The sequence below is a fragment of the Carassius gibelio genome, chromosome B12 (assembly GCF_023724105.1).
Source record: "Carassius gibelio isolate Cgi1373 ecotype wild population from Czech Republic chromosome B12, carGib1.2-hapl.c, whole genome shotgun sequence".
NCBI classification, from domain to species: Eukaryota; Metazoa; Chordata; class Actinopteri; order Cypriniformes; family Cyprinidae; genus Carassius; species Carassius gibelio.
In genome coordinates, this window is record NC_068407.1 from 8555828 (window position 1) to 9051600 (window position 495773).

Sequence of the window (495773 nt, forward strand, 5' to 3'; positions counted from 1 at the left end):
CTCACTTGGAGAAAATCTTGATGTTTTCTGATTTATTTGTACCTGCATGCATGAAAAGTGCAGTCTTCCCACACACTTATTCTTCTCTCCATTGCAAAAGCTGCTCTCTTCTCTCTCGTTCCAAGCAGTTTGTGAGTCAGTGACTGCTCGGAGGATCCAGATCTTAAGACTGAGGTGTCACTCATTTAGAGTGACAGATGACATCTTCCATGAGGTTTGGACCATGATGGAGAACCCCACGGGAAGGGTAGACTGGACATATTTAGTAACCTTTCCAGGAAACCCCAGAAGGCCTGAAGCTGGGAATGCTGTGGTGGTCATGGGTTCTGTGTCTCCAGTACAGTGCTCTGCCCTATTGACTTTCTAATCTAAGCCTAATGTACACTACCATTCCAATGTTTGGGATCAGTAAGATAAAAATATATATATATATATGTTTTGAATCTATTAAAAAAAGGGTAATACAGACTTAATCTCACAATTCATACTTTTTTCTCACAACTCAGAATTCTAGAGGAAAAATCCATAATTGCAAGATATAAACCCAGAATTCTTTTTTTTGTTCTTGCAAATTTAAATTTACATCTCACAATTCAGCCTTTATCCTAATTCTAAGTTTGCATCTTGGAATTCTGCCTTTTTTCCTTCAGAATGTTTCACAATATTGTCTTTTTACTCAGAATTCCGAGTTTATATCTTTACAGTCTTAATTATTAGATAAAATATCACAATTGCCTTTTTTTTTCATTTCTTTCAAGGTTCCATTCCTATACTCTCCAAGGCTGGAAAACCCCAACTGTTTTCTATTTTAAAATATTTTAAAATCTAATTCATTCCTGTGATGGCAAAGTTGAATTTTCAGCAATCACTTTTCCAGTCTTCAGTGTCACATGATCCTTCATGAATAATTTAAACATGCTGAACTTTTGCACAAGAAACATTGCTTATCATTATCAACGCTGAAAACTTTTTTCTTTTTTTTTGGTTAAAACTGTGCCTCATTTTTTCTATTCTTTAAAGAACAGAAACTTTCAAAAGAACAGCATTTGTTTAAAATATAAACTCTTAGTTACATTAAAATCATTTCTGTCATATTTAATTTTCGTATCTTTGCTGAATAAAAGTATTCTCTATTTTCCTCCAAAAAATATCTTACTGTCTCCTTTTCACTTTTGAATGGTAGTATAATTAGGAGAACTGAGGGCTGGTCTGACAGTGCTAATTTGGGGAAGTTGTGGCCTTATGGATAGAGAGATGGACTTGTAACCTAAATGTTGTGGGTTCAGGGTCTGTCAGGGATTGTAGTCTCAGGTCTGTCAGGGATTGTAGGTGGGGGAGTAAATATCCAGAACTCTCTCCACCCTTAATACCACACTTGAGCAAGGCATTGAACCCCGAACTACCTGGGCATCACAGCACTGGCTGCCCACTGCTCCAGGTGTGTTTTGTGTGTGTTTGTTCACTAGTCACGGCTGTGTGTGTGCACTTGGATATGTTAAATGCAGTGCACAAATTCCAAGTATGGGACACCATACTTGGCCACATGTTACATCCTTTCTTTTTCTTCCTTTTTAAGCTATATCCATCTACAAAGCAAGGAGCCCCAGCTATTTTTTATTGCTCACCTTCTTGCTATATTGACTTCAAACACCAGATATATATCTCAGCGAGAATCTAGGTCAGTGAATGACTGATTTTGCTTCTCGCAATGGCAAGGTCCAATTACTGTTCTTTGACTAACTTAAAAATATCTCCACGAGAACCTTCTGAATTAATCATGAAAGCAAAACAGAAGCATAATGTGAACCATTTTATTTTATAAAACCTGTATTGGCCATATAATTTACTAAAAAAAACATCTGTTTATTTTTTGCTGTTTATTTGTGTGTATGATGTAACAGGGAAATCATCTCATCTCATCAGAATATTGTAAATAATTAAAGATGGATGTGGAGGGGGGGGTGTACAGGGTAAATAGTATCATCCTGCCTTTGATAGAGAGTATCTGGCATCTCATGGCACCCAAGATAAACAGATTTCAACAGAACTGATCATTTACCAACAGAGAACATGAGACCATGAAAACCAATGGAGAGCTTAGTCTTAAGCCCTCAGCTAATCAGGAGATGGAAATCTGCACAATTTCTCATAGTTTTTTAGGCCACAGTTTACAGTAATGGATAGCAACAAACAGCTAAATGGATCACTAGCAATAAGCCTTCATGTCACTTGAGGACATCAATGTAATCTCAATTCAAGGGATTTCATGTAACTCTGTGTCTTCTTAATCTGTTAAGACACAGTATTCGTTCCAGTGAACATAACTTTTGGATGTTAATAAGGCAATCTATGAGTGTCATATTTTTTCTGGAATCTACATGCAAGCAAAAGGCAAAACAGACACATATTATTTCACTTATAATGCACCTATAGTTTTAATGCAATCTTTAGTATTTTCAAACCATACCTGTCAATTTTTTTTTTATATATATATATACATACATACATATATATATATATATATATATATATATATATATATATATATATATATATATATATCTACATATACATATACATATATATATATATATGTATATATATATATATATATATATATACATACATATATATATATATATATATATATATATATATATATATATATATATATATATATATATATATATTCAAAACCAATTGCATGTACTGTGACGCTCAAATTATTAATTCAGCCTAACCCAAAGTTTTACTATAAAAACTATAAAACATTACTATGAACTGATATTTTTATTAATTATAATTTATACTAAGATTTAGAGTAAAAATAAAGCATGGTCATATTTGTTGTGACCCTTGAACTTAGTTCAAGACTGAAAGGGTTAAATTTGATCTGTCACAGTGGAACAGTTTTAAACACAAACAAAATATACATTCAAACTATTCACATTAGTTAAAAAACGCAATTTTCATTTATCATAGCAACACAAACCATCCTCTGTAATACAAAAGAAGCTGGTTTCAAACTGTTTAGCGTCTTAACAGGTTTCAAAATCGAATGATTTGAACAACAAACATTCTTTCGCTTTTTTAGTAAACGATATGTTAAACATAACCGTGCAATCTATCTTACAGACCCAGCTTTGCATGTTTTCACATGTCAGAATATTGAATTGAAATTCATAAACGTACATTACATCACATATGACTCACTGCGTACTTACATTTACAGCCGGGCAATCGTTTGCATTTCCCAAACGCTTAGAATATCGAATCACTCATCTACATATGTTGTATCGGTTGTAAGTCCGAGCCATTTAGTTCTTTGAAAAGAAAAAAAAAACGTGACTTTCAGCGGTTTTCAGTGCGCTGGAATCCGTCAGTGATGCGCAACTACTTCACAGCAGTCCCTCTAAACTACTGGTTGCATCCCAAGCACACATTCTGCGCTGTGCTCATAGGAGAAGAACCTGTCAGAGATGATTCAGTGGTGATTGGAGGGAACAGACTTGGAAAGTAGCATCTCACATGTTTGGAAAATATACACTGAATCGCAGTGGCATGTAATTATCACATATGCACATCATACTACTAATCCCCATGGGCTATTTATGCCACATGTCTGTCATCTCTTTCTTTATATGTCATGTCACTTTGACCAAGAGGTTATTTCCTTTGAGGCATGAAATTGTATTTTCACATGCTCTCCCACTTACCCCTGGCAAATAAGAAATGTTTGACATTGCATCAAATATGGATTATACCAGAGCACTCTAGGGAATAATGTGGTATCGAGTGCAGAAATGCATTAATTTCTTTAGTGGGTTGTTAGAGGCTGGATACTGCAATTTTGGGGGAAGCTCCAGTTCCAGCACCCACGGAACTGGCAGGTCTTCATAATAAACCCGCTTACTGCTGCTCTCCAACATCTTACTGCCAACAGGCACATAGATCTGATTGTAAGAGATTTCCTTTTGAAACTGATGGATGTTTTCATGGTATATTTCAGAGCTGAAAATGTGTGCAGATCATTGTACGTTTGGCTGTAGGCTATTAAAGTTTTGAGAAGGTAAGTTAACTAGCTATTTAAAAAAAAAAAGCCCAGAACTTATTTGTGGTTAAAAACAGCATGTCTTCTCTGATCTATCTTCATCAAGCACCTGCAAGTCCGTTGGTGCCAAAGCTAATTGACTTCATATCCATGCACATCAGCATGTTGCCTGTCAGATCAAACATTACACAAGATGCATTCAAATAGGATCCTCCCACAATGCTGCAGAATAAAAATTGTTTCAGGGTTGCATGCCAAACGCTATGCTGTTCCTGTCCAAAAAGTTCTCTGCTCGCTCATGCAAATACAAGTGGTGAAGGCTTCTCGCAACACTCCCACTCAAGACATTTAAATATGTCCTTTAGTGTATCACCCCATGAGAACAGAACTGCGAATTGTGAACCCACGAGGGATTCAATTTATTATTCAGTATGAAGCGTGACTTGGGACAAAAACTACACCACATTAAAACAGGCAAGACATTAATCGTGTAAATTGAATGGATGGCAAAATAAACTAAGACAATTGTTCTGACAAATTACCATACAGAACAAAATTCACCATTATATCTATACAGTATAACAGAAAATTAATGTAGAAAAATCAGGTTATATGTTTATCAAACAAGATCACTTATATTATTATTATTGTAAAATTATCATAAACCCTTTTATTTCTTGAAAATTGTAGATTATATATTTTTTACTGTAAGATATATAGAAAAACAGTGCATTTTGGGTTTGCACAGTGCTTAATATGCTGTTTAGGTTGTTGATCTAAGCAGTAACTGACCAGCAAAGACCATAAAAGTAAGCACATTTGTTTAAATTAATGAAAACAGTGAAAAAGCAAAAATACATATTTGAATAAATTAATATTTACTGCACTTTCTGGGGAGAGACAAGCTGTCAGCTCCACTTCTAAATGGGACTAAAAAAGACATTTACAATAAACGTTTTATTTAAATGCCTCTTGCATTGCTGCCAGATGTCAGACTACTCACTGCTTTTTGAGTTTTAATTGCCTGCAAGTAATCCACTGGGACACTTCCTCATTTTGCTTGATGAATCTTTAATTGTAGGAACCCTTGCCTTCTGTTGAACCTGGACCTAATTATAACTAATTATTGCAAGCATGAATAATAAATTTTACATTTTATACAATTATATAAAACATGTAAATACTCAAGTACTTTTTTAAATTGTTTTTTTTTTTTTTTCACTGATTGCACTTCAATTGCACACATTTTCTGAATAATTTAGCTGAAGAAAAAGTTAAAGGGCAAGAAGTACCCATTTTAAATTGACTAAAATATGCAAATTGTTTAGCTTGTGCAAGAGCTGAGGTCATTTCCTGTGAAGACACATTTAGGGAATAGGTGGAAAACGATGAGCCACAGTAAATTAAGTGGGGTGTAACTGTAATAGCAAAAAGAAACTGGGCCAAACAACTGCATGAATTATTAACTACCCCTGTTTGAGATCTGTCAAGAAAAAAGTGAAGTAGATGAGGGAGAGAAATGGCGTTTAAATCTCTGCCCAGGTTGGCTAACATTGCCCGATCAACACCTACAGCGCTCCAGATGCCATCATCTCGACAAGGCAAGACCGGTCTCTAACATTGTAAGCTCACAGGAGGCTTGAAAGTAAGTTGTCAGGCACTTTGCAATCTAGTGCCGCCCACTCCCGTCCTGGCCTGGAGACCGTGCCATACACTCGGTGCTGTGCCATTCTCTTGAAAAAATGTCAGCAGCATTCCTGTTGCTGTCTGTCTGCCCGTACCAAACAGGGCAGTTTCCTTCATTGTGGGGGACAGGAGTTCCTGTGAAGGTTGAAGTTTTGGAGCTCTGAGCCCGTAGATGAGCACCATATGGTAAAGCCTCAAGCCCAATTCTGACATGTATGGGGTAAAAAAAACCTCAGGACTTATGTAAGTATGTGACAGAGCGAGGGCTCTTGCTTGAGCCTCTGAGTAATGTGAATCAGGAGAGAGCAGGAGGTTTCAGGACAGTCAAGTGTCGACTGGCAGCAGTGCCCTGAGTGTTGAGCTGTGTGCCACCCAACGCTGCCGCAGTGCCTGATGACAGCATGTACGAACCCGGCCTCATTCCCTGGGCAGCACCCAGGAGGGATGAGCTCATGAAGCGCTTCACATACAACTGGCTCCACAAATTCTTCACAACAAAAAACTCATCTCAAAAGGGAAGCTGATGTGATATGTTGTCAGGATCGATGCTTGGAAATGTTTCTCCTCATTCTGTCATTAAACGGTGAGGAACAATGTCTCCAAAGCAGGGGGTGGGGGTGTATAGTTCAGCATGAAAGAAACTCACAGCAAAAGACAGGAAAGCTCAATGACAGGTGACAGCAATTACTGTACAATCTAAAAAAAAAAGCACATAATGTGGATGCTGTCCTATACTCTCGCTTACAACAAAATGGTTTTAGAATGATTAAACAGCTTCAATAAACATCAACAGCACCTTATTAGCACATTAAAGGTCATCACTATAGTCCATACAATACAAGGATAGCTAAATATATTTGTAATACTGACATGCTGTTTAATATTTTTGTCTAAACCTTGACACACTTTTCCGGATGCTATGATGAATAGAAAGTTCAGAAGAACAGAATTTAATTAAAATATTAATATTTTGTTATGTTATAAACGTCTTGGCTGTCATTTTTGAGACATTCTGTTTTTCATTTTTCTACACCAAAAAGTCAACATATTTTTGAAGTATAAAGTTGACTTGGTTTCATTGATCTGATCAATGACTGACAAAATAAATTACAATGTTTATATAGAACTGTCCATTTAAATCAATAAATACATCTATCTCTCTCTTTAGGGACTAGTGAATCAATTTTGGTGTTATTAAAAGGTTGTGTGCAACAGAAATCATTCCTTATTCTCGTCTGACCACAAGCAGAACTGCTGTAAGAAACACATGATATATTCATGATATAAAGACAGAGAAACACAATTTTGGAGTGCATTCTAGAAATAATTTAATAGTTTAAGAAAAATTTTGATTGGTTGGTTTTAAGAAATGTCCTCTGATATCAAACATAGACAAGGTAAAACCAAAAAAAAAAAAAAAAAAAACTGATAGAGCACCTACTATAATAAAATATTTGTGAGTCATATTCTGACTTCAGAACATTTAAAGTTGTAGTTACAGAATGGAACCCATACTAACCAGCCGAACCTTGTCCTTCAGAGTTTAGCTTGCAGGAGGGGGTTGAAGACTTCTGCCTAAGGGTTTACTGATATATCTTTGGAATTCTGATTCAAAAGAATGAACACTTTCAGGGCAGATTTCCCACTGGCAGATTTTAGCCTGGCCCATTAACTTCTTAAGTCCTGGGTTGAGTTTAGCCTGTTCCCGGGCTATAAATTAGCAAAAGAAAAGTTATCACATTCAGTTCAGTGGTTTCCACAGAGCTAACGGGCCCTAATTCATTCTAATCTGTCGAGTCAGCATTCCCTCCCTCATACTTCCTATGTGATAACCTGAGTTTAATGCTAAAGGGCAATGATTGCTTTCACAACCTATTATAGTGTAGCAGAGCATTTCTTGATGATGATTTCACAGTGCAGCGCATTTTCTTCTGAGAGATGAAGTTTACATCAGCCACAGGGTGAGATTTATCCAGTCTCACATCTACTGTGTCATCACTTTTCACACCTCTTATTGCTGAAGACATTTGGATGGCCCCAAGAGCAGAGGTTTGTAAGAGCTGAAGTGTGTGATTTTTTCGATGCTAAAATATTTTCTCCTATGTCAGCTTAATAGGCAGAGGCAGCTATAAGTAAGCCATTTGCAGGTTGTTTTCTCCGGAAAAGACAGTATAAACACTGTGTCTCTGCGGCTTTATTGCAACATGTGATATCACAACCTAACCAAGCAACACAAGTTTAACCAATGGCGTAAGCCCGAGAGGGACTATCTTTTTGTCTGACCAATGGCAGATGAAAGGGAAAAACCGTTTGAAACAGGGCTTTCAGCAGTCTGTGGATATATGTGCACAGTAAAGGTTTTTGCACAACAATTCTGTAGGGCTTATAACAAGTAGTATGAATGCACAGATACATTTGTATTTACCTTCATTTTAATGTTGATTAATCTGGGTTATTCTAAATGATGAGCATGTACATGTTTGTGGCTAGTCAAACCATGCCTATAAATCAGAATTCTTTGTGCACAACAACTTATTTACATCTTCTTTTTTTTGTATATGTACATGTCATTTTTATTTTATTGTTGGGCCTATTTAAAAAAAAAAAAAAAAAAAAAAAAATATATATATATATATATATATATATATATATATATATATATATATATACATATATATATATATATATATATATATTAATAGTTTTATATTACATATGTATGTTGTGTGAAATAAGAAGAGGGAAAGTCCTCAAAGATTTTTTTTAATCAAATGTAAATTCATGTGTTCAATTTTCTTGGTTAAACAAATATTACTTACACTATCAGAAAAAGAAGAAAGAAAAAAAAAAGTTCAATTTGATATTTTTACATTAACAGTGTAATCAATATTCTATTTCTTAAAGCTAAGTATGAATCACGTTAGTGTTTTTAAGCATTTTAAATTTATTCCCGAATACTCGAAAGCAACAATTTAAACAATATATTTTATCCTTGAACATATGTTCAGCTATTCTTTTTAATAGTTAACTTTTAACTATTTTTGATGTTTTCAGATCATCAGTAATCAAAGCTCAGTAAATATTGGTTACAGACACAGAGATTTACTGTAAATTTCACCAAGTTGTTTACTCACTGAAAACCTGCACAGATCATGTTTTCAGACCACTTCAAGCCTTATTTTGATGTAACAATGTTATAAATGTAACAGTGTGTGTGCCTTGTTTATTTCTTTTAAATTAGCATTCCCATTAATGCCATTATATTGTTCATTCAGACTGATTTGCGAACATGCACAAACTCAAGAGGTGTGATTATGAACTAATCACAGCCAAACATAACCTGTCATATCCAATAATATTGCAATGGAGATGCTGCCTCTTCTCACATGACTGTTCTCCATTCATTCTTAACTAACCCCCACTCCCAATTAAACTCACTGCAAGATTAAGAGGGGCTCTGTTAAAACTCAATGGGCTCGGGGGAGTCAAGAGAGACACAGACTCCCGCTGTAACTTTACCTGCTGGTGTCACTGTTGTCCAGTGCTTCTTTAGTAACTAACAAGTGATTTGTACACTTTTACTGTTATATTATTGTAATATTTGTGTTGTTTTATAATTTATTGCATTGTTCTACTTTTTTTTTTCATCCAAAAATTTGAATAGGCACTGCCTCCATCGCCTCCATCAAGAAAGCACCCCTGATATATGTATGTATATCCTTTTTAGCCTATTTTTAGGTTTTGATTGGTGTGTTAACCCTTTTTTAGAGCACTGTGAACCAGCCTATAAGAGAATAGTCTTCTCAACAATTACATGTCTAATGAGACCATCAGCGCAATAGCGTGATCTGGCACCCATCCAAGCCTTTTGATTTAATTTCAAACAGATTTATGCATCTGCTCAGAATTTTTATAGGGAGGGAGTGACTGAACTGGTATAACATCTCTGTTATATCAGCTTGGCAAATCATAAATTCAAGCGTTCGCTAATGCTTTTAGCAGTATTTTTATAAGAGAATTAGTGTAATCGGATTAGATGGTAATCAGTTAGAAAAAGAGACACTTTAAATTGTTTGTGGAGTCAATTTAGCTTTGATAGATGAATAACATTTTATGAATATCTAATGTAACGAATAAGCAGGATAAATGGTTTGTTCTGGATATAGCGCTCAATTAAAAGTATGTAATAATTCTTGCACAGTTAGACTGTTTAAGATTGTCTGTAGAAATGCAGGAGACTCGTCACACTGCAGTAAAGTTCCATCTCATTCTTATTCCAGACCATAAACCACATTTCCCTCGGGCACATCTCTTGTAAAACTAAAGCTACTGTTGACCAGATTTTTTTATATATTAAAGAGTTTCGTAAATATGAACCACACCACTTTCAAAAAGTGCTACTGTCTCAACACCTGAGGTTATTATCCCTGTACTATTGAGATTTGGAATCATGATGATTTAATGATCTCAAACTGTTCCCAATTATGTGTTATTTGTTCATGTTTGCTGTATACAGTTTCTGTTAGTTCTCGTCCTCCTCATTACATCCTCAAGCCATTTTTTTCTCTCACGTTCCCAGTGGAGAACTTCAGACCTTTACTCCTGATAAGGCTAATGTGTGTAGACTTGATCGATGTATATGCTTCTACTCCCACCTCATTAAATGATTCCTCATGCTGTCTGTTCCTACCATCTAGGGTCTTTATCTAAAACTGTGGGCCACATTCTTCCAGTGCAGTGAAGAGGATGTCTCATAAGTCTGGATAATACACATGCGGTGTGACTGGGCCTGTCTAAGTGCCATTTCAGGAAACAGGATTATGATCCACTCAAGAAGCTGGAAGTGCTATCTGCTAGTCACATCACATCTATCTGGTCTAAAGTGGATTTAGATTTTTTTTTTTTTTTTTTTTTGCTTCATTATAAAGTGAAGGAAGTATTGTGTCAAGTAAGCTCATTATTTGCTATGAATGAAAATATCCCCTAGCAAAAAGTTGCTGTTACAGGTGCTGAAACCAGTTGTTTCCGTTGTTCCTGGTAATGTAGCAAGCCTGTGTTAAAAAGCCTGCACACAAACACAAACAGGTCATTACAGCAGATATATATATAAAAAAAAAAACAGTAGATATACTGTTTCCCATCCTTTTAAGCAACATGGTCTCACAGAAATGCGTACCTTTGTGTACTTTTTGTGCAGCACCGTTTTAAGTATTCATTTCTTTTGGAAACTGCAGTGATTTGTACTTATTGATATGTTTTTCGCGTATTGCTAAAAAGTGCCCCCAGATGTTTATGCCATGAAACCAGGTAGCTTTCTTGACTCCTGTTTGTTTAAATGGATATTAATAAATTAAAAAAAAATATAATTTGAAGAAATTATATACTGTATTTTTACACCAGGTGTATACTCTATACACTGTAAATTAAATGTATCTTTCTTTATTTTATTTTTTTTAATGAAGATGATGACTGCCCCATCAATTCATGTTTTTATTATTTTTTATTTTTTTATTTTTTGTTGTTGTTGTTGTTGTTTTCCTAATTAGACCATTTCTAAGCCCACCACATTAAATGTAGACAACAGAGTAAAATATACAATCAAAGTGCAATTTGTGATCATTCTGCTCAAATGAGCATGTGATTGTCTTTAAATGTGACTCTACCTTTTCCTGCTAAGTGCTGTTGCACTTAATGAACATTATTAACAGTTTGCAGCACTTTGCTGCTACTGTCTGCACAAATCACATTTTTAATAAAGGTTGAATCCTTCCTGACAGTCACTTTATCAGTGTTTGTTTGGATCAATTATGTCAGCAATATTATGGTATTATGAAAATCCCATGGTTTCAAGCTACGCTACTAAGTTACATATTCTGCAGGTAGAACAAAAAATGTTAAGCATAATAATGCCTCAAGGCAAGTCTGTGGGCTGAACATCAATATTTTGTGTTGACATGTTGTAAATGGAATCAATCCGTATGGATTGATTTTTGCCAAAAGCTTTAAAAATGTGACATGAAAGTACAGTATGTTTTGCTTAACCTGCATAAAATCATTAAATTAGTGTAGAAACAATTTTGGTACTGGGTAACAGCTTTACACTATGTATTAAAATGTGCTCAATCATGCTATCAAGAAAAACAACCATAGTTGTGAAGTTAATGTGAACCATAAGGGACATGTTTGGTCATCCGCACCATGTGACCCTGCAGCACGTTGGCTTATGAACGAGCTGAGCATAGATAAAGCAGCACCACAGAGGCATGAGAGGCCGTTCTATCCCTGAGGGCACAGCATTTTGACTCGAATCCATGAATCTTGAGCCTGTGTCGCCCCTGCCACCCACTCCTGTTCTACATTTTCACTTTCACACTGACACACAAAATACACAGACAAGGTGTACTGAAAACCTAGTATACCCACACTACATAGGGCCTACACATCCTTTGATTTGAGGGTAAGGACATCTTAATGAGTAGGTCCTGCATGACAATATGTTTTTATCACAAACATGTAACAATGACAGTTTGCAGCTGCTGGTATCATGAGCAGCTAGGTCAGATTTTCAAAACAGGTGAATCAGAGACTCTAACCAACTGAGAAAAACTTCTCTTTACTCTCTTAATACTGACTGTCAGAATCTGTTCATGTTCATTTAGGGCATCAAAGTTTGTCACTGTCTTTGATTCTAATCTGTGAATTATTTATCACAGTAGTGTAGATTGTTAGATGTAAAATGCTGTTGGATTTTCTCGCTTTTTTATTACGTGCCGAATATACACTTGAGCATTGCTTTTTCAGTAGGGATTTTTCAAAAAAGAAGGTAGAAAAGAAATATAATGGTAACTGCAGCTGAATCTCACTGTGGGCATGGTGAGGTATTGAGCAAGCCTTTATTCTGCAGGCAGTGAAACGCTTTGATTTCATGATTCAGTGACTCATGATGCATTCATTATACAGAAGGAGTCAGCGTGTGGTTATTGAAATTGAAAATGTTGTGCTTTGTGTGCAGACATGTAATGGCCAATTGTTTCATAATAAACATCTGAGGCAAATAGGAGCAAGAGATCTGTAATTTTTCATTCAATTTTGAGACGATAGTCAGTGAAACTATGACATGCTGCAGAATGAAGCTGAAACAGATACAGTGAGTGTGATGTAACAGTGCCCTCTAGTGGACTCCGAGGAAGTGAAACAAGAAAAAGGCCACATTCACGCACCCTTAAATGATTTGAATATATTACTTAGCAATTCTGAATACTAACATTAATATTAAATATGATTTAATTAATACAATTAAATAAATTCTTATAATCAAAATGAAATATTTGCAGGGTTTTGTTGAGATGAGTGCCACAAACCACTATTTGTGCCTGATTTATATTCAAACAGCCTTAATTAAAAATAATTTTACTTGCCACCATTACTATTATTGCTGTAGTTAGATTTTATAATCTAATATTAAATACTATTATTTAATAATATTATAATAGTTTTATTATATTTCATTGTAATATAATCAAAATTGTGTGTGTGTGTGTGTGTGTGTGTGTGTGTGTGTGTGTATTATATAATTTCTTAATCCCATAAAGCACTATTTTTGGCAATAATATTTAATGACAATTATAACTAACCAAAACTAAACATAATAATAAATGTTGCACTGAAACAATGGCATATACACAAAAATCAAATTAAATGGAAAGATGCTTTTTATTAAAGATGTTTTTTTAATCTAATGTCCAATATGAAGCTTTGCAGCTAAATCTGTTGCTTAGGATGTCAGAAACATATTTACACAAATTTGATGTATGGTGAAATATCTTTTAGCTGTCCTTGTTTTATATGGCTTTGTGAGTTTATGACGTAAGTTTGTTTGATAAAACAATCTGATAAAACATTTTCTAAAAATCTTTTGTTGAGGTCAAGAATCCAATTTTAAAGGGGTCATCCGATGCTACGTGCTCTTTGACAAGTTGGTTGAACTGAAATGTGTGTTGGTAGCGTGTGTACACAACCACCCTAAAATATATATATTTTTTTAAATCCACCCATTGTTTTTGTTTTTTAATTTACTAAAACCTTTACCTCTTTCTCAAATTGAGCCGATCTCTGTTGACTGTCTGTTTTATCGTCACAAGACAGGCCCCTCCCACTATAGTTTGATTGACAGTAGCACCTCTTACCTTCCCTGAGTGAGCTGTCATCAGTCTGCCATTGTTTCACCACAGGAGCAGCCTAAGCGATTGAGGTGTTCTGTTGTTGGATGTAATAATGAACATAGCAGTCTTCATTTACTCCCAACAACTAAGCCGCTGAAGACGCAGTGGATAATGTTTGTTTTTTAAGAGAATGTGTCCCCCATTAACATAAATGCGTCTATGTTCTTGCGAATCATTCGTGATCCAGCTTCATCTACAGAAGAAGTGAGTATAAGGTTTTTGAATCTTTGCAAATTGTCTTTCCTAAAAATCTGCTAATTAGCAAGTTACATGATGAAAGCAGCTAAAGTAAACATTCCCTCAGAAAGCAGCTTGGAAGAGAGGGGCGGGGTCAGCAGAGCTCATTAACATTTAAAGGAAAATTCTGCAAAACGGCTTTTTCTGAAAAGAGCTGTTGTAAACATAAAAAAGGTGTGTGTTTTTCACAATATTGGGAAATTTGAATCAAACTATGATACAGACTTTTCATTTAAATCATATCAACTTGTGGAAAATGGGCATTGGATTACCCCTTTAACCTCTTTGGTCTCTGGAATCCAGTCAGAATGGTTGACAACCAGAATTACTGCAAAAACACGCAATACTACATTTAAAAAAAAATGTAAGGGGGTGGGTTATAGATATTCTAAATGAACCCCAGACCCACTAAAATACACGCATCAATATGAATCAAAAGTCAATGGTAGAATTTGCAATTATGTAAGGACTGGGCAGGCAGTGAGTAATGAACAGACATAATATGAAGTTATCTTTCCTCCCAGACTAATTTCCTCGCGACCAACACACTTTGAAGGATTAGCTTTGATCCCACGGGTGTTTGTTGTTCTCTCACCCTTTGGTCTGCCACTGACTTTCAGATACTACAAACAAGTTGCCAAATCACCGATGCCAGGTCAGGAAACATACCGAAATGTCAACCTTTACTTTAGATGTCCGCACCTTAAGGCTACTTTTAAATGTTTATTTATTTATGAGCCATTTTTGAAGCCAAGACTATCTTTTGACCTCTTCAGTCATGATGGTGTTGATATATGCACCATCACCACCACAGGCTCACGTCGACATTCATTAACAGATCTCTGCATGCCAATGCTGATCCACATCCCAGCTAACCTCATTACAATACATGCTTGTATCTCCACGGGATTCTCATCCCATTTCTTTCTACATTTTTAAAGTACACAATTTGGCACTAATTATCCCACAGTGGAATGGCCAGATTGTGAGTAGGAGGGGAAGATTTTTAAGTCCCTTGTAGGAAAGATCAACAGAGGATTGCACAGAGAAAATAAAAACACCAGCTATGTAAATTATATTCCTTTTGAAGCAGAGAATGGATTCATTACTGAGTAAATCATGTAAAAAAATAAAAATAAAAAAATAAATACATGCTGGTGTCAGTATGCATTAATTTCTTATCACATCATCATCCATTTGGGTCACATTTCAACACGTACTGTCATTATTGGATTAATTAGCCTATCGTCACCGTGTGTCTTTTTCTTTCTTTTTTTAGCTATGATAAGAAGTAATTGAGTTGATGACAGCACTAACAATGTCCTCTGCGACTTCCTCAGCAAAGTTCAATGACGTTAAAACAGGAAATTTACATGATAAATGCTGCTGAAGTTTAATTTTACCTCATATAAGACATTCCTGCACAGATTTAAAAGTGTGTTTATATAGGACAGATGTGCTTTTCCTCATATGGGGACCCCAAGGGCTGTTTCTGAGCACACAAGATGTTCTTAGTCTTTAGTTTAAAAAATCTTATTTGTTCTGCTTTGAGAGCTAATTACATCATAAGACTACAAATCCTATTCCCATTTAATTGCTTATTAGGCAGTTTTTATTTTAACAGTCTTGTTTAATTTGATAAAGCAGCAATAAAGTCTGAAGTCTTGTGTAAAATGCTATCTAGACTGTTAACAGAGATTTATCATTTTTGATTGCACAGCATTACAAAACAAATTTAAAAAATAAAAAATAACCTAGGTGGATATATATATCTTCTGTCTCTTACTATCAATTTTTAACACACACACACACACACAAACTATGCCCATGAATGTTTATGATGTATATGTCACATAAAATATGTATGTGCTATAGGGCATGATGTATTCTCACAGCATGAGCTGTTTTAATGGCTATATCACTGATACACATCAAGGGCTCAAAAGCACTGCAAAAATGTCATCTTTTAAACCCATCTACTTTAATCTTGAGGTCTTTGTAATTGTCAATGATCACACAGAATTGTGTGACATACTAGGAATAATATTTGAAATTCATAAGTCCAGTCGAATGCCTTGGAATGTCTGCTAATGCTTTAGGGGAAAGGTACCTTTGTTCAGAAGACGTCTTTGTTCATGCCCACTTTCATCTGCTGTATGATGTAATATCCATTGAATTAGAAAACTTCAAGGATGAAATACATTTAATGAATATGTTTATCTTAATTCAAATCTATTAATAAACCACCTTCCTTATTTTACCATAAGCTCTGAGTTTGAAGAAAACATTGTTGTCTTTGTTGCTGATATAGGTTACATAGGATGTACAGGAATGGTTCACCCAAAATCTGCTAGAAATTTAATCAGCCTCAGGCCGTCCAATATGTGTATGATCTTGAAACAGATTTTAAAAATATTTAGCATTACAGCAGAGGATCCTCTGTAGTAAATGGGTGCCATCAGAACAGCTGAGGTTCAAACAGCTGATAAAAACATTACAATAATCCACAAATAATTTCCATGACTCAAATCCACATTATTAACAAATCCATTATTAAGGTATTATTAACTTCAAACTGTTGCTTCTGCCTAAATATGAGTCCTCTAATCATTGCTTTCTCCAGTGAAAAAGTTGTCTCGTCTGAATCAGGGGAGAAATATCCATGGGTCAAACAGTCCAAAACAGTGCTGAACAGCTAAGGTGGATTTGATGCGATAGGACAAAAGGGGATGGAATTTTTTACTTAAGGAAGTGTTATTATGGATTATAGACTGGACTTTTGGCCAGAAGTGACAGTTTGTCATTAAAATTATGGAGTTGTTTATTACAAACATGCAGCTTTCCATTTCAGAAGAAGTTAATAATGGACTGGAGCAGTGTGGATTGTGGATCATTGTGATGCTTTTATCAGCTGTCTGGACTCTCATTCTGACGGCACCCATTCACTGCAGAAGTGATGTAATGCTAAACATATTTGATGGTCTGAGGGTACGGTTTCAGCATTAATCTGTTCCTTTAAGATTCCGGGCCAAATTTCTTCACCTCCTCTGTCTTTTTACTTCATGAGTGAGAACAAGCATGGTGGCCCTCTGTTGATAAATCTTCTGTGCTCTGACACCTGGTTACTCTCACTACCCAGGGTGATAACAAACCATGGCCAGGAGAAATTGAATTCAGATGTTTTCATTTACCAGTCTGATGATGAAAGAGCTTCTGAGCTTAAGGGAACCTACAGCACTCAACACTCATCTCAAAGATTCTGTGTTATTTCAGGTTCTCTGTGTTATAAAAATATGAATAAACACATTTGATTTGCCACATTAATAAATATATATATATATATACCTCTGTGTTGCATTATAATAAGAAGTGACCACTCTGGTAAGTTATTGCAGGTTGTTTTATTAGGGTTTTACAACATTGACATGTTTTAAAAATTAATAATAATAAAAAAAAAACATGTTCATTGAAATAAGACACCAAATCTAAATGACTCCAAGACATTGAAAAACAATACATCAGTAAAACATTACTTGGCATGCCACAGACAAACATCAATATCAGTATTCAGTTTGGACAGAAATTGTGAGCAAACAACGAACATTATGGCCTAATAAGACATTCAATCTCACAAGCAATCATATACAAATGTGTACATAGGCTACTAAATAAATACAATTTGATAAACACTCTTGCTTCATTAAACCTTTCAAAACAAGACTGCAAATACAACAATAGACAAGAAACTGAACTGCCAGATGTGGATGTTTATTGCATGGTTTATTACAATATTGCAAAGCAGATACCCTGCCAAACCTGTCTGACCCGTTAGTTCACTTAATGAACTGTTACGGTACCAAACAGCAGTTTGTGCTGAAATGTGTAGATAAGCTTTTATGTTAAATTAGTTTTCTATGTAAACAAGCACTAGAATCACCGTCTTTGGTCAGGTTTAGAGTCTGTGATACAGAGCAGCTCATCAATGTCTGTTTTAAAACAGCGGTCCAACCCGAAGACACTGGGGGAGAAGCAAACAACACAAGCTGAGTGATTATTTCATACTTTCAAGAACAGTATTTTGAACTTTGATTTAGCTTAACCATGAATGATCACTTTCTCCTTTGGTTTTTGAACAAATAACTTTTTTAAGTAGACTATTAATGATTATAAAATGAAAGTCAGTATTATGAACTGAAAGAGATATATTATGATATACAATATTATGGTCTTTCATTTCAATTTCCATTAAAACAAACAAACAAAACGTCCCCACTTGTACTAGTGTGCAATCAGCAATATACCATAGTGAGAGGAGATAGATCAGAAAAACAAATAGCGTTCGTTCAGAGGACTGTATGGAAATCTATTGCCAGCCTCCTTCATGTTTATGTAAGGTAATATCGCTATACCGACAAGTACACAGTACGCCAAGACTGCAGATCGCTACAACATAAAGAAATGCGTACAACAAAGAAGGAACGTGTGAAAACACAAACAATACACTCTAACATATGCATTTCAATAGAGGTAACGACTGTAGGATTTATGCTTTAGTTAGACAACAGGTTAGATTTAAGGAATACATTTATTCAGACAGACTAGTCCTTCTCTACAAAGGACACACTTGACTATCCGATAAAGGGAGCTGCTTTGGGCCTTCGTCCCCCGACTCTTCCTCTTCATCCTCACTCTTCTCCATGTTGCACATGGACATGGGCACACGAGCTGCAATGGTGGACATCTCTCCAAGGTGACTCTCTGCTGTGGCAGTGATGGCCCCTTTGTCTGATGTCTGGTTCAGATTGGTGGAGTCCAGATTGGCGACATTTCCTTTAAACATCTGCATCAGACACTTCCTGAACTGAGAGAAAGAGTGTTGGATTTAATGTAAATAAGGATCATGGTCTCTCCATATCAAATAAAATCACACACACACATACAAATAAAAGGCGTCATTTTAATTATGCTATTAATTATGCTTGTTATGAACTCAAGACGCTTTGATTAATATTTCCAGTCTCTGTGCCATCATGTAGAGATTTGTTTTCAGCAGTTAGACCTTTGCACAACTTCTGCATTGAAACGAGGAAAAGGTCATTAAGCAAGATGTATTCTATGTAAAAACAAGGACATTTTGACCTTAATTAAAGCAGATAAGGTCATGAGAAGGAAATATATTCATTTCCTCAAGGTTTTGGTTGGACTGGATGAAAATGAGGTACCATGGGTAATTATAATACCAGCTACTCTCTTGGTCAAATTTGTAATGCAGAGAAACACTATGGTCGGTACACATACACAGAATAACACAAGCAGTAAATGTAAAAAAACATGAAAAAAATATTGTTTATTGTTAATTCATGTTACCTTATGCATAATAACTAACACTTGAAACTGAGCATTATATTTGATATTATACCAGGACAACTGAAAATGACAACAATAAAATCTAGCCATATCAACTTTGCATTCTTATTGAATACACCAAATCACAGCAAACTTCAATAAAAAACATGCCTTTATACATAGCCTATATGCTATATGTTCAATTTTCGTAGGATTCTCCATATGCTCAAGAGCTCTTGCGATATCCAAACAAACACAATGCAGCATTACTGATGCTATATAAACCATCACTATTCTCTCTCTTGAATGTTTGTTCTCATGTCTCCATAATGTAGTCTGTCTCTCTCTCTCACATCAGAGAAATTTGCAACCCAGTGACCCTTGACCTGAATTTATTCTGGGAACAGCTGGGAAGGAATTGGGTTAGTTCTGGAAGATGTGCACAGCTCAAGGGGTCCAACAGCCTCCGCTCCAAACCACCTGGGACCCACATCCTAGGGGTGGTCATCAGAGTCATATGACTACAAAAGATCACTGCTTCGCCCTTTACATCAGACGGCACACTACAGGGACACTGAGAAGAAATTGCCCTCTACAAGCTTAGTGTATATGTAAAAAACAAATAAACAAACAAAAAAAAGATATGATGGAGCAACTGTGCCAACTGTATCACTCACTCCTCTGAGAATACAGAACATCTTTAAAAATGAAAATAGTCAGAGGTTCAAACCATTGTTTACCCCGGACAACAAAGCAATTGAAATGTAGGACCTAAGACCTTAGGAATGCTATAGGAACCCGGACATTTCCTGAGAACGGTTTATAACTCAAGAGATGTACAACAGTTTTCAATGGGAAAATATGGAGCATAATACCAATGTGAATTTTAACATTAACTTTGAATACATAACACACCTTTCAACTAAGAAAAATGGAATCTCCTCAACCAAAACTGTCAGAGTAAAGAGCATCAGATGTCTGTGATTTGTCGCTGACATATGATGCAAGAAAAAAAGTGTAGAAGTTCACACCACCTGCTCACGCGATGGCTTTTCTAGGAAAGCACAGTCAATTCTGACAAGACAGCTAAAATAACCATTTCCCATGGTGCAATAATTACTGAATGATGTTTACTACAAAAAGAAAAAGAAAAAATATGTTTTTTATAAATATTTTCTATTCACATTTTATTTAAAAAAGTAATAATAATACTTATGTGTTTAGGTTTGTTGTTTAATTTTGTACGCTATATATGTCATGTCAGATTTATTGTCTCTGGTACTTGTTGCTTTCTGTCTTTTATTGATTGATCACATAAAAACATAAAAACACTACAAATTGATTCTTAATATATAACAATTTTTTTCTCAGCATGGCAGCCTAAACTTTTTTAATAAAATGTGTATGGGATCCGAAAATGCCAGATAAGGACAACAAACAGTAAAGACGTACCTGCTTATTCATGAAGACATAGATGATGGGATTGTACACAGCTGCAGTCTTTGAGAAGAAGGCCGGTATTGAGCCCAGGCGAGGATCAATATGGATTGTGGGACAGGCTGTGACAGTAATTGAGAATGCTGCATATGGTGTCCATCCAACCATGTACGCAACTATCATAACAATGACCATCCTCACCACCTCTCGGTCAGGCTTACGCGCATTACCCAGCCTTCCATGAGTGTTCGACACCTATTAAACAAATTAGAGTTCTAAGGTTAAATGCATTCCAAGAGTAAGTTAACATCAAATGTTAATGTACATTAGGTACACCAGACAGAACCTCAAAAGCTTCTTTGTTGTTTAGCCAGTTTTATTCAGTTTTTGGTTATACTGTACATCTTTAACTATATTTAATGTATTAACTCACATAAACTAACAATGAATAATATATTGTTAAAGGTATTTATTCCTCTTTGTTATAGTTAGTTAATAACAATACTGTCAACTGCAAGTCCATGTTAGCACAGGTCCATTAAATAACCTTAATGGACTTAAAATACTTAAAAATTTATTTGTAAATGTTGGAACAATTGGAAAAATGTTTCATTGTTAGATTATGTTAATTACTGAATGTTAACAAATGGAAACCTTATTGTTAAGTGTTAACAAGTTATTCCCCCTCTTTAGTCATTTAATTATTTACTTTAATTTATATCTCTTATAAAACAAACAAATGTGAAAATCAACATAAGAGTATATTACCAACCTTTCTGAGTTTCTGCATAAGTTTGCCATAGGAGATAATGATAACACCAAGAGGAACGATAAAACACGTAACGAAAAAGGTGATGATGTAGGTGTGGTCGTAGTAATCAGTTGAGTACCTTAAAAAAAACAGAGACTTTAGACCTCTAGACCTTTAGATTTGTCCTATAAGTCATCTAACAGGTACTTTTGGTGTGTTCAAGTCATGTCAGAAAAAGATCATATTTACGAGTTGAATGCACATGAATTGCACCACGAAGTTGCAATTACAAGTGAAAAACTTTTTTAGGTACATGACAATCTTCCTCTGACTAAAGTGACTTGAATGCACTTGACTTCAAAAATTACGACTTCCCAACTAATAAATACAAACTTCCCAGGAGGACTTGAACACACCATCTGAGCAAAACAATTAGTGTGGATAATAATAAGTTGTTCACAAATCTTTAAAATTAAGAGCATATGTGCATGTTTTACAATTGCATAATATGCTTAGTGAAGTGCTTTGTTTGGTCCAAACAGGCATTGCAACATAACTGAGTAATAAGCACCTGCAAGCTCAAGGCAGTGTCAAAATCTGGATCACTAAGAGTGAACAGAAACCAAAATTTACCAACTTACATTAACTGTTTAGCTGTCAGAGTTCTCACCTGCAGAAACTACTCTATTGAACATCAACATGGATGCAACTATGCACCACAACAGTAAATATATTCCCCATCCTTGGTCTTCTCTGTGTCAGTGTGCATTCCCTATTCAATTGTTTGTGCACTGTTTGCGTTCCAAGGCCAAGGCCAAACCATAGCCACAGCCACAAATATTTTGAACCAGTCTCTTGAAAGCAATTTTTCAACTGATGGCTGCATGGCATCAGCCTTGGGTTTATAAGTGGTTTCCTTTTTTCTGTCACAACATAACACACAGAAAGGAGCCTTGACTTTAACTCCATGTCTGATTCCAAATTATGCCACTTTAAGAAACATGTGCAAGGCACATTAGTATTCATCAATAACGTCATATTGTGGATGTTGCTCTCTTCATACATGTCCATGACAGACAAACAGAGACAGAGATTAAAAGATTGTGAGCGAGAGAGGAACAAATAATAGGTAAACAGAGAGAGTGAATGAAGACATGAAGGTAGGGAGATTAAGTGAAAGAGTATTTTGAGCTCACCAGTTGGGTTCACAGGTGGTACCAATTTTGCTGACTGTATAACTGTTCCAGCCAAAAACTGGTGGGATGGTACAGATGAAGGAGAAGGTCCAAACGAAAATAAGACCCAAAGCTGCATGCTTGACTCCCAGCCGGACATTTTTCAGAGGACGACAGATCACAAAATAACGCTCAAATGCCAAGATTGCTAAAGACCACAGAGCCACAATCCCTAGAAACCAAGAAAGTACACCATCATTACTTTGCATATTGCATATGGAAGCCACTTGAGAAAAAAAAGAATCATGCTCTGGTGAAGATAAAACATCTTAATGATGAGATGAAAAGTTGACTTTAGTCATAATTTCAACTTTATATCTCACAAGTATGATATTGCATTTCAGAATTTCTACTTGTTATGCCATAATTATAATTTAGCAAAGCAACAGAAGAAATGGGCTGATTAGTAAAACAAAGACAATATGCTTGAAATCAGGGCTTTGTTTTAACATTCATCAGTAAAACTAAATAGTATCTTCTTTAGGTTACTAGTACTCTTTAATTACTTTTTAATTATTCAAATTGAATTGCATACTATACTTATGACAATTTACCACTGGCCATCTGTCCAGGGTGTCTCCCTGCCTATGGCCTAAAATGCTGGGATTGGATCCAGTAAAACTAAAACCCTGTTGTTTGAAAAATGAACGGATGGATGAAAATAGATTCAAATTTATTTCTATATTTATCTAATGTATTTATATATATATATATATATATATATATATATATATATATATATATATATATATATATAATATATGATATATTTATTTATATAATTGGTCTACTACAATAACTATTGTTACCAGAAATTTACCATTGTTTTACTATAGTCACCAAATTGTAACCATTATATTTGTAGAAAAAATAAATAAATTAGAAATATTCTGCCAAAAAAAATTTTTTTAAATATTATAAATATTAGTTTTTTTTTTTGTTTTTTTTTTTTTTACAAATTTTTCCTTTGTTACTAGTCAATAAACAAGTACTGGTGACATATTGAATGTAACTAAGAAATATAGAGGTATAATTACTGGTAAATAAGAAATAAAACTAATTTTTAACGAATACAACTATAAAATACACCAGCAACAAGTGGAATACATACCACAACAAAAAAGAATGGTAAAATGTGCAATTTGTTACCAATAACAATAGAATTGTCAAGGGAGTGGCTGGTAGCAAAACAGTGAGTACTAATAAAGAAACACTATACATTTTATTATTAACCTAACATGTGATATTTAGTTTAAAGTAATAAATGTTACACGTCTTGGTATAGTTATACTGCCTAATAACTCACCGAAAAAAGTGACAGCGAATCCCTCCAGCACACACGCCCAGACGCCCAGGAAGAAGTAACCTCGTGCATTAGTTAGAAAACTTATAGTGCCTCCTGTAAGCGAAACTAGAAAATCAGCAACAGATAAATTAACAATGATGTAATTCAGCGGTTTCCTTAACTGTTTGAATCTAAACGTCACAAGCATAACGGTGAAGTTCTCTGTTATAGACAGTGAAGTCACTATGAACATCAGACAGGCGAGGAAAGTGTAATTCCAGGGCGCAACAGACTTGAGGGGACCCGAGAACGGATCCTCCGGTGTGGTGATGTCGGTAGACTCGGTGACCGAAGACCCCATCGATTCCATGACAGCGATTAGGGCGGGCATTGGGATGAAAAAGATCAGGAAAAATTCTTCAAATCATCATTAGGGCGCTTCTTGAAAATCCAAGACAGGTGTTTTTAGAATGTGCGCACTGCAAAAATAATTATATTAATTCAAACAAACACACACACATAAGTAAGTGTAACATTTATGTGTGTTGCATACGTTTACTTATTATTTATTTATTTTTAATTTTCGAAATATTTCTTTTCTAGTAAACCAATCCAATTGAGGAGGAAAGTCCAGAAGAGCGCCTTTGCGTAAAGGTTGCAATTAAATGCCACAGGTCCGCGCGCTTTGCTTCCACAGTTGAGCATAAGCATGTTCAAGCTGTTCTCCTTTATATATGCAGCCCGTCAGCATGGCCATCTCAATCCCTCGAGGTAATGAGAAAAGTCCTTTCCCAAGTTTACCGAGACATTTCAGAGGGGCGTCACGCGCTTTGCTCTCTTAAAGGTGCATGCAGTCGTTTTTGCTAATGAAAAAGTTTTATACATACAGTAGGTTACCTTTGAAAAACTCACCTTGAGATGAAGTTCCCAGGCATACCACTCTTCTAAAAAAGCTAAAAAAAAAAAAAAAAAAAAAAAAAAGGTAAAGCTATGTGGAGCAGGTTGCCCTCTAATGAGTATCTTCATAATTCATATCAAATGACCAGTTAGGTGCAAAAATGCGGTAAGTAATATATGCACCTCATAGGAGTGCAAGGGCAACTCAAAATCAATCCAACAGGAACGGCAGGCTCCTTCTCAGTCTACAAAACACTATAGAGTTCTTCCTTATTATTGATTATAGTTTTAAAAGAATAGTTCACTCAAATATAAACATTTGCTGTAGCAATTTACCCACCCTCAGGCCATTTAAGATGTAGTTGAGTTAGTTTCTTCATCAGAATAGATTTGGGAACATTTAGCATTACATCACTTGCTCACCAATGGATCCTCTGCAGTGAATGGGTGCCGTCAGAATGAGAGTACAAACAGATGATAAAAACAACACAATAATCCACATAACTGCATTCCATCAATTAATGCTGTGTAAAGTAAAATGCTTCGTGTAAGAAACAAATCCATTAAATCATTAAGGTGTTTTAAGTTTAATCCATAGTCTCTGGCCAAAATACAAGTACATTCTCCATAATAGTCCTTCCTCTGGTGGAAAAAGTCTATCCCATGTTGTCCACTCACTCAATGGTTTTAGTCATTTTCGTTGTAAATGGTACCTGCTGTATGCATACTTCTTTTCTGATTCAGACAAGACGTTTTCACTGCAATATTAATCTCAAGCAAAGTTTTGAAATGTCTCACTAATGGATTTGTTTTTTACAAACACACATCTTTTCTCTTCGCAAGATGTTAACTGATGGTTTGGAGATGTGTGGATTACTTGTGGATTATTGTGATGTCTTTGCCAGCTGTTTGGGCTCTCATTCTGACGGCACCCATTCACTGCAGAGGATCCACTGGTGAGCAAGTGATGTAATTTCTACAAATCTGCTCTGATGAAGAAAAAAACTCATCTACATCTTGGATGGCCTGAGAGTGAGTAAATGTTCAACAAATTTTAATTGTTGTGCAAAGTTTGCCTTAGTAAAAACTACCAGTTTTAAAAATTAACTGCATATTTTTGATCTGCTGAATATTTTGACATGAGAGATTATTTGATGAAAGTATGCACAAAATGATCTTCTACCATAGATAATGTCTGAAATGCCTCCTTTTCCTGCCTCAAACTGACAAGAGTGAAAATACCAGGAGTGATTTATCTGCTACAAGATTAAACCGTATAATTAGCATTGCAGATTTCCTAGAAAGAAATAATGAAGGAAAAGTAGGAAAATGCAAAAAAACTGAGATCACATCCAATACACAAGTGTCTTGTCTGTAACATTTCTTTCTGTCATTCCTATTGAGATGCTTAGAAAAACATTGCCACAGCCCTTGCATATGTAAACAATTTATTAAAACCTATGAGGATTGATCAACACTATAGCATGTGAGATTTACCTGCAACCACAGGCATGACAGGAAAATAAAGGTTTATAACTGGTTAGACTAATTGCTATTTTACTGTAAAGAAAGGGTTTATTGATTATGAGCAAATTTAATTAATTTGTGTAAGGTCCATCTAAGTAGTGCAAGGTCTTCTTCTTTGATGATAAATTATGTTTGTGTGTGTATGTGTCACAGTCATCTACTTTTTTGATTTCCAGGGATACTAATTTAAATCTGTGCCTAGTCGATTAGTGACGTGCCCAATTGAGTCATACGTGTCTCTGGACCTTTTAACACATAATGGGACACATCAAGAAAGCTGTCTGATTTTTTCGCACGGCTGCAAATTCTTGGTAGCGGTGGCATTAAAATGACCCTAGTCCTGCTTAGAAGTTAAACATTATCATTTACCTCGGACCCTCTTATCAGTATTCTGACTCTGGCTCACCGTAGTAGATGACAGGCTCTCCATCATACAAGCAAAACCTAATTAACACCAGCACTTTTAAATCATAGCCTTAACATGATGCTCTGGTTAATGGATTATTGTGATGTCTGGAATTGGCCCGAGTGATTTATAACTCACTTCTTTTCTTTTATGTTTTTACCTTTTTTTTTTTTTTTTTTTTTGTGGTGGCATTTTTTATGACAAGAGGTCTGCTAATTTTATAGCTTTGCAGTTGTCGCATAAAACCAACAAAACAATTGTAGCCTAATGGTACTGCACAAGTCTAATGTAACCTTTACAAATCCAAGCAACATTTATTTAGCAGAAGGCGTATAGAAGCTATACTGAAGCTGAGTGCAAGAATTTCTGTAAACACAGTGATTGTCAGTCAACCTTTTCCACTACTGAATCATTACACATTCAATCCATAGTTGGTTGGCCTTTCTGCCATGAAGACGAAAAATGTCAACCCATCTTCCAGGAAGACGATTGATTGGAATCTTATCATCTTGTGAATTCCTGTTGACTTAATAAACGGATACAAACCAATCAGGAAAGCGATTATTTCTTTGACCAGAAGGTGTGATACAAGGAGCTATTTTTTAACTCCATTCATGATGAGCAGTTCAGACTGAGGATAAATGGATTGATAGGATGGGGGTATATTTAGCACAGATGGAATGTTTGAAATAGTTCTTGGAAAAATGTTTAGAGCTCAGATGTTGTTATAATTACCATGCGGAAATAGGCAGCCATCCTTCCAGGGACCCCATCTGCCCCCCCAAGCCCTAAATCGCCCCTTCCCATCTGCCTCATTCTGCCCCCAGCTTTCTTCCAATGTCTCTCTGTATCTAGACACCCAAGTTAACTTAAGAAATGGCTAAAGCTAATTTAAACATAATATACATTACAATCTATGAAACACTTGGTAGTGTTGGTTTTTCACTTTGTTGTGAAATGCTGTTCTGCATCTACACTACATCTATTGTTGACAGTATTTATTATTTTAAGTGTTATACGCTTAAAATGTTTTATTTGCGAGATTATATTAATACTTTTAAAAAGTGATTTATACCACACTACATTTTTTAAATAAAACTAAAGACCAGTGTTGGGGGTAAAGTATTATTACAAGTAATGCGAGACAGAAGCACTTCCTTCAGCCTGAGGCTTATCTTACATATACTTTTGGTGTGAAAGTCTTTACAGTCACCAAAAATATAACTTTTGGGGGTTTTATTATTAAAAACAAATAGGCAAGGCTGGTTTGGGTGACAAAAAGTAAGGCAGAAGTTGTCAGGTTTTTGGCAAGGAGGAACTCCGGTGCAGACAGGATTTACAACACAAACAGGTTTATTTACAAAAAGGGGAAAATAAAAACCCACGAGGGGGAAAACAAGGACTAGGGCAGATACAAAAATAACTAAACAGGACTGATTAATCAAGATAAACAAAGACTCAAAACAGGAGAACACTGACTACAAATAAACACTCACGGTATACAGGACACAGTATCTTAAAGGGGTTACCAGGGTATTATCACGAACCACAATCACAATTCTTAGGGAACAAATCTCAAATCACAGGTGAGGAACACAATGAACCGACGCAAGACAGAGCACACTAGGAGATCTAAATAGGGGGAACAATCAAGACACGACAGGTGGCACAGATGGGACAATCAAGACACGACTAGGTTAACAAGGGGGGCGGGGCAAGGGAACGAGACAACACAAGCACATGGCCCAAAGGCAAGGCCATGTGCTTGTACACAAAACACGGGTCTGTCATGATCCTGCCTCAAGACTAGGAAAAATCAAGGACACGAGGGCAGAATCATGACAGAACCCCTCCCTTAAGGAGCGGCTTCCAGACGCTCCTCAAGGGAACATCAAACACGAGACATGACGGACTGGGACACCGACACAAACCAACAAGACATGACAAATAATAACAAAGGCAGACATGAATACACGACGGCAGGGTTAGGGTGACAAATCAAAAAAAACAAACAGGGAAGGGGAGGAGGCGGGACCACAAAGTTCATGGGGGACAGACCAGGGTGGGTGGGTGGTGCAGGAATCTTAGGAGGACAGGACGAAGGCTGACGACGGGGGGTACGGGCAGGTCTGGGTGGTGAGGGGCGGGGAGGGGTCTCGGGACAACTGACAGGGGACATGATAGGAGCAGACAAGGGACGCGGGGCAACACTTACGGGACGCGGGGAGACGACAGCTGGACACGGGGGGACAACATCTACTGGACACGGGGCAACATCTACTGGACACGGGGGGACAACAGGACATCTACGGGACACGGGGCCACATCAACCGGATACATGACTACATCAGCAGGACACGGGGCAACACTCACGGGACACGGGGAGACAACATCTACGGGACACGGGGAGACGACATCAGGACACTCGGGATTTCTGGGGACAGGGTCTGAGGACAAGACAGGACTGACGGGGACTTCTAGGATACGGACAAGACTAGACAAATAATCTGAAAAGGCTTTAGCCGCTAAGACAATTGGCATCTCCTTACGAGATGAGACACGCTGTACTAAAGTCTTTGCTGCAGAGTCGGCCGCGGCACTCTCCTGCGCTCTCACGACTGCCGACTTGCATACTGCCCTCTTCTCTGCCAGCTCGGGCACGCCAGCGCTCACCGCTGCTGGCTCGGGCACGCCAGCGCTCACCGCTGCTGGCTCGGGCACGCCAGCGCTCACCGCTGCTGGCTCGGGCACGCCAGCGCTCTCCGCTGCTGGCACGGGCACGCCAGCGCTCTCCGCTGCTGGCACGGGCACGCCAGCGCTCTCCGCTGCTGGCACGGACACGCCAGCGCTCTCCGCTGCTGGCACGGACACGCCAGCGCTCTCCGCTGCTGGCACGGACACGCCAGCGCTCTCCGCTGCTGGCACGGACACGCCAGCGCTCTCCGCTGCTGGCACGGACACGCCAGCGCTCTCCGCTGCTGGCACGGACACGCCAGCGCTCTCCGCTGCTGGCACGGGAGGAGACAGGGTCACAGGACCGGCAGGCCCCCTCTTCCTCCTTGGGCGCGGTGCAGAGGCCACAGCTGGGTCAGAGGCGGGTTGGGGGAGTTTGGTCTCGGACGCCGAAGACTCAGAAGTTGACTCCCATGAAAACCGTCTCCCTCGTTTCATGGGGAGACTGCTGGCTGTGGAGGGCACCTCAGGACTCTGGGAGGGGCTTGCCTGATCCCCCAGGGTTGCCACGGCCAGGACACGACCCTCAGGGATCGTTGGCAGCTGGGTAGGTGGAGGGGACCTCTGTGGCTCCTCCTGGGAGATGCTTTCCCACAGCCGGGCATAATTACGGAGGACCCATTCCCCCTCAGGCGAGTATGGGAGGGTGACCCCCTTCCTGTCGGCGGGGGACGACGTCCAGCACAGCCTCCGGAACTCCGCCTGACGCTGAAGCTCAGAGGCCCTCCTGCCTGCTGAGTTCCTTGGTGGTCGGTTCATTCTGTCAGGTTTTTGGCAAGGAGGAACTCAGGTGCAGACAGGATTTACAACACAAACAGGTTTATTTACAAAAAGGGGAAAATAAAAACCCACGAGGGGGAAAACAAGGACTAGGGCAGATACAAAAATAACTAAACAGGACTGATTAATCAAGATAAACAAAGACTCAAAACAGGAGAACACTGACTACAAATAAACACTCACGGTATACAGGACACAGTATCTTAAAGGGGTTACCAGGGTATTATCACGAACCACAATCACAATTCTTAGGGAACAAATCTCAATCACAGGTGAGGAACACAATGAACCGACGCAAGACAGAGCACACTAGGAGATCTAAATAGGGGGAACAATCAAGACACGACAGGTGGCACAGATGGGACAATCAAGACACGACTAGGTTAACAAGGGGGGCGGGGCAAGGGAACGAGACAACACAAGCACATGGCCCAAAGGCAAGGCCATGTGCTTGTACACAAAACACGGGTCTGTCATGATCCTGCCTCAAGACTAGGAAAAATCAAGGACACGAGGGCAGAATCATGACAGAAGTAGCATAACACATTACTTTCCATAAAAATTAACTAAGTGATGCAATTAGTTACTTTTTTTATGGAGTAACACAATATTTTAATGCATTATTTTTAAAAGTAACTTCCCCCAATATTGACCGTGACTGTGAAAAATGTACAGACCTAAAAAAAATATACTTTTCCTTATTGATCCCTATAAAATTTAAGCTAAAATTTTGATTTTGCTAAAAAAAAAAAAAAAAAAAAAAAGATTTGTTGTACGTCAGTTACTTCAGAGTATTGTGGGGCACAAAACATGTATCGACTTGTACATATTGATGAACTAATATTTGGCATTCCTTATTTAGATTAATTGGGTTATCTGGACTATTTGTTTGAATTTAGATTATTGTCTTGTTAGACAATGAATCATCTCAAACAGTGGAGCATGATCAGTAAGTGGTAAAGCATAAAGGTTCCCTCTCAACTGTCTTTGTCTGGCTGTTAGAAATGGCAAAGGTCAGCAGATTCCAGGTTGCATGTTTTCTTCAACCTGTCTCAGCAGCTGTGCTTTGGTATTACATTTTTAAAAAGATTTAGACCATAAATTATTCAATTAATATTTGTGAATTGTTTTTTTTTTTTTTTTTTTTTTTTTTTTTTTTTTTTGCTTTATCCAAATCTTTTGTGAAACCTAAATAAACTGATGTCATTTAACACAGCATCATTTTTACGAGGATGACGTTTCCTCCATCTCCCGTTAGATGGCGCCATATGCTAAATCTTTACTCCTCATTACAGAATAGTCTGCATTTGACATCAGAAGGAAGGATATCCAAAACAGCCTGAGTGCTCTGGACGCATTAGTAATCAAGAAATCTGCTATGAAATTAATTTAAATTTTATTACACTACATTGCAGATTCACTTAATAACCATATACACTTCCACCACTTTGGCCATATTTTTTTTAATTATTCTGTTGCTGTGTTAGTCATAATAATTGCTTTTGGAATCAACGGATTATTATTTTGCTATTTATTTAAAATGTGTATTTGTAAATGGCAATAGTGAAACCAGCAAGTTTTCACATCTGATTCAACAAAATGCTGCACTCTGATTACCTCAAATTGCTTTTATAATGAATACACGTAAAAGGTTTTTTTAAACATTTGTCATGAAGTGCTTTATTGAACTCTGAAGCAGACAATTATGCACCCACAATGGTTGAATAATAAAGTGGTGAGATGAATCAAATCAGCATGATTCGTGGGATATTAATCTACGCATTTTACCATTGTTAATACATTTTAAATGATGAATAAAAAAATGATCAAATGCAAAACAGTATTAGAGGGCAACTGATATTTTGTCATTGCTTGATATGGCCACTCATTAAAGATCCACTGAAATCTTCAGTCATTCCCATTTCTGAAAGAGAAAAATAGTACTTTCACATGTCAAGATTCAATTACTAGAAATGTAATGAAACAAATCAACTGTTATGTAATTCACCTTTTAATCGCAGGTATGCAAGATGACCCAGCAATGAGAGAAAATAGGAATCATCTGTGGAATATGAAAACAGACTATTTAGCTTTAAGGTTTTCTATAATAATATTAATAAGAAGAAATTTCATTAAAAAAAAAAGCTGTAAGAACTGACTGTATGAAGATGCTGGTAAGTTTGAACTTTCATTCCACATGTCTCTTTTGCCCGTAGCTCTGTGTCTTACATTAAGACTTCTGTGAGCATCTGCAAGAGGACAGCCACGAAATTATCACAATAAAACCAATATTAAATGTACTTGAAATACAAATGTACTGTACACAATATTTTCAAGTTTGTCTAATTATTTGAATGCAATGAACTTACAAGGTCCTAGCAGGTACCCAGCACTGTTCAGAGTCCATCCCTTTTTCTCTGGATTCTGTGGGATTAACAAAGAGACTCATAAAAGAGATGACGAAAAAAAAAAAAAAACAATCATCTTGCTGAGCTTCAGAAGAGGTAATAGAAGGTGTACCGTGAGGGTCATGCCATGGATCCTTGACAGATGTGCAGTAAAGACACAGAGCGAGATACAAAATAAAGCACAACTCGTCTGCATCTGTGAAAAAAACAATCCATATTCAGTCTTTTTATTATTATTATTATTGCTGTTGTATTTGTAGGTTGTGTTAGGTTAGGTTTACCAGATCCCATTAATACTAAAGGATGACGTTAGAAATTAATCAGTATTTATAAAGAAATATATAAAACTCACAAATTTGAAACAGCAAGACTGAGATTACTTTTTTATTTAAATATCTAAATAAAAGATAAAGATTTTTTCCTTTCCAAAATTGTTGAAAGCCATTTAATCTGAAATATCCTATTTGTTAGCCCTTTCCTCCCCAAATTTCAATATCAGTGAATTATTATAATATTCAACAAATATGATAAAGATTGATCTATGGTTCCATGGAAAACCTTTAGCATCCGTGGTATCTTTCCATTGCACAAAAGATTATTTAGTAAATAGAAGCTTCTTCAGATTATTAAAATGTTCTTCACGCCAAGAAAAGAACAGATCTTTGGGAAACCTAAAATGGTTTTTCTGGCACTGCTGCGAAAACAATCCTTTTGCACCCTTTATTTTTAGAGTGTATGCATATTTGTATTGTTATCATTGAATTTAATAAATTGTATCTTTGATGTTTTTCCTCAAGCTGTAACTTCACAGGCACAATTCAAAAAAATATTAAAGTGGTTAAAACGTTAAACACAACAAAGATAATACTTACCTTATAAGAGAACAGTTGCTGTTTATAAATATTTATTTAAAAAAAACGGATTCCAGAAAAAAAAACAGAGACAGTCTGTAACCTTCAAACAACAGGTTTGCTGCAGGTGTGCGTCTGAATGAGGGACAGTCTGTCTTTTATACACCCAGCGGCATACAGCATATTAACATAATGAAACTCTATTAGTACAACGTTCATTTGTTCATTTCTCATAATTACTGGTGCTGTTTACAGAGACGGGAGAGAGAGGAAGGACAGAGAATGATGATACAGAATTAATCAGACAGTAAGCAAGGTTATGCGGTACAGGACAGGAGGAGGAATAGTCCCAAAAACAACAAAACATACATATAGTGTAGATCTATCTATCTATCTATCTATCTATCTATCTATCTATCTATCTATCTATCTATCTATCTATCTATCTATCTATCTATCTATCTATCTATCTATCTATCCATTGGATTCACATGAGGCAATACTGAAATCCAGTTCAATCCATGATGCTTTTCTCCATTTAATAACAGCACTTTGCCCTAGATATAATTACAGCACCTACCGCTCCTTTCTATCCATTAACAGGGAAGCCCTAAAACACTCCACCTAATTATCTGCAACTAATTGTGCTAAAGCTGCATTTGTGGCGGGGGTGAGGGATACAGCCGACAAGGAAGCGTGTTGAAACAGGGAATGAGAGCTGAAATTTCAGACTCCTGTGGGAGGCATTATAGTGACCTTAGATGAATTAACCCCGATCTTTGCCCCCGTGTTTAATTTTTATGCACTCATCTTCTGCTAAGAGCAGGTCAGCTCTTATACCTGAGGTAATTTCTTTTTTCCCCTCTCAGAAATCGATATCCTGAGGTTTTGGGCAGCAGTTGAAATCATAGGAATTGTGGAAATAGTTAGATGGAAACAGATCAAACAATTTTACTTAAAACTTATAAATGTCAAATCTATTAATTGTTTTAAATCCTGCAGCCTGTGAATAACATGAAAAGATCACAAAATGTCATATCATGAAAATAATTTGCTTGAATTTTAAGTCAAATGCTGCTAATTCAGAGGAGTAAAAAGGGAGTATATGGGTCTAAAAGCTGTAAGAGTCTGTGACTATAGGGCTGATATTTTATTTATGGTGGGTGTTCTGTACACTTGCCTTCCGCTGAAGATGCTTTGCTTACAGACAGGAACTCTCAAGCAATAGAACGAATCAGAATTAAGAATTTTATATATGCAAAATGTAGTTTTACATGATCTCATGTGAAGCCACCACGTTTCATTTACCCTCCGTGTAACCTCACCGACTTTGCCCAGTTTAAGGTAAGTTCATTTTATTTCTTTTGTAAAACAATTGACTCTAGAAAACATTATAAGGAATCAGTCAAATTCTGAAAATGTTCTAAGATATGCCAGTTAGATGTTGATTATATAGAAACATTGTTTATCTGAGACACCGTTTGTGATCAAAAAAGTTACATAATAGGAGGAAATAATAAAAAAAAAATACTGTCTGATTTAACCATCATACAGGATGTAGCCCTAAAAAATCTAAATTGATATAATCACAGAAGGATGTACTCTCCAATTTTCATAACAGCAAACAAAGTACTTTTTTCCCAGTGCTAGTACTTGAATAGTTAATGACATGCATGTGTAAAATGATAGCTTTGGTTTCGTTACCATAGGCAAGGAAATACGAGACTACAAGACACTTCCTGTGCCCTCTTCTGTTTTTGTGCTAGAGAAAAGGAGTGGGGGTTATTTTGTATTATCTTTCTAGGCAGCAAATTCTTATAAACACATACGAAAACAAATGTAGCACACATGCTATTCTTAAAGAAAAACTGTGAAACCAGCTTGGTTCTGTGAACACTTAGAAAGTTGAACAATATGGCATATTTTCTGCTTCTCAGCCTGCTACTGATAATAAAAAGTGTTTTTTTTTTTTTTTTTTTTTTTTTTTTAATTCTTTTACAATTTTCACTGGTTCTTATAAGATTATTTTAATATTTATTTATTTTGTGCTTACAGATATGGCATCTGAGTGCTGTCTCAGTCTCACCAAATACTTCCTCTTTCTCTTCAACTTGATATTCTTTGTAAGTTGAAAATGAGTCTTAAGACACAGTTAACCAATTTATAATATTGTCTACCAAAATCATAAAATACATACATTACAATACCCTCTGGTACATTAAACAGCAATGAGATAATTTTCTTACAGTAATATAACTTTTTGGTCTCAGCAAGGCCAAATGTTCACATTCTTACAATGTAGATGTCGGACTGCTGTTGGACTGTGATTTTTCAACAGAAACTGTCTCATTTAGCTCTTAGGATCTCTCCTCCTATCTATGGGACTATGGATACTACTTTCAGAGGATAAAATGTTCAGTAAGTGTTACCTTTATTTGAGTGTGGAATTAACTGTGTATTCTGGTTCTTTGTCTATTAATCATTACATGTTGTGAACTATTAAATATTACTTTTTTTTGCAGAGATTTTTGAAGTGCCTCCTCCTCCCTACATTTCCATCCATCTCTTGTCTTACTTGTTGATCATCAGTGGCTCTGTGACCATGTCATTAGGCTTCTTAGGATGTCTAGGTTCTCTGAAGACTGTCAAATGCCTGCTGGCAACTGTGAGTTTTCAGAAAACCAAAACTTTATGGATTTATATGCCATTTATGTGACTGATTTGAGATGTATGCCATCGGAGATACACTTTAACCATAAAAAATACTGTTAAAATTTTAAGAGCTTAGTAGTAGTCACCAACCTCTTGGGAATTGTGCTTGCTTTTGGTGCAAGTGTTTGTAATGCATCAGTACGTTTATCTGCTCCATTGAACTGTAACAGTGTGTTAAAATAAGCTTTATTTATCTGCAGTATTTTATCCTGCTCACGATTCTTCTCGCGGCTCAGATAGTGGGTGCGGTTCTTTTCTACACCCAGAAGACTGAGGTAACCCAAGCGTGAGGATCAGCAGTCCCACCCAGTTAGTGCTGGGCTTTTTAGAACGATCCAGCACATGACTTAATTAATTTGGTGTCAAGATTTAAATCAGTTTGATTGATTTCTCTTATTGAAAGCTATATGCCTATAAAGCTTCAGATGCAATCATGACTAAAACATCTTCGACTTGTTTTTTTCCTCACTCTTAATCAGCTGGCTGTTTCACTAGAGGTTCAAACTGTTAAACTAATAAGCACATTTGGACAAAATAATTCCAATTTCAAGAGTTTTGAAACGACTCTACTGGATATTCAGAAGAAGGTGAGATTCACAGCACACAAGAGTAAACAACACAAAAAAGCTAAATAAGAAAAAGTTTTTGTTTGCAATTACATTTTCCAAGTAAATTGCACACATAGAATTAAAAGAAAATCCACAAATGATCAAAAAACATATTTTTTTATTTTAAGGCAATTGTTGCATTTAGTTTCAGTTTAATGCCACAAAAATGATTAATGTCATGCAAGCACAAATGTATTTTACATATATTTAAATGAGGCTATAAATTTAGTTGCGTTGCTTTAGCTCATTTTAAATATAAATTGAAAAAAGAAGCAACACGGCTAAAAAGATTTACAATAAAAAGTTATACAATAAAAAGCTCTTATTTCTGACATAGTTGTCCCCTGGTATGATATCATTAGAATATCTTTGACAGTTACTTTGTAAAGTTTGAAACAGGATATCACCTCCACCATTACATCTCCGCAGGCCAAATGCTGTGGTTGGAATGGAATAGAAGACTGGGGTAAATCTATACCCTGTTCTTGCTACGTCAATGCTACTGTCAATGCGACATATGAAATAAAACATCCAAAATGTTTCACGTGTTCCTCAAATAGTTCCTGTTCAGATGGGATTTATTATCAGGTATGGTTTCAGTTCTGCCCTGTAGTTATTTTTGGGTAAAATGTGTTCCAACATCACGCATCACATTCATTTTTTTCTCTCTCTCAAAGGGTTGCGGTGAGAAAATAAAGACATGGCTGGATGAAAATCTTCTCTTAATTTTGGTGTTTATTTTGGCCATTTGTGTGGTGGAGGTAAGCAAGCTGTCACCAAACAATTTAGACCCAATTCAGAAAATCCAGATAACTATAACCCTTTACTGTCCTAGAGTTAATGAGAACAAACAAAGTAAAATGGTGTTCTGTCTCATAGTGTCTTCAGTGGATATGCCTTGTATCTTACTGTTGCCTTAATCGTACACACCGTTGCTGTCCTAGAGAGTCACACAGCAGCCATATTCAGCTGTCCAGGTCTCAGTTTGTGACTAGCGTAGTGTGTCTGAGTGCCTCATTGTTGCATGCTGAAATAATGTCAGTCTTGTGTTGTCCTTAAAGGCTGGAATACACTACACAGATTTTAAATTTGAACAGATTTTTAAACACTACAGGCATCATACACTTGCCAACTTTGTACAGTTACAGAGAATAACTGAACAACATAATACACTTAAAGCTGCGGTAGGTAACTTTTGACGCTCTAGCGGTTAATAAACAGAACTGCTTGCGTCTTGCGGAAGAACATCGTAGCCGGAACTACTTCTCTCTGTTTATGTCTATGAAGAATCACAAAGGTACTGGGTTACTCCGCCGCGGTACCCCCAAAGCAATCTAAAATAGTCCGAATATAAACACTTATTATAGGTGCACCCTAGTGATTCAGGACAAGCCAAAAACACGGTTTGGAAAATGGATTCATGGTGTACTCGCTTATTATATACATTTTTCTACATTTTTAACACAAACAAAGTTACGGACCGCAGCTCTGATTGGTTTTTTCTTACCAGGAGCGATGGATTTTCTGCAAATGGCAATAGGACCACTGGGAGGAGCCAGAGGAGCTTGTTTTTTTCACAGATTATCTGTCACATATTCTACTGTCAGGACATAATGACAGGTTTAACATATATGTAAAAAATATATTTTTACAAAAGTTACCTACTGCAGCTTTAATGAATGAGGACCACACACTACTAAAATACAAGACACTATTGTATTGCAGCCTTAAGGAACTGATTTTGAAATATTGAGTAGACATTACTTATTACATAGATTTACAAGTCAATTGTTAATCTGTCGGTCTAGTGGTAAAAAGAACATTAAAATTTAGGTTCTCCATTTCTATTACAATCAGCAGTTGAGAGCAAGAGAGCAAGAGAGAGCAGTCAAATACCGTATTTTCCGGACTATTAGTCACACTTTTTTTCATAGTTTGGCTGGTCCTGCGAGTTATAGTGAGGTGCAACTTATCAAAATTGACGAGGAAAAAAACCAAGAGAAAACATTACCGCGAGAGGGCGCTCTATGCTGCTCAGTGCTCCTGTACTCTACACTGTAAACATAGAGCCCCCTCTCGCGGCTGTAGACGGTAATGTTTTCTCTTGGTTTTTTTTCCTCGTCATGGCTTATTTTTGGACTGATGCGACTTATACTTAGGTGCGACTTATAGTCTGAAAAATACAGTAAGCGAAAAAATTTTATGGGCCAAAAAGATCCTTTGACTTCTGACTGCTACGATTTACCAATCAGAAGGAAATATTCTAGAGCGATGTGTAACAAGTAATATTAATGCATGATACTACTTGGTGTGGACTACTATTTCCATAATATTGTTTCTGGGATTAGACATTTGCTGTATTAGTTGTACCTTTTCTTTTAATTTTTCTAACTCTGTGAGTGTATTGTTTGGAGTCACAAAATCTGATTGTACAAAGGCCTCTGTAGTTACTTTTAATTATATCTTCCCTCACAGAGATTTCACTGTGGAATACTGGCAAGGTAGATTTATTGTGCTGTTATAATAGTAGCCTATAGTGTGGTGTGAAGATTCATCCATTGGCAGTGTTTGACCAGAATAGTCAATTTAGTACATTGCTAAAGGTAGATTATTAATGGTTTACTGAGCTTGAACCATGGATGATTAATTTCTGAAAATTATCTTTCATCCTCTTTGCAGATATGTGGTATGATCCTTTCGATGTGTCTGTATAAAGAGGGTTCTGTGGAGTACAACACAATTTTCTACTAAGATGACCAGGATCAGTGAGTGAGGGGGGAAAAGTCAAGCATTTGCTTTCTGTCATTCATTTGTATGATGTTTTTGATGTATGATGTTTTCCTTGTTATTCCGATGCTATGTGTTTTTATCTGTTTAGGGAAAAGTACAAATAATTTGAACCTGTTGAAATAATATTTAAAGGATATAAGCTTTTATTTCTTAATTCTCAGAACATGTTGCATGTGACCAAGAATGTTCTCATTTGTTCAGTTTAGCCAGTGGGTGAGAAAAACGTTAGGGTGAGGCAGTATAATATTTCACCATTGTTGTGCACACAAAGCAGATAACATCAATACTGAGGCAATGAGTGTGATACTGTTCACATAACATGTATTCTACATGTAAAATATTAGAACTCAAATTTTCCTTCAATATATATATGTATACATATATATATATATATATATATATATATATATATATATATATATATATATATATATATATATATTTTTTTTTTTGTAAGGTGACAAGTAGTATAGCATGTGGCTTTTAAAAATTTTTTATCTTTTGAATTGAATCTTTAAAGTGAATTGTGTAACACACTTTGTAAAACAGGGTAATTGTAATAAAATAATAATAAAAAATATGTTATAAAGTTGATTTTGTTTTGGTCATAATGAATGCATTTATGTGTCTATTAAACTGAGGATCTAAATGGTACATGGGACATGTAATACCCCATTGCAAGTTATTGTTAGGGCAGGGAGGAGGACAGCACACTTGTTATCAGGTATCGTATATATATACATGCTGTGATCATCTCCCTCATTAATTCCAGAGCAACACTACAGACTAAGAAGGTAAGAAGGATATTGTCAGACTATTTTTACTGTTCTTATACATAAATATATACATACACACACTCATTAACATGAATTATTTATTTATTACTGTCAGTTTGATAAAGACACAAAGATGGGATCCCGCACATTGGTTCTGATCATGTTTTTAAGTGCCCTCTGTGGTAAGTGGGAAACAATTTTGACTTTTTCAAAAAATATTGTCATTACAATAAACTGGATAATATATGTGACTCTGGAGCATCAAACCAGGAATAAGGGTCTTTTTTATTATTATTGAGATGTATACAACATCTGAAAGCTGAATAAATAAGCTTTATATATGGTTTGTTAGGATAGGAATTTATTTAGCCCCGATACAACTATTGGAAAATCTAGGATCTAAGGGTGCAAAAAAAAATTTTTTCAAAAAAATGAGAAATTTGGCCTTAAATTTGTCCAAATGATGCATTCAAGATTTTGATCTCATTAGTTGCCCAGGCACTGAGGTGCAACTACTGCGTGAAGATTGACAGAGCCAACCCCAGCTGTAATGAGATAGAGGAGAAAGATTGCAGCAGTGGTTTTGACAAGTGCATTAAAATTAAAATGCATCATCCAGCCTGTGAGTTGACCATACATTTTTCCTGATGTTGAAACTGATGAAAATATGATAGTTCCTTTTTTACGTTCTATTGCATGTGTAAACTGAGAGTTGCATCAATTGATGGAGTGCATTGATTCATAGTGAGTATTATTTAATTTGTGAAAGCTATTCTGCATTTCTTTTTGTAGACGGTGAGGTACGCAGATGTGGCAAAACTGTTGAGTGTGATGCTCAGGTACCTCCTCAGGTGGAGAAAGTGTGCTGCAACACAGATCTCTGCAACTGATCTGCTCCATCAGCCAAATATATTTTACAATGTTCAGTTTTTATCTCATGCTGCATAAAATTTATTTATCACTGATTTAAAATCACTGACTTTAATTTAATATATGTAAATGTTAGAAGAGAATAATATAAAGAAATAAAATCTGGCCAGCGAAGCAAAAAAAAAAATCGAGTCTTTGTGTTTTCTAAAACATTTTATCTTCTTGTACATAGTCAGAGGTAGAGCACAGTCAGCATTAACACACACAAAAAATGACTTCTCACCCAGACAAAACACAAAAAATGCAGACGCAGAAACACCACACAAAGCCAAAAAGCATCTCCTTAACTACTTTTTTTTTCTTAGATTATTGCAAAGTTACATTTAAACTGAATTACAATACAGTCAATACAGTTGACAATATTCATCAGTAAGCCTTAAAAAAGAATTATATTTTTTATTTAAAAAAAAAATTATATACAGATGCATTAAAGCTACTTAATATGCTTGTGTTCAATGTAATCCTTTTGTTAACCATTACAGAGATAGTGGCCTATTGAGTAGAGACAGAACAGACCACTTGTTAAAATAACCAGGGCAGATATAAACAGTAATGCATAGACAGACATTCTCTTTTCTGCCGCCCCTCGGACCACACATTTCAGACCAGCTGGACAATCAAAAGCTTGTCCATTGCAAACGAAAAACGTGTCACGCAGTCTAGGTAGTACCCAGGAGAGCAAGACGTACACAAACAAAACCTCCACTGCAATTCGTAGAACGATGCTGAACAAGTACACCATCACACTACTTTTGCTTTTGTGGAAGTCTATCATCATCCTACCACCAACAGTCATGGTGGGATCAGAGACAGCTTCCTGCTTGCTTTGAGATTCCATTTCTCTCTCCTTCTTCTTCTGGAATGAAGACCGAAGATGGGAGGAAAACAGCTCCATGAGAAGGACCGAGAGCACAAGAAGAATAAAGAGGAAATGCCACGCCATCACTACAGAATTGTCAAAGTATTCATTAAAACAAGCTTTAATGCAGTAGGAGCTAGTGGTGTTACAGTGGAAATCATCATTTACGGTTTTCCATGGAAACTGAGCCAGAAAGACGGTCACAAGGCGGATGCAGAGCAGACCGAACCACATGGTGCGACCTTTATAGGTGGCAGTGGAGTCCACCGCAGTGCGGAGGATTGGGATAAGCCCGGTAACTATCGCTGCCATTGCTCTCTGTAGATTTGTCTCCTGTATGGGAATAAAGAACGTATCTGTACAAAAAAAAATTTAAATGTTCAATTATGGTTATATTACAGATATTTGGTATCTGCTTAATATTTTTGGTAAATTGTGAGAAACAACATCAACATGATTTCAAAAAGCAGTAATTATTTCATTTAAACAATATGAACCAAACTTACCTTTTTATAGGGATCAAAGGTTTTGTGTGTTTGCCCAGTGCTGAAGTTGTTGAGCTTGTGGGAGTTGTTGAGAATTTTGAGCTTCACTCAATATATAGCCTGTAACTGTACGTGTCATCAAAAATGGTTTCGCACATTTATCCACAGTCATTTTTCTCAACTTGTAGTTTTAGTCAGTATTTGTCTTATGTTAATAATAAATATCTATTTTTATGTTCACTGCTCATCCCTTCTTTAGATGATTTTATAAACTGAATTTAAATGACATGTTAGTTTAATAGCCACTAGTTAAGATTTGGTTGACAACGGCCAATTATTATTAGTATTACTTTTGCTAACACTAATTTAATTACTATTTTACACAATAATAAATTAAAAACAATAAAGTCATCAAAACTATGAAATTCAAACTGTCTGCTTCTTTCTTTCATTATCTAGACATACTCACCTATTTAAGAAAAAAATATATATTGAAAAGAAAGTCATATCTTTGAGTCTACAAAACTAGATTAAACATTTTTAAGATCATAGAAAACACACCTTAACTCAAATGTGTCCAAAATTGTGACTGGCATTATAAATGAGACCTTTTTCAAATCACAAATGTTGCACTACACCAAACAGTCAAAAATCCATGAAGTACAGTTTTGCTTTAGGACATATAAAGAAGAACAAGAGGCAATATTGTTTAGCTGTACAGCATAAAAGCATTATATTGTGTACAAAAAGTAATTACTGTACTATTTACCACCACATACACCAGCCTGTTGCCTTAAAAAAAAAAAACAACACTCAAATAATAACTGTTTAAACATCAGACAAATAAAATACAGTATAAACTTGTATAGTATTTTGATGGAGAAAAAAATATTTAAATAAGTAAGGTCTTGTAATTAAAATCAGAATTCAAATATTACACTGATTTCATATGTATTAACACATTATTTAATATAATATTAAATATTAGATTTTATTGATTTTAAGGCTTTTTGCAAGATTCTTTTAAAGAAACTGATACAGTAAACAATAAGCTCAGAGCCCCTCTTCCTTGTCTATATACACATGGGCTGGCATTGTCTGAAATCCCGACACCGGCACAGTCACTGGAACAGTCAGAGAAATAGTATTGGGCTCAGATCCCGAAGGTGACCCAGCACTTGGTGGGGATGGCAGGGGTTGACTGTGCACTATGTCTGTCTGCAGCAGGGAGGATGAGGACTCAGTGTCGCGGTGGGTGCTTACGTGTTTGCGAAGGTAGGCGGCAAAAAGAAAAGCCTTTCCACAAACAGCACAGCAATGTGGCCGACTGGCCGAGTGAATGCGCTGGTGTTTACGAAGCCCAGCTTTATTCAGGAAACCCTTACCGCACTGGTCACAAACGTGAGGTCGTGGCTTGGGGTGCAGTTTCTCGTGTGCCTGCATATCAGCCAGCTGAACAAACTCTGTCTGACAGGTCACACAAACATATGGGCTAATAGGTAAAGCCGAAACTGTAGAATCAGACGGGGGAGAGATAGTGTGTAGGCTGGAATGGGCCTGCACTTCCTCCCATGTTCCAAATATCATATCACAGTGAGAGCAGGAGAACTGGGGCAGGGTGGTGGGAAACATCGGAGTTGTTTCAGGAGCGGCCTGGACCTGTAACGGCCTCTCAGACAAGTGTGTCCTCTCATGCTTGCGCAAACTGGATGACACAACAAACGACTTGAAGCACAGCTGGCATTTGTAAGGACGCTCCCCTGAATGCACCCTTCTGTGCTTGTTCAGACTAGAGCGCTCCGTAAAGGTCTTGCAACATTCCGAGCAAGAAAAAGGCCGCAGGCCAGAGTGAACCAACATGTGTCGTCGCAGATCCCAAGAAGCGACGAAGGCTTTATCGCAGTGTTGGCATTTGTAGGGCCGCTGACCAGAGTGCACACGCTGATGCACAGCAAGGTCCGCAGGTTGCCGAAACCTCTTAGTGCACTTGTCACAAGGGTATGGCTTGAATCCTTGATGCGCCCGCTGATGTCGGCGGAAGCTAGAGGGATCGGAGAACATCTTTCCACACTGTGGACACAAGAAGGGTTTTTCACCCGAGTGGGTACGAAGATGGGACTGGTACGAGGACAGCTGAGTAAAACCTTTGCTGCACTGTTCACACTGATACGGCTTGCTCTTGGAGTGGATTCGCAAGTGGCACGCCAAAGAGGATGACCGAGAGAAGGCTTTGCCACAGTCCGAGCACAGGTAAGGCTTCTCGCCCGTGTGCGAACGCTCATGGTTCTTCAAGTCCTTCAGCTCCGTGTACGTTTTGCCACACTGGCTGCAAGAATACGGCCGGTGGCCTTGGTGATTGCGCCGATGCTTGCGGTACACCGAAGGGTCGGCGAAACTCTTCCCACACTCGGAACAAAAGTAAGGCTTCTCCCCTGTGTGTGATCGTTGGTGCACTTTGAGTTTGGATAGTGTGGGATAACTCTTAGAGCAATTAGGGCAAAAGTGTGGCCTTTCGCCACTGTGCTGTGTCATGTGGATACGCAGGCAAATGGCCTGCATAAATGCCTTGCCACAATCAAAACAAACAAACGGTTTTTCTCCTGTGTGTGAACGGCTGTGGTTGCGTAACTCCGTTGGAGTCTTGTAAGCCTTATGGCAGTGTGGGCACTGGAACGGACGCTGAGCAGAATGGGAACGCTGATGCTTGGAAAACTGGGCCTGGCTGGAGAACGTCTTTGTGCACTTGCCGCAGGTGTACTGCTGTTTGTCTTTACCATGTACTGACAGCTTGTGGCTTTGTAGAGCTGAAGGGCTGGTAAAGACCTCCTGACAGGTCGAACATTTAAAAGTGTGCAAAGTTTTTGTCGGTCTCCCTTTGCCTCTTCTTCTCGTAGGTTTCTCTGATGAGTTGTCTAGTTCTTTGTTGGGCTCTGTGTCAGAAGGCAGTGGTGTATACTGCTCTGTGGTTGGTGGGCTTCCTGGTTGGGGTGAAGCCATCCTGATGATGCTAGAGAGAACAACAAAATACACAATGCGTGCCTTGAATTTGTGTTATAATTTAATTTAGAGTTCATTTCTTTATTTTGTTTACTTTACCTAAATTTGACCGATTCATTTATACTTTAATTCACTGTCACTTATATCATTTGCTGTTAAAAGTTACTCTTTGTTCCAACTTACAACTTAATTTTTTTTAGGAAAGACATATTAAATAAATACTACATTTCTTGTTAATTTTCTTTTAAAAATGCATTTTCTCTGTCATTTATAGTTTATCTTATGACAATGAAGGCAATTTAAATGGTTAGTTAGTTCACAGTTTCTAGGAACATTCCAGTTGTGTTGTGGTCTATGCAGGGTCAGAAAGCTCTCAGACTTCATCAAAAATATCCTAATTTGTGTTCTGTAGATGAACAAAGGTCTTACTTGTTTGGAACAACGTGAAGGTAGTAACTGATGACAGACTTTGCATCCTATACTTAGTATTAAGTATAGGGTGTAACGTACGTAAATAAAACTAGTATGTAATATTTGGCAGAAACCACGGTGGACATCAGGTTAGAAATTTACATATGCTGGGATGGTGCACGCAGAACAACATGGCCGGCATTAGGACCTCAGGGACAATTAGGAAAGGCGCTCTCGTTCTCAAAGGAATTTGGCATCTGAGCTACTTGTGTACAAAACTGAATTGCATTTCGATGTTAACAGAAAATTAACATAACGACCATGACCAAATAGAAGCAATGCGAATACAATACCATTGTAATAAAATGAGCTAATGAACATGTCTTTACAGCATACAACTGCTCTTTTAACTTACACCACAACACAAAATGGCTGGCTTTAGGACCGCTAGACATGCATCACACAATTTGCAGTCGGACGCTTTGTCACTTTTAATTATAATCACTGCGTAATAAAAAAGGTATCGTTTTTTTATCCCTTTAGTATGATTACAAAATGTGATGTACGTTACGTACCTTTTGTGGTCTCCAGAGAGACGTGTGTCTTTGACAATGAATTGTAAATCGCTCAATCTCAGGAAAAGATCGGCGGCTTTAGGACCACGACGACATTATCCGCTGAACGCAGAGATGTGAGCCTTCATGACTTCCTCACTCACCGCCTGGGGAAAGTCTACAAAAATTAGGTGAATTTCTCTTAAATTAAAACGCACTCATGCCTCTGCTATTTTGGTGTTCTTGTTACTGTTTTTCTATGGACTACAGTGTATGGTGAGTGGGATAATGGGGTGAGAAGAGAGTCAGTGGGAGGGGAAATCATGTATGCTCACTTCAATGGATGTGCAGTTGTGCATATAAAGCTACAAAACAAAACATAAAAAATATTGTTCGGTTAACTGGGATTCTATTAACTGTATTGCAATTTATTTATTTTAGTTTAAAAATACCGTAGAATTGTGTATTTTTAATAATACAAGCTGTTTTTAACATCAGTGACAACATTAAATAATGAAACGAACCAACAAAAATGGTGCTTCGAAAATATAATATAGGTTAATGGTGGATCATGTTGAATTTCTAGAAGTTCTCTGTATAACATTTAATTATATACATATAATGTAAGAATGCCAGTTGCTGTGTTTGCACACGTTTGTGGTTATATATAACAAAAATAAAACATTCATTGTCACTAGTGAGCGAACGTTTTGGGAAAAGCGGGTTCTAAACTTAATGTAGTTCACTGCTATTAAATTATTCCAATGTGAACTGGCGTAGAGAGTAGAAATGATATCAAGACAGTTATAATAAGTGTTCGCATGAACCTTTATTGTTAAAGGAAACACCGTACGGACGTTTTTCGCTGTTGCACATTTCCTGTTTCCTAGCAACAAGAGCAGGAAGTGAGTCGAGTGGGATGGGGGAAAAGACAATTGGTAGAAAGGGGGGCGAACACGCCCGTCCTGAAACTAAAATAAAGTGAACGGAGTGCCAACATTACATGCACCAACATCGCAATAGGAGACTGCAATATTCAGTATGTATATTCCTATCGTCTTTTTACCGTATCAGTGGGTTATTTTTAGCCGTAGTTTCTAGCCGCCAAATGCTAACTAGCTCGCGCAACGGGATGGGATGCTACTGCCTCTCCCAGATAAATATTTTATCGTTCAACTCAAGGGCAGTTTGTCTACTATATTAATTTAGACAACGATTATAAGACTATTAAACCTATCATAATTGTACCTGTGTTGCTAGCTGTAAGGCTAATGTAACTCCGCAAGTGTTTACTGTGTCAACAGAGCTCCATTGTGTGAGGCAATCTGTCTCCTAACTGCTGGAGTTGATCCTTCAAGCCGTCCGCTCATCTGTATAAATTCTACCTAAAAAAATCCATTAGGTATCCGTCAGTGATGCTGTCAGATCCAGACAGATAAACTGTATCAGCGTGATTTTGTTGGATAGTGTTTTAGAATAAGATATAAAGAAGAATAAAGACTTTAGCTGACTAAAGGCTTCATGATTGATGGTAAATAACTTCTTAATGGATGTTAAAAACCCTGCATGTACTTTGGTTTTGTATATATATAACGTGCAAGTTGGTTTATTCATTGCTAGTATAAAAAAAGTGTTTTTTTGTTGTTTTGTGTGTGTATGTTTAATGAACACTTTTTAATGAGAACATATAAAAAGATTTTATAAAAGGGACAGTTTACCCAGAAAAGTCACTGTTTATCCAATGCAATCAATCTTATTTTGTCCCAAGTTCTTTTTCTGTTTTAATTAATTTTGAAATAATTTAATACATTTATAATTGATTAATTTGGTAACAATAGTAGAGACCTTTGACCTTTTAGAGGAATCGGTTTACCTTATCCCAAATTCCTATTTACTCACCCTCATGACATTCCAACCCTTTAAACTGTTAACAGCATTAACAAAGATTTCTGGCAGATTGACAGCTTCAGTCAAATTTTTTTAAATCCATACAATAACAGTGATTTGCATGAATTTCCCTTATAAAACAGTGCGATTTTAATTTTATTTTACAGGAATGTTAGAATACTAGCTTTTATTTAATTACTTATGGGTTATGTAAACTCTGAGCTTTTTGTCAAGACTTAGTCACATTAGAAAGCAATGGTAATTTTATTTTTTCATCATGATTGGTTTTCTTGTTATGCAACTGTCCTGTGTGAACTTAATAAGTAATAATGTATGGGTTTTCCTGTTACAGATTTCATCTAGTGCCAGCGCTTGCAGCATCATCTCAGTGACATTTTTTCCAATGGAATGGAACAGACTGTATTCTCAGTTAATTTTTTGAATGTTGCCTTTACACCTCTTCAAACAAGGCAATTTTATAATAGCAGGGACAGGTTTGTCCCTCACAGTCATTCAAACTGGCTCTTGTTGATGTTTCTTATGATTATACTATACCATTATAGCTATGCAAGAGCCAGGCCGGACCAAAGGCTTTTCGTGTAGACATTGTGGTGTAGTATGTGCAAGCATGCCTAGTCTTTTGGAGCATACACAAACTTTTCATCAGTCTGAAGAGGAAAGGAAGTTCAAATGTGATGAATGTGGACGAGGCTACAGACATGCTGGGAGCTTGGCTAACCACAGAAAAACACATGAGGTTGGCTCTTTTCAGTGTCATATATGCTCCAGGAAGCTCTCTAATGCACTGGCTCTCAAAAGCCACCTGCGCATCCACACATCTAGAAAGAAATATTCTTGCACAGAATGCGGAAAGGCTTTTCGCCTTGCAACACAGCTGGTCACCCATCAAAAGGTCCATCGCAATAAAGAGTCTCAAATCAGGACAAAGGATTCTGCAAATAGTCTTATCGAAAGTGATTATAAAGATGATGAGCTGCTGCATCTAGACGAGATGGAATTTGACATGATACCAGATTTGCAGTCAGACATGAAGCTAAATATTGCTCCAATGAACAGCCTTAGTAATGGCGCCGTGTCGGAACACATTTCAAACACCACCACAGAAAGTGACATGGCAGCTGAAGATGATGCTGGAGACAGGCCTTTCAAATGTGACTTGTGTGACAAGACATACAGGCATCATGGCAGCCTAATAAATCACAAGAAAACTCATCAGATGGGGTTATTTGAGTGTCCAGTCTGTTTTAAACAGTTCTGTAATCTTGCCGCACTTAATAGTCACCAGCGAATCCACAGTAAAACCCGAGGTCGTCTCAGTGTGCAAACCTCTAAAGCTGCCCTCACAGAGTGCAAGCAAGAACTTGAACCTCATGTAATGCCACAGAATGGTGATGATAATATACATTTTTGTCACCTTTGTCAGGTTGCTTTTGCTAATGATGATGAGTTTCAAAATCACATTCTGTTGCATAACTCCTCCTCCGTGTCATTTGAGCTCCCTACTAACTTGTCAGAGGAGCATGATTTTTCTTACAGTGATAGTGTTACTCATTCCCCAGAATCTAATCCATATCCCCCTTCTAGTGACACTCCACCATTGCCACCGTTACTTGATAAAGCAATTGAATATTCCCATGCAAATGGGCCATTAGAAAATGGTCATATTTATCTACCCAACACTTTAGATGAAAATCCATTGACTCTACATGCTCAGGGACAGCCAATGGCCCTACAATCAGAAAACCTCAACCCTGATTATTCAGCACAGGGTACTGATAACATCAAAGTAGAAGATGTTGACAATTCTGATCGCAGATTTAAGTGCCACATTTGTGGCAAAAGCTACAGGCATGCAGGCAGTCTTATAAATCACAAACGGTCCCATCAAACTGGGATCTTTCAATGTTCCATCTGCCGCAAGAACTACCCACATTTGGCGGCTCTGCGAAGCCACCTTCGCATTCATAAGGGAAGGCCTGCATCTTTGCCTACTAGTTCTGAGGGTGACTGGCTTTCCTCAGAGCCCTTGACACACGAGAACCAGCAGAACTGTTTTCCATCACATGAGGAAGATGTTAGTGGAATATTAGGCCTTCCTCACGACCTGGTAGACTCTGTGCAGCATAAATCCGACGAGGAGCATGTGAATGAGATGAATGCTACTGAATTTCATGAGCAGTTTGACGATTCCTTCTCAGATGAGCACCTACCTCAAGAGGAACTCCTCATGGAAAGGCACATGTGTGCTGACTGTGGAAAAACATTTACTGATATTGCAGGAATCAAGTCACACATTTGTCCCCTCCTGAATCAGCAGTATCAGACCATGATGAATGGCTCACCTGGACACATGGACTTTCACAACACAAAGCATCACCATTTCTTAGGAGAGTCAGGCGAAGATGTTGGTTTTGAGGGACACAACGCTAGTGCAGCAGAGGCCTATTTTAGACAGCAGACCTTTCATGACAACATTCATGGTGAGATGAGTGACAGTGAAGCTAAAGCTGAATGTGAAGACAATGAAGAAGAGGATGATGGAGAGATGTATCAGTGCTCAGTGTGTGGGAATCACTATACTAGCATGCGTGCACTGCGAAGCCATCTCAGAGGACATACTCAAATTCATGGTTCAACTTCAGCATGTAGCCCACCATCGTTGTCTTGTCTAGAGGTTAAGAAAGATGAACAGAGTGAAAATCAGCAGGGTGACTGCAGTCTGATTATCTGCAGCACTTGTGGAGAGAGCTTTACAAAGAAACAAGACCTACAAGCCCACCAGCTCTTGCATAGCAATATAGAAGGTAATCCACAAGAACAATTTGTAACCAACCACCAGAATGAGCTCAAACCAAAAGTGGAAATGGAAAGTATTATTTGCGGAAAATGTGGCGTAAGCTGCAATGATATTTATCACCTCAATAACCACAACTGCACAGGACAACAAGATGGACAAGTGGAGGAAAAATGTGGGGAGAATCCGCTTCTTAAAAGTACTTTTCTACGAGAACATTTGCAGGAGAGTCCACATGATGGAGAGCGCCAGTACAAGTGTGACCAATGTGGTCGTTCGTACAGACATGCTGGATCATTACTCAATCATAAGAAGTCTCACAAAACTGGAGTGTTTCGCTGCTTTGTTTGCCAAAAGCGTTTTTATAATTTGCTGGCTCTCAAGAATCACCAGAGGACACACTTTGATGTTAAAAAGTAAGTATTTCAAAAAAAAAAAATCTATAAATTGAACCTCAGAATTGGATTGCTTTGAAAAAAGTTATTGTTTAGGTCATACTTCAACTATATTGTTCTACAGCCAAGTTCTTTTTTTAATGTGATCTTTTTCTTTTTCTACCAGGCATAGATGCACAGAATGTGGGAAAGCATTCAAAATCTATAAACAACTGTTGAACCACCAGAGGGTACATCAAGAAAACAAGGCTAAGATTGAAGAGCTCAACAAACAAATTCAGACACTCATGCAGATGAGTGGGAATGCTTCAGGGAGTGGAATGCAGGCACTTAATTCAAGCAGAAAGAGAATGAGCAGACGCCACAAGCAACGGCAGACCTCTAACAGTGATCACTCTAACCAAGAAATAGAGGGCCAGATGGGAGATCCCAGAGACCCTCGCCCTTTTGTCTGTGATCAGTGTGGGCGAAGCTATCGACATGCAGGAAGCTTGGTCAACCACAAACACTCACACAAGACAGGTGAATATTACTGCTCGTTGTGCAACAACACTTACTCCAACCAGCTAGTAATGAAGAACCATTTGCGAATACACTTTGCCGTCAAAAGACACTGCTGCCAAGACTGTGGAAAGGCCTTTAGGGGAAACAAACAGTTACTCAACCACACGTGTTTGACCAATAAAAGAAATTCAGCAGCAAGACGAAAGGTCAGGGGCCGCAAACGAGAAAATAATTTGACTTGCAAGAAATGCCGTCTTGTATTTCCAGATACTGAACTACTTGAAGGACACACCTGTAGCAGAGAGACTGCCCTTGATTCTGTCCCCCAAGGAGATGTGGATAGTGACAACTCTGGTGCGGACCTAGAAAAAGAAGAACGACCATTCAAGTGCAACATTTGTAGTCGCAGTTACCGTCACGCTGGTAGCTTGTTGAACCATAAGAACACTCACAAAACAGGCCACTTCACCTGCACCTTTTGTGCCAAGCCCTTTTCCAATCCTATGGCGTTACGTAACCACACACGCATTCACACGCAGAAGAAAAAGTATGTCTGTCCTACGTGTGGTAAAGCTTTCCGTCTCTCCAGTATCCTGTACAATCATCAAAAAATTCATGCACGGGGAGCAACTCATTACAGCTGCCAAACATGTGGCAAAAGATTCCAGGGAAAGTCTGGGCTTAAGAGACATCGCTGTTACCGAAATTGCAATCCAAACTCTACTATAAATCAAGAAGGTTTAGACAAGTGCTATACGTGAGTTTTATTTTTTTTTGTTTTTTTAATGCTATTTGAGCACCTTGCCTTTCCGTCATCTGATGCCAAACTTTTCGTTTGTTACAGGTGTGATCAGTGTGGACGCTCTTATAGACATGCCGGTTCCCTTCTTAACCACAAGAAGACTCATTCCACTGACCTCCTCCACTGCACTCTCTGCCTAAAAACATTCACTGACCCTCTGGATTTAGAGAGCCATTCTCAAATGGCTCGGCACTGCTGCCCAGATTGCGGGAAAACCTTCTGTGAGTTTGCACACCTGCAGAGCCACATGGAGGTCCATAGTAAGGGACTCCCCTATTACTGCAACATATGTCAACAGAATTTCCCAAACCTGGTTAGTTTTCAGCAGCACCAGGAGCTCCATGGTGGCTTGCAGGGGCAGTCACACCATGAGGAAGGTATGCAGATGCAGCAGGATTTAGGCTGGGACTCGGCACTAGACCAGCAGGTAGGAATTCAGAGCCTTCCTAAGATCGATTCAGCCTTTAGCCGAGTGAACGGATTCCCTGAGCCACAAGACCAGCAGGAAAGTAGCGAGGGATATGGTAGGGAAGAGAAAACTCATGTGTGCGAGCACTGTGGGCGCACTTACCGCCATGCTGGTTCACTGCTCAACCATAAGAACAGCCACAAGACCGGCTCCTTCTTTTGCTCAGTCTGCCAAAAGGAGTTCACCAATCTCATGGCGCTGAAGAATCACCGTCGCATTCACACAGAACCCAAACGCTATCAGTGCCTGGAGTGTGGCAAGGCCTTCCGGGTCTCCACCCAGCTAATCTGCCACAGGCGCATCCACACCAAAGAGAAGCCTTTCTCCTGCCTCCTTTGCGACAAGCATTTTTCTAGCAAGTCCAACCTTCGGCACCATCAGAAGATGCATCAGAATACCCAACAGACTTATGAGTCGTCCTTCAACATGGATGATAATGCATTCATGGGACTGGGTGTGGACCCTTTCCTCTAAGGCCACACTCCAGTCTTGCCGCTTCAAGGGAAGATTTCAAAACAATGTTCTATTACAAGCCTCTTTCTCCACCCAAGGCCCAATGCCAATAATCGTACAACATCAGGTTTTCGGCTGTACTTGTCCAGATGGTGTCGCACACAGATGCTAATCTTGGCAAGACTTGCCTCCTTTACTGTTGTGTTTTCAAATGTTCTTTAATGGACACTTAAGACTGGCATTGATAAGATACTACCTCTGGTAGGGACAGTAATACTGTAGACATTTTAGAATAAGTGACAGTGCCTGTCAAAACCATTTTAGGTTATTTTATTTTAGTTCATTTGTTTTGTGTCCCACACAGTGCACAAATTGTTTGGTACTATGATAGGTCTCAGACTGAGAGCTTGGATGAGTATTTTCTGACTCTTACCTAGTGCTGCCTTCAAGAGCCTGACCGATTATTTGGCGTAATCGGAGGGGGAACAAAACAAGTTGTTATGGTCTTTTTTTGAAAGGTATTATGGGAATAAAAGGATACATGCTATCCTTCTCATTATGTTTGTATTAAGTGCTTCCATATTTTCAGGTTATTGTACTGCTCATGGTAGATGTGCTGTAATCATAGTCTCATTAAGACCATAATGGATGACACTGGTAAGTCTGTTAAACAGCAACCTTCACTAAGGCCTGTCTCGTAGAAAATCTCAAAGATATTTATTTATTTAAATGGAACTATTTATACCTTACATTAATATTTGAAATGTAAGCATATTTCTTGTCTTTAATACTGTTAAATGTGGTACACATTATGCATGGTATTAAATGTGATAAATGCTAGGTCGATTATGTAGGATTTCTAGATAATGGTTGTAAACACTTAAGAAATACCTCTTTAAAAGCATTCACAACAGTGTATTTGAAAGTACAGCAGAAGTATTTCAGTTTTCTCAGCGCATACTTTTCTAGTAAATGTTTTATGAAGTGGAAGAACATTCAAGATTTTGGAGCAGAAAAAATTAATGGACCCAAAAAAAAAAAAAAAGAAATCATGATCGGTCGGGCTCTATTAGGGCAGGAATTCACAGACTAAACTCTTTTCACTTTTTTTTTTTTTTTTAAATGCTCAGGTCTCACAATTTACTAGACGCAATGTTAGAAAATACATTTAGCTTGATGCTTCTTGCATCAATGCTTCTGTGTTTGTCTTTGATGCCAGATTGAATTTCAACGTGCCATTTCATATGACCACCCCACTTGGATTAAATTATTTGTAAAATGGTTTCCTTTTAAGCCTATAGATCAGTGCTTACTGATTATTTAAGAGTAGAATTTGCAAACTTTCATGTATTAATGGATTCATTGCATTTGAGAAAACTTAAACTGACAACTGAGAATCAGTTGCATATATCTTAAATACAAAATATTTATTTTTGTTCACATGATCAATGTTTCTCTTTCTCAAGTAGCGACCTTAATAAGCAGATGATGTTTATTTGTAGGTGTTGATGCCCTCACTTTCTTGAACTGAATAAAACCAATATAGCAGTTTGTTCTGGCTTTTTCTTTGAGCGTTCCTTTATCTTTATCTTTGTTTTAACACTTGAATTCTTTGCAGTTGCAGTGCATTACATGAGTATTTTAGAATATGCAAATGAGAAATAAGTCAGTGGGTTTATCATACTGCTGTCACATTGTGTCTTAAAACTGTGATGACTGCAAATTAGACACTTAAAAAAACACATTAAGGAATCAAAAATAAAACAATATACAGTACATTAGTTTTCTCTTTATTGTATTGAAATGCATAGTTTCCTCTGCAGTCTGTGGAGTAATTGTTTATGAGTAAAGGCAGAAATACACAACCAACTTTACTCGAGACTGTGACAGCGCTGTGCATGCTTCACAGGTTAATGTTCATCAAGATTCTGGACTAGCTTCTTGATGTTTCTAGATTTCTGACAAACATGGCAGTGATTCACAATGAGGTACATACAGTATTCTCAGGAACTGGGGTATAAAATGTGCTTGGTTTTCTTGAAAACAATGCATCAAATTCTAAAAATATAATTTCTTATATCTTTTGATTCTGGGTTGTGCTCTTCACAGGTTTTCACAGGTAACCTCTTGCTAAACATGCTTTAAGTCATTCAAACAAGTTACTTACTCCTTAGCATCTGCTGTATATAAATATATACATTCCCTAATGCCCATAGCTGGCTACACACACCTAAAACTGTTGGGTTTTATCCTTTGAAAACATTTTAGTAAGCTGAAATGATAAAACATGAGAGATTAAATGTATTGCAATACATGTATGTAAATATCACTCTAAACTATCTAATCTCTTATGCGTATAAAGGCAGCAAAACTAAGATGGAATCTGACACCTGCGACTCTTTCTCAGAGTTTGTTAACGTAAGCTGGCGACTCTGGTCTTCAGGAAATTGGCTTCTGTTGCTTCGCTGATTTTCAGTGTCTCCAGAATGTTCATCAATGCCATAGACAGGCTGCTGAGCCAGTCAGTGTCAGAACATTGTTATACAAAGGGCTACATCTATACAGTGCGTAATATTCCAACACTATAAAAATAGATAATTAAACTATACAAACAATGATAACAAGTACATTCAAATGGCTGTGCCATACTAAATCAGTTTAGGGAGGCATATTTGTGTAAAAAAGTCGATCTCTAAGTCTACTATATTAAAACAGTTTGTGGTTATTTGTTTATCGTTTTCAAAAATCTAACAAGGAATATTCAAGTGGGAATGCATCTACAATGCACTCTTAAGTGCAACATGAATGGCCTCAAATCTCTGCAAAAACAGTGTAACAAGACCTCTCACTAAAGCATTTTAAGGGTTCCAAAAAAAGGAATATATAATATATGCTATCATGCTGTCCATAGGATGTCACTTAGCACCAAGGCTTGGAAACCTATTCTGCACAGTGAGTGATAAGGAAGGTCTCAGTGCAGCTTTTGTGCATAACCATATGCTATGCATGACATAGCCTACTAATGTCATAAATTAGACAAATCAGATGCTACTCATAGAACACTCTGTGGTTGAGGTACCAGCCAGCGTTTACCAACTGGAGCATTAATTCACTGGAGTAACAGTCCATTTTCATTTCTGTCAGCTTGAGTTCCATGAGCTGCAAACATTTAAAAGATTGCATATGAACAAAACTAATCCTTAACGCATTTCGAAGCATCTTAAGAAGTGCTGTATTTTTCAACTCTTACCTTATGGAGATCCTATACTTGATAAAGGGGTCCTGTTGTCTCTTCAATCGGTTCTGAATTATGGACAGAAAAAGTTGAGTTAGTTTTGAGCCCTGCACTGAAGGAGAATGTTTGTTGTTAAAAATGTGCTGTAATGTTAATTCCTTACCCCGTAAAGTCCTCTTGGACCTGAATTGATGTACTAGAATGCCTATGAGCAAGGCTCCGCAAACAACCACGGCTGCCAGGACAGATAAACTGGTAATTGCTGCCACCCTCCAGGAATCCGAAGGCTCTATGGGTGGGCCTTAAAGACACAGGACAATGTTACTGGAAGACCTCCAGCTTGACTGATCATACAGAAAGAATCTGGCCACTTCTTCTCTGCACGTAAGCTTTGACCTACTGCAAAGGAATCCACTTGCAATGCATTCCCCTGAGTGTTTAACCTTATTCATTTTGGGAATATCGGACCATTTAAATCACTTGGATCTTTGTATCTTGTTCAAAGTAACTTTAATTTATCTCATTTATTTAATATAACAATTTGTCAGTAGCGAAATTCCCAATTTTTTTTTTAAATAGTAGAAATAAGGAAATTTTAATGCGACCCTGCTTCCACCACGAAACTATATAAATAAAAGATGTTTGCAACTTTTTATCTCGCAATTCTGAGATTAGATCTCAGAATTTGTAAATTGTTTCTCGCAGTTCTGAGTTTATATCTCACAATTCAGACTTTGTTTCTTGTTTACAAAAAGTGAGAAAAAATTTGCAATTACTTTTCATTCTATGGTGGAAACAGGCTTCCATAAACCAATGATAATGATTAGGCCTATTTACCTCCCCAGTCGCTACTGCAACTTGAAAAAAAGAAAGAAAAAAAAGACAAAGCTGTAAATGGGTTGCCCTTTCAAAATATGTATATCCTACTGCAGGTAGGCTAATAATATGTACTTTTAAAGTATGCCAACTAATGTGTACCTTATGGTAGCTAAGTAAACCTACTAATAGGGGCAAATAAAGTACAAAGATGTAGGCTACCTTTAGTTTTTGTACCTTTTCTTTTTCTTTGAATGTTCATTAATGAGCCATTACTACTATTCAGACCAATTATAATGTTAATTTTGATTGAATATACTCACATGTGTCACATGATGGAGTTTTCGGGTACTGTTTGCATATTTGACAAGGTACACATTGTGCAACATCTCCATTCCAGAATTCGGATTTCAAACAACGGGCTGAACCTGACAAAATTGAACAAAGAAGCAAACACAATAAGGTGTCAAATAGCGGTTGCAGATTACAGCGAAACTGACAAAAACAACATCTCTGCACACATTTCCTGATAACTCTGAGTGGGTTAGAGGTTTTGCACATGGGTAAAATTTGATGTTTTACTACTGAAAAAGAAGATCCAAGAGCTTTCTTTGCTCTGCCTCTTTTTCATGTGAAATGAGATGGGAAATTCCGTTGCAGTGATGTGGTGGTTCACTCGCGGGGAAACGATATTACTCATGCTCTGTGTGCGTAAGCAAGTCTAAGCTCACAGCCAGACTATGATGCGACCCCTGAGTTCATGCAAAGTGTCCCATGAGAACTGAGGACATGGAAAAGTGAATATAAGAGAACTAATGGGTTGACGAAAGAGTCATCAGTGAAAGCTGCATGGCTTAAGCTTTCTCTCGCGCACATGCTTGGAATCAGGGGAGGTGCATGAAGGAAAAAGCGGTGAGGCAGGTACCACTGAAAGTCTTTCACATGAACAGCTGCGGTCTACAGATGACAAACATCTGCAAGCTAATATCACCCGCAGTACTATATGACGTGACTTCGAGAACAACGGCAGATTTTCATGAAGACTTGCTTTCTTACAAATGACACTTGACATCCAATCCTTGTGGGTTTCTCTGCATTTATCAGTATCAAATGTTAGCCAGTGCAACTTAATTAAAATGAGTGAAAGTGCATACTGAGAGTCAAATCTTTTCTTGACAAGTAGTGCGATTTAACAGAAAAATGTGCACTGCTCAGATTGACATATAATTTGATATTGATCCTGTATGGAGACTTTCGAGGATGCATTATATAAACTGCATTAAAAAGTACACATAACGTAAAGATCTGCATATCTTTTTTGTCATGTATATTAAAGCACATTTAAAAGCAGTTATCTCTTCAGAAAGTAATAAATCAGACCTCAGTATTCTTATCTGATGGCTGAGGTTGTTTGAATGTGGGCTGCTCAACTAAAGGTTAATCCTGGAACTAGAGATACTGAAATCACAGTCCTGCTCTGTCCCCATGTCACCTTTGTGCAATAGTAAAATATCAAACTCTTACATGTTTTATCATGCACACCCAAGCAAGCCTAAAGATCAGCAAACATCAGCTTGGATTTCAGCCCCTCAGTGTCTGTAGTTCTCAGTTTTTGGAATGCAAGGACCCCTATTGTCTATGTAGCCTAGGGGGTCTTCCTTTTGTACTTCTGCTAAAATGATGAGGTGCATTATTTTACTTTTTTTTTTATGGTAAAACAATTAACTGACAAGGTTTTTTCTTCTTTGATTGATGGTGGAAAAGTTGTTACCAAACATTTTTAAAGAAAAACAGCCTAATATAATCAAATAATAAAAAAGGAAAAAAGTCTGGACTAAACGTGACAGTTTAGTTTGGAAAAGGTAAGACCAAATCTGCTGTAAACTCAGCAGAGAGTCAAGTCTTGAATTTTCTAATTTTTTTTTATTATTTTAACAATTATACATAATATGAAAATGCTTTACAGCCACCATGGACGTTTTTCTAAGGCCCCCCGTAGAGAACCAGTACAGTATATTGATGGTCTAAGCATGTTTTGATGTGCATGATTGAATCCATAAGACTTTAAATCTAATTTCCTCGTTATAAAGTAATTTTGTGACATGACATGAATCAGTTTTCTGTCTGTATTAAATCACTGCTTAACTAAAGCCTCTGGATTTAACAAGGGCATATGGGCACTTTCCAAGACATTGCCTAACACTTTTCCATAGGCAATGCACTTTTGTTCATTCCTGCAAGTGTTTTTACAATTAAACTGTTCCAGCAGTAACATACACATGCCAAAGTAACAAAGGCACTACATGTTCCTCATGGAAAGCCGAAGCCTCTTGTGCTGCACTGTTCTCAGCTGGGCACAATACAACCCCGGGAGCGGGCGGGAGTGAAATAAGAGCATTGGAATGCGGAACCGGTGGGAACTGTAACTGGTAAAGGAAGCTATTACGAATGAGGCAGTTCATCGTCATTAACTCCACTGACTCCACGTTTCTCCATGTTCATAGCAAGAGGACAAATGAGACATAAGGTTGGAACTTTCCTCACCAACACACAAAAACATAACAAACGTCACACATACGCTCTATGTTATAACATGAGGATATTAAGCAAGTAAATGTTAATTTTCTTACTTTTATCCGCGTTTACTCCATGAATAAGCGTGGCGATCAATATAGTAATCCAATAGAGGCAACGCAACATAACACCGGAATCCATTGAACTTAGTATATATTGAAATCCCACAGCGATTTCATAAGATTAAAAGCCACAAATGGGTTTCAAGCATAGCAAAAGCAGCGCATGTGAATGACCCACCCCAAACTTTCAGTCTTGTTTTAATAGCGCCCACACCCACGCGCTGGATTCAACTCCTCTATGAGTCATTTCCTATGTACTGTACTGAGATTCTGTGGCCGTATCTCAAAAGCTTGTGGGCTGTCTAAGTAGACAGCGTTTAGGTCATCCGCGAGACTTACAATAAAAGCTGAGAACCAACATTTCCACCAATAATTCCTCAGCTAACAAAAATATGTTCTAGAACGTTCAATAACATTCCCAATAAGTCATGATAACGTTATTTCTGGATGTTTTATGAACATTCAGTAAAGTCCAGTTCTTAAAGTAATTTTTTTTTTTATCGTGGTTATACGATTTTGTAAACATTATGCGCAATTGTTTAAATGCTCTCTAAACAATGTCCAACTAAAATGCTTTAGAAAAAAAGTTCCATAAACTAAGTATAAATGTTTTTTTTTTTTAGAGTCAGTAAAGATATTTAAACAAACATTCTATTAATGTTAATGGGCGAAATGTTTTTTCGAACTTTCTGTGAACGTTTCCTTTTAGAATAAACAATATCGTATTTAATCGTGACTTTTGGTGGTAACGGTTCTTGAGTTGCGACCATTTCCATTACAATCTTGTACCTGTTCTTTTTTGTGAAACGAAAGCATCTCGCTTCACTCTGGTAATCCCTGCTGGTACTCGATTTTTATGAGCCGCTTCATGTTAGTGAGTCATATAAATAGACCGTTTAAAATGTCATACAGTGCGTCCAGTTGCTGAACTATGATACCGAACAGATTCGTTTTAGTGATTCAAAATCAGAGTAACTGACCAGGGCTGCGTTTCCAAAAACATAATGAGCCTAAATTGATCATAGAACCAATGTCATCAGTAAATCTACGATCAATTCAGGCTTACGATGCTTTCGAGAAACGCAGCCCAGGTCTATTTATGCAAATACATAAATACAATTTCTTCGTGAGTCAAACCAGTTGTGAATAATTCGGTGTTGTTACTGAATTAATCTGAATGAATAGCCTGCATGTAACATTCGGCGACTGCTTATGAAATATCTACTATGAATTTCAAAGCACTTCTTCCTCAACAGTACTAAAATAACCGTGAGTCTAACCGTTCGAAATCGTAAAGAGGAAGCGGAATCGTTAATTTTTATTGTGATGTCTAGGCAGCCAACTCACTAGGATTTGAAACACGGCCCTAGAATCTCAGTAATCACAGCACGAAAAAGCACTACGAGTCAACCGTCAATGATGATGGTACAGGAACAAACACAGCCTGTTCGCTGACAACACTTTCATTTTTGCTTTCAAGAGCTACATTTACGTGAAAAAGAAACCAGTTCTCTATCATTAGGAAATATCAGTCAGTATAATACGTATGGTCTTGTTGACGCAATTATTATGGTCAGATCTGTAAGAAAACTACGCAAATCAAGAAAGGTTTAAACGAACAAACGACAATTTGCGAAAATAAGTACTTTTTTTTTTTTTTTGTAAGAGAACAAACTAGAGACCCCAGTCTCCGCGCACGAAGTATGTTGGAGCAAAATAGTCACATTAAAGTCACCCCACCCAACTACGTAATTCACTGTCTCTGGTCCAAGGGAGCAAACAACAGTTCAGTGTTTGGCAGACACACAGCGCAGACTGAGAGGAAAAGCAGTACGACAGTTATGAATACGATCAAGAACAGCAAAACCTGGGTGCGGGGAATAACATAAGGTAAATTGTGCAATATAACGAAAAACATTTACATGTAGATTCCGGGCAAACATTTGCAAGTACAAAAAAACCACGAGGTAGGTTTTATATTCTCCCCAGGACTGCTTTCCCTGTGATCCTCTTCTAATAGTATGCAACTATGCATATCTATCTAAACCATCTGAAGTTACTAAAGACACATGCATTGTGCAAATAGGATTGTATTGGCAGACAGCATATGGACTTCAATATTGCATTTGGAAAGTACAGTTTCGAGTCATCCTTTTCCACCAAGTACAACAATAACATCACCATTAAAATGAAAACCCAGATAATGTCTCTACATGTTTTGTCTAGATTGACATCAAAGCAGAGAGCTGAGTTCACAAATAACTTTATCCAGTTTTTGATGTTTATTTTTTTAAGGAATCGGTGCAATAGGTATTGACATACGTTGGTGATATCACAGAATGGTTGGGTATATGGTACCTACTGAAAAATTGTTCATGTTTTGTCTTTTTAAGATCACTGCACCACCCATCTACGCTTCTAATTCTGCAGCACTCTTTTTTTCCACCCAGTATCCATCACATCTGTTCATTTATTACTTCAAGGGGTTCAAAACACATTGTTACCATAGAAACTGACTAAGCACATTACTAGATAGTTACTGTATGACTCAAACGGATAAGGCCATAATTGTCAAAACAAAACAGTTTCTGCAAACTTTAGACGTCACTCGTATTCTGTGGAGTTATGACATCTATGATATATTGAAATTTGAGCAGATACAGTCTTTCCTCTGTTTCATGGTCATTCAACAAAATGCAGGTAAAAAAAAATCATTGCAGTACTTTAAACAACACAAGAAACTAAGAGACGAAATTCAATAGATTTTTCTGCAATGAATAAGCACTGCTTGTGTGCTGTAGACCATGACTACTTCACAACCGTTTCCATTCTGTCACTGTATGTTTGGTCACTAGCAACACCTATCACAGATGGGACTGAAAGTGGCCCTTTAGAGCATCTTAAAAATACCATATTATGGTAATCCGGTTCTTCAACACAACTTTCATCCCTTCGTTTCTCATCTACTGTATTCAGTTCATCAAAAAGCCCACACTAAATTAGGTGATGTAGATGCGGTGGAAGTCGTTTGCTCCGAATGCAGCATTGCATTTGGGGCACTTCCTCTGGCGAGTGTCGTAGCGAGTCTTCAAGCATTCATAGCAGAAGACATGGAAACACTTGGTGAGGACCGTCTCCTTATCCCGGGTATTACAACAGGGACAACGTAATTTAGCCTAGAAAGGAGACAACAGATAAGGTCAGCCACAAATTATACAGTATTAAGCTAATCTACCAGTCATTAAATGTCAGATACATTAATATACAAAAGATTTTTTTAAAGTATGAGGAGGACCAAATAGTACAGGAAAAGCAGCCAACTAGCGGCCCGCACACATGGGAAAAAAAACAACCCAGTTGGAGTCCTCAAGATGTTGGCTGGAAGAATACCCACAGTGTGTAATCTACACAAAGTGTGGCTACTTTGAAGAAGCTAAAATTATATGATAGTTTAACCTATTTTGGTCACAGCATGTTTCTCATTCTTCCATTTGTATTTTCATAACTTTGATGACTTCATTATTATTGTAAAGTTTTACAAATATTTATTTATCTAATCATTTTAAATAATATATTTACTTACCGTACATATCTAAGTTTGAGGTGAGATTTGTTTTTCTAAAAATGTGATTCTGGACCACAAAACCAGTCATATGGGGCAATTTTTTGAAATTTAGATTTATACATCACCTGAAAGCTGAATAAAAAAATATTTCCATTGATGTCATGTTTTTTTAGGATAGGACAATATTTGGGGGAGATACAACTTATTTGAAAATCTGGTATCTGAGTACACTACTTTTGAATAAATTATTTGTTTTGTGCATAATGCAATTAATTGCGAATAATAATGCGATAAAAAAAAAACCCGTTGCCCAGCAATATGTGTGTGTGTGTGTGTGTATGTATATATATATATATATATATATATATATATATATATATAAATTAACAAAATATCTTCATGATCTTTACTTATTATCCCAATGAAATTAACAAATTATCTTCATGATCTTTACTTATTACCCTAATGATGGTTGGCATAAAAGAAATATCAATAATTTTGACCCATACATTGAATTTTTTGCTATTGCTAAAAATATACCCCAGCGACTTGTGGTTCAGGATCACAAATCTTTCTAAATGTTCCAAAGGTTGGATTTATTTGATCAAACGTCCAGTAAAAAAAAACAGTAATACTGTAAATTAAATATTACAATTTAAATAACTGTTTTCTATTTGAATACATTTTACAAGGTTAGTAATGCATATACATTTTCTGCAGACATTAATCCAGCCTTCAATGTCGATGATCCTTCAAAAAAAAATTTCATTTATGCTCAAGAAAAAAAATTAAAATAATTGCTGCTCAATATTCTTGGGAAAACTGTGACACCTTTTTATTCAAGACTCTTTTGGTGACTATAATGTTTAAAAGAACAGCATTTATTTAAAACAAAAAATCTGTAATGCTATACTGCCTTTAATGTCACTATCGATCCATTTAATGCATTTCCTGAACAAAAGTACTTATGTCTTTAAAAAAGTTACCCTAATAAACAAATTACTAGGTAACATGTCTGAAATTTTGACTAACCTTATACTGATTAATTTCTTCTTGTAGAATCTCATCAGCATCTGTGTACACCTCAACTTTCTTCTGTTTCTCCAGCTTACGCCGCAGTCTGGACAAGTCCTCCTGAAAAGAACAGGACAGTAGAAGAGTTTCACACACATTGTTCCCACTCATTTGTATCCCAAACTTTTCTACAGCACACATGCCAGTGTACCTGTGCTTTCTTGAGGTTGACACTCTCCCTCTCACGGGCAGTGCGGTTGTCTAGTACTGAGGCTTGGATTTCCCTCAACTTGGTCTGAGTGTGTTCCAGCTGCACTTTAAGGTCCTCGGCCAACTGGGCCGCCTCCACTGCCTGAACCATCGTGCAAAAAGATGAGCATCAAACACACATCTGGAAATGTATGCTAATGGATGGCTAAGCTGAGTCATAGTTGTCATGGACATGAGAACAGAGGTGGGCGTCTGTGATCCTTCCAATTTTACCTTGCGCTTGTTGAGCTCCAGGGCTTGAGTGCGCAGCGTCAGCTCTTTCTCCAGAGCGGCCAGTGTGCTCTGCAGGACACCCTCCTTCTCTTCTAGTTTCTGCACCACCAGCAGCTGAGCGTCCACCTGGGAGGGACAGTTAGGGAGCACATGATTCAACAACATTAGTATTATTTCTTTTTATAAAAAACAGTTATAAAACACATTATTATGTGCAGATTTTATGCCTCAAAATTGAGAGGTCCATCATTTTACAGGGATGGGGCTAACTGATTGTCTATCAACCAACTAGTTAATTATATTATCCAGTTTTTGTCCAATTTTAACTATTTTTAGTGGCGATACTTTAAATGTGATCAGTTAGGACACTTAGCTGATTTCTGTTGGCTTCCATTTTTAAGGATTTTTTTTTTTTAAAGATTAGGTTTGTGAATTAAGTTACAAATATTTGAGTAAAGATGGCATATTATATGTTGCCATTTATATATTATCATGTTATGTTATAAATAGTGGGAGAAAAATTTGAGACCCCTATGATCTTGTTACATCCTGTCTACTTAGATACCGCCATCTAAACAACTTTTAAAGGCAGCTTCGATGTATTCTTTGCTGCGTATGATATCCCACTACTGTGTGTATTCAATACCACAACAGCAAAAGTTTTTAACTTTGGATTTCATATCCAGCAAGAAATTACTATTATACAAATAATGACCAAAGCACTCTCTAGTGCTGTTAATCTTTTAGAATTTAAAATATTAGTTGAATTTCAAATAATCTATATTTGAATGCAAAAATGTTGCATTCGTATTTTAGGTGTGCATTAAGGAGGCAGCCTTATCACTGGAGCTGACATTTGTTGACACGCTGTATTTGTTATCCTGTCCAGTTAAAGCCACTAGATGCGGCAATGCTTCATTGTTTTTTAAAAATATTGTGTAAAAAAAAAAAAAAAAAAGAGAACATCAATGGGGGAGAAGATCTTGTTTTTCGTCAAAACTGAAACCAAGCTGTTCACACAGAATTCATATTTTGTGCATTTTCTAGAGGGACATCTATCACCGTTGCACTCGCATCCTGCACAAAAGAGCCTCATGTTTAGAAAGCCATGTAAAAATGAATGCAAGTTCAACTTTGAAAAAACATCTTGATACTTTATAACAGGTTTCTTCCCCTATCCCACTGCATCCCATGTTTTTAAATGAAAAAAGTACTCTATGTGATTGGCTTTCGGCGCTTTGTATTAAACTATGCATAAATACATGATGCTGTTTTGTTTACAGCTAAGTTACTTTATTCATTATAATTGGTTTATAATTTTCACAGATAGTCCTTATTTTCTTGCTTTAAATAAACGTGCATTAGTAATATTTTGCTCAATGCTCTCTCTAGTGGACTCAGGAGATAAGCCAAAAACTTTTTTCACCCTAAAATTATGAAATTATGCATTTTAAATTAGATTATAATTTGAATATTGATCATTTTCATTTAAAGTACAAAATTCTAATTTAGTTTTACAGCCATTTTGACAGCACTAGCACTCTCTATTTTGTTGCAGATCATTAAAATACCAATCATAAATACCATTATGCTGCCATAGAAGCCTGTCCAAAATCAGTTTTGTGAGGTACATTTGTGTGCAAACGCTGCCCGCAAAGTCACTGTCAGATTGGATGGTGAAGCAACAAGTTAGCCTAACCTTTCAGGTGTAGCCAGTCAACTAGAACCCACTGACCAGTAGATTATGAAAATGTTTGTTTTGCACATTCATAAATTTACGTGTGGGTGTGTGGTGACTGTGTGAGAAATGTTTTGTGTGTGTGTGTGTGTGTGTGCACCTGGGTTTTGAAAGTAAGCACTTGATCTGCCAATTCCTCTTTCTCCTCCCGCAGAAGCTTGTAAATCTGGTTGGATTTGATCCTCTCACTCATTAGTTTGAAATTGGCATCATCTTTCTCTCTGAGCTGCTGCATGAGTCTGCTGTTCTGCTCCTGCATGTCTTCAAAAGCCTGTCCCGTCACATCCATCTCACTCAACAGAGCCTCTTCCTCCTGAAAGGTTGATCAGTTTTTAATTATTAGTTAATCTGCTACAGAGCCTATTGATCTAGACTGATTCTGACAAAAATGTTGACAACAATTCTGTTCAACTAGACACACCTGTTTAGTAGCAGCCAGTTTTTTCTGCAAGTGTTCAATGGTCTCCTCAGCCACACGGATCTTGCGGAGAGCGTCTTCATCTGCCAGTTTTTTGCTTTCCTTTCTTTCCCTTTCCTCCAGTTCCCGCACTCGCTGCCTCACCTCTTCCACCTGCCAGACAATGTTGACTTCAGCATTAAAAGAATGACCACCCCAAGTGAATCGCATGTTAATGGTTTTGCCAAAGAGAAATACAGCAAATTTTTGTGGGTTAACATACTTCTGCTTTGGACTTCTTTTCTGCTGCCATAAGTTGCACTTTATCTCGCTGCTCCTTTGGGGCTGATTTGTACATGTCTAGCAGTAGTTTCATTTCCTTCTGTGACTCCTGTGCTTTTCTGCATGACACAAATGATGTGTGGGAGAGGTGACTCAGATATGAAGTTCATTAAATGCTAAACAATATGGGGTGATATAGTTTTATATATATACAGGGCTTGACATTAACACCCGCCAACACGCCAAATGCAGGTGGATTTTGCTCGTGGCGGGTAACACAGTGACTCCAACAAGCCACTTTGGCGGGTTGAATAACTGTAGTGTTTTTAAAAGGCATCTGAAATAAGCCATATTGCAGTGTGACACTACGACACCACAACTCCCATGAGTATTACATGCACACAGTGTTGCCTTGCGCTTACACGTTCATGACAGAAACGATGTCAAACATATCTTGTCAACCCAACCCTCTACATTGCGAGTTAATCACTCGCAAATTCGACTAAATCTTCATTCTGGCGACTAAATGAAGTCTAATATTAGCCAATGGCTAATAAATTCTCAGATTTTACTTGCCAGTATGTGAGATGGAGGCTAAGTATAAGTTCAGCACAGATATATTATCACTCGCAAACACTCTGACGGAGCACTTCAGAGTTTCACTTTCCGTCAAGCGATCTGTGATATTTCTCAGTTCATCTCAATGGATGCACAGCGCACCTGTATTTGATTGTAGTGTAAACTCTAGTGTGAAGGCGCACACATCACCGTCGCTTTCTCTCACACACACGCAGAGACTGAGAGAGAGTGAATTGACTCTTCAGCTTTTAAGAGCAGTCGAGTTTTCCGGTAGTGGGTGGTGTTAATGCGCAAACGGCAATCTCATTGGCTGGCGCTCACCTATTATCGTCCCTGTTTTGATTTCAGCAAATCAGTTAAAGCGAATGCACAAAACCTGATTAACATTCATGAATCCAGCAGCTCATTAATCCTAAGTAATCATTAGTGTGTTCTTATTATTGGAATTCGTGATCCTTGGCAGTATTTTCCCATTTTTGTGTTTATTTTTTTTTAGAAACATTGAATTTCAGAAAAAAACAACCACCCACCCACCCACCCTCACACACACACACATATATATATATATATATAATTATTATTTTTTTTAACTGAGTTCCCCCCAAAATCAATACTGTATCTGGTCGGTATTGAAGTGTCAATTTTTAATTTTACGCAAAATGCGATATCCGCAGTGTTATTGTGTCATATTTTCTCCCTATCTTTCCAAACCGTGACAAATATCGGTCTCCCTTCTCTGCATAATGCAATACATCCGCTCAACCAATCAAAGAGCACCATTCCATGCTCCCTAGACAGTAATGGCACTGCTTTGAATAGACCCAGCTTCCTAGTTTTCGTCATCTACTTTGTACTTTGTGATCAACAAACAAACAAAAAATTAATAGTTTTGATGGCATTGATCGCGCACAGTTGTAACCAGCTTCCAGAAGTGATAATATGTGCTAAAACAACAGCCACATTTAAATCTAGACTCAAAACTGATCTTTTTAGCTGTGCATTTATTGAATGTGCTTACTGTGCTTACTATATATAATAACTTATATATTTACTTTAATAAAAATGCCACTTTGATAGTTTATGTAATGCAGTGAATTATTAGGCAGGACTTCAAAGTATCAAAATATTTTTAGGGCCAAGGCAGATTAACTATGATCACACATTTAGACTAAGCATGATCGAGAAAAGAGCAGACATTTTTATAGGAAGTCAAGTAGCACTGAGAATCATGTTGTAGGCTAAGACGTACTTAAGCTCTCCTCTAAGCATCTTCAGTGTGTCAGAGTCCTTCCTCTTCAGCTCCTCACTTCGCTGTCTCTCCCGCTCTCTTTCGCGTTCCCTCTCTCTCTCTGCCTCCCTCTCTCTCTCCCGTGCCCGTTGCCTTTCCAGCTCTCTCCTCCTTTCTTCCTCCTCCTCCTGCTCATCATCTTCCTCTTTCTTAACCTCCAGTCCTCCGTCACCCACACTTTCTTCCAACATCAGGGCACCTGCCTCTCCACTCTGGCACTTCAACTGAAAAGGAGTGATATTTCAAAGTGAAAAATATTTAGTTAAAATTCAACCAATTTCAAGAAAGAAACAGCCCACATATGCAATAAACAGATGTGAAGTTAATGGTAAATTAGCAAGTAAAATGTAAAAAAAGTTCCAATCTGAAAATTCTGGTATCATAGGAAATAAAAAAAAAACTGTCAAAGGAGACCAGCATGAGCAATACCTTGTTTATTTCCATCTGTCTCTCACGAAGTTTCCTCTTATATCTCTGCACATCACCTTTCAGCTGATGATTATGGTTTTGAAGACTGCTGATTAAGTGTCTCATTTCTCTGTTTATTGGCCCTGGAATGAATAAATGAGTTAATATTGAAAGAGAGAGATTGAGATGCTGATAGTCATTCAGATAGCACAATGACATACGTTTCGGTTAATGATGCTTAGTTAAACCCCAACCAAAACAATGAACAATGAGAGAAGGGTTGACAGGATACACCGCTCCCATAGATTTCCTCGCCGTAACCATGGTTACTTTAAAACAAATTGGCGTTGGGAAATTCACCACAGGAATTCCTCCTAAACCTAAAGCAAAAGGGATCAAATAAAATCTCTTGTATGAGTGACGTTACCTGCTTGCTCATTGGCTGCAAGATTCTGTTCGAACTCGATCCGTAGCATTTCGTACTCCTTGCGCACCTGGGCCAGTGTGTCCTCTAGCTGAATGACCTCAGTGCGTAACTTTTTCTGAAGAGACAACTCATCACTCTACAAACAGAGAGAATGATATTCAAACCATCAGTGAAAAAAAAAAAACATACTCCGATATAATTATGAGCAATCATTTGTGTCCCATCAGCTCTCTTACCTCCATGTGCTCTATCTGCCGCAGGTGAGCGTTTTTGGCGGTAAGCAGCAGAGCTCTGGCCTCATCCAGCTGGGTTTTCACACTCAGAGACTCATTGTACAGCAGAGAGAACTGTGATTGGAGGCACTTGTACTCTGGTGTATCCTTCAACACTTCCTCTGGTATATTCCTCAGATCCATCTACAAAGGGATACAGAGATCAGTAATATGACCTGAAAAACAAAAGCTTCCAGCTTCAACAGGAAATACATTGAGTCATGAAAGAAAGCTGTTGTCATCAAATAATGCACTGGAAATTTTGAGCTGGTGTTGTATTCTCAGTAAACTCTACTACCTTTAGTTTCTCGCTCTCCCGAACAGCTTCCTGTAGCTCTTGCTGCAGTTTCTCAAGCTCTGCCATGCGGCTGTTGGCAAGTTCTTGGTTCTGCTCCAGTTCAGCATTCAGAGACTCAAACTAAGAGTAAATAAATACATATTAGACAAACTGACATACAGTGACAGACTGGAATAAGGTCTACACCATTGCAATATACAAATATTTTAATTATAGTTTTGTAAAACTATATAAAGAAATGATTAAAAATGGTTTTAGGTAAAACATTTTGAACTACTACCTTCTGTATACTTAGTGTGATTTGACCACCGGGTAATCCACCTGAACTGCCAGTGGCATGGTAACCGGAATTAAGCTGATTCGGGAAAAAAACAAAACATAAAAATTGTTAGTAATTCCCTCCATTAGTAACACCCCCTAATTTAAACCACAACAGATTAACATCACTGCATCATAATATCATGTCAAGTTACTGTATGTTTCACTGGTACAATGTGTCAACTGTAAATGATGCAGCAAGATTTTAAGTATAATATCCTGCAGTACAATTTCCTTTATCAAAGGAAGTATTGATAGATATACAAATAACACACGCCTACTATGATGGTAATGAATTTCAAAAGCATGCAATATATTGTTTTATTTCTGAGATGTAGGAAAAGCTGACCTGCTCCAGAGCTTCTGCTAGATGTTTATTCAGCTTCTGCTCTCTCTTTCGAAGTTTTTCAATGTCCCATTGCAGATCCTCGACAGCTGTTTCCATCTCAGACACTTTAGTCTCAGAACTTGTAACTTTGTCAATCAGTTCATTATACTGTAGAAGCAAAGACTGGTCTTAAGGAACGCTCAGGGTACAAAATACACATCTTTAAAAATGTGATTGGCAGTTTTATACTGATGCTTAGAAAAAAAGTTATTATATACACTCCCATTCAAATGCTTGGGGTTGGTAATTGAATGTGTCCTTGCAAAATAATCATTTAAATTTTTCTCTTCAAAACATACTGATCCCAAACTTCTGAAAGGTAATGCAACTTTAATAAATATGAATAGAATAAAGTCAAACAAAACTAGAAGAGAGAGATACCTCCAATGACATTTTGTGGTGTTTCCCTTGAAGGGAGTAAGCAAGATCTTGAAGTCGATTATGTTCCTCTAGAAGTGTGCAGTTTGTAGCAATTATCTCTCGCTGACTGTCATCCCCACATACTGATAAGAACAAGGTGCGTAAGTTTAGCATTTGTTCACAAAGTGATTCAACTAAAACTTCTAGGGATGCTTTTTCTGTAATAAACCGTTTCTACTTTGAGAATCACACCACATGAATTTTTATTTTACCGGCCGACTGCACTCTGGTACACAGCTCATCAATGGTGGTATGCAGACGGTCAAATATGCAGACCATACAGGCCACAGCGCCCTTGCTGAACTGCATCCTGTCCTGTAGTTGCAGCGTGAGCTCCTCCTCACTGCTGTTATCCAGAGTAGCCAGGAAAGACTTTGCGCTTTCACTGAGAGATGGTGGAGTGGGAGGGGCTTTAAAAAAATACAAATAACAATATGAATTTGCATGATAAAAGCTGCTATAGACAGAAAAATCGAATCTTTTCTTTAAATCTAAAATAATTTGCATAGGCGCTGTTTCTTGAGTAGCAGATCTGATACATTAGACATTTAAAATATGATATGAGAATAATGAATTCATACTCAAGGATGAAAAAAAGATGCCCAAACCAAGCAAAACAATAAAATAAATAAATGAATACAAAACAAAATTCTAGAAAAAAGTTGCTTTAGTCCAAGTGTTCATCTTGAAATATTACCAACAATATAAAAGTTATTCTAACATTTAGTTCATAAAAATGATTACAAATTTCATGGCAAAAAGACTACCTGAAAGAGGACATTGTTGAATTGTATAAATGGCCTTTTTTGCTAATAAATAAATAAACTAGACAGAGTGAGTGTGTTCTGTTTGACATTTCATAGAAATTCAGTAGATACCATGGGGGTAGCTAAGCTACTGTGTCAGATGATATCATTTCTACAGTTATGGAGTGGTTAGAAGTTAAGCTAGATTAAATAATTTCACAAGATCAATAAGCACAAGCAGTAAAACTTGGTTAATAGCTGCTAAATATAAGCAGTATAGAAAGGTGTTCTCATCTTAACCTAATGACAATAGAAAATCTGAAGGGGGTTAAAATGTTTTGAAAAGTTTTGAAAGATATTTATCAGAAGGCTAAAGTAAGTGCTGTGAAGGTAAAGAGAATGTGTGCAAAGAAAGCAAAAAGGGATCTCTAATTGTTTGGTTTATTGTGGCTGAAGTAAGTAGGGGATGAAGTAGTAGAATAGTTGGGTATTTTTCACTGTGGGGAAGAGTTTGAACAAAGCTTGAGGATGTCTGATTTTGTGTTAAAAGCACATCAATAACGGTAGGAGAAAAACTTTTAAATGTTAAGGGTTTAGAAGCAATGCCAACACTAATCTCACTGTTAAATTATGATTGCTGCTAAAGATGTAGCATGAACAGAGAGAGAGAGAGCTAGCCTCAAAGTGTGAATCTTGATTTATAGTCTAAAAAAATTATATAAATATTTATAACTTACATTTATAATAATATCTGTAAATTATATTTTGGGGAGTTGAAATCTTGCACCCTTTGTTTTTATCAGCTTGAAAAACAATAGCTGAGTGGAAAAATATCATCTTGTCTCAGACTGTGAGAAAGAGTGATTTCATCAGGTTATTTTTACAAAGTTCCTTGACATGTGAAATTAGATATTTTTGAGAGATTAAAGATTAAAGTCTCAAACCCCCAAAAAATATTTTTACTAAAACTTAACACTCAACCACGCCTTCCCAAAATGTCTCATTCAAACACGCACCCACAGATCTACGTCATTGTGTGGGAAGATTGACATAACACCACCCAAATGTTTACGCAAAGAAAGATGGCATAACTTTTTTTCTTGCTGTAGTATTGTTGCTGCCGATGCCACCATGGAAGCTGATATTCAAAATATGGTAGAGGTTGTAATATTTCTGCTGATAATGATAAGATGCAAATCTGTGGATTTGATTGAGTCTAAATTATCAGATGGATAATAGACTTGTTTCATTTTCTGGTCACACAGATACACAGGAAGAAGTTTACGGATGTGTGGTGTCAAAACACAATTTGGCAACCCTATTCTATTTAGTTTGTGAATTTGTGATTTTAACTCTTTATGAAATGCCAGGTTTTTTTGGGATGTTTTTTGATTATAGTTGGCAAAATCTTTACTATTAATAGGCCCTGCTATCTAATTATGCACTACTGATTATGATTGGAGAACACACTTTAATAGTAAGATATGTTGGGTAGACTGTGGACTTCATTGGATTTTCATAGCACCAACAATGACAGTCATCATTTGAAAATAGCCTCCAAAGGGGGGGCGGAAATTCAATTTGTGCCAAAATAAACAGTTTTATCATTAGCTACCCCTTTTAGATATAGGAGGCCAATTTAAGAATGATACAGCACATTAGACATTGTGAATTAGCTCATACTTAATTTTGAATGAGATCTGGCGAAATGCTGTAGGATGGAATCATGAGGAAGAACCTTGTCTTTTAGAGTGCTTTCACACTAGCACTTTTGGTGCACATCCGGGTTCGATTGATGTCAGAGTTTGGTTCGTTTGGATGATGTGAAGGCTGTCTTCCATACTCGGATACGAACCCACGAACCGTACCAGAGTCTGCTTAAAAACGGTGGTCTGGGGTACGCTTCATGTGAACTCTGGTACGGTTTGCTGCTTATGTGAACGCAATCGTACCAAATCACGGAAGTGAACCGCTTTTAATGACAAATTATTTGATGAAAATGTGTGTTTGTGTGTAATGAGCGTGTAATGAGCGTGACTGACAAACTGCAAGCAGAGAGCTGAACATCTCATCTATGTTCGCCTTCAACATTCTTTAGAGCATTTTCAGTACATTCGTAAGACAGACGCAAGTGCCGTTATGTACCGAAGCTTTATAAACAAAACGAATAGTTCAAAAACTTAATGCATAAAACTCCTGAGAGTAATGTTATGCATTTGCCGCCTTCTCCTGTGCTGTCGTTACCAAGCAACGGGGTAAACAGCTGCTGGCTTGATGATGCAAGCGAACGGTGGTTCAGACTCAAATATTATATTATAAACAAAGTCCAGCGGGGGCAGGGGGAGCAACCGAACTCGGGTTCGGACCAGGCAAGTGAACCAGGTATGAAAGCACACTAAGTGACATGGGAGGGCAACCTCATGAAGATATGTCGAGTGGGGGCCAAATGATTAGCTTTTACCGGACTACAGATCAGTTGCCAGCCAAATGGTCTCTATGGGCTTAGTTTATCTATCAAAGTTATAATGGAGTCAAAATAATTCCAACAAAGTGTAAACAATCTTGTTTTTCAAAAAGAGCAGTCTGTTTTTCGTTCGCTTGTTTTTGTGTTTTTACAGATCAATGTCTGTCGGCAACCTTTGAGAAACTCATTGAGAGGTTGAAACCTTATCATAGAGGGGACAGTGTGTGTCGACAACACGGCTAACAGAATAACATGAACATCAGACAGAGAAATGTAACTTTGCAATCTTCTCTGATTTATCTTCACCTAACTAATTATTTTTTAATTGATTTTTCTTAGTTTATGTATTATTATTATTCATATTTTTTATCCATGTTTTTTATTATTGTATTTTTCCTCTCTCCCCTCTGTTCTTGGGAGATGTTTCCTTTTTTTTTTTGGTTCTCTGTTCTAATGTACCACATAAAAAAGAAAAAGGCTGGAAAACAGCTGTAGCATAATTAAGTACTGTATTGATGCTTGTGAATGCTGGTTTCCAATAAAAATATATATTAAAAAAAAAAAAAAAACTTTTTTGCAATCTTCAAACTTAAGTTAGTCAGACACTAACTGTTTTAAATTTTGTGCTTTAGTTTTTAACATACAGGGGTATTTTAAGTCATATATTTATCATACAACTTTAATCAGGCCAATTATGGTTTGTTTTTTAATTATGCTGGAAGATGTGACCAAAAATAACATGTGGATTCAACAATATATCCATGTCTAGAATGACATAGTGATGTAATTTTGGTCAAACCTTAAGTTTTTTTTTTCCTCAGTACATATAATTTATAATGGAATTTGTATGCACGTGTATTACAACTCTCTGATTTGATTTTAACTGGTGCACTCCAATTGGCAATTCTAGTTACAAATTGAAAACCTGCCAGACAAACATAACTAAATACTAGGGCAAATAAATCCTTATGCTGAGATGCTAAAGATGACAAATGGCCAAAGGTAAAAACGCATGCAGTATGAAATGTTTTTATTTAAGTTTTTGGAAAATCCAATTGTACCAAATTCCAGGTTTAAACACGAAACATGTAAAGTAATTGCAACTGAATGTTGTTCATATCTTTTAGATAATACTGGAAATGCAGTCTATAATTTCTGCATGAACAAGTATCTTAACTTGACTAAGGATTATGTTTGGATCAATACTGAATCAATATTAGGGCCAATTTGGAATCATTTAAGTGCTTTAGTTAAGGTTTCAGGAGAATTTATCATTTTACTCTTGTACACTGACATAATAGTGTTGATTTGCTTTGTCAGATTACTGTTAACTGTTGTATGACAACAGTCAGAGACATACATTTCCCCTAATTGATGCTGGTAAACGGTATGATAGAAGTGACCTGTTTTCTGAACATGTAGAAGGGAAGAGTACGGCCAGATCGCCCGAACTTTACAAATATGTTTTAAGATTATGATTATGGAAGTTTACTTGCATTTAAACAGTCAATGCAATCAAATGGTTTCATATGATTAAGGGGGGGGGGGATCTGAGGATCCTCAGAATGCAAACTGTTTGTGTTTTACTTCAAGAGAGCAATCATACATTTGTGCTGTGATTTACTTGCATTTATATTCATTTTTTCATTTATTTTTTATAATCATTTATCATTTAATCATTTTATTATTCAATTTAATCATAATAATTTATAATAATCTTTATAGTCATTTATACACCCATTTCACTGACTCATTAATTGATTAGTCATTTATATTATATTATAGTTTTTTATATTGTTTTTCCATTGCTGTCTTGTTCTACGTTCCATCATAGTTTTATGACTGTGTGGTTTCAAGAGCTGTTTGTCCTCATGAATAAGAGATAAGAGGGAATGTTTATAGAAACTCAAGGTTTATGGGATGTTGTTGTGAATCAGTTTGGTATAATATTAATTGTGGAATTTGTGCTAGTCAGACGAAGTCTGGACACTGAATGAAACATACAAAAATAAGACTATTTAGTAAATGGCTCATTATTATTGCTTCATCTCCTGCTCTTTATTGGCTTTTTCCTCACTCAACTTCTTGGCTGATACAAGATAATAGATTTTTGTGTATTTTGGGTAACAGAAAAGACTTGCTGTTAACGGGTTTTGGGTATTAGACTACCTTGCTACTTTGTTGATCTGTCATCAGATAAAACTGATATTATCTGCCGATAATGAGTCCCACTCCAATACTAATATATTCCAAGTGTTTGGTGCACAATTCAAGTACTTGCCGATAAATCTGTTGCACTTGATCTACAACATGCTTTTGTTGTCTAATTGATGGTTTATTTTGTTATCATGTAAAAGGCCTTTATGCACGATTTAAAAAATGCATTAGTTTACATATTTGTAGATATACAGTGTATTGGAGTCTAACTCCTTGCATGTTTACCAGAAATTCCATCCTGCACTGGTTCCTCAGCTGACTTCTCCACAGAGTCAGGAAGCTGCTGTTGCTGCTCTTGTTGCTGCGTCTGTTGCTTTTCTTGCACTGACTGTTGCTGTTCTTCATCCAGCACCTCAGCTGAAGGTGGAGGCTGGGGGAGGCCGTCCTCACCTTCAATTCGAGCTGGCATAGGAGCAGAAGGTTCGGGAGCAGATGATGGGGCTGCAGCAGGAACTGGGATGTCTGGAACGGGAGGGGTGGCAGGGGTCTGGACAGGTGCTGGGGCATCCTTAGGCTCCACACGTTGCAGCAGTTCATGGATATTTTCCTCAAGCTGTGAGAACAGAGTTCAAATGAGGCAGTTTTTCTACTCATTTTTGTATGCTAAAGATATAGTATTAAAAACAATAAGTTATACATTTTACTGGAAAAGCTTAATGTTGAGGTCTGTGATAGAGGACCCTCTTGTAAATGATATTTAAATATCAAGAGTTTTTAATTTCCTGGCTTAAAAATGTAAATAAGAGGAGAATGAGTACAGCATTGGAAGAAGAGAAGAGTGTGGAACCTGAGTCCAGCAGCGGTTGACAATAAGCAGGGTGGTGTCATCAGTTGCCTGCCTTTTCTCCAACTTCTCAATCTTCTCTCTCAACTCATCCTCCAAAGCCTGCCTCTGTTCAAGCCGTTCGCAGAGCTTCTTGTTCTTAAACTGAATGACCTTCATGTCCATCTCCTCCTGCAAAGGCCAATTTGGGGCAAAATTACAAAAGCTTCAACAAGTCTATATTGTCTACAAAGGTTTTAAAGGTTTTCTAAAATAAATTAATGATTTTATTCAGCAAGGATGTAATAAATTGATCAAAACTGTGACAGTAAAGACATTTAGAATGATACAAAAGTTTTATTTTTCAAATATAAACGTCTCTTTGATTCATCAAAAAAAAAAGAGATCACTTTTTCCATAAAAATATAACCCAGCTCAATTCTATTCAACATTGATGATAATAAAAAATGTTTCTTCAGCACCAAATCAGCATATTAGAATGATCTCTGAAGAATCATGCGACAGTGAAGACTGAAGTAAGAGCTGCTGAAATTTCAGCTTTGCCATCAAAGGAATAACTTACATTTTAAAATATATTTAAATAAAGTTATTTTAAACAGTAATAATAATGTTTCACATTTTACTGCACTTTTGATCAAATAAATGCAAACTTTGTGGGTAGAAGAGACTCAACAACACAAACATCTATATGACATTTTTAAAGGTAGTGTATGAGGTTCAACTTGAGTGATTTTTTATGTTTATGTTAAAAATCCCAATTCCAAACACACAAAATATTCCATGTCATCTGCATCTGACAGCTACAATGCATTTTGTTTTGATAGCAGCATGAAACCAACCGTAGAAGAAACTCCTCCAATGCGGATGGGCTCGATGAGAGTGGTGGTGGTCTTCTCCTCTTTCTTCAGCTTTTTTTCAGGTGGGCCAGGGGGACTATCCCCTCCTGTGGGGCGCTTCCCACCCCCTGCGCCAGACATGCTTCCCTACAAAATTCACACTGTGTTACACATCATTTTGAAAATATTTTTTATTATAATATCATTTAAAACTACATCACAGGAAAATTAAAGGGTACTCATCAATTTCAGAGGTAGGCTTATTAAACGGTCTAGTACAACCTGCCATCATTTTAATCACCCACATGTTATTCCAAACCTGCATGCCTGACTTTTGTGGAACAGGAAAGGAGGTGTTAGGAAGAATATCAGCCTCAGGCATCATTCAACTTAATAGTGCAGAAAAAAAGTGAATGATGGCTGAAGCTGCCACTTCTAATCAATTTTACACAACACCTCCTTTTTGTGTTCTACAGAAAAGCAAGTCATGTGGATTTGGAATAACATTAGGCTGAGTAACTGATTGATAATTTTTTTAAGGAGTGAACTATTTTATATAAAAAAAAGAATATATATATATATATATATATATATATATATATATATATATATATATATATACACACACATAATTATTTTTTATTATAATAATAATTCTAATAATTTTAAACAAAGACGCTTGTAAAGAGATTTTGCATAAATAAAATTAACATAACTGGCATAAAATAGGCTTTAAATAGGCAAGATATTAATATGCAAAACTATGATGTACGATATCAAAAGCAACTGTCGCTTTATACACGAATATGATATTTTCTGTTATATTGATGCTGGCTAAAGACGGGGATCTATATTTGAATTTATTTTATAGTGAAACAAACAATAAAGAAACTATAACAATCATCTTAGTCACAATATATAATTCTCAGAGTAAAATATTATTTTCTGCATTAATTTTAGGCAACCATGGCGTTTTGAGTGAGGTTAGCTTCGATGCTAGCTAAAGCTTAGCAAGCAAGCTACAATCGTCAATACGTGGGCCTTTTTACATTATAAATTACATTGTGGTACAACTATACGGAGTTTGTCGTGCGACAACGTTTTAGCTACCGTAATAAATTAATATTAAAATATATTTGTGTAAGTGATTTTCTTTACACCCAGAAACAAACCTCCGCTCCGGTCGGCAAACAGGAAGAACAGTAGAATATGTGAACACTGACACTACAGGAAAACGACTTGTCTATCAAAATAAAAGTGAGCGGGCATAGACAGGCCCTAGCGATTGTTGAAACGTCTTTGTTTGTAGCATTCGTACCTTTTTGGACATTTGTTGTAATCTCTGATGTGTTTGCTCGATGTAAGCGATTTGAATAACGTATGGTTGGGGACTTTTTCGTGCTGACTTGATGCATTACGTCACTTCCCCGAAGTCGGACGGTGAAAATAAAAGTTCGTAAATTAGAATTTTAGACCCCCGCCCCCCGTTTTTATTTTTGTAATTTAATATATATGTAAATGATTAATAGCTTGATCCTTCGTGTGAAGTTTTCGTTCGTTTTCGTTTTGGGTTTTAAGTTTTGTTGTTGTTTTTTTCAGAAGAAGAAAAAAATCCGTTGCTAGGATACGATGCAACATACTGTATAAACAGGTGGTTTAGATCAATATTTTATAGAGAAGCCTTTCAGACTGCCAGGGGGAGAAATGAGGCATTTAGAGAACATCAGGGTAAACGCCTTACTTTTTTCAGTAGTAAATGCTAATTTAATCAATATTTTATCCGTTTTATACATTTGTCTTCATCTTTTTTTATTATTATTATTTAGGTTTCTCAACCTCCAAGATCACGGGTGCTGTTATGGTAGGTCTCACAATTATGAATCCAGTTCAGTTTGCGCATATTCAGACACACAAACATCCTAAAACTCTTGTTGATTGCATTTCTAGGGCTGATCTGAAACACAGTGACATGGGAGAGATTGAGAAGAGCAATTCCATACCAGAGATCGAAAGGTTTACCTTTACATTATAAACTTTATGTTGCTGTTGTAAATTGTTTATTTAAACATTATATCCTAATTTGTTGTTTTAAACAGTCCATCATGTATAAATCAGTATGACGGTCACATTATAAAATGTAACAGTTAAAAACACCCTCTTTAAATATTTCTATATACGTTACCGAGCAGTGGCTGTATATTCTTTATTGATATATTACTAGGCAACCTGCTATTTTTGCATTGTAACGGAATAAACAATTTTATATTGCAACTGAATAAATAAATTATAATGAATTAGTTTAAATGCTTAAGCACAATTTTTTTAATCTGTTAGACCCTTTTATAGAAATGCTACCCTGATAATAATTGATGCATGATGTTCAGGAAATTGCATATATGTACATTGTCTGCTTTCTCTCTAGGATTTTGTGCCGTGCAATGTTGGCCTCTGATGTGCCCCAGCCCAAACAGAGAGTACTACTTGAGCTGTACACAAATCTAGTGTTGTTCTGCAAAGACCAACATTTTAATAGGGAACAGACTTCTGTACTTATCTCTATTATCAAAAATGTACATCAGTTTAACACAGGTAATGCACCCATAGTACTCATAACTTGCTTAATCAATTACTTAATAAAGAGTTAACTGTATAGAATTGTGTACAAGAAAATATGAACATTCTTTCTTGTCAACCTTTTAGAAACACCCCTCAATAACACAGATCACTGTCTGACCTATTGCAGTGAACTTCTGCTTTGCCATTCAGTCAGGGTATGTATATATATACTACTGTTCAGACATTTAGGGTCAGTAAGATTTAGTTTGAAATTAATACTTCTATTCGGCAAGGACATATTTGAATCAAATTGATCAAAAATGACAGTAAACACATTCATAATGTTACAAAGCATTCTGTTTCAGTTTGAACAGTAGTGTAGATCTTATATTTGCATAGACATACATTTTGGAAACCTCATATAACAAACATTTTTGTGCTCAAACCACTTTTATTCTTTTCCCCATTAAACACAGAGGCCTCCTTTCAGTATTGACCTTTTCAGCTCGGAGCAAGTGACACAAATTTTGTCCCATTTCATCAACACGTATATGAGACATTATTTTTTATACAAATACATTTTTACCCCAGAGGTATGTATGAGGCTGTGAATTTGTTAGGCCAAATACTATGCGTAAATTAAGTATTAATTTATGTTAACAGGAAAATTAATGATGAACTTTATGACCACTTTCTTTTGCATGGTAAAGGTACAGCTGGATATAGCTTTGTCATATATTGGAATACCGGAGGACACAGATATTGAGGAAACTGCCCAGTCTGGTACAGTAATGCACATCTGATGAAAACAAATATACATGTAGCACACAAGATTTGATTAATTAAAAGCATACACGGTTAATTGTTGTTTAAAGAAAGTGTTGCAGGTGGCATAAGAGAAAGTGAAAGGGAGACAGAAATGGATGGAGAAGTTCAACAAAGTGCTCCACTTGAAATGAAGGCTACAGCGACAGACAGTCTTGAACAAGGTACTAATATATTAAAGTTTATTGACAGGTTTACAACAGGTTTAACTGAAGTTTAAGTAAATAAGACAACTCCAAAAAACTAATTTGCAAGCTTGTACAAGACATTAGCTCTAAAATATATATTTTTGTGAATACAAATCAATGAATAAGTTCTTCCAACTCCCATCTGACAAATTAATATTAATGAAGAATGTTATAATTTATGTTTTTAATTTATTATTTGCTTTAAAAAAAAATTAAATTACATCTTAAATAAAATTGAAATGAAAATGAGCAAAATTTAAATTAAATATTATACATGTATGCCCAGTTTCCACAAAACACAAAAAAAGTTTTTTTATTTTTTTTATTTAGAATTTATTTTAGTAATTTAGAAAACCTGTAAAGACTAGTGGAAGAGATTTAAAAAAAAAGTGATTATATATTATTGAATGCCAGACTGCATGCTTTAATTTTATAATCACTACATACAACAATTAAAACAAATGTATGTGCTTATGTTTATATTATGTTTTTTTTTTCCCTCACACAAGGGTCTTCTCCAAAGTCTGAGCTGAGGACCATTGTTCAAAAGGAAGTGAGGGATGAAGTGATGCGTTTGAGTGCTCAGTTACAGCAACGGCTCCAGGACAGTGCTGATCAGCTTAATAATGCCATTAGTAAACTGGAGACCAACATTCAAGTTAAGAAGTAAGAAAATATGTCCCACTTCTTTGGTTTTTGGAAAAAATACAGTAATTATATATATTATTCATATATGTATACCTGTTTAGAATTAGTACAGTACCTTGATGATGAATGCATAATGTCTAATAAACTTAAAAAAAAAAATAAAAAAAAAACTCAGTAGGGTTATGTAACTGTAATGCTATGTTTCAAGTATGCTATCCTTTGTATTGAAAGTCTTGAAGTCCACTCCACGCTGTTAAATATTCCCTGTGCATCTATGGTTTAGTCTTCAACAACCTGGAATTGTTTTCGAAGCATAAGAATGATAATAAATTCAAATACAATCTGCTTCGTGGCAAAAACTGTCAAAGGCTAGAAAGCTTGAATAGGACACAAGCTCTGTTAAGTAATTGTGAATACAAGTTTTTTTTTTTTTTTGGTCTATATAATAAGTAAAATAAAAAACATAAAATCCACAGTGAGTGATTAAAATGAGTTCACATGGCCTGCTGCTAAAAAATCAAAAGCACCATCCATCTCTAAAGACGAAAAAAACATCTATAAATAATTGTGTTTGTGTGCCTCTTGGACAGGCAGGCTACAGACCCTTACCTAAAGACATAAACAATAAACTGTTAATTGACAGATGAGTGATATCTTTAGAAACAAGAATATGACCTTTAGTTTTCAAGCTCTTCAAGGCCCATCAGAATGATTTTAGACGTGTTCTGGAATAGAGCAGCTCGGTTCTGTTGCTCCCCTTTCTTGACCCAGTGTCCATAGATGCGGAAAGCACAGCCGTCGATCAGCTTGCGCACACCGCGGATGGAGTAAGGGTCTCTTGCTAGGAGCTCCTTTGTTAATGGTCTGGCTCGGTAGTAGCGGCACTGCATTCGTATACAAGCTAACACGGTCAAGATCAGGGCCTGAAAATGCAAAGAACAATTTTGAATTTGTTTCTGTTGTGTACAAAAAAAAAAAAAAAAAACATAAAGAAGCTATGTTTTTTTAAATTGAGATATTCTTTAGTACTTTAGAAAACCCTGTAAAGAAAAGTGGAAACAATTTGGTAACACTTTAGAATGACAGTCCGGCATTAATCATACGCTACTCTCGAAAATGTTGGGGTTAGTCTGATTTTTTTTTTTTTAAAGTAATTAATACTTTTATTCAGCAAGGATGCATTAAATTTTTCAAAAATGACTGTAAAACATTTAACATGTTAGAAATAAATTAATTTCAAATAAATTTCATCAAAGATCCTGAGAAAAGTGTCTTTTTTTTTTTTTTCAAAAATGTGTTTTCCAACATTGATAATATTAAAAAGTGTTTCTTGAGCACCAAGATGGCTGCTGAAAATGTAAATTACATTTTAAAATATTAATCAGTTCTTTTAATTTCCCAAATAAATGCAGTTTTGGTGAGCATTAAAACATTAAAAAAATCTTTCCAACACCAAAATCTGAGTGGTAGTTTATATAAATGAAAAAACAAACAAACACACACCTTAAATGTCTTCCTGGGGCTAAAGAGCCGCACTTCTTCCTTTAGGTACTGACGGAAGAAAGGATGAGCTAAAGCTTGCTCAGCTGTTAGACGAAGTGTGGGTTCCAACACTAAAAGCCTGGAGATCTAAGAGTATTTAACAGAGGTGGACAGTAATGAAGTACATCTGCTTGAGTAATGTACTTACGTACACTTTTTGAGTATCTGTACTTTACGTGAGTATGATTTCTTCTGGAAAATATGACTTTAACTTCACTACATTTGAAAAACAAATATCGTACTTTTTACTCCACTACATTTCTATTAAGGTCCTTGATTTCTATCGAGGTTACGTGAAGTGATTTTCCAGCATTTTTGAACAGTGACTAGTTGCACATGTGATATTAATTAATAACAATTCAATAAGAAGTTGTTAATATTGTGGTATATATTTGACACAATTTTGTATTGATAAATGAAAAGATTACCTATAAATCCACATAACAACTGTTGTGTGTCTCCTAAGAAAGTACAGTAGGTGTTTGACTTGAAGTAGCTGTGCACACAGACTGTTCTGTGTATGACATCAAAGTACTGCGAGAGTGATGATGTTAAATAAATCTGGCTGTTTTCTTTTTTTGTAAAAAGCAGTGTTGCTTTTGTAAAGGTATACAGCTGCAGCTGTTTTGTTGGGTTTTAATGCAGGTGTAATGTTTTTTCTTACCAGTCTGTATTTACTGCAATTTCACTGTCAGCTCAGTTCAAATGTGGATGAATGGCTACATGTAGATGTGTGCACGCACCTAGAGCTATGATGTATGAGACCACGACCATGCTGCTTTTGTTAAATAAAATAGTTTTTTCTTTTTCAACTTGTTTCATTTCTAACGTTATACATTTCTAAAAGCTATACATCCATAGACACTACTGGTTAGTCAGTGTATCCAGGTCTAATATATTGTAAGTTGCTTATGAGGCATAAAGCATTGCAAGTATTACATACAACAATAATAAAACAGTGCATTGAGATAAAAAAGAAAAAAAAAAAAGAAACTAAGAACTTTTACTTTTAAAAAAATCTGCAGTATCTGTACTTTCACTCAAGTAATGGAGTCGTATACTTTATCCGCCTCTGTATTAAAGAGAATGCACATATGGTTACATATACGCCTATATGCTACAGGCTAAGAGAATGCTAAAAGAATCTCACCAAGTCTTTGATGGTGTCAGACCGGTCGTCCCACTCTGGAGAGCTAAACTGGTACCGGCCTTCCATGATCAGTCTCAGCATCAGCAGCTGTTTGCGATGCCAGAATGGGGGAGAACCAGCAAGAAGCGTGAACATGATCACACCACAAGCCCACCTGTGGAAACACGTGGAGCAAACGCAGTACAAAGCTTTTGCGACCACAAGAAAGGTTTATTAAGGTTTAATAGCAAAACTCAACCTATTTACTCACAGGTCAACCTCTTTCCCATATCCCTCATGTGTCTCATCCATGGAGCACTTCAGAATCTCTGGTGCCAGATACCCTGGTGTTCCACACAACTCTAACAAAGGAAATTGACAAAGACCAGCGTAAAAACATTGTGTGTTGTTCAGCTGCAAAAAAATCAGAGAATCTGTTATAAATTGCCACTGTGGAAGGACAGGGTTGATTTTCTCACCTCTTAGTTTTTCATCAGGCCCCAGCTGGACTGAAAAGCCAAAGTCAGAAAGTTTGATGTGTCCCTGGTCGTCCAACAGAACATTTTCAGGTTTGAGGTCACGATGTACAATATTTAGAGAATGCAGATACTGGACAGCCTCCAGAAGAGCACGCATTATGCTCCTAAAAGCGAAAAAGGTTTGCAGGAAATATTTTTGGTTAATTATGGTATGAGGAGAACCATTTGCTACCATAGAAACTTGTAACAAGATCTGAAAATAAATTGAAATCTAACCTGGTTTCCTTTTCACTGAGGGTGACTTTTTCAGTCAAGTAATCGAATAGCTCTCCTCTCCTCATTCTGTATTAGAAGATGTGTGTGAAATTACAACGTATACCGTATTTTCCGGACTATAAGTCGCACTTTTTTCATAGTTTGGCTGGTCCTGCGACTTATAGTCAGGTGAGACTTATTTATCAAAATTAATTTGACATGAACCGAGAGAAATGAACCAAGAGAAATGAACCAATAGAAAACATTACCGTCTCCAGCCGCGAGAGGGCGCTCTATGCTGCTCAGTGCTCCTGTAGTCTACACTGAAAACATAGAGCACCCTCTCATGGCTGTAGACGTGGCTTGGTTCTAAATGAATGCGACTTGTAGTCCAGTGCGACTTATGTATGTTTTTTTCCTCATCATGACGTATTTTTGGACTGATCTGACTTATACTCAGGTGTGACTTATAGTCCGAAAATATGGTACACTACTGTTTAAAAGTTTGGGCTTGCTAAGATACTTAATATGACTCTTATTTGATCAAAAATACAGTAAAAACATTTTAATATAGTTTAAAATTATTACAATTTAGAATGACAATGTTCTAGCTTAATAAATTTTAATTTATTTTTATGATGGCAAAGCTGAATTGTGAACAGCCATAACTCCAGTCTTCAGTATCACACGATCCTTCAGAAAGAATTCTAATATTTTTATTTTCAGTGTATCTTTGAAGAAACTGTCAGATTTTTTTTTTCAGGATTCGGATGTTCATGGAACATTTATTTAAAATGCAAAATTCTGTAACATTATAATTGTTTTTACTGTCACTTTTGATCAATTGAATACATACTTGATGAATAGAAGTATTAATATCCTTTTATTTTTTTATATATATAAAAAAAAATCTTACTGAGCCCAAACTTTTCATAATAATTTAACATAATATATATATACTTACAGGTCAAATACCAAAAATATGAAGGTTGTTGACTCATAAGAATCAATAAGTGTGACTGAAAAAGGAGCACAGATAAGGTCAGTTGCTATTCAGAAAGGTTTGAACAGATGTTTAAACGTTAGCAGTACATTTGAGACTCACTGATGGACGGGTGGCCCTTCACCACATTGAGCACATGGATCTCCTTCAGTGTGGAGCTCTTCACCTCCTCTAACTGCTGTTCTGTCATTTTCTCTGCAGTGATCTCAATGATCTTCACTGCAAACTCCTGCCCTGTGTGTTTGTGTACACATCTGCGCACCACACTGCTCACACCTCTGCACGGGGGACAGTTCAGTTACAGAATAGCTCAAAAAGTGACACCAAAACACTTGCTGAATCGAACAAAAACTCACCTCCCAATCACCTCTTTGGGATCATACTTCTGATAAAACTCTTTCGCCCCAACCCAGTCGGGCAGTTCATCTCCAAGAATGATATCGCGAGTCATACTGATAACCTGTTAACCAGACACATTTATTTACTTTGATTTGAATGAGTGAAGAGAAGATATTATTGTTTTCTTCTTGTGTATTACATATATTGATTGCCCAATCAACCAATCAATCAGTCATGCTTGTGCTATCATGTTCCTCTAATGCACAATGTCCCACTACACTCTACAGATCTTTAAAAGCCATTCCAGGGTGTGATATTACATCTAGACCACCACAGCTGTTTACTTGAAGCTGAAAAATTCTATTCTACAAATATAATAACCATTATAATGGCAAAAACTCAACATGATCTGAAAGCAAAGCACTGAAGCATATAATATGAGAAGAAGTCATATAATATGATATATACTATATTTTGAATTTTATTTTATTTATTTTTTGTTCTGAAGCAATTGAAACAATTGTTTAATTATTGAATAGAAATGTTAATAGAAAGCATAGAAAGGTGCATAGAAAGGTTAAACCACATGCTCGCAGACTGATAAGCGTAATACCCACTTACGTGAAATAACAGCACAGAGTAGCAATAACAGAAAACAGTCTGTTCTGAGAAATGAGCTGTTGCGATCAATGACCTCGTATGCTGTTCCTGTCCCAACCCAGAAAAGCCGAAAGTGTACTCACAACCACTTCAACAAAATCAACCGATCATCTGACGGCTCAGTGTTTTCAACTGTCCGGTTGGAAACATGTATTTGAAGCCACTGACAATACTGCCATAACACTGCAGAAAACTTTTGTAAGGTTCCGGGGAATGTCAACAACACCCTGTAGACTCGCACTTCTCTGTCTTGTAAAGCACAGATGCTGTACTGTCGTTGTGCGTCACTGCCACCTACAGGATGGAGCGGGTACTTGCACAACCTATTTATTGCGTCATTTCTTCCTTCTAGGTTTACCCATTGACTTCATAACAATGGTTTTACCAAAGGAAATGTTTATTGAAAAGTTGTGGAAACATATATACAACAAAAAGTTTTTACATATAAAACCGGAATCATAATTTTGAAAAATATGCTCAGCCAAAAAAAAGCTGTTTTATTTTACATAAAGCTGGTCACTTCATTGGGCCTGCCATAATAAGATCCCATGATGACCATCTGAATACAACTTATGGTCCTCCTCCGACATCAGCTGCTTTTTGAACACTTCGGTCAATTAAAAATCAGAATCAGAATCAGAATCAGAAAGAGCTTTATTGCCAAGTATGCTTACGCATACAAGGAATTTGTTTTAGTTACATAAGTTCCAGTACACAGAGACAACAACACACGGAGAAAAAAAAAAATATATATTTTACAAATTGGCAAATAAATAAGTGTATAAACAATTGTGCTATAAATGATAATGGAATAGGATTGAGTGAGATGCAGGAATGTTCTAGGATGGAGGGTTAACAAATAAATATAAGGATATTGCACGTTTATAAGCATAAGTAGGGAACATTTAACTGTTCATGAGGTAGATTGCCTGGGGGAAGAAACTGTTCTTGTGCCTTGCTGTTCTGGTGTTTGCGGCTCTGAGGCGCCGGCCAGATGGCAAAAGTTCAGAGATGGGGTGACTTGGATGTGAGGGATCCAGAGTGATTTTCTGAGCCCTTTTCCTCACTCTGGATGTATACAGTTCTTGAAGGGTGGGCAGGGGAGCACCAATAATCCTTTCAGCAGTCCGAACAGTTCTCTGTAGTCTTCTGATGTCTGATTTTGTTGCTGAACCAAACCAGACAATTATTGAAGTACAGAGGACATACTCAATGACGGCCGAGTAGAACTGTTTCAGCAGCTCCTGTGGCAAGTTAAACTTCCTCAGCTGGCGAAGGAAATACAACCTTTGCTGGGCCTTTTTAACAATGGAGTCAATGTGATTGTCCCACTTCAGGTCCTGAGAGATGGTGGTTCCCAGGAATCTGAATGACTCGACTGCAGTCACAGTGCTGTTCATGATGGTGAGTGGGGAAAGTGCAGGTGGGTTTCTCCTAAAGTCCACGATCATCTCCACTGTTTTGAGCGTGTTCAGCTCCAGGTTGTTAAGGCTGCACCAGACAGCCAGCTGCTCAACCTCTTGTCTGTAAGCAGACTCATCACAGTCCTGGATGAGGCCGATGACTGTAGTGTCGTCTGCAAACTTTATGAGCTTGACAGAGGGGTCTTTAGAGGTGCAGTCGTTGGTGTACAGGGAGAAAAGCAGAGGGGAGAGAACACATCCCTGAGGGGCACCAGTGTTGGTGGAGCAGCTGTTTGATGTGAATTTCCCCAGTCTCACTAACTGTTGCCTATCTGTCAGAAAGCTGGTGATCCACTGACAGATAGAGCTAGGAACAGAGAGCTGGGTCAGTTTGGTCTGAAGGGCTGTTGGGATGATGGTGTTGAATGCCGAACTAAAGTCCACAAATAGGATCCTCACATAAGTCCCTGTTTTGTCCAGATGTTGCAGGATGAAGTGCAATCCCATGTTGATTGCATCATCCACGGACCTGTTTGCTCGGTAAGCAAACTGGAGGGGGTCCAGTAAGGGTCCAGTGATGTCCTTCAGATAAGCCAGAACCAGTTTTTCTAATGACTTCATGACGACAGACGTTAGAGCCACAGGTCTGTAGTCGTTAAGTTCTGCTATCTTGGGTTTCTTTGGGATGGGGATGATGGTGGAGCGTTTGAAGCAGGAAGGCACTTCACACAACTCCAGGGATCTGTTGAAGATCTGTGAAAAGATGGGGGCCAGCTGGTCAGCACAGATTTTCAGACAGGCTGGTGTAACACCATCTGGGCCTGGTGCTTTTCTTCTTTTGTTCTTCTTGAAGACCTGGCGCACATCATCTTCACAGATTTGAAGAGCAGGAGGTGTGGAGGGTGGGATTGCAGGAGGTGTTAATGGTTGTGTAGGGAGATGGTCAGAATGGGTGTTGGGGGTTTCAAATCTGCAATAAAACTCATTCAGGTCGTTAGCAAGTCGTTGATTAGCCTCAGTGCAAAATGCAAATGCTCCTAACTAAATAGTACTATTGATAGACAATTAATGCAAAATCAGCCAAAGGAAATACACTAATTAATATCATCAATAATTTAAATATTAATTAATTTAATTTAATAATAATTGATATAAACAGCAACAATATATAAACAGTGCCAATCAAAGTGCAAAGCCTATGGACAGATTGGGGCCTTGTTTCTAAGGATGTGCCTTTCATTCTCTCAATGGTTGTTCTTGTTCTGTCACTATGCTGGGCTTACTATGGGCAGCACACTCATATCAGTGAGCTTGAAATAACCTACACAACATTGTCTTTTCAGAAGTTTATTTATTTACTTACTTTTGATTGACAGAGAAAATAACAAGTAGACCCCTGACCTGGACATATTTTTGTATTTGTTTATGACCTTTACAAATACTAGACAGAAGCTCAATATATACCATAAAAAGTGAATTTGCATACACAAACAGATGTTATGGACATTGAAACTTGATACTGGCAACAATTAAAGGGATAAATTAAATTAAAATTATGTCATTAATTACTCACCCTCATGTCGTTCCAAACACGTAAGACCACCGTTCATCTTCAGAACAGAGTTTAAGATATTTTAGATTTAGTCCAAGAGCTTTCAGTCCCTCCGTTGAAACTGTGTGTGGTTAGAAATGTAATAAGAACATCTTCAAAGTAGTCCATGTGACATCAGAGAGTCAGTTGGAATTTTTTGAAGCACCGAAAATACATTTTGGTGCAAAAATAGCAAAAACTACCACTTTATTCAGCATTGTCTTCTCTTCCATGTCTGTTGTGAGTGAGTTCAAAACACTGCAGTTTAGTGATATCCGGTTCATGAATGAATCATTCGATGTAACCAGATCTTCTTGAACCAGTTCACCAAATTGAACTGAATCGTTTGAAACAGTTTGTGTCTCCAATAAGCATTAATCCACAAGTGACTTAAGCTGTTAACTTTTTTAATCTGGCTGAAACTCCCTCTGAGTTAAAACAAACCAATATCCCAGAGTAATTCATTTACTCAAACAGTAGACTGACTGAACTGCTGTGAAGAGAGAACTGAAGATGAACACCGAGCCGAGCCAGAAAACAAACGAATGATTGACTCATTCTCCGATGTCACATGGACTACTTTGAAGATGTTTTTATTACCTTTCTAACCATTGACAGTATACCACACACACTTTCAATGGAGGGACAGAAAGCTCTCGGACTAATCTAAAATATCTTAAACTGTGTTCCGAGGATGAACAGAGGTCTTACGGGTTTGGAACGACGTGAGGGTGAGTCATGAATGACATAATTTGAATTTTTCTGTGAACTAACCCTTTAAGTTTCAACGCTGCATAATTCACCTGGAAGGAAAGCCGCATCAGAGCTGCATTTTAGCATGGCTTAAATGCATCATATTTCATTGTATGGTGATGCATGTCTGTTTTAAGTGTGAAGCCCACATTTTCACACATTCCCTTCTGAAATTCATGAAAGAAAGCTAGAACATCTGCAAAACCAGGACAGATGCTGCTGCATCTCGGCTGTGTAAAGATGGCTCATCTGCTTGAAGCAACATGGGAGAAAGGACTAAGAGGAGAGGAGGATTTCAATGGAGAAAGTAGTAGATATTAGGCTGTAAGACCAGTAGCCTATTTCATTACACCAGTCATAATTCCATCCTCCAGAATATCTAATAAAGCAAATTCACGTTTATGGTAAAAGACACCATAGAGATAATTGCACCGGAAGTCACCGTTTTGTGTCCTTTCCAATACGGAAGTGGGCGTGAATAACAGCCACATTCAGCAGCATCACAGCACAGTGGACGTCTGTAATTAATCACTGCAACCTATTCATCTCGGATTTAAATACATGTAGATCAGCTTTATTTCATCTTTATCTCCGCGAGATACACGTAAGTGCGTTTGTTTTACGGGCTCGTGCACATAGTGTTTGTTGTGGTAAAATAGCAGTGATCAAGCGTGCTGCGGCAAGGATGCAAGCTGTTTTGACCACAGCAGACATCGAATAGCGTGCTCACCCTCACTTAAACAACATGGAGGAATAAAATACAGCAAAACAGTGGCGTCCTGCTCTATCCATCTCATCAAGCACAGCACGTGAAGCATGCAATACATTTATTCAGAATGGGTTTTTTTTCGCTCGCGCTGGCCTGCCGTCGCAAATGCATAACAATGTTTGTCATATTATGCATGCAGATGTGTAGTACAGCTGCATCCATTAGGTAAACCAACACACGTTCAGATGAAATGCAGAATGTGGTGTGCATACGAAATATGTGATCGATATATCTCAGAAAATATTTTACATTTGTTTTATCTGTATTTATAAGGATCTATATATATATATTTCCAGCTGTTAAGAGCCCTTGGAATAATGAGCCAGACGCCAGAGCCTTCAGCCGATGCAGCTGTGACTGAAGGTTTGGAATTCTTTTTTTGTGTGTGTGTTAGTCTGCAATGGAAACGAACAAAATTCGTCAAAATACCATAGTTACAGTTATAATTTGCTATAAAACCATAGTAAATTGATATGACATCTCATCCGAACAAATAAGAGTTCTTTTTTTAAAGGGACAGTACACCTGTTTCAGTGCTGTGTAGACTGCTTGCAAATTGTAGTTCTTTACTGACTACAGATTACCTGAAAATAATGTAGTTTTATTAATTTATGTTTACTTTTAGATTACTATCGTTTATCACATATGTTTGAATGGGACTGTTTTGTACCATGTTGTAGAAAAAAAATAAAAATAATAAAATATATATAGTGGAGGAACTGCAAGGGGTTTGTGAGCAGATGAAAACCTCATTTATGGAAGAATCAAAATGTAAATTTAATTTAATATATATATATTTATTTAATTACCTGCATTGCAATGTGTTGACATTGACTGACTGACCTCAAAAAACTTATTGAAATATTAATTATATTAAATATTAATAATATTGATATTGAAATATTAACTTTAAATCACAGGGGGTCTATTTAAATTATACTTTAAATAGTGTGTGAATAATATGTAATCCATAAAAAAGTCATTTAAGATTAATTTGATTATAAGCTTTTTAAAATGTAATTGAATCTATTTACAAATACAATTTTTGGATTCAGATTTTTGTGAAGCCAAATGACATGTGACTACCCAGCACTGCCCTTTATTTATTCACCCTCATGTTGTTTCAAACCTGTATGGCTTATTTTCTTCTGTGGAACACAAAATGAATGGTTATGGAGGACGACAGCCACCTTCATTTTTATTGTATGGAAAAATATTAGATGAAAGCGAATGATGTGGACAGCCTCTAACTTTCTTCCCAACATCACATTTTGTGTGTAAATAATGGCTGAAGATTTATATTGAGTGAACTGTCCCTTTAATTGTTTATATATTTTTTTTTTTTTTATGGCAGTAGTTGCTGGTATCATGTTACCCATATTTTGCAGTAGAAACAATAACTGTGGTATTTTGACACAAACAATGCTAAATGATTTAGGTCAACTTTTATGTTTATCTCTGTATTTTCCACCCACCATTCATGTGTCCAGCTCCAGTCACTCAATCTGAAACCAAGCAATCAACAGCAGGGAAGAAACAGAACAAAAAGAAAGTAGAAGAAGTGGTGGAGGAGGAAGAAGAGGAGTATGTTGTGGAGAAGGTCCTGGATCGGCGTGTGGTGAAGGGAAGAGTGGAGTATTTCCTCAAGTGGAAAGGCTTTTCTGAGTGAGCAGCCGCAGTTAGATGTCATCTTGATTCTATGTGAAAATCCTGGTGTTTGTTTATTTATTTATTTATTTTCCCCAGCGAGGACAACACCTGGGAACCAGAGGAAAACCTAGACTGTCCTGACCTCATAGCAGAATTCCTTAAGTCGCAGAAAACGGCTGAATCTGGAGGCAAGAGGCGGGCCGAGTCAGACGGAGATGGAAAGGAGACCAAAAAGCGCAAGGATGAGGTAAGAGCCATGAAGATCTGAGAATCTGAGATGTCTACATCATTCCATGTCTATAAGCTGGTCAGGAAGTGTCTTTAAAACATTAGAAAACCAAAAGAAATTGAATGGGCTAAACAGTGTCTTACATGCCATCTCTCTTAATTTAGCCTGAGAAACTCAGAGGTTTTGCACGTGGTTTGGATCCTGAGAGGATTATTGGTGCTACAGACTCAAGTGGAGAACTCATGTTCCTCATGAAATGGTTTGTATAGAAATTGTTACCCGTAAAAAAACAACAAAAACAAAAAAACACAGTTTTGGATTAGAGAGACAGTTCCTGAGCAGCATTAGGAGAGACTGAGGGCAATTGTAACACTCCAAATTTCTACAAACCACAATTATTGCTCTTCTTTAGAAAAAAAGAAAATAAAAAAAAGCATGATTTGTATCACTGTGAATTATTTATTTATTTATTTATTTATTTATTTTTTGTCTTTTGCTTCCTAAAGTTTTGATGCCTTCATATTGAAACTAATATTTATCTACTGGTTACAAGTTAATGAGAAATGTCAACATTTTAACTGGTAGCTACTATTCAACGACTTTATCCAGAATTTATCACTTCTCAGGTCGGTGTGATTGTGACACTACACTGAACATTTAATATGTTTACGAAATGTTATTTTACTATTGTTGAAATGTTTGGGGTCAGTAACATTTATTAATTTTTGATGAAAGAAAGTATTACTTTTGTTCAGTAAAGACAAAAGATTACTATTTGAAATAAATGATGGTCTTTGAAACGTCCAATATTTTCAATATTAACAATAAGAAGAAATGTTTTTGAGCACCAAATCAATCAAGTAATTTGCTGCTGCAAATTCAGCTTTACCATCATAGGAATAAATTACATGATAAAAAAAATGAAGATAATTTTAAAATGTTAAAATAGAATAAAAATTAAAATTGAAGGCACCAATTTCTTTTTACTGTATTTTTCATTAAATAAATGCTGCCTTGGTGTGCATGAGACATAAATAAACAGTATGTTAAATATGCAAGCAAACAGTATATTTAAGGTATATATAGTTTATGCAGCATTACAGATTTATTTATTAATCTCGCCATTACTACTTGCTATAAAAAAAAAATATTTTCAAAGCATTACAATTGCCCCCATTCACTGTTAAAGGGGTATTTAGTCTAAAAAGAAAAATTCCGTCATTTACTCCCCTTCATGTAATGTGGAACACAAAAGGAGGTTTAGTGAGATCTATCTATCTAAGTGCAGCACATAAGACTTAATTCATATGCATGTGAACGCCAGAGTGGAAATGCAAGCTTCATTTTCCTCTGGATTCTAAAGTTAAAATTTGGTGAACTCTGACCTGCACATTCATACAGCCGTATGATTTGCAGTGTTGAGGGCAAGCTTTTAAAAGATTTATTATTTATTAAAAACAGATGAAATCATATCCTGTTGGCAAACTTCATTGCCAGGACCAAATCCGTTTCACATGCTTGAAATGGAGTAGCACCCCTGCATTCACCTCCACAACGGGGACAATTGTGAAGTTATGTGTAACTTTGATATACAATATTAATATTAGACTTACCAAAGCTGTTATTTTTGGCACTTATACCAACAGATGGCTTGGTGTATTTTGAGTTGTCTGTGAGTTGAAGGAAATGTGAATATTACAATTCCCCTCAGTTTTCTCTAAAGATACCTTCTTGGATGAGAAATAGCCGTTAACGTCTTCTTTTGTATTTTTATATTACAGGAAAAACTCTGATGAAGCTGATCTAGTACCAGCCAAGGAGGCAAATGTAAAGTGTCCACAAGTGGTCATCTCCTTTTACGAGGAACGTCTCACCTGGCATTCATACCCCACTGAAGAGGAAGAGAAGAAGGATGACAAAAACTAGACACACACACAGACAAAAAAGATGTTAGGGACAGTCAATATCGGTCATGGCCATTGGTATGCTTGTTTTGTTCCTCTTCTTCTTATTTTTTAAGATGGCAAAGAAAAACAGTCAGAAATATTTGTAAGTAGCAACAGTATAAACAGTAATCTACATAGGTTTCAGTGTATTTAAGTTTGGGCACCGTTGCCATAGATGAAGCGAATCGAACACTGCTGTCTCAGTGTGCTTGACAGGTGACTTTGCACATTAATGTACTCTTCATGCTTTCTATTGACGGAAACATTCAGATCATGTTTTGAAGGAGAATCATCGTCTGATATTCATACATGTGAAATAGTGTTCTTTACATGTTAGAAATGTCGAACAACCCCCCCCCCCACCCTGTTTAGATTACAGTGTTTAGTCTATCATACAGAGTCGGTTTTGCTTGATGCTGTAGCTGTCTCAAAAAAAACTGCCCTGATTTATTCCACGATTCTTAATTTTATGTATATATATATAACTAATGTTAAAATATTACTGCCTTAACAGATTATTAAGAAAATGACAATTTTATACATCTGTCAATGCAGGTGGTTAATTAACGCATGACTGTATCTAGCCCCATGGTAAAAGAAGTGTAAGATATAGGCCTTATTTGACGTTTGGAACTGGCTTTGATACGATTGGTTTTATAAAGAAGTGCCAGCAGCTGTTACTCTTCAGTGTTTGTTTGCCCACGGCGTGTTTGGTCTCCCCATAGGTGCTATTTGTGAGAAGGCCCCATTGGATATTACCAGTCTTTCTTGACGTGGTCTTGACATTTGTGTTTGTAAATAGGTTTGCCATTTCCTAGCACATCAGTATCACTGTGTACAGTCAGCCGAAGATTGGTTTTTACTTTGATAACTCTTTGACTTATCACTTTCACATGACAAAGTAGAAGAACTGTAACATTTGTTCTCCTGTAGTATGTTTTTATGTTCTGAGCTTTAATGATTGTATGCTAGTTTTGTTTAACCATATTATTATTATAGCATATTAATGAAATACCATTTTCAAAAATAAAGATCTTTGTTGTATTTCTGTCAAAACTGGTCACACTTATTTATGCTTCTACTCCAGTAAGTAAGGTCCATAGTAAGGTCAATGGTCAATACTTATACAGTATTTGAACTATATTCATTATATTCTCTTAAAATATTACACAGCACTTTCGCGACAAATTTGTAGCGCATTTCGCATCCCTGTTCAAGTCTTTGCAATTGACTTTGTACGTAATCTACTCGCGCGAGTAATTAAATTTTCGTTTGGTGTGAAATTACACTTTCAAACATTAAACATAAATAAACAGTGAAAACGGGTTTATTAATAGTATGTTAATTTATATTAACCTAGATTAGTGATGTAAAAACAAAAATTTGTTAATGTTAACATGTCAAAAAATATTAATTGAAAACAAATCACAAATTAAGCTGAACTTAGTGTTACCCCATAAGAGTACCATTTTACCAAACACCGCGAGGTGAGCAGCACACTGAAGCTGATATAAGCAAAACCAATAAAGACAACATAATTCATATTTATATAACAGGAGAGTTTTTACTGTATAACCAAATCCTCTGACATTTTTATTTTTTAATCCAATTTATTTTGCCATTCATATACTATAAATCACAAAGCTTTTTTTTCTTAAAAAAAGAAGAAAAAACCAAGGAAATGAAACAAATGTTTATTATAATTAATAAAAGAACAATTCCAGATTGCCAGCAAATCTCTCAACATAATTCATATAGGAATACTCTGACCAGGCAAATCCAAAGAAGGTGCAAAAAGGCCTGGCTAAACCAAGCAATTAGGACAAGAGACGTACAGAACACAAAAATATTTACAAACCTAACAAGACGAACGAAACACAACAGTGCTTAATGGCAAGTAGTTATGACAGTGTAACAGGGATTCAAAGTTCATCTAAGAGAACGAATCACTCATCTTTACTCATCACTTATCTCTACCCCAACTATGCTAAGTATTTGTAACCAGTAACATAAAGATTGTGTCCTTTCCATTTCCGAGACAAAAAATTACCATGTCTTGCATATTTCTTCATGTCACACCAAAACGGACACTTACTGTGTCTAATGGTGCTATATGAACAGTGTAGATAGAAACGACAGAGACTGACAGAAAAGGATGAAGATGTAAATTAGACATTCACACCAGTGGTACTGTTATTTTTTCTACCCATTCATTGATATGTCAGTGTATAAGGTCAGCTGTATCCTCAGGCTGCAGTAAAGCACGATCCAGTTGGTTAATGGCATAAGCTTAACTGCTTTAATTTGCCAGGAGACCATTCATGGCTTCACTCAATTAGCAATGAAGGTACTTTTACTAAAAGTAGTGTATTTGGTAGAAGAAAAGAAGTCACATCACATCAAATCTAAGACACTGACCCAGCTAATGAGAAGTTGTAGTTTAAATGTAATAATGACCTATGTCTGCTACTATTCATATATTTCGGTGAGAATTGTATTCCTTTTTCAAATGACAATACAACGGTAACAAGAGCATCTCTTAACGTTCCTCCACTGCACCAGACAAAAGCCACTAGCATGAGTTGCAGTAGCAATAGAGCATTTTGACCTGCAACAAAGGCTAAACATTATGAACTTTAAAAGCAAACGACTCGGTTCGTTTAAATTAATCCTGTATATCAAGACACACCACCAGACTCAATCACATGATTCAGGAGCTAACTGCACCGATGCCACTCAGGAGTCCATGTCTGATGGCTTATTAAAAAGTTTTTGCACATGTGAGAGTTACATTAAAAGCTGACAGAAAGGCCTTAGAGACCTTTTCCCCAGCAGAAGAGGAAAAAAGCTTATAGGCAATAAGCTACAGTGTTGATTTACAGTGCTGTAAAGGGTACAGAAGACGATTTATTAGTAATAATGCAGTGTATCCATCCTCCATCTGTACCTCCAATGCTCAAGCCAAAGCTAAATTCAAACTCACTCATTAGCGCTATTCATTTAACCGTCCAAGTTCCTTGGTAAATGGCACTGACCTCCGGAGAATTTTCAGGTGGGTTTGCTGTCCAATGGGACTAACAAATTTGTTCTTTTGCATTTTTTGTTTTTTTGTTTAAGTGAAAACGTGAATTTGGATCCAGAGAGTGACCTGTATGATTTGTTATGGAAACAACACAACCTTTGGTTAGTATTGGCATGCCTGTAGTTTATTTTGGCTTCACTTCTAGCATTCAGTAGACTCTTCTTCTACCGGCTCTCAGGGGTTCTGCTTCTCAGCCACCAATGAAATCCCAGGGTACCCACAAACACACAGCATGGGCTAATGCTCAAACAATTTTTGCATCCTCGTGGTCAACGTCATCTTAATATGGTGTATTATTGTCATCGACTACATTTTTGGGAGCATTACCAAACAGTTCTTTAAATTAAGAACATTCTGTTGGTATCCTCCATGACCTCAGGTTCTGGACAGTTCTTTCAGTTGGCATCTGAAAGTATCCCGTTCGCTTGCATCTTTCTGTACATCGATGAGAAATCAGTACTACATAAAGCACGTCTGCTTTAATGCCGCTTTCAGGAGAAAACTTCGGAACCAAAAAGGAACAAAGAAAACCCAATGCAGGAAGAGAAATCAATGATGCAATTTTCTTCTCCTCGCTAGAATCATCTCAAAGAAAAAGGCTTCCTTTGCCTTTCGAAATACTTTGTATGGTCGTGCCTTTGCGAAAAATAAAAGGGCAACAGTTGGGAGTTCCTCACTTCTTTTTGTCCTTCTGCTTCTTCTCGGGCTTGTTGCTTTGTTCTGTGCTCATGTTACGAGGCATGAGAAGAACGCCATCGGGGCCGTACTGCAAAAAGTATTCGCTGGCCGAGTAGGGTCTGCCTTCCTCGTCCCGCAGCTGTGCAAACAATTCCTGCGAAAGGCTTTGAACCTTCTGCTTCGTCTGTCTGATGCACTTACAGTACTCCATCTTCTCCTTCAGCAAATGAGCTTTTTCGCGTTGCAGGTCTTGCACGCCCTGCTCGAGTTTCATGATGGTGTCTAGCTTGCGTTTACGGCAGTTTTGTGCTGCCATTTTGTTCTTTCCACGGCGGCGGATGTCACGAATGAGCGCGAGCTGGTCCTCGTTGAGATGGTGCTTGGCCAGAAGCTCGTTGAACTCCTCGACGGGGAGGTTAATGATCTTGTCATTGGAGAATGGGATGTCCATGGCCCTCGCTCTGCGTTCATCACGGCTAGACTGCCTGTCCATGCAGTCTTGTGGTGGCTGGAGCTTCGTCTGCTGCATTTGCTTGTCTCTGCCTTTCTTGCTGCAGGATGCGGACAGCTGAGAACGCTCAGAGTAGGACGATGGCAGTGGTAGGTTGTAGGTGTGGTTGTGATTGACATTTTCCAGCTGCGGAATGCCATGGAACTGAGAGGGATCTTGGTAGCTCATGCGGCACAGCTTGCTATACTCCGGTTGGTAGCCCCCGACGGCTCCTTCCTCCGCTTCTGCTGCGGCCGCCTCTGAATCGGTGCTGTAGCCCACAGCACCTTCCTCCGAGAAGGTAGCAGAGGTTGATGAAGATGATGCGGCTGATGAGCAGGATGTCTCGGAGTTGCTAGGTGAGGCTGGGCTATGGCTAGAGTCCAGTGAAAGACCTGAGTCGGAATCGAGCTCATCCTTGAGCTGAGAAGCCTGGTCTTGGCTGAAACCCTCTTCCATCGCCAGGTCTAGCAGGCTAATTTCATCCAGCATAGACTCTTCCAACAGACTGGAAAATGGATCTGGCAGCACCGGCGTGGTGGTTAGGTTTGTAGTACTGTTTAGAGGTGGTGGAAGAAAGAGGCCGGTCAAGTTAGTAGCTCCAAATGTTGAATTGATATTGGAGGAGTTGCTAGAAGAGAGCCTGACTAGGGTAGGCTGCTGTACCACGGTGGAATCCAGCTCGGGGTTGAAGAGTGTGGGAAAGTCCTGGCTGCAACTTGGAAGCGAAGCCTGGTGGAGACTAACATCCTGGTTAATGAGAGTGGACTGTGGGAGTTCAAAACTTCCTATTGTGGCTGATTCAGTGGTGCTGGCATTGTTGTTATTGGGGTCATCATTCATGGTGACATTTTCTGCTGTATTGACCTCCATGTCCTAAAAAAAGACGTAATGGATATTAGATTTTAGAGTTTATAGGTGTGATGCTCATTACTAAAGCCCTATCTATTCATTAACTAAACAATATTTCATTTCATTTCACACAAACAATGACCTGGATTCACTTGGATAATAAAAAAAATTGGGGGGGGGGGGGGGGGGGTCATAATTGAAAAACTTTTGTCTGCCAAGTCCAAGTCGTACTGTAAGACCAACATACAGTAAAACAACATACAACAGGAAATTATATCTTATATATTTAAGATCCCTACACAACCTCAAGATGTGGTGTCAAGGTCAATTAGTCTCTTAGAATTTATAGAGCAATGCAGGGAATTGCAATTCAAGGAAAAAGCAATTTTTTTTCAGTAAACCATTGTTTAGTTAGAAATATAGGTGTTTAGGTTTTTTCCTCCTGTATCCAAACCATATCGGACCTTGACGCCAAAACGAACCATCATGTTTGTGTACCATTACACCCCTATTATTTATTTATAAGTATTCATGGTTAAAGAAAAATTTGTTATTACTTTTTATCCGATGGAACAAAAAAATGGAAATGCCTCAAAACCCAAAAGCATATTACAATGTCCTTTTAAAATGACTTTTAATTTGACACTATTACGACCACTTCCAATAAGCTTTAATTAATGTCTATATATTAGTGGTGGGCCGTTATCAGCGTTAACGTGCTGCGTTAACGCGAGACTCTTATCGGGCGATAAAAAAAAATATGATATGATAAAAAAAAAATGGGATGTGATTATATTGGATGCGTTCATAGTCTCTTAAAGTGACCGCGCCTAATTTAGCTACTGGCTGCTGTAATGTTAATCCAAGAAAATGAAAATGAAAATCACTCACTGCTCTTGACTGAACTTTGACTTTTAACATTCAAACTAAAAATTATTCAGACACCAGATATAGCTTTTTATATATATATAGCAAAACTGTAATAATGTGAGAAATGTTGAAGGTGTCTGAATAAATGTAGGTTTGATTGTTTATTTCATTTTTTCATTGAAGACTATCCAGTGCTATTTTACATTTAATTATTTGGTGTCTGTACCTTGACACCTACAAACTTGAAAAAAAAACTTAAACATTGGTGTGAAACAGGCGTAAGTTTGTTTGCACCTTGTGCAATGTGGAATTTTTCAAGCACTTTGTGATGCATTTTGGAAACAGGAGATGAGCCCCTTTTCTAATGCACCACCTAGCTTGATAAACCCCTTCTCAAAGACTAACTGTTTGTCAATTTTATTTGGGTAACACACATATTCTGAATGCCGTCGGCAGAATTCGAATGAGCCATTTTAATCTAGATTAATCTAGATTAATTTCAAGATCACAGTGAGATTAATATAGATTAAAAAAATTAATCTATGCCCACCACTACTATATATTCTCTTCTTTAATTTTGAATGCAATAAATGGGCAAACCTGCAGTTCCATTATTGACATTATGTCCTGCCACTGCTGCTCCAGGTCTAGTGGTGTATCAGACTGTGACAGAGTGGCTTGTAGAGCGATCCCTTGTGATGTTGTAGGTGTTTCCTCGGTTGAATCTCTCAGCTGTGAGGTGGGTCCAGTGGCCTGGAACTAAAGAGTAAAAAAAGAATGTAAAATGACAAACAAAAAAACGGCCAAGTTTCAATCCGTAATGTAGCATGAATTTCACTGTCGCTACCTCTGGCTCTTCTCCAAACGGAAAGGTGGCCTCCAGAAGCCTCAAACATTCCTGCATGGATAATGAAGTCTGAGCACCGAGACTGGTAAGCTAGGAAATACAACAAGAAAAATCCATGTAATTCCAAGGCTGACTGAAATTCACTTGACATCTACAGCTCACCAGCTTTTTTGAATAATCAAAAAGCATTTTTAACCCAAACCTTGCTGTGCTCCTCACACCTTCCTTTAATCCTAGCATAATACAGCACATACCTCCGTAGGTATGCTCTCTCCTGTCTCTCCATCAACATGAGTTAGGCTCTGCACTGCTTGGAGATTAAGTCCATTTCTCCAGCTTTCCTCTCTTCCACCTGCCTCCTCGTTCTCTTCATTAGGTTTATCAGCCTCACTTTCCTTCTGCCGACTGCTATAGTTAAACACTTCTCGGCCAGCACCAAGGTCAATATCCTGCCTCCATAGGATGTCTATGAGGTCAATGTCCTAGAAATATATTCATTAAAGGGGAGTGTCATAAAAGGTCCAAGATTACAGGACATCATCAGATAATTACATTTAATGAAGGGATTTGTCAGCTCTTATTTGGCTAATTATTCCAAGCATATATTCCTAAATAATCTACAAAGAAACCACATCTCTCTCAAAAAAACGAAATGCTACATATATATATATATATATACTATCCTGATAGCCACAAGTGTAGATGGCCTCTACTACTACTACTAAAATCTCCATTTGATTCAGGGCAGTTTTTATTTCACATGTCAAAGCTGTGACATTGCTAGAAAATGTAATATTTATATTACTATTAGTCTAAAACCTTAACATTAGCACAACTACCAAGTTTTAAGAGGTACAGAGCTCTTTCAATGAGACCACACCCTGTCCAGCCACTATTGTAAGGCTCATAATGTAGAATAAGAATACTACCAGCTCACATACAATGTTCTTAATAGCCACTATGCAATCCTCTTAATCTAATAGCTAGAGATAATAGCATAAGACGGTTCTCTCTTCGAAGAAATCAAATACGAACCAATGTCAATCTAATTACTGTAGGCTAATCTAAAAACACACAGCTACTGTACCTCTTTGGAGAGGTCGTCGCTGCTCTCTCTCTCCCCTTGCTCCTGACTGTCCTCAGGGGCCACGGCTCCCAGGCTGTCCTCTCCGCTGAGGCTGTAAGTGGTCTCAGAAGCACTGCCAGCCCCTCTCATGGCCGAGGCGTCAGAGTTGTTCACGTCCTCCAGGCTGCCCCCATTGTCCAGGGCAATACTGGGGCCGGACTGACTGGTTGCCGAAACCACAGTCTCTGGGTCACGATGCACCAGCCAGGCACTCAACTCGGTGCTGGGCACACGCAGATGATCCAGGGAGCGCACCTGGTTCAGAAGCCGACGAGTGGCGAAAAAATGGTCCAGGTCCACACTTTTAGGATGGATGCCATAGCCGTCCAGGGTGTTACGGAGATTGTGGAACTGCGTCTGGGTGTAGGCCGAGCTGGGGCCCAGGATGATCTCATGGAGTGGGGGGAGCTGATTGTTTAAATAAGTGTCCAAGTCCAGCCGTACCCCAATTAGACTCAGGAGGATAGTGAACTGAATAAGACCCTCTGTGAAGTACTTTTTCAAGTAAAGCATTTCTTTGCACAGGAACAAAAAAGAAAAAAACTCAAAAAGGAATTAAAAAGCAAAAACAAAAACAAAAAATACACACGAACAAATGTCAAACCCAGTTAAGATTTTGGTCAGCCTTGTATACGATAGAAAATCAAAAGCAGACACAATATAAAAGGATGCTCGCTCTGTTTCACAGTCATGTGCTTCTAATAAAACAGGACTAAAGGTGAAGAGAAATCCTCTTTTGTTGTCTTTGAAGAATGTTTTTTTTTTTTCACCCAAATTATATCCAGCTTATATATTTGTAAGCATACACTTTCAAAGTTCACCAAGCCTGCATAGAAAGAGAAGACAAAAATGAAGCCGTTATTATGGAATTAGCAATTGAATTGCACATTTTTCAAATGCAAGTGAACTGCAATTAAAGCTTAATCAGTTAAAAATCATCAAAGGTCCTTGCATTATAATGTAGTATAATACACTAATTACATTTCAAAATTCTAAATGTTAACATTCAGATTTATAAAAGCACATCATATATCACAACAAAGTATTTTAACAACCTAATTAAAATAATACATTGACAATTTACAGTCTTACTATGAAACTGTTATTATAAAATATGAATGACCTCCCACCACATACACCCACCTCACAATCACACCCACATCAATCCATCCATCCCTGTAACCCTCTAATAACCAAAAGTCGCAACGAAATCGCGCATATTCGTCACCAATAAATTCCAGATCCACTGTGATTCGGCCTAATGTCATTCTATGCCTACTTTCATCTAAAATCTCGTCTAAGAACAATTTACTTGTCCAAGCACTGTGAAGTACTGACCTCTTACACTTCCGCTATCACAGCCGTTAGCAACAAGTGGCGCAACAGCCTCTGATTGGCTAAGAAGCCTGTCATTTATTTCCTCTCCGCGCTACAGCCAATAAGGAGGCGGGCCTTAAAGGGGTTCTACCGGGGACATGAATTACTAATAACAACTTTTATTAAATACCCAGTTCTTGTCAACTGGTTAACCCTAACCGTTCAAAACGGTTCCTTCAGTTCACGCAAAGCTGTATTGTGCGTTTGCAGCAGCCGCACTGACACACACTCCAACATTCGTAATTTCGAAAGCTATAGCTAACTTAGCCCGGTAGCATAGCATCAAAATAGTCCGTTTTCATACTTACTCAGGAAGAGTTTACTGACAAATGACTCCGAATGGCTCTACGTGCATACACAGCCACTGTCATCAGTCACTTCCAACTAACTACACACTTATTCCCTCAGATCTCTGTGTGGTTGTCACTCCCCTCTCGCTTTGAATGGGCCACCATGACTTGCAGAATTTCCTCTTGCCGACAACTTGGCTGAACTGAGGCTCTGAAACATGCTGCCACTGCGCACGCGTAGAATATTCTAGTGCACGTACGGGATGAGATCATTCATCAAAATTCCCCGTTGTATACAAACCTATAAATGAGACTTTTTTTATATTTTTTTAAAACTGTTATCTGTCTGCTATCTATTTAACTTGGTTGTCCCGCCTTTATTTTTTTCTTCCCTTTCTTGGTGAGCTCCGTGGGAATACAATGTTGTCGATATAGTTACAAAATTATTGACAATTACTGACAAAACACTGGCTAGATATAATCGGATACTGAGACTAATTAATGGAAAATGCTTTATGCCAAAAGAGTAATGTATTGTCATATGGGGTTAGTTGACACACTTTTTACTCCAATGAATATTTCTTAGCGTATGCTTATCTTTGAAAGTCAATTTTCCATTATCTAGGCTACAAAAACGTTTCTGACGACATTTAGAAAAATGCAATTTATTGACCATAATTCTCGCTGTCGCTGTCACAATACAATTTCATCAGCCATTAAATAAATAGCATGTTATAGGCCTTTTATCAACATTTCAACATTAAAACACACATAATAGCAACAATAGTTCATTGTATTAAATTATATCACTTTGGACAACTTCTTCAATAAAATACTTTACTAAAAAAATGCGTTTAGCTACTTATAGCCACTAGATGGCGCTCATTGAGCGTTTTTAGGCCAGAGGTCGCGTGTTCTAGGGTTCAAGATTAAGTAACTACCCTCCTCAGTCATAACATTATATTATTTTGTTTGATGAATTTTGAATTACAGATATTTTGATCTTTAAATATTTTGAATAGATATCTACATTAAACATGGCTCTTTGTGTCAGATGCTTGCGTCAGTCAGCCTTGTGAGGCAGTGGGAAAAAGAACTGAATGCCTCCAAGTTTTTATGTTTCTCTCTAACTCACTTTCTCTCGGAGGCATGCATTGAGAAATTCAGATTTAAAAAAATATTATAGATACAGTAAGGAGAGTTATATATAAGAGTTCTGATAGTACTTGGTTGCACTGCAATTTCTTGAGGCCTCATTGAATGCTCAAGCTTGTTAGAATATTAAATAGACCATAGTTCATCTCAAAATTGTTGTTCATAAAATGCTGCTATGCTGCACAAGTCAGGAGTTACTGGAGAAAATATAAAAGCATAACAATTGATTACTGAGGACAAAATCTTGGAAATGTCATTTGGAGGCAGTTAACATCTATTGCCATTCAAGATGTCAAGCTCCAATTTATGCTTATCACTGGATCAGTCAGGAAACATTTCAGAGAATGTGTTTTTTCTAGAAAACACATCTGATACTTGGAAATTAGTCTGTGTGACTGCATTTAACCTAAATAGTAGTATTGTTTCTTCCTTCCCCTTATAAATTGATGTATTCACGTTTACTGAAGGCTCTTCAAGACTTTAAACAAATAATTTTAAGAAACATCTTTGTGTCTAGGTTTCCAATAATTACAAAAGCAGAAAGCTGTCATTGACCTAAACTGAAATTGTCACTTTATACAAAACAACGCCCAATTTTGCTCTTGAAATTAACACATAAATCATAATACAGGATCTCCTACACAGTCCAAACATTATTTTAGTGATGTCTAATACAATTTTAAAGTGGTCACTTAACTATACGGTATTTTAGGGGTAACTGACACTGGTACATCTGTTTTGTAAACAGTCTGATATTAATATTAACTGATCTTCCTCACAGGAAAAGACGTATTACAATCGCAAAATAAGGCTCAAGTTATTTTGTTGACGCCTCGGGAAATCTTTCGTAAAACTGCATGACGAATCTAACTTTATCAATTGTCAGGCTAAACACGTGTAAACTAGACTGTCGCTGGAAATACACTGTTCTTTTATGAGCGCATATACAATATGGTACCTTTTAAATATTTACCGTGGTAACCATTGTTTCTGCCGACATACCATAATTACTGCAGTTACTGTTACTACAATACAACTGAGGAAACGTTAACTTGGTATTCGGTGACAGTGCATTCAATAAAATAAACCGAGATTCTGAAAGCTTCTTTAACTGTTTGAAAGAGAATTTGTAATGATTTATTACGGCTTTACAGTTGTAACTAGGGTATTTCGGCGGAAACTAGGGTTACCATGGTAAAATATTTGCAAAGGATTTCCTGTTGTTGTGAGGATCTGCCATTAGATTGAATCTAGACGGGACTCGAGCTCGTGCCACGTTACGCTACGGTGCGTTAGCCTCAAATGTGCTCCCTGTCATTTCTCGGTAAAGTGCTGTCCTTCCATGGATTCACTCAAGTATTTGAGCTGAAGTAGAATAATCGCAAGGAGCATAGTTGTCGGTATCTGTAGCGTCTAAATCTCAGAAAGAGAGGAACAGTGTTATTTTAGTCCAATAGAGCGTAACTGCATTATGCAGAGTGGAGCCCTTTTTCTCGCTCGCAAATAAAATAATGGGAGAGAAATGAGAAGGAAAACAAAAGCGCAGCGAATTCTTGACTACGAAAATGAAGAGGATGAGGAAGAGGAACAAAAACCGGACTGCTTCAGTGTAAGATGACTGATGGAAACGTGTTTTTGAGTGTTTAATGCCTCATTGTTTGTTTGTAACTGTTAATGGCGTATGTCTGATCCCAAAAGAATAATTAGTATCATGTCAACCCGACTGTCCAGCAGAACGGTGCACAGAAACGAAGAAAACTGTTTTCTTCCAACGAGAAAGCAGAAGAAAATAGCTCATCCGACGCCGGGTTTCAGAAGTTAGACATCAAGGTTTGGTCTTTTTCTCATTATCGGTGTTTAATCGATGTTTGGATGCATTTTTGACAGAGAGGACGGACAGCAAAACCTTTCTGTTTTGATTCTAACAGTTGTTCCACGTCGGATATTTGCAGCATTTTACGCAACAATTCCCCCATAATTTACTGTTGTTGGTTTACTACTGCACTTTTCGCACCGTGTAGCAATAGATTTGATGCTTTCCTTTCCTGCAGCAGTGGTCTGAGGCAGGCAGGGCAGGCGGCCATGCCTGGCCGCTAATGGAGAACAATGGGGTAAAGCATGGTACAATACACCATTTAACCGAAACCCCACCAGGCGCGCGCCCAACTAAAGCCCTGTACTCATTTCCCTCCAAGTACAATCTCACCAGAGGGTTAAAAGTTTTGAAATCCGAAACTTTAGAAAGTTTGAAACAAGCTCTTCTTTTCAAGTTATTTTGTTGGTACCCTTATAAAAAATTACCATGGTACTTCCCCTCATGGAAAACACCAGCATTGTTGTGTGCGAGGCCACAATATCGGTTCTCATTGAAAGAGTTTTAAGAAGCATTCATTAGCTTTGCTTTTGCATGACAGAAGTGGCTACCTTTGCTGACAAACATCTTGAACCATCTTAGGATGTTTTGCCGGTCTTCTGTCCCCCCATGCTGGCCTCTTCAGTGGTTTTAGATGGGTTTTGGAGACCTAGGCAGAATTGGAAGTCACACTGAACCATTTTTCCACTAGGTGTAAACAAGGTATCAACCTCGTCAATGCAGGGTTAGGGTTATGCGGTATTAAAGCTACTGTTGTTGTCCATATCAGCACGGCTGTGATTTGGATATACTTAATAACACATTTCTGAGGAAAATTAGCCTATTTATATACTTTTTCCCCCTTTGACTGTTGCTAGATTATTCCTGTATTTCTCAGTACTGTCAAATACTTTTATCGTTTCATTCACCAATGCAAAGTTCTGTTTTGGTCAAGCTTCTTCAAAGTTGATTGTCCAAGCATCAGCTTTTATAACTCTTTAGTATGCAAAAACAGCATACAGTATAATAACTATTTGAGTAGAATAAACATTACGTCATATATAGATCAAATATATATGAAGAGCATAATAACTTGAAAAACAACAGTTGTTTTCTGGCCAGGATACTCTGTTCTCTGCATCACATCCTGTCTTAGTTTGAACATAAAAAAAACAAAAACAAAAAAACAAGTCATACTTTATCAAACTATATAAACAGCTTCCCAAAGAAAATAGTTTATTCACCCAAAATATAAGAAACAAGTGTATTCAAACAGTCAGTAATCATCATTAATGGAAGTTTATATAGTTTAAAACTAATATTTCTTTATTTTCTTTATTTATCAATCAAGCAACACACAAAATCACATCTGTGCTTGGAGAAAGTGTGAGAGAAACCTCAATCTGGATGTGGGGAGAGAAAATGTGATCAGATTTGACTGCTGAAATAAACTGTTGTACAATTATCAATGACAACTGACTGAGTAAATAGAAAATATTAGGACTCTTTCTTGTCATGACAGGTTAATGAGCTGGATTGTTCTTCCGCAGACCTCTACACTGACAGTCCTCCTGCTTCTGAGTCTCAGGTAGGATGGGAGTCATTTGTGTTCAGCGTTTGGGACATTTGCTTGTTGATGTTCTTGTTTGCTTGCGAGACATTTGATTCCAGACCTAAGCTTGTGTACTTTTGTGGTGGCAGGAGGCTCATTATTTACAGTCCTATTCGAAGAAGGAGCTTATTACCATGGTCTTGTGCATGCAGAAGGAAATGGACAACTTGAAGGAACAACTTAGGTGCCTTACAGGTCAATATTGTTTGATTCTGTTAGGTGTTTTGATTTATCGAATTGCATAAATCAAATCTTCACATGTGATGTACACCCTTCAGCATGTGGAAAGCTGGCAAGAAACCTGGAAATGCTGATTGAGAAGACCCAGATGTGGTCAAATGGGAACAATGGGACCTCTCTCGGGACCCCAGATTCTCAAGGTACGGCGCAGGCACCCACCGAGGCAGATGCTGTGATACCAGATGTGCGTTCTCCTCCGGCCATTGTGAATGGGCAATGGCTGAATCAGGGTCCAGGACCACAGAAACCTCATGAGGCCACTCAGAATGCTCTAAGGGACGGGCTCTTCACAGAGGTAGTCTATAAAAGTTAGTTAGACATGGTTGCACAACAAATAATCATCTTTTCATCCTTATGTTGTAGCACGTATTTTCAGTATGACTTCTCTTGGTCATATTGAAGTCTTTGTATTACACTGTCAAAATGATTTTTCCAAAGATGTAAATAAAACATATCTGTATGTTTTACAAGTATTTTTACCTAAAAACAAATGGTTAAATTTAGTGTGCTGCTTGTTGATTATTTGTAATTATTTGTTAAATGTATTAGCAATTTTTGTTTAAAAGTAAATAAAAAAAAGTAATTCTTATAATTTAAAAGTAATCTTACAGAATTTTTTTTTCAGTGTACATGTTTGTTTTTTACGATTGTTTTATGCTTTGCAATGCATAAATGGTTTATCTTTATTCTTTTTTTGTTGTTACCTTGATTTTGATTTTTTTTATTTATTTTTTAATAGGGCAATTAGAGCGGTTTTCAGTATTGCTCAGTAAATTGCAAAAAAAGTCTTATAAACAAGTATCAAGTATAAACAAGAATTGCCATAAGATTGCGGATTGTGAACTTGTCTTAAAAAATTGCTACAGTATTTTTGTCATATCAGCCACTTCTAACATGCATGAAAGAAGAACATGTCAAGTCTTGTCAAGCTATATCTATCTATCTATCTATCTATCTATCTATCTATATATATATATTATATTTCTCAAGTTCTAATAGATAGCATCAGTATTCATTTTGTGTATTTAATTTATTTGTTGTTTTATCAGTTTATCACTCCTGAACTCTTGGAGAGGTGTAACACAGGCACCACTCCCCAAAAACTGACCAACGACCTGCTCCGTGGACTCTACGAGAGGGAATGCCTGGCTTCCCACTCTATATCTGGAGTCATGTTCAACAAGAGAGGCCAACCAAAGCCTGCTCTCCCCACTGAAGAGGTCCAGGCAATCCTGAGTAAGACGGTGTTCTGTCATTTTGAAGATTGTCAAAATTTACACTCATTTGAATCTATTCCACCTAATTTCCGGAAATATTCCTGTGCAGGAACCGTTCAGTATTTCTTTCCTGGCAAGACTGACGCAGAGATCAAGGGCTACATCCGACAAAAACTGCAAAACGAAGCCAAGAGGCTGAGGAAGAAACCTTCACTCTCAGACCAATATGAGTCTAGAGGTTTCAATGTACCGTTAGATACGATTGAGAAGACCCAGATGTGGTCAAATGGGAACAATGGGACCTCTCTTGGGACCCCAGATTCTCAAGGCACGGCGCAGGCACCCACCGAGGCAGATGCTTTGATACCAGATGTGCGTTCTCCTCCTGCCATTGTGAATGGGCAATGGCCGAATCAGGGTCCAGGCTGAGCTGTAGAGGTTTCAATGTACCGTTAGATACGATCGACCAGAATTGAAACGTGGATATTAATTGCGTGTACTCCATTAAATTAGCTTTATTCGGTGTTACTTACAATTAAAGTCCTGGACTCAAGTGAAATTGATGTGCGTTGATAATAGTCTTCAAAGAAAGCCACAAAGATGTCTTGCAGCTGCCATTCAGCGCTTGACAGTTCTGGCGTCTCTGATGTGAAAATGCAAATTAGCGAAGTCCAAATGTTGCATTCACGAAAGCCTCTGGCTGCATCGAGCACAGTCGACGCTTAGATATCGAGATGTTTAGATATTAATGAATTAATGGTGTGTCTCTGTGAACGTCTGTTTTTTTAATACTTTGTATTTAACAGATGTAGGATTTCAAGATGTACCATTGTGCGCAGAGCGTAATAGGGTGTGACCATTATTTACATTGTATTTTCAATGTATTTCTTATTTGATGATGTTTTTTGGTCTATATGACAACAGCTTTATGTATGTAGTTTTTTTTTGTTATTAAATGCTGAAAACGCAGGTCTGCTTATTGGTATTAGCTTTTCAGTTTTTTATTCAATATGATTTTTGGTTGTTAATGTGACACGATGAAATGGATGTGGGAGAGTTGGTAGGTGTATTATCGTGTACAATGGCTTCTCAATGAGGGCCATTGAGAACAATGCAAGCTGCATGTGGAGAGCTGGTGAGATGGAGAGAATCAATGACTGAGCGACACAGGCAGAGTGACAACAGCAGGGGTGCTGGGCCAGTTGTCTTGGCAACCTCAGTCTTCTGGGCCACAGCAGTCTGGGTCTCACCCTGGCCATCGCCTCCGAGCATCTGCCCGCTGCAGGGATGAGGGGGATTTTTGACAAACAAATGAAAGGCAAAAAGCTTTTAGGGCCCAAAAAGAGATTAGGTCTGTCACCCAGTGACAGTCTTCGTTTGATCATCAGTATGATGTTATGGTGGAATATTTGATAAATGCTCAGACCTTCGTATTGTTTTTCTGCTCTTGTCGACTGGGCGGAAAACAAAGTGTTTTGTAATGGCTGTTCTTTAGAGCTTCTGTATCAGTAAACGGGCCTGTCTGGCCTGATTGATGGCACAGGCGATGATTGGGCCGAGCACAACCCTCTACTTATCATAGCTTCATCAGAGACATTGGGGGGAAAGGCAGAGACAGACAAAAGAAAAAATGGATGCGTGTGCATTTTGCAAACCAATGACGTGAGAATGCGCCACAGATAATATCTTGGTTAAATGTCGCCATGATCGACGACACAAAGTCTACAATACCAATATGGTATAAAACTTGGGTCTGAAATTGAGCTGTAATGCTTCACTGTTCCTTGCCTTAGATGTAGGGGGTGTGCAAAAATCATGTTCATTAGATCCTCAATCTTGTGAGCATAATGTGTTTTTGCCATGTGATTATACCAGCTGCCCCAGGGCAAAACAGAGACAACACAGTGATGAAACATCAGGGGAGATGTATGGCTTGAGTTTTAGATGAGTTGAGCTGCAGTTCCTATGATAATCATGTTATAAAGTAATTATATTTCAATATAAGTTTACTATAGAATACATTAATGGAATACATCAGCTTTTAATGTAATGTACACAAGTTCAGGTCTGGAATCAAATGTCATTACATTATTTAATATATATAACTCAGCTTTGCATCACATGAATAAATTGTAATAAATTAAACAATACATTTGATGTGATTGTAATGTAGTAATTGAAAGTAAGAGCTTGTGTACTTTAATCAGTGTTAAAGGGGTAGTTCACCTCAAAATTAAAAACTGATGTTTATCTGCTTAACCCAAGGGCATCAAAGATGTAGGTGACTTTGTTTCTAAAGTAGAACACTAACTGAGATTTTTAAAACAAACTGTTGCAGTCTGTCAGTCTCATGATGGAGGTGAACGGGAATCAATGCTAAATCTACAATAAAAAAAGCTTACACAAACAAAACTAAGTTAAACCATGCGGCTCGTGACGATACATTGATGTGTAATTGGTTCACTTGATCATACATCTTGGATGCCATGGGGGTAAGCAGATAAACATCAAATGTAAATTTTTGGGTGAACTATCCCTTTAAAAACAGTTGTGCTATATAATACCTTTGTGGAAACCATTATATTTTTCGGGATTTTTTGGACAATGTAAAGTCTTTACTTTCACTTTTGATCAGTTTAATGTCTCCTTGCTGAAAGAAATTTCTATTTTACATGACCCCACACATTTTAAAAACAGTTTTTTTTGTAAACATCACAACAAATAAGAGTAAAATGCATCATCTGTCTGTATCTCCCCCTTGAAATGGAGTTGTTTGCATATTCCACCTTAGACTACCGTTTCAACTGAAATCATGATGATCTGTTGACAACATTCATTTTATTGTAGTAAAACAAAAAATCATTTAAAAATCTAATAAGCTGTTATGCAATTTTTGAGTGCATCAAACTCAGTCTTAAAACTAGTAACCCTAGTTAGATATAAAGAGTTCAGTTGCAAGAGCCTCTAACTGCGATCTAAAATTTTATTCTAAAATTAGCATTTTTATCAGGCTTCTACGTTTATCTTCACCTTAATGGCAATGAAAATAATCTGTATATTGTCATTAAAGTGAAATTACTGAACAGACACATAGGACACTGAAAAAAAAAGGCTAATTTTAAAAGAATTTCAAAAGGCATTTAGAGGGTTTCGCACTGAACTCTTCAAAAAACAAATGAAAATAATATTTTAATAAAAATATTTTTCTGACCGTTTCTTTTTTCTTTCGAGTTTTGATATCCTATCCATGGAAAATGCCTCATGCTTTTCTTTACAGAAATTAGGGTTAGCAATTGTATATTTAAATGTTGGCCTCTTAAGACAGTTCGTTCACTGAATTCAGCACTTCAGTCTAATGAGGCCAGCTGTGCGCAAGTTATTTACAGCCTTCTTTGAATATTCAAAGCACTGTGACTGCAACAATTTTATTCCACCATAAAAAGGAATCACCGTGGAAAAAAATATATTTATGAAATGATACATCTGTGCAGCATGTAAATACTCTTGGTCACACATTAACTCCCATGAGGTTGACAGGCCGGTTGTTGTATCTTTTGGAGATGTCAGCTTCAATCTGTTTTTGAGAGAGAGAGATAAAGAGGAAGCTTTTTTTCATATTCTCCGCCAATACACAATTTACTTTTCAATAAAAGTTATGTCCACCACCATTTAACAACCTTAGTCTAGCTTTTTTTGCTCTATTAACCTCATCTCTTTTTAAATTTAATACTGCCAAGCATTGGCTCTTTTTGCAAATAGGGGATGCGTGTGAACAGGAATTTAAAGGTTTGCTAAGGTGCCAGTTTCACTTTTGCAGAGAGACGAACACAGACACATCATTATAACAGGTTTACTGTACCAGTTTCTGGAGCTCCTTGGTGCGAGCAGCCAGCAGATCAATGCGGGGCTCCAGCCTGGCCTGTTCTTCCAGAGCCTCTTGTCGTTTTTCAGCCAGTGTGCCACGCTTTAACACCAAGATATCAGCCTGCTTGAGTTTCTGCCGCAGTAACTCTGAAACACGCTCCACGTAGCTGAGAGACAACACCAGATTTATCATTATTACTACAAGATTTCAGCTACATCAACATTACAACTATAGATAACTGTTAAGTGTTTTTTTTATGTGGCTAATAGCTTCAAGGAATGGTAAATAAAAAAGGAAAATCACAATTATCCACTCAACTCCAGTCCATCAATTAATCCATAAGCCATAATACTGTTTGATCAATATCAGAACACACATTTCTGACCCTGCATAGACAGCAATGCAACTGAAATGTTCCCAGACCCAGAAACGTACTAAGGACTTTGGTAAAATACTCAGTGTGGCAGTATTAATGAACCACAATTTTATAAAGCTATGAGAAAACTTTTGTCTGAAAAGAAAACTAAACAACTTATTCAACAATTTTTCTCCTTTGCGACACCCTAGGTGCCATTATGGAGAGTACCAAGACACATGCATTGTTTCCGTGCAGAGTTACTCTCGATAATGGCGGAAGATGTGATTTTGAGGAGAAATTTTTTGGAATTAAATCATTATTTATTTATTTATTTTCACTTACGTTTTCTGGGCCTGGGCACATTTCGGTTGTGTTGCTGTCTATACAGGTCAGAAAGCTCTCGAATTTCATCAAAAATATCTTAATTTGTGTTTTAAAGAAGAATGAAGGCCTTACGTTTTTGGAACGACATGAGTGTGAGTAATTAATGACCGAATTTTCATTTTTGGGTGAATTATCTCTATTAAAAACATTTCAGTGATGGATTTCTTTCTTTAAAAATACAGCTTTTCACTGCACAAGATGTTTATTGGTGGACTGGAGTAGTATGATGGATTGCGGTGATGTTTTTATCAGCTGTTTGGACTCTCATTCTGACGGCACCCATTCACTGCAGAGCATCTATTGGTGAGCAAGTGATGTAATGCTACATTCCTCCAAATCTTTTCAATTGAAGAAACTCATCTACATCTTGGATGACTGGAAGGTGAATACACTTTCAGTGGATTTTCATTTTTGGGTGAACAATTTCAGATATACTGATATAAAATGCATTTCTTCATATGAAAGGTATGAGTTTGTAGTTACCGTGGTGATGCCTGGATCATGAAGAGGTGCTGCATTCGTACTGAAGTGAGCCCGTTTAGCAGGTCACGCACGTCTGCCAGCATGGCCTCCACACGCTCGGGAGTCTGGGCCTGAATCATTGAGGGAGCGAGCTGGAACTGACTCATGGTCACCAAGTCGCCTTCTTCACGCATCTCACTGAGCCGCTGACACAGGAACATTTCCAACTGACCCAAAGAAACACAGAAAAAGAGTTTGGTTTGGATGAGGACTAAAGATTCTATCTAACAGTCTTAAAATATAAACTGTTGTACCTCCTTCAGCTCATTGATGAACTCGCCACGTGTCTGTGAGTTTTCTAGAAGTGAAAGCGCATCTTCACCTCTGGCAACACCATCAGGACCTGCAAAAGTACAATTATTCAGCATATATAAATGTGTTTTAAATAGGATTGTGTGTGCCTGTGTGTAATTCTATCATTTTACCAAATTGCAGATTTCACATTAAAATAATTAGCTCTAGGTGATCTTTTTGATTACCGTATTTTAGGGACTATAAGTCGCACTTTTTTCATAGTTTGGTTGGTCCTGCGACTTATAGTCAGGTGCGACTTATTTATCAAAATTAATTTGACATGAACCAAGAGAAATTAACCGAGAGAAATTAACCAATAGAAAACATTACTGTCTACAGCTGGGAGAGGGCGCTCTATGCATAGACAGTAAAAGAAATGGACACAGCGACCCCATTGGAACTCAATTGAGACAAATGAAGCCCAGTTTTAGCGTTTTTTTAGCACTTCCGTTTCTGACGCGCAGACTCAAACGAAGCTTTACGACGTCAGCAACCTGTCTGGCAGATGTAAATCTTCTAGTAGCTGTGCGTGCAAACTGCCATCGTTAATCTTGCAGAGACGGCGAGCTTGAGCGGGGAGTTCTTTGTCGTGAGTGAGCAGGAGTAAGTAATCTGATTAATTATTTTGTATAGTATTTTAAAATGTAACGCCAGTACGCCATATTAAGTTAATTGCCTGCGAGCTTTTCCTCCTGTCTGTACGGTAATGCGACAGAGAGCCGAGTGGTTATGACGCAATCGTTAGCCTATTTTTTACAAAAACTGTTTATACGGGGCCATAATGTAACACAGAAGGTAATGGAGCCCTTTATACATTGTCGTGTATCTTTAGAAATAAATAATGGACAAACAGAGTCTTTAAACGCCTCAGATGTAAAGTTATTCGCTGTCAAAGTGACGCCAAAATTAATGGGAGTCAATGGGAATGCTAACGCAAGTGAAGTTCTGCTAAAAGATGGCAGCCCCCACCCGACTTCAACTTCCGGTCGAGTTCCTTGCCCCTTGGCTCTATGCTGCTCACTGCTCCTGTAGTCTACACTGAGCAGAATAGAGCGCCCTCTCGCGGCTGTAGACGGTAATGTTTTCTCTTGGTTCTTGGTTCTAAATAAATGCGACTTATAGTCCAGTACGACTTATATATGTTTTTTTTTCTCACCATGACGTATTTTTGGACTGATGCTACTTATACTCAGGTGTGACTTATAGTCCAAAAAATACGGTAATCTTTTTTTTTTTAATGCTTTTAAAGTAAGCCTTTAAATAAGTTTTCTATTTTTATATATTATAAAATGTAATTTTTTTGTGGTGCACCAATCTTTTTTTGTTGTGTCATGGTCCTTTGGAAATCACTCTTAAAAACAGTGCTTCTTCTTATATATATATATATATATATATATATAATTTCAGTAAATCCCTACACACTTACAGTCTGTGCCATCATCCACAATTTCAATTTCCACAGGTTCAGAGCCTCCCCAGTCAATACCACCAGCACTGGTTTCCTGAAGTTGATTGGTAGACTGTTTTAATTCTGTCTCAAAATGAGATATCCAAAGACTTTATAGTTGTACTAAATATTAAGTCTCTTACCTCTGTGCCAGACTCGAGACTAATACCCAAGTCGACACCATCCTCAACAGAAATCCCAAAATTCACCTCTTCAGTATCAGCACCAACACCAAGGTTACCCCAGTCAATCTGCACAAAACAAGAATGATAGATAGATAACAGACAGATGCTTAAAACTCAAATCATGGAGTCTTATCACACTTACAGTCTCCTCTGTGACAACATCAGGTGGGGCTTCCTCCATTACAGGTTTCTCTACAACTGTGGGCACATTTCCTGTCTTCCACTCATATACAGTTGTGTTTCCTTTCCTCTGGACAAATGTTAGAGTGGGCAGGACTTCTCCAGACCTAAAAAAAAAAAAAAAAAAATTGCACTTAGGCGAACATCATGTAAGGGTTATGTTGGAGTTCAATCACAGGCATGATTTCAGAAATCTAATCAATGCAGCATTAGAAACAACAAGAAGTCGCACTCACCAATCACTAACAAAGTTTATGAAGGCTGCATAAAAGTTTATAGCTTCATCCAGACAGGCTGCTTTTTTACCAGTTTTTTCTAAAACTACAGGCAGATCCTTAACGAGTGCTTGTAACTCCCTTGCCACATTTTCCCCCTGTGAAATATTATAGGTTAGTATCGGTAATCAGCATCGAACGATGTAAAATAAGTTGTAATTTTTTGTTGTCTGACCTGTATCCCATACTGTTTACAGGCAGCATAATAGCGTTCCCTCATGTCGGTGGCACCGCTCTGACACTCCAGTTCTCTTCGGCTCAACTCCTGCTGCAGCTGCTGCGCTTTAGACACCTGTTTCCTCAGAGCAGGACCTTCATAGCTTACACTACGAATCAATATACTGGCCACTTCAGCTAGGGTTAAAAACACACATACACATAATCATGTCATTGTGTTTGTGTAAAAGGCTTAAATTATTAAATGATGATTATTTACCTAAGTAGACATTGTCTTTTTCATACAAGGACACTATTTCTTGCCAATCCTGTTGAAAAAAATTAACATAGCGTATTATTTTTTACTACATTCAAAGAATAATAAACAGCAGAGAGATGCATCCTCACCTTCATCCTTTGTGATGAATATCTGCCAAAAATATTTTTGGTGGACGCTTCTGTTCCTTTTAATATTTCGATTATACGTAAGCAATGGAAATAGTGGATATCTGCAAACGGAAGAATGTATGAGTAATCAAATTCAAACAAAAATAAGTATGTTTGCATTATTATAATGTTTTACATGAGCCTGAGAGCAGTTGTTTGATCTCCTCATTCTCCGGCATATCCTGAATGGCGGCATTGATTTTCTCTCTAATTGTCATCACTGCACTTTGCCATTTCAGCGTGCAGTGTCTCCGGTCCACCAGCCAGTCTGAATGATAGAGACAAAAGCACAATATAAAATAGATTTTTTTTTTCAAGATCTAAACTACAGTGTGTAGAAGTCAAGCTACATCACTTCAAACCATATGTTTAAGAATGGTGTATGCATAAATGACTGTAAAACTGTCTTACCTAAGAGTTTACTGGTTTGGATGTCAATTGGGACATTCTGGATGTTCTGCTAAATCAGATTTTTATTACAAAGGTAAATTATACACACTGTAATAACACTCACGTAAACCTTTTGCACATTATTAAAGTCTTATAATCTTAATGTATAGGCAATGAAAATTTTTAAGCCAAGTTAATAATAATTCAGGCTTTATATTAATAGAAACACATAAGTATGCATTGATGATGCACAATAATACTATTTGAAATGGATTTTGATCAATGTCAATAAGCATGCTAACGTTGCTTTACACAAAGAGAGCAAGACATAAAAAACAGTGACACTTAATTTAACCAAAGAATGTTTTGTTTTACCTCCATTTCAATCGTGGTTGTCGTTATTTTGATAAAATAAAATCTAAAGCTACTCCATGCCTGTAAATCAAACCGATGAGATATGGCTCAAGTTTACAATTTCCACTGACACGTACATGCACAACCGACCAGTCAGCACACGCGACACTGCTGGGTCTCACGCGCAGCCTGCTGAAAGACCAATGAACTACAAGAATAGAAGAACCGTTAATCACTTCCTTGTAAAGTCAAAATAAAAGTCACTAGAAATAGCTTTTATGGATTTTCCGTGAACCCAAACATATCTGAAATTGACTGTAAATTGAATTTTTTCTTAAAGTCTACAAATGTACGGGAATCTTAATACACGTTTTCAGATGTTGTGGATATTCAACTAATTTTATTTCATCAAATTAAGATGGTTAAAAAAATGTCAATTATTAATTATTTAATTATTCATTTTAAGTATATCCATGTAATAATCATATATATATCAATTAATAATAAGTTTTTATTATTACCTGATCATTATCTCTTAATACTTTGCATTTTATCACACTGTTTTCCATAATTACGAATCTGGCAATAAAAGGTTATTTATATCAGGTTATTTAAATAATATTCAAAAAGCTGTAAATTCAACATATTATTATTATTATTATTATTCAGAAAAGTTCCTTCAATGCAACGGCAAATATCAAACTGTTAAATGGTGTTTGATCATTTGTAGCCTATTTATTTTTCTTATCATGGTCATTTTCGTATATATACAAAGGAAGAAGAAGATATATTAATTTGCTCACTTTTCAAAAGGTAAACGCATATGGTTTTATTACGTCAAATAAGCTATTCGCTTTCCTTTGAGTGACAAACAGCAGAAACGGTATGTCCACTAGATAGCGCGATTTCCTTTAAAAAAATAGCGTAACATATTACAGTTTTTCTTACTTATAAACAGGGCTGGCACTAACAACATTAAATAGTAATTTTGCGTTTTATAATACCACATGCATTGCATTTGTGCTTCCTTTCTATTGAGCTGCTTGCATAATTCTTAAAATACTTGAACACGCACTTTATGTGGACATGAATTTATGGTAAATATCCTGCTCTTTTCTCAGTTTTATTTGAACAAAGTGGTTTAAAGATTCTTCTGTTTGCCAGATCACAGCACTCCTTATCTAAAGTGCCTGCCATTGGGACTTTGACTGTTAATATGACTGCAGGTGTCTCAGGTGTTTCCATCAAACTCCTCCCGTATACAGTTGACAGAAAAATCTAAAATCAGCAAAGAAACAAAGCAGAAACTTTGAAATAAAGGTCAGTATGATACTATTATGCAATGTTAAAATCAAAGATAGCATTGTAGTTCTGTTTCTTAAAGTTTGGATATCTTGGGCAACTCTAGTAACACTACACTTAATAACCAGCTTACACAGAAGAGGCCTTTGAAAAGAAACTTGCATTGTACTCCAAACAGAGAACTTTTAATCACTCCAAAGACCATTTCAGCACCCTTGCTGAGAGCAGGAATCAGAATTTTAATCCTGAATCGGATAAGCTCTTTTATAGTCTTGTGAAGCACAATGGCTGTAACAGTTAAAGGGAGCCATATAGGCAATGCTTTATTTTCATATTTTTGAATGACATTCAGACCTGCTCCTATCTCAGCTGGGGATCCAGTGTCTGTCTGTGATTTCCCCACATTATGCAAATGTGGGCATCATCTGTCCGGCAGCCTTGCGAAATTAAACATCAGAGGCAAAATTGTGAACAAGCTCAGGTGGAAAGCATCCTTCTGTTGTTAAAACCCCCTACAATCCGAAAAAAATCCTTTATAAAACCATATTCAAGAATGCAAACTATGTGTGAACACAAACCACTGACTTTTGCATTTGCAGTATTAAACTAAACCAGAGCAAACATATGAACAATTATATTTTCTTTGTCAAAAGATTTAAGTCTAGACATTTATTTGAGAATGTAAAGTAAAAATTCACAAAACTCTACTGACCCATATAATATCTCATATAGCCTTTAATTGTCATAGAAAATAATTTTTTTATTTTTTTTTACTTTGCATTCAATGCTCTAGACAGATAGTTAGATAGATAAATATATAGATAAAAAACATAGGCTCCATTTATTTACTGATAAAGTTTCTCTGCAATCTATCTTGATTTGGTAAGGTGAGCACCTTTTTGGTTGACCATGCAAATGTTAAACCAACTTCACGCTCCCATGAGTTTGTTCAATCGTATTGCCCTCCCTCTTTCGATCACATGGCTGTAACATTTACTCATGTTGCATTGGGTTGGACCTAATGTTCAGCTTGGAGTGAAACAGTGTGTTTGTGTGAGGTTAGGCTGCTGTCTGAGCAGGAGAGGGAGATAAAACGAGACTGATAAAGAGAGAGGGAGTAAGGGAGGGACCAAGAGAGAACACCTGTAGCATGAGACACTGCACTCAAAGCAGACATTCAGTAGAGAGATTAATTAAGAGAAGGGGAAGCAAAAAGGTGAGAAGGTATTAGCAGCTCTCAGCTAACTGAACTTGAGCGGTAAAGTGAAGTTACTAAGTGAACACAGGGGGCAAGGCTGTCAACGCGACAATGGTTTAACTTCTTCTGGACACCTGTTCTTCTGAACCAAGAGCACTTTTGAAAGAAGTGAACACAGCTTGTCAGGTGAGAACTGATCAATTGCTCCTTTTTGTGTTTTGAAGTGAATTTGTTAAAATAGTGTTTGTGAATGTGTATTTTCTTTTGTGTGTGTGCATATTTAAGAACATTAGAGTTCACATTCTTAATTTTTAGCCGATTTAGTTAAAAAAATAAAAAAGCATGAGGATATTTTTAAACTTAAATTAAATGCATAAAACATTATCTAAAATAAGATAAAATAAAAATAAAATGAATTAGATTAAACAAAATATAAAATGAATGTAAAGTCAGCCAAAAGTATAAAATGAAATATTTCAAGAAGTCTCAGAAAATCAGAAAATATAGAAACCTTATAATGTATAGAAAAACATTAAATGATGAAAACTATAAAGACATTTTAAAAAAATGCACAACAAAATTACTCAAATTAAACTGAAATTTACATGAAAGCTGAATATATAATAAAATATATGTATATATAAAAACTATAATGATGTGAAACTAAAGTAGTAACACTGTTCTAATGAGCAATGAATTTAAAGTCAAATGAACAAACATGTATAGTTTTGAACGCAGATGAGAGGAATATGCACTTGTGTTCATAAATCATGAATTCTCCTAACAGAGCCCGTTATGAACAAATGCTCTATGAAGGCCTCCCTTGAGAGGCTGAAGGCCACCTGGGAAGCTTGATATGCTGTGTTACAGGCCCAGAAGAGAGAGAATAACATTTAGGACACAAACGGCAGCAGTATGATGTCCAGGCCTCTGAATACGGCAGGGCCTGGCTGCCCTTGAGTTAACCTCTCCTCTCCTCAAACATTTATATCACCGGGAAGGCTTTGAACTTGGTTAGTGATTTCCTAGGTTTAGACAGGCACAGTGTACTCTCCCTGTGATCTTTGAAGTTCTTAGTGATGCTTAGTCACACAAGGAGGAAAATAAAGTAACTTATTATCTAGCTCTAAGGATACCTTCTGAGTATCAGAACGTCTTGTAGAAGGTCAGGTGACTTTCAAGAAACTGCTGCAAAAGATAAAGATATATATATATATATATATATGTCAGAAGAATAATTCAATATATGAAAATTATTTTATTGCATTTTAATATCTCAGAAATTAATATTTAATTTTTTTCCTAGCCGGTCTGTAAAGCACATCCAGTCTGGCACATTTCAGTATGAAGGCTGTGACTCACAATTCAGCATAAACAAGTCATAATCAATAAGCATGAACAATAAAACCATTAAATGAACCTTCATACCACCCAAGCTGAGGAAAGCACCTGACTCTCCCAGGATTAAACTTTACAGTCTTTTTCAGAGTGCAATAAGATCTCCTCTACATACATCTACAGTCTACTTGGCTACAATAAACTAAGTGCAATTAAGGTGAAAGAGTAGTAGCTGCTTCAAAAAGGGACTGAATCCTGTCATTATGTAATTGCAGAAGATCAGTGACAAATCCAGTGGAGACTGGAGAGTCTCTGTTTCCCCATAAAATGGCCAAATATTCCCTTGTGTTAGAAATGCCTTCTTATCTTCTAAACACTGCAACATTACATGAAAACGTTTGATGTGTTGCATTAAGGCTGTTGTTTTTGTCTCAGAACATTTCTGGCAGTGGTTTCAGTGACCTCCAGATATGATAATCTCCATGCAAGTGACCTCCTATTGTGAAAAAAAATTGAATAAAAAAAAAAAAAAAACTAATTAAATAAAAAAATGAGTAAGAATGTTGTTTTTCCTTTGTAAAAACATCTTTTGCAAAGTTTTAAAAACTGGCTTTTAATACTGATATTTTACTGATGACAAAAATATTTCAAATTGTAAATATATATATTTTTTTCTACCCAGATAATGCCAGGTGTTTGCATTTTACACAATAAATATTGTTCCAAAGTAGTATTGCAGAGAACAAAACTTACAACTCACAATAAGCAATATAGAAAGATACAAAGTACAAACGATTATTTTAAACAATTATTTTAAAATAAAAATAAAAATATTTACACTTACATAGCATATATTAAATATTCAGATAGATAGGTAGATAGACAGACAGACAGACAGACAGACAGACAGACAGACAGATAGATAGATAGATAAATAGCTAGCTAAAACTCATCTAATATTTTTGGCCTGATCTCTAGATCTAAATCCAGTTTCTTTATTGTGCCAAAAATGAATTGCACCCAGAAATCAGAAAAGGAGCTTGTCACGTTTTAGTGAAATTCGCCATAAAAAGTATATTCACATGGAGATCCTGCCTTGTTTCATGCACAAACCCTACCAGAAAGTTTAAAGTATATTGGGTGGCACCGGCCAAGTGAAGGGTGGGTTTACTAGAACTTTCTAAAGATCACTTCAGGTCTGATACTTAAAATCTTATCGCACACCATGCTATAAAACCTGCTGCATATGCTGGACGACCCATCACATGTTCACTGATAAATTCCATTTAGAGATGACTATGACAAGGTACCAGATGACACATTATCATTACTAGGTGTGTGAGTCTTCAGTGTTTACACTGGTTGCTATCACATGGGCAAATCATTGTACAATAGCTATACACTCTGGCCAATATTACATAACAAACGATACTCTATCAGAGTAGGTCGAAATACTAAGTTATCCATCAAGAAGATGTTCAAGTGTCTTGGTTCACACAATGTTATTTCGGTGCATATCAGATCTCAAGTGAGTGACAGGGGATCCAGTGGTGCTGTTCATTAATTAAACAGCTGAGCAGGAGTCAGGTGTTCTCTTGTTATTCTAATGAGGAGAGACACAGAGAACTAGTGTTGCTGCTTACAATGTGCTTAAGTATGCAAATGAGCCTTTATAAGCAGCTTGCAGATGCACTGTTAAATTATGAGTTGGAATCTGTATTTTGAAACATTACTAAGTGTCTTTCATCTCCCTAACAAATCCGTATTCGTGTTGCAGGTCTACTTTGCTATCTTCCCTTCGCAGCTGTCATGGCCGACCCTGCCTGGTGGAAGATCACCTTCCTGAAGAAAAAGAAGTCAGAGCCAAAGGTCCTGTATGAAATACCACCCGACTTCAGCACCAACAATGCGAATAAAGACCTGGGCAACGACAACGCAGACAGCAATTTAGACGCCAGACTGGAAAAAATAGTGGATAAATCTGCCACCAAGGGCCGTCATGTAAAAGTCTCCCATTCTGGTCGGTTTAAAGAGAAGAAGAAGATTCGCGCGACTCTGGCAGAAAATCCAAGCCTTTTCCCCGAACCTGCTCGGACTGACAAAAACCATGTGGAAAAATAACTTCCAGACGAAGCACATCGTTTGCAGCCTAAATACAAACTAATTTTGACTCATTATTATTTGAAAGTCTTCATGTTGATTGAGTTACCATTGACGCAGCAAAGATACTGGAACAGAAAATTATTTTTTACCAGCCATACTTTAATTGAAAAGCAACCCCAAGATGATTATTAAGGAGTTAGTGTTTCCTGTAAATCATAAACACAATATTGTCATGCTCATAAAATGCGTTATTATCACTGTGGGAAAACCCTGACAAGGAAGGCACAGAAATCTTATCCACTTTCATTTATAAATCACACAAATCCGTTTAGCACTCGATCACGTGTTTTTTTTTTGTTGTTGTTGTTGTTGTGGACGCTCAGTCAGTTGTGCATATTTCTGATTTGATAATTTATCATAAAAGGGTTTCAATTAGGGTAAGGAGAGTTAAAAGGCACTGCACGTTAGGGCTTCTCCACAACTCCACAACTACAAGTTAAATTTGTCTAGTTTAATATGTACTTGTCTTTTGTTTACTGCAGTCCCTATTGTTAAAATATTCAAAATAAAGATTTTTTTTTTAATCGCCTTGCTGATAACGTGTTAAATTGTGGAGAAGTACAAAAAGAGTTTTGAACACCACTGCCATCTGCTGGCAAAAAAACACAATGAGCACTGCTGCAAAAAATTCAACGGGTTTATTACTTCACATTTACAGGAAAAAATCACCATCCCTTACAATATTACAGCCAATTTCAGACAGTTATTTTAGGTCAACATTACATCCGGCACATTTACAACACACATTATAAACAGATTTCACATTTGTCATGTAGAATATTTGTTGTTTATCATGAACACATTTAAAGATGTGCAAAACATCAAACAGAGCAACATGTTGGGTGTTTTTAGTTGTGACAGAAGTCCAAAGTCTAATTAATAAACATCAGACTTTGCACTTACAAGTAATAGATTAAGAATGTGTTAAAGTCAGTCTTGAAGATTTAAAAATGCTGCAACAATGCACCATTTTGTAATGCAATATGATTTATATTCATAAAATCATGTATACAGTTATCAACATATAAATCTCCCTCCTGGTTTTGGTTAAGACGATACGAATGCAGGACGAATATGGAGAGATAAGTCTTCATTAGTCAGTTGATGCCCTGGTGGCACTATCAGCGACAGTAGCTGTCAAGTAATGATGATGTATTGATGTCACAGACGATGATGTGGATTTCACAGCATGTCCTCTATTAGGGGGATAAGCGTTGGTATATCCAGCCTCCCTCAGCTTGATGCTGCATATCCCCCAGCTCAGTCTCTCCCTCTTTTGGCCGCAAAAAGACTATTCGGTCATGTAATCTATTGGTCTGACCCTGCCAGAACTCAATCAGGTGGGGTTTCACAATGTATCCACCCCTGCAAAAATATATTTATCCATAAAAATAAATGAAACTAAAATATAACTGTCTTCATACAAAGGGGTTTGATATTAATAAAACAAAAATTACTCACCAGTAATCTGGCATCGGTACAGTAGTGTTCGTATACTTTTCCTCAAGCTCTGCATTCTTGTCTGTCAGGTACTTTAAGGGACACGCACAACAACTTATTAATAAATCAGGTGTTGCACCAAACCAGGAAAATAATTAACATTAATTGTGTATAATTATCATTATGAGTGTTTAGCTGAAAGCTGAAGTTGATTTGTGGCTGTGTTAATTGCATTATTTTTATATATATATATATATATATATATATATATATATATATATATATATATATATATATATATATATATATATATATAATTTTTATTTGCAGTTTGAATTAGCTTTTATTTTTTAAATTTTAAATTTTTATTTAAATTTTATTTTTGTTATGTGTTTTTGTCAATTGTATTAGTTTTTTTTTTTTGGATGTAACTTATTTTTATTATTTATTTACAGTTAGTAATTTTAGTACTTAAACATATTTCAGTTAGTTTTCAAGTCAACTTAATTAGTTCAATTAGTTTATGGTTTTTATTTAATATTTATATATTACTTTATTTCAGCTTTATTTCAATTAGCAAAAATGTTTTTTTTTTTATAGTTTTAATTAAGGATAAGACTCACTTGTCGGCTTGGTATTAATGTGCTCTGCCTGCTAACAACAGCACCGATCTGACTGCTCTTGGGCCTTGAGTGGAAATAATCACATGAAATCTCATATGGGATTCTCTCTACAGTGCCTTCGATGCGAATCTGTTAGGATACAACAACAAAATACAGTGGGGTCAAAAACTACATTCAATTAAATGTAATTTAAGATGAAATATGTAAAAGATTATCCAAAGAATTAGCTGAAGTTGAGCTCCCCCCTCCCCCCCAAAAAACCCTTACCTGTCTGTTTAATGGCTCCCAGTAAAACACAAGACAGGCATGGGGATTGCTCTCCTATTTGATTGCAAAATAAATAAATTCATTTTAATAATACAAGATGTGAAAAAGATGAGAAGATAAACACGCAAGGACATTTTCTAAACAAAATCTGGTTTTAATTTAAAGACTCACCAGCTCTGTACCTTTCCGACTCTCATAGTTGGTAAAGAAGCGAAATCCCTCCTCGCTGTAGCCTTTTAGAAGAACCATGCGTGCAGAGGGCCGACCATCCCTTTTGATAACATGAGAAAGGGATATTTTGGCCAAATTTAGAAAGCAAATTAAGTACGTATATGCAATATATTTAAATTGCTCTGTTTATTCATCAAGCAGCCTATTGATGAACCACACAACATCCATTCTTACTTGGTGGCTGTTGCAAGACACATTGCATTGGCTTCTCCCACCTCAGGGCATTTAGTGGCTTGATCGAACCAGGTGCCGAATTGCTTAATTGGATCTAAAGAAGCAAGCTGATGCTCCTCAAAACACTGTAGGATGAAAATGATAAATAAGAAAATTAATACATTTAAGCATTACTTATCTTTCTGTGACATACTGTATATGGCAAAGTAGGTTTAAATACCCCATAGCTGAACTATTACAGTGTCTTTTACTGTGCTGTTACTGTGTTTAGCCAGTAGGATCGTTAACAAGTATGCTATTACGGTAACACCAACCCATGCATCAATGATATGCAAAAGCATGGTTGATGGTCAAAGGCTGTCTCATAATTGTGTTGACTCCTTTTACATCATCTTAATAAGTAAGTGATTGATGTGAGTCAAGGTCAACCGAAAATGCATGGATTTTTGAAAAGGCATTTGGCAAGCATGCAATTTAGCTGCAGATAATACAAAAAATGACCAACAATGTAAAAGCACACTGACCAGGTTCTATACAATAACACAGAAAATGCCAGCTCTGCATATCTAGCTTTTTGATGTAAAAAATCATGAAATGATACTCTGTATAATATGTCCTTTGAATAGGGTCTCAGGTAATGGTCATACATATACCTGAAATAAAAACACTCACAACCTAAAATATACGTATCCCACCTCCTGATCGCTCTTATAGCTCTTTCTCATGTTGCTCAGATCCATGTCGGTGCCGCTGTCAGTAAAATTCCTGCAGAAAAACGAGGTAAATAACGAAGTACGGCGGACTTTCAGGGTAACACTGGGTTCAATAAACTTCACAATATCGCCGACGATCCTGGACGTGCAGAAGCGCAATAGACGTGTCATGCCTGCAACTCCAAAGTGCGTCATCACGTTCATGCTCTTACATAAAATGTTATGAAAAGCAGTCGGTTTTGTAACTAACCACTTATTTTTGGAATTAATTTAGGAATGAATAAAATATGGGAAAAAATAAGTTAATCAACCAATCATTAATTTGATATTCTAAATTAATATAGATTTTAATTACCTTAAATAAAAATATAATTGTGTGGTATAGATAGTAAAACAATCTATCTATATAAATTTTTTTAACGGAACCATAAAGACTTTTATTTTGTAAGTACGATTCAACAAAACCCACGTCAAATCCGGATCAAGATGGCAGCGACCTTGTGTAGCAGGCTTTTCCCGAAATCGGGTAAGAGTATGGTTTGATATCATTGCAATATTATACGTAAATAACATATATAAAAGGACAATACCTGTCATTTACAACCATGTAAATTGCTATTTGTGGTACTGTGCAGCATAACCATCATCTATCAGAGAATAAACAATTCATATGTGAGGTACTTAATGCTATTTGCTACATCTCTTCATGTTTAGCATTTGTTATGTATGCATTTGGGATTTTCGGCAAGCTCTTATATTTGTTTTCATGATTAAAACACCAGATGTGATGGTTTCATTGATCTTAGTGAATCATTTGTGGCATCCTTAACATTCATAGTGTTATTTAAATAGTAATGTGTATATTCTAGCATTAATGTTATTCTTATTAATATTTACATATTATAACCTACAGGATGGCTGCCATTAAGCCAGAGTGTTCGTCATGGCTCCAAAGCTGTTACTCGTCACAGAAAGCCAGTACACTTTCTGAAGCAGAAGCTGATGGCTGTCACAGAGTACATTCCCCCCACACCTGCAGCTCCTCCTGCTGCTTTGGCTCCACGAGTCAGAAAGACTGAAGAGGTCAATCATTGCCATAGCCTACATACTAAACATTATCTTACAATGTTTCAAATGCATCATTTTAAGTGTTTAAGTGATATATCTATACTCTCTTTCCTTTTAGGAAAGTGCTCTGGCAGTTTTGTTGAGGAAAGACCTAGAAAACTTGTTTAAGGAATGTAAGATGATTGCTGTGGTCCAAAACAATGCAATCAATGCAGAGGACCTCATGGTGCTGAAACACAAACTGAACAGACACAATATCAGTGTCAAGTTCTTCCCAAACCAGGTAATGCCAGACTATAGTGATGCTTACCGCTTTTGAGATGTGCGCTACTGCTTTGTGACAATTTTTTGTGTTTCTTTTCAGGTGACAAGGTCCTTTCTCAGCAACAGCATTTACAGTAACCTGTTGCCTCTATTTGTTGGCCAGACTGTGATATTTGTTAGTAAAGAGCCAAAAGTTAAAGAGATGCTCCAAGCGTTAAAACACAGTCCTCAGATGGTGCTGTTAGGTGAGTGTTTCTTAAGCATGAACTTGCATTCTTAAAGGAATGGTTCACTCAAAATGGATCCTCTGCAGTAAAAGAGTTTCGTCAGAATGAGAATTAAAACAGCTGATTAAAAAAAATAAGTAATCCCCATGACATCTAGTCAATTAATGTCTTGTGAATAAATGTGCAGTTTTTTTTTTTTTTTTTTACTTCAAATCATTGCTTCGTGCTAAAATAGTCCTCTTTTCCACATAATACTGCATTCTCAAGTGAAAAGTGAAAAAGGTGTCTCATCTGAACCGGGAGAAAAATAAGCACTGATCAAGCATTTTTGTTTCATTTCTGAGTAAACTATTCCTTTAAAAATCTTCTAAAAATTGTTGGTATTGTCTCACAGGCTTTCTGAACCATTTCCTTTCAGGCGCTTGTATAGAGAACACATTGCTTTCATATCAAGGCATTCTCAGTTACTCCAGACTCCCGTCTATGACCACTATCCAGGGTGAGATAGTTGGTGGTCTAACCATGATGACTTCACGGACTGTCTCAATGCTGCGTCACCATCCAGCTCACCTTTCCGCCCTCCTTCAGCAGTACGTCAAACAGCAAGGCTCTGGGGACTCCACAAATGCTGTTACAGATAAAGATACTTCAACAATACAGGAAGCAGCAGCTTGAATTGTATAAAATAAATGAACAGCTGTGTATGGTTGACATAAAATACACACAATAAAATTGAGTTATTTAAAGTTTCTTATTTGGTCTTGTATATGCTATAGTTGGAGGTGAATTTTTTGTTTGTGACTGTTCATAATGTGAAGACTGGGGCTATATTTGATAAAGACAACATCTCAGCTGTGTTCTCTAGCAGTGATTTTGTATGTTGGTTTAAAATGACTAATTAAAAACATTAAATGAGAATAATACTAGCAATAATTCTGTAATTTTTTCAAAGTAAAATTTCAATGACATTTTGTAATCTTATACAATTTAAGAATAACAATATTCGCTATGTATATTTGTTAACAATTGTTTTACTGTTAAATGTTGCTGAAGAGCCACTAATAGGCTGTTTAATGGCAGGTTCCTTTGTGAAAACTTACCCCATAAAGCTTGGCACCAAATGTCAATGTGCTAATTGAACTGCATCTTTTTTTTTCTTCAGACTTCATGGTGGTAATGCAACAGTTTTTTTTTTTTTTCTAGTCAAGTTTTTAAGGCATGTACACAATTTTCAATTTCTATTAATAGGAACAGTGTCTATTTTTTTTTTTTTTGTCTCTTTTTCTTTTTCTGCAAGGGATCTCCAATCCTGCAGACTTCAATTCCAATCCTGCTCCAGTACACCTGTAATTTTCAGGTAACCCTGAACACCTTGGCTTGCTTGTTTGTGTGTGTTTGGTTAGGAACTGGAGTTGAACTCTGTGGGACAGTAGCTCTCCTGGAGCAGGGTAGAGGCCCGGTAAGTATGATTTCACCAAGTACAACATGTTCCTGGATCAACCACCTGTTGATCCTGGAACAACATTCCAACCAACCAATCAGAATTGAGATATACATTTTCAGAAAATATCCGTTTTAGGCTTACGATTAGGGTTAGGTGTTTTATACCCTTTTTAATCAGCTATCATTTCCCACTGATTCTAGGAATAAATTATGGGTAGGGTTAGGTTTAGGGTTAGGGATTGGGTTAAGTCTATATTTTTGGACCATAATGTTGATCCAGGAACATGTCTTACCTGGCAAAATCACGGCGACCGTAGAGACCCCAACCTATGCCCCTTTGTATATTTAAACAATTTGAAGTGTATTTGAACTAGGGTGAGTACCCGTCCCAAGTAGCGCGTGCGCGCACAGCGTTTGAAGCCCAATTCATGCGTCCCACAAACTGTGGGATCCATAATCAATGCTTGCTCAAAAAAAAGTTGGTCGCTCTATATCCTCGAGCCCCAGGCAGCCAAAGCCAAACAACCATTACTTGACAGTTCAGCACGCTACTGTTGCAACACCCACCCCTCAGTTGAACTGCTGACTAGGTTGTTGTCAACTTTTTCGTTGTTGTCATGACAGCGCACGCACGTGCATCCCAAACACACTGGGAAGGAACTTTTAGATGCACGCTTTCCAATTCGAAAAATGGAGAAAGTGAGGCACAGCCATCATCAATTAAAAAGAGAAGGTGTGTCCTGTTTCAAACTGTTTTTTTTTTCATGCGCCTGCCTTTACTAACATGCGACTTCACCATCCTTCCTCCTCGTGAACCTCTGGAGTTGTGAGTTTAGACTGTTCCTGTGGTATTGAGCAACTACATTTCATTTTAATCCTATAATTTTATATTATAATTTATTTAAAGTGAATAAATTTTAATGAAAAATAAAATAAAATAGCTTAAGTAAATCGTAAGTGGAAGTGCATCTGTCCATTCTGTCATGAGCATACATCAGCAATTACACATGTTTAGGGGAATAGGGCATTATTAATATACCATGTAAGGTGGTATGTGCTAGAAATGGGTTAACCACTATCCTATGGCACAGACTATGCCTCAGAAACATACCCCTTGCCCCTCCTTGGGCTTATTAGCAGGCGGTCACCCTAATTTGAACTGATTTGTAAGTTAAAAAGCCAAGAGAAACGTCTTTGTACTGCCAAAATAAACACTAGCTAGTGGTCACGGATCCTGATTAGTGCTAATCTCTGGATTACTTTATGTTAATCTAGGTCATTTAGTCCTTTATGGTTATAACTCAGTGTAGAAGTGTTTCTGTTCTTCATATTTTGAGTTTATTTTAAGTCAGTTTTACAATTACAAAAATCATGTGAATTTGTAAATCCGCTTTATTAATTAAATGTATGTGCTCTGTGTGTGTGGTAATATATATACACCAATAGAGGGTTACCCACTTGAATATGACTACATTTGGAGGTTATCTCATCTCACTAAACAGGTAATGGCAGAGCATTTCAATAGTTTCAGATGTAATGCATCTGAATGGCTGGCTGTCAGTGAAATGCCTGTAATTCCAACAGTTTTTAAGAGACTAATGCGGATAATGAGTTGGACGGGAGCCTCAGATGGATTTGGAGGATGTTTAGTCACCAGTGGAGGATAGTTTGTGAGCTGTCCGCCATACATCGGTCTGGTATGCTCATGAAAAATCTTCATTCATGCATTTTTAGTAGAAAGTGGTTGAACTGGTTTCCTGTTCTGAGAGTATAGTGACGCACAATTATACAAATGGGGGAACGTCAAACTCAGGTGCTTGTAAGGAATCACTCAGAGATACACCACACGCTGCTGGCCAAGAGCAGGCACCTCAGGTAAGAGCTTGAGTCACAATACTTAAAGAAACTTTGTGGTTTTAAATGCTGGTAGCAGTAGAAGTATATGTTTGAAGTGGATTTGTATATTTACTGTTTGGAAACGGATGTGTATGGAAAGCAGCATGTATTAAGTGAATGGTGAACCTAACTGGAGAAGTAACAAAAACACAAGCCCGAATTGCCTGTAACTATATATATATATATATATATATCAGTTGTTCAAACACGATAGTTTTAAAGCACATCCAAGAATTAAATTTCTTAGATGGACATTCATTAATTTTATTGGCATCGGCATCTTGTGATCATGGGGTGACAGGTACAGTAGGAACTGTACAATACAGTTTTCTATTCTGTAGAGTTCATCTTAATTTTAAATTATATAAAAAGAGCAAGTCTTCAGCTAAACTAGGCTATTTAGTTTCTCAGTAATACACAGATGGACTTTTATATATAAATGAGATGTAATTGGAAAAGTTTATATTTTGTCACATGCATTTTATTGTTCCCCATTTGAGTCTGTAAATTGATATTGTTTAATAAAAATAAAGTTTCTCAACAAGCTTGATGATGCTTCACATACTAGGCAATGAGGAATGGCTACTTTGTCTGACCAAACTGATCAATTTTTTAAATCGTAATTGACAGTGAAATCTAGAGTCAAGTAAAATGAATAAGCCATACTGTTAATTACTAGATGATATTTCTATGCTATTTTGATTATTCAAACGTGTATGTCACACTGTGTTTTCCTGATGCTGTACATCATATTTACTGTGACCTGTCAGCATGCTCACGGTGAAAAGCTATTCAAGCTAAGGGCTGCTATAAAGGGTTCTTCAAAGCCAATTATCAATGACGCTAAGCCTCTCCCGGGACCGTTACCTTTGTGAGGTTACTAACCATAAGCATGTGTTACTGTGCATATTATGCCTTCCATAAAAAAGGATATCTAAAACAATTTAAAACTTACATGATGAATGATGATTTTTGGTAATGATTGAAAAAATGGCAATTGCTTTTACCTCAGATAGGCCTATTTACTGCCAATTATGTAATCAAATAGTTCATTACTTTACTGCAATTTCAGCTGTTTGCAAAAAATATAATTTGCCCTCATTCCAGTTTAATGAGCATGTATGAGCTTGTCAGTGTTGTCAAGACGATACGAGATTCCAGAAAACATGTTTGGTTTCTGTCACACCCTTGTGATGACATTCCATTCGGATTATATCCAGGAATATTTATTTTTCAATAATCTGTCGGTATGTAATTAAGAATAAACAGCAATACAGGTGTTTCGTTGGTCTAAATGATTAGACTGTTATGTAATTATGAGTGTATTATTTTGGTTTCTTTAATTTGCATCACTGTGATCTTGTTGTGTTTCATATTAAGCCATTTAAAGTTTTTATGAGACCAATGAACCAATGTGATCTAGTAAAGGGCAGAAGTTAAAAAGTCATGCTTAGGAAGTGTTGGCTAAGGCAGATCCCTGCTGTTAGATAACTAAATTAGAGGTGTTCTCTGGACACTGTTTTGCTTCTGTTTTTGTTTGCTGTCACTGTACCTGTTAGCCCACTGCACTGGCTATTATGGCATTTAATTGTACAAAACGTCCATAAAAGTAGCCCGGAAACAAAGGCAACTATATATTTTCATGTACTGTTTGAATAAAAAAAATAAGTGCAGTATCACAAAGACGTTATTTTCAAAATTAAGTAATTGTCTTTTATAGTTCCACTGTACTAAAAATCTAAACGGTATAAAAAAAATTATAGTGTTTTCATGGTATTTTTTCGACAATATTACTAAATGTTTTCCTAACCCTTCTGCATTATATGGTATACAATTGACTTTCTTAGCAATCCTAACACATGCTTGTCTGACTAACCAATAAATGATTTGTCTTTCTAATAATCCAATAATGCAAACTCCTTGCTTTGCAGACATATTGTGCTTTAGTGTACAATGATAAGGAGTCTCTAGCAGAGTGTATTTTCACACCAATCTCGACTAATAAGTGCACAAGAGGACATTTTCAAAATGGACTCCCATGGGTCTTCGCTGGACCACGTCCAGTCCCAGCTGGGTGGTGTGGAGAAGGTGTCTAGCGGCTGGCAGAAGCCCACTCATTCCAGGAGCAGCAGCACAGCATCCTCACGTCACTCACGGCTGGTTTGTACCATATGCTAGACATAAACACACTCAAACTCTGGTTTCTTCAACTGGTTTTTGGACACACCTAAATATTTTCCTTACAAGTACATATGTGAAAAGCTAGCAGTAATAGTTCTGCCCTTTTGCGTTTTTGAAACCAGTTGCTCAACACCTAACAAGTGTCCAATCAGATGGCGTGAAAGCCAAACCAACAAGTTTATGTGTCTTGACAAGTTCAACAGTTATGTTTCGTTCAGGGATTACATGTTTTAAATAAGAGACGCCCTGTTGTTCGTCAACTGTGATTGCATTTTTCCCTCTGTTCCAAATAGAACATTAAAGACTGGGAAGTAATGAATGACTTTCCAGTGGATGTGACCTTCCCTGGAGAAAACATGCAGGATGCGAACACTCCAGGAGTCTGTGACGGCTATTTGATGAAGAGGAGAAAGTGGCCTCTTAACGGGTGGCATAAGGTATGAGAAAAAAATGTGTTTCATGTAATCTTTTTCTTAACAGTTGTAGAGATAGTTGTAGAACAGTGTAAAATGGAATGAACTTTAAAGTTATACTTTCTTACAGAGATACTTTGTCTTGGATAAAGGGATCTTGCGATATTCAAAAAACCATCATGATGTGAGTATGCTAATGTTCTTTTTCCTTACCAGAAACGGCAGATGTTGGATCTAGCCTTTATTTTTATTTTTTTATTTTTTTACAGTTTTCCAAAGGGAAAATGCACGGTTCACTAGATGTAAGTCTTGCAGTTATGTCAGTGAACAAAAAAGCAAGGCGCATAGATCTGGATGCTGGAGACATTCTGTATCACATGAAAGTAAGTTATTGCAAATTTCTTGCCTTAATTGAATGAAATGTATACATTTTTGTTTTAAAGCTAATATGATCTTTGGTTTTATGGAAGCTTGTTTTTGCCATGGGATAAAAAAAAAATTAAATGGTACATGTGACTTTCACAGTTCAGATTTTTTCCTCAATTACAATGTGAGTTCATATCTCACAATTAAGACTTTTTACAGATTGCAAGTACAATATAAAAACTCAATATAAAATAATAAAGTTAGAATTCTGAGATGTAAACTTTGAATTCTGAGGGATAATTTCAGAACTGTAAGATACAATCTTAGAATTAGAGTTAAACTCAGAATTGCAAGAATAAAAGTCAGTTTATATTTTGCAATCCTGATTTTAACCTCTCATAATTGCAAGTAAAAAAATCCAACTTTTGAGAAGTTGCAATGAATTATTATTATTTTTAATTCTTTGACTAAAATGGGCTTCCATAAGTTGAATTCTTAAGCACTTGTCCAGGATCATCCAAACTGGGGTTCACAAAACCCTTAAGGTTTTTAAAGGAAATGCAGTGGGTTCAAGAGTTTATGAAGAGCTAAATCCATCATTTGAAAATAAAAACAATCAAAATAAAACATTCTAAAAAGGATTAAGTTTTTCATTTGTTTACCTGCATGTCATGTGACTACCTTTCCTTCATCCAACAAATTATGCTATTATAGTAAACATATTTTAAGTAAACAAATAAATTCACTGTCAAAAAAGTAATTTACTTTTCTAACTAGGCCAAGACTCCAGATTTATATTACTTATGGGTCACCAAGCTGAGTGCCCACAGGATGTATAAGAAAAACGAGGCTGCACACGTTCACAATGGCTTCCTCCAGGCCCTGTCCCAGAGCAGTCATTTATCTCACAAAAACAGTCCCATGCAGGACATGGTGAGTAAAGTGGTTTCTACATTGACTTCCTGCTGCCCTCTAAATCACCAGGGATTAGGAGAATGTGTCCTCACAGTTTAAGTACAAGATGAATTAGTGATTAGATCTCAGTGTCCCAGATGGTGGTTTTATCTGTAAATGTACACTAATAGATGTGCCGGTGATGTAATTGTTTATTTCTCTGAAGGAAGTTACAAATGAATGTCTTATGAACAATTCTAGGGCACGTCTTATGTGGGTGAACCTCTGCCATGTGTCAATCCTGCCGTTAATGGGAAAGTGTCAGCTTGGCTACAGACCCAAGAACCTGACATCTGTGCACAAGGTACAGCTCTGCTTTTAAATACTAGTGAAACTGTAATAAACGGATGCATGAGCACAGAATAAGATGCACCGCTGTGGGTTGTTTTCCAGAGCTTACCCGTTGTCAAATGGAGATGAATGAGCTGCAACGGCTGGTCCAAAAGTTGCACTCTCTTGAGTCTGGCCAAACGGTCGATAACGGAGATCTCCAGAGAATGATCAGCATGCAAGTTAGTAAAAGCAGCAGGGTGAAGACAGGCCTTTACTAAAATAACTTGCAAGTAACTGTTTCCACATGTGTTTGACCCATAGAATCTCCTTCTCGACAAGCACAAAAAGAAGAGTGGAAAGATTTGGGGTCATTCACGCACTCTGTCTCGAGTTGAGGCTCTTGGAACGGTGAGGCTGCTCAGTTTACATGTTCTTCTACTTGATATTAGGATATCTGAGATAAAGCCTTGGAAGCAATTTGAATCTTTGCCTATAGGGATCACCCTGCCATTGGGATTATTTCATGTTTTCCACAAAGGTTTGGAAACCATAATGCAATTTATTCCATATTCTTGTGCAGTGTCATCCCAAAGATCTCTGTGTATTTTTTATTTCATTTTATTTTTGCATACCGCAGTCAGGCATTTGTGTTGTGCTACTCTATAGTGAGCATTAGAGCTACAAAACCGCCATTAATTTAGTCAACTCCTTTTTTACTTGAAGCCATTTCGCGGGATTACTAAATCGGTAAGTCAGCACAAGAAACACTGATTGTAAATTCCTTGTAACTTTCGACACATACCAAGTAGCAAAAAGCTTTACACCAAATGGTGGTTCTATTGCCTTTCTCATATTGTATATTTCCACAAAATTGTTTATTTTTCTAAGTCTCTTACTTATTGTTAAATATCATTGCAATTAAAAATAATAATAAAAAAATCAAGATTTTTTGATAAATAGAAAGTTCAAAAGAACAGCATTTATTTGAAATTTTTATTATTTGTCTCTCTCTCACTTTTGATCAATCGAATACATCCTTTCTACATAAAATTAATTCACTGAATGGTAGTCTAAATTGTATTTTAGTACATGTACTATAGCTTCTGAATGTTACCTATTTTTTTTCTACCCACTTTTTTAATGTAGCTATCATCAAGCCACCTGTCCAGTTCTGCCCACCTGGGAACCTCTGTCCCTTCAATCCCTGATTATGTCTCCACCCAGGCAACCCCACCAGCCTCCACCTCAGCAGAAAGCAAGAAACTCCACCAAGACATCTGCTCCATGTCCTTGAAAGGTATGGAAGGATAACACCTTCATGATTTTACAGTTGAAATTAAACCCAGTTTATGCTTATTGCTGTATTAGTTATATAAGGTCAGAACTGTGTCTTTTTTTTCTTTATAGTCCATGCCTCTTTGCGTACTGCACATGAGGCACTTGCTCAGGAGCGCCAAAGGCTGCAGGAGACCTGGTCCAGCAGGGAGCTTCACCAGACCACCTCTGCCCAGATCAACAACCTCTGCAGCCTGGCTGAGGTGACACGGACTTATATTATTTATTGAAAAGCACAAAGTGCTGCAGTATTGCCTTTAAATTTTCTCAAGAGAATAGATTTACTATAGCTTATCTTGTTATTAAAGATGCTTTAAGCTTATAGAGCTTAAAAACAAACACCCCTGCTAGTAAATGCTTTAATAAAGTGGTTCTTAATCAGGGGCCTCAACAGATTTCTAAAAAAATTCAAGATGATTTGAAATGATTTAAAACAAGCATTAAAATATGCTAAATAAATAACTGAAAATTGCTGATTATTTCATAGTTATTAAGGAGTAGTTCATCCAAAAATGAATATTCTGTGATCTTTTACTCACCCTTAAGTTTTTCCAAACCTGTTTGGGTTTCTTTTTGAGAAGGTATTTTGAAGAATGCTGGTGATCAAACAGTCACTGGGACCAAAAGCTGTTTGGTTACCCATATCCTTCAAAATATCTTCTTTTATCTTTATCAGAAAAAAGAAACTTGCACAGATTCGGAACAGTTTGAGGCTGATTTTCACTAACGGTGAAGTTATGGGGTCTTTGAATATCATTGTGGACAATGAGAGGCATTGAAGTCAAAATGGTTGAGAACCTCTGGTTTAATAGTTTATTTTCAGTGCATTACATGTTATGTTTTACTGCATAGATGTGTGTGTGTGTGTGTATGTGTATCTTCAGTTAGATGTTAAGTCCCGTCACACCAAAATCCACAAACTGTCAGTGTCCTCCGACTCCTCAGAAGAGTCCTTCCGTACTGTGCTACAAAGGAAGGTGTGTCTCTTTCTGCCCAGAACCTACTCATCCTGTTCCAATTTTCAACTCTTTCTTTCCCTCCTCCACCCTCTGCTTTCTTTATTCTGTATATAGGTTGATGGGTTTCACCTACTTCATATGCCGCCAGGCTCTTTCGTCATCTCATATTTTTATTGTCATAGCAGTATGGTAGAATAAAGCTTACAGTTTCTGACTACCTACATGTCTGTCTCTGTTTCACTCAGTCTGGCTCAGGCCGTAGTTTGTCTTTCCGTGCACCCTCGGTGGCTGACTCAGCGGCAGAGTATTTTGACGCATGTGATGAGCTTATGTGTGCCAGCTCTTCTGAGATGTCCGACGAGTCTGGTCTGAGTGATGGATCCAGTAATTCAGAGCCTGATGAGGCTCGTGGTTAGTAAAATTATAAATTCTTTGTAGGCACATATAGTATGTGTGTGGTGTTTAGGTGTCCATATTTATTACCACTCTAAAGTTTGTGCTCAGTTCATTTATTATTTTTAAAGGATCATGTGACACTGAATACTGGAGTAATGGCTGCTGAAAATTATTTTTTTTAGCATGACAGGAATAAATTACAAATGTAAAAATTATTATTTCACAGTATTTGTCTGTGGTTTATTCTTGATCAAAACTATTAGAGATAAGAGACAAAAAACTGTATCAACCCCAATTTCTTTTTTTAACTGTAATTTAGTTCTGTTCATGTAAATATATAACATTGTGTTACAACATTATCTTTTTCTCATGAACTCAACAGCAATGGCTTCACGCAAGTACAGGGCCAGCCTTTCAAAGGCAGCGCCAAAATTGAACAGCGTAAAGAACACCGGACGTCGTACCACTCTGCCTGCAGTCTGCCCTGACAACAGCCACGTCGGATTGATGACTATCCTCTACAACAACATAGGGAAGGATCTTTCCCGTGTCTCCATGCCAGCAGCTCTGAATGAGCCGGTGTGCCTGCTGCAGAGACTCTGTGAGGAGCTGGAATACTCTGACCTACTGGACACTGCCAATCATACCGATGACCCCTACCAGAGGATGGTAATAATTACAGAAACTTCAGCAAAACTGTATATGTCCGAATGATCACAAAAGGAATGATTAATTTAGAAGTGTATAAATGATATAGTTAACTATTAATTTATCTGTATACTATAAAGTTTTTTTTTTTTTTTTAAAGAAGGCTGCTTTTAATTGATCCAACCAAAAACAATAATATTGTGAAATATTATTGCAATTTAAAATGTTTTTTTTTTCTATATGAATCTATTTTCCATTGTAATTTAATCCCGTGATGGAAAAGCTTTTTTTTTCAGCAGCCATTAATCCAGTTCTCAGTGTCACATGATCCTCCAGAAATCATTCTAATAAGCTGATTTGGTGCTGATTTAAGTAAAAACACGCACACACACGCACACAATTGTTTTTGTGAAAAGTGGGGACATCCCATAGGCGTAATGGTTTTTATACTGTACAAACTGTATATTCTATGGCCCTACACCAACCATACACCTAACCCTAACCCTCACAGGAAACTTTGTGCATTTTTACTTTCTCAAAAAACTCTTTCTGTATGGTTTATAAGCGTTTTGAAAAATGGGGACATGGGTTACTTAGTAGTGTACTTCTTTAAATTTAGAAAATTCTGTTTTTGTCCTTTGTAAAGGTTTATATTGCTGCTTTTGCCATATCTGGCTATGCCACAGCTCAGTATCGCAACCGTTACAAACCTTTTAATCCAGTTCTGGGAGAGACATTTGAGTGTCTCAGAGAAGACCGAGGCTTCCGCTACATCAGTGAACAGGTAATTAATAATCACATTTAATTATATATCAGATAAGTTGCGATAAAGCAGTTGTTTATTCTGTGGTTTTATTTGCCCTCAGGTTTCCCATCATCCTCCAATATCTGCGTGTCATGCAGAGTCAAACAATTTCAACTTCTGGCAGGGTATGTTTTAAGGCCTATGTGATGATGTCTTAATGTACTGTCTGTTTGAATTTGAATCTCATTCTTTCTTTTTTTTTTTGTATTCTACATGCTGAGAGCAGACCAGAGATGGAAGAACAAGTTTTGGGGCAAATCTTTGGAGATTATGCCAACAGGGATGGTGAATGTGACTCTAAAAAAGCAAGTATCTGCTTTGGTGTCAGTGGAGTGGAATCTTAATTCTGAAGAATTCTGATCTTTGATTTTCTGTACTTGTAGATACGGGGACCACTACGAATGGAACAAAGTGGTGACGTGCATCCACAATGTCCTCACTCAGCAGCGATACCTTGAGCACTATGGCGAAGTCATTATTCGCAACCTGAAAAGTTCGGTCTGCACCTGTAAGATCACATTTGTCAAGGTGTGTTTGATTTTGATAGCAAATTTTGTTCATTTGAGTATATATAGATGAAGTCTTTGTACAAATGCTGAATTTTTTCCCCTCTCAGTCACGTTACTGGGGTTCAGATGGATCCAAAAACGAAGTGCAGGGTCAAGTTCTAGACCAGACTGGTAATGTCATTCATCGTTTTGGTGGATTTTGGCATGAAGGCATCTTCTGTGACACCCTTCCAAATCCACAGTGTATCTGGAAGCCAAGTGAGTAGTCATCTTTCATTCGTTTTATTGAATACTGATTTATTTATATTTAAGTCAATGATCAGCCCTCAGGAACTCCCTCAGCTGTTTTATTAGAAACAATCACACAGTAGCATTTACTAGTTTTCTGTAAATTAATGCCAAGTTAAAAAACACAAAGTATAGTTATAAATTAACATTAAATTTGTTAAACCGAAAACATATATTAAAAAAATAGATTTACATTGTTAATATCTGGAAAAATGTCATCACTGTGAAATAGGTTCATTGTTCACAAGAAGACCAGGAATGTATTGAGTCAATGCTGAATGGGATCATTTTTAATTTTGTCACTGGTGTGTCTGACAAACAAATAAATGAAAGATGTAACTTTGTATTGGCAGATTTTGTTAGAATATTTGTGCTTCCTTACAGACCCACAGCCCAAGAACTACTTGATTTACTATGGCTTCTCTAGCTTTGCAATGGAGATGAATGAGCTGACCCCTGACCTTAAGCCCCTGCTGCCCCCTACAGATACACGCTTGCGCCCTGACCAAAGGTGAGACCTTCTTAATAGACAATGATACATAGACAGACGTTTGAGCCAGAAGGATCTAAGAGTATTAGATAAATGGATTCTCTCCATGTCCATGAAAGGCCATGAAATGCTTTTTTTAGATTGTCTGTTTAAAGTTTGCTCTGTGTTGGTGTTGTTAGGCTTCTTGAGGAGGGGAAAATAGAGGAGACCGATAAAAAGAAGGATGAAGTGGAGGAAAAGCAAAGAGAAAGGAGGAAAATTCTAGCCAAGAAAGGAGAGGAGCATATCCCTCGCTTCTTCAGGTGAGTTGACATCAACCCTACAAGTGATTTCTTCATATGAATTAGAGTTGGAATGTTAAAATATTCCCATCTTAAAGGAAAACTTTGGATGATGCTGGAAGGGAAGTTTGGATTTACAACGGAACATATTGGAAGATCAGGGATAATCCTGGTTTTGCCAATATTAAAAACCTGGAATTATGGTGAAGAAGGCAGATTGCTGCAACACTGTGGACACTGAATGCCTGTGATAAATTCAGTTTGCATACAGTTTTTGAACGACTTGGAGCTTTTGGGAGCAACGATGAATTGCCAAAGGTTTTCGTACTAAACCAAATCCACTGAGCAAGGATGATGCTTTTACCAAACAGCAAGAGGACGGATACATTTTGAGCATTTCTGTTTAATTTATGGTTAACGACACCAAAACTTGGTGGACAGTTTGACCTTGTCTTCCACTTTGGAAAAAATACAAGCCAAAAGGTAAACAAGAATGTATGCAAGTTCTGGAGATGTTTAGTTTTAACAATTACACACACGCACATTTCTATGGACAATTTTTGAGTTACTTTCACTTTATGTAAGTACTTACGTGACCGGTGGAAATTATTATTTGATCATGTGTAATATTCAGAGGAATATTAACTAACTTTTTCTTCCATAAACTCATCAGTTTCCCATGTCTCAACCTGAGCAGGATTGAGCATTAACTGTAATTTGGGCCCTTGTTGACTTGTGCTGAAGGTGGTTTCTGAAACTTGGCCACATCACTTTTATATTGCACTTTTTTTTTTTTTTTTTTTATGAACTAAATGTCATATTTTGATTTTAGGCAATGGTATTGTATTTATTGCGATTTAAGTATGAATTAATCTCACAGTTTCAGTCTAAAGGAGCATTTTGTGTAGGCTTGGATAAAACAAAAATCAGTGTACAGTACAACTTTCAAGTCATCACTTGTATAGTTATTTAAAACCGCAATAACATGTACAATATTAAAGAATAATAAAAAAAAAAATAATTGTATAGTTCAGTCTTTATTACATTTAGAATGAATCAAAAACATCATTTAATATTATATACAGTGTTTTGACAGCTGTATCTGAGGCTCAGTTTGCTTGGCTGAGGAAACTTACTACAGAAGCACCTCTTTTATTATTAGTAACATTACTTAAATTGATAGACAAGGATGGTGCCAGTCTGAGAGAATAACCTAAATAGGTCCCTGCTATTGACACTCTAAGATATGAGGAGCATAATGTCCACCAGGGGTCAGCCAAAACATGGATTGACTGCTAATATGACAACAACAGACAATTTGTTCATTATTTTCAGTTCACATCAACAGTAACAAACTTCTCAGTGCATTTCAGTGTATAAAAAGAAACCAAACATAAACATTACATTAAATTAACATAGAAACACTTTAATTGCACTTTAAAATACTAATTTGTTCTTTAATGTTGATTGTCAGTTAAATATTTTTTTGTTTATCATTTATGTTTTTTTGTTTATCATTGACAAATTCCCAATAACTAACCTTAATAAACCCATAAGCAAATTAATGAATTACATTTGTAAAATATTACAAATTTCCCAGCATCTAAATTGCATGGTATATGCTAAATAACTAAGCATGGTATCTGAAAATGAGTTTCTAATACAGTAATGGCATTTTAAAATAATGTAGTCTTAACCATATTACTCTTGTTTCATTTGCTTTCGCATCAAAATACATGTATGAAAAATTAACAGAGGCAGTTAGAGTCAGTTTGCTGACTTAAAAACAAAAAACAAAAAAAACAATCCTGTGACCACAGTGTGGCCACAGAATATTGATGCCATGTTGGTTTTTGCAGCACTTTACAATTTCTCGAAAACTTCTTTGAACACAGATGGCAATGCATTTTTACGAATAGTCATCATTTTTAATGGTTTTATTTTACAATGGTTTCATATTAGAACACAGACCATATGCCTATGTCTGTGTGCATATTTGTGATCAGAAGATGCAGGAAGCTTCTATAAATGGACAGTTCACAGGTTTCCGGTTTGTTCCAGAAGTCTGTGTGTGTCTTCTGCAGTGACATCTTGTCACCCACTTATCTGTCTGAGGTCATTCTCACCTTTGAATGCCAGCGGTGCCTGATAGGCTTAGACTGAAGGCTCATTCTTCCTCTGTGTCACTGATGTCTGTGTGTGGGCTGTCTGCATGTTACTCTGTTGTTTGAATAAAGATGATGTATAGTCAGTCTGAAGCCCCTGCCAGGTGTCCATTTTTCCACCCTGTCTATCTGTATACCGTCATGTGCGACGCCTCAAGACATGATGCTGTTGGTTTAAGTATGTCCTGTTACAGGTCATCAGCTTGACACTGGTGTGTTTATCTTAACTCGTGGACTTTAGCTAAATGAAACCTGAGAAGGCCCTGTCTCAAACAATCGCCATAACATAAGTTGCCAGTCTACAGTATGAAAAGTAAAACATTTTTTTTCTTTCTCTCTTTCAGAATCATAAAACTTTAGAGTAATCAGGATATAATTACTACATGTCTCAGTTTTGCATTTTAAATGTAACATTTATTAACCTTCACCTGTGTGTTGTTGTGTATATCTGAAGCAGTGCATTTTTTGTTTTAAAGACGTTTGCAATATTTCGAAAATAATTCTTTATAGTCATGAAGGCTGCATTTATTTGATCATAAACCTGATCATATTTTGTTTTTAATTTCTTAGAAGCCATACTTCAGTCTTCAGTGTCTCATACTCCTTTAGAAATCATTCTAATTTGATGATTTGCTGCTTGACTGTTCTTATCATGTTGAAAACAGCTTAATATTTTTGTGAAAACAACAATAGAAATTTTAAAATAATAATAATTAATTTTAATAAATAATTTTGTAACAATGGTACTAGTCTTATGATTGATATATTAGTCCCCCATTTGTTTTATTTATACTTATAATATTTAATAATTGTCAAGCATTCTGTCAAGCTTTATTATGTCTATCTATTAAAGGATGGAATTCCAGCTGGTGCATATAGCCATGATCTGTTAGACATCATGGCTATTTTATTTCCAGCATGTGTTGTCTGAGTGGCCTGGACTTTAATGTGCTTATTGGTTGTGCTCCCTGTAGGAGTGCATTTTAGGATTGAATGGACATAGAAATGTTGCACTGTAATAAAGGCTCACATTCAAATGCGCAATGTATTACATTTGTATTGTGCAAATTTTTTATGTAGCACTCAAGTGCATGCAACATTGCTTTGTTTAAATATAAATCATCTGCTTAATATGTAAATTGCTGATGTGTTTTCCAATGAGATCATCCATCAAATAACAACTATGTCAGAGCAACTGATCTGAAGATGTTATATCAGTACATGCTTACAGGTCCACAGCATCACATCTTAAGCAAGTCGATTTCATGGCATTTAGAGACCAATGAAAGGATTTGTGTGCAACAATCCAGTTGTTTTTGAAGTTATGCATACAGAGAGTTAATAACAGACTATACCTCTAAGTCAATTTTTTCAAGATAGATGTGAATCTGATCAAAACGATTTGATTGTTTGTTTGAGTGTGCTTGTGGTGCGTGAGGTGTTTTCATGTCTGTGGCTGACGAGGGGGACAGAGACAGTTCCTTTGGGGGAGTGTCAGCAGGTGTGCTGTGAAATCTTAAGCTGCTAAAGTCACACAGGTCTGTCTGTCTGTGTGTCTCCAGGCAAGTGTCTCAGCGCAGTCACATCGTCTTTCTGCTTTTGTGTGACAGTGACCTTCAGAACACCTCCACATGACCCCCAAACATCTAACACAGGGAACACAAAGCACAGAGGGGCCACCTAACACATGGCACTGTGGCTACTATCACAGAGAGCTCAATCCCTGCGTCTCGGGCCATGCAGACAGATGGTGGGTGGAAGACAGCAGGAGCACAGTCTGAGTGCTAGTCTTCAGTGGGTGTAGAAGCCGTAGTAGCCCGCGTCACTGCAATTGTCCTTTTCGCAAGCCTCTGCACTGCGGTTGGGAGGGGAATTTTCTGTGCTGGACGTGTAGGGCGACACGCGCCTCTTCTTGCTCTCTCCTCCCTCGAACAAACCTGAGTCAGCTGAGTCCACTGATTTAACCGAGGGGGCTTCCATCCAGGTGTCCTCCCCGGACTCTTTGGACTTGTCTTGGAGCAGCGGCTGGCGCTGGAGATCCAGGAGCGATGGGGAGGAATGGAAGCGTGAGTTTACCGCTGAGGGAGATGAAGACGCGGCTGGGGTCGAGATGGTTCGGAACCAGCCGAGACTAGACCCGGGTTTACTGTGGTGTGGGTGATTAAGGTACTGTGTTGAGGGCCGTCCGGAGCTCCATGCTCCTGCGCTGGCGCCAGAAACCGGCCCGGAAGCGAAGTGGCTGTCAGAGTAGTAGCCCAGAGGGTGGTGTGGGGACGTCTGAATTGGAAACGGCTTGTAGAGGTTGTTGGAAGTGTATTCGCTCTCGTATGCGTTAAAGTCGAGGCGGTTCGGTGGCACCCCCTGCTGGCTGGGCAGGTAAAAGCGGCTGTGAGGGCTGGCGGCAGGGTCTTTGGGGCACTGCTGGGTCATGCTGACCGGCTCGCGGCTGTAGAAACGACTCTGAGGCATGGGGCTCATGTATTGATCAGACAGGTATGGCTGGTGAGGGTAACAACTGCCTGGGAGGAGCTGCTGGCTCTCGGTTGGGGAAGGCGTAAGGCGGTCTGAGTCAGGAGGTGCATAGAGCCTACATGAGAAAATAAAATGGATCAAAGGTCATCTTCAACAGAGACAACCCCTTCTGAAATGTTAATATGTTACAGTTTTTCTCCATAGATTTGAAACTTTTCTCTAATGTAATGTAATTGTTCTCAAAACAGTTATTACAGCGATCTAAGCACAAACTTATCTTAACCAAACAGTTACATTTTACCACCAAATGAAGCACTGGTATTTTTTCTAGTAATGCGTTAATTAGATATTACAATTAAATAAAAAATTACATTTATGCACTTAGCAGACACAGGCTATCAATTTTTACCTATCATGTGTTCCTGGGGAATCGAACCCCCAACCTTGCGCTTGCTAACACAATGCTCTACCACTTGAGCTACAGGAACACATTATGAATAAATATAATAATATAATATTATAAATAATAAATATATATAAATATATAAAAAATAATTTTATAGAAATTAAGTAAATATTTACATCAAAGCTATATGTTTGTTCTCTAATGGTAATGAAACATAGTCTGCTGTAGATGCACAAATACACTAATGAAAATACATGTTTATTGCAATTCTTCAAAAGCGAGTTTTGTTTTATATATACTGTGTATATCTAAACAAAATAAAAAAATGTTTATCTAATTCCAAAACCCATGTGAACCCACGTGAAAAACTAATATATATGTATATATATACATACATACTATACATACTGACCATTATTCATTTATTTATTTATTTGTTTGTTTGTTTGCATATTCTTTCCCCACTTTTCTCATTTACAGTCAAAGCATTTATGATAAATGTGTAAAAAATTCGAAAAACTGTGTTTACTGTGCTGTGCGTTATTAAGTGAGCAGTTATTAGTTTGGGGGGAAACTGAAAATATACCATTGTGCATTTGATGATATGACAAATTACATATTTTGTTTGTTGTTTGGACAAATGGTACATAAGTCTTTGTGACTTGTGTAATAATTTTTTTCAGATATTTTAAAGTATTGGTTGGTTTTACTAACCATTATGAACACTTTTTAACATTTTGTTCACAGTGTTTTCAGAAAATTATTGGCATGATTTGTAATTTGTATGAAATAAAGGAAAATGTAAAATCTGGTCAGGACTGTTACAAAGTGTGCAGCTCACAGTGTTTACCGTTTGGAGAACAGTGAACTGAGTTTGCAGAAATATGTCAGATCTATTGAGAAAAACGGTAGTGTTAATAATGTTGCACCATTAATTAAACTTAGAATGAAGTTCCTGAATTTTATTCGAATTTCTGTAGCAAACAAAATGCAGAATTGAATGTTGGTTTGACAGTCCTTTTTTATTATAAAAAAATGAATTAAAAGGCTTGAAGTTTGAAGGTTTACAGGATAGATAGATAGATAGATAGATAGATAGATAGATAGATAGATAGATAGATAGATAGATAGATAGATAGATAGATAGATAGATGGATGTAAATGACAAGTAGTCATGTATTTAATTTACTTCAGGCTTACTTACGTGTCATAATTGTCCCGGAAACCTTTAGCAAAAGGGTTATGATCTATTTTCAGCTGAGTGATCTGTGAAAGAAATGGCAGAGGAAGAGGTTGGAGAAAGGGCAGAGAGAGAGAGAGAGAGAGGGTAAGAGTAAAGTCACATGGGTACAGGAAGCTTAGTCAGGCAGACTGGTAGATCACTGCCATAATGAAATAATTCATGAATTACACCCATACTTTTTCCTACAGTCAGACTGAACATCTTCTGCAAATACACAACACTTTACAAACATCACAGACTCAAAGTGCGAACATAACACAACTCTCTGATCTGGGTCATCCCACACTGTGATGACATCTATTTTTGTTTGCTGTAAGCAGTGGTTATGTGGCAGTTGCAATCTGATTAATAAGAAAATATCCCACAGCATGATGCATTCAGATGACGTGACTTACATCTGCATTCTGGTAGGCAGTGACGGCAATGAACTGAGTCTCAGGGAAGACTAACGTCTGAGTTTTCGAGGTCAGAAAGGGGTCCTCTGTTCCATCCTCTTTCACCTCCACGATGTGAAGACGTGGTTGGTATTTATGGAGCGACTGCAGCACTATCATCTGTATTCCAAGCAATGTAATTGTTAGAGAAATAGTGCAGATTTGCTATGGTGATACCTAAATGATAACCATAATCTCTTTTTGACTACAACCAATGTTGACAGAGATGACTCAGGTTTGGGTATGTTGCAGTAAGTCGGCTTTAATGTAGGAGTTTATTATTATATTCAATTACCTGTGCTACATTGTTAGAGCTGCCTTTGTTATTGGTGAGTTTCAGTTTGCCAAAGGAAACTTCCTGTCTCATCCAATGATTCCCAGTGTTGGGAGAGTCTGGGTGCATATACATTCTGTTTCCTGTAAAAATTAAAATAAAAAATGAATCACTTAAGCATAAATATATAGGTACTGAATGCAGTTTAAATATTCATGTCTTTAAACCATATTTTACCGTCAACGACACAGTATTTTATTGATATGCACCATTTAAAATACCATTTAGGTTTGGGGTCAGTATGATATTCTAATGTTTTTGAAAGAAGTCTCTTATGCTCACCAAGGCTTCATTTTTTTTAAATATTTAATACAAAAAAGTTTTGTAGCAATTTTCTTATTAGCAGTCTTTACTGTCACTTTTGATCAATTTAATGCATCCTTGATTAGTTAAAATATATATTTAAAAACATTTACTGACCCCAAAATGTTAAGGGTAGTGTATTTTTTTTGTTAATTATTATTAACAATTATACAGTATTGGTATATTTTATACATTTCATTATATTATATAATTATTATAATTATACATATTTAGGTAAGGAAAGGTCAGGAGTTTAGGTAGAGAAAAACTAGGTTGAGCCAGGCAGAAGTATGAGTATTTAAATGTTTGCACTTTGTAAACTGATTGGTACGAGCCAATTAAGTGTGCAATGTCAAATGTCAATGTCAAATGTTTCACACTCGCACTACCGTGCCGCCTGCCTTGAACAGCAGTTGCAGTGCTGTTGCTGTTGTGGTGGGCCACATGCTTAGGTTCCTCTGATTGTGGCATACAGTGGTATCAAAAAACTCATGCATTTCTAGCCACAAAAAGACAAGAGCTATTGGCATGTGAAGTTTTCTGCACTTTCTCAGAAAAGACACACACTGTGAAAACCACAATGCAGATAAAGACATTTATCTTGTTTGTAGGGTTTAAAAGTAGATAGTGGGCAGAAAAGGGCACTGTGTGACTGTTGGGTACCTGGCATGTTGCCTTCTGCCTTGCCGCACTGGACCCATTTGCCTCCTTGGTACCTCCAGTGATGCTGGTCTGCAAGAACCACATCCACGTATATGTTATAATGAGCCGAGGGGTCCAAAGAGCTGATGTTGAAGCTGAGGAAAGGGAACATCCTCCTGTTGACAGACAGGTCAGAAAACACAAGATAAGATCACATTATTAGGGGTGCAATGATACTACAATTTTTGATCAATTTAATGCATTTTTGCTTGTTAAAAAATGTATTTCCTAAAAAAAATAAAAAAAATAATAATAATTAAAAAGTAGTTTTTTAATATATTATTTATTTATTTATGTATTTGTTAACATTTTTTATATTTTGTATTGTAATATATTTTATTTTGTTATTTTATATATTTTATTATATTAGAATGGTATAAGTGCCATATTTAGGAAATGAAAAGCAAGTGGTTTAGATAAAGAAACACTAGGCTAGAATAGTATTTTGAATATTTTATTTAGTATATAATGAAAATATTACTAAATGAGGTAACTTTAACAATAATATGTATTAATTCATGTGATGTATTTTTTTGTCAAATATTCATTTAATATGCCACAATTTTACGGTATCCTTTATGCTAAGGTCATGCTAGATGATTGCAATCTAAAAAAATGCAGAAATGGTTTAAAACAAATGTCAAAAATCCTTGGATAGAATAAATGTAATTCATTTGATTTGATCCCAATAAATCATGCATTTCCACATGCTCATTTGAAGGCGGGTAGTATTCTGTGGTAAGCAATAGTTATGAAGGCACAGACATTATGATAGAAAGGCAAATGGGAGCAGGCTGTGTGTGAATCTTTAATATGAAAATTAATAAAACATGCCGGGAGATGCATCTGCTTGATTGCTGTAGTTTTCCTTGCTAGACAGATTTTGATCACGGTACAGAGATGGAGAGGAGGTAACTGGGAGGTCACTGTGTCCCATGGCAGAGTGAAGTTTACAAAAATGTGACTTAAGACTCAATAGACCCCGTATGAAATGTGCAGCTTCTGTTTTTCTGTGCCATCCTGCCTTGGCACCACTTGTTGTGTTAAAACAAACCTCTGACATAAGGCATGCTGGCTTTAACTCAACCTCACCCAATACTATGACGCTTTCGGTCTCACTGATACACTCCAGAGATGACGTCTATGCCACACGGCTGCCTCTCATTCAATAGATTCAACAGTTGCAGGCTACTGCTCAAGCTCGCATGTTTCCCCTCAGCAGGATGCTCCTGTCAGGTGACACTCGAGTGCAGTTGTCTGCTCATATCTGTGTCTTGTATCAATTCCATGAATTGGATACAAACCAAATAATTTGTATATGGCTCAGAATGGATTTAGGTTGTGAGTATGTTTATAAAAAATCTCTCACTCTCTATCTTGCTCTGTCTCCTGTGCTTGTGAGCTTGCTGAGCGAAACTGTACACCTTTGAGAGCATATGAGGGGCAGATTTTTAGAATAAGTCCGGCTTTATATATATATATATATATATATATATATATATATATATATATATATATATATATATATATATATATATATATATATATATATATATATATATATATATATATATATATATATATAAATCCCAATCTTCTGGGTGGTTTTATTTCAACTATTGTTTAAAAATGTACTATTTGGCAGACTTATAATTAACCCAAAATTAATTACTAGAGACTTCAGCAATAATCAAAAGGACATTTAACAATTTTTAATTATTTAATTATTGTTTATTAAACTTATTAAAAAAAAATCTTTTATTTTACATATTAATAAATGTTAATTTACAACCTATTTTGGGTATATTTTAAGCAGGAAATATAGTCATTTTTAAGTTATAGTGTATTGTATTTAACTTAGCATTTTTTATAGTAAAATAACGTACATGTACACTTTTAAAAATAAAGGATCCAAAATGGGATTTTCACAGAGATGCCATAGAAGAACCAGTTTTGGTTCCCAAAAGAACCTTTAACTGAACAGTTCTTAAAAGAACCATTTTTTTTCTTAGTGTGAAGATCATTTTTATAATCTAATGAACCTTTTGTGGAATGAAAAAGGTAAAGGTGCTTTGTGGAACCGTTGATGCCAATAAAGGACCTTTATTTTTTAAGATTGTATAAAATCTATTTATAAAAAATAAATAAATGAATACTTTAATTCAGCAAGGACGCATTAAATTGTGATCAAAAGTGGCAGAAAAACCTTTTACACTGATACAAAAATGTTATATTTCAAATATTTATATTTTTTAAGTAACATACATTACATTGTCTGTACTTTTTAAAAAGTTTTGACATTAAACAACTTATAGCCATAGTTTACTTTTGTTTTATTCTATAGTGCAGTTTGCACATTCTACTAAATATCTTATTTTACTTCAGCAAGTGGAAAGAGAATAAAAAAAGAAAATGACTGCTTTGAAAGAGAGAATTAAGAGATATTTTGACCTGAAATAAGCTCAGTTTCACAATTTCTCTTTTCAAGTAGGGTAAAGGACACCTATCGAGGATCAGAGGACGAGGGCGATGATGACGCTCGTTTGCTACAGGACGGCATAGCACAAGCGGATGGACTGCCCACCCACGGGCAGCTGTAATCAATCATCATTCTCAGATGTACCCCTGGCATTGTGGGGCCTTGTGGTGGTGAAGAGACCGAGCAGGTGAAGGGTTTCTTCTTCCACATCAGTTGTCAATATAAGTGAAAACAGAAACCAGAATCGTCTTTGTATCATTCAACGCTCATACTGCTGCCTCCTCGCACTGAGTTATAACCATACCGCCTGTAGCAGTCACTTTCCTCTTCTGACTGAGCCTCAGAAATTGTCATACTTATTTAAAACGAGACATTTATAAGAAATCAGTACCTGGAGAGGGGGAAACCAGTGGGTTTGCCACTGAGAGGAATGTTTTGCATGAGTGGGAGGTTAGGGTTTACGACAAAAAGTTAGAGGTTAACCTTTGGAAACTTATCTGCCACTCCTTGACTCAGTGATGGAGCCGTGAACACGCTAGTAGGTGGTTGCCAAAGAAAAGTGCCTCCTCTGCTGTCTAGGACTTTAGGAAGGTACAGTTTTCCATACATGTGTTTCCCCTAAGCAGAAGAACTGCTTGATGTGATCAAGGCAACATTGCTCAGTATGAAAGACAGGAAGGGACACCCCCCCAAAAAAACAAACTGTCTGGATATCGACTGGTGGTCACTAATTCGCCAGGACAGAAGTTCAAGTCCAGTTTATGTCATCCTCCTAGTCTTCTAAAAACATGCCAGTCTGCGGCTGCTAGCTCACTTTTTTTTTTACACGTAAAGGTAAAATATCAAACATGACACAAGCAAATTGAGATGTACAGTAAGTACGGCGTGTTTACGTGGTTATTGTATGCTATTATGCGAATGTGGTTACTTTCAGAAACCACTATATATTTGCTGATGTTGGAGAACCGTCATAGCTGTAGTGATGAGTTTGTAGCACGGCTGCTGAAAAACAGCGGCTGGAAATGGAGCAGCCAGCAACCACAGTTACATGCGATCCCTTTGATCTTGATGGCGTTCTACTGATGTGCTACTGTCACAGCTCATCTGTTTCTGTCAGAGCTGCTTGATGGGATTCTGCTGGAATCATGTACACAGCCATAGGTCTGTCCTGCAGTGAGCAAAGACGATTCAACAAGTTTGCTGCTTCTGAGGTCTGGCTTTTTGCAGCAAAACTGCACACTCCATGCTACCATATACAGCTGAACAGGAAGTGATTGCTAGTTGAAAAAAAAAAGAAAGACAGAAAGCTCAAAGGCTACAGGCAGAGAGACATCGAGTGGCGCAGGGGGAGAGATTGCATTTTATGCAGAGCCTGGAAGACCTCAAGAATATTAATAAAATTATTGCACGGGTTGCTCTAGCTGCAAATCTTTACAAATGCATATACAAAGTGGCCCCCAAAAGTAGCGCACCATAAAATGTATTATTATATAATAATATTGTAAGCATTTTATCTTTAGCGTTTTTTAAGAAATATAGCACTTTTCAAGCTCAAAGCAAACAAAAACATTGTTAAGTTTTATATTAACACTAAATCATTTTTTTAACACTTTTTGCTGGAACTTGGGTCATGTGATCGGGTATTACTCTGTTATGGGATTTTAGTGAACGTTTTAAATCTACTAAAATCACCTTGACATCTGTTAGTAATTGAAAAATGTAAAGAAAGAAAATTTGTCCAGAAAAAAAGCTAGTTCTGAGTGTTTGCAGATGCCACTTGGTTTTGCTATCCTTTTTTTTATTGTTTCCCTCAGAAAATGCAAATGCATTTCACAGATAATTACAAAATAAATGGTAATGGACTTAATGTTAAAGTGAAACAACTGAAATATGATTTTCCTGTAAAATGCACTCCAATAATCTTTATTTACCACTGCGAAAAATAATTTTTACAGTGTAGGCAATTCAATTAATGCAATTAATGCATTGTTAAAAGGATAGTTCACCCCAAAATGTAATTCTTTATTCCTTCTGCAGAACACACAAAAAAAGATATTTTGAAAAATGCTAGTAACCAATTTAAGGGAGGGAAAATGAATGCCAGATAAATTATGTCCAACTTGTTGCTTTGCTGCATGATTTCATTATGCCGTATATTTCGCTATACCATGATGTGTGTGAAGATAAAAAGTGTAAAGAAGTTCCTAAGAGCTTCACCAAACAATTTTAGACTTCATAGGCATAAGCAAATGCTTGGAAAGTTTCTAGCTTTTGTGGTGTTAAATATGAGACATGTGAATCCACTGAAGCAGAAATTTACATGTAATGCATTGACCCATGACTCTTCCACCAAGCTTACGAAGAACCTACTGATTCACATCTCCTATACAAGCACCTGAGACCAGAATATATCTTTTATCTTTGACTTTTATAATGACAGCAAGAAACCCTAGTTCCTCTTTTCAGGCATGTTGCAGAGGCATTGACAAGACATTATCAGCCACGGAGCATGCAGTGGAATGGATTACCTGTGGTTTCATATCTCTCCCACTGACTTTCTGTGAAGCAACATCTTTCATGAATTTCATTCCAGTTATTAGTCTGACAGGTGCTTGTTCCCTTATTTGGATCGCAGACTAGCATAAAAGCAAGACAACGCTCAACTAAACAAATCTATGTTTAGAGCTCGTGGCCCCATGCCTGTTTAAGTTTGTGAAACCTGGTGGCAGGGGTGAGGTTAGGGGCTAGTTTTAGAGTTCGACTTGAAAAGGGCCGAAGACCTCTGCTCTCGTCTCAAGCTATGGGCCTTACGGTGCATTTCAAAGCCTCGACTCGGACTACACCTCGACTTCTGAGGAAACGTGCATCACTGCGCTCACAAGGTACCAGACCAGAGGAGAGAGAGCAAAGAAAAAGCGAGATAGAGAGCGAGAGAGAGGAAGAAAGTGCCTTCCTTCATTTCCTGCACTTCAAAGCTGCCTTCACTGATGTGTATGGCCATCAGAGTCTCAGCGGTGCTCACCAGCTTTACCCCCAAATGTACCACCCCCACCTCCTTACTTTTCCACTTCCTGTCTTGGGCAGAATTACCTGAGCTCTGACACTCACTTGCAATGAGAACCAATAAAAATAACCCTCATGTTGTAGATCGTACAAACCAGAATGTAAAAAATAATTCACAAAAACAATATATTGTGTATTTAAATAAACTGACTCAAACCGATGCAATCTGAAGCATGTGAGAACATTACTTCATTAGATTAGATACAACCAGGATTCAGAGGCCAAGAATTAATCATCAATATGCTGATTCAAAACGAACAAGGTTTTCTTGAGTAAGTTAACGATTAAATCTCACAAATAGTCAGTTTAATTGTTACTGGCACATACAGGTGAATAGAAGTATTGTATATGTTACATCTTTGATATTATATTAATGTATACCATTAATCTACAACATAATACTTGCACCGTTGAATTTCATTCTTTCTGAATGTATTTATTCTGAATGCGTTGAACACCGCTGTAAAGACGCTTTGCAAAAGGCAAAGGCACCTGTCAGTAGGTTACAGGTTACAAAAGCGTGCATTCACACACGAACACCCGCACAAACAAATGTACTGTACACAGATTCACGCATATCTGCGGAAAAGCTACCAATTTAAAAATAATAATAATATTAAGAAAAAAATAAATACAGAACTATGTATGTAGACTTGAAGGATTGGTTTTAGATGGTGCATACAGTACAGTACAGTACCAAATAAAATAATGAAAGTTATAAGTGATGACCATGACATCAGTGGGAATTTCAAAGGCAATATCGTGGTCAGGATTTTACTGCTATAAGATAAAATATAATATCGGTGTAGAAGTATTTTGTGAAACTCAGTTAGTAGCTAAAACATTGAGAGAAAAACATTAAGTGAATTTTCCATTTCAAGGATACGCCTGCTTCCAATACCAAATTTAAAATAGTATTTCTTAAAATCTAAATTAATATATGTCATATATGCATACTTAGAATGCTAAATAAATTCCAGACTACAAAGGTAACATTTTGTCTTTTTGTGAATAATTTTTAAATTACTCTTTCTATGCATTTAACATGTTAACCCCCCCCCCCCTCCACACCCCCCCTGCTTGTTATTAAGTGTTTCACGTGCTGTCAATTCTCATATATTTTAACAGGAATCCTTTTTATGGTGACAGGTGTTAGCAGCTTAGATATTATAGGTCAGTGCAACCGTTTTAAGTGTTATTCATTAGAACATATTTAAGAATCTGTGATAAATATTTTCATCAAACTGACTTATGAGGGCCTACTTAGAAACAATTATGTAGTTGTCTCTATCAACATTTTAAATCTGTATTATGCAATGACTATCTAAAGTATGTCTTGAAAGCAATTCTAAAATGGAAGTGTTGCACATCTGTAGATTATAATCATCAGAGACATGTTAAGATATTAATGCTCGGTGACCTGCCAAACGTCCCTAAAAGCATTTTCCTCCCTCTCTGGGGTCCCTAGGGAACACCACCAGCGGTTTATAAAGCACATTTTAAATGAACAAGTGCGTATTTTTATTTTATTTCTTATTTGTATTATTATTACTCGCACTATAAACATGATAACTAAGTTTGATCGTCACGTTCTTTCATAACACTGTCGTCATTATTCTCAGGATTTAAAAATAACGTATCCAAAACATCATCAGAATTCGAAAAGTCCTTTCAGAATGGTTCAAGACAGTGAGGCATTTCACTTTCAAAGATTTGTCAGAGTGCGTCTAGGTACAGTGAGAAAAATTTGACAAATTGCAGTATTTGTTTACTTTTGACAATAACTGAAACCAGGTCGCGGTCTGGAGAAAAAAAAAATCTGAACAAAAGATCTCTGTAATTAGGCTTCTAAATTTAAAACACTTTCCATACCCACCTGCCCTGGCTGGCACAGCTGGAATTTAGATAAGTAGCCTACATAACATTCAGTTTCTTATTATGATCCATGCTGTTATCTCGTACAAAAAACTTTACCACGATAACGAGGTTAAGGCTAATGCGATAATAAAGAGTGGCAATCCTTTATGCTCCTTACCGTCCTTGTTTCGTTATGATCATCTCTGTCTGGTACTTGTGGAACTTTGCCCACAGCGGGTAGTTGTTGAGGAGCACTTGAGTCTTCCCAGACACCTGTAGACCAGGTAAAGAGTACATCGGTGCTCGTGGATACCCGTGCTGAAAAGACGCCGGGTAGCCGTCTGCGCTGCTCGGAAACACGTCTTTACCGTTGGCTGAAGAATACGCATCGGCTCCGGCTGGAACGTAAGTATGTCCCGTCCCGCTCCGGCTGGTGAAGTGACAGCTGCCGAGCGGAGCCGGTGCGTAAAACCTCCCAGCCTGCGCTCCGGCGCTTTGGTGGTGTTCAGCGTGGAACGGCAACGTCAAACTGTCCTGTCCGTTTGGAATCGAGTCCTGGTAGTAAAACCTCGTGTCTTGGATGCCCATTTTGAAGTCCGGTAAGTCGCGGTTTCGGTGAAGGTGGCTGTTCAATTCAGGGTCTTTGGCAAAACTTTGCGCCTCTGTTCCATTCAACATATTGAGATACAAATTCCTGCTTATGCCGCCCATCTGCAGCACCGGTTCGAGCTCACTAGAGGTGTCATAAGTTCAGCGTCCGTATGCGTTAACATTTAAATTAAGACTCCAACACAAACTCTTTATAGACTGCAAGTTGTGGAGCTTGTCTGCAAAGCGAATCCTAATCTAGTTGTAAACTACTAGGGAAATCTTCACTTTGATTTATCTTAATATGTTGAAGACATTGCCACTATGTTTTTGGAATAGGAATCGGACTTCAAACACATGATAAGACTCTATGATATATCCATATCTCGAATGGTAATTGGTCAGGAGGTGGTCTTTACACTCAGAATGGGCGTGATAGGCTCGATACGCGAGCACGGGCCTTCCCCTGTTTACGGGGGCTTCAGTTTGATATTCGCTTAATAGAACTGAACAGTCTTTATAATGTATATTCACAGAGTGTACTAATTTTAAAAAGTAATTTGTAGGCGCCTATAAATGTATTTGTGTCGGTAAGTGTTGTGAATCATGTATTTTGTATTAGTTTTTAATGTAAACAATTAGCCTTCAACTAACTAAAAAGCAGAGCTGTATTATACTAATTTCAAAGGATAACTCATTAGATTTGTTTGCATGTGTTGATAAATAATATGTGGAATACTATTGCAATAGTATTATTTTTCTTTTTAAAACTTACGTTTATAACAATCAATTCCACTCACGGAAACAGTGTGTGTGTGTGTGTGTGTGTGTGTGTGTGTCCACTATGAGAGCATTTTTACTGAAGTTTTACATATGAAATTTTACATCACTGTAAATAAGTGCACTGGTTTTTAAAATTAATTAATTTGTTTATTTGTATTAACCATTCCATTGTAAATATACAAAATTAAGTTATATGATGATGTTACCAGCATTATTATATGACATTTTAGTAACTGCACACACGATGCCTTAAATTACACTACAAGTGTATTTTCCAACAACTGCTGCAAACTTTCCAACAACTTGCAATATTTATAAAAATAAACACAAAAGAACATCAACATAAAACACATGACAATAAAATAATGCAGTAAATACAAATAATGTAAAATGCCACATACAATACGAATTATGTACGACTTTTGAAGATGAGAATTTAAGAAATAATAATAAAAAAATAAAAATGAAAATAAACAAACTTTTTTTAATAGATTCAAAAATGTTATGGTATGTTCAGGGTATTCTGGGAATGCATCTTTTAATAAACTACAAAAGCAATATTTTTACTTAAAAAACATTATTTGAAAGAATATGTAGTGGCTTAATTTCATTCTATTATATATATATAAAAAAACAATTAAATAAAAAAATAATAAAATCATATTTATTGTCCTGTTAAATGTTTTTTTTTTTTTTTATTGTATGAGCAATTTACAGTTAAAAAATGTTTTAGTTGTCTCACTTTACTTGGAATGTGAAAATGTTAGTCTTGTGTTGACAGTCTTTTTTCTAATTTATTAGTTCAGTTGCACTGAAGTCACACTGTACATATCATTTGCACAAAATAGTGTGCATTCATAGAAAAGTGTGAAATAGTAAACAAAGAAAATCACAATTCCCCATTCAGCCAACATTCAACCAAATATAACACCCACATTCACACACACACACACACACATGCACACACACTTACTCAGTGTCCCCCAGTGTAGGTATGACACAATTGCCTTTCCACACTGTCATTTCTCTAATTCAACTTCCTGTGTCTCTCCTAGCAAGGTGAACTCACAAGGTCAGCAGCTGAACTCATTGGTGTTGACACCCCGGATGATAGCGTATTGTCCCCAGTGACATGTCCACAAGGCCGAGCGGTTATACTCTCCACCTGCCCTGTGGGGGATGACAGGTACCTTTTAGGCCTTAGTTAAGCTGATCTCCCACAGGCGATGTTCACCACGACTGGAAGACAAATGGTACGCACAAACACCCCTCATCTATTGTATCAGCAATTAAATAAATCACACTTCACATGCAACACGCTGCCTGGCAGCCTTTTAAGCATTTACGCAGCGGCTTTGAATGCCACGCATTCTCAAATCTAGTTGGCGCAGTTGTCACAGGTGGATGGCAGTTCTCTGTTCACAGTATGTGGGAGGAGAGATTTTATATTAGCTCGGCTCTTCTTTGGAGAAGTTTCTATATGTAGCTCTATATGCAAAAGCTGCATTTTTATTGTAGCAATAATTATTCATTTCTTCTTTTCTGAATTATGCGTTGGTGTTCACTCGGTTATCTATTGTACAAGGCGTAAACGCTTGCAGCAGAATTTTATGAGGTCATATTCATCTCTGTGGTCAGAGTGACAGATGTACGATGTGATCCGACTTCCTTTTAGATTTGGTGAGATATGTTTGGTTTTGAAAGTCAAGCTCTCCTAAAATCATGTCTTTTCAGTTGACGATCAAACAGAGAGTGATGTGAAAGATTGGATTTCTTAATCACACTTCTCCTTGCTGCAGTTTCATGGGTTGAGAGTTTTCATGTGGTGGGTTAGTGTAATGAGATGTTATTCTGACTCATCCTGTGCTAATGTTTTATCTATACTTTTGAGATTTTCCATCAGTAACGATGATCTGTTAAGTAATATACCTTACATGCTACATGCAGCTGTGTTAGTTTCAGTGCGTGCTCTTTCTTTCCACAACAGCGTATGACTCTTGTCTCAGTGTTACGGAGGAAGGAGGAGGACATAGGGTCTAGTTGAAGGCCCCACGTAAACCTGAGTGTGCCTAATGCTCTGATGTTCTCAGACCATGCCTGCCCTCCGTCAGTCATGATATGTGGTACCCTTGTTGTCAGAGCAGCTCTTGTAAAATGTCAAGTCTAACTTCCTTTTCCTATTTACTTCATTTTGAACTTTACTCTAATTTTTTTTACAACAAATAATTAACATTGCAAGCCTAAATGTGCCTGTTTTATTTTGTAATTTCATTGTATTAAAAAAAAAATGCTTTTTCTGATTTGTTTTTATTTTTTATTTTTATTTTTGAAAGCAAAGAACACACATTTTGTTTATTAAATGATCTATTCTTAGTGTACTTTAGAAATTTAAATTATGACCGTTGCCATTATGAACTCTGATATTCAGAAGTGTTTCAAAATGATAAATGTAGATTTAAAAACATTAGCATTATCTATTTTTGGACAATTCTTTAAAATAAGTAACCATTGAATTTCATATCACTGAATAAACCTAAAAAATACATGAATCAATTTGTTTCAGATTATTAAGACTTCTGGATTTACTCACAATATCCACTTCTAAATAGGCAATCTCTTGGGGATCCTCGCAAAAGTTGCTCATCAGGACCCCAACAGGAAGTAAATGAAATATTTTCAAGCTTGAGCTTTGCATCCTACCACTAATTCATTTTGTAATATTTATGTTTAAATGCCTTCGTTCTTGCAGTATGACACATCCACATAATAGAGAGAGGAATTTCCCAATTAATAAGCATATAATTAGTTCAAACTTGACTTCTGTGTTTTGCTGCTGTGTCAAAATAGTCCTATGGTGTGATATACTTCTATTTTTAAAAGATTCATTGTCACATCGTAGGACTATTTAAATGAACCTGTAAAAAATAAAAAAAGGTTGACCATTTGCAACGTCTAAAAGTACGCACAAATATGTATATTTTCACTTAATCTTGTTAAAAAAAAATTAATTCCATATCATCTCATTAGCAATATCACACTATACACTTTCAGATAGTGATACTTTAATATGTGATTTTATCATGAACTCCAAAGAGAATACATAGTTTGACTGGTGTTCATTGTAGGTGAATACGGGGAGCTGGATGAGGACATGAGTATAACATGTCTAATAATCACCGTGTGAATAGCTCTGATTAGAGAGACTTAGCAGCATATGTTTCTTCAAGTCAGCCCTTACACTAGGTCTTCCTGTCAGGCACGAGGACCTAATTAACGCAACATATGTTTATTTGAAACCCCACTTTGGGTGTGAAAGAAGGCTTTTGGGAGGCACCACCTACAGGGGCTGTGAACGCGGGCAGGGGGTCGTTGGAAAGGCGGCAGAATTAAAAGGTGTAGAGAGAGAGCGTTAGAGGAGTGAGAGACAGACAACTAGAGTGAAGGAGAAGAAGGGAGCGGAGAAGGTAGCACTTAGTGCTCTGCGGAATTCTCACTCGATATCACATGATCTCCTGCAGAAGTGCAAATGTATTCCACTGCAACCCTAGAAACAAACAAGCTGCCACTTCCTTCGTTTATAATTAGCTGGTAATCAATGCTGAGTCTCTTGGAAAGGGGAGAAGACTTGTCAATGTCCATAAGGTGTTTCAATCAGAAGTTTTGCGATTTATGTCCTTAAGTCTTCCAGGACACGTGTGGTGGATCGTTGCATTAAAAATGAGAGTTGAGACCTACTTTTTTAACATAACAATAAAGACGGCATCATCCATCAAAAGGGATTTTCCACGTGCACATTCATTTTTGAATGCGCATCTGCTCTTGTTTTGGGGTTGGCATTCTGCAAGCAGCCTCTGAACCCTGTGTCACCTCCATAAACGCAGTGACCGAGTGCAAGCTTGAGGCGCTAAGTTGTACATGGTTAAACATGGAAGGGAGCGAACCACATGGAGACGTATCAAGGGCTCCAGACATGACCTTTCCTACTGCAAGTCTTCTTGAAGATAAAAAAAGCTGAGAAGTCTTAATAAAAATACTTTGTGTGTGTGTGTGTGTGTGTGTGTGTCTGTGTGTGTATCAGTTCTAACCGTCAAGAACAAATGGTTATTTTAGTTGCTTAATTTTTTTAAATAATTAATAAATTCAAATAAAGTAACATTTTATTTTATTCTATTTATATTCTATACTGAAAAAATGCTATCTTTCTCTCTGTGTTTGTGTATACAGTAAATGTTATACTATTTTATTTTATTTTCTGATGTTTTGATGAAAGAACCTTAATTTTTGTGCAAACTATCGCTATTTTTGTGTGCATATTCTTTATTGTGAATGATTAAATGTTATTTGTCTTTATAATTTTTTTTTTATCTAAAATTGAAATGCAATAACTTTATTTAAATTTAAATAAATATTCAGAATTAACTTAAAATAATTGTTTTTACTCTATTAAAGTAACTTTCTTCAAAATGAATTCTTCCTCCTACACGTGCAGGCTACTGAATGATGTTAAGCAATAGCCAAATAGCTGTTTAGAGAGCTTTTATCCAGAATGTATTCAATCTGGCTCTACTTCACTCAAAATTCTGTTAGATTATAAAAGTAAAATATATTTTTAAATGCAAATTGCACTGACTTAAAGGAAATGACGGCACATTTTCATGTCATTTAAGCATTTCATCAGGAATGTTGCTCCAGTGAATGATGGGAAATGCTTAGCACACCCTGAACATGTAGAACTGTAGTATGCGGCCCACCAGTCTGGCCTGAGAAGGTGAGGAGGGGTCCTGCAGACGAAATGCCAAGCTTATCTATTCTTCAGACAGTTTAGGGTCTGCGTTTGACAGAAGAAGACAGCTGTGTTCTCCCGCATTCCTCTGGCTTGCTTCGCAGGCCCCAAATGATCACCCCCCCCACCAAAGCATGGGTTCCTCTTATTGGCCAAAGAACCGTACAATCTGCTTTCCACTCCATCACTCCTCAATGTCAGAAACGGGCCCCCCACTGCCGCCCACTTGGCGAACATTAAGAAATCATCACCACTGTCATGTCTACTGTCAGACAGGGGTCATCGCATGTAATGCAGAATCAGCAGCCTCTTGGGAATCGACCAGCAGGGCCACTTGGAGAAAGCTGACTCTTAAAGATGTTAAAAACCGCATAAGAGATCTAACGTGCCCCACCGCGTCTCCTCTGACTGAAATCATGAATGAGCAATAGTGTGTCTCTGTCTGTATCAGTTGGCTCGTAGCCTGGAAAAAGTATGTGGGCCAGTGTCAAGTCTCATTTGCGTTGGTGAGCCGTGACAGCCATAAATCACTGCAAAAGCCCATTAAATCCACTTTTGTATGTGGACTGTAACAAGGCAATATGAGCAGGAAGAGTTTTGTATCTTAATACATGCTGGGAGGGAGTGACAGGAGGGAAACAGGACATAGAGATAGTGTGGAAAAAGACAGAGCAGAAATGGATTGTTGCTGGGCAATGTGCAAGCAAACGTAGGGAAGGACAGAACTAAAGGCACATAAAAAGTGGAAATTGGGAAATCTGATTAATACAAGCTCTTAGGCAAATAAAAGCAGATTGGTTTAAAAAAAAAAGATTCTTCTGATGCATCTTTCCTACCATTCAGTTAACATTTAATCATTTTCCACCTCATGATAGTCATAACATTTTTCAATAAAATTAATATTTTTATATCTGAGGAACACACACACACACACACACACAAACAAGGCTAACGCATCTGGTTTCTTGGCATTTTCTTCTCATCACCTATTTGCTTCACTTTATGAAATATTATTATCATCACTGTGATTATATTAATATTGTATTGCATAATATATGCATATTGCACTTATTGTAAAGTTTTTTAAAGAATATATTAATTTCACATAATATGAATATACAATATCCATATAGGAAGATTTACTTGGCTAGCAGCTGAGTGGGCAACACGGATGGTGAAAGTGAAATACGTCTCACTCTCTCTGCTTTGACAGGCTTGTGACAGGTTAAAGGGGAGTCGTAAATGGAATGAAAAATTCACAGGAATGATTTGACCGATAAAGACAGTTTACTGTAATTTGACAGACATTTTTCATAGCTATTGGTTTGTTAGCTATTTATTAACTGTAAAAACAAAGGCTATTAAAGAGTATGGCTGCAAGAATTTATGTAAGAAATATTCCATAAAAATAAAAAAAAAATCCATGCCTTTATAATTGTTATAATAATTTATACATGATACAAGGTTTAAGACTATCGGCCTCCAAATCTCAGAATGTGAAAAAGTACAAATGTCAATGTAATGTTACTGAATTTTTTTTTTTTTACACCTAAAATCATTAAAAATTTTGACAGATTTATGAGCAACTGAGGGTGGCAGCGGTTGTTGTTTTCCTGTTGTGACACTGGACTTTAGTTTCAGTGTAGCTTCTGAATACTGACCTTTGATGGTGACACACTTGGCACAGGTTTGAAGCCTGCCACATTTGGACTGGATCAGAAACACTTTGGCAGGGTGGGTGCAGGATATTTAGTCCACATCCAGGAAGGATCACTGTGGGAAAACGGACCTTCAGAGAGCACACAGATGCATTTAGGGGCTCAGAAAAAGGGAGCATATCCTGTAACGAAACATGTGTCGTCTTCTATTCTTTCTCCTCTGCCTTTTCTTTGAGTTGCTTTTGTGATTTGTTCAACACATTATTAATATTGCTGTATTTCTGAGTTAGTCTACAATTATATTTAATTATACATATTCAATTGAACTTTACATATACATACATATGTATCCAGAAGTGCAATAAATCAGACAAAAATTGAAAAGCCTGAATGCACTGTAAGTCGCTTTGGATAAAAGCGTCTGCTAAATGCATAAATTAATTTTTTAATTTAATTGAATTCAAAACCTTTCAAAATTTAATTTTGGGGATGTTATACAAATAAATAAAATTGAATATTGCTAACTAGTGAAAAGTTGAGTTGAGGAATACCAAGCTGAACAAATAAATTATTGATTTTGAATCTCTACCCAAGTAAATGCTGTAAACAAAATACAATAAATACATAAATATGCATAATAAAAACAATAAACAATTGATTAAATATATATACAAACATATGCAAAATAATACCATTCACAAAAAGTTTCAAAGTTTCTTTCATCTCTTTCTTCTTTCTGTGCTGGAGGCCCTGATTCTTAAATTACTGTAATAATCTTCCAATTGATTGAATGATTGACAGACTAAGACATGCATAATGATGAATGACTTAATTTAGGGATGGTGAGCAAATGCAGTGATGGACAGGTGCCCTTTCTGCCTGTGAAGCCATATAAAGTGCAAAGGACTTAGGCATAAAGACCGGGGCAGGACGTTCATGATGGCGTATGCTTGGAGTGCGAAGGCAAATGCGTGTACGAGGGGGTGTGTTACTCAGTTCACCCTCCAGGATTTGGCCTTGGTCACTCCTGCTTTTAAGCTGTGGCATGAAGCAGACATTGATGTGTATGTGTGTGTGTGTGGGCGTGCATAATTTACAGTATTTGTGTGCCTGTGAGTGGCAGCAGGAAGAGCGGGCTCAGCTTAAGGGTGGCCGACACCAGCGCTAAGAGGCTGGGGGTGGTGGGTGTCATGGAGGCTTTAAGCGGCCTTTCATGTGACAACAGCTTGCCAACCAGAGGTCTTGCCTGAGCTCTCTTCTATTTCCAATTCGTCCGGTTTTATCAGTACCAATCATTTGAATCATTTATTTTTAGTGGGATATGGTCTCTGCGCTGCTTCCCCGGGCAATGGCTCGCAGCGGCCTGCTAATGAGTGTCAATCTGCCGGCTTTGGCAATTTTACGACAGACACCTCGTCTGACAAACGCAGGGCTACAGTCAACATGCATCATTCCTTCTGACACAGAGCTGAGCTGCGGTGTCACGCTCCCTCAGACGCTCTAAAAGAGCGTTTTCACTTTTGTTGTGAGGATCTTTATGTGAAGCGTGTTGAGGTCAGGCCGTATTTTGGATTCCTTGTGTCAGAATGTACTTTCGAAGTGGAAAGTGAATGTTTATCAGACGGTCTGTTGAAGTGTTTTTGTAGAGAGCGACTTGATGTTTTATAAAACTCAGTCACATAGGCCATTTTAGGTCATATGGCCTTGAGAGTTACAGAAACTTATGAAGATGGTTAGAACTTTGATCCTACTTCATGTTGAGCTGATCAGTAATCAATTAATCACACTGACAAAACGGCTGCACTACTGCTTATTCTACAAACTTTTTTGCAGATGATAGACAGGTAAGCAAACATGCTGCATCAGTCCGTCTATAGTTACATTTGTTAACTTGTAAACATTTGTTTTCCAGATTTATCAACAATCAGATAGCAATTAAATGTCTCTGTGGACTGTCTATGTGCTATCATGCATACATGCGTGAGATATTAAACTCTTTGATATCTCGATGTCCGATTTAACCTTAAAGGCTAATTGTCAGCCGTAAGTTAGTCCCTGGTCAGTTCTTAGCGTAGGCAACACTAAAACAAAAAATATATATTGTAGAAACAATTTACACTCAAAAATTGTTAGTAAATTTCACAATTAATTACAAAGAATTGGCCATTTATGCACTGCAATAAACAAGAAATCTGGATGTAGAAAGACTGAAATAATATTTTCTTGTAAAACATACACCAATATTTGTTACAGTGTTTATTAAAAGTAAACACAATAATATAACATCAAAAAAATCTCTCTCTGTACATACATACATACATACATAAAATTCACACTCATTAAAATACACAAAAAGCATATTATTTTTGTACATGTGTTATTATGTAATAAATATATTATAATTATTATTATTAACATTCACTGTCATTAATTGCACAGCAAAACATGGCTGATGAAACCAGATCCCTTTTGCTTACAGGAGCTATTATTTGTCATTCTAAAGAAGAACAACAAACATTTACAGTTTGTAGGAATCACAGACCTTATAATTTTGTTTCATAATTTGGTATTTATATTATCCTCTTGTTAAAACATGGCATCAAACTTTTTCACATTTCCGGGTTTCTCAGCAGTTGGGCAAACTTCGACGGCAGTGAATGAGCAAATACCCTAAAGATATAAATATTTTTTGCATTCCTATTATCTCATAACGGCAGTCAGAAGAGAGAACGATGCCAAATTTACCATCCATGACGCTGCATTAGAAAAACCCTTGCATTAATATTAACTAGTTTTTCATAATATGATGCAAAGGTAATATAATACATAGTTTAGTGTTATAAATGTACATACATTTAAAAAAAAATCTTTTGAGGATTTATGATGCTGAATGCGTCATCACAGTCTTGTTCATGTATGTTGTACTCATACATAGATATTTAGGTTGCCACCACTAAACGCATAACCTTCTTCTCTAATTAAAGTAGAAACGCCACCGAATCATCACGTAACACTATGCATGTGTGTCTCTGTGTATATTTTGACCCTAGTGCACCTGAACAGCTGTGTCTGTGTCAGAGACTGCTCGGCCACAAGTGGACAGATACATTTTGTCCGTTTACGTATCCTTGTTCCCGGGGTTCTTGGGAGAGTTCAATTTTCTAGTAACTCAGCAGACGTCACAGAGCTATTCTGGCCGGCCAGTTGTGACAGCCGGCCAGCAACAGCAACGCCAGGGCACGAATGCAGCTGGGGGGGAGGGTGGTTGCCGTTCAGAGGAAGTGGAGACGAGGGCTCTCCCATTTCACAAGGGGTGGGGGGCAGCAGTTTGGGAGAAGGAGTGTAGCACTGGCTCTCTGGAGAGACGAGGAAGAAAGGGAACAGGCACAGGAAGAGGGGCGGGCAAGGTATTTGGGTTTGGTGCCAGCCGAGCCAGGCCTCTGGCATGCTGCATTCCTAAAGATCAACACGACGGTGTTTCCTTTCAGCTCCCCTGCCTGCTAACCCCTTCAGCTACTCTGCTTTACAACACACAAACACACATGCTTGCCTTTCTTGTCTCGTAAGCAAGCCTAATTAAGGTTGTAATAGTGCTGCGGCCAATTTTCCATAGACGCCTTAGTGCGTGTTATGATCAATAACCACCACGTACACACATTTATGACATTTTTAGAGGGTTATTTTTAGTGCCCTCATAAAATGCATGAAATAAAACTAAGAAACAAGTTAAGGTATATGTGTCGAATTCGGTATTTTGTATATTTTCATAATTTTGTTTATTGTTGATTATATGATCATGGCAAAGAGAAAGCTCTGAACATGCATTTCTTGCAATGTTGGGTTAAGGAGGTTAAAATGCTTGCTGCTGGCAGACTGTTGGCAGCGGGTGTAAATTAAGAGGGTCAAGACCCTGTTAAGGGATCCTACAGGGTAGTGATGAGTACAGGCATACTGGGTCAATATTCAGTGTTGAAGCTTGATTTGTCAAGTCAACTGGTTAGGTTTCACTATTGTATTACTCTATAGAGCGGTCTTTACCAAGAACTCCATTGTTGTTCATAAGAATAAAGGTAATGCAATCATGGAATTGTATTGCTGATGGATGAATACTGAGAAGAAATAACAGACGGAATGACCTTTGATGTCACACGTATTGCAGGTTTAACCACAAAGTGTATTGTTATGAATAATAATAATAGTAAAAATAATTGTAATTTTAGTATAATAGTATAATTATATTATTCTCATATTATTAGGATTATAAAATGTATATATACAAACCTGTTTGCAAAACTAAACTTGTAAATTAAAATGTAATATATAGTTATAATTATATTGTTAAATAATAATAATACGATGATAAATGGATAAATATTTCTTCTTTTACTTTATAATGACTCCTAAAATGTGATATATAGGGGATCATTTTTATAAAAAAAAAAAATTATAATAATAATAAAAAATGAGAAAATGCAGGAACCATGAAGGTTTCATCAAATAGGTTGCCTCATTATTTTTTTCAGTATTTCCATCCATTTTCTCAATATACTGTAGGCATTAATAAAAAAAATCCATCATTTAAGAGTTTAGATTAAAGAACCAAGCAAATCAGAGATTAATCATATTACAGATGTTATCCTAAAGTAAAAAAAAAAAGAAAAAAAAAATGTTTGAAACCCCTCAATATAATCTGATATTTTGTCTCATAAAGCATTATGAACTATATTACACTGAAAACATGTTGGTGCAGAAACAATTTTGACTGATTCTTCAAATAATTAACCGCAAGTAATACATCAAAGTAAATATGAAAATCTGAAGTGGAGACTATGGAAGTTCTTGTAAAACATTCTCCAAAAATCAGTTTTATTTACAACTTTTTATAAAAATACTTTTTATAGTGTACAACATAAATCAATTAATCGTACACTGATTATACATATAAAACATACATTATATAATTATGAAAGAAAAAAGAGTTTATAAGTTATATATTAAAGCATTTTGCAACCACCCATATTCCTAGGTCAGAAGTTTCTGGAGAAATCAGTCGATTAGCAATTAAAAGATCCATTGGAGGTTAACAAGATGTAAAACAAACAAAAACAAATGGATTATTATGAAAGTAAATGTCAGTTATGTGTATGAGGTCTAATCACACTTGATGAGCTTATCAGTCTAATTAAGTGTTCTGTTGCTGCTTTGACGTGACATATTTACAGATCCTCATGGGAAATCCGACGGAGGTGTGTTTTGCAGCACCTCAGATGTACAGCACACCTGAAGAAGGCGCTGGCAGGGAGTCTGCGTCCTTCTGCTTAACACGCGGCAGCTGTGCTGAGGGAAGGTGAGGAAAGACTGTGCTAATTTGAGGGCTGTTAGTTAGCTTGAGCGCAGACTGCTAGCTCCATGCATGTTCACAGACAGTGCTGACAAGTGCATGAGTGAATCTGATGTCTTACTTATGATGAGCATGATCTTTCTATACCACAATACCAGTCAGAAATTGGGACACACATGGCTGAATTTCTTTTTCATAAAGTCTGTAAGTAGTGTAGCTGGATATATGAAATATATTTCAAAATATGTAATTAACTGTACAAATGTCTTTAAAAAAGTGTAAAAAGTAAAGTCTAAAATGATAATATTAATAAAAAATTATACTAAATATTACTTTTACTTTTATCTGTATTTATTATTATTATAATGATTTACAAATGTCTTTACAAAACGGAATATTTTTATAATAATAATTGATTTTAGTCAAATCTTTAAATTATTATTATTTTAATTATTATACACTGACATTTATTTGCAAAACTTTTTGCATGTTTTTTTGTTGCAAAAAATGACATTAATAATAATAATAATTATTATTATTATAATACATATTTCTTATTATACTTCTTACATCTTATTTAAATGTAAAAATTTTAGTCACTGTGTAATTCTTATATTTTTATGTGTGTTATTTTATAGTTTTAAATTAATTTTCTGTTACATTTAAATGTGGAAAAATATTCAAGAGTAGGGGTGTCATTGAATTGTCAGTGTAGGTGTGTGTGTGTGTGGGTACCTGGTATTTTCTGACAAAAATGTATGACATTATGGGGACCAAATATCTCCACAAGGATAGTATAATACCAGTAAATTTTGACCTTGTGGGGACATTTTTTAAGGTCTCCATGAAGTTTATAAATCATACAGAATTACGTTTTTTGAAAATCTAAAAATTCCTGTGAGGGGTAGGTTAAAGTGTAGGTCGATAGAAAATACAGTGTGTACAGTATTTAAACCATTATGCCTATGGAATGTCTAAAACATGGAAATATGTGTGTTTGTGCATGTGTGTGTGTGTGTGTAGTCATAAAAGGCTATTTTAAAGTGTACTTTTCAGTGTGTGCCACATTAATTCCGTTGTGCTTTCTTTAGTGAGAAACCTACGTGTCTGTGTCATGTAATGTTGTGCTAATCTTGCAGTGTGTGTTTTGATATGTGTGTGTCTTTGTGCTTGTGTGTCTGTATGTCAGATTCCTGTCCGTGTGTTTGTGAGTGTACATGTTCTTGCTTTTGTGTGTGTTTGTTTCTGTCGGCTCAGGTTATGTTGATGCTGAATGCCCACTCCTCGAGGGACTGCAGGCCTGCAGGGTGGTCTTTCTCTCATCAGCAGCATTAGGGTCCGGTGCATGATGGGTGCTGACCCCTGGGAGGGCCATAACCAACCTAAGCTCCCCTCCTGTCACTAGCGCTCACACCCTGGCACCACTCACTCATGCTGTGTGTTACATACACGGCAAGCAAGATCTTTTTAAAGCTTTTCTGAAAGTGGCTCCATAAGCTAGTTCAATAGAGGTGAAAAGCTGAGAGAGATCTGTGTGTTGTGAACAGAAAAGTCCTTATTCAACCAAGCATAGGTAAATATTTCAGTGATTTCATAACATTTCCATAGCCAGAACTTTGTAGGGTATCATGGGTAAAAGGCCTTTTTGAATTATTTTCTTCTATACTGAATAGCAACAGAAGCCACTGCTATACTTCCTAAACACCTGTTTGTCACCATGCATAGTGAAATTGTCCTGATTGAGTTTGATATCTGAGGTATTTCTGTCTGACGTGATTTTGTCTTGGCGTCAGTAATATATTAAGCAAGAAAGCATTAAATTGATCAACAGTGACAGTAAAAACCTTTCTAAAGTTACAAAAAAAGACACATTTCAATTCAAATGTGTTCTTTAGAACTTTTTATTAATGGTTCTGATTTAAAACTGATATCACAGAATTGCACTACAACTCATACCTCCCAATACACACAGAAATGAAGTATTTGCATTTGAACATATCTTTTTAGATTATTTCAGAGGAAGTTTCATTTTGTGCAAAAAAAAAAAAAAAAAAAAAAAAACATTTCCTTATGAATCGTCTGCAGTAATGACAGAAATTAAGTGCCTCTTTTTATTTTTATTTTAATTTTTTCACATTAACCTTAATCTCTCAACCACAGGCCGTTTATTTCAAATCTTGATTTTTAAGATTCTGTATCTTTTTTGGACCAAAGATTTTGAGAGGATTTCAATACCTGCGCTTGGGCCAAAGGTGAGACTGAGGCCTGATGGCAGATTGACCATTACAATGGAGCCGACAGTAAAGCAAGGAAAGCCTGGAAATGTGAAGTGACAAAGGGTGCCCTTTGTGTGTGAACTGATGGGGTGGAGGGCTGACAAGGTGCTCCCTCTAGGGGTTAACCTTCCAGTCCGGAGCAACTGCTAAATCTAGGTCAGAAAAAAAGAGGGGGAGGGTGTTACATGCATGAATGCTGGAGAGCACAGAGGGACATGTTGAGGAAACAGTGATGAAGATGAGGGCGAGTAGAACACAGAGCAAACGTTAAGCATTTGCATTACTTTAAAAAAGACACAGGTAGGGTGTATGGTGTGCAGGAGGAGCAGATGCTAAAGGTCAATCGGTGGAGGAGGAGGGTTAAACCTAACCCTTTATGGCACATTTATTTACTAATACACTAAATATACATAAATTGACATCGCTATAAATTCTAAAGCCTAAATTACTTCGCAGTGGGTGTGCAGTACCCACTGCAGCCCCGCTATATAGCTCCATATAAAGCATCTCAGTTCATACTGAGAAAACAGATGAGGCAGGAGACAAAACAATACCACTATTAGTTTAAGGGCTCTATTTGGCATCATCAGTTATGGCAGAACACTAGAGGAAGTCACAGCTGGGTTCCTCCGCACGCAGAGACAGTCATCTGGCTCTCGCTGCTCTATTACATTGGCTCTAATAGGAGCGCGTACTAACAGTCTTCTTCTCACATTCATCACGCAGGTTTCATGAGCTGGGGACATGAAGGGGAAAATTAGTTAACCACTATGCTTAAATTAATGGTTTACCTAAAATTTTTTTTTTACCTAAACATTTTTGCGAACTGTTTCTTTAAATGATCAGCATGAGATCTATTTAAAGGGACAGTCTACCTAAAAATGAAAACTATGCATATTTCGTTTGACTTCCATGTTACTCGTTTGTCTTCGTTTTCAATGGCACGGTTATTATAAGGTATTATAAGGTATTGTCACATATACTTTTGAGTTTTCATGGTAAAACTTGAAATCTCAGCAGTTTCGCTTGAGGGCAAAAGATTTCCTTAAGCAGATTTTGCATTGGGTTCAAGTTGGCCACATTAATTTGCAGTGGTTACAAACAGAAAGCTGATTGCGTCGAAAGTGTCTTGTGTGAGTTGTGCTTCAGACACCTCTATTGACAATAGACAACGGAATTTTTTTTTTTTTTGCACAAGGACTCACCATTGGCACCTTTAGGCTGCACCCTTAGTTAGTGAGACATTCTGAAAAATGTATCACAACTTGAAACCAGTAAAGTTTGCATGCAAATTCTTGTAAGCAAGGGAAAACTATGAGAATTAGGGTGGATATTCCGTCTTTAAGTAAATAACGACTTCAGTTTGAATTGGTTTCATACACAAAACTGAATTGCATGAGAAACATTTATGAGAAACTGCATTTACTGTGAAGTAAGCTGCTCTGATAACACATTATTATAAGAAGCACATGTGTGAATGAACACAGTGCCACTCTTCAATCTAAGAGCCCCATTGTTGCATTGAAAATTAATTTTTAGTCTCATTATCAATTCACAAACTGCCTTTTGGAAACTTAAATCATATATACATACTGTGCAGTTTATGTACAGCTAGCTTGTTGAAAGGGTAAATTTTAGGGTTGTCAACAGGTTCTTCCAAGTCTTCTGTTTCCAAAAGGTCACAAACTCCAGGACTGATGCATTTTGGTCTCTGTTCAGGGCATTTCATTTTGATGGTGATTGTTGTTGTGGTTTACCTCTTGGTATTTTGTTCACTACACTCTCCACTAGCATTTTAGCACAAACTGACCCTTACATTCTATTAATTAAAATTAGCATCTATCCCCTTAGCATTGACTTGTTACGTCAGATAGAATCAACTTTGTATCAGCAGGCCTGAGGGTCTCAGGCCCTAACGAGCCTAAGATCCTAATTAGGGACAGAAAAACTGAAGGGGAGCGGGGAGGGGGTAGAGGGCCAGAGAGGGTCCTGCTGGGATGAGCATAGCCACGGGGCTCACGGTATTTATACTTCACGCACCTATGGTACACATGGTGTGGATGAGACCAGAATGGAACTGGACCCAGGCAGCGCCTCACACCCCAGCCATCACAACCACTATCAGTCCAGATGGGAGGATGGAGAGGGAGGACAAGATAGAAAGCGAGAGGGGAAGATAACGATGGGAGGACATATAAGATGAGAACAAAAGACAAAACACTGGGGACAGAGAGGAAGTGAGAGACACATAAAGAGAGAAAAATAGACAAACTGAACAAATAGACCAATGGTTGCTGGTGTGGGACAGAATAAAGTGTCTATTGATATCAATGTGGCTAGACAGACGAAACAAACTTTTGAGTTCTTTCCTTCATTTGTGGTGTGTTCATACATTTACATGTATGTACAATATGTATATGTTCCATTCTTGTTTGATTAATAATAATAAATACTACCCATAAATAGTTGGTTTTGCTGCGTTTGAAGGAAGTTTCCTATGCTCACCAAGGCTACATATCAAAATAAAAATAAATTATAAATGTTTTCTATTTTTATATACATATACATATACATATACACAGGAATGTCATTCCTGTGATTCCTGCAAAGCTAAATATTCTAGCCAAACATTCATCATGACATGATTCTTCAGAAGTCATTATTGAAATCAAATCAATACTGAAAAGTGTTGCTTTTGAGCTTGTTATTTTTCCTGAATTTATTTTTCCTGAATTTAATGAATAGAAAGTAAAAAAAAAACAAAAAAAAACAGCTGTTTGTGTCAATGTAAGAGTCACTTTGATCTTTTGTTTTTGATCTATTGTTTTTTTTACTGAATAAAAAATAAAATTTCTTTCTTTTTTTCTATTTTTTTTTCTTGGGGATTTTGTAATAATTAAATAAATAAAAAAATCTGCCTTGTTTGCCATTCGTTTGGTTACAGCAGCATCTAATTTCTCTGTCTATCCCTATCTGTGACTGTGACTGAGGCCTTTAATGTGTTCTTGTCATTTAATCTTTTTATATGTGCATGTGAGTGTTAACTCTGAATATGACAAGTCCTTTTGCCCCAGCTGAGTGGCTCTCGGGTCAGGCAGTAGGATAGCTGCTGATGTGGGTCCTTCCAACAGGAGTAGACAGGCCAGATGAAGTGGGGAATATGAGCCCAGGACCCGAAAAGACATGTGTCAGTAACACAGGGGCTGACATGGTCCGACACCCTCTGGTCCAGTAGATGTTAAGCCTCTATGAAGGTCTCAACCTGAATGAATGCAGCTGGATCGAGGCTGAGGCTGACATTGCAGCTGAAAGCAGACATCTCCAGATCTGCCCTGCTGGTGTCTTCTGACTCAATCGGGCAGGAAGCACAAAAGTGTCATGGTTTGGTGTGGAAGTGTATATTCAGAGGAAGGAAATCTGATGTTTAAATCACCTAATTTCTTATGAACTCTCGCACCCTTCACCAACAGTCTCTTTTTTGGCAGACTTTAATTGTCTTTCCTGTTTCATTTCATATCACTCCTTCCTGCCCTTGCACCCATTGTGACTCATTCTGTCCTGTGTTATGAATTTCTTGCTGTTGCGTTCATTTTTGTTGTTTATGTTATTATCTAATTAAACACAGTGTTCATTACAAATAAAATTTTCAGCATGACAATTAAATTCAAAATCTACCATTACAGTAACATTCCATAATTATCAATGTAAAAAAAAAGAAAAAAAAAGAAAAAAAATATATATATATCACTCTCACATGCTGCTGTTATTTCTAAATTATTTTTCAACACTTTTTAATCAATAACTAACCATTTTAATTGTTATATATATATATATATATATATATATATATATATATATATATATATATATATATATATATATATATATTACTTGCTAGTAAATTTCACTAATAATTACAGAAAAATGGCAAGTAACTATGGAAGCCCACTTTTGCAACAAAATAAAAAAGTACATAAATAAAAAATAAATAATGGTTATTTTACATTTTGCATGTAATCTATAATCTTGCAATCTGACTTTTATCTCACAATTCAGACCTGTATTATTTTATATCCAAGTATTGAGGACAAAAAGTCTAAACATGTTTGGAATGAGGTGGTTATAGTTTAATAGTTATTGCTGATTAACAGTTATTGTGTGCATTAATTAAAGAACGATTAGTTATTTGTTGTTATTTCTTGCCCCAGCAAAAGCTGATCAATTGTATAATGTGTAATGACAGAGATGGAACATTGCCCGTTCATTCAGTCATTTTGAAGTTTCACTCGTCAATAAACAACTATGGAAAGTGGGGGAAGACACACTGGGGGGTTGCCATCATTCTAAAGAGCCCCCTTGGGTGGAGGTGGAGAAAAATTACCTTTTGTGGTGACAGAACCAGTAACCTGCACTACAACACATCCTTCACCCCCTTGCTCAGTGTTTCCAGAGATCACACCCACAGTTACAGTTAACAGCTGACCAGCACCCCCTCTATATAGGTCAATTCAAACAACCAGCAGATTAGAGAAATTAAAGTTTTATAAAGTAGTGCATAATAAGATTTCACATACTTTTCATTGACTGACAGATGAGAAATAAATCGGATGAAAATATTAGCTTTCACACAGAGGTGTGAAAAATGGAAGGAAATGTATGATTGTCTGATAGATAAGAAAAACTAAGCTAAAATATGTTACATGGTTGATTTGATCTATCTATCTATCTATCTATCTATCTATCTATCTATCTATCTATCTATCTATCTATCTATCTATCTATCTATCTATCTATACTGAATTAAATATAGAATGTGCACACACTAAAATAATACTATTTCTTGTTTTCTTTTTCAAAAATTTTACATTTTTCTTATAAGTAGGGTTTGCATTATGGTTCATTTGTGATTGGTCATTTAATTTAATTAAATTTTAGTTTGCTTAAATACTTCCAAATATATAGCTATGTAAATGGTATGTGTGTGTGTGTGTGTGTGTGTGTCTGTCTGGCCTGTGTTAATGCCTGAATGACTGCTATAGGACCTCCTGTTTGCCAGCCAGATCTCTGAATATAAGTGCTCTAATTGCTCAGAAAATTACATCCAATGCTGATTGCAAGTGACATGGCCTGGCAGTGCAGTGACATTGTGATGCCTCCTATATTCCCTCCCTCTGTTTCTCCTCTGCTTCTCCAGATCCCTCTCCTACACCGTGTCATTCCCTGGTGACCGCAGCAATGCCCCTGGTGACCGCCTGCTGCCCTCTTCTTGTTGAAGCTGTCGAGTGCTGAGATGTCCCAAAGTTCAATCTTGTCATGCTCAGGCATCGCTTTCTGCCACCCTCTATCCATCAACCGAGCTGTTTGTGAACCATTATGATATGTGTGTGTCTGTGTGTAAGCACATTTATGTGTATGCGATGCGCTCACTGCTCCTTCATTCCTGAACACATAGTCCCAGCTGCTTCACCCACCTGATTTTTTTTACTTGCATATCTGTGTGAATGGATTTGAAACATTGAATGTGTCCAGTAAAGGTCAATTTATTTGATTCAGTTCATCCCAATTGTACCCTGAAATTGACCCTCTCAACCCTGTAGGGATATTTAGGTGGATTTATGTGGATTGTGTTGTGTGCTTGTGTCTCTGTGGAGGTTTTGTGCGCGTGTGTGTCTGCGCCAGCCCCTGCGGGCTGGGACGTGTCACCCCTTTGTCTCGTCACTGCTAATATGAACTTGAGCATCCAGGCGTGGAGCTGTGACAGATCGGCAGACAGCCCTGCCCCCTCACACTTCCGCTCCCAGCATCCCTTCATCCCTGCTACCTATCTAGCTCGCTTAATCTTAAATTAATTTCAGGTCAAAAACCAACCGATCCCTGGCACCAGGCTATGATACCTCACCTGCCCACTGGGGATCACTGGAAGGAAGTGTAACATCAAATTAACAGAATAACACATGACAAGCGTGGGGATTATTTACAGCTGCGAGTCGCTTTATCACCACATATGACTCCATTTTTTGATCTTTTAGAGAGTCTGCGTGCACCACGATGTGATTAATAAACAAACCTGTGAATCGCATGTGTGGTGCTGTCAGCAAACGCAAAATATTTGTGGCCTTTTAAAGTGACTCCCGATGCGTTAGGTCAAATGGTGTTGGAAGATGATGTAATTTGACGTTTTTACCACTCTTGACCTTTCCAGTAAAATTACGGGAGATCTGCTGAGTGTTTCTGCTCAGTAGCAGTTCACGATCAGGTCTTGCATGCTGAGTTCAGGGTTGCTAACCTCACTGGCAGGTACTTAACCTTTTCACACCACTGACTCAAACACCATGAACTCTGATTTGGAGTGCATAGACCTTAAAAGTGCTATATAGCATTTTCACACAATAATTGATGTGTGAATTATTTGCAGAAGTAAATCAACAGAACTCAATTCAAAGTTTTTTTATGTTATTATGGTTTTTTTTTATTTTTTTATATGGAGGCCAAATGTAAAATAGTTCCAATTACTATTTTACTCAAGGCTGTGATTAGTTAAATCATGACCACGATTAAATCAAAATTGAAACAATTTTTTTTTTTTGTAGTGAATTAGTACAGCACAGCCATGATCATGACATGTCACATTGACCTCTTAACTAAATTCAAAGAATAAACTTATAGTGTATTTCCATAATATTTATTTCTTTTACATTTACTGAGTATTTACTATTTAAAAAACATAAACAAACAAACAAACAAAACAATATGACAAGATATATAGTATATAGATGTCCGTATGTGAAAATTTTTTTTACTGACTGATATTACTGATAAATTGTATGAAAATTTCATAGAAATGTAAAAGAAACCAATCCCTTTTATGGGGATTGTAATGTAATGTAATTACAATGTAATCCCATTTCTATATCACTAGAACCTAATAATTTGATTATACTGAAATTGTTTGTAGGAATTAATTCCGTTTTGGTTTTTATGTTTGTGTGTGTGTGCGTTTAAAGCTGCCTGACTGGGAAGTTAATGTCAAGCTGATGTGGAGTGACAGTGGGCGCCCTGTCTGCCAGGCCCAGAGTGCGGGCCACCATATTGCCTGGCTCCCCAGGGAGGACAGATCAGCATGCCAGCCTTGCCAGAAAGTGCTAATAGGCGCAACACGTCTTACTTTCACACATTAAGGCAAGCAAAGGGTGACAGATCGGAGCTGTGATACTGCCGCATGGAAAAAAGGTCTGCGCCACCCGTTTGCCATGCGGCAACAGCTAATGATGAGCGCTGCTAAACTGTGCTACATGTCTGCCAAAAACTGAGCTGAAATGCATCCTGACAGATACCGCCGCGATACCGGTCTCAAGAACAAATGTAGCCAACTTACAAAAACACCTGGCTGAATGCTAAAAGTTTTTTAAACTAGAGAAATGTTAGAGAAAAATATGTAATAATTCAGTTTTCAACACAGTTTTTTTTTTCAGTCATGACTTGGGACTGTGAGTCAGTCTTCCTGTTAGTGGAAACAAACTCATGGTCACACTAACTCTAACTCTACGCATGCTAGTGTGTCACCAACAAGAAAAGGGGGTTTGTGAAAAAACCACAGAGCCTGCAATGTGCCACCGCAAAGCCTAATGAAAACACTATGGTTTCTACAGATATTGATTTCATCTATGGACCAGACCTCTAATCTGCTTCAGAAACCAACGTTTTAGATTTAGAAATTGTGCAGCTGACACGTTAATGTGATACGATGTTTGTTTCTTGTTGTGTGATTTGTGGATATTGCAAATAAGAGGCACGCATGCTACAATATATATGTCTTTGATGAGGTCATATTGTTGGTAGAAAAATGGGGTCACCTGGGTAAAGGTTTGAGCATGAGGAGGTTTCTTTTATACAAGTGCATTGTGCAACATTTCCGGCATATTATGTGCAGAAAGTGCTTTTCTTATTCATCGTTTTTGTCTTGTTTTCCAGTACAAATAAATGTTCTTAAATCAATAAATATTTATTTGAGAAGCAAAATGAAGTCAGGTATTTTGGAAAACAAAATGAAAATGTAGTACAAGATGTACAGAGAATATTTTGTCATTTATTTTGAGCAAACCAGGAAATGGCCGGAAATCTTTAAACACCCCTCTCGCCACTGATGTGTTTAGTTGTATAATTGAGGTCAAAGGAACATCAGTCATGGATGAATAACTGATCCTGAAAATAATTGACTCACTTATCAATAACAGATGCCTCGTCATCAACGCTACACATTATCTTTTCCTTTATATATATATTTTTTGTTAACATTTCTTACCACACAGGCCAGGCCAGAAATGCAGAGAAGAGTGACTTGGCTTCATCTCAGTGTAAAACACTACAAAAAACATCCTTACAAACACTACACTGTTGCCCTTTCCTTTCCCATTGCCCCCCTCTCCGTCCCTCTCCCCCCGGGGCCTAACCGTGCTTGCTGAAGCGTTATGTTGTAAGTGTGGTAGTGCACGTCCCGTCATCAATAGGAGTGAGTTACACAGGTCAGCAGTTCAAAAGCAGGTCACAACTTCATGCTCCACGTTGATGTCCTTCTCTGCTCTGATTGGTTCATTGCACAAACAGATTGACTTCTGCTTCTCACTGTTTGATCCATGCTCTGTTTGATCCTGGGGTGTACTATCAAAATCATTTTGTTTTAAATGCAAGAAATATGGGCACTTACAGGGGAAATCCAATGTACTTGTTGTTTGAATAGTATAAGAATAATGCTACCAATTACATATTTGGTGTTTGAATTATTGTTTTGTTGTTCATAAATGCTTATAAATTATGACAATTATGACAAGTATACAACAATATGATCTCTATCTATCTATCTATCTATCTATCTATCTATCTATCTATCTATCTATCTATCTATCTATCTATCTATCTATCTATCTATCTATCTATCTATCTATCTATCTATCTATCTATCTATCTATCTATCTATCTATCTATCTATCTATCTATCTATACTCCTTGGCCTAAAGTGTTACATATGGATGATGAAAGAGCTTGTTCTTGTGATCTTCCTGGCCATCTAGTGGAAAATGTGGGATACACAGGGTTACAGAAGCAAATGGGATAACGCATGAGATGTTGTATGTTGCTAACGTAAACTATTTGGCTAGTTAAACTGCATGGTATTAAGGAAACAGATAGTTGCATAGTGATATTGTTAGACAGCATGCAGTCAGTTTATTTTTGACCAGGGTTGCCAGGTCAAAGCTCAGCGGCAAAACAAAACATGCAACATATTTTATAGTTCCTGTAATGCATTTTCAAATTTTCTTTTCTTTTTAGGCCTACTGTATAGTGTAAGTAGCACTGAATGAAACACAAAGCTTTTTGAATACCCTTAAAAAGCTGGCACTGGGGTGCTACTCTTTCAAAATGTACACCTTTGTAACTTATTTAGCCCATTCTAGTAACTTACAGGTGCATATTTGTACTCAGAGTTTATGGACAGTACCTTTTGATAAGGTGGCACTCCAGTTTTTTTTTTTTTTTTCTCTGAGATTGATGTCCTGAGATAAAACAGTACAAAACTGGGGTGGTACACTTTAAAAAGTTAGTATATACACTTTAGGTACTAATATGCACTTTTAAAGTACTAATATGTACATTTAAGTTATTACATAATATTTAGCATTTAGGGGTAAATAAGGCTTAAAGATGTACCTTTTAGATTTTGCTAAAAAGGATTTGATTATCAAGCAAGAAAATCAAAGTTTGAGTTCAAAACCTGAAGGCATTCATACATAGAAGTTAAAATGGTTTCATCATTATAGCCCCCATTACTAGCATATAATAAATCACTTTTTGCGTATCTTTACTGTTCCATTATGACAATATGCCTAAGAAATAAGAAAATTTTGCAAAAGACCCAAACACGAACAGCAATGAATGAATTGGGATGAATTTAGATGCTGACTGTGATTCAAGGACCTCACTGAAACTTTTGTGTTTTTAAAAGTGTTTGAAAAGATACAGCAGCAAAGGTAGGACAAACTCATTAGTAACTCCAGTGGTTTTGGGATTAAATGTTCAACAAGCACCTATTGATGTGGTTTTTGGATTCCACATATTTTAGGTTATGAAAAGAGTGTGCATATGTTGATTTTTTATTTAAATCCATAGAGATACTAATGTATATCTACGCCAAGCCGCCTTCACAAAACGTTTCAGGATTTATCCAATTGTTAACGTTTGAGAACTTTAGTTATTTAGTGTAAGGCCATAAGAAAAGTGTGAAGATGACGGCAGCAGCACATCAGAAAATATCTATTTGTGTTAACCACTAACGCTGAACTCTTATCGTGGTCTATCAAGTTGTTTCTGCTTTTTCCCATGAACGTCAGAGAAAAGGCTTTGAATGTGTTTATTTATTTATTTATTTATTTATTTTTTGACGATAGATTCTTCCCACTGTTCTCAACAGTTAATTATTATAGATTTAGGCATAAATAATGGCAACAAAAATTTAAAACTATTTAAGGCAATCTTATTAACTTCCCCAAATCAATAAACACATTACAGTTTGTACTTACAGTAATGTTTGAAATTAATTACAATTCATAAATCAACTTGGCTTTGATTTCCCTTTGTGATTAAATTTTAATTAGTCTCTCTAAAACCTACATTTGACCCATATCTGCTGAAATGTTTGAGGTGGAGGCATTTTCCTGTGTGATGTGTGTTTGTGTCAGTCTGTCAAGAAAGAAAAAGAAAGAGAGAGAGAGAGAGAAAAGAGAAGGGGAGAAAGAAAAGAGAGAGTACTGAGCTCTTCACGGAGAGCATGTGGTTTTGAGCGGATGGGCGGGCCATCCTGTGAACTTGAGAGAAGTGCATCTCTCACTGAGCGTATGCCTGTGATAGAGAAAAGACACAAAGGGTCGGAAGTGGGGTGGGGGAATTAGGGGATAACAGATGAGAGTTTTAAAACAGCACTTTTGTCAAAACCAACTATTGTTGCTATAAGTTGAATGAATTGAGAGAGAGAGAGAGAGATCTATTATAAGAGATCATCATAAAACATACTTTTGAACAAATCAATAAAAAGAAAAATCAAAATGCCCCAACATTTTTTAACCCTAAGATTATATATATATATATATATATATATATATATATATAATTATCTTCCGCTCACCAAGCAGAAATGAATGTTACAAATTATGTAAAAAAAATTTACATGTTACAAAATATTTCTATTTGATATCTGATTATACTGACTGTAATCCAATTTAACTCTTTTGCTGTGCTAAAATTTTTACTTTATATGATTTGGTATTTCTGGTCAAAAAAATGACCAGCCTTTATTTTTACCCTCATTGTTATATTATTACCAAATCTTGGATTCAGTGTTCTTATCAACTTACTATGCATTTCTTCTTAATGCTTATTGATCGTAAGCCTCATTGATCTCTGCTTATGCACCTCCGATTTTGAGTGAAAGCATAATTAGTGTATAATTTTAGCAATATTCACCAAATCAGACAAATGGACACCATATCAGTGCATGTTCCAGTTTATTTCATAATATTTACAGAATATTTTTTGACACATTATGCATTCATTTTCAATGTCTTTTTTTCTTTCTTTAAAGTATACCTTGTTGGTATAACACCATCTTTCTACCCCTTTAGCGTTCTCTTTGCTCTTCAACAGATCTGGTGAAATCTCACATTGTCCCAGTGGAGGTTAGTTGTGTATGGTCAAGGAGCCATATTCACAAAGCTTTATCCCCTGAGTTATATCACAAATAAATCATACACCAAACTACAGGGCAAAAGAGAGACCACATACTATGAGCATCCAGAAAAGTTTGTTAATTTGCCTTTGCATGAGAAAAAAACACTGTCTTGAGGAGCAAGGTAACAGCAAAAGCTCTTTACTGTAAATAACTCCTGAGCGAATCTTAGTGAATAGTGGCTGAAGATTTACTTTGCCTCTACTCTGCATTTTCATGGATAAGAATACAAGACAAGATATAATATATATATATTTATGTATATATATATATATATATATATATATATATATATATATATATATATATATATATATATATGGAAACTTGTGGGTGATTATGCAGAAATGGACTGTTCTTACACTAGCTGCATCTCTGCACATCTGCACACTATTCATTGAAAATGTCGCACCATATTTCAGGGTAGTATTCTTAAGTGGTACTTGGTCATCATGTGTAAAGAAATGAAAAACAAGCAAGCTGTGTCTTTGGTTGTATTGATGGCATCTCAGTTTATCCACACTTCCATATATTTCATGGTATGGAATAGTGACATCATAGACGATTCGTATATTTACAACATCCAGGGTTGGTATTTTCCAGAATTGTAACAATTACCAAATAAAATTAGATGACCAATTGAATGAAACCTCCCCCCAGTTATTTGACAGACAGCATATAGCTTCTTATTTTTTTACTTCGTTATATTTGGCTTCTTAATTTTGCACATGTGCATCGGCGATGACTTCTTTGTGCTACTTTCCCATTTTAGTTCCTCTGTATTTGGGTTAGTAGCAGAGCCAGTGCCCTCGTTTTTACACAGTCTGCAGCATCAGGGAAAGTGGCAAGAAAGAAGTCTTTATAACAGAGTATAAGGTACACCTGGAAGAATAGGGAATAGGAAGATAATTAAACACACTCAAATTGTTGCTGTATCATTTGGATCACAGCAATACAGAACATTGAATTAGCAGTTCCAGCAGTTTTCTCTTAATCTTCAGCAATCCATTTGCTCTTATCCAAGCTTGAAAAATGCATATCTATATTATATAGGTTAATACATATAATTGGCTTTAAATACAGGTATACATTTACAGTACATTAGAAAAGTTGAAACTCATAAAACAGATTGCACTCTGTGATGTGATCAGACGAACACATATTTTGTTAAAGCTAAAGTAATTACATCAAAAAAACAATCCACTAAGTGTACTATGGAAATCACAGTATTACTGTCTTGAGAAACAACAGTAACTGGTGTTTTGTCAGTGGTTGGCTAAACTGTTATGTTATATATGTTATGTTATGTATATTCTGAGAGAAAATTCTTTAAGAAAATTTTAAAGAAAAAAAATCTTCCCTTATTGTACAGCCAAACACCCCGGAAGACAAACAAAATAGATGCGATTGTGAATTTACAGATAATTACAAATAATTCAGTTTTGTTAAAGGGAAATCCTGCCAAACTAAGATATATTTAAGGATATCCAAGACCCTGGAGTATTAAAAAATAAATTATTTCTATAAGGTTTTACCTTTTTGCCTCAGTGTTAAACTGGATATTAAGTACTTATATAAAGTGCTGAAATTCAAATGATGCAACCATTGGCCATTATGTCTAATAATCCCTCATACTCATCCTGTATAGCACCCTCATAACTACTCAGTTCTCCAAAAATGGTCACAAAGCCCATTCATAATCGTGGGAACTGTAGTTGAACTGTAGCTGAAATGAGAGCCTTAATATTGCAACATGCTCAGTCAGTTTGATTTAGTGTGTTTGTAATTGCTGATAAACAGTGTTTAAAATAGAAAGTAAAAATTTTTCAAGAAATGTTTGATGAAAAGAAGCGATATATAGAGATATAAGCCATTCATGACACATTTGCGTTTTGCAGGTAATCACAGATCTCCGTTTCACTTATCAAATCGGGAGACTGGCCACAGGTGCATCGCCTACATTCTGTCTGAAGGCACCCGACTGAAAATAGCAGGAGCAAAGACTGAATATAACTGTGGAACAACAGAAGGTCATGGCGTGGCTGTGGGTGTCAGATCTTGCTGTTCTCCAGGTGCGAGTCAATGTGCTTGATCAAGGCATCATCAGGGTAACCAATAGGGAAGATTAGCTGGCACAGCGGGCAGCTCCTGACGTCACCCTCCTCCTCTGTCTCCATCCACAGCTGTGAAGGGCACAGTGATATGTTTGAAAGCCATAATGTTTCAAATCCACATTTTAAAATCTAAAAGATGCAATAAATGTGAAATGTGTATCTTTTCTTTTTTTAGCTTGTTTGGCACAGAGAGCTATACGTAAGCCATGAGAATATTTCTCTGTAAACACTGTCTCCATGGTGCTTTCAAAATATTTGTATTTGTTAGAGCAGCCTGAGATGGCAATGGTGGCTTAACCAATGGTGTGAGTTTTGGGACGGGGTTATCTGTTTGTACAGCCAATAGCAGACCACGGTTGTGCATTAGAAATCTCCCTTTCAATTCATAAGTTCTCATTTAAATTGAATTGGCCAAACTCTACAGTGAGTTGAATTAGGAATGCAGGATGTGGATTTTAAATTAATTAATTGTTATTCCTATAAATTTATATTAAACACAAAAAGGTATATGTAAATTAAGAAACAAATTTAGGTGACATTTCACACTTTAAGCCTTTTAAATATTAAGACATGGCTTTGGCATGACTTAGCAAACCTTTCTTTTTTGTTGTTAAAATGCTGCACAAGTTTGAGGAATCCAGTCAAAGAAAACATTACATTTTAATTCCGTTTGGTGACACAAATGGTGTAGAAATTACACACTTCACCTTTGTCACTATATATTCTCAACATAGGTTCATTGGAAAAATGTGCCTCTACCTACATTTTTGCAAAATGCCAAAAACATATCTATTTATACAGTTCAATGCATTTTCTAGCTCAAATGAACACTAGTGGTGGTAAAACACAAACAACTTTTACTCCTTTTCTTTTTTATGATTACAGGGTATGATTTTCAATTAATTTCGTCTTTATTATCTAGAAATTTCTAGAACACCATATTATGATCTCAAAACACTTTTACAATAATGCATGATTTGTAAACTGATGTATTTTGACATTAGCAACACATGAATTTTTGATGTAGTAAACTTGCCTGGTAGCTCACCAGATACAGCATTGCACATTCAATAAGGTGTGTTTAGGGTACGAGTCAGATTTATGTTAGTTTGTTTTGGATAAAACTGAACATGCTTTTAGTGCCACTTACTATACATTCTACTTTTAAAGTGTTACGTAACGAGCCAATAGCCACATAACATTATGCAGAAATTACATCACAGGCATATTTGAATTTGAATGCCACTGAATGTGATTTTCTACTCACATTGATAGATGGCCAAGACTGGGCATGCTCTGCGTGCAGGTATCCAGGTGGGTGACAGCTTAAGGTGTTGGGACGGGAAGGAATAGGGAAAGCGGAACAAGAGGCAGGGCCTCTGGAGCTTGATGAGGGGCTCGACACCCCCAGTGTTCGCGGAGGACTGATTGGATGAGGGCAGGACCACTCCTCCTCATCCTCTGAGGACTGTGGAGGCTGTGGGGATGAATGCAGAGGTGCTGGGCTGGGCTGAGGCTCAAAATGCAAGTGGGACACATCTGAGTGGTGGAAAGACAGCTCCCTGGACAGCCGTGGAGATTCAGCCAAACCCCCATCGCCTCCAACCCCAGACTGAGAGCCCTGTCTTTGAACTAACATGTGCTGGCTTCCTCCATGTTGCTGTTGTTGCTGCTGCTGCTGCTGCTGTTGCTGCTTGTGGTAGCTGTCAACATATGGTCGAGGTTTCGGCAAAGTGGACACCGGGTCCAGAGTGAACCGTGGGGGCCGCTGATAAGCCGATGGATCCGCTACTTCAGAGTAACTGCGTCTTCCCTGGAAACTGGCCCTCAAGTGGTGGGAAGTGGGCCTGCAGGAATAGGATGCGGGGCCGTCGGTGAGCTCAGGCAGAGGCGAGCGACGATGTATGTCTGGAGAGAGACGCTGCAGCACTGGCGAGCGCCGCTGGGGAACAGGCGAATGGCGCTGTTGTATGGGAGAATGGCGCTGTTGGATTGGGGAATGGCGCTGCGGAACAGGAGAATGCCTCTGGTGAGGGACAGGAGAGTGACGCTGAACTAGAAAATAAACACAGGACATTTAAAAAGAGAAAAAAATAATCAGCAGAATGAACATCAGACATGTTTATATAAGCACACTGAATAAATGCTTGAGATCAGTGTTAATCTTGTCAAAAGAATTACTGATGGTATCGCTCTTTAAAGTCAGCCTCATATATCATATTCATAACTCAAACTGCTGGTCAGAGGAAAGACTTCTCTGTGGTGTTGGGCTTTTTCATCATTTAGTGCACTTAAATTCTGCCCCTACAAGCTCACATTCATCTACCAGTAATTTTTCAAAATCCAATCAGCAGCCAATAAATACACATTTTTCTTTATAATCAATCTGTTAGATTTGGATGTATGTCACAACATAGATAAATAATCTGTTTCAGATTCAGAAGTACTAATTAGAATGACCAAATTCAATAAGTATATTTTTGAGGCTCTGTACATAGTAAATTTAACAAGATTTTTTTCATCAATTAGTAACGAAAACAAGACAAAAAAAGCATGATGACGATATTTATAAAAATTACATTTGAAATACTGTTGATTAAAAATATGCCATCATAAGATATTAAAATGCTTTGATATATACATACAGTAGACACACAATCTGCACAATATCACGCACAAGTGAACTAATTTATGAGTTATTCATAAAAGTCTAAGTCAGTGTTCAGCTCTATGTAAAACACGGGTATTGGGTAAAGACATTAAGTTTCTGTTAAATTGATATGGCTAAATTCATATATGATATATCTGAATAGCATGGTTCATTTTATTACCGGAAGGATATCTTAAAAGGCGGTGTAAAGAGCACAGTCCCTAATGGACAGATAGATTTTTGTAATGACTTCCTCTTTCCTCTCACATTTCCTCTTTGAGATATTTTCGTATTGTTTTCCTGTGCATTCACCCCAGCACCTGTAGTAGACTACTGCTACAGTACACCACTTTCTGACTAGCAATGGGCACACAAGATCCTGTACAGAAGATGCATGCGTCTCTCAATACTAAGTCTAACGTGCATACACTGAGCTTCCTGCAATCGTGAGATTGCAATCAGCTATTTAGAGAAATCAGTCCTTCTATCTATGAATCAGTAGGGGTTTTTTTCCCCTCCATCTCCGCTTCTGCTTTTTGGTCTGGTTTCCTATATCAAATGGGTTGTGTGGTTGAGAGCAGAGGTGCTAAAAAGATAAGGGGGGAGTTGTTTATGTTCTCAAACTCTTAAGAGACACTCGATGTGAGAGGCGATCAGAACATGTCAGCAAAAACATTCCTTGGAATTTAACCAGACAGCAAACAAGCATGCAGAGCTAAAAAAAAGTGCCAGTTCACCCACCTACTTTGCTGAATTTTTATGAGTTTGACAAATTGGCTGAATTACAAAAGAGGTTTATTAAGGTATGAAAATATGATTATTACTTAAACCAGGTCTTCATTACACTACATGGCAAAATGTATGAGTATCAGTAAGGTTAGGCGTTGGCAGTGAACGCTCCAACTCATCCCAAACTTCACAGAGCATTCATAGAGTGTTGTGAGTCCAACAGTTAAGGAATTAGAATATACAGTAACAGTATTTCATAAAATTAAATGGTGATTTCCTTTTTTCATCAATTTGAAATGGGTTTTATAAACTTTTTGAAGCTTGTACTAATTAAGCCAGTTCTATAGAACTCTGTAAACCGCCTGTGACAAAGCCACATTAAATAGTCACTGAGCTCTTTCACCTATACAAACGGGTGATTATTAGATGTCTACATAGAGATATAGTGTATGTCCATGACTCTGTAAAGTGTTATTATAGTTGTTCAAATATATACAGCTGTGGCCAAAAGTTTTGAGAACGACACAAATATTAATTTTCACTAAGTCTGCTGCCTCAGTTTTCATGATGGCAATATCCACATACTCCAGAATGTTATGAAGAGTGATCAGATGAATTGCAAAGTCCCTCTTCGCCATGAAAATGAACTTAATGCCCAAAACATTTCCACTGTATTACAGCATTCCCACAAAAGATAGGGTGACATCATAGCAGTGATTCTCTTATTAATACAGTGAGAGTGTTGATGAGGACAAGGCTAGAGATCGCTCTGTCATGCTGACTGAGTTAGAATAACAGACTGGAAGCTGTTAAAGGAGGGTGGTGCTTGAAATCATTGTTCTTCCTCTGTTAACTATGGTTTCCTGCAAGGGAACATGTGCAGTTATCATTGTTTAGTAAAAAAAGGGATTAACAGGCAAGGATAATGCTGCTAAAATATTTGCACCTAAACCATTTATCATTTATCAGATCATCAAGACCTTCAAGGGTAGAGGTTCAGATTCTGTGAAGAAGGCTTCGGGGCACACAAGAAAGTCCAGCATGTACCAGGACTGTCTAGAAAAGACAGTCTCTAGGAAAAACATCAGGGACAGGCTGATATTATGCAAAAGGAACAGGGATTGGATTGCTGAAGACTGGGGTAAAGTCATTTTCTCTGATGAATCCACTTTCTGATTGTTTGGGCCATCTGAAATAAAGCTTATCCTTAGAAGAAAAGGTGAGCGCTTCCAGCATGCCACCATTAAAGCATCCTGAGACCATTCATGTATGGGGGATTCTTCTCAGCCAAGGGAGTGGGCTCACTCACAATTTTGGTACAAAAACATCCTCCGAGAGCAACTTCTCCCAACCATCCAAGAACAGCTTGGTGATGAACAATGCCTTTTTCAGCATGCTGGAGCAACTTGCCATAAGGCAAAAGTGATAACTAAATAGTTTGGGGAACAAAACATCAAAATTTTGGATCCATCGCCCAAAACTCCCCAGACCATAATCCCATTGAGAACTTGTGGTCAATCTTCAAGAAGTGGGTGGACAAACAAAACCCCACAAATTCTAACAAAATCCAAGCATTGATTATGCAAGAATGGGCTGCCATCAGTCAGGATGTGGCCCAGAAATTGAATGGAAAACAGCAAGGGTGAATTGCATACTGCAAGTCATAAACTTTTTGTAATTGTTAATAAAAGCATTTGACACTTATGAAATTCTTGTAATTATACTTCAGTAAACCATACAGTAGTAACATCTGATAAAAAGATCAAAAAACACTGTAGCAGCAGACTTTGTGAATATTTGTGTCATTCTCAAATCACAGCTGTGTCTCTAAACGAATGTATAAAATTGATGACATATTGAGATCCTTGTCCTCCTACCTGGGCTTGCCGGCTCCTGTGAGACTTTTCGCAATATCTCTGTCTGTTTCGAGGTCAGGGCCTGTAGCTTGCCCAACTCCTCTATTAGTTCAGTATAGGCCAAAGCCAGATTTACTCTGTAGAGAGAGCAAGAGAAAGAGAGAGAATGAGAATGGTGTGAGAAAGAGAGACACAGAGGGAACCGTTTTAGTCTCATAACCACCTTAGCTTTGGATCGTGAGTACATTAAGTAACTGTCATGACCATTTCATTCTTTCTATTTAAAAGAAAAATGTTTGCTGTGGCACACAGATTCACAAAACTAGGTACCAGATGTAATTAACATCATGCTATTACCACCTGCTGATCAGCTAATATGTAACTGCACTTCATCTACGCATACAGCATGTTAACACATAACTGTATAACTGTCAATGGGAATAAAATTATCAGAACTATTTCCTTAGTTCTTAACTGCAACATTTAAAAGCAATAATAAGAAGCATGTACTGTAACAATGGTTGACAATTTGTTTATGACACAGTTGGTAACACTATTTAACTGTGATACAGTATGTGTCGCTCCACCAGTGAGAACATAACGCATGCCTGGCGCGGAGAAAAAACAGCATAGTTTCAAATCATCTGACTCTGCAGTCACTCACCATGGCAACAGAATTTCTAAAAAGCCTAAGTCATCACAAAAATTGGCAAGCGATTTCCTACATAGCTCTTCAAGTCTTTCGCAGCAGTCCGCTGTGTCTTTCTACACACATAAACAGTAACTTCAACACATAATCAAATTTAACGCCCACGTTTTATTTATGTATATGGTAGCTGGTCATGTATTAAGCCATCATTCTTTCATTATCAATAATAAAATAAAGCAGTGTGATTTATATTGCAATAATGACTAAATGACTGTGCATTAACTCACAACCTTCCTTCCATTAATACTCATTAATTTTAAACAAAAAAATTAATCAGATTGTGTCTTGGTTTTATCTAGCTTGCTCAAAAAACACATAATTCAACTGCACATCAATCACACAAGTCTGACACATTTATGATAACCATCAAAAAGTAAGTTTTATGGTAAAACAAGCCAGCTAACTAAGATGCAAAGAAACAGAAACTATGTCATCAGATGGCCTTTATCTGATTATACATAGACCAAATTCACAAAAATCTTCGGTGCTTTATAATAAAAAGACTCATAGTTTTTGAGATGGTGTTAGATATATCAGGAGAGACATTTCAGTTTTACACTTCAGCAGGCACGTGTGACCGATCACTTTTTTGACGTGTACAGTGGCATGAATTTGACAACCACAGATAAGTATATATAGTATAAGCAGTATAAACATCATGCTGTTAAATGAATAAAGTCAACACCATTATGAGTGTCATTTTTTAAAACATATTTTTAAAAGTAAATGTAAAACAGTTGCCTGCAACAACAACAAAAAAAAAGGTAAAAGCTTTAAAGGTCAACTACCATTTTGACTATATAATATTACCAGTATGTTTACAGCACATTTTGATTATTTGCAAATGTCAATAATGACTAAATATAAAAAAAAAAAAGCTTCATGAACACAAGAAGGGGCCAAAACGAATGAAGAGGTTCACTGCATTTTAATAAGACGAGTTAAATGAGTCATCCGCCACCAGAGTGGTCTGGTGCAAGGTCACATCTTGTCAATTTACTCTCTCAGTTAGTGGAGGATTTAGCTCTCTGCCTCTTTCTCAGTCCCACACACATGCACACACACACATGCGCAAATTACCATATGGGCCAAAGAAATCTGCGTTAGCTGAGAGAACCAACAGCACATGTGCATAATCTTGCCTTCTATCTGTTTATATTGAGACTATACTTACAACCGAAGAACAAACTAACATCAATATATAAAAAGTACTAGATCTTTAGTCTTAACCTTTATATTCGTAGACCAAAGATCAAAAGAAACCACAGGCCAAGCAGTGTTAACCAGTTTGCTCCACCAGTGATCTGCGAAGTTGTTTTCTGTTGCTGGCCAATGAGTCATAGCATTGGATATTCTTACCATTGTGCTAAGTGTGTCCTTCATTTGGCCCTCTGGGCTCCTGAGCATCCACAGTCAGGCTCAAGCAACCATAGTGTTCATGAGTTGTCTTTCTCCGTAGTCATTATCAACGCATGAGCTACAACTCATCTGTCCAAGTGGCATCCTCATTTGATAGACACTATCTATCAAAGAGGTATTTACAGCAGATTTAGATGATGTGTGACACTTTTTTTTCTCACCTTCTCACATGCTTGCTCTTTCACACACACACACTTGCATGCACAGAATGAATCTTAGGAAATGGCCTATGAATGCATCACCTTTTGGACTGTTCAGTGAAACATTATCTGAATGTGTGAACATCCTCCTATTAACATAAATGAAATGAAGCAAGAGTAGTGTTGCCTGCATATCCTGTCTCTGTCTGTCTGTCTGTCTGGACAAACTCACATATGCTCTTAAAGTATGAAAAAATTATTTTGTTTAGCATCTGCAGAACTATTGAGCACAAAAAAAAAAAAAAAAAATTTGAGTGGGAGGATGTGTGTGTGTGTGTGTGTGTGTGTGTATCTGTGTGCTTTTTATCTGAATATTGATGATGATTCTGGTGTGGGAGGGTATGTGGGCTGCTTGAGCGATGTCTGACCTTTGTGCTGAAACTAGTATCTATGATATTCGTCTTCTTTATGCAAACAAATGTTGGCTGTATGAATTTATCTTCTATTTTTCTGCAAAACTTCAATCTAAAGCGGCCAAATAACTTAATCAGCACAGCCCACGCTGCAGATAATAAATATATTTAATCAGAAAGAAATAAGTACTTTTTGCCAGATAGCATTATTATAAACATACTTCTCAACCCTTCAAATCAGTAAGTTTGGGTGGTACCACTTTAGAATATTGTTCCATAGTTAATAAATAACTGCATAAGAACAAATGACTAATGCACTGTTAACATTCTAGTAACTATATTAATTAACAAGAAACTATGATGATTGAGTAAGTAAAAGCGTCCAGTTAAAAGTGTTAGTTTACTATTAGTTAATCAGTAACTACTATTATTTCATAGATCCTGAAGAACTACTATATACAGGTTCATAAATAATGTGAATTATGCATTATGCACAATTAATCCTAAAGTAAAGATCATGATAACGCTCTAGTAATGACTTGCGTTACCACATTCAGCAAAAGGAATTATCCAGAAAGATACAAAACCCCTAATCACGACAATTTTAGTCATAACACGAGAGTCATCATGTTATTCATTTTAGAATACTGATCCAAATAATTAGTAATTCCTTTTTAAGACTTTGGTAATATTTGAGTCACTACAAGTCAGTTACCATGACCTTCAGTTTAGAATTAATTATATATTATGCATTATTCAAAACAATTATGGACCGGTGTACAGACCGGTATTCTTAGTAGTTCTAAGGGAGGTATGAAAAAAAACTGAAGTTACTAATTAGATAATAGTGAACTGCCATATTCAACTGAGCACTATTTCTTACCAATTAATTAATACAAGTTTCCTGTTAGTTACTAGAGTGTATAACTGCATTACTTATTTGTATCTGTGTAGTTATTCATTAATGACGGAACAGTATTCTAAAGTGTTACCGTTTGTGTAAGTAATGCACTTTTAAGGAAATTCTGTCTGATATTCTGTCTGATATCAAACCAAACAACTCAATGAAAGTCAGATATATGCTAAATGTTAGCATCTCAAGGAAAGCCCTTTTTGCATGCATAGATAGATAGATAGATGGACAGATAAATAGATAGATAGATAGATAGATAGATAGATAGTCAGACATACTTAGAGGCTTTATATATATATATATATATATATATATATATATATATATATATATACACACACACACACACACACACACACACACACACACACACACATATATATATATATATATATATATATATATATATATATATATATATATTCCACTGAAGTGACACTCTCGGGTTTATGGTTGACAAGCTGGGACAACACCTTTTTACACACAGAGACTGCTAAGTCAATTTAACTGGTAAGGCTTTAGCTAGTTTCCATCCAATAATTGTACATCTAAATGTTTAGATGATGGAAATGCCATGCATCAATACAGTTTCTCGAGTGTTGATGACTCAATCATGATTCAAAATCAGGACTTTACACTGATGCTGACTACAGTAGGTCAACATACTGGTTAATAATTGTACATGATTAACACCAAAAGGTTGCCATTAAAATGTATATGATCTGTGCTTTTTTAGTTAAGAAAGAGAATATAACATCTACATACAGTATGTGAAACAATTAGCGATACAAATTTCGGATAAAATAAACCTGAACACTGTGGAGATCATCTTTTGCCTTTTCTTTAGAATCATGAAAATGAAAAACCTTTTCCCCAATAAACCCCCCATCAGAAAACAAGACAAAAACATCAAAAACTACCAGCATACGAATGTCTGAGTAACTGCGTATAAGGTTTTGGCCGTTTTCTGTTAAATCACGGCTTTTACAAGAACCAGCAGTTCAAACAGAGGGGGAGTAGAGTGTGAAACTGTGAGGTACAAAAGAGAAGTAGGCATTACTTGTGACCTTCTTTTCCAAGAATCCCCATTTGACTTCAACACAGGTAGCTTTCAGTTAACCTGTATTCTCTTTAGTCTCATTTTAAGAGAACACTTTAGACCACTTCTGTGAGAGAGAATACCTTAGACCACTTTTGTGAGACTAGAGATCTGGAGGCTTGCCAATAGCTATACTGCCCTCTACTGGAAAATATGCATTGCCCACACATTCAAAGGAAATTACCCATGCAACTTCAGCAAATTATACAGCAGCAAATTGAATCAAACAGATTTACAAAAGCAATAACTTAAAAGTTAATACGCACAGCTGTTAAGATTTAAATCAATGAAACAGACACTTACTGTTCATCTCCAACTTTCTTTATCCACTCCACATCACACTGTCCACAAGTGGAACTCACATCCTGTGCAAAAGATAGAAAAATATATTATTCATATGCAATCAGAGGTATGTTTGAACCAACACGCCCTTTTAAAAGTTGGAGAATTGTATTGTTTTTGAAAGGTCTCAATGCCACATTTATTTGACCAAAAATCCAGTCAAGACATTATGAAATGATTACAATTTAAAATAATATATATTTTTTTTAAATATAATTTAAATTGCAATGTATTCATGTGATGGCAAAGCTGAATCTTCAACTGCCATTACTTCAGTCTTCAGTGTCACATGATCCTTCAGAAATTATTCTTAAATGCTGATTTGGTGCTCAAGAAGCCTTCGTATTGAAAAACAAATTGCCTTCTTAATATTTTGTGCAATTTAACAAACCCTTGCTAAAAATGTTATTAATTTTAATACATTAGCTTCAAGCAAGCTAACTAATTAACTAACAAACTAACTCTTCGAGATCCTAAACCTTTAAATTGTAGTATATGTGGCTTGAAAGCTTAAATCTAAAGCCTTAGGCAAGAAAGATCACATCACAGCTGGATTTGAAACAAATTCAAAGACAAAATTAATTTGCTATTCCATAAAAGTACAAATATTTTTAAATGTTTTATGACTTATCACATTTCCCCCCTCAGAATCAGAGAGTAGTTGAGACAAAACTGTCAGTTACAGTATATATCAGAGTCTAAGAGACTTGACTTCAAGCAACAATCGATTTTTCCAATGTGTAGTTCCTATTTGAGTCTTTACGCATGTTTGTGTTTGTTACTGACCCTTTGTCTCTGTTTGCTTTGAAATTCTCTCAGTTCTTCCCGTAACCTCTCACATTCAGTTTTTAGCTCCTCTTCCCTCTGACACGCCCCCTGAGCCTCGTGCCGAGCCCCCTCAAGCTCCGCCTCCAGACGCTGCAGTTTGAGGTCAGAGAGGGTGTCCAGACTTCGGGAGCTCTGTAAGGTCATGGGGCAGTCTAGCACTAGAGATATAGGATGGTTATTTTCACCAGACAAGTCAAACACATTGCGTCAATTAATAATAAAAGACAAATAAAAATTGCACATTAAAAGGTTAAAATCAACTCCCCACCTTTTCAAAATTTAAGTGGAGTTTTAAGTGGAGACAGAAATTGACAATAATGTTAGCGGAATATCAATATATTTCTGGTGATCCTCAAACATCCTCTCATACGAGGCTGCAGACAAATTGTCCAACAGCATGTCTTTGAAGCAACAGATCTGATCTCATCTGTCAAACTGACCAACAAATATCTTATTTGTGTTTCTTTATGTTACGTAATGGGAAATTCTCTCCTTCATCAGCCGAAGGGAACAGACGCCAACTTACAAATGTCTGGACAGGAGGTTTGGTGGCCGCCTCAGGGCCAATATTGTTAACAGGGCTCAAATCCAACCTAAAGTCCCCCTACACATGTCCTTTACTCCATGCAGCTTAGAAACCTTGAAGATGGAGAATGCAAGACTGAATTCTTTCCTGTCAGAGCGTCCTGCTCCTCACCCCCGGCGTGGGCATGGTGATTCAGCAGCTCATAGAAAAGCCGTCCTTGAGCCAGCAGCTATTGTGACAGTTCAGCAATAAGCAAGCTGAAAACACACACCCCTGCACGCCTACATTTCACACCAAAACCGCAGTGAAATGATTTTTATTCTTTTTTTTTTCATATTTGCATGTAATATTTGTATTCATGATCGCACACAAAATTGACATCATTCTGGTATTATTTTCTGACATCTCTGTTGCGTAATTTACATAAATACATAATTTGCTTGAGTTCTCTGGGATTAGTTGACCCCTGTTGAGAGCTTTTGAGTTTGACTGAAACATTTTAGATCCCGGAAAGGGGTCACAGGAGAAAAGTTGTGACCTTCTCACAAATGTGCTTTCCATTTAGTTACATAGTCTGTTTGTGGTGAGAGTCTTTTCTGAGCCTCAGAGACAGTGAAAGGAAAGAGAGAAAGGATGTGGGAAATGGGGTAAAATGAGAGAGAGATGCAACACAACACTGTCATCGGGGGAAAAAACAAAGGGGGCCGCCGCTTGGCCCTGTTTGAAGTCCTTCATAGGAGAGGTGCTCTTTGAAAAAAAACTAAATTAAGCTAGATTGAAAAACTGGATAGAAAATGTGATGCATATAAAATGAAAAAGGACACTTCAAAGACTCCAATACACAATCTTTTTTGTTGGAGTGAAATACAAATGAAGGAGGCACATAAAATGAAGAATAATGAATGTAACTGTATGCTAATAAACAACCCTCACTTCGTTGTAGAGGATTTTTTTTTCCCCAAACATGCTTAGACAAAAATTTACTGACTTTGCTCATACAGGATATACTTGTAAATTTTTCCCACCTTGTTACACTTGTTACACAGTTACAACTTAGCAGCCTAAACATTGCTTATAAATTTCCCATTTTACTATATATTTATATACAGTATACAGCACACAGTAAGGTAAATTATAATTGCCTTGTATAATATTATGCAAAGTAATTCAAAATGCTTTACAGCCAAACAAAAAAGGCTATTTTCTATTATGGGACATACACTGAGATTTTTGTTTGATTCTCAGTTGATATGACTCATATGACATATGACTTTTTTTTTTTTTCCTCTGGCCATATTTCATCTTTGTGGTGCGCTGTTTGTTGTGCAGTGTATATGGTGTAACAAACGAATATTAACCTCACCTGATTGTCATTTGGATATATATATATGTGTACAACTCTAAATTATTCAGTTTTTAAAATTAGTCTAAAAAAAAAAACTTTTAAACTTATGTTTACAAACCTAATCCAAATCATATCCATATGTGATACGTGACTCTGAATAAACTTCAGATCGTTTTTTTGTCATTCAGGATGTGAAACAACTGTAAGATCATGCAAAGTGCAATAAGTTCTGAATGCACTCACTTTTGTGTCACTCTGTCCTTGTATAGTGACCTATGTGACAATAACTAACTGTGCAGTGAATGAGTCAGCGGCAGAGGTTTCAGGAGCACATCCACGGGTTCTAGGCCACTGAGTGATATATAAATGAACACCTGCATGCATACAGACAAAACAAGACTTACTATGCGAGTCAGGGTTGTGTAGTTGCAGATACTGCATGTCTTTATTGTGTAGCTGTGTGTTGAGTTTGTGCAGTGAGCTCTCCCTCTGCCTCAGAGCTGCCTCTAAACTGTGGATCCGCTCAACATGTTTCTCCACCAGAGACGTCTGAGCCCGGAAAAGAGCAAGAGAAGAAAGAGACAAGAAGAGAGGGAGAGTGAAAGGGAAAGAGAGATGGGCACAAAAGTAAAAGATTATAAAAGATTAAAAATGAAACACCAAGAGAAAGAACAGAGAGTAAGGCAGGCCATGAGGGACTGATCAAAAGATACACAAGGGCAAGGAGGCCATTCATTCACCATGCAGATTCATCCGGCATTCGCGTCCATGAGGATTTTTTTTGTCAGCAATAAGAGATGAGAACATGTAGATGTAACAGCTGATAGCTCGCTGAGTGTTTCAGAGAGGCGAACGGCACAGATGCTCAAACGCTTGCATCATGCAATTTTCAAAAACTCAATCTTTTTGTCCCAGCCAAATCCATTCAAAGCCATTTGAGACCCGTGTTTAAAACTGATGATGCAAATGCGCATATATGATTATAGATATCCAGCATCATCTACTTATATGAGGGCTTGGCTGGGTAATATAAGAGCCCAATTACATTCACACAGCCCCGTTAGGACGTACGAGAGTACAAGATTAATCAAATGGACACCTGGTTGGATTAATGCCTGAAGCACATGGAGAGGCTAATTACCGCAACTGCCCATCCGCTCGGCAGCCAAACTTAGCATGGTGTGGTGGAATGAATGTTTTAGGAGAGTTCTCACCATCTTGTCGAGGTCTCGCTGAAGGCTGGACTTCTCCATGTGGATTTTCTCATAGGCCTGAATGACATCTTCAAGCTGCTCCTCTCGCTCCTTGCCCTTCTGAAGCTGGAGAACACAAACACTCTATCATTACAAGGACTTTCCTTTGGCCTAATGGCTTTATACACACCTGATGATATTTAAAAATCTTGAATTCTCACAGACATTTTTTGCATTTTTACATTAGTTTGTATAGGTACACTTTTGAATTATAATAACAGTTGAGATGTCCTCTGTATAACGACAAGCTGGTGTAATATAAAAATATATTAAAAACATTTGAGTAATTTCTTTTGATATTACTTTTTACTGGCTTGAATATTACCGTTAAGGATTTTCTATCTTTCCAGTACGCCACTTATATCAGTTCTGCTGAGAGATGTCTGGTTCTAGACATATGACCTAAATCTCAGTCCTTTATTAACTCCTATCAGATGAGATATAGTGCCAAATCAAGATATTTCCAGACCCTTTAAAATATAATTACATAATAACAGGACTCAACTAAGGAAAAAATTATTTTGCCTTAGTCAGCCAGTAGTTCTGAGTGATCCATTTTTATTTTTAGCAATTTATTTTATATTTACTATCAATGTTTTTTTCAGATATTTATACAGGAATGAAAAATAACATTATAAAAAAAAACAAAGTAATAAACAATTAATATAAAATATTTTTTTAAATAAAACATTTTACTTTAAAATGTGCTATTATTGCAATTTCAATAAAACTTCAGATAACAAGGATGGTTTCTAAATTAGCAACAGAAAACTAAACTTTTTTGTTTTTAAGATCAACGAAATGTAAAAGTAGAGCATCGAAAGGGCAAGTGACTGTTCCGTCAACTGTTCATGTTCCATACAAGTTTCACTCTTTGACAAATTGCTTGTCTTTTGAAACTGACATGGTGTGAGGTAGAATAGAAACATTATGTTGTTCTACCTTACATATAAAAATAATAAAGTAAAACATATGCATTTGTGTTGTTCCCTGCACTTCCATTTTCATACAGACACACATAAGCATCTACTTCAATTATAACACACCTCTTTGCAGTGATCCTTTGGTTCCACAGATAATAGTAGCTTATTTTCAGAAAAAAATAACACATCAGGGTATTTACTTTCAATAGCGCTGCATTAGATCTCAGCAATTCCTCATGACTGCAAAGCTCTGGGTGTTGGAAAAAAAATTGGAAGAATGAAACACAAGAAGACACAACTCGAGAAGGAGGGCCACAGTCAAATGAGGAGAGTGGGGAAGAATAAGGAACGTACACGCAAAGTACCAAACGTCAGCAAAAGCGAGGGAGGTGTGGGAGAGAGAAGAACAGATGACAAAGAGAAATCTGGCTCTTCGACGGAGGGAAGGCTGCTGGGTGACTATGGAAACACATAGCAAGCATCATTAATTAATGAGATGCTTCACCAGGCAATGAGCCAAGAGATGCAGAGAGAGAGTATGAACTTCCCATGTACACTCCAGATCACAGCCAGTCAGGAGAGACGATTGAGAGCGGGCTTCAGGCACGTAAACGAACGCTCATTCGTGGTCTAGATTACATAAGGCCTTTTGTCATGAATGACTGGGCATCTGAAGTTGTCCTTCATTACCCTACTAATCGTATTACCACTCTAATCTTTCCATTTTGTGATGTATAAATGACATGGCGTAATCCAGATTTACAATTCAATATAGCCAAGTCACAATATAACAAGCAGTTGTAATTGTGGTATTAGCAGAATATCAGACGAAATACAGTTCAGAAAGAGGTGGGTGTGTGTGTCCTCTCACCTCGAGGGTCAGCATGTTGACTCTCTGTTGCAGACTGCCATTCTCTGACTGGAGCAGCGCTGTGTCTTTCGGCTCAAAGGAGCAGTAGGAGTTCCTGTCATCTCCAAACTCGCTTATCATGGGAAACTGTACACACACATATGCAAAAAAAGTAACACAGGGGACATTGCATGCACAAACTGCCATTGCATAGAATAGTTTATGGATATAATACAAATTGGGCCATTTTTGGAGCAAAAAATGTCATATTTACTAACAGCCGGCAATCTGATTTAACAGGGCACTGTCTGGACTGGTTTAAAACGGTGAGTATTTAAATGAAGTCGTTGTCATTCTTTTCAGCACAAAAATGCAAATGAGGTTTACACATTATTCACCAAATTCAGCACGGTTAAAGTTGGTAAACAATTTTAAAACAGATGTTTGTGAAAAATCTCTTGCAGTTCTAATCTGGAAAAAAAATATCCTTTTTCACTTAGAAATTGTTGTTAAATTTCACAAATAATGCAAGTAACACATTGAATTAAACATGACATTTTTAAGTATAAAGACCAAAAAAGTATTTTCTTCTAAAATGTACTCCAATCATTTTTTATTAACAACTTCAAAAAATATTTTTTACAGTGTAAAAGAATCGAGAAAGGCTTCATAATTGGATATATAATTATGATACAATGGATATAAAGGAAATGTTTTTGCATTTTAAAGTGATCAAGTTCTCACATCCCCACTTTCCTGCCTATACTTTATTTTCCAATAAAAATAAAGGTAAAAAAGAATAAAATCAAATACAAAATGAAATAAAATCAAAGGTACACTTTTATTTCTACTTTCTTCGAAAAAAAATATAGCTTTTATTTTAGCAAGAATGCATTTAATTGACGTAACAGACATAATCATTTTTACAAAAGATTTATATTTGAAATAAGGGCTGTTCTTTTGAACTAAATACATGTCAAATAATAAAAAACAAACAAAACAAATGTTACCACCATTGATGATTATTAGAAATGTTTCTTGACCACCGAAGCAGATTTCTGAAGGATCGTTTAACACTGAAGAATGGGGTAATGACTGCTGAATTCAGGAATAAATTACATTCAAAAGTTACTTTAAAATGTGATAAAATCACAGGATCACTGTATTTAGTGAGTAATTTGAGTTAAATGACCTAGAGAACAATATATTAATAGCCATTCAAAAACATATATACAGCCAGTAATAGTTATGTGTTTTAGGTAGTTGCCAAAATATATATAGAATATATATAAATGTGATTTGTAATATATATATATATATATATATATATATATATATATATATATATAAAAGTAATTTGAGGGGTTTATAAGTCAGTTGGTATCAAACAGTCCTTTGCATTTAGAGTGGTCTGCTCTTGTAGGCTAAAAGTTCAGCTCTTACATCATCTTCTACTTCACTACTGGCATCAATAGACGCTGTGTGCTTTGATGTGCAGGATCTCATATATTTTTACTCCTACAAGCTTTAAGAGCTGTGTGCATTAGTTCCCCACGTTTAGCCCTTTACTAGGCAGTGAGCCACACTGAACTCAGAACCCTGGAGGCGCTCTCTCTCGCCTTCTGCAAAAACAGCTGTTCTTCAGAGGCTAGCTGTCATGCTGTGCATACATGCATATGTTTGGGCAGAGCCAAACCAAAAAGCTTTAAAGATATCCAATCTGGAGCATCTTCTACCTGCAGTTCCCCAGAGGCCTGGGAGCAGCCCAACCTACCTAGCTGTACTCAAAAATCACATCAAATGAACCAGAGTTTTGTACGTTTATTTACATAGTGCTTTTCACAATATATATTGTTCCATCATGGCCAACATCAAAGTTTATTCATATATTTCAATATTTCTAATATTGGTAGATGATACCAAAATATCATGCATATAGTCTTTTCATTCTCAATCATTGCTGTCAATTCTGAGCACTGATTATTTTAGTAAAAAGCTACTCAATAATGTTTAAAGAATAATAGAGATGTAATCTACTTTCCTTACAATCATGTGATCTAAAGAGCATCAGGAGCATCTTTTGTGTGGATAAGTGGCTTTGTGAGTTTTCATGTGAGAGCCTGACATGGTAATTATAGAGAGCATGCATACTTGTTTATGTACTGTACTGCTCAGCTCACGTGTCAGCTGGGCTATAAATAAAGCTCTTCAATACATGAACGAGGCACAGCTCTTAATGAGTGCTGTCGAGCCACAGTATTAAGCTGGTGAACACTCATAGATGGCCATTTTCACTCTTAAAAATAAAAAGGTGCTTAAAAGGTTCTTCACTGCAATGCCACAGACAAACCATTCAGTCAAAGGCTCTTTAAAGAACCATCTCTTTCTTACCTTTTTATAATCTGAAGAACCTTCTTTAACCACAAAGAACCTTTTGTGAAACAGAAATGTCCGTCAGATGTAAAAAGGTTCTTATAGGGAAAAAAAATGTCTTCTATGTTAGGCATTGATAAGCACCATTCTTTTTTAAGAGTGTTTACCAGAATCAGTGGCATATAATAATAATAATTTCCAGATTTTTTTTTATTTTTGAAAGAAGTCTCTTATGCTCACTAAGGTTGCGTTTATTTGATCAAACATACAGAAAAACAGTAATATTGTGAAATATTACCATTTCAAATGGTCAGTTTTCTATTTAAATAGATTAAAATATAATTTATTTATGTGATGGCAAAACTGAATGTTCTAGTTTTCAGTGTCACATGTTTCCTGAGGACTAAATCATCATATTACAATAATTTCTGAATATTCTAAATGAAATTGTGCTGCTTAACAGTTTTTTGGAAATCATTTATTTTCAGGATTTTTTAATTAATAGAAACAACATAATTGAAATATATATTTTTTAATTATTGCTTTATGCTTTTTCTCATTACAATTCTCTGCTGTGTGCTAGATATCCTTATTATTACTTGCTATGTGTGTCCACTCTGCTCTACTCTAATTAAATGCCCTATATAGTAGGTCTGTGACCGTGTCACTGTCTCTGCATTAATGTGAGATGAGGCAGCGAGGAGCAGGAGAAAGGGTTCGGGGCTAACAAGGATGTCTACATCCCATTTTTTAACTGGATAATTATGTCATATATATATATATATATATATGACACTAGCTAAAAAAACCTACACTGGTATACTTACAACAACTACAGGCTAGTTTAATAGGTTGTGACATTTGAAAATGAGTCATTTTGTTATTTTAATAAGCTTAATTACTATTTCATTTACAAGTCTACAAGACGAGATTGAAAATCTGGGATGCTTTTCATTCACAGACAGTTTTAAACAAGGAAAGTTACATAATAGTGATTTAAGATTCTGCCCTATTTCTAGGTCACTAATCAAAAGTTCTTTGTGCTTCCACTGAAGCACAAGATGCTTTGTGGATCATTTTCAAATCAAGATGGATAACATGATCATTGGGCTTTAAACAAAGTGCTGTGGTCATATAAAATAATTGCTAGTGAATTTTGTAGCAGTTTCAGGAATTCTGTCATTAATTACTCACCCTCATGTTGTTCCAAACCCGTAAAACCTTTGCTCATCTTGGCACACATATTAATATATTTTTTAGATGAAATCTGAGAGCTTTCTGACTGACAGCAATGCAATGTTCAAATCCCAGAAAGGTAGTAAGGACGTAGTTTAATTAGTCTAACCTGCCTTTCCCACAATCCCCACCAACTAAATTGGTGGGAGACATATATGCATGAGGTGAACATTAACTTGATCATTATTTACTGGTTAACTCAGACAGCTAGAGTGACACTGAACCTTTTTCCTGTGGAATCATGGGAGAGCTAATGTCACAGAAAATGACAAAATGATTTTTTTTTTGGAATTTGGACCCCAATGTATAATTGAATGATTTTAGAATATGTGGTCTCCATGGATGATATGTTTATAAAGTATGAGAGAAATGAGCTATAGAAGAGACTAGTAATGTTAGACACTTTATAAAGATATATTGTACAGTATAAAGGGTGTATAAAGATATATTGTACAACAGTAAAAGGTAAAAAAAAATTTTTTAAGTTGTTGAATTATTGGAGTATTGGAATCATACAGTGTTTCAATCTACTTAAAAACACTTTTAAATAAATGTGTTACTTGCCATTTCGTTTTACATTTTTCTTTTGTAATTTGCTGCAGTTTTTCAGCGAACTGATCTACCCACACTGACAGAAGTCACGCCACTGACGACTGACATCTGTTGCAGCATCTAAGACTGTTCTGTACCTTTATCTCGTAAATCTTGAGTTTTCTTTTGATGTCTGCATTTTCTCGCTCGAGGCCAGCCAGTCGGGTCTTAATGTCCTGGTAGGCGCTAATGAGGGCAAAGTGGGAGGCAGAGTACATGTCTTCTGATAAGGGAGAGTTCGACCAGCCCACCCCACAGCCATCTTCTTTAAGACCTTCGTTACCCCCCAGCAAGCCCAACTGGCCCCCGAAGAGAGACTCCATGACCCCTGATACTCAACCTGTGAGATGCCAGAGAGAAAGAGAAAGGTTGTTTATTTGAATCAAACATGTGCGCTAATCAGCTTTGGGAGATGCACTCTTTCATCTTGAACATTATTTTTCACTTCTTCAATGGTTTTGTTGTCGTGCACAAGCTCCACTTCACTGCACTCAGGATAATTATTTTCTTTCGCAACTTACACGTCTTCTCATTAGTATTGACATCCACACCACAGTCTGTTTGTACAAACCACCAAACTGCACCAGACAAAAACCAAAGGCCAGGGAGGTTTTCTTTTTCTCACCCAGGAGTTCTTTATCTTCCCTTGGACATGATTGGTCTATTGGTTACACTGTGGACTGACCACAGTCATTAAGACAGTATAAATTATTCAGGAAGACAAAGGCTTGAGATATTCGAAAGAGCGGAGCTGCATGACCTGATTCAAGTACACGCTGTGCTGCTAAGAGAATGACATCACCGTCTAGCAGCAGTCCCTGAGATCACCTGTATCGCTGCCATTTCCTACAAGCTCTTACAGGGTCAGCGCATTTTGTGAATAGAGCATTCTGATGAGATTAAATGTACTGGAGAGAAAAATATGCGCTGCACAAATCTGCTATCAGTTTCATTGTTTTTTGATAGGGTACATATAAACGGTGTTCCCAAACCCAATGAGCTGCCTAGCTGTCTTCTTCTAAGGCAGCATCTTAACTGAAATGAAACCTCATAAGTGACAGATTTGGAGCGCTCTATATAGGAGGACCTCTGTGCGTCATATAAATAGTGCTCCTCACACAAACCACACAGGAGACATGACTCACAATTGATTGCAATAGTTTGCTGTTAGCGTGTTGCTAAGCTAACAATCCAATACATAGCTTAAGCAAATATTATACAGTTTATACTTAAAACTGTATTTGGCCCATTTGTTGTTAGACCAAAATAAATAAATATAGATATAACGTTCATTCATTTCATGTATTGATTATGTACAGTAGCACGGATATAGTATAAGCTATTTCCAGACAGCATCACTTTGGACAGCCATGTTTGTAGAAGTGTAGCTTTATTACTCCACTGTGTGCTGCCTTCATGCTCTTCAGTCCCCAGAGCCCACTGTCCACACCATGACGAATCGCTCCACTGCTATCCCCAACACTCATTCAAAACATACAGCACTGCCTCAACAACAAGGCAAGAACACAAACATGAATAGATAACATGGAGTAAGCAGAAAAAAACCTAACATCTTCACTGTAAACTGTGTTTCGTAAGATGATATGGATATGCATGCAGCATCAGGTTGGCAATCTGATACAGCACGGAGGTGTGAGGAGATTTTACTGCACACAAAATGAGTCAGATGCTCCTTACTTAGTGAGCTATTTTTGATCACTTGCGTACCAATGCTCAAAAACGTACAAAAGAGCCTTGGACCTCTTCCTGGGTGTTCTCTCGGTTCTACTCTCTCTCTTTGTCTTCATCCATCAGGGTAATCCAGAAAAACACCCACTCACACCGATACATTTGCTCAGGCATGGTTAAGCAGCATGGCCATGGGGGGGATAGATTGCTGTTCTGATGAAGGTGTGAATGTGTGTAGGTGGAAGAATATCACTTTAGAGACAATCCAACCCACTACATTAATACAAGTGTGTTCTCACCCAGGGTTCTCTCTGTGTTAATAAGGAGATGCAGCACAATGTACTTATCTTGCAACATCATTCTTATTGCAAACATCTTGAAAGGTCATGCAGATATATTTATTTCTCTGATTATGAAGTTGCTTGATTATCAGAGTTAAAAAAAATGTTTGGCTTTAACTCAGCGGCCAGAAATGTGTAAACTTGGTAAATCCCTGGGAAATTCTAAAGGATGAATTGTTATGAAAATGTCAATTTGGCTCTTTTTCATACAATAGAAATGCCATTCACTGGCTCTCAAGTTGAGCTGCAATTTGCATAATGTATAAAAATAAATATGCAATACATATATTCAGTATTAATATAAAATCTTCTATAATATAATATACAGGGGTGCAAATAAATTTTTTGGCTTGGTTCTCATATGAGAACCCGGAGATTTGGTTTGGTTCTCACATGGCAGGTCACATGATGTGACCCATCAACTATAACTATACAAAATAAATTAATAATAGTGATAATATTATTGCACTTTTTTTTTTTATTAAAATAATAAACTAAATAATAAACTATTAGTATTAAATACAAATACAATTATTTTATAGTAAACTTAAAAATAAAATGCTAATATTTGTATTGTTATTATTATTATTATTATTTTAATTTGAATCTTAATTATTATTTTTTATTTGATATATTTATTGAAATATTTTTCATTTTCAAACATAAAATCAGCAAACTTTATTTTGGCAGATTGCTGGCAAGTAGTGACGTGACATACAGCCAAGTATGGTGGCCCATTCTCAGAATTCATGCTCTGCATTTAACCCATCCAAAGTGTACACACCTGGAGCAGTGGGCAGCCATTTATGCTGCAGCACCCAGAGAGCAGTTGGGGGTTCAGTTCCTTGCTCAAGGACACCTCAGTAGTGGTATTGCCAGCCCGAGACTCAAACCCACAACCTTTGTCAAACTCTCTAACCACTAGGCCACAACTTCTCCCAAACCAGTGAATCATGTGCCTGCAACATATTGACAAGCGTGCTGCTCTGACACAAACATACAGCCATCCCAGCCTCAATGAAAACAAGAATTTAAGCATAGGGATTAAAAAACGGCTATGACAATTTGTTAGGGCTCAAAACCCTGGCAAGGTGCAAGAGGAAACCGACAAACGGGACATTCTTTGCATGGCTAGCTCACCAGACATCTATCTTCCCATCTTACTCCGTCTCACCTATTGTCTTGCTCTCCTCTGCACCTAATTTTGTGAAAACTTACACTCTGCGCACACATATTATGATTTCCACAGCTCTCCTCCCTGCCTCATTAGAGCAATTACCACAGGAAGTCATTTGTTACCTGGGGCCTAGATGGCACTGGCACAGAAACGGACACACACACTCTCACACACACAGATTTCTACAGAAATATTTTCAGCACCTCATTCGCAGCTCATCTATGGTGACCAGGAGGCGACATGTTCGGTTCACTTAGTTTTGTCATGTCTATGTCATAACTTGTGGGAACGTGATAATATGTTGTGGCCACAAAATATTAATTAATGGGAATGTCATATTAACTCGTTGGAAAGTGACCACAAGATCTTTTTGTCGAGGTAACGACATCCTAGTGTCGTGGCCTGGAGATACTGTGTTGAGGCAACCACATCCATTTCTTGTGGTCACGACTTCTTATGTTGAGGGAACAACATATTGTTTTCATGGCCATGAGTTTAATGTTTAAACAAATCTGCGTGACCATAGCAACCCCGGGATTATCAAAAATAGATTTTTAATAACATTAAACATTTAATTTAATATTCGTATATATTATTATTAGTAGTAGTATTATTATTAAATACATTTATTAGGGCTATATTTTTATATTTATTGTACATGCTTATTTCCCCTTTCAATTAGTTTATCGCTTTGCCTAGTTAACATTTTGTACAATTATGCTAGTATTTGCTAGCCTACCATATATTTAGCAAATAAACACCTGACAATTATGCCAATAAAATTTAGACTTTATGATTGTATTTATGCCCATGAGTAAAGATAAAAAGTGTGTTGTGTTTACATTTACAAATGAAACTACGTTAATGATTAATTCCTCAACAAAACACTACAGTGTTTATATTTATGGTCTATTAATTATCAGGAATAAAATGAAATATATGTTAAATATAAACAGCGTTCCAGCAAAAAATTCCAGTCAGTATAATCAAAGCCCATTTTGGCATGTCTAGCATTTACAGTAGGCTATTATTTACAAAAGTATTCAGAACATTAAGTAAAGAGTATAAAACAATATAAACTAATATCAAAATATAACCAGTAATAATAGGTTAATAATAATAATAATAATAATAATAATATACAAAAATTACGGAGAAAAGACTTTCAGTTAATGGATTTACAAGACTGTAGGATGAATAAAAATGTTTTCTTGTAGACCTATTTTATATTATGCACATTACAGTATGTACCTGTAACATTTATTCATGATAAACTTCATTTGAATGCTGACTATCGCACGTAATACAGTCCAGTAGCCAAGACCAATGGTTAATATAATAGCTGAATAATGTAATAATTTCTATAATAAAAAATCGAATAATGTCTTAAATCAAAATAAAATATTAATGAATCCATCTCTGATAATCCTGGGTTATGGTCACGCAAATTTCTTTACATATTAAACTCATGGCCACAATAAATGTTTGTCATTGCCTTGACAAAATGAGCACGTGGCCATGACATATCACGTTCCAACGAGTTAATATGATGTTCCCACAAATTAATATATTTAGTGGCCACAACATATTATCACGTTCCCACAAATTATTATTTCATGGCCATGACAAAACGAAGTAAACCGAACATGTCACCTCCCAGTCACCGTATTTATCATTATTAAATGAGAAAAAATTGCTGTGAATTATGTCACACTACTGCAATCCCAGACCAATTAATTAATACCAGAATGTTTATGTAAATACAGTATTTGGTTAAGATATAGTATGTACATTTCTTTATCATTGTGTCTTGTTTGCAAAAGGAACCCTTTATACTTCAAATGTGCTCATTATAAGTCCAGTCAAATCATTATTAAATCATTTGCCTTGATGTTGTGGGCATCACAAAATGATGCTAATCACTGCATGTGAGATCGGCACATGCAACCTCTGAATTATTTAATAATCTGTCAAACCATCCAAAATTTAGGAACGCCAGCATCCAACTCTCTTCTGCAGACAGTGCTATTGCATAATTTCCCTCAGTCACACTTGCTCATGAAATTGGCTGGCATCCTAAACATTTATCACAAGCCGCATGCAATTACAGACAGCAGGACACAGTCGTATCGGACTCAAGCCCATTTTGTCACAGGGAATCTGGCTGCTATAATGCAGATAGCATGGTGCACACACACACAAACAGACACACACACACCTGTTATTTGAATGGGGTGTGTATGTGTGTTTCTGGCACGATTTGTGGCCCCTCACTTGCTGGACGATTAGCAGGGCTGCAAGAGAAGTGTGACTGCCTGTGATTAAATGTTTTTTTTTTTTTACCACAGCGGTTCTACAGGTGTGTCTTCAGTCTTCACACATTTACACACACACACAAACAATAATTCATCTACACACCTACACACTGTAAGTGCTATTATTGGAAATATGTAAGGGTTTAGGAACAGCAGCAAGTCAGCCATGAAGTAGAAGGCCATGATAAGTCAGGTGCATAAAAGTTTCCAATTCTCTGCTGATTCCATAGCCAAAGAGTTCCACATGCGTTCCACATCCACAAAAATGTGCAGTGGGAGCTTTCTAAAATTGTTAATACGGCAGGGAAGGTGATTGGCAAGTCACAAAGGCAGCTTGGGGATGTATTTGATAAGGCGGTACTCAGGAAGGCCCGGCAGATATCAACAGACACCCTACACCCACTAAACTCAGAGTTTGAATTGCTTCCATCTGGCTGTAGATTCAGGGTCCCAAGGGCGAGCCGGAACATCTATAAGAGATCTTTTATTCCCCATGCCATACAGGAACTTAATCTAAACTGAAATTGTTTTAAAAATGTGTTAATTGTAGATGGAAACCTATCTTATTTTAATCCGCTGCGCTGCTTTCCATTTTCTGTTGTTGTATGTTGATGGTGGTAGTATTGCACTTTTAACTGTGTGTATTTTAATGTAAGTTTAAATGTGGGGTCATTGATGTTTTTCTGTTCGGAGAAGTCGAAGACAAATTTCCACTAAGGTGGACAATAAAGTCTAATGAATGAATGAATGAATGAATGGAAAGGGTTCCCACGGTTGAACAGCTGCATTCAAGCCTCACATCATGAAGTACAATGCCAATCGTGGAATGGAGCGGTGTAAAGCATGATGCCACTGGACTCTGGAGCAGTGAAAACTTGTTCTATGGAGCGATGAATCACACTTCTCTGTTTGAAAGTCTGATGAGTGAGTCGAGGTTTGGCAGGTGCCAGGAGAACATTACCTGCCTGACTGCACTATACCAACTGTAAGGTTTGGTGGAGGAGGAAATGTTATGGGGCTCTTTAATGGATCTTACTTCCAGTGAACGGAGGGAAATCTTAATGATTCATCATACAAAGACATTTTGGACAATGCTTACAAATTTGTGTGAACAGCTTGGGAAGGCCTTTTCCATTGCATCATGACTGTTGCCCATTGTGCTAAGCAAGATGTGGTTAGTTTGGGGTGGATGAACTTGACTGGGCCCACTGGCCCTCTTGACCTCAAACTCCACTGGACATTTTTGGGATGAAATGGAAAGGAGATTGTGGGCTAGGACTTCTCGTCCAACATCAGTGCTTTACCCCACAAATGCTCTACTGGAAGAATTTGCAAGAATTCTTACAGAAACAATCTTATGGAAAGTCTTCCCAGAAAAGCTTTTATAGTAGCAAAAGGAGAATCGATTCCATATTAATGTCTGTGTAATTGCAAAGCAGTGTCCCTGTTGGTGTTATGTTCAGGTGTCCCAATACTTCTATCTGTATAGTGTCCAACAAGTAATGTAATCTGATATAATAGCTAGAAATTATACAGTTACAATGTACTGTAACTGCTCAACATCATAAAATCTTTATTATTATCATTATTATTAATGATGATGATGATAATGATATTCATATTCATATCACGGATCATTTACTTAATTTCAACAAAATCTATTTAAGACAGCTTGATAATCTCACATTTGCTAATGTTTAAATTAGCTGGATTCTATGATCTTTAACGGTCCCATGACATGAAAATTTCACTTAATGAGGTTATTTAACATTAATATGATTTTCCCTAGCTTTTCTATGGTCCCCCAGTGGCTAGAAATTTCAATAGGTGTAAACCAAGCTCTAGATCTCCTGCTCTGCCTTTGAGAAAACAAGAACTCAGACGGGCCAATCCGGAATCTTCCCCTTATGTCGTCATAAGGGGAAAGGTTACTTCCCCTTTCCTGCTTTGCCCGCCTAAACATTTACATAGAATTCATTCCAATGTCAACACAGGTGTTACAAACAGACTTTTACCATATGGATTCGACAGCAACGCCACAAACAGTGAATAACAGTGTTCATTAATGCCTGATCTGTGATCAGTGATTTCTGATGTGTAGCTAATTATTCAAGTTCACACAGACCTTCTTTCTAAATCGTTTAATACTGTTTATGCATCTGTGAATCAAGCCAGTGACTAAACCATCAACTTCACGTTGTTTCTCTTAGTAGCATAGCATGAAACAAATCTTTTTTATTTTTTTTTTAAATTGTGATTTAATTACAGAGAGCGATTAAAGTAGGCTCCCTTTATTTTGTTCGGAGCTGTCAATCACAAATCGCGAGTATATCTGCACACTTGCCCAAACTGCTGTTATAATGAATGATGCTGTTATGCTGCACAACGAAGCTCTTACTGTATTCATGTTGATATTGTGTTTGCTGTTAGTTGTTTTGCGAGAGAAAACATGTTGCAATGACGAGATCACTGCATTCACGCGATAAACAGACTGTCTACTCATGCTCATCACTGCAGCCTTTCATGTGATGCGAAAATATAAAAAAAGTAATGCTATAATAAACACTTACATGATTCATTAAGCTCGACAGCTGTAATGGTAAAAAAAATAAATAAACGTAGTACAAGTATTTGGTTCATGTAAGCATTTCGAAAGCAAATATGTCAGCCAATCACAGTTGATGTTTACTCTGAGTTTCACAGCAGACACGCCCCTTTAAACAGAGCATTCAAGCCAGAGGGCTAAAATCAGGATATAAAAAAGCCTTTTATTTCTACATTTTGAATTTAACAATCATACTAACAATATAAGTACACCTCAAAAATAAAATAATACACGTCATGGGACCTTTAGGGGGCGGCAGTGGCTCAGTGGTTCATGTAGGTTGTCTACAAACCGGAAGGTTGGTGGTTCGATCCCCAGCTCCACCTGACCAAGTGTCGAGGTGTCCTTGAGCAAGACACCTAACCCCAGCTGCTCCCGACGAGCTGGATGGCGCCTTGCATGGCTGACATCGCCGTCGGTGTATGAATGACTGTGTGAATGGGTGAATGTGAGGCAAATTGTAAAGCACAGTTTTTTATCGGATAAGCATTTCGTCCACACGGATCTGGCATTTTCATAAGGTGAAACCGCTATTTTTTGAAACCGGGTCCCAGAGTGGATAAATTTGAAAACGCCGTCTTTGCATTTTCGTCTGGACGGCTAATCCGTATATTTTCTGAAACGATGACGTCATCAGCCCACGTCTCCCCCCTAGTCAGACACCTCTACGTCACGTAACAGCAACAAAAACATGAACAAACACTGAACGATTGTCTTTTTATTAACTAACATTAACACTGATTAATAAATGTATTGTTCCATGTTCGTTTGTGTACCACGCGAAAGGTTTATGAGCATAGTCCAAGTCTTCTTCTCTGTTTTTAGTGTATATCTGGGGCAGAATTACAGCGCCACATACTGGTCTGGCATGTATACTACATCATTATGCGCTTTCGTGTGGACGCGGATATTTCTTGAGACGAGGAATTGGGGTAAGCTCCGACTCCTTGTGGACGGGGCCCAAGTGTTTATGATTGCAAGGCATGCAAATACAAATGGTATATATCAGGGATCCTCAATTAGTTCCGAAGGGGGACAAATTCTGCCAACAATACCAAGCCAAGGGACACTGACCTATATATACTCTCTCTATATATATTGTTGCTTAATATAACCACAAGATGGTCACAAGATTTTTTTCCCCAGTAGTCTGTTTTATTAAAGCAATCATGAACATTTTTGCATTTAGATACAGAAGAACTTTGCCTGTGGAATACTAAAAACAAATGAGCAAACAAAAAATCTAGATCTCCATGTCTGCCAAACTTGAACGTTAAAACTGTGAACTCACTGCGAACTAACACATGTATTCCACACAAAGATATCAGTCACTCACACACTCACTCGCTCACTCACTCACTCAAAACTGTTCAGTCCATTCACATTTGAATCATCTATTTTCTGTGACCACTTTTCTTTATTACATATTCGCCATGTTGCATTGCAAATCATTTGAACGTTGTGTCAGTGCGTTACAAATAGAACTAGTCAACAGTTTACTGTCAGGGATTTGTCGTGTTGCACCACATCCAAGATAACATCACTGATTATAACGAGTTATATTGTGTGTTATTGCATTGCGCTGCTTGTGTCCGGTGCGTTGTAGCTTTCTGATGCTGCGTTTGAATTTTCATGCCACATTATTTGAAATTAGCAAAAGCCAAACTTTTTTCTCTCACAGGCCGGATGTGGCCTGTGGGCCTCCTGTTGAGGAACCCTGATGTATATGCATACAAATTACCCAGTTCAATCAAAGTATTGTAATGCAAATTAAAAAATTGTGCTGAAGAAACCTGAATGGAAATGCATATAAACTCCTTCTGAAGTTTAGCATTAAAAAAAGTGCATTAAGTGATAGAAACAGGTGTTTTTAGGCGCCATTTTATTATTGAGCAATAATTAGTTAAACTGTACCTCAGAAAATACCTAGTCATAGTTTTGGTTATCCTCACAGTTTTTAGTAACTTAGTGACTTTAGAATGGCTAACTTGAAAGCAAAACTTTTTATAATCAGAAATGTATCTTACTGTAATGTAATTTTTGCTGCATCGAAGGTAGAACGAGGCTCCCTGTGAGTAATTCCCTATGCATTGGGCTTTCTGTATTGACCATGTTGATAGCAAACACCTCCGTTTGGAGTGAAGACACACAAGTTGGCACGAGCAGCAACACAACTGAGTGGGCGTTGCAGAGGGACTGTTGTTGAGCGTCGTGGGCAAATCAGAGCATGTACACGTGTATTTTTACCATGGAGTGGGAGTAAGGGAGGTATCGATTTTACAACAGTCACAACTGCAAACTACAGGATAATGTGCTCTTTTTGGTGTTCATAGCCAAGCTAGTCTATGGCAGTCTCGTGTAGAAACATATGAAGCATTAAAGAGGTTTGTGGAAGTCAATGTGATACAGTATGTCTGTGTGTCACATTGAATGATGGTGTTAAGTAGCATGTACTGTATGTAAACAATGTAAACCAACGAGGCCATAAAATTGGGCTTTTAAGCAGACAAACTAATGCATGTGTGATGCCTTCAGGGCATAGAAAATAAATAAAGAAGGTGAGCGGTGTGAAATCAAGGCACAGCAGGTGTGGGTGCTGCATATGTAGGTGGAATTGAAGATGGATGGTGCGGAAGAAATAAAAAAAAGGTTAAGCTACATTTTACAGATCACTATATAGCTCTCCTTTTTCTCTCTTCACTATCCTGATTCTAGTCATCCTATTCCCGGGTTTAGCTTTTACTCAAACTCTGTCAATTCATCTTCTTACGTCTTGACCTTTCTACCTCCAGCTCTTCTTCTTCTTGAGCTTATTTCCTCTTTAACCGTTAGACTCTATCTTCCATCCATATTTGGTATGTAACCAGAAACTTACCCATCCCCTGGTATTAAAAGTTCAGCAGTACCTTGAAAAGAGAAAATTTTACATAAGCCACTAATGATCCACTCAGTAATTTGTTCCTCATTAAAAAGTTTTACCCCTAAAGTCAAGAATAGTGTTTTTGAAAATCATGTACACTCACAAGATAAATGAGTCTAGAAAAATAACTGAAAAATACAGACTCTGTGATCAGAAATCATACTAATATAAAAAGGTACAAACTATTTATTTGTCTGTTTGTCTAGAGAATAATGAACTAAAATGCTTACACGTTTTACTTGAAATCTGGTAAGGGTAACAATGTTCTGTATTAAAATTTCCCATATTGATTTTTTCCAGGTGTTTTGCCTGTAGGCCTTTTTAGAATTTTGCACTGCATTCTGTTGTGTTTAATTTTAAATGTCTGTAAAATGAACGCATAATGTCCTTGAAGGAAATTTCCTGTACATTTATTGGTTTTAAAAGTGTAAAGCAAAGCCTTTGAATGTTAGCTAGAAAAATGTAGAATTTTAGATTTAGTTTAATTTTAACTTTTCATAATTTTAATTAATTACATAATTTAAATTTAATTATTTTAATATATCTATCTATCTAAGATAGATAGATAGATAGATAGATAGATAGATAGATAGATAGATAGATAGATAGAAAAAGATGTGAGAAATGAACATGATGGACAATGGAAAGTTAAGTGGAGAACTCATGCAGCTCATGGATACATTATTCAAAACAAATGTAATATATTCAGTACTGACACACATAAATAATACGAGCACTGCCTCTCCGCACCTAACAGCATCTCTGTGATGATACAAATTCGATAAGAGAAGTCAGCACCCTGAGCACTGTTCACTAGGTATTCTAGTCCATTGTTCCATCACATAGCAACTTCAGCAAAAGGAGGGGCATGCGGAGGAATGAATTATCGGAAAACATTGGCTTGCTCTTGCAGAATGCACTCTCTTCATATATGTGTGTGTCAGTTTTTTCAGCTCTATGTGTTGATGTATTACTGCATTACCAAAATGAAAGCTCTGAAGTGTCCTTGGCAAGGACATTTAACACTTCCAGTGAATGTCTCCAAAACATTCACACAAGAAATCAAGCTTCAGCGAGTATAGAGATGGAGAGAAAAAGAGGATGAATTAAGGTAAGAAATAAACAATTGGCTCTGATTAAACAGCCATGAAATGGGTGTTACAAAAAAGATGTTGTAGTCTCACACCCACACCAGTGAACCCTGCAGAGAGGAACACATCGCAATGAATGCCTCCGAGACAATCAGAGACAGGCAGGCGGGTTCTGACGTCACACACACGCATGTGGAGAGACGGTGTGATCAGCATCTGCTCCGTCGTTTTTATTTTTTTTTCTCTGAGAGATAGGATGAATGTTAAGGAGGGGGCCTGGGGATGGCTGGTCGTGCAACACTCCAAGAAACATGAAGATCAGAAACAAGGAGTGGAGAAGATGAAACTCACGCAGTGATTGGAGGAGTGTGAGTGGCGACAACATGATGGTTGCTCACCGATTCCCACGCACAGAAAACGGCATAAAAATAAGTCAACAGCCATTTCACAATATACGCACGTGTGCATGCAAACAAACAAACAAACACCCACATATGCATGCATATATAGATAACTATATATATATAGCAGCCTTCAAGTGCCAACACCAGACGCAATTTTATCATAAGAAAATGTCAAAAATAACACTTTGGCGAATCAAGCTGTTGCATAACTGTAATGTTTGTTGTTATGCAATTGTCATAAAATGTAAACCAACTGAGACCCCACATACTCTTATAGAGCATAAAACAAACAAACAACAACAACAAAGAATGATGGCTCTCATTCAAAGACACCAACCACAATAAATTTTTAAGTGTCATTTAGGGGCAATTTTATCTGAAACATGCCTACTTCCCTAAGTAGGCAAAAATCTGTTTGGAGAGTATTCATAAAAGAGTAGTGGAAAAGTACCCAGAAGATATACAGCTACGCAAAGAACCTGAGTGCCTATATATATATATATATATATATATATATATATATATATATATATATATATATATATAACTTAATAAAAAATTAATGCTGCATAGTTTATGTTCTCTTCATACCATAAAGTTGGCAAAGCATGAACATTTATAAATAAAATAATAAAATGTCGAAATGAATTTGAACTATTCTTCTATGTGCATGATTTTTTTATCTTGTAATTTTGAATCAAAATGTTTGGATCTTCGTTCATTTAAACTGGATCTCCAATCATTTAGAACACCAAGTCCTCACCCTAGTTTTTTTTTTAATGACACAAAATAATTGAAAAACAACAAAAAAAATTGTAAAGTCTTCCAGTCAGAATAAAGCTTGCCACTTGCTTGCAAGTTTTGTGTGCAAACAGAATCAGACTGTGGGCTGAGGCTCAGACTTCGATCAAACAATGTTCAAACAACTCGCTTGAGCTCCAGTTCCAAAAAGACTCATGTAGCTGTGTTTTTTGATCACTTCTTATGCAGTTGCCTAAAATTCTTTCTGCCCTACACCATCAGAATGTTTTGAAATGATTGAAACACACATAACATCCACTTTTTTCCTCTGTAAGTATATCCATTACAATGACACTAACAGACAACTCCTGGAGACATCTCTTCCTTTCCACCTCTATATGGGGCATCTGCTTATAGCTAACAACAATTTAAAAAAAAGTATCACAATTTGCAGAACAGGTACCTTGTTATTTCTGCAAAAACATAGGTCTACTTATAAATACAAATCACTGCAATTTAAGGCTGAAATGAACACTACAGGCATTACAGCACCAACAGCTTTTATTCCTTTTCACATAAATGATGATTGGGAGCAGAAGATCTTTTTTTTTTTTTTGCAGTTCCTCAAACTATACTACGGAAGTTCTAAGCGGCCATGCATTATAATATTTTTTCTTCTTGTTTTCTCGTTATAACGACTTAATTTTCTCGTTATCTCGACATAACGAAGTTCGTTTTTTATCGTTATAACGACTTCATTTTCTCGTTTTCTCGACATAACGAAGTTCGTTTTCTTGACATAACGAAGTTCGTTTTCTCGTTATAACGACTTTTCTAGAATTTTTTTCTAAGAAGTTACAAAACTGCGCCAGCAGGTGGCAATATAGACCTGAATATAACTGATGGGGTGTTGTACACTATCCACTTTACTGTACGCGGACCTTCCTCGTGATCGCTATAATTTGTGCAGTCTTCATTACTGACATTTAATTAATTCATAAATGTTAAATGCTTGAATCAACATGAATATTTTGTGTATTAAGTTCCTACTAGTTTCACCAACGCATTCTGTGTCTTAAAATAACTGCTTATCAAAACCAAGGTTGACATCACTGTATTCTGTTTATCTACAGTAGGACAGGATTTAACGATGTAGGCTGATGTGCTTCTTTTCCTTATTACTAATCTTTATTGTTAACCATATTGATGAGAAATGTGATGTATATGTAAAATCCTTAGGCCAATTTAATTCAGTTTTGTTCTATAATGTTGTAATCGTTTTTTTCTACACACACACACTACACGTACACGTGGACGCTCTTTTCAAACAGAAGCTTGTAACACACATGATATCTGCTACATCATATAATGACTACTACAAATTACAAATTATATATAATTTTATTTCAAATAAAGGGAAAATGAAAAGTGAGTTTTATCCAAGCAGCTCTAATTTCGCAGTGTTGCCATTTAAACATGTTAATTACAAAAACAAAACGTTCATTGTACTGTCTCTGGAAAAATCAACAGTGATTGATCAGCCTTTATTTATATACAGTATTGTAGACGTTATTACCTAGGCGAAGCTAAATTTGCTGAAATATAGGCTGCAGTAAGAGCGCCTGCGTTGTCCATCAGATGCCTGTCAAAGTTGAGTTCGTTACTATAGCAACAGTAAAACTGTCATGTCGTTATAACGAGAAAACAAACTTTTGTTATGTCGAGATAATGAGAAAAGTCGTTATAACGAGAAAACGAACTTCGTTATGTCGAAATAACAAGAAAAATAAGACGTTATAACGAGAAAACGACTTTCGTTATGTCGAGATAACGAGAAAATTAAGTCGTTATAACGAGAAAACAAAAAGGAAAAAAAAATTATAATGCATGGCTGCTTAGAACTTCCGTACTATACTATGGTTATGACCTCAATACACTTTTACCATAGAGCATGACTTGAAACTAATATCTTTTGAAATGTATACCACATAAACAGCTCCATAAGTAAAAGAGCTGAAATAAAGAGCTCTAGCAAATGCATTTTTTCCCCAGCTTTTTAACACAGATGCAAACAAACATCAGCAGACGCATTTGGTCAGAGTGTGACCCCTGTTGCATTTTGTTGCCATTAGTCAGTGCTTGGTTTATCAGGTCTTGGAATATCTAAAAAGTGATGCACTGCATTCTGGTGATTGTCAACATCCGTCTGTGTTTGACAGTGTAGTGTGAATTGGCCTTTAAATGCTATAAAGCATTAACCTTTCAGCACCACTCACCAGACATTTCATTTCCGAACTGTGATATGAAGAACATTCAAGGTAATAAAACGACGCAAGATGCACGTTCTGTTTTGGATAAAAAATGAAAATGCTTTTAGTGTCGCTCAATAGCCATTTCATTTTAAAAGTGTCATGAAATGTGCAAAAAGCAATGTAATATAATTTTGTTGAAATGTCACCACATGCACATATTTCCAATGAGCCTGGGTTGCTAATAACTCTGCTAGTTTATTTGTGTCAATTCTGTGTGCTGGTGGTTGCAATATCCGTCATTCCCCCGATAACATCTCTGTCAACAATGTGCACTGCCAGAGGGATAGTGAGAAAGACAGAGGAAACGCTGTGGAAAATGGACTCTGTTATTTTTAGGGCTACCTGGGGGAATTATAGCAGTCCGGCAGCAATAGCAATGCAAGTGGGTAACCTGGTTTTCCTTGAGAGAGAAACACGATGAGAATATTTCCAGAGCGATGTCTAGCAAACACGTGCTGTCACTGTCATCCTACATCTCTCTTCCTCATTCTTTCACCTCATTCTGCCTCATTCTCTCTCCTCTTATCTCGTTACTTCCTTCCTAGATTCATTTTTCACCCTAATGCGTGTCTCATAAACTTGCTCTCCCCCTTCTTCCCCACCTACTCTTCTTGCACTTTCTCATTTATAGATACATGGAAATATTAGGTTTCGCCTCCAAAGTAAGGCCTTGTGCTTTGTGTGGGCTATATCTTCACAGAGCAATATCACTTTCACACAGGCAACCCATTAGCCAGGGCTACTTACTGATAATTGGAAAATCAGAAGCTTGGGTTTGCATGTACGACATCACAACCACAACATGGCATTATTGAGGGCAACAATGCTAAGCAACTCGATAACACTAAGCAACTGCTTCTAAAGAAACTGTTGAACATTAAAAGCATTGGGTAGAAGTGTGTCTGAAGGCATCTTAAAGGTCATGCAGGCAACGACACAATCGATACCTCCTGTGATGCAGCACAAAAACATACATAAAGGCCTGGGTTAGGTGAAGATGTATATATATATATATATATATATATATTTTACTTTTGGTTTATATACACATTCAGATGGATATGCATTATCATTCAAAAGTTTGGGATCAGTAATTAATAAAGAAATTAATACTATTATTCAGCAAGGACAAATGTAATTGATGAACTGACTGTAAACACTTTTAAATTGTTACAAAAATATGCTATTTTAAATTAATGCAGCTCTCTGAACTCTATCAAAGAATCCTTTAAAAAATAATAATAATATTTAGTTTTTCACAAAATAGTAAGCAGAATAACAATATTATTTGTGCACCAAATCGTCATATTTTTCTGAAGGATCATGTGACACTGAAGATTGGATTAATGACTGCTAAAAAAATCCAGCTTTGCCACCACAGGATTACATGATATTTTACAATATATTTTAACAGAAAATAATTAATTAATGAATTACAGAAATATTTCACAACATTACTATTTTACCCCCAAACTTTTAAAAGATATTTCCAAACTATGTTCAGACAGTTTTGTTCCATTTTGTTAATCTGTTTAAAACATAAACCAGCCTAATTATAAAGGGGTTAAGACCTAATAGTCTAGAAGACTTTTTTTTTTCTTTTTTATCTGTGGTATGTCATTCAAGCCAGATTCAGATAAGGAAGAAAGCAAGAGATAGCAGTTCCTTTGGCTTGTTTTTGCCAGCAATTCCCAAAGAAAGAGACTGTACTGAACACATAGGAGAACGAAGGTCATAACCTCTGATTCCAGTTATGTAAGATAAACGGAAATACACTGTGGGGATGTGGAGGGAAAATGACAGAGCACAACAAGCAACGACTATCAGAGAAAGACAAATGGTTAGGTAGATAAAAAAAACACGGAGAATGAAATTGAAAGAGAGGAGCATCAGAGCATCAGCATTTTGAAAGGGAGAATACGAAGGACATCTGTCTGTCCACCCAACCACATCCAGAGGTCATTCTAAAGTACTCTGAATGTCCTTTGACTGGTCCCATGTGATAAATTACTAACTATAACACAACAGCATGGTGGAGGAACATTTGGTCGGGCTTCAGTCAGATGACTGTAACCTTGCTATTGACCTGCATTCAGAGTGTGTGGACACAGCATTATCGTGACACGGTGATGAATGCAAACTGCAGGAACGGCATAAGGATGGGGGCAGGATGGAGATGTCATCTTTGAAAAATCACTCCATGTGCATGACTCTGATATGTTGAAGTACTCACAAATGAGAAAAAAACTGTTTCCTGCCGAGCAGTCGGGCCTTTGACAATCCGGCAATCAATCAGTTTTGTCAAAAAGGTTTCAAACTGAAAAGAAGTTCAATAAATAATAATAATATCAGCCTAACTCTTGACTAAAAGACTTTTTCAGCAGACCTGATCGGGTCAGTTCAAATTTCTATTGGCCCTGCTACTACTTTCTCTGGTCTGGTCACAAATATGGTAAGTATAGTAACATGTGCCAGAAAAAATAAATAAAACATTGAATTAAACTTTTATTACTGTTCTTGCCCAATGCAAAAGCATTCATTCATAAACACTCTTTTCAATGCTGGAAAATTAAAGCATTTAACAGTGTTTTTCAAGGGCTTTGTTTAAGTCACAGACACAGACACCCCTCACTCAAGACTCTGAGCCAACAGATATAACTATCCACCATATAAAAAAGGTAGATTCTATTTATAGCAACTTTCTTAAGGAACATTAAATAACTTTGAGGATGCATTAAATATTGGTATACCATATTAGCCGATATTAGTGAGTTGTTTTACTGGTATTGGCCGATATTGAATATTTAGTTGTGCATGCTCATTTCTCTGATTCCCCATCATCCAAACACTCACTTAAAATGTAAAACACATTGTTAAATGCAATCGTTGAAAATTTTTATTAACATTGAATAAAAATGTGTTCATTTATTTTCCATTATAGAGCTTTAATGTCCTGTCAGTTCACTTTTTACTTAAACAAATGTACTTAAAATAAAAATAAAAATCCTTCTACATGGTGATATAATCAGCCATAACATGCTTTCAAAAAAACAATATTTAAAAAATACTGTAAGACTTTATCAATGGATAATACAGAACTCAACGATTCAATACAATATTTCTGTAGAAGGTTGATGTCTTTGTGATACTCCAATATTTACTCACTTGCAATACAGACTAAAAACAGCATCCATGCTTGCCTGCGGTTCATTTCTGAGTTTTTCTTACGGATCTCCAGAGGACTTATAAGCTGTCCTAGATTTAGGAGCTGCTTCTAGCATTAAAAAGCTTTGAGAATTGCTCTTGGATAGAAAATGTACTATTCCTAAAATTAGGAGTTGCTGCTTAATTTCTGCGTTAGGATCAACTTCTAGCCTTAAGACTTTTTGTGAATAGAGCCCAGATCATTAGATAATTTGCATTCAAATAGTACAAATTTTGTTTTTCATTTTTTATTATTTTGTTCATTTTTCTTAAACATAAAGTTGCTTCAAAAGGTTCTTCAAGCGATGCCATAAAAGAACCATTTTTGGTTCCACAAAGAACAATTCAGTCAAAGGTTCTTTAAAGAACCACTATTTCTTACCTTTTTGTAATCTGAAGAACCTTTTTTTGACACAAATAAACTTTTGTGAAACAGAAGTTCAACAAAGGTTCTTTATGGAATTATTTATTTAGACAAAAAGGTTCTTCTATGGCATTGTGAAGCAACTTTATTTCTAAGAGCGTACCTACAGATCACCAGGGGTCACAAGTCATACTTGCTGTTTTAGTCAAATTGATAACCTTACCTTGCTGATGTATGTTAATAAGATTATTTTGTCAATAATTTGTAATATATTGCAACAATTTAAATGTTTAATTTGTAAGGTAAACAAATTTGTAGGGTTACATCAACTGGCTTTAAACACATTTCGGTTGAGTTTGGATAACCCTGGATATAAACAGACTGTGTCTTCAAACAACCGGAGAAAAGAAGCTGAAAAAGAAGATCAAAAGGGACATTTTACCATCTGTTCTGTACTGAGGGACCTCAGGCTGTTTAAAAAAAAAAAGAAAAGAAAAGGGGAACGTGAACAAAAAACAGGAGGAAGGTACTGAATTCTCTGACAGCTCTGTGAGATCTGTCAAAAGTTTGAAGGATGGAGAAAAAGCAGCACATCACCTTGGACTCAACGACTCATTCTTTTTCAGATTTAATCTCACCGTATCTCTCATATCGGTCTGCATAACCTGCCCGGGCGTTCATGAATATTCCATCTTAATGGAGAGCTTGTTATGAGTTGCTATGGCCCACAAGCAAAAGTTTGCCAGACTGCAAGTGCCTTACATAAACGTCTCCCTAAATTATGCATGGGAGGTATGAAAAAACTAGAGAAAGTAATGAAATCATACTAGTTTGGTCATGAATCATGATTATCTGTCCATGGGGTGCTGAAGTACTTTATAAGTGTATTACAAGTGCGCATGCTGAAGTGCTTAGCTCTGTATTGTTCACGGCTCAGTGAACTGAATCCCACTAGGAAAGATCTTAAATGAGAAACACTTTCAGATTTTAATGAAATCACTTTTAATTCTGTACAACTCAAAACCAGCTTTGGTTCAAAATATAATTATAAGTGATCACTTCAATCAAATTGTATTTATTTATTCAAGTGGGTGACAACTAATTTACCTGTTTGAAGTACTAAACTTGTGATATAAAAAAAAATTAAAAAACTACAAGTCCAAACCATGACAAGTTTCCAGTGACAAGCTATTTTCTTAAATATCAAAATTCCTATGAGATGTGACAAATTTACAGTCAATCAGAGAATATTTTGTTTTAAAGACCCGTTGTGGTAAAAAAATAAAAAAATAAAAAAAGATATCTTTCTGGTGTTTTAATACACTTAAAGACAAATCTTGTGCAACTTCATCAGTCAACACCACTACTGAACATTTTCTCCTTAAAGGCGGGGTGAAATGCTATTTCATGCATACTGAGTTTTTTACACTGTTAAAGAGTTGGATTCCCATGCTAAACATGGACAAAGTTTCAAAAATTAAGTTGTATGTTTGAAGGAGTATTTCTGTTCCAAAAATACTCCTTCCGGTTTGTCACAAGTTTCGGAAAGTTTTTTTCGAGTATGGCTCTGTGTGACGTTAGATGGAGCGGAATTTCCTTATATGGCACGTTTGCCGGAAGAGCGCGCGCTCCCGTATAGCAGAGCAGAGAGAGGCTGTGCACAGACAATCACTGATCAGAGCAAGAGCGTCGCGAAATGTCACAAAAGGAGTGTGTTTTTGGTTGCCAGGGCAAGACAACCCTGCACAGATTACCAAAGAAAAAACAGCATTAAGGGACCAGTGGATGGAGTTTATTTTTACAGAGCATCAACGGAGTTGTGCAAGTGTTTGTGTTTGTTCCCTGCATTTCTAAAATGCTTGTTTTACAAACAAAGCCCAGTTTGACGACGGATTTGCGTATCGTTTATTTCTTAAGAATGATGCAATCCCAACGAAAAAGGGTCACGATTGTGTGTTGGAACCACAGGCGGTGATTAAAACTGCTTAAAATATCTCTGCCTCCTTGTTAGTGCGTCCGCCTCCCATCGGTGACCCAGGTTCGAGCCCCGCTCGGAGCGAGTCCTTGCTGCTGCTGCTCTCGTTCAGTTTCAGCCTTCACAGCTGTCATAGCTTCCAAACGCTCTCAACGCAACTGGCGCTCGTGATTCTTTAGCTTCGCCCACACGTCACGCCTCCAGGCGCTCGTGTTTTTCCGGGAAAAATCGGTTCAGACTATCTTTCTCTTATGAATATAATATAAGAGATCAGTGGTGGGAGCAGATATATGAGCTGGTGTGATTGCGTGCATCTTCATGGAAGAAAACGTTTCAATAAGGTATTTTGATTATTAAAGATATGTTTTAAGAGATAACATTTGTGACTGCAGGGGGACTTTAATGTAGAATTATGAGGAGCAGGATTGGTCCAAGATTATGGACCAATGAAATTTCACAGTGGGCGGGGCTAACAAGTGTGATGCAGCAGATATGGAATGCAACAGTCATGTTTCAGAACTAAAAATGCCATTCAATTTCTCCATAGGGAATAGTTTTTTGACAGCAACTTACAGACAGACTTATTGGGAGCTCTAAACTTGTTAAGGTATTTGCTTTTGTTGAATCCAGCAATTTGCATGATATCAACTTATGTTTTAAATAGTCATGTTCTACAGTGGTGAAAATCTACATTACCCATGATGCTGTAAAGCAATTTTCACTAATCAGAGAGTTCTGGTCTGCCTTCACCCATGAAACACCACAAATGGTTTAATAGAGTTGGTTTGCTCACATTCTAAAAACACTTAAATATTTGAATATACATTTGCATATTTTACAATAAAATGAAAATATATTATTTATATAGTCAACAACTTTAAATGGATAATTGTTTATTTTTTAATTTAATTTAATTCTACTGTTTTTAATTTATGTTATTCAGAGTGGTTCACAGGATTGGTTGGTTTGGCCCATTGCTTGTAACTCTTTAATGAAGGCTTTTTAAAATCCCTATAGGACAAAACATAATAGAACTAATACTTCCCAAACAAGGGCCATTTTGCACTCAAAAGAGATGACTAAATGTCCTGTCACTCATTGCTTGTCATGGTCAACTGGGACAAAATTGTATTAAAATGGCAGTGATTTTATCACATCATGTCTGGTTAGCACTCAAGGTTAAGCTGTTTTATTATCATAGGAGTACAACAGAAGACAATCAGGACCTGCCTATGGGACTGTGACTGCACTTTTAGACATTCGGATTAAAAAAGATTAAAAATTAATGCAAGATGAAAGCCACAAATTTCCTAACTTCCTGTCTCTATAACACGCAGCTCAAAAATGTTCTTCTAGCTAGCTTTTTGTTGTAATTTAGCTCAACACTAAATTATGCCACTTGCTTTTATGAACAAGAGGAAGTAAAGTACTTTGCAGTCAGGTCTGAGAGTCTTTCTAGAGGAGACACGGGTGGCAAGGCACGTCTCTCACCACTTACAAATGACCCTCTTCAGAAATTCAGCCAATTTCCCAGCCGAACTGATCCTTTCCTTACATACTTTCTGACCTGCTCACAGCTGGCTATTTTCTTATAGGTGAATAAAAAAATAAAGGAAATGCAGAGTGTAGAGGACAAAACAATGTATATTTTCACAGCTCTGAAAAAAATCCAGTTCAAAGGAGCATAAATCTTAATTACATGTTGCAACAATGAGCAACATGAGAAGTGCTTTGTGACTGGGAATAGCTGAGAGGCTAACGTGATTCACCTCCCAATGTCAGACCCTTAAATTAGATCCTCCAGACAGTCTCCCACCAATAAAAAAGGCGGTGATGCTAATTAAGTGCACAATAATCAAGTCAAAAGTCCAAACTAAATGGTGAAAAATGAAAAGACATAGGGGAAGTCCACAGTTATTTTTCTTCAATATATATTTCCTTTTAAGGAATTCCTAAAACATGATTCAGTCAGCCATCCTACATCGCTTTTAAACACCCAGTGCAACTGAGGAAACATAATGCCTGTCAGAAGTGGAAATCAAGCTCTTCAGAAACAAAGCTTGTTTAGAAGCATTGTTTTGTGGCATCTTCAACACTGTGTGCGTAATTATTATAATTTTTTTTAAAATGAGTTCAGCAGACCTATGCAGAGATCAGAGAGAAGAGAACTTTTCAAAAATGATTAGTTTCCAGAACTTAAAAATACAGTGATAATGTTTGAGATATTACAAGATTGAATTTTGGATTACAATTTCGAACTGTGTATGTCATTAAATCATGTACTATTAATATGCCATCAATAAAATAACACAATAATCAAGCTGATACATATGTGCTGTTTATCTCTCAAATATATAAATTTCACCATTAATAAATAGTTTTAACATGCATTCTTTAACTGTAGCATTTTAGCATATTTTGTCCATTGAAATTTAAATAAAGATAATAATTATAATTAATCAATTTTGTACACATTTCACTCCTGTTTCTGTTGTGTTTATTAAAAATACATTTCTATCAGTTCTGAGCATGTCATTCCTGTTTATCAAAGTCAATCTTACATTTATTATCCACGTTTGAGCGACTACACTCGGTTCAGCACCTGGAGCTGTCCAGTGCATTATTACCGATGACCGTCTGCTAAACCACATTGCACACGACCTACACAAAACTAAGAAAAATGTAATCTAACTGTATTTCATCAATATACCAACAGTCTGCCAGTCTTGAACAATTCAGTGCTTTGAAACAATTATTGTTAAGTGGGATTAGTTTACCTATCAATCGCCACATCAGCTCATTGTAATGCGGTTGTGCAGGGACTGTTGTTGACTCATTACACAACACAGCGAGCCTGCTAATGATGCAAATGATTTATTCCTTCATGGCTAAAGTTTTATATTTTCACACATTTTCCGACATATAGCAGTTGTAAGTTATCATAAGGTTAACCATTCCTTCGATAAATGTAAAAACCGAGTTTTGAAATATCATCTTGAACATCATCCTTCAAACACAGTAAGGAAAAAGGAAAACTCTACAGTAAGGGAAAAGTTATTAATAGTGTTGTACGGGACAAACCACATCATCCGCTGTTATTTCTCCCTATAGACTGGTTGTTTATTGTATTCTATAATTGAATCAGGTTTTAAATCTCGCTCACCGTCTGAAACAAGTCATTAAATATAATATCCACGGCCGTTTAGTCTTAATCAGCTGTGCTTTCGTAAAGATCATAACCGTTCCAGCGCAGGTTTTGTTGCATTTGACGAGCTGTTTGCAGCGGCTGAGCAATGCCGATGTCAAACCGCAAGCGTCTTCTTTTGTTTCAAAAACTGTCTGTGCTTATTGCATTTACATAAAGAAGATATCCTAAAGACAGTTATGTTCAAATATGTAAATGCATATTCGACACGCAACGCTTCCCGTGTCGTCTTGCGTTGAATTTACACGGACATTTGTAAAGCACTCTGCAAAACATGGCTGTGCACTGTTTGCCACTGTAGAGCCCATAATGATAACGTAACGTAACCCGCACTGCAATACTCCGACCATACACAGCAAAACATATATTCCATGAAAAATAAGGGAAAGAGCACTCACGGTATGTACTAGATGCGTCCTCTGCTGACATGTCTTCGGTGAAGGGCCAGGCACCCCAGACGTGCTGGTTAATTGGATGAGGCTGATGCCCGCTGCTCTTCACTGCTGTTGGTTCAGATGCGCTCAGTGACGAATCAGAGAGAGTTTGAGCGCCACAGCTGAAGATTCAATATAAAACATCACCGACACAGCACTACATAACCCTCGTGTCCTGTTCAGATGGGCATTACTTCCTGGTTGTTTCGGGTCCTAGAGACTCCTGTGCTGTGTGGCTACCCTTAAGCACAGGAAATATATTTCTATATGCCTATTATTTACGATCACAATGGATTTTTTTTTTTTTTTGTATAACAGAACAATATGTTGTGTTGATATATTACAATATAATGAATGATACATAAGAAATTAACACTTTTCTAAAAAAAAAAGACATTTTAAATTGTATATTTTGTATTAAATTGCATATATTACGTGATGTTATATTCAATAATGCACACACACACACACACAACCCACACACACTCACATCATTATTAGTATCATTACCATTATTAATATCATTGTTAGTACATTGTCATTAGTATAAGTATCATTATATAGCCATACATTTTTCACTGCAGAATTTAAAAGTCTATAGGCACTAGTTTCTCATATGGAAATGTTTGATTCATTATTGCATTATATTTTCTAGTATATCCCTATATTTTTGTTTCAGTAAAAACAATAAAGTCATAAAAATAGTATATTTTCCCTTCAAAAACATGATTATCTAATTAAACCCATTTATGCATTTATTTAGGAAATTTTAAGCCATTTACACAAAGAAAAACATTATTAAAGAAATGGTTTCATTTGGGATCAGCTTGAGTGCTACAGAAAAAATGCAGTACAGTAAAAACAAGTAATATCACACATGGGTGCAGCGTAACTGTGATTCATTGTGTCTCATATTCAGTACAACAGCAGGAATATGTGTGATCTAAATACATTTCCATTTTTTCAAATCTTGAGCAAAGTATCTATTGAGTCTTAGGTAAAGGGTACAACATTTTTGCACCTATACACACAGGGGGCAGCTGTGGCCTAACGGTTAGAGAGCCGTAGTTACCAGAAGGTTGCCGGTTTGAGTCTCGTGCTGGCAGGAGTTATAGGTGGGAGGGAGTGAACCCTCAATACCCACAGCTGAAGTGCCCTTGAGCAAGGCTGAACCCCCAGTTGCTCCCTGGGTGCTGGATCTATAGCTGCCCACTGCTCCGGGCGTGTGTTCACGGTGTGTTAACTTCTCATTGCTGTGTGTGTGCACTTGGATGGGTTAAATGCAGAGCACCAATTCCAAGTATGGGCTACCATACTTGGCAAATGTCACAACTTTCACTTTTCTATACCCCACAGTAGTACATTTCCATTAAAGGTGAAGTACATATTAGTATTCTAAAAGTATGAATGTTAGTACCTAAAGTGCACACAATATTTTTAAAAGGGTATATACCAACTCACTGGCAGTTTTGTATTCTTAGAGTGTAGTTATTCATTTCAGATCTCCATCATGGTTATCTGTATTGTTTACCTTCATGAATACTGCGTATTGTCACATCCTACTTATTTGACACACTTCTTTTTGCGTACTCTGTATTAGGAATCTTTATTATAATTAATTATTATTGAAAGCTTTTACTCTCTTTGCTTTTTTTCTGCATCACTCACATATTTATTTTGCATTCATTCATGGTTTATGGCAGAGGTCAGTGAGAGTACATACCAAAATATTTCTAACTTTTTAAATGGAACACTTCTGAAAGTTAAGATCTTTAGAATTACAGTAATTATCATAGAAGTTCTCTAGCTATTAAAATATAGATGTTTTTGAATAGAACTCTTTGTTTATAATTTTAATGGATTTATTGTGAAATCTGTTGTCAAATATTGCTAGGTAGGAAAACAACTACTGAAAAGTAATGGCTTGAGAGTGACCATGACCTTTGGCTCCAAGCTGTTCCATTCAGTGCAGGTAAAAAATAGCACATCAGTGGCCCATGACTGACCAAAGGAAATTTCCACTTGGCATGTTTTCTTCTCCTCACATTCTCAGGTCTTAATGACTATGCAAAAAGACTTCTGCATAGACAGAATACTTTGGAGTTTAGATAACAACTTTTACGGCAAGGATATTAACTACGAGTTATCAGATTTTTTTTACATTTAATAAAGTACAGAATAACCATGCGTTTCAAAGATTCCTTCCTCTTCCTTCAGCTTGCTCCCTTTTTCAGGAGTCATGCATTACGAAAACTATAGGGACAAATGAACTGTGTTTAAGGCCACATAAAGTGCTTTAACATACAGCGTTTTTGTTGTTTTACTACACTTACAATAAAACGACCACAAACACCACAAACTATGTTCTAAAATAACGGATTTAATATCGTCTTAACCATGGTGGAAAGTGGGGAAAAATGTAAAGCTGATCACAAGGTGGCGCAGTTGTCCAATAGCGTGGAGCTGTACATTTGAACATATGGGAATTGTTTTGATTTAATCATGGAAAGAGCTACTAAGTATTGATTTAGGTCTCCATTGTGAGAAATCATCTGATGAGAGCCACTGCACAGTTAATTAAAATGCACACGCGAATCTGCTGACTAATCGCGGTTAATACATTTTTAAAGATGCACATTTGACATTTGTCATGCATCTATCTAAGCACATAACCCTTAAAATTAAGCATATCTCTAAATTTACTCATTTGATTGCTGTCTGGAAGGAAGAGAGTGAAATATGCATGATGATGACTGACTTACTCTTATCAATATCTCGTAATGCAAGAATGGATTTGGCATGTTAGTCTTTCATAGATCATAATGTCCTCAACCACGAATTGGCCATTAAAAAACAGAAATCTTTTGACAGAGAAATTCTGCATATTATGGATTTGTCCCCATATGTCATGAAAAAGATCAGTGGGGTAAAATAAAGTTTAAAAGAGGTTATATTGTATTTCTGAAGTCACACTGTAAAATATTTTTCTCATTATGATACATGCTTACATTAGATATATTTATTTTAAGACTAACTTAATTCATGCAATTTTTGTTTCAAAGACATAGGTCATTATTTTACTTCCATATCTTTAATGCAATTCAAGTTCATTTTATCAAATGCAAAGGTGTTTTTAATTTATCACAACAGTCAGGTTGCAACTTTTGCACTTATTTACCCTAAAGATGAAGGAAGTAATTAAACTCCAGTTTTTAATTTTACTAGATATTTTATATAGTAAAGTAAAATTAATAGGCTACGTTATCAATACAATTCTTGACATTCTGATATTAATTATACTTTAATTTTTCATAATTAGATTTTCATAATGATCATCACAATTTAGGATGGAAATAACAAATGTTCTCTTTTCAGGACGCAAGTCACACAGTTGTCAATGCACACGTGTTATTATCCCTGAATGCTTATATTTATAGGATCATGAGCAGCATATTGCCCCGCCTCCGCATGCTATTGGACGGATCTTTATTAGTAATAAGAACCTCTGGCTGTGATTGGCTGTTCAGTATTCTTGGAAGAACAGCTGCTTAGACCATCATACAGCCTACATCCCACTACATGCATTATAAACACCGTGCCTATTGAAAAAAACTGAAACTCTGCAACTGGTCTATCTGGTGTATCTCGGTCTCGACCCGTTCATCGAAATGAAGTTCGTCAGGTTTATAATGAAGAATGCTGCTTTGGCCAGTGCGCCTCGTCACATTGAACACTTCTCCAAATTTTCACCTTCCCCACTTTCTATGAAACAGTTTCTGGACTTTGGTGAGTGTTCTTTATAAAGATTTGCAGTCCAAGAATGATAAAGAATAGCTTCATCTAAACGTGATCGTGTGTCAGCTGCAGAACATACAGTTGTGTTAATGCAACTTCATCTTAGTATTATACTGCAGTTTAGCTCGTTTCTGATTACGCGCATGATATCTGTTTTGCATGTGTTATTTAAATCTGCTTGATGCAGAAATCATTTACTGCTTAACCAGCTGTGTGTAGCTATGTCTGATTCGGGAACAATGTGTTCTTTGAATCGGATCTTTTCAGGAAATTCGCTGAACCGACTCACATAATCAGTCGGGATTTGTTTACTTATCTATTGAACGCTAAATCGGTCTGACTTTAAAATTCTATCGTTTGAACTTTAACTAAGTAAATATTAAGAGAATTCGGAGTAAACCAATGACTTGCAAATTAATTGAAAATTCAAAACAGCAGCAAAGCTAAAAACAAACCATACTGGATGGCTGCAACTGAACTGGGACACAATAAATTACACTAAACATCCTTATTAATACAATTTAATCGACAAAGCCAATATTTTCCAACATCATAATATTTTGCAGCACGTCAGAGGTAATGGGATGACGCATTGCTCAATCGCCTTTAGAACAGGTTCTTTTAAACGAACTGTTCAAAAGAACCGATACGCGGGAAATGACTCGGAATTCCCAACCCTACTGTTCATAGGCTCGAAGTGTTGCATCATTTAACCGCTGTTGGCTTTGTTTGCAATCACTGCGCTGTACATACATCTGTATTTTACTGTGTTTAATTGCACTGTTTATGATCAAAGTGCAAGCATTTTAATCCCAAACCCATACCATTATACCAAATGATAGTTGAAACACTTGTATTGCGTGTATCACCGTGCTATAATATTTATTTTTGACATGTTGCTTTCTTTCAGGTTCCACCAACGCATGTGAAAAAACGTCTTTTGTTTTCCTGAGACAAGAGCTGCCAGTGCGTCTGTCAAACATCATGAAAGAGATTAACTTGCTCCCACAAAGATTACTTACCACACCTTCTGTACAAATGGTTGAAAGCTGGTGAGCTAAACAACATTTTACTGCTTTCATAATGTGGTCAGCTTTGACCGGATTTGTTGTAGCAACGACATATTGTTTAAAAGGCGATTAGATGGCCAGAGACGTGGTGTTTATATTTAGTATGACACGAAAACACCGCGGTCTAGTTGAGTCTTGGCCAAACTCTGAACTTGCTCAGCGTGTGAACTTTGCCCTATATTCAGCTTCAGGGTGGGAGCTGCACTTCTTCAAGGAGGGATATTCTGCTGTGAACTTTGTCCTATATTCCCTACCTCCTGCTTTAAGGCGTCATACTAACCCCTCGTTGTTGACTTTGGGAAGTGGAAATGTAGGCATAGCCATTAGGGCAGTAGGTCTGCCATTAATATGGAATTATGTATGTATTCATTTAATATGCATCAGCATACAATTGTTTAACGGTTGTTTTTCCACTGTTATTAGGTCAGTTTCCTCGTAAATGCACCTGTTTACTAGATTAAACCACTTGTCATTTATCTTAAGCAAAATCATAGATTTGCAGTTTATATATATATATATATATATATATATATATATATATATATATATATATATATATATATATATATATATATATATATGTGTGTGTGTGTGTGTGTGTGTGTGTGTGTGTGTGTGTGTGTGTGTATGTATATATATATATATATATATATATATATATATATATATATATATATATATATATATATATATATATATATATATATAATGTAGATAGATAGATAGACGGATAGATAGAGCTCATGTCAAAACATGTTTAAAGTTTGAGGGTTATGATAAGATATGATGTTACAAAGATCTGTCAAATCGGACAGTCTGTTCTGGAAACATTGGACAAACAAATAATAATAATAAAAAAATTCAGTGCTCACACAGAATTTAATTTTGCTTTAATATTATAAAATTTCTTGAAATAAATTAAATCCTATTTATTTTGTTTGTCTGCAAAGGTATATACAGAGTTTGATGGAGATCCTGGAATTCTTGGAGAAAAGTCCAGATGAACAAAGTGTATTGGAGGAGTAAGTAGAAATTAAATGAGTAAATTTCATGAAAAATATAAATAAAAACATCCTACATTTGACCTGAAATGAAAAACAAGAACTTATATTTACTGTAGCACAATGTTTTAGCACAAACATTTTTTTTCATTATTGTGTGCCATTATGTTCATGACAATTAAGCACATTTTCCTATAAAAATTCTCATTAGTATCGATTAATTGAGAATTGAAAGGGTTGGCATATATTATTGTCATGAAGATAATGTTACATATAAAATTACAGTATATACTTTTTTTTTTTGTCTTGATTTTGGTGTCATATATTACCCAGATATGTTATTCATTGTTCATTGCACATTTTAACGCTCTTGAATATGCACACAGGTTTGTAAGTGCTCTGGTCAACATCCGAAACAGGCACAATGATGTTGTACCCACTATGGCCCAGGGTGTGATTGAATATAAAGAAGTATTTGGTCAAGATCCGGTCACTAATCAGAATATTCAGTATTTTCTGGACCGTTTCTACCTGAGCCGGATATCAATCAGAATGCTTATCAACCAGCACAGTAAGCACGATATTCAGACCAAATAATAATTATTGCTTCCTAAATTGCTTGTATTTATGTTGTTTTATCTGATTTTTCAGCTCTTGTTTTTGATGGTGCCACAAATCCAGTTCACCCCAATACCATTGGCAGTATAGACCCTCATTGCCAGGTGACAGAAGTTGTTAAAGGTATATTATGCAAAATCTATCTGTTATCAATCTGATCTGAAACAATATGTAGAGTTGGTTTTTGTTGCAATTGTGCTTCTCAAAATCAGTGACTTTTTGTTTTTTGTTTAGTCAATACAAATACAGACTTTCATGTTTTTTTCATCACCTTTTTTATATAGATGCATATGAAAGTGCCAGGATGCTGTGTGATCAGTACTACCTCAGCTCACCTGACCTGGTGCTTCAGGAACTCAACAGTAAGAACACAGGAAAATCTAAGTTTCTGTTAAATAGCATGTAAAATCACAATTTATAGGCTGAGTAAGATACAGATACTGAATTTATTCCATCTATTGGTTCTCTTTGTTGCATGCAGAATTGTTCAGAGCTTAGCAATGATAATGTTTTAGCAGCTATAGGCAATATTGAAACTGTGACTATGTTCTTTTATTTTCAGCTGATAACAGGAACCAGCCTATTAGCATAGTTTATGTGCCTTCCCATCTGTACCATATGCTATTTGAACTGTTCAAGGTAAACCCATCTAATATGCTGTCCTGAAACAATGCTGTTTATAAGCTTAATGTTGTCATGAGGATGTTTCTTTCTTCAGAATGCAATGAGGGCAACCATTGAGAACCATGATGAAGGCAGTAATCTTCCACCCATTCAAGTTATGGTGGCCATAGGAGGAGAGGACCTCACTATCAAGGTAATTTTAATTTGAACAACTAAAATTATTTGTTTCCAGAAGCATTTACTAAAGTATGCTGTAAACAAATTATTTAAAACAAAAATTGTGACTTTTTCATGCAATTATGCACATTTTCCAGTAAAATCTAATTTATGTGTTTTTAAAGGGGTCATTTGACAATGCTAAAAAGAACATTATTTTGTGTATTTGGTGTAATGCAATGTGTTTACATGGTTTAAGGTTAAAAAACACATTATTTTCCACATAAAGTACATTATAGTTGCTCTTCTCTGCCCCGCCTTTCTGAAACACAATTTTTACAAAGATCGTTGTTCTGAAAAGTGCAGTGTGCTCTGATTGGCCAACTATCCAGTGTGTTGGGATTGACTGAATACCACAAGCATGTGCCGGAAAAGTTATTATGTCTTAACTATTATGAAAAAGATCTGTTTGTCTTTGAGAATTAATCTTTGCAACTTTGCAACAGATCTAACATACTTTCTTTAAAAAAAATGTGTAATTTAAATCTGTATAAATTAAAGTATGATTAATGATTTATAAATACCTGAAATTTAAAAATGTTCTTTAGATAACAGTAATGAGATTTTTTTATTTTGTTGCAGTGATGGATTGAATGTATTGTGCTTAACTGTAACAAAAGATTCTTAAAATAAGCTTAATTTTAAAATTGTAAGAAAATACTATATACTATACTTTTTGGTTAATTATATCCCTGAATATTTTATTGGAATGAAATTATTTCATTTTTTTTTTAATTGTTATTTGTTAATGATCTTTTTTAACCTTATGGTTGTTAAACTCATACAAATTCCATGTGATTGTAGTCTGATGTAACTAGAGCCATCAGTCATTTTCCCATCAGTGAAACACCTGCTCTTGCATAACACAGTACAAGAGAGCAGACTGGCCTTGTTGTTTGGTCACTTTGACAATACTGATTTGAGTCTGGTACATGCTAACCAGTCGTGATCAGGGATGAAAGTCATGGCCAGTTCCTGTCTGTTGGTCTGGCATCTTGCTCCCTCACTGTTAACCCAGATTTTTTCTTTATGTGCCCTAATTCTCTCTTTCTCATTATTTTTCTTTTTTTTATTCACTTTTTATTTTAATAATGCTATTTTTGTCTTCGTAGATGAGTGACCGAGGTGGTGGAGTTCCCTTCAGGAAGATTGAGAATCTTTTCAGTTACATGTACTCCACAGCACCAAAACCCCAGATGGATGATACACGTAGGGCTCCCCTGGTGAGCCTTTACTGCATTACACATTAAATACAAAAAAGGGATTGCAAGGTACATATATTAAAGTGTAACTTTTGAGGGTTATTATTATTAACTAAAACTAAAGCCACAAAAACATTTGTTACTTGAATTAAACATCAAATGAAATAAATATTAAAAAAGTGTTTTTATTTATATATTATTTGAGCAAGTTTACAAGATGGTATGATTTGTAATTTTTAACATGATTAATGATAAATTAAAGCTGTGCTAGGGAACCTTTGACGCTCTAGCGGTTAATAAACAGAACTGCTTGCGTCTTGCGGAAGAACATCGTAGCCGGAGCTACTTCTCTCTGTTTATGTCTATGAAGAATCACAAAAGTACTGGGTTACTCCGCTGTGGTACCCCCGAAGCAATCTGAAATAGTCAGAATATAAACACTTATTATAGGTGCACCCTAGTGATTCAGGACAAGCCAAAAACACGGTTTGGAAAATGGATTCATGGTGTACTCGCTTATTATATACATTTTTCTACATTTTTAACACAAAGTTGCGGACCGCAGCTCTGATTGGTTATTTTTTACCGGGAGCGATGGAGTTTCTGCAAATGGCAATAGGAGCACTGGGAGGAGCCAGAGGAGCTTGTTTTTTTCACAGATTATCTGTCTCATATTCTACTGTCAGGACATAATGACAGGTTTAATAAATATGTAAAAAATATTTTTTTACAAAAGTTCCCTACAGCACCTTTAACTATATAAACATATATATACAAAAACTAAACAAGAACTAAGTTCAGCAGTAATCTCACTGATACTTATGATACTGCCTCTTTATAATATTAGCCAACCTTTGTTCACAGGCCGGGTTTGGTTATGGGTTGCCCATTTCCCGACTCTATGCCAAGTACTTCCAGGGTGATCTTCAGTTGTACTCTATGGAGGGCCATGGCACTGATGCAGTCATTCACCTGAAGGTACATTTAAACCCTACCTGAAGGGATAGTTCACCCAAAGAATTTTCTTTTCTTTTGTTTTAGAAAATGTTTTGTCATCAATCATACATACAATCATACTACAACTCACAACTGTTTTGTCTACTAAAATATATTTTTGTAAAGACGATTCATCAGCTAAACAGTTGAATGTTGTTAAACAACAGTACAATCCACTGAACGCTTCTGCCCCTTACAGCCTCGTTTCCATTCCTGCCAGAAATTAAATATAGCGCTACGCTGCCAAAAGTCTATTCTTTAGAAGTCTTCTGAACACAATTTTCACATTTAAAAACACTGAAAACTTCCTGTAAATCAGAGAATACTTTGCATTGTGATGTAACAGATTACATCATGTGTTTTCTCAGGCTTTATCAACTGACTCAGTCGAGAGACTCCCAGTGTTTAATAAGACCGCTCGACGGAACTATGAAGTCACACAAGGGGCAGATGACTGGTGTGTCCCCAGTCGAGAGCCTCTGGACCTGGCCGTGTTCAGACTGGCGAAGTGAAAATAAGCATGTAGCCTCCAGGAAGGATAAAGGACGATTCTATGACTGACTGAGATGAGTGAATGGCGATGGCCAAAGTGTCCACATGGCCGAGTCCCAGCTCACCACTCACTCTGAAGCCACGTAGTCTCTCACCAATACCGTAGATGTTGCATGTAATTGGTTTCCTCTGCACCATGACTATATAATTAGATTTTTTTAAGGTTTGAGAAATAGGCTTTGTCACAGTGTTACCTTAAACGATACTAACTCATATGAAGTGGAACAGAGTGCCAATTTAATCGTCTTTGAATGGCTCTTCTATTTTTCGGAAGACTGTGGAAGTGCCAGGAAGTTCCAGTGTGAAGTGAGCCAGATGGAGGTCATGCTCACTGCATTAGAGAAAATGACCAGCTAGATTAGTGGAACCAGCATGTAACAACAGGCTTGTGCCAGCCCAGGAACACATGAAGTCAGAGATAAAGGGCCAAGACCGGGTGATAAAAACCAATATGCAACCTCTGGTGGATCATTTATGTAAAAGTCTACAAGAAGAGCATGTTGCATTCAACACAGAAACACTTGTAATTAAATTACTGATTGCTGCTTTAGGAGTATTCTTATACAGAGGAAAAACAGATCATTGGAGGCCATAATTGGGACTGTATTAGTGTATGGCCAAATATGTCAGGGTGATTCCTGGTGTGTAAGAATTTAAGCAAGAACCGGTTGGAAGTAGAATTAAAAAATAATCTCATTGATTTAAACTTGAAAGACTTACAACTTATGAACCAACACAGTGTTTTGTGCATGTTTATTCTTAAACGTGCTGAAGGATTTTAGAGACCTCATTGACTGAAGTTAGTTTCTCGATGTCAACTCGACGACCTTTGCTCAGCTGTTGCCTTTTCAGTCTTGTGGGCCCGTGGTCACTAGTTCTCTGTGAATATTATATAGCATGAAATCAGAGCTTCTTATTTTAACACTTCTCCTTTGAGAGCATGCCTACTGTATTAAATCAACCATCTGCTTCGAACTTTTACCATACAACCTTACATGTAAGGACCATATTCAATTTATTATATTTTTGTTTTTGTTGTGTTTGTTATCCTTGAAAATCTAAACTTTATTTTTGTAATACATTTTTCATCTTAAGCAATTGATGTGTATAGAATGGAAATAAACAATTTTTGTGGACATTTTACACTGAAGTGGAATCTTTAATAAGGAATAGCTCAACTAAGAATTAAAATGAGCTGAAAATGTACTAACATTACATAATTTGCATCAATTATCCTCTGCAGGGAATGGGTGCCATCAGAATTAGATCGACCAGCTGATAAAACCATCACAATAATCCTCGTGTTTAACAGGATTTCAGTCCATCAGCTAACATCTTGTGAAAACCCGGCATGTTTGAATCCATCAAGATGTTTTTTTTTCTCTGTCCATAATATAGCTTTCTTTAGTGCAAAATTTGTTCTTGTCTGAATCAGGAGAGAAATATGCAGAGATCAAGCACCATTTACAAGTGAAAACAGTCCAAAACCTTTTTTAACAAATATGTTGGTGGAATTTGATTAACAGGGCATGGACCTTTTCACTTGAGGAAAGGTTATTATGGATTATGAACTGGTATTTAATACAGTTAAATCTCCTTAATAATGTATGTATTGAGTGGGGTGGGGCCGAGAGCCGTGGGAACGGGCGAGGCCGGTGGAGTGATTGGAAATGAGCGACACCTGCTCGACCCACCGGTCATAATGTATTTGTTTCATTATTCCTCCTTAATAATGGATCTACTTCTCATTTTTCAAGATGTTAATGATGAACTGGAGTCGTGTTGTTTACTTTGTAATGTATTCTTGTAATGTTTCTATCAGCTGTTTGGACTCTAATTCTGATGGCACCATTCACTGCAAAGGATCCAATGAGGGGCAAGTAATGTAATGCTAAATATCTTTAAATCTGTCCCGATAAAGATGCAGGATCTACATGTGGGCTGACGCAAGGATGAGTAGAGAGTTGTTTTTTCAAGGCCGAATTGTAGAGAGAACAAAGATGACTGGCATGTGGATCGAGATTCTACACATTGGTCCTTTGCCCAATAAGGCAAAGGTTAAATTTCATAGTAAACAGCACATCACTTACAGTCATAGGTAACATGGAAAGTGAGGTCAATGGGCAACAATGAGAGGTATGAATGGAACAACAAGTCTGGACTAAACAATGAACTTAGCAAATCTGTCCAGTAGTAAATGAAGGTCAGATGTGCAGTAAACAAAATCACTTTCTGCTGAATGTGAAAATAACATCAAGCTAATTTTGTGTCCACAGGGACTACAGTGTTCTTGATGGATTAACCTCCTCAAGAACTGCTTGATAAACAAGTGCTCCTCTTACAATATATCACATACCATAGATCACATGCTATGCGGCACTCCATGTAAGGGTAGATGGATAGCTTGTTTACATCCTGGAGTCTCTGAAACATTTCAGCCCTAGATAAACATGAAATCAATGTGATAACCTTTTCTTTTATCGAATTATTTTCATTTTTGAGCAATCATGAACCGCTCCTGCTCATAATTTCTTTTAATGGTGTTTTTTCCTCTACACTTTCAAACAAATAATTTACAGAAAAGTCACATTGCTTTGAAACACCACGAAGGTGAGTAATTAAAGATTTTTTTCATTTTCTAATGCTAATGTAATATATTTAAGAGTGTATTTGACCAATATTACCTGTCAATATTTGTGCCACAGCTTTTCTTAGCTTTGCTTTTTTATTTTAATTTTTTGCTATATATACCCACGCAGGTGCACAAGACTGCATGAGTATCCAAGCAGTAAAAAGAAACTCAAACAGATGGTTTCCTTTCAAAGAGTGCCCTGTTAGGCAGCTGTTAAGGACCAAACCCTTATGTGCTAGAATCTACAGAGACGTGCGAAAACAGCAATGAGTGACCGTATGCAATTCCAGGAACCTCGATAGGAAAAGTACAGCCCTCAAAGCAGGCCATAAAGGATGGAGTGTACGTGTTTGTCTGCGGGTGAGTGGAGATGGAGGGGTCGTTGGGTGGGGTGGGGTGGAGTGAGTAATGTATGCAAACATATCACAGTTCACAACAGGCTGTAATCAGTTTGTCCAGGCGGCTGTTCTCATTCTGGCATGTCTGTCAGTCCCCAGGGCTGTTTACTGATGTCTCCTGCTTATGTAAAAGGCTGAGGCCTGGGCTTCACATCAAAACATTGTTTTCCTGGGTGGACTATTGTACTGACTGGCCTGGTCTTATCTAATCACACAATCGACTGCTCATTGCTCTGTTTACAGTGAGAGTTGAGGATACTGCCAAATGCTTTAATACATTACCAAACGATGTGTGGCATGGTTTTTTAAATGTAATTTTGCCAAAACGTCAAAACACATACATACAGATAGGCACACAAACAAATAACAGAGATATATGTGTGCATATATAGATACATAAAATTGAATAAATGATACAGAAATAAAATACAGAAAAAAAATTTATTCACAGCAAGACAATAAAGCAATTAGATAAATTCACCAGAATATTTTTAACTATATCAAAGTGTATATTTATGGTACATGGTTATGCATTACCTCTACCAGGTTTCTAATTTACAATGTCCTGTCCCGCAAAATAAAAAAATTAAAAATAAACAACAACAACAACAAAAAACAAACAAAAAAACAACAATGTATTTAATAGGTTAAATGTCACCACCTAGTGGTGGCTTTTGGTGTTAGCGATCCTTATTATTATTTAACGATAATACTGCATACTTCCCCCAGACACTGGCAGTCATTTCTATTAGTCAAGTATCTTTGACTCACTGTGCATTTTTTCCATGAAGCTATTTCCTACTCACTATCATTTATGCTTTATTATTACTTTTTAAATCTTCCTCAATGGTCTTTTCTCTCCGAGCAGTTAATTTTGAACCTAGTTTTTCATTGTTTTTAAATGTGAAAGTAATCTCATAGAAATCTAATATTCATTTGTGAACATTAGACAGCAATGCGGAATACATTTAAAGTGTTATTTAATGTTAAATAAATGCATGTTTGTGCAAAAATAAGTTCTTTTGTAGACCTTTCTGGTGACTATTCTGCTGATAATGCAAGTTTTATTTTTTTTTTGGTCTAACCAGTGTCTTGACATGTGGTTTTTGAATGATACTTGCAAAGGCATAATTCTAACTGTCAAATAACTTGTTAAATTGCAATATGAGTTTAAGTAATGGTTGACTTGGTAATTCATAACTAAAACCTGGTCAGTCATAAAAAGCTAATTAACTTTTTCATAAGTTCAAAATATTGACCTAGTCTTGACCTTGACCCTTTTACACATTGTCGACTTATTTTTACGTTGACATAGTTTGACTCATGCAACTTCAATAGTAATTTGCCTGCACATATGCAAATACACTTTTGCGCCAATTTTGTTTTTGCTGACCTCATGAGCTCAAAAATTGCTTGTGGCCATTTTTCATGTGCATGTTAGCAGCTTATTTGTGAAGAGTGTCACCAGTGTCATGTAAGAGAATATTGGTGTGAAAGTCAAACCAGCAACTTCCTTTTTCATGGCAGTAGTGCCCACCCATAATCTAGTGCAGTATATAAACTTTATTCTATATAGTTGACTTGCATAACGCATAGAGATCTGCTCTTTGTGAAAAGGTAAGCTTGACATGCTTATAATTTCTAAAATAAAAAAAACAAATACATAAATAAGATCACTTATAAAATAAAATCACTTTCAGTAAGCATACTGTAAGTAACCTACAGTATCTGATAATCCCAAATGTTTGCCTTTTTGATAAAGGACCAAACAGTAAATCCATTTTTTTAATATAAAAAAAATATATACCTTCAATTTATTATTTTTTTATGTTTATTTTTAATGTATATATATATATATATATATATATATATAAAGTCTAATGAAGTTTTTACTCTCACCTTTAGATGCTTTCCTTATGTGTTCAAGTGTTTGCCGTGCTGGTTGTCTGTACAGCCGTCACTGCGAACAGAGATATTTCAGTAAGCATTGATTTGGTTAATATAATAATGTTATAAAAAATAAGGCCAACATTTTAAAATATTTTTACATTACAAATACAGTGTCACAGTAACTGTGCCTAACTTTCATTGCATGTTTCCCAGTATATGTTCAGAGCTTGGAATATGGTTGACCAGCCTTTGCAGGAGCAACTTGCTGTTGTGTATAAGGTGGTGAATTTAATAATGCTTCTGAGTGCTAAACATTTCAGTTTCTAATGGGAAAGTGGTATGAGAATTGTATTTTTTCCTCTGCATTTATTTAGGAGATGGACAGCTTGAAACATGAACAAGTAGTAATGAAACAAAAGCAAGAAGCCTTGAGCAAGGTAAAATTAAAGCTGATAATGAAAGATTATTTGCTAGAAATAAATAAATAAATAAATCTTACCAGATCCGCTAAATAGTATTGGACATTCAAAAGGATTTAAGCATGCTGTTGTTAAAAATTAAATGTAAAATATATAGTAAATGTATATGCAGATTAATTGTGCCATTATCTCAAAGTCAAAATAAGGCCCAAAATATCTAAATGTATTTATTGTGAGCTAAACAATTTTCTTCAGAAACTACTATGATTATTTTGTTGCAGGCATTAACACACTGTTCACAAAAGCCTATTGATACAGACGTGGAGATGAATTTGACATCACTGCAAACAGGTAAGTAAATAAATAAATAAATCTGGTATGCTTTAAATGTATTTATTATTATTATTATTATTGAATGTTATAATTAATTATTTACTACGTTTATATATTTGACCCTTGCCCTGTTCGCTGGGGTATGTTTTTCACAATAGCCCAAAAAACATTTTATGGGTCAAAGTTATCTATTATTTTTCTTTTATGCCAAAAATCATTAGGATATTAAGTAAAGATTATGTTCCATGAAGATATTTTGTAAATTTCCTACTGTTAATATATTAAAACTTAATTTTTGATTAGTAATATACATTGCTAGGAATTTATTTGGATAACTTCAAGGTGATTTTCTTAGATTTTTTACACCTTCAGATTCCAGATATTCAAATAGCTGTATTGTCTGATCCTAATAAACCATGAAAAATTGACACTTGAGACTGGTTTTGTGGTACAGGGTCATATATATATATATATACACACACACAAAAAGGGCTATTTTTATGTCTGTCTTTGATAGGCAGCAGCCATTTGCTGTATACCCTCACCCAGGATGGAGATGAAGGCTCTGGTGAGGATGAGAGTGATAAGTCCCCTGACCCCTGCTATCACTATACCATGCTGGACCATGCCTGGAGAGCCACAAACTACACCACCAAGAATGTTGTTTGTGACCGTCATGTCCAGTGGAAGGGCTGGTACCGTCTCTTCTACCGTGGGAAACCCATCCAGATGCCTGAGAGGTGTGTGAGGAAAGAAAGATGTGGCACGCACGTTCCACTATGGCTCGTTGGCGGTCATCCCCGGAGACGAGATGGGGTGGTCACCCGCAAATTGTGTGGAAACTGGAAAAACAACTGCTGTTTGTTCAAATCTCCTCCCATTCAAGTGAAAGCATGTAGGGGAAACTACTACGTCTATAAGTTTGTCAAACCAGTTGCTTGCCATTTGGCATACTGTGCAGGTAAGATACGATGCAAGTGGATTTTAAGAAACATTTGAGGTATTTATATATAAGCTATTGACTCTTGTACACCATCCTTTCAGATATTAACACACTTGTCTGTGGAAAGTGCAGAAAATCTGAGTCTTGCATCAGCAGAGACCAAATCACCTGGATGTGTAGGAAAAACAAAAGAGGTGAGTCATTTCTTTTTATCATCAATCACACTGTGAGAATTTAGTTTGTGTTATTAAAATGATCTTAAGGAAAATAATGCAGCATTTTCTTTCCTTGTGGTCTGTAGTGAAAGCAAACGTCCATTTTTTTGTCACCTACCCGGCCAGCATCTCAGGAAAAGTGAACAGGATAATGTACAGGAAGGTGTATGTGAATCAAGGAGGGGCTTTCAGCACTCGCACCGGGATATTCAGAGCGCCGGTTTCTGGAGTCTATCAGTTCTTCTACTCCTCACAGACTGGGGGCAGTGGGGCAACTGATCTATGGCTGGTTGTAAATAATTACTGGGTGGCTGTGTCCCATAGCAATGTTCAGGGCTCCAGCTCTTTTGGGAATCTGTCTACTTACATGACGACTCTGCGCAAGGGTGCTACGGTTTATGTGACCCACAACCGTGGCCGCTCTTGGGCAAATAATGCATCCAACACCATAGTTTTTGGGGGTTCATTGCTTATGGTGAGAAAAATTTAAGGGATTGTAAGTGTCATCTGAAGCAAAATTGGGAACATTTATAGTTTAATTAGAGGCAAATTCAATAGTACCAATTAGTTGGTTTGACATACATAAAATGTACATGTTCTGCTAGTTCTGTTTATATAATGCTTTAACTATTTTTAAACATGTGTCTTGCTAAGAGATTTATTCCAAATGCAAATATATATATAATACACATAATATTTATGAATTCTACAATAATAATAGTGTAAAAGAAAACAATATTTGTTCTCTTGCTGAAAGAATCCCTTGCTGAAAGATATATTTCAAATTAAAATACTGCTTTTGTTCCTATAAAAATGCCATGAAATATTGTGTCTTGTGTATAAGAATATACAATTTTTAATTATATTTAAATGTATATTTTATATTACTAAGTAATATTGTTCAACAAATATTGCTTTTATAATATTACATTAAAAATATATATTTTTATTTAAATATAATTATAATATTGTATTATAATAATAACAATAATATATAATACAAAAATTTTAAATCGATTAAAACATAAATATTTATAACAAATATTGTTTGTAAATAATTTTGTTTTCTTTTTTACTATTGTTGTTGTAGATAACTTTGCTAAACTATTATATAAGTGTTAGGAATAATATTGTCCCAATCTCCTAGAGACACAGGTGGGGGCAGCAGAGTCATCTCATTGTGTTTAATCAGGGAGGATGTCACTTTGCCACAGCTGAACTGAGCAACTTGAAGCCATCTTCAGTTGTCATTAAACTTAAACAACTCCTCCTCATGTTTTGAGGTCGATACAGACACGTTGACAACCAGCCCCAAAATCATGTACGAAACAAATAAATGTGTTTTATAATATAAAAAAGAAGAAAAAAAAGTTCACTCACTATTGTGCTTCCCTGTAAATTTGGTTTTGTGTTGTTAAATTTCAGGTTTGTTGTAATTAACTTAAATAATTTGCTGCATAACTGTAATATGGTTCTCTCAAATGGGATTGCATGCATTTCCTTATATGGTCAGAGGACAGACGGACATTCCAGGGATATTCAGAATCTCACTAATGACTAGGCTAATAGTCAAAAAGAATGCTAACTATGCTCAATTCAAATGTGACTGTCCCCTTCAAATTACTGATATTATAATGCCAATTATGAAAAAAAACATTTAACGTTTTCTTATTTCTTAGACTAGTAGGCCTATGTAACGTATGTTACAACAACGTATTTTTAAATTATGAATAGCAATCCAGTGAGATAACTCTTAAGTTATATTTCACTTAGATGCTAAGAATTATTTACAGTACTTTTTTTTTGCTAATAGTCGCTATCTAAAAAGCGACACGTTGCTTCCAGTATTAGGCTACTGTATAATTCGCTGTATAATGTATTAACTGTATTATGATTTAAATTTCGGCGATTAACTATTCGCTTCTGGATAGCTTGAATTGGCCTGTTGAAAATGTTGGATTAGGTAATAAAAATAAGTATGCTACTGCAGCAAAAAGTTTCTAGGTTTAAGTAGATGTGAATACTGCTTGCCTTCATGTGTCCACCTTTGTAACTTTATCGTTGATGTTAGGTAAGCTTTAGCTCGCGCCCTCGGGGGGAGGGGCTTACGCGAGAATGAAGCCACAGTGTGTTTAGGCGAGACGAGTGAAGCTCGTGGAAAAAAGGCTGAGAGGCGCGACTGTTCGATGTAGCGGACTATCGCTCAAACACCGGGAGCCTGTTGTGTGAAGTTTTCAGGCGACCAAAGAGTGTGTGGCTTTAGGCATTTCAGTCTTTGAAAAGACGACAACAACTTATAGTTAACAAACAATGCGTGTTTATATATTCCTTTACTGATAACATGAAAAGAAGCCGACGAATATTGCGTTAGTCAAATGTAAACAAATTCATGGACATGCATTATCCCTGCTGTTTGCTGTTGTCGAATTGACTTGTGTATTCGTGGGATATTCAACAGTTAGCTTTACATTTTTTGCCTCTTATATTACTAACGCGTTAATATGGCAGAACACGAAAGTTTGGAGTTCGGAAAGGCGGACTTCGTTCTTCTGGACAATGTCTCTTTGGACGAGTTTATGGCAAACCTCAAACTCAGGTAAGATATTTCACCTAACGTTACTGGGATCCCTCTGGCCATGTGCTTTGATACGGGAAAGCTATCATAAATAATGGTACTTGTATTCTGTATTTTTTTTTAATTCGAATCTAAATTGTTAAAAAGAAGAATAATAAAACAAAAAGACTACACACGCACTCAGATCATTAGGTGATGCAAGTTCGTGTTACACCTACAGTAGTTACATAGTGGTTACGTTTCTGAACTGAGCTCATACTGTGAGCTATTAACTAACAATAGGCTACAAATCTGAATCATCATCATTGCATAATGCTTTATTAGCTAGTAGGATCTACTATGGTCAGATGGAGGAGATATTCAAAACATCTTGCAAAACATTAGTAATTGACTTATATTTTAGGTAGTGCGTAATACATCTGGAGTAAACTAGCCTTACATTTTTTTTTCAGGTCAAGGGAACAATGAATTACACATCTCATTTCAATATTAAAGGAATTCATGGAATTTTTGTGTTTGCTATGTCTATTGTAGCTTTATATAACTGGCTGCACCTGCTGAGCCAGAGTACTGTATGTCAGGCTCAGAGGTGTGTTGACCATGGATGCACTCCCCTCTGATAGGCCTTATTGTTCAAACAAGTTTACAGTGGATATCCTGCTATTGTGTTTTTTGTTTTGGTTATGTGGATCAGTTTTCCTCATCAGCAGACTGTAAAAAAAAAACTTGATGGCTCTAATAAGATTGAGGTGAATGTAGTTTAATTCAGAACTTTTTGTTAAAGAGGTCAGATGATGCTTTTTTTTTAAAGATAATTATTTTGTGTATTTGGTATAAAATAATATATTGAAATGCTTTAATGTTAAAAGAAAACATTATTTTTCAAATACTGTACATTATTGTAGGTCCTCTATGCCCCACCTCTAAGTCCCTCCTTCCGACAAGCACAGTCTGCTCTGATTGGCCAACAGACCCAGTGCATTGTGATTGGCCGAACACCACAAGCACTAGTCAGAACTGTAATGCCCCTTTCCATAATCGTGAGCTTAATCTTTTAAAATAAATGTAAAGACAGTAAATGATTGTTGTTAGTTTTACCATCAGTTCGAGCTCGAAAAGGGAAGAGAGTGGTGTGACAGAGACAGTGATGAAACTCCTATGTGTTTGCAGGACACAAGCATTGAACGGTTAAGACGTCTGACTCCACTGTGTGACCCGGCTCTCTCTCTCTCGCTATCGCACACGCACTCACACACACGCAATGTGCAAAACTCCGCATTTGAACATTCAATAGCAAATACTTAAACTAATAACAAAACATACAGTAGCTGATTCAGAAGCACCAGATTGTCGTAGCTAAGTCAGAATTACCTTTTCTCTTAGGTTCATGAAACAGTCGTCCATAAAATGCGTTGCTGTTCTATTGTAAGTAATCTTAAAGATTTCTAAATGCATCTACTTTCGGAAGGACACACAGCATCTCCCTGACATGGCTGCTTCATGTCTAAATGCAGTTAATGAAACCCCACCTTCTTTCTTTGCATGAACATTTGGGCGGCATTACGCAAATATTTCCACATAGTGACATAGATATGTGGGGGCGTGTTTGAATGAGACGTTTTAGGGGGGCGTGATAGTCTTTACTTGATAAAGAACATCTCTTTGGATTTGAGACTTTAGTCTTTGCAACTTTACAGATCTTCTTCATGCACCAAGAGCTTGTAACACTCTGAAGAGAAAGGCAACATTGAAATCACATCATATGACCCCTTTAATGGTTGATGTTACAATGCCATAAAATCAATTATATGCATCTCTGTTTGGCAACTTAACTAGTGACCTACATGTGGATGTCTCACTAGGACACTAAATTATTGTTCTGGGGATATTACAAGTAGTGTTTCCAGTTAATCGAGGGAGATGTTTTTGGATAAACTATGAATAATAAAGATTCATCCTTCAGAAATCGCCCTACAGTAATATAGTGATTTGATGCTCAAGAAGTGTTTCTTGTTATCAATGTTGAAAATAGTTGTACTGTTTAATATTTATTTTTAGAAATCATAATACTATTTTCCAGGATTATTTGATAGATAAAAATAACAGAATTTATTTGAAATGTAAATCTTTTGTAATATTATAAATGTATTTGCTGTAATTTAACGTGGGCTTGCAGAATATCATTAATTTCTTAAAACTTTTTTTTTTTAAATCACCCAAACCATCAGTAGTGTATCTGATATATACATAATTATGAATAAATTTTTTAAACACCATGTGGATGCAGATAAACAACTTTCACATTAATTAACAACAGGAGATGCTTGCTTACTGGTTCCAGTGACTCAAAAAGCACAGGGTGTCTCTTTTTCCCACCTCTTAGCCATGGCCTGATTTTCTTCCTGGCTGGGACATGAAGTGTGCAGTTTGTTATTTGCAGAGGGTGTGACCAGGCCAACTTCCTGCTTCTTCAGTCTCCACATCTGTGTCTGGGGCTTCAGCTGGAAGAGCTGATGCCAGATCACATCCTGTGCCCCGTGGAGTGATAAAGAAGAGTGCTGTTGAACTGGAAATCACTTTTTAAACGATGCCTTTTTTAAGGCTGTTTGCTTTGAATTCAGGAAGACCATATGTGATGTCAAAGCAAAACTTTGGTTGAACTCATTTGGATAATGTGTATGTTTTATTCAGTAAAATAAGCTGTGCGTACAGTCAGCTTGGGTTTGCTCTTCCAAAGAAGTTCCTAAATATAACAAAATTGAAATGCAGCCTTTCTACGCAAAGCTATTTCAGAATGTGTAACCAAGAGATTTTAAGCAAGTTTGTTTAGTTGTGAGGGTTAATCTCTTACAGTGAGGTGTAAGAGTTAAACAAGTGTTGGGACTGCTGACACATGCTGTACATTGTAGCATGATTTGATCTCTGCCCATGTCTATGTTTACGCAACGTCATTTTTTGAGCAAGAGTTTTTGTGGGCATTCTGAAATAACAGCTTAATTTGATGTGCGCTGAGGGCTTGACTTTATATGGCAGTGTTGTTTTGTCTGCCCCTAGGATCTTGGGGAATTTTTTGGCAATCCTCTGCACATTTCCAAAAACAATTACAAGTGCTGCCCGAGACCATGTTCCAAATTCTTCCAGACACTGGCTCTGATACCGCAGATGAAATAGCTGATAGTTAGTATGCCGTGGCAGAGCCTTCCAGCTTTCATGTGTCATTCAGACAAAAGTCAAGTCTAAAGTCTTCAACAAACTAGTAATTTTCATAGTTTGAACTTGCGGTACTGTATACTTTATGTATGGTTTAATCTTTCCTTGATAGTCTTGATGTTTTCACTCCGCTTAGATGAGTTTAACTTTTGACTCTTGTATAGTGGCTAGAAGTAACAGAAAGAATTGGCTCAGGAAGAGCGTATTGGCAACTTATGAGGCCTTCCTATTGATATTTTCCTGTACTAGAGATGTAACCTTTGACCCACACAGCTCTTTAAGCCACTAGCAGCTAGTGTAATGGGTTTGATTGTGTTGGGTGTTTTAAAATTGAGAAATTATTATATATTGTATCTTGCAGTGGTTCTTAACTTGTTGTGCGTCATGCTGGTCACAGAGAGCAGGGAGAGAAACAATGCTGAATGCAAATAATAAAATGCAGCTTACCATATAATCATGCATATTTTAGGTGGTAGAATATATTAGGCTTATACCTTTGAAAGAGAGGAGAGGAGAACACCCTCATGTTTTGTGTGTATATATATTACACGCTACGATTTCACTAGTTCACGCTTACATATAATTAGCTGAGGTATGGTATGCGTATTTGGCGTGCTGTCCGGGGAAGGGCTCCGAGCTCGGGAATTGCCCGAAGCTAGAGTACCCCCCCTTCCCCGTATATTGTAAAGTGAACTTGAAGTGAGGAGATGGGGTGGAGGAGGGATGCTGATAAACCGTCAATGGATAGAGGTAAGTCAGCGATATTTATACTGTGGGATTGATTACTTGATTGTGGTCCACCTGTGATGATTAGGCTAAGTATCTGACGCGCTCCTCCCGAATCTTCATAGATAATTACATTTAAACATTTGTGTTCAGAACCATTTTTTTATGTCTTTGAAAGAAGTCACTTATGCACACAAAGGTATAATGAAACAGTCAGTTTTCTTTTCAGCAGCCGTTACTCCAGTCTTCAGGGTTACAATCCATTTTCAAAATACTTCTGTGATGATTTTGTGCTCAGGTAAAATTTCTTATTATTATCAGTGTGGAAATCAGTAGTGATTCTTAATATTAGAGCACGACCAATGTTTTTTGGGGGGCTGATACCGATATTTGGGAGTAAAAAAAAAAGGCTGATATCGATATATTGGTCAATATTCTTTTTGTATATTATAGTACAGAACCAGTCAAAGTTTGGACACTTTCCCATTCCTGTGTATACATTATATACATAAATAGAATACATATATATATAAACAAAATTGTTTGCAATGATCACTCAGATGTGGTGATCAAACACTTATAATGACGTAACAGAGTAATTGAGGCAGGGCATTTAACAATAAACGTTATTATCCAAAATGGGTCTGACATCAGTGCACTGAACAGTCAAGTTGAAGTTTATTCGACTTTAATTTAATTAAATTCAATTCCATTCAACTTTATTCCGTTGAAGTTTATTTCACCTCGGAACATTCATTCACAGATTTGCACTGTCTTCATACACAGACGAAATTTACTAGAGAATACTGAGATAATATGCCTCTGTAAATAAATACAATATAAATTCACATCTCACACACTTTAATGCCCTTTGAATGTAACTTGAAGGTTCCCTTGGAACTGGAATCATCATGTGAAGTCCACGTTTCAGGGCATTTACGGTTGAATAAGACAACGCTTGAATGCTGCCTGAACAAGAGACCTCCTTACTGAAGTGAAAGTGTTGACTGGTGTCACTTTCTCGCAAAATTGCTGGTGGATCTCCACTAAATTTGGGGGATCCCTTCAGCTTGAGGATCCCTGTCGAACACCACTCTCTGCACGTCGGTAGCCCCTGGGATAGCTATATTGGTCGGCGCCGATCCCCCTAATTTGGCTTTTTTTCATATACTGGAATGAGGGAATTTTTTTAGCAGAAGGCTGTAAATCTGTCATTTCCTCACAGCAGAATCAGCCAGATAATAACTGCAAATAGGGGTCTAAGGTTAGGTTTAAAGAACACTAAAAGAAACTGTGTAAATTAAATTGAGCCCATATGTTTGTTACTGTTCCATATGTAGCCTACAGTATGGTGCCACTGGACAAATAGCCTACAAACTGGAGACAAATATAAACTCAGGCAAGAAAATGAATTCTGGCCTAGGTCCTTCTTTGAATGAAATTAACTTTTTATAAGTCCTCATGGGGAATATCTCAAAGACACCATTTGTTATAGTGGTGTTTAAATTTGATCTTCCTGCCATAGTTATATCTTGAGGATTTCAGTTCTGTGAACCTGTTGGCCAAATAAGCCTTAGCTTCTCCCATATCAACAGTATAAAGCTCACTTGTTGCCTTAACAGCAGGGCCACGTGGAGTCCAGCTGTGACACATGGCAACCCGATTCCCATCCTGCACAGCGAACTGCACAGAGATCAGAGTCCTCTCAGAGCTCAAGTGCACTGTGCAGAGCCAGAAACAAGGTTTTATTTCCCGATCCTGTAAGGATAGATGGAGCAGCAGAGATAGGATTTGGCCTGTAAGGAAGAATGATGCATCTTTTTATGGTCTGTGCCTTATGTGTATATTTAGGTACTTTGACCAGCGCTGCTTATTTTTAAAGGTCCACAGTGTGAGAGATGAACAGATGAAGAAAGAATGTCACTGGAAAAATACTTTCCATGTAAATGTTACAAGCCCAAGGGATTTATCCTGTGATTCTATAATAGATCTTGAGCGAATGCATGGTACCTCTTGTCCTGCTTTGAGGTTCATGCATGCTTGCACCTATATGTATTCTTGTGTGCTCAGATCTTTTTATATTTGTATTAATAAAAACACAGACAGTACTCAGTAGATGGGATTTTTACCTTTTCACTTACAAAAATCATATTGATATGCAGCTATATATACAAGTACAGCCTCTGTCTACTTGAATAGTACAATAAAAATATCCTGTTTACCAGAATTATCATGCAATATGTCAAATCAGCAAAAATTGCCAATGCAATTTTTGAATATTATGAGTCATCCCATTTTCAACTTCTTGAATTTGTGAAACTACTGAATTATTTTATTTTATTTTATTTCATTTTATTTTGGTAATTTATTTTGGGTTCAGCTCTATCCCTGTTGTTTTGGAGGCTTGTTTCCTGTTTTATTTTAGAATAAGATCTCAGATCTTATCTCTTCTAATCATTTCCCTACTGAACCTTGTTATATCCTAAGAATATGAAAAATTAAAATGTGGTGAAAACACCCTCAGGCTCACCTTCTGTTTTAAAAAAAAAAAAAAATTATTGGAACAGATTTGGGGAAATTTAGCATGACTTGCTCACCAGTGACTCCTCTGCACTGAATGGATGCCTTCAGAAAGGAGAGTCCAACAGTTAATAAAAAAAATCACAGAGTAAATAACAAGAAATCCAGAAATGAAAAGCTGTGTATTTGTAATAAATCCATCTTTAAAATGTTTGAACTTTCTTAACATTGTGACCTGCTAAAATACGAGTTCTCTATCTATAATATTGCTTGAAGGGAAATTCAAACGCCTTTAAAATAGACTTGTTTCTTGCAAACCCACAGCTATTTGCTTCACATGATGTTAATTCTTGTGGATTACTGTGATTAGTTTATCAGCTGTTTGAATTTTAATTCCAACTGCACTCCGATATGTCCCTCAAAAGACTGCTTTAAAGTTTGATGGCTTCAAAAATCAGCCTGATTTTCTCTTACTCTCAGTCTCCAGCAAAGAAAAGGGCCTGTCTGCCCTCAAGAATTTCCATACAACCCCCTGTAATCTGAAACATATCACCGGCCCTACATAAACAAGGCTGTTGCTTTTTTGGCCTTTTTTCCCTCAAAATAAGCTTCAAGCTCCACAGACGTCTCATTTGTGGACTGTGTGCCTTGGCTGGCGGTCACTGATACCACTAAGCATGTTAGAGGAGCTCTCTCACTCACATTCACTGGGTTTAGGGTTTATAGCCTTGATATATTTTACAGTCTTGACTGATCCCTCACCCTCTTCATAACCCCTTTCTGTCTTATGCTTACAACAGGCTACATCCTAGCCCCAATTTCATTAGTCTGTTTTTCATTGGTGACATAAGCGACTTCTAAATAATTCCCAAATTTTGTATTCACCACTGCTGGAAACCCATTTCCTCCATCTCCAACCGATGATGTGGTTTGATTACATTACAAAGACACATTAATGAGATTATATGTAATCTGTTCTAGCTAATATCATTTAGATCAATGATGGATGTGTTACATATTTCAATGCACTTTTTCTCTAGTGGTTCAGGACATTTTCAACCAGGTCTGTCCTGCTGTGTCTGTGGAACCCTGTTACAGCCAGGTGTCAGTAACATTCATATTAATTTCCACTCTGCTTCTCCCTTTCCTTTAGTTTTCAGCCAATTACCACATAACTGTACTTTCTCTCTTTCTTGTCTCATGTCTGTTTTTGTAATTTCCATCCCTGCCCTCTTTTTACCCTGATGGAGAGCGCTTCTTGAAATAGCTTGCTGAGTAATGTCTGACTCCGTTTGGCCGGTCAGATCTTTTTGTCTGCTTTTTTCTTCTCGAGTTGGCCGTCATCTCATCTGCTACTGCTCAGTGACATCATATTGGGATCAGAACCAAAGCTCAGATGAGTTGGAGATTGGCTCAAGGCCATGTCTAGTCACTTTACCGTTGACCTCTGAAATGCAGTCATCAAAACACGCCTCCTTTTCCCCTTATTTTTTTTCCCTCATCCTGACGGGAGAACAAAAAGTGTTTTTTATCTCAGGGAGACAATGAAGGGAGTGGGCCAAAATAACAAAAACTTCAGCATGTTGTTGTGCTTTGACATTTACACCTGGCTCTCATTTCCCGAGTAGTCAGTACAAAGTTATACATTTAAGACATGGCTTGAATTTAGCAAAGTGAAGTATGTTTGTAAAGGAGGTTAGCTTGACAGTTGAGTCAAATTGAGTCCAGTGGGCATGAAAAGCTCTTCATATGACTAAATTTTCAATAACAATATATATATATGTGTGCGTGTGTTTTGTGTGTGTGTTAAGCTTTAAAAGATTGTCATCAGTACAGAAGCAGCTGGTGTTTAACAGCAAACAAATGTACAAGTTGCACGAAACTGATTTAAAATGTGGGAGAAGATTTGTTGTGGTGGGGGTGACATTAAGCTTCCAAGATTAAATGAACAGGTCAGATGAAAGGCAGCTGTGTCATATAGAATAAGGGCTACAGTATATTGAATATTTAATAGTGCATGATAATTTCCTTTACTATTGCATTTATATTACCTTTGATGTCATCTTATTCTCTCTTGAAGTCTTTTAAAACAACAATTAAATGCAAGTCTAAAAATTAATAGTGTATTCATCTTTAATTCTTTATATTGTGATACCCAAATTAATTTTGATGATGTCCAACATTTCAAACCAAACTCTCCTCAAATTATTGTGCTTTGAGTTTATTGCTCTGTATTCTTTCTTAGTATGTTTCGACAATTGTCTCTTTATTTATCCTAAAGAATTTTAGGCTTAACTGAGATCTCCAAAATTCTTCTGGGCTGAACTGTCTCTGCATGATAGATAGTCCAGAGGACAGGTCTTACCCTGCATGCTCTGTGTTAAGCTGTGGACTGAGTAACACTGATTGCTTGGTGGTAAATTGTATGCAGGGATAAGCAGGGATCAGGGACAGATTATCCTTTCATTGCTGTAGTTGTGAATATACAGGCTTTGATTTGCTATCTAGGAGTTGGACCATCTTATAAGTCAGTGCCTTAGTGTGCTGGCCTTGCATGTTGATATTCCTGTGTTGCATCTTTGTGTTTTACTTCATCTATTTGTCTGTAATCCTCCGTTTCTCTTTTATTTATCCTGTGCTGCTGTCCAGTTAATTTTCACTCCTCTCAGTTTTTTACTCTTACTCTTACTTGCAACTAGTCCGAGGGAATTTACAGGCTACACCCCACCCCGGTCAACCACAAGCAAATAACCGCAAGAGACCCACCCAAACAAGCCTGAAACCAGTAGTTATCCTCAGCCTGGCAAGGGATCTCTTTCTAAAAATGGTATCAAGCTCTTATTGTCTGGGATTCAGATGACCCTAGTGTTTTAAAGGTTGGTCTTTATGTGGTAAAGGGTGTAGCTCTGCCTGCATACTCTTTAACTTGCTTGAATAAGTAACATTTTGTAAAAGTATTTAAGAGGTATGGAGTAATTAAAGAAATAGTTGGCCCAGAAATAATTTTCATCATCTACTCATTTGGGTACAAAACAACATTTGCCACCATTGACATTCATTGAAAAAAATAAGCACTGAAACATTTTTATTGCATTTTAACTATACATGGACATGGACATTACATAAGTTATCTTTTATATTAACATATTTATTACGATTTCTTTCAGCCAAAGTCCTATATTTGGTTCATATATATTTTTCCATTTTAAAGAAATAAGCTGTTTCGCTTGAAGAATACATATATTCATAAAAACATACTCCATCTTTTTTAACTTGATTTCCTTAGGATATAAACTAATTAAAAAGATTAAAGGCGACAGTGGTACCACCCTCGATTTCCCCAGTAGTATCTATACTACTGCGTTTGACCCTGCACCCGTTACACTCTGTATATGGCGCTGATTGATGCACACACCTGTGGGGAACTATTAGGTTCTGCTGTCTATATTCATTATCACAACCCTATTTGTAAGATTAACAAAAGATTATAACATTTATGGTGTGTGATCTGAGTTATTTTAAACCTACATTCAGGATTTTAATAGTCCAACTGGACTGAGCTCATCTCCATTCTTTGTCTAATTCTTCAATTAAGCTTTCGACTTCGGGGAGTGAGAAATGGAAAAGCGGGGTATATGATCCTGTGTTTACCGATTCCTCTTTCTTGATCTTCTGTCTCACTCAATCACAAGCTTTTTGTTTCCTGTGAACTTCATCCGAAAGTGAAAAAGTGAAAGTGACATGACATACAGCCAAGTATGGTGACCCATACTCAGAATTCGTGCTCTGCATTTAACCTATCCAAAGTGCACACACACAGCAGTGAACACACACACACACCATGAACACACCTGGAGCAGTGGGCAGCCATTTATGCTGTTGCACCCGGGGAGCAGTTGGGGGTTCAGTGCCTTGTTCAAGGGCACCTCTTGCCAGCCCGACACTTAAACCCACAACCTTAGGGTTAGGAGTCAAACTCTCTAACCACTAACCACTGTTCTTGGTGGTGTATTGGAATCCTGTCTTGTGTTCCGAACATCCTTATTTCATTGTGGGCCCACTCTATGTGCGCGCTCTATAACTAACGATGTGCCTGATTCCATTTCCAATATTTTTGGAATCTAGGCCTCTAAAAATGCACACATGTCATTTCCTCCTTTTTTTTTTCCCGGTAAACCCACCAGCTTCAGATTGTTCTGTCTATTTCTGTTTTCCATGTCGTTAAACTTTTCTGTCAGTTCTTTAACTTGTTATTCAAGGGAATTCGCACATGCGCTGAGTTCAATGATTTCATCTTCTGCTCCAGATATGCATTCCTCATATTCCTTCGTGCATTCCTTTATCTCTTTGATCGATGACATCAAGTTTACTCGTAACTTGTTTGTCCATTTCTTTAATGGCTTGTAACACTTCTGCATTGCTGGGGTTCAACTCTGTCACTGTAGTAGATTCGCTGTCGTCATCATTCTCTATATTAGGGATGTCAAACCCAGTTCCTGGAGGGCTGGAGCCCTGCAGAGTTTTGTTCCAACACCGCTCCAACACTCATACCATGTAGTTTTTAAATAAGCCTGAAGGACTTGATTAGCTGGTTATTAGAGGTGTGTTTAATTAGGGTTGAATCTAAACTCTGCAGGGCTCTGGCCCTCCAGGAATTGAGTTGAATTGAGTTATCTTTTAGTTCGTCTGCGTAGTCAGAACCCTACGACATCTCTTCATTCAGAAAGTTCTGTTCTACTTTCGTGCATTAAATAACAAAGGATGTATCAACGTTTTAAGCTTAACTCTCGTCTTTTCCGTACCACTCCATAACCGGAAGTCACAAAGACTGAAACTTACTGATCTTCTTCCATGTGCCACGGAAGAAAGAAAGTCATATAACATTTAGGTGAATGAATGATAACATGATTTTAATTTTTGAGTGAAATATTCCTTCAGTGAATCTGATTTATTCCTCTGAATACAAACAATGCTAGGTACACCTAGCATTATAAGAATAAATGACCGGACAAAAGTGGTGATGCTTTAACATGTGGAGTAGATCCAGCTGTTAGAGGAAGTGGCTGTTGCTGTCTGACACACATCCTTAATCTTTATGCAGCAGCATCCCCTCCCTAGGCCTTCTGGGAAAGAAGGGATGACAGAGCCTCAGCCACTACTCCCCTTCCCAGATCTCTCTGCTCACTCCCAGGAAAAGCTCTAAAATCCTGGATCCCACCGTAAAGCCCTTCTCTTTCAAAGCCCTTCATATTTGTCTCTTCACGTTGGACCTGCCCATTCAGGGATTTCCATGAAACTTTTTCAAAGTCAAGCCACAAATTAATTTTTTAGGGGAAATCTGATAGATTTGGTAAATATGGTTATTTTAGAGCTTTGTAGCTGCTTCTAGATTTCTGAAAGAGCAGATTCAGTGTGGGCTTCTTATCAGATGTTGATAATCTGATCACAGAGGCAGATGGGAGATGGGAGATGACGATTCTGTGTTTTCCCACACACACACCCCACGACATCCTGGGATTCTGTTACACACATAATAGATTTCTGTGGGCAGCTGTTCTCTGGTATAGGGCGAACTTAAAGGGTTAAGAGTTAGATGAAAGTGAAATGTGATGGAGTCAGCTAGATTTGCTGACATGTTCTGAGATCTCAGTGGATTTCTGAACGGGCGAGTCGTGATCAGAGGATAGATGGTGGATTCAGTGGCGTGTGCCATTAGCTGTAACATTAATGAAAGCGATCACAAGAATATGTTTTGGCTATGACTTTGATAGAGGGCTTAATGACAGACTGTGATGTCACATTACTTGTTTCCGAAAATTACAAATCATACCAATGTTTATGCTGAAATGGCACTTTTGTGAGGGAACACATTGACTAGTGAAGGGGGGTGGGGCCAAATGGTTATAACGAAAGACAAAAGCATGGCATGAGTGAGCCTTTCCTAAAATTTGATTTTGTGTTTACAAATACTGTAAAATGCACATTAACATTTTTTTTTTCATTCAGCAAGGATGCTTTCAACTGGGAAAGTAACCATAAGGACTTTGAAATTACAAAAATTTATATTTAGAATAATCCCAGATCCCATGTTTTCATTGATATAATTTCTTGCCTTCTAAACACTGAATGATGACTCCTATAATAGCCTCTTTGAAAAATGTAGATTTTGTGGCTTCTCTTTCATTCATGGTCACGTCATTTGATAACTCATGTAATGTGGAAAGTTTGTCCTTGATCTTTACAGATAAAAAATTCATTGCATTATGAAAACAAACATCCTATAACTTTCAGAACTCAAATTCCTTTTAAAGAACAGTAGAGGATGGAAAATTCTTGTGAAAAGCTGTATTATGTCTACGTTGGTACAACATTTTAATTGGGACTTATGATGTAAAAATTGATTATTTATTTTTTTAACCTTGCTATTTTAAATTCTCTATATATTGAAAAATAAGACAATAGTTATTTATCAAAATGTTTCCTCTATCATTGTCATTAGTTGACATTGTGCTCCCTGAGGGGCTGATGTGGGTGAGTAGAGCCAGCCTGCTGTGTTGGGGTGTGGAGGCCTGGCCTGTGCTCCTCACACACAGACCTCACATTGATAGAAGAACAATGGTGCGGGTACACCGCAGCATCCTACTCCACTGGCTGGCACAAAAGAGTCTTTTCATGCAGGCTGCTCCAGGGCTGGCCTGACAGCCTGTTGCCACCAAAGGCACAAGCATCACTATCATGCCACCCTGCTTGCCAGTCATCCCTTGACATCACAACTGATATATAGCAGCACACATTCTATGTTGAATCTGTTTGACTGAACTAAAACTTTTGTTACATTTACTTACTAGGACCGTTCACCCACAAATCAATTTCCAAGACTTTCAAGTTGTTCCCAACTCAGTAGTCTTTAAAACATTTGTAATAGTTTTGGAAGTTTTTGGTAGAAGTCTCGTTTACCAAAACTGTGTGTTTAATCAAAATGCGGTAAAACAGCAATACTTTGACATTAGTCAAATTAGTTTATTATTTTAAAATGTAATTTATTTGGCAAAGCGGCATTTTCAGCAGCCATTAATCCAATCTTCAGTGTCACATGATCATTCAGAAATCATTCTCATATGCTGATTAGTGCTTAAGAAACAATTCTTCAGTGTTGCTTAATATTTTTGGGGACACCATTAAACATAGTATAAAAGTACACACATCAATTTCACAATTGGATCTGATTAAATCTGTTTTGAATACACGTCACATTGTGTCCATGGTGTTTTCTTCTGGTTTAAAGTATCGCTGCTAATTCTGTGAATCCCAGATGTTATTTGTGAATAGACCTGGGGGACTTGAGTCCTGTGTCTGTGACTTGTTTATGTGAATGTTGTTGTATGGTACATTTCTGCTCTGTGGGGCGTAAGTAAGGCACTCCCTGAGGACTGTAGCAGTTCTTAATACGACAGTCTTAACTGTTCCACATGTTTAATTAATTAAATGGAATCCTGAAAATAAAAAGACCAAGATCCATTGAGAGCTTCAGTGCCACACTATAATATAGTTCAGTATGAGACTATGAGGTCATGCCTCTAACTTCTAAGCACACTGACTGGGGCAGGATGGAGCGGAGGGAGGCTTGGCAAACCCGCAGGTTGAGAAGAAAGGGTTCCTTATTCTAGGCATGACCCAGGTCTGCTCGGAAGAACAAGGAAGTGAGGTTCCCCTGAGGATGGAGCTCAGAACAACAAGCTTTTTCAAAGTAGGGTGAACTTCAGTGTGACCAAGAAGTTGGGTATGGAGATATAGTAGTCATTGGTTTGTCTGAATGACTAGTCAACACCTTTACTATGCTGGTTCAGGACTAACAAGCCCAAAAATTCATGTTAGTCACTTCAGCAGGATTTATTATTGTGTAAGCAGATTATACAGCTCATGAAACAGGACCTAAGCTATCCCGTGCTTTTTACTTGGTTTTGATTCATAACAGATATAATTCATTAAGCTGCCCTTTCTTTACATAAAGCTCTGAAATCTAATTATACAAGCCACACTGACCTCAAACCAAACAGAGCTGTTAGAATCATGGTTAAATAAATATTCTACAGTATGCATGAATGTGAATACAGCAAATGATGTGCTCGTCTTTCTGCTGCAGGTTTGAAAAGGGTCGTATCTACAGCTACATCGGAGAAGTGGTGGTTTCAGTTAACCCTTACCGTGCCATGAACATTTACGGACGGGACACCATCGAGCAGTACAAAGGAAGAGAGCTGTATGAGCGACCGCCACATCTATTCGCCATCGCTGATGCTGCATACAAAGCCATGAAGAGGAGGAACAAAGACACTTGCATTGTTATTTCAGGTAGATTATGACAATGAGCACATGGCTGAATCTGTGAAGCAGCCACTAAAGTAATATTACATTTTTAGGAGAAAAATGCATTACTTCATCCTCAAATAATATTAAAAACAGCCTGTTGTCTTCTTTCTATTCGATTAAATAACAGACTTACTGGAATACAGGCTTTCGGGGTCTTCTTGTGGGGCCGCAGTATGACTGGGAATGATGTGATTAGATCTGTGGTCAGATGAGAATAGCTCGGCACTGACGTGGTGTGTGGTTTCCCAGTCACAGAGGACTGCTTGAGCAGGAGCTCACAATAGATTTCAGTGCATGAGGAAATTGTTTTCTCAAGACATGCCCATTGTGTGAAAAAGATCAACAACAATATGGTTGTTTCACAATTTCTACAAAAATCTCTCTTTGAGACATTGTTTGTTTTCCGTCTGGGATGCTGTGGAACTATTCTGAGGTGGGGCACATAGCTCAAGGGAAATAATCTGGTGACCACTCAGATGTTGCCTCTATAAGAAAACATTGATTATTATCCAGTGAGTGACCACAGGTGGTGACTGCACGGCAAAAATATTTGGTATGTGTGGTGCCACCTTGTGGCTAAAAGAGGAACATGTTTTTTTGTGTGAAGTATGATAAAGAGAGAAGATCATTTTGTGGCTTTGTTTAACCAATAAATTCCAGGAATGCTTCTGTGTGGTTTTATAATACTATCAGATAAGATAAATAGGTTAGGGTCTTACCAAAAAAATGAAGTGAAAGCTTTGGATTTTTTTTGTTTGTTTCCTTTTCTCCCTAGCCTTGCTCTTAGCCCCAGGGGAATGTTAAATGTATATGTGATACTTACAATAATTAGGGGCCAAGCCCAAAGGGCTGTAGCCCCTATTGTATCTGTATGTTTTATTATTATTATTATTAGGGGCCAAGCCCAGAGGGCTGTAGCCCCTATTGTATCTGTACGTTTTATTATTATTATTATTATTTTCGTCCAATGGGAGTCTATGGCAGCCCTATGAAGGGAACATGGGAAAATGATGAAATTTGGCACACTTGTAGAGATGACCATTATTAGTGATCTGACCAACTTTGGGGTCTCTAGGCCCAACTCTATAGCGCCACCAGCAGTCCAAAAATTCAACATTCAAACGTTAATAACTCTTGAACCACTTATTCTATTAAAATAAAACTTAGTACATCTATTTTGTCTCTTCATGGAGATTCCATTCCATACCTTACATTAAGACTCCACCCATTACAGTAGCAGCCATTTTGAAAAGTACAGTATTCAGTCTAAACACTACTCCTCCTTCAAAATTGGTCCAATTCTTCTGAAATTTGTCTCAGATGTTCTTTGGACTGAGCCGCACAGAAATGACTGAACAGAATTTTTTGAACACTAGTGAAAAAAAAAGTTATGATGCTGTGAACTTACTGAGACTGACCTAAAATCGGTTGAGATGCTGTATCTCGGCCAAACTTTGATCAATCGATACCAAACTTGGTACACTTCATCTACACCATAACTTGGGGGTCCATGCTAAATTTGGGAACAGCGCCACCTATGGGTGTTGAGATACCAAAAATGCACTTTTTAGCTTATAACTTCTGAACAATTCATCAGAAAATTATGATCTTGATGTCTATGGTTTCTGTAGATCATTTCGAATCTGTGGATGTCAATTTTGTCAAGACCACCTGGACCACCCGTCCGCCATTTTGAAATTTGTCAAAAATTGCTCTAACTTTTGAACTACTGTACAAATCTTCACAAAAATCGATAGGCATCATCAACACCATGTGCCTGAGGTACCCCGGAAGTTAGAAGACAGCGCCACCTAGTGTTCAAGAGATATAACGATTCTTGCAAAACCCCTTATAACTACTGTAAATTTTGATCGATTTTTGATATTTTTATGTCATTTGATTCCGTGGGTTATGCCGATTCTGAGGATGTCTCAATTGTCATTTTCCAACATGGCGTCTGTCCGCCATATTGAATGGAATGAAATACAGTTTTTTCACTACTCCTCCCTGAAATCTTGTTCAATTTTGTTAAAAGTTTTATCAGATGAACTTCAGAACGGGCCTGACAGAAATGACAGAACGGATTTTTGATATTCGTTCCCGTTCCAGAGATGTACAGCTCCGAAGTTGACCGTGCCTGTGTTTGTTGATTTATGCTAATTAGCTTAGCATGCTAATTAACTAAAATGCTAACACTTTTCTATTCACTCTAATGGGTCTCTTGAGCAATCTGGTTAACTTTGACAATGTTAGCATTTTTTAGCGTAGCATGCTAATCTGGCTAAAATGCTATTTCGGGCTTGTGAGAGATCATTCTCACACCTTGACCTCTCTTCTGTGCCATGTAAATTGTGTGTCAACTAATGTGGCGCACTTAGCTAAGGCGTTGGTTCTGAACCTGTGAGGTTGTGGGTTCGAAACCTGTATGGGAAAAATTTAAAATTGGGTATAGAGTTGTCATTTCAATTCCTTTATTACATGGTTAAGAGCTGTACTAAAGTTTCTTAAAATGGGATCAAAAATAAGTGTGTTTTTGTAACTTCATTCTGCGTTCGTTCTCATCAGACCTTCTGATTTCACCTTATCTGTAATTCTGAATCTATCTGTTCTGTAAAAAGTGCTGAAAAAGTTGCTTGAAAAAACCTTAAAAGCCAAAGAGCAATAAGGGCTTGGCCCCAGAAAGGCTGCTTGCAGCTTTAATTAGGGGCCAAGCCCAGAGGGCTGTAGCCCCTATTGTATCTGTATGTTTTATTATTAGGGGCCAAGCCCAGAGGGCTGTAGCCCCTATTGTATCTGTACGTTTTCTTTATTATTATTATTATTATTCTTCTTCTTGGCCAATGGGGGTCTATGGCAGCCCTATGAAGGGAACATGGGAAAATGATGAAATTTGGCACACTTGTAGAGATGACCATTATTAGTAATCTGACCAACTTTGGGGTCTCTAGGACCAACTCTACAGCGCCACCACCAGTTCAAAAATTCAACATTCAAACATTAATAACTCTTGAACCACTTATTCTATGAAAATCAAACTTAGTACATCTATTTTGTCTCTTCAAGGAGATTCCATTCCATATCTTACATTAAGACTCCGCCCATTACAGTAGCGGCCATTTTGAAAAGTACAGTATTCAGTCTAAACACTACTCCTCCTTCAAAATTGGTCCAATTCTTCTGAAATTTGTCTCAGATGTTCTTTGGACTGAGCCGCACAGAAATGACTGAACAGAATTTTTTGAACACTAGTGAAAAAAAAAGTTATGATGCTGTGAACTTACTGAGACTGACCTAAAATCGGTTGAGATGCTGTATCTCGGCCAAACTTTGATCAATCGATACCAAACTTGGTACACTTCATCTACACCATGATCTGGGGGTCCATGCCAAATTTGGGAACAGCGCCACCTATGGGTGTTGAGATACCAAAAATGCACTTTTTTGCTTATAACTTCTGAACAATTCATCAGAAAATTATAATTTTGATGTCTATGGATTCTTTAGATCATTCCGGATCTGTGGATGTCAATTTTGTCGAGACCACCAGGACCACCCGTCCGCCATTTTGAATTTTGTCATAAATTGCTATATCTTTTGATCTATTGTACATATCTTCACAAAAATCGATAGGTATCATCAACAACATGTGCCTGAGGTACCCCGGAAGTTAGAAGACAGCGCCACCTAGTGTTCAAGAGATATAACGATTCTTGCAAAACCCCTTATAACTACTGTAAATTTTGATCGATTTTTGATATTTTTATGTCATTTGATTCCGTGGGTTATGCCGAATCAGATGATGTCTCATTTGCCATTTTCCAATATGGCGTCTGTCCGCCATATTGAATGGATTTAAATACAGTTTTTTCGCTACTCCTCCCTGAAATCTTGTTCAATTTTGTTCAAAATTTTATCAGATGAACTTCAGACCGGGCCTGACAGAAATGACTGAACAGATTTTTGATATTCACTCCCGTTCCCGACGTGTACAGCTCTGAAGTTGACCGTGCCTGTGCTGGTTGATTTATGCTAATTAGCTTAGCATGCTAATTAGCTAAAATGCTAACACGTTTCTATTGACTCTAATGGGTCTCCTGAGCTATCTGGTTAACTTTGAGCAACGTTAGCATTTTTTAGCGTAGCATGCTAATCTGGCTAAAATGCTGCTTCGGGCTTTTGAGAGTTAATTCTCACACCTTAACCTCTCTTCTGTGCCATGCAAACAGTGTGTCAACTAATGTGGCGCATTTAGCTAAGGCACTCGTCCCAAACCCGAGAGGTCGTGGGATCGAATCCGGGGTGGGTCAGGTTGATCTGATGTAACTCTCATTTTGGCCATTTTGCTCTGGCTACAGCCCTTCAGGGCTTGGCCCCGGTATCGCTGCTTGCAGCTATATTTAGGGGCCAAGCCCAGAGGGCTGTAGCCCCTATTGTATCTGTACGTTTTATTATTATTATTATTATTATTATTATTATTCTTCTTCTTCTTCTCGTCCAATGGGAGTCTATGGCAGCCCTATGAAGGGAACATGGGAAAATGATGAAATTTGGCACACTTGTAGAACTGGTCATTATTAGAGATCTGACCAACTTTGGGGTCTCTAGGCCAAACTCTATAGCGCCACCAGCAGTCCAAAAATTCAACATTCAAACGTTAATAACTCTTGAACCACTAATTTTATGAAAATAAAACTTAGTACATCTATTTTGTCTCTTCATGGAGATTCCATTCCATATCTTACATTAAGACTCCGCCCATTACAGTGGCGGCCATTTTGAAACGTACAGTATTCAGTCTAAACACTACTCCTCCTTCAAAATTGGTCCAATTCTTCTGAAATTTGGCTCAGATGTTCTTTGGACTGAGCCGCACAGAAATGACTGAACAGATTTTTGATTTTCGTCTTTGTTCAAAAGTTATTCAATTGTGAACTTAATGAGGCTGACCTAAAATCGGTAGAGATGCTATATCTCGGCCAAACTTTGATCAATCGATACCAATCTTGGTACACTTCATCTACACCATGATCTGGGGGTCCATGCCAAATTTGGGAATAGCGCCACCTATGGGTGTTGAGATACCAAAAATGCACTTTTTTGCTTATAACTTCTGAACAATTCATCAGAAAATTATTATCTTGATGTCTATGGATTCTTTAGATCATTCCGGATCTGTGGATGTCAATTTTGTCGAGACCACCAGGACCACCCGTCCGCCATTTTGAATTTTGTCATAAATTGCTATATCTTTTGATCTACTGTACATATCTTCACAAAAATCGATAGGCATCATCAACACCATGTGCCTGAGGTACCCCGGAAGTTAGAAGACAGCGCCACCTAGTGTTCAAGAGATATAACGATTCTTGCAAAACCCCTTATAACTACTGTAAATGTTGATCGATTTTTGTTATTTTTATGTCATTTGATTCCGTGGGTTATGCCAAATCAGATGATGTCTCATTTGCCATTTTCCAATATGGCGTCTGTCCGCCATATTGAATGGAATGAAATACAGTTTTTTCGCTACTCCTCCCTGAAATCTTGTTCGATTTTGTTCAAAATTTTATCAGATGAACTTCAGACCGGGCCTGACAGAAATGACTGAACAGATTTTTGATATTCGCTCCCGTTCCCGACGTGTACAGCTCTGAACTTGACCGTGCCTGTGCTGGTTGATTTATGCTAATTAGCTTAGCATGCTAATTAGCTAAAATGCTAACACGTTTCTATTGACTCTAATGGGTCTCCTGAGCTATCTGGTTAACTTTGAGCAACGTTAGCATTTTTTAGCGTAGCATGCTAATCTGGCTAAAATGCTGCTTCGGGCTTTTGAGAGTTAATTCTCACACCTTAACCTCTCTTCTGTGCCATGCAAACAGTGTGTCAACTAATGTGGCACACTTAGCTAAGGCACTCGTCCCGAACCCAAGAGGTCGTGGGATCGAATCCGGGTTGGGTAAGGTCGATCCAATGTAAGTTCCATTTCGGCCGTTTTGCTTCGTCCCACTCGTTGCTCTGGCTACAGCCCTTCAGGGCTTGGCCCCGGTATCGCTGCTTGCAGCTATATTTAGGGGCCAAGCCCAGAGGGCTGTAGCCCCTATTGTATCTGTATGTTTTATTATTATTATTATTCTTCTTCTTCTTCTTCTTCTTCTCGTCCAATGGGAGTCTATGGCAGCCCTATGAAGGGAACATGGGAAAATGATGAAATTTGGTACACTTGTAGAGATGACCATTATTAGTGATCTGACCAACTTTGGGGTCTCTAGGACCAACTCTACAGCGCCACCACCAGTTCAAAAATTCAACATTCAAACATTAATAACTCTTGAACCACTAATTCTATGAAAATAAAACTTAGTACATCTGTTTTGTCTCTTCATGGAGATTCCATTCCATACCTTACATTAAGACTCCGCCCATTACAGTAGCGGCCATTTTGAAAAGTACAGTATTCAGTCTAAACACTACTCCTCCTTCAAAATTGGTCCAATTCTTCTGAAATTTGTCTAAGATGTTCTTTGGACTAAGCCGCACAGAAATGACTGAACAGATTTTTGATTTTCATCTTTGTTCAAAAGTTATTCAATTGTGAACTTAATGAGGCTGACCTAAAATCGGTTGAGATGCTGTATCTCGGCCAAACTTTGATCAATCGATACCAAACTTGGTACACTTCATCTACACCATGATCTGGGGGCCCATGCCGAATTTGGGAACAGCGCCACCTATGGGTGTTGAGATACCAAAAATGCACTTTTTTGCTTATAACTTCTGAACAATTCATCAGAAAATTATGATCTTGATGTCTATGGATTCTTTAGATCATTCCGGATCTGTGGATGTCAATTTTGTCGAGACCACCAGGACCACCCGTCCGCCATTTTGAATTTTGTCATAAATTGCTATATCTTTTGATCTACTGTACATATCTTCACAAAAATCGATAGACATCATCAACACCATGTGCTGGAAGTACCCCGGAAGTTCGAAGACAGCGCCACCTAGTGTTCAAGAGATATAACGATTCTTGCAAAACCCCTTATAACTACTGTAAATGTTGATCAATTTTTGTTATTTTTATGTTATTTTATTCCGTGGGTTATGCTGAATCTGATGATGTCTCATTTGCCATTTTCCAATATGGCGTCTGTCCGCCATATTGAATGGATTTAAATACAGTTTTTTCGCTACTCCTCACTGAAATCTTGTTCAATTTTGTTCAAAATTTTATCAGATGAACTTCAGACCAGGCCTGACAGAAATGACTGAACAGATTTTTGATATTCACTCCCGTTCCCGACATGTACAGCTCTGAAGTTGACCGTGCCTGTGCTTGTTAATTCATGCTAATTAGCTTAGCATGCTAATTAGCTAAAATGCTAACACGTTTCTATTGACTCTAATGGGTCTCCTGAGCTATCTGGTTAACTTTGAGCAACGTTAGCATTTTTTAGCGTAGCATGCTAATCTGGCTAAAATGCTGCTTCGGGCTTTTGAGAGTTAATTCTCACACCTTAACCTCTCTTCTGTGCCATGCAAACAGTGTGTCAACTAATGTGGCGCACTTAGCTAAGGCACTCGTCCCAAACCCGAGAGGTCGTGGGATCGAATCCGGGGTGGGTAACGTCGATCCGATGTGAGTTCCATTTTGGCCATTTTGCTTCGTCCCGCTCGTTGCTTTGGCTACAGCCCTTCAGGGCTTGGCCCCGGTATCGCTGCTTGCAGCTATATTTAGGGGCCAAGCCCAAAGGGCTGTAGCCCCTATTGTATCTGTACGTTTTATTATTATTATTATTATTATTATTATTATTATTCTTCTTCTTCTCCAATGGGAGTCTATGGCAGCCCTATGAAGGAAACATGGGAAAATGATGAAATTTGGCACACTTGTAGAACTGGTCATTATTAGTGATCTGACCAACTTTGGGGTCTCTAGGACCAACTCTACAGCGCCACCACCAGTTCAAAAATTCAACATTCAAAGGTGAATAACTCTTGAACCACTTATTCTATGAAAATAAAACTTAGTACATATATTTTGTCTCTTCATGGAGATTCCATTCCATACCTTACATTAAGACTCCGCCCATTACAGTAACGGCCATTTTGAAAAGTACAGTATTCAGTCTAAACACTACTCCTCCTTCAAAATTGGTCCAATTCTTCTGAAATTTGGCTCAGATGTTCTTTGGACTGAGCCGCACAGAAATGACTGAACAGAATTTTTTGAACACTAGTGAAAAAAAAGTTATGATGCTGTGAACTTACTCAGGTTGACCTCAAATCGGTTGAGATGCTGTATCTCGGCCAAACTTTGATCAATCGATACCAAACTTGGTACACTTCATCTACACCATGATCTGGGGGTCCACGCCAAATTTGGGAACAGCGCCACCTATGGGTGTTGAGATACCAAAAATGCACTTTTTTGCTTAAAACTTCTGAACAATTCATCAGAAAATTATGATCTTGATGTCTATGGATTCTTTAGATCATTCCGGATCTGTGGATGTCAATTTTGTCGAGACCACCAGGACCACCCGTCCGCCATTTTGAATTTTGTCATAAATTGCTATATCTTTTGATCTATTGTACATATCTTCACAAAAATCGATAGGCATCATCAACAACATGTGCCTGAGGTACCCCGGAAGTTAGAAGACAGCGCCACCTAGTGTTCAAGAGATATAACGATTCTTGCAAAACCCCTTATAACTACTGTAAATTTTGATCGATTTTTGATATTTTTATGTCATTTGATTCCGTGGGTTATGCCGAATCAGATGATGTCTCATTTGCCATTTTCCAATATGGCGTCTGTCCGCCATATTGAATGGATTTAAATACAGTTTTTTCGCTACTCCTCCCTGAAATCTTGTTCAATTTTGTTCAAAATTTTATCAGATGAACTTCAGACCGGGCCTGACAGAAATGACTGAACAGATTTTTGATATTCACTCACGTTCCCGATATGTACAGCTCTGAAGTTGACCGTGCCTGTGCTGGTTGATTTATGCTAGTTAGCTTAGCATGCTAATTAGCTAAAATGCTAACATGTTTCTATTGACTCTAATGGGTCTCCTGAGCTATCTGGTTAACTTTGAGCAACGTTAGCATTTTTTAGCGTAGCATGCTAATCTGGCTAAAATGCTACTTCGGGCTTTTGAGAGTTAATTCTCACACCTTAACCTCTCTTCTGTGCCATGTAAATTGTGTGTCAACTAAGTGGCGCACTTCGCTAAGGCACTGGTCCCAAACCCGAGAGGTCGTGGGATCAAATCCGGGGTGGGTCACATCGATCCGATGTGAGTTCCGTTTCGGCCGTTTTGCTTCGTCCCGCTCGTTGCTCTGGCTACAGCCCTTCAGGGCTTGGCCCCGGTATCGCTGCTTGCAGCTATATTAGCGATTGTTTTTGGTAGAATTTTCGAGCAAAAACAATCGATCACTATGCAAGCCCTATGAAGGGAACATGGGAAAATGATGAAATTTGGCACACTTCTAGAGATGGTCACCAATAGTGATCTGACCAACTTTGGGGTCTCTAAGACCAACTCTACAGCGCCACCACCAGTTCAAAAATTCAGTTTTTAAACTTTAATAACTCCCGAACCCTTTGGTCTATCCAGATACGACTTAGTACACATGATTACTCTCTTCGTGGAGATTACACTCTATACCTTACATTAAGTCTCCACCCATTACAGTAATTGCTATTAATTTAATTAAGTGTTTCCGTTTAAACGCTACTCCTCCTTCAAAAGTGGTTTGATTTTTCTGAAATTTGCCACAGACGATCTTCAGACCGAGCCGCACAGAAATGACTGAACAGATTTTTGATATTCTTCTTTGTTCAAAAGTTATTAAATTGTGAACATAACGAGGTCGACCCAAAATCGGTTAAGAGGCTGTATCTCGGCCAAACATTGATCAATCGAAACTAAACTTGATACACTTCATCAACACCCTGATCTGAGGGTTCATGCCGAATTCGGGCACAGCACCACCTATGGGTCATGAGAAAGCATAAATGCACATTTTTCCTTATAACTTTTGAACACCTTCTTCTATCAAGATAAAACTTAGTACACCTGATTCCTCTCTTCACACTGATCACATTGAATAGTTTATATTAAGATTCCAGCCATTACAGTAACCCGCATTATGAAAAGTACAGTATTCAGTTTTTTCGCTACTCTTCCTTCAAATGTGGCCCAATTCTTCTCAAAATTTCCTCAGACGATCTTTGGACCGAGCCGCACGGAAATGACTGAACAGAATTTTTCGACCTACTGGTCAAAAAAAGAGTTATGATTCTCTGAAGTTAACAGTGTTAAACTGAAATTGTTTGAAAGGCTATATCTCGGCCGTACTTTGATCAATCGCCACAAAACTCGCTGCACTTCATCAACACTATGAACTGAGAATATATCCCAAAGTTGGGAACAGTGCCCCCTATGGGTCGTGAGATACCAAAAATTCACCATTCTGCTTATAACTTTTGAACAATTAGTTGGAAAATCATGATATTGGTCTCTGTCTATTCCTCGGGTCATTCCGAATCTATGGATGTAAATTTTGCCAGGATCAACTAAACTAACTGCCTGACATTAAAAATTGTGTCCTAAGTTTCTATATCTTTTCAACCCATGGAAAGATTTCTACTATAATCGGTAGGGATTATTAAAACCATGTTCTGGACATATCTCAGAAGTCTGAATTACAATTTACTCAACTTTCCATATCATGCTGCTTAAATTGCTAAGCAACTTTCTTCAGTGACCTCATTCTCACACCTTAACCTCTCTTCTGTGCCATGTAAACTGTGTGTCAACTAATGTGGTGCACTTCGCTAAGGCACCGGTCCCAAACCCGACAGGTCGTGGGATCGAATCCGGGGTGGGTAACGTCGATCCGATGGAAGTTCCATTTTGGCCGTTTTGCTTCGTCCCGCTCGTTGCTCTGGCTACAGCCCTTCAGGGCTTGGCCCCGGTATCGCTGCTTGCAGCTATATTAGCGATTGTTTTTGGTAGAATTTTCGAGCAAAAACAATCGATCACTATGCTAGCCCTATGAAGGGAACATGGGAAAATGATGAAATTTGGCACACTTCTAGAGATGGTCACCAATAGTGATCTGACCAACTTTGGGGTCTCTAAGACCAACTCTACAGCGCCACCACCAGTTCAAAAATTCAGTTTTGAAACTTTAATAACTCCTGAACCCTTTGTTCTAGACAGATAAAACTTAGTACACATGATTACTCTCTTCTTGGAGATTACATTCTATACCTTACATTAAGTTTCCACCCATTACAGTAATTGCTATTAATCTAATTAAGTGTTTCCGTTTAAACGCTACTCCTCCTTCAAAAGTGGTTTGATTTTTCTGAAATTTTCCACAGACGATCTTCGGACCGAGCCGCACAGAAATGACTGAACAGATTTTTGATATTCGTCTCTGTTCAAAAGTTATTCAATTGTGAACATAACAAGGTCGACCCAAAATTGGTTAAGAGGCTGTATCTCGGCCAAACATTGATCAATCGAAACTAAACTTGATACAATTCATCAACACCATGATCTGAGGTTTCATGCCGAATTCGGGCACAGCGCCACCTATGGGTCATGAGATAGCATAAATGCACATTTTTCCTTATAACTTTTGAACACCTTCTTCTATCAAGATTAAACTTAGTACACCTGATTCCTCTCTTCACGCTGATCACATTGAATAGTTTACATTAAAAATCCTGCAATTACAGTGAAGGCCATTAAGAAAAGTACAGTATTCCGTTTTTTCGCTACTCCTCCTTCAAATGTGGCCCAATTCTTCTCAAAATTTCCTCAGGCGATCTTTGGACCGAGCCGCACGGAAATGACTGAACAGAATTTTTCGACCTACTGGTCAAAAAAAGAGTTATAATGCTCTGAAGTTAACAGTGTTGAATCGAAATTGTTCGAGAAGCTGTATCTCGGCCGTACTTTGATCAATCGCCACAAAACTTTCTACACTTCATCAACACTATGAACTGAGAATATATCCCAAAGTTGGAAACAGCGGCTCCTATGGGTCATGAGATACCAAAAATTCACATTTCTGCTCATAGCTTTTGAACAATTAGTTGGAAAATCATGATCTTGGTGTCTTTCTATTCCTCGGGTCATGCCGAATCTATGGATGTAAATTTTGCCAGGATTGACTAAACTACCTTAAAATGCTAGGCAACTTTCTTTAGTGACCTCATTCTCTAACCATAACCTCTCTTCTGCAGCACACTGGATGTGTAACAACTCAGTGGTGCAGTCTGTTAAGTCGCTGGTTCAGAGATTCTGAGGTCATGGGTTCGAATCCAGGACAGTTAATGTTGTTTCTGAGTTCATGGGTTTGGATCAAGGGCAGTTAATGTTGCTTCTGTTCAAGCCTTTGCATTTCCTGAGTGTGTTTGCCTTCAATCAAAAATATGTTTTTGGTCTTTCTCATCTAAAGTTCTGTTCAATTTCAAACTTCTCTACTTCTGAACTGATCGGTTGTCCTGACGTACGCTCCGTTTCGGCCGTTTTGCTTCGTCCCGCTCGTTGCTCTGGCTACAGCCCTTCAGGGCTTGGCCCCGGTATCGCTGCTTGCAGCTATATTAGCGATTGTTTTTGGTAGAATTTTCGAGCAAAAACAATCGATCACTATGCCTGCCCTATGAAGGGAACATGGGAAAATGATGAAATTTGGCACACTTCTAGAGATGGTCACCAATAGTGATCTGACCAACTTTGGGGTCTCTAAGACCAACTCTACAGCGCCACCACCAGTTCAAAAATTCAGTTTTTAAACTTTAATAACTCCCGAACCCTTTGGTCTATCCAGATACGACTTAGTACACATGATTACTCTCTTCATGGAGATTACACTCTATACCTTACATTAAGTCTCCACCCATTACAGTAATTGCTATTAAGCTAATTAAGTGTTTCTGTTTAAACGCTACTCCTCCTTCAAAAGTGGTTTGATTTTTCTGAAATTTGCCACAGACGATCTTCGGACCGAGCCGCACAGAAATGACTGAACAGATTTTTGATATTCGTCTTTGTTCAAAAGTTATTAAATTGTGAACATAACGAGGTCGACCCAAAATCGGTTGAGATGCTGTATCTCGGCCAAACATTGATCAATCGAAACTAAACTTGATACACTTCATCTACACCATGATCTGAGGGTTCATGCCGAATTCGGGCACAGCGCCATCTATGGGTCATGAGATAGCATAAATGCACATTTTTCCTTATAACTTTTGAACAACTTCTTCTATCAAGATAAAACTTAGTACACCTGATTCCTCTCTTCACGCTGATCACATTGAATAGTTTACATTAAAATTCCTGCCATTACAGTAACCCGCATTATGAAAAGTACAGTATTCTGTTTATTCGCTACTCCTCCTTCAAATGTGGCCCAATTCTTCTCAAAATTTCCTCAGACGATCTTTGGACCGAGCCGCACAGAAATGACTGAACAGAATTTTTCGACCTACTGGTCAAAAAAAGAGTTATGATGCTCTGAAGTTAATAGTGTTGAATCGAAATTGAATGAGACGCTATATCTCGGCCGTACTTTGATCAATCACCACAAAACTCGCTACACTTCATCAACACTATGGACTAAGAATATATCCCAAAGTTGGAAACAGCGCCACCTATGGGTCGTGAGATACCAAAATTTCACATTTCTGCTTATAGCTTTTGAACAATTAGTTGGAAAATCATGATCTTGGTGTCTTTCTATTCCTCGGGTCATGCCGAATCTATGGATGTAAATTTTGCCAGGATTGACTAAACTACCTGTATGACATTAAGAATTTTTCATAAGTTGCTATATCTTTTCAAACCATGGAAAGATTTTTACAATAATCGGTAGGGATAATTAAAACCATGTTCTGGACATACCTCAGAAGTCTGAATTACAATTTACTGAACTTTCCATATAACGTTGCTTAAAATGCTAGGCAACTTTCTTTAGTGACCTCATTCTCTAACCATAACCTCTCTTCTGCAGCACACTGGATGTGTAACGACTCAGTGGTACAGTCTGTTAAGCCGCTGGTTCAGAGATTCTGAGGTCATGGGTTCGAATCCAGGACAGTTAATGTTGTTTCTGAGTTCATGGGTTCGGATCAAGGGCAGTTAATGTTGCTTCTGTTCAAGCCTTTGCATTTCCTGAGTGTGTTTGTCTTCAATCAAAAATATGTTTTTGGTCTTTCTCATCTAAAGTTCTGTTCAATTTCACACTTCTCTACTTCTGAACCGATCGGTTGGCCTGACGTACGCTCCGTTTCGGCCGTTTTGCTTCGTCCCGCTCGTTGCTCTGGCTACAGCCCTTCAGGGCTTGGCCCCGGTATCGCTGCTTGCAGCTATATTAGCGATTGTTTTTGGTAGATTTTTCGAGCAAAAACAATCGATCACTATGCAAGCCCTATGAAGGGAACATGGGAAAATGATGAAATTTGGCACACTTCTAGAGATGGTCACCAATAGTGATCTGACCAACTTTGGGGTCCCTAAGACCAACTCTACAGCGCCACCACCAGTTCAAAAATTCAGTTTTTAAACTTTAATAACTCCCGAACCCTTTGGTCTATACAGATACGACTTAGTACACATGATTACTCTCTTCATGGAGATTACACTCTATACCTTACATTAAGTCTCCACCCATTACAGTAATTGCTATTAAGCTAATTAAGTGTTTCTGTTTAAACGCTACTCCTCCTTCAAAAGTGGTTTGATTTTTCTGAAATTTGCCACAGACGATCTTCGGACCGAGCCGCACAGAAATGACTGAACAGATTTTTGATATTCGTCTTTGTTCAAAAGTTATTAAATTGTGAACATAACGAGGTCGACCCAAAATCGGTTGAGATGCTGTATCTCGGCCAAACATTGATCAATCGAAACTAAACTTGATACACTTCATCTACACCATGATCTGAGGGTTCATGCCGAATTCGGGCACAGCGCCATCTATGGGTCATGAGATAGCATAAATGCACATTTTTCCTTATAACTTTTGAACAACTTCTTCTATCAAGATAAAACTTAGTACACCTGATTCCTCTCTTCACGCTGATCACATTGAATAGTTTACATTAAAATTCCTGCCATTACAGTAACCCGCATTATGAAAAGTACAGTATTCTGTTTATTCGCTACTCCTCCTTCAAATGTGGCCCAATTCTTCTCAAAATTTCCTCATACGATCTTTGGACCGAGCCGCACAGAAATGACTGAACAGAATTCTTCGACCTACTGGTCAAAAAAAGAGTTATGATGCTCTGAAGTTAATAGTGTTCAATCGAAATTGTATGAGAGGCTATATCTCGGCCGTACTTTGATCAATTGCCACAAAACTCGCTACAGTTCATCAACACTATGAACTGAGAATATATCCCAAAGTTGGGAACAGTGCCACCTATGGGTCATGAGATACCAAAGACTCACATTTCTGCTTATAACTTTTGAACAATTAGTTGGAATATCATGATCTTGTCGTCAGTCTATTCCTCGAAACATGCCGAATCCATGGATGTAAATTTTGCCAGGATTAACTAAACTAACTGCCTGACATTAAGAATTGTGTCCTAAGTTTCTATATCTTTTCAACCCATGGAAAGATTTCTACTATAATCGGTAGGGATTATTAAAACCATGTTCTGGACATATCTCAGAAGTCTGAATTACAATTTACTCAACTTTCCATATCATGCTGCTTAAATTGCTAAGCAACTTTCTTCAGTGACCTCATTCTCACACCTTAACCTCTCTTCTGTGCCATGCGAACTGTGTGTCAACTAATGTGGCGCACTTCGCTAAGGCACCGGTCCCAAACCCGAGAGGTCGTGGGATCGAATCCGGGGTGGGTAACGTCGGTCCGATGGAAGTTCCGTTTTGGCCGTTTTGCTTCGTCCCGCTCGTTGCTCTGGCTACAGCCCTTCAGGGCTTGGCCCCGGTATCGCTGCTTGCAGCTATATTAGCGATTGTTTTTGGTAGAATTTTCGAGCAAAAACAATCGATCACTATGCAAGCCCTATGAAGGGAACATGGGAAAATGATGAAATTTGGCACACTTCTAGAGATGGTCACCAATAGTGATCTGACCAACTTTGGGGTCTCTAAGACCAACTCTACAGCGCCACCACCAGTTCAAAAATTCAGTTTTGAAACTTTAATAACTCCTGAACCCTTTGTTCTAGACAGATAAAACTTAGTACACATGATTACTCTCCTCTCGGAGATTACACTCTATACCTTACATTAAGTCTCCACCCATTACAGTAATTGCTATTAAGCTAATTAAGTGTTTCCATTTAAACGCTACTCCTCCTTCAAAAGTTGCTCAATTTTCCCGAAAATTGCCACAGACAATCTTCGGACCAAGCCGCACAGAAATGACTGAACAGATTTTTGATATTCATCTTTGTTCAAAAGTTATTAAATTGTGAACTTAACGATGTCGACCCAAAATCGGTTCAGAGGCTGTATCTCGGCCAAACATTGATCAATCGAAACCAAACTTGATACACTTCATCAACACCATGATCTGAGGGTTCATGCCGAAATCGGGCACAGCGCCACCTATGGGTCATGAGATACCATAAATGCGTATTTTTCCTTATAACTTTTGAACACCTTCTTCAATCAAGATAAAACTTAGTACACCTGATTCCTCTCTTCACACTGTTCACATTGAATAGTTTATATTAAGATTCCAGCCATTACAGTAACCCGCATTATGAAAAGTACAGTATTCCGTTTTTTCGCTACTCCTCCTTCAAATGTGGCCCAATTCTTCTCAAAATTTCCTCAGACGATCTTTGGACCGAGCCGCACAGAAATGACTGAACAGAATTTTTCGACCTACTGGTCAAAAAAAGAGTTATGATGCCCTGAAGTTAACAGTGTTAAACTGAAATTGTTTGAAAGGCTATATCTCGGCCGTACTTTGATTAATCGCCACAAAACTCGCTACACTTCATCAACACTATGAACTGAGAATATATCCCAAAGTTGGGAACAGCGCCACCTATAGGTCGTGAGATACCAAAAACTCACATTTCTGCTTATAACTTTTGAACAATTAGTTGGAAAATCATGATCTTGTTGTCTGTCTATTCCTCGGATCATGCCGAATCCATGGATGTAAATTTTGCCAGGATTAACTAAACTAACTGCCTGACATTAAGAATTGTGTCCTAAGTTTCTATATCTTTTCAACCCATAGAAAGATTTCTACTATAATCGCTAGGGATTATTAAAACCATGTTCTGGACATACCTCAGAAGTCTGAATTACAATTTACTTAACTTTCCATTTCATGCTGCTTAAATTGCTAAGCAACTTTCTTCAGTGACCTCATTCTCACACCTTAACCTCTCTTCTGTGCCATGCAAACAGTGTGTCAACTAATGTGGCACACTTAGCTAAGGCACTCGTCCCAAACCCGAGAGGTCGTGGGTTCGAATCCGGGGTGGGTACATTGATCTGATAGAAGTTCCATTTTGGCCGTTTTGCTTCGTCCCGCTCGTTGCTCTGGCTACAGCCCTTCAGGGCTTGGCCCCGGTATCGCTGCTTGCAGCTATATTAGCGATTGTTTTTGGTAGAATTTTCGAGCAAAAACAATCGATCACTATGCAAGCCCTATGAAGGGAACATGGGAAAATGATGAAATTTGGCACACTTCTAGAGATGGTCACCAATAGTGATCTGACCAACTTTGGGGTCTCTAAGACCAACTCTACAGCGCCACCACCAGTTCAAAAATTCAGTTTTTAAACTTTAATAACTCCCGAACCCTTTGGTCTATCCAGATACGACTTAGTACACATGATTACTCTCTTCATGGAGATTACACTCTATACCTTACATTAAGTCTCCACCCATTACAGTAATTGCTATTAAGCTAATTAAGTGTTTCTGTTTAAACGCTACTCCTCCTTCAAAAGTGGTTTGATTTTTCTGAAATTTGCCACAGACGATCTTCGGACCGAGCCGCACAGAAATGACTGAACAGATTTTTGATATTCGTCTTTGTTCAAAAGTTATTAAATTGTGAACATAACGAGGTCGACCCAAAATCGGTTGAGATGCTGTATCTCGGCCAAACATTGATCAATCGAAACTAAACTTGATACACTTCATCTACACCATGATCTGAGGGTTCATGCCGAATTCGGGCACAGCGCCATCTATGGGTCATGAGATAGCATAAATGCACATTTTTCCTTATAACTTTTGAACAACTTCTTCTATCAAGATAAAACTTAGTACACCTGATTCCTCTCTTCACGCTGATCACATTGAATAGTGTACATTAAAATTCCTGCAATTACAGTGAAGGCCATTAAGAAAAGTACAGTATTCTGTTTTTTCGCTACTCCTCCTTCAAATGTGGCACAATTCTTCTCAAAATTTCCTCATACGATCTTTGGTCCGAGCCGCACAGAAATGACTGAACAGAATTCTTCGACCTACTGGTCAAAAAAAGAGTTATGATGCTCTGAAGTTAATAGTGTTCAATCGAAATTGTATGAGAGGCTATATCTCGGCCGTACTTTGATCAATCGCCACAAAACTCGCTACAGTTCATCAACACTATGAACTGAGAATATATCCCAAAGTTGGGAACAGCGCCACCTATGGGTCGTGAGATACCAAAGACTCACATTTCTGCTTATAACTTTTGAACAAATAGTTGGAAAATCATGATCTTGTCGTCAGTCTATTCCTCGAAACATGCCGAATCCATGGATTTAAATTTTGCCAGGATTGACTAAACTACCTTAAAATGCTAGGCAACTATCTTTAGTGACCTCATTCTCTAACCATAACCTCTCTTCTGTGCCATGCGAACTGTGTGTCAACTAATGTGGCGCACTTAGCTAAGGCACTGGTCCTGAACCCGAGAGGTCGTGGGATCGAATCCGGCGTGGGTAATGTCGATCTGGTGGAAGTTCTGTTTTGGCCGTTTTGCTTCGTCCCGCTCGTTGCTCTGGCTACAGCCCTTCAGGGCTTGGCCCCGGTATCGCTGCTTGCAGCTATATTAGCGATTGTTTTTGGTAGAATTTTCGAGCAAAAACAATCGATCACTATGCTAGCCCTATGAAGGGAACATGGGAAAATGATGAAATTTGGCACACTTCTAGAGATGGTCACCAATAGTGATCTGACCAACTTTGGTGTCTCTAGGACCAACTCTACAGCGCCACCACCAGTTCAAAAATTTAGTTTTGAAACTTTAATAACTCCTGAACCCTTTGGTCTAGACAGATAAAACTTAGTACACATGATTACTCTCTTCATGGAGATTACATTCTATACCTTACATTAAGTTTCCACCCATTACAATAATTGCTATTAAGCTAATTAAGTATTTCCGTTTAAACGCTACTCCTCCTTCAAAAGTGGTTTGATTTTTCTGAAATTTACCACAGACGATCTTCGGACCGAGCCGCACAGAAATGACTGAACAGATTTTTGATATTCGTCTTTGTTCAAAAGTTATTCAATTGTGAACTTAACGATGTCGACCCAAAATCGGTTAAGAGGCTGTATCTTGGCCAAACATTGATCAATGAAAACCAAACTTGATACAACTCATCAACACCATGATCTCAGGGTTCATTCCGAATTTGGGTACAGCGCCACCTATGGGTCATGAGATAGCATAAATGCACATTTTTCCTTATAACTTTTGAACACCTTCTTCTATCAAGATAAAACTTAGTACACCTTAATCCTCTCTTCACGCTGATCACATTTAATCATTTACATTAACTTTCCAGGCATTACAGTAGCAGCCATAAAGAAAAGTACAGTATTCTGTGTTTTCGCTACTCCTCCTTCAAATGTGGCCCAATTCTTCTCAAAATTTCCTCAGACGATCTTTGGACCGATCCGCACGGAAATGACTGAACAGAATTGTTCGACCTACTGGTCAAAAAAAGAGTTATGACGCTCTGAAGTTAACACTTTTGTACTGAAATTGTTTGAGAAGCTGTATTTTGGCCATATTTTGATCAATTGCCACAAAACTTGCTCCACTTCATCAACACTATGAACTGAGAATATATTCCAAAGTTGGAAACAGCTCCACCTATGGGTCGTGAGATACCGAAAATTCACATTTCTGCTTATAGCTTTTGAACAATTAGTTGGAAAATCATGATCTTGGTGTCTTTCTATTCCTCGGGTCATGCCAAATCTATGGATGTAAATTTTGCCAGGATTGACTAAACTACCTTAAAATGCTAGGCAACTTTCTTTAGTGACCTCATCCTCACACCTTAAGCTTTCTTCTGTAGCTCACTGGATGTGTAAAGACTCAGTGGTGCAGTGTGTTAAGCTGCTGGTTCTGAGCTTCTGAGGTCGTGGGTTCGAATCCAGGACAGTTAATGTTGTTTCTGAGTTCATGGGTTTGGATCAAGGGCAGTTAATGTTGCTTCTGTCCAAGCCTTTGCATATCCTGAGTGTGTTTGCCTTGAATCAAAAATATGTTTTTGGTCTTTCTCATCTAAAGTTCTGTTCGATTTCAAACTTTTCTACTTCTGAACCGATCGGTTGTCCTGACGTGCGTACCGTTTCGGCCGTTTTGCTTCGTCCCGCTCGTTGCTCTGGCTACAGCCCTTCAGGGCTTGGCCCCGGTATCGCTGCTTGCAGCTATATTTAGGGGCCAAGCCCAGAGGGCTGTAGCCCCTATTGTATCTGTACGTTTTATTATTATTATTAGGGGCCAAGCCCAGAGGGCTGTAGCCCCTATTGTATCTGTATGTTTTATTATTATTATTATTATTATTATTATTATTCTTCTTCTTCTTCTCGTCCAATGGGAGTCTATGGCAGCCCTATGAAGGGAACATGGGAAAATGATGAAATTTGGCACACTTGTAGAACTGGTCATTAATAGTGATCTGACCAACTTTGGGGTCTCTAGGACCAACTCTACAGCGCCACCACCAGTTCAAAAATTCAACATTCAAACGTTAATAACTCTTGAACCACTTATTCTATGAAAATCAAACTTAGTACATCTATTTTGTCTCTTCATGGAGATTCCATTCCACACCTTACATTAAGACTCCGCCCATTACAGTAGCGGCCATTTTGAAAAGTACAGTATTCAGTCTAAACACTACTCCTCCTTCAAAATTGGTCCAATTCTTCTGAAATTTGGCTCAGATGTTCTTTGGACTGAGCCGCACAGAAATGACTGAACAGATTTTTGATTTTCGTCTTTGTTCAAAAGTTATTCAATTGTGAACTTAATGAGGCTGACCTAAAATCGGTAGAGATGCTATATCTCGGCCAAACTTTGATCAATCGATACCAATCTTGGTACACTTCATCTACACCATGATCTGGGGGTCCATGCCAAATTTGGGAATAGCGCCACCTATGGGTGTTGAGATACCAAAAATGCACTTTTTTGCTTATAACTTCTGAACAATTCATCAGAAAATTATTTTCTTGATGTCTTTGGATTCTTTAGATCATTCCGAATCTGTGGATGTCAATTTTGTCAAGACCACCAGGACCACCTGTCCGCCATTTTGAAATTTGTCATAAAATGCTATATCTTTTGAATTACTGTACATATCTTCACAAAAATCGATAGGCATCATCAACACCATATCCCGGAGGTACCCCGGAAGTTGGAAGCGAGCGCCACCTAGTGTTCAAGAGATATAACGATTCTTGCAAAACCCCTTATAACTACTGTAAATGTTGATCGATTTTTGTTATTTTTATGTCATTTTATTCCGTGGGTTATGCTGAATTTTATGATGTCTCAATTTTCATTTTCCAATATGGCGTCTGTCCACCATATTGAATGGAATGAAATACAGTTTTTTCGCTACTCCTCCCTGAAATCTTGTTCAATTTTGTCCAAAATTTTATCAGATGAACTTCAGACCGGGCCTGACAGAAATGACTGAACAGATTTTTGATATTCACTCCCGTTCCTGACATGTACAGCTCTGAAGTTGACCGTGCCTGTGCTTGTTAATTCATGCTAATTAGCTTAGCATGCTAATTAGCTAAAATGCTAACACGTTTCTATTGACTCTAATGGGTCTCCTGAGCTATCTGGTTAACTTTGAGCAACGTTAGCATTTTTTTGCGTAGCATGCTAATCTGGCTGAAATGCTGCCTCGGGCTTTTGAGAGTTAATTCTCACACCTTAACCTCTCTTCTGTGCCAGGCAAACAGTGTGTCAACTAATGTGGCGCACTTAGCTAAGGCACTGGTCCCAAACCCGAGAGGTTGTGGGTTCGAATCCAGGGTTGTCAAGGTTGTTTCTGTTCAAGCCATTGGATTTTCTGTGTGTTGAATCAAGAATATTTTCTTGGTCTTTCTCATCGGAATCTCTGTTTGATTTTGAAGTTTTGAGATCATTCTCACACCTTAACCTCTCTTATGTGGCATGTCAAATGTGCATCAACTAATGTGGCTCACTATGCTAAGGTCGTGGTCCCAAACCCAAAAGGTCATAGGTTCGAATCCAGGGTGGTTAATGTTGCTTCTATTCAAGCCATTGGATTTTCTCTGTGTTCACATTGAATCAAGAATGTGTTTTGGTCTTTCTCATCTGATGTTCTGTTTGATTTCGAAGTTTTGAGATCATTCTCACACCTTAACCTCTCTTATACAGTATGCTGTGATGTGCATTGACTGAGTGGTGCACTCTTCTAAGCTGCTGGTTTCAACCCTCTAAGGTTGGGGCTTCAAATCCAGGGTGGTCAATATTGTGTTTGTTCCAGATGTTGGATTTTATGAGGATTTTATTTTTGTTCATTTTTGAACGTCTCTACTTCTGATCTTGTTTTTTATGTATATTATACTGTTGCCATATTTGCTCTTCTTGCTCTACACTATGCTTCAAAAACATTATTTGTTAGCATGCAAGTTTATGCTTCATTGGTGTTCCTTTTTATATAAAAAGATATCTTCAGCATTATAGTATCTGTGTGCCATATGTTTCATTGTATGAGAAGAATTGTGCTCTCACAGATGAGGTAAAGGGTTTCAATTCTTCTGTGGGGTGACATAATAATAGAACATCTGATCAACAATACGGGGACATCTTTGCAACATTTCCACTAAGTTTTATACTTGTTAAATTGACAGTTATGAACAAAAATAATGTGCACTTAGTGGGTCAACTCCTGCCATTTTATACCATAAGAAAGCATTTTATGTTTGTTGGTTTCATTGAGAATCAAAAAAAAAAAATAAGAAAAAAAAAAAAAAGACACTCAAGACACTTAAATGGGATCATCAATTAAGCCTTACAGCATGAATACTTGTGTTGTGTACACTAAATATAAATCACTTTAACTATTTTCTCCAATTCCAGTTTCTTTCAATTCCAGATTTCATAGTACAAATGAAATAACCTGAATGCAAAGAAAATGACTACTATATCATTTTATCCATTATCATGTGTTCTCTATGTAACACCGTGTGATATGAATTGTGCTCGGAGATGTCAAATAATATATATTAAACAAATTCTACATAAAATTAAATGTAGATCAGTAAACAAAAAAAGGACATTGAAAGACTACATTAAAGTTTATGAAAGCAAGGACAAAAGTATATTCTAATTCATCATGTATTTATTGTTCTTTACAAACAATTTACATTGAAAATATTGTGCCTTAAAACCCCAGTGAGCAAGCCAGAAGGCAACAGTGGCAAGGAAAAACTCCCTAAATTAGTGAAGAGGATCATCAGCAGAGAGGTATAGGGAGAAACCTTGGGAGGAACCAGACTCAGCAGGGGCAAGCCATCCTCCTTTGGCTGGCATCTAAGTTTGCTGTACATAGGCCAAATATAATACAAGCCATCCATCCAACATTTCATATAGAATTGTGTTACTTTTGTGGTTATGCATTTGTGATATCTTTGACTATTGACTGCCTGCATCGGTTTAGAGTTTTGCCGGGACATTTTCTGAAGATACTTGAACAATGATTTTGTATTCACTGTAAGAAAGGGAAGCAGAAAAGTTAAGTCAAATTAGTATCAACTTCTGGTTGTGTGCCTCTTCATAAAAACAGTTCATGGAGTGGAGAATCATAATGGATAAGGTGCAAGTTTGAAGTGTAACGCATTGCACAAACCTGAAAATGTATCAACAGGTGCAAGACTGCTTTAAGAAATCAGTCAATTTGAGTATTGCAGATATATGAATTTACCTTTTGATTGGTTGTGTGCCTCTTCATAAAAAACAGTTCATGGAGTGGAGAATCTTAATGGATAAGGTGGAAGTTTGAAGTGTAACATTGCAGAAATCTGAAAATACAGTCATGGAACATTAACACAACTGAAACATTGTACAGATGTCTATGTTAGTTGCACACTCACCTTTTTGGAGTAGTGGACTGTAGATATTGGGTTTTCATGCACAAACCTGAAAATTTATCAACAGGTGAAAGACTGCTTTAAGAAATGAGTCAATTTGAGTATTGCAGATATATTCATTTACCTTTTGATTGGTTGTGTGCCTCTTCATAAAAAACAGTTCATGGAGTGGAGAATCTTAATGGATAAGGCGGAAGTTTGAAGTGTAACATTGCAGAAATCTGAAAATACAGTCATGGAACATTAACTGATTGATAGTGTTTACACAACTGAAACATTGTACAGATGTCTATATTAGTTGCACACTCACCTTTTTGGAGAAGTGGACCGTAGATATTGGGTTTTCATGCACAAACCTGAAAATGTATCAACAGGTGAAAGACTGCTTTAAGAAATGAATCAATTGGACTATTGCAGATATATGAATTTACCTTTTGATTGGTTGTGTGCCTCTTCATAAAAACAGTTCATGGGGTGGAGAGTCATATTGGAGAAGGAAGTTTGATGTGTAGTAAATTGCAGATATCTGAAAATGCATTCATGGAAAATTAACTTCTTGATAATTAAAGTGTTTGCACAACAAAAACCATTTAGCAATCTGTACACTCACCTTTTGGGAGTAGTGGACAGGAGATATTGGGTTTTGATGCACAAACCTGAAAATTTATCAACAGGTGAAAGACTGCTTTAAGAAATGAGTCAATTTGAGTATTGCAGATATATTCATTTACCTTTTGATTGGTTGTGTGCCTCTTCATAAAAAAAGTTCATGGGGTGGAGAATCATAGCGGAGAAGGAAGTTTGATGTGTAGTAAATTGCAGAAATCTGAAAATGCATTCATGGAAAATTAACTTCTTGATAATTAAAGTGTTTGCACAACAAAAACCATTTAGCAATCTGTACACTCACCTTTTGGGAGTAGTGGACAGGAGATATTGGGTTTTGATGCACAAACCTGAAAATTTATCAACAGGTGAAAGACTGCTTTAAGAAATGAGTCAATTTGAGTATTGCAGATATATTCATTTACCTTTTGATTGGTTGTGTGCCTCTTCATAAAAACAGTTCATGGAGTGGAGAATCTTAATGGATAAGGCGGAAGTTTGAAGTGTAACATTGCAGAAATCTGAAAATAAAGTCATGGAACATTAACTGATTGATAGTGTTTACACAACTGAAACATTGTACAGATGTCTGTATTAGTTGCACACTCACCTTTTTGGAGAAGTGGACCGTAGATATTGGGTTTTCATGCACAAACCTGAAAATGTATCAACAGGTGAAAGACTGCTTTAAGAAATGAATCAATTGGACTATTGCAGATATATGAATTTACCTTTTGATTGGTTGTGTGCCTCTTCATAAAAACAGTTCATGGGGTGGAGAGTCATATTGGAGAAGGAAGTTTGATGTGTAGTAAATTGCAGAAATCTGAAAATGCATTCATGGAAAATTAACTTCTTGATAATTAAAGTGTTTGCACAACAAAAACCATTTAGCAATCTGTACACTCACCTTTTGGGAGTAGTGGACAGGAGATATTGGGTTTTGATGCACAAACCTGAAAATTTATCAACAGGTGAAAGACTGCTTTAAGAAATGAGTCAATTTGAGTATTGCAGATATATTCATTTACCTTTTGATTGGTTGTGTGCCTCTTCATAAAAACAGTTCATGGGGTGGAGAATCATAGCGGAGAAGGAAGTTTGATGTGTAGTAAATTGCAGAAATCTGAAAATGCATTCATGGAAAATTAACTTCTTGATAATTAAAGTGTTTGCACAACAAAAACCATTTAGCAATCTGTACACTCACCTTTTGGGAGTAGTGGACAGGAGATATTGGGTTTTGATGCACAAACCTGAAAATTTATCAACAGGTGAAAGACTGCTTTAAGAAATGAGTCAATTTGAGTATTGCAGATATATTCATTTACCTTTTGATTGGTTGTGTGCCTCTTCATAAAAACAGTTCATGGAGTGGAGAATCTTAATGGAGAAGGCGGAAGTTTGAAGTGTAACATTGCAGAAATCTGAAAATACAGTCATGGAACATTAACTGATTGATAGTGTTTACACAACTGAAACATTGTACAGATGTCTATATTAGTTGCACACTCACCTTTTTGGAGAAGTGGACCGTAGATATTGGGTTTTCATGCACAAACCTGAAAATGTATCAACAGGTGAAAGACTGCTTTAAGAAATGAATCAATTGGACTATTGCAGATATATGAATTTACCTTTTGATTGGTTGTGTGCCTCTTCATAAAAACAGTTCATGGGGTGGAGAATCATAGCGGATAAGACCGAAGTTTGAAGTGTAACGTTTTGCACAAACCTGAAAATGTATCAACAGGTGAAAGACTGCTTTAAGAAAAGATTCAATTTGAGTATTGCAGATGTATTAATTTACCTTTTGATTGGTTGTGTGCCTCTTCATTAAAACAGTTTGTGGAGCGGAGAATCATAATGGATAAGGCGGAAGTTTGAAGTGTAACATTGCAGAAATCTGAAGATACAGTTATGGAACATTAACTGATTGATAAAGTGTTTGCACATCTGATACATTTAGTGAAATATGTAGACATCTGCACACTTACCTTTGACAGTAGTTAGTAGTTAGTTGATGCACAAACCTGAAAATATATTGCTATTAGGTGAAACGGTGCCTGAACACGGTTTTATTCTGACACTACTACATTTACATTTTCATCAGTTGTTTTCTTCAGTAAGAAAGTTATTGAGGTACATAATTATGTGTTGGATGGAGTACAGAATCTCTTGTATGGGAGAAATTCTGACTTGTGCATTTCATACGTCTAAAAAGATGACTTGCAGATGTGCTTGCATATAGTTGATTGATTTAACCATGCCTTTATTCTGCTTGTGTAATCATGCACAACTGAGTCTACTTACCAATTTTGTGTTGTTCTATTGACTTAATTGTGATATTAGGAGACAAATGGATGGATGCAGGCAGTCTTTGTGGATGCTTCCTATAATGTTTGGAAGCATCCATTATGATTTGGATGGCTTAGAATGACTGAAATTAGATTATGGATTAAATGTCAGTTAAAAATAAATCTCTCAAAACTGAGAATTTAAGCAGAATTAAAATAATAATAATAAAGCATTAAGATGAATACAAAGTAAATACTACAGTTACCTTGGCTGGGTGAAGTTTACTAGCTCAAGAAAGAAGAGCAATTATGGGAGATGTTGCGTTGAAAATGATGATCACTTGTTTGAATTACAGGCTGGATTAACTGGACTCTGACCATGTTGGAATCTCAGGATAGCACTCATATCGTATGGACACAAAAACAGAACAGACAATACAGTGATACAATTCTCATTTCAGAGTGTTGCATTGATAAAATGGATTACCTTCAGATAATACTTCAATCATAACATGGAACAGCTGTACATATTCAACTGATGGATCATTATAAGAGTTATTCATTTACATATAGATAGACTTAGAACATACCGTCTCCAGTTGTACACTTGCCCTGCAGTTGTATGCCAGTTGGAAGCTCAGGATGAACATTGAACAAGTAAGAGCACAGACAAGAAACAAATAATGCAGGTTATAGAGATTTCATTACATAATCACACACATTAATTTTTACCTCAGTGAAATAAGGACTGCTTGGTGGTAACTGTAATACGTTTGCACAATTTCAACAGAGACATTATCTGCATCTTTAACATAGACATGGTCTATCAGTGTACCTTTTTCAGTGGTAGGGTGTTGCACATGTTGACTGTATCCATGTAGTTCCATTAGTGTACCAATTGTAGATGATGTCAAGATGTCCTCATTGAAGTCTCCCATAATCACTTTCTTTCCTGACTGTTTCTCCAGCTCATCAATAACATGCAACATATTTTGTCGAAACAGATTAAGTGGATATGAATTAGGTCTGTACAGCAAAGCAGCATTCAAACTTAGATGTGGAACTGCAAAGTATAGACATTCCAAGTTACAAGGTTCTGGAACCCTGACATTAAAATGAATGCTTTCACAACAGAATAGTCCAACTCCACCTCCTCTTTGTTGTTTTAAATCAGTGAAAAGTGGAGTACTGTTGTCATAACATTTAGCTCTTGGATTGCTCTTAAAAACAAATCCTGGAATCTGTACTTGGTCTTCAACTTTTAGCCACGTTTCAGTTAAACCGATGCAATCTGCATTCATTATCTGTCTGTGAACTTGAAGATCTTGAACATGAGCTCGAAGACTTTGTACATTATGAAGAGCAATTGTAAACACGCCAGGTGTCTTTACAAAACTGTAATTTTCTAAAGCAAGTCGGGGCATGTTTTTCATAGCGGAGTCAATTTTCTCATTACAATATATGACAGAGTCTTTGAAGTTATTAATTATTAGTCCATCGAGGGTTCTAACACGACTCAGTGCAACATATGCTTGTCCCGGAGAAAATACCTTGTCAAGTGAGACGACCGCTTGATCTACTGTGAGTCCTTGCACTTTATGAACGGTGCATGCCCATGCCAATTTAAGTGGAAACTGACGTCTTAAACCACCATCGTTTGAGACTTGATCTTCTTCCACTTCAATAACAGTTGAATTTGGAGAATATTTCTGTCGCAGCTTCGATCTCTGAACTTTACCAACATTTGGATCATCAAATTCAACATGGATAGCTGATGGGAAGTCATCATCTTCATCATCATCATCATGTCTTTGTTTTCTGCTTATGTGGACAACTGTGCCACAGGCTCCATTGACAAGTCCATCAGAAACATCAACATTTTTCCTAAGCATTACTCTGGCACCAACACCCAAGGAAACACATTTGTCCAAACAAGAGTTGAAAACTTTTGCATGAAATCCAACTTTCCTTTCTATTCTTCCAGTTTCTGGATTTCTAGCAAAGTCTCTAGCGTGAATAGTGATTGCCTCAGGACAACGCTCATTAAGTTTCTGTATATTGTACTCATCAACCTGAGCATTTGTAGGGAATATATGAATAGCATCGCATTCTTCACCAGTTTCACGTTGCTTCAACATGTTGATGTCATTTGGGCTTAGAGTTTCGTTCTTTTTATGAACTCTCAGACGATTTAACATTTCAGCAAAAGATGCATCTTGTTGCCTGACAACTTGTGTTAGTTCAGCAATTTCAAAGTTGGTATCCCAAAGATTCACTCCTTTTGGATCAACGTACAGGGGAATTCCCTTGACTGGCGGTAGCTGATAAAAATCACCAACACAGACCAAACTGACTCTTCCAAAAATTGAGTAGTCACCAGTTTGCTTAATTTGTCTCAATCTACCATGAACATAAGACAAAAGGTGATGGTCAACCATAGACACCTCATCAATGATCAGAATCTGCAAACCTCCCAGTTTTGCACGCAGTGAATTGATTTTGTCATCACTTAGGGGCTGATATGGCAGTTTGACATTGGCACCTATGGAAAAGGTATTATGGATTGTAGAAGCACCAATTTGAAAACTGGCCACTCCGGTTGACGCAGTTAAAATCACACTTCTATCATCAGGGTTTTCGGACAGCTGAGATAAAAGTCTGGAGGATTCATAGTAGATCGCTTTGATTAAATGACTCTTGCCTGTGCCTGCTCCACCAGTGACAAACAAGTGAAATGGTTCAGGGTTTTCACCAAGAAGTTTCTCTAAACACCATTTCCGTACTTTGTAAAAGATTGCACATTGTTGTGCATTTAATGATCGCAGTAAACATAATGCTTCTTCTCTAGAAATTCCAGCCTGATTGGTTTCAATACTGTATGGAGTTCGAGGGTTCGTTACAAGATCTGGAATAGAACACTCAGAATCATCTTCATCAGGAATTGTATTACTCTTCCTTAGTTCTAAACATTCGTGACGTTCCTTTTCAGTTTCAGGACATAACGCAGCCCAAGCATCTTCCAAATCAACACCTTGCTCCAAAAGCTGTTGAGCTCGATCAATTTTGTCACTTTCCTTTTCAAAGAGTGCTCGATTAGCATCAACAATACATTTGACTTGCGTCACATTTCTCCCACATTTCACAGCACCACTGTTGTAGAATTCCTCATAAGTGCTAAAACTCTCAGGCTTGAGCTGACAATCTTCATAATGTGGCAAGAAAAGTTGCAACAATGAATGAAAGTACTTTTCTGGATCTTTTTTGGGAGAAAATCTCGGATATCGAACAACAGCAGGGTCAGTTCGAGTTCTCTTCATCATATAACCACAGTCATTGTTAAGCTTGATCACCTTGTCTTCAGAAGACTTTTTTTGTGAAGAAACCTCCGATTTTGACAAGATCCTGTTTTCAGAGCAAAAACTTGCAAGACATTGGGTCTCAAACTCTTCCGTGTTTGGCCTATTCTTGTATCGGTCAACCAGACTAGTCATCCAAAAGCTAGCTTCTTCACCAGACTGATCAACTTTGTTTTTGATGACACGAAGAGGCAAACTCATCTTTACAGGATTCAATCCAATTGGAATAAACTGGACTTTACGAGAACATTCCTTCAAGTGCATACCGGTCAGACGATACACAGCCTCTTGAGCAGAAACTTCTCTGTTGTGAAGATATACACTACCAAGCATCTTCAGTGATGATCTCGCTTCAAGGTTTCCATTCATGGCTTCGTTTTGCGCACGTTGCAGCAACAATCCCATTTCTTGTTCTGCTTTTGTGATGTAACTGATAATGTAAACCACTACAGAGTAAGCATCAGTGACGTACTGGATATCCATGTTGCCTTGCCAGGCACGCAGTAAATGTTTATTATACTGGTTCACCCAGACGTCTTTTGGACTTCTTTTCAGGACAACGGATTTCTTTTTGGAACACTGTGCATACACTTTCTCAAAGAGAGCTTGGTTAATACCAATGGATTCAAAAAATGCATCAGTTGAGTCATAATCCATATCAGAAGCTGTTAAAGCCTTTTTCACTTTTTCTAAAACTGTACGTGCAGTATCTTTTCCGTCACCACTTTTCAAATCGTCTCGACTACCACCTCTTGTAATAAAGGTACGGCTTGATGGGGGTCGTGGAAAATTAAATCTGCAAACTGTCTTTTTCTTACGACATGTCTTTGAATGTCTGACACTGTGCTTCTGAACACCGTTGACAATCTCAAACAGTTCAGTTTCATCCTCGCTTGGGGTCTCACAAGTGATGTAACGATCAATGAAACTAGCAACCAAACCATCGTTTTCTTCATTGTCTTCATTTAACGTTGGGGCATTTTCAACCCAAAACAGACAGTGAACATGAGGAGATCCACGCTGTTGAAACTCTACGCGATAAAAGTAATCTACTATTTTCCCAATCGGTTGAGCTGAAGACATGATTACATTTCTCAGAAAACAATGCCATCTATGATCAAACATTCTTGCAGCAGTCACTGGGTTTCGTCTAATCAATCCACATTTTTCAGACCAGTCAAGTTCATCTGCTTTCACATTTTTCCCTTCCTGTTTGATTATAGTACTAATCATTTCTGGCCATCTGAGATCCGCAGAACTAAAGGATGCAAAGAAAGTTGGAATACCTAGCTGTCTTACAAGTGCAAAAAGGTCCTTTTGAGTAGACTGCCAATATGGAGGTGTTCCACGGATTGGTCTCAAAAACTTGTATCCTTCATCAAAATTCAAGATTTTAGATAACGAGTCTGGGTTTGTTAGTACATCTGAAGTCACTTCAGTCAACAAACTCTTCTCAGATCCTTTGCGCAAAGCAATTGAAACATTGGATACAACTTGATCAATCTCCGACAGATACTGTGCATAGAAAATGAAGTCTGTGCTTCGTGCAAAACGTCCATCCGCATTGAGGATTCTTGCATTCAAGTATCTTGACAATGTTATTTTTACCTCCCTCTTATCATGAAATGTTGGACCACCAGTTGGATATAGAACAGGGAAACATTTTGCTTCGTTAGACCTATCGGATAACAAACTAACAGGACTGTTACCTTCAGCAGGTGCCAGATTTAATACATCCTGGAAATGCTGATCAATTACTTCTGAACCGATGTCCACAGGTTGCAATGACGTATCTGACAAAAGACCACTTTGCTCTTTGATGTAGGTAAGGTCTTCCTCTTGCTGTTCATCAAGGTCATTTTCATCATCAATCTTTTCAACTACGTCTTGTTGCTCCATTTCATCAACATTTTCTTCTGGTTCGTTCAAAGAGTTGATCCACTGTTGATTAATCTCCACATCACCAAACCACTTATTGAACCGGATCAAATATTTCAGAGCATTTCGAACACGATCAGTGTGTACATACTTGTACTCATAATGCCCTTTGTAGGTTAACTTGCGTTTCAGTTTGATCCTTATCATCTTGTCATCACATTCATTTCGTGGAAGGATATTGGACACATCTGTGGCATTAACCGGGACGCACACTACAGGGCCATGGCATCCATGTTGTTTACCACGAGGAAGGCACAGTAATTTCATAAAAGGAATGTTACGTGCAATTAGATGTTGTTCCAAAGAGTTGAGGCATTTCAGTTGATTTGGAACATCCACCAAATGCATGTTGTTTGCAACGCTCTCTTCGGGCAGTTGTCCACAGAGGATTTTCCGATGACACGTTAGACAGATCCATAATTTGCACCCTGAGGAATGAGCAGAAGATCCTTCACACTTTTGATCACAGACATGAACATACCTGGTTGTGATGCATCTTCTTCCCAAAGCAGCGATTTTTACACCTTTGTCTTCATAGCATTGTCTTCTACATTCAACAACCTGCTTTCTGAAAAGTAAACGGTGACAGACACAGCACACAAACTCTGGACCACTACTAATTTCTTGTCTAAAAAGATCAATAGCAACATCAATGTCTTGTTGTTCCTTCTTTCTTGCATACTTTTCACAACCTTTTTGTATTGAAAGCACACGGAAGTTCACATCTTTATGATATTTCATTACAGAATACTCACACACTCTTCTTTTGAAGACTAGGTTTTGCAGATATTTTTTCTTTGAATACTCACACACTCTTGCTTTGAAGGCCAGGTTTTGCAGATATTTTTTCTTTGAATACTCACACACTCTTGCTTTGAAGGCCAGGTTTTGCAGATATTTTTTCTTTGAATACTCACACACTCTTGCTTTGAAGGCCAGGTTTTGCAGATATTTTTTCTTTGAATACTCACACACTCTTGCTTTGAAGGCCAGGTTTTGCAGATATTTTTTCTTTGAATACTCACACACTCTTGCTTTGAAGGCCAGGTTTTGCAGATATTTTTTCTTTGAATACTCACACACTCTTGCTTTGAAGGCCAGGTTTTGCAGATATTTTTTCTTTGAATACTCACATACATTTGCCTGAAAAGAGACATTATATTTATATTTCAATCGAGAATACTGGCAAACACGTTTTTGGAACTGAATATTGCTCAAGTACTTGGCTTTAGAACGTTCACACTTTGATAAACGAACATCAACATTTTTTAGATATTTGTCACGAAGAATTCCCTTTTTTCTCTCTTGGTAATATCTATCTCTACTGTATTTTGTTTTGTCATATTCAATTTTTTTCCCCCTGTAAATGGTGTCATCAGAATATTTTGTTTTGGCATTCTCAATTTTTTTCCCCCTGTAAATGGCATCACAATATTTAGCTTTGGCATGCTCAATTTTGTTCTGTCTGTATTCAGGGTCATTACCATACTTTGACTTCTTGTACTTCAATTGTTTTTGTCTGTACTCACGGTCGTTGCTATATCTCTCCCGATGTCTTTTGGTGGGACAACATTCTGCAGCATCGCTTACCTTTCGCTTACGCAGACATGGTTTGCTGACCTCATTTGACACCGCATTTCCACATGCTCCTGCACAAACAGCATCTCGATCCTTGTGCTTAACACATGTCACAACTTCATAATGATTACGGTTACAGTGTTTCAGATAAATTGCATTCTGAGTGGATACCTCTCCGGTAGGTTTGTGTGCATTCCATCGGCTGTCATTAAAAGTCATTATGGTGGTTTTGAATAGATCGGCCGCAACAAATATGTCAATTTCGGTTACCCATGAGCCAGAATAAAACATTCTAGATCGTGTCAGATAATCCTCTGCTGAAGAATACTCACTTCTCACGTACCTCTCAAACAGCAGAGTATTCATCTTTAGATGTTTCACAACTGCACGGCGAACCTTCAAGTGTTTCTCTTCACTTCCACATATCACATGTGCCAACGATCTGAAAAAGCAGTTACCGTCTGGTTTAATGGTCTTTGTCTGACACGGAGCTGCAATGGGACCAAAGTTTATGACATTATGGTCACCGTTATCATTGGACATTTGTATGAGCTCACATAAAGCTTGCTTATCATTATGTGTTAAGGGAGAAAAAAAGACATCTGGAACTGAAACATCAGTGATCATCAAATCATCGGTTATAACAGTTTCAGCGTGGGATTTTGTAACCCGTTTACCTGACAGCTCAATGTGCTTTTCTTTCCTCAATCTTTTACCTTTACTTGGCAACACATTAGAGGCTGTCTGTGTTGGAAGGTTAGGGTTTCTCACATCTGCAACTTCATCCACAGGTACTGGATAATCAGGGGTCTTTGGCTCAGTCTTCACAGATTCACGTACCTTTGGTATGCGTTTTAAGACATCACTGTAGAGGGCTTTACCGGAAGAGCATGGGAAACCGCTGCTGCCTGCTTCTTGCAGCGGATCAGACACTTCTGCATCTGCATGAACCAAAACTCCAGTTATCTCAAATGGTGGCTCAGGTACCCCAAACAACTGTGCCATGTCATTGATATAGTCGTACAGAGACTCTATGGTACGGTGATAGACTACACAACTTGTGTCTGTCCTGATGGCATGAGAGTCAACGACTGCATACCATGACCCCTGCTTAATAACTGCAGATGTGTTGGCACAAATGGTTAACAAGAAAGCATCAGCACTCAGTAGAGTTTGCTGAAGGGCTACATCAAGTGGCATGGCTACAGCGCTTATGGCTTGGTCATACTCGTGGTACTCATTGACATTAACAAAACCAGTCAGAGACGGAGCGTACTCGATGGAAAATGTAGTATTACCCAACATGTGTCTCCTCGGTAATTCATGGACTGCAATGTAATTCCTACCCTTGACTTCTCTATCTTTTATGTTACCATGTTTTCTTAGAGACTCGTAAAGATGTGTTCCTTCAACCAAGACACCGTCCAGATCTTGTGTAGTCCACGTCAGCACATTCTTCAGCTTGCTTTTCAACACTGCCGTGAGACCAATGGCGCCACACTGCCTGTTGCGTGAATCTCCAAAGCGGGCATCAGCTTGATCAAAAGACCCTCTTAGCATGGATTTCTGTGGAAAATCACAACAAGCACTCAAAGCACTTTCATGGCAAATTACAGGAATGTTTTGTTCAGTTTGGATAGGTTTTTTCATGGATTTTAGTTGGGTTTTCATGGGGTGCTTCATCTGGTGTTGCCGGGGTTTGCCAGAGTCTACTTGAAAATCAGATGGCCTTACCTCAGTCTTTACGGATTCACAGACCTTGGGTGAGCGTTTTAATACTTCACTGTAAAGGGCTTTACCAGACGTGGATGGAAAACTGGAATCACCAAAGCGGGCATCAGCTTGATTAAAAGAACCTTTTAGCACTGCTTTCTGTGGAGAATCAGCGCACACATTTAAAGTGTTCAAAGCATTCGCATTCAATTTTGATGGGATAGCAAACCTTTCTTCAGATTCTCTGGAACTATGAGATTGATCAGACCTGTGGAAATTTGGGTTGTTTTCTGATAGTTTGTTGGAAGTATATGAGATTTCATGAGAAGTAAATGAGATTTCATGAGAAGTAAATGAGATTGTATAGTTATCCAATGAACGGGTTCGCTCATTGGTTGGTGCTCGCTTTCTTTTAAGAGGGAGCGGTGCAGCCTCTACCCCAATTGGATTCACAGGGAGGGGTGGAACCTGTTGAGGGGTGGTTTCTACACGATGGCAAAAACCGCCTATTTTTTTACGAGGATATGGCATAACCTCGGCTCGACTTGTTTTAAGAGGGAGCGTATTTGCCTCTACCCCAATTGCGCCCACAGGGAGGGGTGGAACCTGTTGAGGGGTGGTTTCTACACGATGGCAAAACCGACCTTTTTTTATACGAGGATGTGGCATAACCTCGGCTCGACTTGTTTTAAGAGGGAGCATTTTTGCCTCTACCCCAATTGTACCCACAGGGAGGGGTGGAACCTGTTGAGGGGTGGTTTCTACACGATGGCAAAACCGGCCTTTTTTTTTACAAGGAGTGGGCATAACCTTGGCTTGACTTATTTTGAGAGGAAGCGTCGCAGCCTCTTTCCCGTTTGTTTTTGCAGGACAGGGTGGAACCTGCTGGGTGGGGCCAGGATTACAACTGCCGGAGCAGTCGGCCATTTTTTTACGAGGAAGCGGCGTTACCTCGGCCTTGTATGTTTTAAGAGGTGGTCGTGCAGCCTCTGCCCTTTTTTTAAGAGGAAGGGGTGGAAACTCTGCTTCAATTATTTTAAGAGGAAGCGGTGCAGCCTCTGTACTTGCACATCTCTGTGCATATAGCCGTTTGGCTATTGTCGACCTCTTCGTTGGTCGCGGCATCTGTGAACACGGAAACAGAATTACTACATGTACTTCTCAATTCTTAAAGCATCAGAACCTGATTACACTGTAGCTATTCAAACGGTTCAAATGATTAACATAAAAATGTGATGTACTAAGATTAACAGGAATGGAAAGAGAATAAGAAATGTTTCTTAATTAAAATATCAATGCAAGATTTTGTGACCAGCAACATATTCACATAAGCCCTTGACAAGACACAAGTACTGATTAATATCTTAACACTGCCCAGCACACATGGATACGGTCTTAATTTTGCTATGAAAAAAGCAAGCATTTAACTTCAACTCGCAGTCTATAACCAGTGCACCACCACACAAAAGAAAAAGATACATTTGTCAGCTATGGTTTGTTATACATTTAAATGTACTTTAGCAGTATATTCTAAACAATGTTTGACTTACCTCGCAGTCTTTGACCAATGTGCCACCACACGTGAAAGAAAAGGCATACTTGCCAGCTATGCTTTGTTATACATTTAAACATTTACTTCAGCAGTATATTTTAAATTGTTTTTTTAAATGGTTACAAAAAGTTGAATTACCTTAGCTCGCAGTCTAGAACCAGTGCACCACCACACATAGAAGAAAAAGGTACACTTGTCAGCCAGGCTTTGTTATACATTTAAACACTTACTTCAGCAGTATGTTCTAAATGCAAGTTCAAAAATTGACATACCTCAACTCAGTCTTTTCCCATTGTACCAGCACATGCAAAAAAGTAGTGTGATAGTTAGGAATTTTAAGAACTTCATTTCACACATTTAAAAATTATATGGAAATTATAAAAGGTTACCTTAACTCACACTTATCCATTCACCAGCACACATAAGTATTGTTTAGCATATTCAATTTACACCTTTCACAAAAAAATTTTCAAAGCTAAAACTTTCAACTATCACTAAAGAAACGTTTCTTAAAATATCCATGCAAGATTTTATAGTGACCAGCAACATAATTATTCACATAAGCCCTTGACAAGACAAGTACTGATGATATCTTAAGACTGCCCAGCACACATGGATACGGTCTTAATTTTTCTATAAAAAAATAAATAAAAGCATTTAACTTGTGTCAACTCGCAGTCTATAACCAGTGCACCACCACACACACACACACAAAAAGGTATACTTGTCAGGCATGCTAGGTTATACATTTCACAGTATATTCTAAATTCTTTAATAGGTTACAAAAAGTTGCCTTACCTCAGCTCGCAGTCTTTAACCAGTGCACCACCACACACACACACACAAAAAAGGTATACTTGTCAGGCATGCTAGGTTATACATTTCACAGTATATTCTAAATTCTTTAATAGTTACAAAAAGTTGCCTTACCTCAGCTCGCAGTCTTTAACCAGTACACCATCACACACAAAAAATATACTTGTCAGGCATGCTTTGTTATGCATTGAAACATTTACTTCAGCAGAATATTCCAAATTATTTTTAAATGGTTACAAAAAGATGCCTTACCTCAGCTCACAGTCTTTAACCAATGCACCACCACACACACACACACACACAAAAGGTATACTTGTCAGGCATGCTTTGTTATACATTTACTTCAGCAGTATATTCTAAGTGCATTTTAATAAAGTTTGAAAAGTTTGACATACCTCAACTGTCTTTTACCAGTGTGCCAGCACATGCAAGAAAGAAGAGTGATAAGTTTCAAGAACTTAACATACATTTAAAAAGTACAATCAAATTATTTTTACATATACAAGAATTATAAATGTTACCTCAACTCACTCTTGTTAATACACCAGCACACATAAAAAGAAGAAAGTATTGTTTAGCATATATTCAAATTACACATTTCACAAAAAAAATAATAATAATTTTCACAGTTAAATAAACTCTTTATTAAACTATCAATTAATGAGACCATTTTCAAGAAAATATAGTGTAGACTACAAAGACTAAATTACTTTGTTTAAATAATTTGCAAACAATCTGAATCAGAATTACTAAACTCTTGTGCGTCGCTTTTCCAAAAACACACAAAATCCTAAATTCCAATAAAATCCAGAATTGTATTACAGATCAAACAATAGACTACCATAATAAGAAAACTAATTCAAGTAAAGAGAAAACACTTAAAATGAGTTGGCACTTTGAACACTTGGTCATTACAAAAAACAAACAAAATAAACATATTAAACACTTCAGCAAAAAATCCACAATCCAAACTAAGAAGAAATAATTAACACACAGACACTTTTAAAACAAACGTACCTTCTGTAGAAAAACAGATAAACTGAGCAGCACATGCTCTCTCCCTGATATACTGTCAATTTAAGACCAGGTGCAGCTTGATTAATTGGTTAGCACGTGGTCTGATGCTTTTGTGAACATTCTCACACCTTAACCTCTCTTCTGTGGCTTATCAAATGTGTGTCAACTAATGTGGCTCTCTCTGTTAAGGCACTGGTCCCGAACCTGAGAGGTCGTGGGATCGAATCCGGGGTGGGTAAGGTTGATCCGATGTAAGTCTTTTTTTGGCCGTTTTGCTTCGTCCCGCTCCTTGTTAGTTGCTATTAAGCTAATTAAGTGTTTCCGTTTAAACGCTACTCCTCCTTCAAAAGTGTTTTGATTTTTCTGAAATTTGCCACAGACGATCTTGGAACCGAGCCGCACAGAAATGACTGAACAGATTTTTGATATTCGTCTTTGTTCAAAAGTTATTAAATTGTGAACATAACGAGGTCGACCCAAAATTGGTTAAGAGGCTGTATCTCGGCCAAACATTGATCAATCAAAACTAAACTTGATACACTTCATCAACACCATGCTCTGAGGGTTCAAGCCGAATTCAGGAATAGCGCCACCTATGGGTGTTGAGATTCCAAAAATTCACATTTCTGCTTATAACTTTTGAACAATTAGTTGGAAAATCATGATCTTGTTGTCTGTCTATTCCTCGGATCATGCCGAATCCATGGATGTAAATTTTGCCAGGATTGACTAAACTAACTGCCTGACATTAAGAATTGTGTCCTAAGTTTCTATATCTTTTCAACCCATGGAAAGATTTCTACTATAATCGGTAGGGATTATTAAAACCATGTTTCGGATGTACCTCAGATATCTGAATTACAATTTACTTAACTTTCCACATTACGCTTGCTTAAATTGCTCAGAAACTTTCTTTAGTGATCTCATTCTCACACCTTAACCTTTCTTCTGCCTCTTGCTGGATGTGTAGCGAGTCAGTGGTGCAGTCTGTTAAGGTGGTGGTTCTGAACTTCTGAGGTCATGGGTTTGAATCCAGTGCACTGTTGTTTCTGAGTTCATGGGTTCAAATCAACGGCAGTTAATGTTGCCTTTGTTCAAGGCATTGGATTTTCTGCATGTGTTCGCATTGAATGAAAAATGTTTTTGGTCTTTCTCATCTAAAGTTCTGTTCAATTTCAAACTTCTCTACTTCTGAACCGATCTGTTGTCCTGACGTACGTTCCGTTTCGGCCGTTTTGCTTCGTCCCGCTCGTTGCTCTGGCTACAGCCCTTCAGGGCTTGGCCCCGGGATTGCTGCTTGCAGCTATATTTATTCTTCTTCTTCTTCTTCTTCTTCTTCTCGTCCAATGGGGGTCTATGGCAGCCCTATGAAGGGAACATGGGAAAATGATGAAATTTGGCACACTTGTAGAGATGACCATTATTAGTGATCTGACCAACTTTGGGGTCTCTAGGATCAACTCTACAGCGCCACCACCAGTTCAAAAATTCAACATTCAAACATTAATAATTCTTGAACCACTAATTCTATGAAAATCAAACTTAGTACATCTATTTTGTCTCTTCATGGAGATTCCATTCCACACCTTACATTAAGACTCCGCCCATTACAGTAGCGGCCATTTTGAAAAGTACAGTATTCAGTCTAAACACTACTCCTCCTTCAAAATTGGTCCAATTCTTCTGAAATTTGGCTCAGATGTTCTTTGGACTGAGCTGCACAGAAATGACTGAACAGATTTTTGATTATTTTCTTTGTTCAAAAGTTATTCAATTGTGAACTTAATGAAGCTGACCTAAAATCGGTTGAGATGCTGTATCTCGGCCAAACTTTGTTCAATTGTAACCAAACTTGGTACACTTCATCTACACCATGATCTGGGGGTCCATGCCAAATTTGGGAACAGCGCCACCTATGGGTGTTGAGATACCAAAAATGCACTTTTTGGCTTATAACTTCTGAACAGTTCTTCAGAAAATTATTATCTTGATGTCTATGGATTCTTTAGATCATTCCGGATCTGTGGATGTCAATTTTGTCAAGACCACCAGGACCACCCGTTCGCCATTTTGAATTTTGTCATAAATTGCTATATCTTTTGATCTACTGTACATATCTTCACAAAAATCGATAGGCATCATCAACACCTTATCCCGGAGGTACCCCGGAAGTTAGAAGACAGCGCCACCTAGTGTTCAAGAGATATAACGATTCTTGCAAAACCCCTTATAACTACTGTAAATGTTGATCGATTTTTGTTATTTTTATGTCATTTTATTCCGTGGTTTATGCCGAATCTGATGATGTCTCAATTTTCATTTTCCAATATGGCGTCTGTCCACCATATTGAATGGAATGAAATACAGTTTTTTCGCTACTCCTCCCTGAAATCTTGTTCAATTTTGTTCAAAATTTTATCAGATGAACTTCAGACCGGGCCTGACAGAAATGACTGAACAGATTTTTGATATTCACTCCCGTTCCCGACGTGTACAGCTCTGAAGTTGACCGTGCCTGTGCTGGTTGATTTATGCTAATTAGCTTAGCATGCTAATTAGCTAAAATGCTAACACGTTTCTATTGACTCTAATGGGTCTCCTGAGCTATCTGGTTAACTTTGAGCAACGTTAGCATTTTTTAGCGTAGCATGCTAATCTGGCTAAAATGCTGCTTCGGGCTTTTGAGAGTTAATTCTCACACCTTAACCTCTCTTCTGTGCCATGCAAACAGTGTGTCAACTAATGTGGCGCACTTAGCTAAGGCACTCGTCCCAAACCCGAGAGGTCGTGGGATCGAATCCGGGGTGGGTAACGTCAATCCGATGGAAGTTCCGTTTTGGCCGTTTTGCTTCGTCCCGCTCGTTGCTCTGGCTACAGCCCTTCAGGGCTTGGCCCCGGTATCGCTGCTTGCAGCTATATTTATTATTATTCTTCTTCTTCTTCTTCTTCTTCTTCTCGTCCAATGGGAGTCTATGGCAGCCCTATGAAGGGAACATGGGAAAATGATGAAATTTGGCACACTTGTAGAACTGGTCATTAATAGTGATCTGACCAACTTTGGGGTCTCTAGGACCAACTCTACAGCGCCACCACCAGTTCAAAAATTCAACATTCAAACGTTAATAACTCTTGAACCACTTATTCTATGAAAATCAAACTTAGTACATCTATTTTGTCTCTTCATGGAGATTCCATTCCACACCTTACATTAAGACTCCGCCCATTACAGTAGCGGCCATTTTGAAAAGTACAGTATTCAGTCTAAACACTACTCCTCCTTCAAAATTGGTCCAATTCTTCTGAAATTTGGCTCAGATGTTCTTTGGACTGAGCCGCACAGAAATGACTGAACAGAATTTTGATTTTCGTCTTTGTTCAAAAGTTATTTAATTGTGAACTTAATGAGGCTGACCTAAAATCGGTTGAGATGCTGTATCTCGGCCAAACTTTGATCAATCAATACCAAACTTGGTACACTTCATCTACACCATGATCTGGGGGTCCATGCCAAATTTGGGAATAGCGCCACCTATGGGTGTCGAGATACCAAAAATTCACTTTTTTGCTTATAACTTCTGAACAATTCATCAGAAAATTATTATCTTGATGTCTATGGATTCTTTAGATCATTCCGAATCTGTGGATGTCCATTTTGTCAAGACCACCTGGACCACCCGTCCGCCATTTTGAAATTTGTCAAAAATTGCTATATCTTTTGATCTACTGTACATATCTTCACAAAAATCGATAGGCATCATCAACAACATGTGCCGGAGGTACCCCGGAAGTTAGAAGACAGCGCCACCTAGTGTTCAAGAGATATAACGATTCTTGCAAAAACCCTTATAACTACTGTAAATGTTGATCAATTTTTGTTATTTTTATGTCATTTTATTCCTTTGGTTATGCCGAATCTGATGATGTCTCAATTTTCATTTTCCAATATGGCGTCTGTCCGCCATATTGAATGGAATGAAATACAGTTTTTTCGCTACTCCTCCCTGAAATCTTGTTCAATTTTGTCCAAAATTTTATCAGATGAAGTTCAGACCGGGCCTGACAGAAATGACTGAACAGATTTTTGATATTCACTCCCGTTCCCGACGTGTACAGCTCTGAAGTTGACCGTGCCTGTGCTGGTTGATTTATGCTAATTAGCTTAGCATGCTAATTAGCTAAAATGCTAACACGTTTCTATTGACTCTAATGGGTCTCCTGAGCTATCTGGTTAACTTTGAGCAACGTTAGCATTTTTTAGCATAGCATGCTAATATGGCTAAAATGCTGCTTCGGGCTTTTGAGAGTTAATTCTCACACCTTAACCTCTCTTCTGTGCCATGCGAACAGTGTGTCAACTAATGTGGCGCACTTAGCTAAGGCACTCGTCCCGAACCCGAGAGGTCGTGGGGTCGAATCCGGGGTGGGTAATGTCGATCCGATGGAAGTTCCGTTTTGGCCATTTTGCTTCGTCCCGCTCGTTGCTCTGGCTACAGCCCTTCAGGGCTTGGCCCCGGTATCGCTGCTTGCAGCTATATTTATTATTCTTCTTCTTCTTCTTCTTCTTCTCGTCTAATGGGAGTCTATGGTAGCCCTATGAAGGGAACATGGGAAAATGATAAAATTTGGCACACTTTTAGAACTGGTCATTATAAGTGATCTGACCAACTTTGGGGTCTCTAGGCCAAACTCTATAGCGCCACCACCAGCTCAAAAATTCAACATTCAAACGTTAATAACTCTTGAACCACTAATTCTATGAAAATAAAACTTAGTACATCTGTTTTGTCTCTTCATGGAGATTCCATTCCATATCTTACATTAAGACTCCTCCCATTACAGTAGCGGCCATTTTGAAAAGTACAGTATTCAGTCTAAACATTACTCCTCCTTCAAAATTGGTCCAATTCTTCTGAAATTTGTCTCAGATGTTCTTTGGACTGAGCCGCATAGAAATGACTTAACAGAATTTTTTGAACACTAGTGAAAAAAAAGTTATGATGCTGTGAACTTACTGAGGTTGACCTCAAATCGGTTGAGATGCTGTATCTCGGCCAAACATTGATCAATCGATACCAAACTTGGTACACTTCATCTACACCATAACCTGGGGGTCCATGCCAAATTTGGGAACAGCGCCACCTATGGGTGTTGAGATACCAAAAATGCACTTTTTTGCTTATAACATCTGAACAATTCATCAGAAAATTATGATCTTGATGTCTATGGTTTCTGTAGATCATTTCGAATCTGTGGATGTCAATTTTGTCAAGACCACCTGGACCACCCGTCCGCCATTTTGAAATTTGTCAAAAATTGCTATAACTTTTGAACTACTGAACAAATCTTCACAAAAATCGATAGGCATCATCAACACCATGTGCTGGAAGTACCCCGGAAGTTGGAAGACAGCGCCACCTAGTGTTCAAGAGATATAACGATTCTTGCAAAACCCCTTATAACTACTGTAAATGTTGATCAATTTTTGTTATTTTTATGTCATTTTATTCCTTTGGTTATGCCGATTCTGATGATGTCTCAATTGTCATTTTCCAACATGGCGTCTGTCCGCCATATTGAATGGAATGAAATACAGTTTTTTCGCTACTCCTCCCTGAAATCTTGTTAAATTTTATTCAAAGTTTTATCAGATGAACTTCAGACCGGGCCTGACAGAAATGACTTAACAGATTTTTGATATTCACTCCCGTTCCAGAGATGTACGGCTCCAAAGTTGACCGTGCCTGTGCTTGTTGATTTATGCTAATTAGCTTAGCATGCTAATTAGCTAAAATGCTAAAACTTTTCTATTCACTCTAATGGGTCTCTTGAGCAATCTGGTTAACTTTGACAATGTTAGCATTTTTTAGCGTAGCATGCTAATCTGGCTAAAATGCTACTTCGGGCTTGTGAGAGATCATTCTCACACCTTAACCTCTCTTCTGTGCCGTGAAAATTGTGTGTCAACTAATGTGGCACACTTAGCTAAGGCGTTGGTTCTGAACCTGTGAGGTTGTGGGTTCGAAACCTATATGGGTAAAGTTTAAAATTGGCTATAAAGTTGTCATTTCAATTCCTTTATTACATGGGTAAGAGCTGTACTAAAGTTTCTTAAAATGGGATCAAAAAGAAGTGTGTTTTTGTAACTTCATTCTGTGTTCGTTCTCATCAGACCTTCTGATTTCACCTTATCTGTAGTTCTGAATCTATCTGTTCTGGAAAAGTGCTGAAAAAGTTGCATGTAAAACCCTTAAAAGCCAAAGAGCAATAAGGGCTTGGCCCCAGAAAGGCTGCTTGCAGCTTTAATTATTTCATGTTATTGTTAAAATTACACTTCTGTTCCAAAAATTGGGGAAAGTAAAATGTTATCTTTTAAAGAAGTCTCTTATGGTGTTCAAGACTGCATTGAACTATACTAAAATCAGTAATATTATTTAAAATAGCTTTTTCATGTAATTTAATTAAATTAAGTCATTATAATTAATTGTTATAATTTTATTTTTATTTTTATGCAATTATTTTTGTTCATTTATTTATTTATTTTTGCTCAAATTGGTAGGTTAGTATTGTTAGTAGTGTAAGAAAAAAAAAAGATTTCTTTAAAAAAATTTAAATAAGCAAAATAGAAGCTTTTAACAAGTAGTCTCAGATTTTTTTGAATGTCGTAGATTGTAATGGCTATAATTAGTTCCTTCAGTTTATTAAATCCTATTAAATACTCATATATGTAAGTATTAGTCATTGTTTTTTCTTTTGCAGGGGAGAGCGGAGCTGGAAAAACGGAGGCTAGTAAATATATTATGCAATATATTGCTGCTATCACCAATCCCAGCCAAAGAGCAGAGGTGGAGAGGTACGTACAACAAAAAGCCTTTCTGTTCCTGTCTCCTCGCTGCTGCAGAGATGAGTCATATAAAGACCATGCTGCATAGCATGCCTCCTTAATGTTATAATCAACAACCACTGAGTATTTCGGTATTTTATTCTGTTTATGTAGAAGCTGTTCATAATCACATGAATCACTGCTTAGTTACAACTAAGTGAAAGCGTCATTTTCAAAGTGAATTTAGTAAGTGAATGAATAATACATTTCCTCTGGGGGAGAGACAGAAGTGAAATGTAGGGCAGAGATTAAAATAGTGCTGGGTCACTTTAAATGAAATATGACAGATCCAAGTCAAGCTTGATAAATTAATGATTGGAAAGTCCACTATGCTTTTTGCTTTTTTTCTCTTTTAAATATGTATCTTGGGAAATATAACACCCAGTATAGGAATATATAGGGTATGCTACGTTTAATCATGCATCACTCTTTTGCAACATGCTATATAGTTTTAACTATGCAGTAATAGTGATTAAAAAAAAAAAATCATGACGTGCAACTGTTATCCACTGTCAGATGGATACTCATTTCACTGTTTTTGCATCCATAAGATATTGTTTATTTTCTCTGCTTGCTAAAGGTTAAAGCTCTTTGGAAACCGGGCATTGATCAGTGGACGTACATCTAAAATTATGCCAGAATACAGGGGCATCCAGCACTGATATGAGTTTTTGTAGTCTATAGTGATTTCCAACCAGGATATCATATACTTGAGGGGGCACTTAAGCAGGTTGTAGAGAGAAATAAGAGTTAAGATTTTTCTTTGTTAAACCTATAAATCAGAAATGATGACTTTAAAATAAATACATTATTTAGACCATTGAAAGATAATTAAAAATACTTAACTTTGATGTTGCTTTTGGGATACCTAAAGCAACACTGTGCTAAAAGTCCGAAAGCAAAGTGGAATTTTACAGGATGCTCTTGGTATTTGGGTCACAAAATGGAGGAAAGCGTCCTGCTTAATGCCTGACAGGCTTGTAACCGTGGGGATAGGACCTCTTCAGCTTGTGGGGCACCTTCCTCAAATGCTTAGTGGTCATGCATGGCTTTTCGGCAAGAGAACCAATGCTGAGCATTCTGTGGTCTGACCCATGCAGCAGGCCTCATAAATCATCCACTGAAACACTCTAACTTAACCGCCATGCTGGGATACCACATGGTGATACTATATACACTAAAATAGCCTAATATAACCATGAAAACCTGCTCGTAAAGGCTTCATAGAGACAGATTTGTGTATTTACCCTACCAAATGTCAGAAGCAATCAGATCCATCAGCCTCATATTAAAACTGAAACATGCTTAGCTGTAGTAGTAGAACTGATGCACAAGTGGCTAATAAATGCAGTAGAAATGAAAAGAGTGTGTGTTTATACAGGGTAAAAAACATGCTGCTGAAGTCCAACTGTGTCCTGGAGGCTTTTGGGAATGCCAAGACCAACCGCAATGATAACTCCAGTCGGTTCGGCAAGTACATGGATATCAACTTTGATTTTAAGGGAGACCCTATTGGTGGCCATATCAACAACTACCTGCTTGAGAAGGTAGGGGGCTCTAAAGAGGAGAAAATAAAGCTACTTACATGTGACTGTCTCATAGGGTTGCATGATTAGTTAAAATGAAACAATGGTGTGTTTTATCAAATTACAGTGGTTGCAATTTTATTAAAAGTGCTGTATGTACGATTTTGACTCTAATAAAGAATAAAAATAGCATAATAGGTTTGCATATATTTAAGAAACATGCTAAGTTAATGTACTTGTTTATCTGAAAAACAATGCTAACAATCAGTTATTCTCCTTTGAAAAAGCGCGTTCCGGGTCGCAATGTCTGTCTGCTAGTTTACCCAATTGTATTTCAGCACCCCAAGTTGCCAGTTGGCGGAAAACACAGCACATTTCATTAAGTTCATTGTCAAATTGCACTCTTTCCTGTTTGTGTTGTCAATCTGGCAACATATTTGTGCATTAAGTCTGTGGTGGAGGGGCCCTCTCTAATATTTAGAATATGGACTGCTATACCTAGTTCAACCAGTCGGTGTCAATCCTACATACAGCACCTTTAAATGCTTGATTTTTTTTCATAATTAAATATTACGATAGTAATATTGCTGATTTTGTTCAATATTGTTACAAATTGTCTTACATTTTTGATTGTTAACAAGAAGTTGAATTTTTTTTTTATGTTTATTAAAAACACTCAGAAAAGCAACAACCTGGCAATGATAAATGATAAGTATGGTAACTTAGCATGTTCATACAATATGTGCTGGAGAAGCTGTGAAATATTTGTTTATTATAATTTCATATGATCTTCACTTTAGCGTTAACACTTCTTAAAATCTCTTCCTTAGTCCCGAGTCATTTTTCAGCAGGAAGGAGAGAGGAGTTTCCACTCTTTCTACCAGGTGAGCGAAGGACTCACCACAGACATTAAAAAGCTGTTTTTGTTTTGCCAGCTGTTCCAGACACCAGACAAATCCCACCAAACCTGTGTTTATGACTCCTTTGTCAGAGCCTTCAAAGCCTAATCATCTCTCACTTTTATTGCCCTCACAAAATAATGCCCTATTGCTTCAAAACATGTGCAAAGCATCAGAACAATTCCATCTGCCTATTAATGCTCTGCAAACCATTATTAACAAGACTATAATTTACATGCTTCTCCATATCAACACAGGAGAAATTATCCTGTAGGGAAAGTCAAAAGTTTTTTTTAAATCTATTTTTTTAGCTGGTGAAAGGAGCTCCAGATGCTCAGCTGCGGTGCCTGCACATTCACAGAGACCCCACAGCATACACCTACATCAAAGTTGGAGGACACATAAAGGTATTGCACCATGTACAAATTAAAATAAACAATGTTTATTGTGGTTGGTTAAGTTTTTGTAATATATGAAAAATCTCTTTGGGTTGTTACAGACATCAAAAAGGATCCCAAGATCATCTTGGGAAAATAAAACCATTCTAGGGCAATCACACATGATCGGGCAGGGAATTTGATTATAGTTGTTTATGGGTACAGCAGCCACTAGTGCATATTAAAACCTATTAGTAATTGCCTCATATCTTTAGCCTGTTGAGTCAAGGGATGTTTCATTGCTTCTGCAGGGAGTTTTATGAGCGGGCACAAAAACAAATTTAGAACAACAAATAAGGTGTCGTCATGGAACAGGGCAGATTTTTGAGCTCACAGAGGTCTGAAACAAACAGCCTGGAGCGCTTAGAACATTTCAAAGTCGTTTATAGGTGCACATGCTGGCTAAACTTCACACTCTGTCCAGCACAACTGTGGTCGCAAAAGGTTCCTGCTGTATGAAATCAGTGTTTCTCTGCAGGAGCTGTTAGCCGTGTGCATGCTAGAATAATTAACGTTTTAAGTGTTGCGCCCTTGTTTTAAAAAGTCTAGGGATTGAGTTGCCATGTTAGCAATTTTCAGATTGAATTGCTCGAATGTAAATTAGATTTTAATGTTGTAGGATGTTTAATGGCTTTGATTTCCCTTCACTAAATAAAGGGCTTTTAGCCAGTTTACCAACCAGCCTGTTATCCCTAAAGCTGAATTAGTCAGAAGCGATGCCTGGATGTTTTAACTTTATTTAATGTATCAGGATCTGTCAGCTTTTGTTTGTGACCGTAACTCACTCAGATTGTCTTTTCAATCTTGCAGTCCTCTATAAATGACAGTGCTGATTTTAAAGCTGTCACTGATGCCATGAAGGTCATTGGATTCACTACAGAGGAGATTCAGACGGTCTACAAGATCCTGGCTACCATCTTGCATCTGGTTTAGTATTTCCTATGCTTGTTTAAAAAGTATTACTAACTGCAGCCAGTTGCTGTAGCTCAAACTCATTGATTGATTAATTATTTGATCTTTCCAGGGAAATCTGACGTTTGGAAGTGATGGAGACGTGACTCTAATTGAGAACTCTAAGCTAGTGTCAGTTCTGGGGGATTTGCTGTCCACCAAAGATGAGAATGTAGAAAAGGCTCTCCTCTATCGCACAGTGGCCACCGGCCGTGATGTCATTGACAAACAGCACACTCATCAAGAGGCCAGTTACGGCCGCGATGCTTTGGCCAAGGTATGATTTGGGGCTCCGGAAGCCTTATTTTAGGAGACTGTGGTAAACAAAATTGTGGTAACTGCTGGACCAAAGATTTGCATATGAACTACATGACAACGCCTGAATTAAAACTTCTACAGGCCCTAAATATGATACATGATAGTTTTTATCCACTATAATGATAATGATAATTGATTTCACATGTTATTTTCTGCATTTTTGTATTATTTGTTGTACTCTTTTATATTTTACTACTCTTATAAAAAGTAAAAAATATTACCTTTGTTTAACAAGGATGCATAAAATTAATCAAAAGGAACAATAAAGACATGGGACAACACAGGGAAGCACAGCAGCACACAAACATGCCAAATATAAAAAATTAAAGGAGTGCAATCCATGAGATTTTTTTTTTGGACTAAATATACATATTTATATGCCTACCTGTCATAATGGATAGTCATCGCATGTATCAGAATTAGGCTCGCACATGAACAGATCCGTTTCATCTAGAAGACGCGTTCTGTCTTTGCGCTTGCCAAATTCCGCCGTGTAAATAGCAAATTCTTTTAAACTTTTTATTGACCAAAGAATCCTGAAAAGAGTATCTTTGTCTACATAAAAATATTAAGCACAATATTTGAATAAAATTTCATTGAAATTGTAATATTTTACAATTGACAAATTCACATTTTATACATTATGCATGTCTATATATACTGAGCTTCTCTGTAGTTATAAAAACTACAGCTCTAAAACTACAATTGTACAGCTCATCTTAGCTGTACAATTACAATAGAAATATTGACCAATACAGACAAACTCTGATGATTAAACTACTCACATCTGAGTCTCTTCATCCACCAGTCGCCTTTCACTCTTTATTTGCTTCTCACAGGCCATTTATGAGCGGCTTTTCTGTTGGATTGTGGGAAGAATCAATGATATCATTGAGGTTAAAAACTATGACGCCAGGGTTCATGGGAAGAACACAGTCATTGGAGTCCTGGACATCTATGGCTTTGAGATCTTTCAGAATAACAGGTGAGAGCATATGCTGTACCATAACTGGCAATATTATTCTTCTCCCTTCGGTATAATTATAGTGTCTCTCTCCAATTTCTTCCTTTTTTTATACAGCTTTGAGCAATTCTGTATAAACTACTGTAATGAGAAACTACAGCAGCTCTTCATTCAGTTGGTGTTGAAACAAGAGCAGGAAGAGTATCAGAGAGAGGGCATCCCCTGGAAACATGTGGGTCTTATTTGATTGTTTCTTCTCAAACTTTTCATTTTTACTGTTTATATTATAAAAAGATAAACTCTTTTTGCATGGATCTACATGGCTTTAATGTATTAACTAAATAAACTTTGTTGTGATTTGTGTTTGTGTGTTCATGGAAACAGATTGACTACTTCAACAATCAGATCATTGTGGATCTGGTGGAACAGCAGCATAAGGGCATTTTTGCCGTCCTCGATGAGGCGTGCATGAATGTGGGGAAGGTGACAGATGAGATGTTCCTGCAGGCTCTCAATGGAAAACTGGCAAAACATGCCCACTACACCAGCCGCAAGGTATTGAAAATAACACATGCAAATGAATTACTTAAAGGGGACATAACACATAGTTTCACCCAATCTCATGTTAACCCTGAGTTACCTATAGAGTATTATTGCATTCTTTATATCTTTGAAAAGTCTTTAGTTTTACCAGAAAAGAAAGATATAGCTTTACTTTTCTTCTCAATGGTGTGCAAATCCAGCATTGAACTGGGCCTTGTTTATAAAACATTAGTCACTGAAATGACAGGAACAAACAAACACACTTGAGAAACTCTGTTGCTGCCCCAGAAAAACAAACAGCATCCAACTGTTCACGAACATTGGGTTCTTTGGGAAGCTGAACAAGGATCTTTCCCTTCTTTGGAGGCATTCTTTTTTTGCAATTCCAGTGCAGTGCTGTTGATGACTTCCATAACCCAAAATGTAGAAGGTTGATGGCATGCTCTTGCTTTCACTCTGATTGATGTGTGTGCGCACTTTTCAGAGATAAGTGACCATTCAAGGAATTCCGCCCTTCATGACATCATGAAGGGGCATGGTCGAAAAAACTTTCAGAAACTTTTACAGTAAGAACCTGGAAGGAGTTTATTTGGCACAGAAATATTCCAAATGGTTTTTTTTTAAACTTTGGCCATGTTTAGCATTTAGAATACAACTCTTTTAACAGTGTAAATAACTCAGAATGCATGAAATAGCATTAGACCCCCTTTAAGGGTGCATTTATTTGAACAAACATGCAGTAAAAATATCAATGTAGTGAAATATCACTACAATTTTAAATAACTATTTTCTAATATAACACAGCAATTTATTTTTGTGATGGCAAAGCTGAATTTTCAGCAGCCATAACTTGTCTTCAGTATCGCATGATCCTTCAGAAATCATTGTAATATGTTGATTTGGTGCTTAACAAACAATTATCTTTTATTGTCAATGTTGAAAACAGTTTCCATACTATAAAATTAGAAATAGTACTATGATAGAATGCTAGCATAATTTAATCCTGTGCATTACTCTTAACCAACACAAGGGGGCAATAATGTTCAATGTTCTCCAGTATTTCTCAGTGCAGAGCCTTCGGTGATGTCACTGGCAACCAATGGAAGCTAGTAAGTCTGATGTTTCACAGCCTTGGCAAAGTGTCAGAAAGTAAGAGGGAGTAGGAGAGTTATGGATGGAGATGGGCTGAGATAAAGACAGAAAAAGGCAGTGAACGAAACAAAATGTAAACATAACCCACCTTGCAGAGCTCTAGACAGACAGGATCTCTGGAATCTAATCAGCCCTTCGTGCATTGCCCTGGGCACAGACCCAGCTAAAGGGTGAGTTAGTTACAACTTTATCCTCATTTCATGCTGCATTTACCGGTACATCGAAGGGGGAAGGAGAAGTGAGCTGGCATCGCCTGCCCCCTGATAATTCCCCCACGTCAGGCTGTGTGAATAATCGAAAGTCTCCCTGGATGCAGGAATAATAAGTGTCCTTCAGAGCTGATTTGCAATGCAGAGGATTACTCCTCACTGTGGAGGAATCTCAGGCCTGTTAGCTAGATAGATGATGTGCCTTTCTCCTGCTGCACGTGAGCACAAACATCTGCATATGTGTATCCATTTCAGTATGTTTTAGATATGACTAATCCAATTATGTATTGGTTACTCTCAAATAATTTAATATGCAAAATGAGCATATGAAAGAGAAATTAAACGGTCAGTAGGGGGAAATGGATAAGAAAAGCTTTCTAATATATTCAGGTGTGTGTTTATCTCACAAATTATATAGAGGCTGTGACACTTTCATCTTTCAGCCATCTCTTAAGATGTTTCCAGGCTTGTTTATGGTGATAGACATCCTCTCTGGGAGACACAAGCTGTGCAGGCCACTTTAACAACATAATTAGGAGTTGCTTGTAAAAAATCTGTGGCAGAATCTCTTGCGGTTTTTTTTCCCCACACTGAGGATGTTTACCCTCTTTGCTTTGCTCTTTTCCTCTGAAATCAAACAAGGGGAAAACTTTCCCTCTTAAATCAAAACTGCAGAGTATGAAATGTATGCTCTGTGGACTGTGAGTTGTTTCTCTGTAGTTCTTTTCTCTTAACTTGGGCCTGATAGGAAACATGGAACTTGCTCTGCCATAATCTGCACTTTCTGTACAGAGTTTCAGCGAAGTAAGAGATAAAAAAAATGGTTCATTATTTCATACATTTGTTTGTTTTTGATTTTTAAATTCAAATGTTCTGTATGATTTGTGGATGACTGCTTTTAAGTTATGGCGATTATAGATAGATTGTAGAGCATAGCTGTTTCATTGAGAGTGGGGGAGAGCGATGAGTTTCTGCACTTTCTGCTCATTTATTTTAAAAACATTCAGTAAAGTTCTTTAAGATTTTTATTTAACTTAAAATCATGAACAGGTGTTAATAGTGAACTTACTGCGTACACAACAAACATTATGAAAAATACTACTGTTACTATACTTAGGTTAAAATCGTTTTCAGTAAGATTGTTTCTGAAAGAAGTCCAGTATGCACACAAAGCTGCATTTTCTTTTTTTGAGCAAAAATGCACGAAAATTTCAAACGTATTCCAATTTAAAATAACCTTTTTCAATTTCTATTTTCTATTTCTATTTAGAAATATAATTTATTCACTGTATGGCAAAGCTCAACAGTCATTTAAGTTCTTCCAAATTTTAATGTTAACTGTAATTACAAATACTGTACGTTCAGCATTCCTTGGACCCATTTCCACTGCTCTATAGCTGTTATATTAATATGTTCATGGAGACAGAAACAATGTCGATTTTTTTGTAATACTGCTACTGTACTAAATAAGTCCTAAGTCTTTTTTTCTTTCAAATCTTAAAAAAATTCTGGGTTAATAATTACTGATAATTGTCTGGTATTGCATTATTATATTTATTTGTCCTCACAAATATTTCTAAACTATGTACACAGTTTAAAGACCAAATATTGCTGGAGTCGTGGTCTAGTGGTTAGATGCTGAGCTTTGCTTTTCATGCTGGAGATGTTTTTATTCACCTATACAAAACAATTTGCCCTCTTTAAATGTAAAAAAAAAAAAAAGATTAATAATATCTTGTCGTAAAACATTGCTTTGATGTAAGAAGCCGCACTTATACATCTTATTGCTTGTATAAAGAGTTTGACTTAGCCTGTATAGGTATTCTTTATCCAAGATAACAACATCAGATGTAATGGCAGATCTAGCCTCAGGCTGCTATATCCATTTCAATAATGTGCCTGATTTACAGCCACCTTCTCCACCTGTGCTTTTTTTATTTTTTTAGCTTGTTTACGTCTTCCTTCATGTGCCTCGCAGGCTCTTGGTGTTCTCTGTGTTTCCCACTTTTTCATCGCACCCTTAAAATGGCTTTGATCCTTCCAGATGTGTTATAAAAAATTATTCTTTTCCCATCAGGATTTAATTACTGTTATTTGCTGACACAAGCGGCTGTCTGATGGGCTTTGTTTCTTTCTCTTGGTCTTCTCTTTGATCCCAATTCCCCACCCCTTGTTTTCCCTCTCTTCATCACGTGGCGATTACAGGTGTGGCTGTGTGAGAGGATGCTTCCATGGGAGTGCGTGGATGTCTGGTTGTGTGAAGGCGAGACGTGCATCGACACGTCATTGAACCTGGATTTTGGACACCGCTTTTAAGTTTAGCGTTAGCTAGGTTTTTCTTGAATTTCTTTCCACATGACTCATGGTAGTGTCGGCCAGTGTATTGAACTCCGCTTCAGCTTTACCCTGCAGTGCTGGTCAAGTGATTTCAACTTTGACCTTGCTTGCAGCTGACCTTTCAAAGTGCATCCAATTTGCATGACAAATCACAAGGATTATTTGTTTTATTCTCAAATGTTTTCACAGTTTACTGTTACATTGGCCCCTGTGTTTGATCTAGACGTCTAGAGTCCACAGTGATTTGGATACCTTTTTGCTGTTGGCTGTGTTAATGTGTGAATGGCAGATTTTTGGCTTTTTTGGCAGGCGCTATTGCCATTACTTTGTTTGTTTGGCTTAACCAACACTCTGTATTGAGAAGCACAGGTGTTAGACAGGATGGTGTGGTCCTGGGGGGTGAGAATAGAGCTTGGAGTAGGAGGGTGGGGAGGCATCTGTGTGACCAGCAGGTTCCAGGATTAAATGTGTCTGTACAATCACACTTTTTTTTTTTAACCCTGTTAATCAGGACCGGGTAGAATTGGTGTGCTTGTAGTTTGTTACTGTGGCCTACAGATTTGGACAGGTGTACTAAAATTTTAGTCTTTTTCTTGTGATTAAAGCTTGAGGCTGTTAAGTGAAAGATCATTGGTTCAATCCTATTTAAGCATGTGCCAGAATATACTGGGGAAGACTGGGATTTTGCTTAGTTAAACCTAATAAACATCATTTGCATCTTAAAAATATTAAGGCTGCCAGCAGATAAAAATAATGGATTGTAATTCATTTGCTTTTTAACTTATAATTTATTCCTTTGTTGACAGCTGAATTCTGAGCAGCCATTATGCCAATCTTCAATCACGCTTACATGCACACCAGTAAGCTGATAACTTACAAATATTAACTTATTAAGCTGTGTTTACATGACTTCATTATTAAATTAGGTTATCTCCCTGTAGTGACGTCAAAATATAATAATTTGCGTATCTGACATGCATTTGTCAGTTGTGATGTTAAATTATGTTTGCAACATGCCAGTTTGCAACAGTTGGGAAACTTACAGCTTGTATATTATCCTCTCATTCAGTTATAAACATAGCATTGTGACTGAACAACTACTTCTGCTGCTGCACATTTTTATAATTTTCTGAGTCTTGGAAAAAAAAATACTTGCTTCTTTCTTTACTGGAAGCTGTTTGCTCTGTCTAGATGTGCTTCAATCTGCACTAACGATGCGTTCCTGTCACGTATCACACTTGCACACTTCATTAAGGCTACAAAAATCAGGTTATTTATTGTGTTTACATGCCATGCGAAATTGGAATATGAGGAAAAAAAATACCAGTTGCGACTGGTTTATGTTTACGCCATTTATGATCTTATTCCAATAAAAGAAAACGGGTTACCGCATTTACATGACCAAGTGTGTTCTCAGCTTATTGTGCATAATTCGCTTAAGAATATGCATGTAAACACACTCAGTCATAATACAAATCATGCTAATACATCAGCAAAGAAATAAAAATCAAACACAAATTTGTGATAATGAAAAAGTAATTTTTTAATTGACCAATTTATTTTTCTTTTTTATGTAATGGATGGCAATTATGTAACAGTTTTTTTGTGTTTTCTGGTTTTTAGAATTACAAATGATTATATATATACAAAATAAGATAACTACATAAATGCCCTTACTGGCATTTTTACAATATTGATGGTTGTGTTAAATGATCCTATATTATAGGAGTAAAAACAACTATATGGTTTAGTGCATAAATTAGACAAAATATGATTTAATAATTTTTAAATGATTAACAGATTCTTTCTATCGAGGTTTAAAGATGTGAACTTGTTCACTTTTTTTGGATGCTTTTCAAATACTCCATTTTGACTTTCAGGCATCTGTGCTCTGCTTTGTAAAATGGCATATGCAGTGTGACTCCATATATTCAATTATTACACTAAGAGACCTCATTTTATTAACACATTGTGTTGCTATATGTGCCTGCGTGATTCCGGGCATGACTAATTGAAATATATCATGTTTTTTAAGAAACCCAGTGAGTGTGTTTGAAGCCTGGTCTTGGTAGAACCCATAAAGACCTTAAACTCATTGGAAATGCAGTCCTCGGATGTCCCACATCAAATATGAATCTCAATTGCAATTTCAAATGAGTAAATGATTGAGTTTTTTTCAACACCGCTTCAGCCATCCATTCAAATTGATTCTGATTGCTATTCCACTTCTGGTGAAGTGTTCAGAGTTTGTCCTCTCTGGTAGAGATAGGAGCTTCTCATCCATTCCCTTAGAGGGCTGTTTTATCTGTATTTCAGTTACAATGAATCGAGTGAGTCACTGCATGCACAAACCAAACAGAGACCCGTAAAGTGACACCCAACACAGAATAGAGATGCTGGCGTCTACCACAATAGATACTGTGACACAAAAGCTCACTAAAACTTACTGATAGTCAATCCTTTAATTAATGCGGCATGTGGACATGTGGCAGCTTGTGGCTAGAGGGATACAGATACAGAGTGTCATTATTCTGTTCTGTTTTTATCTGCAGAAACGGGCGTCCCTGTTCATGCAGTGGATCAGCAGTATTCTGTATCTTAATGAGAGCTAAGGCTGCTTGCCTTTGATGTCACTGCTATATTTTATGAATGACAGTGAGTCTTATGTAACTGCAGTTGCTGCCCTCACCCAACATACATAGATCCCTCTAGTGTGAAAACAGGGCCAGAGAGCAAGTTTATGCACAGTTGCAAATTAGAAGGGAAATTCAATATTTTGGGGGATTTTTGGTTACAAAAATGATACATTAATATAAACCATGTGGCCACAGGTGTACATTTTACAGCTTCAAATACAGTAGAATTAAATCAGTCATGAAATTTAAGTCAGAAATATAATTTTTATAATTATAATTAAAGTAGGCATGCTTGCTACTCAATTTCTAAATAATGTAGTTTAAAGGACATCATCTTTCACAGTCTTTCACTGAACTTCTTTCAGCACAGCTTTTTTAGCACTGCCATCTTATGCTGCATAGAAGTGCGCATCTCATCTATCTTTCATAATCGCAGAGTTACTTAGGTGCTCCCTCCCAGTCTTTGAGCTGCCTCGCTCTTTCTCTGACACTGCTGCACTTTTGCAGTTTTGTTTACTGCAAAAACTTGAAGTCGATGTGTTATTAGGAGTTTCGAAAGTCTACTTTTTTTGTTTTTAAAATCTCTAATTTGCTCCTCCTCTGTCTCCACAGCTTTCTCACACGGACAAAAACCTGGAGTTTGACCGAGACTTCCGCATCCGCCATTATGCTGGAGATGTGGTGTAAGCTGCTGTTTTGGATCATAAGCCCTAAATGCTGTAATTAAAAAGCACCATTAGTAACTCACAGAAGGCTTAACTAAGTGGAAAGACATCTAGTTCTTCCCTTGGGCACAGATTGGGTTTGAAAATGTTTGGTAAATAAACATTTGAATGACGCAAGCGTATTAGTCACTCCAAATTATGTAAATGCCGGTTACCAAAACAAGTTGATTCCGAATGTGTATATAGTTTCATATTCTCACTTAAGCGGTTTGCCAGATTGCAGGCTGTCAGTTATTTCCTTAAGTTCTGTGGGTGTAGGTTTGATGTGACACCACGTTGAAACGCCTTGTTAATGTTTAGGCTCCTTTGTGTGTGTGTCTGTGTGTTACAATGAGAGAAATGGATCAGAAGAACGATATCTAAGATTATTTTCTCGATTAAGGAGCCAGAGCTCTCTCTGTGTCAGTTATAATAATTCTTGTCTTCAAGGAGGCTTGAGAATTTACTTTTACACTAATATTTAGATCAGTATTAAGAGAATTTAAACAATTTGTCTCTGTGTGGTAAAAAAAAATGTTTTTTTTTGATTGAGCTTCCCAATTAGCCCAACAACAGCAACATGGACTCAACCAATTGCATTAGTGCAGGGGTGAGGCTATATATTTATTGACCAATAGAATGGAGCAATTTCTGCCATCTTTTTCATTGGCTTTTGTTCCGGAAGTTTTTTTTTTTCTATACATTTTTTAACAACATGGTTAAAAAATGATTATTTAAAAAAATAAAAATCATAATAATAATACGTGCTGATTGCTGCATTAAAAGCATATACTGTACCACTGATTAACAATCTAGTATCTCACAGTAGGTCTGACAGTAAAGATTTATATGTTTTTTCTCTATCATAAAAAAGAATGGGATTTTTACATCTGAAACTCAAATTTTGGATTTGCAGATGGGGAGGGGGTGTTCAGTGAAACCTGTTTAAAACAATCATTATTTTAAAACTCTTTTTGTGTTGACATAGGGAAATAAATTGCACAATTCACCTTTAAGTCTTAAATTTGTGTATTTGTGTAATTCAGTCATTGTGGTTGTGTGTTTTGTTTCAGTTATTCTGTTGTAGGCTTTATTGACAAGAACAAGGATACCTTGTTTCAGGACTTCAAGAGGTTACTTTACAACAGGTCAGTATTAACATAAAGTACATCCCTCCAGTCTTATTTGCATACCTGCCAGATGTCACACAACATCTGTGACTTCTATCTGTCCTTGTCTGTGTTTCACAGCTCAAACCCTGTGCTGAAGGCCATGTGGCCAGAGGGCAAGCTGAGCATCACAGAGGTCACCAAACGACCCCTGACTGCTGCCACTCTATTCAAAAACTCCATGATATCTCTGGTGGAGAACTTGGCCAGCAAGGTGGGTGTGTTGGAAGCATTTTTGTGTAGACCCTGATCTGATTTATAGGTGATTAATTGAGAGTCATTGAAATATAAAGAGTTTTTGCGATAATGCCCAATGAATGCATATTATGATGTTTTTTTACAAGGCCAAATTTACCAAATAAATACTTATGTGGCTATTAAATATTGATTTAAGTTAATGTTTTTTGATGTGAGAAGAAGTAGACACCAAAGCTATGTAGGAAGTTGAGGTACTGTACCTGGAAAAATGGTCTAGTTTATTTTTCAGTATATGAATATAAAAAAAGTATTTTCATGCAGAAGGTTGTGAATTTCCAATTGAGTCAAGTAGTCTAGAGAACTATTCTATGTATATATAATAATAGAGTAATAGAGTGTAACAGTCAAGTTCCAGAAGAAAAATCGTAAAAATCTCAAGTGTTTTTTAACAACAGATTATAAACCTTTAAAGACAGAACTACCGTGTTTGGATAACAATTACCGTATTTTCCGGACTATAAGTTGCACTTTTTTCATAGTTTGGCTTTTCCTATGACTTATAGTCAGGTGCCACTTATTTATCAAAATTAATTTGACATGAACCGAGAGAAATGAACCAAGAAAAAACATTACCGTCTACAGCTGCGAGAGGGCGCTCTATGCTGCTCAGTGCTCAGTCCTGTACTCTACACTGAAAACACAGAGCACCCTCTCGCGGCTGTAGACGGTAATGTTTTTCTCTTGGTGCTTGGTTCTAAATAAATGCGACTTGTAGTCCAGTGCGACTTATATATGTTTTTTCCTCGTCATGACGTATTTTTGGAATGATGTGACTTATACTCAGGTGCGACTTATAGTCCGTTATAGTTATAGTTTTTTGCTTATAATTAAAGTTTTAATGCGACTATTCAAGTGGCTGTTTTTTTTTTTTTTTTTTTTAATTGCTAAGAAAAAAAATTATTCTAGAACCAAAGTCGTTAAAAAAGTCTTGGGCCACAGTTGCACTCTATAGATGCAATTACTTACAGTCGCCCTCTGTTGGTTTATATAGGAGCCGTACTACGTGCGTTGCATAAAGCCGAATGATGTTAAGTCACCGCTGCTGTTTGAACACGAGCGCTGCAAGCACCAAGTGGAGTACCTAGGCCTCCTGGAGAACCTCAGGGTGCGACGAGCTGGTTTTGCTAACCGACAAACCTACCCACGGTTCCTTCAAAGGTGAACTTCCTGTTTTTCCATTTGTATGGCCAACATGTGTCAATTTCAAAGCATTTTTTAATCATTTGTTTGTTTATTTTATGTTTCAATAGTCTTTTTATTTGATGTTCGTGATTTGACATTTGTGTATGGTTTCAGCTCATGAATTTCCACTCAATGCTCATGTGACAGCTTATGTGAGACTGTTGCATCTCTGGTTGCTAGTGACATTTGAAACTACAGATTGATTAATCAGATCGTGAAGATCTTATGCAATGTCTGTTGGTGTGAAAGCTGTCATCCTCTGGAGTCCCTTCCTCACAAAGTGTCATAATTGATAAAGGGTTTTATGTAACAATGACGTGCAAGCTGAGCCTTTTTCAAAAGCCTTGAGAGCACACATTGTGCTTTTTCTCTGGTTCTTGATATACAGGGGCCAGAATCCTTTTTCTCCTAGAGTCATAGTTTTCTTTAAGATTAAAGGGATAGTTCAACCAAAAATCAAAATTATGTCATTAATAACTCACCCTCATGTCGTTCCAAACCAGTAAGACCTCCGTTTATCTTCGGAACACAGTTTAAGATATTTTTGATTTAGTCCAAGAGCTCTCAGTCCCTCCATTGAAACTGTGTGTACGGTATACTGTCCATGTCCAGAAAGGTAAGAAAAACATCATCAAAGTAGTCCATGTGACATCAGAGGGTCAGTTAGAATATTTTGAAGCATCGAAAATACATTTTGGTCCAAAAATAGCAAAAACCACGACTTTATTCAGCGTTGTCTTCTCTTCCGTGTCTGTTGTGAGAGACTTCAAAACAATGCAGTTTGTCATATCCGGTTTGCGAATGAATCATTCGATGTAACCAGAACTTTTTGAACCAGTTCACCAAATCGAACTAAATCATTTTAAATGGTTCACGTCTCCAATACGCATTAATCCACAAATGACTGTTAACTTTTTTAATGTGGCTGGCCTGACACTCCCTCTGAGTTCAAACAAACCAATATCCCGGAGTAATTCATGTACTCAAACAGTACACAAGTCTTTGAGGCCTCTGTATATTGCTCAAAACAAATAGTCCCCTAAAGAAACTCTGAAACACACTTGCCACAGATACGATGAATTAATGAGATTCAACACCTGAGTTGAAAAAATGTCTGTTGCTGAGAGTAAGTTAGACTAAAATTCATCTAATTGAGAATGCACTGTTAACAGCACTCATAGGAGTGATTTGTCTCTTTCACGGCTGCAGATGTAAATGGAATATAATGCACTTATTAGAGGCGAGATTGGAAAAATGAGGATTTGATCCAAAGGGTCCGGCCTCACATCGCTCTTAAATAAGCACTCGTTGTGTTATATAATACTTGTTATGAAACTGTTGTTATGGACTCTATATTCACGCTTATAAATATATATTTAATAAATGTATATGTTTATAAATAACAATATGTGAGGTATTGCTCTATCCTTAAAACATTATTCTTTCTCTATTAATTTTTTAGGTATAAGATGATCTCCGAGTTCACCTGGCCCAACCACGACCTGCCATCTGATAAGGAGGCAGTCAAACGTCTATTGCAGGGTTGTGGGTTCGAACACGACGTGGCCTATGGCAAGACAAAAGTGTTCATTCGCACTCCTCGAACAATCTTCAGCCTGGAGGAGCAGAGAGCAGAGATGGTGAAGAGGATTGTCCTCTTTCTGCAAAAGGTTTGATATCTCAGACTTGTTATGTGTAGCTTAGGCTTGCTGAGTACTTATATACCATGGCTATTTGGACACATGAATGTATGTATGGACACTTGCATGGTTTAACAAAAATATCACACCAATGTCATTTATTTAACATGAAAATATTACTTTTAAAGTGAAATATTTAGCGAAAATAGGTATTTGTGTCATCCTTTAACTGAAAGAGTTTAGTTTCTGACTTAAGGGTCCAAATTTACTTTTTGGGCTCCATATAAATAAATATGCATTCGAAAATCGGATGTCCTCCCACAAAGTGCAAGACTCTTCATGAATGCTCCTATGAGTCATGATAACATTCTTAGACCTCAAGACTAAGCCCAGCTAACCTTATCAAACCTCATTATACACTAACGTTCAAGAGCTTGGTGTCAGTAAGATTTTTTAAAATGTTTTTGAAAGAAAATGTTGAATATTAAAAATGTTTTTTTATGCTCACCAAAACACATTTATTTTATTTATTTGAATGATTAAAGATCATTATTTGGTGTAACAGAATATGTTGATATGCTTTGATGCTTTAAAAAAATAAATAAAAATTATATATAAATCTTTTATAACAATTTAAATGTATTTATTTACATCAATTGAATACAGCTTGCTGAATAAATGTATTTAAAATCTTACTGACCCCAACCTTTTGAATAGTAGTGTATGTGAAATTCCTCACAAAAATCTAAATGGGCTCCATCCAATTTTTCATAAGACATTCATCATATTTCATATGGTATTTGGCTGGTTTTCAAAAATTAAATCTGATCAGGAATTTCTTGGGACTTCATTATGGCACAACTGTGATTCATTGAAACCATTACTTTTCAACAACGGACCTCACACCACAGCAGACTGAACAAGAAGGCAACAATAGAACAATATGGCACCCAAATCATACCACCTCACAGCATTTTCATATTTTGTATGTGTAAATACACAACACACAGCAAGTTTTGGCATTTTTAAAAATAATTTTCTACCTTTATTTTTCCTCAGGAGCATGAGAATACTTTGAATGGCAGATTTATTGACTGCCAGTGTCATTTCACTGTCGCACAAAATGATTGTGGGTTCTTAGTGTAAATTCCCCACTCTCGCTGTACTGTCTTCAGTGACTGACAGTTAATAGAAATCAAAACATCTCTTCTGTCAGCTCCTGTCTGCACATGGAGTGTTTTTTTTACCACTCTCCTGTTGCAAGATCTTATTCGCTATTTCAAAAGATGTTATCAGGAAGTTCCCGTTATCGAGATGCTTTTAAAAACAAACTGACATTTTTTTCCACCACGCTTGTTCAATATCAAGCTCTCAGTTCTAGGCTCAGAGTTTCTGTCTCATAGTCTCAACGGACTGCTACATTCATGAGCAGACACATATCAAAGTGTTAATTCTGTGCTCTTCCTGAATCAGAGATTGATTGTTTGATCTTTCATATAGATTCTGGTTAAATTTGTCATCCTGACACTGGTTCATCTTGGGTTCCCCAAGGGAAAAAAACCCCTTATCTGTGGGAATGTTGTCAGTGTATTAATCACATTGTATACCTCCAGGCAATAGCTGAGCATCCCAGCAGTGCTGATATCACTTGTGTCTATCTTTTGTGAGTGATAGGACCTAATGTCTGTGCTATTTTGCACAAAAAAATACAGCTTATGGTTGGCCCTAAACACTGAAACCATTCACATGTGTGTCTTAATGTTTGGATCATCTTTCCTTCATGCACAATCCCTTTATCAGCATATGGCAGACTGGTTTGACTTGTGCCAAGTCTGCCAGTTTTGCCAGCAGTTAAAAAATTTGTGCCAAAGGCTCCCAGTGAAGCCAATGTAAAAATGGTACTGCTTGTCTCTATGAATCTCCTTGTCTGTAGGCCTTTGAGTTCTGCTTCCTCTTATTCTTTCTCTTATTTCTCATTGCATAGCTCATGGGTATGCATTTATCCTTTTATCTTTTTCAAGCTCGTAAACCAAAAGAATCCCCCAATCAATGCTCCGTTATTCTTCACCTCCCACTTTCTCCTTACTGATTTCCTGTCTGTCTCACCCCACCACTCCTTCACAGATTCCCAGCCATTTTTCTGTGCCATTGCCTTCCTCCGCCCCCTCGCTTCACTGCCATTTCTAAGCCGTTACGATTTAGCACTTCTCCCATAGGTGATAAAAATACCCGGGATCCTCTGCTCTGCCAGCTAGCTCCTTTTGGGCAGATGCAAGATGCCATGCTGTCTCTCATTGTACGACCCTCTGTTCAGCTCGTCAGCAAGATGTGGCTTTGAATGGAGGCAATTTGAAGCAAATCGAATCGGCTGTACAAAACACAAACATCGAGTGACTACATTATTTATGAATTTCCTCCATTTCAATTAATATTTAATGTTCAAGCCTTAGCATCCACATCAACCGGCCATGTTAGTTTTGGTTTCTGTTCTGAGAGAAGTTCTGTTTATTTTATGGACTGAGTTAAATCCCATATCACTCATTTCTGAACAGATTTATGACTACTTTCCAAACACAATGTGAATGTGTTTTATTGCATTTGTGGAGGCAAACAAACGTTCAATGCACAGAGATGTCAGACTCCCTGTATAAATCTATATTTTCTCCCATAAATCCCTTATGCTTCCTCTAGGATTGTTTTGTTTTTGCTTAGATCTTCTATTTAGCATCTTCTTCCTTTGGCTGTATCAGAATGCAGTGGTAATCAAACATTCTTTTTCAGAAAAATTAAGCATCTTTTACTCGGCATGGTCAACTGGGGCTTTTTCTCTCATTTTAAACTTGTCACCTAAGTTTATCCCCATTCTCCCGGCTCAGGAGACAACAGTTAATGGGTGTATACCATCACTGGCAAAGCGGGAAATGGAAATGTACTGCATCTAATTAAGGTGTTTTACTATTCTGTCCTTGAAAAACAGTTTCAAATGTGCTCAAAGTCATTCATCTGGGCAAATAATAAAGGAATATATCAAAATATCTTTACAGTACTTTAGGACTACAAAGTAGCAATATTTTGTCCTAATGTTTAAATTGAGTTTCAGATTGAATAAGTTGTTTACTCAAGAACAGCCGCAATCGGAGTAGTAATTTGCAAATCGATCATCGAGTGCAGTTAGTTCATTCCACATTGGAATGTTGATTTCTTCATTTCAGAATAATGAGTAACTATATGTTTTATAAAATTGAGTGAAGTAAAAAGTATGACATCATGCTTTGGAGTAGAGTGAAGTCAAATGTTTCCCAGTTGGAAAAAGAAAAATACTTCATTTAACTTAAGCCAGTAAGCAGCCACCTAGTAATCACCCAGAAAACCTTTGAAACCACGCTCATAAAAGCAAATGCATAGCGTCACCTAATTTCGCACCACTAGCATTTTATTCAGAAAATATACAAATTTTGAGAAGTATTACTGCTTTCAAATGTAAAGCCAGTGACAGCTGCAAAAGGAGCCTAGCTGTTATTTGGCTGAGAATGTGGCAGCACCCCAACATCTACCCCAGAAACACACACACACACACACACACACACAAGTCCAACAATCTGCCAGAGGACACAGAGAAGATGGAAGCTTCCATCACCAAGTCAATGGTTTGCCAAGCGCATGGTATTGATTTATGAAAATGGCTCCTTTCGCGTCTTCCTCCCCCACCATCTCCTGGGGTTGTCTGTGGTTAGGATCTTTTGTGTATGCGTTTAACTGTCACATACCCTGACCATGATTCTGTCCTGCCAGTGTGTAAAATTGTGTGTGCTGAGGGATTGTGGGATTTGCCTGCCTGCCTCTCTGATTAATGATAAGTCACCTCACATTCTGTCAGCCATCTGTAATTGCCTTTTGACACCTGATGGCACATCTGAATAGATTCTGCTAAAATTTCTTTGGCCCATTTTCTGCAGGGTGACAGATTCAAACAGCATCTTTTTATTAATTTTTATATTTCACCTCAATAAAGAAGCTGCTTGCACAGCAGTAACAGTCATTAAAATAACGTAGATCTTATCCTGTCACACTCAGTCTTTTTAATCAAAATTTCTTCGGCAGCACTGAAAAGAAAATCAGAAAGAAAAAGTGCTAAAGAATGGGATTTGATTGAAAGATTTAGGCTTTAATTATTTATTACATGAGACTTCTTTGTCTTAGCTTTCTCCCGTTTGACTTTGAGTATGTAAATCCGCTGCGTAGAGGTGGTATTGTGCTGGGTTTGTTAAACGCTGATCAGACGAGCTGACTGGGGATGGGGGCGGGGTGAGCTGAGTTCCTGTTATTGGCCTGATTTACCCATATTCCCCCGGGTGTTATCTACTACCGCTATCCTTTCTAAAAACAAACACAGACCGTCTGTCCACCCCAATTTTTTAAGCATTTCCAATGTCATCTGCATGGACAGTGTGAATTTGCGGTCGGTATCAACTCTCTAAATGAGCATAAACACAATTTGAACCGCTCTGGCTGATTTCATTCAGACATTCTGCTATATTAGTTGTGAATGAAATGAAGTAGTTTTTTTGTTAGGAATATTTGTAATATTGTGTATTTATGGAAGCCTGTTTCTGCCACTGAATAATAATAATAAAAAAATATATTTATTTCTTGCAATTCTGACTTTTTTCCTCAGAATTGTGAGATATAGATTTGCACTTCTGACAACATATCAGTCTTTTTTTTCCTCAGAGCTGGACTTTATAATTTGCAATTACGAGTTCATATCAAACAATTCTGAGAAAAATAGTCAGAATTGTGAGTTTATTCAGTGGCAGAAATTTACTTCCATAGGTATTTTTTATATTTATTTATTAATTTCATATGATGAGAGTTCTCTGCTGCATTACTTTGAAATTATAAACAATATAGTTTACCCTTAAAAAAACATGGCTGAGTGTGCATTACACACAGTGTATGAAGTTGTTTTTGCAACTCAGTTTAAATGTACATGCGTTTACTAACTGTACATGTCTTTTAGTCAAGAATTAATTCAGAATAATTTTCACCCTCTTGAACCCTCTTGATGTTTAGCCTGACAAAAACAATAGGTTATGCAATAAGCATTTTCTTTATTATGTAATATGCAAATACATTTTGACATTAAAATAGCAAATTATCATCAGCTTCATTTCTACCCACTTGAACCAAAAGAGGTAATTGTAGTTAAACCCAAGATGCAAACCTGGGAAACATTGTCCTTTCAGCCTACATTTAGCAAAGCTTGTTACCATTGTGCACTCGATAGTACATTATAATTGATGGCTAATCAATAATATCAATAAGTTATTCTTTGAATTGCGCTACATTTCTTTCAGACTGATTGATTGGTTTGTGTTTAGAAATGACAAGTGTACATCATGTACATCACATCAGTTTGGTGATGTAGGACCTCTGGTAGCAGATTTGCTGAGTATGAATGTGGAGCCTTGCTGTTTCTTCACTCCTCTGCATTAGTCATACTGTTAAAGTTACGTAATGGGTTCAGTCACAGTGGCACACAACTCAAAGGCAAGTTCTTCCATGAGGTCAGTGCTAGCACACAAGCAAAGACTACAGGTCCTGTAGGGAGACTCTCCCACACTTCGGTGCTGATTTGATTTGTATTTTATTTTACACAGAATTTTAAACTGAATAGAGTCTAATGTGTGCTTAAGGCATCTGTGGTTACAGTTCAGGTCACCAAAATCAGCATCCTCATAATATTTACAGTACATTGAAGACAGTATTATGGAAAAGGATATCGGAATTGATGTCTTTGGACAAAACTTAACGTTTAACCGTGTTTATGATGCCATATTTGCCAGACAAAAGGCTCCTTTCACTCCTTCCCATCTGAGTCAATGTAAAGTGGGTTCAACATATGGTAGGGATTTTTACTGAGAACTGAGCCACTCAAATAGCTCCCCAGAGGTCCATTATCATCTATTATTGATGTCTAAGACAGGCCTTACACCCTCGGAAATGCACTTTTGGTGCCACAGATCAGATTATATGTATCATTAGCTATATTCCTAGCTAAATTCCACCTATTCCAGACAGGAGCAGATGTGTTATATATGGCATCATGGTATACTGTATCTCTACCAGGGGTATTCTCATACACAAATAAACATCATAAAATTGCTATATTTAGACTTGAAGTAACGGAAATACTTGAAATGATATTATGCATCTGGTTGCAAGAGAAAAGGTAACCGTATTCAGTTACAGAAAAAAAGACTTTTAAATGGATATGGTACATGTTTGTACTTTTTAATTTAATTTTTTTTTTTTGTCTTGTGTCTCAAATGTAAAAGTAGTATAAAAAAAGGAATGTCATATATATTTATTGTAGTCCAAATAGCAATATTTTAGTCAAATGGAATTTAAATTTAGTAAAAAGCTACTTCTGAGTAAAGATTTTTTTTTTTTTTTTTTGCCTTGAGATAGTCCATATTGTGATATTTGGATAAGGTTACAATATTAATTATTAATTTAATTTAATTTAATTATTAATTAATGATTCATTTTTCTGTCACTCTTCTGTCACTCACAGGTGTGGCGAGGGACACTGGCCAGAATGCGTTACCGCCGCATGCGTGCCGCCCTCATCATCATCCGAGCATATAGAAGATACAAGGTCAAGTCATACATCCGTGAGGTCAACCGACGCTTCAAAAACGTGCGTGGCATGAAGGATCACGGCAAACATGTGAAGTGGCCCACACCACCCAAGGTCCTGCGCAAGTTTGAGGAGGCACTGAGGAACATCTATAACAGGTCAGAGGTACAGAGGACAGGAAGTGGACAGGCTCACTGGTGCTCTGTGTGACTCATGGGGTAGTCATGTTCGACTCCAGCTGTGCTGCATTAACGTCAGCCGTATGGCAGGGGACTAATGTTACCATAACAATGTAATGTCTCTGACTCACTCCTGTGCTTTCAGCTCTTTATCATTGTTGGACAAGGAAATATAATTTTTTTTGCTATAGGCTTGTATATTTCTTGGACCTTTAACTAAGGAATGGCTCTTTTGCGTTCAACAGGGCTATTTTTGCTGCCTGAAGCACTTATTGATCTTTGGATCAAAGTCTTGTTTGAGATCTATTCACAAGAGCCTTAACACAGCTGTGACCCTGAAAACGATGTAGAAAACAACCCAAATATCAAACTAATATTACTGGTGTTTAGATTTCTCGTCACACAGCTGATGCATGACATTTTTTTTTGGCATTTTATGGCATTTAAAAAAAAAAAAGTAAACATTTTTTCAATACAAATTATATTATCAGCATAACAGCTCGAGTGAAACATCTACCTGAAGTTAACATGGATTTCATTTTGTTTGCCCCCTTTTACTTTAATGCAAAAACTGCATGAAAAGCTGATAAATAATTAAATCTTGAAAATGTAAAATTACAATAAATAACAAATTAATACTGTCAAAATAAAGGACAAAAGCACAAAAAATATTTTAGTTTATATGCGTGACTTACAGAGTCAAGAACATGCAAATATTTGTTGTTATTTTTATTTTCTTTTTTTCTATCAGTGGGTATTCTCAGGGGGTCTGTTTTTAACTTTTTTTTTTTTTTTTTTTGAGAAAAGCTTTTTTGTTTACACTTTTTTTTAAAACTAGAAAACTTTCTGTTTATATTTAAGTTTAATACATTTTTTGAATCCTATATTTCCAATCTGGTTTCAGTATATTTATGTGTACTTTTTAAGCTATTGTTCATGTTGCAGGCAATGGCTTTGTATTTATGATATTAATTTAAATATATTTTAGATGGTGGGCCTGGACGCTCATTAAAGTCCTGTCTCCAGAGGAGATGGTGCAGATCAGGGCTAAAGTGGCCACATTAGAGTGTCTGAAGGGGCAGAGAGCAGATCTTGGCCTGCAGAGAGCCTGGGAGGGCAACTACCTGGTTAGTTTTTTTAAAACATCTGGTTTAAAATAAATTATAATTTAGTTTAAATTGTTTGACACAATTTTTTTTATATTCTCAGAAAAAGGACAGTCCTGGGACAGCTTCTTCCTTTACTCTTGTTTCCAGTGATCTGCAGAGGAAAGATAAGTTCATGAGAGTCCTCTTCTCCTGCAATGTCCGCAAAGTATGTTCTTGAGTCCTCTCTGACTGACAGTTACGTGAATCATTGCTGCAATATTAGATGTTTGCCTAGCATGTAATGTTAACCTATGCAATATTATTATGTCAACAGATCAATCGGTTCAATAAAGCAGAGGATCGAGCATTGCTCATCACGGATCGCCACCTTTACAAAATGGACCCCGTCAAGCTGTACAAGCCCATGAAGAGCATCCCACTCTATAATGTAAAAATCCAACTTTTTGATATCATAAGTTGCATGCGCACAGCAGCACAATATAATTGTCAGTCATATTTGAAGTGCAAATGCAGTTAAAGAGAGTGACTATCACATTTTTCAATTTCAGAATTCATAACTGAATTTTAAGAACGGTTGTAATCAAGAAATTATTAGGGGTTTATTCAGATTCAGGGTGGATCAGTTCTGTTTTATTCTGTAAACCTGAAAAATTTCATCCTGTGCTAAAACTGGTAGAAAGCTTCTTTTTATTCATCTATTGCTAAAATATAAGTCTTTACTGTCACTTTTGATTAATATATTGTATCCTTGCAGCATAGTAGTATTAATTTCTTTCACAAAAATATCTTACTTTTGAACTGCAGAGTAGGTTGTTTTTATATAAATAATTAAGGTAACACTTTAGTATTGGAGCTATTTACTAGTTGCTCATTAGCATACCTATTATTAACGTATTGACTGTTTATTAATACTTATAAAGAACATATTCTGCATGATCATATTCTATATCCTTAATCTTACCAAGTACCTAAACTTAAAACTACCTTGCTAACTATTAATAAGCAGTAATTAGGAGTTTATTAAGGCAAAAGTCATAGTTAATATTTAGTTAATAGTGAGAACTGGACCTTAAAATAAAGTGTAATTATTCTAAATTAAATTAGTAGAGGGAGAAGTGAGTTACGAAAGTGACTCAAAATTAAATTTATTGCCATGGTTTAATTTCTTCCTCCAACAGAAACATTAAAGGGCATTATTGCTACAGTATGTACAGTGGGTTGAATAAGAAATAGTCTATGTAAGTAAATCTCTGATTGCTTTCTGAATGCTGGAAAAGAGCAGTTAACATCTCTTGATTTGGGGAAGGTCAATGCCCAGCTGAACCTCTCCTGCCACTCACATTTATTTATTGCTTCAGTGTCACAGAACGCACAGATCAGGGAAAGGGATAACATTATTTATGTGTCTGCAGAAACACGGACACTGATTGCATTATTAAATGGTTGGGGTTGAACCGTGTCATTGCTGAGATATTATCCCAAAAATAAATAAATAAACACCATGCTAATCCCCCCCTCCAAACAGTCCACCCTGCAACTCAGCTATGCTCCTCCTCCCTCATCCGTCTCCTTCTCCACCGTTGTCATGCCAACATCCCAGGGGATGTGGTTGTCATGGAGACGGAGCGGGAGGGGAGATCAGCTGATGTCTAGTATCGTTCCGGCATGTGCACAAATTTGCCTCCTCGGTGTGTTCCTTCTGCTTGGGCTTGTGTGTGTCTTCACACTTCTGTAGGCTTTCTTTGTTTTCATCCCTGCTCTCCTGTTGAAGTCTCTATTTTCTCTTCATAGATCTCTTTATATTATATTTTCCTGAATGCTGTTTGTTTGTGTCATTTATCCCGGCTTGATAATAAAAAATGATAATAAAATTGACCGGCATTACAATAGAAAGGGAAGAATATATGTACCTTATTGCAGTAGTTTCCAATCTGAGAACAACAAGCCCCCCCCCCCATATATGCAATAATGACATATTTATTTTTTATTTACATTTGATTTAACAGTAGTAGAAGCTTTAGTTAGGATGCATACATTTATGTTCATTATAATCTGCAACAACTTTAAAAATTGTAACAACCTCATTTTTGTATGGTGAAATTTTATTATTCTGACATTATTGAAAAATGCAACAATGGTTTCTGTATTTGTATGAAAACCAGTGTTCTAAATACATTTAGTGTGCACAAAACACTATAGCTTAATCACAAAAATACTGTAATCATATCCCATTACTCCTTTAATACGTTAAATACATATTCATTAATTATATAATGAAATTCTATATGAATATCCCACATTTCTTCTTCATTTTTTGTTACTACAGTAAATCCATGGAAAATGATGCCGATTTCCTTCTGACTGTATTGTGTTTCAACTGGCTTGAATCTAAATCACTGAGTCATTTGTGATCTTCACTGAATTAAAGCAGTGTTGTTTAGTGCTTGCGTGACTGAGACTCAAAAGCAAGTGAACGCATCTGCTCTTGTAAACTCATGCTTTGCTGTCATTTGAACTTTAAGCCGAGTGGATAAAAGCTCTGTGTGTCACAGTTCTAATGTATAGTGTTGTTTCATTACTCTTTTGGCACATAAACATTAAATTAAACATTTATTGAACTCTTGTTATTGGGGAAAATTATATCATTTTACTGCCCTACCTCAACCCTTAACCCTCAACTTCAGCCCTACCTTTACTTTGAAGTCCCCCTACCCCAGGTTGGGAACCACTGCCTAATAGTTCACAAAATCCCACTGCATGATTTTTACATAATTAATCTGTGATTAAACATCAAGAGCAATAGAGTTCCTTCAATCAAATCCAAACACAGGAAGTCATTGGTAATGTGACTCATTCCCTACCGATTAGAGAGACCAAGGTTGCCTGATCCATATTTCCACTAGCATTATGTGCATATCAGGATATTACAACCTGTTCTGGCCTGGTTGTCGGTGTCATGTTTGACCCCTTACATTTGTCTTTCATAACTGTTCTTTAAATATTTACTCATAAGTGACAAATTGCTCATATCCGGCATTTTATAATGACTGACTGTATTATCATTTTGTCCTAATTTGGTCACTCCACCTGTCGCAACCTGCATCTTTTATTCTGTGAGACCATCACCAAGGTCTTAGATGAGGTTTCCATCCAGCCTAGCTTTATTTTAAGATAAATGATGGTGATATAAATGGTATTGACAGTGTGGTGTGGAGTCCATGGTTTCTTAATGTATTCAGCAAGTGATTTTTGCCCAAGAAAACCGATCCATGGGGGATTTATTTCCCCCTAGCTGTTTTACCCTAGCCTAGACTGTGTTCCTTGAACCTTAACCCTAGAGATGAAGAGGATGAAAGACAAAGACATTTTACCTCAAGGAAACTGCATCATATTTCCAAGTGTTTCATCTTGATATGAGCAGTTGTGCACGGAGCCTTGTGATTGTTTTTGGGTCAAATATTGATATCTTGAAGTCTAGTTTTAAAATGTGGTTTTGAAAATTTTATGTTGGTTTCACATATTTTTAAAGAAAAGAATTGTCAAGTGATGACCATGAAAATTAATGATCAAGACTAAACAAACAGCCTAATAATTTTTTACAGAGATATTTTCAAACATAAAAAAAAAATCATACATTTTTGAATTAAGAAAGTTTTCTTGTCTGACACCTAGTTGAATTAAAACTCAAGGTCTCAAACACCAACCAGCACAATCAAACATCTAATAACCCATTAGTTATCATGACCCCCCTTGATTGAACAGTGTTTTATTGTTATTTAAACTAAAACTTTTTAATTGATTTTAAAATAAAGCTGAAATAAGAAATGTAATAAAAATTGTAACAAATAAAAATGAGAAAATATTTCCTAACTAAAATAAAATGTCAGTTTCAGTTGACATTCTAAAATGACTAAAATTAAACCAAAATAAATTATAATAAAACTGAATAGAAAAAAAAAGAAAGAAAACAATACAAAAGAACAAAACTAAATTACTAAAACTTATTAAAAATAGAAATAGTATATTAATTTATACTAAAATACAACTGAAGGTCAATATGCACTGGAAGTAGTGTCTCACCTTGTTTTTTGTAACACCGTAAATTATGATTTGGTCCCACACCTTAATGTACCAAAAGAGGTGTAATGTTTCCTGCGAATGCCCATTCAAAACCCAGGGCCCTTGTTTGCAGCTTCACGATAATGAGAACTAAATTATGGCAGAGCTTATTAGTGCATGATGGCCTGCTGCATGTCTGTGTGAGTGCTGCTTTAACTCGTATCACCCTTTCTTCCTGTCTCAGGTGACCGGAGTGAGCATTTCCCCTGGGAAAGACCAGCTGGTCGTCTTTCACACCAAAGACAACCGGGACCTAATTGTGTGCCTGCAGGGCATGGTGCCAGCGGGGGACAGCCGCATCGGAGAGCTGGTTGGGACCCTGCTCAGCCACTTCAAAAGGTGACACCAACAGGGGGCGCTCCTGAAAGCGATTTGGGAGAGATAGCAGGACTCTGGGGATGGGGCCAGGGTACATAAGGCTAAGAGTGCCAACCACGATAATTCAACCTCTCTCTTGTCTGCAATGCCAGTTCAGGGCATTTCAGGAAAGAGCAGCCAGCCTAGCCCTGTCATATTGGTACCCCCTATGGGTTTTTATGAAGTGGGAGAAAATGTTGTGTCTTCTAGATTTGAGAGCTACTTTAAACTCCCTAGAATCAACCAAATTATTGCATAAGAGCTGAGCATTAGTACAGAAAGGAGATACAATATGTTCTGCTTGATGTTTGCTAAATTATCCCCTAATGTATCATACTATGATGGTAGAGGGGTTATACCTACTGAAATCGACGGGTGGTAGACAGTATAATGGGCCGTTTGATGGCTTATGAATCAGAAAGATGGGATGGACTATAAAGGTTTTCTGAGGCTATGTAAAGTGTGTGTCTATCTGTGTACTGAGATTAGAGGAAAGCCAAGAGATAGGGTAAAATGAGGGCAGTCTGAATGAAAGTTTCCATTTTGTGTATCTGTTTGTTTTCATAACTAAATGAGCCTGGCTGACAGGGCCGATTATGATTTAAAGCACAAACACACCATAGTATGGTTCACTCAGTGTCCCTAAAAATACACACCACAACCACAACTTTTAAGGGATGGAACCTTTTAAAAAAATCCACTGTAATCTAGTTAATGAACTTTCAATTTCATATATATTGATTTTTACATTATTTATGCATTTTTTTTATTTATTAATTTTTGTAACTATTTTATTTTTGTATTTTTATTTGCCATAGTTAGTTCCCACTTTAGTCTCTATATTCAAGTTGGTTGAACCAGATCGATAAGTATACTACTATTTTAAATCTTTTTGAACAGTCTCTTGTGCTCGCATAAACTGCATGTATTTGTTGTATTTATTATTAAAATACAATTAAAATAGTAATATTAGGAAATATTATTATAAATAACAGTTTAATATATTATAAAATGTAATTTATTCCTATGATAGCAAGGCTGAATTTTAAGCAGCCTTTACTTCATTCTTCAGTATCAGATGATTATTCAGAAATCATTCTGATATGCCGATTTGGTTCTTTTTGTCAGAATTTTTATTATAATAGAATAGTATCTTCAAAAGAACCATTTATTTGAAAATGAAACTTTGTTTTTACTCAAATTTTTTAGCCATTTAATACAAATCTGCTGAATAAAATCATTTTCTTATTTGTAAAAAAAAAGTTCTAGAAGTACATACAGAACAATATATCAGTTTCATCCAGAATGTATGTGCATTAGCCTGTGTGGCTCCAAAATACAGAAGTGATGCTCAATGTGTATTTAATCTTTCAAGAATTTGAGTAAGCATTGTATTGTGTTCTGGGCCAGCTACACATGTAAACATACAGAGTTATATTGACTTGCCTTAAAGGGACGCTTCACTGCTTTTTTCTGTAAATAAAGCCCCTCTATCCTCTGAGCAGAGTGTTTTTTAGAAAACACCTTGCTAACGTTTCACTGCTAATGACCTGCAGCCGTAAGCTCTCTCTGGATCCATCCATCAGCATGATCCATTCGCCGAGCAAAAGGCCAGGCTCTGAGGCTGCTGTATTCTGCTGCTTTCCTCTCCCTGTAGATCTGTACTTAACCTTTATCTCTCCTCTGCTGTCCTGCACAGCAGCCTGAGCACTAGCCACCGCAGAGAGACTGTTCCTTCCTCTCTCAGTTCACTTCCTATTGTGATTTCAACAGTGACGTCTAGGAAAGAGCTTGTATAGCAGCTTTTGAGAGTTAGTACAAAAAGCATAGTCTGTTTAAATCATTTTCAATTAAACTGACCCTATCACAATTATGCATGATGTTGCTGTTAAGTGAGTTCGGATCTCTGGGCACATTTTGCTGAGGTTTGACACTGAACTGGTTTGACTTCTCTGCCAGAGTGGCTTTACGAGAAAACTGCAGACATAACTGTTTCTCCTGTGCTATGAATAGATCAGAAGCGCATCCCATGTATTGAAAATCAGTCTGACTGGCACAGTCTGTGCCATATGCGAGTAAAATCGTAACCCTCTTATCTGCATTAAGAATGTTGTCAACAAAGTCTCTGATAACTCATTCGGCTCTAAAGTGGCCACTTTCTCTCTCAACATTTGTTCTCTGAATCTTGCTTTGGGTTTATCCTACACTACTGTTGTCACGGCACCAAAGTATTCAATATATATATATATATATATATATATATATATATATATATTACCCTAATAAAAGTTATGGGGCATTAAATAGTTAATAAAGAAACTTAATTTTAATGCTTATTATATTAGCGTTAGCCGCGCTTATGCTAACTATTAACTACTCTAATAACATCGATGTTCATTTCAAGCCGACATTCAAATAAAGCTAAGCAAAAATTGCTATCGCAAGACCCGGAGATCGGCTGAATGGATTTAAAAATGGTAAAACTCAACTGTTTAACTATAGGGGAGTTGGAAAATGAGCTTATTTTCAAAAATAGTGGAGTGCTCCTTTAAGACATGCATTTTTATGCATTAAAGCTGCAGTCGGTAACTTTTGACGTTGGACATTGTAGCCGGAACTACTTCTCTCTGTTTATGTCTATGAAGAATCACAAAGGTACTGGGTTACTCCGCCGCTGTACCCCTGAAGCAATCTAAAATAGTTCGAATATAAACACTTATTATAAGTGTACCCTAGTGATTCAGGACAGGTTAAAAACACGGTTTGGAAAATGGATTCATGGTATACTCGCTTATTATATACATTTTGTATACTTTGAACACAAAAAAAAGTTACGGACCGCAGCTCTGATTAGTTGCTTACGCTCCCAGCTTTAAATAATGCCGCAAATGCCAGTAATCTTAACGACGCGCAAACTCCTCGATGCATATTCAATAACTGTCCAGATCTTTTCAGTGCTAATTCGTCACTGCATGTCTTTAGTAAATCCTTACAATACTATTTTAACACCAAAAGACAAATTTTACATCTAATATTTATATTTTATTTTTATTTCAGCTTCAATTTAACAAAAATGTTTCAATATTTATTATTTTTTTAATTAAATTCAGTCTGTATTTCTCAATATTTGTGAATTTTTATGTATTCCTCATGCAAATGAATGAGAAAGCATCCCCATTCATTTTACAGTAGTTGCATGGAAAATTTATCAGAAATACTCGGGTTGGATTCCTTAGAAAAAAAGAGAAAGTCATGCAGATTTTGAATACAGCTGTGCATTAATGGTAAATAAACATCATGATAATTTTTTTATGCTGTTTAATATGGGGGAAAATATTTATGATCATTATTGATGTTAAGTTATTAATGGGCCATATAGCCCAGCCTAATTTTTGAATGATATATATGGGTAAGTAATTATTAACAGAATTGCATTTTTTTTTAGCTATCCCTATAAAATGCTGTCTATGGAGGCTCAATATTTCTTTAATCTTACCCTACTTTCTCTCTTCTTTTCCAGTTTAGAGATGTAGGAGATTAAATATTTAAGGTTGTGTGACTGCAGATCTATTTTTAACCAGGCTCCTCTTCATTGGCATGCACAGCACTGCACCTTTTTCTCTCTACAGAGGGAATACCTCAGCGCTCCGGCCATCACACCTGCCTTTAAGCATTATTCAAAGAGTTTCAAACTACAGCCCAATAGACACACACCCACACATACCCAATCCAACATACGCACACACATCTGTCTGCATCACTGTAGCTGTCACTCAAGCTGTCACAGATATCAAGGAGCACTTCACTCATGCACTAAATAGAACGTGTGAAGACCCAGGTCAGGATTAGCTAGACTATTTTGAGTCTTGAGGTTCTGTTGACTACTTTGTTGCAGCAAGAAAAGTCCTCAGTCTTTTCCATTATTAGCCTATGTAACTCTTTCAAAAGAGGGAATTCCACTGTGAGATGCCAACTCCAGTGTGTCTGTGTAATCTGTTTAAATTGGGCTCGAAACAAAGGTGTTGGTGTCAGCTCAGCTAGTGTTTCATCTGAATGAGGACCCTTGTCTCTATTGATCACTGTGGCTTGAACTAAAAGGCTCTGTGAAATTAAATAAAAGAGTTCTCTACAGGAATTCATTAAGTCTGTCTCCTTTTAACACTTCTCTGAGGAAATGAATGGTGCCTTTTGGACTCAAATCCTGTTTCAAAGCTCCTGGGAGAGTAGGCAGGAGTTTGGATGTCTGAGTGAGTGTCGATTCTGAACCTCTGACATCATTATAGTGTTAAGGATGTGAGGTCAGACTTCAGGCACTAGGAAAGCAAGTGGGGGGCTTTGCATCTTCCTGTGACTGTAATTATATATTGACATGCATATAGAAGGTCAGTGGGTTATTGAAAAACTCACAGTAATCACTTAGATTAAATCATCCTTCAGGTTTGATTTTCTCATGGCTTCAGGGCTTCACTTTATTGCTTTCTTGTGCACTGCTAAAAATCAAGATGATCAATCTTTTCTCTCTTTTTTACTCTCTCAACTCAGCAAAATCACGTGCCATTACTCTATTGATCCCAACTTGCTCTTTGATCACGTTCTGTGTGCTTAATACCCAGAGTGCTTCAGAATGACCTTCAAGCCCTCGCGAACAAAACTGGGCCAGATTCCAATCTGCACTGCTCTGTAGTGCTGTTAATGTGCAGTGCTGCAAATGAGTGGAGACAGAGTCTGAATGTGAGAGAGAGGGGATTTACAGCAAAACCCATAGTGGTCCAGCAGTATATCTGAGGTTGATACCTGATTGCTATTGGCATCATGTGATAGGAATCATGTTGATTCTGGCCACTTTCTTACTACCCCTTTTAGTGACAAGTAACAATCACACTCCTGTTTTTTTATTTTATTCATCTAAACCAGTGGTTCCCAAACTTTTTCAACTCGCGGCCCACACAACCAAACACATATGTTTGCGCGGCCCACTTCAAAAAAATTAACTGACCCCGCTATTGTTGGGTTAATAACTTAGTACTCAGAAGCTAGATTTTAAACTATATTTATTGAATAAACTAGGGCTTTGCGATATGGACAAAAAAAAAAAAAAATATCGCGATTTTTTTGATCAATTTTGCAATTGTGCTTTTACAGTCATAAATGCATTCAGGATTAATTTGAAACATATTTCCAAAAGAAAACCAATCAGAGCTTTATCAAAAAGTTGTAACATCTCTAGAACAGACATAAGTCAAAATTATCACTATAGTGAAGATGTAAAAAAATGTATAGACTTGTGGCAAAATAAATAAATAAAAAAAAAATCCTGTATACAGGGACTTTTCTTTTTTGCCATGCATTGTTCATAGAGCTCATTAATTGTAGTGGTGCCTCAGGTGTTTGCAGTGTCTATACAGTATGTGTATGCGGTCAGCAGTGAGAGCGCATAAATATAACGCGAAAGCACATTAAAATAATGCACGTGAATCTCTCTGTTCGCAGCAGATTTCCTTTGCTCTGTCACAAAACCGGTCGTGCTTGCTCAGATACATGCTGCTTTGCGAGGAGAGAGTGTGCACACTTAAAACGTGTCTCCTCTCACTTAATATAAATATTCAATATTCCACCAGGGTCCTTGTTTAAGACTCTCATCAACAAACGACTGGTTTTGTGTGCGGGAAGGGGCACTTTTAATATATGTTTTTAAAGTAAGTAGCACTACACAATAGTTCATGTGCTGGTCATCGCCGAATTAGAATGATTTGTGAAGGATCATTTGACACTGAAGACTGGAGGAATGGCTGCTGAAAATCCAGCTTTGTCATCACAGGAATAGATTACATTTTAACCCTTTGACCTGCGTACGATCACACCGGTGTGATTAGAATTTTCAGTGCGTCACGTCATCAACTGCTGAATTTAAATCCATTTTCGCACTTTGAATGGCACAGAGCCAGATCGGACGCACTGAGCGCTTGTCATGTTATCACAAATATTTCGTATTTTCAACCGTTTAATGCTTATTTAAAGTTCCAGACATTTAATTACACATGAGTACTAGCAGAAACATACATTTACAGTTTGTAAAATATACGCTGATGTCTGTGGAAAAGGCAATAATGTTCCATTAATTAATGGTCGTCTTAAAAAACACATGCCGGAAGAATTCTCAGTAAGAATATTTTAAACTCTTGTGCGAAAGGGTTAAAATGTATATTATATTTGTATATTATATTTTTAATGCATGCTTGCTATATAAATAGTATTACTTTATTTCTAACTAGTTTTTGAATAATTTAGTATTAATAAATTATATATATATATATATATATATATAAATTCCACTTTCACTGCGTCTCCTCACAGCCTCTCAAATGTTTGTATTCCCACCTTTTTAGGGTTAAACAATATTGTTAGTACAGAAAACACAAAATATGTCAAATATAATAGTGTGTTTTTCCAGACAGCAATTTGTGCGGCGTCACTGTTCATTTTTATAAATCAATAATTTTGAGAGGAGAGTTTTGGAGCAGACACACAAGTGAATTTCCTCCATTGATTGGATCAGATTTCTAATTCCAATGCTTCCTGGCTTAAGTGTGTGTTATAGCGTCAGTGTAATGAGAAGCATATACAGCATAGAGCTAGGATAGGAAGCTACTCTGTGCCTAATGTGCTGGATTATAAATGCACACAATAATGCGAACGTTTTTTCAGGCTTCATTAGTCTGTTTGCCAGCGACTTTGTGTCGAGGTGCTGACTGCAATCATTGTGTCCTTCAGCAAGGTCGCCCCTCATGCTGAAAGCTTTTCCGGGCTCCAAATGGTCAAGTTTACACCCCTCTCATTTGTCCCTCTAGTTCTCTCATTTTTCTTTTCCTCCTCCTGTTTTGTCCACCATTATTTCTCTCAGGCTCCACTAGTTCTCTTTTTCATTCCATCTCTATATCTTTCTTTTTTTCCTTTGTATTTCTCACCTCACCTCACTCTCACTGCTGCAGATGCAGTTCCCATAGCAACTAGACGATCCATGTCTGTCTGATATTTAGTCCATTAGTTGGCCTGCCGGTTTAGAATACTAATGAGTGAAAGGGAGAGAGCGAGGATTCTCTAAATAGCTCCATTTGCCTGCCCTTTCAAGGTAAAGGCTGCTATGAATTGCCTGTTGCAGTGATTATACTGAAATCCATATGTAAATGAGTCGCTTACAGTAGCCTGCAGAGGGAAAACTCATTTCATCCTATCCGAGTGAAACGAAAAAGCGGGAATTTGCAATCTTTAATGTGCTTACTTGTCTACTATCAGCATTTGTTTATTAATCAAGTGTAAATTCAGCTTCCACTTTCCTTTTGATTTTTACTATAAGGAATATGGAACCTTTTATTTTACACTATCAACAGAAAATAAATATTTATTATAGTATTTATGTGTATTTATTGTACTGAATTAAAATGAATAATTGTTTTTATGTTTTGAAAGCCGATTCCCCACTCACTGTTCACCAAGGATGCATTTATTTAATCAAAAATCCAGTAAACTCTGTAGCCTGGTAAAAATATTATTACAATTAAATTTAGCTGTTTTCTGTTTTAATATATTTAAAATAATGTCACTTGATCTTAAATCCAGCTCGTTTGGTACACAATTTTTTTTTCTTATATCATTATCATCGATGTTAAAAACATTTGTGCTGCTTAATATTTTGTGGAAACGGTGCTACTTTTTACAGGATACACTTTGCTCAAAGCCTTTATGTATAATGCATTATAAAAGTAATTTTAATGCATTAATTATGCCTTCTAATGCACCTAATAATGCAGGGGTAACTAACCCTGCTCCTGATGGTTAACTGTCCTGCAAAGATTAGCTCCAACCCTAATCGAGCACACCTGCCTTTAATTTTTAAGTGATCCTGAAGACCTTAATTAGTTGCTTCAGGTGTGTTTGATTAGGATTGGAGCTGAACTTTGCAGGACAGTCGATTGCCAGGAGCAGGGTTGGTTACCCCTGTAATAATGCTTTGTACAATCTCACGAATAATTGTAACCACAGTTAATACATAATAACACTATCAAGACATTGTTACACTGTGCATCTTAAATTTGGTTATAATTATTTACAACAACGCATATTATGAATAATTATGTAATGCGTTAAACCCTTTAATAACCCTTTATAATGCATTATACATAAAGGCTTTAAGTAAAGTGTTACCAAAAGGTCAAATATAAAAAAACGCCTTTTATTTAAATTAGAAATCTTCTTTCACATTATAAATGTGATTTTACTCTCACTTTTGATTAATTTAATGCACCCTTCCTGAATTAAGTATTAATTGAATACAAAAAAAACATTCCGACTCCAAACATTTGAACGATTGCGCATATTAACATACTATTTGTTTTAACTATTTTCACATTGTTTTAAAAATATATATAGTACAGTACCTACATATATAGCTAAATATCTATATATTACAGTAACCTTTAATTTATTATTACTATCTTTTGTTTAGGTACTTTTAATATGGTAAATCTGTATCAACCCGCATTATTTCACCATCCAGTCCAACAGGTGGTGCAACAACAAATCCAGACATAAGCAATTAATCACTAAACGCTGCCAGGCACAACACAGCAATCAATCACAACAATTAATTAACACAGATGCAGCATTACCAGCTTCATGAATGAACACAACATTCGAAAACACAGGCTCATGGAAGAAATTTGACCACTGGGGTCACTGTTGGACATGTTGCTTAAAAATAAGTTTTTATGACAGTATTCGTTCAATATTCACATTTATCAAATTTTATTTTTGTACTAGCAACTAGTTTGTTGTCACATCAAATATGTACAATACATTGTTGTGCTATTTATTTTCTAGCTGGTTGTGTTTGTTTAGTCATCCTGAACTGAACTGCTGTAGAGAAAAGCTTAGCTGAAGCACAGGTCGGGGGATTTATATGACTGTTGGAGTGTAGGTGGATGGATATGATATTGTGCTGGTGTGCATTTGAATTGGAGTGGATGAATCTGACCTATTTTCTCCTGTGCTAGTTCTGCATTGCCGCGTCTCTCTTTCGTGTGGCTCCACCCCCACTGCCCTTGTGTCTTACATTCTATTACTTTCTGTGTTCCAACCATCCCAAAATGTGATGATGGGAGGATGCTTCGCTGGCTCATGTACAACCCCATCCCCCCGCCCCCCTTCTGTCTGTGTGATTCTTCGGCACCTTCTCTACATCTTGTTTCCACAGCCATTTTTCCTTCCATTCTGTTTGTTTACAATCCTCTCATTTCTTCTAATCGAACATAATCAAATGCTTATACATTTTCACATATTGCTGTCTTTACCACCAATACCATAAATACAGTTTCAGTCTTTGTAATTTCTACTGTTATTGTTACTATTACTAATACAGTTACGCTTACTATTTCTACTGCTGCTTTTATGACTATATTTCTGTTACTGCTATAATCATTACTCATCACTCATTAATGCAGTGATAACTGTTATTTTTTGGCTTTTTGCCACTTGTTTTTATAGCATTATATTGCATGATATAATGTAGTATAGTATTTAAAGAGTACATGTTTTAATGCTGAATTTGTAATTCAATTTAAAATTCAAATACAGTCTTACTTCCTATTTGCTACCGCCGACATAGATGACATAGACGACACATCTTTTTTATTTTGCAATTGTTTATCTTTAAAATGTACCAACATGCAAAATGGGGTAGGCCTGTATGAATTAAATTCAATTTAATTAAATATTGTGTTTTTGAGTAGGCCAGTGGTTCCGAAACTTTTTGTGCCGGGCTCCCTTTTTGTAGAGAAAAATATTATCAAGGCCCACCACCCCCTTTCTATTTTTTTTTTGGAAAGTCTCTTATGCTCACCAAGGCTAAGTTTATTTATTAGAAATACAGTAAACACTGTTATATTGTGAAATATTGTCAATTTAAATTATATATAGTCATGTTTTAGCATAGGCTACTTTATTACTGTGATCAAAGCTGAATTTTCACCAGGTATCACTCCAGTCTTCAGTGTCACATGATCCTTTGGAAATCATTCTAATATGCTGAATTGCTGCTCAGTAACCATTTCTGATTGTATGTAATGTTGTAAACATTTGTGATGCTTAATATTTTTGAGGAAACTATTATTTCACAATTGTCTTATGAATATTTGAAATTGTTATTTGTGTCAGAGTGCTACAGTTCATTAGAAATAGAATGGGGCATCAGTTTACTGTCATGGATTTGTCGCATCACGCCACATCCATAGCAGAGAACATCACTAGGTTCTATTAGCTTTTTTTCAAATCAAAGGTGATTCATCTGCGATAATGAACGTGATATTGCATAACTTCTCAGTGATCTACGGTTCTGTCTATTAAATGGCACTCCATTTGGAAGCAGGTGATGGTGATTTAGCGGTAATTAGGGAACCGGCTTTACTGACGAAATGCGCGTGACAATCGCATGCGATATATCGCCCATCCCTATGTCAACCTTTTGTTGGGGACTTCCAAATCAAAAATATGAACCTTTCATAACTTAAAATAGGGGCACTTTAAAATACTTCGATTTATTTTAACGTGTAATAATATTTTCAAATTTCTGTTTTTAGTAGTGTCGCATCATATTAGCCTACTGTTTTTTGTTATATTTTCAATAGGGCTGTCAAAATTAACGTGTTAATGCAAACTCATTTTAATGGCACTAATTTTATTAATGCGCGTTTAAAGCAGCACACATGTTGTGTTTGAGCCTAGCCTGTAGTTGGAGAAATGGAGATATAAAGTGTTACCAACTTAAGAGCTTTGTCGTTTGACTCAGCAACTTTTTCAAAAAAGCGCCTAGCAACAATACATACTGTAACACATAATTGAACAAACTGTTTTATTTAGAATTTGGCTGCATTAGATTACAGTATGTGAGCACAGACAGGCAAACAAATGTATTAAGTAATAAATGAACATTTTGCATGTTCATAAGAAGTAAGTTGCCCTGTCCTCCAAATAATGTAAACAGGCTTGTGCAAGTTAATTGCTCAGTGCAAAAAAAGACAAGTTATTGTAACCTGGTATTTCTATGTTCTTTTTATTCATGTGTCTAATAGGCATGAACAAGTAATTTGAAAAACATCTATGACCTTTGAAACATGTCTAGTCTTCTTGCTCTATGTTGGGTATGGTTTCACAAATAATAAACATAGATTTGAGTAAAACATCCATATTTGTCCATGCCCATTGTGATTAGAGTATTAAAAATTTGAAAAGTATTAATTTAAGGTACATTAAAGGGACACTGAGTAGGAATTACTCCCATCTAGTGGTGAAATTGTATTTTGCATTCAAACTAATTTTGCTCTCCAGCGCCTCGCTTTTTCAAATGCGCGTTGCATCTACGGTAGGCGATATGTACCAAAAAGCTTTGACAGGATGTCTTCTAATAGCACTTCGTCGAGTTTTCCTTCAGGTGAACAGGTGTGTTATTTCAAACAAACTGCAACATGACAACTAACAAACGAATGTTACAGTATGAATTACTGACTGTGGAAAACATGAAATATTGTAATTAGTAGTTATGTCTAATTTATTCGTTATATTTTCTGAATTATATGCATTGTTAGATATAAAAAAAATATTATAATATAGACTGTAACACTGACTTACCTGTCGAGAAGAAAACTGGCCACTTCAGCGTCTTTTTTGAAATCTTTATCCAGCATTAGCTCTTTCCACCTAGAAAAAGCTTCCCCGACATTAACTCTTGTTTTCTGTAATCTACGGTCACGTTTCCTTTTACGTTCTATTTTTGACTGTTTTGGCGACGATGTTTTCTTCTCCTGTGGCGCGGCATATGTATGGTCCATAATAAGAATGCAATCCAGACTTTTAAACTTGCCGGTGCAGTTTCAAGCGCCTCTCACTGCTCTGCACCTGCGTTTCTGGCTCTGACCGAAAACGCGCTGTGGAAACGCGTTGGCTTAGTACTTTTTGTCCCTCTCTGCTATTATAGTTTTGCAAGATGGCGGAACTACATGGAAGCCTCCATCAACCTACCCGTCCCATGTATATAAATATAATAAATTCTTCATTTACAAGGATTAGTTTAAACATTGGCATAGGTATTTGTACACCATTGAGGGCATATTTATGAATAAAAATATTGATTTTAGATAATAAAATACCTAAAAAGTTACTTATTGTCCCTTTAAGAACAGATAAAAATGTGTGATTAAATTGCGATTAATCACAAGTTAACTCATGACAATCATGCAATTAATCGCTACAAAATATTTTAATCGATTGACAGGCCAAAATTTTTTATCAAATATTTTTATTCCAACCTTGGTGAGCATAGGGGACTTTTTTCAAAAGAAGTGAAGTGAAGTGACATAGAGCCAAGTAAGGTGACCCATACTCAGAATTCGTGCTCTGCATTTAACCCATCCAAAGTGCACACACACAGCAGTGAAGACACACATACCGTGAACACACATCTGGAGCAGTGGGCAGCCATTTATGCTGCGGCGCCCGGTGAGCAGTTGGGGGTTTGGTGCCTTGCTCAAGAGCACCTCAAGTCGTGGTATTGCCGGACAGACACTTGAACCATTACCCTAGGATTAAGAGTCAAACTCTCTAACATCTAGGCCACTACTTCCCCATTAGTAAAAAACATTAGTGTATATGCAAGGAATACACTAGTCAGAGAAATACCTTCTTTTTTGTGTGTGTGAATTGCTTGTTGCGCTCTGGCTTGAGTTTGGAGTTAGAAAAATATCTGAAATCACTCATAGCATATCCTCACTCAGCCTTTTCATTCCACTCTTTTATACCCCAAGTCTATCCTCTTTTTCTTCATATCTCTGGTCTTTTATTACCAGTTGTTACATACTCTGCCCCTCCTGCAGTGATCCTCTGCTGAGGCTCAGTCCTGTGCTATGATGTTCAGACACTGATGAATGACAGTAAGGAGCTTTATGGGTATATAGACATTATCTGGAGGTTTGGAAAGTCATGCTTGACTCCAGCAACAGCTTCTTGCTGCAAATTAAGTGCTAGGCTGTCCTTGCTACCTGCCACGCTCTGAGAAACCTGCATTAACACGATTGATTTCCACCTATGGTGCGTGCATAATTATTAGGCACGTTGATATTCTTTCAGATTATATTTTTTTCCAAGCACATTTTACAAATTCCAAACCACATCAATATTAATACGTAATATTAATTTTGTGAATCTGAAAGGACGTTTTGGGAGTTCATTTTTAATCCATCTAATATCCTGAAAATTCCGTCTTGCAGAGATTGCCAAAAAATTAGCTTCTAAAACTTACTGCCAGATTCTGGAAGATAAATTCTTCAAACAGTGGTACAAGAGGATGTAATGCTGGTCCTTCTCAACTTATCTGTCTACAAAGCCTAGAAAAAAGTCTTCATGTATTTCACAACACTTCAGCATGTTATTCTTATTAATTGAGGATCTGTTTCTTTAGGAATTTTTACCCAAGCAAGTCTCTAAGAACTTGACACCCTGTAATTCTGGAGACTCCAGGTAGGTTTCAGATCTGGAAAATGGTGGAACTGGATACTGAATGGTTCCTGATGGTTTTACACTTAATTCTTAATTATTTTGTCTTTTCCACCTAAGGTTTTTTTTTTTTTCTGACCCCGCTGACCCAATGAGCATTTTGTTGTTCAGTGGTCATGTCTCAACTTTTCAATTTCTGTATTGCTTTAGTTTTGAATATTTCTCACTGGGATTAAATCTCTTTCTTGTCTCATTTTATCTGTAAAAGAAAAACTGCTTAATAATTATTTTTTTCACTTACAGCCTTCATGTACAAATGTATATATCACTTCAAAATTATTAAATACAAAAATAATAGTAGTTATTAAGATTGATGTGGTTTAGAATTCGTAAAATGTGCTTGGAAAAAAATACGATCAGAATATTGACATTCTTAATAATTATGCACATACTGTATTAGACCGTCATATAAAAATATCAAAGTCGTGTCTCTGATTATTATTTTTATATGATTTTAAGTGATCAGAAATTGACCCAAACTGTTTTAAAGTATTGTCCCCCAAAAGATGTCAATTTGATTGTATAGCTCCCATGGGGATTCTTTCAGGAAGTGACATTGTCTCCTCAGTGGCCAACAGGGCAGATAACAATGGGTGACGGATGTATAAAGTGTGCTGATTTTCATGGGACATCTGTCCCATTGTATTGTGTTCACTGAGGAACAGATTGTCTACTGCAAATCAGTGAATGGTTTACCTTACCCTTCACAGAGAAAGTCTGGAAGATGTTCAAATTATTAGGTCCATACTGCACCACACACCTGCTGTTCATCAGAATGAATTCTAATAAAGGGTTAGTTCACCCAAGAATGAAAATTCGTCCATCTTCTACTCACCCTTGAAGCATCCTGTGTGTGTGTGAAATAATCCAATCGATATATATATATATATATATATATATATATATATATATATATATATATATATATAATATTCTGACGACTGCTGGGAACCGGAAGACGTGCAGGCAGATGTCATAGTACATCAGCGCTGTGTGGTTAGTGACGAGTGCGGAGAGAGAATCGAACAAAATGCTGGTCTTGAATTAAAAGCAAAAAAAAAAAAGATTTTGTAAAGAAAAACATTGGAGGATTTTGAGAAAAGCCAAGAGGAGACTGGTTTTCCTTTGTTAATACATTTCCCAGAGGCGTGCGCGTGACGCATACATCTTCCATCTTCCGCCTGCCCGTCTTCCACGTCCCACAGCAGATGTTAGAAAAAAAGTGTTTATTACATTTGAAATCTGGATATTTATCTTACAAAAATGCATGGATTCGCTGCAGGGGGCTTTTATTCACCTCCAGAGCCTTGTTAGGGACGTATTATTACAGATGCGCTCACTTTATTTCACGTCTTCTGAACTGTTGACAACAATAACCTGCTTACCACCATTGAAAGGCTTGAAAGAGCAAGGAGATTTTTTTATATAACTCCAATTGTATTATTCTCATTGGAAAGTCACATACATCTAGGATGCTTCGAGGGTGAGTAGAAAATTTTTATTTAGTAGAAAATTTTTATTTTTGGATGAACTAACCTTTTAATGATCCAATTCATTCTAAGCCTTCAGCACAGGTCCACTTTGATTCCTTTGAACCCTCAAGAAGAAGTCTGTCTACAAATATACTGAAATATTATTGCTGCCAGTAATTTCAGTTCCTGGTAACCTGACGGGAACACAGGGGTCTGTCTTTAGTCAAGGAGTAGACCTGCAGATGTCTCTTAAGCTTGAAATCATGCAGATATACCATAAGAAGTTAATATGGAGCAACTTCCTGCTTTGATCTGATCTGGGCCTTCAAATTTACTTACATATTATTGTCATGCTGATTCAGTTATATTAACTCTTTGATGCATTTTAAAATATGATTTAAACTTGAAATCATGCAGGTATACCATAGGAAATGTAGAGCAGATTCCTGCTTTGATCTGGTCTGAGCCTTCAAAATTAATTCCACATTAGAGTCATGCTGATTCAGTTATATTAACTCTTTGATGCATTTTAAAGGGATAGTTCACTTTCAAATTAAATTTTGATATGTTTTAGCTTACCTCAAGGGCATTCAAGATGTAGGTGTCTTTGTTTCCGCAGTAGTTTCCATTTTGATATTTTAAGGTCAAACCTTTCTTGTCTGTGACTCATATAATGGAGGTCTATGGTCACCACCTCAATGAGCATGCACAGAGAAGTCCAAATTAAACAATTCCCCATCGTAAGTACACAAGACACGAACTAAGATACTAAGACATGAAACGAGCGATTTGTGTAAGAAAACGAACAGTATTTATATTGTTTTTACCTCTTGTACACAACCACGTCCAACTGATCTGAGGGCGCGCGTGCTTCCTGGTGTGTGGTGTGTGCGCGTTCTGGCTTAGTCTGCGCAAGCGCAGAAAGCGCCGGAGGTGATCTATCGCGCGTGTATATACATAAAAGGATTTAGTAATATTTGGTTTCTTATTTTAATGAAACCTGTTCATTTAGATGTTACCACATGAAACGCACTATTTAAGCATTTTGACTGTATTTCCCCGTAGGCCTCTCTGTTGGCCATGCTTTTGCACTCTCATTTTCACTTGCATGCGCATCACTCTATCTTTTCCCCATCCTCATTCTTTCTCCCCCTTTCCCTCTTTCGTATTCATGCCCGCTGTTCTCTGAGAAGAGCCCCAGCTTTGATCAATATTTCTTCTTGCTAAGCCTTTTCTCCCTGTTCTTCTAAATGACCTACTTTGTAATCTCCTCCTTAACAGCTCTCTTTAAAATTGTGAAAAAAGAGCAAAGGCAGTGAAGCCCCACCACTGATGTGATACATACTAGAAGCTAAAGCTTCCGCTTGTGTTTGATAAATAGTAGTTTAAGAAGGTGGGCTTTATTGCACAGACAGATTTGAGGATGCTGAATTATTATATTTCCTGCAGTAATCTGTCTACTCGGCTTATTCATCATCAGTTCTGGTGCTTCTATGAACGTCATGCTCCATTTGGTAGATTTCACACATTGAAAATTAACTAAATGGCAATGAAAATCAAATGTTGCAAAGCTTAATTGTTCATTAATTAATCAGTGAGGTATCATTTGATGTGTTGTAATCCATATTTTGAATTTAGGGATCATGGTTAAAAAAATAATTTCCACTATCACAAGCTGTGCTCTCTATAATCCGTCTTTACTGTATGACAAGATTTAATAATAGCAACTTCAAAAAGGTGCTTACAGCCTGAAGTCAGTCCATGTTTGCAAAAGAGAAAGTAAGGGTGAGAGACCTGCACACGTGAAATATGTGATAACACCATGTGAGGAAAGCATTGCAGTCAGGTTACCGGGGTGGGGCATATAAAGCAAAGGATGCAGGGATGCTGCCTCTCTTCTCTGAAGTGCACAGCAAGCATAATACTTTATAGTTTTTTTTTTTTTTTTGAGGATGTGAAGACGGATTAGCCCAAGGGCATATCTGCTATTTTGGGAGGTGGGGTGTGACTGTGTTGCAGACACACATTCATTCTTCTCTCCTCCCACTTTCCCTCTTTCCTCAACCCACTAAATCTACTGCAGCCAAATTGCTTTGCAGATAAATACAGATGCAGAATAGTGATCATTAGAGACTGTTAGCTCTCTGAACCTCAGTTTCATCTGCTGGTCTAACAAAGGAGGCTCAGTAAAGAAAATCCTGCTTTTGGTCTGCTATAACCTTCTGATGTATGTGCACACTGAGAGAGAGAGAGAGAAGGAGAACATATTTATTTATGATTCATTGTTCTATAGGTTTTGATTATGGCACATACACAAAAAGCAAAGAATTAAAAGTCAACTCAATGTTTATTGATTTATTACTGATTTTATTTTAAAGTGGTTGGAAAATATTTAGACACGTAAATGATGCTTTAAACTTATGAATTTCATCAAATTAAAACTTTTTGATTTTGGAGCTGATGAAATAATATGGTTAATATAGTTGATTATAATTAATTGAATCATAGTTAAATATATTAAGTATATATTAAAATGAAATATAATTGTTAAAATGAAAACAATCATATGTATTATAATATTAACTATAATTATAATTTTTTATAGATTATAATTATTGTCATAAGGCTTGAATGACAAAAAAAAAAAAAAAAGTAGGGGAACCTCAAATATAATTTTAAAGCTAGTGACATGTTGGTAGATGTTTTCAGAAAAATCTTGCTCCCTAACAATTAAAAACAAGTGTTATATACTAGTAGTATATTAATACATATATATTCTTATAGTATGTATATTATTTTTCTAGCTGTGTTAATTTTAAATGTAAAAAAATATATACATGTACATACATAAAATGATTTGAATAGTACACTTTAAATATAATTTTAATTATAACACACTTATTTTGTGTGCAATACTTCCTTGAAAAATATGCTTGTGGAAACGTTCCTTAAAATAATTGCCACTTGGTTTGAAATTGTTATGTAATGCAATGATGTATATTTTTAAGTGGGATTTGAGTGTCAGAAATGTCGTTTTATATCTATAGAAATCCGAAACCATTTTCTTAAAGGTCCATACTAGCCAAAGGTCCATATCTGATGAATTGCCCAGTTATGTGTAAGAATATAGATCTAGGCCTGTATACAGTCACAGTCATGATGCTGTCTGGCACTAGACACCATCATCTCCTGAGTGCTCACTTCCCCTCCCCCTTTACCTTCCCTTAATGCTCCTTCTATTCTGGGTAGCAGAGCAGGCCTCAAAGCTGGTGAGTCAGTTGGCGAGAAGTGCACAGGGGAAAGGAGGGCTGGAAAGAATTGATTTTCCAGTGGGCCATGCTGAGCTGTCTGCTCCCCGGCATTGTGTGAGAGAGTTGGACTCACAGAGGGAAACTCAGTATGGGGAAATCTACAGTTTTCATGCAGTTCCCTGCTGCCAAAATCAAAACTTAACTACACCTCAAGCCATTCATCGACTAACCTTTCATTGCTGCCTCAACAAGAAGCTGAGGGAATTGTATACTATATACACGGAGTAAATCCATGGTTTTCCAACCCTTTGTGAATGATAGGAGAAATGTATGCTGGTTGAGACAATCTGTTGACCGACTGGAGCAGCCCTACCACATGATGGGGTTAATTGGGTTGCCATAGAAACGACTGATGCAGCAATCTGCTGGTACAGAGCTTTATGATGGGGAGTTTATCATCTTTAAAATGCTGCCTGGTGCAGGTCACTCTTCTGAATCAGACTTCTGATTTCGAAGTCAATTAAGTCATTTTGGTTCTACTACAATAAACACCTATAAAATCAAATTAGCTTTTGGTAGATGGGATTTTTCATGTATGAGAACTACCGATGTTCTGAGATCAGTATACAGCATGTTAAATTCAATGGACAGCATTTGTGACAAAAAGCAATTTAAACTCATACCTCCTTTTCTTAAACAATAGCCAATTTTTGACAATAGACATTTTTTCTTGTTTAAGTGCTATAATTGGATCCCCAGTGCATTTACCAACCCCGAAAACAAAAGAACAACAAGTAAACATTTTTTTTTTGGTTAGCCTTTCTTTGCAAGCTTGTGAAAAAATGCTCTGATTTCTCTAGAAAGGGGATCTTTATTATAGTATTACCGCCCCTTAATCTGCATGTTTCCACCCAGGGCATCCCCATTGCAACAATGATGTACTAGTTCTAACGCCATGGCAAAAGTTCTAGTAAAGCATGCTAACTGTTCTGTCTTTGGCTGCTATGATGAACACAGAACAATATTTAGTGAGTCCCAGCCTCAGAGGAGACAAGAGAGCGGTTGATTTAGCGACTTATTTACTGTATATTACACTGGATATACAAAGAAAGGCTAGTACTATTTTTTCCACTAATTTTATCACCTTCATATCATTTTGAAAAAAACAAAAGTATTTTAAAGTTTATGGATTGGTTCTTGGAGCATGGCTCACTCAGAAGTTTTTGATTGAATTCATGTGACTAACTTAAAAATGAGTGATGAATGGCTCATTGTAACCCAGATTTTACTTTTTTAATTTTTAAGAAAACACGAGACAAGTGGGGGTTCATCTTTGCATGAACACAATGCTTTAAGTGTCAGTTGAGTCTAACGTGAATATATATATATATATATATATATATATATATATATATATATATATATATATATATATTTAACGAGGCTTTTAGCAGTCTGATCTGTTGACTTCAACTGCAGAGTGTGTGTGAAATAGTTGAACATTTCCATTTCCATTTACCCCTCTCTAAAAACACAGCCGCTCTCTCTCAGCCAATTTCTCTTGTGCTTCATCGATCCCCTCAGCGAGACAGTCTGGCATAAAATGCCCATCCACCCATAATCAACCAACCAGATGCGACAAGCACACAGAGCTCTGTGGATCAAAACAAAAACAAGAGCATATGGAATATTTCAGTGACTCTCTCTCTCTCTCTCTCTCTGTCTCTCTGTTTCTAGTGAGAAGAGGAAGCTACAGGTGAACATTGTCAGTCCCATTCATTGCAGTATGAATGGAAGGAAGTGCACTGTCATCGTGGAAACCAAGATCAACCAATCACAGCCAGACTTCACCAAGAGCCGATCGGGATACATTCTCTCAGTGCCAGGCAACTAGATGACCAGAGATCCCAAAACAGCCCCTTTAAAAGGACATTGACAGCAGGGTATCTATTTTGTGCTAGTCCAAACCTTTTAGTTGAACTGTAGATATGAAGCCATACCAAATTTGCCTGAAGACAGGCAAGGAAAAATGTTTAATAATAAAAAATAAAAAAAAGTTTGTCCCTAAATTCCAAACTTCAGTTTAGATTATGACAAGGAGGTAGCGATAAAGACCCTCAGAAAAGATTTACCAAACTCATCGCTGTTTATTTATTAAACATTAAAACCAAATGAAGCGCAATCATAAACGTAGTATTTATGAGGAACAGGATATGCAGGATTTTAAAAGTATCTAACTTGTGTTTTGAGGTTTTTCCTTCAAAGGGAATTTGTTGGTTTTTGATCACTGCTTCATGTTGGATGAAGAATAGCTCTGCTTGTGTCCCGATGTATTGCACAGATCATAAGCAGTCCTGCGGTTGCTGCTGAATTTGATCAGATGTTCTTGAGCGGGATGTGTTGATCATATCCTTAAACTCATTAACTGCTCAAAGAGGAGCGTTAAACTCTCTCGTAATTTAAACCATTCTTTTTTTCTGCATATAGCTGGTCATTTATAGCACATTGTATACAGAAACTGTCATATTGGATATAGCTTATATAATGTACTGTATATGCACAATATATAATGTAGTTAGGATGAGAGCTGTCATTTATTCACATATTTCCTGATTTTGGAGTAGACAAGCAAAGAAACAACAACAAAAAAAACTATTCAACCACTTCTGTGATGATAAAGCCATTTAAAAAATGCTCTCTCATGTTTACAATGACTTCAAAGTAGTTGCCATTTTACATGAGCCAAAAATGCATGTCACCAACCCATTGTTTCATTAGGGTCCAATTTTACTTCTGTCAGCTAGTTCTATTTAGTCATAGTTCAGTATTTTGTCAATATTACTACTGCAAACAGCTAGTGTTGATATTACGAACTTTGCACATCTGTGTGTATAAATGTGTTCAAATAAGAAAGAAAGAGAGCAGTATTGATTCATAGAACAAAATCAACAGAGTTCTGAGTGGAAACTCCCAAGATGTCTGACCCAGTTTGAAGCTTTCGTAACTGATAAAGAAAGTGCCAAGCTGAAAACTGACTGCTGTTCTTCATTCCTGAGATGTTTGCATAAATCTGGTTTTCCATAATTGTTTCATTGTTTTGTTCATGGCTTCTAGAAAGAGATCTTTTTTATCAGTTAATTAGGATCGTTTCTGGTGGCCAAAAATATCCCTAAGCTCCGATCACTGGGTGGAATTAAAATGAGGGAATGTGCATTCGATGGTGAACTAAGGGTCACGACAGTCAGACGGTCAGTGAACGCTGATCATGTCTGCTTCAAACAGGTGCACACACACTCTCTCATCTTCTTTCTCAGTCAGTGTGCTCTCTCTTGACTGTTAGCCTGGATTGTTAAAGTGTGTCAGTAAAAAAAAAATGCACATATAGTACGTTAGGAAGATCAAGTCAGATGATCTGATCCAGTTTCTGCTCACCAGTTCTTAAAAGCAAAGAATTGCAATAAATGGACTTACAGCGATTTCTAAAAGTTGTCAAGGTCTATTTTTCTAGAAATCAAACACTATTGTATATTAGACATTTTTTGGCCATCAGTAGAAAAATACTGACTGTGTGCAAATGCTCTTTTACCTTGATAAAAGGAGTTATATAGTTGATTGTTAAGTTGCATAAAATCCAACCCATTTCGTGGAGAGAGCAGTCTGTTTTGTTCTGGCAGAGAAAGTCATATGATACCGAATCATTATATAATATAAAGTAATTTCTGTCTTTCTTGTCGTGAACCCCAGTGATTCTGTTTAAGTGCAGAATAATTCCAGTTCCCAGGTAAAAGTCTTTTATGTTCTTTGTTGTAATTATACCTATTCATCTTGGTTAATATTCGAGATTCAGTCTGATCCGATCAAATAATGTGCCTACTTTTATACTTTAATTATTTAATTAATATATTTTAAATGATGTTTTAAATTTTGAAAAGATGTTACACATGATTGGACCAAGTCAAAAAGGGAATCCAGTGGGTTTCTACTGGTTTTCTTTACAGTGGGTTTCTTTAGGAATAGCTTTTTTTTTCATATGTATATTAACACAATAACCTGTGCATTTAGTAATGAAAATGATTATATGGAAACCAAGCAGCTACACTTTAAAACCATTATATTGCTTAGGAATGTTTTACTGTTTTGTTTTGTTAATCAAATAAACGCTGTACCAAATATCTGCTCCTGAAAATAAACATGCCCTTGAAGTGTCTGCTCCAAGGCTTTTGCTCCATCACGTTGATGTACAGTCATTATTTAATTGATTTGCTACAGACATCATTGAACCTGCCAATCTTTTTTGTTGTGGGCGTGGTTACAGCAGATCCATTTACATCAATGTTGAGGTATCATAGTTCACTTATAAGGGTATTGTAATGCTTGTTCTTGAGTTCATGGCAGACAAGTAGCTATATGATTTTATAGCCTAAATTATAAATCATTACTGTACTGGATTAATATGGAGAACACATTACATCATACCATGAATAAATGGCGACACTACAGGGGTGACACTGGTCCACCCCAACATGTGTGTGTGTGTGTGTATTTGTACATATTTGTCTTTGTATGTTTATAGATATAGCCATAGGCATAGCCTATATATAGTCATATCTATTTCTATTATCTTATTGCGGAAGAAGTTGAGGTAAACATCCTCACTGTCAGTTCACTTGTAAGTATCCGATTGTTGGTAATTCTAGTGAATTCATTTTAGCAAATTAGTTTGTCTTTTCATATTTAAAAGTTAGATTAATTTGAGTGAAATGGTTCATCTAAAAGGACTCTCATTTGAAGCTTTAGAAAGTCCAATTCATTCTATTGAATCTGTTTCTTATATGTACCTTTGGAAAGTTCGGTTCATTCTAGTGAACCAGTTCGTCTTCAACAGCCCTCTCTCCCATACAACTTTTTTTTCTCACATACAACAGTTCAGTCCCATTTGACGTGTGTCTTTAGAAAACTGATTAATTCTGGTGAATTTGTAAATGAACTTATTTTAAAAAGGTTTAGCGAGTCCCTACATGGCATTTCATAGTATATAAATTAGGAAGTAGCCTACTCTTTTTGTATTCTTCTTCTTCTAGTAATATCTTTTCAACTGCTGTTATTAGGAGTATTTATTCATTCAAAAACGTCTCAGGTTACTTATGTAACCATAGTTCCCTGAGTAGGGAACTTCGAACTGTGTCCTCTAGGGGTCGCTATGGGGAACACTTCATCGTTAACCGTGTCTGAAGCATACACTAGCCGCATTTCCACTGTGGGGCCAGTGCGAGCCAGGGCTTAAAGCGGGCCGGGCGGGGCTCATAGCCCCGGGCCAGTAGCACTGAGGCCAGAATAGCGCAGGGTTTCCACAGTGGAGCTTGAAGCACCACTGCACGTCACTAAAACACGCCTCTCAGAACAACGTCATGCAACCTCAAAATTTCACCAACAAAGAGAAGTTATCAGAAAACTTAGAAATAAGTCACTGGAACATGCGCGATCACAAAACGAACATGATGAAAACGGCAGTTTGTTTGCATGCTTTGTTATATATTCAAATTCAAAAGCATCGATGTTTTAACTATAGAATAAGTGATACATTGATCATATTGATTTAATTTATCAGGACTCAAAATTAATCACACATAAATGCACTTATTTCTATTTTATTTATTTATTTTTAAAGCTCATGAAAATAGCCTGCTTATTCAGTCGAGTCTGTTTCTGTTTATTAGCCACAGTAGCCGTCACATTTAGAATGAATGATCATATCTCTATTTTTATAAAAGCTCCCGAACAAAAAAACATTATTAGGCTATATTCTTTTATGATAGGCAACGTGAGATAAACTCTCGAGACGAGGCTTGTAACAGATAATATAAGTTACTTAATAAATACACAACTGTGATAGAGAATAAGAAGCTGATGTCTGATTTATCCAAGCGGTCATATTTACCATGTTTACTATGGAAACGTTAATGTTTAGCGTGCATAGTCTTTTACATTGCTTATAAATATTTCTGCCTTGTTTAGTGATTATAATCCACATCGGATCAAGTTATTTCAAACACTTGCTGCTAACTAAGAGTGAGTTTTGAGCTCAACTTATTTCAAAACGTCTTAAATACCGGTGTTAAAGCTGTTATCTTTCTGAAATGATCTGCGCTGACGCTCTCTAGACACGGATAAACTCCGCCTTTGTTCATAACTCCTCCTCTAGCCCCAGCTGGCCCGCTTTGGCCCAAGGTTTTCGTCGGGCCAAAAAACCCTGGCCGTTGGCCCCGAGGAAGCCCCGGCGAGGCACGATCAAGCCCTGGAAGTGACAGTGGAAACGTGACTGGCCCTGCCACGCACTAGCACGCCGGTCTTAGCTCGATAGTGGAAACACGGCCACTGAAAAACACCAACAAAACATTGGCCGGCAACAACCCATGAAAGTGAAAGTGAAAGTGACGTGAAATTCAGCCAAGTATGGTGACCCATACTCAGAATTTGTGCTCTGCATTTAACCCATCTGAAGTGCACACACACAGAGCAGTGAACACACACACACACACACACTGTGAACACACACCCAGAGCAGTGGGCAGCCATTTATGCTGCGGCGCCCGGGGAGCAGTTGGGGGTTCAATGCCTTGCTCAAGGGCACCTAAGTCGTGGTATTGAAGGTGGAGAGAGAACTGTACATGCACTCCCCCCACCCACAATTCCTGCCGGCCCGGGACTCGAACTCACAACCCTTCGATTGGGGGTCCGACTCTCTAACCATTAGGCCACGACTTCCCAAAAGATACAGTCGCCCAACGTGGGGCTCGAACCCACGACCCTGAGATTAAGAGTCTCATGCTCTACCGACTGAGCTAGCCGGGCTACATGACATCATTACCAGTGTGACTATAGTATAAAAAGCATGGCAGGAAGCTAGAGGATGCAGTGTCTCATTTCCTACTCAGGGAACCATGGTTACATAAGTAACCTTTGTTGTTCCCTTTCAAAGGAACTTCTAACTGCATCCTTTAGGGGTTGCTATGGGGAACAGTATACCCACGCCACCATGCTGAGGGGAGTGCAGGCCAGAACCATGGCGAGCACTAAGTACCAACTCTACCCTTTCCATAGGAGTTGCCCCTGGGACGTTAGAAAGCTTTCCGTGACATTATCTCTTGCGGCCAAAGGCCTAGGCTATATACCCAAACTTACCTATTAGGGCCAGACCCCTGGGCCTGGGGTAGAGCTCAAGGCTTGGAATAAAGAATATATTCCTTTAAAGGGACACAACCAAGAACCTTGCATCATACTTAGTCTTGGCCTGTCACAAAGGGGCTACCGCTTTGCTCTTGCATAAGCTTGCTGAAGGAGTTATCTCAGATCCCTAGTAGCAAGACCTGGTTTAAATAGGTATCCTGATGGAGTGGCACCCAAGATTAATGGGGCTTGTTGAGCTCAAGAAAGGGCATGAAGCAACTGCATGAAGCCCTTACCATATAGGTTTTTAGAAAATAATGCAGAGTACAAGCGTGCAAACTTACCACAGTGTGGATTTTAGAAAATGCGCAAAGACTTCATGTGCACGCTTACCATAACATGGATTTTAGGATACCATTTTAAGGGGCTCTCGTGGCAGTTCATAGATGGAATGGTACATCCCAAAACCAGCATGTTTTAGAGTCATCAACTTGATCTATGGTATAATGCTGGAATGGCTATCATTAAATATCTAGCTGAGGTGAGGGGCAGACACCCAGCTCTCAAATGAGAGGGGAGCTCGACCTTCCACCTGTTCCAATGCTGGAACAGCTTGCTGTAATTTACTTAGCTGAGGGATTCTAAACCCAGCTCTCAATGAGAGAGGGGGCTCGACCTTTGCCCTTTGCTCGATCGTTAGAATCAGGTGGGGTAAGCATACTGCAAGCTAGCCAAAAACTCAGCACATCAGAGAGGCAGAGGTATGGCCTAGTTCACGAATGTTAGAGGAGAACTCCAAATTCAGAAAGGATTCAAATTCAGTGAGGAACCCAAAATTCAGTGAGGAATTCAACTGCTCAGAAGGGAAGAGAACTTGAGTGCCCAAAAGGAAGCACCATGCTCACAATAAACCTCAATGCTGAGAGGAGCGATGCTTCAGAGTGTGTTAATAGACACACTGGTTGAGAGACCGGGGTCTATTTTATTGTAACATTTGTGTTTTTATTTTTTCCAAGCAAGAGCGCTGCATAATGTGGTTATCTGAGAAGGACATGATATAAACCATCTATCAAACAACTGCAGAGAGACCCACACTATACATTTCCTATATTAACAAAAGGAAATTACTTATAGGGAGAAATTTCCCATCAGAGTCTTGGCATGTTCTCACTGTGACGCAACGCGCAGCATGCATTCAGCTCCCGCGGGAAACACGCTCGACCCAACCACTAGCTTTCCATAGAAATCAAGTGCGAACAAACTGCTCCCCCTCAGTAGTCCTGCGAATGCATCACAATGAGTGCAGCAGAGCGCATCCAACTCCCTCGAGAGCTGAACGCGCTTGCTCTTCATTAAACACACACACACACACACCCCAGCACGCGAGCCGTTTGAACTGCAGGTATCAGAGCAAAGCCTCTGGCGAGAAACATGCACTCTTAAATGTTGTATTCTTCAAACTAAACAGTCAGTGAAGATGAAGAAGAGGATGACGTGTTCACCCGGTGCCTACTTATACTATAGTCACACCGGTAGTGACATCATGGGCTGTCGCTGACCAACATGTTGTCTGTGTTTTTCAATGTATGCTTCAGACACAGGTCACAATGAAGCGTCCCCCATAGCGACCCCTAGAGGATGCAGTTTGAAGTTCCCTTGAAAGGGAACCCACATATAATTATGTACAAATTGACATAGATTTTAGATATATAATCATTATATAGTTGGATAGACACACGCATTAAAAGCCCACCGTAATTCACAAAAATCCACCAACACTGGCTAATTAGAGATTTCTGTCCTTGCTACTTGCCCTAAATTTATGCTCAGTAGTGTAGTTTGGGAAGATTGACACTCTGGTCTTAAAGCTGCAGTAGGGAACTTTTGATGCTCTAGCGGTTAATAAACATAACTGCTTGCGTCTTGCAGAAGAACATCATAGCCGGAACTACTTCTCTCTGTTTATGTCTATGAAGAATCACAAAGTTACTGGGTTACTCCGCCGCGGTATCCCCGAAGCAATCTAAAATAGTCCGAATATAAACACTTATTATAGGTGCACCCTAGTGATTCAGGAGAAGCTTAAAACACGGTTTGGAAAATGGATTCATGGTGTACTCGCTTATTATGTTCATTTTTCTACATTTTGAACACAAACAAAGTTACGGACCGCAGCTCCGATTGGTTGTTTTTTACCGGGAGCAGCTGACTTTCTGCAAATGGCAATAGGACCACTGGGAGGAGCCAGAGGAGCTTGATTTTTTTCACAGATTATCTGTCTCATGTTCTACTGTCAGGACATAATGACAAGTTCAAAAAATATGTAAAAAATATATTTTTACAAAAGTTCCCTACTGCAGCTTTAAGCTAGCAAATATTTGTAAATCAACCATTAGTTTCAATGGTATAAGTAATAATAGGAAAATTGTATTGTTAAACAAGCTACCATTATCCAAAACAAACCGATCTGCGATAATGCAAGACCACATAATTGGAAAAATAGATGTTGTCTTGGTAAACTGCCAGTTTTCATGTTGCTAATCTGCTTATGTAACAGCCCTGCACCCAAATGTGACTAGGTACAATATTAGGGACTAGGGACAGTCCAGCTGAGAATTATAGTGTTCTTTAGGAGATGTCAGCTGAAACCTTCCTAAAACAAACACACCGTGGTCTATCTTTAATGATCAGTGCATCAGTTTATTTGTCATCACAGTACAAAAATAAATAAAAATAAGCAGAAACAAAATGCAAAAAGTTACAGCAACAGATTTTCGTCTTTTTTTTTTAAAGAACAAAAAAGTAACAGATCCGTAACCCCTCCCTCCCACCCGCCTGTCAAACTCTAGCCCGATACTATAGAGTCCTACCCTCTAATAAGCACGGCCATGCTCTGATCCTAGAAAATCAACTTGCACACAACACATTCTTCTATACAAATACACTCGTTCGCACTTGCACACTCATGCAATCCTTTTTTGTAACACTGTTTTCAGTTCTACAAAGAATTACGCAACAGATACAGAGAGAGTTTGACAGGAGTTTAATCTTTTACTTAACATTTTTTAAGTGTTTTTCCTTGTTTCAAAGGACTACTCTGTGATGCAAGTGGAAAAATGGCACATTATTGTGGGCTGGGGGCAAGTAATAGCAGGCAAGCGGTGAAGAAGGGCTCACCTACTTCAGACCCCACAACCTCAAACCCCTGCGGTCTCCTCAGACAAATTGCTCACAGAAAAGTGCAAGTCCCATATCCAAACCTCCCCTGGCACGTTTTAGAGTAAATTATTGGCTTCCTCGACCTTAAGTCACTTTAAGCAATGCAGCAGGGCAAGCAGTCTCACAGAATCCATCCATCCCACTTTCATATCATGAGAAGAACTGGCTTTGCATGAATTAACAGAGACATAATAATGTTTGCTTATATGACTGTCACAATCTTTTTTTTGTGTTTTTTTTTTTTGTGTTTTTTTGACTATAAAGAAAGAGATACATAACTACTGAAAGAAAGCATGCACAATTTAGGACTGTTGAGATGTTTTAAAGTGGGCAAATAGATCATATGACACATATTTTCCCTTGATAACCCAGATCCAGTTTGATTGATTCCATCAGTGTGGCTGTAAATGTAAGTTTCTAATATTTTATGTTACTTGCATTCTATTACATTTGCTCATCTCCAGAAATAGACTACATCTAATCCAGTTTAATGCCTGGAGCTTGATTTTGTCTGTGCTGTCAAGGGTTAATCGCTCATGATTGCTGTTGCAGTGCTGATATGTAGAACATCCCAACAGTACTTCACAGAGAAATTGGTTTCAGGTATTTCATGTTGTTTGAAACCGATCTTCTGTCACTATGATGAATTACCTTGGTGTTTCTCAGATCTGAAAATGGTCTTAAACTAAGCTCTTATAGATGTTATCGACTTGAATAATTCATTTGAATGCAAATGTGCATTAGCCGTAATCTTCATTCCCACCAAAAGGTAGCCATCGATCTAAATGCTGTTTTTTTTTTAACAACACGTTACTAAAATCTCTAAATGCTAGAGAGAAATGTGTGAAATAATTAATAAATAACAATAAATTACGATTCCGATAGATACTTGTTAATGACAATCCTACTGTTCCAAAGTTTGCCGGCCTTTGGTATGTGTTTTTAGACCTACATGATTTTCATCAAAGGTATGGCACTGTTTTTGATACATTTACAGGCTTTTCTGTACAGAGCCCCCTGTTAAAACTAGTCTGAATACAAAACAAAATGACAAAACAATGGCTCATTGAAGCAGGCATAGCAAGAACTTTTTTTTTTTCATATTTCATTCCCTAAACACATATGCAGTCGGCTTTACAAAAAAAAAAAAAAAAAAAACTCAAAATAAATAATCCGGCTTGAGTGTGCATTCAGATGAATACAGTTGTTGTTTTTTTTTTAAATGACGTAAACCAAAGGAGAGATCTGTTTAACTCTGTAACATGGATGAAAATAAAGTAGGTCTTTCTTACAAATGTGCAGACAACCTCTCCTTTTTGTCCATCTGTATCAACAGCCACTGTGCAATGCTGGCCTCAAAGTCCTTTCCCTTTATTCTTTGTGTGTGGCTTGGGAACATAAACAAGCTCAACCTGATGCTCAGGCGCCCCTCTTCCCTTTTTCCTTTTTGCAATTGGCTGTAACAGAATTTACAACATCAAGGTGTTTAGCATTCAGCGAGTGTCCGGTTTCATGGACACGGGAGAACAAGTGTCTGTTGATTATGAGTAAGTCTCCATTTGTATTGAGTGGTGGCAAGGATCTTGGTGCAAAGTGTCCAGAAGTCAGCTTGACAACAGCTGGATTCCTGTCCACATTCAAAGTTGTGTTCTTTTTGTCTCGTTGTGTCTTTTGAAGTCTTTTCTGACAGTGCTTTTAAATATTCACTAATTAAGAGCATTTGGTCCACTCAAGTCTGGCATTTCTTTATATTCAGGTGCAAAATTGCCATTGCTAAAGGTAATGAAAGACCCACTGCTCCTTTTGAACAACATTAGCATCACCCATTGCTTCCTATAAAATGTATGAATGTGAATAATACAGTGAAGGATATCTCATTATTCATTCCACCCATGTAGGAGCAAAATAAATGGATAGATCACCCTCAAAAAACGAAAATTGTGTTGTCATTTACTCACACTCTAAAAGAAGAAGAGACAAAAGGAGATACTTTTTTCACTTTTAAAAATTCTATTCTTCCATGAACAACATTTCCATTCTCCAAAAAGTGCTTAATAGTGGAAAACAGTTCTTTAGATGTTAAAAAAAAAAACTTTATACCAATAGAAATTCCTTGTTAAGAACTGAAATAACTAAAAATGGTTCTTCAGTGGTATTACTGTGAGAATCTGCTCTTGGAACCTTTATTTTGAAGAGCCTACAATGAGAGTCAATGGGGTCCATTGTTTCTGGACTAAGAAACACTGAGAAAATTTTCTAAATATATTCTTCTGTGTTGCAAAGGGCATACAGGTTTGGAACAACATCAGGGTGAATAGATTTCTCAGAATTTCCATTTTTGACTGAACTACCCCAGAAAAAAAAAAAGCCAGACGAGAGTGACACCAAAGACATCTCCAGAGCCCCCTCACCGGTCAAGGCCAATGAGCAGACGACTCCTCTCCTCCTCCTTCTGACTCTCGTTTTTGAGGTCTGCAAAGACCTGGGTGAAATAGTGAGGATCCGAGTTGATCTGCAGCATCTTGGCGCTCATCAGGTTGATGATGGACAGGCAGCGATCCCAGAATGTTTCTTTGGAGGTCTCCACCAGGAATGGCTTGAGAGGGTATGAGATTTCATTGCCCATGTAAGAGTAAGAAAGGTAGAGGCAGGTCAGCAGCACGGCCTGCAGCTCGTGCTCCGTAGCCACTTCAGAGGAGACCACATCGCGGCAGAGCATGTAGACAAAAACCACGTTGGCTGGTGTGATGAAGCCCTGGTCCTGCCACCCCTGGAGCAAAAGAGAACGATCCACGCTACGGAGCCACAGCACTGGGTCGGTGGGAGAAAGGTGCTTGAGTCTGTAGCACCTCCGGCAGAGGAACTCTCCCAAACAGCGGAGCAACTCACTGGTGGATGCTTGGACAATCACCCTCTTAGGTGTCCCGGGAACAACGTTGGAGTTGGAAAGAGGCGCCTTCTTGACCGAGGAAGCTGTGTTGTTGGAGTTTTTGGAGCCTTGGTTTGATGGACTCGACTGGTCCTGTGTAAAGGCGGAGAGATTTGCGCAAGACTGTGACTTCTTGAGGTTCTCATTGTTGAGGTGAGAAACATTGTTCTGGTAGCCAGTATTAGGCTGCACCTTCTTAGACCCCTTTTTCTTAGCTGAGACGGCAACTATTCGTTTCCACGGCAGAACGTTGATGAGTGGGTGCCGCTTAAGGTTCTTGTCCTTGGCGTTCTTGCTGTTTTGAACCGCCGTGTAGTGGCCCACGGTGGCCGGGCCATCCTCAAACAGGGCGGCCTTCCGGTAGCTGGGTGAAAGTGATAGTACGGTTCCCATGATGCTGGGAGCAGGTTGTCAGAATCTCAAGGTTAGGGGTCAGCTAAAGAAGGTGCCAAACTGGAGCCCCACTGCTTCCTGGGACTAATTCAATTTGTGTTAGACATCCAAATTTAGGTTGGTGCTCTAATTAAAGAAGAATGAAAATGGGATATATGAGAGCAGTGCCTGTAAAACAAAAAGCATGTATAAATACATATACTTTTTTAAAATATCAAATTGCTGTTTTCCTGACACCTTTTAATGGAGCAATTATATAAGTATTTTGATTAACATCGCATATTTTTTTCATACTGCAGAATGCAGTATATGCAGAACAATTGTGCAAAATATATTGTCTTTAGAATAAAATATGCATTATAATATAATACTAGTAAATTTTATCTTCATGATATAGATCTAATTGTTGCCTTTTTAAATTTCTTGTAATTGTTATGTTAAATTTGAAACAAAATTCAACAACACAAATAAAGTATCATATGATTATACCTGTAGAAGTGCCCTAACAACATAAAACTGTGTGCTTGCCTGGAAATTAGGCCTTTTGTTTTCATTAAAATAATCTTAAATTATTAATGCTATATCCAAGATGATTTGACAATGAGTTTTCTCAGGTGTTAAATAATTATCGTAAGTCAAAAATGTCCATATATTATGGAAATTTCTGTATACTGTTCTACACATGTAAACTTAAAATTGCCTTTTTTATTATTTCTTGGTGGTTTAAATTTGACTACAGCCATCTACTCTACTTCATAAACAGGCCTTATAAAGGTATTGCGTCGTAGATTATAGTAAGAGGCATAGATCCTTTATTCCTTGAAATGCACTCACAATAATAATCAAAGCTTTTCTACAATATAAACAATTGATTTGCTGTGTAGATCTACCACACTTACAATATCATAATTTACAGCCCACGTTGTAAAGAAATAACACAGCAAACTCAAACCCGACAATGAACATAAATAAAGACAACGCCATGATTTCAGATTCCACTGTTTACTGCCCTCTTGTAAATACTGACTCCACTGTATCACCGCAAATTTGCATTTAATAGTAAATTTAATATTCTCATTCCTCATTCAATGCATGTTTGTAGATGATTTAACAAAACAAACAATCAAACAAACAACAACAACAACAAACATCTGTTTTGCTACTATAATGTATTTGTAAACCATCTGTTTTGCTACTATAATGTATTTGTAAATCATCTGTTTTGCTACTATAATGTATTTCTACGTTGCTCAAACATATCGGCCACTGTCCAAGGTTCTGAAAATGTGTGATCCTCCCTGCGATGTTTACATGAACACGAGAGATTACTGGCACTCGTTTTCATCATAACGTCAACAAAATTTGAATATAGAAAGACAAATCAACAAAATACATGCCGCTAACCAAGCCAGCTTACAATTCCCATATGAATACAGTAATGTATTTAAAATACGACCAACAATCAAACAAATAAAAGACCTATGAACACAGAAGCTTCGATGAAAAACAGCTCACCTACAGGAATCTGCTCTCCTCCACGATGCTTTTGCAAAACAAGAGCCGCAGTAATGGCTGTCTGGGTTTATCCTTGATAAACTGCGCATCAAGGAGATGCAAAAACAGCCACCCCAAGAAAAATATTGAATATAAGGATTTGTCAGGAAGCCTAAATTCCAGTGGAATAATAGGCTTTTAATCAAACAAAACAATCTTCACGTCTTGTCGGTGGTCTCTGTAGGCGCTCCAGTGGTCTGGGGATGCTTGATGTCTCCTTTGGTTGGTGATGCTGAGAACTGTGAAGCTGTGCTATTGGTCCATACCAGCAGATACGGGATTTGGGTTGATGTGTTAGAGCCGCGCTCGCGCACTGCGTACTGCCGTCAGAAAATCAGTGCTAGAGCGCCTCCCTGTGCTGTGTGCTTCATTTAGGGACGTTGCTTAGCCTACTGCCCCGCAGTATATATAAACCATTTTTGTTATAAGCTTTTTTAAGAACTAAAAAAAAAAAAAAAACAACAACAACAAAAAAAGAAGAATTCTTGATACATTCCCATTTATGAACATGTTAATTTTTTTTAAATGTTACCTGAATATTCTTTTTTTTTTTAATGATCTTTGAAGACAACATTAAGGGGAACCTTTAATTGTATTATTTTGCAAATATAATGCAATGTAGCTTTTCGGACAAACATTACTATTTCAGAATGTTTCAGATATCTTAGTTTTTTATAATGTATTTATACATGTAGGCTTGCTAAAAAAGACCAGGTAACTTTGATTGAATATTCTAGTGTTAGCTACTGGAATAATGTTTGTTCTTAACTTTGAAAGAACTTTGTCAGAATGTTATTAATTAATTAGCTACTTTATCGTTCCTTGTTAGCAGGGTTTGTGTTTTCATTCAGCAGAAGCACATAAACAGGCAGGATGGTCAATGGCATAAAGATAACCATACACCAGGCTACCTTATGTATTATTATAAATCAATAATAACAAATACAAATAAAAAACACAACTGTAGAAATTCTTTAAGCAGCATGGTGGCATATGAAATTAAGTAAGTTAGTAGTATTAATAAAGTAAAAGTAATAATAGCAGAATTTAGGATCATAATGCAATTGAGATATAAATGTTTATAAATGTTTTAGTACTCAATCGTGTACTAGACAAGTAAAAGCCAAAAATACTACAAAACCCAGACTGCCACCGCAGGCACGCACGCAAGTACGTGTTGGCGCACTTCCGGCTGGGCTCGCAAGTGCTTCTGGGTAGTGAGATTTTTGAATAGGGAAGATGGCAGCCGCGGCAGTGGTGGAGTTTCAGAGAGCTCAGTCTCTCATCAGCACAGACAGAAACGCTTCTATTGACATTTTTCATTCAATAGGTAAAACTGTCTTTAGATTGTTTGTTAAAAGTTTACTTTTCGCTTTGCATGGCTACTTTAATGCTTCATTATTAGGAAGGCTGGTGGGCCATGAACCGGTGCTGACTCACTGTACTGTGTGCGTGCGCACGTCTCAAAACCCAGTGAGCTGCCTCCATAGGCAGCATATTTGGACCTTATTACCGTGTTCGGAAGTTCGAATCGAGCATAGAATAAAGACATCTGTTTTTGGGCTTCTTGTCCGTTTTTTAACGTTTGAATCGAACGTTCGAACCGACCTCCGATTCGCTAAAACTGTCTAACTAGGCAGCTCACTGTGTTTTGAGACACAGCCAGTGTATATGGACAGTTAGCCTGCAAAATTAGCCACCTTTCCAGGACAAGGCGCATTTTATCACATATAGTAATATTTACATTTTGTATTAATTATGTCTCCACGGATGACATATATTTCGAGATTGGTGTATTTTTACAATCTTAAATCGATTGGCGTGTTTAATACCAACCTTTAAGCAAGCTTTGTCATTTCTGTTTTTTGCTGTAGTGACATTCGTTGAGATTTGTTGCTCTCTCTGTTTGGATGCTGAAATGATAATTATTATAATTTTTTTAAATAAATGGCCTTGAAAAATTAGGGCATAACGCGCAGTCTTAGATTAAAGAACTAGTTTGGTAGATTTAAATCGGCGTTGTTGTTGTTTTTTCTGACTAATTAAAACTTTTGACGAGTATGTGCCATCTTATGTTTTTGTCGTCTCCAAGACCTGTTAAGTTATTTTCATGTCAACCGGATTCTTGTTTTCGTCTTTTACTTATGAGTACCATAATGTCAATTGGTTTCATATTAGATTAAATTAATAATTAGGCTTATGTACTTGGTTATTACTTTAAGCAAGTCATTCTTAAAGGTGAAATTTATAGATTTTTCAGACATTAAAGTTTTCAACTAGATAAATGCAGAGAGACAGATGTAAGAAAGCAATTTGTAGGTTGATTTTTCCGAAAACACTGACGTAAAAATATTACTTTTATTTTGGATACCCTGACAATCCCAAAACAGCAACAATGGCTCAGCCAATGGCAGGAGTTGGGGGCGGTATATATGTATTGTTTACCAATGGCTGATGGGGGAGTGTTCAGGGAAAGCTGTTGAAAGTCATTAGAAGGGTCAGTTGAAACGACACACTTTATCTGTAAAGGTACATTCACTAATTAGATTTTTTTCCTCTCTTAATTAAACGGCTATTGTGATAAATATAATTAAAAAGGTTAAACTCACATGAGATTATTAAGACACAAATGGATGCTTAATTGTTTCTTTAATGTGCTACTTACAAATATGTTCTAAATTTACCCCAGTTATACAAAACAGTCATTATCTAACACACTTGATGTTTTTGTTCCATCACTATATAAAGGCTATATCTGTCATTTAGAAATTTGTATTATATTACTAATTTTGTATATACGTTTTCATTTTAATTGCAACAGCAGCATACATTATAAATAAATAAATATATATATATATATATATATATATATATATATATATATATATAAATATATATATATATTTATAATATTCAAGTTTATTTTTTTAATATTAATGGGAAATTTTATGAAAGATCATTGGTTTTAGTTACTATTTAACTTAGTATTTTCACTTTGTCTTGATTTTTCAGTGAGACGAGATGTCCAGGATGATGATGAAGAGGCAGTTCGTGTCAAGGAGCAGAGCATCCTGGAGTTGGGGACTCTCCTGGCTAAGACGGGACAAGCTGCAGGTTGGGATCGACATTCTGGGTTGATTCTGTTCCTGATATAGAAATGTTTTACTATGTTGTGACACATCATTATCATTGCATTTTACTTTAGAGCTTGGTGGCCTGCTGAAATTTGTAAGGCCTTTCCTGATCTCCATAAGCAAGGCAAAGGCAGCACGGTTGGTGCGCTCTCTCCTGGATCTGTTTCTGGACATGGAGGCTGCCACGGGCCAGGAGGTTGAGCTGTGCCTGGAATGCATTGAATGGGCTAAAGCTGAGAAAAGAACCTTCCTCAGACAAGCCCTAGAGGTAAACAAATCTTGCATAAACAGCTTTGGACTGTCATGCCAATCAACCAGTAATTAATCATGAATCACTAATTCCAGCTCAAAGATCTGAGTGGATGCCATAAAAGAACCTATTTATTCTGAAATGAACTGACTTCAAGTGAATTGTACAGATGCATCTCAATAAATTAGAATGTCTTGGAAAAGTTTTGTGATTTTTGCTCACATTTAACAAAAACCCACCAATTCACTCAACAAATTAGATTATGGTGACATGGCAATCAGCTAATCAACTCAAAACACCCGCAAATGTTTCCTGTGCCTTCAAAATGGTCTCTCAGTTTGGTTCACTAGGCTACACAATCATGGGGAAGACTGCTGACCTGCCAGTTGTCCATTAGACAATCATTGACACCCTTCACAAGGAGGGTAAGCCACAAACATTCATTGCCAAAGAAGCTGGCTGTTCACAGAGTGCTGTATCCAGGCATGTTAACAGAGAGTTGAGTGGAAGGAAAAAGTGTGGAAGAAAAAGATGCACAACCAACCAAGAGAAATGCATCCTTATGAGGATTTCCAAGCAAAATGATAGGGGTGCTCCGATCACAATCGGCCGATCGTTATGCGCATCTCGTCAGTAAATCCGGTTTTCTAATCAGCATTTAATTCGATCAGGTGCGTGATTTCACATAGAGCAGCTATTACTACACAGAGCCATTGTTAATAGAGAAGATGCGCAAATCACGTTAATTTTCAGCGTTTATTGGCGCATCTTCTCAGTTAACAACGGCTCTGTGTAGTAACAGCTGCTCTATGTGAAATCACGCACCTGATGGAATTAACCGCTGATTAGAAAACCGGCTTTACTGACGAGATGCGCATTAACGATCGGCCGATCGTGATCGGAGCACCCCTACAAAATGAATTCAAGAATTTGAGTGAACTTCACAAGGAATGGACTGAGGCTGGGGTCAAGGCATCAAGAGCCACCAAACACAGAAGTGTCAATGAATTTGCTGAACCACAGACAACATCAGAGGTGTCTTACCTGACTGTTTCCAAGTGGTCCAAAGTCCTCTTTTCAGATGAGAGCAAGTTTTGTTCCATTGTGTTTTTTTTTTTTTAAACAAAGTCACTGCATCCATTTACAAAGAAAAGTTTAAGCACTTCATGCTTCCTTCTGTGCTGACCAGCTTTTTGAAGATGCAGATTTCATTTTTCCAGCAGGATTTGGCACCTGCCAACACTGCCAAAAGCACCAAAAGTTGGTTAAATGACCATGGTGTTGATATGCTTGACTGACCAGCAAACTCACCAGACCTGAACCCCATCGAGAATCTATGAGATACTGTCAAGAGGAAAATTAGAAACAAGAGACCAAACAATGCAGACGAGCTGAAGGCCACTGTCAAAGAAACCTGGGCTTCCAGACCACCTCAGCAATGCCAAAAACTGATCACCTCCATGCCACGCCAAATTGAGGCAGTAATTAAAGCAAAAGAAACCCCTACCAAGTATTGAGTACATGTACAGTAAATGAACATATTATTGTTCTTATGAAGTATTCAAATTTGTTGAGATAGTGTATTGGTGGGGTTTGTTAAATGTGAGCCAAAATCATCACAATTAAAAGAACACGAAGACTTAAACTACTTCAGTCTGTGTGCGTTGAATTTATTTAATACACAAGTTTCACAGTTAGAGTTGAATTACAGAAATAAATGAACTTTTCCATGACATTCTAATTTATTGAGATGCACCTTTATATTACTACACCATATTAATACAAAACCTTAAAGCGGTTAACATATAAAAAAAATGCAATAAGTCTCTCCATGTGTTGCATTGTTTTTTCCACAGTTTTTCAGTCTCTAATAATAAAACAAAGTAAACGTGTAAATTTTGTCCTTTTGTGACTTGCTACTGTTATTATGCCATAATAACAGTCATACTTTTTTTTAATTTAATTTATACATTAAAATTATTAGCAGTAGACAGTAAAATAATTAATCATTATTCTTTCTTTCTTACATATCACCAAGGGTGCATTTGTTTTATATAAAAATAGTAATTTTATGAAATTATTTTAGCTTAATATATATATATTGTTATGAATGTAACTCTTTTTTTTTTTCCTTTAATGGAAGTCTTCAGTGTTACATCATCCTTCCGAAATCATTCTAATATGCTGATTTTTTGCTCAAAAACATTTTTTCTTATCAATGTTGAAAACAGTTGTGTTGCTTAATATTTTTTGTGGAAACCATGACACTTTTTTTTTTCAGGATTCTTTGAATGTTCGAAAGTTTAAAAGAACATTTAGTTGAAATATAATAATAATATTGCTATCATGATATTAAAAAATATTATTAACTAAATAAAGAATCAAATAAACTAGCAGTAGACAACAATATAGTTTATCATTATTCCTTCTTTTTTCATCAGGCTCGACTCATTTCACTCTACTTTGACACAAAGAGATATCAGGAAGCCCTTCAGCTGGGTAAGAATAATGTAGAAAAATAAATGTGTGGATGTAGTGGGATTCAAACATCTGAGCCAAATACTAAGAAATTCATGTTCTTTCAGTCTATATATATATATATATATATATATATATAAAATATTTTTAACTTTTTTTGCACAGATTATGATTTAAATCTTAATTAGAAAATTACAAAATATAAGCATCCTCACTAGTGTACTCTGTTGTTTGGATCCCACTGTATTTTTGTTGTACACTGTAGTACTTGTGCTTGAAAATTTAACCAGAGACAATCGCTTTTCTTTATCTTTAGGTACCCAATTGCTACAGGAGCTGAAGAAGATGGATGACAAAGCTCTGCTGGTGGAGGTTCAGCTATTGGAGAGTAAAACCTACCACGCTCTCAGCAACCTTCCTAAAGCCAGGGCTGCCCTCACCTCAGCCAGGACCACCGCCAATGCCATTTACTGTCCCCCAAAGCTCCAAGCGGCTCTTGATATGCAGTCAGGCAAGTCTCATTTTTCAGTTTAGTGGTCTGCTAGTGTGTTTGAAATTGAAAGTGTGTTTCTTACTGGTATGTGACCATTCCACCCTTGTACTCCAGGCATCATCCATGCAGCTGGGGAGAAAGATTGGAAAACTGCCTACTCTTACTTCTTTGAGGCTTTTGAGGGCTACGACTCCATCGACAGCCCCAGGGCAGTCACTGCACTGAAATACATGCTCCTCTGCAAGATCATGCTCAGCTTGTAAGTGAGATAACCGCTTACAGTTTATCGCTGTTTGTGTGTGGGAGGCCACAGGATCATACAGCAGTCATTGTGTTGGTTATGCCAAGCTCTGTTATGTAACACTGCCTTACTAAGTAATACTAAGCTCTCATATATTCCAGTACATAAATCATCACCTACGCTTAATGACTTCTAGCTTAAGTCTATAAAAGTGTAGCTCATATTAAATCACAGATTATACACTACTGTTCAAAAGTTTGGGGTTAAGATTTTTAAAAATATTTTAAAGATGTCTCTTATGCTCATTAAAGCTGTGTTTATTTGATTAAAGATACAGTAAAATCTTTTCAATTTAAAATGACTTTTTCTGTTTGTTAATATATGGAAAACAAAGAAAATTATTATATATATACATATATTCCTGTGATGGCAAAGTTGAAATTTCAACAGCCATTACTCCAGTCTTCAGTGTTACATGATCTATTCTAAAATGCAGATTTTTAAATTTTTATTATTATCTGTATTAAAAAAACAGTTACTGCTTAATATTTTAGTTGTAACCGTAATATCATTTGTTCGGCAGTGTTTGATTAAAAATAAATTTCCAAAGAATTTTTGAATGTAGAAATTACATTATAAATGTCTTTCCTGTCACTTTTGATCATTACAATGCATCGCTGCTGAATAAAAGTATTCATTTCTTTTCTTCCAGGCCAGAAGAGGTACAGTCATTGATCAGTGGCAAACTGGCTCTGCGATATGCAGGGCGACAGGTGAGATCATTAAAATTCCAGTGTCTTTTTATTGATTACCACTTACAAACAAATGCTCTGCAGCAGCACTTCATGGTTCTTTTTGTGCCATGCCTTTATATTTGCTTTTAACAACCTGCTACACATTTTATTCTGAGCAAGTGCTCATTTATAGTTGTGCCCTGTAATTATTTCTCCATCAGACTGATGCACTGAAATGTATAGCACAAGCCAGCAAGAACAGATCATTAGCAGATTTTGAAAAGGTGAGACTTTGACTCTCTGTATACATTTTTAATTGAACTCTTTGATGTCATGCTCAGCATTCTGCTTGCTCTTTCACACACGAAGGCCCTGACAGAGTACACTAAAGAGCTGAGGGACGACCCCATCATCAACACACATTTGGCCAAGCTTTATGACAATTTGCTGGAACAGAATCTCATTCGGGTCATTGAGCCCTTTTCCAGAGTACAGGTAGTGTGTGCATGAATGTTTTCATCTGAAAGTGTATCTTTTGTTTTTTAATGGTATGTTTTTGAAGACTAAATTTATAAAGAACCAAAGCTTACAACCTTTTTCTCTATTTTTAAGATAACACACATAGCAGGCCTCATCAAACTTTCAAAGGTACGAACTGTTTCCTTCTGTTCATAAGATTTTATCCAGAGGTCATGCATCACTGTTTCCAGGTCCAGATGCTCCTTCAGATCCTTCAGATGCTCCTATTTAACCAAACAACAAATAGCTCTATTAGACACTTATAGTACGCTGTAGTACTATCAAAATAAATTGTTTTTAAAAGCTCAACTTGAAAGTATGATATAAATGTAATATAAACTGTGCTCATAAACATAGTAGACATAGTAAGACATAGTATTATTAGATGGTCAATATGTCATGAAAAGTGGATGGTTTCTAGTTTTAATCTTTTTTTTATATATATATATACTATTATTAGCTATATCATAATGACACAGGATTGCAGCATTCAATGCCACCACAAAATAACAACAAATTGATAAGTTATGAAATCAAGATTGACTATATTTCTATGTATGATCACTAAAATATACATCTCTTTCTGTTATGTTTTTGTTTGTTTGTTTCCCACAGGATGATGTTGAGAGGAAACTGTCACAGATGATCTTGGACAAAAAATTTCATGGTTTGTCTTTTTTTTATTTTATTGTATTATTATTCTAAAATGTTAACAAAAATGAAAAAAAAAAAAATGTTTGTTTTGACTGTTGAGCATGTCATTGATAACCATGACACCACAGCACTGATTTCATTCCCTCATTTTAAAGAGGCCATGTGAGGGTCATTATTTTAATTATTGCTTGAATTAGAATAGATTAATGTGAAAAATGTTCTAATTGAGTTTGTACAAAGCTTCTCCATGCCAAAAAGCCCAGAGTAGTTTATATTATAAACAAATAATAACACTTATTCATGAGTCTCCTAATCATTTCCTGCTCCTTTACAGTATGTAACTAAATCTAATAAAAGTGGCAAAATCCCTTGAATTCATTTGTCTGATGGAATTCTACTGTTGCAGGCATTCTTGACCAAGGTGAAGGAGTGCTCATCATATTCGAAGAGCCCCCTGTGGACAAGACTTACGAGGCAGCTCTAGAAACCATACAGAACATGAGCAAAGTTGTGGATTCCCTGTACAACAAGGCTAAGAAGTTAACATAGGTGAGGAGCTTTAAACAATCAAATGCATACACACATATTTTACTCTCTAAATGTCCATGTTTGTTATGAATTATGGTTAATTCATTTATCTGTTTATCTTCATGTCTCTCTCCCGCAGAATAAACGTCAGAAGCTGCTGCTGTGTGAAATGGTTGTATGCGTGAGTTTGCCTGTGTGTGTGGAACTTATTTTTCTCACAGCAAAAAGGGACAACATTGAGCAAGACCTACTTGTTCCCCAGTTGAGAGTTTTTAATGTTTCTTTTCTTTCAAATGGACAATTTCATCTTTCTGAACCCTCTGAATTTATTTTTATTTTTTGTTCTTCTCTGTATCTCTCAACGGCCAACACAGGCCATCAGGGAATGTTGTACAACTACAATAAAATCCTAAAATGTCATATAGAACTGTATAGCTCTTCTACATTTAACGTTTTTTAATTCCAGCAACTTTGTGATACAGACTCTTGGGTTTTGGTTATCTGCGGTTCATCGGTTGTTTGCCGTAGTGCATATCTTTTACATTTTTTTCTTCATTTTATGGATGCACATTCTAAATGATTGTTGTAGATGAGAGATTCAAAGGAACTTGGCTGTAAGGAAGAGGCTCTGTAATAAGCACAGTTGCCAATCATATTACAACACGCACTAGAAATTATTTTCTAAGTTCGTACGATCGAGTATTGTTTGCCGTTTACTTTTGCAGTATACCGTCTCTACAGTTTTGTATTTACAGTGTACTGTTTGCCAAGTAGGGTGGTTATATTAAACGGCCCATTCCTACAAAGGTTTTAGTCTTTGATTAAAATAACCTTTCCCCAACACACACGTCTGCACTGAAATTTATTCTTTTTCATTCATTCTTTTGTTTGTTGATGTTTTTTTTTATTTTTTCAGATCTTTTCAATATCTCAATGCAAACTAAATTTCTAGTTTGCCAGCAGTAGACCATCATATAAGTTAAATAACCTCAATATTTTTTTTAATTCAATGTTTGGATTTATTTTTTTTACTCTGTTTTTCTGTAAATGTATACATTCACACATCCTTTGGAAAACTTATTTATATTTTCATTTATGTTCAGTGTGCACTTATAAATATTCAACAACAAAGAAGTAATTATTGTGGAAGAATGATGTTTTTAAATGAATTTTTAAAGTCCAGTGTTGATCTGAGAGCTTCCTGCATGTGACTGTGATGGATTTGTAGTGCCGATCTATAGCATTTATCATTGGCATTGAGAATTTAGTGAGACATTAAACACACAGAAAAACAACTTTATTTTATTTTTTTGTGCCTAACAATGAAAAGTGGTCCACAGCAGTCCTCTGTCCAAAGCTCATTATTGAAATCTTGCTGTAAGCAGATTTCTGTTCAAGGAAAATGACTGTTTTATATTTGTATGAGTTGGCCTGTTCACTAATTAAAGTCTTTTGGTTATATTTATTGGTTTTAAGGGAAATTATCCTTATCCCTTGTTTGTGCATGCATATAATCAGGCAATTTTCTTAGTGTGGAAGCAGGTTTGTTTTGCTATGTGTGTTTTCTTGTTGGGCATTTTCACAACAAATACTTTGGGATTGAGTGCTACATCGCAGGGAAAATATTTCATGAGAACCCAACCCAATATAATGTTTGCTGCGGTTAAAAAGTAGAAAAACCATAACCTCAGATTACTATAGCACAGATTAATATATTAAATATGTAAAATCTTAAAGCTGGAGATTTTAAGTTTCGCTTTTCAAAGGATTTAAGTATTAGTTTGTTTCTCTAGTTATAGAGATTAATGACAGCAGAGGGCAGACAGAAGTGATGGGATTAAGAATAATCACAATAAATGAATAATAAAACAAAAACAACAATTAAACAACCTAACTAGCTGGTTGGATAAAAGAGTGTATGTTTATTTTCTTCCATTCCATACTACAGTTTATTTTAATGAGCTTCTGTAATTAATTAATAATTTCGGACAGACTGGGTTTAGTGCCCTCAGCAGTTTGTGATAGAAACCTATGTATGAATATATTGAAATAAATCTTCAAATACAAGGTACAGGTTTTATAAAAATAAAACATTATACTTAATATTATAATTATTTAATGAAAACCACTAAACTCCTACTATACCCAGAAAGTAGCGCAATTGAAAATAAAATTAAGAGGTAATGATTTTTAATTTCTGAAACTTTATGAACCCACATTGACTTTCCATTACTAGGATGAATGAGTGATGCTGCTTCAGATCCTTGTTTACATGCAAAATACTCCCCACATGATGTCAGAATGGATGTATATTTAACTTTTTCATTTTCGTTCTGGCAGTCAAATGAATGGATAGAACTAAGCAATGCACAACTGACAATCCATCTCACCTGTGTTCTGTATTTATATGGTGTGTGTTGATTCAGGGGAAATGCGAAGAGACAGGCCTCTGCTTGGAGAGGTAAGTGGTGGTCACGCTGTTGCTGCTAATAGGAGTCACTTGACTGGTGAGCTGGATGTGTTTCACATGGACTGATGACTTGACACACATTGGTTTCAAGAAAGGAGACCCTCACTCAGCTTAGAGGGTTCAGAGTTGAGTGCTCTAAAGGAGTACAAGCTCTTCCCATGTAGGTTACTCATCCATGAATTGAATAATGAAACAATAATGCAGTACTGATTGGAAATTACTATTTATTTATTTATTGTTTTTGGTGGGTTTTTTTTTTTTTTTTTTTAGAAATGTTATAGGGAATTTTCAAAATTGCATGTTGATTTAAACTTATACACCTTTAAACAATGTTTTTGTAATAGTTGCATATTGAACGTAACCGCTATTTTGCTACCTTGCAAGTATTTTATGCTTTTTGAAAGTGGCATTTAAAATGAATTTATCTGTGTTGATTGTTACTTTATTAAGATTGGATGTATAAAACATGTAGCTACAATCATTATTTTATTTGAGATATTTCTATATCAAAGTGTAATTGATGTTTTGTACATTTGTTTTTTCTCTTTTGAATATTATTATCAGTTTCTTTCTTAATCTGTAAATCATTACAATTATTTTGACATCTTGCAAGTATTTTATTGATTTTAAAAGTGAAATTTAAATTATTTTATTAAATATAAATTAAGATTTTTCCTCTAAAGCACAATTATTGCCAGTAGTTTGTGGAAATATTTGACTTGGTATTGATGTAAACTACATTCTCATTTAAATGAAAAACATGTAATTTATTAGACTGATTATTAAGTCAGTTGCCTGGTTTGCTTTGTGCATGTGAAGATCATTGTGTTTATAAAACATTACATAATTTTCCCTTAACCAGAAATGTTGTACTCTACATACTAATTTAGTTTGTGCATATTGGATTTGTCTCTTTGACTGATCACTGTATGGTAATGGTTTATATTTGTGGATGGTGGGTCTAACATTTATTTTGATGCATTTAGCAGATACTTGTATGCAATGTGACTTAAAATAAGAGGAACAAAACAATTTGTCAAACAATTTTCATAGTACATAATGCCAGAATATTAAGCAAGCTAGATGATATATATATATTTTTTTTTTTTTTGAGTGTGAATGTGTGTAAATACATTGGTTAAGATGCACACAGCTTATTTTGCTGTTTGTATCTTTGTTCCAAAAACTCTTTGTAATATAACTGGGGCAAGCTTTGAACAACAATGCACTGTTGTATAAGAGGAAACCCGTTTCTAAACAACTTCCAGGAGCAGAAAGCAAATCAACACCTGTGCATTCCATCGTTCTAAATCATGAGGTTAGATAATTGGTGGGAGGCCAGATCTGTTATTGACAGTCTGAAGCCTCCCACAAAGGACTCATTACAGAACCTCACACTAGCTTCAAAAAGCTGTAGGCACCACGAACAAAGCAAGTGCTGGGATTAACAAGCGCTCCCTTGGCTCCAGTTCATCCCACTCTCTTTATGACTAGGCGTAAATAAGCTTTGGAAAAGAGAAAAAATATATTGTCCTGAAGCTAACTGTAGCTGGTTGTGGTCTTTTAAATTCCTCCAAGAATTCCTACTGGATTCTAGCAAGTGGCATGTGAATCTGTGCCAGAATGCTATATATACTGTGGAATATGATTGGATGTACAGCATTGTTGTCAACTGAACACCCCTCTTTGAATATTGCCTGACTGACAGCACCTCCTCTCTGAGAGGATGCTGGAACAAACTCCAGTCAGAATGTAGCACATTTTGCAGGGCAGGCTGCGTTGCTGAGTGTGTCATTGAATATGCAGTCTGAAGAGAGAATTTGGCTGGGGAATAGAGCCAGTTACTTTAATCACTGTCATAATTAATGAATCCATTTGAAAGTCTAATACATTCTGTCCACAGGTTGCACCCCAACAAAATGTGGCAGATCCATTTTAGACAGTGTTTGGACTTTGGAGGAAGCGCAGAAGCTTAGAAGGTACACATGCACACTGATAAACATCTTGATATATGTATTATATATATGTGTGTGTGTTTGTGTGTGTGTGTGTGTTTGCGTGACCCGGAAACACCAAAACCAGTCTTAAGTATCTTTTTTGGAATTGAGACATGGTAGCTGAATAAATAAGCTTTCCATTGACGTATGGTTTGTTAGGAAAGGACAATATTTGGCTGAGATACAACTATTTGACAAACTGAAATCTGAGGGGGCAAAAAAATCTAAATATTAAGAAAACCGCCTTTAAATTTGTCCAAATAAAGTTCTTAACTATGAATATTACAAATAAAAAATTAAGTTTTAATATATTTACTGTAGGAAATGTACTAAATATTTTCATGGAACGTGATCTTTGCTTAATATTCTAATGATTTTTGGCATAAAAGAAAAATCAATAATTTGGACCCATACAATGACTATTGCTACAAATGTACTGCAGTGACTTAAGACTGGTTTTGTGGTCCAGGGTCACACACACACACACACACACACACACACACACACACACACACACACACATATAAATGTAGTCAACATTTGAAGTGGATCAAAAAAGTTAGTCACAACTTTGGTGAAAGTTTTTTTTATTTTTTTTTTTTACATATTTTACTCTTCATAACGTTTGTGGAATACTGTCGTTTTATCATTTTGTATTATATAAATTATTAAAATAAATAATCAAGATTCTTTGATGAATAAAAACTTCCAAATTACACCATTTATTTAAAATAGAAATATTCTTTAACATTATCAATGTCTTTACTGTCATTTTTGAGTAATAAATCTATTGATTTCTGTCATCTTACCATCTCCAAATTTTGGAATGGTAGTGTACATGAATAAATACATGCATATGCTCCACTTATTTCACAAGTAAGCTGAGTGTAGCTTATCACTTCGTGGTGTAAATAAACAATTTTCAGTTCAATGCTTGCATCTGTGTTTAAAAATATAATGGCATGTTAGTCTATCACGGAAGCAGCTGCTTAAGGACACAAGAGGGCAGTACACACTATGGTTTTGACTTCAGCTAGAATTCAAACGCAAACTTCTTTTTCATTGTGTGTCTAGATGGACTGTGTTGTATGGTATGATTGAGTTTCCACAAGAAAGAGTGCGTTTGAGAAAATTAACATATGATCCGTGGTAGATTCTGGAAGCAACTGTCCTGTATTTGATGGGAACAACATGTGACATTCTCAGTGGTTGTTGAAATTGCATTTTACTTTAGTATCGGATTTAAGCTCAGCTCACCAGTTCATCACTCTGCTGCTTAATGGGAAAATACTGGAAAAGACCACTGTTGATATGTACATGTGCTGCTGAGACCTAAGTCATACTGTAAAATAAAACAAACCAGATACAGTTTAGGATGAATCTAAGGTCCAGTTTTGGTTAAAATGTTACAAATGGCATCTTAATTTGAGACAGTTAAAGGGTTAGTTCACCCAAAAATGAAAATTATGTCATTAATGACTCACCCTCATGTTGTTCCAAACCTGTAAGACCTCCGTTCATCTTCGGAACACAGTTTAAGATATTTTATATTCAATATTTTCCATTGACAATGTATGTACTGTATACTGTAGCTAATTTGATTGGTACAGCATCGAGTGGCTTGTTGAAATGTATTTTTATTATTATTTTTAAATGTTCCAAAAGGATAATTTAAGTACTTAATGATTCCTGATTTTTTTATTATTCTTGTGAAAAAAGATGTTCTTTGAAGCAGTCCCAAATCAGACTGGATAACATAATCATAAAATGTCCATGTTAGCTTGAATGCATTTGTTATTAAAATATATTTTGAAATTTATGTATTACCATTCAAAAGTTTTGGGTTGGTAAAATGAAATGCCTTTGAATGATGTCCCATGCTCACCACTACTGGTAATAAAATAACTGTTTTAATTAATATATTATAAAATGTAATTTATTATTGTGATTACAAAGCTTAATTTTCAGAAACAATTACTTAAGTCTGTAATACACTATTTGATACATAATCCTTCAGAAATAATTCTTATATGCTGATTTGGTACTCAAGAAAGAAAAATTGTCTTATTATTAATACTGAAAGCTGTTGGGCTGATTTATATTTTTTTGGAAACCACTGGACTTTTTTCAGGATGCTTTTATGAAAAGGAAAGCATTTATTTGAAAATAGAAATATTTTATCAAATATCTGTCACTTTTGATCAATTTAATGCATCCCTGCTGAATAAAAGTATGCATTTATTTAAAAAATATTTTTAACAAAAACATTTGAACGTTTACAATTTTTCACCCAAATTTGTAATTCTACATTTCATGTTACCTTACAAAAATCAAAGCATGTTTGCTTCTGGTGGCTTTTGGACCCTTATATAAAGACTAGATTACTTTTATGATTTGTTCAGTTTATTTTGACCTCATTGGATTACACAGAGAATTTCTAATGTTACATAAAATGAATTTTCAAGGTAGAAACCTAGTCTTGAGATCCTACCAGGCAAAGAGGCCTTTTATAGAGTGTGACCACTGAACTTAAAGGGATTGTAATAGAGGTTCCTGCTGTGTTTTTAAGAGGAGATCAGCCCCATCATGATGATTTATGAAGTGTGTAAAGACAGATAGCAGGGGATACCAGGTCTGAGAGGAGTCCATCTGTTGACTTTATGATGCAGCATGAATAACAACAAGCCCAGCAGTGCAGTCCAGCAATCAGGGTAGATGCAAGCCCTCAGTGGTTGTCTTTTGAGTTTATTCAAACCAGAGACACTAGGGGAAGCATTGCTTTTTGCCAAAAATTGACTTTTTCTACTTTGAATGTGTCTTTATTCCTTTTTGTTGTGTACAGGCCTCCATCCTGGATCTTCACTCTGGGGCATTGTCGATGGGGAAGCAGTTTGTGAATATCTAGATGTGAGTAGGCTATGTGGCCTCACACAGTGTCTAACAGGAAGTCATCTCCAATTGAACTTCAGCAACAGCTTCATCTATTTGGATCACAGCTCTATCAGACTTCTCAAGGTGCATTTCATTTGCACATCAAAGTGTACCCATGGGCCCGAGGAGCAGAACAGAAATCAATGGCAGCAGTGATGGAATGACTTTCTAGCTTCAGCTGTTAAAGATCATGTCTTCATCTTTTACACATGGAGATTTTTTTCCCGTGTCTTTATATGTGGTTTACACCTAGGTGCCCACACACAAGCTGGTACTGTGCTGGCAGTTAACATGTACAGCTGGCATGTGTTGGCACGCTTGCGGTGACACTTTGGTCCTCTGTGTGTGAATTTGTTTTTGCCTGTTTTTTGATATGGCAGCAGCAATTCAGTTTTTAAATGGCAGCCATCCTACAAATGTTTAAGGTAATGTGTTTTTTTTTTTTTGTTTTTTTAAATCTCTAGATATTTTAAGAATGAGATAAGGGATGTTTTTACAGAAGAAGATTTTGAACTATACAGGTAAGTGAAAAATTTGAACTAAAAATCTATAAATTCCAAATAATTCCATTCTCAAATACAGTCCAATCTTATATTTCTTTTCTTTTCTTTTCTTTTTTTAAAACAATAGTTCACACAAAAACAAAGAAAGTAAAAAATGTACTTGCCCTCAGGCCATCCAAGATGTAGAGGAATTTGTTTCTTCATCAGAACAGATGGAGGAATGTATCATTTCATCACTTACTCGCCAGTGGATCCTCTGCAGTGAAAGGGTGCCGTCAGAATGAGAGTCCAAACAGCTGATAAAAGAATCACAGTGATCCAAAAGTGATCTACAAAACTCTAGCCCATCAATTAACAACTTGTGAAGTGGAAAGCTATGTTTGTAAGAAATAAATCCATTATAAAACTCATCTCAAAATTCCCTGTTCTTCTCTCACATTAAAAGTGTTTGGATTGTTTTTACTTGTAAAACACACGTTTTCACTTTTACAATATGTTAATTGATAGATTGATACATGTGGATTATTGAGATGTTTTTAATCATCTTTTAGGACTCTGCAGAAGATCCAATGGTGAGCAAGTGTACTGCTAAATTTTTCCCAAATTAGTTCTGAGAAAAGAACAAACTCATCTACATCTTAGAGGCCAAAATTTTAGGGTAAACTATTTCTTTGCATTCAAAAAATTAAAATAATAATAATAATAATAATGTATTATTATTATTATTATTTTTAAGTGGTGGTGCTTTTTTTAATTATCCGTTTATCTGTGGCACTTTAGTTATACACAGGCATCTTTGGTCATTTTCGTTGTGGATCATGCTGTCCTTTTTAGCATTTTACACCATGAGCATTGGATTTTTAAGATGTGTCAAGTTAAAAATAGTTCTACAGTGTTGAACACAAGAATGTGTCAGGTTTACCTGATGCTTCCTTAACGATTAGTCAGCTGGTCTTTGTGGCAGCCCACCAACTAGTTGCTTTGAAAATCTGTGGTTTTATAATACCTTTTATGGATATGGAAGAATAAATGTACCACAGGCAAATGTCTACTATAATAAAGACATTTTATGTGGTATGTTTTAAACCAGCGATGTCCGTAGCCGAATTCAAAAGACAATAGCAGGGACATTTGTTCTGGACACCAAACAGATGTACCTCACCAAGCCCACCTTCTTCTCTCTCATCAACAGCACCTCTGCCAAAACCACTCATGATGAGTACTGGCACCCACATATCGATAAGGTAACACGCACATCCAAGAACACTTTAGCGCCTGATGTTTAACTCATATCCAAGGAATGTTCAATAACTCCTAATGTTTACTCTATGACCAGTGTTCTGAAACTGCCAATCACATTGGTTCCTTCAGAACATGTACCAAAAATATCTCCACGCAACAAGGGCCCAGATGTTTTGAACTAGCTTTAATAGGCCATATTATTGCAAAGCTGACATTTATAAATAAATAATGTTTCACATCAAATTAGTTCAGTGACTTGAAATAAAGCAGAACTTTAAATACTTGTCTAGAAAAGCAAATCTTTAAAGCAAAAGCAAAGGGATTTAGATATGAATAATGGAACTAGATTAATATTATTCATGATGTAACCACACATCGGCTAATTATTACAGATATGAAATTAATTGGTACTCAGCCCTAGTAACTGGTGTATGAGAGATCCCCACAGCCCAGTGGTGCACGCTTCATGAACCAGTTATAGAATTTTATAATAATAATTAAATTTGATTTTAAATTGGCCAATATACATGTACACTGACTTTTATTGCCACACAGACATGGCTTTAATGTGTTTATACAGGAATCCCAATCACAGGAAACAATGAATCACATGCTTGAATGTGGATCTATTGGTTTGCAGATCAATGACGATTTATGTGACGTTTCCACTAACTTGTCACATTAACAAAAAATATTTCAGCATAAGATTGGAAAAATAAAAAGTATTATTTAAGAGTGGGCTAAATTGCCCAAAATAACACAGCTGTCTGTCTTAATCAAATACAATTACACATATGCATGCTTAACGAGCCCCAGGAGGGGCCCAAGACTTTTAGTATGCCACTGGACCATATGGTTTAAACATATTTGAGGCTATTCTCTGAATTTCTCATGCATTAGAGATGAAAATGCTCAGCAATGTTTGCATCCAAAACAATATTTTGTGCAGCACAGTTGGGTCCAGAACTCTTTATTTGGCCAAGCCTAAAGTCGTTTTTATCACAACATTGCCTTTAAAAGACATTATTTATTTTTGAAACAAAGCGTAATGTTCCTGCTTCACTTTTGAGCTGTTGAAATGAGGTCTTGAGGGGATCTAAAAACCAGTTCAAGTTCATTTGTGTCTGGTTTTAGAAATGCAACTTTGATCTCCGAGTAGGTTGTGCATTTATGAATGTGGCCATCAGCGTGATCACTGCTTACACTGAAGATGACTTGCTTTGTGTTTTGAATTTCTTCATGTTGCATGAGAGGCAAACAGATAAACAGATTATCCAAAGGTCATTGAAGCTGCACCTATTGGTTTGTTTTTTAAACGTAATTATCCACATTGCATCATAATCTGTCATTTGCTTATACAGTTTACAATTCACTTGAATCAGTTCGTGTTTAGACAGAAATGCATCACGGCATATTGATGATGTGCTGTGCTGGTCGGGTTTGTCCTTGTGGGATGTGGGATACTATTTTGGCATTGCTAGAGTAATAAAAACAAATAAGTGCTTCTAATGCTGAATGTGTTCCCTCTGCGGTAGGTGTGTGGAATATTCTTCATTAATCCGTCTCTGAAAAACCACTGGAAATAACGTGTGGCCACCAGAAGACTGCCAGTCTCAAACTCTAGATTTGATTAAAGTAGTTAAAAGTGTGATCCGACATGCTGAGAAGTGACGCCTGTGTGGTTTGGGATCACTAAAGAGATTCCCCTCATAAAGCAGGGCAGAGTTTAAAGTCCCAAGGACGCTGTTAAATGCTACCACTGTTTTTCGTTAAGCCAGGAAATCTTAGGTTTTACTCTAGGGTTTTTTTGTGTGTGGAGATTTTCTACATTAGAGATTAGTTTGATGTGTTAGCTCTTAACACATCAAGAGATCATGATCAGTTTTGTTCACCCTGTTTCCCTCGAGTACAAAATTAAAATTCCAGCAAGATTAATTATAAAAACCTCCTAATTAGTATTTTAGGCTCATGCTGATTGTTTGAGGTTTTAAGGAGAAGAAATGTTCATGTTCTTTTAAAATGTACACATTTTTCTAACAGGAGACTTATGGATTCTTTGACTACATGTCTTTGCTCTACTTGTCTGATTATGGGTAGGAGTTCAGTGGTGGACGGTTTATCTTCATGGACCACAGTAGCAACAGGACGGTGGAGCCATGCGCTGGGAAATACAGTACAAACTATCTCACACACTCATTGTACAACCACTACTAAAACAGAATAACTTGGATCCTTCCATTTTGTCTAATTTTAGACCTATATCTAAACTCCCCTTTTTATCGAAAGTCTTGGAGAGAGTTGTTTTAATCAACTTCAGTCATTTATCGATGAATTTAGTATTTATTTTCAGTCTGGTTTTAAGCCCAGTGAAAGTACAGAAACTTCTCTTTTAACAGTTTCTAATGACCATCTTTTAACTGTGGACTTTGGTAACTCTGCTGTTTTAGTCCTTTTGGATTTGACTGCGGCCTTTGATACGGTCAACCATTCTTTTCTTTTATCTAGACTTGAACAGTGTGTCGGCATTAAGGGCAGCCCCTAAATGATTTCAATCATATTTGACAGACAGAAGCTTTTCTGTTCACCTTGGTGAATTTTCGTCATCTGCTGCCCCACTTTTTTTGTGGCGTCCCCCAAGGGTCAGTATTGGGCCCTATGTTGTTTTCTTTGTAGATGCTGTACTTGGGGTATATTTTTAGAAAGCATGATATCATCTTCCACTGTTATGCAGATGATGTACAGATTTATTTACCTGTCAAAACTAATGACAAATCTTCATTTCTGTCATTACTTAAATGCCTGAGAGATGTAAAAATATATTTAGATCAGAACTTTCTTTGTCTTAATAAAAATAAGACTGAGATTGTTGTGTTTGGTCATCCTAGGGATTTAAGTGCTTGTGTAGATGCACTTGGTAATTTAGGTTATATGTTCATCCATTTACCAAGAATCTCAGTGTGATTTTTGACAGTGCTTTTAAATTTGAAAAACAGACTAGTTCTGTTGTAAAAGCTAGTTTCTTTCAATGAGACTGTTGGCTAAAGTCAAGACCTACCTGCCACGTAAGGAGTTTGAAAGTATAATTCATGCTTTTATAACATCTAGACTAGACTACTGTAACTCTTTATATATTGGTCTGGATAAGTCATCTCTTCAACACTCACAGTTAGTTCAAAATGCAGCAGCTCGGCTTTTAACTGGGACTAAAAAGCATGAGCACATTATCCCTGTCTTAGCTTGACTACACTGGCTTCCTGTCTGCTTCAGGATTGATTTCAGGATTTTATTGTTTGTTTTTAAGATTTTAAATGGGTTGGCGCGTGTGTATTTATCAGAGCTTTTACATGTCCATGCTCCCGTTACAGCACTGAAGTCATTCAATCAGGTGCTCCCCAATGTTCCAAGAACCAGGTTAAAAAATAAAGGTGACCAAGCTTTTTCATTGGTGGCACCTACTTTGTGGGATAGTTTACTCGTACACATAAGAACTGCTCAGACTGTTGGAATTCTTAAGTCATTACTTAAGACACACCTTTATTCCTTGGTTTTTATTTCGAGCTGAACTGTGGCATTGTGATGTTTTACTGTATTTGTCTTATTTGTGTGTGATTTTTTATTTTTATTTTCTAGACATTGTTAAACACTTTGGTCAACCATGCTTGTTTTTAAATGTGCTATATAAATACATTGAACTGAACTGAACTGTATATATATATATATATATATATATATATATATATATATATATATATATATATATATATATATATATATATATATATATATATATAACACAAAAGTAATGCAGTGTGTTCGAGCATGATAAGGTTTTAATTAGGGCTGTAAGTTAAAGATAAAACCAAACTAATGTGATTAATTAAATATGCTAATTAATCAGCATGGTAAATTGGAGTAAAATGCAGATTATTGGCTTGATTAAATGTTCGTTTTTTTAACTTATCTTTTATAAAATAATTATTTGTACATATTTTTGCATTTTACAAAGAAAAATTATGTTTCAAATAATTGCTGAACTTTTGAACTTTCTATTAATCGAGGAATCCTTAAAAAAAGAAGCACAGCTGTTTATATCATTGATGATAAGAAATTTTAATTTATCACTTTCAAAAATTGACAATTTTTGATTTAATAATAACATGTTAAAACCTTCTTGTTGGATTCACCCCTAATGCCCAGTTTTATTCATTTATATGCTCCCAAGTATTCAAATGACCTCTTGCAAGACATGTTGTTATGTCTGCTTAAATTAAGATCAGTCATGCTCTGCCTGGTATCTGTGCCTAATGCAGAAAATAATGTGCAAAATAGAATGACAGATTGATTGTTTTGTATAACGTGTGTAACGTTTCCATGCTTTGTATTCTGTTGGGAAGGAAAATGCATCTCAATTAGCAAGAAGTGTACCTACTGTAGAAAGACACAAGGGATAAGTACTAAAAGCAGTTAATTTTTCATGAAGATGGATTGCAGGTAGAGTGTATAAACTTTATGAGGTTAGTAATTGGTACCACTGAGGTTCTTTCACACACCGGAGTCAATTTAAAGAATCAGGCAAGTGGTTCAGCGGTTGCATTGAAGTGCAAAAGCATTAGCATTAATTATCACTTTTTCTTTTGTATATCCCCATGCAGTAACATGGGATTTTGTTAAGACTCTCTCCTGTATTGCACCGATTACAGCCACACTCCAAATGCTCTTTATGACTTGTTTTGCATACCTGCTTCATGGAATAATTGTTTTGTTTTCTCAGCCTGGCATTTTGATAATGTCCCCAACTCCCCATGATGATGTGATCCATGAAGAGCTGCCTGATTATTTGGTTTGCACGGAAAAGCTGGCTCATGCATGTGAATTCATTTACCTTTCAGCTCTTTATTAGGCTCTGTCACTTTTGAGTTGATAATGTCTGCTATTTTCCAACTCGGTTAAGGTGCACTCGGATAAAGTGGCGTTCTATCATACAATGATGATAGAAACTGTCAGGCTCCTTTCTTACAAAATCTTCGCCCACATGATGAGAGGTGTTTTGCCATGTAGATAACTTTTCATCATGTAGTGGTCTATGAACCCATTAAAGAGCGATGGCAGGTGTCTGTAAAATATGCTTTTGTATGTATGTGTATAGACATAAAGACATAAAAAATATCTATTGATACATTGATTCATTTTATGTAAACATTAAGAAATGATGATAGTGTCTACAGGTGCATCTCAATAAATTAGAATATTGTGGGAAAGTTCATTTATTTGAGTAATTCAACTCATATTGTAAAAAAAATTGTGTGTTAAATAAATTCAGTGCACACAGACTGAAGTAGTTTGAATCTTTGGTTCTTTTAATTGTGATGATTTTGGCTCATATTTAACAAAAACCCACCAATTCACTATCTCAACAAATTAGAATATGGTGACATGCCATTCAGCTAATCAACTCAAAACACCTGCAAAGATATTCCTCTTGTTAAGCCACTCCTGAACCATAGACAACATCAGAGGCGTCTTACCTGGGCTAAGGAGAAGAAGAACTGGACTGTTGCCATTGGTCCTAAGTCCTCTTTTCAGATGAGAGCAAGTTTTATATTTCATATGGAAACCAAGGTCCTAGAGTCTGGAGGTAGGGTTAAGAAGCTCATAGCCCAAGTTGCTTGAAGTCTAGTGTTAAGTTTCCACAGTCTGTGATGATTTGGGGTGCAATGTCTTCTGCTGGTGTTGGTCCATTGTGTTTTTTGAAAACCAAAGTCTCTGCACCTGTTTACCAAGAAATTTTGGAGCACTTCATGGTTCCTTCTGCTGACAAGCTTTTTGATGATGCTGATTTCATTTTCCAGCAGGATTTAGCACCTGCCCACACGGCCAAAAGCACCATAAGTTGGTTAAATGACCATGGTGTTGGTGTGCTTGACTGGCCAGCAACCTCAACAGACCTTAACCCCGTCGAGAATTTATGGGGTATTGTCAACAGGAAAATGAGAAACAAGAGACCAAACAATGCAGATGAGCTGAAGGGCACTATCAAAGAAACATGGGCTTCCATACCACCTCAGCAGTGCCACAAACTGATCACCTCCATGCCACGCCGAATTGAGGCAGTAATTAAAACAAAAGAAACCCCTACCAAGTATTGAGTATATGTACAGTAAAGGAACATACTTTCCAGAAGGCCAACAATTCACTAAAAAATGTTGTATTATGAAGTATTCTAATTTGAGATTTTTGTTAAATGTGAGCCAAAAATCCTCACAATTAAAAGAACCAAGAGACTTAAACTACTTCAGTCTGTGTGCAATTTATTTATTATAAAAGTTTTACAATTTGAGTTGAATTACTGAAATGAACTTTTCCATGACATTCTAATTTATTGAGATGCACCTGTATGTTTATATATATATATATATATATATATATATATAGACACACACACAGAGTTAAATATAATTAATGATTTGTACATAAATTTATTAGTTTTTACATATTAGATATATCTTGAGTATTAATAATAACAATGCACACACACACACATATATCTATTCATTATTATTATTATTAATATATAATATATAAAAACATTAATAATTGTATTTATGAATCTTTGTTATACACACACACACACACACACACACACACACATATATATATATATATATATATATATATATATATATATATATATATATATATATATATATATATATATATATATATATTTATTTATTTATATTTATATTATTAAAGTTATTTTGATTTGGATTTTTTTAGCATCAGTGCCACTTCCAAAAATGCATTATTCATCAGACCTCAATGTTTGCAGCTCTGGATTTCTCTCTCCCGTCGTGCCCCGTCTCCAGCTAGGGTGATGAGTTTTGAATGTCTCCTTCCAGTTTGAAATGAATTAGGATACATTGTGTTGGATGTAGCAGCTGGAACGTGTTCCGGTTCACTGTGTTGCAGAAGCAGTGCTCTGTCTGTGTGTTGATTATCCATCAGGTGTGGCTGATGAGCCCTGATCTTCGCTGAGGTAATTATTAGTCTGATGGATAACTCTGTCGAACAGGCTATGATTATAACTAGACTGACAATCAACCTCCCTCTTTTATGATGGATCCAAGCAGGAGAGATATTGGCCTGTTGAGACACACAGCACTAAACACAGGGGAGACGGCCAGAAGTGAGATGAGAAAAGGGACGGGGTCTGCACAGACATAAGAAGAGTGTGAAAAATGACGTGGTATGTTAGAAGATTAGTTCGGGAGGGGGAAAGCACTTTAGTTTTGTCACACTGGGAAAATTGACGCCTGGCGCTGGATGAACCCTCTGGGATCACAGCTGCATCTACTGATTTGAGAGTCACAGAGGTGCAACGTGCTCTTAGCCAGCAAGAGCCTCATACAGTTAGAACCAGATGAGGAGTTTAAATGAGGCAACAGGTGCATTTTTATTGTCAGGTGGAAAAACAAAAGCCTGTATTTTCGACTGAGTTCATTTCTGTGATGGCAGATGAAAAGAAATCTGTGCAGTTCTGAAATTTGATATGCAGATTTTATATGTATAAGGACACTTTTTAAAAGCAGAAGACCTTGAAGTGGTAAAATGCCTGTAGCTGTCTGCCATGTCTTTACGGCATGCATATAAAGGGTTTCTCATATGCATTTTTTATTTATTTATTTTTCTGCATTTAATGAAAGTCCGTTCATTGGTGGTCAAAATATGCCAGAAAATAACAATTGCGAATGTTGGGGGCTTTTTTAAAATTGTGTTGGCATTTGCAACCTTGCACAACACTAAATTATGCTAAAACTAGACTAGCTTACTTGTTGTCAAAGGCATAGTTCACCCAAAAATGTTAAATTCTGTGGATGCTGCTTTACAAGGTGCTCAATTTACGTGTTGTTACTTGTGGTAACTATGACAAATGTAAAAAAAAAAAAAAAAAACACCTTGCGGAATTAGATTTTGGATCACAAAATTTCCAACAGAGCACTTCTCTCTATCTGTGCACGCGCCCGCCTAAACATGAGCTTCACGTTTTATAAGCACATTGATTCACAGACTGGATCATATTCAGCTTTTTTTTTCTATTGACAAGGGGAATGTTTCCTTGTAACTTTATTTATACTCTTAATATTATTTTCACTTCTGATTAAACTCCTCTCCATGGAAACATTATCAAATCATATCATTAGGAACTCTGAAATAATAGCCATTTTATTGTTTCGCAGTGAACCAAGTTACGTGACAACATGCTGGCAAACTCTGTGCTCTTCTCTGAGCCTTTCATCTTAATCAGTCAATTAATTAGCATTTCTAAAGAATTGAACCCTATGCCAGTTTCTCTTGTGCATGATATCGTTCCTCTCATAATTTCCATGCAAACACTTTAATCAGGATTTAAAATTCCCCAGCCTAATGCTCCAGATGTCCTTAGGCATTTTTTCATCTTGCAGGTTTTATGGTATTATACACTTTCCTCCAGCAATGTGATGCAGTTCGTTTTTTACACATCCATACTGATCCTAATGTGTCATCTTCTCAAACGCACAGTAATATTGTAATATTTTAATGATATTCAGTGGAACTTCCACAATCAGAATTGGTCAGCAAGGCCAGAATGAGGCAGACACAGCAGAGGTAATTTGCATAAATATCCTGTTTATCAAATGTCTCCTTATGCATCTTCAGTTCAAGTGTACAGGATTACACTTGGCTAATTAGCATGGAGGCAGCATGCAGTTTCAAATCACTTATTTCCAGCTTTAACCTGCATAGGTCACTGTGAAATCTAACATTTAATGGAGGAATTTTTTTGTTGCTGAAAATATCTAGTCTAAATTTTGTTTTTCCTTTGGTTGAATCATACCATCAGAACATAATTTACTCAATCTAAAAATTCATTTAAATGGTTTGTTTCTAGAATCAACAATGAGGACAGAACAGACATATTGTCATATTATTGTTGGTAATCATTGTCATAAATGCTATAGACAAACTAATGATAAAAAAAAAAAAAAACTAAAGATTTAAAGATTTCTTTTAACAATGATGATAGGTTAATGGTTTCATTTGACGATTATTTTAGCCATCAACAAATTATTGGAGGTTTTCATTAATAAATACATTTCAAACAAAAATAATTAGATAGGGCTTAAATAAATTTCATTTTTCTGTATCAAACCCTGTCACAATATTGTCATATTAAATAAATGTGTTGTTAATAAAATACAGTATATTGCTGTGTTCTGTGCAAGAATCATTAAGGACTTTTTTTAAATAAATGTAACTGGTTCCAAGTTCATTATGAATTAATATAAAAAATCCTTATCCTTATTTTCTTTCTATCTCTTAGTTATGTAACTGTTCGCCTGATTACATGTTTTCTGAAAATGGGTAATAATAAATGAATGTATTTAAATTGTAATATCAAGCACATTAAGCACTGTTAATGAAAAGACTTGAGATTTTGGGGTATTGCAAACAATATTCAAATTTGGGGAAACGTGGGGAAGTCGTGGCCTAATGGTTAGAGGGTTGGACTCCCAATCGAAGGGTTGTGGGTTCTAGTCTCGGGCCGGACGGAATTGTGGGTGGGGGTAGTGCATGAACAGCTCTCTCTCCACCTTCAATACCATGACTTAGGTGCCCTTGAGCAAGGCATCTAACCCCCAACTGCTCCCCGGGCGCCGCAGCATTAATGGCTGCCCACTGCTCCGGGTGTGTGCTCACAGTGTGTGTGTTTGTGTTCACTGCTCTGTGTGTGTGTATTTCGGATGGGTTAAATGCAGAGCACAAATTCTGAGTATGGTTCACCATACTTGGCTGAATGTCACTTCACTTTCAATTTGCATAGGTGTAAATTAATGTTTTAATATTTAGTCATAGTCTTTGTTTTTCTTTTTTAAGCAGGGGCATTATGTAAAATAGCTTTGTAAGCCATGCATAGTTTCCCCATAATACTGTTTTTATAAACAGCACATTGAGAAAACTAATTTGCTCTTTTAAGGCACTCCTGTGTTGAATAGTGCATTACAAAATCATACTTTGTTGACATTCCTAAATCACAGAGCATATTTCTGCTAGCCGTTTTCTCTGCTTTAACATGTATTGCGTTATCCCTTCCTTCTGTTTTCTTTACACAGTTCTAATTGCATTGCCTAGCACTTATGATTACCCCAAGCTTTCCTCCAGCTTGAAGGATCTATGTTGCATTATGGATATTCCACCAGCAGTGCAGTCCAACATACAGCATTTATTCAAAGAATTTTACATTTCCACTTCTGAAAGTCAGCTTTTCAAAGAAACATGGACATTTAATGAGATTCAGTACAACTTTCATGATCAAGAATGGTCTACAAAGGTCAGTACCAGGATGACATAATGGTGGTAATTTACATAAATTTAAAATTTAGCAAAGGTCTTGCTTCTTAAAATGAAATCAGCAGTCCAACCAAGTAAAATTAGGACATTAAAGTAATTATCCCACCACTGACTTGCATTTTTAGAGATGCTTTGGAACCACTTTTCACCAACATTCAGATTTACTGCACGCTGTTTACCATTAAATACGACAACTTTAAACACAAACATTTATCTTCAGATACAGCTTAAAATTACATTTTAAACTGCCAATCATGAGGAGCAAAAAAATAAAATAAAATAATAATCCTTACGATCTGAACATTGTTGATTGACTTTATGAATACTTTATTTCAGCATATCACTTCAACCTTTCTCCTGTTTCTCTCTGTCAACACCCATCTTCTTTCATCTCCTGCAGGTCGGGTGTCATTCTTCTCATCCGGTTCTGAGAACCTCCATCATGTAGAGAAGGTCACTTGGGGTACGCGATATGCCATAGCGGTGTCTTTCTAGTGTGACCCTGGTTATGCCATTGATAACCCCTCTCTGCTGTAGGATCCACCCAGCTCGGATGAATGACAGGAACCCTAGGGCGAACACACAGGAAAATACTGAAGGAACAGTTGGGTTCATGGCATAAAAAAACTCTTATTGTCACATTAGAAAATTTTTTGGGATTTTATTTGCCTAGTTGGGTTTTGTTGGGATTTTTTATTTTTATGCTGCTTTGTATTTTCAGGAGATTTACTTGAATTGCCATCATTTTGAAGATATGTTTCTTTACAGTTGAATTATCTCTTTCCTGGCTGTGCTTCACTCTTTAAAATCTTTTATATTTTATATAGCTAAATCACTGTCTAGACAGGACACACAAGTGAGATGAGAGAACGGTTGTATGTAATGAAAACAAGGAGCTGGAAGATATTTCTGTTTAGGTCACCACCTGAAAAATGCTCTTTGTAGAATTGCTTTCAAAAACTACTTATGCTACTAATGAAACATCAATGCTTCCGATACCCAAAGAATATTTAATTCCGGCAGCAATGTTTTCCTACTTGTGTGAAAGTTTTAAAAGGAAACCTTTTTGATATTTACATTTACATTTCTGCATTTAGCAGACGATTTTATCCAAGGCGACTTAGAGTGCATTCAGGCTATACATTTTTTTTAATCATGATATCTTTGATAAAAGAGTGTTATGATATTCAACCTAAAGGAGACAGAAGTAAAGTTTAATTTGTATGTCTTTTATTCTAAGGTCTCTTTAACTGTCCAGTGCCAAGTGTGAAATTTTGTTTTGCGTGTCTGATGAGTTTTTGGAAAAACATTCCCTCCTTCGATGGTGTTGCATTTAATTACACTGACATTATGTGGTGAAAGTAAGTTCAGCCAGTCACAACACATTCGTTTTTTGACACCTTATTTTGAGATGTAACCGCTAATTGGCTTCTCTGTTTACAGACCCACAGCCCAAAACTGAGTGCTCTCTCCATTGTGTGAGTTGAAGTGAGATAATTTCTCTCATGTAAAGCATGGGCAACCATCACTTATACATTTAATGTTAGTTATTCAAATGCATGCATCAGCTTTAGTATAATCGGAAGATAAGTATGTTTACTATCTACTCATATGTGATGATTCATGAATTTTGGCACAAATTTTCAGTTCCTGTTGCATCACGAATAGCTTAATTGGAAATCTCTCTTGGTCTGTAATGTTCCTTTTCCAGCTGCTAATTCATTCATGCTTTAGCTGCTACAAGGCTGAATATTTCAGGTTTATGCAAATCAAATAGGTTTGACAACAGCAATCAGAGTTTTGTGTCTCAGGGTAGATCACCTCAGTTACTAGGCTGAACTGTTGATTTATTGCCACTGTATATGATAGACTGCAATACGATCCTTCCACATCCTGTGGAGTTGCTTATTTATCTCTGATGAGCTGTGTTGGCTAGAGATGATGGAGTTGGATGTGTTGGTTATGCGCCATGTGCTTGTTTTGAAAAATGAGGTGGATTTTTGCTCCTTTTCAAAAGTATGGGGTCAGTAAGATTTGTATTTTTAAATTAAACTTATATTATGATATAATTGCAATTTTAATTAACTGTTTTCTTTTTTAATATATAATAAAATATAGTGTATTATATGATGCCAAAGCTGAATGTTGCATCAATGTTGAACAGTTGTATATTTTTTTGGTCAGGATTCCTTGAATAAGAAAGTTATAATGACAAGCACTTATTTAAAAATAAATAATTCTACAATGTAAAAGTACTACCTCAGAAATAATCTTACTGACTAGTTACGGTACATTTACATAAGATTAGGAGTATCTTACAGAATGTGCTGGTTTGACGTACATTAGTCCTCTTTTAACTATGATTTTGCAATCCTTTTAAGATCTTAATCTCATTACAATCTTAAATGTGTTATCTAGTCCAAAAGATTAATATTTGCCTGGTTACTGGCAGCGGCTTCAATGTTTTAGACTGGATTATAAATGCACAGCTGATAAGTACAGCTTTTGGAAGAGAGGTTTAGCCAGTGGGTGTTGTGGTTTTGAAGAACAGATGTTGCTAATTAAATGATACAACAAAATTAGTGATGGACGCATTCGAGCTTGGAGTCCAACCACAATCAATTCACAAGAAATTCTGGATTGATGTCTACAGTGACACAAGCTTCCCTCTGGTGATACTGTTTACACTTAAGTCATTTCCTATAACTATCACTAGCAGAGCCCAACAAAAACAGGTATGGTGAGATCGTGATTTATTTAATTTCTTGAAGAGACTGATAAATAAGAATGAAAATGTATAACATTTGACCGGCGCCTTCAATCTGTGGTTGTGCAATTTGTTATTAAAAGGGCTTTGTTTAATATGAGTGCTTTCTCTACAGTGTCATTAAGTAAAGTGATACACGATCTCTTGACATCAGACTCAATTCTTCCAATTTTGAGCTAATGTTTCCATGATAAATGATGCTCAGAGTGTTTTGCCAGTGTGAAGCTTGGACTAGAGCTACTTAAGAAATCCCATAACAGTTTTGACCCTGGTCTGAACGTCAGCAGCCCTCTCTTGAGTTTGATGACTGCATGAAAACGTCAAACCCCAGTTGTATGGCTTCTGTTCTTTTGTCGCCATAGAAATGGAGACCGCAAGAATCAGTTTTATCCTTCCACATCCTTGGTTCTGCCAGAGGTAGATAGAGTGAGTGCATATGTTTTTTTCCCCCTAATCTACACAACTGAAGGACTGTTGAGTCCTTACTGACATTGAGAACCAAAATAGAACACCACAGGGTTTTTTTCTCTTAGGCTTCCAAATAGATTATCTAAGCAACTGGCTTGTTGTATAGATCTCAGATCTTGATGTTACCGATCTGCAGTACCATTGTGAATTTCCTTTTTATACATAAATAATAAACATGAATTCTACAGAATGTCAGCATGACCTTTGTGGTAATTTCTCTAATTTTCCTGGCAGGTTTGCATGATATCTATTTTGTGCTACGGATATTAAGCATAAAGCATAACTGTAGCCACCTGCTTCACTTTTCTGTATCAATATTTCCCAGAATTATTGACTGAGCATAATGCATGAGCATTTGAGGAACAGAGTTCAAATGCATGAATATGCATAGGCCAGTTTAGCCTTAAGCGGTGAATGCCACCATATGGATTGTGAGATGGGAAAACGATTTTTTTTGGAATTCCCAGATTATACTTTTGGCCCAGAGTGTCTGGTGATGCATGTCAATTTACTACTTAGTTCTTGTGCGCAGTCACAGCTGAATCACAGCTTAATGTGAATAAGCTCAGAATTAGTGGACAAATGTTTCAGATTAGTGGACCATTTGTTGTTTTCTTTTGTAAATTGTAGACTGGCTGTGTGAAATCTCACTGTGAGCTGACGTCACTGTAAATGAATGTGTCAGTGATATTACAATGATATGGACTCCATGATGGAGTTAAGTGTAGATTCATTAAGCTTCATTTTCCAGTATTGTGCTTTTTTCACACAAGATTTCAATCCATCCACATAATTGCAACTCTTTGGAAAATAACATATTTCTGTGATAAGACAGCGTTTTGGCTTAGATGTGGAAATATGTGGGAAAAGTTACTCTTGGCACAATAACATTTATTAATAGTTGTGATAACATGCTTTTCTATCTGGAAACAGCAATTATTTTAAACAGGTGTCTTATAATATGTGATTTATGCCACTGAGGTAGTGGGCTGTATGTAAAGTATTTATCATACAGTATTCAGCATTAACTTGTCCACTTCTGCAGTTGTAATTACAAATGCATCACCATGAAATATTAGTAGTTCTGCACATTATTTATGATATTTTCTGGGTTTATCTGTTAATCTCAACAGAGGTATCAAGGCCTTGATATCTTTGACAGTCCTACTTGGATGTCACTTTTCTGAATATGTTTCCATCTGCACTGAAAAAAAAAAACATTTACAGTATTCATAAATAGGTTCTATCTATCTATCTATCTATCTATCTATCTATCTATCTATCTATCTATCTATGATAAATTACGTTGGGTGCATCTGGAAAATATGAATGAGTGGGTTGTTTGTGAATTGTGGCAAGTGTTTTCGTATAATCAAACTTTTAAGAGTAATTCTTCCACTGGGATACTATTCCAAAGAAGTTAAATTTTTATTTTTTCCCCCCGTGTTTTTTTATGTTCTGTAACAATGATTAGGTTATGCCCTGGATCAACCTTTCATACTGATATTAATATCATGTGTGATGGTGTGGAAATTTCATGTTATGTGTGATGGCAATGAATTTGTTCGGTTTTGTGAAATTAATAAGGCTAAGATTTGGTGTTGGCTAGTTAAATTTGAACACTTAAAAATGAAGAAATCAATTGCTTCTGGAATCAAATCCATGCTAGGGTAAAGACATCTGGCAGATAACAATGCTATCTAAATCCAAACTGTCACTGTGCTGTTCTGTTAGATATCCCTTGTGATTTCATCTTTTTATAGCTATTTCAAGTCAAAAGAGAATTTTCCTTATTTTAACGCACTACATTTTAATAATTTGTAATGAGAGGGACACAATTATTTTACAATCTTCAAATCTAAAATGGCTCTCTGTGGAAGTCACGGCTGGACACAGTATAGCTCCACTAACTGAAGAACCATGCTTACCTTTACCTGAACGGGTTAAGCTTTCCAATCTCTTCACTGCATCACCTTAAGCTGCGCCATGACAAGCGTCTCAGAGTTGAAATCAAACTGATTACTGGATGACGCAGACTTTCCCCAAGAGTACAAGCTCGGTGGGCGCTTTCTGAACGATGACGTGTAGCGGTAAAAACTCTTGTGGCGGTTTTTAAGATACTCCCGATAATTCTTGGTCAGGAGCGTGTACAGAAACGGGTTGATGCAGCTGTTGCTGTAGGTCAGGCTCGCCACGAGGTAATTGATGCTCGTGTGCGTGTGTGAGGCGAGACTGAAGGGTTTGTGGTACAGGGGCACAAGTTGCCATATCCAAAAGGGCAGAAAACATGCCCAAAACACGAGCACGATAGTGAAAATCATTATCAAAACTTTCTGTTTTGGCGAGCGCTTGCTGCTTTTATTAATAGCCGATGTCTTTTGAGACTCTAGGTACGTCCTGGCCAGTCGGGTGTATAAGTAACCAATGACAAGCCCTGGCGCCATTATACTCGTGCAGAACAGGACGGTCAGGTACAATTTATACGCCTGAGGTGCCCAGGTGGGCGCGCACATCCTTTTCACCCCTCCATCTGCTGTTGTTTTAGTAGTCTGGTTAACCATGACCATCATGGGGACAGTTAGTACGAGGGACAAAATCCAAACTCCCCACGCCATGGCTTTTCGGTAGTTCTTGGAGCGTTTTACAGTATCCAGCGGTTTAGTCACTGCCAGGTAGCGCTCCATGCACATCACTGTCAGAGTAAAGATACTCGCGTGCATAGTTAACAGGTCCAGACTCAACAGTATCCTGCAGCCCACGTCCCCGAAGTACCAGTCCTTCAGAAAGTACGTGCACACCACAAAAGGAATCGTGGAGAGGTAAAGGAGATCCGCGACCGCCAGGTTGATGATGGAGACATACATGGAAGTGGCGAAGCGTATGGAATGACACATGACTACCAGCGTGTAGACGTTTCCCGAAACTCCAACGATGTAAACCACTGAAAGCAGCGTCCCGAAAGTCGATGTTATCACAAGCTCGTCCACCGAGCCGGAGTTGCTACGGGACGGACCGCTGACACTGCCAGACTTGTTGTTATTCATCGCGCTCGCGGTGAATGTGGAGCTCTGCACGGGAACTTTATGCCAGGTGCGCCAGACCCCACAACTGTTGGGATATTTGACAGATGTGTCTGAGCGCACTCGCCGGTGTCCGCAGCTCCTGACGTCAAAACGATGCTCCGCACTTGCCTTTTCGTCAAATGATTTCGGATAAAGTTTAAAGAGAGACATCTTGCATTTTTATTTAGCCTACAATTTTTATCTGTATATTTTTACTATTACACCCTAGTACGTAAGAAAAAAAACCCTGATCTGGTAAAAATGTACATAACCAGGAATGTCACCAAAAATAAAAAAAAACGCAAAGCCATATTTGTCTGAAACAAGTATTATTATTTTTTTAATGAAACCTTTTCGAAATTGTTAGCCTATCTATTTCTGACTATTTTTCCTCCTCTGCACTGGCGTGTGGCAAACGTTAACCCCATTACACGGTGCGCCTGACCTTGGGTTATTCCCACATATCTACTCCGTTCTCATAACCCTTTACTGTGAAAATCGGGGCTGCAGAATAAAATGACTGGGGAGCCATTGCTAACTAAAATAGGAGATTAAATGTGATAGGAGACAAATTACTTTTTCTTTACTCCAAACCACTCCAAACAGATGTGCGTATAGGCTACCTTTTTTAATATTCAATGTTGTAAGACATTTTAGTTTAGATCAAAAGTATATGTTCCAAATACAAGGATATGTTAAGAATATGATTCTGCATCCAAAACTTCTGTTGCTCTCGATTCAATGGTATACTTCAACATTACAATGTTAAATAACCGTTTTATTAAAAATATGCCAGGTTGATGTCAACCTTTCCCGTTTATTTAAATGACTGCCTCATCCTTATAATTTAAGAGTGATTTGTTTTTGTATTGGACATCACAGCTGTGTTTGTTGCATACACTAGAGTGTAGATATGTGCCGTTAATTTCAGATAACGAACTTTCAACTTTAATTTTGCTTTACTACCTTTTTTAAAATGTAGCTAAATTAATTTATGTAAATAATGTCAGTAATTTGGTTCAAAGGAAGGTTAATAAAGCAAATTAACAGTTTGGACCACATGGTAGGCCTGCATTCCTATAATTAACCATATGTAATCCCAGTCATGTTGATCAGTTGTTGTTTATCAGTTGCCAAGTTTCCTTTTTGTCTTACATTTAAAAGTTTATACGTATAAGGCTGTGTGATGCACCACAGTTATTTCCCCAGTGGTTTGGAGGTGTTCTTGTTTCTGTTATAGTAAAGCATGGATTTATGTTTTTGCTGTCCTCATGCATTAAATGTAGTTTTTATATCGCTGTGCAGAACTTTGGTCAACACCTGTAGTTTTTGATATGGTCTATGAATAAATTTCACTTTTACTATATAAAGCAGTCATATATTGGGAGATGTCTCCAGGCTATGAAGTAAATACCAAAGGTTAGTGATTTATATTAAAGATTTCACCACACTTCTGAAATATATCTGTGCATTATGTTTGTGAACGGAGCGGTCATTGATCCAAGTAAATCCTTGCACAAGAATGAAAGGCAGCACCACATGAAGTAGAGAGTGTAGTTATATACAGTAAGTACACTGTGTGTATAGTTGAGAGCTCTTTGGGTATTTGAGACACATGATTGGCAGGGCAGAACTGTAGCATAACAGTAGGAGCTGAATACTGATGATGCATTATGAAAGCTGCTGAAGAGGAACTTGCATGCAAGCAGGCCAATTCAAGTACACAAGGCACATGGAGTTGTTTGTGTGTAAGCACTTACAATTTGATGTTTTGATTAGTTGCATGACACTTGTTTTCTCCTGTTGGAAAAAAAAAAAAAAAAAAAAAAAAAAACCTTCCTGTTGGGAAAAAACCCCCAGAAAATATTGTTCTCAGGTGTGTTAATAGGGAGCTGTCCATGGTCCTGTCCTGTAGAGAACAGGTTTTGTAAAGGGCTTGGTGTTGTCAAGGCAGACTGAAAGAAAGATTTAGCTTTTATTAATTTTATAAATGTAATTACCAGTCCTCACCAATACAGAACGCTTTAGAGGTCTTTGTTTGGTGTCTGTCTCATTTCATCTATGTATTCCTGTGGCTCAGTAGTACAGCATTGCATTAGCAGCTCAAAAGGTTGTGGGTTTGGTTCCTAGGAAGCATACATACTGGTTAAAAAATTTAAATTTATAGCCTGAATGCACTGTAAGGCTCTTTTGGATAAAAGTGTTTGCTAAATGCATAAATGTAGATGTTTCAAGTTTAGATGATTACATTTTTGGTAGATATTTTGATTCTTAAAGGAATAGTTCACCCTAAAATGAAAATGTGCTGAAAACTTATCCTAAGGGCATCCTGAAATGTAGACCAATTTGTTTCTTCAGTAGAACAGATTTGCACATCATTTAAATCCACAATTAATCCACAGTTCATCAATTTATTTTATTTTTTTTTGTAAAGTGAAAAGGTTACTTCTGACCAAAAAAAAAAAAAAAAAAGGAGAGAAAAAAAAAAACGGTCCGTAATCCATAATAATGCTTCATCAATTGATTAAATCCATTTTGGACTGTTTTTGCCTTTAACATTGCTTGATCTGTGCACATTTCTCCCCTGATTCAAATTGCTTTTTCACTAGAGAATGCAATAATATTGATAGAGGAATCATAGTTCACAATGAAGCAACAGTTTGAAGATAAAACAAACTAACAATTAAGCTTTTCACATCACAAGCCATTAACTGATGGTCTGGATTTGTGTGGATCACTTGTGGATTATTGTGATTTTTTTTTCTTTCTTTCTTTTCTCAGCAGCCATCTGGGCTCTCTTTTGATGGCACCCATTCACTGCAAAGGATCCATTGGTGAGCAAGTGATGTAACGCTACATTCCTCCAAATTTGTTCTGATGGAAAAGTAAAACTCATTGACTGTAAATTTTGGATGCCCTGAGGATGAGAACATTTTCAGTAAACAAATTTTTGGGTGAACTGTTCCTTGCATGAAAATTGTCAGTATACCTTTAGGACTTATGTAAGTGTGTATTGTCATGTCATGTCAAAGGAAAGGATGCTCAAGGCAGAGTGAAACAGGGCAGGGGAGAAGACAGGCTGTACTGCAAGACACTGTTTCTGGTCTGCATGCTGTGAAGCCAGCAATGATCAAATCAAACAGCTCAACTCAGCAGCTGGGATCATATGCAACCAGTGGTCTACTTCCTTGACACTCGCCTGTAGGGCTAGAAACACTTCATCAGTGCAAAGATCGCTCCATCAAAACTCAAACACCGGAATGATTGTTTTGAACAGCTGAAGCCAACAAAAACAGTGTTAACAGCTATTTTTTTTTATTCCTTTCAGGCGTATAGTACTGGACAATACATACTTTATTTGAGCTCCACAGTTTAAAATCTGTTTCTTTTTGTCTACTGTTTTCATCTATGTTTACTTTTTTCATTGTGTTTTATCTTATTTTATGCTTTGCATTCATGTGTCTTTGTTTTTCTGTTTATAAAAACAGAGAAAATTGAAAAGTTAAAATGTTCTGAATAGCTTTTATTCTCTGTAGAGTTAAAAGTTTCTGATAAATATGCATTCATTGATGGCATGGTGGGGTTGCAGAAATGTTGGATTTGAGTTTTTGACTCTTGCAGAGAATCAATGCTGCTTTTGATTAGGTGTTAGCAGTTGACCTTTCAAATGCATCAGTTCAATTGATCCATCGTATGGCTGTCAGTAGGAAACATAAGATATTAATCTATATTAATGACTATGTTAAGCTCATTACCATGCGTTAATGTATGAATAGGGAGACTAGACTGGTTTATACTAGGATAAAGATACAAACTGCATTAAAAAATGTAAATAAATAAAAAAAACTTGGATGAAGGCTGACGTCTTAACAAGGTCTCCACAGACCTTACAAAACATGCAAACATTTTCCATTTTATGGTTTCTCCGGTGTTTTCAGTGCTGCACAACACTGAACCTAATGACGTGTCCAAGGAGAAACCAGTGGTTAGTATTCATCATTTTTGCCTATGCAGTTGAGCCCTTTTGCTGAAAATATCTACTGGAAAGCTGACAGATTTTTTTTCCACTGGTTCGTAGTCAGATCATTTCCATGTATCCTCAGGTGCCTTTTGTGTAGCACTGTTTTGGTGCTAGGGTGTTCTCATCTTTTCAAGTAGTCATTTCAGGCCTTGCGTTTTAATATGAATGCTAGCCCTTTAATCCGGTTTTGTAATCGATGTAATGATTGAGCCCTCTGGGTACAGGGGGAGGTGCCAGATGAGAAATGCAACTGAGGTCTCAAGAATTAAAGCTGAGACTCAAAGATTTCTCCAGATGGAGATGTTTTATATATATATATATATATATATATATATATATATATATATATATATATATATATATATGTATATGTATATGATGTATATATATATATATATATATATATATATATATATATATATATATATATATATAAGTCTAAAAAATCACCAAAATAATTTATTTAAAGTGAAATGTAAAACAACAACAACAACAACAACAACAACAACAAAAACTATATTACTAGATACTCTGAAGCTATTATTAATCTTTTATGTGTGTGTATATACGTAGATTTAAGGGAAACAGGAAAATTAGCTTTAAGGGAATTGCTCACCGTTTACAGCTTATCACAGAGTCAGCCAGGGATTCATTAAATGAGCCGTATAACATTAGCTTTGCAATGGATACTGATATCCAAAATATAGTGAAAGCACTATTAATTAGCACAGTCACAAGGGTAGCAGTTTAAGACATTAACTCGTAAGCACAAAACACAAGATACTTCTCTCACTTCTCTTGCAAGATAGAAAGACATAGAATCTGATATAACATAAACACACACGCTCATACATTCACATAAGTTGCAGGAAGACAGAAAGTGAGGAAAGAATTGAGTTTCTCAACAAGGCTATGAAACTTTATATTGAATTCACCAGTTCAGCTAAAATCTGGAGGTTATAACATTGTGTTAAAGGATTCCTTTTGTTGTTGCAGAAATGGGTTCTCAAGGTTTGGTGACAGGCTGGAAGTTCAGTAGTTGTTCGAAGTGATGTCATGGGCATTGACTAAAGATGTGGACTTGTGGGCTGGTTGAAGTTTTGATGAGAGGCCAGTCGTAGTTGGACTCGAGAGACGGCTTTGTGGCAAAACTTAACTAAGAATGCAAAACTCTCAGTGGAAAAGGTGATGAGACTAGATGGATTTTCTCCTCATGGGTTTATAGAGAAGCTGCTGGCATGTAAGCCAGAGCAGCTGCAGCAAAGGGATGTTAAAAGTCAGTAGTGGCAAAAAGCATGGCTAAGAGCAGAATTGTTTTTTAGATAGATAGATAGATAGATAGATAGATAGATAGATAGATAGATAGATAGATAGATAGATAGATAGATAGATAGATATTTGGAAGCTCTATGAAGCAATGTTTCTGTATACTACTGTTTGCGATTATTTAATTGGCATGAATAAATGATATAAATCTATTTGATTGACACCTCTAATTTGTATATTATAACACTAATACAAATATGTTTCAGAAATATATGACATAAAATAAGGATTGTGCTTTTAAAAAAAAGAAAAGAAAAGAAAAAGAAACAAAAGTAAATTCTAAACTTTTTTTTTTTAGTACCGCCCCTAACAGAATATGCACTGCAGCTAATATTTAACCTTTGGCTGTTTCTGTGCTTGAAATTAGTTATTACTATTTTAACAAGTAACTGTAGTCAAGCTAGCTGATAAAATTTCTAGACTTTCAATTACCTAGTCCTGGTAGGATTCTGACATTACAGCTCCCAAATGTGCTTTAGGCATAATATCGCTATTTTGGCAGCTTAATTATAGATGTAGCTCAAAGTGCAAGTCTGAAATGTGTTTAGCATACTTCCTGCTTCTGAGAGGAAGCAGTATGACTTCATTATGGCATTTTGTGTGTAACTCTGTGTGTGTGTCCCCGTTTGGTGGAGTGCGTTAATATACCACTAGTTCAAAAACCACAAGGAGCCTTGCAAAAAAAGCCCTTATCAAAACAGACATGGCTACAGGCGATTATTAAATAAATTGGCTGGAAGTGATTTCACAGAGCCCATTTAATTTCCATTCAGTTAAAATGCAGAGCAGTGTCATCACAAGTTTTCAAGATTTGAGAAGGTTGTCAACATCTGCTGTCATGACATCACTTCGGATGAGAAAATCTCAAATGGACGTTGATTATGCCATTTATTAATTATAATAATGTACAACTCATTTTCCTGTCCTACTTTGGAAGTGCTAATTTTTATTTTTATGTTTTTACTTTTCATAGTTTTCTGTTCAGAGCTTTCAGACAAGCTATTAGGCTACCTGCTTTGGCATTTTCAGAACCCATGGTGTTAAACTAACAAAGTTAAAAGCATCACCCTGATCAAATAACACACAGATGTCTTTAAACAAACTACCTTCATGCTGTTTATAATTAGCTAAGCAAACTGTGCAATTCAGCCTTCTGTCAAGACTGCAAGGTTTCATACTGTGGTAATAACTCTTAAAATAGTACTCAGAACTGAATTGATGAATGCAAGGGTTAGAAATGCTTTTCCAGTCTCATGTAATGCATCTGCATGCTCTAATCAATGGGCAGATTATTTACACATTATATGTCAGTTAACACTGATTTCAAAATGATGACTATAACGAATATGTAATTTTGTAACAGGACCGGAGGATGATTCTTCACAGTGATGCCATTTTGGTTCCACAAAGAACCATTCAGTCAAAAGTTCTTAAAAGAACCATCTCTTTCTTACCTTTTTATAATCGGAAGAACTATCTTTCGCCACAAAAAACCTTTTGTGAAACAGAAAGGTTCTTCAGATGTCAAAGGCTGTGAAGAACCTTTATTTCTAAGAGTGTACTATGCAGGAAATGTAAATTGGTTGTGCAGTATTTGTTCCTTCACAGGTTGTTCATGATTTCTACTGCACTTTCCGGTTTTTTATTTATTGTATTTGTTCTCTCCCTATATATGTTTAGGCCTGTTTTTAAGAGTCGTTCATTGATTGTCTGCAAATGTGATTGCCTGGAAAACTCCTGCTGTCTGCGCAATTACTGCAAACTAAAATGAGACACCATAGAGTACATGTAATCTCTTGTTACTGATAAAAATAGCAAGCCTCTAAAAGCATCATTATATTCCGTGTTCCCAAGGTCCGAGTGTTGTGTTTATTTTTAGAGACATTTAAAATAATCAGCTGATTGGCCCAATGCAGTCTCTGTTGGAACAATACGTTAACAGACTGTTCCTGTCTTGTTATAGCTATAACACCACATACTGAAGGTGCTATATTGATATTCACACCAAGTTTGTTTTTATATCACAATGTGTTATGTATCGGCAGAATTCCCTATAAAATGGGACATCCAGAGTAAACCGTTAACATCAGCTGTGACGTTTGCCTTTATCTGTTGCACAATTATGCCATCATTGTCATTATTTTTGTGCAATGATTTAGAGGCAAAAGTACAGTGCATTCACTACTATAAAACAGTTTTACAAGTTACCCTTATATATTCTATGCATCACATCCTTATTTTCATCCATGTTAAGTTCAATATAATGTCTATTCTGAGTAAGGTCTATAAGGCGAAGGTAGTGGCTCATGAGTATTTAACTTTGTAGATAACTGACTGCTTTTAAGAATGAATGGTTCTTGGAATTCTAGTGTTTTTTTTTTTTTTCTTTCTCCGTTATCAGAGTTGTGTCTCTGAAATATTCAATGCTTACAGCTGGACGGAGTGCAATTTTGAGCAAAAAGCCAGCAAATCCACAATCATAATTCTTTTTCAAAAATAAACTACAGTTTGTAGTGGAAATTTCTTGAATGACATGGTTGATTTTCCATATAAATAATGTAACCTGGATTGGAAGGATTTAGGGGGCTGTGAAATCTATTTGTGTTTCTGGCATTTATGACTGAAAGTGTGTGGAAATTGCTCTGGTGGGTGATTCATTTCATGGTCTCTTCCAGTCAAATATTCATTTCACCTTTTCACTTTTGGGAGTACCTTTGATCTTTGTAATTCTTGCACACAGAAATCTGGAGAAAATTGTGCTGTTCACGAATTGTTCCCAATGAGGCAAATATAATTCTTCTTAAAGGACTTCTGAGATCATTTATCTCACAGATAATAATGCAAGATGAAAATACAAATTGTATGAAATTACATTTCAAATATTAGAAAATCACAACCAATTCCTGGTTAAAACAGAGTATTGTGTTTATCAGTACAAAGTGCAGGTCCTGACACACATCATCTGTTATGTCCTGTAAAGGTCCATCCACTCACACACAGACATATTTCTCCTTGAATGATTGTCTAAAGGTTCATTTTTCTACATCCATTTGCAGATTTACCTCTTATCCTCATTTGCAGCTTTGAATTATATAAATAATTCTAGACCAAAGCTTGTCTGACACAGTAATTAGCAATGTGAGCAGTGTCTCATCTTGTGAACTTCTATTCGTTCAGCTTCACGCTACAGCTAAGAGTACCTTTCCAGCAAATAAACTTACGAGATTCTGTACTTTTATAAGATTGGAATAGTCATTTGTTATTATGACCAAATGTCTATGAGTCATCTTTGGAAAAGCAAACTCCTACTAAATGACATCTTACTATTACTGTAATAATGATTGCAACTCTTGCAAAGTTTCAACTCTAATCTAGTTTCAGTGACATGATGGTGCAAATTGAACAGAACATTTCAAAATACTTGCATATAAAAAGTGATGTTACCTGATGCTCCAGGTATTAGTAAGGCATTTGGTCCATATTGTTTTTGTATTTTTATAAATTGTACATTAAAATATACAGTACATTGTATATACAGAAGAACTGAATGTATTATACTGTTACATTTTATCTAACCTTTTAAAATAAGGTATAAGATAACTTTTATTTCATGGTAAGGTAATAGTTAAATAACAATCAACAGGTTTTATTTTATTTTTTCAAAACATTTAAGCCAGTTTATATTTATTGTGCATATTATTTATCTTGTATAAGATGCATTTGGTTTAGCTGCGCTGCAGTAAAGCACTTCATTGTATGTAGTAGGGTGACCCTGAATAGTTGATGATTTGATGCTGCGATAGGAGGAGCCTGATTTGACTACCAATCTCACAGTCGAATATTCGAAAGGGTGCTCAAATGTCTGATTTTGCATAGAACTACTGGTTTCTCCCATATTAGTATACAGCCTGTCATGATAATGCTGTAAATAAGAATATCAAAAGAAAGAAGCTTCAAATAAATATTTTAATGTGCTTGAACAAATCCAACCACTGCAATAGATTTAAGTTTCACTTTCCATGATCCGTGACTGACAGAGAAGCATCTTTGTGGCAGGGATTTAGAGCTTTAACAAGACTTAAACTGAAACAGAGTGAAAGACACTCTTTTTATTTATATTTTTATTTTCAGGTAGGGTCAAGTGATTTCCAGATATTTCAGCCAGTTTATATATATTGTGTGTTTATTATTTATTTCATATAAGATGCATTTGGTCCAGCTACAGTATAGTAGACCTATAGTACTACGGTAATTATCTACGGTACTACGGTAATTAATGCAGAATATTAATAACTATGACCAGGGCCGTAGCTGGGATTTGCGGGGCTCCAGTGCAGGTTGTACCAACGGGCACTGTTGGTTTAATTTGTTTAATTTGTATGTTTGTTCTATTTATTTGTTTGTGCTATTTACACAATGTTTAAGTTTTTTCAAGTTTGTAAATGTCCAGGTACAGAAACCGAATAATCAAATGTAAAATAACACTGCATAGTCTTTATTAATATAATATAAATATAATATATAATATAATTAATATAAATTAATATACAGTCAAAACAAAATGTATTCAGACACCTTCAACATTTCTTACATTATCACAGTTTATTTTCAATACTTTAGATAATGGTAACGAAATATGACAAGAAGAGTTAACAAATTCATCTTGGTAATGTCAGATAACTTTGAAAGAATGGTACAGTATGTAATGGATTGCAATCAACCAAATATTGAGACAACTGTTAGTATGAAAAAATTTACACAACTATCAATACTTTGTTGAACAATCATCAAGCAATGCTGAATTTTGTTCAGTCTTTGGTGTAAAAAGGTTGCATTAGAAATTAAAGAAAAAAACATTAAACATGGTGAGGTCAAAGTGTCTGTATAAATTTTGGTCCCATTTTTTTTTTTTTAATCAATTTTACTTTTAGTCCACTGTATGAAGAATTTTTGTTTATAATATGTCAGTATAGTGTATATATGCACTATATAAACTACAGTGCCCTGCAACCACTAGCAAAAAAAAAAAAAAAAAAAAAAAAAAAAATATATATATATATATATATATATATATATATATATATATATATATATATATATATATATATATATATATATATATATATATTAGGGGTGTAACGATACGCGTATTCGTATTGAACCGTTCGGTACGACACTTTCGGTTCGGTACGCGGTACGCATTATGTATACCGAACGGTTCGTTGGAGTATTTAATTATATTTGAAAAAAAAAAAAAAAAAGAGAGAGAGAGAAATATAATGATATGCGTTCAACAAGGTAGCCCAATAACCCAAACAACGTAACAGGCAACGCCCCTGACACTCCCGAAGAAGAAAAAAACACCATCTTATATGTTTATGTTAGGCTACTCAGCAGGCGCTCGCTCACTCAGTACGCGCTGAAGGCTCGTTGCAAAATAGCCAATGCGTTTAACAGACTAGAAATGAGAAGATCCTCCAATAACCAACAGGTCTGGTGTTTGGGTGCACTTTGGATTCCCTTTAAGCTATAATGGTGATGGCAAGAGAGTGGTTTCCTTTCCAAAGCGCTCGGGCAGAAGCGCTCATGAGGCGTCTGTCTTTGCTAAGCAACAATGACGTGCTCTCTCCATGAGACGCGGAAATTTCAGCGAAGGATAAATGGATTTGCAGCTCTAAAAATCGCTTGCAGTAGCTCTGCTACTAAATTTATTTCAAAATTGCAATCCATATACAACTATGATCAGCTGATCCTTCATCTTGGCTGAGCTCTCAACGTTGTTACGGGAAAGGATGAAGCTGATTGGTTGGTTCTTGTCACATGACCCGCGGTGCGCTTGCGGCATTCTGAAAAGTTGAGATGTTTTTACATTTTGCTGTATCTAAAACGTATCGAACCGAACCGAACCGAACCGTGACATCAGTGTATCGTATCGAACCGAACCGTGAATTTTGTGAACCGTTACACCCCTAATATATATATATATATATCTGGTGTCTGATAAATTTTTGGTTTGACTATGGATTAATTCTTGTTAAAACTAATTCACTAAAAGTAATTCAGTCAAGAGCAGTGAGTGATTCTCTTTCTTTTACTTTCTTTTTATTTTCTAAGGACACTGACAGCAGATAGCAAATTAGACATGGTCACTTATAAAAAGACCCTCTAATAACAGGGTTCCTTTTTCTTTTTCTATTCTATCTCCTTACCACTATATATAAAAAAAAAATGCTACATGTAGACTTGTCATAGGACTGGCATATTATTGCTCTTTTGTTGGTATTGATTGCTTATATTGTCCACATTTGTTAGTAACTTTTTATGAAAACACCTGCTACATTTCTAAATGTAAAAGTAGCTGGATCTTAAAGTGTGATTATATATTGTTTAAATATTTTTCCAACTAACTTACAATATATTTCTTATTAAAATTATGAACATTTTCATAATTGTAAAAACTTTTTTTTAATATTATTTTCCAAGTTAACAAAATTCTTTATGCAAATTGTTGTTTTTTTGGACTGGAACTGGCAAGGGTTTTCCCTCATTCAGTCGTGACTAGCTTGGAAAGCCATGCTTGCTGGCATTTATATCGGGTCACCAGCTTTAAACACTATTCATGTAATCGCTCCCTTTGAAAGGGGGATTGGCAGCATGAATTTTAAACAGAATGGTTGACATGAGACACTGCTGTGTGTTGTACACCCCCACAGCTAGAAACCTCACTTCAAACTTTAGAATATGGTCAAAATAGGCAGTAATTTCAAGCCCATATGTGCGGTTGTTCGCCACTTGATTTTGGAGAGTATTTCACTGGCTCATAGAACGCTGTGATATTGCCACACAGATGCTCAACACTCAACTCTGCAATGCACCTTTTGTGCTTTGGCACTGTTGTTGAGAGAAAGACAATCCTCCGCTGACAGACCTTATTTACGGGCCTTTTGATCATAGAGGAGTTGGTTTTGTGACAGTCATTAGTTTGTAGTGCTGACTACAGGGACCAAGCTGTGTCTGCCATGTTAAGCTCCCACTTTATCAAAAAGAATGAGTGGTTGGAGGAAGTAAGAGACTTGCTTAGAAGCTACAGCCACTCTGTGATGTGGTCGAATAATGATGCCCCGCGGAGAGTTGGACAAATAACAAACGTGGTGTTTCATTAAATCACTGCAATAGCTGATTTGAATGTTGCATAAACCTTGAACATTAAGAAGCGTATATTAATCCCAATCGCTACTTTAGGAACTGCATGATGTAAATTAAGGTTAAGATATTTTAATTAGTCTCTTAATTGAGTTGATAATGACCCCAGTTTAGGTATCAAGTCTATTTTACTTACAGAGTCTATTAATAAATGCTGACTAATGTCTCTAAATTGGATTTTTGTGTCTCACAACATTATCCATTAAACCAAATTTCAAGGCTTTCACAAAATTACCTCAAGGTTAATATTTTTCACAATAACTGTCAGAATAGTGCCGGTTATACACAGATGTTTGAATAAAACACAGTAACGTGGCATGTCCTCACCTTTAATTAAAAAAGGTGTCATTTTACTAATTTAAGATATTTCCCTTATCTTGCTGGTTATAAAATTAGATAATGCTGGTAAAATAATAGATTTCCCGCCACAAGGACTTTTCTGAAAGCAAGATCAATCTGTTGCAATGCTTGGAAAAGGTTTGAAATTAAATTTCCATTGGTTGTTGTGTTAAAAACTCTACAGGAGTTTTTAGGTTTCATAAAAAACACAAACCTGCGGTTGTGTTTGCCACAGAATTTTGTTCTACTGTAAATGCATTTACACCTGACCATGCAAGTGAGGTTTCTTTTTCATACTGAAGTAGGATATTGTGAAGACCACATGTATACCAATAACAAGACATGAAATGTTTTAATAATACATTATGATGATGGACAAGCAGAGTCCAGGAGGATGAGGAGTAAGTTTTGCTAGTGGTACCATATTGGCTCGGTCGGACCTGGTTCCCCAAACTAGTGCTCCTCACAACAGCCCATCCTTGGCCAATTCCTCTGAGGAAGGATCTACTTACTCAGAGATGGGGCACCATTTGGCAACCGCATCCAGACCTTTGGAAACTCCATGTCTGTTCCCTGGATGGGACGTGGAGGTTCTAGGTGACCTTCCCCAGTAGATAGCAAACAACATCACTTCAGTGACAGCACCGCCGACGAGACACATTTACGCCTTTGGGTAAGCATGACCTCATCAAGTTCAAGGATATTAAATCCTTCCTGGCCCCCCTCTATACCCTCTTGGGACCTGTCTCTAGTGCTGAATCACTACAGCAGGGCCCAATCGAGCCTTTGCATTCACTTGAGCTATAGTTTTTTTTTTCATTGAAAACTCTGCTCCTGCTTGCACTGGCCTCCATCAAGAGAGTAGGGGACCTGCACACATTTTCGGTTGACGAATCGTGCCTAGAGTTTGGACCAGCTGACTCCCAGGTAATCTTGAGGCCCCAGTCTCCAATCTCACTCAATAAGGTAGTGCTTTGACAATGGTGAGTGGAACTACTTGTTCTGAGCCCCAGCCTACACCAAATAGGGGTGCAGGCCGCTCGCAAGGGACACTGGAAGGGGCAGCACCCATGGCCCTTTGGTGGGAATCCCAATTAGTCGGTCACCGATGTGACTTTGAGAGAGTGACCTGACTGAAAGGGAACGTCTCGGTTACATATGGTAACCCTCGTTCCCTGAAGAAGTGGATGAGACGTCACATCCCGTTGCCACGGCTGTAGTACCACCGTTGAGCGGCTGCGTCACCAGCTCGGCTCCCCAGCAAAAACCTGGTATGCATTGCACCTGCTGCCTTATTATAGTCATGCTGTGATCAGTGGCAGCTGGATGCAATAATTGTGTGCATTTTGCATTGGCTTGTTTAGTTTACACTCAAAGTAGATTGGTCTATTGAAGTGATATCCCAATTCATCGGTCACCAACATGATGACGACCAGCTCACCTTCAAAGACCACATTGCAAAGACTGCTCTATCTTGTAGGTTTGTATTGCACAACATCAGAAAGATCAGGCCCTTTCTAATGAAGCATGCTGCACAACTTCTTGTCCAGGCCCTTGTCTGAACTACTGCAATGAGATTCTGGCTGGACTTCCATCAAGTGCAATCAAACATTTACAAATGATTCAGAAAAAAAAAAACTGTATTTTTCAATTTTATTATTCCTTCCCTTTCTAGCTTGTACTTTTTTGAATAATACCTAAAAGTTGGCATTTACAAGCACTTCCTGTGTCTGTTTGCCTCTTTAAGTAGAATTGCTTTATGTATTCCCCAATTGTAAGTCACTTTGGATAAAAGAATCTGCAAAATTACTAAATGTAAATGTAGATCAGCTGACATGAGCAGCTAGGTAGGAACTTGTCACTGCTCATTTGTCTCCTCTAACTGATTCTAATATTTTATTCTTGTTATCTGAATATAATTACTTGGGTCTTCTTGTGGTAGCACAAATGCAAGCACTTGATTCTGGCACATGCATTTGTCAAATATGATGAAGGGATATGATGAAGGGATGACCTAAAATTGATCAGCAACCGATTAAGTAATATGCTCTGCTGCGTAAAGGGCGCAGAAAACAGGGTGAGAAAGAACAAGACATTTGCATAAAAAGTTGTTGGAGTGCAGAAATTGGGGAGAGGGGGATTTTTGACAACTTTAGGATTCTGAATAAATATACAAACCAGCTTTAATTCTGAGAGAGTCAGTGCGCAAGAAAATTGAACCAATTGTTTAAAAACATTTGGATTTAAATACTAAAGAGGGCCTGAGTAATTTGAAAGCATAAATTTTTAATGCATTTTTTTTTAAACTGTCATTGTTTCTGCATTATATTCAGTTATAATGAGGTTCTGCTCATTGTTATATATTCCCGGTTACTTTTTGCACTCAGGTGTGAATAGCACCTGATACAATAAAATGTAAATTTTATGTCAAAGACATGGGATAGAGTTGGATTTTCCATAGTGGTGCTTTGGTGTGGGTACATTCGGCAAAATTATATTTAAAAATTTAATTTATTCTGTACTGGAAAATAATTTTCAGCAGTCACATTAATCCCATGTTGCTTAAGAAACATTTCTTATTCATTTATTTTGAAAACAATACTTTTTGTAGTAACCATGATAACCTACTATTCCAAACAATAATTGTATTCAATAAGGATGCATTAAAAGGATCAAATGTGACAGTAAAGACATTTTTTTTTTTTTTACAAAATATTTATATTTATAAAAGAATCCTGAAAAAAGAAGTATCACAGTTTAATTATATTAATATTCAAATATTAAGTAGCAAAACTGTTTTTCAGCCTTTATAATCTAGAAAAGATCTACCATTTATTATTGAGCACTAATAATAACTGATAATAACAGAGAACCAAATTAGCGTTTCTAAAAGATCACTTTGACACTGAAAACTGATATGGAAAAAAGTGATAGCTAATTAAAAATCAGTTTTGCCATCACGGGTGGATTTGAGCCTTGGTGAGAATAAGGGACTTCTTTCAAAAACAAATAAAAATGCAAACTTTTAAATGTAAGTAACTTTACTCATTATAGATGCTAAACAAGAGTCATTGAATCATATTTATTCAAAACAGTGATAACATGTATTTATTGCTTAGTCTTATCTATAGCCTCTGGGTGATTTGTGTTACTATAACACAATTATTATTATTCATTATTCTTATCTTATTATTTATGAGTGAGTATTGTTTTTAAAGGAACACACAGAGAACTGTGGCTCCTTTGTAGCTGCTTTTGCATTTGTTCTGTGGTTTACCTTTATTCTGAATAGATGTCGTAGGTTGTGTCAACTTATATCTTATGCCAGACACACACATTAATTCTCAATGACACCTGCATGAACTGATTTCTGTTTTCCTTGACAATGAAATAAGAACATCTGTATGCAGGGACGATGTGCTCTTTTGAACGAAAGGGCCAAGAGCCACAAGCTTTTTTGACAAAATGTACAATGTTCTTTAGAAAATCAAGACACTGCAAATGGAAATAAAAGGGCTTATGCTTGAATGCATGGACTAATTTCCCCATAGACGTAGTCATATAAAGAATTATAAATAAATATAAAACCATATATGTGGTTGCTGCTAACAAAACAATTTTTCCTTTCAGTCAACCTTTCATTCAACTTGAATAGGCACTATAAGACTCTTTATAATACCTAGATTCTCTGTATTGTATTGTGCTATATACTATTCTTAAACAGCCTGATTCTGTATTTAAAGTGGCACCCTATAATTTTTAGGTCCTGAAATCTAATGACTTATGTTGCCTGAATGAATGAGGGAAAAGAAATCAACTCACAACCTCACATTTTCTTTGATCGAGTTATAGCTAATGGCTTTTCAATTCTTACAAGGCCAGTTTAGGACTCATATCTAACCTTGGACAAAGACATAAAATTTACACTACTTTTCTCCTAGAAGCAGTCAATCTTCTTGCAATCCCTACCCCCACCCCCCGCCGGAAGATGCACCACTGTGCATAGCTAGACAACTGTCACCAATCACTGGGTTGCCATAAACACTTGGATCAATTTGGATAATGTTCCAGAGGACTTTGATAACAAAAATTTGGGTGTCTTGAAGAGGATGATTAAGCTGACAAGTCTATCTTTTAAAGTAGACTTCTTATTTTTGTAAAAGTACATCTTCATGCACTCGTGCACTCCTAAGAGCTTTAAATGCACATGATTGATAGACATTTAAAGGAGGATTCTGGGTTTAATACAAGTTAAGCTCAATCAACAGCATTTGGGGCAAAATGACTACAAAAATAATTTAGACTTTTCTTTACAAAAAGCAAAGTAAGGAACTTATAATGGAAGTAATTGGGGCCCATTTTAAGGGAATTTAAGGCAAGAAATATGAAGCCTAGTTTTATAAAAGCACTTACATTGATTCATCTGTTAAAAACATTATTTGTACTATAAAATTGTTCTTGTCATTTTATGAAAAGGCTAGTAAACTTTTTTTTTTTAAAGTCTTTCCTCACTATATTTATTGAATTTATAAGACAACGCTTCCCTGCTTTTGACAGAACTTTCCAGCGTTGTGCATTTTCATTATTTTATGGAAGGGATGTGTTATTACACAACTTCCAAAATAATACAGAATCTCTGGATCAAACACAGGCAAAGAAGAAGCAGAAACATATGTAAACATATGCATATCATGAATATAATTGGTTAACATTACAGAATGAAATGTCAGCAAAGGAAGTGGTATATGACTACAAAAGGTTTAGGGAGGTTGTTGAAAGTAATCTTTGAGGACTTTCTCAACTTTTTGTTAAAAGTGTTGCTTTAAAAAAAAAATAAAAAAATAAATAAAACGTACCTATATGCAATTGTTCATTAAAAAAATAATAGATGAATACATGTTCAAATATTCATACAACACAATATTTTGGGGTCTGTCAAAAAAAGGAAAGAAGTACATACAAGGAACAATGTTAACACATAATTCACTGTTGGGGGAAAAAACTAAATCCTACCTTAGTAGTAAAATATATCCTTAAGGTAATAATATTCACCCTTATAGTACTACTGTACAAAGGTATACTAAGGGTACTATCTCAGTGACAAGCATTTTTTTTCTGAGAGTATTTGACTTGTGACTATACTATTGATACTAAGTATACTAACTATACTAAGCTCCCTTTTCCAGTGCTTCCTTGCCACCCTTTTTGGTTGTTTTTAAAGAAAGGTAGCTATAAGTCTAAAAAAAATTTTTTTGTGGTAATCATCAGTAAGGTACAAATGCTAACAGCTCAATTAATGCATCTTTAACAATTTTATTCATAAAATTACATGCAACATTTTTCACATAAAAAAAAAAAAATACTTAACATGTCAAGGCCAAGCAACATTTCTGCGAAAAATCAGTTTGTACAGGATGATGTACAATAGCTGTCATTGATGACTCATCCCAATGTTTATACACAGTATTTCCATCGGTGATTCACATCCAAGAAAAGAGCATCTGTTTGTCACAAACAATGTGAATAGATTGACAGGGAACACACGCAGCTGTGCTTTTGACAGACCTTCAACTTGATAAGTGTTTATAGACCTTCTATACAGTAATTGATTTAAGCAGAGGCAGATGAGAGGAGCTGGCAAAAAAAGGTGAAAGTCATCTCACCTGACAGCATTGAATACAGATGGAAGTTGTGTGGAAACACACTGGTTTAAAGCTAAAGCTCATTAATCTAATCTCATTTTGATTACAAAGTTGGCTGCAAATGTTTCTCTGCCTTCTTTCAGGTGGTGGTTCTAAAGGCTGGAATACACTACACTACATGACTTTTGCACAGATGTTTTTTGTCCCTTTTCATTCACAGTTAGAAGATATAATAAAAAAATTGCATAGTATAAGATAGGCATAGACTACAGTTTTATATCTCTCTCTCTTCTTCAGACTTTGATTCCATCCGGTCAGAGGATTTCAAACATGTTGGATATTTTGAGTCGATTTTAGAAGACATATCGTTTTCATTTCTCGTGCATATCTTAGTGCATGTTTCTGTATGAGTGTGTTGTTTTCGGAACTGCTTGAAAGTCTGGAACTGTGTGATCCTCAATCATTTAGTATATGAAGTCAAGTTTTTCTCTGCAAACACTTAGAAAGTAGGTATGATGCCAAAAAGTCTGGCAGCATGTTCTCGCCTTAAAGTTAGCTAGTTAACAGCTGCACATTTTCCATATTTATCTCAGGTTGGTGTTGGTGTTCATTCAGTATGTGTTTTTGCTCGTTATGCTCATGTTTTTATTGGGTGTTTAATCCTTTAAGTGTTTTATTGGGTGTGCAGTCCCTAGTGTCAAGATGTCTGGACTAACACATGTACACTTGGTATTTCATAAAGCTGCTCACTATCTGTCTGTCTGAAAATTGTCTCAAACATATGCTTAGTTTGCCACAGCCTCTTCCAATATGGCAAAAGAACAGGATTGGCATTGGTTTTGGACTACTACTTCAATTTTTCAGATGAAATGTTTCAGATGATGTTAAATCCGCCTCCATTTGGCAAAGAAATAAATGTCTTCACCATAAGACATAAAGGCACAAATTATATGAAAGTGGCCCATAAATATGTTGTTAAATGGAAATAATCAGCAATTAGTCACACTAAAGTCTGTCATATCTTGGGCTAACTGCAACATCACTGGAAACCACCCAGTGTCTGTTCAATGATCTAATGTTTTTATGGACACACTGTTTCCAGACAGTAAAAGTCAACAGTGCAGCGCGTTGGAATTGTTAGGGTGCATATGGTGAGCCTTTCTCTCTCTCTCTCTCTCTCTCTCTCTCTCTCTGATTTATGAGTTAGGGAGGAATTAAGAGTTTTTCTTATAAGGGTGGCCCTAACTGAGTCTACACCATCGCAGTGGATGGTGCGGATGGCGAAGGGCAGACTGCCCAGTGTTGGGTTTGCAGAGCAGGGGAAATTAGCTTGTCCACCCACTTCCTTTTCCTGACAGGACTGTGATAGATTTGTGCATCTTACTAAAACCATCCATCATGGTTTCTCATCAGAAGAGCAGTGAAGGAGAAATACTGCTTTAACTTACATGCATTCCCAAAGTGGGACAAATTGAACCCACACTGTAAAACCGAACAGTGAAATTAATCAAATGAAATTAGTTAATTGCACTCAAATAATAACAAAAGTTCATTGGACTTAATTTAAATAAGTTCTGTTAACTAAAAAATTTGCTGTAGTGAGGTCAACTTAAAATGATTGTGTTTTCTAGTTCCCAGCATGCTTTGCATCAGAAAACAAGAAAAATAAATTTAGAAATTAAGTGTTATTTTGTGTGTTTTTACACAAGATTAACATAGAGGGACATAAGTTAATACATAAATGTTGTGTTATATTAGATTTTACAAAGGTTCATGTTTTGTTGGATTTGTAGTGTTACCGTTGTGGTGAAGAGTAGAGCCTGTGGTTAGACTGAGGATGGACAGCAAAAGCCTAATTTTGAGTGTATTTCCCACATTATAGGAGTTGAAAAATAGATAAAATTATGAGTGAATTACTCCCTAATTATAAGTTCAGAAATATAATTATTTAAGATAACTCTGAGATAATTTAAGGCAACTGGAATAAAAATTTTTAAGTTTATGTAAACTTAAAACATTTAAAAACATCACTTAAATGTTTTTGTGTAATCTGTTACAAAATATTTTTTGAGTTCTGTGAACTTATCAGGGTTTTTCACAGTGCAATTATTTACGTAATTGCAGTGAAAATTGTTATTTTCTGTTGAAGGTGTTTTTGTTTTAAGGAACAATGCTTCTAGGACAAACTGACTTTGCTGTTCGCTACTCAACCTTTTGAGAACAGAACACCTAATTATTCACTAATCAGCAAATAAGCTAGTTCAACAAAATAAGAAATTAAAAAAATGTCAGAATGATGTATGACAGAGCATAGTATCTGTTAGAATCATGCCTAAGCAAAATTCTTCTTTCTTCATCTTTTCTCTATATTTCTTATTAATTTGTGAGGTCCAGCCTTGTTTCTCCTGCGCCTGGTGTTCTGTTGCTGTTTACTCTTCTATTAGTGTTGCCATGTGTTCTCTGAGGATGGTCACTGAGTGTTCCCGGGAGCTGAATTAATGTTGTAAAGATTTAATTAGATGCTGTTTTATTGTTTTGCATACAAATGATGAGAGCATTTAAAGTTATTATGGGGTGTGCAGTGGTTTAGTAGTCATTTTAGTAGCAAATCATGCTTTCAGAAAAGAGGTTTTGCTGTAACACGCTTCTTTTAACAAGCATTGGAAAGTTCAATTCATGAGAAGGTAATTGTTTCATTTTAAGATGTCTTTTCTTTTGAATTTAATGTTGGATGGTTCAGTTCATTCTGTTGATATCTAGATGATGTAGTATAAGAAATTTAGATTCAAATTCATTTTAGCAAATTGATTCATTCTAAACGTCCTTCTTTCTCATTTTGGTTGTGGCTGGGTACTGAAATTAATAATTATTTGAACCATTTTCTTCACAAAATTCACTTTTTGAATAAGTGCTCTAAAATTCAATTAAAACAATAAAAAAAATCACCACAGCTTTGCAGCTTAAACATCAAAATGTATTCCATAATATTAGTTAAGGTCATCAGAATATTTATCTTTTACTGCTTCATAACACATGATTTGTGTATACTGATATGCGCTCCAAACCACTGATTTGATACAAATAACTCAAAATAGCTCAAAGCTTTGAGAAACAGTGTTTTGAATGCACCCATCACTAGTGCTAGTCTGATTCATTCTCAGCTGATTAAAAAGGTTATCTAAATACCTTGTATTATAGTTTTTTTTTCATTGTATTAGAATATTTAGTTCATATTCTGCTCTATTTTGTTTGTGTGTAGTTTACATTTGCAACCAAATTTTGAAATTGTCCCCTTAATTGTAATCTATTCAGAAAAAACTTGGTAACACTTTCTATAAAGCCCATATTTATAATACATTATAAAGGTATTTTTAAGGCATTATAATGAATGCATAATGCATTTCCTATATATATATATATATATATATATATATATATATATATATATATATATATATATATATATATATATATATATATATATATATATATAAATGTTATATCAACTCATGAATAATCATAACAACAATTATAATACATTATAACATATTTGTGGTTATGAGTTTAAAAGTATGATTATAACACACAGTAAGCACCATATTAAATCTACTTCACTTACACTATAATGGACTGTATCATATTTTGGCATTATTTAAGATCTACACAGTATCTTACTACAGCTTGTGAGTGGTTAGATGTTGAGTGCTATTTGAGTGTTTCCTGTGGAGCTAATGTTAATTAATTGATGTGGGATTAATACTCCAACTGAAAAAAAGATGAAATGTTTTATATGGTTACATTTTATTTTGATGGTCCCCTTAATCAATCGACTATAAGTAACTTTGAAACTACATGCCAACTAACTCTCATTATAGTATTAGTATACTCAAGAATGGCTGAATCTAGTATGGTACAATAAGCTAATGTACTTGCAAAGACACTTATATTCAGTTTATCTGTTGGTTGACCCCACAAAATAAAGAGTTAGCATATATTTACAGTGGCAGACATACTAATACTCTAATGACCACTAGTTGCTAATGTAGTTACAGAGATACTTTTTAACAGCTCACTAAAGGGTACCATCAAATTAATCAAACTGATATTACAACTGAAAATAGTTGAGCAAAGCAAATGTGCCATACACATTCATTTGATCTGATATCTGATCTTATGGCTGTTTGAGAGAAATGTATTATTATTACTACTACTTATAAGTGGTCTTTGACCAATTTAAGTAAAGTAGCATAAGAATATTGGCAAGATATGAGACTTATAATACATTATTACTATGATAAATATAATCCATTGAAAAAGTGGATGCAATGTGTTAATTGTGTTACAAATCATCATACTCTTTAAAGCTATAACCACAAGTAAATATTATAATATCTTAAAACTGTTTTTATGAATATTTATGAGATGATGCAACATATTATAAGTTTTTTTTTTTATAATGCATTATCATGCATTCATTATAATGCCTTAAAGGGGCGCTCGGAGCGAGTCGTTGCTGCTGCTACTCTCGTTCAGTTTCAGCCTCGGGATTTGATTCTGGATCATAAATAAACGGCTGAATCTGACTGTTAGCCAGGGCCGTGCAGAGACCTTTGGAGGGGCAGGTGCTCAAAGTATAAAAGGGGCACATGGAACAAGGTTTAAATAGCGCAGTTCAAAATAGCAATACAGCAATATATTGTGATGCATTCCCTGCAGATTTGCGTATCGATATGGATGATTATGTATTGATACGGCAGCAAATGCTGTGATGCAGTTTTGAAAAAGAAAAAGATTAGAAGAGATAATTTTAAGTTTAAAAGTAAAAAAAGAAAAAAATATTTCCACCTAATAATAGCTCTGGGATTAGAAACTGAAATGTCTTAAATTGTCCCAACCTGGTGGCTTTTTCTTCTCTGTTCAACAGAATAATTAAGAACAGCTGTTATAGTAAAAACTACAGAAAACACTACATTTTCCTCTTTCTCACCAGCCTCTGTCTCCTGGCTTGCTTACCTGCTCTTTCTGTCACTTGTGCGTCTACATTTGCCTCTTTTTCTTCCTCTATCTCCATCTCTTCATCTGATCTATTACTTCCCGGTCTCTGTCCATCTAGGAACAAGGCACAATTTCATTATCAATCTATTATTTTAACCATCACTACTATTCTTGCACCTAATCAATAAGTCCACCTTAAATATTTATACAAAACAATAAACAACTGAGTCATGCTATGAAAGCACTGTATAACTTATATAGGCTTATGTTTTATTTATTTTTCCTTTAATTCAAAACAATTCTAAACATGCTTAATATATCAGGAAATATCTCGATTCTCAAACGTGTAAGTAAACGCGTTCTGCACCTTTATAGATTGTTATTTGATCACTAAATGGAAAGGGAGAGTAATCTATTAACTACACATAAAACCACGACTTTTTACTTAAGTGCCATATCATGCCATATAATATTTTTAATACGACTCAATTTGCATTTAACGTAAATTTTAATAACAATATTGTAAGTTACTTATTTTAACACTTTCATTTTACAGAGAGTAAAGAAAAATTACATTATCAAAGAACATTTTCATTCAGTCTAGCCAGAGTTCAGGCACTCTCAAAAACTCCCATTATAATCAATGAAGCACTTTATATTACATTATGCACATCAATATTTTTTTGTAGTTTTTTCTCTCTCTCTGAAGAAAGAATTAGCTAAATAATTCAGTCAGCGAACAAGTGAACAAAAACACCGCGTTTCATGATGACTCTTCTGCACGTCTCTGATTGGCCATTGCATTCTCGCAACAGAACCGTTGATTGGTTATCATCAAGTCTCTGACTCAGTACGAACGTCTCTGGCTCAGCGCCAGCCAGCTAACACACATTTGAATTTAGCAGCTGATGCTGTGCACTGAACGATCTAATCACAACAGTGTGATTATATCAAATATATAAAAAATATTATTCTGCTGTTTTTTTTTTTTTTTTTTTTTTTTTTTGTTTGGAAGCTGCATTTAAAATCAACTTGGCTCAGAAATCTTTGAATGGGCATGACGCCTCTGCCCTCGATGCCTGTGAAACGTTTCTCCCTCAACACATAAACAACACATCTGCATGTTCTCACATCACGTCGTTCTTGTAAAATAATAATAAGTAAATAAATATCAAAATCACTTCTCTGAGAATGAAACACCACTTACCAGCTTCCGCGGTGTTGAAAATATCCTCATGTGCTTGCGGCGTCACGAATCGTCCCGGTCGGATGAGGAGGTCGTCGTCGTCAGGTCAAAGGTCATCATGTTGGTCATCTTATTGACGGCTAAATTATTATTCAAAATTTTACTAATATTTAGATTGGGCATGAGCAGTCATTCACAAAAGGAAACGTTATGACAAAAAAAAAAAATAGAGGAAACAAAAATTAGAGGAAATTTTGCTTTGACAAAAGGGCACTTTGGGCACCAAAGGGCAAAGGGGCAGGTGCTCAAGCACCCAACAACTCCATACCGAGATAAGAGATTCTCTGCACAGGGGAGATCTTGCTCTTCTCCCGGTTGACCTGAAGCCCCAACTGACTGAGGTGCCGGAGCACGAAGTCCCTGTGATCGCACAACTCTTCTCGGGACCGGGCCATAATGAGCCAGTCGTCGAGATAGTTGAGGATCCTGATGCCCACTTCCCAGAGTGGGGCAAGAGCGCCCTCCGCGCCCTTCGTGAAGACACGGGAGGACAGGGAGAGCCAGAAGGGGAGGACCTTGTACTGCCACGCCTGACCCTCGAAGGCAAACTGCAGAAACGGTCTGTGATGAGGGAGGAGATGAGGGTTTGATAATGCGTTTCTGCGTCAACATCCTGAACGGGAGCTTGTGTAGGGCCCGATTCAAGACTCGCAGATCCAGGATAGGTCGAAGGCCACCGCTTTTCTTGGGCACGATGAAGTAAGGGCTGTAAAACCCCACCCTCATCTCGGCTGGAGGGACCGGCTCGATTGCATCCTTCGCCAGCAGGACAGCAATCTCCTCGCACAAGACAGAGGCCTCCCAGACTGCCAAGTTTCAAGCACGCCATTGAACTTGGGGGGTCGCCGGGCAAACTGAATCGCATAGCCGAGTTGGACCGTCCGGATGAGCCAGCATGATGGGTTGGGCAGCGCAAGCCACGCTCCCAGACTCCGTACAAGTGGTACCAAAGGGACAGTCGACATACCCGCAGTGGTGCAGCGATGGGGAGTCGTGTCGGAAGGCCCAGAAGGCACTGCGTCCTGGGTCATCACAACCACACTCCCTGTGTTCCCGGAGGAACTGGCCAACAGACGCGTGGAGAGGTGTTGCATCTCCAAACCGCGACCTCTTGGCCGCTGGCGAAAGGGGGTGTCGTGGGTGAGAGTGAGGAGGCTGCGCGTCGCTCATTGTCAACCCACGAGCCTTGCAACTCGGAGGAAGGAGAATTTGCTCTTTTATTGAAAATGTGGGTGCCACTGGCCATTCAACGGTGGCAACCGGAGAGACACATCGGGGCAAGATGTGCTGGATGGCGTCAGTCTGCTTCTGTACCGCCGAGAACTGCTGGGCAGTGTCGCCGAACAGGCCTGCCTGGGAGATGGGAGCATCGAGAAAGCGAGCTTTGTCCATGTCCCTCATCTCAGCCAGGTTCAGCCAGAGATGCCGCTCCTGGAACACCAGCGTGGACATCGCCTTCCCGAGGGACCGCGCCGTGACCTTCGTCGCCCGTAAGGCAAAGTCAGTCGCCGTGCGCAGCTCCTGCATCAACCCCGGGTCGATACCACCCTCGTGCATTGCTTTGAGCACCTTGGCTTGGTGTACCTGCAGGATAGCCATGGCATGCAGGGCAGAGGCAGCTTTGCCCACAGCACTGTAAGCCTTGGCAGCGAGCGTGGCCGACAGCTTACAGGCCTTTGACGGGAGACGGGGACGATTCCTCCAAGTGGCGGTGTTTTGTGGGCACAGGTGCATCGCAACTGCTCTCTCCACCTGGGGAACCTCCACGTACCCCCTGGCTGCCCCGCCATCGAGGGTGGTGAGGATGGAAGAGGGAGACGAGCAGCTTTTGGCCGTGAAAGGGGCCGTCCATGACTTTGTCACCTCTTCATGCACCTCCCGGAAGAAAGGCAGCGGAGCAGAACGAGGATGTGAGCCGCGTCCCGCGCCGAGAAACCAATCATCCAGCCGCGAGGGCTCGGGACTGGGCGGTGTAGTCACCTCCAGCCCGATACTCACGGCTGCCCGGGCAAGCATGGCCGACAACTCCAAGTCAGATTCGGCAGCAGCGACAACACCCGATGGGGCAGTCCCGCCGAATCCTCATCCTCAGAGGTCGATAACCCATCCCCCGATGCAGCAATCGACATCTGATCTTCAGGCGGCGCACCGAAAGACATGCTGGGACCGCTGTGAGACGGCCCAGCAGAATCAATCAGCAGCTGCACGGGACAGGCGCTGCGGGAGGAGTGAGAGGTCCGTGGGGCGTGGCCCTGCGGAGAAGCTCTCACTGTAATCCTCAGATCTCCCAGAGCACCAGTCGGCGGCACTCTGATCGAGCCAGAGAGACCGGGACGGGTGCCGACAGAGAGGTCTGCTGCACTCCCCTTGAGGAGTGAGAGACGCGATCGCAGCGCTGCCATGTTCATACACCCACAATAGACGCATGAATCATCCATGAGCGCAGCCTCAGCGTGTTGGATGCCCAGACACTGCAGACAACGCTCGTGACCATCAACCGAAGACAGGAAACGACCGCATCCAGAAGGACACGGATGAAACGGCATCTTGAAAAAGACGCAAATCGTCCGTGATTTGCTCTTTTAGAAAACTGTCTCTTTTAGCCGGAGCGCCCAGGGGAATCGCCGTTTCACAGGGACACCGCTGTAACGCGCCGTCACACCGACCAGGAACAGCTTCAAACAAAACAAAGGTGAATGGCTTTGTAGAGACTACTCTCATCAGCTACTCGGCTCCGAAGCAAAAATCTAATGAGTGGATGCACCTGTCGCCCTATTTATACCCGTCGGCACGGGAGTGGCTCAGGTGTGTTAATCCACTAGCCAATTTTCATTGGCGTTTTCTCTTAAATTCAGAGATGATTGGCCTCCCAAGTGAGACCCCATTTGTCGGTCGACATAACTCGTAGTGACCGACAGATAGGGAAAACCTTAATTAGGCACACCCAAGAAATCATATGACAAATACAAGTCATGTGACACATACAAGTCATGTACTGTATATTATGTGACAAATACTGTACAACTCATGTAACAAATACAAACTACACATTTTTTTTAATCACTATAAAAATGGCTTAATATCAAAATCCTCATTCAACCCTAAAGGTGACAAAGTATTTAAGGTATAAATCCAAAAACATTCCCTCTGTAATGATTTCTTCTCATAATCTCCCCCTCTTGAGGGTTTTGTTACCTTTTATGGTCTACTTGTCGAAAATGAGACGCTATAGGACTGCGCATATCTCCAATTTGAATGTTACTGCAATTTTCACTAATACGAGTGCGTAATTGTCTGAATGTATGCAAGACCACAAGGACAACAAATTAAATATTACACTCATCAAGCCAATAATTTAACTAAAATATTATTGGATCGTGGTTACCGTATAGAATAGATTTGAAATGCCAAAAAAAAATTCAACGAGACATCTCAAATGCAGTGTTTGTGAACAAAACTTAATAATGAAACGCAAGCTCATAATGCTCCCATTTGCATGGCATTGAGTGCAGAATTTCATGGAGTCCTATAAACATTGGCATATTATTTCAAGTGATCCTAAATTATCAGGTATCTTCAAAAATGGTCCGAAATTAGTCTTTAAATGTCAAAAAAATCTTTGTGACTTGCTTGTTAAATCTGAATATCCTTCACGTATTAAACAAGGTATTCCAACTCTCCCTTCAGGTAATTATAGATGTGGTAAGTGCACCCAGTGTGCTTTTGCACACAAATGTAAATCGTTTAGTCATCCACGCACTGGTTGTGATATTCCAATATAGGGTACCATTACCTGCGCTTCCACACATGTGATTCATCTAATTCGTTGTCCTTGTGGTCTTACATACGTGGGTAAAACATTCAGACAATTATGCACTCGTATTAACATCGCAGTAACATTCGAATTGGAGATATGCGCAGTCCTATAGTGTCTCATTTTAGACAAGTAGGCCATAACGTCAGCGTTTTGCAGAATATAGGTATAGAAAAGGTAACAAAACCCTCAAGAGGAGGAAATTAAGAAAATAAATTATTACAGAGGGAATGTTTTTGGATTTATACCTTAAATATTTTTGTCCCCTTTAGGGTTGAATGAGGATTTTGATATTAAGGCAATTTTATAGTGATTCAAAAACATGTTTGTAGTTTGTATTTGTTACATAATATACATGACTTGTATGTGACACATGAGTTGTATTTGTCACATGATTTCTTTGGTGTGCCTAATTAAGATCACCTGTGTCTATTTAAAGTTGACTTCACTTTACATTGATTTTGTGCCTGATGATTTTATTAAAACACTGATTGAATAAATTCTTATGAAGTAGTAATTTTCAGTGTGCAGATTTCACACTTCTTGATTTGTCTATATCATTCAGTTGTCTTGCACCTGCGTCCTATCTGGATGCTTGGGATGTGCACACTATTTTTGTATTTATAATTTTTAGTAAGACATACCATCTATGTACACTTAGAGTGGCTATTCTAGAGGGAAGAGATCTTTTGAAAATGGCTAAACACTTGCATGTAGGTCATCAGCCATTATTGAAAGCTTTAGTAAGAAAAAACATGCACACACACGCACACACACACACACACACACACACACACACACACACACACACACACACACACACACATATATATATATATATATATATATATATATATATATATATATATATATGTGTGTGTGTGTCTGTGTGTGTGTGTCTGTGTGTGTGTGTGTGGTAAAAGTAAAAGTAGATCCAACACTATTTCTGAAACTTGATAGAATATTTTTCTTTTTTATGTGTGCTTTTAAAAAAAAATCTTGTTTCAGTGTGAATGCCCTGCCAGTCTGAGATATCAGTCCTCTTCAATGAACTATGAAACTGCCATAAATAATGTTCTATACAAAGTATTGTGTTGATTCTCTTTATATATTCAATCCTTGGGTAATCCCATTAATATTTTATGCATGTGGACTTGAAGCTCATTTTTTGGCTTTTGTCAAAAACCTTGTAACAATTTATATGGAATATTCAGTTAAGTTATAACTGGAATATCTGCTATAATATCAGTTATCTATTGCAATACCAGCTATCCGGTATCTTAGGAATGGATGACCCACTGTAATGCAAAAGCAGATTTTCACATTTATAAGTGTTTGTTTTTACAGTATGTTCAATTTATTTGATATAATCTATCTCTGTATCTTATCTGTACAAACAAGAAATACCCATTACTTAGAGTTGATTGCATAGCTCTAGATTCATAGGTGTTTGTTGTGATTATTTATTTGTAGTGGCTGGCAGTCTCACTAGGACTGCTGTCTCCAATTTACAGCTGGCTCTTAAGCTTCTGCGAATAAACACTCATGCCATTTTGCACCTCTGTGCTGTATACTCACATTATATCGATGGCTTTATTTAGACCCCCAGACCAAATAATTATTTTTAGAAACAAAGGCCTTTCTTCTTGACCAAACAATTTCACAAACCGCACGCATTTGGGTCAGTAAGATGTTTTTTAATACTATTATTCATCAATGATACATTACATTGATCAAAAGTGACGTAATATACATGTTGCAAAGGATTTATTTTTACAAATGGTTACAAACTGTTTTCAAAATAGATAATTATAAAAAAAAAATGTTTATTGAGCACCAAATCAACATATTATAATTATTTCTGAAGGATCATGTGACACTGAAAACTGGAAAAATGACTGCTGAATATTTACATTGGCCATCACAGGAATAAATAGCATTTCAAAACATATTAAAAAGGAAAATTTAGTTTATTTTAAATTGTAAAAATATCTCACAATATTATGGTTTTACTGTACTTTTTATCAGAAAAGTACATCTTAGTGAGCATAAGACATTTCTTATAAAAACTAACACTCAAACATTTGAAACATGGGGTAATGTCTTGGTTACGTATGGTAACTCTCGTTCCCTGAAGGAGGGAACGGAGACATCACGTCAGATGACTGATGAATTGGGGATATCAATTCAATAGACCAATCTACTTCGAGTGAAAACTAAATGAGCCAATACACACTGGCATGCAATAATTGCATCCAGCTGCAGCTGAACACAGCGTGAACATAAAAAGGCAGTAGGTGCAATGCATAGCAGGAGCTGAGCTGGTGACCCAGCCACTCAGCCATGGTACAGCAGCTGTGGCATTCCCTCCTTCAGGGAACAAGGGTTACCATATGTAACTGAGATGTTCCCTTTTAGTTGGTCACTCTCAATGTCACGTCGGATGACCAACGAATTGGGATTCCTACCAAAGTGCCATGGATGCTGCCCCTTCCAGTGCCCTGTGCGAGCCACCTTCAACCTTTTTGATGTAGGCTCACAACAAACAGTTACATTCACCATTGTTGAAGCACTGCTCACATAGTGAGATTGGATAACACTGGGAAAACATACCCATTCCACTTGGAACAGGGATGCTGCGGAAGCTCCATCCTTCCTTAAGGAAGACTCGAGAGCAAATACACATATGAACATCTGTTTAGGTGCATATGGAAAATTGGAGGTGATTGTAACCCTCTTGGAAATTAGGCCTCACATATTGAATTCAGCCTTATACCGGTTCTCAAGGATTCAGCGAGTGAAGGTCTAACACCAGATGATCCGCCAATTTAGTGAGACAGGCTGGGTAGCACTAGCCAGGCACCCAGACACCATGCAAGTGGGACCAGTGGAACCACCGCTGTACCCACAGTGGGGTCTGAGTGTGCGGTGCAGCGCTTACCTCGTTTCACAGGTTGGCAGATCGTGAGTTAGTAGGGCCTTTGTTTGATCCTCTTGAACCACCCACTGCTGCCGGCTGGGGAAGGAGGAGGATGGGAACATGACTCATCGATGAACGCTGCCTCAGCGTGTTTGCCCCGACACGTAAGGCAGCGAGTGTGACCATCCCCCAGGACCAGGTAACGGCTGCATCCAGAAAATTGCATCTTTACAAAGACGCACCCGTTTATTGCTCTTATAAATCTTTTAGGGAAATGCTCTTTTATGTGCTGAGGCGCACAGGGGAATGACCCCTTGCAGCACAACAGGGGGTAGTGCAACCTGATGTGTGCAACCCACTCGACACTTAGAAATCCTAGCAATGTTTAGATATTGCAGGACAGAGGAAAACACAGAAGCACTAATCATGACAGGACAAGAACAATCACTCAGCACCAGATCACTAGAGACAAGGGTTTACAACATCAAAAAGACCTGGGGTGCTGACTACAAAGAAGTCCCTGAGGCAACCTACAACATAAGATGCAGGAACAGCACAACAGGACAACCAAATCTATAAGACTGTGTGTACAAACGTGAGCTGAGGTCGAAAGTTCCAAGAAGAGAAGCCTTTTCCACCCAGGTCAGTCAGATCTTTATCTGTCTGTCTGTCTTTCTGTCTGTCCGTCTGTCTCATAAACTAAAAATAAATAAATAATAATAATATTTTAATGTGTAAAAAAGGTTAAAATCATTTGGGACTTCTAAATTCACAGACATACAAGCAAACCACTCTATGTGATTGCAGATAAAGTGCAAAAAACACCAGTAGGTAATAAGTATAGCAGTCCAAATGTACAGTAAGATTTGTCAGAAGAAAATAAAGTGAAGAAGTAGGAATATGAAAAGCTAGAGAAATGGGGGATTTAAAAAAAAATTATACAGTTGTCTTGGGGCACTTTGCTGTGCCACCCAAACAAGAAGAAAAGTCTCATCAAATCCAAGAAGAAAACTTGCATATCTAAATTCAGGAACAGTGACTTATATCCTGAAGCTTTGAAACCTTTTGTAGAAAATGTGAGATGGAGGGAATATCACACACAAAGCGAGTGAGGATGGTGTCACCCAGTCTCTTCCCATGCACACTTATAGTTCTAAATCATATTTTGGCATCTGACTTATGTATACCATATATAATTATCTTTGTTGCACAGAGAGACGTTGATGTAAGTCATGAGCTCTTTTATTTCTCCTCTTTTATGGGCATACCTTCCTATTGTAGTCACAGTCTCCGACCTACTTATGGGGACCACCAGGACACTGCAGTAATTTTTATGCTTCCAATACACCTTCAAGCTGTTTGTAAAACTGAATTTGAGTTTCAACATTGTCAGTCCAATGAATGGAATGTTATCCATTCTGCTGTATGTTTTAAATTATTTATAAGTGATCTCAAATGATACCACCATAAATAATTACATGTTCATTAAACAGTTCAACTTTACTCTGTGATAATTATGTTAATTGCTTATGAATATTGTGTATTATAAAAATAGGATTACTTGTGAATTTATCATGCACTGAACTCGTAGAATGAAGTTTGTTCATTAACTGTTATGTATAAAGAATTTATGATTTGTTGTGATTTTGTCCTTCTTACATATATTGCACTGGTTGTTATTCCTGCTGCATTGCACCAGTCTTCCTTGAGCTCCCTTCCGCCCCTGCTTATGATGTGTGTAAATGTTGGATGGAGGTTTTTGTGGGATGGTTTCTTCTACTGTCATGTTCACTCTTGCCGTTTGAAGTCCTAATATGGCTCTTTTTTTTTTTTTTTGCATTATTCCGGCAGGTACCACTGCTTTTATTATTTTATTATTTGGTTTGGATGGGTGGATTGCACACATGCACACATCACTTTATTATGCATTGTATGTTTGTTATTATGTAGTTTGGCTGTACTTAGCTTTATGTCTTTGTAAAGTACCTTTATCACTGGAAAAGTATATGTTTTCTTCCTAATCATAACGTATTTTCCGACTGATGCGACTTATATTAAGGAGCGACTTATAATCCGAAAAATACGGTAATTGTATATGGAAGATCAGAGGTGATTATATCCCTCTTGGAAATGGCCAAAGTCTGCTGGGTAAACACAGGGCTCTGAGGCTATACAGTGGACTTTACACATATGAGATCCACTCAGGTTTCTGCATATGGAACCTTACCATTTGGGTCTACCTTCTTCTGGGGCAGCGCTTGCAGGTTCACTACCTGGCCCCTGAAGTGGGTTGTAGGAACCTTGGGTACGTAGCCAGGCCGGGGCCTCAGGATTACCTGGGAGTCAGGACTCTAGGCACGATTCATCAATCGAAAATGCGTGCAGGTCCCCTAATCTCTTGATGAAAGCCTATGCAATCAGGAGCATAGTTTTCATTGAAAGAAACTTTAGCTCTTCTGACTGCAATGGCTCAAATGGGCTCTGCTATAGTGCTTTGAGCACTAGAGTCAGATCCCAAGAGGGTATAGAGGTGAGAGAAAAGGATGAGTGTAGTCCCATGTTGGACCATCTGCAACTCTTGGAACCCAGGGACAGAGACAACTGCTCTTTTGATAGAAAAAAAAAAAACCTAAATTCTCCACCAAGCCCTTTTCCGGGGGAGGGAGAGGTGCATTCACCATCCCCCCAAGAGCAGTTCCCTCTCTTTCTGGGTCACACATCCTGGGTCCTTTTACTCTTCCATTCACTGTCATTTTTGAGGGGGGCCTGGACATGCAGGGTGGCCTGCCTACGCCCCGGCTCAACGGTGCCGCTTGCTCGAGGTTGCTGTGGATGTGGTGCAGGAGCTGGAGGGGGAGGCGGAGTTTGTTAGGGTAGGGGAGCGTAGGGGTCCGCCCTCTGAGATGAGAAGGCTGGGGTGCTATGGTCAGCAGACGGGTGGAGGCAGCAACTGCCAGCAAGGGCAGGACGTGTCAGACTGAATAGTGTTTTTTTTTTTTTTTTTTTTTCAGGAAACTTTGAAGTATAGAAAGATCCAAAGAGCCGCATTAATCTAAAATAAAACGTTTTTGTAACATTACATTATACCATTCAAAAGTTTGGAGTCAGTATAATTTGTTTTTCTTCATTTGTTTATTTATTTATTTTGAAATAAATTAATACTTTTGTTTAACAGGAATGCTTTAAATTGATCAAAACATGATAAATGATGATAAAGACATTCATAATCTTACAAAAGATTTCTTCTAAACTTTCCATTCATCAAAGAAACCTGAAAAAAATCTACTCAGCTGTTTGCAACATAATATTGATAATAATAATTACATTTTAAAACATGTTCAAAAAGACAAACAGTTATTTTAAACAGTAATATATATATATATATATATATATATATATATATATATATATATATATATATATATATATATATATATATATTTTTTTTTTTTTTTTTTTTTTTTTTTTTTTTTTTTCTTTTGCTGTACTTTGGATCAAATACAGGGTGTACAAAATTATTAGAACACCTGACAGATCTGATAATACTGAAATCGTTTGCCTCCAAAACATGATTTCATTTCATAATGTTCATGAAACATGCAGATAGTTGCTCTGAGCACAACAGATATCAGATGAAGTGAGTCGTACTGTTTTTATCCACTTTTAACTTTGGTATGTCCACCTTTTGCCGCAATTACAGCAGCAAATCTTTCTGGCATAGTATCAATATATTTTGTAAGAACTTCAACACTAATTTTATCCCATGTATTTTGCAACACAAGCCAGAGGCTTTCCTTTGAATGTACAATTGATCGGTCCAGTTTATTTTCCAACTTGCCGCAAATTTGCCCGATGTGTGTTGAGGTCTGACTTTTAAGGGGGCCAGTCCATCATTTTTGAAGTTCCAGCAGATTCTTTCTGTCACAGGTAGTTCCGGCAAGAGATTGTTTCATGGGTATTTTAATGGTCAATTCAAGAAACTTCTTAAGTATGCCAAGTGTTCTTACAATTTTGGCCACCAATGTAAATTCAGGGTTGGTAAGCAGAAGAGACTTCTTTAAGACTTGTAGTGTCTCCATGCTTCATTATTGTCAGTAATTCAGAAGAGTGCTTGGCCAATTATAATGAATCCATTGGGATAATAAAGCATGAATAAATGTCGCTAGATAAACAGATTTTTCTCCCCCATAGATATAGTGTCTGTGTGCAACATGCTCTGTTAAATATCTTCAGTGAACATTTTCTTTTTCTTTTCTTTTTTTTTTTTTTTACCTCAATGGAGATGACTCACCACATGCACACACACACTTCACTTTTTCTTTAGAGTGCTCTTCATTAGCCCAAAATCAGGCCAAATTGATGGAGATACATTTCTCATGCATCACCACTCTGACGTCTCATATAGCATTTGTTGATTGGTGCTGGATGTTGTGACACTGTGCCAAAGTCTGTTGAATAATTGCTCATATGGAACTGCTCACTGACGTGTGATTTCAGTATTTACCATGTTTGACTGAATGGGGGAAAAGCTGGATCACTTTTATTATTGTGCAGATATTTGTGCGTTATTGTACTGTCATGCTGGAAGTGATGCATGTCTTTGTCAGTCAGTGTCTGCTTTCAAGTGTCTGACACGGCTGACTGGCTCAGTTTTCTACTGTAATCAGAAAAACAATGCATGGGTGCAAAACAGAGGTAGAGAGTTCATCAAAAGCATCATCTGAAACAGACTGATTCTCACAGCTAACAAGGCTTGTTAGCATTGCCCCATTAGCTCCTGCTGGTAACTACACCATCAGGGTTCAAAAAGCTTATTTCTTCATTAACAGTCATTCAAAGGTAGGTCTGTATTCTGTATACTTTTAATTTTTCCTTCGGAAAGCAACATGGAAACATTACTTTATATTATAGTATTATATTTTATGTTTTATTATTGTATGATGATTAATCAGTGTTGTCGCAATGTACAGTAGTTTTCTGGCTGATCCAGAGTGATTAGTCATATGTCAAGTAAAAGTAATGCAGATGTATGTGTGTTAGTTTGACATTTGGAAAAAATTATTCCAGATAACTACATTACATTTTAAACATGATTTTGACCATACTCATTTTGCCTTAGTATTGGTCTACATTGACTTCATGTTCCTCTTTCTCTTTATTTTGAACAAATCTCAGTTGTTTCTAATTTAAACACTGTTCTGATGTTCAGAGTTTGTCCTAGTGGTTTTACACTGGAATATCATTTATATTCCATCAAGGATATAAAGGGAAACAAGAGAAGCAAGAAATTTATTTATCATTCATGTACTCCCCGGAAAAAATTTGTTGAAGAATGTAAGTTCATGTGTTTGCAACTATATTTCAAAATAATCCAGTATTCAGTATAAAGGGGAAATTATAATTTTGAGTATTTCATGTACTTAAAAGGATACTTTAGTCGCCATTTACTCATGTTCTTCAAAACCGGTATGATTATTTATTTTATCTTTGTTTGCGATTCAAGCAAATGAGGTAAAAAAAAAAAATAGACTTCCATAATGTACATAATGTGCTCTATTTTTGCACACTGATTTTGTACTTAATATACTAAAAATTATTATTTAGTACTTTTTAAGATCAACTAAGTGTACTCAAATTTAGGAAACTATGAAAATGAAATAAACTGCACTTCTAAAATACTATCTCTTTATTTAAAACAATTATTTTGTTACGAACCCCTGTTATAAAAATGCTCATTGAGAAAGGGGTCCACAACATAAGAGGAGACATGAGGCCAACAGCAATTTAACCATTTATTTTTGGACTAATAAACGATTACGCAATCTCACATCTCTCATTCACCTCAACTCTCCACATGTAACAATAACAATTAAACTATACCAAAGTCAAAGAATATACTTAACAGACACTGACAAATAGATCAAACCAAATAAACATCAAATAGAACACAGCTTTCTTCGGAGGCTGGCTGGACAGCATGATGCACGCAAAATTCACCACTGCATGGAATTCACTGCTGCATGCTTCATTCTGGTTCACACTTCTCTTATATACTCTAGTTGAGCCATCAGAGCAACAGGACACAGGTGTGCAGGGGCGGAGCCTAACACTCAGAAGAGAAAAGACTAATTAGATCACAAACAAACACAGATACAACACTCAGAAGGCTTAGGTCGTAACACTTCTCCCCCTAAAGGAAGAATTTGACTTTTCTCTTTCCTTCCTTAAAAGGACAAGGAAAAAATAATTCTGAATGAAACCATACCAAAACCTAAACCAAACCGCGAGACAAAGCGTCGGCCACCACATTGTCAGATCCTCTTTTGTGATGGATCTTCAAGTTATACGGCTGAACCATCAAAGCCCAACGCATCAATCGTTGATTATGGTTATACATTTTATGCAGAAATACCAACGGATTATGATCCGTATAAACGGCGACTGGACAAGAGCTGGACCCCACATAAACATCAAAATGTTGCAATGCCAACAACATAGCTAAAGTTTCTTTTTCAATAGTGGAGTAATTCAACTGATGACGGTTAAACTTAGCTGAAAAGTATGACACTGGGTGGCCGATTCCATCAGCACCCTCCTGTAGCAGGACAGCTCCTATTCCCACTGCACTAGCGTCCACCTCAAGCTGGAACGGGCGAGTCATATCTGGGGCAGACAGCACAGGTGCACTGCAAAGAAGAGATTTTGCAGAGAGAAAAGCTTGCTGGCACTCATCAGTCCAACTGAAACAAACTTTAGGACTACACAGTTGAGTTAAGGGGGCAACAACACTTGAGAAATTTTTGCAAAAACACCGGTAGTATCCAACCATGCCCAGGAATCTACGCAACTCTCTCCTCGTAGTAGGTACTGGATAGCTAAGGACAGCGGCCACTTTTCCATCCAATGGCCGTACCTGACCATTCCCCACCTGCTTCCCTAAATAGGTGACAGAAGCCTTAACAAATTCACATTTCTTAAGGTTTAGCGTTAAGGAAGCATCTGCTAAACGCTGAAACACGTCATGTAAGGTCGACAGGTGTTCATCCCATGTAGATGAATAGATGACTACATCATCCAAATAAATATTGCAATTAGGAACCTCACCTAAGACAGTTGACATCAAACGCTGAAACGTTGCCGGTGCGTTTCGCAGGCCGAACGCCATTCGCGTATATTGTAGGAAAGCGTCAGGGGTAACAAACGCGGAGACCTCAGAAGCACGTTTAGTGAGAGGCACCTGCCAATAGCCTTTCAGCAGGTCTAACTTAGTGATATATTTTGCGCCCCCAAGATTGTCAATACAATCATCAATACGCGGTAAGGGAAAAGCATCAGCCACAGTGACAGAATTGACTTTCCTGAAGTCGGTACAAAAGCGAAAAGACCCATCAGCCTTTGGTACTAGAACGCACGGCGAGCTCCAGGGACTATTGCTCGGAATAGCAAAACCATTCTGCAATAAATATTTCACTTCGTTCTTCATTGCCTCTCGTTTACCTATTGGACAGCGATAAGCATGTTGCTTGAGGGGTAATGCACTGCCGACCTCGATGTCATGCTGGATGACATTAGTACCAGGAGGAACGTCATAGAATAAACTCCGAAAACTTTCTATCAACTTCATTATGTCTCCTCGCTGTTCGATCGTTAAATAGGAGAGCTGAGAGGAAAGCAAAGATAAAACTTCTGAGTTTTCAAAACATCCTCCTTGTAAAGCTTCCATAAGGATATTCAACCCATCATCCTCAGTGTCGGTAGGCAAGGTATAAGTTAGTAAGGAAATATGCTCAGTGGTTAACTCAGTCACCGGTTCACATGCCAAACCCTCAGTGGTGTTCTCTTTTGGTTCAACACGACATAAATATGGTTTCAACATATTGACGTGACATAAGCGAGTTTTTCGTCTCCTCTCAGGAGTATATAAGATGTAATCAATTTCACTCAACCTTTTTTTTATCACATAGGGGCCAGAAAAACGCGCAGAGAGTGTGGACCCAGGAATGGGGAGCAGTACTAAAACTTTCTCTCCTGGCAGAAAATTACGCACAACTGCCTTTCGATCAAAGCGTTTCTTCATTTTCTTTTGTGAAAGAGACAGTGCTTCTTTCGCCACAGTACACGCGTTACGCAAACGCTCACGAGTACGTGATACAAAATCAAGGACATTAGTCTTCGCAAATGAACCTGTAGAAAGGAATTCCTCTTTCAACATATTTAAGGGTCCACGGACATTATGACCAAACACAAGCTCTGACGGACTAAACCCAAGCGAGTCCTGTCGGGCCTCACGCACAGCAAATAAGACTAATGGAACTCCATCGTCCCACTCATTCCCAGTCTCTATACAATACTTACGCAGTGCCGATTTTAATGTTTGATGCCATCTCTCCAAAGCCCCTTGCGACTCAGGGTGATAGGCACTCGACACAACATGAGACACTCCAAGAGCTTTTAACGAGTTACGAAACACGCGAGACATGAAATTTGAACCCTGGTCAGTTTGAACAGTTTTCGGCAACCCGAAAGTTGTAAAAAACTTCGTTAAAGCTTTAGTTACAGTCTTAGCAGTTATGTTCCGTAACGGGATGGCTTCTGGAAAACGCGTTGCCACGCACATGATTGTCAATAAATATTGACAACCAGACTTAGCCCGAGGAAGTGGGCCCACACAATCCACTAAAACACGCTCAAATGGTTCGCCGACTGCAGGAATAGGGCAGAGAGGAGCAAGCGGTACTACCTGATTAGGTTTTCCACTGACCTGACAAATATGGCATGTCTTACAGTGCTTTGCAACATCAGATTTCAACCCTGGCCAAAAGAAATGTTGGAGCACCCGGTTATAGGTCTTAGTTATCCCAAGGTGTCCAGACCAAGGATGGTCATGGGCCAGACTTAAAACATGTAGTCGAAATCTCAAAGGTACCACAATTTGTTGCACCGAATTCCAGTCTTCCCTCTGCTCAGGATTTAGCGATCTACTCCATTTACGCATGAGCACATTATCATTCCAGTAATACTGTTGGTTACGTAACGACGTGGTCTTATTTTCAACACTCGCACGACATTTGTTTAATGAGGAATCATTTCTCTGAGCTTCAATCAGAGTTTCCCGCGAGATGGGCAAATCAGCAGCCAGATCAAAGCAGAAGGATGAATTCAAAGTCACTTTAGACGCGTCTGAGGATTCAGAAATAAGATCATCTCTCAAAATCTTTGAGAAGACAGAATCGCAGAGAATATTACTTTCTTGATAATCATGCTTCGCTTGTGCTCGCGTCACAACAGCACTAAACACATCTGGCAATTTTTCAGCAAGTACATCAGCCTGCGAATCATTACACGGAACATCAGTCACTTGCACTACCGGCATTACCTTACCTCCAGCTATGTCGTTGCCCATGATAAAATCAACACCTTTCACAGGTAAAGAGGGACGAACTGCAACCTCAAAACACCCAGATGCCAAATCAGAAGAGACGTATACGCGATGAAGAGGAACAGGCACCAAACCCATTTCAATACCCTGCACAATCGCGCTGGTATTACACGCGGAGTCAGCACAAAAATCCAAAATATCTGATAATATAAAGGACTGAGACCCTCCTGTATCCCGGAGGATTCTTACAGGTTTTCGACTCTTGACCTTATCAGTTAACGACACAAATCCATCGAACATGAAAGGCTGAAAACAGCTCTCAGGTGTTGCAGGAGAACCAGAGAAGGACGGAGACAGAGTTTTCACCAAAACAGAACCTCGAGGCTGAAAAGATGAAGAATCTTGTCGCTCTTGTTTACGTTTTAAGATACGACACTCGGCTAGCATGTGTCCCATTTTGTGACAATAACCGCACTCTCTATTAGACTTCGGACTGGTAGGAACCCATCTATTTTTTGAATCAGAAAAATTTTCATTTTCTTTTGGTGAGGGACCCCCAAATTCAGACAAACGCTTAAAAAACACAGTTTTGTGCATTAATGCGTACTCGTCAGCTAACACAGCAGCCTGTTGTACGGTGCTGACTTTTTGTTCGTTTAAGTACAATGCAGTACGTTCTGGAACGCAGTTTTTAAATTCTTCAATCAGAAAAAGTTCTCGCAAAGAATTATAGTCAGTTACCTGTCATGATTCTGCCCTCGTGTCCTTGATTTTTCCTAGTCTTGAGGCAGGATCATGACAGACCCGTGTTTTGTGTACAAGCACATGGCCTTGCCTTTGGGCCATGTGCTTGTGTTGTCTCGTTCCCTTGCCCCGCCCCCCTTGTTAACCTAGTCGTGTCTTGATTGTCCCATCTGTGCCACCTGTCGTGTCTTGATTGTTCCCCCCATTTAGCTTTCCTAGTGTGCTCTGTCTTGCGTCGGTTCATTGAGATTTGTTCCCTAAGAATTGTGATTGTGATTCGTGATAATACCCTGGTAACCCCTTTAAGATACTGTGTCCTGTATACCGTGAGTGTTTATTTGTAGTCAGTGTTCTCTAGTTTTGAGTCTTTGTTTATCTTGCCTTATCAGTCCTGTTTAGTTATTTTTGTATCTGCCCTAGTCCTTGTTTTCCCCCTCGTGGGTTTTTATTTTCCCCTTTTTGTAAATAAACCTGTTTGTGTTACTTCCTGTCTGTACCTGAGTTCCTCCTTGCCAAAATCCTGACATTACCTTACACGCTTTGATCCACCGATCAAATAAAATTCCCTTTTCACGAACAAACTCGACATAAGTTTGAGACACTGCCTTCTTTGTGGTACGAAATCGCTGTCGATAATGCTCAGGCACCAATTCATATGCCCGTAGAATTGCGGTTTTCACGGCATCGTACTGTACGCTTTCCTCTAACGAGAGAGATGCACACACCTCTTGCGCCTTACCCGATAGTTTACACTGTGACATTAGTGCCCAAACTTCGTTTGGCCATCTTAAAGCAACTGCAACTCGTTCAAAAGCTTGAAAATACGCTTCAACTTCCTTCTCACGGAAGGGTGGAACAATAGAGATATTTTTAACAACATCAAAATGAGTTGAAAACGGCGCTACTACAGATTCCGATGCGGTATCAGTTGAGACAGAATTAATACTCGAATTTGATGGACCTGCTGGTGTCAGAATTACCCTTCAAACTAGTTGTTTTAAAAGTAGATTTTTTAGGTACCTCTGCTACAGCCTGCAACTCCAACTCCCGCAGTCGCACTTTTGTATCTGCATCAATTCGATACATCTCGATCTGACGCTTCAAATCATCTTGTCTCGCCTGAGCTCTATCCTGAGTCTCCCATTGTAACCGTGCTAAACGTAACTTTAAACGTGAATCTGAACTAACTACTGGTGACGACTGTGTAGAAAGTGAAAGAGGTTCAAATTTAGGCATTGAAGACGACGGACCTACCTCCGCACCAACCTCAATCAATGGAGTGACTGGATCACCAGTCAACACACGTAAGGGAGGACTTCCTGCAGCCGGTGCCGCCAACTCCGCTGCTGCAACAGAAACAGTTTCCATAGAAGGAAATACCCCCTTATTAGTCAAACTAGCCACCAAACAAGCTTTTAACGCTTCTTTACGCAGTGTTCTAGAGATAGAAATCTCATAATGTTGAGCAATGAGAAACAAATCATTTTTCCGACATGTCTCTAATACTTCAACACTAGGTTGATCTATAAATTGACTCAACTCAAAGGTTGCCATCTTTACGAGAAGACAAAAGAAAACCCAATGTATAAGGAATAAACCAACGCACTCCGGTCCTACTTACCTAACCATCAAGCTAACTATAACCTAACTAGTCTTCAGAGGGTACCGATTAAGAGATTACTCTCTCCCCCGGAATACCTCCAAAAACAACAAACTAAAATAATAAAGAAAACAATAAACAGCAAACCGTCGTCAGGACTGGCGCTAGACACAGCCCTGCTGGCTCACTCTTTCTAACCGGAGAATACGGATCACCCCCAATCTGCTCCACAGAATCCAATTCAGGATCAAATCAACCTTAAAAGAAAAATCAGGACAAAATCCGGGACGAGCCCCCATTTATGTTACGAACCCCTGTTATAAAAATGCTCATTGAGAAAGGGGTCCACAACATAAGAGGAGACATGAGGCCAACAGCAATTTAACCATTTATTTTTGGACTAATAAACGATTACGCAATCTCACATCTCTCATTCACCTCAACTCTCCACATGTAACAATAACAATTAAACTATACCAAAGTCAAAGAATATACTTAACAGACACTGACAAATAGATCAAACCAAATAAACATCAAATAGAACACAGCTTTCTTCGGAGGCTGGCTGGACAGCATGATGCACGCAAAATTCACCACTGCATGGAATTCACTGCTGCATGCTTCATTCTGGTTCACACTTCTCTTATATACTCTAGTTGAGCCATCAGAGCAACAGGACACAGGTGTGCAGGGGCGGAGCCTAACACTCAGAAGAGAAAAGACTAATTAGATCACAAACAAACACAGATACAACACTCAGAAGGCTTAGGCCGTAACATATTTATTTATCACTTGTGGTACACTTGAACCCATCTTTCATACACTAGTAAACTCAAGTGTACTACAAATGGTGACTAAATATATATATATATTTTTAAATACAGAGATATTATTTATTTTAAAAGCTCATTTTAGTTTATTTTCATGGTGTTTATCTGAAGTAGTACTAAAGGATCATTTTAAGTATAAAAAGTACAAAATTAGAGTGCAAAAATACAACACTAAGTAAATTATGGAAGTGTACTTTTTTTTAAACCTGTGATGAAAGAAAGTAATACAATTGTAATTACATCAAAGTGAGCAGAAATGACAGAATTATAATTTTAAGGTGAAATATCCTTTGAAATCTGATTCATTCTGACACCATCACACATTGGAAACTCTGGTCCAAAGAGGTACTCTCCAACCACAGTCAATATACACCTCCAATCTGGCAGTGGGATAATTGTCTCTTTTGAACTTTTTAAGGATCTTTCTGCCAGTCAATAAAATGCTTTAGTGCTTATCCAAAAAGAACAGGTTTCTGTATAAGGAAGCACAATGCTGTGGGAAAACGTGTCCACCCCTTTATAGATTTCTGTAGTAATCCTGCAGGTGCAGAGATAGAAGGGAGTTATCAGCTTTCTGCACAGATCCCAGATGTGTCAAACACTGACATGTAGGAAAAAGCTGATAACTCACAGCTGCTCTGAAACTCAAACTAGAGACTGCTACCATGAAAATGTTCCCTGGTGAAACTATTAACAGAATAGCAATGATAGGTGTTCAGATATTTCACAGTATAAAAGCAGAACCACACTGTTATAGCTCATGAGCATAGCCATAAGCAAACATTTCTTTGATCTAAACTAAAGCAGCACTTGAATATTAATAGTTACAAAAGTGCACACAGAGTTCAATTTAATAAGAATTAAAGGAATAGTTCACTCAAATTAAAAAAATAGCTGAAAATGTACTCACCCTCAGGCGTTTTAATGAGTTTGTTTCTTTATCAGAACAGATTTGGAGAAATTTAGTATTGCATCACTTGCTCAGAATGGGTGCCATCAGAAGAACTCATATTTTGGCCAGAAGATTAAAATTAAAACGCCTTAGTGATGGTACGAACATGCAGCTTTTCACTTCATGGGGCATTAATTGGTGGACTGAAATCATGTGGATAACTTGTGATGTGATGTTTTTAACAACTGTTTGGACTCTCATTCTGACGGCACCCATTCACTGCAGAGGATCCATTGGTGAGCAAGTGACATAATGCTGTATTTCTCAAAAAAAAAAAAAAAAAAAAAAAAAATCCAGAAGAGAAACACACTCTTCTACATTTTTAGATGGCCTGAGGGGGAGTGAATATTCAACAGTTTATAATATTTGGCTGAATTATTATAATTTATTTGTTTGTAAGGTCTCTTTTCTAAGGAATGATTGATTGATAGATGCCCTAAAGTGTTTACTAACCTCACATGCTCTCAAAATGTTCAAGCACCTTGGGAATAACATTAACAAATTGCTTTCTATCCCATGAGCGTTCTTATTATAAATTATAATTTATTACAGTAATTCTTATCATGTCCCAAACTTTCATCTGTACAAATAATATTTGCATAACAGCCTACAGGAAAGCAGTTCTGGCCAGGAACCACACAGAAGAGGACCTTTCTCTCAGAGAAAAACGAAGATGTTATTATAGGATTGTGTTTGTCGTCAATTTAATACCCATTACAGATAATTCATTCATGTATTTCTACCCCATGCATAATTATTTATTACTGTTTGAATGAATAAAATATCTCCATTACTCAGTGTCTGATATTAGCAGTGATTAGACTGGGCAGTGAAAATATGACAAATAAGACCCGCTGTATGGAAATTGATGTGCCTTTGTTCATTACTTTAACTTGTCAGGTATGACAAGTACTGCTGATGAATGGACACATTATTTGAATATTTGATCAAATGATTACATTTATCTCTAAATTAAAATTATGATTACAAAGCCAATTATACAAGTGACCGTTGTCCTTTTATCTGCATTTCATTTCGTCCATCCTCAAATATGAAACATAATTTGGAGCAGAATATTTTTTCTTCAATATAGGCACAGAGAGAGAATGAGTGATATAGAGCAACAGTTGGATGTCAGACCTCATCAGCTACTTGCTGACTTGCAACAACATGCAACATTGAGCCCGTTCAGTCAGTATGTGGACTCAAATCCATTACTCCAGCAAGTGAGATGATTTGCTTTTATACTGGGCATTTTCTCCTTTCTTTCTTTTCCTATCTGTTTTTCTCATTCTACCTTTGTCCAACAATTGGTATTCTCAGTTGGTTCAATTACATACTGTTTTAGCATTATATGTTAAACTAATTTTAAGTGCAAACTGAGTTAGGTGCAATTTCAACAAATACTTTTGCTAATTGAGTGGTGTAATAAAGATTATTGCAATGCTAAAATTACTTTCAGAGGCACCTTTGCCTTTGAATGTCTAACCTGGTTTATATGAACCCTAATCACTTCTTCAAAGAAACAGTACATAAATTAAACCTGATCTATGGCTTGTATCATACATTGTGCCTACACTCTAAAAACTGCTGGGTTGAAAACAACCCAATTTGGGTTATTTTGGAAACCCAGCGCTCAAAAAGGGACGAACCCAACGCTGGGTTATTTTAACCCAACGAGTTGGGTTATTACGTTTAACCCAGCTTGCTGGGTTGCTTTTTTATGGTTTAAAATTACTACATTGCAGGGTTTCAAAAACCAGAGCGGGTGTTTTTTATCACTGTATTTCAGAAGGAAAACTACTGTATTTAGAAAATGTACGAATTCATTTTGCATATAAAGCTTGATAAGACAGCATTTGTGAGCTCAGTGGTGCTTTGCAGCCATTACCGGATAAACTTCTTCCTCTTCTGCTCTTTGTACATCCTGCTGGCAGAAAATGATCTTGCGGAGTGCCGCCACGAAAGGCTGTGGGGAACGCTAAATTGCTAGGCTAAAATGAACCCAAATTGAGCTAAGCATTAAACCTACAAATCTTGTTTTAAGTATTTAAGTATTTAAGTACCTATTAAGTACCTATTTTAAGTATCACTTTTACACACAAATAATAATAATTATCAAAAGGAAAATATTTATTAAAAACAGGAGAAAAGTCAAAAAGTAACATGTAAGAAGAAATGCAGAAAAGTGTGGCATTATTTATGAACTCTGTATCGGTTAAAGCATTGAACATTTGTTGAATATAGCTTAAGATAAAATTGGACTTTGTTCAATTTTTTTTTTATATTGTAAAAAAATATAAAAATACGAAAACACTATTATACAATAAATGTACAATTAGTTAGGTTCTTTACCAACTATTCTGGCATGACAGTACACAAACCACAACATTTACATTTATATTATAACATTTAACAGAGGTGTGTGTGAAAGAATGTGAGCATGTGTATGAATGTGATTGTAAACAAATTTTCTACAAATTATACACTTACAGTTTGTTTCATATTCCATGAATACAAATCATGCATCAATGTCAATTTTCATGATCTCTTTAGCATAATTGATGTAGTCGTGAAGAAGCCCCATCAGCACGTGACATCTTCTACATCATCCAGCAGAGCGTCCTCCTTTAAAACCACTGGTGCATCAGTTTAGAGGAAAGAAGATTCTCCTCTCTGACCAGCATTTATCCCAGTCACCGCCTGTTCTTCATCAGTGGCCTAAAAAGAGAAACACATTTAAAAAAATAAAACATTCCATTTCTTCCAAAAATCAATTTTTTAGGTAGAGATTCACATCCATAAGGATAGATAAATAATAAGTTTGAAAGTTTCAACACTTTGTGTGGTTGTTTAATGTCTTCTGTCTACCACAGCACTCAAGAAGGCTAAATGGCAGCACCAGTGAGAGGGCTGCTCTTCAAAGGGTTAGTTCACCAAATAATAAAAACGGTCATAATTTACTTGTTCCAGACTCATACACACTCTGCTTATTCATATATAAATATCCGAAGTAAATATGAGGCTTGAAAATACTGATTATCTAGACTATCAATGGATTAACAAAATTATGAGAAAATGTAAGATGTATTAATTTGTGTTGTTAAGACAGACAAATGTCTTATAGGTTTGGAATAACATGAGGGCAATTAAATGATTTGTGTGTGTGTGTGTGTGTGTGTGTAATTTACCTGTAAGAGGGAAGACCAAGAATGATGACTCTTCAAATCAGACAAGACAACTCCAAAGTTGGTTTGAGTTCTGCAATGAAAAACAAAGACATAAATGATTTTAATGAAATGAGCATGGAATCACAATGTTGTTGCATCAAAATGTGAAGTAAACTGGCAGGAGACAACAGAAACATTTATTTTCTAAAAATAACTTGCATAAAATCTCAAAAGAATGATGCTCTCACATGTCTCTGGCTTTAAACATCTACAAAAACCAAAAACAAACATTATTTTAGTCTTAGTAAAAAAAGATAACATGAAGGAATTCTGAAGTTTACTCTCCTCAAACCCGTCTGTCCCTCTCTTCTGAAGAAGCTGAGAACACCTCCTCCTCCTCCTCCTCACACAGTCTGTGACCCCCCACACAAACAGCTTCTGTGTCTTTAACTCAGTGAAGACATGAGCTCAACAAGTCTGAAATATTACATCCAAAACATGCTTTTAAAAATTATCACTTCAACAGCCTAAAAATAATTATGCTAGTCATTACTACACAATGCCGTTTCCTTTAGGAGACTAACGTACTCAGTTTAACCGCGAAAAATAAGATAACAAATTAACATGAGTGTAACCATAACCATTTATTAACACCTCAAAAAGTGCAGATAATGTAAAATCGTATGTAAATATGACAAAAGACATCCGCGTTATATATATATATATATATATATATATATCGTTAAGCTCTTATAAACCTTCCGCCTTTCATACAACCGGGTAAACTATAAACGATAACTTTACATTTTTAATCTTTACTTACCATAATGTCTTTCGCTTCTCGCTTCTTTCACGCTGAGAAAATGGAGGCTGCTCGCACTGGAGACGTACGATCTTAACATGACGTGCGTGTTCTCCTTCATGTCCGCGTTCCCAACCAAGTGCCGCTTGGGTTAAAACAAACCAAACTTAGGTTAAAACAACCCAAAGTCCTACGCAGCGGTCTCAACCCAGTATTTGGGCTGAAAAAAAACAACACAGCATTTTTTTGAGTGTAAGAGACCAACATTTTGTTGATCTTGTACATACTACATTCATGTTTTACAAGAATGACATTTATTGTGGTGCTCAGTAAATCAATAGTCATTTTCTTTTAAGCTAAAAAGACAAGGTCAGCATCACCCTGAGCTACATTCAAGTGTACAGAACAAAGATGAACCATGGTACAATAATAATTAAAAAAAAAAACCCTGCTGAAGAACATGCAGTAAAATCCTTTTTTTCTTTCATAGTCTTTCAGGAATAACTTTTGAACAGTCTTTCTTAACACAAGGGAAGACTACAACACAATTAGTATATTAGGGATAATGAATTAATGAACAGCAATTGCAAAATTTATGTTAATTTATAAATAAAAGATAGAATTTTAGGTAACTATTTAATTTACAGTGTCCTCGTTACGTTGCATGTATTAACTATAAGTAAGAACAGTAAATTTTATAGGCAATAATTCCATGCAACTAAACCTGAACCAAACCATAATCCTGATGCTAAACTTATAGTGAGTACATGTTGTTAAATGATATTACATAAATAATGTAAGTTTATTTTTGTGACCCTGGACCACAAAACCAGTTTTTAATCACTGGGGTATATTTGTAGCAATAGCCAAAAATACATTGCATAAATGGGTCAAAATTTTTATTTTATGCCGAAAATCCTTAGGATATTATGTAAAGATCATGTTCTGTGAATATATTTTGTAAATGTCCTAATGTAAATATATCAGAACATAATTTTTGATAAGTAATATGCATTGCTAGAATTTCATTTGGACAACTTTAAAGACGATTTTCTCAATATTTAGATTTCTTTGCACCCTCAGATGCCAGATTTTCAAATAGTTGTATCTTTTTTTCTGCTTGCAGATAATGTATAAATGTGTAATGTATGCATATAAAAAAAGGAAAAATATTCTAATACATTTGAATAGAAATAAGCTTAATTTATGCAACTGAAAATGGTAATGCATGCTCATTAGTTGATGAATTGCACTTTTTATAATCAGAGAGTATGTATGCTTTGGAGAGTGGATTTGACATAAAACATAAAAATTATATGTGTTTGTTTAACCGCATATTTTTCCTGCATGGTTGTGCAAGGTATTACAATAAAATGTACTATTTATTCATAGATATTTGAGTTGAAGCAACTTTGTTATAACTTTAAGTAACTGATCCACTTTACTTTCTATCTTCCTACTATTTGTGTGACCTCTTTGCATGGGCTCAAACACTCTGAAGGTTCCATCAAGAAATGGATGATCCTTTCCATCTCTGTTAATGGGTGGATTACCGCTGAACACTTTCCTGGCTTTTCTTGAGTCTCAGACCGAATGAACCAATTTCCATGTCTTTCCAAAACCCCCAAGTAGTTGTTTTCTCTTCTACCTCACTACCTCAATGAATTATCAAAGGATAGCATTCAGCACACAATTCTAATATATGAAACCCAATAATTTATGAATTTTTTGTCAGCCTGAACTCTTGCTATTTTGTGTGTGTAATTGTGTGAATCAGCCCAGGGGCTCAGTAAGCAGAGACATAATGCCAGAAAGCAAGGGAGAGTCCTTCCAAATTCACAATGAGATGAAGGTTTCACACTTCTAATAGACCGATCGAATCAAAGAGAATTCTCAGAATGGGCTTTTCTGCTCATCTACCTCATCATCTAGATTTGTATTATTTATTTATTTTCTGGCAGAAAGAAGTATAGAATAGGCTGCTAATAGAAGAACACCGAATTCACATCCAATTTCACATGCAATCCAAAATTAATTAAATTTGATCTGTGGTGCTGGAGCAAAGGGCAGGAGAGTAAAGAAAAAATAATTCACTTGTTAGCCCCTTTTCCCTTATATTGGGATGTGTCCACTGTACTGTATATCAGAATAAGAAAGACATTAAATCATTAACTTTCCTCTTTCCTTTTTCTTAACACTTTTCTGCAGATAATTTCTGCAGTAACAATGAATTAGTTATGAAAGCTCCTACCTGCCAAGGGAGTCAAAAAATAGTTTTTATTTTTCTTACTAGAATGGTTTTAAATGGAAATTATTCTTTTTTTCTTATGCTAAAATGGTTATATTATACTGTCAGTGACAGCTTATCATTTAGAAGAATATAAAAAATGTCATTTATCTTTTGCTGCTAAAGGGCATTTCAAGAGCACTTAGACACAAGAGATTAGAAAAATAGGTGTCCAATGAAATGCTTCATAATGACAATACACAATACACACACACACAAAAAATAAAAATAAAATAAAAAACACAATAAACCCTTCTATAAATAAATTCAATGGCTATGAATTTATTTGAATGTGACCTTTCGGTGCTACAGAAAGATATAAAAGTTCCACACAGTGTTCTGAATTCCCTCATTTGATATTTAAGCCTATGCATAGATGTGGCTTCGATTCAGAGGTTATGATGGCGTCTGATCAGTGCTTGTCCTTGTCTGTCACAAACTGTCACAAATCAAATGTGTTCAGATGTTGTGTCAGTGATAATGATGACATAGGGACATATGCTATGATGTTTCATAACTAGTTCTTCAGATTGGTTAAAAAATTAACTAATAAATCACACATATTTGCAATAATTCCCTAATATTTAACCATTGCATATAACAATTTATTACAGTATAATTGAGAGCTACCCATTTTAACATTTATCAGACTTAAAAAACAATCTACACATAAACCCATAAATGTCATATTTACCTGTGCCCTTCAGCAAGTAGGAACTACACAACATTTCACAGAAATTGAAACTTATCAAATGCTAAACTCTAAATTAAATATAGATTAATCCTAAAGTTAATAAAGTTATTGATTTTCTTTTTGTTTTGTTATTTGATTAACCAATATCACAGCAGCTGGGTTATTGGGTTATTTGGCTGCCATTACATTAAGAGCTGCATCTGAATGTGATTCGAAATGATACAGGCTGCAGCGTGTGCAATCAAAAGAACAGAGTATAACAGTAGACAGAAAAAAAAAATTACCATATGGCCTGACAACTTCTCATCTGACTGTAGTTAAATGTTGCTTTGGCAAAGCTCCTCGTCACCTGTATCTTTTCTGCGCTCGTTTGACTAGCACCTGGTGTGGTGGCAAAGTGGAGTGCGCATCAGAAAAGCCTCTGATTTGGTGTGGTTATAAAGATGTTCTGCATCTAAACAAATGCAATTGAGAAGCTCCACCCCCTGCGTTAACATTTTTATGCTGTTAAACAGGAAAAATCAATCGCCTATGTTAACTTGGTAATTTTTACAGTACTATTTATAACAAAACTGTTCTGTATTGTACTATTTATTTCAAAATGTAAAGAATGAGATTATACAGTGTCTTAAATGTGTTGCTATTTCAAACACTTTCATGACATATTTGTTTCATTTTCCATATTTTGCTAAATCTTTGCAAGTAAATATATTTGCTTACAAGAATGTGAGACAATCGCCAAACACATGGTAGCAGACAATATTCATACCATTTGAATATTATTTTTGTTCTCTGCAAAATCCAAAGACAAAGATTTGGTAAAAAAAAAAAAAAAAAAAAAGTTGAACCTTTCAAAAAAGTTGGAGATCTTATCCATTCCTTTCTTTCTTTGTTTCATTGATTGATTCATTCATTCTTTTTTTCTTCTAAACATATGATCAGCTGTCACACTTTATAGTCCAGTTAATAGTGCATAGACATTTTAATAGGACATGTTGTCACACTAAATGGATATCACAAACCTGCCAAAAACCAATAAAGATCACATAATAGGTTTTTCAGCTAAGAGACAGATATGTTGGCGCCAATAGCCTTGTGGGCAGTATGTTGACATTGCACCATTGTGTTATAGGCCTACCAAGTTTGAATCCTGGCTCCAGGACCTTGCTCTCTCCCACTTCACTTCCTGTGTCCTTTACACTGTCCTATAAAAATAAAGCAAAAAGTAAGAAAAAAAAAGAGACAGCTAGATATTGTGTTCATTGATTCTGCTATTACAAAATATAATGACCATTGCAAATTTTTTGTATCAAGATTTAATTCCAAAAGTGAATTTGTGGTCTAATAGTTAGATATAGTTCTTGTGAGTGACATCTAGCTACAATTTTTCCACTAACTGAATTAATGAGGAGAAATTTTATCACTCATTGTTCTTAGTTACATCAAAATAATAATGTATTCTGCAGCAAGATTTTACACTGTTTGATAGTTAGATCTTGTGTAGTAAAGCTGTGAAGATAATTTTTAAGAGGCTGCTTTATCAATCTAGAAATTTTAAGTCAAATTAGCATTGTACTGAACTGGGGTCTCATTTATAAATGTTACGCATGCACAAAATAGGCATTGAGATTGCGTACGCAATTTTGTATGCACATTTCGGGATTTTTAAAAATAAACTTGTCATAAATATGTAAAGTTACGCACCTTACAGACATTCTAGACCGTGCGTACGCACTCTTTTTCCTGGCTTGAGAAAAGTAAGGAACTATTTTAAAATCTGTTTTGATTTCAATATACACATTTACATTAAATATCCCACTCTCATTAATAGAGATAAGCACTGAAAATACATAGTCATTACACAGAAATTAAACAAAAATCATATGAATGTAGACATATTTAGTGAATGTGCTTGTTCACTTTTCCTGTGGCATGCTTTTTAATGACAGCAAGGAGTGTTATGCACAATAATTCATCTAAACTAAACTATAGATCTCACTCTTTGCGAAATTATTTTAGTGAGAACAATGATCAATGATGTGCACTTACCTCGATATTATAGGGGGCACTGCAGGATTCAGAAGTCGAATATTCCATTGTCCAGTTTGAATAGGTCCAATGATAATAGCTTACTGTACAACAGTAACAGATTCGTTAATCTAGACAGCTGTAATAGTAAAAAAAAAAAAAAAAAAACCTTAGTAAAGGTATTTGAGAGGGGTTCCACATACGCATTTCGAATGCAAATATGTCAGCCAATCACAACAGTCTGCGTTTACTCTGAGTCTCACAGCAGACACGCCCCTTCAAACAGAGCATTCAAGAGGGCTAAAATAACATTAAAAAAGCATTTAAAAAAAAGAAAACAATCCACATCATGGGACCTTTAAATATGGTGTTACATGAACATAAATATGCATAGAAATTATATTCAGATGAGGTTATGCATAGTAAAACTAGGCGTTGTAAACTTTGTAGGCGTGGTGATTTCGGGGAGGAGTCGGGGTGGGGGGGGAGGGGTTGTATGCATGGTGTATGCATGGTTTTATAAATCTAAAAACTTGTGCGTACGCAAAATCTAGCTTTTGTGCATCTGTACACTTTTAGGATGAAATCTATGGAAAGTTTTATAAACGAGACCCCTGATCTGTTTATACTAAAGTCACTGCAGTATGGTGTTGGATAAAAGGGGAATTAAGCAAGCCCTAAACAATTACTACTGCTTCTTTTTCATGAACAACTTGAATAATTATTGAGAGTGGAGCAAAACACATTAATATTCTAATGGCAAGTTCATCTCTTGGGCTTTATATAATGCAGTCAAGTGCATTTTTACGTGTTGCACTCTAGTGTAAGCAAATAATAAATTTCAAAATTGAGAATCAGCTTCAGAGTTTGAATCCTACCTTGGCGCTCAACCAAACCACTCAGTATGTTAGCCTTAGAGATGATGGGGAAGGGATTGAACAAAAGACTCATAGCAGATGTTTTACAAGAAATGAATTATAACCCCCAGTTTCCCAGCACCAAGGCAGACAGAGATACTTTTTATGGTTTGACCCAGAAAACTCCAGAACTTCAAATTTACATAACAACAGAAAACTTCAAAAACAAACAAAAAGGTTTAACAGGCAAACAATTACAGCATCTCTTGCGAATGATCATATGACTACCCTGACTCTGACTCAGAAATTGTTTTCCTATAATGGAAAGATTTGAGTTTCTGTGATGAGTTAGCCACTGGCACCAGAAAGATACATTGTAGTAACGTTACATTAAATTACAGCCAGAAAAGCACTGGCCAAATAACATAAACTTTTGAATCACTGAACTCAAAAGGCATTTTATAATTATATATATAGCATAAATGAAGAGTGGAGCTCATTCAATCAGCTCTTGTGCTTTTCTCGCTGTTAAGCGCTCCGCTCTCGCCAGGCAGGCACACTCCAAAGAGTGTTTCCGTGCATGCGATCTTGCGGTTGTGGTCGCGCTGGTGCTGAGGCACGGGGGCGACCGCGATAGCGGGAATAACACATGATCTGGCGAACGGGTTGGAGACGGTTCGTCCTATCTCCACCCTTGTTCACTAGATGTAGAGCTCATTCTTGAGGCTTGGAAACCCGCACTGTGGTTTCTTCGTCCTCGGAGGCAGAGCTCGCTGCAGCATTCATCTTTCTCTGAGGAGATTGGTGTTGTTTGTGTGACCGAGTAGCATAAAATAATATATATACACACAAACACACACACACACACACACACACACATATATATATATAGCTATATATATATGAAAAAGACATGCGCGCTGCCAAGGCAACGCGTTTATTACATTGTTTCATTTTTATGTGAGTTTTTTCTAAACCAGACCGTGTTGACTCTTCTGGTTGTTGACTACATTTAATTCCAAGGAATAAAATGACATATTTATCTGACTATGTGAAGTTAGATGTACAGGGGCTCTAGTGATGTAATTTCTTGTGTGAGAACATGTGTGTACCGCTCTTCCTCTGAGGAGGTTGAGGCGGTCAGGGGCTGCTGGGCGGAGCAGTCCCAACCGTGTTCCAGCCCCTCGTGCCTGGGGTTCACTTTTGTACCCCGCAGAAGCTAGAGTCAGAGTGACTGGGTTGAAGGCTTCTAGTGGAGAGCAGTTCTACGGACAGTTGTTTTCACTGGATAGCCTTCATCATAACTTCCTGACGCCTAAGGCCTAGGACGTTTTGAGGGCCAGCTCCCTCTGGACAAGAGTGGTGTACACCGCATTACATGGTGCCCGTCTCTCCTCAGTGCCCTCAGGAGACCGTTCTGCCAACCCTGCGCAGCGATCTCTGGCAAGCGCTTCTCTCAGTTCCCACCCGGAAACGTAGGTGAAAGGCTTGCTACCTCTACGGAGGTCTCTAGAGCAGCTAGTACGGTCATCCCCTGCAGGTCCACTGCTTCAGGGCACCGAGCTAGTGGCTCTAGGTGCACCAGAGGCCAGTCTCGTTAAACTGGTTCCCTTAGGAGGTCACATGGTGGTGTGGGAGCCCCTGCCAAGTGTACTTCACGGGGTCCTGTCCCAAGCAGGCTCTGGTCTAGTCTTCCTAGCAGACGACGTGGGTCTGAGGGCCATCGTTTTTAGGAGACTTCAGCTACGAGAGTCCTGATGCTGCGGCTCAGGACCTTGGAGGGCAGGCCCCTCTGGGGAAGAGCGGGTACAGCACATTACACTTTTTGCCCGTCTCTCCTCAGTGCAAACAGACGCACAGTGCAAACTTTGGAGATGGTTACTTATTTCATTGAAGGCAACGAGATCATTAATATTGTGACCAAAATGATCACGGTTATCACAGAATCCTGTTCAAAAAGTCATAATGCTACACAATGAAATCAATTAACCAAGTTTTATGTAGAAAACCAGCAAATAACAAATAAAATTAGCATCAATATGTACTTTTTGTTTACGTAAACATTTAAAATGATGGCCATATTTTAAAGGAGTGTCTTGCAACGTTAATTAAAATAAATAGAGTTTTGACAAAAAAGGTTTTATAAAAAGATAAAACTCACATATTTCAGCCTCTAAATCATTTTTTAAAAAAGTCAAAAAAGATAAATTACTGACATTTAAAATGCACATTATCCTTTATTATTAATAGTATGCGGTCACAATTTTCCCATTGTGTCTGTCTTTGCTATGCAAACATGCAGCTTTACAGGGGGGAGCTTTACAGGGGGTATGGCTTATCTAAATGAGATGTAATTAGATGTAAATGAGCCCTATTGTCACTCCCAGCAGTGAGAACAGGTGAGAACTGCACAATCTTTAGAGGCTATTTTCTGCTTTTTGAGCTTTTTTGAGTAACTTCCTTCAAATGGCCACAACTTCTCCAAATATTATCAGATTTCCATGTGTTACACATCGTTGGAAAGCTTGGAGACTACACTTTTTAGAATCTGTGAATAACTCAAAATGCCCCAGAACCGACTTGTGTCCCTACTTTCCGTGATTGGTCACATATGTCACCTGCTCAGATAGAGTCGATCCGCACTGCATAGGTTGGAGAGGTTGGCCAGACTTGGGTGGATCTGTTTGCGACTTGAGAGACATCGCACTGTCCCCTCTGGCTTCCTCATCCAGCTCCACAGCGGCTGGACGCCATGGTACAGACGTGACCGAGGCTTCATCTGTACATTTTCCCCCGATTGCTCTGCTCTCTGGAGTTCTGGAGTTAGTGCGCTGAGATGGAGTCCGGCTGCTGTTAATATCCCCATTCTGGCCGGGCAGGGTATGGTTCCTGGGCATGATTTTTCTTTTTGATGGCACTCCATGGGAGGTTCCCGTAAGGAGAGATCTCCTCTCGCAGGCGGAGGGTGCGCCCCCGCATAGAGCTTAGAGGCTGTAGATGTGGTCTCTGAGGAGGCACAACTCTTAGCTTCCTGTCTCTCAACCGAGGTTGTAAGACCGTTCTCCAATCCAGAGCTCCCTCAATGAGGAAACTGTATGCCTTGAAGTGGAAGTTTTTCACTTCTTGGTGCGGAGACCGCCAGCTCGACACAGTTAACTGCCCGGATGGTACAGTGCTGGAGTTCCTGCAGGCTCTCTGCAGGGTTGACCCAGTCCACCCTGAAGGTTTGAAAGTCTGGCGGCGTGGGCATTCTCGATTCCCATTCGTTCTTGACACAGCTCGAGTTCCTGAAGAGGAACATCTTAGGTATGTAACCCTGGTTCCTCGAAGGAACGAGACGCTGCGTCGCAGTGCCACTCTTCCCGCATCTCTGGCCGGCGCTTGCTTCATCCTTTGAGGCTGATTACCGGCTTCGCCGCTCATGCTTTTATTCTTCCTGGTCTCTGACGTCACCAGCCTGTGTGGTCTTGCCCTTCAATTGGACTGATTATACACGTTATTCAGAGACGTCACGCTGGACGCGTTCCCCATTTGTTCTCGACGCAGCCTCTCATTCATTCGAGGAACCAGGGTTACAAACGTAACCTTAGACCTTTACCATGAAATGTCAAGCAGGGATTCAATTTATGAAATAACTTGGTGCCAAAGTAGCATCCTATGACAGTATAACACTTGAATGAATCCACCCCCACCACCACAAATGTTTACAAATGCAGACTGCATGGCTCACTGTATACATTGTATACTCACTGTATAAATATTAATCAGTACTTAAATCATACCTGTCAAGTTTTGGATTTGAAAATAAGGGAAATTTTCCAGCGCCCATTGCGAGCAGTCCCACCACCCCAACAAAGCTCCAGTATCCCTTACATTTTAAGACAGGTGTTATAGCCCAAATGAAAACATAAAAGGGTGTATATGAAGAGCATTTATTTAAAGGCTTATTTGCATATTTTCTGTTAATTAACATTGCTTGTCTTTACATTTACCTTTTATTTTAATTCCACACATTCTTTTCATTTCATATTGCTTTTCTTTAACAGTTTTTCTTTTCATTTCACATAACTTTTCTTTTACTCTTTTAGTGAGTTGTTGTACCAATTTGTTGCAGACTTTGCATTCTTTAAAAAAGTAAATTCGCTGTCCCATTTATCACGGTATTTACACATGGGTTTTGGTTTTTTGGCAGGTGTGCCTTCACTCTCTATTGTAGCATCCATCATCCGTCTCTGTTTTTTCTTTTGTTGTTGTTGTTTTTCCCACGTTATAACTCATGTCATCTGACCTCACACACCCCTCGCGACAGGCTACTACAGGTGGGAGTTATCGCGAGACTAGTGACAGAGCTCAGATTGGGAATGTTTTTATTATTATAATTTTATTAATAACGCAGGTAAAAAAAATAAATAATAAAAATACGGGAGACTTACGGGAAAATACTAATACGGGAGGACGGCGGGAAAGAAGGGTAAAATACGTGACTTTCCCGGCCAAAACGGGATACTTGACAGGTATGACTTAAATGTATAATTACACTGTAACAAAGACACCTTAAAATAAAGTGTAACCTAATTCAGATGTTTTAATTCCCACAGGTTTATAAAATCAAGCACCTAGCCATGCAGTCTGCATTTACAAACGATTCCGATTCATTCGGAAGTGCTTAGTGAATTTGAGCATTTTACTGTGATAGCATGCCACCTTGGCAACAAGTTATGCCATATACAGTAATAATAAATATTAACTACATATTAATTAATTATTCATAATCAAATGCAAGTAACCCTAAGACAAACTCTAATGTCATAGTACACTATGAGTAGTTCTAGAGTAGTTTCTACTCACAAATTTAGTAAAACAAAGAATAAAGTCATATAATTAAAAATAAATTAATAAATAAAATAAACAAAAATAAATAAATCACCATTGGCTACCCACTTATAAATGTTTCTCTTTTCATTGCAGGTTTACAGCACAAATGGTTTACAGTGTAAGTAATTGTCTGTGGGGTTTTGTTTTTGTGCACACAGTGGCAGCTTGATTAATTGGGTTTATGGCTCAAGCTGACAATAAGGCATAGGGTCCTTTTGGCCTATCATTTGCTTTAACTGACAACCAAGGTTGTTGTAAAGCTTGGGGCAATTGAGTGATCATCATTAACATGCATATTCTGTACCACATTTCCACTGAAACTGTCTCTCTTGTTGTGACTGCAAAATAGTAGGCTATGTGTAAACATTAGCCAACACAGTATTTTCAAATTCTCAAGTAGTAGCAAGTTCTCAATCAGTTGCCTAATTAAACACTATTTTTCGTTTGGCACGACAATGCCACGGAAACACTTCCTGGAAAAAAATAACCATTTTGCCCCTACTCTAGTATTTCAGTGAAATTAAATTTCAGTGCTTCCAGAGGGAGAAATAAACATGATGATGTTAAAGTTGGGAAATGAAGAAGTTACAAAAACACTGTAACACAGTGGCAGATCCCAGTGCAATTTTTCTGCAAGGTCTTATAGAAAATGTGACTCAAACACGTCTTTTCATTCTAACAGGAGAAGGAGGTAAACACTTAAAGCTGCCTCTTATTACCAGACTTTTAAAACATGGTAATTTTTTTCCAAAGTGGTACACTACATGGCCAAAGTACGTGGACACTCACTTATAACTAAGCATTGCTTAAACGCCACAGCCTACCTGAGTATTGTTGCTGACCATGTCCATCCCTTTATGACTACAGTGTACCCATCTTCTAATGGCTACTTCCAGCAGGATAATGCATCATGTCAAAAAGCTCAAATCATCTCAGACTGGTTTCTTGAACATGACAATGAGTTCACGTTACTCAAATGGCCGCCACAGTCACCAGATCTTAATCCAATAGAGCAGCTTTGGAATGTGGTGGAACAGGAGATTTGCATCATGGATGTGCAGCCAACAAATCTGCAGCAGCTGTGTGACGCTATCATGTTAATATAAACCAAAATCTCTGAGGAATGTTTCCAACACCTTGTTGAATCTATGCCACAAATAATTAAGGCAGTTCTGAAGGCAAAAGGGGGCCAATCTGTACTAGCAAGGTGTACGTGTACCCAGTAAAGCAGACAGTGAGTGTGTATATAGTATTTATCCTCATTTGCAAGTTGTTTTGGATAAAAGTATCTGCTAAATATATATATGCAGTTCTGATTGCAAACCCAGTGATCATCAGCTGATAAATTTTTTTGATGAAATGATCAAGTGAGCAGTCCAAATGTTCCACTATTCTATTCAAACTTTTCCACTGTTCTATTGAAAGTCACCTACATCTTGGATGTCCCGGGGGTAAGCAGATAAACATCACATTTTCATTTTTGGTGGTGAACTATTTCTTTATACTGTCCTGCACATTTTATTTCACAAGCAATTGTTTTCTTTTTTTTTTTCTTACTTTTTCCGTACCATATTTACATATTAATTTTGTTCTGTTTGTATTCCTTAATAATTGCACTGTCCATGGTAAAATGGAGCAATTGATTGTTTTATTGTTGAACTAATGTCTAGTGTGAACTGTTTGTTATTTATTCAAGGAATAGGAATGCAATGAGTGGGAATTTTAGTCCACTAGGTAGCTGTAATGGTCTGGGCCCGGTTCCCCAAAACGTTCTTATCGCTGAGTAGTTCTTAACCTATTCCTTTACCTTATGGCACAATTCCAGACACATTCGTACGCTAAGTATATCTTCTGTAAGTCACACTTTCGTAAGGTTGGTCTGGAACATTAGTAAACTCTCTCTTAGCGTTGTTTGAGCTCAAGATGCTAGTCGCCTCTCCAATGTGCAGCAGTCTTTAGAAATCAGCGCAGCGCAGTACAAGTCAAACTATGGTATGAGGACAATGTTGTGGCTCAACAATGATTTTATGTTATGGACACTTTAAGACTAATAATAAATTATGTTCGCAATGGATACAGGCCTATTAATGAAGTTGACTTTATGTGGTATCAGAACTAATATGGTGCTAATTAGCCTAGGCTATTTCGTAATGTAATTAAAGCGAATTGGTAATCACTTTTGATAATTAAAATCTGGCAAACAATTTGTCTCTAAATGGCTAGGATCTATCAACGGGTTAAGCATGGTGGTGTCCAGTAAGCGACCAACTATGGCAGCGTTCCAACGTGTCCTTAATTGAATCAAAGACGGAGACGGACGCGGAGCCGTTTAGTCCATGCCAATTTTTTTATTCGGACCTGCGTTTGCCAGGCTAACACGGCAGAATTTTGCTTTAAGCCCTGAGGTCCACATTTTTTTATTTATTTTTTTGCTACAGAGAGCTTCATCGAGGTCGTGGGAGAGGGCTACGGCCTAATCAAGACCTCAGTGTAGAGGTGCGTCCACAATGTCACCAACCCCTTTCTGCGCCATTGCCGGGGATTACATCCTGGTGGATGGCACATTCATCCCTATCGCCAATCAATCAATGATTGATCAGGCGTACATATCGGGAAAGCGATACGCAGCCATACACGTGCAGGTTATAGTGGACCATAGTGGTGTGATTTCTGACCTGGTGGCAAGGTCCAGCAAAACTTCAAGTTCCTCTGACGAGAAGCTTGGTTCCCTTTTTTACGTTGCTTCCCCAGCATATTCTGTCTCCTGACCGGTCCAGGTGCGTCTTTCTCCTCTAGAAGTACCACACTACCACACTACTCACCCTTCAAGTTAGTAGCAGAGGCCAGCTCAAGGAATTCCTGGGCATATTCCACCAGAGGATGGCCATGTTGAGAAAGAGAGTATTGCTGGTCTGACAGAAGGAGGAGGGTATTCATGTTGTAAATCCAACCTTACGGTCTGGTCTTCTGTCACTCTACGTAATGAGACATTGGGGAGACGGACAGGGAAGTGTAATTTCTTTATTTACAGCTTGGTGCAGAGGGAAGCAAATGGGTGAGTAACTAAAAATTATTGAGAATGACTGGACTTAGTTCAGTTTGATAACCGATCATTGTATCTCTTTTACAGATCCGGCGGATAAGGCAGATGGCGAAGACAGGTGGGTAACAGGTGAGAGTCCAGGTAGGTGAGTCATGTAAGGAATAGTCTCAGCCTCAGACATCACACCCATGGACTATTGGCTAAACGTCTGATGCACATGGCACACAAAAGTGGAAATACTTCAGGAGTTTTGAAGTTATCCTTGGACTGGTTGAATTATACAGGATTTCTGGTATATGCGTGTGTCACTTTAACGTTCCACCTAGAAACAAAGGTGTTGTAACACCAAACCCCCTCATAAAAGAAGAAAGTCATCGTGTATACAACTGTGACGACAAGCACTTATCTGGATCAAATAAATGCTGTATTTTCAAAAATATGTGAAATATTTTAAGTTCCACACTAGAATCTTTAAAATATGTCAGATTTATGTCAGTTTTACACACCAATCTATTATTGCAACATTTCCACACCCTGACTTGTGACGATGAACAAAACTAACTGTGATTAGTTGTTTGACACGTTGGTCAAATGGTCTCATTGGCGGGCCTTGGCTAGTGAAAGCTACCATGAATTCCAGACCTTCAGCTGTCAGTCTGAAGGCCTGGCTACGCGAGACTATGTAAGGTGTAACAATATTTCTTTCCTCTTTGCAGGTTGGCAAGGTTAAACATGAAATGTCAGGATGTGAGAATGCAGGTGAGTAGAAAAGGAATCAGGTATGGGTAAACCTCGATGAGACCAGACAACGAGGATGTGAAAAGTGTCTGCTTATATACAGTAGGTGATGAGGTGAATGGTGGCAGGTGTGCTGATTGGGGTTTCGGTGCAGGTGTGAAGCAGGTGGGAAATGGAGTCCTTAAGTAAGTTGACGGATCTGGTGACTGGGATGGTGACTAGACTAGTGAACTAGTGACAGTCACCTCCTTATGCTGAAGCAAATTATTAGCGAATTAGTTAATTAATTATAGTACAAACAACAAAAATTAAATGTCTGTATATTATTTGCTATTAATATTTAAGTTAATATTTTGTACATAATATTAAAGTAAACATATATAAAATATAAATGTAAAATATCTGTCAATTCAGATTTATTTTTAAAGTCCTAAAAATATTTTTCTTCCCATTCTAAATTTTTCTAGCACCCCTTGTGGTCCTCTGGGGATCCTGGGAGTCTAGTCTAAACTACTGTTGGACTGTTCATTCTTTCCTATATCTCACCGAATACTTCACAGTGGTATCATTGAAATGACGTAAATGCTTTATATTACGGCCGTGGAAGCAGTCTGAGACATGAGCTCTAAATTGGTTGCCATGATGTTCTTTTCACAGCTATATGTTTTCCACCAGCATCCTAGAACATGGCTTGAGAGGTTGATAAAGAGAATAGTTGGGAGGAAAATATTAAGATCATACATAAACAGGTTTAAAAGCTGCAGTAAGGCAAATCATGCATTTTTTATTTACTAATAACTCCCTGTTGTTCAATTATTATTTATACTTACCATTTCTGGTTCATTACTCAGCAATGTTTTGCAATTGTTTTTATTTATTTATTTATTTATTTATTTTTACTGGAGGCTTCATTATTAACACAGACGTGCAGGTTTACCTTTATTTAACTGATCTAAGAGGTCTCTAAAACAAGCCATCAGACTGAACAAAAGTGGTGTTGTCTGATAGGGTTCAGTTGTTTATGTGGTAATTAGTCCATCCATTTCTACCAGTTTGACCCATTTAGGCTGGTTTGTGATGATGAGAGGTAAAGTTATTACATTAGGAGGGTAATCAGCTAATTATAGTGATGATGCGAACATGATAAGTGGGCATTATCATATTGATGGTAACAAACCATTCATATACTACATTCACTTACTTACACTTATTGTTGACATTCTTTGTTGCAGTACATCTGCTTTGATTTTGTATAGTGTCCTCCTAATTATTATTTTTTTTTAAGAGACATTGACTTTTTGGTTTCTCATAGAAAAATTCCAGAATCACACATAAATGTGTTTATTGTGTTTTTGACCTGTTTACAAAAATGATGCCTCATTACATTTATTCATCTGTTGATTTATTGCTTATCATATCTTTTCTATTTGCACAGCTTCCAGTACATGTCCTCCATAGGGTTGAGCGGTCTCTAGCTTCTCTAGAACTGATCCTTGGACTTTGAGGTTGCCCAAAACCTTAAACTGGACTGCTACAAGCACAATAATGGTTGTTGGGAGCAGCTGGTTAGCATGTGTGAGAAACACTTGGTTCCTATGAAAGTGTGTAGAGGTTGATAAAAGCCTTTTGAGAAAAATATCTAAAGTATTAATGTGAAACCTTGGTTCTGTGAGATTAAGGTAAACGTGTCCTCCTTAAAAATGAGCATTCTTCCACCTGCTGAAGCATAGCAACATCTGGAACTGCCTGTGGAAGAACATGAATTAAATCGTAAATAAATGAAAAGGGGTTGGTTTGGAAAAAAAGGAGCCCATAAAAAAGTGGAAAAGAAAGCTTGAATTTAAATTAAAAAAAAAATGACACCAAATGTGCAGAGAAAATGTTTTTACAGAGAGAGTGCAAACATATTTTCTTCACTAATGTTCAAGAGTGATAAAATGAAAGAAAACTTGAAAATGCTTCTGTTGTTATTTACCTTCATTTTTACAGCCCCGTTTTACAACCAGCAGCAACGAGAACCCTTAGAAATTGATTTGAGGACATTGCAAACCAGTTCACATTGGAGATCTCTTACAGAGAACACAAAAATAACTCAAAGGGATAGTTCACTTTCAAATAAAATGTTGGTATGTTTTAGCTTACCTTGAGGACATCCAAGATGTAGGTGTCTTTGTTTCCGCAGTAGTTCCCATTTTAATATTTTTAGGTGAAACCGTTTTTGTCTGTGACTCATAATGGAGGTCTATGGTCACCACCTCAAAGAGCATGCACAGAGGAGTCCAAATTAAACAATTCCCCATCGTAAGTACACATTGATGACCTAAGACATGAAACGAGCGGTTTGTGTAAGAAAACGAACAGTATTTATATAGTTTTTACCCCTTGTACACAACCATGTCCAACTGATCTGAGGGCGCGCGTCCTTCCTGATGTGATGTGTGCGCACGCTCTGGCTTAGAGCAGAAGAGATCTCTCGCACGTGTACTTCACTCATTGTTTACTGTTTACCACACGATACGCCACCAATCTGCACTGTCTGAAATATAATGCAGTAATTGTAATTAATTAATTTATTTATAATTTACCCTAGAATCGTTGCGTTTATAATAAACACAACACATTACTCACTCTATTGACAGTGTGCCACTGGGTCCCTGACATCCCTTGCATTGGACGTCGCCTTCAGTTTATACGTGGCAAACAAAACACAACGTGCAAAACGCTGCGACTCAACAGCGGAGAAAACTCAGGATCTTCAGTCAGGCAGGTGTGTGATGCGATACTGTCAATGTCCTTCTCGTCATCTTGTAGTTGTGGCATTCCTGTGTTCCATTCGTGACAACATATGCTCTCCACTTCTGTTGGCATCTAACAACACTTGCTACTAAAACGCCACCAATTTTGAAGAGGTCTCTCCGAGGCTTGAAGACGTGCTGCTGCAGCGGATGCTTCCTCCATCGCACCTGAGTACTTGATCTGTGTATTCTGGTTCAAATAAATATGGTTGTGAAAAAAATTCAACGTTGTCTGTTGATATATTGAAATCGTCTTCCATAGTGATTTCTGTATGTCTAAATAGGTTTAGATCTTCACAGTGAAAGGTAACACTTCCGAAATCTATGTGTAAACCGTAAGTGTAAACAATGAGTGACATACATGCACGAGAGCTAACTTCCGGGGCTTTCTGCGCTTGCGCATACTAAGCCAGAGCACGCGCAAACATCACATGACAACAGGAAGCACGCGCGCCCTCAGATCAGTTGACGTGGTTTGTACAAGAGGTAAAAACGATATAAACGCTGTTCGTTTCTTACACAAACTGCTCATTTAGTGTCTTAGGTCATCAATGTGTACTAACGATGGGGAATAGTTTAATTTAGACTCCTCTGTGCATGCTCTTTGAGGTGGTGACCATAAACCTCCATTATATGAGTCACAGACAAGAACGGTTTGACCTAAAAATATCAAAATGGAAACTATTGCAGAAACAAAGACACCTACATCTTGGAGGTAAGCTTAAACATATCAAGATTTATTTCGAAAGTGAATCAACCCTTTAATATCTTAATTAAAATGTTCACAAACTATAAAAGGCCTTTTCAGAGCCTGTCAATCATCCTGCCGTTATTGTTATGTACTAAAACACAGGCAATTTTTATTTTATCACAGCTGTGTAATAGGGTGACTAGACTCAAGTTAGTGTTTGCTATCTTGGGTCTGGTTTTTAAGAACAACTTAACAGATGGATTTGAAATGAGAGTGATGAGGATAGGATTTCCCATTGTTAAACATTATATTTCAGAGGCTTGAGGACTGGCTGCAGATATGGAGACATTTGGCCATGTGACATAATTATGTGCCAGTTAGTTCATTTCATCATGCATTTAAGTGTTTTTTTTTTCTTTTTTTTTTCTGTTGGGCCACACATCTCAGCTCCAGAGGTACATTATGATTTTCCTACATAATAGCATACTAACCATCACTGAATAAAAATATAAAAAGGACCTTTCATTTTAATGTGCCATAGGCTTGAATAAAACGTGGCTTGTATTATACAGACTGTTTTCACAAGGAACAGACCAAAGCTTATATACTATATTGTTATTGACAGATAATCTTCACCTCCAACAGTATGACTTAAGTGTATACAAATGATATATACTACAGCACATGTCCACACTGCTTGGCCAATTAGAATAGAGGAGCAGGAGTAACTGGTTTATAATGTTTATTTTTTTCACCATATTCACATTCAGTTGCAATATGCCAGTATGACTACCACAGTTCCAAGGATGTTGCTAAAACTCTTTACCTCGCAATTGTTTATGTTCTTTCTAAGTGGCACAGATCATGGATAGCCAGAACAGGTCACTTATTCAGTGGTGACAAATAACCTGTAAATGTCTAATAATTTTTTGAATGTCAGTTTCTGGTGTGAATCAGGCTATTGACAGAATTGTTCAGTGTTTACTGGAGCAAAGCTCAAAGCATCAATGAACCCATAAGCTTGACAGTCAGAAGCTAATTAACAGGGAAAGGCTGCAATAGTCTTAAAATATGCCATTAGGTAGGTTAGTGAGATTCTATTATCAAAACGTCGACAGTTATTTTCCACTGTCATTTAGATACTTTATATCAATCTTGTCAATTTTAACACTATTAATCTCGCTTTGCACAAGAGGTCATACTGTCACCATGGAAACTGAACTACTGTACATGTTTCATGTTAGACTTTCCACTTACCTACTATTATACTGGGTCGAATCAAGGTAGCTTGAAACTATTTTTGTACTTTCAACATCAGCAGTTTGTTGTGGTCACACTGTAGGGGTTTCACATCACAATTTAATTCTAATTTAAAGTATTCACTTAAACACGTCTAATTTGTGTGTATGAAAATGGAAACTAAGGAATCCAAAAGGAACAGTTCATGTTTATATTATTGTGGGAGTGTATTGATGCTGTCTAGTGTAATTGTATGAGGGTGTGGGGTTTCCTTATCTGGGAATTTTTATTTTTAGATGTCAGGGCATGGTCTAAATGTCAAAGGTCTGGTTCTATCATCTGGGGATCTGGGTATATTATAGCTTTAAACTTCCTGACATCTGAGTGAATTTCCCTACATACTACAAAGTAACAGGACACTATTACACACAAATTGGTTGGTGTTTTCTTAGATGTGGGAGGTCAGATGGCAGCTCATAAATTCAAAATGTGGTGCTCAGCTGAACTGAATAAAAAGCAGAATGAACTGATGAAACGTAAAAAAAAAAAATACAATAAATTTATATAAACTTAATTTAACTCTTTAACCATAAAAGCTGGTGTAATTTGTCCCCTGACAAAGCATTTAACAATTTAGGGGAATGATATTATATCATATATCATAGCATATTATATCGAATCGAATCGAATTTAATTGTGAATCGAATCGAATTTGTTTGTTCTAAATTCGCAAAAATAATTCTTGAATCAAATCGAAAACCTATGAATCATGAATCGAATCACTGCCTAGTGCCTACCCAAAGATTCACAGCCTTAGAAAACAGTCTTTTTTGGAAGTTCCTTTGGTAATGCTAGTGGTGTGTCAACTACACACTTCATTATCAAATTATTTCCTTTTTATTTACTAAATGATAAATATGAATTGCGTTTTAGTATTTGTTTGGTGCGTAGCATGATAGAGCTGGGTAGTAATTGATTATATGTAGTATGTATTTATCAAATTAAGTCCTTGTGATTAAATTACATTTGAAAATACTCTGAATCAGAAAAGCTCTTGGTGAACAAAGAAGATCTGTGATGTTGCAAAGACTAAAGTCTCAAATCCAAAGAGATATTCTATATCAAAGTTAACACTCATCCAGGCCCCCTAAAACGGCTCTTTCTAACATGCCCACACATATCTACGTCAGTATGTGTGAAGATTTGCATAATGCACATAGATGTTCACACAAAGAAAGAAGGCGTACCTTTAATCCCCAATTGTAGTATTGTTGATGCCGCTGCTGCCATGTCGTGTAGACACTGTGTGTTTCACTGTGAAAGCAAAACTACTTTGTTTGGCCTTTTAAAAGAGCACAATATCCACTTCATCATGCCTCGAGCTGATCCGTGGTGGTTGCTGAGGAAATACATCAACTTTTCACTGTGGATTGCCAAATTGGCTTTCACCGTGGATGAAGCAGCGTCCAGCCCAGGGTCCACACATGTGGTTGCAGCAAGACCGAGGTACGATCCTTCGTAGAATCCGCCTGTCGCACCATTCTCAAGTCGCCCAGCTCTGCTCATTCAAGCCGGCTGCTGCTCAATCTAGGTCTCCGGCCTCTGCTCCTTTGTTGTTCCTTTAAGAAAGCGAAACTACTATGTTTATGCCTTCCAAAAGAAAAAACGACTAGAAATCAGGGCGGTCCAGTCGTTTGAAAGAAAGATGCCAATTAAACCTTTGTAATTTATATAGTACTAGACAAAATTTTTAATAACATAGGCATACACTTTATTGGCTGAATAACTGGCACGATTATAGAGTGACCACCTGTCCCACTTTACATTGTACTGTACAGCAATTTTACCCTTTGTCCCACCTCAAGCAAATTGAGCATCTGTCCCGCTTTTTCATTCGACCCTGTCTAATAAATACACGGATACGTCCATAGGCGTACTGTTAAAATATGTCAAATAGTTCAGAGGAGGGCAATAAAAGCGTTAGTTGATAGGCTGAGTCGTACGTCAATCAAACTGTTGACTGGTACATGAATGCCTCCTCAACATTGTTCACAATCTCAAATTGGAGAGCGGGCGTGCTGTTCAAGCAGCCATGGCCAGTATGGTTGCGGTCAGTGTTGATGTCTGTATTACCATGCATATGGGTTTCATCATGTCTTTTTTTGCTTTATATTTCTTTCTTAGCTTGGATACATTGGTATCATTGTACGGCTTATTGTTGTATGGTGCATGAACTCTTGAGGTAGCCATCCCACTGACAGTACAAAAGAAAATAGGAAATACCTGTCTTCTAAGATGTCAGAATGAACACTCACAGGCCTTCAATTACTGTAAGAAAACCAACCACTAAGCTCCAAATTTCAAGCTCAGAGATCTATTTTTTTTGCAGTCACTATATCTTTCACTTCAAGTTGTTTTATAGAGCTCTGCCAGAGTTCAGATGTGCTGGCCACTGATAGACTGTTTGTACCCAAGCAATACTTCAGGATGTCTGTGGTGGCACTCTATCATGAAACCCATACCAATTAAAAGTTCCACAGAGAATTTGGTCTATGAGCAAAAGTGCAGGAAATTCGAAGCTTCTTTCCAAGTCATGTCTCTTGGGATGCTTCCCCCTGAGACTCTGAGGTAAAAATACAAGTTTTCTACTGACATTTGAAAGCTGACAGTAACATAATCTGAATTTTCTCTAATGAAATCAGGCATCTGTACAGGAAGATTTAGATTATGTTTTCTCATGAAGATGCACTCATTTGATATTTATTAATCTTTAAGATAAAAATACACACCAAGGAAACAATGACTATGACTCTATTTTCACCTGACATTAACGTGCATGTGATCAGATTACAGTCAAATAGCACTTGACCACGTTAAATGTCAGCTGTACATACTGTACATCCACATGTATCCTGTTTGTGAGCAGATCAATGAAACCACATTCAGCGGTGGTCATGGATTTAGACTGCATTTGAAGGTGCAATTGCCAATGTATTACCTGCATATATCTACATAAGTAGGTCTATAATATGACAGACCGAGTTGCATAGATATTCTGTCATGCTCTACTTTTTTATCCCAGTAAAATTGTGTATTGCTTAATGTTGTAACTCTTGATAATCACAAGAACTTATGCAAAAGCTCTTTTAGTCTAATAAAAGTTGCACAGCATCCTTTAATGTGAGAATCCAAAGAAGGATGAATGCAATAGACCATATCCAGTGTCTTATTTTTACCTGTCAAAATGATGGAAAATATCTCAAATTTTCCTCCAGTGTTTTTCAAATTCTAAATTATTATGGAAAATGTCACTGATGTAACATGTAAGGGCCATTTTCAATAGTTAAGTGCAAGATTTAATGCAATGTGTAAATGTAAATATTCTAAAGAATATACTGCTTGGATGTGAAACACATTTTAATGACAAGTGTAAAGGGTCCTCTCGGTGATAGTCACAAGTTCTTAGCACATAAATGCCATATAAAAGGGACTATTTAACTTTTTGTTTGCTCTCTCTCTCTCTCTCTCTCTCTCTCTCTCTCTCTCTCTCTCTCTCTCTCTCTCGAAAATGTTGTTTCTTTTGGAGTTAATCCCATTTCTCTCTAGGCACAGAGGCCATATATGTGACCCTGCCTATTCATACCATTCGGTGCAGCAGCCAAGGTTAAACCCACATTGTGAACCCTGTCAGTCCTAAAAGTGATCTATGTGCTTTCCCATGTAAGTAGTTGAGGATCGATTGCTGTGGGTTTATTCTGACTCGTAGAGCGCTGTTACACATTGCATCAAAGTGTACGGCCTCAACATGCAATAGAAGCCACTTGTCAACACCAGAGAATGAGAGAATTTGAACGAAGGCTTTATTTTTTAAGTCTGGGCAAAACTATAGCGTTAAGTTGTTCTTTTATGTTCCTGATTGCCTTGAAAGCACTGCCCTCCACTTTTTGCTTTTTAGCAAGAAGATAATTTTGTTGGATTTAAGAATAATTTTTCAGTTTTTCCAGCATTCACTCTAAAAAACGCTGGGTTGTTTTTTCAACCCAACTGCTGGGTTGAGGCCGTTGGATAGGACTTTGGGATGTTTTAACCCAAGTTTGGGTTGAAAATAACTATCTTTTTTAACCCAGCGGGGGTGGGTTGAGGACGCGGACGTGAAGGAGAGCACGCACGTCACGTCAAAATCGTACGTCTCTCCAGTGCGAGCAGCCGCCATTTTCTCAGCGTGATAGAAGCGAGAAGCGAGTGAAAGACTATGGTAAGTAACGTTAAATATTCAAAATGTAAAGTTATCTTTTATTGTTTACCCGGTTGTATGAAAGGCGGAAGGTTTTATGAAAGGCGGAAACAAAGGAGCTTAACGTTATATCTAACGTTATATAAAAAAAACGGACGCGGTTTTCGCCTCGGACACGGAGGTCTTAACTGCCTCATGTAACGTTACTGAACGGAGGATGTACTTTTAATATAACGTCTGTGAATGTATTTTGTCATATTTACATAAGATTTTACATTATCTGTTCTCTTTGAGGCGTTAACAGACGGTTATGGTCACGGTTACGCTCATGTGAATTTGTCTTTTTTTTTCGCGGTTAAACTGAATGTATGTTTGTCTCCTAAAGGAAACGGCATTGTGTAGTAAAGACTAGCATAATTATTTTGAGGCTGTTGAAGTGGTAACTGTTAAAAGTATGTTTTACATGTAATGTTTCAGACTTGTCCAGCTCCTGTCTTCATTGTCCTCGCGCTGAGAGTTAAAGACACAGAAGCTGTTTGTGTGAGGAGTCACAGACCTGTGTGAGGATGAGGAGGAGGTGTTCTTCTGAAGAGAGGGACAGACGGTTTAAGGAGAGTAAACTTCAGAATAACATCAAGTTATCTTTATTTTTACTAAGACTAAAATAATGTGTGTGTTTTTTTTAGATGTTGAAATCCAGAGACAAGATAACTTCATTCTTTTGAGACTGATGTAAGTTAAATTATAGAATTTTAGAAAATTTATGTTTCTGTTGTGTCCTGCCTGTTAACTTCACATTTTGATGCAAAAACAGTGTGATTTTATATATGTATGTATGTATATGTTAATATTTTATTGAAACCATTGATGCCCCTCTTTGCAGAACTCAAACTAACTGGAGTTAAGGACACACAAGTCTGCTTGTGTGAGGAGGTGGTTTTCTCAGCTTCTTCTGAAGAGAGGGAAAGATAGTTTAAGGCAAGTAAACTTCATAATTTCATGTTATCAGTTGTTGTTTTTTTACTAAGAGTAAAATAATGTTTGTTTTTTGTTTTTGTAGATGTTAAAAGCAAGAGACATGGGAGATCATCATTCCCTTGAGATTTTATGTAAGTTATTTTTAGAAAATAAATTTTTCTGTTGTTTCCTGCCAGTTTACTTCACATTTTGATGCAACAACAGTGTGATTATGTGCTCATTTCATTAAGACCATTGATGTCTGTGTTTTTCATTGCAGAACTCAAACCAACTTTGGAGTTGTCTGATTTGGAGAGTCATTATTCTTGGTCTGCGCTCTTAGAGGTAAAGTTCACACAAAAAATCATTTACTTGCCCTCAAGTCATTCCAAACCTATAAGACTTTTGTCTGTCTTTACAACATAAATTAATATATTTTCAGTTTTCTCATAATATTTGTTAATCCATTTATAGTTTAGATAATCAGTATTTTCAAGCTTCATAAATATAGAGTTATTGTAGAAGTAAATTCTGATATTTATATATGTATACATCTTAAATTATATGATAGCAAACATGTATGTTCAAAATAAAATATTGGTCTCCCAGACCAGCAATGGAGGACACAAAAAGAGAATATTAAATATATTCTAATGTTTTCCAAAAAATGAACAGAGTTTGTATGAGTCTGGAAAAACATGGGGAGAGTAAATTATGAACATTTTAATTATTTGGTGAACTAACGGTTTGAAGAGCAGCCCTCCATGTACATGAATATTGTGAGGTATGTGAATGTCATGTCTGTTTTAATGTTTCAGTAAAGAAGCTTTCTGAAAGCAATATTCATTCAAACAATATCGCATGTCCTCACACTAGTGCTGCCATTATAGCCTCCTGGAGCGCTGTGGTGGACTGAGACATTAAATAACCGCACAAAGTGTTGAAACTTTAACACAGATTATTTACCTATCCTTACGGATGTGAATACACCTCTACCTGAAAATGGATGGTTTAATTAAATGTTTAATTTTTTCAAATTTGTTTCTCTTAGGCCACTGATGAAGAGCAGGCGGTGACTGGATGAATGCTGGTCAGAGAGGAGAATCTTCTTTCCTCTAAACTGATGCAGCGGTGGTTTTAAAGGAGGACGCTGCCCTGGATGATGTAGATGTCGTCAGATGCTGTGCTGATGGGGTTTCTTCATGATTACATCAGTTATGCTAAAGAGATCATGAAAATTGACTGTGATGCATGATCTGTATTCATGGACAATGAAACAAACTGTAAGTGTATAATTTGTAAAAAAAAAAAAAAAAGTTAAATGCTTTTTCTGTGTTGTTTAGTAGAAAAGTTTACACTCTGTCATTCATACACCTACTCACATTCTTTCTCACACACACACACACACACACACACACACACACACACACATGCGTCTGTTAAAGGTTATAATATCAAAGTTAATGTTGTGATTTATTTGTGTACTGTCATGCCAGAATAGTTGGAAAAAAAACTAACTAATTGTAAATTTATTGTATGCGTTTTCGTATATTTTTATACAATTGAACAAAGTCCAATTTGATCTTAAGTTATATTCATCAAATGTTCAATGCTTTGTTTATGAACTCTGTAGCTGTTAATGCCATCCTTTTCTGCATTTCTTCTAACATGTTACTTTTTCACTTTTCTCTTGTTTTTAATAAATATTTTCCTTTTGGTAATTATTATTTGTGTGTAAAAGTGATATTTAAAATGAACAACATTTGTAGGTTTAATGCCTAGCTCAATTTGGGTTAATTTTAACGTAGAAATGCATTGTTTCCCCACATGGCTGCACTCTGCGAGTTCATTTTCTGCCAGCAGGAGGCGCTAAGAGCGGGAGAGGTAGGTTTCTCCTGTAACGGCTGCAGAGCGGTGCTGAGCTCACAAACGCTGCCTTATCAAGCACATGCGAAATGATATCGAACATTTTCTAAATACAGTAGTTTTCCTTCTGAAATACAGTGATAAAAAAACACCCGCTCTGTTTTTTTAAACCCTGCAATATAGTCGTTTTAAACCATAAAAAAGGCAACCCAGCAGGCTGGGTTAAATATGATAACCCAACTGGTTGGGTTAAAATAACCCAGCGCTGGGTTCGTCCCTTTTTGACCCAGCGCTGGGTTGTCAAAATAACCCAAATTGGGTTGTTTTCAACCCAGCAGTTTTTAGAGTGTTATTTTGGCCTAAAAGCATCAGCTTTTGTTGTGAGGTGCATAAACACACATTAATTCACTATTTCTGGGTGCCATTATGTGGTGAGAGAAGAAAAGTCTGTGCCTAGCTCTAACAAACTTTAAAATGCAGTTACGATCTACCATGGGTCTTGATTGTGAGCATAGCCTTATCCTTTTAAGGGTGTTCAAAAGAAAGCACAAAGTGGAAATATATCCAGTGGACTGAAGTGATCCGAGGTGAACTTCTTTGAATACAAAGTAAACTTCACACTTTCATGTGATTACTTCAGAGAAAACGTTTGATCCCATAAGATGAACTCTGTGCATTCCATGCCACACTCACACATGTATCAGCATGAAGATGCATCAGCATTTACACCAAATCCATTAATACGGAATGTGTTAGGAGCTGTGTTACCTTCTGTGCTGCCCAGTTCTCATTTTAATCTTTAGGTCAGAGGAAATGTGTAAAATCCTCTCATATGAGACTGTTTGTTTCATATTACTGAATTGCTCTGCTGCCTCTCTCACTATTCATTATGCTAATACAACAACATGAGACACATCCAGGCCGTCCACCAGTCATCTGAAAATACTATATCTCTTTGCTCTTTTAATATAAACTCCCTTAGGCTTTATATGGCTCTGTCATGCATTTTTAAAGAGTAAATTACCAGACAAGACTTTCGCTCTCATTTTCTTTAAGCCTGAAAACACACTGGATATGACATGGTGAAGCAGACACTGAGCTGGCAGACAGGTAAAATACTCAAGTAAAGCAGGCAGCCATCCAAAATGGAAATACAAATAAAAAATAAGCTGGCTGTGATTTTCTTCTCACTATCACTTGCAGGTTCTTTCAAATGTTCTGAATTTTCCATGAATTATAAGGCGGCTCTAGCTGATCAGATACAGATGTGCGGATCATCAAGTAAATCTATTATACAATACCTGTTCTTCACTATTGCAGCTCTCAAAAATGACCACCCACCCACATGTCCTTTGGTCTCCTGTCATACATTTAGTCTCACTTTTAGAGCAAAATGTGTGAGAAATATATTTTTTATAGTGAATTAATCTGAGTCCTGGCAGGAGTTTCTCACATAGAGAACCAGAATGAGCTGACTTGAATATGTCCGTCTTGTTCTTGGCTGTTGTTGTAGCCTGGCAGGGACCTACCTTTGGCCTCTTCACAGTCCAGCTTTAATGAGGCAGAGAACATTATCTGTCACTGTCCTTTATTCATCGTTTTAGTTCCATATTAGGATAGTAATATAAGAAAAATAGTGCTTGTGAATTTTACTGTAGATTTTTTTGTTCTTATTTCTTTGGTCAAAAACTGCAAATGTTATTCATAAAGGGATCTACTGATGCTTTTCACATATTTAAATATAACAATAAAAATTAGTTTTGAACAGAACTCAATCACTCTGTAGTGGAAACCCTGCAGATCCCTGCAGCTTCTGAAACACTTTTATCAGTCTACAGAAAGTGACTGGGAAAGCTTTTTTGAACAGAACATGCAGTTTTCCAATAAAATTATGTTCATGCAAATATTTAACCAACTGTAACACCAACCATTCCTCATATTGAACCAAATGTATTTATGCATTTAATTTTTTTTTTTTTTGCCTATATTAATTTTTTTATTTGTTAAATGTTGTAAAAGGTTACAACATCCCCGGCTCATAAGGTGCACCGCACAGCTAAGTGATTCGAAGTGACATTCTTCTGGCAACATTTCAGACAAGTAATGCAATGAGCAGAAGTGATTTCATTAATTTATTCATTTAAAGTCAGCCCTCTGGTGAAGGACACTGACTCTAATGGGTTTTTCCAGAATGGTAAGAGCTGTTCACACTAAGTGTATTTGTGATATTTTCTTTAGGTACTATATCTACTCTCTCTTTGCACTATGTTAACAGTTGTTTTCAGTAAATGTCATCACCCGAGACCATCTATGTTTCACGTAAATACAGCAGTTTAATTAGTAACACTAATATGATCTATTATTGAATTGCGGTGTCAGTGCTGATGTTCATCAGTTGTATCTAATAGTGTGACCCCATCAGTAGGATGTTTTAAATTCAGCTGCAAGGAAAGAGGAAAGGTGACACCCTTGGGGAAGACTGTGGTTGCGATGCTCAGTATTCAATAACTATATGAGGTCATCTGCTCACAAGCACATCAATCATTCAATCAGTCTCTTACAATTTCATTATTTATCCATAATGGTGATTGAAGCTGGCACTTTGTAATCCACCCCCACACATGCAGTTCCAAACATACACAATTACTAACCATCCACTTTGCCTACGTAAAATAAATATTTTAAGATAATACATTTGACAGTGGTATTTAAAATGCAAAAAGTAATAAACATCTTCTCATACTGGTAAATTGCTGGAACAAATTTACTGGTATTTTTAAAAACGGCCTGTTTGCACATGATCTCTTTACAGCAATTTACCGGTAATTTTCCTGTAAAGTCTGTATGTAAAAGGAGCTAATGGCAAGCCTCCATTACTTGGTCTAAAATTAAGTTTTGATTAGCATTGAAGGTGTGGAATGAGATGCGTAAGAAATTACACACAGAGCATTTCAAAGACCAAAAAAAAAAAAAAACCTGGTAAATTTCTTGAAACACAACACATGAACAATGTAACACATCGGGTGTGTATTTTCCCAGAATTGAATAGCCTGTCATTAAATATATTTGTGTTTATACATACATTGCATACATACAGAAATATGTTTTATCATTTCAAATGAAGATACAGGATATTTTTAATAAATCAAACATGGCCAACTATATCTGAAAAGAGATTGTCTGGAGTGCATGATCTTAAAATGTGTATTGGCATAGACCTATGCAATAACATTATATAAACTGAATACAAATGAACACATTACAGCTGGACCTTAAATTTGACAATGGGTTGACCAATTTGTGTGTGTGTGTGTGTGTGTCTGCGTGTGTGTGTGAGTGTGTAGTATTTTACAGGATTTAGAGAATTAAAGGTGGAAGTGGCAAACTTGAAGATGTCATAAAGTAAAGAGTTTATATTCCATAGTGAATTTACATCAATAAAGCTATTCTATAGGCACAGTATAGTATAGTGATTAAGATCCTTTTAAACAGAAAATTACATTTTGAGTGATGATTTTTTTTCCATGAGAATACCTTTCTTTTTTTTCAGATTAATCTGCAGCATTCTAAAACCTAATGTGAAGGATTGTTTTTCTCTTGCTATTTTTTCCCCCATAAATCTGGGGTATGATGCTTCAGCCAGCTCTAAGTTGTGAGATAAAAATAATGTTGTTTTACGGCTCATCTGAAATTTAAATGAGTAATCACTCTTCTAAGAGTAAAAAGACATTTAAGGTGGATGAAACCAAATAGCCTGTTTTTGTTAGTTTAGATTAATTAAAGAATCCAGTGCAATGGACACACACACGCACACAAAAATCCTTAGAATTTAAAGATTAAGTGTACATTGTTATTCAATACCATTCAGATAAAGTGAGAATGATAATTCCAGTATAAAAAGTAATTTCATAAGTAATTGGATAGAGAAAGACAGACTATGTTAGCAAAATGCCAGATGTCTTTTATTCAGAAAGAGCTAATAACATAAAATTGACAGATTTGACTTCTGAGGCTATTAATAATTTTTATTTATACAATAAAAAGCATTTTTGGGCACATAGGAAAACATTTATTGATGTCATTGTGTTATATAACAAAACATTGAACTAGCAAATATTTTAAAGCAAAACATCCCACTGTGCATGGCTGTAGATAGGAATTCTGGGACATTGTGCATTTCTCTGTTCCTTCATTAAAAAAAACAAACAAAAAAAAAAAACATTGTAAATATCAACATGGTTTGGTGGGCATTGCACATGGTTTAATATTTACACAATATTACATTGTGTGTATGCAAAAGATATTGTATTTTTTAGGGATTTTTTTTTTTTTTTTTTTTTGCATATGTTTTACTTTGTGAAATAAGTTGTAAGTGGACTTCCTATGTAGCTTAGCTTCATTCAGATTTCTAAGATCTGCCACTGTGAAACTGAACACTAGTATGATAAATCTGAGTTAAGAGCCATGCTGTGTTATAGTGTGTTAGCCAGACAGTTTCATTTCTCTTATTTTATTCTTATTGAAGTCATACAATAACTTATAATAATGAGCTCATTTACCATACGTCCTTGGAGAGTGCTAAAGCATCTAGTGATCTGACAACAGACAGAAAAGGAATGCGCACCTGGTAGAACACTTTGTTTTACTACAGCAGCATGTTGTGTTGTTAGCAAGCCCTGGTCATGGGTAGAGCTATATCTCATATGCAGTATGCATCATTCATGAGTGAGTACAAGGCAGAATCTTTTATTTTGAATGTTTTACTGAGTGATTGTTGTGGCTGTCATTGGTGGCGAAAAGCTAAAGCAGCATTTTCTCACCTTTTATGTACATTTCCGTTTTTAATTGGAAATTAAGAAATATTGTATTACAGATTACCTGATTATTACACAGACTATTTAATTAAACAGTTAAAGTTAATTTTTAAATTATTCACCCATAATTTAATTAATATTCATAAGAGAAACCACTGTCTCCAAACAATGACCATGATTATGCACGAAAGCAGGTCAGTAAACAATTTTACATTTATTTAACAAATTATATGCAATTATAATCAGAATTCAGAAAATTCTGAATAGTGGTGAAGAACAGGTTGAATTTAAAACTGCATATTTATTTTATTTAATTTTATTTTTTTCGTCCTAAGTAGATTATATAGAGTCTACTTCTAGCAGCACAACTAAATGAATAATAAATAGCTACTTGGCCTACAATAATCAAGCACAGAAATATATGTAAATATCTATCAGGGTTATAGATTAATATATACATAGTTTCATATACTGTATATACATAGTAATATATACATAGTTACACACACACACACACACACACACACACACACACACATATATATATATATATATATATATATATATATATATATATATATATATATATATACATATTACTTAAAACTAATGTTAATATTTCCAAGGCATTTTCTCATGATCATTTAGTAAAGCCTGATGTACTAAAATAACAATAATAATAATAATTCCTTAAATCTATATATCGCTTTTCTAAGCACTCAAAGCACTTTACATTGTCAGGGGGTATCACCTCATCCACCCCCAGTGTGCAACATCCAACCTAATTAACAAAAACAAACCTGAACTGAAAGAAATATGAACTGAAAAAGTTAAAATAAATATACACATAAAAATGACTTTAAAAGTATTGCTAAGAACTATAATAGTATTCACAGTTTTACTAAAATAACACTGTTATGTAACTATATACAGCACATTCACATGCATGTGTGTGCACATTTGAATGTATATGTATATGACAAATATATGTCGCTAACAGTGTGTAGGTGT

At 37.0% G+C, this 495773-nt stretch overlaps 27 protein-coding genes, 6 long non-coding RNA genes, 1 other non-coding gene and 1 pseudogene across 101 annotated transcripts in view; 18 read left to right on the forward strand and 17 right to left on the reverse strand.

Annotated features, from left to right (window-relative positions):
- gabrz (gamma-aminobutyric acid type A receptor subunit zeta) overlaps nt 1-3443 on the reverse strand; it is an 18283-nt gene extending 14840 nt beyond the window's left edge. Inside the window, exon 1 of the mRNA XM_052570819.1 lies at nt 3225-3443. The gene's annotated coding sequence lies outside the window, so the exon portion shown is untranslated. The remainder of the gene's footprint in view (nt 1-3224) is intronic.
- A 14168-nt stretch (nt 3444-17611) lies between these two features.
- On the reverse strand, nt 17612-24998 carry valopb (vertebrate ancient long opsin b). The gene is made up of 5 exons (XM_052570821.1): nt 24272-24998; nt 22927-23137; nt 21752-21869; nt 20995-21234; nt 17612-19057 (listed from the first exon to the last, which is right to left on the reverse strand). Exons 1-5 carry the CDS (start codon nt 24639-24641, stop codon nt 18806-18808), a joined length of 1191 nt encoding a protein of 396 aa, XP_052426781.1. The 5' UTR covers nt 24642-24998; the 3' UTR covers nt 17612-18805.
- Nucleotides 24999-32252: 7254 nt separating this feature from the next.
- gall (galanin-like) lies at nt 32253-33973 on the reverse strand. Its single transcript, XM_052570826.1, has 6 exons — nt 33874-33973; nt 33114-33197; nt 32963-33017; nt 32753-32842; nt 32602-32655; nt 32253-32517 (listed from the first exon to the last, which is right to left on the reverse strand). The coding sequence occupies exons 2-6, from the start codon at nt 33195-33197 to the stop codon at nt 32459-32461; spliced, it is 342 nt and encodes a 113-aa protein (XP_052426786.1). The 5' UTR covers nt 33874-33973; the 3' UTR covers nt 32253-32458.
- Nucleotides 33974-35098: 1125 nt separating this feature from the next.
- Nucleotides 35099-42057, forward strand: cd37 (CD37 molecule). Its single transcript, XM_052570824.1, has 11 exons — nt 35099-35196; nt 35908-35975; nt 36207-36270; nt 36375-36517; nt 36765-36839; nt 37044-37151; nt 37602-37760; nt 37850-37933; nt 39852-40920; nt 41229-41360; nt 41531-42057. Exons 2-9 carry the CDS (start codon nt 35910-35912, stop codon nt 39921-39923), a joined length of 771 nt encoding a protein of 256 aa, XP_052426784.1. The 5' UTR covers nt 35099-35196; nt 35908-35909; the 3' UTR covers nt 39924-40920; nt 41229-41360; nt 41531-42057.
- Nucleotides 42058-42072: 15 nt separating this feature from the next.
- gjz1 (gap junction protein zeta 1) lies at nt 42073-43383 on the reverse strand. The gene is made up of 2 exons (XM_052570825.1): nt 43034-43383; nt 42073-42883 (listed from the first exon to the last, which is right to left on the reverse strand). The coding sequence occupies exon 2, from the start codon at nt 42837-42839 to the stop codon at nt 42138-42140; it is 702 nt and encodes a 233-aa protein (XP_052426785.1). The 5' UTR covers nt 42840-42883; nt 43034-43383; the 3' UTR covers nt 42073-42137.
- A 268-nt stretch (nt 43384-43651) lies between these two features.
- On the reverse strand, nt 43652-47144 carry znf668 (zinc finger protein 668). Its single transcript, XM_052571527.1, has 2 exons — nt 46996-47144; nt 43652-46019 (listed from the first exon to the last, which is right to left on the reverse strand). Exon 2 carries the CDS (start codon nt 46007-46009, stop codon nt 44066-44068), a length of 1944 nt encoding a protein of 647 aa, XP_052427487.1. The 5' UTR covers nt 46010-46019; nt 46996-47144; the 3' UTR covers nt 43652-44065.
- Nucleotides 47022-55850, forward strand: znf646 (zinc finger protein 646). 5 transcript variants are annotated; one of them, XM_052571521.1, is made up of 5 exons: nt 47852-48013; nt 49214-52092; nt 52238-52593; nt 52843-53332; nt 53420-55850. In XM_052571521.1, the coding sequence occupies exons 2-5, from the start codon at nt 49427-49429 to the stop codon at nt 54318-54320; spliced, it is 4413 nt and encodes a 1470-aa protein (XP_052427481.1). In that variant the 5' UTR covers nt 47852-48013; nt 49214-49426; the 3' UTR covers nt 54321-55850. The 5 variants fall into 5 exon arrangements, with proteins under 5 accessions (XP_052427482.1, XP_052427483.1, XP_052427481.1 ...); XM_052571520.1 differs by adding an exon at nt 48279-48505 and having other exon boundaries at nt 47860-48013; nt 52238-53332; XM_052571522.1 differs by lacking the exon at nt 47852-48013 and adding an exon at nt 47022-47165 and having other exon boundaries at nt 52238-53332.
- Nucleotides 55851-56068: 218 nt separating this feature from the next.
- Nucleotides 56069-61188, reverse strand: LOC127969515 (uncharacterized). Its single transcript, XR_008156284.1, has 5 exons — nt 60981-61188; nt 58674-58778; nt 57698-57835; nt 57550-57602; nt 56069-57458 (listed from the first exon to the last, which is right to left on the reverse strand). It is a non-coding gene; the product is annotated as an uncharacterized LOC127969515 (long non-coding RNA).
- A 2057-nt stretch (nt 61189-63245) lies between these two features.
- Nucleotides 63246-81348, reverse strand: rnf40 (ring finger protein 40). 2 transcript variants are annotated; one of them, XM_052571524.1, is made up of 20 exons: nt 81229-81348; nt 79914-80057; nt 79078-79245; nt 78516-78843; nt 73076-73273; nt 72825-72946; nt 72405-72551; nt 72018-72092; nt 71738-71857; nt 71404-71583; nt 71168-71303; nt 70762-70883; nt 70294-70556; nt 68467-68584; nt 68208-68357; nt 67887-68099; nt 66049-66174; nt 65777-65917; nt 65584-65685; nt 63246-64162 (listed from the first exon to the last, which is right to left on the reverse strand). In XM_052571524.1, the coding sequence occupies exons 1-20, from the start codon at nt 81238-81240 to the stop codon at nt 63986-63988; spliced, it is 3042 nt and encodes a 1013-aa protein (XP_052427484.1). In that variant the 5' UTR covers nt 81241-81348; the 3' UTR covers nt 63246-63985. The 2 variants fall into 2 exon arrangements, with proteins under 2 accessions (XP_052427484.1, XP_052427486.1); XM_052571526.1 differs by lacking the exon at nt 81229-81348 and adding an exon at nt 81083-81221.
- A 69-nt stretch (nt 81349-81417) lies between these two features.
- cfap119 (cilia and flagella associated protein 119) lies at nt 81418-84149 on the forward strand. The gene is made up of 9 exons (XM_052571531.1): nt 81418-81638; nt 81737-81771; nt 81858-81923; nt 82333-82499; nt 82611-82681; nt 82943-83059; nt 83177-83249; nt 83342-83455; nt 83989-84149. Exons 1-9 carry the CDS (start codon nt 81615-81617, stop codon nt 84147-84149), a joined length of 828 nt encoding a protein of 275 aa, XP_052427491.1. The 5' UTR covers nt 81418-81614.
- On the reverse strand, nt 83447-89816 carry phkg2 (phosphorylase kinase, gamma 2 (testis)). 2 transcript variants are annotated; one of them, XM_052571529.1, is made up of 10 exons: nt 89618-89816; nt 88892-88995; nt 88638-88813; nt 88497-88551; nt 87554-87619; nt 87278-87441; nt 87070-87160; nt 86820-86973; nt 85631-85756; nt 83447-85050 (listed from the first exon to the last, which is right to left on the reverse strand). In XM_052571529.1, the coding sequence occupies exons 2-10, from the start codon at nt 88984-88986 to the stop codon at nt 84805-84807; spliced, it is 1173 nt and encodes a 390-aa protein (XP_052427489.1). In that variant the 5' UTR covers nt 88987-88995; nt 89618-89816; the 3' UTR covers nt 83447-84804. The 2 variants fall into 2 exon arrangements, with proteins under 2 accessions (XP_052427489.1, XP_052427488.1); XM_052571528.1 differs by having other exon boundaries at nt 89496-89816.
- Nucleotides 89817-93721: 3905 nt separating this feature from the next.
- Nucleotides 93722-98931, forward strand: cbx1b (chromobox homolog 1b (HP1 beta homolog Drosophila)). 2 transcript variants are annotated; one of them, XM_052571650.1, is made up of 6 exons: nt 93722-93885; nt 94347-94413; nt 95541-95715; nt 95797-95947; nt 96094-96188; nt 97711-98931. In XM_052571650.1, the coding sequence occupies exons 2-6, from the start codon at nt 94368-94370 to the stop codon at nt 97853-97855; spliced, it is 612 nt and encodes a 203-aa protein (XP_052427610.1). In that variant the 5' UTR covers nt 93722-93885; nt 94347-94367; the 3' UTR covers nt 97856-98931. The 2 variants fall into 2 exon arrangements, with proteins under 2 accessions (XP_052427610.1, XP_052427611.1); XM_052571651.1 differs by lacking the exon at nt 93722-93885 and adding an exon at nt 93907-94215.
- Nucleotides 98932-99553: 622 nt separating this feature from the next.
- Nucleotides 99554-107736, reverse strand: nfe2l1b (nfe2 like bZIP transcription factor 1b). 3 transcript variants are annotated; one of them, XM_052571081.1, is made up of 6 exons: nt 107506-107717; nt 105782-106646; nt 104949-105176; nt 104695-104784; nt 104448-104606; nt 99554-103001 (listed from the first exon to the last, which is right to left on the reverse strand). In XM_052571081.1, exons 2-6 carry the CDS (start codon nt 106331-106333, stop codon nt 101631-101633), a joined length of 2400 nt encoding a protein of 799 aa, XP_052427041.1. In that variant the 5' UTR covers nt 106334-106646; nt 107506-107717; the 3' UTR covers nt 99554-101630. The 3 variants fall into 3 exon arrangements, with proteins under 3 accessions (XP_052427041.1, XP_052427042.1, XP_052427043.1); XM_052571082.1 differs by lacking the exon at nt 107506-107717 and adding an exon at nt 106964-107420; XM_052571083.1 differs by lacking the exon at nt 104949-105176 and having other exon boundaries at nt 107506-107736.
- Nucleotides 107737-109589: 1853 nt separating this feature from the next.
- On the forward strand, nt 109590-114532 carry si:ch211-194k22.8 (BEN domain-containing protein 6). Of its 2 annotated transcripts, none has more exons than XM_052570970.1 (7): nt 109590-110251; nt 110377-110472; nt 112017-112082; nt 112196-112301; nt 112385-112641; nt 113396-113582; nt 113673-114532. In XM_052570970.1, exons 1-7 carry the CDS (start codon nt 110165-110167, stop codon nt 113990-113992), a joined length of 1119 nt encoding a protein of 372 aa, XP_052426930.1. In that variant the 5' UTR covers nt 109590-110164; the 3' UTR covers nt 113993-114532. The 2 variants fall into 2 exon arrangements, with proteins under 2 accessions (XP_052426930.1, XP_052426929.1); XM_052570969.1 differs by having other exon boundaries at nt 109595-110251; nt 110374-110472.
- A 1056-nt stretch (nt 114533-115588) lies between these two features.
- Nucleotides 115589-122620, reverse strand: cdk5rap3 (CDK5 regulatory subunit associated protein 3). 2 transcript variants are annotated; one of them, XM_052570967.1, is made up of 14 exons: nt 122442-122620; nt 122088-122136; nt 121813-121944; nt 121638-121738; nt 121510-121558; nt 121249-121427; nt 121035-121171; nt 120761-120905; nt 120577-120684; nt 120413-120488; nt 118947-119035; nt 118654-118859; nt 117423-117594; nt 115589-117137 (listed from the first exon to the last, which is right to left on the reverse strand). In XM_052570967.1, exons 1-14 carry the CDS (start codon nt 122445-122447, stop codon nt 117072-117074), a joined length of 1515 nt encoding a protein of 504 aa, XP_052426927.1. In that variant the 5' UTR covers nt 122448-122620; the 3' UTR covers nt 115589-117071. The 2 variants fall into 2 exon arrangements, with proteins under 2 accessions (XP_052426927.1, XP_052426928.1); XM_052570968.1 differs by having other exon boundaries at nt 122088-122133; nt 122442-122600.
- A 2110-nt stretch (nt 122621-124730) lies between these two features.
- On the forward strand, nt 124731-126778 carry LOC127969018 (uncharacterized). The gene is made up of 3 exons (XR_008156207.1): nt 124731-125106; nt 125708-125933; nt 126227-126778. It is a non-coding gene; the product is annotated as an uncharacterized LOC127969018 (long non-coding RNA).
- Nucleotides 126779-128067: 1289 nt separating this feature from the next.
- Nucleotides 128068-128379, forward strand: prr15lb (proline rich 15 like b). The gene has a single exon (XM_052571146.1). It carries the CDS (start codon nt 128068-128070, stop codon nt 128377-128379), a length of 312 nt encoding a protein of 103 aa, XP_052427106.1.
- Nucleotides 128380-129040: 661 nt separating this feature from the next.
- Nucleotides 129041-132063, reverse strand: pnpo (pyridoxamine 5'-phosphate oxidase). The gene is made up of 7 exons (XM_052570573.1): nt 131852-132063; nt 131157-131281; nt 130923-131022; nt 130752-130805; nt 130485-130613; nt 129883-129953; nt 129041-129786 (listed from the first exon to the last, which is right to left on the reverse strand). The coding sequence occupies exons 1-7, from the start codon at nt 132038-132040 to the stop codon at nt 129621-129623; spliced, it is 834 nt and encodes a 277-aa protein (XP_052426533.1). The 5' UTR covers nt 132041-132063; the 3' UTR covers nt 129041-129620.
- Nucleotides 132064-132257: 194 nt separating this feature from the next.
- Nucleotides 132258-134178, forward strand: mrpl10 (mitochondrial ribosomal protein L10). Its single transcript, XM_052570574.1, has 5 exons — nt 132258-132395; nt 132783-132952; nt 133056-133220; nt 133302-133446; nt 133847-134178. The coding sequence occupies exons 1-5, from the start codon at nt 132356-132358 to the stop codon at nt 134101-134103; spliced, it is 777 nt and encodes a 258-aa protein (XP_052426534.1). The 5' UTR covers nt 132258-132355; the 3' UTR covers nt 134104-134178.
- Nucleotides 134179-134533: 355 nt separating this feature from the next.
- Nucleotides 134534-148923, forward strand: osbpl7 (oxysterol binding protein-like 7). Of its 4 annotated transcripts, XM_052570569.1 has the most exons (24): nt 134534-134601; nt 134726-134785; nt 138699-138927; nt 139242-139385; nt 139492-139545; nt 139631-139744; nt 140505-140660; nt 140883-140985; nt 141075-141193; nt 141276-141362; nt 141678-141701; nt 142101-142251; nt 142362-142492; nt 143174-143266; nt 143494-143659; nt 144027-144313; nt 144939-145076; nt 145159-145222; nt 145324-145402; nt 145481-145625; nt 145714-145864; nt 146279-146405; nt 146564-146686; nt 146764-148923. In XM_052570569.1, the coding sequence occupies exons 3-24, from the start codon at nt 138796-138798 to the stop codon at nt 146870-146872; spliced, it is 2697 nt and encodes an 898-aa protein (XP_052426529.1). In that variant the 5' UTR covers nt 134534-134601; nt 134726-134785; nt 138699-138795; the 3' UTR covers nt 146873-148923. The 4 variants fall into 4 exon arrangements, with proteins under 4 accessions (XP_052426529.1, XP_052426527.1, XP_052426531.1 ...); XM_052570567.1 differs by lacking the exons at nt 134534-134601; nt 134726-134785 and adding an exon at nt 136174-136746; XM_052570571.1 differs by lacking the exons at nt 134534-134601; nt 134726-134785; nt 143174-143266 and adding an exon at nt 136174-136746.
- Nucleotides 147687-163037, reverse strand: tbx21 (T-box transcription factor 21). The gene is made up of 6 exons (XM_052570572.1): nt 162302-163037; nt 154686-154840; nt 153681-153802; nt 153347-153505; nt 152913-152974; nt 147687-151417 (listed from the first exon to the last, which is right to left on the reverse strand). Exons 1-6 carry the CDS (start codon nt 162832-162834, stop codon nt 150622-150624), a joined length of 1827 nt encoding a protein of 608 aa, XP_052426532.1. The 5' UTR covers nt 162835-163037; the 3' UTR covers nt 147687-150621.
- Nucleotides 163038-163215: 178 nt separating this feature from the next.
- On the forward strand, nt 163216-175610 carry LOC127969019 (uncharacterized). Its single transcript, XR_008156208.1, has 3 exons — nt 163216-163301; nt 164550-164747; nt 175158-175610. It is a non-coding gene; the product is annotated as an uncharacterized LOC127969019 (long non-coding RNA).
- Nucleotides 175611-189090: 13480 nt separating this feature from the next.
- On the reverse strand, nt 189091-236592 carry LOC127969508 (TANK-binding kinase 1-binding protein 1). 2 transcript variants are annotated; one of them, XM_052571517.1, is made up of 10 exons: nt 236379-236592; nt 211736-211977; nt 207459-207584; nt 205626-205730; nt 204816-204960; nt 202499-202698; nt 201674-201735; nt 196699-196814; nt 192710-193497; nt 189091-191511 (listed from the first exon to the last, which is right to left on the reverse strand). In XM_052571517.1, exons 2-10 carry the CDS (start codon nt 211958-211960, stop codon nt 191380-191382), a joined length of 1899 nt encoding a protein of 632 aa, XP_052427477.1. In that variant the 5' UTR covers nt 211961-211977; nt 236379-236592; the 3' UTR covers nt 189091-191379. The 2 variants fall into 2 exon arrangements, with proteins under 2 accessions (XP_052427477.1, XP_052427478.1); XM_052571518.1 differs by lacking the exon at nt 236379-236592 and adding an exon at nt 221792-221904.
- A 3351-nt stretch (nt 236593-239943) lies between these two features.
- On the forward strand, nt 239944-247631 carry LOC127969498 (pyruvate dehydrogenase (acetyl-transferring) kinase isozyme 2, mitochondrial). The gene is made up of 11 exons (XM_052571504.1): nt 239944-240200; nt 241120-241261; nt 242230-242301; nt 242667-242851; nt 242932-243021; nt 243183-243260; nt 243461-243537; nt 243617-243715; nt 244851-244961; nt 245805-245918; nt 246305-247631. The coding sequence occupies exons 1-11, from the start codon at nt 240083-240085 to the stop codon at nt 246446-246448; spliced, it is 1230 nt and encodes a 409-aa protein (XP_052427464.1). The 5' UTR covers nt 239944-240082; the 3' UTR covers nt 246449-247631.
- Nucleotides 247632-251048: 3417 nt separating this feature from the next.
- On the forward strand, nt 251049-255306 carry LOC127969527 (uncharacterized). The gene is made up of 8 exons (XM_052571564.1): nt 251049-251135; nt 251424-251498; nt 251622-251687; nt 251783-251845; nt 252109-252178; nt 252678-253121; nt 253205-253297; nt 253405-255306. The coding sequence occupies exons 2-8, from the start codon at nt 251424-251426 to the stop codon at nt 253806-253808; spliced, it is 1215 nt and encodes a 404-aa protein (XP_052427524.1). The 5' UTR covers nt 251049-251135; the 3' UTR covers nt 253809-255306.
- A 124-nt stretch (nt 255307-255430) lies between these two features.
- myo1d (myosin 1D) lies at nt 255431-368770 on the forward strand. Its single transcript, XM_052571563.1, has 22 exons — nt 255431-255914; nt 270493-270701; nt 316762-316855; nt 318267-318432; nt 319242-319295; nt 319622-319717; nt 320558-320674; nt 320772-320975; nt 321856-322001; nt 322098-322212; nt 322365-322535; nt 329470-329540; nt 330635-330709; nt 330812-330944; nt 331980-332146; nt 333633-333840; nt 340388-340611; nt 341621-341759; nt 341842-341946; nt 342055-342168; nt 346045-346199; nt 366277-368770. The coding sequence occupies exons 1-22, from the start codon at nt 255820-255822 to the stop codon at nt 366431-366433; spliced, it is 3015 nt and encodes a 1004-aa protein (XP_052427523.1). The 5' UTR covers nt 255431-255819; the 3' UTR covers nt 366434-368770.
- LOC127969528 (uncharacterized) lies at nt 273589-281823 on the forward strand. The gene is made up of 3 exons (XR_008156320.1): nt 273589-274349; nt 276006-276654; nt 281602-281823. It is a non-coding gene; the product is annotated as an uncharacterized LOC127969528 (long non-coding RNA).
- On the reverse strand, nt 294367-308371 carry LOC127969523 (uncharacterized). 50 transcript variants are annotated; one of them, XR_008156285.1, is made up of 20 exons: nt 298302-308371; nt 298052-298178; nt 297736-297771; nt 297549-297644; nt 297376-297473; nt 297255-297300; nt 297070-297165; nt 296949-296994; nt 296770-296864; nt 296649-296694; nt 296470-296564; nt 296349-296394; nt 296164-296259; nt 296043-296088; nt 295864-295958; nt 295743-295788; nt 295564-295658; nt 295136-295181; nt 294967-295063; nt 294367-294753 (listed from the first exon to the last, which is right to left on the reverse strand). XR_008156285.1 is itself a non-coding variant. In XM_052571549.1 (16 exons), the coding sequence occupies exons 7-16, from the start codon at nt 297107-297109 to the stop codon at nt 294395-294397; spliced, it is 963 nt and encodes a 320-aa protein (XP_052427509.1). In that variant the 5' UTR covers nt 297110-297165; nt 297255-297300; nt 297376-297473; nt 297549-297644; nt 297736-297771; nt 298052-298178; nt 298302-298762; the 3' UTR covers nt 294367-294394. The 50 variants fall into 50 exon arrangements, 15 of the variants coding, with proteins under 15 accessions (XP_052427509.1, XP_052427510.1, XP_052427520.1 ...); XR_008156286.1 differs by lacking the exon at nt 295136-295181 and adding an exon at nt 295443-295488; XR_008156287.1 differs by lacking the exons at nt 294967-295063; nt 295136-295181 and adding an exon at nt 295443-295488.
- Nucleotides 368771-371318: 2548 nt separating the features above from the next.
- trnak-cuu (transfer RNA lysine (anticodon CUU)) lies at nt 371319-371391 on the reverse strand. Its single transcript has one exon. It is a non-coding gene; the product is annotated as a tRNA-Lys (tRNA).
- A 3341-nt stretch (nt 371392-374732) lies between these two features.
- cdk5r1b (cyclin-dependent kinase 5, regulatory subunit 1b (p35)) lies at nt 374733-380054 on the reverse strand. Of its 4 annotated transcripts, none has more exons than XM_052570129.1 (2): nt 379767-380054; nt 374733-378373 (listed from the first exon to the last, which is right to left on the reverse strand). In XM_052570129.1, exon 2 carries the CDS (start codon nt 378245-378247, stop codon nt 377333-377335), a length of 915 nt encoding a protein of 304 aa, XP_052426089.1. In that variant the 5' UTR covers nt 378248-378373; nt 379767-380054; the 3' UTR covers nt 374733-377332. The 4 variants fall into 4 exon arrangements, with proteins under 4 accessions (XP_052426089.1, XP_052426087.1, XP_052426088.1 ...); XM_052570127.1 differs by having other exon boundaries at nt 374733-378415; XM_052570128.1 differs by having other exon boundaries at nt 379763-380054.
- A 928-nt stretch (nt 380055-380982) lies between these two features.
- Nucleotides 380983-389675, forward strand: psmd11b (proteasome 26S subunit, non-ATPase 11b). Its single transcript, XM_052571280.1, has 13 exons — nt 380983-381131; nt 382814-382915; nt 383007-383203; nt 385627-385684; nt 385980-386174; nt 386271-386415; nt 387110-387170; nt 387353-387415; nt 387501-387626; nt 387744-387779; nt 388266-388317; nt 388711-388853; nt 388972-389675. Exons 1-12 carry the CDS (start codon nt 381041-381043, stop codon nt 388851-388853), a joined length of 1269 nt encoding a protein of 422 aa, XP_052427240.1. The 5' UTR covers nt 380983-381040; the 3' UTR covers nt 388972-389675.
- A 1588-nt stretch (nt 389676-391263) lies between these two features.
- On the forward strand, nt 391264-409360 carry LOC127969294 (2-oxoglutarate and iron-dependent oxygenase domain-containing protein 3-like; annotated as a pseudogene).
- Nucleotides 409361-413560: 4200 nt separating this feature from the next.
- Nucleotides 413561-414810, reverse strand: LOC127969381 (urotensin-2 receptor-like). Its single transcript, XM_052571281.1, has one exon. It carries the CDS (start codon nt 414641-414643, stop codon nt 413561-413563), a length of 1083 nt encoding a protein of 360 aa, XP_052427241.1. The 5' UTR covers nt 414644-414810.
- A 72104-nt stretch (nt 414811-486914) lies between these two features.
- On the forward strand, nt 486915-488103 carry LOC127968912 (uncharacterized). Its single transcript, XR_008156164.1, has 3 exons — nt 486915-487146; nt 487603-487857; nt 488009-488103. It is a non-coding gene; the product is annotated as an uncharacterized LOC127968912 (long non-coding RNA).
- Nucleotides 488104-488179: 76 nt separating this feature from the next.
- Nucleotides 488180-489721, forward strand: LOC127968913 (uncharacterized). Its single transcript, XR_008156165.1, has 3 exons — nt 488180-488234; nt 488363-488427; nt 489134-489721. It is a non-coding gene; the product is annotated as an uncharacterized LOC127968913 (long non-coding RNA).
- The last annotated feature ends 6052 nt before the right edge of the window (nt 489722-495773 follow it).

Excerpts from the sequence above, each read along its gene's own strand:
- valopb (XM_052570821.1), bottom strand. The coding sequence starts at position 24,641 with ATGCCCGCCCTAATCGCTGTCATGGAATCGATGGGGTCTTCGGTCACC. Across the intron at positions 23,138-24,271 it reads ATTCGCTGTCACTTTTTTCG|GGATTGTGGCTCTGTGGTCT; the intron begins GTGAGTTATTAG and ends CTTGGTTTCTAG. Across the intron at positions 21,870-22,926 it reads ACCACCTGTGAACCCAACTG|GTACTCAACTGATTACTACG; the intron begins GTGAGCTCAAAA and ends GTTTTTTTTAAG.
- gall (XM_052570826.1), bottom strand. The coding sequence starts at position 33,197 with ATGCAGACGAGTTGTGCTTTATTTTGTATCTCGCTCTGTGTCTTTACT. Across the intron at positions 32,656-32,752 it reads CTTACCAGCATCTTCATACA|ATGATTCCTATTTTCTCTCA; the intron begins GTCAGTTCTTAC and ends CATATTCCACAG. Across the intron at positions 32,518-32,601 it reads TGCATACCTGCGATTAAAAG|AAATGGGAATGACTGAAGAT; the intron begins GTGAATTACATA and ends TTTCTCTTTCAG.
- cd37 (XM_052570824.1), top strand. The coding sequence starts at position 35,910 with ATGGCATCTGAGTGCTGTCTCAGTCTCACCAAATACTTCCTCTTTCTC. Across the intron at positions 36,271-36,374 it reads TTCAGAGGATAAAATGTTCA|AGATTTTTGAAGTGCCTCCT; the intron begins GTAAGTGTTACC and ends TTTTTTTTGCAG. Across the intron at positions 37,761-37,849 it reads CAGATGGGATTTATTATCAG|GGTTGCGGTGAGAAAATAAA; the intron begins GTATGGTTTCAG and ends TCTCTCTCAAAG.
- gjz1 (XM_052570825.1), bottom strand. The coding sequence starts at position 42,839 with ATGGCAGCGATAGTTACCGGGCTTATCCCAATCCTCCGCACTGCGGTG.
- znf668 (XM_052571527.1), bottom strand. The coding sequence starts at position 46,009 with ATGGCTTCACCCCAACCAGGAAGCCCACCAACCACAGAGCAGTATACA.
- znf646 (XM_052571522.1), top strand. The coding sequence starts at position 49,427 with ATGCAAGAGCCAGGCCGGACCAAAGGCTTTTCGTGTAGACATTGTGGT. Across the intron at positions 52,093-52,237 it reads ACACACTTTGATGTTAAAAA|GCATAGATGCACAGAATGTG; the intron begins GTAAGTATTTCA and ends TTTTTCTACCAG. Across the intron at positions 53,333-53,419 it reads GGTTTAGACAAGTGCTATAC|GTGTGATCAGTGTGGACGCT; the intron begins GTGAGTTTTATT and ends CGTTTGTTACAG.
- rnf40 (XM_052571524.1), bottom strand. Across the intron at positions 70,884-71,167 it reads TGCAGCCAATGAGCAAGCAG|GGCCAATAAACAGAGAAATG; the intron begins GTAACGTCACTC and ends TATTCATTCCAG. Across the intron at positions 68,100-68,207 it reads AACTGGCTGCTACTAAACAG|GAGGAAGAGGCTCTGTTGAG; the intron begins GTGTGTCTAGTT and ends TCAACCTTTCAG.
- cfap119 (XM_052571531.1), top strand. The coding sequence starts at position 81,615 with ATGAGGCATTTAGAGAACATCAGG. Across the intron at positions 83,060-83,176 it reads AATACATTTTTACCCCAGAG|GTACAGCTGGATATAGCTTT; the intron begins GTATGTATGAGG and ends TGCATGGTAAAG. Across the intron at positions 83,250-83,341 it reads TGAGGAAACTGCCCAGTCTG|AAAGTGTTGCAGGTGGCATA; the intron begins GTACAGTAATGC and ends TGTTGTTTAAAG.
- phkg2 (XM_052571529.1), bottom strand. The coding sequence starts at position 88,986 with ATGACTCGCGATATCATTCTTGGAGATGAACTGCCCGACTGGGTTGGG. Across the intron at positions 88,814-88,891 it reads CCCAAAGAGGTGATTGGGAG|AGGTGTGAGCAGTGTGGTGC; the intron begins GTGAGTTTTTGT and ends TCCCCCGTGCAG. Across the intron at positions 86,974-87,069 it reads TATGGGAAAGAGGTTGACCT|GTGGGCTTGTGGTGTGATCA; the intron begins GTGAGTAAATAG and ends GTGTTTCCACAG.
- cbx1b (XM_052571650.1), top strand. The coding sequence starts at position 94,368 with ATGAGCCAGACGCCAGAGCCTTCAGCCGATGCAGCTGTGACTGAAG. Across the intron at positions 94,414-95,540 it reads CGATGCAGCTGTGACTGAAG|CTCCAGTCACTCAATCTGAA; the intron begins GTTTGGAATTCT and ends TCATGTGTCCAG. Across the intron at positions 95,948-96,093 it reads CCAAAAAGCGCAAGGATGAG|CCTGAGAAACTCAGAGGTTT; the intron begins GTAAGAGCCATG and ends CTCTTAATTTAG.
- nfe2l1b (XM_052571081.1), bottom strand. The coding sequence starts at position 106,333 with ATGCTTTACTTGAAAAAGTACTTCACAGAGGGTCTTATTCAGTTCACT. Across the intron at positions 105,177-105,781 it reads GCGACGACCTCTCCAAAGAG|GACATTGACCTCATAGACAT; the intron begins GTACAGTAGCTG and ends ATATATTTCTAG. Across the intron at positions 103,002-104,447 it reads TGTCAATAATGGAACTGCAG|GACATGGAGGTCAATACAGC; the intron begins GTTTGCCCATTT and ends GTCTTTTTTTAG.
- si:ch211-194k22.8 (XM_052570969.1), top strand. The coding sequence starts at position 110,165 with ATGAGAAGGAAAACAAAAGCGCAGCGAATTCTTGACTACGAAAATGAA. Across the intron at positions 110,252-110,373 it reads AAAAACCGGACTGCTTCAGT|CAGAACGGTGCACAGAAACG; the intron begins GTAAGATGACTG and ends CCGACTGTCCAG. Across the intron at positions 113,583-113,672 it reads AGAGGTCCAGGCAATCCTGA|GAACCGTTCAGTATTTCTTT; the intron begins GTAAGACGGTGT and ends ATTCCTGTGCAG.
- cdk5rap3 (XM_052570967.1), bottom strand. Across the intron at positions 121,172-121,248 it reads GTAAACAGTATGGGATACAG|GGGGAAAATGTGGCAAGGGA; the intron begins GTCAGACAACAA and ends AATATTTCACAG. Across the intron at positions 120,489-120,576 it reads GTCTCGAGTCTGGCACAGAG|GAAACCAGTGCTGGTGGTAT; the intron begins GTAAGAGACTTA and ends AATCAACTTCAG.
- prr15lb (XM_052571146.1), top strand. The coding sequence starts at position 128,068 with ATGGCCGACCCTGCCTGGTGGAAGATCACCTTCCTGAAGAAAAAGAAG.
- pnpo (XM_052570573.1), bottom strand. The coding sequence starts at position 132,040 with ATGACACGTCTATTGCGCTTCTGCACGTCCAGGATCGTCGGCGATATT. Across the intron at positions 131,023-131,156 it reads TGTCTTGCAACAGCCACCAA|GGATGGTCGGCCCTCTGCAC; the intron begins GTAAGAATGGAT and ends TGTTATCAAAAG. Across the intron at positions 129,954-130,484 it reads CATTAATACCAAGCCGACAA|TACCTGACAGACAAGAATGC; the intron begins GTGAGTCTTATC and ends TGTCCCTTAAAG.
- mrpl10 (XM_052570574.1), top strand. The coding sequence starts at position 132,356 with ATGGCAGCGACCTTGTGTAGCAGGCTTTTCCCGAAATCGG. Across the intron at positions 133,221-133,301 it reads TCAAGTTCTTCCCAAACCAG|GTGACAAGGTCCTTTCTCAG; the intron begins GTAATGCCAGAC and ends GTTTCTTTTCAG. Across the intron at positions 133,447-133,846 it reads TCCTCAGATGGTGCTGTTAG|GCGCTTGTATAGAGAACACA; the intron begins GTGAGTGTTTCT and ends ATTTCCTTTCAG.
- osbpl7 (XM_052570569.1), top strand. The coding sequence starts at position 138,796 with ATGGACTCCCATGGGTCTTCGCTGGACCACGTCCAGTCCCAGCTGGGT. Across the intron at positions 145,077-145,158 it reads TCCGCTACATCAGTGAACAG|GTTTCCCATCATCCTCCAAT; the intron begins GTAATTAATAAT and ends ATTTGCCCTCAG. Across the intron at positions 146,687-146,763 it reads CATATCCCTCGCTTCTTCAG|GAAAACTTTGGATGATGCTG; the intron begins GTGAGTTGACAT and ends CCCATCTTAAAG.
- tbx21 (XM_052570572.1), bottom strand. The coding sequence starts at position 162,834 with ATGGGCGGCATAAGCAGGAATTTGTATCTCAATATGTTGAATGGAACA. Across the intron at positions 153,803-154,685 it reads GGCAGAAGGCAACATGCCAG|GAAACAGAATGTATATGCAC; the intron begins GTACCCAACAGT and ends TAATTTTTACAG. Across the intron at positions 151,418-152,912 it reads TTCCGGGACAATTATGACAC|GCTCTATGCACCTCCTGACT; the intron begins GTAAGTAAGCCT and ends TTTCTCATGTAG.
- LOC127969508 (XM_052571517.1), bottom strand. The coding sequence starts at position 211,960 with ATGGAGTCTCTCTTCGGGGGCCAGTTGGGCTTGCTGGGGGGTAACGAA. Across the intron at positions 207,585-211,735 it reads TCAAGATTTACGAGATAAAG|TTTCCCATGATAAGCGAGTT; the intron begins GTACAGAACAGT and ends GTGTGTGTACAG. Across the intron at positions 193,498-196,698 it reads ACAGGAGCCGGCAAGCCCAG|TTCAGCGTCACTCTCCTGTC; the intron begins GTAGGAGGACAA and ends TTTATTTTCTAG.
- LOC127969498 (XM_052571504.1), top strand. The coding sequence starts at position 240,083 with ATGAAGTTCGTCAGGTTTATAATGAAGAATGCTGCTTTGGCCAGTGCG. Across the intron at positions 243,022-243,182 it reads GGTGACAGAAGTTGTTAAAG|ATGCATATGAAAGTGCCAGG; the intron begins GTATATTATGCA and ends TTTTTTATATAG. Across the intron at positions 244,962-245,804 it reads ATACACGTAGGGCTCCCCTG|GCCGGGTTTGGTTATGGGTT; the intron begins GTGAGCCTTTAC and ends CTTTGTTCACAG.
- LOC127969527 (XM_052571564.1), top strand. The coding sequence starts at position 251,424 with ATGCTTTCCTTATGTGTTCAAGTGTTTGCCGTGCTGGTTGTCTGTACA. Across the intron at positions 251,499-251,621 it reads CTGCGAACAGAGATATTTCA|TATATGTTCAGAGCTTGGAA; the intron begins GTAAGCATTGAT and ends CATGTTTCCCAG. Across the intron at positions 253,122-253,204 it reads CCATTTGGCATACTGTGCAG|ATATTAACACACTTGTCTGT; the intron begins GTAAGATACGAT and ends CCATCCTTTCAG.
- myo1d (XM_052571563.1), top strand. The coding sequence starts at position 255,820 with ATGGCAGAACACGAAAGTTTGGAGTTCGGAAAGGCGGACTTCGTTCTT. Across the intron at positions 329,541-330,634 it reads CATTATGCTGGAGATGTGGT|TTATTCTGTTGTAGGCTTTA; the intron begins GTAAGCTGCTGT and ends GTTTTGTTTCAG. Across the intron at positions 330,710-330,811 it reads AAGAGGTTACTTTACAACAG|CTCAAACCCTGTGCTGAAGG; the intron begins GTCAGTATTAAC and ends TGTGTTTCACAG.
- LOC127969523 (XM_052571548.1), bottom strand. The coding sequence starts at position 297,603 with ATGATTCTCCGCTCCACAAACTGTTTTAATGAAGAGGCACACAACCAA. Across the intron at positions 296,865-296,948 it reads CTGTCCACTACTCCCAAAAG|ATTTCTGCAATTTACTACAC; the intron begins GTGAGTGTACAG and ends ATGCATTTTCAG. Across the intron at positions 296,089-296,469 it reads GGCACACAACCAATCAAAAG|GTTTGTGCATCAAAACCCAA; the intron begins GTAAATTCATAT and ends ATAAATTTTCAG.
- cdk5r1b (XM_052570129.1), bottom strand. The coding sequence starts at position 378,247 with ATGGGAACCGTACTATCACTTTCACCCAGCTACCGGAAGGCCGCCCTG.
- psmd11b (XM_052571280.1), top strand. The coding sequence starts at position 381,041 with ATGGCAGCCGCGGCAGTGGTGGAGTTTCAGAGAGCTCAGTCTCTCATC. Across the intron at positions 382,916-383,006 it reads TAAGACGGGACAAGCTGCAG|AGCTTGGTGGCCTGCTGAAA; the intron begins GTTGGGATCGAC and ends ATTTTACTTTAG. Across the intron at positions 383,204-385,626 it reads TCCTCAGACAAGCCCTAGAG|GCTCGACTCATTTCACTCTA; the intron begins GTAAACAAATCT and ends TTTTTTCATCAG.
- LOC127969381 (XM_052571281.1), bottom strand. The coding sequence starts at position 414,643 with ATGAATAACAACAAGTCTGGCAGTGTCAGCGGTCCGTCCCGTAGCAAC.